At 42.4% G+C, this 530,229-nt stretch overlaps 7 protein-coding genes and 1 long non-coding RNA gene across 18 annotated transcripts in view; 2 read left to right on the top strand and 6 right to left on the bottom strand.

Moving 5' to 3' along the window:
• The window catches only part of cwh43 (cell wall biogenesis 43 C-terminal homolog), a 69,516-nt gene extending 60,889 nt beyond the window's left edge, over positions 1 to 8,627 (bottom strand). Inside the window, 2 exon segments of the mRNA XM_033034264.1 lie at positions 2,972 to 3,075; positions 8,543 to 8,627. Coding sequence (XP_032890155.1) covers positions 2,972 to 3,075; positions 8,543 to 8,627 — 189 coding nt within the window.
• A 16,743-nt stretch (positions 8,628 to 25,370) lies between these two features.
• Positions 25,371 to 42,271, top strand: LOC116977703 (OCIA domain-containing protein 2-like). The gene is made up of 7 exons (XM_033028389.1): positions 25,371 to 25,526; positions 29,557 to 29,638; positions 30,629 to 30,682; positions 32,589 to 32,636; positions 35,096 to 35,225; positions 40,978 to 41,082; positions 42,020 to 42,271. The coding sequence occupies exons 1-7, from the start codon at positions 25,473 to 25,475 to the stop codon at positions 42,033 to 42,035; spliced, it is 489 nt and encodes a 162-aa protein (XP_032884280.1). The 5' UTR covers positions 25,371 to 25,472; the 3' UTR covers positions 42,036 to 42,271.
• Positions 42,272 to 54,762: 12,491 nt separating this feature from the next.
• On the bottom strand, positions 54,763 to 77,092 carry ociad1 (OCIA domain containing 1). Of its 2 annotated transcripts, none has more exons than XM_033028367.1 (8): positions 76,936 to 77,092; positions 72,252 to 72,336; positions 67,988 to 68,041; positions 67,857 to 67,904; positions 65,910 to 66,039; positions 64,990 to 65,195; positions 58,297 to 58,452; positions 54,763 to 55,254 (listed from the first exon to the last, which is right to left on the bottom strand). In XM_033028367.1, exons 1-8 carry the CDS (start codon positions 77,023 to 77,025, stop codon positions 55,217 to 55,219), a joined length of 807 nt encoding a protein of 268 aa, XP_032884258.1. In that variant the 5' UTR covers positions 77,026 to 77,092; the 3' UTR covers positions 54,763 to 55,216. The 2 variants fall into 2 exon arrangements, with proteins under 2 accessions (XP_032884258.1, XP_032884267.1); XM_033028376.1 differs by having other exon boundaries at positions 72,252 to 72,364; positions 76,936 to 77,006.
• A 514-nt stretch (positions 77,093 to 77,606) lies between these two features.
• Positions 77,607 to 396,387, top strand: fryl (FRY like transcription coactivator). 7 transcript variants are annotated; one of them, XM_033028305.1, is made up of 65 exons: positions 77,607 to 77,815; positions 116,041 to 116,132; positions 201,219 to 201,418; positions 227,566 to 227,619; positions 236,204 to 236,343; positions 237,650 to 237,746; positions 242,301 to 242,380; positions 245,559 to 245,639; positions 245,770 to 245,938; positions 249,360 to 249,452; positions 250,640 to 250,738; positions 253,653 to 253,754; positions 254,782 to 254,826; positions 259,535 to 259,638; positions 261,527 to 261,635; positions 265,886 to 265,972; positions 266,986 to 267,157; positions 271,669 to 271,801; positions 274,028 to 274,135; positions 274,707 to 274,944; positions 275,061 to 275,246; positions 277,111 to 277,197; positions 278,001 to 278,269; positions 278,602 to 278,791; positions 285,854 to 285,978; positions 286,424 to 286,481; positions 288,566 to 288,657; positions 293,400 to 293,572; positions 295,204 to 295,364; positions 300,017 to 300,127; positions 300,428 to 300,582; positions 301,459 to 301,558; positions 303,514 to 303,682; positions 306,499 to 306,758; positions 308,501 to 308,641; positions 309,363 to 309,531; positions 309,739 to 309,826; positions 313,470 to 313,582; positions 314,289 to 314,439; positions 318,059 to 318,162; positions 318,627 to 318,812; positions 319,515 to 319,719; positions 323,052 to 323,173; positions 323,262 to 323,449; positions 324,073 to 324,167; positions 325,558 to 326,165; positions 327,731 to 327,828; positions 329,402 to 329,572; positions 330,394 to 330,534; positions 336,997 to 337,200; positions 339,956 to 340,117; positions 341,845 to 341,919; positions 343,826 to 344,002; positions 348,326 to 348,334; positions 348,849 to 349,049; positions 351,663 to 351,842; positions 355,772 to 355,980; positions 359,930 to 360,137; positions 360,993 to 361,142; positions 363,525 to 363,623; positions 370,862 to 370,927; positions 380,222 to 380,239; positions 387,244 to 387,354; positions 392,574 to 392,758; positions 394,530 to 396,387. In XM_033028305.1, exons 3-65 carry the CDS (start codon positions 201,299 to 201,301, stop codon positions 394,786 to 394,788), a joined length of 9,060 nt encoding a protein of 3,019 aa, XP_032884196.1. In that variant the 5' UTR covers positions 77,607 to 77,815; positions 116,041 to 116,132; positions 201,219 to 201,298; the 3' UTR covers positions 394,789 to 396,387. The 7 variants fall into 7 exon arrangements, with proteins under 7 accessions (XP_032884196.1, XP_032884155.1, XP_032884164.1 ...); XM_033028264.1 differs by lacking the exons at positions 77,607 to 77,815; positions 116,041 to 116,132 and adding an exon at positions 126,452 to 126,695 and having other exon boundaries at positions 351,663 to 351,830; XM_033028273.1 differs by lacking the exons at positions 77,607 to 77,815; positions 116,041 to 116,132; positions 380,222 to 380,239 and adding an exon at positions 126,452 to 126,695.
• LOC116977685 lies at positions 261,785 to 262,210 on the bottom strand. The gene is made up of 2 exons (XR_004413279.1): positions 262,071 to 262,210; positions 261,785 to 262,005 (listed from the first exon to the last, which is right to left on the bottom strand). It is a non-coding gene; the product is annotated as an uncharacterized LOC116977685 (long non-coding RNA).
• On the bottom strand, positions 391,997 to 402,719 carry zar1 (zygote arrest 1). 3 transcript variants are annotated; one of them, XM_033028350.1, is made up of 4 exons: positions 401,510 to 402,714; positions 399,237 to 399,329; positions 399,082 to 399,156; positions 391,997 to 392,231 (listed from the first exon to the last, which is right to left on the bottom strand). In XM_033028350.1, the coding sequence occupies exons 1-4, from the start codon at positions 402,218 to 402,220 to the stop codon at positions 392,184 to 392,186; spliced, it is 927 nt and encodes a 308-aa protein (XP_032884241.1). In that variant the 5' UTR covers positions 402,221 to 402,714; the 3' UTR covers positions 391,997 to 392,183. The 3 variants fall into 3 exon arrangements, with proteins under 3 accessions (XP_032884241.1, XP_032884225.1, XP_032884232.1); XM_033028334.1 differs by lacking the exon at positions 391,997 to 392,231 and adding an exon at positions 398,750 to 398,989 and having other exon boundaries at positions 401,510 to 402,713; XM_033028341.1 differs by lacking the exons at positions 391,997 to 392,231; positions 399,237 to 399,329 and adding an exon at positions 398,750 to 398,989 and having other exon boundaries at positions 401,510 to 402,719.
• A 9-nt stretch (positions 402,720 to 402,728) lies between these two features.
• On the bottom strand, positions 402,729 to 408,808 carry slc10a4 (solute carrier family 10 member 4). Its single transcript, XM_033028324.1, has 3 exons — positions 408,254 to 408,808; positions 407,294 to 407,504; positions 402,729 to 403,267 (listed from the first exon to the last, which is right to left on the bottom strand). The coding sequence occupies exons 1-3, from the start codon at positions 408,739 to 408,741 to the stop codon at positions 402,752 to 402,754; spliced, it is 1,215 nt and encodes a 404-aa protein (XP_032884215.1). The 5' UTR covers positions 408,742 to 408,808; the 3' UTR covers positions 402,729 to 402,751.
• A 39,897-nt stretch (positions 408,809 to 448,705) lies between these two features.
• On the bottom strand, positions 448,706 to 494,286 carry slain2 (SLAIN motif family member 2). 2 transcript variants are annotated; one of them, XM_033028239.1, is made up of 8 exons: positions 493,636 to 494,286; positions 480,395 to 480,543; positions 471,931 to 472,101; positions 468,001 to 468,162; positions 467,002 to 467,367; positions 463,697 to 463,840; positions 459,877 to 460,174; positions 448,707 to 451,679 (listed from the first exon to the last, which is right to left on the bottom strand). In XM_033028239.1, the coding sequence occupies exons 1-8, from the start codon at positions 494,043 to 494,045 to the stop codon at positions 451,613 to 451,615; spliced, it is 1,767 nt and encodes a 588-aa protein (XP_032884130.1). In that variant the 5' UTR covers positions 494,046 to 494,286; the 3' UTR covers positions 448,707 to 451,612. The 2 variants fall into 2 exon arrangements, with proteins under 2 accessions (XP_032884140.1, XP_032884130.1); XM_033028249.1 differs by lacking the exon at positions 463,697 to 463,840 and having other exon boundaries at positions 448,706 to 451,679; positions 493,636 to 494,250.
• Positions 494,287 to 530,229: the final 35,943 nt, after the last annotated feature.

The following is a 530,229-nucleotide window of genomic DNA, read 5'->3' as shown; positions in this document are numbered from 1 at the left end:
TTAGACAGAGATATTGGGAATCTGCAGGCACTTCCTGAGATCGCTCCTCTAGGATTTCTTAATAGCCACCTCAGTCTTCTTTCAAGACAAAGATGACTGTTCTTCAATTTTTAATTGCAACTCCAGCCCCACAGAGGTTATTCCATTAAATCCAAGACTGTTAAATACTGTATCTAACAAGATCCTGTATCTATGCATCCTTTCAACTTTATGTCCTTAATTATTTTCAATTACAGACCATTTCACAAGGGAAATGAATTACTTGTGCAACTTTCACAGGAAATCAGATAGTGACAAATGCTCACTAAAGGATACTTGTGAACTTGTATAAAGGGTAATGATTTACAGTTCCACTTTGTCCCAAGTCATAAAAATAAACAAAAGCCATTTCCTGAATTGTACAACTGGAGGAAGTAATTTAATAATTAAATAGGAGACTCTAATAACACTCTAATAATCACTTAGTGCTGGATTTATGAAACAGCACAATGTGCCCAAATCTGTCCATTTCAAGTAGCCACCATCCACGCCAAAGCTCATCCTACCTACTCTGGTAGAGGTTTGCAGGAAGCAGGAGCCAAGTAGGAGGATGACCACTTAAATAACCCAGAAAGGTCGACACTCAAGGTTCAGACTGGAGGATATTTGTAATAGTCTCAACCAAAAACAAAAGCATCAACCTCCAAATACCAGCCTGGAAATTTGCACACCAATTGCTCACAAGGTATAATATTACTCCCCCTTGGTAAAATTATAAGCAGTTAAATGATGTTTCCATGTCTGTATTCCATGTATCCATATCAGGAAAAAAAAATCTAAACAACGTCGGTTTTTGTTTTTGCCACATATTTATTAGAGTAAACTTAACGCAAACTCTTCAAGAAATGCACTGTTTGCTGAACAGAATTTGCTGTTCAATGTCTTAATTGAGAACCCAATAATATATAGTGGCAAGAAGCAAATAAAGTATTTTCCAACAACCAAAATAAGTATTTCATTGTATTGAACTTAATATATATAAGGTAAATATAAAAGTAGCGTGCATTTATATGATATCAATAGATTGAAAATGAAAGACAAAAGAGAACGAATTAGAACCAAATACAAGATCTCTAGAGATTACGTTTGTAAAATAATCAGCTAATGAGCTCAAGGAATGCAGATTGAGAGAATTAAAAGTGAGAGTAATAGTTTTATTTTTGCAGGTAATTGCAATAATTACTTGCATTAATCTGGCGCAGAAGAAAAACAAACAGTTAAGGTGAAATATCTCTGCGGCATCACAGAATCTGTAAATTACACTATAAACTGCAGTTGCCGAAAAATGTTCAGCAGATAAAGAAACATTTATGCAGATGACCCTTTGTATGAACTGATAAATGTTACATATTAAACGTCTAAGGGGGAGGGAAAGAATGGGTGTGGGCTAAAAAAGAAATACATATTTCCACCATCGAGTGAAGATGTAATCGTTATCAATGTGGAAAGGATAAATAGCCATTTCACCACCTCATTCAACATTTAAATTTAAATTTATGACCAGCATATTTCAAAAGCATAAGTATTAGGATCAATATTGCTGTTGCCATTAGTAGCTTCTATCCATCCTTCATTTCATTTATCCAACTACCATTCAACTTTATGTCGCACCACCATTAAACCTTTCAGATCTTTAATGCAGTTATAAAAAATATCTTGGGTTATAAAATCCCAAATACCTGCCCTGTGATGTATCTGGGGCATATTAAAGATAGTGTAAAAATAGAAGATACATATTTGATTAAAGTTTTGCTTGCAGCAAGTAAGAAGGCCATTACCAGGCAGTGGCTTAATGAAAAAAGTCCAAAACAGGAACAGTGGTTAGAAATTGTGCGAGACATCTTTAATATGGAGAAATTGACATATTCATTGAGAGTCAAGGAGAATTCATTTGAGAAGATCTGGGAAAAATCTACCGTTTATTTGAGCCATGACACCAATTAGATAAATGCCGAGCTAGATATGGGAAGATTGTGTTATATAAAACTAGATGGTATGTTTGTATGAATATTGAATTATCTCCAGATAACTAATCAATGTAATGATTTTTCTTTTTTAATTTGGTAAGTGAACCACACGGTCTTATTCCAATTTTTTATTTATTTACTTCTTTTTTTTCCCATCTACTTTTTTTTTATTTTGATTGATGTTTTTCTTATTTTGTGTTATTTATGGTGATGATGTTGCACTGTTTTGTATATATCTCTGAAAAATCAATAAAAATTTAAGTGAAAAAAAAAGATATTTTTCCCAACACAACACCACCCATCTATCTCATTGTCAGTTTGCATAAAACCTGTTGCACCTATAAAACCTATTCTGCTTCCAGATCTAAAATATTAGTTCTGATTCTATCTTCACATATGATGTCTGGTATACCATTTACCAAATATATGATATTTCCCCAATATTATTGAATATATTTCTAAACTTATTCTGAATCAGTTTTTCTCTGTACTGCAGCAAAACATTCATATCTGAACATTCATTATCTGGTTAAAAAAAAGATAAAGAGTATTTTTAATTCATAACCTTTGTTGTTCCCAACTAACTGCCAAGAGACGATCACATTTCTTGAAACAGTTCACAAGTAGTGCCTCTCAACAGTGGGCACTCCACACCAAGAAGGCATCGACTATTTTTGGCCGTGGGATTGTGGTGACAGAGGCGGGGTACCTTCACCAAAAGGACATAACTGAACCAGTTGTGTTTTACTACAACTATATTGCTTTGTGGTTCCTTGAATTGATCTGTATAATTGTTGAAACAGCATTTCGATTATGTGTAGGAAAGAACTGCTGGTTTAAATCGAAAATAGACACAAAATGCTAGAGTAACTCAGCAGGACAGACAGCATCTCTGGAGAAAAGGAATAGGTGACGTTTCGGGTGGAGACCCTTCTTCAGATTTAGATTATATTATAAACTGTCACAGGAAGGCTTGAACTATACATGTCCAGATTGTTCTTCCACATTTCTGGATTAATGATGTTGTCATACATACTCGACTGAGCTTTAGCAAGTTCCACCTCATTAACTATCAAAACAGCAAAAAAGGTTTAAAAAATGTCACAAGGTTTAGGAAAAAATATTTTGTTACTATCACCTGTACAGAAAGAATCAGTGTTTGTTTCTCAACAAAGTCCAGATCGTGATGTCCGTTGTCAGATTTGAAAGATTTCATTAATTTAAGCAATTAAACCAGTCTTGATATTACTCTTTATTAATGACAATACAGCTCAAATGAAAATGGGTTGAATCATTTTGTTTCCCAAACGACCAATTAACTATTCATATGAAACAATTAATAATGCATGCGGTTTTGAAGACCATGATTAAAATCTATTCTTGATAATATTTTCAATAAATAATCCAATATTACTTTCCGCAGACTTTTCTACTATAATTAAAAAAACTGCATTGTATTAATTTTCTGACAACCCATCGTATTTCAGACAAATGAATAATACAATAACAGCCCAAGTAATAACAGATTTGAAATGCCAACTTACCCAAGAAAACTTCCAACAGGAGGTCCCTGTACAAGGCAAGCATTTCTCCACAGGATTTACAGTGGTGCAACTGAAAACATATATTGAACAATTAAAAGTGTTATGAGAAGCGAGCTTAATACCAGCAGGAGAGCATTGCAGGTATGTGAGGACTTCAATTATTCATCAGGGCAGCCACCCGAGCCCAGTGCCCCTCCTCCCGGCGGCGAGGCGAGGCGGGGCTGGTCCTGGTCCTGCTGGAGGTGCGCACCTGTTACAAGCCCCGACTCTCCCGATCTCCTACAGGCCTGCAGTAAAGCAAGAGATCTTTTAATACATTGCTTTCGATCCTGATTGATTTTTAGTTTTCGGCGACGGACTAGAAACGTACACATTGCATGTTCTTTCCAGTTACCTAAATTCCTTAGTTGAGTCACCTGAAATTGTGGGTTCCAGAGCAAAGTTGGAGGAAGTCTTGCACATTGTCGGCGACAGACATGGTTGAGAAATGCAACTACAAATTGTGCATTTTACTTAACTTTGTGAATCAAATTGCATTTTAACCCAAGACAATTATACACTGGTATCCATATTCAAATTGCTGCTGTGTGATCTAGGTACAGAATGTTCTGTTCTGGGGCACAATTCTGCTAAATTTGTTCACATGTTTACAAATTTAATACATTGGGCAAAAAAAATCTTACCCAAAATTATATCAAGCTACAGTTGAGCTAACAATTTCAACTGGGACACAATGTCTTCAGCTGTTCTACAGGCAGATTTAGGTTACAATAACTGTCAGATATTACATTTGATACAAATGGGGATATGTTTCATAAAAAGCCTCAGTGGACGTTTGCTCCCGTGAGTAACCAATAATAGCACCTGCAGTACTAATTATGCCTCCATGTAAAATGTTTGGCATGCCTGACAGAATAATCCAGCTTGAAATCCTACAAGCAACGGCACTGAAAATAATTGTATATTTGTATCCCATTGTCTTTACTTTGACCAGTTTTTTTTAAGCATGCTTGTGCAACTTCTTTGCGCATTCATATATATGCTACCTTAACCCCGACATCTAATTGCCTGATAAATTCTCCAACCTAGATGTACAATCACATTCTTCAAGCAGGCAGCACATTGATTTGTAAAACCAATCTGTTCAAATTATTTTTGTTACTATAGATGTTTAAATTGTTTTTATTTTTAGCCCAGGAACTTTTGTCCTAATTTTGACGAATGCCTCTTATTTCGATTTCTGTTTTAGAAATGATCATAAAGACACCCCTGCTGCAACAGCATCGTATGGCAACTAGAAAGGGTGGTGTCATATCAGATAAGCACTAACCTAGAGTATGAGGCTGTGATATCAACAGATCCAAACCAGGTTAGCCCCGGTACACTTACATCCTAATGAACTAAGATTCCAGCATCTGCAGTTTAGCTTAATTTAGTTTAGTGATACAGTGTGGAAACAGGTCCTTTGGCCCACCGAGTCCATGCCGACCAGTGATTCCAGTACACTAACACTATTCTACACACACACACACGTGGGGCAAGTGTCGACTTTTACCAAAGCCAATTAACCTACAAAGGTCTTTGGAGTGTGGGAGGAAACCAGAGCGCCCAAAGAAAACCCACGCGGTCACGGGGAGAATGTACAAATTCCATACAGACAGTACCCGTAGTCAGGATCGAACCCGGGTCACTGCTGCTATAAGGCAGCAACTCTACTGCTGCGTTACTGTGCCACCCTTTGTACACTTCACACATCCTCTTCTCTCCTTTTCTGACACGTTTGACTCTTTGTCATCTCTACCATTGTCATTTACTCCACCCACCTACCAATCAAACCCCCTTCACCTGTATCATAAGGCTATAAAGCCATGTGATAGGAGCAAAAATAGGCCAATCGGCCCATCAAGTCTACTCTGCCATTCAATCATGGCTGATCTATCTCTCCCTCCTAACCCCATTCTCCTGCCTTCTCCCCATAACCCCTGACTAATCAAGGATCTATCTATCTCTGCCTTACAAATATTCATTGACTTGGTCTCCACAGCCTTCTGTGGCAAAGAAATCCAGATTCACCACCCACTGACTAAATAAATTCCTCCTCATCTCCTTCCTAAAGGAACGTCCTTTAATTCTGAGGCTATGACCTCTAATCCTAGACTCTCTCACTAGTGGAAACATCCTCTCCACATCCATTCTATCCAAGCCCTTCACTATTCAGTACGTTTCAATGAGGTCCCTCCTCATTCTTCTAAACTCCAACGAGTACAGACCCTCTGGACCCGTTCCAGGCCCAGCACATCCTTCCTCAGATATGGGGCCCAAAATTGTTCACAATACTCCAAATGCAGCCTGACCAGCGCCTTATAGAGCCTTAGCATTACATCTCTGTTTTGTATTGCAGCTCTATCCACTTGTAGTCCCATCCCAGCACCCATCACTTAACAGGCTTTGTCTCACTTTCACCTCTTTTTTCCAGCTTTCTCCCCTACAACAATCAGTCTGAAGAAACACCACCATTCCTTCCATAGATGCAGCCTGACCTGCTGAGTTCATCCAGCACTTTGTGTTTTGCAAATGAACTATGTTCTGGAAATAAGTAGGTCCATAGCATTGTTTATAATGGGAATAAGGATGGAGTTAAAACATTCAATGGGCCGAAGCAAGTGATGTTTGTGGCAGAATTCAAAACAGTTAGTGCACCAGTCAGGAAATAGCTCAGTCTGTGAGAAAGGAAACATGGATGATTGGAAATGGTCTAACCTATAAGAGAAGAGTAATAAATGAAACATCAATTGTAATTTTTGAAAGCAACAGAGCAAGATAGTTGTGGAACTTTGTAGTTGGAAATTAATAGGGAAGACCAAAGAGAAAAATAACATAGAGTGTGAGTTGAGAGAGCGAGGGAGAGAGTAAGCACAACCAGATGGAAGAGAAGCCATGGGTCTTTGGAACACAGAAGTACAAAAAGAGACTGCACCGTAATCACTCAGTGGATGTTTTGAGGAACCAACAGTGTCATTGATCAGTCTCGCAGCTTTATACTGGATGCAACCTAGTTAATAAATATATTTTCCTTATAACAGAATGACTTGTACCTGTGCTTGTTTGTCGCAATCTTTGGGTGAGAGTATTTCTTCTCATCTTTATCGTAAATAGCCAACATGTTATTTTAAGACTATGGCCGCCACCAGTTCCAGTCATTCCATCCTGGGCAACAAAGTCTTGAATGTCAAGCCCAGTAAGAAAATGGTGCATGTTTCAATGATATCACCTTTCATCACTCCAGAGATTGCCCTCCATAATGTTTGGGACAAAGACCCATCATTTATTTATATGCCTCTGTACTCCACAATTTGAGATTTGTAATAGAAAAAAATCACATGTGGTTAAAGTGTACATTGTCAGATTTATTAAAGGGTATTTTGATACATTTTGGTTTCTGACACAAGTCGTGGTCTGATCAACCACGGCTGGGTCGCCAGGGTGAGGGTGTCTGATGTTGAAAGACCCGAAACACCCAATGACCCTAGGTTACATCACTGATGATGTGTTCAGGAGCATCAATAGATGTATTTGTATCAATGGTTTCACCATGTAGAAATTACCAAATAAATCAATTATAGGTCTTTGTCCCAAACATTATAGAGAGCAGTGTATAGGCCCAGACTACATCACCCATGCTGAAACCATGGGCACAAGATGAACTGGCTGTCATAGTTGTCACACAGTTTACATATACAATTTTTGTTAGCTATTAAAATATAAACATGCTGTTAAAAGTAAAGCAAATAAATTAAATGGTAAAACAATTTAAAGTCAATGAGAAATAATCACATTATGTAAAACTTATTCCTCTTATCCTCAAAGGTTTCTCCCAGTTAAAATGAATGGAATAGCTCTACTCTCTCCACACACATCACTGTGTAGCTAGACACTTCTCCAATATAATCTCCAATACCACCGTCGTTGGACAAAGAGCAGGTAACAATGAGTCAGAGTACAGAAGGGAGATTGATAATCTGGTTGTGTTGTGTCAGAACAACAATCTTGTTCTCAACATTAGCAAGAGCAAGGAATTGATTGTTGTTTTAAGGAATAGAAAGCTGAGGAGTCATTAGCCTGTCTTCATCGACGAGACAACAGTAGAGTGTGCCAACAGCCTCAAATTTCCAGGCATGCACATATCTGATGATCTGCCCTGTGCCCAGTACAATTATGCAATCACAAAGAAAGCTGATCAGTACCTCTACTTCCTCAGAAGTTTGAAGAAATATGGCATATTGTCAAATGCTCTATCAGGCCTCTGCAGGCGTATGGTGGAGAGCATACTGAGTGTTTGCGTCACATCCTGGTTCAGTAACTCGAATGCCCACGAATGCAGGTGGCTGTAGAAAGTGGTGGACAATGCCGTGTCCATCGCAGGTATTGACCTCTCCACCATTACTGGGATCTACAGGAAGCGCTGCTTCAAGAAATCAGTTAATATCATCTCACTGCCACCATCATGAAGAACGAACACAAGCCTGAAAACCATTATCTCCAGTTTAAGAACAGCTTCTCCATAGCAACCATTAGGCTCTTGAATGACTGCACAACCCTAATCATAATCCTACCTCAGTAACAAACCACCATGATCACTGTATAGATTGCACTATGTATGTTGACATGCACTATTATGGTTTGGTTATCTAGTATAATCGATAGTTTATTGCATTGTATGTTTATATATTGTATTGCATGAATGCACCTGTGAAGCTGCAGCAAACAACCATTTCATTGTTCCGTCCCAATACATATGACAATTAAACACTCTTGACTCTTAACCTCAGCCAGGTTTAATCTGCCATGGGTTCACTGACAGAACCTTGACTTTATTGCAGAGGTTTCAAATGAATGTTGTTGATACATCTGAGTTAATTGCAGGTTCTGCTCATGTCCCATTGGAATAGATCTATTGTGTAGGCAGTTACACCTCTTGCCCAGGGCACCAACTGGCTTTTCTGCTCAGGATGTTGACATCCAAGCTGTGATTCATCGAGTCGGGCACTCGCGACCTCAGGTGGTGCACCTGAACCATGGGAGTAGCAGGAAAGCTGATTTGACAGAAATTTGGACCAATAAATGGCAGTTTTGTTGCGGAGTGAGGCTGATTCAGTGAATTCGAACAATCTCAATCTTGTGTCAATCCCGTTATGCAGGTTTATTTCACTTGGGCGGCACAGTGGTGCAGTGGTGGAGTTGCTGCCTTACAGCGCCAGAGACGCAGGTTCGAACCTGACTACGGGTGCTGTCTGTACAGAGTTTGTACGTTCTCCCTGTGGGTTTTCTCCCGGTGCCTCTGTTTCCTCCAAAGACGAACAGATTTGTTGGTTAATTGGCTTTGGTACAATTGTAAATTGTCCCTAGTGCGTGGGATAGTGTTAGAGTATGGGGTGATATAGAAACATAGAAACATAGAAACATAGAAATTAGGTGCAGGAGTAGGCCATTCGGCCCTTCGAGCCTGCACCGCCATTCAATATGATCATGGCTGATCATCCAACTCAGTATCCCGTACCTGCCTTCTCTCCATACCCTCTGATCCCCTTAGCCACAAGGGCCACATCTAACTCCCTCTTAAATATAGCCAATGAACTGGCCTCGACTACCCTCTGTGGCAGGGAGTTCCAGAGATTCACCACTCTCTGTGTGAAAAAAGTTCTTCTCATCTCGGTTTTAAAGGATTTCCCCCTTATCCTTAAGCTGTGACCCCTTGTCCTGGACTTCCCCAACATCGGGAGCAATCTTCCTGCATCTAGCCTGTCCAACCCCTTAAGAATTTTGTAAGTTTCTATAAGATCCCCTCTCAATCTCCTAAATTCTAGAGAGTATAAACCAAGTCTATCCAGTCTTTCTTCATAAGACAGTCCTGACATCCCAGGAATCAGTCTGGTGAACCTTCTCTGCACTCCCTCTATGGCAATAATGTCCTTCCTCAGATTTGGAGACCAAAACTGTACGCAATACTCCAGGTGTGGTCTCACCAAGACCCTGTACAACTGCAGTAGAACCTCCCTGCTCCTATACTCAAATCCTTTTGCTATGAAAGCTAACATACCATTCGCTTTCTTCACTGCCTGCTGCACCTGCATGCCGACTTTCAATGACTGGTGTACCATGACACCCAGGTCTCGCTGCATCTCGCCTTTTCCTAGTCGGCCACCATTTAGATAATAGTCTGCTTTCCTGTTTTTGCCACCAAAATGGATAACCTCACATTTATCCACATTATACTGCATCTGCCAAACATTTGCCCACTCACCCAGCCTATCCAAGTCACCTTGCAGCCTCCTAGCATCCTCCTCACAGCTAACACTGCCCCCCAGCTTAGTGTCATCCGCAAACTTGGAGATATTGCCTTCAATTCCCTCATCCAGATCATTAATATATATTGTAAATAGCTGGGGTCCCAGCACTGAGCCTTGCGGTACCCCACTAGTCACTGCCTGCCATTGTGAAAAGGACCCGTTTACTCCTACTCTTTGCTTCCTGTTTGCCAGCCAGTTCTCTATCCACATCAATACTGAACCCCCAATGCCGTGTGCTTTAAGTTTGTAAACTAATCTCTTATGTGGGACCTTGTCGAAAGCCTTCTGGAAGTCCAGATACACCACATCCACTGGTTCTCCCCTATCCACGCTACTAGTTACATCCTCGAAAAATTCTATAAGATTCGTCAGACATGATTTACCTTTTGTAAATCCATGCTGACTTTGTCCAATGATTTCACCACTTTCCAAATGTGCTGCTATCCCATCTTTAATAACTGACTCTAGCAGTTTCCCCACTACCGATGTTAGACTAACTGGTCTGTAATTCCCCGTTTTCTCTCTCCCTCCCTTCTTAAAAAGTGGGGTTACGTTTGCTACCCGCCAATCCTCAGGAACTACTCCAGAATCTAAAGAGTTTTGAAAGATTATTACTAATGCATCCACTATTTCTGGAGCTACTTCCTTAAGTACTCTGGGATGCAGCCTATCTGGCCCTGGGGATTTATCGGCTTTTAATCCATTTAATTTACCCAACACCACTTCCCGGCTAACCTGGATTTCACTCAATTCCTCCAACTCCTTTGACCCGCGGTCCCCTGCTATTTCCGGCAGATTATTTATGTCTTCCTTAGTGAAGACGGAACCAAAGTAGTTATTCAATTGGTCCGCCATATCCTTGTTCCCCATGATCAACTCACCCGTTTCTGACTGCAAGGGACCTACATTTGTTTTAACTAATCTCTTTCTTTTCACATATCTATAAAAACTTTTGCAGTCAGTTTTTATGTTCCCTGCCAGTTTTCTTTCATAATATCTGGTCAGTACGAATTCGGTGGGCCGAAGGGACTGTTTTTGCATGGTTTCTCTAAAGCAAGGGTTCCCAACCTAGGGTAAATTTACCCCCAGGGGATAAATGTTGCCTATCCAGGGGGTAAATTTGTTGATTCTGGATTCAGTATTTTAAAATTTCCCTTTGTCTGTTGCTTTATTATGGTAGAAGTATAAACTCAAATTACTGAACAAAACAGGGTGGGGGTAAATGTACTTTCGAAAAGTTGCCTGGGGTAAACGGGACGAAAAAGGTTCTGAACCCCTGCTCTAAAGTCTAAAAAACAGCTTCAGATTTGCAATTGTCCAGGTATCTCAAAACTAATTTAGCAAAGAAAATATAACATTTTACTACCACAGTCAAAAGTTGTTTTTTTCACCGGTTGAAAAGGCTCAGTTGGACATGCAATAAAAGAGTAGCCGGGAATACGGATGTGAGAGACCAAAAATGACTAAACTTTAGCTCATTCCCCATCCCCACACTCGTAAAAAGGGCAGAGTTCCCCTTGTCCTCACCTTCCACCCTACCAGCCGTCACAACAAATAATCCTCCGACATTTTTGCAACCTCCAACGGGATCCCACCACCGGCCACATCTTCCCATCTCCTCCCCTGTCTGCTTTCCGCAAAGACCGCTCCCTCTGTAACGCCCTGGTCAATTTGTCCCTTCCCACCCAAACCATCCCCTCTCCTGGCACTTTCCATTGCAACCGCAGCAAATACTATACTTGTCGCTTTACCTCCCCCCTTGACTCCATACAAGGACCCAAGCAGTCTTTCCAGGTGCGGCAGAGGTTCACCTGCACCTCCTCCAACCTCATCTATTGCACCCGCTGCTCTAGGTGTCAGCTGCTCTACATCGGTGAGACCAAGCGTAGGCTTGGCGATCGCTTCGCCCAACACCTCAGCTCGGTTCGCAATAACCAACCTGATCTCCCGGTGGCTCAGTACTTGAACTCCTCCTCCCATTCCGAATCCGACCTTTCTGTCCTGGGCCTCCTCCATGGCCAGAGTGAGGCCCGCCGTAAATTGGAGGAGCAGCACCTCATATTTCGCTTGGGCAGTTTATACCCCGACGGTATGAACATTGACTTCTCCAATTTCAGGTAGTCCCTGCTTTCTCCTCCCCAGCTCTCCCTCAGCCCACTCTCTCCGCCTCTTGCTTTCTTCTTCCCGCCCCCCACACACTCACATCAGCCTGAAGAAGGGTCTCAACCCGAAACATCGCCTATTTCCTTCGCTCCTCACCCGTTGAGTTTCTCCAGCATTTTTGTCTACCTTCGATTTTCCAGCATCTGCTGTTCCTTCGTAAACTTTAGCTACATCACCAAACTATTTCCCTCGTCATCCCTAGTTTACTGACTAAAGTTCAAGTGGTCACAGGTTGGGCAGTTGTGTAAAGAAACAACAGAGGCCTAGAAATGCCTGCCAACATTCGGCAGTGAACATCATTAAAGCATAAATATTAGTCAATGCCTGTCTGGTCTTCATAAACCTCAAAGGTTTCAAAGGTTTTCAAAGGTTATTTATTGGTCACATACACCTAGGTGTAGTGAAGTGAAATGCTTCTTGCCATTTTGCAGCACATAAAGAAAGAATACAGACATAACATTAATAAGAGATTTAAACATAAAGAACATCCCCCCACAATGGCTCCCACCATGAGGGAAGGCACAAAGTCCAGTCCCCAACCCCAGTTCACCCATAGTCGAGCCAATTGAGGCCTCCACAGTTGCCTCTACGGAGGCCCGATGTTCCTGGCCGTTCTCGCCGGGTGATGGTGCTCCGGCGTCGGGAGAATCCTCACAGCGGCTTGGGACACCTGGAACGGCCGCTTCCGTACTGGAGGCCGCGGCTTCCAAAGCCAACAAGGCCTCGCCGGTTGGAGCTCCACTACTGGCGATCTCGTCGCGAGATCCCAGGCTCCCGGTGTAAAGTTCGGCGCCGCTGCCCGCAGCTGGCCGCTCCTCAGACCCGCAGCTCCGCGATGTTGTTCCCGGCGGTCTTCAGCTCACCGGAGCTCCAGCGCGGCGACCCGGACAAGGCATCGCCCGCTCCACGATAGCGCTCCAGCGCTGTGCCGCCGCCGAAGCCGTGGTTCTGGGCGGTCCCCGACAGGAAACGCCGCTCCAGGCCCGCTGGTAGGCCGCGAGGACGGGTCGAAACTGCAGCCCGGAGAAAAGCTGCCTCTCCGACCAGGTAGGGACCCTGAAAGGTAGTTTCCCCCTCCCCCCCCCCCCCCACCCCCCACATAAAAAAGTCTAGAACTCCAGAAACAAAAACACTTTAACTAACTAAAAATAAAAAAAAGATGAAAAGACAGACAGCTGCTGGCTGGGCAGCCGCGCACAGGTCAGCGCCCCCTGTTGACCTAATACTGCAGTTACCGCAACAAAAGCTTTTCACTGTACCTCAGTACACGTGACAATAAACTATTTTAGGAAAAATGATTATCACGGGGAAACGCACATTTGGGAAAGCAAAGGCTACAGATTCTATCAAATGTTTTATTAAATAATTGTGTGGAAGTTAAAAAGATTTATTCTTTACAAAAATGGATTCAGCTGAAATTAAAGACAGGCTATTACTTTTCTCCTAATTAATTGCAAAGCCAGCAGAAGCTCTAACCCTTGCTATTAGTACACTAACAAGATGCTTATGTTCCCTCTCCCATAATAAACGAGATAACAAGCACAGCTTCATAAATGTCTCCTCTATAATATAAACATTAGAGCGAATTCACTCTTGGCACTAACCCTTGATCTATAAGATTATAATATGCAACATGAGTAGAAAAAAACAAAATGCTTGTTCTGCAGAAATATAGCCTTCTCATATAACCATATATGGCTAACCCTTCCTCTGTCAGAAGAACCTGTCAATCTTAAGAAGCTGTCAATCTTAAGAAGCAAGAGGCTGTACTATGATCTGTAAATAAGGTATTGCTGAATCGTTGATTATTGGAGTATATATATGTACTGAGATCATTGTCCCTTTGTGTGGGGATGAGAACTCTGTATAGTCTGTAATCTGGATACTGTAAAGAGTTTTACCACACCCGCCTGGTGAAATAAAGATTGTACTGCTTGATCACTGATTTTATTTGTGTTTTTGTCTGTTTAAGAATATTGAACCACAACAATTGGAGACATGCTTACAATGAACCTTTATACATCATAAGCTCTAACTCGAGTGTACTCTATATGCATATCCCAAACACGGGCAACATAAATACATCAGTAATAAATGGATAACAAAAAGCAGATAATTTCCAAAAACCCATGTTATTTTTTTCATGTTTCCAACCACTTCCCAACACTTCTTAACCCCTCCTTTATTTTATAGTTTATACGAATTTCTCTGGCAATAGTCAATTGCTTGTGGAAATGTAAGTAGAAACAGATATCAACATTATTAAATGTATCACTACAGTAATACTGTATTATTACAGATCAGTATAAATACAGCCACAATGGTATATGGTAAAATATTCATAATATTTAACTCCACAGGATTAATAAGTGAGTTTGGTATTACGATGAACGCTGGAAATCATGGGATTTGTCAAAGAGAAAAAAAAAGCGCTCAGCACTGTATAAACTGTGTATAAATTGTTAACTATTCTACCAATGAATTAATCTAGAATTCTGTCACCTCAATAGCTTTCTTTCTTGTTCTGCTGTTCACACACTACTTACACAGTCCCAGTTCTAGTTCAGTTCATTGATCTGCAATTATGAGATATTCAAAAAGTTAAAGAATTTATTATTTACATTTAATCCTTAATGTATTCGCTACTGGAATAAGAAAATATCACTTGTGTTTGAAACATTTTCTTATCTTTATTCATAATTTATGTGTAAACTATATTTAAACTGAGGCAGGCAGCGACTGTATCAGTGTGATGTGGGCTGATACAGTCCTGGTGTGAATGTACTGTTAAGGCAGGGGTCGGCAACCTACGGCCCACATGCCGGATCCGGCTCATAACCCAAAATCATCCGGCCCGCAGGCGTATTTTTTTAGGGACTAGAATGTTGTTCTTGACTTCAGTGGGACCTTGCCCAGAGTTGTCCCAGTGCTTGGGCAAGGCAGCTCTCTGGGATGGTTTTACATTGGGAAGTTCACTGTGCCTGTGTTATTGATCAGAGTGAACACCCGCTCGTGTGGACATGTCTACCTGTGGAGTCTGTCACAGACGGATTCCAACGTGTGTTGGTCAATAATTGGTTCGAACTCCTGAACCAGTGACCGCGGATCTACCGGCGTGTGTTCTTTCCGAACTGAACTCACTGTGGAATAAATCCATTAACAGAGTCATTCTGCTGCCGGATTCTAACTTGTCCCTGCCTTCCCTCTGGAACCCTTTTCGTCCCCATCAGATGCAGAGTTCCCAGAGTCCTGGTTAAAAGCGGCCGGTCACGTTAAATCTGTGAAACCGGCCCCAACAGAGACTGTGGGCAGGATTAATGAAAGAAAGGACCATTCCGCCTATTGTAGCGGGTGGCTGTTCATGAAGAGTGTGAGAGAGAGAGAGTGGAGGAGTGTGGGGCGAGATTTATTTTCCCACAAGGGTTGACACTGCAACGGCAGTAACAAGAGCGAGAGTCTGTTTCAACAGTTTGTTTATTTTCAGCTAAGTTAAAAAAATAAAACACAAAGCAACCTGAATGATCACCGCACTTACTGCCGATGTCCTACATACTGACATTGATAAAGTTATATTACCATACCGCAAAGAATGAACAAATCCAAATATATCACAGAAAACTGTAAACGTTTGTTTGCCGAAGTTCTTACCAGGCACACCAATCACTGCAATGAGCATATAACTGTTATACCAGTGTCTCAAACTAACTGCTATGTTCAGTAAACATAGCAATATTATGTCGTCTCAACATAGCAGTTAGTTTGAGACACTGGTATAACAGTTATACGCTCCAAAGCATAAAGCAATAAAACACCGAAGCATAAAGCAATAAAACTAACAAAATCATCGTCGTTTTGTACGAATGAACTATAAATACACCTACTTAATAGTTTTGAAAGCAGTATTTTCTTACCTCGAAGAAGCAAAACTGGAAAATACGGATGAAACGTAGGTCTGTATACACGCAGCAGCTCAGCTGGCAAGAATGTTTATCGCGAATGACCTATGCATGCGCATGCGCAGTTGAAATACCGAACTTGCTTATTCTGTTCACCTTAATGATTAACATATGGGGAGTGTTTGAAGGCTCTGGGCCTTCTAAATTCTAAACTCACTGGGGTTTAGAAGGATGGGGAGGATCACATTGAAACCTACCGGATAATGAAAGGCCAGGATAGAGTGGACGTGGAAAGGATGTTTGCAGTAATGGGAGAGTCTAGGACCAGATGGCACAATCACAGAAGAAATGGACGTACGGGAGGAGGAGGAATTTCTTCATCCAAAGGGTGGTGAATCTGTGGAATTCATTGCCACAGAGGACTGTAAAGTCCAAGACATTCGGTATTTTTAAGGTAGGGATTGATAGGTTATTGATTAGTAAAGCTGTCAAAGTTACAGGGAGATTGTAGGAGAATGGGGTTGAGGGGGAAAAATAGGTCAACCATGAATGAACAGTGGAGTAGACTCGATGGGCCGAATGACCTAATTCTGTTTCTATATCTTATGGTAGAAAGGCCTTTTGTGTATCAAAACACAAAGTGCTGGTGGAACTCAGTAGGTCAGGCAGCACCTGTGGAGGGAATGGACAGACAATGTTTGGGGTCAGGATGCTTTTTCAGACCACATCAGACCATTCCCTCCGCGGATGCTGCCTGACCTGCTCAGCTTCTCCAGCACTATGTGTTTTGCTCAAGGTTACAGCATCAGAAGTTCCTTGTGTCTCCCTTTTGCTGCATTGGTTGGGTGCCAGACACTCCGTGAAATGCTGGTGTGGTCCCAGGGCAGCTAACAGCGAGCTCAGGCCATGTGACAGTCATTGGAAAGTCCAGCCCATGATCAGTTTCAGCTAAGCCTCAAGGAAACCTCTGAGTTCTTGACCCACTGGTAACTGTTGGTCAGATCTGGCAATGTATCTTTGGTTATCATGGACAACATGCACACACATTGGGATGTTTGGCTTGCTGCTTTGGTTTCCAATATGCAAATCGTTTTATAATATTTAATATAGTGATTTTAATTCATCTTAATCTTGTTCGTTGATTCTGAGCATGACACACAGTAAATGAAAATATTCTACAAAATGAAACTAATCTGAAACAGGTCCAGAGACGTGCAGGTCTATAGGTTAGTTGGCTTCGATAAATTGCTCCAAGTGTGTAGGATATAGTATTGGTGATCGTTGGTCAGCAAGGATTTGGTGGGCCCAGGGCTCCGTTTCTACGCTGTATATGTAAATTAAATTAGACTAAACCAAACCAAAGTAAACTAAACTAAAGATGCATTTGCAAATTATAAGAATTCTTGAAAAAGATTTTGAGGTGTTCGTAAACATTTTATCAAAAGATATAACAGATTGCATTTTGAAGAAAATGGGCAAATCAAGTCAAGTCAAGAGAGTTTATTGTCATGCAAAGCAAATTCACAGGAAAGCAACTGTCCGCTTAACTTCCAGTGTAGCAAGGTGCTGTGGATGTTATTATATCAGTGGCTGTACAAGAGACTGCAGCTGATGGAATCTGGAGCAAGAAACAAGCTGCAGGAGGAGCTCAACAGATCATGTAGATCAGGACCTGAATCAGAGTATTGAACCAAACTCCCCCATCAGTCTGAAGAAGGGTTTCGGCCTGAAACGTTGCCTATTTCCTTCGCTCCATAGATGCTGCTGCACCCGCTGAGTTTCTCCAGCATTTTTGTGTACCTTTGAGTTTCTTTAGCAGTTGGTTTCTTGTATCAATAGTTTACTCCCTCTAATGGACAAATACAAAATTACACACCATTAATGTTCACATAAAAAGTGAAACTCTTGTATATATTGATTAATTGATTGATCGATTGAAAGACACAGTAAGGAAACAGACCCTTCGGCCCACTGAGTCCACACTAACCATCGATCATCTGCTCACACTAGTTCTACGTTATCCCACTTTTGCATCCACTCCCAACACAATGGGGATAATTTTACAAAGCCCAATTAACATACAAACCCGCACGTCTTTGGAATGTTGGAGGAAACCGGAGCACCCAGAGGAAATCCATGCGGGTCACAGAGAGAACGTGCAAACACCACACAGACAGTATCCGAGATCAGGATCAAACCCAAGTCTGCCAACTGTACCACTGTGCAGTGTAATAATGAACAGGTTTGGCAGTAGCAGTGAAACAAAAGTTAACATTTCAGGTAGAGACAAGGATGCTCGTTTATGAAAAATGACACAAAGGGCTGGAATGACGCAGCAGCATCTCCGGAGAACACGGAGAGGGAACAATTCAGGTCTCTTAACCCTTTGTCAGAATGATTGTACCACCCTCACCCCCTTCCCCCTACCCCTGTCTCCCCCTTCACGCTCCCCGCCCTCCTCCCCTCCCCCATCCTCATCCCCCACTCTCTCCCTTCCACCCTCCCCTCTCCTCCCCCTCCCCACTCTCTCCCCATCTCCCCCTCCCCACTCTCTCCCCATCTCCCCCTCCCCACTCTCTCCCCATCTCCCCCTCCCCACTATCTCCACATCTCCTCCTCCCCACTCTCTCCCCATCTCCCCCTCCCCACTCTCTCCCCATCTCCCTCTCCCCTCCTCCCCCACACTCCCACCCTCACCCACCAATCCTCTCCTCCTCCCCTCCACCCCCTCTCCCTCTGTCTCTTGCCCTTCTGTCTCTGCCCATCTCTCTCTGTCTCTCCCCATTCTCTCTCTACCCCCACCCCCCTCCCCCCTCTCTAGACGCGCCTGCGAGTTGGGGGCTATGCGTCAGTGGATAGGGCGGTTATGGGGTAAAAGGAGCAAATTAATAATATTAATATAATATCAAGGGGGGTAGTTAGCCTGTGTGCGGGGTGGTAGTTAGTGTGTGTGACGCCACATGCCGCCCCCCCCTGCCGCTCCTGCAACCGCACTTTGGGGAACAGACCCAACGGGTCTGCACTTGGTCAAGTATCTATTAAAACTGTGTGTGTGCGTGTGTGTGTGTGTGTGTGTGTGTGTGTGTGTGTGTGTCATTTTGCCTTTGAAACGTATCTCCTCGAAAACCAGATGCCGAAACGAGGACATTTTTACATATTTCAGTAGAGATTTTCCTTGTGAGTTTAGAAATCCACTCCTCTGTACCTTTGATACATTCTTTTCCTGACTTTTTAATTAAAATTGTTGACTAATATGACCTTTTTTTTAAATCTGACCGCTGCCCAGCTGCTGACGTTACAATAACAGTGACATTTTTACATCTTCTGGTAGAAAATTTCATTATAATTTAAAAAATCCAATCCTCTATGAATTTGATCAATTATATCCCGAGATATTTACTAAAATTTATTACCAAACTGACATTTTAAAAAAAATTAAGGTTGCCCAGCTGCTGACCTCACAATGCCTTTGCACCTGGCCCAATTGCTTCCTGGCCCCGCCCGGCCCTGACAGGTTGTAGATTCCATTGGTTTTCATTGAATTGAATTGAATTATTTGTCACTTAACATCACTAATTCTTAACATTAACTTTTAATTTCAAAGACAGTTTAAAAAAAAAAAACCCCCCCCCCCCCCCCCAACCACACATTGCGGGAACAGACCCAACGGGTCTGCACTTGGTCTAGTATACATTTAATTATTCATGGTATTTTCATTGGCTTTCTCTGCACAAATGTTTGGTTGATAGCCTCCACCTTGGTGAGCATTTTGGAATCACCCTCTCCTTTTTTACCTTGTAAATAATACTGGCTTCACCTCACACATTAACACCTCTACCCTGCCTTACTAACAACACAGAAGGAGGCCTTTCATCACATCAGTTTCCTGCTGGTTCCCAGCTGGGTAAGCCCATCAGTCCGATTTCCTCTCTTACTTCCCTGTAGCTGTGAAATGTATTCCCTTTCTTCACATCCTTCAACTTCCCTTTTATCGTCACAAGGAGTTAATTTACAATCAGCTAACCTTCCAGCATTTTTTTTGGAATGTGGAAAGAAACTGGAGCATTGGGTAGAAACAAATACAGTCACGGGGAGATGATGCAAATTCCACATAGGCAGCAATAGAGGTTACGTTTGAACCCTGGTCCTGGAGTGGTGAGTGCTAACTGCTGCAACACCACGCCGACCTTCTCAAATGGAGACTTGAGCAAAATAATCTGAAACATAGAAACATAGAAACATAGAAAATAGGTGCAGGAGTAGGCCATTCGGCCCTTCGAGCCTGCACCGCCATTCAATATGATCATGGCTGATCATCCAAATCAGTATCCCATACCTGCCTTCTCTCCATACCCCCTGATCCCTTTAGCCACAAGAGCCACATCTAACTCCCTCTTAAATATAGCCAATGAACTGGCCTCGACTACCTTCTGTGGCAGAGAATTCCACAGATTCACCACTCTCTGTGTAAAAAATGATTTTCTCATCTCGGTCCTAAAAGACTTCCCTCTTATCCTTAAAGTGTGACCCCTTGTTCTGGACTTCCCCAACATCGGGAATAATCTTCCTGCATCTAGCCTGTCCAACCCCTTAAGAATTTTATAAGTTTCTATAAGATCCCCCCTCAATCTTCTAAATTCTAGCGTGTACAAGCCGAGTCTATCCAGTCTTTCTTCATATGAAAGTCCTGCCATCCCAGGAATCAGTCTGGTGAACCTTCTCTGTACTCCCTCTATGGCAAGAATGTCTTTCCTCAGATTAGGAGACCAAAACTGTATGCAATACTCCAGGTGTGGTCTCACCAAGACCCTGTACAACTGCAGTAGAACCTCCCTGCTGTTATACTCAAATCCTTTTGCTATGAATGCTAACATACCATTCACTTTCTTCACTGCCTGCTGCACCTGCATGCCTGCTTTCAATGACTGGTGTACCATGACACCCAGGTCTCATTGCATCTCCCCTTTTCCTAATCGGCCACCATTCAGATAATAGTCTACTTTCCTGTTTTTGCCACCAAAGTGGATAACCTCACATTTATCCACATTAAACTGCATCTGCCATACATTTGCCCACACCCAACCTATCCAAGTCACCTTGCAGCCTCCTAGCATCCTCCTCACAGCTAACACTGCCCCCCAGCTTCGTGTCATCCGCAAACTTGGAGATGTTGCATTCAATTCCCTCATCCAGGTCATTAATATATATTGTAAATAGCTGGGGTCCCAGCACTGAGCCTTGCGGTGCCCCATTAGTCACTGCCTGCCATTCTGAAAAGGACCCATTTACTCCTACTCTTTGCTTCCTGTCTGCCAGCCAGTTCTCTATCCACATCAATACTGAACCCCCAATACCGTGTGCTTTAAGTTTGCATACTAATCTCTTATGTGGGACCTTGTCGAAAGCCTTCTGAAAGTCCAGATATAACATATCCACTGGTTCTCCCTTATCCACTCTACTAGTTACATCCTCGAAAAATTCTATAAGATTCGTCAAACATGATTTACCCTTCATAAATCTATGCTGACTTTGTCCAATGAATTCACCACTTTCCAAATGTGCTGCTATCCCATCTTTAATAACTGACTCCAGCATTTTCCCCACTATCGATATTAGACTAACTGGTCTGTAATTCCCCGTTTTCTCTCTCCCTCCTGAAACATGGTCTATCCGTGCCCTCCATAGATGTTCCCTGACCTGGTGAGTTACTCCAGCACTTTGTGTTTTACCCTCTCTAATTAAGGATCTGCCCATCCCTAAACCTGGTGTCACTGATGAATTGACACTTAGGATTCTTCCCCACACCACTGCCTCCGCACTCTCCATTCCCTCACCACTCCCTTGGACCAACGAGGAGCATCTGAACCTCTAATACAAACAATAGTAGCTTTAAGAGACAGGCTAAAAAGAGTACTTGTGATCAGCAATCTGTCATGTGTGTGACAGTAAGATTGAAGTGAGCAGGTAACAAGAGAAAGATGGTGAAAAGCCCTGCAGAAACTTTGCAATCACACCAGACTGCATGCTCCTGGGTCTGAAGAAGGGTTCTGGACCAGAACGTCACCTATTCTTTTTCTCCAGAAATACTGCCTGTACCACTGAGCTATTCCAGCATGTTGTGTCTATCTTCGGTATAAACAAGCGTTTGCAGTTCCTTCCTGCACATTTTGTCTGCTCCTGACATGTCCATGCCTGCAAAATGCTGAACTGGTTTTTCTGGTGGAGACAGCATCTAGACAGCCTGTGTAGTCATATGCAATCATATGCAATCAAATGCAGTCATGTTACGCAAAAGACAAGAGAGTGACTGAGTGATCAGATATTTTAACCTGCATGTCAAAGTGGAATATAGTTGTTTGTATACAGTGTGAAGAGTAGAAGACATTGTCAGTAATAGAGAGCTGCAGCTGGAGTGGAAAGAGGTGGAGTATAGGGTGCAGTACATTAGAAGACACCTCAGTTCAATGTGAAATTGGATACTTAAGGGCCTGTCCCACTTACGTGTCCTTGGCACGCAAATTACGCGACCTCGTAGTCGCGTTGAGGCGCACGGGCATCGTATGGCCGCGCGGGGCCTGTCCCACTGAGAAACGCGGAGGGGTATGTAGTTGAGCGCGACATCGCGCGGGGCTCCGAAATTTTTGTAGCGAATGAAATCTTCGCGCGCCAACGGCCTGACGTGGAACTGACGGCCAAAGTGGGACAGGACCAAGTCCCTGGCGCGACGCGACGTCTCACCTCCAACAGCAGCAGAAACAGGCAAACGATCGCTGAACTCGGCCTGGGGCTCACTGCCGTTGCGGTCCGGATCCGCCTCCACTTCTACTCGTAGAGCGGGATCAAGAAAATTGAAGATAGACACAAAATGCAGGAATAACTCAGCGGGACCGGCAGCATCTCTGGAGAGAAGGAATGGATGACGTTTCGTGTCGAGACTCTTCTTTTCAGACTGAAGAAGAGTCTCGACACGAAACGTCATCCATTGCTTCTCTCCAGAGATGCTGCCGGTCCCGCTGAGTTTACTCCAGCTTTGTGTCCATCTTCAAATTACGTCACGCGCTCCAGACGGCTGTGCTGTCGCATGAAGTCGCGCGCGACCACGGGATCGTCGTGGCTCAACGCGACCACGAGGTCGCGTAATTTGCGTGCCAAGGACAGGCTCATAAAGGGCCTGTCCCATTTAGGCGATTTTTTCGGTGACTGCCGGCGACTGTCATAGTCGTAGCAGGTCGCCGAAAATACGGCGAATGGACCCCCCCTACGACAATGTCTATGACAAGCTACAACAACCTACCACCTAGTCAACGTCAAGCTACGGCAAGCTACCGACAACCGGCGACCCATTAGGACGTCCACCTACAACCACACCTATGACAACCTATGTCCACCAGCGACAAGCTACGACAAGGTAAGACTATTCAGTCGCCAGTACCTGTCGCCGGATGACGTAGGTTGGCGTAGATAGTCGCCAATGGAATTCAACGAAGTCAGCACCGGCGACAATCTACGTCATCCTGGCGACAAACTACGACAGCACCTACGTCAGGAGAAGTCAAGCTATGCTTCTTGCAGTCAAGCCAACTGTCGCCGAAAAGTTTTGAACATTTCAAATTCCAGCGGGGGCCAGAAAAACGCTATGATTCTTTGGGCGACTGTGGAGACTACTCATGACGATACAGGCGACTCCCCGGCGACCATGTGGCGACAGCCTAGTCGCCTAAGATATCACCTAAGTGGGACGTGCATTACCTTCATCGCTTATTTCCTAATGACGTAAGGAAGCCACTTGACTCCTCAAATCTTTTCCAGTTTAAAGAACAATCCCATTGAGGAGATTCGGTATGTCGACGAATACTCTCTTCAACTTCCTCAGGTGTACGGTGGAGAGCATATTGATAGGTTGCATGATGGCCTGGTTTGGCAACTCAAATGCCCAGGAATGAAGGAGATTCCAAAATGTGGTGAACACTGCCAGTCCATCATGGTAACTAACCTCCCCACCATCGAAGGGATCTATGGGAAGTATCGACTCAAAATGGCAGCCAGCATCATCAGAGACCCATACTTCTTGTCTACTTATTTATGCTTCGGTGCTCCTTTGCTGATTCTTGAAATGTTCCCAGTATTCAGGTTGACTGCTTTTTTGGCAATATTTACTGTAACTGCGGTCACCATAGATCCCACTGAATTCGATCACCCATTGGGACCTTGTGGGAGAAAATAGACTACAAGACAATTGTTGAGGGAATGGGTTTGGTCTTTGAGCCAGCATGAACCCGATGGGCCAAATGGCCTTCTTCATTACAAAGAAATCTGAAAAATTACTGTCATTTACCTCAGCAACAACATATCGCCTGTAATTTCGTAACCATCACCCTAGCCTCCCTGAAATCTTTTATTCTCAAAAGTGCACACTCTGTGGAATCTGTACTCACAGCATGTTATGCTAACATACACTGTACTTTTCACCAAACCATCAGATTTACATTTTCAGCCAGCAGGTAATGACATTTGATTTCAATGAACCAGTTCTAGCCTCTTGTCAAATTATCTGGGTAACTTGTTACCACTTCACAATTACAAAGTTAAGAAGATTTAACTGTAAATTAAATAATACAGTACATGTTTAAAATTAAATTCAAATCATCCCTTTATTTGCTGAGTCCGTCATGCTGCACTCAGAGAATGCTGTACTAAAAACCCGCTGCGCTTTTAGCTGACCAGACATATTAAGATTAATCTGAAGAAGGGTCAACCCAAAACATCACCTACTCATTTTCTGCCTGACCCACTGAGTAACTCCAGCATTTTGTGTCGGCATGAACCAGCATCTGCAGTTCCTTCCTAAACAGACTAATATTCAGTCTGAAGAAGGATTTCGGCCCGAAACGTTGCCTATTTCCTTCGCTCCATATATGCTGCTGCACCCGCTGAGTTTTTCCAGCACTTTTGTCTACCTTCAATTTTCCAGCATCTGCAGTTCCTTCTTAAACTCAGACTAATGTTCTGTCAGGACAATTTTCTTTTTTAACAAAAAAGAATTTTGAATATTCTTCTGAAGAAGGGTCTCGACCCTAAAACGTCACCTATCCATCTTCTCCAGAGATGCTGCCTGAACCCCTGATTTACTCCAGCACCATGTACCCTTTTGTGTATTATCCAGCATCTGCAGTTCTTTGCTTCTAAAATCCTGTCAGATTATTCAAAGATCATTTTTCTCCTGAAAGTTCCAACTACTGCATTAAGGAGAAAACATTTTTGGGCTGGATATATTTCTGAAAAGTTGTACAGTTTATCAGCTAAAGTCTTTGAAGAGGAATGAAAAGAATTTCTCAGTAACTGAAACAGTCTTGGAAACATTGCCAACAAAACATGGGAGGAAAGGACTGGCAGCGTTACAACGCATAAATAGGTGGAGCTATGCAAAAGAGAGATTTAATGCAATAGGAAGTAGTTCACAAGAGAGCTGGGGACTTTGACTTCCAGTTCAGTGAACAGTGTTTAATCAGAACAACAATGTCCAGTGAAACATCCCAGCATCAAAATCAACAACGTGAACCATGTGGAAAAGTAAGTAAGAAAAGTTTGTCTATTCCATAATGTTAAATACAAGAGCAACCTTTGAGAGATTTAAAGTGCAGAACAAAATTCTGATCAACTTTCTGTCAACCTTCATCACTATGTCCATCATTTCCAAAATGTCTAACATTTGCAGATTCTGTGTTTTAAAATTCTGTGGTATTTGTTCAGTGTAAAGTGAACCTCCACCAAATGGCCTGTCCACATTTGTTTAATGAAAAGCAATATGATTTTTATAAACCAAACAAAGCAGGGAAAAGGACCAGGGTCCATCAGTTGCTTGAAACACTGAGTAAATACCTGGACAATGATGAGGGATCTAAAGGTGAAAGATCCACCATGATCTTATTTAGAGCAGGCCAAAGGGATCAATAGCCTCCTCCTGTTTCTACTTTTCATGTTACTAAATCATAAATCCTAAGATTTTAAAGTTCTAACTTCAAGATTCACAATGTACAGCTCTGTGTTTGTCTTTTCAGCCCTTGCAATGTGTCAGGAAGGCAAGCATTGATAGAGAAGGCCTTGAATACTTAAACTAAGACATTTTACAAGGCCAAACTGGTTTAACTGGGTGGGGCTGAAACTATGGCAATGTTCAACATTATGTGACATAGCTGAATGAAAATATTATTGGCATTGTTGAAATCTGTTAGTCCCAACCCCGTCTGTTCAGTGCACTAACTACAGTTTATTTTATGAGGCAGGTACTTTGACCAATGGCTTCTTTCTTCTTAGTTTTTTCAATAAACTAGTAACAGTAAAACATATTTTTAAAGAAGTATTTTTCTTTTAATTGTTAATTGCTTTCCAGAAAGAATTTTATATTAAAGAAACATAGAAACATAGAAAATAGGTGCAGTAGTAGGCCATTCGGCCCTTCGAGCCTGCACCGCCATTCAATATGATCATGGCTGATCATCCAACTCAGTATCCCATCCCTGCCTTCTCTCCATACCCCCTGATCCCTTTAGCCACAAGGGCCACATCTAACTCCCTCTTAAATATAGCCAATGAACTGGCCTCAACTACCTTCTGTGGCAGAGAATTCCACAGATTCACCACTCTCTGTGTAAAAAATGATTTTCTCATCTCGGTCCTAAAAGACTTCCCTCTTATCCTTAAACTGTGACCCCTAGTGCTGGACTTCCCCAACATCGGGAATAATCTTCCTGCATCTAGCCTGTCCAACCCCTTAAGAATTTTGTAAGTTTCTATAAGATCCCCTCTCAATCTTCTGAATTCCAGCGTGTACAAGCCGAGTCTATCCAGTCTTTCTTCATATGAAAGTCCTGCCATCCCAGGAATCAGTCTGGTGAACCTTCTCTGTACTCCCTCTATGGCAAGAATGTCTTTCCTCAGATTAGGATACCAAAGCTGTACGCAATACTCCAGGTGTGGTCTCACCAAGACCCTGTACAACTGCAGTAGAACCTCCCTGCTCTTATACTCAAATCCTTTTGCTATGAATGCTAACATACCATTTGCTTTCTTCACTACCTACTGCACCTGCATTCCTACTTTCAATGACTGGTGTACCATGACACCCAGGTCTCGTTGCATCTCCCCTTTTCCTAATCGGCCACCATTCAGATAATAGTCTACTTTCCTGTTTTTGCCACCAAAGTGGCTAACCTCACATTTATCCACATTATACTGCATCTGCCATACAGTTGCCCACTCACCCAACCTATCCAAGTCACCTTGCAGCCTCCTAGCATCCTCCTCACAGCTAACACTGCCCCCCAGCTTCGTGTCATCCGCAAATGTGAGTTATGTTTGATGAACTCACCACTGTGGATGGAGAAACCACTTTTCTGGTCAGAGGGGAAAGGGGCAGGCTTTCCCCTAAAGCAGTAAAGTCTGAGAAAAGTCCATAGCATCTGATTGTAGAAACAATCCTTTTACACAAAAGGACACAACAGGGCTGAAGTAACTCAGTGGGTCTGGCAGCATATCTGGAGAACATGGATAGGTGAAGTTTCAGGTGGGAACACCAGGATGCTGCAGAGTGCAGTGCTGTAACTCTGTTGTTTGTTGGTTGCATTGGTCTTCTTTTGTCAGAAATGACACAAAATGATCTGTTGAATGTGGAGGCTAATAGGCTGGTAGAGACAAGTGAGCTGGTTGGCAGGGAAGGTTAGGGATGAGAGTAGAGTGTGGAAAATGGAACAGATATGGTCAAAATCCCTGACATCAATCATGTAGAGAATCTATGGTTAAGTAAAAGAAAGGCATATCAAAAGCATTTGTAAGAAATTTGATATCGTCAAAATTGATGCAACAGAGTTGGAGAAAATAATAGGATTTAGTCTGTGTTGGAGCGGGTTTGGAGTAAAGGGCCTGTCCCACGAACATGCAACCTGCATGCGACAAGCGCGACCAAACCGGAAGCGGGGGCTGCGCGGTCGAGTGATCCCCGTACAGGGCCGCTCCCACCAGCATGTGCCTGCATGCGGCGAGCGCGACCAAACCGGAAGTGGGAGCCGCGCGGAGGTCGAGTGAGTGACGTGAAGTTCGAGCGAAGTCCGCGGGAAGTTCGCGCGTGACGTACGGCGTCAAGATGCTGTGTACGGCGTTTTTGAACACGGTCAGTTTTTCGGAGCCCCGCGCGATGTCGGGACCAGCCCTGCACAACTCCATACGGCTCCGGCGATCGAAGTGGGACCGGCCCCACGAGGCCGTACGGCTCAAGCGACCACGTTAGGTCGTGCTTGCCGCATGGAGCCGCATGCTCGTGGGACAGGCCCTTAAGTTTAATCAGTGTTTCTAGGAATCGATGAGCCTCTGGTGGACCTCGGTCAACAATCTATCCCCAGGAGTGGCGTTAATTGACCTCACTTTATGGAACATCAGAACCAGAGTGAACTAATTAGCTCCTTGAATCGGTTTTTCACTTCAGTGTGTTTATGGGTGGTGTATGATCACATTTATATCCCTCTGGTTATCAAAATATCAATGTCAGATTTATAATTAATAATTATTTAGCATCAATTAACATTACCAGAGAAAAGTTCCATACTCCAATGCTCTCTATTTCTCTATTTGTAGCAGTATGTCCTACTTCATTCCTCAAAGGACTGATGCTGATTTTAGATTATAGTAGAAATAGTTTCAGTAGAAATAGTTTATTTCCATCGACCTTTGTTATCCTGACATGTCTTGAAAATGTCCAAATTGCTGTCTACAAATACTCATTTCCGAATTCAGACATGCAACCTCCGTTACCATAATTTAATTTGTAGTACCTATATGTAAGTTGGAAGAGAGGAAAGGCAGGACAAATACTTATGAATGCTAGACACAAAAAGCTGGAGTAACTCGGTGGGACAGGCAACATCTCGGGTCAAGACCCTTCTTCAGACTTCACTTCTTGTGAGTGATAGGTGGATACAGGTGAGGGATTTTTTTGCTAGGCTGATGGTTGGCCAAAGGTCAGAGATAAAAAGAGAAAAGGTGTGAGATAAGGACAGAAAAGGTGCAAATTGTGAAGCAAGGAAGAAATATAGATGGAAAGGAAGTTGGAACGGGTGAAATGGGTGCAAGTTCAGGTGGGGCACAGGGAAGAGTAAGGGGAGGGGGTGAAGGAAGGGTTGTTTGGAGGCGTTACATAAAATTGAAGAATTCAATGTTCATTCTTTGAAATTGTCTATCAACCCCCCCCCCCCCCACCCCCCAGCACTTGTATCCACCTATCTCTCATCATGACTTTATCGGATTTCAATTCTATATCTTTGCACTAAATGTTGGGCCCTTTATCCTTTATTTTTGTACTCTGGACGGCTTATTTGTATAGTCTTTTTTTTTTATAGGATAGTATGTAAACAAATGCTTTTGACTGTATTTTGGGACATGTGGCAATAATAATAAACAGCAACAATGTCATCCATGACAACCATGTCCTCCAGAAATACTTCCTAACCCATTGAGTTACTGCTATATTTTGTGTCTTTTGTTTTGTAACACAGCATCTGTAGTTCCTTGTATTTATCTAATATATAGCTTTTCATTTTTTTCTTCACAGGGTGGATGTGTTAGCACTTTCAGTGATCAGAAAGCTGCGAAGATCGTAAAGGAATGCAAGTCAGAGAGTTTCTGGTTCAGAGGTATGTTCTGATTTACTTATGTTCTAAATGTGTGTCACACTTTAATATTCTTTTCACTTGTGTTTTACAATTCTAAGCAATTGAAAGCCAATGTGTTTGCATGAATAATCTATTTGGTTGTGTATTGGTGGCTGTAATTATCATGTAGTTAGGATATGGCTGCATTGTTGCGGCTGATCTTATTGGATTTTATTTTCTTAACTCTGCCACTGATATATCGACAACCCCAGAATATTGAATAATAATCATGAACAGTTCAGACGTCATGATGCGGCAGTACAAGTCATTGGTGAAACCATACTTGGAGTACTGCGTGCAGTTTTGGTTGCCCAGCTGCAGGCAATAGGGTCAGTCACATTAACTTGGAGAGACTGTAAAAGAGATTCATTAGGATGTTACCTTGTGGGCTTGAATTGTTGGGAGAGGTTAGAGAGGCTAGGATTTTTGGAGTGTATGAGGCTGAGGGGTGACCTTATTGTGGTGCATATCCATGAGGGGCATGGATATAGCGAATGCTCACAGTCTTTCTGCAAGGGTCGATAATTCTAAAACTAGAGGGTAGAGGTTTAAACTGAGACGGGAGAGATTTAAGAAGGACCTCAGGGGTAACATAGATGCTATAAAGGTGGATACGATTATGACTTTTAAAATAAATTTGGACAGAAATGTGTATTCGGAGGATTTAGAGGGCAGTGGGCCAAATATATGCAAAAAGGGACTAGCCCAGTACGCCAACTTGGTAGGCCCGGAAAGATGGGCCAAAGGGTCTGTTTCCATGTTTTACACCATTATGATTCTACATTTGTTAACAGTTTTATTTCCCGGTAGTAGTAGTGTTCTACATTTTAGAAATAGGAAATTTCATCCCGTCTGCCATTGTAAATTTGCAGATATTATTATAAAGGTATTTTTATACAATTGTGCAGATACTTGTTTTGCATTAAAATATTTGATAGAATGCTGTTCATCTGTGTAAATTTTGCTTTTCAGCTGTGCCTTTATCTCTTGGAAGTATGCTGGTTACCACAGGTTTGGTGCACAAAGGTATCATAAAAGATTAATCTGCAACGTAAAAGTATAAAGATAACCAATTGGTAACATTTGGGTTGGTTCAAATTCTCCCAATCAACTTTAATTTTGGTGGATGATCCAAAGGAGCGGTGCTGGAATTTGCTCTCTATGGTGAAGTAGGCATGTATTCAATGATATGTTACACACTCTTCCCAAAATGCAACACCTCGCACTTCTCTGTATTAAACTCCATTAACCATTCCTCAGCCCACCTGTCCATCCAATCAAGATCCCGTTGCAATTTTTGACAACCATCTTTGCTATCTACGATGCCAACCACTTTATAACCCACTTCTAACCTCCCGTAGATAAACACATATTCAGCAGCAGGTTACACACCCTGACTAATGAATGATATTTTAAAAAGATAATCCGCAAGTTTATTTCTTCTATCTGTTGCTGTAATTCCACACTTTGAATGCTTTAGGAATGAATTTATGGTTCGGGACCCTTTTTCAGACTGTAAAGAGTTGGGGGGGGGGGGGGGGGGGGGGGGGGGGCAAAGAAAGCTCGAAGAGAGGAGGCGCAGGTCCAAAAAAAAGGACAAAAGGACAAAAAGGACAAAAGGACAAAAAAAAGACAAAAAGGTCTGAAGAAGGGTCTCGACCCGGAACGTCACCCATTCCTTGTCTCCAGAGAGTGGGCTGAAAGATGGCAGATGGAGTTTAATGCTGATAAGTGTGAGGTGCTACATCTTGGCAGGACAAATCAAAATAGGACGTACATGGTAAATGGTAGCGAATTGAGGAATGCAATTGAACAGAGGGATCTCGGTTTAACTGTGCATAGTTCCCTGAAGGTGGAATCTCATGTAGATAGGGTGGTAAAGAAAGCTTTTGGTGTACTGGCCTTTATAAATCAGAGCATTGATTATAGAAGTTGGGATGTAATGTTAAAATTGTACAAGTCATTGGTGAGGCCAATTCAGGAGTATGGTGTACAATTTTGGTCGCCTAATTATAGGAAGGATGTCTACAAAATAGAGAGAGTACAGAGGAGATTTACTAGAATGTTGCCTGGGTTTCAGCAACTAAGTTACAGAGAAAGGTTGAACAAGTTAGGTCTTTATTCTTTGGAGCGCAGAAGGTTAAGGGGGGACTTGATAGAGGTCTTTAAAATTATGAGAGGGATAGACAGAGTTGACGTGGATAAGCTTTTCCCATTGAGAGTAGGGACGATTCAAATAAGAGGACATGATTTGAGAATTAAGGGACAGAAGTTTAGGGGTAACATGAGGGGGAACTTCTTTACGCAGAGAGTGGTAGCTGTGTGGAATGAGCTTCCAGTGGAAGTGGTGGAGGCAGGTTTGATTTTATCATTTAAAAATAAATTGGATAGGTATATGGACGGGAAAGGAATGGAAGGTTATGGTCTGAGTGCAGGTAGATGGGACTAGGGGAAAAATAAGTGTTCGGCACGGACTTGAAGGGCCGAGATGGCCTGTTTTCCGTGCTGTAATTGTTATATGGTTATATGGTTATAGATGCTGCCTGTTCAACTGAGTTACTCCAGCTTTTTGTGAGAGTCTAAAGAAGGGTCTCGGCCCGAAAGATCACCCATTCTTTCTCTCATGAGATGATGCCTGTCGCGCTGAATTACTCCAGCATATGTTGGCTCTAGGCGCTGGACAAAGCCTGGCAGGTAATAGACAAACACAGGCGAGGCGGGGTTTTAATAGGCGGATGGTTGGACAAAAGCCAGAGATGAAAAGAAGGTGGGTGGGGGGTGATAGAGGGTTATTAAGTTTTTTAATTTACTTTGAAGCTACAGATTTGAGGAATTTAAGCTCTGTAAAGACAAAACAAAATAATATTTCAACAAATAAAATATCAATTAATTTTGCACGAAATTGTAACAATTTTTTATGTTTCATCTGTAGGAATTCTTTCTCCTTCAAAAAAGTATGGGCTGATCCCTAAAGTTGCACGTAAGTTAATGATTTATACTGTGGTGTCGATTAAACTGCAAAACATTGTGTGTCATGTTGGAAATTGCGATCACAGAAACCATTAGGGGATTTACATTGAGTCAGTTACATTCTATGGACTGATTTTCTTTCATGTCCAAGACAAAATGATGAGAAGCCTCGCACCAGCCTGAATAGCATTCCTCCTGGGAATGCTTCATCTAGCAATTCCTATCTACCATATGACAGTAGACAATAGACAATAGACAATAGGTGCAGGAGTAGGCCATTCGGCCCTTAAAGCCAGCACCACCATTCAATGTGATCATGGCTGATCATCCCCAATCAGTATCCCGTTCCTGCCTTCTCCCCATATCCCCTGACTCCACTATCTTTAAGAGCCCTATCCAGCTCTCTCTTGAAAGCATCCAGAGAACCTGCCTCCACCGCCCTCTGAGGCAGAGAATTCCACACACTCACAACTCTATGTGAGAAAAAGTGTTTCCTCGTCTCCGTTCTAAATGGCCTACCTCTTATTCTTAAACTGTGGCCCCTGGTTCTGGACTCCCCCAACATCGGGAACATGTTTCCTGCCTCCAGCATGTCCAAACCCTTAACAATCTTATATGTTTCAATAAGATACCCTCTCATCCTTCTAAACTCCAGAGTGTACAAGCCCAGCTGCTCCATTCTCTCAGCATATGACAGTCCCGCCATCCCGGGAATTAACCTTGTAAACCTCAAATATGAAAAGGCAGCGAAGAGTTGTGGAAAAGTTCATGGCAGATTTGTTTTCATTTGAAGATTGTTACCTGAACTCGCTATGGAGGAAGAAGGAAGTGACAGTTCAATGCATTTTATTGACATGGAATACCTTGCAACAGCCTTTTCTTCCTCGTTATCTGCGCGGTCACTTATCTGCTGAAGTTTGGTCTTCACTGGAGCATTGTTTCCACTCTGCACTGACCTTTCATCCCTTTAAGGTAGACAAAAATGTTGGTGAAATTCAGCGGGTGAGGTAGCATCAATGGAGAGAAGGAATAGGCGATGTTTCGGGTTGAGATCCTTCTTCAGACATGGAGAAAATGTCAACATTAAGACATTTAAACATTCCATGGCTTTAAACTCTTTTGCAACACTGCAGCAACAGTGTGAATTCATTAGTTCTGGAAACTCATTGACGGGAACTCATCTGAAACCTGCCACAAATCATCTTCTGTTTTGGGGTGGTACCTCAAGATTGAGGATGATTTACTTCCCCTCTAGTTCTGCGGATTTTTCAGTGACCAATAAGGTGAACGTGGGACCTGCAGAACGTGGGACTGTTGTGGATGGAGGAGGTGCCCAAAGTGTGGGCGGGGGCGGGGTGGGGGGGGGGGGGGGGGAGGGGTAGTTTGAACTGTTTTTGCCATTTACACAGGGTTTCTGTGCTCTTCTGACACATGCAATCCTTGCCATTAGAAGATAGAACATACAGCACAAGAACAGGCCCGCTGGCCCATGGTGGTCATGGCAAACATGATGCCAGATTAAACTAATTCCTCTGCCTACAAGTGATCCATATCCCTCTCTCTCTGTATATCAATGTACCTAGCTGAAAGTCTCTTAAATGCCACTCTCTTATCTGTCCTCTGCCAGGTTGTCCTAACATTCCTTGACACCAGTCTGCACTGCAATCAGGATTGTAGTGGACCCGCTGGTGCAGACTGCAATTTGCATGCTATTGTGAAGTAGGCATATGATGTATTTGAATTTCTGTGCGCAGGTATATTTGAAAAGGAAGTTTCATGGTTTCTTCCAGTTGATGGAATCAATGGTCTTGGTGAGGTCAAGAAAAGAGGATTCTTTAGTTTAGTTTAGTTTAGTTTAGAAACAGGCCATTTGACCCACCAAGTCAGCACCGATCAGCGATCCCTGCACATTAACACTATCGTACACACACTAGGGACAATTCTACATTTATACCAAGCCAATTAACCTACAAACCTGTACATCTTTGGAGTGCGGGAGGAAATTGAAGATCTCAGAGAAAACCCACACGGTCACGGGGGGATCATCCAAACTCCGTACAGACAGCACCTGTAGTCGGGATCGAACCCGGGACTCTGGCGCAGTAAGCGCTGTAAGGCAGCAACTCTACTGCTGCACCACCGTGCCGCCCTACATGATTCTGGTGAAGACCTTACCTGCGGCAAACAGCTTCACTTTATTTTATAATTACTGCGACTGGATTTGTATCCTTTGCTGAATATAGTCGAGTTTACAAGGTCCAAGGTCCTTTAGTGTGTCCTCCTCTTTGTAGGCATAAATACTGAAGAACAAGATGGATTAAATATGAGCTGATCAGTAGAAATTTCTGCTCATCACAACTGTCTCCACAGGAAACTCTCTCCTCCCAAACATTTAATGTTGTTTCACATTTCTTGGCAGTCAGATTTTGCAATCATTCTCACCCCCATTTTCTGAATATGGTTTTACAGTGGCTGGAATACTTGGATTTATGATCGGAAAAATATCTTACATGGGAGTTTGTCGTAAGAAGTTTCAAAATGCCGGATTTGAGCATTCTGGACACAGAATGCCTCCAGGATACATAAAGTTCCTTTTTGGGTAAGTTATTTAAAATAATTATAAGGACAAAAAAGTCTCTGTCACTCTTAGTGATGCAGTAAAAGCAATGTTTCAGCCGTTGATGACCATTCCTGCTTTACATTCATAATCCTGTGAATTCCACATCCTCTTATCAACTCCCTCTCAATAACTTCCAGCAGTTTTTCAGGCTTAAAATTCCAGATCAAAGTGAAAATAAAATCCCTCAACGCTGGATACTTTGATGTGGATTTTAAATCTATAGCAACCCCTCATTATTACGGACCTCATTATAATAGATTTCAGTTAAAGTGGTCCGTCCGACCGAACCTGTGCTGCCAATGCCACACCTGGCCCACACCGTCGCCTCGGCAGCATCTACATTCCTTCATGACCAGGCTGGGTGGCTGACACCAACTCTGGCCCCTCTAGCTGGTTCCAGACCGGACCTACTGCTGCTACCACCGACCCACACGGCTTCCTCTGCCACTTCCAGGCCAGGCCTGCCGCCGCACTCCTTACATGTATTCCGGCCGCCTGCGGGCCACCACCACTCAGCCGATCCTCGCCTAAATTCACCAGTTCCAGACCGAGAGCCTGAAGAAAGGTCTCGACCCAAAATGTTACCTATCCATGTTCAGAGATGCGGCCTAAAGGGCCTGTCCCACTTACGTGTCCTTGACATGCAAATTGAGGTGCATGGGCATTGTATGGCCGCGTGGTGCCGGTCCCACTGAGAAGCACGGGAGCGTATGTAGTTGTGCGCGACATCGCGCAGGGCTCCAAAATTTTTGTAGCAAACAAAATCTTCGCGCACCAACGGCCTGTCATGTAACTGACGACCAAAGTGGGACAGGCCCAAGACCCTGGCGCGACGCAACATCTCACCTCCAACAGCAGCAGAAGCAGGCAAACGATCGCCGAACTCGGCCTGGGGCTCACGGCCGTTGCGGTCCAGATCCGCCCCCACTTCTACTCCCAGAGCACGGCCAAGAAAATTGAAGATGGACACAAAATGCAGGAGTAACTCAGCAGGACCGGCAGCATCTCTGGAGAGAAGCAATGGGTGACATTTCGGGTCAAGAACCTTCTTTCAGACTGAAGAAGAGTCTCGACACGAAACGTCACCCATTGCTTCTCTCCAGAGTTGCTGCCGGTCCCTCTTAGTTACTCCTGCATTTTGTGTCCATCTTCAAATGACGTCACACGGGCACATGAAATCGCACGCGACCTTCGCGGGACCGTCGCGTCACATAGCGGCCACGAGGTCGCGTAACTAGCGTGCCAAGGACACGTAAGTGGAACAGGGGCTTAACCCACTGAGTTACTCCGATACTTTGTGTCCATTTGTGTATTAACCAGCAGCTGCAGTTCTTTGTTTCTTCTACTTATACAATGATACTCCATTACTTGGTAATCCCTTACTTGGTTATAGTGGACAATTGGCAATAACGAACAACATCCCCCATCCCCCCCCCCCCCCCATGGACATTCATGGTAGGTAACTTATAAATATTGATGTACAGAGCCACATTGGGATAAAAGTTCATAGCTCTCTGAAAATGGTAACACAGGTGGATAGTGTAGTGAAGCTTGCCTGCCTTTCTTAGGCAGGAGTATTGAGTATAAAAGTTGGGACATCATGTGCAGCTGTATATGCCACACTTGGAATATTGAATGCAATTTTAGTCTCCTCATTATCGAAAGGTATCGCTGGAGAGAGTGCAGAAGTTTTCCATTGGGAAGGAAGGGCTATAGTTACAAAGAGAAATTGGATTGGCTGGGATTGTTCTCAATGGAGTGCAGGCAACTGAGGGGTTAACAGAGAGGTTTATACAATTATTGGGGGCATAGATGGGGAATATAATCACAATCTTTAGAAAGGGATAGTGGTGTCAAAAACTAGGCGACATAGGTTTGTTCATCAGTCAATGAAAGTAAGCATGCAGGTATAGCAGGCAGTAAAGAAACCCTTGTTTTTCCTCTCTGCTTGTCCAGCTTCTTCTAACACACACCAAACCTCATTTACTACCAGATTAGCACATTCCCCATTCTAAGCATTCTTTGCTAAGGGAGTGATTCTTGAATTCCCAATTGGGATTGACTAATGACTTCTAGTTTTGGCATGTATCAATGGAAACTTTCTTGATATGTACATTAAGAGCTCCAGTTCTTTCCTGGCCTCACCTTCTCATTTATCATTTCTCTTACTCTTAAAGTTGATTCTCCAACCCCCTTTTGCCCAAATAATGTTTTCCTAGTTCAATGGGCTCCCATCCACCTCAAATGGGTTCAATCCCGATATCCAAAGCTGTCTTTGTGAAGTTTGCATATTCTCCCTGTGACCAGATGCCCACACCCAAGAGCAGCAGGTTAGTAAGTGTAGACTAAACCATATTAGTCTGCCTTTACTATATCTATCACCACACATATTATGCATGCTGCACATTCCGTATGTAGTCCAGTCCGGATCTTCATCCCTACCCCGGACAATTGATAACGGCACTTCACCATCTCACGGTCAGACTTGATGCTGACTACAGAGATGATACCATGTAATGTTTCCTCCGCTTGTGTTGCAATAAAGACTATGAGTTGTTACTCCTGTGTACAGGTCTCATTACACAACAATAAGTTAATTGGCCAACATAAATTGTCGCTAGTGTGTAAGTGAGTGGTAGAATCTGGGCAGCAGAGTAGCGCAGTTGGTCGAGCTGCTGCCTCACAGTGGCATTGACTTAGGTTTGATCCTGACCACAGGTGCTGTCTGTGTGGAGATTCCATGTTCTCTCTGTGACCATATGGGTTTGCTCTGGTTGCTCCAGTTTTCTCTCACATCTCAAAGACGTGTGGGTCTGTAGGTTAATTGACATTTGTAACATTGCCACCGGTGTGTATGGAGTGGATGAGAAAGCGAGATAACAGAACTCATGTGAACTGGTGATCGATGGTCAGTGTGCGGACTCGGTGGGCCGGAGAGCCTGTTTTAAAAAAAAATCTTGAAGGAGTTGATGGGAATGTGAACAGAGTCTAAAATGGGATACATGTGGGATAACTGTAAATTGGTGCTTGATAGTAAAGAGGGACTTGCAGGGTCTGTTTTCCCTCTCGTTTGATTTCATGGCATCTATACAGTACATTCAGAAAGTATTCAGACTGTTTCACTTTTTCCACATTTTGTTACGTTTACAGCCTTATTCTAAAGGATTATATTCAATAATGTTATCATCAATCTACACACAATACCTCATAATAAAAAAAAGGGAAAACAGTTGTTTAGGGATTTTTGCAAAGTAATTATAAAGAAATAACAGAAATATCAAATTTACACAAGTATTCAAACCCTTTGCTATGACACTCAAAATTGAGCTTTGGTGCATCCTTGAACTGTTTCTTGTATTATCCTTGAACTGTTTCTATAACTTGATTGGAGTCCACCAGTGGTAAATTAAATTGATTGGACATGATTTGGAAAGGCACACACCTGTCTATATAAGGACTCACAGTTGACAGTGTATGTCAGAGCAAAAACCAAGCCATGAAGACAAAGGAATTGTCCGTAGACCTCCGAGACAGGATTGTGTCGAGACACAGATCTGGGGAAGGGTATAAAACAATTTCTGCAGCATTGCAGGTCCCGAAGAGCACAGTGGCCTCCGTCATTCTTCAATGGAAAAACTTTGAAACCACTTCATAGAGCTGGCCGCCCGGCCAAACTGAACAATCAGGGGAGAAGGGCCTTGGTCAGGGAGGTGACCAGGAACCCGATGGTCACTCTGACAGAGCTCCAGAGTTCCTCTGTGGAGATGGGAGAATCTTCCAGAAGGACAACTATATCTGCAGCACTCCACCAATCAGGCGTTTATGGTAGAGTGGCCAGACGGAAGCCACTCCTCAGTAAAAGGCACATGACAGCCTGCTTGGAGTTTGCCAAAAGGCACCTAAACAAGATTCTCTGGTCTGATGAAACCAAGATTGAACTCTTTGGCCTGAATGCCAAGTGTCACGTCTGGAGGGAACCAGGCACCGCTCATCACCTGGCCAATACCATCACCTGGCCAATACCATACCTACGGCGAAGCATGCTGTGGGGATGTTTTTCAGCAGCAGGAACTGGGAGACTAGTCAGGATCGAGGGAAAGATGAATGGAGCAAAGTACAGAGAGATCCTTGATGAAAACCTGCTCCAGAGCGTTCTGGACCTCAGACTGGTGCAGAGGTTCACTTTCCAACAGGACAACGACCCTAAGCACACAGCCAAGACAACGCAGGATTGGCTTCGTGACAAGTCGGTGAATGTCCTTGAGTGGCCCAGCCAGAGCCCGGACTTGAACGTGATCGAATATCTCTGTAGGGACCTGAAAATAGTTGTGCATCGACGCTTCCCATCCAATCTGACAGAGCTTGAGAGGATCTGCAGGGAAGAATGGGAGATATTACCCAAATACAGGTGTGCCAAGCCTGTAGCGTCATACCCAAGGAGACTTGAGGCTGTAATCACTGCCAAAGGTGCCTCAACAAAGTACTCAGTAAGGGTAATGTGGGTAAGGGTAATATCATACTTATGTAAATGTAATATTTAACTTATTTATTTTTAATTACTTTGCAAAAATTACTAAACACCCGTTTTCACTTTTTTATTGAGGGGGTATTGTGTAGAGATTGAAATTTTTTTTTTTAATGCATTTTAGAATAAGGCTGTAATGTAACAAAATGTGGAAAAAGTGAAGGGGTCTGAATACTTTCTGAATGCACTGTACCTCTATAACATAATGTTTCAGGCTCCCAACCTCAGATAATGACATCATTCCTCACAGTGTGTGGAATGAAAGATAGTACTCCAATAATATGGCACGACCAGATTTTGGTGGTGTCTAGTTGGCAGATTATCTGGAATCTTAGATGTTATTCCAATTAATACTCTCTTGCAGTTGTAATTTACTTTCTAAAAAAGATGTTACACTGCGGTATAATAAAATTTCCAGCAAACCTGGTAAGTTTAAAGGGAGCACAGGAAACTCAGTCTCAAAGCCCTGTCCCACGGTAGGAGTTCATTCCAAGAGCTCTCCCGAGTTTGCCGATTCGAACTCAGAGATTTACGGTAATGGCCACTCGTCGGTACTCGGGGCTCTCGTGGACATTTTTCAACATGTTGAAAAATCTTCACGAGTCTTCCCGTGCTTACCTGCTTTTAGCGATTCTTCCTGAGTACCTGCCATTCGCGTTATGAGCCGCTTAGAGACGTCCCCGAGCTCCGATGTACGTTCCACTACGTTCATTCTCCGTGCTTACCACGAGTTTAATTTTTTTTTAACTCGGGAGAGCTCTTGGAATGAACTCGTACCATGGGACAGGGCTTTATAGGGAATCAATACCTGGGCAGCAGGCAATGGACCATCGGGGTTTTTGAACAATTGAAAACAGATCAGAATTTTATTGCTTCCCAGCCTGTGGAGTAAAGAGCAACAATCTGTACGAGAATGAGAACATTTGTTAATTGCAGGGGTGAATCACTGACTGGGGACAAGAGTTACTATCAATGTAATATTTTAAGCAAAGCCACTGGCCAGCCACTACGTAAACAAAAATTAAGGTTTTTGGCCTTTTGGAATCAAATACCTGATTATAATAAAATCAGAACAAGAACTGTTGAAAATATACAGATGACCATGTAGCATCTGTGAAGTAACAGAAGTAGTATTCAGCAAGGTGAATCAGCCTATGGCAAACATACTTAATATGTTATACTAACTTGCAAGATGATATATTCCAGCAAACCCTATTACGAGAGTAACTACAGCAAAGATAAAAATGAACCTCACCAACACACAGATGATTCAAGCAAATCTCAGCCAACTCTAGCAACTGATGACTCAAGGTATGTGACTTGGTGTATTTTGTACATTAATAAATACAATGATGTTTTAGAATAAGTATATTATAGATTAGAAATTAGACAATTTGTTTTTGGAACCTGTAAACATGTTTAATCTAAATTTTCTACTGTGAGATAACGAGAGTATTCCTTAAATATTGCCTGCTTTTTTAGCGGAAAAAGAAATGAAGGAGGAACTCATGGGTCGGGCAGCATCTGTTGAGGGAAATGGGCAGATGACATTTTGGATCAGTATGCTTGGAGTAGAGGGGAGGTAGTTGGTAGAGAGAGATAAGGGGAAGGATTGAGCAAGAACTAGCAAGAAATAGGTAAGGAGGGCTCGATTGGCAGATGATTAGCAGGTGGGGGAGTAATGGGTGGAGATGGTAACCAAGGTTGATGAAGTGGAGAAGCCATCAAGGGGCAGATGAGGAATCCGATAAGAAGATGGGGAGTGAAATGCAGCATCAGAGGAAGGAGGTGGGAGGAAAGTAAAGGTTGGGAGACAAGCAGATGAAAAAGTCAAAGGGAACTAGGTGATGGGGGGGCCAGTATGCAGGAAAAATAAAGTGTACACAGTCTGAAGGGCCTAATCTGAAATGTTGTTTATTTGCCTCCATAGAAATTGCCTGAATCATGAGTCCTTAAGTAGTTTTTCCCCTCATGATTCCAGTCTTGGCAATCTCTTGTGTATCCATTAACTGGCATCTTTACATTTCTTTTAATTGTGGGATGAATGAATGTCCCCAGTGTGACATTGACAGGTGGAGAGGGAATTGTCAGTGGTTACTGCTTATTGTACCTTTCAGGAGTAGAAGTAGTAGTCCATTGTATTTTTATTTGGATTAGGTTTCATGAGCATGTATGTATTCTTTAAGCAGGTGAATCGTTAAATATTTGACAATTAAAATATTATTGAAATTATTTTTTTCCCCCACAGTTCAAAGCCTACCTGAAGAATAAATATTACATTCCATCCCAAACCTGGCCATGACATTCAGCAGGTTCATTGTAGCTCATATGGATCCACATAACTTCTAATGTTTGAAAAGTTTCTCAATTATCTCAACAATAATGGAAAAAGCAATGCTATATAGCTGTAATTATAGATAAGTCTGATTGTATTTTAAGAGCAGTGTGACGGCATTTGTTATTCTGTTAGTAATAAAATATAAACAACCACAAAACGTCAAGTAACGCGAGTTGTATTTATTACCCATTTTAGAACTCCATGCACAAATTTCATCACAAATATTTCCAGGTTAGACGAATCAATGAACTTCCTGTACCCCAGTAAGAACATAAATTTAAACAATAATGCTATTTCTATTTGAATTGAATTGAAAGGTATAGCATGCAAACAAGCCCATCGGCCCACTGAGTCCATGCCGACTATCAAATATGAATTTTATAACCATATAACAATTACAGCACGGAAACAGGCCATCTCGGCCCTTCTAGTCCATGCCGAACACCTATTCTCCCCTAGTCCCATCTACCTACACTCAGACCATAACCCTCCATTCCTTTCCCGTCCATATACCTATCCAATTTATTTTTAAATGATCGAACCTGCCTCCACCACTTCCACTGGAAGCTCATTCCACACAGCTACCACTCTCTGAGTAAAGAGGTTCCCCCTCATGTTACCCCTAAACTTCTGTCCCTTAATTCTCAAATCATGTCCTCTTGTTTGAATTTTCCCTACTCTCAATGGGAAAAGCTTATCCACGTCAACGCTGTCTATCCCTCTCATAATTTTAAAGACCTCCATCAAGTCCCCCCTTAACCTTCTGCGCTCCAAAGAATAAAGACCTAACTTGTTCAATCTTTCTCTGTAACTTAGTTGCTGAAACCCAGGCAACATTCTAGTAAATCTCCTCTGTCCTCTCTCTATTTTGTTGACATCTTGCCTATAATTTGGCGACCAAAATTGTACACCATACTCCAGAATTGGCCTCACCAATGCCTTGTACAATTTTAACATTACATCCCAACTTCTATACTCAATGCTCTGATTTATAAAGGCCAGCACACCAAAAGCTTTCTTTACCACCCTATCTACATGAGATTCCACCTTCAGGGAACTATGCACAGTTATTACTAGATCCCTCTGTTCCAACTGCATTCCTCAATTCGCTACCATTTACCATGTACGTCCTATTTTGATTTGTCCTGCCAAGATGTAGCACCTCACACTTATCAACATTAAACTCCATCTGCCATCTTTCAGCCCACTCTTCCAAATGGCCTAAATCTCTCTGTAGACTTTGAAAATCTATTTCATTATCCACAACACCACCTATCTTAGTATCATCTGCATACTTACTAATCCAATTTACCACACCATCATCCAGATCATTGATGCATATGACAAACAACAGTGGACCCAACACAGATCCCTGAGGCACCCCACTAGTCACCGGCCTCCAACCTGACAAACAGCCATCCACCATTACTCTCTGGCATCTCCCATTCAGCCATTGTTCAATCCATCTTGCTACTCCACCATTAATATCCAACAATTGAACCTTCTTAACCAACCTTTCATGTGGAACCTTGTCAAAGGCCTTACTGAAGTCCATATAGACAACATCCACCGCTTTACCCTCATCAATTTCCCTAGCAACCTCTTCAAAAAATTCAAGAAGATTCGTCAAACATGACCTTCCAGGCACAAATCCATGTTGACTGTTCCTAATCAGACCCTGTTTATCCAGATGCTTATATATATATATTATCTCTAAGTATCCTTTCCATTAATTTGCCCACCACTGACGTCAAACTAACAGGTCTATAATTGCTAGGTTTACTCTTAGAAACCTTTTTAAACAATGGAACAACATGCGTAGTACGCCAATCCTCCGGCACCATTCCCGTTTCTAATGACATTTGAAATATTTCTGTCCTAGCCCCTGCTATTTCTACACTAACTTCCCTCAATGTCCTAGGGAATATCCTGTCAGGACCTGGAGTCTTATCCACTTTTATATTTTTCAAAAGTGTCAGTACTTCCTCTTCTTTGAATCTCATAGTTTCCATAGCTACTCTACTTGTTTCCCTTACCTCACATAATTCAATATCCTTCTCCTTGGTGAATACCGAAGAAAATAAATTGTTCAATATCTCCCCCATCTCTTTTGGCTCTGCATATAGCTGTCCACTCTGACTCTCTAATGGACCAATTTTATCACTCGTTATCCTTTTGCTATTAATATAGCTGTAAAAACCCTTTGGATTTACTTTCAGCTTACTTGCCAAAGCAACCTCATATCTAATTTATTTCTTAAGATTCTTTTTACATTCTTTATACTCCTCAAGCACCTCATTTACTCCATGCTGCCTATAATTATTGTAGATCTCTCTCTTTTTCCGAACCAAGTGTCCAATTTCCCTTTAAAACCATGGCTCTTTCCAATTATTACTCTTTCCTTTCAACCGAACCAGGACATAAAGATTCTGTACTCTTAAAATTTCACCTTTAAATGTCCTCCATTTCTCTTCTACATCCTTCCCATAAAACAACATATTCCAATTCACTCCTTTTAAATCCTTTTGCATCTCCTCAAAGTTAGCCTTTCTCCAATCAAAAATCTCAACCCTTGGTCCAGTTCTGACCTTCTCCATAATTATATTGAAACTAATGGTATTGTGATCACTGGACCCGAAGTGATCCCCAACACATACCTCCGCCACCTGACCTGTCTCATTTCCTAACAGGAGGTCCAGCACTGCCCCTTCTCTAGTAGGTACCTCTATGTATTGCTGCAAAAAACTATCCTGCACACATTTTATAAACTCCAAACCATCCAGCCCTTTTACAGAATGTGTTTCCCAGTCTATGTGTGAAATATTGAAATCTCCCACAATCACTACCTTGTGCTTACTACTAATATCTATCTCCTTGCATATTTACTCTTCCAATTCTCGCTCCCCACTAAGCTTTCCCAGCTATAGTAGAGGATAGACCTCTGTCTTCATCAACTGATGGATGGATTAGAAAGGGGGCTTGAGGATGGTGAAGAAGATATGGACTTTGTCAGGCTCTGTCTCACTTCTTGTCGGGCTTCTTTGGAAGTGGTGACCTTCGAGTTTGCCAGCAAGCAAGAGGCTACAGCATTTGCAGACACCTTGGGGGGATTGTACCAGGCAGGAGCAGCTGATCCAAGATGACAAAGGAGAGTCCAAGCCTTCCTGCCGGAGTAAGTAAAGTTACTTGATCTACAGTCTCTTGCCAGCGCTGATGTCTTGCTGCATCCAAGGAATCCAGCAGTTCTGTGGCAGTATCTGGGTCACCTGTGGCCTCATACTGCTTCAAGAGGTCGTCTGATTCAGGGAGCCCGCAAGGAGTGAAGTTTTTGCGGAAACCTCCAAGGATGTACTTCTTTGCTACAGCCTTCAGCATGGTGCAGGACTTGTAGTTCTTGGGGACAGGTTCAAGAATTATGATCTTTTCCTCAACTTCTTGTGTGAAACCTGTCTAATCTGCTTTCCTGAAGTTCCAGCGTGGGAGGGGCTTGGATGAGATCACAGGGATCTGTGGATCGGAGCAGGTCTATGTTTTCTATGAGGGAAGTGCGAAAGGATCTTACGTGTTGCATGGAGGGGGTGGCCTACATCGGTTTTCGATGTGAAGCAGAGCAACAAGGTAATGACAAGGGAAAGGTCATGGAGACATATAGCATGGAAACAGGCCCTTCAGCGTAATTTGCCTAGGCTGACCAAGATGCCCCATCTACACTGGTCCCACTTGCTCATGTTTGGCCCACTCCCTCTAATGGATCCTTCTTATCCATGTACCTGCCCAAATGTCTTTTAAATGTTGTTAAAATACCTGCCCCCACTACCTCCTTTGGCAGCTCATTCCATATACCCACCATCCACTGTGAGAAAAAGCTTCTCTGTAGGTTCCTATTAAATCTTTTTTATTTCACCTTGAACTTATCATCCCCTGGTTCTTGACTCTCTGCATTCATGCTATCTATTCCCCTCATTATTTTATACACCTCCACAAGATCACCCCTCATCCTCCTGCACTTCATGGAATAAAACCCTCACCTGTCCAACCTCTCCCTGTAGCTCAGGCTCTCAAGACCAGAACAAAATCCAGAAATTTATTTCAGAGCCGCCAAAAGTTTATCCCTCTATGTATATTTTCCCATGGTTGCACAAATGTGGGCAATTATTGAATGATGCTCATGAAGAGATAGATGTATAACTTACTATATTATTTTGTGTTCCTGGATTTCAGGAAGAATCTGGGAATGTAAGCAAGGGACTAAAAGAGTAGATTGCATTTTTTTCACCAAGGAGAACGACATGGTGGACAGTGAGATCAGTGTGGAAAATACTAATATGCTATGGCAATTTGAGATCAGAAGGTTCAAAGGTCAGTTTATTGTCACATGTACCAGTTAAGGTACAGTGAAACTCAAATTACCATATAGCCATGCTAAAAAAAAAAAAGCATCAAGACACACAACTACATAAAAATTAACATGAACATCCACCACAGTGGATTCCCCACATTCCTCACTGTGATGGAAAGCAATAAAGTTCAATCTTCTTCCTCTTTATTCTCCCATGATCGGGGCAGTCGAACCATCCGCAGTCGGGGCGATCAAAGCCCCCACGTCGGGGCGATCGAAGCCCCCGCATCGCGGCAGTTGAATTGCCTGCGGCTTGGAGCTCCTGAAGTCGGTCTCTAACGAGGGACCGTGAGCTCCACGATGTTAAAGTCCACAGGCTTCGTGGTTGGAGTGCCAAAGTGGCTCTCCGACAGGGATCGCAAGCTCCATGATGGTAAGTCCGCAGCTTCCGCGGATGGATCTCCCGGAGTCGGTCTCTAGCAGAGGCCGCCAACTCCTCAATGTTAGGCCGCAATGCGGACGGAGATACGATACAGGAAAAAAAATCACATCTCCGTTGAAAAGATTACAAAAATATTCCCCGAACACCCCACATAAAAACAAGCTAAAGAACACTAAAACATACATTTAACACAACCTAAAAAAACAACAAAGAAGGGACAGACAGACTGTCGGTGAGGCAGCCATTGCTGGCGCCACACGGTAATAGGGATCTTGAAGACAATTAAGGTAGATAAATCCCAAGGACCTTGATGAAGATCTTTGTTTTCTCTAGCCCCAGGTGAGGTCTAAGAGAGTAGCTAATGTTGTTTCTCTACTTAAGAGGGAATCCAGGGAATTATAGTCCTAGTGATAGGGAAGCAAATGGAGAGGATTCTTCAGAATAGGATTTACTCCATTTGGAATAGGTTAATTATAGACAATCAGCAGGACTGTGTGCATGGCAGGTTGTGTAACTAACTTGACCACGTTTATTGAGGTGGGATAGATGATCAATGAGGGTCGGGCAGTGGATGTTGTCTACATGGATTTTAGTAAGGTATTTAATTGTCCCCCTATGGTAGGCTCATCCAGAAGATTAAGGTGCATAGGATTAACAGTGACTTGGACAAATGGATTCAGAACTGGCTAACTGATAGAAGGCAGAGAGAGAGAGTTGTTGTGGAGGACAATATTCAGGCTAAAGTTCTGAGACCAGTGGAATGCCACAAGGATCTGTGCTGGGATCTATATATATATGACTTGGCCTTAAACGTAGATTCAGATTCAGATTCAGATTCAACTTTAATTGTCATTGTCCGTGTACAGTACAGAGACAACGAAATGCATTTAGCATCTCCCTGGAAGAGCAACATAGCATATGATTTGAATAAATATTTACATTAGCATATATACAGACATAGTGTTTTTCCTGTTGGAGGAGTGTCCGGGGGGGGGGGTGATTGGCAGTCACCGAGGTACGTTGTTGAGTGGAGTGACAGCCGCCGGGAAGAAGCTGTTCCTGGACCTGCTGGTCCGGCAACGGAGAGACCTGTAGCGCCTCCCGGATGGTAGGAGGGTAAACAGTCCATGGTTGGGGTGAGAGCAGTCCTTGGCGATGCTGAGCGCCCTCCGCAGACAACGCTTGCTTTGGACAGACTCAATGGAGGGGAGCGAGGAACCGGTGATGCGTTGGGCAATTTTCACCACCCTCTGCAATGCCTTCCGGTCGGAGACAGAGCAGTTGCCATACCATACTGTGATACAGTTGGTAAGGATGCTCTCGATGGTGCAGCGGTAGAAGTTCACCAGGATCTGATAGATTGGTTAATAAGTTTGCAGATGACACCAACATTGCTGGGGTCGCAGACTGCGAACGAGGCTGTCAAGGTAGGCATATAGAAGAAATGGGGGACATTTTGGGTCGAGCCATCAGTCTGAAGAAGGGTCTCGACCCAAAACGTCCCCCATTCCTTCCCTCCAGAGATGCTGCCTGTCCTGCTGATTTACTCCAGCATTTTGTGTCTACCTGCAGCTTTATACGATTTTGGTTGAGCAACACTTGGAGCATTGCATGCAGTTCTGCTCACCCCATGTCATGATGGGGTGGCACACTGCCAGAGTTGCTGCCTCTGCATGCAGATGGATTTACCAGAATGATACCTGGGATAGGGGGGCATTAGCTACAGGGAGAGGGATTAGACAGACTTATATTGTTTTCACTGGAACGCTGAAGGTTACATGGAGATCTGATAGAAGTATATAAAATCATGATTTTACCGCACCATAGGTTCCAGAGCCTTTCTGGAATATCTGTTTTGAAGGACCAACAGAGGTCACAGCCTCCAAGAGGAGTCCAACAGTACAAGAACAGTCTGCCTAGGCCACTGGGGAGCCAAGATCAGCCTCAGATTTTAAGTAAGCCTGCAAAGTCAGCCTCAGAATTTGGCTGTGACAAGGGATCTGCCGTCTCTATCTGAGCCGGCGTTCCAGAGCCCCTGCCGCAGGGGGCGAACTCGACCTGGCAACCGTTGCGGAAGTCCCAATGAGGTTGAGATTGGCTGTTTCACCAGCCCCAGGCGCCACATTTTCAGGTGGATTTCAAGTGCGCTCTCATAAATTTATCCAGATTAAACGTGCCAGACGACCAGTTACCAGAAAATCAGTGATGAACCTGTACTAGAGGGCATTGCTTTAAGGTGTGAGGGGAAAAGTTTAAAGAAGTGCAGGGCAACTTTTTCTTTTACAGTATTTATTGGTCATCTGACAAATTAAGTGAGAGACAGACTAAGGTGAGTGGACAATGCAGAACCAGTGCGTATCTGAACTCAGACAGTGGTTTGCTAGTGATACCCGGCAAGCATTATGTTTAATGCAGCACACTGACATTGGTTAAAGGATGTCTTACAATGGATGTAAAAAAAGAGATTTATCAGACTCATTTAAATACATCCAGTCTCTTTCGTATCACAATTGCTGTAGCGGTTTCTCTGGAGGCTGTTGTTTCTAAGACTGATTCATTTGCTTCAATGACCTCTTCAATGTGATAAATGAAAATTAGACTGTTGGATCAGCTAAAGTTCTTTTGTCATTACTAGTTTACAGGGTTTTGAGATCCTGCCTTGATTTATCAGGTTTTTGAAGTGAGACCCAACTGAATTTAGATGGGTGTGTAAAAACTGTTAAATCAATGAAATCCTATTTGATTAGGATTAAAAATGTGGGACTGCACAGTGTGTTCTTCTCTTTAATTATACACAGAAAATGGTATAGAAATAAAGGCAGTGAAAGCTGTGTGTGTACGCATGGCCAACAAGTATCTTGGCAGTCCTACTCCAGGCATTGCAGAATATTTTTCTTATTTTTCTGCATATTTTCTTGCAGTGTAGGAATGTGCCATCTCTGAGAGCAACCCTATTCCAGGGCTCTCGCTTAACTTTTTTTCCCTGTTACCAGCCGGGCAACCTTGGCTGCTTTTTAGGTTGCCAAATGACAGTTTAGGTGGTCATTTAAGATGGCTTGCATGACGCGTGCGATAATGTGCTCGGACGAAGTGCGTAGTTACCAGTCGGAATTATACTCAATGAAGCATTCACATATTATTTCTGCTTCAAATAAAGTCACAAACTAAACATTCACCAATCAAGACATGGTATATACCACAATGACATGCAGCAAAATTATAAGACAGTATCTCAACTCTTTTTACACGTTGCAATGAATGCAATTTCTATTAGTTCTTTCCACTTCCAAACAAAAATGTGGTTGGATTATTCAGCGTATGATCAACCTGTGTCATATAGTTGTGAATGTTGCTCATTAAATAACAGTACTGATACTCCATATTAAGAGCATTGATTTGCTGTTAAAATGAATTCTGTAATAACGTGTCAACGGTAGCAGTGACAATCGAACACTGCGGTTTTAGTGTTTCACGTGTTCACAATAGAATCCATCTTTATGGATTAAAACAAATAATAACATTGGGAAAACACATTTGATTGCATTCCGTTATCAAACATAGTCAATGTTCGCTCAGAAGAGATTTTCAGGACAATAGGGTCAGGGAGGGGTGTGTGTGTGAATCAGTGTGGGGTGGGTAGATGGCGGGGGGATTAGAATGGATGGATTGAGGAAGGTGCAGAATGGATGGATTGAGGAAGGTGAATTAGTACGTGTTGGTTGGAGTAGGTAAAATTGTGAGGGGAGAGCACGGGGGATGTCAGTGGTGTTGAACCGGGGGGTTCAGTACAGGATGGATGGGGGTAGACAAAAGTGCTGGAGAAACTCAGCGGGTGAGGCAGCATCTATGGAGCGAAGAAAATAGGCAACGTTTCGGGTCGAGACCCTTCTTCAGACTGTTCCCCCCATTCTTCTTGAATGGGAGGATCAGTACAGGATGGATGGGGGGGGGGGAGATCAGCGCAGGATGAATGGGGGGGGGGGGGTCAGTACAGTGTGGATCGCAGGGTCTGTGCAGGATGAATGAGGGATCACTACAGGATGAATGAGGGGAAGGTGCCGGGTCAATGGAGGGTGGGTCAGTAGGGGATGAATGCATGGATTAGTACAGGATGGATGGGATCTGTACAGGATGGATGGAGGAGAAGTGCAGGATGGATGGGAAAGGGGTAAGTACAGGGTGAATTGGGGAACCAATGTAGGATAGATGGGGGGTGTAGCAGGAGAATTAATGCGAGGTGGATAGGGTGATAGCGCAGGATCAATAGATTGGGGGGGGGGGGAGATGGGGAGGGGAGCACAGGGGATGTCAGTGAGGACTGAATAGAGGCGGGAATGGGGATCAGTGCGGGATGGAGAGGAGGGGTCCCAGGATAAGGGGGGGGGGCGGCGTACAAGAGAGAGAGAGAGAGAGAGGAGGGCGAGGTGGGGAGGAAGGAGGGTCTGCGCTCCTCGGACAACATCGCCCCGCTGCCTTGGCCGTTGGGATCTCCTCGCCTCCGCCAGCCAACAGCAAGGTGCGGGGCCGAGCGGTGCAGCTCAAAGATCCCATAGCTATAGTATCTTTGGTGCTGCTGCTTCAGAAGTGTGGGAGCGAATGACGGGCCCCGAACAGCGGCAGCAGCGGCCGCGACAGCAATCCCGCTAACGGCGAAAACCGCTTTCAAAACAAACCCTCCCGCGCGCCGAGGCCGCCCGACCTCCCTCCCTCCCCCGGCCTCCCTCCCTCCTTCCCCGGCCTCCCTCCTCCTCCCGGCCTCCCCTCCTCCTCCCGGCCTCCCCTCCTCCTCCCGGCCTCCCCTCGGCGTGCGGGGGGTTAAAGCGCGTTAGCGGGTTTGCAAGCAGCGGCCCTTATCAGGGCGGGCGGGCGGGGTGCGGGAGGAGGAGATGAGCCGCTGTCGCTCGCAGTTCAGCGCCCGTCATTCGCTGCGATCCTTCCTCACCCCGCACCTAGTATCTTTCCCACGCAATACAGCCGTCTCCGCCGACACAAAACGTCGCGTTCCTTTTCTCCAGAGATGCTGCCTGACTCGCGGAGTTTTTTGTGTCTATCTTCGGTACAAACCAGTATCTAGTTGCCAAGCCGGGCAAAATGGCTCGGTGTTTAGGTTGCCCGGCGATGCTTTGAGTGGTCTGGGGCACCCGGGCAACCGTGAATTTCGAGCCTTGTATTCCCCACCAATGTCTCTGTAACCTATTTCCTTTCAGGTTCCTTCTCTATTCTCTGGCCACACCGCAGACAATTTAGAGAAGGCAATTAACCTTCCAATCAAAATGTCCTTTGAGATGGAAAATGAAACAGCTGAAAAGAATGCATATAGATAAAATGGAACATACAAACTTCACCCACACAGCATCTGAGGTCAGGATCAAATGGAACAGCTTCTTCCCCACAGCCATCAGATTATTAAACACAACTTCAAACAAATTCTGAACTATAACAGTCTATTGCACTTTATCTGTTTATTTATGTGTATATATATATATATACGGTCTATGGTATATAGACACACTGTATTTATCTGTATTATGCCGACAATATTCTGTTGTGCTGCAGCAAGCAAAAATGTCATTGTCCTATCTGGGACACATGACAATAAACACTCTTGACTTGACCTTTCTAGAATTGTGCATTAGCAACATTAAATGCTGTGCCATTGAACTAACTGCAACCATATAGCACAACCAGAATATTGCATAATTTGATATTCATATCACTGCTGGTCAGTCTCATTGTTGCCAAATCAAAAATATGTTCAATTTAGATTATGCTTGGCAAAGCCTGATTGCCATATTAAAAATGTAAAAACAAAAGCATGCATATATTATAAAGCTGGATACCTAATCCGGGGGAAAGGGAATGCAATGTGACACTGATAAAGGATAGGAAGTGGCCTACGTGAAACATGATCACAGATGGCCAAGATGGACCAAATTACTTTCCATGGAGAACCTTCAACAAAATGCAATGCAACTGCTCAATTCAGAGTGAATAGCAAAACATTATGATTTATTAAAGATGCTCAACAATACTCAAACGTCATAGCTCCACAATTATCCTTTGACACCTTCCTCCAAGCCAATTTTTAATCTATTTGGCTAGCTCACATTGCATTCCACCCACTAACCTGCCAGACAAGCGTACCACGCGGCACCTTGTCAATGGCCTTGATAAAGTAGCCTTGCTAAAGTCCACAAAGTTAACAACCTCTTCAAAAAAGTAATATTAATGAGATACTATTTTCCACACAAAATCATGCTGACTATCCCTAGTCAGTCTGTGCCTATCCAAAGGCCTGACGATCCTGTGCCCAAGAATCCCTTCTACAACTTACCCACTACTGGCGTTCATGCTCACCGGCCTGTAGTTCCCTGGAATGGCCTTGCTGCCCTTTTTAAATAAAGGCGCAACATTGGCCACCCACCAGTCATCCATGTTCCAGTTGTCCAGAAGTTCACTTGCAGCTATTGATGCAAATATCTCTGCAATGGCCTCCACAATTTCCTTCCTAGCTGCCCACGAGGTCCAAGGATGTACCTGGTCAGGCCATGGGGATTATCCATCTCAATTCACTTTAAAACTACCATCACCTCTTCTTTGGTAATTCAAGTATGATCTACGACATCACAACTCCTATGCCTCATTTTCTTAGCTTCCAAGATCTTCTCTGTAAAAACATAGGTATTCACTTAACATCTCTTGTGGTTCCATGCAAAGACAGCTATGCTGAATTTTAAGGGGACCTATTATTTTCCTAGCTACCTTTCACTGTTGACATACCTGTAGAATCCCTTGGGATATTCATTTGCCTTGCCTGCCAGCTCTATGTCATGTCCTTTTTTTCACCCTCCTGATGGCTCCTTGTAATCACGGAGAAATTCATTTGATTCCAACTGCCTACATCCTATTTGTGCCACCTTGTTTTTCCTGCCGAGAGCTACAACATCACATCATCCAGGGCTCCTTAAACATGCCAGCCTTGCCCTTCACTCCAAAAGGAACTGTTACCTGCGCACTCTTGTTAACTTATTTTTGAAAGCCTCCCACTTGTCAGCTGTCTTCTTACCTGGAAAGATTCTCCCAATCAACCTCTGCAAATTCCTGCCAAATGCTTTCAAAATTGGCCCAATCTAGGACCTTAACGTGGGCCAGTTCCATCCTTCTCCATAACTACTTGAAAACTAAACGAATTACGGTCACTGGTCCAAAGTTTTCCTCAGCAAGACTTCGATCACTTGCCCTACCACCTTCCTCAAGAGGAGGTCCATGTTGCACTTCTTACAAGGCCCTTCATATATTGATTGAGAAAACTTTCTTGGGCACACTATACAAATTCCACCCTGTCCAAGCCCATTACACTATGCCGATCCAGTCAATACAAGGAAAGATGAAATCTCCCACTAATACTACACTTATTTTTATTGCTATCTATAATCTCCCTACACATCTAGTTCATGGCAACAGATACAATAAACGTTACTTTGAAATAGTTTTCAGTACTTGGGAGTTTCCCCTCTGACAAATATAATTATACTGCCTACTGGAGCAGACACAGAAAATGCTTGAACAAATCTGTGTCAAATCATTGATGGACTTAAATATTCTTTCAAAGCCCTCTTGAATTCCATTGTAACTTTCTAATTTTCATTCCCCTTATTCACTACCTATCTTCATTACCTCTGCCCACATAATTTTTCCAGCTACTTTAGATTAAGTAGAGAAGATTTCCATAGCCTGACGGAAACTATCGGACTATTAAAAGAAAACCATTTGGTATAAACAAACATTACACATTTAATTGCGCACGTTTGAAATGTATACTCAGATCAGTAGGGTTATTACAATGAAACTATGGAACCTTTATCACTTCAATAAAGTCCACTATTTTGGTTTGATTTGTTTAATAGCAGCAACATGGTTCAGAATTAACAGTAAATAATCGGTCATGTTAAGCCTATTCATCACACCTGTATGCTAATGAAAGATTTTATTTTGAAACATTTTCCCATGGAAAACTGTTACATTGAGAAATTATTGCAGGTAATGATTGTGTGGCATTTCTAATGATCATAATTCTTATAATAAGAAACATAATGCAAGTCTTTGACTGACAAGCAGCATTACCAGCTTAGATTTACCACAGTTGTCAGATGCAATGGAATCCATTTCAATATAGATAGCTTGTTTTGTCATCTCATCTGTCTCGAGTCAATCTTTTTAAAAACAGTCCAGCTTTTGAAATTAAATTATGTTGAAGACTACAGTGGTAACAAATACATGAAACCATATCTGGGTTTATTTACTAGCTTCTTGTTGATAGTGTTTCTTAATCATCCCAGGGATCTCCATATTTATTGGTTTTAGCTACAAGATTAAAAAAAAAACACTAATTAGCAATAAACATCAGATAAAGTATGAAATAATTTGAATATAAAACAAATCATGTATTGCTATTCAGCCCTTGATCTTCACTTCCGTTCATGCTAAATTTGCATAGACAGGTTAAAAAAAGTAATCAAATATTAATAGCAGTAAATGATAATTGGTGTAGATTGTCACCTAATAGAAATCATTTATTATTCGAAATAATCTATCAATCGAAAACAAGGCTATGATTCATGCATCCATTACCCCAAATCTGTTTAAAAAAACCCAGATACATTTCAATATTTCTGCAGGACTATGAAAGTAGTTGAACAAATCTACAATTTAAAATGCAATTTAACACCATATATAAGCTACTGAACTTTGTAACACAGAAGGTCATTCAGGCAATCAACTTCCAGGCGAACAATCCTATTTGTCCCTTTCATTTTCTCCTTTTACTGTGGTATGCCCTACAAATTACTCTTTCTCACACACCTACCTTTGAATCTTTCTGGTAGTAGTTCAATTTAGTGGCCCAATAACCAACCAGACATTCTTTGGAGGAAACCAGAACAGATGGAGGAAACCAACATGGTTGCAGAAAGAATTGGTAAACTTCATATAGACAGCATGCAAGGTCAGGATTGAACGCAGCAAATTGCTGCAATGTGTACAACCACTCTGCATAATAGGTGTTTAAGAAGGAACTGCTGATGCTGGAAAATCGAAGGTACACAAAAAAGCTGGAGAAATTCAGCGGGTACAGCAGCATCTATGGACGAAGGAAATCGGCCCGAAACGTTGCCTATTTCCTTCGCTCCATAGATGCTGCTGCACCCGCTGAGTTTCTCCAGCTTTTTTGTGTACCCGCATAATAGGTTGTCTTTTAGCATTTCATGACCCAAGAACTGGTACAAAGTCCAAATTTTTGCCTCAAATAATTCATACCATCATAACTGTTAAAAAAAAAATCTGCTTTCTTCTTAATCTGTCAAGTGAAATTTATTATTTTATTATCATGGACTACCTAACTACTTGCATTTATGTTGCACTATTAACACAAATAGGAAAGTAACAATAGAATCTTCAATACTGACTCCAGATCTCATGAAATCCTGTGACATCAGATCACACATACACACAGAAACTTCCTCTTGCGTTTCACCTTCTGCCCTCCATCAGTTGATGGATCAGTACTCCTCCATGTTAAACAACAATTGGAAAAAGCACTGAAATAAGAATGTACCCCTGAGAGCAAGGCTTCGATGTAAATGACCAGGCACAACCACACACCCCGTTTAGAATCCCAAAATATATCTGGCAGATTAGATTTGTAGCAGATCTTGAGAAAATCCACACAACCTGGTGGTTAGATATCATGTTGGCCTTCATTGCAAGAGGATTTGAGTTTAAGAGTAAGGAGGTCCTACTGCAGTTGTACATGCCCCTGGTGAGACCACAGCTGGAGTATTGTGTGCCATTTTGGTCTCCTAATTTGAGGAAGGACATTATTGCTATTGAGGGAGTGCAGCGTGGGTTCACCAGGTTAATTCCCGGGATGGCGGGACTGACATATGATGAAAGAATGGGTCGACTGGGCTATTGACTGGAATTTAGAAGGATGAGGGAATCTTATAGAAACATAAACCAGTCTTAAAGGATTGGACAGGCTAGATACAGGAAAAATGTTCCCGATGTTGGGGGAAGTCCAGAACCAGGGGTCACAGTTTAAGAATAAGAGTTAGGCCATTTAGGACTGAGATGAGGAAAAGCTTTTTCACCCAGAGTTGTGAATCTGTGGAATTCTCTGCCACAGAAGGCAGTGGAGGCCAATTCACTGGATGTTGTCAAGAGATAGTTAGATTTAGCTCTTATGGCTAAAGGAATCAAGGGATATGGGGAAAAAGCGGGAACGGGGTACTGATTTTGGATGATCAGCCATGATTATATTGAATGGCAGTGCTGGCTCAGAGGGCCGAATGGCCTACTCTTGCACCTATTTTTAAATGTTTTTTTTTTTCTAAGCCTTAACTTATTTGATCTAGTTCTCAACAAAGTGCCTGTAAACATGCCTGTCCATTGGTAGAGGCGAGCCATCTGCACACATAGGACATTCATCATATTGTGTGCCACTACAACTCATCAGTCCATCTGGCCATGTCAACTTTTTTTATCTATGTACTCTAAATCCCATTTGCTAAATGGGACAGATCTGGCAGCTCAAACTGGGCACACACAAGTTCCTATGGACCCATTATCATCAGAAATGCACACCAACTTAATCTGTAACCTCATGGACCACCCTCTCTCTACCATTTCAATCAAGCATGTGGGTCAGCCCTGGTGGTTGCAACAAATGACCATCTTCCAAATCCCTTAGCAGGTCAAAAGTGGGGATGTTAATTATATTGCAAACCCCTTAGCAAATGAACCAGTCCAAGCCTGCATGCAGCAAAACGTTGGCTACATTCAGGCATGGGCTGGTTGGTGGCAACAAGTGCCAAGAAAATGAAAAACAATTCCCCTGACATCCAAACCTTTTCCAGTCAAAAAGGCATGTCAGTAATGTGATGACATACTCTCTACTTGACTGGATAAGTGCAACTCTAAAAACTAAGGAAGCTTATAACATCCAGGTCAAAATAGCCTATTTGATTGGTAACCCATTCAAATTCAGTAGAGAAGATCAGCAATGTGTACCATATACTAAATGCAGTACTTGCATATACTAACCTGATTATGCCTACCATAGAAGCAACAATGGGGATACTACCAATTTACATTGGAAGTGGATGTGTTACCACAGAGTTATTTCAAAACCAATCACAAATAGACTGATTGGTCTTAACCATCTTAAGACAACTTTTAACACATAACACAACAATCCTGGATATATTGCTAATCCATATTCCTGCAGTTCTCAACTAAACAACTATTATGTTGCTACCATTTCATGAACTGTAGCTGCTCATTTGTGAAGTGGTATGGGGAGACGCAATGCCTTCCCATTGTTACTCAAAAAAATCCATAATTGAGCACCTTTGTTGCTAGGTATTCTCAGTGGTGTTGGTCTGTTCAACGAGTCTGCCTTTTGTGTGTTGGTAACGTCGTATTGTTCCCTATTTTTGTTTCTCAATTCATCGTACGTCATTGGCTTCCTTTGAGGTTTTGATTCTTCACTCTCTGGATCAGGTGCTGAGGTAAAAATCAAAAAAGTTCTTTAGATGAGATTAATGACCTGCATAGTATCCTTCAAATAAAAGCAAAACAAGTCACAACTTTGCTCACCTCACAAGAAAATAAATATTTTTCCATTTATTAAGCAGGCTGTGGCTTTGAACCTAAATATGCAGCATAACTTGGTAAACTATGGTCATGTTACCACCTGTACAACATACCAAAGTTAATCACAATGTAATTCTGCATGTTCAGGCATAGGCATACAAATCCACTCTGCCATAGTTAAAGGTAGAGTTTGTAGTTTACAGGGGGGGGGAGGAGGAGAGGTGGGGGAGGAGAGGGGGGGGGGAGGAGAGGGGGGGGGAGGAGAGGGGGGGGGGAGGAGGGGGGGGGGGAGGAGAGGGGGGGGAGGAGAGGGGGGGGAGGAGAGGGGGGGAGGAGAGGGGGGGGAGGGGAGGAGGAGAGGAGGGGGAGAGGAGGGGGAGAGGAGGGGGGAGAGGAGGGGGAGAGGAGGGGGAGAGGAGGGGGAGAGGGAGAGGGGAAAGAGGGGGAGAGAGAGGGAGAGAGAGGATGTGCTGAGAGGGGAGGGGGAGAGGTGGGGAGCAGGGAGGGGGAGGGAGGGTGGAGGGAAGGGGGTAGGAGTGTGTGGAGGGGAGGGGTTTAGGGGAGGAATGGGGATGGAGGGGAGGGGGTCAAGAAAAAGAGGGGAGAGAGAGGAAGGAAAGGGGGGGAGGAAGGAAAGGGGGGGGAGGAAGGAAAGGGGGGAAGGAGGAAGGAAAGGGGGGTGGAGGAAGGAAAGGGGGGGGAGGAAGGAAAGGGGGGGGAGGAAGGAAAGGGGGGGGGGGAAGGAAAGGGGGGGGAAGGAAGGAAAGGGGGGGGGGAGGAAGGAAAGGGGGGGGAGGAAGGACAAGGGGGGGGAGGAAGGAAAAGGGGGGGAGGAAGGAAAGGGGGGAGGAAGGAAAGGGGGGGAGGAAGGAAAGGGGGGGGAGGAAGGAAAAGGGGGTGAGGAAGGAAGGGAGGAAGGAAAAGGGGGGAGGAGGAAGGAAAAGGGGGGAGGAGGAAAGGGGGGGAGGGAGGACAGGGGGGGGGAAGGGGAGGAAAGGGGGGGGGAGGAGGAAAGGGGGGGGAGGGAGGAAAGGGGGGGGAGGGAGGAAAGGGGGGGAGGGAGGAAAGGGGTGGGCGGGAACGGGGGGGGGAGGAAAGTGGGGGAGGAGGAAAGGGGGGGGCGGAGGAGGAAAAGGGGTGGGGGAGGAAAGGGGTGGGGGGAGGAAAGGCGGGGGGGAGGAAAGGGGCGGGGGGAGGAAAGGGGGGGGAGGAAAGGGGGGGGAGGAAAGGGGGGGGAGGAAAGGGGGGGAGGAAAGGGGGGGGGAGAGAACGGGGGGGGGGAGGAAAGGGGGGGGAGGAAAGGGGGGGAGGAAAAAGGGGGGGGAGGGCAAGGTGGAGGGGAAGGAAAGGGGGGGGGAGATAAGGGAGGGGAGGAAGGGGGGGGGGGAAGGAAAGGGGGGGGGGGAGGAAGGGGGGGGGGGAGAAAGGGGGGGGAGGAAGGGGGGGAGGAAAGGGGGGGGGGGGGGGGAAGGGGAGGGGGGAGGAAAGAGGGAGGGGGGGAGGAAAGGGGAGGGGGGAGGAAAGGGGAGGGGGGAGGAAGGGGAGGGGGGAGGAAAGGGGAGGGGGGAGGAAAGGGGAGGGGGGAGGAAAGGGGAGGGGGGAGGAAAGGGGGGGAGGAAAGGGGGGGAGGAAAGGGGGGGGGAGGAAAGGGGGGGGGAGGAAAGGGGGGGGGAGGAAAGGGGGGGGAGGAAAGGGGGGGGAGGAAAGGGGGGGGGAGGAAAGGGGGGGGGGAGGAAAGGGGAGGGGGGAGGAAAGGGGAGGGGGGGGGAAAGGGGGGGGGGGAGGAAAGGGGATGGGGGGGAGGAAAGGGGAGGGGGGAGGAAAGGGGAGGGGGGAGGAAAGGGGAGGGGAGGAAAGGGGAGGGGGGGAAGGAAAGGGGAGGGGGGGAGGAAAGGGGAGGGGGAGGAAAGGGGAGGGGGGAGGAAAGGGGAGGGGGGAGGAAAGGGGAGGGGGGAGGAAAGGGGAGGGTGGGAGGAAAGGGGAGGGGGGGAGGAAAGGGGAGGGGGAGGAAAGGGAGGGGGGGGGGAAGGCAAAAGGGGGGGGGAGGAAAAAGGGGGGGGGGGAAGGAAAAAGGGGGGGGGAGGAAAAAAGGGGGGGAGGAAAAAGGGGGGGGGAGGAAAGGGGGGGGGGGGAGGAAAGGGGGGGGGGAGGAAAGGGGGGGGGAGGAAAGGGGGGGAGGAAAGGGGGGGGGAGGAAAGGGGGGGGGAGGAAAGGGGGGAGGAGGAGGAAAGGGGGGGAGAGGAAAGGGGGGGGAGGAAAGGGGGGGGGAGGAAAGGGGGGGGAGGAAAGGGGGGGGAGGAAAGGGGGGAGAGGAAAGGGGGGGGAGGAAAGGGGGGGGGGAGGAAAGGGGTGGGGGAGGAAAGGGGGGGAAGAGGAAAGGGGGGGAAGAGGAAAGGGAAGGGGAAGAGGAAAGGGCAGGGGGAAAGGAAAGAGGGGGGAAGAGGAAAGGGGGGGGAGAGGATAAGGGGGGGGGAGAGGAAAGGGGGGCAGAGAGGAAAGGGGGGGGGAGGAAAGGGGGGGGAGAGGAAAGGGGGGGGGGAGAGGAAAGGGGGGGGAGAGGAAAGGGGGGGAGAGAGGAAAGGGGGGGAGAGAGGAAAGGGGGGGGAGAGAGGAAAGGGGGGGGGAGAGGAAAGGGGGGGGAGAGGAAGGGGGGGGAGGGGAAAGGGGGGGAGAGGAAAGGGGGGAGAGGAAAGGGGGGGGAGGAAAGGGGGGGAGAGGAAAGGGGGGGTAAGGAAAGGGGGGGAGAGGAAAGGGGGGGAGAGGAAAGGGGGGGAGAGGAAAGGGGGGGGAGAGGAAAGGGGGGGGAGAGGAAGGGGGGGGGAGAGGAAGGGGGGGGAGAGGAAGGGGGGGGAGAGGAAGGGGGGGGGAGAGGAAAGGGGGGGGGAGAGGAAAGGGGGGGGGGAGGAAAGGGGGGGGAGAGGAAAGGGGGGGGGAGAGGAAAGGGGGGGGGGAGAGGAAAGGGGGGGGGGGAGGAAAGGGGGGGGGAGAGGAAAGGGGGGGGGGAGAGGAAAGGGGGGGGAGAGGAAAGGGGGGGAGAGGAAAGGGGGGGGAGAGGAAAGGGGGGGGAGAGGAAAGGGGGGGGGGGGGGGAGAGGAAAGGGGTGGGGGGGGGGAGAGGAAAGGGGTGGGGGGGGAGAGGAAAGGGGTGGGGGGGGAGAGGAAAGGGGTGGGGGGGGAGAGGAAAGGGGTGGGGGGGGAGAGGAAAGGGGTGGGGGGGGAGAGGAAAGGGGTGGGGGGGGGGAGAGGAAAGGGGGGGGGAGAGAGGAAAGGAGTGGGGGGAGAACCTAATAAACATTTTAGAACCAAAAAAGACACCTTCTGCAAGCATTGTAGAACCAAAAGAGACACTTTCTGCAAACATTTTAGAACCAATAAACACTTTTTGCACACATTTTAGAACCAATAGACACATTCTGCAAGCGTTTTAGAACCACTAAGGACACTTACATTTGAGTAGACATGTGTTCAGTGTTATTCACAGCTCAGAAAAACGTGACCCTCTGCCTTCCTCCAGCTTGCAGACACTGATTGAGGCACAGCACTTCCTGGTTTTATAGTCCCTCCCACCTGCCGCCAGCAGGGGCAGCAGAGCGAATGGGAAATTTTGTAAAATCATTAATATCTCTGTCATTTGTCATCGACGGGAAAAATCCTCGGCACACATACCGCGGAGGGGGGCTCTGAGCAAGGTGGCCAAAAATGACGGCCGTAGGTGGTGGCGTTCTCTCGGAAATCGCAGCAGAGATGGCCAAAACCGGTCAAGAACAGACTTTTAGTAATATAGATATAGATGAAGAGATTATTGCAAAATATCTACAATGGATATAAAATAGCTGCACTGCAATAATTATTGTTTATGCTACTTTGCAATAATCTGAGCTAACTTTCTCAAAATAATAACTGAGCGGTTCTGAATTTTGTATGTCCTATGTCCTCAGAATTCAAGAGTGTTTTATTGTCATACGTCCCAGATAGAACAATGAAATTCTGACCTGCTGCAGCACAACAGAATATGTAAATATAGAACTGCAAACAATATAATAAACGAGAGAAAAAAAGTTATGTGTGTATATATACACTCACAAATACACACGCACACATTACATATATACATATATGTACACATACACACATATGTACACATACACACAAAACAAACAATAATAATGCGATGATAACAATAATAGTCTATTGTAGTTCAGAGCCTATTTGAAGTTGTAGTGTTTAATAACCCAATTACTGTAGGGAAGAAGCTGTTCCTGAACCCGGATGTTAAGTTTTCTGGCTCCTGTACCTTCTTCTCGATGGCAGGAGTGAAATAAGTATATGGCCAGGGTGGTGTGGGTCTCTGATGATGCTGGCCGCCTTTGAGGCAGCGACTCCAGTAAATCTCTTCGATGGTGGGGAGGTCAGAGCCGGTGATGGACTGGGCAGTGTTCACACCTTTTTGCAGTCTTTTTCGCTCTTGGGCATTCAGGTTAACGAACCAGGCCGTAATGCAACCAGTCAATATGCTCTCTACTGTATACCTGTAGAAGTTCAAGAGAATCCCCTCTGACATACCAAATCTCTGTAATCTTCTCAGTAAGTAGAGGCGTTGATGTGCTTTCTTCATAATGTCATCAGTTTGTTGGGTCCAGGAAAGATCTTCGGAAATATGTATGCCCAGGAATTTGAAGTTTTTGACTCTCGCCACTATGGTATAAATAGGATTGTGGGTCCTCATCCATCCTCTTCCAAAGTCCACAATCAGTTCATTGGTTTTACTGATATTGAGAGCCAGCACCATTTGGTCAATCAATCGATCTCACTTCTATACTCAGACTCATCACCATCTGTAATTTGTCCAACAATGGTGGTGTCGTCGGCGAACTTGAAGATGGAGTTTGCACTGTGTTCTTATAAAGTCATGAGTATAGAGTGTGTAGAGCAGGGGGCTGAGCACGCATCCTTGAGGTGCTCCGTACTGATTGTTAATGAGGAAGAAGTGTTTCTGCCAATTCGAACAGACTGTAGTCTGTGAATGAGGAAGTCGAGGATCCAATTGCAGTGGGATGCGCAGAGACCCAGTTCCATGAGTTTGGTAACCAGCTTGGAGGGGATGATGGTATTGAATTCATGGTAAAATACATCAGACTGGGCCATTGTATGACACTAAACTACAGTGGACATGGAGATTCATACGAGTAACCAGATAGTGGGCATGCACAAAAGAAGAATGAGAAAGGAAAACAGAAAAAGAAAAGAAAATCTAAAGATCAGGAAGTACTTTCAGCAATTTATCTAGGATGGAGATTTCGGTAATATATTTTGATAGTATTGGTGAACTAGTTGAAATTTTCTTTGGTATGTGTTCAAGATTTCATATTTGGGAAGGGGCCAACTCTACTGGTTGGAATTTGGTGGCAGAACAATAGAAACTTCCTGATGGCAATCATTTAAATGACTAGAATGATGCTAGTACAATTTATCTTTCTGGAAAAAACAATTCAGTATAGTTAATTATATTTCCTTGTACCTTGCATTGAAGTGTATTCATTTATAAAAAAATAATTTCTAAAATAATTTCTTTGGGGGAAAGTCATTATTTTTAATTATCAATACCTTTGTGTGGGTATGATTTGCCCATTTACAATAGCAAGACCATGTAACGTGGGCGGTAAGCCAGGCTATGGCAAATCTAGTCATGAATGTTAATTTTTAATTCCATCGCTATGCTAAAACATTATTGGAAATTTGAAAAAACATTTTGGTAGCAAAGTGAAAATATCATAAGTAGATATTCATATCACTGCCATAACATGTTTTCTTTTTAATACATGGAACATTCATATGGACATCTCCAATCATAGTGAAATGATATCAATATGATTTGGCCACAAAGAGCATCAAAATACATTAAAAAAATCTTTAAGAATAGTAGATCTACCCATTGAAAAAGTGCCATAAATGTATTTTTCGTTCAAGATTTCTGTATCTACAAGCCACAAAACAAAAAAAAAGTGTAGATTAAGGAATGTACATGTCACACTGGACGTGTTCCCTTCAAATATCTGAGGTTTTTGAATTGCTTTCACAGAAACACAAGAACTGATAACGTTTCTTAAATCCAGTGGAAAAATAAAGGCTTCAATCTAATCATCTTAAACAAAGTCCTTCAATTAGAAATTTAATAGAGTTTATTTGAAGCATTCTGTGTAAGATAATTTATTTTGGAAACCTATTTGTAAAGGTTTGTGGAATGGCATGTTAGCTTTCAAAAGTGTCATAATGTGCATAAGAACGCCACACAAATTACAGATAATCAAATTTAAACAAAATTAACAATTTAACCTGGTATCCAAGAGAAACATTTTGCCACGGGATAAAAATATTTATGGTTTCAATAAAATTAATAAATTATGCTTTTAAAACCCAAAACAATATGTTAATGAAAGCAAAACATCACCTGGAATATCGGCAATCCCTGTTGGAGCCGACTCACTTTGTGTAGAACTGAATGGAACAGACTTATAGTTCGGCTCTGGGGAGAAACTTGTGTAATTGTAATCAGAGGAAGAAGGGCTATTCATGTCATGTTGGAAAGTTGAAGGAGATGATAATGCTTGGTGTTCTCCAGTGCTCTCCGAAAGGTCAGACTTTGGAGATGAATGTCTGCAAAACAAAACATTTACTTTAAAGCTTCACCAGAAAATACGATCTACATTTTAAGCCAAAACTAGCCAATGGAAAAAAAGAAGAAGAAAAAAAAAAAAATCACTCAATAACTATGCTCATCTACTCTTCATGAAACACAATTTATTATAAAATATATTGTTATATTGGTTAGCGTGCTTCATACTATATGGGAACTAGTTTCCAAAACAATGCAATGTAATAGTATAAAACATGGCTTGCGTGCCAAAATAGCACGTCTTTGTGGCATGTATACATGAACGGATCTGCTAACCAGTCTCTCCATTATCACTGCAATGTGCCATCAGATCTTTAATAACACAATGGAATTAAAAAAATATCTTGCATCCTTTCCCATGTCAAAGATATGCAAAAACATCCATGCAAAGCTGTCAAATACCATCCATAAAAAGCATTTCAGCCACTCAGGATTGTAAGATTTCTACTTTAGTATACGAGTCATAGTATCCCACATAGTATTATAAGTTAGGAACTCCGGTCAGTTACTATTATGCAGTTTTATCTGAAGGCACATGTTGTTCTCAGAAATGGAACCATTCACGAATCTGAGGGAAGAATGTTTTTCTTAAAGAATAAAAACTTTCTTGCATCAATTCACTTGCAGAATACCCATTGCAAGTTATAAATAGTAGCTATATAACTATGTTAAAAGTACACAATACAGTAACTGACTGATGTGAAAATCTTTTACGCCCTTGCCGTAGAGCTTCTCCGAGAGGTGAATTCTCCAGTCTCATGAACTTCTCTTGGCATGTTCTCATATAGGAAATCTTGCCTATCAAGTAACCGCAAACACCAGCAACTGAGAAGGCAACGTAGTAAAAAGAAAAAATACTTTAATGGATTTCTAATCATGAATATATCTTTACAAAATCTTTATAAACTAGAGGGAGTTACATAATTGATTTACTAGAGCAGCGTTTCTCAACCTTTTTACCCTTGCGGAGCCCTTGAAATAATTTTCCATGTCTCAGGGAACCCCTGAGTTAGGGGTTGCTGGGCCCGGCATCATTTTGAGATCGCCATTTTGAGTCGTGTCACAACAGCGATCTCTGGTGTCACAACGGGGACCCGTCAGCCGCGCCTGCGCAGATGGTGGAGGATTGCCGGGCCGGGATCGCCATTTTAACATCCAGCGTTGTGTATAGGTGAGTGCTACTGAGGGTTTATTGCGTTGGGGGAGAGGGACCCAACGGGTCCATGCTTGGTCTAGTTCAGGGGTGTCAAACTCATTTTAGGTCATGGGCTGGATTGGGCAAAATGCGACTTCATGCGGGCCGGATCAGTTGTGCACGCGCGAACGCACGCTCCCACAGCTTTCGTTGTCTTCGTTTTATCAACCTGCTCTCATGTGTCTCAGTCTCTGCTATAACTACAAAGTGTTTCACTTTACGAATTTTGTTTCTTATGAAGAAAATTGCCTAGCAAGCATTACTTTTATGTTTGGTATTAACTTACAGTCGTAGGCTACAAGAAAGTTGTGATGAAAGAAAAATCGATGCTATTTTGGCTAAGATTGTTTTGGGAGCCACACCCTTTCCATTAATAAACCATTTGAAATCGAACGTTAGCAGACACAAATGTAGACCTAACGAAACAAATTGTTTCGTTAGGTCCACTTCTCCACCACCATTTTAGCGCTGGCATCCAAGAGAGACTCAGGATTGTGGCCGCTCCCGGTCACTGCAGGTTTCTGGGACGATCGGGAGACTGTGAAGGGCCTAGAACAGAGACGCTTTACTGTCGGCTGAGCTCTGTCCTCCGCCATGTTGCTCCACACAGTGTAAAGAGAAAAGTATCCACCGCTACAATGTTGTTTTTTTTATCCTCACAGCATTTGAACCCAGCACCCTGCTGCTCTGCAACTCGCAACCAACTCCGCTCAGTGCCCGTCCTCTCCCTCCTCATTGGCCACAGCTGACTGCCAGAGGGCGGTCCCTTCTCCTATTGAGCCAGCCTGGTGTCAGTCAAGCGGGATGACGGCAGCCCGTTTGCCTGGCTCTTGCCGCGGTCGGACCCCCCCCCCCCCCCCCCCCCCCCACCCCACCCCCAGGAGCAGCATCTGTAGTTCGATTGGTCGGGTGCCAGTCAAGGAGCCGTCACAATGCTGGCATCGTGCAGCCTTTGCCTCTCACGCCATATAAGGAACGCGTGGCTGACTACGGAGGCGAGTCACACGCATGAGCAGCGGCTCAGAGGGAGCCCAGTCGCCCCAGCACCGGGGTCATCTGCAGCCTGATCCGGCAACGGCGACAGCTGCAGCCTGCTCTGGCAGTGGGGAAATCATCCCGCGGGCGGGTAGTTTGACACCCCTGGTCTAGTTTATCACTATTTCTCTCAGAACCCCTAGCGACCTCTCGCGGAGCCCTGGTGTTCCGGGGAACCCCGGTTGAGAAACACTGTACTAGAGCAATACCATGACTGAAAGTCAATTACTTAAGGAATTAAGATCTTTCATAAATATGAAAACTATTTTAACAATTTGCATTGTTGGTCAACAAAATATTGCTTGACAGATTGCAAGAATACTCTTCTACAACCAGAGAACTTAGATCAGTGAAAGGTACACTAATTGCAAATTGATTTAACACTTACAAAATGAATACTAACTTCACTCACATGCAACCTTTGGTATGGATCCAAATCTATTTGAAGTAGAAAGGATACCTAAATGGGAAAAAACAAATCAATATCAACTAAAGCAGGAATTTAATAGATGTAATCAAAAAATTATTGCTTTAAAAGATTACCTCTAGAAACGAGAACTTGAGTTACCAGCATGCTCATCCCAGAAAAAGGCAGTGCTGTAAATAACATTAAAACAACTTTAATTATTGTCCCATTGAGAACAGTCTGTGTAAAATTACAGTTTCAATTTTATTGCAGTCTTTTTGAACTGAAGATATTTCTGTAATATTATTGATTGCTCAAAATGTCAGTAGGCTGAAGGATTGAAAACATTTTCGCACACAGCAGAGAACAAGTAATTTACAAAGATGTGTATTGATATTTCAGAAACACTATAGGTCAACAGCTTTTACAGATAATAAAAAGGAAAAGTTAGGTAAATATAGGCCCCTTGCTGATTGAGACAGATGAAATACAGAAATTAAAGAAGCATTAAAAAAATATGCTGACATACTTGTGAATTAGAAGTAGACAAAAAATGCTGGAGAAACTCAGCGGGTGAGGCAGCGTCTATGGAGAAATGGAGTAGGCAAAGTTTCGGGTCGAGACCCTTCTACAAACTGATGTTGGGGGTGTGGGAAAAAGAAAGGAAGAGGCGGAGACAGTAGGCTATGTGGGAGAGCTGGGAAGGGGAGGGGGGAAGGAGGGAGAAAGCAAGGACTACCTGATATTAGAGAAGTTGATGTTCATACCGCTGGGGTGTAAACTACCCAAGTGAAATATGAGGTGTTGTTCCTCCAATTTACACTGGCCTCACTCTGGCAATGGAGGCGGCCCAGGATAGAAAGGTCAGATTCAGAATGGGAGGGGGAGTTGAAGTGCTGGGCAACTGGGAGATCAGGTTGGCTAGTACGGACTGAGCAGAGGTGTTGGGCGAAGCGGTCGCCGAGCCTACGCTTGGTCTCGCCGATGTAGAGAAAGTGACACCTATGACAGCGGATGCAGTAGATGAGGTTGGAGGAGGTGCAGGTGAACCACTGCTTCACCTGGAAAGACTGTTTGGGTCCTTGGATGTAGTCGGGGGGGAGGTAAAGCAACAGGTGTAGCATTTCCTGCAGTTGCAGGGGAAAGTACCAGAGAGGGGGTGGTCTGGGTGGGAAGGGACAATTGACCAGGAAGTTACGGAGGGAACGGTCTCTACGGAGAGCAGAAAGGGGAGGAGATGGGAAGATGTGGCCAGTGGTAGGATCTCGCTGGAGGTGGCAAAAATGTTGGAGGATTATATTTTGTATGCACCGGCTGATGGGGTGGAAGGTGAGGACAAGGGGGACTCTGTCCTTGTTACGAGTAGGGGGATGGGGAGTAAGAGCAGAGCTGCGGGATATAAGTTTAAGTTTACATTTCTTGTCACATGCACCAATTGGTACAGTGAAATTTGGATTACCATACAGCCATACGAATAATAAAAGAACACAACACACGATAAAATTTAACATAAACATCCCCACACAGCAGAATTAACCTTTCCCACTGTGAGGGAAGGCAACAAAGAAATATAGGGGAGACCTTGTATAGAGGAGACCTTGGTGAGAGCCTCATTTATAATTGAAGAGGGGAACCCACGTTTCCTAAAGAATGAGGACATCTCCGATGCCCTGGTCTGGAACACCTCATCCTGGGTGCAGATGCGGCGTAGATGGAGGAATTGGGAGTAGGGGATAGAGTACTTACAGGAAACAGGGTGAGAGTGTTGTCAAGATAGCTGTGGGAGTCAATGGGTTTGACTTAATACTTGTGAATTAAGTGTCTAGTGAGAATGAGGAAGTGAAGAAATCTGTCAAAAATAGGCAAGAGAAATTGATGAGTTTGAAAGTTGATAAACCCCAAGGAAATTTCAGAACAGTTTGTTCCGAGCAGCCATCAGGCTCTGAACATTACACTAACCTCAGCAACTATGAACTTCTAATGGACTGTGTATTTGATTGCATGACAGACTTTGGTTTTCACAATGTTATGGTTACTATAATATTAATTTACTGTATAATTATATTGTATCTGCATGTTATTGAATTTACGGGCTGTTAATCTGCAACAAGTAAAAATTTCATTGTTCCGTTGGTGATTTGTATGACAATTAAACGCTGTTGATTCAATCTCATTATCAGTTTTGAAATAAGTTACTTTAGAAAAAGAGAATCTTCTGATTATCATTTACTAAAGGTCTGTAGATAAGGTTCTGTAGAATGGACTTCAAGAAAGGAGGGAGGGAAAAGCAGATCTATTAACATGTTATTTAATATTGTTAGGAAAATAATTATAGGCCTGAGCAGAGTTAGCATTGATTGCGGTAGGAAAACCATGTTTGACTAATCTACTGAAGTTCTTCCAGAATATGGCAAGTGGAACAAAAACGGGGGAATCATGGATGCAACATTTCTGGATTTCTGGAAGGCATTTGATAAAGTCTCTCAAAGCAGATGGATTAACAAGGTCGGACATGTGCCAGTCACTGTGCCCACCTACCCCAGTCTGTTAGGTTAGACAAGCACATCTCTTCAACCCTCACCCTGAACACCGTTCCACAGGGCTGTGTGCTGAGTCCCCTCCTCTACTCCCTCTTCACCTATGACTGCACACCTGTACATGGTACTTACACCATCATCAAGTATGCAGATGATACAATGGTGATTGGCCTCATCAGCAACAACGATGAGTCGGCCTACAGGGAGGAGGTCCAGCACTTAGCAGCATGGTGCGCTGACAACAACCTGGCCCTTAACTCCAAGAAGACCAAGGAGCTCATTGTAGACTTCAGGAAGTCCAGGAGCGGCACGCACACCCCCATCCACATTAACGGGACGGAGGTGGAACGTGTTTCTAGCTTCAGGTTCCTGGGAGTCAACATCTCCGATGACCTCACTTGGACCCACAATACCTCAACTCTGATCAAGAAGGCTCACCAGCATCTCTTCTTCCTGAGGAGACTGAAGAAGGTCCATCTGTCTCCTCAGATCCTGGTGAACTTCTACCGCTGCACCATCGAGAGCATCCTTACCAACTGCATCACAGTATGGTATGGCAACTGCTCTTTCTCCGACCGGAAGGCATTGCAGAGGGTGGTGAAAATTGCCCAACGCATCACCGGTTCCTCGCTCCCCTCCATTGAGTCTGTCCAAAGCAAGCGTTGTCTGCGGAGGGTGCTCAGCATCGCCAAGGACTGCTCTCACCCCAACCATGGACTGTTTACCCTCCTACCATCCGGGAGGCGCTACAGGTCTCTCCGTTGCCGAACCAGCAGGTCCAGGAACAGCTTCTTCCCGGCGGCTGTCACTCTACTCAACAACGTACCTCGGTGACTGCCAATCACCCCCCCCCCCCACCCCCGGACACTTATTATTATTATTATTATTTATTCAAATCATTTGCTATGTCGCTCTTCCAGGGAGATGCTAAATGCATTTCGTTATCTCTGTATTGTACACTGACAATGACAATTAAAATTGAATCTGAATCTAAAAGCCTTCACTGTTTACTATACCACTAATTTTGGTGACGTCTGCAAATGTATGTTTCAAGTCACCTACGTTCTCATCCAAATCATTAACACGACAGAGGAACTTGCACTGATCTCTGCAGCACACCACTGGTCACAGGAAAAGCAACTCACAACCAATACCCTCTCTCTGCCTCCTATCACTTTCAATTTTGTATCTAACTTGCCATCTTAGTATTGGTATTAGTTTATTATTGTCACGTGTACTAAGATGCAGAGAAAAGCTGTTTATGTACTATCCAGTCAAACCATTACAAAAAACACTAGTGCAGGAGCAAGTCAGACAGCAAGCATCTCTGGAAGACATGAATGGATGATATTTCGGGTAGGTTATCTGATGAAATTCAAACTTAGCCATCCCCCCAATTCAGGACATCAACTTGCGGAACTGGTCTAATTTCTTCTTTAACTATCTTAAAATGAATAGAATTGTGATCACAGATCATAAAGTGCTCTGCCCACTGACACATCAATCACATGCCCAGTCTTATTTGCTGAGATGAGATTGTGTAATGCCTCTCTAGTAATTTCATTTACATATTGTTTTAGAAAACATTCCTCAACACACATAAATTGTGAGAGTATAGTAGTAAATTCAGGAAGTAAAAGTTAAACATATTCAGATAGCCATGAAAATATTGTAATTGTCAACTAAAGAAATATTTAGTTTCATAATGCAGACCATAAATGGTTATTCACAACTATTGTATGCGTTATGACCTACAAATGCAAAGGTAAATCAACAGATCAGAAACGATTCACAGCAATATTTATAAAGCTACCTATCAGCCCAATAACTATGTGTACAGTGATTGAACAAAACTCATACATACACCTATAGTAGAAGCTCTCCTTATTGCATTCCTTGAAGATTCTCCTTTCTTCATCTGTGGGGATGTATGATGCACCCACTGGACTCTGCAGAATAACACAAGTAGGATTCATTCTATACCCAGTCAGAAAATAAACTTAAAATAACATTTAATTGCTCCACATCTACTTTGTAAATAGATGGGTAGAATGAAACAGAGATAAACTTCTTGATTTAAGGATCAGATTCTGATCTATGGTTCTGTTGAATTTATTATAAAAAGTGAACTTTGTTTCTTCAGATTCCTTGTCCACATAGTCTTTGAAGGTCAGTTACCAATAAAGGAGGATGGTTATTTTGTATTTAAATTAGGTTGGCTGTTATAAACTTTCAAAATCTATAAGCCTTATAGCCCTCTCACGGTGCGAGTCTACTCATGATTGATCCCGAGTTTAAAACAAATCAAACTTGTGGTAATCATGTAGAATTAACGTAGCGGGAACGTCGGAACTCGTAACGCTAACGGCAGGTACTCGGGAAACTTGTTAACTCATGCAAATCTTTCAACATGATGAAAGATTTCCATGAGTCAAATTTACTCTTGAAGTAAAAGTTTTTAACTTTTAAACTCGTTGTAAGAACGTAGTAGCCCATAAGTTTACCGCAGTGACTCGTGAGTCTACCGTGGGCACTCTTTAACTCAGCAGGATAGGCAGCATCTCTGGAGAGAATGAATGGGTGACAGCAGAATTTTGGAAATGTCATCCCGTCACCCATTCTCCTTCGCTCCATAGATGTTGCTGCACCCGCTGAGTTTCTCCAGCATTTTTGTGTACCAACAAACTAAACTAATTCACCAATAATAATTGGAATTATTACTCCAAAATCACAGATTTTACTTTTGTTAATTGATTTCATGCAGCACATTATGAAGGCCCTTGAAGTCAAAACACATCAAATCCTCTAGATTGCACTCAATCTGTAACATTTCCTAGGTACACAAAATTGCTGGGGAAACTCAACGGGTGCAGCAGCATCTATGGAGCGAAGGAAATAGGCGACGTTTCGGGCCGAAACCCTTCTTCAGACTCGCCATCTTGGCCACTAGGAGCGAAAAAGCACACCTACTGTAACATTTCCTGATTGGATTACAGCATTTTTACATAGTCATGCTAAATGGCCAATTATTCATTATTTCCTTGCTTTCTTAATGGGGTTACATCAGGTACTTTCTAATCAGATAAAACCGCTCCAAAATTTATGGAATTTTAGAAGACATCCCAAACTCCCTTCTTTAAAAAGGGGTAGAAACATAAAAAATAGATGCAGGAGTAGGCCGATCATCCTAAATCAGTAACCTGTCCCTGCTTTCTCCCCATATCCCTTGTTTCCATTAACCCTAAGAGCTATATCTAACTGCCTTGAAAACTGCCATGCAGGTGACAAGAAACAATTGCTTTGAGCTAATCAGTGCTGGAGGAACTCTGTGGCCGAGCAGCATCTAGGCAGGCAGGGATACAAACAATACATTTCAGGTCGGGACCCTTCTTCAGGCTCTCAGATTATGGTTAAACTATAGGAAGCATAGAGAGGAAGCAGTGAGAGAGGGTCTCACAGAACTCCTGCTGAAGAGAGGAAAACTTCTTCAAATCAGGGAGACAAAAGAGACTGCAGATGCTGGAATCTTGAGCAAAAAGAGTGATGGGGAAACAACTCTGAGTCAGGCAGCGTCTATGGAAAAAAATGTACAGACAAGCTTTCAGGTCGGGACCCTTCTAATCTAGATGTTGCCTGACTGGCCATTCCTCCAGCACGTATGGATTTTTTGGTTCAATAATCCAGCATCTGTACTTCCTTGTGCCCACATCTGAGCACTCGGTGATCGGTTTTCGTGCTTAAAAGCAGACAAGTAGTCCAGACAGACAAAGTTTCAAAAGTTGGAAAAAGTGGGCAGTTTACAACCCAGCAGTATGAATTTTGATTTCTCTAATTTCAAGTAATCCTTGCATCACCTCTCTCTCTCCCACCCTACAATTGTGGACAATTGTGGGCTTCACCTTTTCTTGATCATCGTTATTTTTTGGATACTTTTGCATTCATTTGTTCTATATCTCTCGATATCACCATCTATATCTCTCATTTCCCCGTTCCCCTTAGTCTGAAGAATGGTCTTATGGTGTTACCTTTTGATCTTATAGAGGTACAGGGAGGTTTCACGGCAGTCGGGTCACGACCCATGACTCGTACTGTTGCTACGCTACTCCAAATGGATTACACGCGATGAACTGCAGGTAGGCACTTACCATTGTTTCCAGCGTAGCGGGCCCGTTAAAACCCGCCGAAAATGTCAATTTTTGTGCTGTAAATAATTATGGAAATCGGGATAAGCGTGTGAGACATTTAGCCTACTTCAGAATTCCAAACGTGAGGAGAAATGACGGTAGATAGAAGTGAGAGCTGAAGGGACAACAACAGCCAGAGTGCTTAGCGAACATTGGCCGTTTGCTCACTGCATTTCATCAACTAAGGCATTATTTGTGTTTTTTCTTGATTCCTTTGGCATCTAAAAAGTTTCAGAAGTAATAAATCTTGCTTGTTAATTTTTTTAATCGCCCATGGTTCTCAAGTGGGTTTTTACATACAAAATGCAAACGCATCTGAAGAGAAATTTACAGACAGATTTATTACTTCTGAGACTTTTTAGATACCAAAGGAATCAAGAAAAAACACAATAATGGCTTACTGTTGATGAAATGCAGTGAGCAAACGCGATAATTCCCAATATTTTCAATTTCGATATCTGCACGGCCAATGTTTACCAAGCACTTTAGCTGCTGTTGTCCCTTCAACTGTCGCTTCTATTTACCGACATTTCGCTTCACTTTTGGAATTCTAAAGTTGGGTACATGTCTCTCACACTTAGCCCGACTTCCACATTTTTTTTCAGCGCAAAAATTCAACATTCTGGCGGCTTTTAACAGGTAGGAAAGTACGCGTTTCTTGCATTAATAACATATACCGGAAGTTACGGATGTCCTCCAGATGGATTGAGCGACTCCGTGCATCAAGCCCTATGACCCAGTGACCTTACGTAGGTATGTTGCAAAGCCTACCTGAAGCGTCGCTGAATATCTGCCGCTGAGGTTGTGCGCGATTTTGGCGCCGTTTAGAGGGGGCGGGTTTAAAACGCGATTTTCTCTAAGCTGTTCCAATCGAAAATGTTCAGCCTAGTTAATTATTAACGAAAAATCGCTGATAGACCCCGTCGCAAAAGCTATTATTAGGTTTAAAGGCCTTGAATAATAGTTATAGTAGTTTAAAAATCAAACTTTAAACCCGCGACCGTCAGCAACCGCAGGGTCTCATAAAGAAAATAGCAGAAGTTAGGTTGTATATTTTTACATTCAAAAGGGCTTCTAAAGATCCTTTTATACAAAATTTAATATTGCGAGTAGCTCAATTTGGCCCCATTATATCGCGCAGTTTTTTTCTCGGCATTTGAGGCACAAATCTACCGCAATGTGAACGTTCTAAACCAGCGCGTTCCACAGAGACCCACTGGAAAGCTGATTTAAATGGGCATTTATTTACAGCAATTGAACACTGAATTCCTTCCATTTGGCCTATAAATTAATGTAAATGAGATTTAAAAATCATGTTTTATTGTGAATTATTTGTGAATATTATTTGGACATTTAGGCTATTTAAAAATGTTAATCATTTATTAAGAAATGGATAGATGTTTAGATCTAGTAATTGAAGTCTGAAATTAGCTACAATTAGGTAACTAACTAATTATATGCTTTAATTTCAGGTCATCCAAGTAAGATTATTTTATGTTTGTTTCAGAATGCTTCAATCTATGATAACTGAAAATTTCATTCAGTTCTCTTAATTTTTAAGAAAGTTATGGGCTTTTGACTGTTCACGATCACAACTTTTTTGTTATGTCCATAGAAAATCAATAGGGAACAAGATGCTCATTTCCGAGTATGAAAATGGCCATAACTTTTTAAATACTTGAGATATGAAAGTGAATTAGATGTCAAATTAAACTTATTTTTATGCTTTATCTGATGGGATAAATTACAGACTTGATTTTTAAAATCTCAAAATTTTGTAACATTGCTACCTTACGTGCAACCCCCCTATATAAAAGCATGAGAGGAATAGATCGGGTAGATGCACTTGTCCTTGTCCAGAGTCGGCGAATCGAGGACCAAAGGACATAGGTTGATGAAGGTGAAAAGATTTAATAGGAATCTGACAAGTAACTTTTTCACATAAAGGGTGGTGGGTGTATGGAACAAGCTGCCAGAGGAGGTAGTTGAGGCTGGGACTATTCCAGCATTTAAGAAACAGTTAGATAAGTACATGGATAGGGCAGGTTTGGAGGGACATGGACCAAACACAGGCAGCTGGGATTAGTGTAGCTGGTGGCCAATTGGACTGAAGGGCCTGTTTCCACACTGTATCACTCTATAACCAAGGGTCTCGACCCGAAATGTCCCCTATTCCCTCTCTCCAGAGATGCTGCCTGGCCCGATGAGTTACTCCAGCGTTTTGTGTCTACCTGCAGTTCTCTCCTACACTCTTTCACCGCAGGCCAGGCCCGGCCCGTCCCCACCAACTGAATGTCACGCCGAACCAAGCGGGTGTCCCGAGGTCACCTCGCTGTGCGCGCAGTGAAGCGAGCGGGTGGGTACCTGGACGGAGCCGACGGTGGGTCTGGGCTCCAGCTCCTCCTCCCCGCCCCCTCCCAGCGGCTCGTGCTCCCCCGCGGCCGCGCGCGCCATCAACCGTCACCCGGCGAACGCGGCGCCGCCAACGGCTCTCACGGGCACGACCCCGGAAACAGTTCCTCCGGTACAACCGCAGCACCGGAAACGATTTGCGGACGGACCCTAAACCAAAGATCCTATAGGATCTTGACCCTAAATTAGGTCAATGACCATATGTCCAAACAGAAGCATGTTAGAAGTGTCAGATATAGGGTCAAAAACAAAACGTTAACTATATGCTGCTGGTAACTTAGGGCCATTAACCTCTGCCTGCATTAATAAAAGAGTCTTTCACACTAATTAGGTTGATGACATCTTCAGTATTGAAGCAACACAAATACAAGCACACGGTGATGTGAGAAGATGGAAGTAAGGAACTAGTGCTCGTCCATCCCACAGGTTTTATTCCCACTTCCTCGTTTGCCTTTAAACAAACCGGAAATTGCCTGCCCGGGTGATCGACAGCCCGCTCCTCCAATCGGCAGCCAGCCTCTCCGTGCGCGGTGACGTTGACGGGCCAATGGGGCGAGGCGGGGGGGGGCGGGACGTGGGGGGGGGGAGATCGAGCCCGGTTGTCACGGAGGGAGGGGGGGGAACCAGAGAGGAGCGGCGGCCGAGAGCGGGCAAGGGAAGGGAAGGCAAGGCAAGGGACGAGGCGACGGGGCCCAGAGAAAGGAAGAGAGTGAGAAAAAACAAAACAAGCCACAGGGAGGGGGCGGTGCCAGCAGTAACCAGTAGGAGCTCGGAGCAACAGCGTCCGGTACCGGGACACTGACACGCCAGACCGATTCCCCCAGATCTACAGGTAGGCGCCTCGGCGAGCGAGCTCCCGACCGCAGGGATTGACGGTGATGTTTGGTCGTAGCCGCTGGACCGCATCCTGGCCGGTGGGCTGAGACACACGGACCGCGGTGGCTGTTGCAAAGGGGGGCAAACAAAGCGCCTGGGAGTGGGAGCGAGCGTGAGGCCGAGCTCGTCCACGGCTCGAGTGAACAAAGCTCCTTACTATGTTGCTGGACGACGGTGCAGTTGGTCGACGTGTGTTTGAGGGGAGAAGGAGTGTGTGTATTGGGAGAAAAAGGAAAAAAAAACTAGGTTCCAGCATCTTCACTCTTGTATCTGCAGTAGACACTGGATTATCGCCTGGGTGTCCCATCTCTCTGTGATATACTGTGTCTCGTGTAATATGTATGTATGCGAGAGGAACCGTCGATCCTCGTTTCTGCTCTTCTGTAGGCTGCAGATTGAAAGTGCCTGCGATATTATGCCGAAGTTTGTAGTCTGCGTGGGGGAATTATTATTTTTCTCAGAATGTGGTCTACGGGAGAAAAAGCACAACAACTCCCGAAACTGAAATGATATAAGTTTCTAATTTTTCAAAACTACTGTTTTAAACTTATCTCCGTAACCCACCTGCTCTAAAATTTGGACTGAGTGGCTTTTGAATGATATTGGCCCTGTGAATACTCTTTTTGCATTTTTTTTAAGCGTGCAGTATATTACCGGTTTACTCCTTCCCCGCTTGTGTTTTTGTGTGTGAACAATTGGCTGATTTATGAGCTTCCAGCGTTTACACCATTGCATGTGTGCGTGCATGAGGCAGCTTTACCTTGTAAAGCGAAAACTGTGTAATCTGATGAATCTTGATCTTCTGAGCGTTTTGATTATATTTTACATTGTGCTATGCTTTATTAAACATGTTATTGCTGTTTGATACCCTGTAGTTTAAGGGTGGCTTGTGGTGATTGGGACCCCAGTAGAAGGCCACACAGTACTTCTGGCTGAAAGTGTGACAAATGCTTCAGATTTGTCTATCATTGATGATTGGACGATTGGGATGTACTTTTATTTTGCAGCTTGCTTGCCCACACACATTGAAATCTGGATTGGTACTGAGATACAATGTAAAACATCTAGTCAGATCAAAACATACTGTACAAAACTACATTCAAACAATACACAATTATGAAAGGGAGTATTGAGGCGACGGAGTTTAGGTTCAGTTGCTGAGCTTGGATTGCTTGCTCATTCGCCATTTAACTGAGGTGTACAGACCAAAGATCTTATAGCGCTAAGATCTTTGGTACAGACCAGGTTACGAATGCCAAGTTTATATTCACCCTGTGCATTATTAAAGACAGATGCGAATTACTCGTGAGAAAAAGAGCATTTTCATGTATTCTTCCCGCAGTAATCAGAGACTATTGTCTCTGAAGAACACAGGCTGCCATTTTCACTGGGGGGGGGGGCACCTTTAGAGAGTTGTTTTTGAAATTAACAAACAATTGATTGTATTGATAGTTGTGCAATGATATTCTTCTAAACAAGTACAGTCACTGATATTTCAAGCCCATTGAAACTAGCCATTGAGTATGAGGAATCCTGAGTCTGTACTATTGTAACTGGAGAGGGAAACACACTAAATAAATGTTCATGTGATTGGCCTTCAACAATACCTTTCATTCCAATATTTGAAGAAATAGTTACTGTAAAGTTTTTTTGTGTATTTTTACGACATGGACAAAATCGTCTTGAAAAAAGGAGCCTGTTCGAAATCCGGGGAGGGCCTTTGGTTCTGTGTTGCAGCTTCACCAGGTTGTTAACTTATTTTTGTGTATGATTTGCATTCTCTAGCCTTGAGAAGAATGAGAGGAAATCTCATTGAAACTTACAAAATTTCTACATAGGGATGGAATGCTGGATGCAGGGTAGTGTTTTCCTTGGCTGAGCTGTCAAGAATAAGTGGTACGATATTTACGATATAGATGAGGAGAAATTTCTTCTTTGAAATTCTGTACCCCCAAAGGGTAGTGGGCTTAATGATTCAGTACATTCTAAACAGAGGTCACGAGAATCGAGAGATATGAGAGCAAAGTTGTTGAGGATGAGTTTTTTGTCCTGAATGGCAGTGGCTTACTTTTGCTCCTGTTTCTAATGTTCTTATGGTTAGTTCAACTGTTCAAAACTCTCCCTTGCATTTAGTGTGATTCTATTAATTGTGTGAAATATTAGTTTAGCTTAGAGATACAACATGGAATGAGACCCTTTGGCCCAATGGGTCCATGCTGACCATCGATCACCTGTTCATATTAGGTATATGTTTTCTCACTTTCTCATCCACTCCCAACACAATAGGGGCAATTTTACAGCGTCTTAATTCACCTATAAATCCGCATGAATTTGCGGTTTCTGAGGAAACCAGAGCACCCAGAGGAAACCCATGTAGCCACAGGGGCATTGTGCAGACTCCACACAGCACTAGTTTTAAGTCATTAGATAAGATCCCTTTTAAGATAAAACTAAAAATTGGGAATGCTGGAGATATTTAGAAGGTTAGGCAGGATCTGCGGAAAGAGTACAGTGCCCTCCATAATGTCTGGGACAAAGACCTGTCATTTATTTATTTGCCTCTGTACTCCACAATTTTAGATTTGTAATAGAAAAAAAATCACATGTGGTTAAAGTGCACATTGTAGAATTTTATTAAAAGGTACATTTTATACATTTTGGTTTCATCATGTATGCTGACTGGAATGAAATTGACATGACAATAGTCAAGAAAGTAATTGATGGTATTGCAAAACCACAAACGCACATCTGTAACTTGTCGTTTCTAACTGGTAAATTCCCAAGCAAAATGAAAATTGCGAGTTTTATATAAAACTGGGGACAGACGTCACTTCACAAATTATACGCCTCTTTCCTTACTTTCCCAATTCTCCAAGATACTGGAAAAACTCTTTACTGAAAGACTAGACAAATTAATTGGGAAGCACAAATTGCTGACTGAATTTAGATCAAATAGAGCTTAAAAAAAGCTTTTGATATTATTGATCACAATATATTACTTGAAAAATTGGGAAGGTACGGTATTAGGGGGTGGTGTTGAATTGGTTGAGAAGCCATTTAAGTAACAGGCAACAGTTTGTGAAGATAGGTGAGCATAAATCAACATGCTTGAGCATTACTTGGGGAGTACCTCAATGGTCAGTATTAGGACTGAAATTGGTCATTCTGTATATAAATGATATATGTAGAGTATAAAAAATATTGAAAAAAGATTTTATTTGCCGTGGGAAGAATTTACAGCAGCTTTTCCCGTGACTCGCAGGCGACCTGGGAACTGCATCTAGTCCTGGGGACGCGAGGGATCTGGGCCAGTCCCGGGGCACGCAGGCGATGGGGCCGACCCCTGGACTAAACCAAATCCTTGATCCTGTCCCGCCATCCTTTTCTCAAAATTTAGCAACTTAAATTGGGGGTGCGTCTTCGACGCAGGTGCGTCTTCATTGCCGGGAAATACGGTATATGTTTGTGTATGTATATATGTAGGTATGTGTGTATATATATACGTAGATCAGATAAAGTTTGTGAATTAATTGATGTGTAGCGGAGAAGGAGTAGGAATAAATAAGTGTATACTTCCTCCTAGTCCTTTTCGAAAATGTAAGATTTAATTTGTGATATTTATGATAAGTTATTCAATGAGTTGTGTATAGGTTTATTGTTCATTTCATTTTATTGTTATATATATTCCCCCCCATTTCAGGGCACCATAATGTTTGGGACACATGGCTTCACAGGTGTTTGCAATTGTTCAGGTGTGTTTAAATGCCTCCTTAATGCAGGTATAAGAGAGCTGTCAGCACCTAGTCTTTCCATCACCTGCTGTTTATCAACATGAGGACCAAAGTTGTGCCAATGAAATTCAAAGAAGCCATTATGAGACTGAGAAACAAGAATAAAACTGCTAGAGACATCACCCAAACCCCAAGCTTACCAAAATCAACTGTGTGGAACACCATTAAGAAGAAAGAGAGCACTGGTGAGCTTACTAATCGCAAAGGGACTGGCAAGCCAAGGAAGACATTCACAGCTGATGACAGAAGAATTCTCTATATAATAAAGGAAAATCCCCAAATACCTGTCCGACAGATCAGAAACACTCTTCAGAAGTCAGGTGTGGATTTGTCAATGACTGCTGCCTGCAGAAGACTTCGTGAACAGACATACAGAGGCTACACTGCAAGATGCAAACCACTGGTTGGCTGCAAATATAGGATGGCCAGGTTACAGTTTGCCAAGAAGTACTTGAAAGAGCTACCATAGTTCGGGGGAAAAGGTTGTGGACAAATGAGATGAAGATGAACTTATATCAGAGTGATGGCAGAGCAAAGTATGGAGGAGAGAAGGAACTGCCCAAGATCCAAAACATACCACCTCATCTGTGAAACACAGTGGTGGGGGTGTTATGTTCTGGGCATGTATGGCTGTTGAAGGTACTGGTTCACTTATCTTCATTGATGATACAACTGCTGATGGTGGTAGCATAATGAATTCTGAAGTGTATAGACACATCCTATCTGCTCAAGTTCAAACAAATGCCTCAAAAGTCATTGGCCGGTTGTTCATTCTACAGCAAGACAATGATCTCAAACATACTGCTAAAGCAGGGGTCGGCAACCTACGGCCCCCGGGCCGAATGCGGCCCGTAACCTGAAATCATCTGGCCCGCAGGTGTATTTTTCCCCCCGTATTTATCTGGTTCGCAGACTTCTAGTACCTCCGTGGCTGCGGCGCCAAGGCGCGGTGAGGCAAGGACGCAAGGAAGCCTGCGCTGGCGGCTGCAATGGCGGAGCCTGCTGAGCTGCCAGGCAGCGCCGAACGAACTGCCAAGCATCGCCGAACAAGCTGCCGAGTAGCAGTATGTGGGAAACTGTGTGCCACTGTTAGCATGAAAATGTCAAGCCAGCCATTCACTTTTGACCTGCACAGAACTGCACTATATTGCTAGATCACTTAACTCCACGAGGGGCACTTTGTCTCAGAATGCAATTAATTCTTCATTTTAAACTGCCGAGCAGCACCGAGCTGGCTGTACCGCATCCTGCGCGAAGCCACTGGCACAGCCGCGCACCTTCCGCGTCTGGGCTTCATTGTCGGGATCGTGGTTGTCTATAGGCCGGGGACGAGTGAGTGTGAGTATTTGAGCCATCGCCGTCAGGACAGAGCCAAGGCAATGGTCCGTAGGTACGCCATGTTCGTGAGCACCCGTAACTAGGGGCCAGTCCTCTGGCTGGCGTCCTCGAAGGGGCGGAATCTATGTGAACACGTGATTTGATGCCTGCAATCCGGGGCGGGATGGGGGTTGGATCATGTGTACACTTGATAGATGTGGCCTGCCATCCGCTCACAGACATGCAACAAAGGAATTTTTCAAAGCTAAAAAATGGTCACTTGATCTGAACCCAATTGAACATGCATGTAACACTGCTGTAATTTCTACATAGTGAAACCAAAATGTGTAAAAATGACCTTTATTAAAATCTGACAATGTGCAGTTTAACCACATGTGATTTTTTTCTTACACAAATCTCAAATTGTGGAGTACGGAGGCAAATATATAAATGATGGGTCTTTGTCCCAAACATTATGGGGGGGGGCACTGTAATTGAATTAATATTTCAGGTTAACATAAAAGAAGTACAGATACAATCTCCAGAGGCCACCGAGAATGCAAATATAGCTCACTGAAAAATGTTTTTCACATCCTGGGGTCATGAAAGATATAGATATGCAGATACAGGTTCTTATGTCGCGTTGGATGGAATTTACGTTGGATGAAATCAGGAACTCTTTTGTTTATATGACTACAATATCTTTACATCTATTCATGTTTACAGTGACTTGAATCTGATATATGTTCAAGGTCTCTGAATTGCATGTTTCAGAGCAATGCTGCTTGTGTCTGTAAGTAGTTCATTTCTGTTGCTGCTGTAAGTGTGTCATTGCACTGGATGCATTGAATTTGCGAAAGCAGTTGTAATAATCTGTATTTATGTATGCAACATAATTCTCTCTGAAAACAGCTTGGACTTTTGGACAATGCGAGGTGATCTCCTGGTTAATAAAATGAGAACTGCAGATGCTAGAATCTTGAGCAAAACACAAAGTGCTGCAGTAACTCAATGGGTTAGGCAGCATCTGTGGAAGGGAAAGATGGCCGGTGTAGGTGTTGTTATTGTCCAAGTGATCCATTGCTGAGTGGTGAGTAACCATGGATATATTGTGGCAGTAGGCAAATTGTAATGGGTCCAGGTTCTTGCTAAAGTCAGCACATCGGGCGACATCTCTGGAGAATAAGGATAGGCAGACGTTTGGGTTGGGGCCCTTCTTCCAGACCTGCCATGGATGTCGAATCCAGTTGAATAAGGTTCCTGAACCGAAACATTGCCAATTCATGTCGTCAAAAGATGCTGCCTGACGCAATAAGATACCCCAGCACTTTGTATTTTCTTTGAGATTCCAGCATCTACAGTTGTAGAAACATAGAACATTGGTGCAGGAGGAGGCCATTTGGCCCTTCGAGCCAGCACCACCATTCATTGTGATCATGGCTGATCGTCCCCAATCAATGACCCGTGCATGCCTTCTCTCCATATTCCTTGATTCCACTAGCCCCTGGAGCTCTATCTAATAGCCCTGTCCCACAGTACAAGTTCATTCCAAGAGCTCTCCCGAGTTTGCCCTGATTTGAACTCGGAGATTTACGGTAATCAATAATCAATATCAGTCTTATTGTGTGCAAATGAAATTAATTAAGTGAAACAGAACACACAAAAACATAATAATTTTTTTTTAACACAAACAGCCACCACAGCATTCATCGCTGTGGTGGAAGGCACAAAATTTGGCCAGTCCTCCTCCATTTTCCCCCGTGGTCGGGACCCCAACCCTCCGCAGCCGCCGCTGCGGGCGTCCAGAAGTTCAGATGGGTAAGTCCTGAATCGGTGCTTCCCCACCGGAGACCGTGGCTTCAGGTTGGTGTAGGCCGCAGGCCAGCGATCGAAGATTTAAAGTTCCCGCCGCACCGCAGCCAGAAGCACTGCGGACAGCAGGGCTGGCGGTCAGAGCTCCTCTCTAGGGGTCCCTGGTGAGGGACCCCGCTCCTGATGGTAAGTCCCCGCCGCGCCCGCGGTAGAAGTAGGCTGCGGGCTGGCGCTCGGAGCTTCTTATCCCGGGTCCCAAACTTGGGATCCCAGGCTACGGATTCCATGGAGGAGGCGACCAAAGCGATTTCCCCCTTACCCCCCCCACACAAGACACACAGAGAGACATTAAAAACACACATTAAAACACAAAAAAAAATTTAAGTTGAAAAAAATGGCCACTCGTCGATACTCGGGGCTCTCGTGGACATTTTTCAACATGTTTAAAAAATATCACGAGTCTTCCCATGCTTACCTGCCATTAGCGAGTCTTCCCGAGTACCTGCCGTTAGCGTTATGAGCCGCTAAGAGACGTCCCCGAGCTCCGACGTACCCGCTATGTTCATTCTCCGTGCTTACCACGAGTTTGATTTTTTTTAAAACTCGGGTGAGCTCTTGGAATGAGCTCGTACCGTGGGATAGGGCTTTAACTCGCTTAATAGAAACATTGTTGTCTCCATCTCTTCATGTTTACATCTAGTCATTAACATACACCTGTATTGTACCCTGCAATGTACAGACTGAGTGCCCCTGTTTATACTAATGACTGGGTGTGCTTTATTTGAAGTAGGGGTGTAAACTGTTTTGACATGTTGAAAGGGATGTGAGATATAATCTAAACGCATGTCTCATTGTTATATTTGATTCTTAGAACTTACCACTCTATAAACACTGATTTAACGGCCTTTGTTGTTTACATAAATGTTCTCTAGTAGAAAAGTAACAAAATCTTAGTTTTTTTGTCATGTGTGAAATTGGTTAATGTTGTATGTGATGTGCATGCATATTATTGAGATATACTCCATTCAACATTGGCCCCAAATTGAATCCTGAGAAATATCACTGGTCACTTTCAAGTACTTTGAAACCTTTATCTCTATATTTTTGTAGTTGCAGTGAATATTTAGTTAATCTTAATCTCTATCTGTCATTGAATTTCTTAAAAGTCTACAGGTAAACACTGTGATGAAGGGATTTGGCACACTTGCCTTCTTTGCTCTTGTATCGAGTACAGGAGTTGAGATGCCATGTTATAGCTGTTGTGTGGGGGGGGTAAGGGGGAAATCGCTTTAGTCGCCTCCTCCACGGAATCCGTAGCCTGGGATCCCAAGTTGGGGACCCGGGAGAAGAAGCTCCGAACGCCAGCCTACAACAAGACATTGATGAGGACATTTGGAGAATAGTTCTGGTCATAGAAATTAGGTGCAGGAGTAGGCCATTCGGCCCTCCGAGCCTAATGTCATCCTGCTACAGGAAGGGTATCATTAAACTGGAAAGGCCGTTTAAAAAAAAAAATGAATGAGTATGTTATTGGGTCTGGAAAGTTTGAGTTATTAGAGGCTGGATTGACAAGCATTTTTTTTTCCCTGGGTGTGTTGGGGGCTGAGAGGCGACCTTCAAGAGTCGTCATCATCGTTGAAAACATTAGTGCGCAGAGGTGCTGGTTTCCGACAGGCACGGTGACGGACGCACTACACATCACTGTCCTCCATGCAGCTGGCAAGCTCCTCTTTTGTCTCTATGCATGCGTCTTCCATCAACGTCTTTAACATCGTCTTGATTGACTGTCCCGGGTCACATCTTCCATGGGTGGGTTCCTACAGCACAACCTTGTTTTCTGGCATTTCTGGGTGGCGGTGGCAGTGACCGGCGAGCCTCATCCTTCCTGACCTGATCTTCTCGGTCAGAGGTGGAATCTCCCCATAGAATCTCCCCATTGGTGATGTGATCCCTCCAACTGACATTTTGAACTTTTCTGAGCATTCGGGTGTGTGGACCATCGAGAGACTTGGACAGTGCTCGAGTGAGAGTCCATGCCTCACACCCGTACAATAATATGGTTTCTACAGTTCCATGGAAAAAATCTAAGTTTGAGACCATTAGACATCCGAGACGTCCAGATTTTCCCCATGTTACAGAGGGCTTTCTGTGCAAGCTTTCCGGACCTTGATGTCATTCTCCGAGCTCTGCATCATCGCTCCCAAGTACTTGAAGTCTTCCACTTTCTTTTAGAGGTTTATAATATTACTAGACCAAGTGGGAGATGCTGGGTCCCGTCCCACACACCACACACACACTAACCCTCCCCCCCCCCCCCCCTGATATTATATGAATATTATTCATTCGCTCCTTTTACCCCATCCCCCGCCCTATCCACTCACGCATAACTCCCAACTGTGCAGGCGCGGCTAGATAGGAGTGGGGTTGGAGAGGGAGGGGGGTAGTGATTGAGGGGGGGGGGGGGCACGCGCGATGTCACGGGAGGGCTGGTTCCCGAACGCAACACTCCACCACTCACCCGTAGGTCCCAATATTTACCACTCCCTATAGAGGGAGGGGGGGGCAGAGAGGGAGGGGGGGCAGAGAGGGAGGGAGGGGACAGAGAGGGAGGGGGGGGGCAGAAAGGGAGGGGGAGAATCAGCACCTACCCAGGTCGTAGAGCAGCAGCCTCCCCTCCGGGCCCGAGCGAGGCTGCGGCCGGCGTGGGCCCGAGCGATCTGAGGACGGTCAAAAGCAGCGGAGGACTGGCCGATCGTGGCTTCCGCGAGAGGAAGCCCACCCACCCGCGTGACAGACGATCGGGCGGGGGAGACGGAGTGCAGGTCGTTCCCCGTGACGGCCAGAGATCGCCAGGTGAGATCTGGATCACCAGCGAGGAAAAGGCGTCACGATTCCCTGAGTCCCTGCGATCGACGGAGGAATCATAGGTCTCCATAGACGGCCTCTCCCAGAGGGAGTAATGGTCGCCACGGCCACCTTCCCATCGTGCTGGCCCGCGCGCCGATAACGACCGCCGCCGCCATGTCTGGAACTTCAAGGAGCCCAGCGGAGCGAGCGGCACAACCTGAGCAGCAGTTTCATCCCAGCGCCCGCGCAGCGATAACGGCCCCGCTGTCATGTTCTAGAACTTCAAGGAGCCCAGCGGAGCGCGCAGCACGACCTGAGCAGCAGTTTAAAAACGCTAAGTGACAAATTTAAAGAAGTGAAAGTTAAGAAGTACAGAAGACAGAACAGGGGTGACGTCCCTCGCAGCGCGAGCAGCGGCAGGCAGTCAGATCTATTGTGACGTCATCAGCGAAACCATCTCGTTTATTTTCTAAGTTATTTGAAATTTGTGAACATTTTCATAAATAACTCGAGAAATAATGCATGACATTTTCAGATAAGGCGATTTTTTATTTCACGGGATTAATCTCTACCGGAATATGTAAAATGTATACCGTTAGCGTGTCGTTTCTTCGAGTAGATGCGATCACACACTCACACTCTCTCTTTTATAGTTATATAAGGATGAGTGGCAGAGATAAGGTGAATAACAATATAACCATATAACAATTACAGCACGGAAACAGGCCATCTCGGCCCTACAAGTCTGTGCCGAACAACTTTTTTCCCTTAGTCCCACCTGCCTGCACTCATACCATAACCCTCCATTCCCTTCTTATCCATATGCCTATCCAATTTATTTTTAAATGATACCAACGAACCTACCTCCACCACTTCTACTGGAAGCTCATTCCACACCGCTACCACTCTCTGAGTAAAGAAGTTCCCCCTCATGTTACCCCTAAACTTCTGTCCCTTAATTCTGAAGTCATGTCCTCTCGTTTGAATCTTCCCTATTCTCAAAGGGAAAAGCTTGTCCACATCAACTCTGTCTATCCCTCTCATCATTTTAAAGACCTCTATCAAGTCCCCCCTTAACCTTCTGTGCTCCAGAGAATAAAGACCTAACTTATTCAACCTTTAATGAATAATAATAATGGATGGGATTTATATAGCGCCTTTCTAATACTCAAGGCGCTTTACATCGCATTATTCATTCACTCCTCAGTCACACTCGGTGGTGGTAAGCTACTTCTGTAGCCACAGCTGCCCTGGGGCAGACTGACGGAAGCGTGGCTGCCAATCTGCGCCTATGGCCCCTCCGACCACCACCAATCACTCACACACATTCACACACAGGCAAAGGTGGGTGAAGTGTCTTGCCCAAGGACACAACGACAGTATGCACTCCAAGCGGGATTCGAACCGGCTACCTTCCGGCTGCCAGCCGAACACTTAGCCCATTGTGCCATCTGTCGTCCCATCAACCTTTCTCTGTAACTTAGTTGTTGAAACCCAGGCAACATTCTAGTAAATCTCCTCTGTACTCTCTCTATTTTGTTGACATCCTTCCTATAATTGGGCGACCAAAATTGTACACCATACTCCAGATTTGGTCTCACCAATGCCTTGTACAATTTGAACATTACATCCCAGCTTCTATACTCAATGCTCTGATTTATAAAGGCTAGCATACCAAAAGCTTTCTTTACCACCCTATCTATATGAGATTCCACCTTCAAGGAACTATGCACGGTTATTCCCAGATCCCTCTGTTCAACTGTATTCTTCAATTCCCTACCATTTACCATGTACGTCCTATTTTGATTTGTCCTGCCAAGGTGTAGCACCTCACATTTATCAGCATTAAACTCCATCTGCCATCTTTCAGCCCATTCTTCCAAATGGCCTAAATCACTCTGTAGACTTTGGAAATCCTCTTCATTATCCACAACACCCCCTATCTTGGTATCATCTGCATACTTACTAATCCAATTTACCACACCTTCATCCAGATCATTGATGTACATGACAAACAACAAAGGACCCAACACAGATCCCTGAGACACCCCACTAGTCACCTGCCTCCAACCCGACAAACAGCCATCCACCATTACCCTCTGGCTTCTCCCATTCAGCCACTGTTGAATCCATCTTGCTACTCCTGCATTTATACCCAACAGTTGAACCTTCTTAACCAACCTTCCATGAGGAACCTTGTCAAAGGCCTTACTAAAGTCCATATAGCCACAGTCTTTTCCCCAGTCTTAAAGTAGAGAGCATAGGTTTAAGCTGAGAGGGTAAAGACTTAAAGGACCTGGGAAGTTTTGATTTGACACAGCGGGTAAAATGGATATGGAGCTGTGATAGGGGCTACCAGACTAATACATAGATACAATTATGATAACTAAAAGACCAGAAGCAGATGGGAGCTAGTGGAAAGGCCAATGCAAGGATGTGATTGAAGATGAAGGGAATGTGGGTAAAAGGACAGAAATGGGAGGACTGGTGGAGCATAGGAAGGGGGAGGGGTGGATAGCACTTTGGAGTTGAGTGTTACCTCAATTGGAAAATTCAATGTTCATGCCATTTGGGTTTTAGACGATCAATGTGGGACACAAGGTTTTTTTTCTCCCAGTTTCTGTTGGAACTTACCCATGTAGTGGAAAGATAGGTTGGAGTGGGAATGGGGAGGGGAATTGAAATGGGATGCATTGGGAGCTCGGGGTGACCATTGCATATGGTTCAGGTATTCCACAAATTGGTTGCCTTTTCTGTGCTTTGTCCCGCCCTAGAGGAGGTCGCAATTCTGAGGTTTTCAAGCATGATTGCCCTTTAGAAAATTGTGCTGGTTACTTGTTTTCCCTTGTCTGGTGAAATAGCTTGATCTGTCGAGCTGGAGTGTGATTTCTATATCATTCAATAATTTCAGGGTCAATTCTTTGTCATTTTTGTTGTCCTTAAATGTAACAAAATTATTCAAAACACTGGATCTGGTGCCAATATATGTGTATGCTAATCCAGATGCTGTTCAGAAGTGTATTTGGAAGAGATGTCCTTAACAAAGTCTTCATCGACCTAAGTTTGAAGTTATTGCTGAAACTCAGCAACAGAAATTGTTTTGTGACATGTCATTTGCTAATGAAATGAACTAAACATGTACTAATCTTGTTTGTGCATGTGCAGAGTTCATTTCACATGCAAATGATGCATACCACAATAAAAATTCAAAGCATTGAATTTCGGCACTAACCTCGAAGTTGGTGCTCTGATGCAAATTATCTTGTGCCCTGAATAAAGCTTTCATTATTTTGTGTTACTTTCATAGCCATCTGTATATTTTTTGAGTTTGTACTGCATAAAAGAATATGTACATTTTAGCATAAAAATAATCTGCTAGTGGAACTCAACGGGTGAGGCAGCATTTGTGGAAGGAAATGGATATGATGTTTGGGTCTGGACTCTTCAAAGTATGCCCACTGTGAAGCTCCTCAAAATATGTATATATACTGTGTTTCCAGTCCTATGGGAAGATGTGGCAAAGTCCAACTTCAACTGAGTTATATTTGTTATGCTTCTACAGATGCACCATAGAAAACATACTGTTGAAGCATAGTGTACAAAAAAGGCATACTGTTGGATTGTACCACATGTTGCATTATACGTTTATACATGTTTGGTTGGCCGTGCATAAGGTTTATGTACAAAATTCCAATTACTACTGTCCATGAAAGATATTATTGTTTTGGACTAATTTCCATCCTGCACTCAAATTCACTTTGACCTTCTCTGACATTTCCCTACCGTTTCTAGATCTCACCGGAGACAGACTATAGGGCTCTCACTTAACCTTTTTTCCCTGTTGCCAGCCGGGCAACCTAGACAGCTTTTTAAGTTGCCAAATGGTAATTTAGGTGGTAATTTAATACAATACAATACAATTCAATTTATTGTCATTTGGATTCCTTGAGGTCCAAACGAAATGTCGTTTCTGCAGCCATACATTACAAACAAATAGACCCAAGACACAACATAATTTACATAAACATCCATCACATTGCTGTGATGGAAGGCAAAAAAAGCTTATCTCTCCACTGCACTCTCCCCCCCGATGTCAGAGTTAAAGTCAAAGCCCCCGGCGGGCGATGGCGAATTGTCCCGCGTCCATTAAAGCCACGCCGGGTGATGCAAGGCCGCGCACCGGGTCTTGGTGTTAGAGCCCCCGGCGTGCGCTCGCAGTCCCGCGGCCATTCCAAGCCACGCGGGGCGATGGTGTAAGGCCCCGTTCCAGGTGCTCTTCAACCCCGCAACTCGGGCGGGAGAAGTCGCCGTTGCGGAAGCCCCGAAAAGCAGTCTCCCTCCAGGGACCCGCGGGCTCCCGGTGCCGCCGTCAAGACGGCCTGCATGACGCGTGCGATAATACGCTCGAAGATATGTTATATACCACAATGACATGCAGCAAAATTATAATACAGTACCTCAACTCTTTTTACACATTGCAATTAATGCAATTTCTATTATTTCTTTCCACTTCAGCACATATTCTTTCCACTTCTGCATACAGCACATAATCTGGCATTTTGCCACCTCCAACAGGATCCCACTACTGGCCACATATTCCCATCTTCTACTTTCTGCTTTCAGCAGAGACCGGTCCCTCCGCAACTCCCTGGTCAATTCGCCCTTCCCATCCAAACTATCCCCTCCCCAGGTACTTTCCTCTGCAACCGCAGGAGATGCAACACCTGTCCCTATACCTCCCCCCTCAACTCCGTCCAAGGACCCCGAGAGTCTTTTCAGGTGAAACAGAGGTTCACTTGCACCTCCTCCAAGCTCATCTACTGTATCCGCTGTTCCAGGAGTGGATTCCTGTATATCGTCGAGACCAAGCGTAGGCTCGGCGATCATTTCGCTGAACACCTCTGCTTGATCCGCCTAAATCTACCTTATCTCCCGGTTGCTAAGCACTTTAACTCCCCATAACTTTCCTAATATTTCATCGATCGGAACAAAACTTGGTGCACCTGGAGCAGAGGAGAACGGTGAGTAAGGTGGCGAAAAAATCCTAGCGATATAGGGTACCATTTTAGCGCAAATTTAAAAAAAAACACAGACCGGAAGAGGACAAGATGAGAGTTTTAGTAATAGTATAGATAGCTCCAATCAAGGTTTGAGTTAACTGGAGAGAATCAACTCCCTGGGTGTCGATTCTTTCCCAATGTGTGTTATGCAACAGTTATATTGTAATTCCTTTATCTACATCACTTTTATATCAACTGATGGTGGGGTGGCCCTTTGTTTAAATGAATGCTGGTAAGCTAACATGAAACTTGCAGAAACTGATTGTTGTGGTTTTGTTGAGAGACAAAGTCGATGTAAAATGAAATGATAGGAAATCTAATGAGGTTAAAGGGGTCATTACACCAATGCTGTGCAGGGAGCCCATGACAGTTTTCTCACAGCAGCTTGGGCTTTATACAGGATATTATATACACTGTATCAAATCAATCAAACGCAAAGGTGGCTTGTGAGTCGGACTGGAGATTGGATGAAGTCAGATGGTTAGATCAAATATTTGATAGAAGTGTATGACTGTTTCTGTGATGAGGTTGTGCGGTGTTCTTGAACATGCAATCCGGGTTTGGTATGGGAAGGAGGTCAGAGTCACAATCAGGTGTTGAGGGTAGGCACACAGATGGTATGGGTCTTGAATGACATGATTAAATGTTGGGAGAGTGGCCTTTGAGGTATCAGGCAAGTAGTCAGATGGTGCATGGGTTTTTGGACATGATGTCCTGTTGTGGGGTTTTTGGCTGGGGGTTGGGGATGGGGGTTGTTACACCATACATGCAATTGGATACCTCATGTCGTCAGATGTTTGAAGTGCAGAGCAACCAATGCCAAATTGGCAGAAGATAAAAGTTAAGAACAAAGAAGCATCAACTAATTTGTGTACCATATTTCCCGGCAATGAAGACGCTATTTTTTTGTACCCAAAAATAAGGCACAAAATTTACCTGCGTATTGGAGGTCAGAGGTTAGGTTGTTAGCCAAGAAAGATAGGCTTGGCTATCCCTCAGTACAGCAACATCAAGAACGATGTTTCTGTACTGAGGGATAGCCAAGTATATCCCTCATTGCCAGCAGCTGATGGGAAGCGGCTGTAAAGTGGGAAGCGGCTGTAAAAGGACAGTGCTGCTGGGGGGGAGGAAAGAGTTCCTTTCACAGCGTGTGGGGAGTCTGGCCCGGGTCAGCACAGGCAGGAGACTTGAGAAGGAGGGGGTCGGGGATCATGCCAGCAACTCACCGCTGCCGTGGCGCTCCGGACGCGGAGCCACCGCATTGTGGCCGGGAAGGGAAGTAGCTCGGGTGGCTGCGAGCCGCTGCTGGGACCGGACAGCGGAACTGGCTGCCACCTCAGTGCCTTCTGCCGGCCTGCTCACATCTGGCAGTGCTCTCCGTCTGAACACCTCTCCTGCTGCTCGCCGGCCTCGCTCATGTCAGCTGCTTCCCGCAAATCCTTAAATTCTGACTGCAGGACTTGCTGCGCTGGATGACATTGCATGGCATTCACTTCCCGGTCTGTGTCTTTCAATGTAAATTTGCATGGGGACATGCTTTGGAGGTGTGTGGCGGTTGTCGGTCAAGTGAGAATAACAGAGAGAATAAGAATGCTGCTGCCTTGTCAACAGACGTGCACAAAAGCAGTTGGTATTAGTTTTGAAATTCTCGTTATCCCTATTTTTGACCTGGCTCAGTGAGGGGACCAGCTCAAGAGCAAAGATCATAGAGTGGGTGGTGGACCTCAATTTGTCCCTTAAACTAGTATTGTCATTCAATAATATCACAACTGATTCAACTTGTCCCGGTGTGCTCCTGTTTTTCCCACCATCTCTCCACCTGCCGTCATCCTCCACCTCCCACCCATTCAGTCATTCAGTATGGGGGAGATCTGGGAGCCTTGGGCAAATTGAATTGTTACTTTTTTTATTTTTTTGAGTGAGAAATTCTATGTCCCGCCAGCCTTTTTTCAAAATTTAGCAACTCAAAATGGGGTGCGTCTTCATTGCTGGGAAATACGGTGATTCCAAAGCTGGCCCAACTTCTCCAGTCAAACCTGTTTTGGTGGGTGGTTTGTGCCACTAATGGGCCCAAAATAAGTTTTGCACATCTAAAATCAAAAGATAGATAGATAGATAGAATCTTTATTTGCCACGCAATCAGGGTTGGTGGTATTTGGGTTTGGTACATGATGGTACACTGCTTTAGTCACATTAACACATATAACAACACAGATCATAGTAATCCATACCAAATCACAAATCTCACCAACAGAACATAGTGCAAAAGAACAGACAAAGACCATAGACAAGACACTATATGCATCAAGAGTCCTTAGTGTTGTCTGTCATTGGAGGGAATTGAGTGTTCTTATTGCTGAGGGGAAGAAGCTGTTTTTAAAACGGGTGGATTTTGTGGCAAGTGACCTGAGACGCCTCCCTGAAGGGAGAGACTGGAAAAGGTGGTTTGCTGGATGGGAGGGGTCCGAGATGATCTTTATTGCCCGTTTTGAGGTACGTTGGAGGTAAATGGAATGGATTGGGGGGAGTTGATGATCCTGGAGGCCTTGGAGACAATGCGCTGTATTCTGTGTAGTGAGTGACTGTCAGTGTTTCCGTACCAGACTGTGATTGAGGAGGTGATGATGCTTTCGATAATGGATTGATAGAAACGGACCAGGAGGTGTTTGTGGACTCTGAACTTTTTGAGCTGTCTGAGGAAGCTGCTTGCATCTCATTTGACTTCATCCTGCATGCCTGGCAATTGTTTTGGTTGTGCTTATGATTTGCATGCAGTAGATGGAACTTGAACATTTCAGAACTTGCAATGTTGAGGTATTTCTGGCTCTGATGTTTAATGTTGATGAGAAAGTGTAGAGACAGAATTTTAATATGACGTGTGGAGCCTTATTTATTTATCTTTTAAAATAAGAATGCCCTTTTTGATGCATAGATAACCCTCAATATAATGGACCGGGGGGTGGGGGCAGGAGGGGGTATCCTTTATTACCGTTTGTCCGCGTAACCGAGTAAGGGGGGGGGGGGGTAAAGTGTGTACAGTATTGGGAAGACAGCCAACAAAATACGTGCTAAACTGGACACACAATCAACAGGAAAGATAAATACAGACTGCGACAACATTGGCTCCCGCCACATAGCGGCCACCACTCAATGAGACCACAAACTCACTTATTTTCCCCCCGTGCTAATGGACGCCTCTGTCACACCCCCCCCCACCCAAATAGGTCCCAATACTTACCACTCCCTAGAGAGGGAGGGGGGCGGAGAGGGGGCAGAGGGGGGGGGGGCAGAGAGAGAGCAGGCAGAAAGGGAGGGGGGAGAGAGGGAGGGAGGGGGGATGGGGGTAGAGGGGGGATGGGGGTAGAGGGGGGGTCAGGGGTAGGGAGGGGGAGTAGAACGGAGTAGTAGAACGGGGTAGGGAGGGGTAGTAGGAGGGGGTGGTAGAGAGGGGGAGGGGTGGTGGAGGGCAGGGGGTAGAGGGGGCACCTACCCAGATCATAGAGCAGCAGCCTCCCTGCGGGCGGGTGTGGACCCGAGCGAGGCCGCGGGCGTCGAGTCGAGGACCCCGAGCGAGGTGGCGGGCGATCGTCAGCCCGAGGGAGGCTGCGGGCGGACGTGGACTCGAGGGAGGCCGCAGGCGGGCCGGTGGGCATCGAGCCTGGCTCGGCCTGAGGCAGTAGCCTCCCCACCAGGCGCGCGGACACTTAGCGGGCGGGACCGCTCTCCATGCAGAGGAGGGCCGGCCGATCGTGGCTTCCACGAGGGGAAGCCCACCCGCGTGACAGACAATTAGGCGGGGGAGATGGAGAGGAGGTCGCCCCACCGTGACGGCCAGAGATCGCCAGATGGGATTGGGATCACCAGCAAGGAAAAGGTATCATGATTCCCTGAGTCCCTGCGATCGACGGAGGAATCACAGGTCTCCATAGACGGCCTCTCCCAGAGGGAGTAATGGCCGCCTGGGCCATCTTCCTATCGTGCTGCCCCGCACCCCCACCCGCGCCCACGCGCCGATAACGACCGCCACCGCAATGTTCTAGAACTTCAAGGAGCCCAGTGGAGCGCGCAGCACGACCTGAGCTGCAGTTTATAATTGTTAAGTGATAAATTTAAAGAAATAAAAGTTAAGAAGCCAAGACGTACAAAAGGCATAACAGGGGTGACGTCAATCACAGCACGAGCATACGGCAGGGAGGCAGATCCATTATGACGTCATCAGCGAGACCATCGCGTTTATTTTCTATGTTATTTGAGATTTGTGAACATTTTCATAAATAACTCGAGAAATAATGCATGAAATTTTCAGATAAGGCGATTTTTGACTTCATGGCGTAAATCTCTATGGGAATATAGATGATGGATGGTATTTAACAAGAAATCCATTACAATGATTGAACTTGATGTTTTTAATTAATTTGTTGTGAAAGGGACGATGATAGGTGATGGTTATTGTAACAGGGGAAGATATGCAGTTATTACCTAATCTTAAAATGTTTAAGTGGGTACAGAGTTGGTGAAGATTGTTCTGTGTTCGGCATGCAAATAATATGCATAAGGACTAGAGTTGTTAGGCATGCAGATTAAGACAAACGAGATGCAAGCAGCTTCTGGTGTTACGTGCATAAAATTTATTTTATGCACAGACCACCCATCTAAGCACACTTAACTGGAGAGGCAGGGCCAGCTTTGGATTTAGTCAAAGAAAAAACATACTTGCCTGTTCTGAGCTTTAATCTTCTGCCGGGTTGGCATTACTTGCTCTGTACTTTCAACCTTCCTCTCCCCTGATAATTACTTGGAAAGTAGAAGGAATCATGATACATATAGGTTATCTTTGAATCGTGGGGCAGGAAATCTGACTAAAGTTGAGAAGTTTAGTAAGGTATAATGGATTGAAATAAAGTTGAAGAATGGTACTTCAACGAGGGAGGAGATAAAGAAAAAAGGGAAAGAATGGCAGGTATTTCAAGGGAATGAGTGGAAGAGATTGAAGTGTTGATGGTACATTATGTGTTTAAGAAAAGCAAGAAATTTAGCATTAATCAAGTGTTGGATCTTCTAATTAGTATTCAAATTTTCTTGACCAAATAATTGTTTTGAAGTACAGCTATTTCAAACACAGCTATCTTCCCCTCTATCCTAAATAGGTTTAATGTTGCTTATTTGTAACATGTTATTCATATGAAAAAAAAGTTTTGCATAACTTTCCAAGGTATTTTTGTCCGATATGCATTGATGGCACTGAAGTAGAGATGGTTGAAAGCTTTTAGTTCCTCAGAGTAATAATCACCAGCAACTTGTCCTGGAGCGACCATATCGAAGCAATGGCCAGGAAAGCACACCAACGTCTCTACTTCCTTAAAAGGCTTAGGAAGTATGGCGTGTCTTCAACAACTCTCACCAACTTCTACAGATGCGCCATAGAAAGCATTCTGTCGGGATACATCACAGCTTGGTTTGGGAACAGCCCCATCTAAGACTGCAATAAATTGCTGGGAATCGTGGATGCAGACCAGACCATCACACAGAACCAACCTCCCCTCCATTGGCTTCATTTACACTTCACGTTGCCTCATCAAGACCACCAACATAATCAAGGACGTCTCACCCCGGCCACTCCCTCTTCTCCCCTCTCCCATCAAGCAAGAGGCTCATAAGTGTGAAAACGCACACCACCAGACAGTTTCTTTCCAGCTGTTATCAGGCAACTGAGCCATCCTATCAACAACTAAAAAGCAGTCCTGAGGTATTATCTACCTCACTGGAGATCCTCGGACTATCTTTAATTGGACTTGGACTTTGTCGTACACTAAATGTTATTCCCTTTATCATGTATATGTACACTATGGATGGCTTGACTGTAATCATGTATAGTCTTTCTGCTGGCATGCAAAAAAAGCTTTTCACTTGTACACGTGACGATAAACTAAACTAAAAATGTCCTGACAGTTGAATCTCCCACTAGACTTGCCACTTTGCACTTTTAATCATCAGGTTCTGATAACATTTTTCTTGTAATGGCTTTTTGTTACTACATTATAGAATGTTTAATGTCCATAGTAAAATGTTTAATCAAAATAATAATGAATTATTGAATGGATGTATTTATTTCATTTTGTATCTCTGAATGCTTTAGTCATTTTTTAATAAATTTGAAGGCACTCATTTCTCTCAACCTAATTGACAATGAAACAAATTCAGACTTTAGACGATGAATAACTAAATCTGTTCCAATTATGCAGTGGAATGTCATTTGTAGAATGTAGGGTCATTTTGTTCATGCATTAATATTTTACATTTTCAAATGCATCTATCAGTTGAATGTTGAGACCAGCCAATTCTATCATAATTGACAAATAGAAAAGATGAGTGAATAGTTTTGTAATATGTCAACGATTGATTATTAAAACACAGTGAGAAATGGAAACTCATTTTCCTCATTACCTTTACAAATGTATTTACCTGCTTTGGAGTTAAGGAGGCAGATTTTTTTTAGCAATGAGATGATGGACAACAGAGCACAATCAACAGATAATGTTAAAATTATTGATTCAACTAAGTTCATGTCATAGTGCAGAATTAGGCCATTTGGTCCATCAAGTCTACTCCATCATTCAGTGATTGTGGATCTATCTTTCCCTCCCGTTTTCTTGCTTTCTCCCCATAAAATTTGACACCTTTACTAATCAAAAACTTGTCAATCTCTGCTTTAAAAATACCCAATGACTTGGCCTCCTCAGCCGTCTGAGTTAATGAATTCCACAGATTTACCACGTCTGACTAAAGAACTTCCTTCTCGACTACTTTCTAAAGGTACGTCCTTTAGATGGGAAGAGTTAGAATATCTAACAGATCTGGAATTATGGTAGGAAAACGATGGAGTAGTGGGCATCTATAGGAACCTGTGACTAAGATAAGAGTAACTGAGGCCGTGTTATCTCCCTGACGTCGATGCATTGTTGCGGCTCCTTCATCTGCTACGTCAACTAGCAGTTACTCATCATAATTTCGCATTATGTTTCCCTTTTTCCTTAAGGCAGGTGAAGCAGAGAAAATAGACAAGCAATAGAAAGGAAGGAATAATCAGTGGCATCACGATAACAGAGATTAATTAGTAAGAATGACTGCGATGCCGCCTGAGTACAAGTTCAAATTACATTTATTGTCACATGCACCAATTGGTACAGTGAGATTTAAGTTATCATACAGCCATACGAATACAAAAAGAACACAATACACGATAGAGTTTAACATAAACATCCCACCACAGCGGAATCAATGTTTCCCGCTGTGAGGGAAGGCAATAAAGTTCAGAATCTTCCTCATTGTTCACCCGTGGATGGGGCCTTTGAGCCCTCCACACTCGCTGCTACGGGCGGCCCGATGTTCAGGCCCTCTCGCCAGGATGATGGAACTCCGACGTCGGAATGGAAGAACACACTCAGCGGCTTGGAGTTTCTGAATCAGCCGAGTACATAGTGGCAGAGGAAATTGATATGTAGTATATTTGTAAATCTTGTGTCTGCATGTTTTCATTTTTTATCCAGAATAATTTCTTAATTATTGTAACAATGGAGACTTCAAAAGTAAACCTTATATACTATAAACACAATATCCTTTCAATGAAGATGACGTACCATACTCCTTGGAGAAGAATGTAGGCATTATAATTTTCTGCCTGAATGAGTGACATTTTCCTACCACATCGCATGTTCTTTAACCTTCATCTACAAATCTTGCATTCTCTTCTCCAACTGCAAAGAAAATCAAATAGTATATATATCATCAAATTCGCTGACGACACCACTGTAGTGGGACGTATCTCTGATGGGGATGAGTCGGAGTATAGAAGAGAGATCGAGCGACTGTCCATATGGTGCCAGCACAATAACCTGGCCCTCAACACCAGCAAAACCAAGGAACTGATTGTGGACTTTGAAAGGAGTAGGATGGGGACCCACAGTCCCGTTTATATCATATTATATTATATTTATGGTTGAAAGGGTCAAGAGCTTCAAATTCCTGGGCGTGCACATCTCTGAAGATCTTTCCGTGTCCGAGACCACTGATGCAATTATTAAGAAAGCACAACAGCGCCTCTACTTCCTGAGAAGATTACGGAGAGTCGGTTTGTCAAGGAGGACTCTCTCTAACTTCTACAGGTGCACAGTAGAGAGCATGCTGACCGGTTGCATCGTGGCTTGGTTCGGCAACTTGAGCGCCCTGGAGCGGAAAAGACTACAAAAAGTAGTAAACACTGCCCAGTCCATCATCGGCTCTGACATCCCTTCCATCGAGGGGATCTATCACAGTGGCTGCCTCAAAAAGGCTGACAATATCATCAAGGACCCACACCATCCTGGCCACACACTCATCTCCCTGCTACCTTCAGGTAGAAGGTACAGGAACCTGAAGACTGCAACGACCAGGTTCAGGAATAGTTACGTCCCCACAGCCATCAGGCTATTAAACTTGGCTCGGACAAAACTCTGAACATTAATAGCCCATTATCTGTTATTTGCACTTTATCAGTTTATTTATTCATGTGTGTATTTACGTATATATGGACACACTGATCTGTTTTGTAGTCAATGCCTACTATGTTCTGTTGTGCTGAAGCAAAGCAAGAATTTTGTTGTCCTATCAGGGACAATGACAATAAACTCTCTTGACTCTTGACTTGACTCTTGTTTAGGAAGGAACTGCAGATACAGGTGCACAACCTTTTATCCGAAAGCCTTGAGACCAGACACTTTTCGTAATTCGGAATTTGTCGGCCTTCGGAATGGAAATTTTTTTGCGTAGATTTTAATGGCTGGCTCAGTGGTAGAGTGCTCGGCACATATCCGCAAGGTCGCGAGTTTGCGCCTTGATCCCGTCAGTTCCTCGGTCGCGAGTTTGAGTCTTCAATGTAGTTTTTTCTTGCAGAATAAATGTCTGTATGAAATGCAGTGTGTTGAATGAATTCCTGAATTTGTAAATGTGACCGCAGCATTGAATCACCTCTCGCGCTCATTTCACCCTAGCGGGGCTACATGCCCTTAGGCGACCTAAGGCGACATTTTCACACTCTTATATCCGTGTGCAGCAGAGGCGACGTGCGTTTGGCGCCAAACGTGAGCTTTGGCGTGCCATGTTTAGCGCCAAACGTGAGCTTTGGTGAGCTTTGGTGTGCAGACGACATCCTGGAAAAAATGTCCGGTTTCTTCCAGGTAGGCGATATACCCTCCCGGGCAATATACCCTCCACTTCTCTTTTATGAAGGGGATTTAGTTCCCCTTTCTTCCAGGACCGACCGGAGGTTCCGCTGTCACCTCTGCGGGCCGCCCTCGGTGAACGTCCTGTCTCCCTGTCCCTGGGATAGTAGGGGGCGATCAAACAGCACAATACCCCCCTCCCCCTCCAACTCCAGAGGAATCCGCTCCCCGATGGGCCGCTACGGCGACAAGTGGCAGTTCGCCCACAGCCCGAGCTGCGCCCCCCCCCCAAGAACAAGACGTACCTGGAGCGGGGCTGGGCTGGAGTTGCTGATCTGGGATCTCCGTGCTTGCAGTGGGCCTGGGGGTCGGTGTCCCGATGAGGGGGTGCAGCTCGGGCTGTGGGCGAACTGCCACTTGTCGCCGTAGCGGCCCATCGGGGAGCGGCTTCTGGTGGTCCTGACGTCTCCGGCCAGTTTGCAGTTTTCCTCTGGAGTTGGAACGGGGCTGGGCTGCTGCTGGCTGTGGGTCTCTGGGATCTCCTTGCTTGCAGTGGGCCTGGGGGTCGGTGTCCCGTTGGTCCTGACGTCTCCGGTGACTGTCACTGACCTGCTGGCATTGCCGACGTGAAGACAGTGCAAAGCCCCCGCGCCGGTGCAATGGGCGGGGAGCTGGAGAGGGGAGGGAAGGGGTCACACACATGGCCGGGAAGCAGAGGGGTGTAGGTGGGGTGAAATTGAAGGGAGCGACAATCTGCTGCTGCCTGCCCGCTGAGTTAAAACGTTCCCACGCAAGACTCACGATACACTGTGTATCGTGAGTCTACCGTGGGAACTTTTTAACTCAGCGGGCAGGCAGCAGCATATTGTCAATTATTAACCCTCCCGCGCAATATACCCTCACCTTCTCTTTTATGAATGGGGATTTAGTTCCCCTTTCTTCGAGGACCGACCGGAGGTTCCGCTGTCACCTCTGCGGGCCGCCCTCGGTGAACGTTTTCAAGGACCTTTCTTCAAGGACCGAAAAAATGTCCGTTATTCGGAGGTTTTCGTTATTTGGATCTTCGGATAAAAGGTTGTGCACCTGTACTGCTTTACACCGAAGATAGATACAAAATACTGGAGTAACTCAGCGGGACAGGCAGCATCACCGTTTCGGGTCGAGACCCTTCTATAGTATATTTTATTGATGTTTTCCAAAACCTTTTTACTCATGATCAAACCTTTAATTTATTTAGCTGCATACTTGTTCTGTATACCTGTTGTTAAACAAAATATTGTTTTCAGAACCAAATGGAAACCATACTTTCTCTGTTTCTGGAGACATTCTTGTCAAAGTTTTTCACTGACACTGGGTACTCCTCCTTCATTTAACACAACATGATCTCGCAATCTATTGAGAGCAAAGACACGCACAATTTCTGCGAAAACAGAACTTTTACAGATTTCATAATTTCAAACATGAAAAAAAATAGAATGACAGGAAAATTGTTATGTTCTCTTACCCATTTGAGTGTTATCGCAAGTTGATAAAAGCTGACAGCAGTCCAACTATTGTAATTAAATAATTAGGCTACTTCCTCAGGGTGAGCAGCTGGAAAGTAAGCACACAGAAACAATGCATCATTGGGTTATTCGCCAAAGAGAAGTTATTACTCTGCATATTTTTATCTGTTGACTGAGTAACCCATAGCATGTTTCAGTAAAGATTTTTGTTTCTGAATGATTGCTCCACCTGAATCTCAAGGTATTTTATTTCTAAGAAGAAAGTATTTTATTTCTAAGAAGAAAGCTGGTAGTGTTGCCTCGCAGCGCCACAGATCCGGGTTCCATCATGACTATAGTGCTGTCTGTGAGGCGTTTGCACGTTCTCCTTGTAACTACGTGGGTTTGCTCCGGGTGCCCTGATTTCCTCCCACATCCCTAAGATGTGTGGGTTTCTTGGTTAACAGGTCTCTGTAAATTGTGCCGAATGGATGTAAAAGTGGGATAAGATAGAGCTTGTGTAAATGGGTGATCAATAGTTGCCGTGGACTTGGTGGGACAAAGGGCCTGATTACATGCTGCATCTCTAAACTAAACTAAGCAATGTCAGTTAACTTCAAATTGGAAGTTGGCTCAAAGTAAAGGAAAGATAATTTTCAATTGTGTTATATAATGGCAATGAATCGAATGATTTTTGGTTTATTTGCTGAGATATTCATATCCTTTTCCTTTAAATATCCTCATATAGGCTTGCCCATTGCTTCAAATATAGCACATTTTGGATGTTTCTCAATCCAAAAATAGTGTATTATGGCATCTAGTGTCAGATTTTTTTTAAGATAATTTTTTCCATTGTACTTTGTTCTGAAATGTCTAAGATTTTCATCTCTTTGGTGGATAGGTTGAGAATAGAAGTGTGAATGATGGGATTAAATAAAATGTGATTTTTTTTTGTTAGTTGGCTTGCTTTTGATCTTTCTCTGACCCACTGCCTCCCCACCTTGTTCTTGTTTTGCTTTCATTCAATGCCACTTATTTCCATTGCTCCATGCTGCTTGACTGCCTTTCTTTCCCTATCTTCTGCTCTATTCTTTTTTTTCTCTTCAATTATCTGTTGCTGTCATTTGTTTTTCAGACTTTTCTAACAGTATTGTTGGGTAATTCTGCATTTAATTCTGTACCTGTGCTTTCGGCTGAGTAAAAACAGTATTCTGCTCAGTGATGCTGCACCACATCCTAGTTAATTATGTACCTGGTTGATAGGACGGTAAAAAATTTGCAGAAAGATAGATTACTATTAGGTTTAAGTATTTAGTCAATTACAGCAACGTCCATTATGAAGGAAACAACAGAAATTGGATCTTAGGATTTAATTATTCTTATGTGGGCAGATAGCTTTAAAAAGTTTTGGCTGTCATTGAAGTATGAAATCTGAAGAAGGATCCCAACCTGAAATGTCACCTATCCATGTCATCCAAATCTGACTACGTGTCCTGCTGACTTATTCCAGCACTTTTTTTTGTAAACCATCAAATGCTGTTTTCTCATACTGCATGGTTTTTCAGCCAGATTGAGGCCTGTAACTTTGCTCTTGAAAAATGAATATGAACATGCACTCTGACATTTTAAAAGCAAGCATATTGGATTGTGTTGCATGCTGATGTGCATATTGTTTTCCATGGGATTGAATTAACATTTATCTCTAACTGAACCTATTTTAAAATATCAAGGTAACAAATACTTAAAGATGAGAAAGTTGATGTATTCTTGGTCTTTTCTTATTAGATTAAAATTTAGCAAATAAACTCCTTGCTGATGAAGAGGTAGAAAAGGCACTTTTTTTGCATATTTCATTTTTGTGGTTTTATGAATTAATTGACACAAGATTGACTAGACTGCTAAACTATTGCTTTGACAGAGGTACAGTGAAAAGCCTTGTTTTGCATGCTATCCAATCACATCAGATAATACTATACATAATACTTAAGTACAATATATAGAGCAAAGCGCAAGGTACACAATGTATCAATGAGCGTGAGGGGAGGAGGGGAAGACAATGGGGACCCAGCGTGGGGGGACCACAATGAAGAACAATGAAGGACCCGGCGTGGGTGGACCGTCGTGAGGGACAGTGGGAGAACAAAGGGGACCGTTTAGAATCCTCTGTCCAGGGGATAAGTCTGTGTTTGTTTGTTCATTTATTCTGGTGAAGGCGCTGTGCACACGGCAGCCAGACAACAGTCGCTTGTCTCTTTCTTTTTGTTTTTACTTTTAATTTCAAGTTTTTCGTGAACCTAGTGTGTTGTGACTGTTGGCAGACCAATTTCCCTCCACAGATGAATAAAGTTTTGTCGTCTCGTATAATTCTCAGCATTGTTGCAAGTAGGTTCCATCGGTGCTTCTGCTAAGGATAAAATTGTTAAACACAATGAATTTGAGGCTCTAAATTAGTTTCTCCTTAAATTCGAAAGTATGAAAATTTGGATTGAGTTGGTAGGAATGTACAATTCCTCCCCACCCACATAATTCCACAATAAGTAAATTGTTAAATATCCCACTACCAGTCAAGGTTAATGCCTCTTCCTGCAACCGCATAACACACCACCTTGAGAAGATTCAGACTAAATCCCTCATCAAGTAAAAAGTCTTATTCAGTTCAGCAAATTCCATCCGCAATCTCCCGGAGTCAGAGGGGAATAAATGGTGTGTGTATTTTTTAGATTAACAGCCATTTCTGAAATATATACTCCTGTGAAAGTTATGAGTTTAATAAACATTCATTGTCATTCCAGTTTGTTTCTGTTAATGTTTTTCTTTCTTTTTAATAAACAAATGAGATGAATGTGTACATTAATTTAAGTGCTTTAGAAAAAATCTAGAATTGACATGTATTAACAAGACTGGTGTCGTAATTTGTCTACCCAGGTTATGACAGAGTTCCGTTCCTCATAACTAATTATAATCTGAACAGTGGCAAGTCAGAAATGTGGCCAGCTGGCAATATATTCATACAAAAACATAGCAATGTGCCATTAAACCAGGGCATTTAACACAACCATTCAGGTCTTGCCATGAACCAAGTTCTCTTAACTCTACTCGTTTGTATGTACAATATGGGCTGTACATAAATCAAATGTTAATCACCTGGTGTGGACCTGTACAGTAATGAATCGATGATTCCAAGGGAGGATAAAGAGAAAATCTTTTGGAAAGATTTTTGTTGAATGTTATTTTTGTTGATTTTTGTTGAATTGTTCTGAATTTCTCTTTATTTGAGTAAATAAAATGAAGGAATAACATTACAAATATGCACAAGTTTTTGTTACAGTGCATTCAGAAAATATTCAGGCCCCTTCATCTTTTCCACATTTTGTTACCTTACAGCCTTATTTTAAAATGGATTAAATTCATTTTTTTAAGCATCAATCTACACACAATACCCCAGAATGAAGAAACGAAAACAGGTGTTTAGAAATGTTTGCAAAGTAATTAAAAAGAAATAACTGAAATAACTGAAATATCACATTTAAGGATTCAGACTCTTTGCTATGACCCTCAAAATTGAGCTTAGGTTCATCCTGTTTCCATTGATTATCCTTGAGATGTTTCTACAACTTGATTGGCGTTCAACAGTGGTAAATTAAATTGATTGGACATGATTTGGAAAGGCACAAACCTGTCTATATAGGGTCCCACAGATGACTGCATGTCAGAGCTAAAACCAAGTCATGAAGTCAAAGGAATTGTCCGTAGACCTCTGAGACGGGATTGCGTCGAGACACAAATCTGGGGAAGGGTATAAAACAATTTCTGCACAGTGGCCTCTGTCATTCTTAAATGGAAAAACTTTGAAACCACCAGGACTCTTCATAGAGCTGGCCGCCCGGCCAAACTGAGCAAGCGGGGGAGAAGGGCCTTGGTCAGGGAGGTGACCAAGAACCCGATGGTCACTCTGACAGAGCTCCAGAGTTCCTATGTGGAGATGGGAGAACCTTCCAGAAAGACAACTATACCTGCAGCACTCCAACAATCAGGCCTTTATGGTAGAGTGGCCAGACGGAAGCCACTCCTCAGTAAAAGGCACATGACAGCCTGCTTGGAGTTTGCCAAAAAGCACATAAAGGACTCTCAGACCATGAGAAACAAGATTCTCTAGTCTGATAAAACCATGATTGAACTCTTTGGCCTGTATGCCAAGTGTAATGCCTTGGAACCAGGCACCGCTCATCACCTGGCCAATACCATACCTACGGTGAAGCATGGTGGTGGCAGCATCATGTTGTGGGGATGTTTTTCAGCGGCAGGAACTGGGAGACTAGTCAGGATCGAGGGAAAGATGAACGGAGCAAAGTACAGAGAGATCCTTGATGAAAACCTGCTCCAGAGCGTTCTGGACCTCAGACTGGGGCGGAGGTTCACCTTCCAACTGGACAACGTCCCTAAGCACAGAGCCAAGACAACACAGGAATGGCTTTGTGACAAGTCTGTGAATGTCCTTTAGTGGCCCAGCCAGAGCCCGGAATTGAACCTGATCGAACATCTCTGGAGGGATCTGAAAATAGCTGTGCATCGGCGCTCCCCAGAGTAAAGGGTCTGAATACTTATATAAATGTGATATTTCAGTTATTTCTTTTTAATTACTTTGCAAAAATTTCTAGACGCCTGTTTTCGCTTTTTTATTCTGGGGTATTGTATGTAGATTGATGATAAAAAAAAAAGAATTTAATCCATTTTAAAATAAGGCTATAACGTAACAAAATGTGGAAAAAGTGAAGGGGTCTGAATACTTTCTGAATGCACTGTATGTAAAACTATGGTTGTTCCTTTAAATGTAGCCTCAGCGCACCAATTTGCTTGGTCCCATGTTTCTTTGATTATCACCCACACAAAATGCTCATGTTGCTGCAATCGGTATTTAGGACCGTACCAATTCAAAGCAATATGCCGGTGTTTAATAATAGTATGTGTGGAGGGGACAGTATGATGATTCATTGACAGACCAACTTGATTGATTTGTTGACATTGCCATGAAGTTGCTTCATTTGGGTAGGAAGTGTAGTTTGAACATGTACATGTCAAACACAATCACGTGATTATTAACTGTAACAGTAGTATAACAATATCAAGGTTTGGGTTGTTGTGTCCAATACAAATAAATCTTGACATTGAAGTACAATGAAACGGGTTAAGCTGCTACAGGCTGGCTTTGCAACTTCTCTGGTTGCTTCATTAATGGGCCTGTCCCACTTAGGCGACTCTTTAGGGCGACTGCCAGGGACTAGTTTGAATGAAATTCACCTACGACACCTGGCAACAACCTACGACAACCTATGATAGCAAAAATTGTTGCTACTGTCCCCGAAAAACTTTCAACATGTTGAAAATTTTGCGGCAGTCGCCTGTAGTCGCCCAAAAAATCACCTAAGTGGGACAGGCCCATAAGACCCTCCCTGAATTGACATCGAGAATGGTTTCACAGAGATTTGTTTCTTGCACATTGTTATGCTTATTGTTGGCCGATATTCCTTTCTCAGCTCTTGACTTTTCTGGTCAAGTTAAAACCAATCTAGAATAGCCCACTTTCCTCCCTTTGAGGTCTCATCTGCCATTTCTAAAAGGAGATTCCCTTGGGCCCTTTTTTTTTTTTTTGGAACACTGAGACCAGCAGCCTCAAAATGCTCCAAAACACACAAGTCCCACTACGGTGTGTTTACTCTCACAGTTCGCAGACCTCAGGTAATTACGCACTTTCCATGACTCAACATCTACATCACAGCCCGACCATTGTTTTGAGCTCCCATGCATCTTGTTTGTCGGCTGCATTTAACCTCCACCTGACTTTCTTGGCTTCAGTGGAAGAACGGTGAGGGACCGCATGTAGTAATCATTAAGTATACAATTTTTAATGTGCCTCTCCAAACTGGACAAACTTAAATTCCCATGAAAGCAGTTGAACCTGTTTTCTTATATATAATCTTCTGAATCATTAATTGCATTCATGAGTATTATTGAGATATGGATACAATAGTGCATAAACAGCTCACACGGCTGTTTATGTTGCTAACAAACTCTTCCCATCTTTCCATATCCTCTTGACCTTAAATACTTTTGCGCTGTTTGTCCCAACAGCTGGTTATGGTGACAACCTCCACGTAGTCACCACCTTCCGTGTAAGGAGGTTCCTTCAGAATTTAATCTAATATTGTTAACAATCTTAAACAAGGCTATCTTGGTCTCTGGTTTTTCACATTTGTTAGAGAAATGAGACTCAACTACTCATTGTTTTGTCATTGTTATAACCTTGTGATTCTTGTATGTGCTTTAGCCTTGTATTGCTGCAGCCAATGAATGAGTTGTAATTGGTCAGAAAATTACCAGGTCCCAGACCCTATTTCACTGCCCTCCCTCCCTTGCCCTCCCAGATGCTGCTCATCCTATTGAGTTTTTTCAAACAGGTTGTTTATTTTTGTAGATTCTAGCATCTGCAGTCTCTTGTGTTGTTTATTGGATCTGTGCATGTGTATTTTGAGCAATTTCACACCCATTATCCAGCAGTTTTTTGTGCCTTCATGTTTTGTGTTAGATGAAGGTTTCTAGTGGCTGGATGCTGGTGGCTTATGTCATTGCAATACAAACCATCTCCACTAGCTGGCACTAAATACTTCATTAAGACTGGCAATGATGATGAAATTCACTACCGTCTCCCGTATGCTGGCACAGACTTTGGCCTTCTGAGGAAAATCTTCAAACACTGTACAAAACCCATAGTCGACGAGAAAGCAGTGTGTCCTTTCTGTCCTGTGTGGACTACCTGCTCCGTGCACTTGAAGCTTTAGAGAGATACCTTCATTGGTGTTTTCATAAAATCCTCTAAATCCAAAGACGAATAAATGCACTAACACCCAGCATTCTTTCCTAAGCATTGACTTACACCAGGACAGATCCAAAAGAGTGGACCACGTTGTTCATTTGTTCAATGTCAGATTCCTGTAGCACTGGCCATACTCCAAGCTTTGTCTCAGTAACAGCCAGACAGAGGAAAATTGTCACTGGCCATTGTTCATGATGCTTAAAATGGGGAATAAGCATCTGGGAGGGTACTAAAACCCTTGAATTTCTTTGGGAGCATACGAAAGCCTTGCAAAGATGGAGCCAGGACACACTGCCTCCCATGCTATCCACTTGTCTATCCTGATAAACAGCCTCTACTCCACCTTTGGCAGAGGACTCGCATTGATCACATCAGCCATCCAGAATCCATAGAACTGGAGCAGAAGTAAATAGTCCTTGATGTTGAAGGACTGTTGACGAAGATAACACATCATGCTACTAGTTAGTGCTGCATTACCTCACTAATCAATCCATGTTTTAAGTTGTACCTTCTGTTTCCTCATGGTTGCGGTATTTAATGTTCCAAGTGATGGTTTTAGCAAAACAAAAAAAATGACTACATATCTCACAGTTGTCCAGGAAAGAACTGCAGATGCTGGTTTAAATCGAAGGTAGACACAAAATGCTGGAGTAACTCAGCGGGTCAGGCAGCATCTCTGGAGAGAAGGAATGGGTGACGTTTCGGGTCGAGACCCTTCTTCAGACTGTTCTCACAGTTGTCCTGTGCGTCATTTAATGCTTTCTCTTTAAGAATATTTACCCATATTTTGAGATTAAACCATATATTTGCCATTGACAATAACATTATAAAATAAATGCAAATTGTGCAAAGCGATCACTGTGATCAGTTTTAAATTCTCTGGGGCGTCTGCACCAGCAGAGCAGCACTCAAAGACCATGAAACAATAACACAACATGCTCGATCTACTCAGCAGGCCAGATAGCATCTATGGAGAAAGTAACATAATTAATATTTTACATGGATCACATATTATCAGAAAACATGGTTGAGAAATCTTTCTTGCAATATATGTGGAATTTAGAGGGGGAATTTGATCATTATTTATTTGCCTTCAATTAAGAATTCTTGAATGTGCCCATTGTGCATTCTGAACTGTGTAGGCTTTCACTGCCAGCTGAGAGTTTGCAAAATAATCATGATGCCACAGAGTGGCCTTGTTGTTTTTTTAAGCACTGGCTTCAAATAAATGTTGTTTACTAGCTATAAACACACTAGATGGCAGTGACAAACCCTTATTCTTGAGTGGCATAAAGGAAAAGCTCTCACACGGGAATGGGGCAAGAGTATCAAAGATTTTGTGGAATCTGTGGCATCAATAGTGCTGAGGACATTTAATTAGAAAGTTCACAAAAATAATAAAAGTAAGAATACATATTCTCGGCTCAATAATTATCCTGCGAAAGGGATGCAAGCTGTCCTCGAGTACCTAGAACAGCACCAGGTCGTCAAAAGGACTGGCTTGTGGTTTATGAATGAGGAGCGTGTTTTATTTTTAAACCAAATGTGAACATTGAGTTTTCATTCAAAGTGTTTAGGAATGAGTATTAGTAATCATTATATTAAAATAATAATGATCAAATATTTCAATTGCGAAAGTTTACATTTCCGTTTTCCTCTTGCATAATGATGTTAGATTTGACAAATTCCCAGCTGAACTGTGTTCCTATAGTTACAATAAGCTATAATTTGTTTGAGAGAACAGAAGCTGTTATTTATGGCATTGCAAGGTTTGGTGATTGAGAATGGAGGATCTGAAATTCTATTCTTGATTGAACAAGATGCCAATTTACAGACTACCTCAACCTATGTGTCCAGGAGGATAATAGAATAAATGGCAAGGAAGTGAAGTATATGTTTTGCCTGAAAATAATACCACTCGTCTTTCAGATGGGTTGTAAAATGAAATTTTGAATTAAGTCGAGCAGTTGATGGTTTCTTGGGTTGTTCTCAATTTAAATATTGTTTATCTGACTGGTGGCACCAAGGCAGCATTCTTCATTAGGATTCATTCTTGATAGTATTCCAGTACCTATTCTGTGACTGCTGTTATGAAGCAAGCACTTAAGATACAGGATACTGAGTTGGATGGTCAGCCATGATCATATTGAATGGCGGTGCAGGCTCGAAGGGCCGAATGGCCTACTCCTGCACTTATTTTCTGTTTCTATGTTTCTATGATCAGTTTGGAAAAAAAGTCCCAACCTGGAATATCGCCAATCCATGTTCTCCAGAGATGCTCCCTGACCTGATTTGCTTTGCATCTTTTTTTTTTGTAAACTGGCATGTGCGGTTTCTTGTTTCTACTTGAGATCTTGCAGTTTTGAGAGGTGAGTTATGGAACACATTAAATCCAGTCTACCCAGCAGCATTGACCCACTGCAGTTTGTCTACCAACAAAACAGGTCCACGGATGATGCCATTGCCCTAGCCCTACACTCATCCCGAGACCACCTGGATAAAAGAGACACCAACGTCATCCTCCTATATATAGACGACAGCTCTGCCTTTAATACCATTACACCATCCAAGCCTATCACCAAACCAGCAGGACTTTGTGTCAGCATCCATCTCTGCAACTGGATCCTCATCTTCCTGACCAACAGACCCTAATCAGTGAGGACAGGGGACAAATCATCGTCCACGATAATCCTCAACAGAGGGACTCCGCAAGGATACATGCTTTCTCAGCCCCTTCACTCCTTGTACACCCACGACCGTGCAGCCATGTACAAATCTAATTCAATTGTCAGATTCACAAACGACACCATTGTGGGCCGGATATCAAATGATGATGAGACAGAGTACAGGGGTACGTGTCCTGGTGTCGAGACAACAACCTTTCTCTCAATGTCAGCAAGGCCTAGGAGATAGTGAACGACTTCAGGATGTGAAGCAGTACACATACCCCAGTTTGCATTGACGGTGCCGAAGTAGAGATGGTTGAAAACTTCAAATTCCTAGGAGTCAATATCACCAACAACTTCTCCTGAACCACTCATATTGAAGCAACGTCCAAGAAAGCACACCAATGCTATCTACTTCCTTAGAATTCATAGGAAGTTTGGCATGTCTCCTACAACTCTCACCAACTACTACAGATACACCATAGAAAGCATTTTATCAGGATGCATCACAGCTTGGTTTGGGAACAGCTCCATCCAAGACTGCAAGAAATTGCAGTGAATTGTGGATGCAGCCCAGACCATCACACAAACCAACCTCCCTTCTATTGACTCCATTTATACCTCACGCTGCTTTGGCAAGGCCAGCAGCATAATCAAGGACGAGTCACACCCTGGCCACTCCCTCTTCTCCCCTCTCTCATCAGGCAAAAATTATAGATGTGTGAAATCGCACACCACCAGATTCAGGGACAGTTTCTTCCTAGCTGTTATCAGTCAACTGAATCATCCTACCACAACCAGAGAGCAGTGCTGAACTACTATCTACCTCTCTGATGACCCTCGGACTTTCCTTGATTAGACTTTGCTGGCTTTACCTTGCACTAAACGTTATTCCCTTATCATGTATCTATACATTGTAAATGGATCGATTGCAATCATGTATTGTGTTTCTGGTAACTGGTTAGCACATAACTAAAAGCTTTTCACTGTACAGGTGCACAACCTTTTATCCGAAGATCCAAATAACGAAAACCTCCGAATAGCGGCCATTTTTTCGGTCCTTGAAGAAAGGTCCTTGAAAACGTTCACCGAGGGCGGCCCGCAGAGGTGACAGCAGAACCTCCGGTCGGTCCTCGAAGAAAGGGGAACTAAATCCCCATTCATAAAAGAGAAGGTGAGGGTATATTGCGCGGGAAGGTTAATAATTGACAATATGCTGCTGCTGCCCGCTGAGTTAAAAAGTTCCCACGCAAGACTCATGATGCACAGTGTATCGTGAGTCTACCGTGGGAACTTTTTAACTCAGCGGGCAGGCAGCAGCAGATTGTCAATTATTAACCTTCCCGCGCAATATACCCTCACCTTCTCTTTTATGAATGGGGATTTAGTTCCCCTTTCTTCGAGGACCGACCGGAGGTTCCGCTGTCACCTCTGCGGGCCGCCCTCGGTGAACGTTTTCAAGCGCAAGCACGGAGATCCCAGAGACCCACAGCCAACAGCAGCCCAGCTCAGCCCCGCTCCAACTACAGAGGAAAACTGCAAACTGGCCGGAGACGTCAGGACCACCAGAAGCCGTTCCCCGAGCTGCGCCCCCTCATCGGGACACCGACTCCCAGGCCCACTGCAAGCACGGAAATCCCAGAGACCCACAGCCAACAGCAGCCCAGCCCAGCCCCGTTCCAACCAAAGATCGTTGGTTCCAACTACAGAGGCACCTGGGTTGCGGATGACGGGGCGCAGCTCGGGGCGTCGTAGGGGCCCATCGGGGAGCGGGTTCCTGTTGGTCCTGACGTCTCCGGCCACCTGCCATCCTCCGGGAACTGTACCGCCCTTGCAGGAGAGTGGGGTTGTTTGCAGTTGCAGAGGGAGGGGGCAAGGGCGGTACAGTTCACAGTCTCAGCTCTAGTCCAGGGGGGGTGGCGGGAGACGTCAGGACCAACGGGACACCGACCCCCAGGCCCACTGCAAGCACGGAGATCCCAGAGACCCACAGCCAGCAGCAACTCCAGCCCAGCCCCGCTCCAACTCCAGAGGAACACGTAGGGGAAGAAGCTGATGGTGTGCAAGGTACGTCTTGTTCTTGGGGTGGCGGATGAGGGGGCGCAGCTCGGGCTGTGGGCAAACTGCCACTTGTCGCCGTAGCGGCCCATCGGGGAGCGGATTCCTCTGGAGTTGGAGGGGGAGGGGGGTATTGTGCTGTTTGATCGCCCCCTGCTATCCCAGGGACAGGGAGACACAGCGGCTTTTTAGACTGGTGGGCAATCACTTCCAAAGTTCTGCCCACACAGTCAGTACACCTCTCCTACACTGCATTTCATACAAACATTTATTCTGCAAGAAAAAACTACATTGAAGACACAAACTCACGACCGAGTAACTGCCAGGATCGAGGCGCAAACTCGCGACCTAGCTCGGGGTTTCAAGAATCCCCGAGCTAGGCCACCTAAGGGCATGTAGCCCCGCTAGGATGACATGAGTGCGAGAGGTGATTCAATGCTGCGGGCACATTTACAAATTCAGGAATTCATTCAACACTGCATTTCATACAGACATTTATTCTGCAAGAAAAAACGACATTGATGACTCAAACTCGCGACCGAGTAACTGCCGGGATCGAGGCGCAAACTCGCGACCTTGCGGATATGAGCCGAGCACTCTACCACTGAGCCAGCCATTAAAATCTACGCTAAAAAATTTCCATTCCGAAGACCGACAAATTCTGAATTACGAAAAGTGTCTGGTCCCAAGGCTTTCGGATAAAAGGTTGTGCACCTGTACCTCGGTACATGTGACAATAAAATGCCCATATTTTGTAAATGAAGAACAAAATATTTGAAACTTCATACAAAGTGCCTGAGAAATCTACACACGTATTTTTTATTTACCAATATGGTGTGCAAATATTTTCTGATGGGATATCCTCATAATCTAAGTGGAGAAATTTGGTGCAGATTGGCAGAGACATAAGCAAAGTATCATGTGTGTTGTGTGTGTATGTGTATGGTTATTATTAGTTATATAAATGTTTTTAATTTCCATATTTCAAAAAAGCAAAATAATTTAGATAAAGATTTATTTAATTTCTATATTCCAATTTTTAAATAAATGCAATACTTTATAATTTATTTCATTTCAGGTTCTTTTGCCCCATTCCAATTTTATCATTTGAGGAAGACCCAGCTCATCTCTATGGAATTTAGGCAAGATCAATCACCATAGAAACATTGGGTAGGTACAAACACATCGTAATATTATTCATGTGAAACAATAAATGGTGTGCAAGCTGTTTAGATTTTCATATTTCTAAAATGTACTACTGGGAATTCATTGGGGGGGGGGGGGGGGACATCTATACATTTCACAACTTGTGAAAGTTTATTTAATGAAAATTAACTATACAAATGCACTATTTTGATAACTGCTTAAGTACTAATTTTTTGCAGTGTCGATTGAATGGACACTAGACATAATCTATACAACTAAAACTCTGATCTTGTGCTCTTCTGGTTTGCGGGGTTTTTCTATTTGCGCAAAAACGGTACGCAATTTTTCGCCAGGTTTCTCCCCGTTCTCCTGTGCTGCGAGTGCAACAAGTTTCATTCCGATCGGTGGTATATTGTAAAACCTATCGCGTTTAAAAATCTTAAAAACCGCGTGTGCGCAGATTCCTTCAGTCAGCACCACGCAGATTGGCCTCTTCTCCTGTCAGTCAATGCGACGCCCCTTCCTGCCCCAATTCCTCTCTCCCCTCCTCACAGTAACTTGTCTATCGCCTCCCACACCACCGGCCATGGGGAGGGGGGGTTCAGTGGAGGCCCAGTGGAAGCCCTGGTCCAATCTCTCTCTCCCTCATCACTCACCCCTCTCCCCCGCCCGCCCTCTGCAGCTATGGCGGTCCCGTCTACCGCCACCGTTGCGGTAACTTGCCCTCATGGCCTTCTCGGAGATCTTCTCCACCAGCTCATCGAACCTTGTGGTGCCCACCGTGACGAACACCGACTCCATCCCCCCGCGACCTGGCGGCGGGGGGTGGGCAGGGTGGGGACGGGCCCAGCGGGTGGGCAGGCAGTGGAAGGAGTGGGGCAGTGGAAGGGCCGAGCGGTAGCAGCGGGCGGTCGGACAGGACGGGGTTGGGCCGAGCAGCGCCTGAGCCGTAGTGGGCAGAGGAAGGGAGGGAGAGTCGGGTTGCAGGGTGGCCGAGCAGTTTGCGCGGAGTTTCACAAACACACACGCACACACACACGCACACACGCGCATGTGCACACACACTGCAGATGTTGCTTTTTATGGAGAGAGGGAGTGACTGAGGGTGGGGGAAAGGAAAGGGAGGGAGGGATTAGGGAAGGAGGAGAGGGGAAAGTTCCTGGTGAGGTGAGGAAGGATAGTGGGGGGGATTGAGGGAGAGGAATGGGTAGGGAGGGGGAATGTGGGGGAGGTGCGGAGACGGGGAAGAGGGGGGAGGTAGGGAGTGGAGAATAGAGAGAGAGGAGAGCAGTGGGGGAGGTCAGGAGGGATAGTGGGGGGGGATAGGGGCAGGTGAGTGGGGGATAGAGGGGTGGGAGGGAGGGAGTGACTGAGGGTAGGGGAAAGGAGAGAGATTGGGGGAGGAGAGGGGCAAGAAGAGGGAGGGTGAAGAGGAGGGGGAGGGAGTGTTGGAGGGTGAGGGGAAATGAGCTGCGCCTGCACAGTTGGGGGTATGTGTGAGTGGTGCAATATTGTGTTGGGGGGGGCGGATTGCATTGGGGGAATGGGTGAGTGGTGGAATATTGCATTGGGGAACGGTTGCGTTGGGGGACCAGGCCTCCCGTGTGACAGGGACACAACGAGTCCCACTTAATCTAGTATTAAGCAAATCTGAGAAAAATTACACAAGAAAAAATTATTGTGTTTATAGTCACTTTGTTTACTTATTTTGTGTTATGTGATTGTAATGTGCTTCTGGTATCATATATATTATACAAGTAGGCAGAATGTATTTATGTGACAAATTCTTTAATTTGTGGAACCAACTAGTGAACAGGTTATTTTTGATCGTGTGTTGTGGAATGAAAATTATAAATGGCCTTAGCCTAAGAGAGGATTGATCAAATTTAAATTTGGATTCAAAGTGCATTTGGATCGAAAGTGCCTGAAGCCAGAATTTTGAATGTAAACAAAGAAAACTGCAAAAGTATGAAACTGGGAAATTACATTGTGTTATGACAGTTGACAAACGGGTTAACTTTTAAAGAATTTAACAAAGCAATACGTCTATTTAATACGTTAAAACCCAGCAAAGTGAGACTTTGAAGTTCTCTCCCCAAGAAGACTGTAGATATGCCGTTGAGTATATTTGACAGAGATTAATAGTTTATTAGCTATTAAAGGAATGGGCAGATATCAGGTTAGTACAGGAAGTGGACTCCAACATAGATCCACCAGGCCTTAATCTCAAACACCACTACTGATTTCATCACTTCCGGCTCTCTGCCCTCTAAAGCCTCCAACCTTATCATTCCCCAGCCCCGCACGGCCCAATTTTATCTTCTCTCCAAAATCCGCAAACAGAACTGTCCTGGCAGACCCATTGTTTCTGCTTGCTCATTTCCCACCGAATTAATGTCCACATACCTCAACTCCATCCTACCCCCACTCCCTCCATACCTATATCCAAGACACCTCATATGCGTTTTGTCTCCACAATGACTTCAGTTTTCCAGGCCCCCACTCCTTCATCTTTACTGTGGATGTCCAGTCACTCTACACCTCCATCCCCCACCAGGAGGGTCTTTCAGCCCTCCATTTCTTCCTTGACCGCAGAACCAGCCAATTTCCGTCTACCAATACTCTCCTCCACGTAGCAGAGCTGATCCCTACCCTCAACAACTTCGACTCCTCCCACTTCCTCCAAATCCAAGGCGTAGCTATGACCCCTAGCTATGCCTGCCTCTTTGTAGGGTACGTCGAACAATTCCTATTCCAGGCGTACACTGGCTCTATCCCCGAACTCTACCTTCGCTAGATTGACGACTGCATTGGTGCTACCTCCTGCACCCATGCAGAACTCCCGGACTTCATCAACTTCACCAATAATTTCCATCCTGCACTCAAATTCACTTGGACCAACTCCGACATTTCTAGATCTCACCGTCTCCATCACAGGAAACAGACTATTGACCGACATCTACTACAAACCTAATGACACCCATAGCTATCTTGACTACACTTCATCCCACCCTGCTTCCTGTAAAGACTCTAACCCCTACTCACAACTCCTCCATCTACGTCGCATCTGCGCCCAGGATGAGGTGTTCCATACCAGGGCATCAGAGATCTCCTCATTCATTAGGAAACGGGGGTGCCCCTCTTCCATTATAAATGAGGCTCTCACTAGGGTCTCCTCGATATCCCGCAGCTCCGCTCTTGCTCCCCCCCCCCCCTTCGTAACAAGGACAGAGTCCCCCTTGTCCTCGCCTTCCACCCCATCATCCGTCGCATTTAATCCTCCAATGTTTTCGCCACCTCCAACGGGATCCCACTACTGGCCGCATCTTCCCATCTCCGCCCCTTTCTGCTTTCCCCAGAGCTCTTTTCCAAAACTCCCTGGTACTTTCCCCTGCAACCGCAGGAGATGCAACACCTGTCCCGTCACCTCCCCACTCGACTCCATCCAAGGACCCAAACAGACTTTCCAGGTGAGGCAGAGGTTCACTTTCATCTCCTTCAACCTCATCTACTGTATCCGTTGTTTCAGGTGTCAACTTCTCTACATCTGCGAGACCAAGCGCAGGCTTGGCGATCGTTTCGCTGAACACCTCCTCTCAGTCCGTCTTAACCTACCAGATCTCCTGGTGGTTCAGCACTTCAACTCCCCCTCCCATTACCAATCTGACCTTTCTGTTCCACGCCTCCTCCATTGTCAGAGTGAGGCCCAGCGCAAATTGGAGGAACGCACCTCATATTTCACTTGGGTACTTTACACCCCAGCGGTATGAACATTGACTTCTCTAACTTCAGATAGCTCTTGCTTTCTATCTCCATCCCCTTCCCCTTCCCACTTCTCCCACCAATCTTACTGTCTCCAACTACATTCTATCTTTGTCCCGCCCCCTCCCCTGACATCAGTCTGAAGAAGGGTCTCGACCTGAAACGTCTCCCATTCCTTCTCTCCAGAGATGCTGCCTGACCCGCTGAGTTACTCCAGCATTTTGTGTCTACCTTCGATTTAAACCAGCATCTGCAGTTCTTTCCTACACATAGATCAGCCATGATTGTACTGAATGGTGGAGCAGACATGAGGCATTGAATGGTCGATATGTGCTTCCATTTAGGCTTCTGTGCTGAAATAGAAATTGGGGGGAGTGGTCAAAGACATTTGCACTTGTATACTTCTCCTAAATTGTAGTTTAAAATGTCCTGCCAAGTTTGTAAATTTAATAATTCCAAAACCTTTGTACAGTTTTAGAAATCCCTCTGCAGATGATATGGGGACTGCGTACGACGATAACTGCAGGTGGACTTCTGTTATTGGTTAATTTAATGGGAACTGAAATGTTGAATTGAATACTTTATTGTCACATGTAACAAGTCACGGTGAAATTTTTTGCTTGCATACATTGCCAAGGTATGCACATTGTCACCCATAAAGGGTGTTTACAAAGTTACAAATTCCCTCCCCTTCCCTCATGGCGGGTCCACCCACACCGGGTCCCCGTTGCTCGTCCGTCTCCCTTACGGCGGCCACTCCACGCCAGATCCTCCTTTCTTCCTTCCCTCAGCAGCGGCTTCCTCACTTCCACATGGTCCGTCCTCGTCTGTCGGTTAGTGCCACCATCGACCGCCACACCAACCTCTCCACTATCTCTGCCGGGTCTCCTGTCTGCAGAGTTGGTGTACTGGACCATTTCACTTTGTTCAAAAAAACACAAATGTTGAATAGTATGTGGCCCACTTTTAAGACAATCTAAACTGAAATAATAGTTTCCACTGGATGCTGCCATATCTTTTGAATGAGATGTTGAGCTAAGTCTCTTTTTGGATTCTCAAGTGAACATAAATACTGCAATGTAGCATGTTTTCAGAAAACAAGTTTTTTTGCTTTTCTGTTGTCCTGATGTATTTATTATCTAATTTTTGAATGGTTTTGCATGTATATTCACCCCCCTGTTATATAAAATGGTTTGTGAGGTTGTGAAAGTGCCAAAGAAATGCTAGGTTTTCCTTTGTACGAGATACCAATAGTACCACTCCCGTCCTGGGAGTCGAGTTCGATTCATTGGAGGTGGTCTTGGAGGGGACGATGCTCCTCAAACTGCAGAGCATCTTTGACAATACGGTTCACCTCCTCCATGACACATTGATCAACCTGAGAAGCACCTTCAGCAACAGACTGGCTCTATCAAGATGCAGCACAGAACGCCACAGGAGATTCTTTTTTTCCCTGTGGCTATCAAACTGTCCAACTACTCCCCCTTCTATCGGAGGCAGACTGACTCCCTCCCCCCCCCTCAATCTTTGCACCCCCCATCCTGGACTTCCCACTCGTCACTTTAATTTCATGTATCTTGTTTTGTTTCATGACTGTTGGCCGACCAATTTCCCTCCTGGGATCAATAAAGTTCTATCATATCGTTTGAAAGAATCTGCTAATGAAAATGGATACCTCTTTACCTATAATTCCTAAAGTATCTATCCAAATACAGGAGGGCTCCATCCTGTATTTGGGTCTTTCTTGGATTCATTAACTTATTTGCAATATGATTTTTATTCACAACTCTACTATGACTTCTGTGAAGATGAATGGTTTGGTCATTGTCTTGGGATCTGAACAATATGGTTGTATATTTTGATAATGTTGCAGATTTAGTGAACCGTGTTGTATATTTGGATTCTCAGCCTTTTACTAGTTGCAGTGTAGTAAATTGCTTGTGATCTTTGGGCTTGAATGAGAGGTTGTGAGGGATGAAGAATTGTCTTATTTCCTCAAATGAAGGCTTGTTGTTCACTAACAGTTTTGTGTGGACATTTTAATAAATATTATGCTCTATTAGGTTAATTTCTCTTCATCCACAAGTGACATCAATGAAGTCTTGGTGGAAACAATTGGTAAATTGTGAACTGATGGAGATTCGTGCTTGCATTTACAATTAAATCCAGTTTTAAAGGAGCCTTTGTTTGGCAGAAGATATTTTACATTGTCTTTGCACGACATACATCTTCCACACAAGGATTTGCTTTAAAGTCTGGGTACACAATTGACCTTCGTGTTGAGTTTCTAAACATTATTGATTTTGACTTACAGATTACTGGGATCCATTACTAAATGAATACACTGTTGGGGAAGAGGTACTGGCCTTCAGACTATCTACAATATTGTTTCCAGCTATATAATTCACACTTTCTGAGATTTAAAAATATTGGACTCAATTCAAAAGCGAGCCACTAGAATGTTAAGTAACTTAAATGTTCTCGGCTTTCACTGTAAATCCTTTAACTCTGGAATAATAGTGAAAATGGTATGTGGGGAGTGCCGATTTGATTGGGAGTGGTTAATGTAATGATGGGATTAAGTTGCAACTTGTTGGGTATATTTTGAGAATTAGATATCACAAAAGCAGATAAGGACAACCAGGGGATTTGAGTAAAATACCGAAGCACAGAAAGATATTCCTTTTACAATGGTGGTGGATTTGTCAGTGGGTTGTGATGTTGGGCTGAGGGGAGTTACCAAGCAATGTGGATGCTTAACATTATTTCTGCCACTGTTTCTAATTTCAAGTTCAAGTTCAAGTGAGTTTATTGTCATGTGTCCCTGTATAGGACAATGAAATTCTTGCTTTGCTTAAGCACACAGAAAATAGTAGGCATTTACTACAAAACAGATAAATGTGTCCATATACCATGATATAAATATATACACACATGAATAAATAAACTGGTAAAGTGCAAATAACAGAAAGTGGTTATTAATAATCAGAGTTTTGTCCGAGCCAGGTTTAATAGCCTGATGGCTGTGGGGAAGTAGCTATTCCTGAACCTGGTTGTTGCAGTCTTCAGGCTCCTGTACCTTCTACCTGAAGGTAGCAGGGAGATGAGTGTGTGGCCAGGATGGTGTGGGTCTTTGATGATACTGCCAGCCTTTTTGAGGCAGCGACTGCGATAAATCCCCTCGATGGAAGGAAGGTCAGAGCCGATGATGGACTGGGCAGTGTTTACTACTTTTTGTAGTCTTTTCCTCTGCATGGCGCTCAAATTGCCGAACCAAGCCACGATGCAACCGGTCAGTATGCTCTCGACTGTGCACCTGTAGAAGTTAGAGAGTCTTCCTTGACAATCCGACTCCGTAATCTTCTCAGGAAGTAGAGGCGCCGATGAGCTTTTTTGATAATTGCGTTAGTGTTCTCGGACCAGGAAAGATCTTCAGAGATGTGCACGCCCAGGAATTTGAAGTTCTTGACCCTTTCAACCATCGACCCGTTGATATAAATGGGGCTGTGGGTCCCCCTCCTACTCCTTCCAAAGTCCACAATCAGTTCCTTGGTTTTGCTGGTGTTGAGGGCCAGGTTATTGCGCTGGCACCATATGGACAGTTGCTCGATCTCTCTTCTATATTCTGACTCATCCCCATCAGTGATACGCCCCACAATAGTGGTGTCGTCAGCGAACTTGATGATGGAGTTCGCACTGTGGTTGGCTACGCAGTCATGGGTATAGAGTGAGTACAGCAGGGGGCTGAGCACGTGGGGGTGAATTACTTGAATGATTTGGAAACCCAAAACATAAAGATCAAATTTGCAAATAGAATCATAGAGACACACACCACAGAAACAGGCAGAGTTTGTCGGAATACAACATTTGGGGAAAATGGTGGAATTTAGTTAATTTAGGATTAGAAAATTAGCTGGGGGTGAAATATTTAAAAGCGAAATTTAGCTTTCCCAGTCACCATACAGCAATGGCCCATTTAGTACCTGGAATTGACAATACTCTTCCAATGTTATAAAGCGATATACCATCCGACGTATTGATAAGCACTGCCATGCTAATACCTGTAAAATTAACTTTTGTATCCATTTGTAATTTTGAACATGTACTTCAGCTGCAAGATGTATGTTAGATTTAATTGATGGTCACAAAAAGTACATTTCAGTTAGTTCTTAAATATTTTCTTAACAGGAAGATAAAGCTCTCACTCAGAATTAATAAAATTGTTGATGTGATCTTTGGGTGTGTTCTTTCAGTCAGCCACAGTTATTTATCTCCCCAATGTATAAGGGGCTCAAATGGAGAATTATTTCTCATCTTTTCTGTTTGCATCACCAATTTCTTTGCTGAATTACCTTTAGAATGTTGCTACCTGAAAGACACTTTATAACCACACCTACAGCCACCTATCACTTTCCAGGCTTTGTCCCATCCCCACCTCTCTTCCAGCTTTCTCCCCCTACTATACTCGGTCTAAACAAGTGTCCCAACCCAAATTGTTGCCTATCCATGTTCTCCATAGAAGTTGCCTGACTCACTGAGTTACTCTAGCACTTTGTGTCCTTCTTTGTAGACCAGCAACTGCAATTCCTTGTTCTACGTTATAAGTACATATAATAATAAAAAAGAACTGCACATCATTATTTCAGAATACAGTATCATTTAGTTTGTGCGTAATGCTATTTGTGCTTTTTAAATACATTTTAATTGCCACTTGAACTCATTGCAGTGCAGTAAACCCTGGTTACAACTGATGTTGGGGGATGTGGGGGGGGGGGGGGGGGTTGGTTGGTGTCATTTATTGCTGATTAGCTGCAGATGGTTAATACACAAAATGACACAAAGTGCTGGTGTAACTCAGCGGGTCAGGCTGCATCACTGGAGAACATGGATAGGTGATGTGGGACGCTTCTTTAGACTGTTCGGTCTGCTGAGTTACTCCAGCACTTTGGGTCAATTGACTGTAAAACTAGGTACTCAAGCCACTGGTCTGCACCAGTGAGTTCTTCTTCACCGGTTGACCCACTCGTTGTGGCTCGCGTTGTAGCCCCTGAGAGGACGAACTTTCTTCAAGCTGCTGCTACTGAAAGGTTGCGATCGGTCACCGTGAGGCTCCCTCCCATCTCACCCATTGCTTTGTCTGTTCCCCGCTCCACCGCCATCTCCTCCTCTTCCTTTGCCTCAGTCACCAACATCTTCCAAGGTTTGGAGAGTTAGTTCAGAGATACAGCACGGAAACAGGCCCTTCGGCCCACCGAGTCCGAGTCAGCTAGCGATCCATTCTCTCTAACATAATTCACACCCATGGGACAACTTACAATTTTACCGAAGCCAATTAACCTACTAACCTGTATGTCTTTTGGACCGTTTGAGAAAACGGCGCACCCGGAGAAAACCCACGGAGGTCACGTGGACAATGTGCAAACTCTGTATCGACAGCACCTGTGGTCAGTATCGAACACGTCTCTGGTGCTGTTAGATAAAAACTCATCACTGTGCCACCAAGGGGGTGGAGGGGATGAGGCTAAGTGGGCAGAGTAATGGGGAAGGGGGGGAAGAGACCGAGTGGACAAAGCGATGGCTAACAGAAAGAAGGGGCAGCGGGGGGGGGGGGGGGTGGGGGGGGGGGAAAGAGAGATCCATGCTGACCGAACATGTTCTGTCAGTGGCAGTGGCATGAAGAAAGTATTTTCTCAGGGGCTACAACATGAGCCGCAATAACAGCCACATCAACCAAACCGTACGGTAGGTGAAAGGCTCGCTGGTGTACCTTGCGAGCAGGGGTAGGTGTGTAGGAAGCCTGGGCTGAGGAGGTGGTGCGAGCAGGGGTGACATTGGCAGGTTTGTGCCTTCTAACCAAATTCCGTGATAAAGGGGTCTGTTAAATTAGGCTTTACTGTACTCATTTCTTGTATTGAATAAGAGCCTGAAAACAAGGAAATACTCAACATTAGACTGTATCCGTGGGAAGAGAAACGGAGTGAATGTTTTGGAATGAAGGTTCGGCCTGCCATGCAGTTATTTCAGCGTTTTCAGTTTTTATTTTAGATTTCCAGCATCTGCGTTTTATGAAAATGTTCCCTTGTCACGAAGAGGTTTGCTAGTTGAATGTTGTAATTTTGATTAAAACCTGTAAGTTTAGATTACTTTGTTTACATGGCGTTTAAAGTGATGCACATTATCTCTGGAGAACAGATGTGTTGGAAATATGAGGTTCCACCCACCATGAATGGTTTGAGTGAGGGTGTTTTGCAAGTTGATAAACAGAAGCCAAGTTCCTGTTAATGAACGAATCCCAGAATGTCTGATGTTTCATGGAATTACATTCATTTTCAATTCTTTATCCATTGTCAAGGTGGTTTCTGCTAGGTCTACAAACCTGTTAAAATGTACCTTCGAGCTTCTTATCGATTGTTATACTGTGTGGCCTTATCGGTTTGCAAGGCAGGCAATGTGTCTCAAACATTGCTTGATAGCTAAATGTTGACCTGCAGCTTTTGGGCACCACCCAATTTCCCAATGACATCATTTGAAATCCAATGCAAATGATCCACCTTTGTGTATTAAGGAAATTGAATAAGCACTCGGTGTGTGGGTAAGGCAGTTAAAGCTGCTGCATTTATTTTCTGACACTTCATATGCAGGCAATGGATTTCTTGAAGCGAGTAGTGCCTGCGGTTATATCTGGGGAAGTGGTTTTGGATGTTGAGCCTACTGATACAGTTCCCAGGCTTTTAAAAATGAGACGGTTGAGTCTGCTTTCAGTAGGACGTACAATAGAAGAAATGAATTCCACCGTTCAGCTGCGTGGACCAGAGCCATCAAAAGGTGCACTTTTTGTATCTTAACTGTACTAGGTCAGCAATGGGTAGTGGCATAAACCTTTTGGGATTTGTATTATACTACAGAATGTTAAGATTTAATAGAATTACGTTTGTATCTTGCAGAAAGTATACAAATGTACTTTTTCTAGATCAACTAATTTTATAAAATTGTTTGGATGGTAGAAAAAAATAGGTAGATCTTGAAAAAGACAATTCTGTAACACAAATAAATATTGTTCAACCGATCTGATCAATTGGTTGACTCTCTTTAGAAATGATCAGGAGCTTTGATCAAACATTTAGGAAAGAAATTGATATTTTAATTGTATTTGTTTATTTCACATCTGAAATTAGGTGAACAGATGTATTATTGGAATTAAGGAATCTTAATAGTAGTTAAAAAAACTTGTTTTGACTATTATTTGAAAGCATGCTTAAACTAAATTACCTTAATCCAAACAGAAATGGGAGTGAATATTTGCTTTTACATTAATTCCTTCTGTTAATAATTACAAGCAGGCGTTAACCAACATGTTTTTAAAGATAAACTAGAACATTTTTACTTTTTCTTCCTTAAATTTAACTAGCAATAGGTCTCTTGAACTTTTATAAACAAACAGTTATCTGTCTTTTATTAAAGAATCAGAAATTTGGAACAGGAATTCCAGTTGATTACCTATGTTATTGGTCTAATGGAAATAAAATGTCTTTAGATATCGTTTGGGTAAACAGTTTTGAGAAATATTTGAACATTTGACTTTTGAGTTGGCTTAATAATTTAGTTCTTTCCTGCCAGTAAATTGTATTTCTTACTTTAAAACTTATTTTGTGCCCTTGTGGGGTTTTCCTTCTGGATACTTATTAATCTTGATTTGTCTCTACTACCAAATGTGTCGACCTTGCTTCAGACGCACTCCATTTTATTTGTTGAGCTCTTCTGGCATTGAGAATATCCAGATTTTGTTCACAGCGATCCTCACTCAAGATAATAGAAAAGACTGACAGAATTTGTGTCAGGGATGTAAAACGGATGAAAATTCAAATATATATTTACGAGGTAGATGGGGACTGTATATGCATGGATTTAACAAAGAGGATATTCTTGGAAGTGAAATAAAGGTTGGAGCTGAGATGCAAACGTTTTAAAGGTAGGGTGGGTCAATGATTTTAGAGGTGTTTTGGAGGAGTGGAGTGATGACTATGCATTTGCAAAGGAAGTGGCTAGTACAAGAATAAACTGATGATGTGCGTCTGCATGCAGTTGAGGTTGATTGGCCAGTAGATTGTGGAAATACGATTAAAGGAATAGGAGGTGAATCTCATGGACTAAGCATACATTACCTCACACATTCCCAGACAATTTCATCAGCTGTCTGTTTGCCCTTTCTATTAACTTCCTTATAATTGAATAATACAGTACAAGGAACAGTTTTTAATTATTGGGAGGGTACTGTATCTTTTTTGATTTTTGAAATGTTCTCTGACTCAGCCTTTGCTTCGAATATCCATGGTTACCAGATATATATTTCCACAATTGCAGATTCACTTGAGGAAGAAGTGTTTCCATTCGATATTCTGAAAGTCGGAGATTAGTTCAGTTCCAATTAGTTTATTTTTGCAATTTAATAGATTTTCAATGGCAAACCACAATCAGAATTGGCAACAACACTTCCTCCTCAATGTCCGAGTTAGTGGTCCCCTGCTGTGCTCCCTTTATCCCCATGACTGTGGAGCCAGACACTGCTCCATTGCAATCTTTAAATTAATGGTTGGTACCACCGTTGTTGGATGAATAATGGGTAACGATGAGTCAGAGGGCAGGAAGGATATCAATAATATGATTCAATGGTACCAGGAAACAATCTTGTTTTTCAATGTTAGCAAGACCAAGGAGCTGATTGTTGACTTCAGGAATGGAAAGCAGATGGTCCAGATACACGTCTTCATTGGCTATCCATTCATTGGCGGGAAGGCAGTGTAAAGGGTCAACGTCAAGTTCCTGGGTGGGATATCTCTGAAGATCTGGTCTAGGCCCTGCACATTGATGCAATCACAAAGAAACCTTACCAACACCTCTACGTCCTTAGAATAACGAGATTTAGCATGTAGCTAAATGCTCTGTTCAATTCTGCAGTTGAGAGCACACTGGCTGGTTACACCATGGCCCCGTTCAGTAACTTGAACATCGAAGATCGAAGGAGGTTGCAGAAAGTAGTGTATATTGCCTAATCCATCATGGATATTGATTTCCCCACCATCGAAGGGATCTATGGGACATACTGCTTAAAGAAACCAGCGATTATCTGCAAAGACATACACCACCCTGGACTCGCTTGAAGGTGCTGGTGCCTGAGTACTATTCCCACCTGGTTCACATACAGCTTCTTCCCAGCAACCATTAGTTCTTGAACCAAACTCAACAACAAACTCAACAACAGACTATTATGGACTTTATGTAAATAGCACTGTCGCCTGATTTGTGCTATTATGGTCTGGTTATCTGAGTATTTACTGATAATTTATTGCATTATTAATAATTGCATATTTATTTTTGTGTTGCTGCATGAATGTGCCTGCAAAGTACGGTAAGAATTTCATTGTTCCATTCCCGATGCATCTGACAATTAAATATCCTTCAGTGACATTCCAATATTCTTGATTATAAATTTGTAGCGGAGTGGTTACTGAACCTACCATGAAATATAAAACAAAAACTGTTTTTGCTAAGGAAATTTAAAAGGACCTTTGATCTATGAGCAATATTTTGTTATAAATTAAAGTTGCTAATCTGAATGAATTAAAGAACTTTGCTCTTGTAGTTTACGTCCATTTTGCAGAACAGAAGGAAGAATACTGGAAAAACTGCACAGTTTTTGTTATCTTACCTAAAAGAGGATATAGTAGTTTTGGCGAATGGCCAAAGGAGATTTGCCAAGCTAATTGAAGACACAATAGACTACAGATGCTGGAATTTTCACCCAATCCATCCCTGCCTGAAACGTCATCTGTCCATTTCCCTCCAAGATGTCGCTTGACCTGCTAAGTTCCTCCTGTGTTCTTTACTCACCAGGTTAATTCCTGGGATGAGAGGGTTCTTGTGTCAAGAGGGTCGGAGCGTTTGGGTTTGCATTCCTTGGAGTTGTGAAGAATGAGGAGTAGCCTTATTCAAATGTTTAAGATCCTAAGTGGGCTCTGTAGGGTAAAGTTTTTCCACTCAAGAAGAAGCTACAAAATAAGGGGCCAGTCATTTAAAACTGAGGCGTGTGGAAATTTCTTCTTCAGAAGTAGTTAATATCTGCAATTCTCTGCCCTCTGAGAAAAGTATTCAGTCCATCATGTCTAACAAATAACTTTTCTTCCCCATCTTGTGCCAAGATCTTAACTCCTACACTATTGTCTTGTTTGCATTGTTTTGGCTTATTATTTGCAGTATTTACCTTGGGTCTCCATTCAATGGTATGGGGTGATTTTCCGATGTCAAATGTTATTTGTAAATGTTGGTTGATGAAGAAACATAATCTGCAGCAATTGGAATCTTATCTGTGGGTCTGAGGTTGGTTTTGGTTTCAAAAACCAACTTTATAGACTCAAGTACAATGTCCCTGGCTGACTCAACAGTGTGGTAATGAAATAGCTTTGCAGTGTCAAAAGTGTCACCATTCACATGAAATATTAAACCCACACCTAGACTATTCTCTCAGACATTTTGAAGAACAGTAGATGAGTTATCCCATTTGACAGTGTTCACTGGTTATTACTACATTTTGCCTTTTAGTGAAATTTTGATGTGTACAAATTGGTTGGGTCATTTTCTACATTACAAGGTGCTGTATCCCATGGTGATGAATGGTATGTTTTTCCTTTTCCAGCAATTAACATAAGGGCTTTAATTTAATTAATTCCACTTCCATAGTGCTATATTCAACAGGTTGCACAATGTAGAATGATGCGAGTGCTGCATTATGTTAGGCTCAATTGTCTGGCTCAATGCCCGGCATGGTGGCGCAACTGTAGAGTTGCTGCCTTGCAGCATCAGAGACCTGGGTTCAATCCTGACTTTGATGGAAAATATGAGGTTACTAACTTTTTGGAATGAAAAATGAGAATGGAAATTGGTACTTACTGGCAGTGCTGGTGCAGGATTCCCAAAAAGTTAATTTGCAAGTTGAATCGGTAGTAAGAAAGGCAAATTCAATGCTCGCATTTATTTCAAGAGGGCTAGAATACAAAACTGGGATGTAATGCTGAGGCTCTATAAGGCGCCGGTCAGGCTGCATTTGAAGTATTGTGAACAATTTTGGGGACCATATCTGAGGAAGGAGGTACTGGCTCTGGAGAGGGTCCAGAGGAGGTTTACAAGAATGATCCCAGGAATGTGCGGGTTAAATATGATGAGTGTTTGACAGCACTGGGCCTGTACTCGCTGGAGTTTAGAAGGATAAGGGGGGACCTCATTGAAACTTACTGAATAGTGAAAGGCTTGGATAGAGTGGATGTTTCCAGTAGTGGGAGAGTCTAAGACTAGAGGTCATAGCCTCAGAATTAAAGGATGTTCCTTTAGGAAGGAGATGAGGAGGAATTTCTTTAGTCAGAGGGTGGTGAATCTGTGGAATTCTTTGCCACAGAAGGCTGTGGAGGCCAAGAATGGATATTTTTAAGGCAGAGATAGATATTCTTGATTAGTATGGATGTCCGGGGTTATGGGGAGAAGGCAGGAGAATGGGGTTAGGAGGGAGAGATAGATCAGCCATGATTGAATGGCGGAGTAGACTTGATGGGCCGAATGACCTAATTCTGTTTCTATCACTTATGACCTTATGACCTTTATCAGACTGAGAATGATTGCAGTATAAAAAGAATAAAAGGGCCTAATAGCACATGGAACACAGAAATAGTATGTAAATAGGAAGACAGCAAGTACGTAGGAAGGTATTGTGCAAATTTACATTTATATTAAAATTGCATCTGATAACTAGTGAAAGGTATACTTGGCTTTACACAAAGTTATATACTGGCAGTCACACTTTGCATAGTATACTGTTTCTCAAAACAGTGATTAGTCTCACATAGATTCATGGCTCCCCTTTGAGAATAATGTCACTTTGAACGTTGGACCTAGGCTTTCTCCATGATCCCAGGTTGTTCCAGGGTTAGGTAAGGAGTTAAATCTAGTTTCCAAGACTCCCTCACCTCCCTTTTCCTGTGTCTCCTCCAGTAAGATGAATAATTCAGTCCAAATCTGACCTACTTTGACTGTCATCGTCCTCACTGGCTGCCACAGTGTAACCTCCATTTTCCACTGCAGCAGTGGTGTCGCATCATTGTTATTGGCACCAAGCCAAAGATCTCTATTGCGCTCGTATGCACAGTCTAACCACATGCCTTCTGAGGCCTTCAGATACCTCTTATTATGATTATCATAACAGCCAGCTCATTTGCCTGTCATGTAGGCAGTGGATAACAGTGGCGACATTTTTGGTGTTGATCCATTGTTTCTGATCTCACTACCACCAGATGGCTGCAGTCTTATTCCTTCCTATTGAGACCAGTAAAGCTAATTAATTCCAAATGCATTGCTGTTGCTTAGTGAAGCTAAGAGAATGTTACATTGGAGTATTTTTAGAGGACAGGGTTGTGGTGGAAGGGTGTTATTCTGGCTAGACCATTGTAGTTGTGCAGGGATCTGCGCTGTGTTTACGATATACGTAACTGACTTGGACGTAAATGTAGATGAATAAGCAAATTCGGTATTCCGACTGCGCGTGCCCAGGTCATAGGGCACTCGCTATAAACATTCTCGGCAACAGTAGTGCTGCGTTGTGTGCAGGCTTGCGTTTCATCCGGGGTCGGGCCTAGCTCTCCGGCCGATGTTGAGTTGCTGCTGGGCCATCCCTGTCCGGAGGTGTCCGGGGTGGCCCCGGACTTGCAGCCGCTGGCTCCAGCTCGGCTCTACCTCTCCCGCCGGGTTGGCCAGCAGCCCTCCACCTCCACCCCCCTTCCCTCAGTCCGACACCGAGATCCTGCTGAGGATGGGCAGTCACCGGCCCTGCTCAAAGACGGGCGACTCGGAGCCGCTGCCGCTGGAGTCGTCCTGGTTGGAGCGAGAGTTTGCGGATGGGTTCCTGTCGGGCGCCCGCTGGAGCTGCTGGTGCGGTTGGTGATGATGGTGCTGGCGGCAGCAGCAACCTCCTCCCCATCCCTTGCCCAGCCCCAAGCCCAGAGTCCGGGCCAGCTCCAACTCCAGGTCAGGGCTGAAGGCCGCCAGTCGAGCGCCGTGGTGGAGGAGGTCGAGCCCAGGCTGGCGCTCTGGCGCAGGCGAGGCCGGGGCTCTCGCTCCTCCTCAGAGTTGTGAATGAAGTGACAGCGGGTACCGTAGGGGCAGAAGCCGGTGGTGTGCAAGGTGCGGCATGGCTCCGTCTTGTACTTGGGGTGGCAGCTGAGGGAGCGCAGCTCGACCAGGCCGTGGGCGAACTGGCACTTGTCGCCGTACTTCGCTGGAGCAGAGTTGGGCTGGAGTTGGCGCTGGCTGTGGGCCTGTGGGTTCTCCGCTCTGGCTGTGGGCCTGGGGGCGCTGGTGTTGTCGGTCCGGGCTGTCGGTTGGCCCGGCGGAAGGATGCGGAGTTGAGCTGGGGTTGGCACTTTATGCGAAGGCTGTGGGCTGGTGTCCCGTCGGTCCGGACGTCTCCGGCCACCCCCCGGGCGGGGATGAGACACTCGAGTGGGGGGAGGGGGGGCAGACGGGGACGGTCCAGTGGCGGTTCAGCAGCGCTTGCGGCGCCGGGGACCCGGGTTCGATCCTGGCTGCGGATGAGGCGCAGGTCTGTGTGCATGCAGCTGCCGAGAATATCTCTCCGCCGGTCCAGTCTCCCCCACCCCCGTTTCCCACTCACATCTGCCCCCTCTATCTGACCCCTGATAAATACTAGCTTGAAAAAAGACAAAAAATCAGACGCAAACTATATCTACAGCGTTCAAAAGGGAACTGCAGATGCTGGAATATCGAAGGTACACAAAATTGCTGGGGAAACTCAGCGGGTGCAGCAGCATCTATGGAGCAAAGGAAATAGGCGACGTTTCAGGCCGAAACCCTTCTTCAGACTGATGGGGGGTGGGGAAAGAAAGAAGGAAAAAGGGAGGAGGAGGAGGAGCCCGAGGGCGGGCGGATGGGAGGGTGGGAGGAGACAGCTAGAGGGTGAAGGAAGGGGAGGAGACAGCACAGGCTAGCCAAATTGGGGGAATTCAATGTTGATGCCATAAGGACGCAAGGACCCCAGACGGAATATGAGGTGCTGTTCCTCCAATTTCCGCTGTTGCTCACTCTGGCAATGGAGGAGACCCAGGACAGAGAGGTCGGATTGGGAATGGGAGGGGGAGTTGAAGTGCTGAGCCACCGGGAGGTCAGGTAGGTTATTGCGGACTGAGCGGAGGTGTTCGGCGAAACGGTCGCCCAACCTACGCTTGGTCTCACCGATGTAAATCAGCTGACATCTAGAGCAGCGGATGCAGTAGATGAGGTTGGAGGAGATACAGGTGAACCTTTGTCGCACCTGGAACGACTGCTTGGGACCTTGAATGGAGTCGAGGGGGGAGGTGAAGGGACAGGTGTTGCATTTCTTGCGGTTGCAATGGAAAGTGCCCGGGGAGGGGGTGGTGCGGGAGGGTAGGGAAGAATTGACGAAGGAGTTGCGGAGGGAGCGGTCTTTGCGGAAGGCAGACATGGGGGGAGATGGGAAGATGTGGCGAGTGGTGGGGTCACGTTGGAGGTGGCGGAAATGGCGGAGGATTATGTGTTGTATTTGCCGGCTGGTGGGGTGAAAGGTGAGGACCAGAGGGACTCTGCCCTTGTTGCGTGTGCGGGGATGGGGAGAGAGAGCAGTGTTACGGGGTATGGATGAGACCCTGGTGTGAGCCTCATCTATGGTGGCGGAGGGGAACCCCCGTTCCCTGAAGAACGAGGACATTTCCGATGCCCTGGTATGAAATGTCTCATCCTGGGAACAGATGCGGCGTAGGCGGAGGAATTGGGAGTAGGGGATGGAGTCTTTACAGGGGGCAGGGTGGGAAGACGTGTAGTCCAGATAGCCATGTGAGTCAGTGGGTTTGTAATGTATGTCGGTCAGGAGTCTGTCCCCTGCGATGGAGATGGTGAGGTCAAGGAATGGTAGGGAAGTGTCGGAAATCGTCCAGGTGTATTGGAGTGCCGGATGGAAGTTGGTGGTGAAGTGGATGAAGTCAGTCAGTTGTGTGTGGGTGCAGGAGGTGGCACCAAAGCAATCGTCAATGTAGCGGAGGTAGAGGTCGGGGATGGGGCCCTGGTACGCATCGAACAAGGATTGTTCAACGTACCCGACAAAGAGGCAGGCGTAGCTGGGGCCCATGCGTGTGCCCATAGCTACGCCTTGTGTTTGGAGGAAATGGGAGGAGTCAAATGTAAAGTTATTGAGGGTGAGGACCAACTCCGCTAAGCGGAGGAGAGTGTCAGTGGCTGGGTATAGGTTGCTCCTCTGGTCGAGGAAGAACCGGAGGGCTCTGAGGCCATCCTGGTGGGGGATGGAGGTGTAGAGTGACCGGACATCCATGGTGAAGATGAGGGGGTGAGGGCCCAGAGAGTGGAATGCGTGGAGGCGGCGGAGAGTGTCTGAGGTGTCTAGAACATAGGTGGGGAGGGATTTGACCAAGGGGGATAGGATGGAGTCAAGGTATGTGGAGATGAGTTCGGTGGGGCACGAACACGCAGAGACAATGGGTCTGCAGGGAGAGCCGGGTTTGTGGATTTTGGGGAGAAGGTAAAAACGGGCCGTGCGGGGCTGGGGAACGATGAGTTTGGAGGCTTGGTCAGGTAGGGCGTGGGAATTGATGAAGTCGGTGATGGTGCTAGAAATGGTGGCCTGGTGCTCGTCAGTGGGGTCATGGTCCAAGGGTAAATAGGAGGAGGTGTCCGAGAGTTGGCGCGTGGCCTCAGCTTTGTAGAGATCGACGCGCCAGACTACCACGGCACCTCCCTTGTCGGCTGGTTTGATGACCCAGTCTGGGTTTTTGCGGAGTGATTCGATGGCAGTGCGTTCAGAGGGGGAAAGATTGGAGTGAGACAGGGGAGTGGAGAAGTTGTCTACAGCGCTTTGTTCGATTTTTTTTGCGGGTGACCTTTGACAAATCCCATGATTCCTTGCGTTTTTCAGAATTCCGAACTCTCTTTTTGCATAGAAATGGGTGGAGAAATGACAGACGGAGTTTAATCTGAGCATTGGTGAGGTGTTCTTGACGTGGAAGCTCGAATGTAAGAGGAAAGTGTATGGTTAATGGCAAGACCCTCAAAGGCATTGATGTGAGAGGGAACTAGGGGTCTAAGTGCATAGCTCCTTGAAAGTGGCAACACAAGTAGATAGAGTGGTAAAGAAGGCATCAGTACAGCGCAGAAACAAGCCCTTCAGTCGACAATATCAGTGCCAAACACGATGCATGAACAAATCTTATCAGCCTGTACATAATCCATATCCCTATATCCCCTGTGCATCCATATGCCTATCCAAAAGTCTGTTAAATGCTACTATAATTTCTGTCTCGGCCATCACCCCTGGCAGCATGTTCCAGGCACTCGCCACCCTCTGTGTATATGAAAAAAAAATTGCCCCACGCATCTCCTTTAAACGTTGCCCTTCTCACCTTAAAGCTATTTTTTTCCCCATTGTGGTGAATAAGGTTCTGACTGTCAACACTATCTATCCATCTCATAATTTTATATACTACTAGACTAAGTGGGACCCGTTGGGTCCCATGTTCACACGGGAGGGCTTGTCCCCGAACGCAATATTCCACCTCTCCACCAATTCCAATATTGGTGTCCAGTGGGGGGGGTGGGCTTTCTGGAGGGTTGGTTTCCAGAGGGCTACTATGGACATTGTGGGCCAAATGGATTCTTGGGGTGGCAGTTCAGTCACTCAAGCCTGATGTGCTGGCAGCTCACTCACGGCTGGTGGGCTGGCAGTTGACTCACGACTATTCCATGAAATTCCATTTCAAGCAGGGTGCAAGGCCACCAAATTCAAATGCAGTTTCCTACCATTTCAAGCAAGGTGCAAGGCCACCAAATTCAAGTGCAGTTTCATACCACTTCAAACAGGGTGCAAGGCCACCAAATTCAAATGCAGTTTCATACCATTTCATGCAGGATGCAATGCCACCAAATTCAAATGCAGTTTCATACCATTTCAGGCAGGGCGCAAGGCCACCACATTCAAATGCAGTTTCATACATTTCAAGCAGGGTGAAACCACCATAAAACCACACAAAACACTACATAAACACCACACTCACAGTTCAGTAGACATTCAGTGTGTTCAGTTGATTCACAGCTCAGAGTCGTGACCTCTCCCTCCCCCATCTTGCAGAGACTGAGCCACACCCACACTTCCGGGTTTTATAATCCCCCCTCCCACCGGTAGGGGCGTGGCCTTCATGACGTCATTGACAGGAGAGAGATTCTCAACATTTTTTAAACACTTTTATTTTTCATTGATGGGAAGAATCCTCTGCACCTGATGAGTGGAGCGGGACTGAGTAAGATGGCCAAAAATCACAGCCGTAAGTGGTAGCGTTTTATCTGAATACAGTGCAAACAGGAAGTTGTCAAGTTTCGACTTTTTTTGCTGTGCTTTATTTCAAACCAACCACCACCAACAACCATTTGCTGTGCTTTATTTCAAACCAACCACCACCAACAACCATTTGCTGTGCTTTATTTCAAACCAACCACCACCAACAACCATTTGCTGTGCTTTATTTCAAACCAACCACCACCAACAACCATTTACTGTGCTTTATTTCAAACCAACCACATTTTCATTTTCAAACCACATTAAGGGCACTCATGGTCAGTAAAACCACACTCACAGTTTAGTAGATCCTTCTTCAGACTTTTCGGAGGGAGGAGGAGAACTTATTCAAAGTAGGCATACCTTGAGGAGATTTTGCAGTGGAGTAGACAAAATGTTTCAGAAGGAACTGCAGATGCTGGAAAATCGAAGGTAGCCAAAAATGCTGGAGAAACTCAGCAGGTGAGGCAGCATCTATGGAGCGAAGGAAATAGGCAACATTTCGGGTCGAGACCCTTCTTCAGACTCATTCTTCAGACTCATTCTTCAGACTCAGTCTGAAGAAGGGTCTTGACCCGAAACGTTGCCTATTTCCTTCGCTCCATAAATGCTGCCTCACCCGCTGAGTTTCTCCAGCATTTTTGTCTACCTATAGTTTTTGATTTGTTCAAAATCATTGAATTGAACCAAGTGATAAATGAAACAGTGGCTATGTTCAGCAAAAATAAATTGCGGCAGGTACTCAGTGGGTCGCGTACCATCCGTGGAGAGAATGGGCAGGTGAGGTTTTGGGCTGGTACCTTTCTTCAGACTGTGGATTCAGGGAGGGCGGATAAAGATGGAAAAGAGAAGTGGTAGTGAGGCAAGGCTTGGCAAGTGGGTCTGAGCAAAAGGCAGTGGTTGAGTAGGCCATTCCTTGGAGCGCAGGAGGATGGGTGATCTTAGAGAGGTGTATAAGAGAGGAATAGATCCGGTAGATGCACAGACTCCCTTGCCCAGAGTAGGTACATCGAGGACCAGAGGACATAGGTTTAAGGTGAAAGGGAAAATATTTAATAGGAATCTGAGGGGTAACTTTTTCACACAAAGGGTGGTGGATGTATGGAACAAGCTGCCAGAGGAGGTAGTTGAGGCAGGGACTATCCCAACATTTAAGAAGCAGTAAGACCGGTACATGATTAGGACAGGTTTGGAGGGATATGGGCCAAATGCTGGCAGGTGGGACTGGTGAAGCTGGGACATGTTGGTCGGTGTGGGTAAATTGGGTGAAAGGGACTGTTTCCACACTGTATCACTCTATGACTCTAAGTGATAGCTGGATACAAGTGAGGGGGGATGTGATTCGCAGAGTAAGTGACAAAAGCTAGACCTGAAAACGTGGCCAAAGGGTGACAAATAAGGAAGGAGAGCAAGTGAATTGTAAAACTGGATGTAGGAATAAGGGTGGAAGGGGCAAGGGCAGGAGAAAAAGTGGTGGGGTGGGGGGGTGCTTTGTAGGGTTTACTTGAAATTGGACAATTTAACGTTCATACCATTCGCTTGTTACTACCCAAACAGGATACAAGGTGCTGTTCTTTCAATGTGCATGAGACTTCACTGTGGCAATGGAGATGATCAAGGATACAATGGTCGGTATGGGAAAGGGATTTAAAATGGTTAGCAACCAGGCACTCCAGCAGGCCTTGGCAGACAAGGTCGAAGTCAGAAGAAGGGTCTCGAGCCGAAACGTCACCCATTCCTTCTTTCCAGAGATGCTGCCTGTCCCGCTGAGTTACTCCAGCATTTCGTGTCTACCTTGGCAGACAAGGCATATGTTTGGTGAAATGGTCACCTAGACTCCGCTCTGTCTCATTAATGTAGTGGATGTCACATCAGGAGTAGAAGAATGGAATATATGAAGTTGGAAGGGGTGCAAGTGAACCTCTGTATCACCTGGAAAGGCTGTTGAGCTCTCTGGATACAAGTGAGCGAGAAGATGGTGGAATAGGAGTTACATTTCATGCAGTTGCAGGGTTGTGTTTGGGGAAGAAGCAAGTTGGGTGGGGAAGGATGAGCAAATCGAGGAGTTTCGAAGTGAGTGTTCACTATGTTGCACTCGTATGTTGCAAAACATACTTGGCGAATAAAATCTGATTCTGATTATGAAAGGGAAAATGTGACTAATGTCCTTGCATAAGCAGGTGAAGTCAACTTATCCATGGCAGTTATGTTTATGTGTGAAAAAGTGGTAAATGGGGTATTTGTTAATTTTCCAAAATGCAAAGTTAAAAAAAGACGGGTCGTGACTTGTATATATCCAGAAATCTTTTTGGTTGTAAAATATGATGACAGCAAGACTTGTTGATTTTCCTTTAAGTCATGGCCTTCATTTCCTCCCAATTTAGTGTCCATCGCAATTTGACTTGGGAAAGTTACTGTTACGGTTCACTTCTTAATAAACAGACAACTCACAAAAAAGTTAGTTAGACCAACTCAAGCTTTACCGATCATCATTTTTAGGGGGCGCCATCTTGGGGCACGGCTGCCTAGCTAGCAGCTGTCCGTCTTTTTCACTGTTTTCTTTAATTTTTAGTGAGTTTCAGTGTTTGTTTTTAGGAGGTCTAGACTTTTTTATGTGGGGGGAGGGGGGGGGAAGGGGGAAACTACTTTCTAGGTCCCTACCTGGTCGGAGAGGCAGCTTTTCTCCGAGCTGCACCGTCGACCTGTCCTCGCGGCCTACCAGCGGGCCTGGAGCGGCGTTTTCCCGAGGGGACCGCCCAGCACCTTCGGCTTCGGCGGCGGCACAGTGCTGGAGCGTTATCGCGGAGTGGAGCGGGCGATGCCTTGCCTGGGCCGCCGCGCTGGAGCTCCAGTGAGCTGAAGACCGCCGATAAAAACATCGCGGAGCAGCGGGTCTGCGGAGCGGGCGGCGGCGCTGACTTCAACATCTGGAGCCTGGGATCTCTCGATGAGATCGCCAGTGGTGGAGCTCCAACCGTCGCGGCCTTGTAGGCTTCGGAAGCCGCGGTCTCCGGTAAGGAAGCGGCCGTTCCAGGTGTCCCTAGCCACTGAGAGGACTCTCCCGACGCCGGAGCACCATCTCCCGGCGAGAACGGCCTGGAACATCGGGCCTCCGTAGAGGCAACTGTGGAGGCCTCAATTGGCCCGACTATGGGTGAACTGGGGATGGGGACTGGACATTGTGCCTTCCCCCATAATGGTAACCATTGTGGGGGGATGTTTCTATGTTAAAGATCCTTATTGTTCCGTTTCCAAGATGGCTGCCGGAAGGGAGAATGAACGCTGGCGCGATTAGCTGCCGCTGCTCTCTCTTTGAATTGTGTCTTTGAATTGTGTCTGAATTGTGTATTGTTGATGTCTTTACAATTTTGTTATTTTTTTTGTCGTTATTTTTTGTTTTGTTTCATTCCGCTTACATGTTTTGTATTCTGTTTACTAAATTTTGTAAGGTGTCCTTGAGAGTCTTGAAAGGCGCCCATAAATAAAATTTATTACGGGGATACACCAGTCAAGTAAGCAACACAGACACTTGAGTTCCCCCGTGCCACCACTTCAATGAACACAGAGTGATGTTATATACTGTGTGTGTGTGTCACTTAGTCACATTCCAAAGATGTTAGTCATGGTCAGGAACACAGTCAATTACCACAGGATGCATCTGAGCCTGTCTCTTGTCAATTAGTAGACATATTTCAAAGGCATCTTATCAGTTCGTACTTTCAAGACAAGACATCTCAAAGGCATCTCAATATACATCACGGAGACAAGTCTGAGCTTATCTCTCTCATCAATTGGTAAACACATTTCAACAGCATTGTCTCAGTACACAGCAACCTGAGGCAGGCCTGGGCTCGTCTCTCTCTCTCTCTCTCTCTCTCTCTCTCTCTCTCTCTCTCTCTTATCAATCCACTGGAAAAGGCCTACTTGAGACGAAATATAAGCTATAGCATAGTCCAGTATTCCATTATATATATTTTATATATTTAATAGCATTTAACCTTTTCATTACTGTGAATTTTCTTGCACTGCTGCAGAATATCTGGTGAAGGTACTCTTGTTCCTTTTCTGCAGGGAGGTTCAGTATTAAAACTTTGGAAGAGTGAAGGGATAGTGATACATTTCTAATGCCAACCATCTTAAGTGCATTTACTATAATCATATTGCTCTTTGCACGCACTGTAATTCTAAGATTTTCTAATCTGAATTAACCTTGCTCTTTTATTAATTGTGACTCTTTTTGTGGCCTGTATCAGTTTTGTACCTTAATAAGCACCTTACTTGGATCAATAATGATGATTAAATGGTACATCGTCATAGATTTCCCATTGTTCTGATTTAAACATTATTGATTTTCCCTTCTTTACTGGGCCTGTTTTTCTTTTTCATGTCTTTGTAGTTTTTAGGCAGTTTGTCTATTGTTTGCTGTTATGTTGTTCAGGCCAGTTTTATTTTTATTTTTCATCCCTCTGATGCCACTTGTATTTTTGAGTTGCCCTATCGCGCCAGAGACCTGGGTTTGATCCTGACTACGGGTGCTGTCTGCACAGAGTTTGTACGTTCTCCTTTTGACCGGGGTTGGTTTTCTCTGGGTGCAATGTTCACCTCCCACACGGCAAAGATTAAAAAGTGCTCCGATCGCGGGGCCTAGGTACTCGCGGTAAAGAGCGATCGATATCCCTCCGTTTTTCTCCCGTTTTCGGGGTCTGAAAACGACCGCTATAGGCGGCAATATGTACTGCCCTCCCCCCCTAACGCCCGCGGAGATGATCCGTGGCTCCGCGATCGTGAATCGGCCGCTTATTAAGTGAGACCGCGGCTTCACTTTACCGCGAGTACCTAGGCCCCGCGATCGGAGCACTTTTTCCCGGTAAGTTTTCGCAGGCAGCTCCGAGATTAGCTGTTAAAGACTTATTACTCTACTACAAGCTGGCATTAGTGACAATGTTTAATTGACAGTGTTATAGTTTAGGCCCTCAATTTCATGAATGAATGAGTAAGTGAGTGAGTGAATGAATGAATAAGGAATGAATGAATGAAGAGTGAAATTAATTAAACTCCATACAGATAGATTTTCATAAATTCAGACTTTAGTCTTACCTTTCAGTTAGAGTTGATTCATGGGGGCCCTCTTTGTGTTCCAGCACATCAGCAGGGACTTTGAAGGCTTTCTTGCAATTTAATCCACTTCGCAGCACTTTCTTCAGCCTTTTTAATGCTTTTCCCACTAAATACAATTACCTGCTGCAAGTTTCCACAACATTTATTCCACAGAACAACAAATCGGAATCTCCAGTAAAACAGGCATCTGTGAAGCCCCCTCAGCCATTTTGTGTGCTAGCCTGAAACAAAGCGCGTGATTGGCCAACTGGCAGACAGATCAATGTTAAATGTGCTTTGATTGGACTAAAAAATTCCCGACATTTTTCCGGTTTTTCTCTAATTTAATAAAAATAAATGTGCAAGTCTTCTTCATATCGAGTTTCAGGGGTGATTTATATAAATTTTTTTACACAATATGTGAAATTTCATGTAGTTTGGTGACTTGGGTCACGAAATCCTATTTCTAGACACATTTTTGATGCTCGGCCCACAGTCTAACAGCCTATATGTTTTGCTGCAACAAACAACACAACATTCTTCATGCAAAGAGCTACATTTTGCCCAAGTGGCCATAGTAGATTTCATCTGATCGGTAGGGGGCGCTGCACTGGCAGCAGCCTGTCGGCAGCGTGTCCGTCTTTTTTCAACTTTTTTTTTTTTTTTAGTATGTTTAAAAGTGTGTTTTTAATGTTTCTTTGTGTGTTATGTGTGGGGGGTGGTGTGGGGGGGTAAGGGGGAAACCGTTTCGGCCGCCTCTTCCATGGAGAGGCGACTTTTTCAGGTCGCCTCCCCCGTGGCCTAACAGCAAGGTTCGGCGCGGACTTTCCCAGAGACGCGCCCGGAGCTTCAGCGGTGGGCGCAGCGTGGACTCTCGGCGTGGAGCGGGTGAGACCTCGCTGGAGGGGAGCGCTCCGTTACGCTGGCCCGCGGCAGCCGGCAGCCTGAAGCCGCGGTCTGCAGAACTCCAGCTGGTGCGGCGTCTACAGCCCGGGATCTCACGTTGGGGACCCGGGTGGAAGAAGAAGCTTCCACCGCCGGCCCGCGGCCATCTTCTACCGCGGGCATGGTATGGACTTACCATCTCCCCTGGAGGGGAGCTTCGACCGCCGGCCCTGCAGACTGCGGTGCTTCCGGCGGCGGCACGGCTGGTACTTTAAAACTTTGACCGCCGGCCTGCGGCCTACACCAGCCTGAAGCCGCGGTCTCTGGTTGGGAAGAGCCGATCCTGGACTCACCTTGACTTTGACTTTGTCCCTTACCATCTGGACGCCCGCAGCAACGGCTGTGGAGGGTGGAGGTCCCGACCACGGGGGAAAATGGAGGAGGACTGGCCAAGCTCTGTGCTTTCCACCACAGTGATGAATGCTGTGGTGGATGTTTGTGTAAAATTTTTATTGTGGTTGTGTTCTTTATTATTGTACCGCTGCTGGCAACCCAAATACCACCGACCTTGGTTGTGTGGCAAATAAATTATATCAATTATATCAATCAATCCAGCACTCTTGAATTTATGAAATTTTGCTGTGGAATGCAACCCTTTCAATAAATTGAGGAGTTAATAAATTGTCTTCAGTTTGTTTTCAAAATGTCTTAATATTTGTGTGTGGATAAGAGGAGGAACTTTCAAAGGGGTATCATTAGGATGATATGCAAAACAGTCTTTATATATTTGGCATTTGAGAGAAACAATTATTTAACAATTTAAGTTGAATTATCGCCATACATACCACATAGTTGTAGCTGGAGCAGAAATGTACTGTTAAAAGCCTCTGGGGGGGCGGGGGTTGGAATCAATTTATTCTGAACTACAGAGCGAGAAGCTTCATATGGAAAAGAATTTATAAGACTTAATGACGAGAAAATCCTCTTTAAAATGACCTGCTTTAGCTATTTTAATATCCTGATAATATTATGAAAAGATTATTAATTCGACTGCAAACTGTTCACTCACTCTGTCTGCAGAAGGCAACAACAGTAAGAGATACGTTTACTATATTTGCAAATAAGTTATATATTTATTTATTTATTTTTTGCAAATATTTGATGTAAACAATGGCTTGTGTAAAGAATGTTTGTACTGTGTTGTTACGGTATTTATAAATGATTAGCACAGCCACAGTATGCTTCTGTATTATGGTATATTGCTGTAGATTTTTAGCAGCAGCTTTCAGTTTAGCTGGAATCTTTAATGGAGTTTGCTCAGATGGTCAGCGAGAAATCGTATACCACAGGTGTTGGAGATCCGGCACTTGCATGCACCCTAAATTGTTTATATCAAGTTTAGGTTAGCAAAATCATATTTATGTACATAAATCTCCAATTACATTTTTTTGGGGGGTGGTGTAGGAAACAAACTTGCATTTTTAGATTTTGCTATAATTGATTGTTGAGTTCTGGAGAAATGTTGTTATCTTTTGCTTATTTTCAACAGACATCACGATTCCTGGCCCAGACAATTATTTGATTTGTTATCTTTGACTGGAAATGCCCACAGATCATATTGGGCATCATAAAGGATCGTGATCACTTCCTTACACAATGCTCCAATATGTAACTCATCAATTGCTCTCTAGCCAGGAGAGTGCCAGCATACAAGCAAAATGACACAAACTGAAACTGGCACCTTCCTTTTCAGATGTGCCTCAGCATTAATTGGATACATTTCTGAACCATGGAGTTTGCAGAGGAGAGAACATATGACTAAGTTCTCAGTGGGCATAGAAATCTGTCAAAGAGAATAGGTGGAGGAACTCAGTGGATCAGGTCGCAGCTGTGGAGGGGAATGGACAATTGATATTTCTGGTCCAGAACTTTCATCTTGACTGAAAGAGTAGAGGGGAACAGACAATATAAGTAGAAGGAGGGGTGGCAAGAGTTAGATGGATTCGGGTGAGGAGAGTTGGTTGGCAGATGGGGAAGGTCGGGTGGAGAATGGAAGCCTGGGGGGTGATAAGTGGAGAAGAAAGGGCAGCTGCTTCTGGAATTCATCTTCCCTTCCTATCAGATTCCAGAATATGCAGCCTTTTGTTCTGTTCTTCTCACCTCCCAGTCTCCATCACCATCTCTACTCTCCGTCAGCCAAGATGAAAAAGCTTGTAACCTACAAACCCCTAGGGTTCTGAAAGAGGTGGCTTTAGAGATTGTAGAGGCATTGATAGTGATATTTCAAGAATCACTAGAGTCAGGATTGGTTCCAAATGATTGGAAAATTGCCAATATTCCCCCATTGCACAAGAAGGCAGCAAAGCAGAACGGTGGGAACTATGGGCCGGTAATCTGACTTTGGTGGTTGGGAAGATTTTAGCCTTCGATAAGGTGCCACGCGGGAGGCTGTTAAGGAAGATGAGAGTCCGTGGTATCAAAGGGCAGATACTAGCATGGATGTTCAAGAAGGAACTGCAGATGCTGGAAAATCGAAGGTAGACAAAAGTGCTGGAGAAACTCAGCAGGTGCGGCAGCATCTATGGAGCGAAGGAAATAGGCAACGTTTCGGGCCGAAACCCTTCTTCAGACTAGCATGGATATCAGGTTAGTTGGATGGCAGAAGGCAAAGAGTGGCAATGAAGAGGGCTTTTTCTGGTTGGCTGCCAGTGATTGGCGGAGTTCCGCAGGGGTCGGTGCTGGGGCCGCTGCTCTTCATGTTGTATATTAATGATTTGGATAAGGGGATTGAAGGGTTTGTGGCCAAGTTTGCAGATGATACGAAAATAGGTGAGGGGCAGGTAGTGTAGAGAAATCAAGGACTCTGCCAAAGGATTTGGATAGGTTGGGAGAGTTGGCAGAGAAGTGACAGATGGAATATAGTGTAGCAAAGTGTGGAGGCATGCATTTTGATAGTAGAAATAAAGACGTAGATTATTTTCTAAATGGGGAGAGAATTCAGAAATTTGAGGTGCAAGGGGATTTGGGAGTGCTGTCGCAGGATTCCCATAAAGTTAATCTGCAGTTTGAATCAGCAGTAAAGGAAGCAAATGCATTGCTAGCATTTATTTCGAGAGGGCTTGTATACAAAAACTGGGATGTAATGCTGAGGCTCTATAAGGTGCTGGTCAGACTGCATTTGGAATGTTGTGAGCACTTCGGGCACCATATTTGAGGAAGGACGTGCTTGGCTCTGGAGGAGGTTTACAAGAATGATCCCAGGAATGAGTAGGTTAACATATGAGCGTTTGATGGCACTGGGCTGGTTTAGAAGAATTAGAATTCATAGCCTCAGAATTAGAGGACACTCTTTTAGGAAGGAGATGAGGAGAAATTTCTTTAGTCAGAAGCAAGAGCGGAACTCGCTATCAAAACATGGAGGGGACGGGGGACACAATTTTTTGGCGGCCGCGCGTGCATGTGCACACTCACACACACGCGCGAGGCTTCGGAGGCTCAATCTCCTCTGCCTGTCTCACCGGGTTAACTACAGCCCTGTCTGGACTGACGGGACACCAGCGCTGCTTCTCCGCGCTGGCCATATTTCCCGCAAGTCTAGGGAGGTTAACCTGGCGGGACAGGCAGAGTCTGACTCCCGACCTCTCTGGCCACCCGTGAGGGGGGGCACCCGGGACAGCGCTGGAGACCCGGCCGGGATTGATCCTGCCTGCGGATGAGGCGCAGGTCTGTGCCACGTCTCCCTCCTCTAATCGCCGCGTTCTATCCTCAGTCCCACCCCGCCCCCGGGATCACAAAAACTTGGGGGGGGGGGGGCATGTCCCCCACCTCTCAAAACATGGGGGGGGGGGATGTGTCCCCTCTGGCCCCCCTGGGTTTTCCGCCCCTGGTCAGAGGGTGGTGAATCTGTGGAATTCTTTGCCATGGAAGGCTGCGGAGGCCAAGTCAATGGATATATTTAAGGCAGAGATAGATAGATTCTTGATTAGTACAGGTGTCGGAGGTTATGGGGAGAAGGCTGGAGAATGGGGTTAGGAAGGAGAGATAGATCAGCCATGATGAATGGCGAAGTAGACTTGATGGGCCGAATGGCCTAATCCTGCTCCTCTCACTTATGATCTTATGCCCATGCTTTTAACTCTGGTGTATACCAAGCAAACTGCCCTTGGACACCACCTACTTTTTATCCTTGTGCTGCTCCCTGATAACAAGGCGTGAATTCACAATCCACCCAGCTCCACTTCACCATCACTTCTCCAGGTGTATTCTTTCTGTCTATCTGAATTTCAGTTTTGCCTGAGGGGGAACATGCTGAAAATACTGTAACGAGAAAGCCATTGTTTTTTAACAAACTTTGTTCCCCAAGCCCCTCCCTGGCATCTTCCTGAAACTGAACTATACTGTTCAGAACCTTGTTGTTTTTATCATAGAGAAGAGCATTGGACCATATGGATGTTTAATTACTGGAACTGCCTGGTTTCACATGTTTTGCTGCTTGACTTCACCTTTGATTCAGGTCTTTTGCTCTGAAAACCTTTCTCTTACCCCCAGAGATGATTATTTGAACAGATTCTTGGCCAACCTGGCATATTAGGACTGAGATGAGAAAAACATTTTTCACACAGAGTGGTGAATCTCTGGAACTCTCTGCCACAGAAGGTGGTTGAGGCCAGTTCATTGGCTATATTTAAGAGGGAGTTAGATGTGGCCCTTGTGGCTAAAGGGATCAGGGGGTATGGAGAGAAGGCAGGTACAGTATACTGAGTTGGATGATCAGCCATGATCATATTGAATGGCGGTGCAGGCTCGAAGGGCCGAATGACCTACTCCTGCACCTATTTTCTATGTTTCTATTCTATCCTTGAAATCATTCAAAGCTATGTCCATGTCCTATTCTGCATCATATTTCCTTCACTCATTTGTCCACTGTGAATATTGTCAAGTTTATGTCAAGCTTTCAATTTTATTTTAAAACTCCACCTTCTCCAAACTCGCTCTGACTTGCCCTCTCTGCACTCTCACACGTGTTTTCTAAACTTGTCTGATTCTGACCTTTTGAACATGCCTGAACATTAACATTCCTTCCTATTGACCTTTTCATCTGAAGAATCTTTTCTCTAAACCCTTCTGTCTTTTGCCAAGAATTTCCTTCATGATTATACTTCTGACCAAGTGGCTTGGTTGTCTGCCTCAATATCTCCTCCTGTGCTTCAGAGTTACATTTTTATTTGATAATGCTTCTCTGAGGCATTCTGACTTGGTTTGCTCCACAACAGAATTGCAAGTTGTGGTAATGGAGTACAACTTAACATAGGTTTGAGGTAATATGGGTATTTTTCCTCTCAACACTTGTTTGAATGCATCCTAAAGTCAGATTATTTTGCTTTCCCAATGCCAAATTCCACCAATGGTGGATTTCATAGTCATGAGTTGTCGAGTTCTACATCACAGAAACAGGCCTTTCGGTCTTATTCGTCCACGCTGGCCAAGTTGCCGACCTCCGCAAGTCCCACTTGCCTCTGACTGGCCTATGTCCCTCCAAACTTTTCAATTCCAGGTACCTGTTCAAATTAATTGGCATACCTGGGATCGTACATAACAAAACCTCTCTGATGAATTTAATAACCAAGTTTTTGTGAAATGGCTGTCAGAGATTTGTCTAAACAAAGTTATTTCCAATTGTATTTGTTCAATGCCACTTTGTATGTTTCAAACATATAGTTATCAAAATGATACATAAGATTTTTGATGAGAACCATTCAATATATCAGCATCTGATGGGCACAGTAGTCATTATTTGCAGAATTATTTGAGAAATAGTTGATATCTTTAATCTGACCTAATATGTACTGCATTCTATTACATTGCTTGGTACTCCTGCACAAACTGTGATCAACCAGATAAGATAATATGCAATTCAATCTTGTTATCCTGGAAAAATGTCTAAAACTGCCTCACATGATGTGTATTATGGGTCTGACTGTTATATAATTCAAGCAAGACAAGTTACTACACTGGTGATTATGCTCTTCAGATTTTTTTTGAATCATTATGTTGGTTAGCAGGGAAGTATTCAGGCCATTGTTTGAACATTTGGGATTCTCAAAAATAGAATCATCAAGGTAAAGACAGATTAAATGCAAATAAACGGGATAGTAAAGATAAGTACAATGGCATGACGGGCCAGGTAGTGCAAAACCTTTATTGAACTGGTGCATTTTCTTCTAATTATTTCTATCCCCTCTTTAATTATGAGGGCAAGAGTCTAGGCAGTAACTTCATTTTCTTAAGAACCATTAGGAAGGTTGACAATTTATTGTAATATTTGTAATTTGAAAATTGTAAACATTGTAAACTAAATATCACAAAGTTTAGAATTGGAAGCATGTGGAGCATTGTGTTGTTCAGAATATCTTGGTAAGGAATTTATATATTCAACTATTTACTGCTGTGATAAGCAGGAACCAAATGCAGTGTTGATCTGAATGCAGAAATTATTATTCAGTTGATTTCCTACTTTACCATCCACAAGCTTCAGTGATACAGAATAATATCAAAGATGAACACTTCATATATTTTGAGAATCACAGCAACCAAGACATTAGTACTAAGAAAAATATTATGCCTCCGGATTTTTTTTTCTCCATTTCTCTTTTGAAGTGAATGATTGAATTCTATCCTGCACTTCTCCATCCATATAGTTCAGTGAATTTCATGAGTCCTATTTGTTGATTGTTATTATAGCAAATGAAGAAACTTGTAAACGCTCGTGTGCCTGCATTTGCTTTACTATGTTTGAAGTTATAATGTTATTTATTAACCTTTGTGTTCTCAATATTAGTTCTTAATCATTAGCAGAGGCTGCATGATTTTGCTCCATGCTGTATGATCTAACACATGCTGTGTTTAGTATTTAACGTGCATACAGCTTTGCATTGCTGAATTGATGTTACATGCAAAGGAATGCTTGCAAGTGCCCCTCGGGTACCATGGTTGGACATCATGTTGTTGCTGATTGCCTAACATAGTGGCTTGCATGTAAACTGCCTGGCAAAATTAAACTTTGCTTTCTTGGGGATTGTGATAGTGATGGTGGGGACAAGGGTATTGGTGGGTGAGGGAAATGGTTCTATTGTAGATGTGTGTTTTTACAATGCTGGGTGCAAAAAGTGTGACATCATCATACATAAAACTGAAGTTCACAAATAAATTATTTTAACATGATTCAGATTAATCAAAAACCCTCACGGCAGCAGTACATGACAGGGAGAGATAGTTCATGAAATTTGAGAAAATGTCACTAATGAACAAAATTCCCTGTTTACACTTTTTTTACATGCTTTTTTACACTTTATGTTTGGTGTCCACCATAACAACCGTTATATGAAATTTAGAAAGCCATTTTTTTCTAACGCATGATAGCTGATTTCTTCACTTTCGCTGTTTTTCAACATACAAATGTACTTTCTTGCTATAAACATAGAGTATGTGACCAAATGAGCAATATTCCTGTTATCTACTGAAACGTGCGCTACACGCGTTACAGTGTCCAAGGGTGGACACCAAAATGAAAGGAGCTCCTGTTTCTTCCATTATTTCTTTTGTTGTAATTTCTTCATCATGTTTTGAATAAACTTTATGGAAGTAATTGTCCATACATAATAAGAGACTGCAGGTACATAATTTAATGGAATTATAGCTACTGTAAAATACTAGTGTTACACGTGTGATGGTGGACACCAAAATATTCACTAATTTTGGCATGTAGCAGCTTTTACAGAATCTTGATATTAAGGTTACTTTCTTCTTATTTCATTATCTATTGTTCAATCTCCTTGGGAAGTTCTTTGGTCTTAATTTACCATCGTGGTGTAACGGTGGTCACTCTAAAATAGGGTGGACACCAAGAGTAACCACCGTTACACTATTTGAAATATGGCCATTCAGAACACTTAATGCCAAATTCACCAAAAGTTTTGCTTATTACTGTGAAACATGCATCTCTGCAAAGCAACAAACTTGAAAATGTTTTGAATTATAATGAAATTAATGCAGAAATTGCCTCTTTATTTCATTGTGTCAAAGCATGTCACATTTTTGGTGTCCTAAAAATTGATATTTTTGAGCTATAAACTGGTTGAATCAGGGAATTAATTTAATTCCTAACTTGATTTTATCTCTACTATCTCTTGCACATTTGAGTAACAATCCCTGAATAAAATTAACACCATACTACTGAAACAGTGGAAATATGACATTTTTAATGTTCTGTGCTGAAATCTCTCCAGTATTGTAAAAATACACAGATAGATTTGCCTAAAGACGAATTGAAAAAATAGATCAAATAGTTTGCTGCTTTGTGTTAGCTCCAAATTACTTGGTATGTATGCAGTTTGACATTTTAGTCTTTCGGAACTTTGAAGAATTGGAGCTAATGAGCTGGTGTTGATAGTAGATTATGAAATCCTCCATTCTTTGTACGTTTTGTCCCATTCTAAATTAGATTCAGTTTGGAAACAAAAAAGTAATTTGGAGATTCAGATACAGTAATTAATGTTAGAAAAAAGTATCTTGTTCTGACAAAGTATGGGGTAACTCAGCGGGTCAGGCATTATCTCTGGAGAAAAAGGATAGGTGACGTTTTGGGTCAGGACCCTTCTGACTCTGAATGCTGCCTGACCCACTGAGTTTCTCCAGCATTTTGTGTCTATCTTGGTATATACCAGCATCTGCTGTTCTTTGTTTCTACACGTCATTTAGCTATATCACTTTGAATGGATGATTTTAGCTGGTTTGTCAAAGCACACTGGTGACATGTTGATTGTCGAGGGACTTGCTTGTGATAATCATCAAATTTGATGACGAATGTTCCGGTATCTGAGGACAACTTTAGGTTAACAGGGCTCTCACAACTTTTTTTCCCTGTTGTCAGCCGGGCAACCTTGGCAGCTTTTTAGGTTGCCAAATGACAGTTCAGATGGTAATTTAAGACGGTTTGCATGACGCGTACGATAATGTGCTCGGACGAAGTGCGTAGTTACCAGTCGGAATTATGCTCAATGAAGCATTCACATATTATTTCTGCTTCAAATAAAGTCACAAACTAAACATATTCACCAATCAAGACATGATATATACCACAATGACATGCAGCAAAATTATTTAATACAATATCTCAACTCTTTTTACACATTGCAATTAATGCAATTTCTATTATTTCTTTCCACTTCCAAACAAAAATGTGGTTGGATTATTCAGCGTATGATCAACCTGTGTCAACAAATCCTGGACCATGGTAACATATATACTTAACCATGCACACTACAGATTGATGCAAGCATCTGTGAAGGACCGAAAATTATCATGACATGGCCATAGCATGGGTAGTTATTGCTATTGGCACAGAAACACTCTCGCTTCCCACATAATTTATCCATAACAAAATATACAGGTTGCATGGAGATTTCTAAGGGCATTTTATAATAATAGCTGTTAAAACAGACTATGCCCATCTGACAGGTTAAACATTACACTAACTGACAAGAGATGGGCAAAGGACATAACTGCAGCAAATGTTCTTTTGGTAATATGTTTAAAGGTGTCAAAACGCCACATTACTGGACATTCAGATTAGGTGTACGTGTTGTGAACAGCAATGAACATACCCAGTTTGTACGCACCAGATTTTAAAAAAAATTATCGATAAACACTGTTTCCATCATTCCCACTTCAGAATTAACTTTAAAATTTCAACTGAAATATCTCCTGACCAAATTTGTGATGTATATGACCTACTGTAGAAGTAAAACCTGGATAAATCCAACATATAGTTGTGAATGTTGCTCATTAAATAACTACAGTACCGATACTCCATATTAAGAGCATTGATTTGCCGTTAAAATTATTTCTGTAATAACGTGTCAACGGTAGCAGTGACAATCGAACACTGCGGTTTTAATGTTTCACGTGTTCACAATTTAATTAATCCATCTTAAAACAAATAAAAGATTGGGAATTAAAACACATTTGATTGCATTCCGTTATCAAACATAGTCAATGTTCGCTCTGAAGACATTCCAGCACAATAGGGTCAGGGAGAGGGGCGGGGGGGGGGGGATGTGAATCAGTGCGGGATGGATAGATGGCGGGGGTGGGGGGGGGGGGTTGTTGAGAAAGCAATCGGTGCGGAATGGATGGATTGAGGCAGGTGAATTAGTACGTGTTGGTTGGAGTATGTAAAATTGTGAAGGGAGAGCATGGGGGATGTCAGTGGTGTTGAATGGGGGGCTCAGTATGGGATGGATGGGGTGGGTCAGTACAGGATGAATGGGGGGGTCAGTACAGGATGAATGGGGGGGTCAGTACAGGATGAATTGGGGGGTCAGTACAGGATTAATGAGGGTACACTAAAATGCTGGAGAAACTCAGCGGGTGAGGCAGCATCTATAGAGCGAAGGAAATAGGCAACGTTTTGGGTCAAGACCCTTCTTCAGACTGTTCCCCCCATTCTTCTTGAATAGGGGATCAGTACAGGATGAATGGGGGGGGGGGGGATCAGCTCAGGATGAATAGAGGGATCAGTACAGGATGAATGGGGGTTGTCAATACGATGTGGATCGGAGGGTCTGTGCAGGATGAAAGGAGGATCACTACAGGATGAATGAGGAGATCAGTGCAGGATGAATGGGTAGATCAGTGAAAGATGAATGTGGATCATGACAGGATGAATGAGGTGATCAGTAAAGAATGAATGGGGGGATCAGTAAAAGATGAATGGGGAGATCACTACAGGATGGATGGGGGGGGTTTGGTGCCGGATAAATGGAGGGTAGGTCAGTACGGGATGAATGGAGGGATCAGCACAATGGATGGGGGTGCAGTGCAGGATGAATGGGTGGTACAGTGCAGGATGGATGGGAAGGGGGGGTTAGTACAGGATGAATTCGGGGACTAGTGTAGGATGGATGGGGGGGTGGCATGAGAATCAATGCAAGGTGGATAGGGTGATCAACGCAGGATGAATAGATTGGGGGGGGGGGTAGATGAGGAAGGGAGCACAGGGGGTGTCAGTGATGACTGAATAGAGGCGGGAATGGGGATCAGTGCCGGATGGAGAGGAGGGGTCCCAGGATAAGAGGGGTGGAGGGGGGGCATACAAAGGAGAGAGAGAGAGAGAGATGGGGCGAGGTGGGGAGGAAGGAAGGTCAGCGCACCTCGGACAACATCGCCCCGCTGCCTTGGCCCCCCTGTCCACTGCCAAGTGCTGCCGCCAAAGGGGGAGGCAGTTGGGGTCTCCTCGCCACTGCCTCCCCTCCTCCGCCAGCCAACAGGAAGGTGCGGGGCCGAGCGGTGCAGCTCAAAGATCCCATAGCTATAGGATCTTTGGTGCAGCTGCATCAGACGGTGAAAGGAGGCCTCTCGCTCCCTCCCTCCTCCCGGCCTCGGCGTGCGAGAGGGTTTGTTTTGAAAGCGGTTATCGCCGTTAGCCGCTTTGCAAGCAGTGGCCGCTATCAGGGCGGGTGGGGTGCGGGAGGAGGAGGCGGTGGGGCCGCTGTCGCGGCTGCTGCTGCTGTGCGGAGCCCGTCATTCGCCCCGACCCTTCGTCACCCCGCACCTAGTATCTTTGCCCCGCAAAACAGCCGTCGCCGACATGAAATGTCACGTTCCTTTTCTCCAGAGATGTTGCCTGACCCGCTGAGATACTCCAGTTTTTTGTGTATGTATCTTCGGTATAAACCAGTATCTGCAGTGCCAAGCGGGCAAAATGACTCGCCGTTTAGGTTGCCCGGCTGTACTTTGGGTGGTCATAGGCACCCGGGCAACCACAAATATCGAGCCCTGGTTAATTGTCAAGGGTTTCCTGAGGTTTGAATTAATTAGGATGCTAGAATTTAAAGCTAGCAATACAGCTGATAATAGTTTTGGGTTGGCATCTTAGAGCAGTAACATGTTGGTTTGCGATGTGCATGGTTAATGCCATGGATATTGAATATTTAAATAGTTTAATTTCCATGACATATGTAAGTAATCTTTTTAATTCAATTTTGTGGTATAAAATGTTAGATTGTGCCTATATCCCAGCTATACAAATGCTGTAAGGGTGATTTTACAGTTTTAATGGTTAGAATTTGCATTAATATTGTGTCAGATTTTAGAAATTCAGCATCTTTATGGTTGAAACCATGACTTTGTGTATTAGATAATATACAAATTGCCTGTAGTGGAATATGAGATGTTTTTTTAATATTGCATTTGTTTTTCGTGTCAAGTGGCACATTGTCCAATATTCTGGAGTTCCATGTTGCATGAATTGTAGGTTTATTCTGGAAGATTAGATTGCATAGGATCCACGGAGAGGTAGCTAACTGGATGCAAAAATGGCTTTTAGCAGAGGATGGCGGTGGAAGGTTGTTATTCAGACTGGAGGCCTGTGATTAGTTAAGGCCCTGTCTCATTTACATGTCCTTGGCACGCAAATTACACGACCTTGTTGTCGCGTTGAGGCGCACGGGCATCGTGTGGCCGCGGGGGGCTGGTCCCACTGAGAAACGCGGAGGGGTATGGAGTTGTGCGCGATATCGCGCGGCGCTCCAAAATTTTGTAGCGAACAAAATCTTCGCGTGCCTCCGCGCGTAACTGACGGCCAAAGTGGGACAGGCCCAAGACCCTGGCACGACGCAACGTCTCACCTCCAACAGCAGCAGAAGCAGGCAAATGATCGTCGAGCTCGACCTGGGGCTCACGGCCATTGTGGTCCGGATCCGCCCCCATGTCTACTCCCAGAACGGGGCCAAGAAAATTGAAGATAGACACAAAATGCTGGAGTAACTCAGCGGGACCGGCAGCATCTCTGGAGAGAAGGAATGGATGACGTTTCGGGTCAAGACCCTTCTTTCAGACTGAAGAACGGTCTCGACCCGAAACATCACCCATTGCTTCTCTCCAGAGATGTTGCCAGTCCCACTGAGTTACTCCTGTATTTTGTGTCCATCTTCAAATGACGTCACGCGCTTCAGACGGCTGTGCGCACACGCATGAAGTCGCGTGCGACCTTCGCAGGATCGTCGTGCCTCAACGCGACCACGAGGTCGCGTGATTAGCATGCTAAGGACACGTAAGTGGGACAGGGGCTTTAGTGGTTTGTCTCAGGCATTAGTGCTGGGACCAATGCTGTTTGTCATCTATATCAATGATTTGGCTGAGAAGCTATGACATTTTGCATTTGATACTAAAACAATTGGTCTCATAGATGCTGAAGATGGTTATCGATAATTACATCGGGATCTTAATCAACTAGGCAAATGGAGTTTAATGCAGATAAGTGTGAGGTGTGAAGTCACTCCAGACCAGATCTTTGCAGTGAATGGTAGGGCCTGAGGGAGTGTTGTAGAGCAGAGGGATTGAGGAGTATGAGTATATATTTCCCTGAAAATGGCATCACAGCTAGATAGGGTGGTAAAAAAGGACATTTGGCAATTTGACATGAATTAGTCAGGAAATAGTGTGTAGGAGTTGTCTTATGTTTCAGTTGCACAAGAAATTGGTGAGGTCATATATGTAGTATGCTGTATTATGTTCAGTTTTGTTCATCTTGGTATTGGAAATATGCCATTAAGTTGGAAAGTCCAGAGAGGATATATGACAAAACTTGAAAACATTCAAGTACTTCATACTTCAATGGATCCTAATGAGGTCAAATTGCCTGACATTGATGCATTAATCTAAGCCATCTTAATGAGAGTAATTGTTAAACAGTCCTCGTGGAGATCAAATCCTGCTTTCCCTGACGACCTACCATCATATCATGTAACACTCACACTGAGCTTGGTGAGAAAAATTAACACATGTCTCTATCTAGACATTCGCAAGGATGCTTAAATGTCTCCATCAGCAATGATGGAGGATTCCAGCATATGAATGCCAAAGGAAGACACCCATCTTTCGCTGGAGATTCTGGGTGAATTTTCTTCTCGGCTTTCTCCCGAGTTCTCACCATCACAAATGTTCAAGCCGATTTGATTCAACTCTTATGACATTGCACCTCATTTATGTAATGAATATGCATATATTTGCTCAATGTTGGGGACAGTTGTGCAGATCTGTCCTGTTTGCCAGAAGTAAGACAAATCAATCTTTTAGGCTACGTGCAAATCAGCAAAGTTTTAACTGTTTACAGGATATAGACATCATTGGTAAATCCAGCATTTATTTTTTGAACAGAATGGTAATTTCAGACGGATGTTAAATATCTGTCTACAACTTTGTTGGCCTGGAGTTGCGCCTGGGCTTGTCCCTGAGAATACTGGTGAGCCAATGGGTTCTATGACAATCTGAGTTTCATGGTCAGAATTAATAATTCCAGTTTTTTAATTCCGTATCTGTTATTTAATTGTTCGTATCCAAATTCCCCAGCTGCTGTGATAGAATTTAAACTTGTTTTCCTGGCCCTGTCCATTCTCAGATTACAGGCCCAATTATAAACAATAAATATTAAAGTGGCCTTACTTTGCAATAATATGCTTGCTAATATTAGGTTGGGCTTTGCTGGGGCAATTTATGTCCATTGCTTAATGTAGTGGTTTTCCAAACAAGGAAACTTAAGATGAATTTAAGAATGCAGGAAGTGACTGCTTTTGACATTACAGGGAAATTCTTGTGAAAAACATCAGAAGGGATTTAGGAAAAATTCCTTTCCATTTTCTTGAGGTATATTTAAGATGAATTAAGGATAAATAGAATATATGTAACTGAAACAGGGCACTAAGCTAAAATAGTTTAACTTGGTGTTAAATAATGCCGTATTAATACCACATTCCATCTGCAATACGTCAGCCTTTCTACATCTTTTCCTTTTTATCTTGCATGTATTCATCTTTTTTTAATTTCTAAAACAAAATCTTATTTTTAAATTTCTAACTAAGCCTCAAACACTTTCTGTGGTAGTGAGTTCCCCATTCCAACATCTTGAGTAAAAAACATCCCTCTGTTTTTCCCATTAGAATTAGTAATAACCATCTCGTTTTTAATAACAAAATGAAAAAAATTTAATGGAAAAAGTCTCTTTGTATCTTCACTATGCACCCTTTATTTATAATTGTAATGACTTATTTCAGGTGATCTTAAATGCTTTTAAATTTGTAGTGTACGCAGTCTTTAATGGAGCTGTAATACTGGAAGCATTCACTGACAAGATAAAAATGAGTAACAGCCAGTAATATATGTGTCATAGTTTGAGAATTTATTAAATACAAAACTGCTGTACCTGTGATGCTGATGCATAGCTCACGGTCCTTGGATTCTGGAGTCTCTCAGACAAAAATTATGTTTTCAGTCTTTTCTCCTCTGACCTTTTATGAAGCTTCTTTCTTTCATTAGATTTTCTTTCATGTTCTGATCTCTATCCCTCAATTCTCTGATGAAGCCCATTCAGCCGAGGTCATAACTGACACTTAACAGAGTCCATGATTTTATTGCCTCCCAATTTGAAAAATGACACAGCCACGTATGATCCCATGTGACATTTAAGCTCTCTGCATCAATATCTCATCTCATGGTAATTCAACTCTCCCGTAGACACTTTGTTGCCTTAATTGTCAATTGATTTGCTTTATTATTACAAATTTACCATGTAGAAAAGCTACCATCCCAGCCATCTTGTCGTCATCTGATCTTGTGAGCAATGTGAGCAATCTCTTGGCTCTATCTAATTAATGGCCACACAGCTTTAATTTGGGCAGAGCATATTTCGCTTGGGCAGCGCATATTTTGCTTGGGCAGCTTACAGCCCAGTGGTATAAATATTTAGTTCTCTCACTTCAGGTAGCCCCAACATTCCATCTCTCTCTATCCCTCCCCCACCCATCACACTAGCTTCTCGTTTTCACCCAACAAACAGCTAACCATGGCCCGTTTCCTTTATCTTTGTTACTTTTTTTGCATATCTTTTATTCATTGTTCTTTATCTCGCTACATCATCGTCTATATTTCTCGTTTCGCTTATCCCTAACCAGTCTGAAGAAGGGCCTCATCCCAGAAACATCACCCATTCCTTCTCACCAGAGATGCTGCCTCTCCCGCTGAGTTACTCCAGCTTTTTGTGTCTATCTTCGATCTATAAGTCTTTGCACTCTATCAAAGTGAAACTATGGCAATGGCTACTGCTTAAAATGGTTAATTTTTACGGAGGTATTTTAATAGAGGTACTTTTTTAACAGAGATATTTATACTGTCTCAGTTCTGCTGGTTTCGATCTGCTGAGTTACTCCAGCATATTCTGTCTATCGTTGGTATAAACCAGCATCCACAGTTCCTTTTTATAACTCCAACAAAGGTTAAGTGCTATTTGTGCGATATTGCTGTGTGCAAATGGGCTGCCATTTTCTCCACATAATTAGCCAGACTAAATATGCACTCCAAACTAAGTGCATATTTTGCTCCAGAGAAGCAATAAAAGTTGCAAGTTGTGTTTGTTCTATTTCTTTGAAAATATTTTTATTCTTTTGTCATGGAAAATATGTTTATGGTTATATCATATTAATTGTCTGAGATATCATAAATATTGCAGAAAATGTATAATTTTATTAATTTGCCATTTTTTAATCATATAAAGGGAATATCTCTGCTCCCAGGTGTTGGAGGTTGTTCAGTAATTTTGACTCATTCCAATGTTTAAAACCGTAAGTGGTGACAAATTATAAAATATAGCCAAATCACTGAAAGTTAACATGCAGGTACGGCAAGCAAATAGGAAGATAAATAATATGCTGATCTTTATTACAAGAGAATTTGAGTACAGAAGTAAAGGTGTCTTGTTGTATTTCCGAGGCCTTAGTTGGATAACATCTAGAGTGTTATGTATAGTTCTAATATCCCAACTAAAAAAATACACTTGCCATTCATAGAAACATAGAAACATAGAAATTAGGTGCAGGAGTAGGCCATTCGGCCCTTCGAGCCTGCACCGCCATTCAATATGATCATGGCTGATCATCCAACTCAGTATCCCGTACCTGCCTTCTCTCCATACCCTCTGATCCCCTTAGCCACAAGGGCCACATCTAACTCCCTCTTAAATATAGCCAATGAACTGGCCTCGACTGCCCTCTGTGGCAGGGAGTTCCAGAGATTCACCACTCTCTGTGTGAAAAAAGTTCTTCTCATCTCGGTTTTAAAGGATTTCCCCCTTATCCTTAAGCTGTGACCCCTTGTCCTGGACTTCCCCAACATCGGGAGCAATCTTCCTGCATCTAGCCTGTCCAACCCCTTAAGAATTTTGTAAGTTTCTATAAGATCCCCTCTCAATCTCCTAAATTCTAGAGAGTATAAACCAAGTCTATCCAGTCTTTCTTCATAAGACAGTCCTGACATCCCAGGAATCAGTCTGGTGAACCTTCTCTGCACTCCCTCTATGGCAATAATGTCCTTCCTCAGATTTGGAGACCAAATCTGTACGCAATACTCCAGGTGTGGTCTCACCAAGACCCTGTACAACTGCAGTAGAACCTCCCTGCTCCTATTCAGGGACATTATCAATGTGGTGGGCCCCGGACATATCATCAGAGATATAGATGTCCAGGAGCTTGAAGTGTTGACTTTCTCCCCTGCATCCCATCAATGACGACAGATTCATGGGTTTTCCTTTCCTGAAGCCAACAATTGGCTCCTTGGCATTGCTAACATTGAGAACAAGATTGCTGCTTTGGCACCTTTGGATCAGATTATCAATCTCCCTTCTGTATTCTCACTCATCATTATCAGTTATTCGTCCAATAACAGTTGTAGCACCTGCAGATTTTTAGCACATTGGAGCGGTGTCTATCTACACATGCATGAGGATAGAGAGTAGAGCACGGGACTGAGGATATAGACTTGAGGTGCTTTTGTGTTGATTATTATTGAGGTGGAGGTTGCCAATTTGTACTAATTGTGGACTGCCGGTGTTGAAGTTTAGGATTCAATTGTCGAGGAATGAGCAGCGACCCAGTACTTTGAGTTTAGTGATATTTAAAAGAGATGATGATTTTGAACACTGAGTGCGAAAGCTTGAAAGAAAGCAAGAGTAGAAACTAGCAAGGGGGTGCTCGAGATGTCTTTCTCTTTTTCAAGTTTGCTGTAGACTTGCTTACAAGTTGTGAAGGGGTACCAGAGGCTACTACGGAGCATCGAAGACAGTGAAGAAAAAAAAAGATTCCAATTAAGTTATTTTTACAATTTGAATTGTTATGCGGGGCATCATAACATAAAACTCTTTCTTGATATACTTTGCAATTCATATTGTTCTGTTATGTTCTCATCAGAAAATGTTTATGGCATAGCAAGAGTAGTTCAGGCCTTTCGAGGAGAAGTTATTTTTTTACAAAATATGCAAATGTGCAAATTCTAAAATGCACTTATAATGGATAAAAATGCACTTCTTTAGCTTTTGAAAGGCTTATTTCCAAACCATCTTCAAGTTCTTCAAGTACTTCAAGTTCACTATCACACCGAGGGTTGTGAATCTGTGGAATTATCTGCCTCAGAAGGCAGTGGAGGTCAATTCTATGGATGTTTTCAAGAGAGAGTTAGATAGAGCTCTTAAAGGTAGCGGAGTCAGGTTATATGGAGATAAGGGAGGAATGGGGTACTGATTGTGAATGATCAGCCATGATCACAGTGAATGGCGGTGCTGGCTCGAAGGGCCAAATGGCCTACTCCTGCACATATTATCTACTAGACTAAGTGAGACCAGTTGGGTCCCAGCATCACACGGGAGGGCTGGTCACCAACGCAATATTCTACCAATTCCAATATTGCTCGCCAGTGGGAGGGCTGTCTGTTGCGCTAGTATGGGTGTTGCGGGCCGAAGGTACTGGTTTCCAGAGGGCTAGTATAGACATTGTGGGCCGAATGGATTCTTGGGCTGGCATCCAACTGTTGCAACGTTTTAAAAGCCAAGCCAAGGCAAATAATTGGGCTGCAGCCACCCGACAACCAAAATTCATTTTGTGAACACAAACCTTTTAAAAAGGCGAGGCAAACAACTGGGCTGCATCCACCCGACAACCAAAATTCATTTTGTGAACACAAACTTTAAAAAAAAGGCGAGGCAAACAATTGGGCTGCAGCCACCCGACAACCAAAATTCATTTTGTGAACACACTTTTTAAAAAGGCGAGGCAAACAATTGGGCTGCAGCTACCTGACAACCAAAATTCATTTTGTGAACACAAACTTTTTTAAAAGGCGAGGCAAACAATTGGGCTGCAGCCACTTTACAGCCGCATCAAGGGGACTCACCGTGGAGTAGACGTGCGTTCAGTGTTATTCGCAGCTCAGAGAGCCGTGACCCTCTCGCTTCCTGGATCTGGCAGAGACTGAGTGAGGGACTACACTTCCGGGTTTTATAGTCCCTCCCCCCTGCCGTCAGTGGGGGCAGCAGAGAGAACGGGGATTTTTTTTTAAACATTAATATTTCTTTGATTTTTCATCGATGGGAAAAATCCTCCGGTCCCGGAAGGCAGGGGGGGGCTCTAAGCGAGGTGGCCAAAAATGACGGCAGTAGGTGGCGGCGTTCTCTCAGAAATCGCGCCACAGTGGGGCCAAAAGCGGTCAAGATCAGACTTTTAGTAATATAGATTGTCTACATGCTAAATATCATTGCCTGGATGCTGCTGATAATTTGTCACGAGCAAATTAACTTGCCACCTGCAACAGGGCGGCCATGGTGACGCAGCGGTAGAGCTGCTGCCTTACAGCACCAGAGACCCGGGTTCGATGCCGACTACAGGTGTACGGAGTTTGTACGTTCTCCCCGTGACTGCATGGGTTTTCTCAGAGATCTTCGGTTTCCTCACACACTCCAAAGACGTACAGGTATGTAGAGAGAAGTGCTGGAGAAACTCAGCGTGTGATGCAGCATCTAAGGCGCGAAGGAAATAGGCAACATTTCGGGCCGAAACACTTCTTCAGACTGATGTAGGGTGTGGGGGGGGAAGAAGAAAGGAAGAGGAGGAGCCAGAGGGCTGAGGGAGAGCTGAGAAGGGGAGGAGAGGAGACAGCAAGGGCTGCCGGAAATTGGAGAAGTCAATGTTCAAGCCTCTGGGGTGCAGACTGCCCAAGCGGAATTTCTGGTGGTGCTCACTCAGTCCATGGAGGAGGCCCAGGACGGATTCGGAATGGGAGGGGGAGTTGAACTACTGAGCCACAGGGAGATCAGGTTGGTTAAGGCGGACCGAGTGGAGGTGTTCGGCTTGGTCTCACCGATGTAGATCAGCTGACATCTAGAGCAGCGGATGCAATAGATGAGGTTGGAGGAGGTGCAGGTGAACCTCTGTCGCACCTGGAACGACTACTGGGGTCCTTGAATGGAGGTTAATTGGCTTGGTGTATGTGTAAATTGTCCCTAGTGTGTGTAGGACAGTGTTGATATGTGGGTTTTGCTGGTTGGTGCAGACTCGGTGGGCCGAGTAAAGGTTATATCTCTAAACTAAACCAAACTAAAAAGAATTCCGGTATTGCTTCAAGCCTGTGAATCAAATGAAGTACAGTGGTTTAACCAATGTTATTGCAAAGCAGAACACTGTATATTGCAGCCCATTTGATATTATAATGGAAAGAGGAATAAGAGCTGTTATGGCCCTGTCCCATGGTACGAGTTCATTCCAAGAGCTCTTCCGAGTTTAAAAAAAATCAAGCTCGTGGTAAGCACAGAGAATGAACGTAGCGGATACGTCGGAGCTCGGGGCCGTCTCTTAGCGGCTCGTAACGCTAGCGGCAGGTACTCGGGAAGACTCGCTAAAGGCAGGTAAGCTCGGGAAGACTCGTGAAGATTTTTCAACATGTTGAAAAATGTCCACGAGAGCCCCGAGTACCGACGAGCGGCCATTACCGTAAATCTCCGAGTTCGCATCAGGTGAGCTCTTGGAATGAACTCGTACCGTGGGACAGGGCCATTAGTCAAACTGTATCTTTCATTCACCTTGTCCTTCCTGTGCATGACCTATATTACAATGAAAGGACATCAAAGTTAGAATGTCAGAAAAATGTTCCAGCTATTGCTTTGACTCATGATCACTGAGTAGCCTTATGGGGCTTTCTCACGGGGCGACTTGATGCAAGAGGTAACCAGAGTTGAACATCGTGGGAACCTCGTACGATAACCGTACGGCATTCGTGGACCACCGTGGCGCTAACGGCAGGTACTCGTGTAACTTGTTGACTCGGGAGAAAATTCAAGCAAGCTTGAATTTCTCCAAGAGTGACTTGTACACTTGTGGTTGAACATTGAAACATTATATGGACGTAGTGGCCAGTGCGATATCCGTAATAACTCTTGCGTTTACCGTGGGAACTCCTGCGAACGGTGAACCCGGAAGCTGGACAGAGGGGACAGAAGGTGAGTGAAAAAGGTGGTCTCAATATCGCCAATGGAACATGTGTCCATCGAGGACGTCCCACCTCATTGTCATTGTTGGAGAATCTTTTTCACTGGAACACTTGCAGAGATGGCTCCCAGAAAAGCTCAAAGAAAGGGGGTAAAGCATGTCAGAAAGGTTTTTGCCATGCAGGAGAATGAGGAGGAGACGCAACAAGAGAGACAGGTGGAGAGGCAACAGGAGATGCCACAGATAACACTGCATCACGGTCAATGTGAGACAAAGTCTTTATTCCTATTTGACATTATAAAAAGACGACTTCTTGCACATATTGAGAGAATTTGCATCACACATGCTTCGCAAACATGAAAATCAACAAATGAGGCACGCTAGATTTTTAAAAACAGATTCTATTCATTAACCTCCGCAACAAGCCTAAACTCAGGCAATAAAAGGGACAATGCAATGTGCTAAATGGCAGGTTTTGCGGACGACCATCTTATAGGAAGCACTTTTCAGAGGACAACACTTTAAAGTGAAACAAAGAGAAGTAAGCAGGATTACAACGGGACATTATTATCAGCTTATTTTTTATGCATGTCTGCTAACATGCAGTAGTGTTCCTGTGGTCGGCTACCCATCAATAGAGCTGTCCTGCCACGGCACACTCCCCAATTGTGAATTGTAGTAAGCGCAGAGATGGCCTCTTTGCTCTTTCCCACTGTATGTGCCCGAGTTACCTTTGAAACGCTGCAGTGGGACCATTTCCGCCTCGGTTGCACCACTTCTCCATGTACCTAGTGTTATTCCCCCTGTGTCACTGTCCACTAGGTCACTGTCCTGGATGGCTGTTGCTGATCCTGCAGCTGCACCTCTCATTCGGATCAGGTTGTGCAGAATACATGCTGCATATACTATAGTCTCCACATTCTTGGGCTTCTGCTCCATTGTCTTGAGCAAGCATCTGAATCTGTTTGCCAAGATGCCAAAATAATTTTCTACAACCCTCCTAGCCCTTGACAGCCTGCAATTAAAGATCCTCTGTTCCCTAGTTAGATTCCTCTGTGGATATGGCTTCATAATCCAGGGCCGTAGTGCAAAGGCTTCGTCAGCAACCATCGCATATGGGATGTCCGGGCTGTCTTCTCCTGGCAGAGGTTCTGGATCAGGCATGCCTGCTGTTCCACCTTCCATTTTCTTTCCAAGCCAGGTTTCTTTCCAAATCCGGCCATCACCAACACTTCCAGGTGTGCCCACATCCACATACAGGAAGTTGTAGTTATGATCAACCACCGCCAAGAGTACAATTGAGTGGAATTTCTTGTAATTGAAATAATTTGAGCCACCTCTGGGTGGACAACGAATTGCCACATGCTTGCCATCCAAAGCCCCACATGTGTGAGCAAAGTTCCAACTGTTTTCAAACCCCAGCGCCACTCTCTTCCATGCATCTGGTGTACTGGGGGCATTCCATCACTTCAGCTGCATAAAATTTGATGATCGCTTCACAGGTTTCTCGGACAATACCACAGATGGTGTTGGTGGCGACAAGAAAGTTGTAAGATAGACTTTTATAAGAATCGCCTGAGGCCAAGTAATGGAGGGTGATTGCTATGCGCAACCCTGGTTCCAGTGCCTTTCTCATTACAGTGTCAGTCTTCTTCAGCAGAGGTCCCAAATTATTCTTCAGCTCATTAAAGAGCTCGGATGAAATTCTGACAAAGTTTGTGAATGCACTTTTATCCTCTTCGCACAGCACATTAAGCAGTTTATCATATTGTCCAAATAGAGGTCTCCGTTGAAAGATGGGCTTCACCCAGTGAGACTTCCTCTTAATTCTCTTTTTAATTAATCTCACCCTTCTGCCTTCACGCAAGTGTCCTCGATTCACATAGAGGGCTGCTGCATACAGCGCGTCAATGAAAAACACCACCATCCTGTACTCGAAACTACTTAGTACAGGCATGTCTCCAAATGAGCCAATTCAACCAAGGGAGGATATTTATAGTGTGTGGAAAAAAAAGTGACATTTGTGCCACGTGATGATTTAACAACACTTCACAGTTCACAATGTTCATTCAAGATTTAACGGGAAAGCTCGGGAGACGGACAAGTCACTCGCACAAATAACAGAAATGCCGAGTACCCGTGGGAACTCTTTATCTACCCCCCGTTATATTGTGTGATATCGTGCTAGACCACGACCACTTCACTCTGGTTACATCTTGCGTCAAGTCGCCCTGTGAGAAAGCCCCATTATGCATTCATGGTGAGATCTCTTAGAGTCATGACGTGCGTGGTAAATGCTACATGGACACGGCAATTGTTTATTTCACCAGAGAGACACACTACTGTAAAGTGCTGAGTGCTTCAGTGGATATTGCAGAAGAGGGGAATATTTAAGAGAAAGTAACTATAATTAGCATTGATCGATGCCACTCGTCTGCCTTTTGAGTATGTTGATCACAGGCAGCAGCTACCCTTTATTAAATCACTCCATGAGGTTTAAAAAAAGTATTTAAATGTACAGAGTTGATGGTACAGAGCAAAGATCAAATATAACTGGTTTTAAATATTGAAAGATACAGTAGCTTTTCTCCTCCATTTCAATCAGAAATAGTTGCGCATTGAGAATGATTCATTGCCTCTTCAATAGAAAAAAATATTGATTCTGTGAGACAGTGAGTGAAAGAGAGCAGATGCTGGAAATATTATTCAAGCACTGCAGGCTTGGAACTGAACTCCTTGGTTGGAAATTGCATTTCCTCTCCCGGTTGTACCTGCATTCTGCCAAATATTTTGTGTTATGGCAATCACAGATAATGACTCGGCATTTGTTGTTTAATTTGAGGATATTTTTTACAGCAGATTGACAAAATCTGAAGGTATCATTGTGAGATTAGATGTGTTATTCAACACAAGGTATAATAATTAAAGTGCTCCCCAAAATTGAGGGGGCATATATGGAACATGCTCTCAGAGGACATAAACAATGAAAAAAATGAGTACACCTTTTAGTTACTCACTTAAATACCATATTTTATAATTGTCTATCAGTTGTATTGCCGTTTAATTTATAATTTGCCGCAGGTGAATTTACTTTTTTTAGACCTCCCTTCGCTTCAATTAGTGTATTTTTAAAAATCCTGTAACTTCCTGCAAAGTCAAAAATGTCCATGATTTGCTGCAATGTATCCACAAACCTAAGGGAAAGGAGGCCGAAAAAGGTAAATTCATACTCTTGCGTCATGCATTCCATATAGGCAGTTCCTCTTTCTGTTTTCACACATATGCGAGAACACTTTGAGAATTGTAATTGCATTTATTTTGCTTCATGATCTATTTGGATGGAATTATTTCAAAATATAGACTAATGATTTGATTTAAAAGAGCATATCACTCACATCATGATATAAGACAATGCCATTAAGCTTTAAAGGGCGCAGAGAAGATTAACAAGGGTGTTGCCAGGACTGGAGGGTCTGAGGTGTTGAGTAGATGAGGATTTTATTCCTTGGAGCACAGAAGACTGAGGAGTGATCTTAGAAGTGTATACAATTATGAGGGGAATAGGTAGGATGAATGCAGTCTTTTACTCGGGGTAGGGGAAACAAGAATGAGATGCGAGAGGAATACGATTTAATAGGAACCCGAGGATGCATTTCAGGCAGGTACTATAATAACATTGAAAATACATTTAGACAGGTATAGGAAAGGTCTAAAGGGATATGAACAATAAGCAGAAAAGTTGGACAAGATTAGCTGGGGCTTCAAGATCAGCACGGTCAAATTGGGCCAAAATGCTTGTTTCAGGGCTGTATTAGATTAGATTAGATTAGATTCAATGTTATTGTCATTGCACTTTTCAGTGCAACGAAATGGTTTAGCCTGCAGTCATAACATAGAATAAATAACAAAACACACACTCAACTTAGTTTAACATCCACCACAATGAGTCCACCAGGCACCTCCTCACTGTGATGGAAGGCAAAAAGGCCTAAAGTCATTGTCTCTTCCCGCCTTGGTCTCCCTCTGCGCTGAGGCAATCCAGGCCTCCGATGTTGTGATCCCGCCGGGTGATGGTAAGCAAGTCCCGCGGCTGAATCCGAGCTTGAGTTAGAACATAGAACAGTGCATTGCCAAAAACTACACAAAGTGCTGGAGTAACCCATTCTCTTCCAAATGAGAGTAAATCCTATCCCGACGAATCCTCTCCAATATTTTCCAAACCACTATCGTGGGAATCCACACCCAATAATTTCCTGAATTATCTCTGCTTCCCTTCTTAGACAAAGGAATAACATTGGCTACTTTCATGCCTTCTGGCTCTAATATGAACAGGAAGGTGACCATTCATTGGAATTACAAGAATATAGTGAAGTCACTTGCAAAACAAAACTGCAAAACATTGAGTTTAGCGTGGCAGTCGGCCATTTTGGGTTTAAAATAATTAATCTATGTATTTTGTGAAAATATTCAAAGCAGAAGGGAAGTTGTCATTGCCACCCTTGCCAATAATTAATTACATTGATCACTGTTAAGTAGTTAGCTAGAAAATGCTGTAATTATTCAATGAAATGTGTTGCAAGAAGAAACCTAATGGCAAAGCTACTTAAATATTTAAAAGAAGTGACCCAGTGAATTTTTGGAGTAATTTGTTTTTCTTTGTAAAATGAAGTGAGCATTTTTGTAAGCATTTGCTATAAGCCAATTTCTTGTATGCTTCATTGAATGAATCAACAATGAAAGTGACTTGGGCCTCTTATTGTGTGAATCGGAAAGCATCGACTGCCTACTTTAGCATGATGATCCAGTGATCTTGTTTCAGGAGTGGTGGTGATGTACATTGGTGTTTGTTACTGCCGATTGTCCACTATACCCAAGTGAGGAGGGTAAATGTGTACAGTATTGGAAAAACAGTCAACAAAACATACACAAAAACAAGACGCACAATAATTGTATTGTATTGTATTCAAATTTATTGTCATTGTCTCAATTAGAGACAACGAAATGAATTTTCCTTACAGGCAATATCATAAAAATAAATAAATAATAAATAATAAAACATATTAAAAATAAAATTGAATTAAAAAAAGAAAAGCACAAACACAGAAAGTCCACGACACAACATAACACATTGGCACCAAGGTGAGGAAGGCACCATAGTCCAGCCAGCCTCCCCTCCGATCTTCCCAGATGTTCATCCGTGGCCTGGGCCTTCCGAGCACCCGCAGTCGCCGCACCGGGAGGCCCGATGTTCAGGCCCTCACGCCGGGCTGGTGGAACGCCGACGCCGATCCCCGACGGTGAACATCCTCCTCCTCAGCGGCCCGGACCTCCTGATCAGCCGCCTCCCGCAGCCGGAGTCCGCAACTCCCGAGTCCGCAGGCCGAGCCGGGCGGAGTCGCAGGACCCCGCGTTGTTGATCAGCGCCGCCCGCGTTGGGAGCTCCGCAAACCGCAGCTCCATGATGTCGGTGCAGCAGGTCCAGCACTCCGGGCTCCAGACGGCGATCCCCGGTAAGGCATCGCCAGCCCCGCGATGTTACAGCGCTGTCCCGCCGCTGCTGGAGATCTGGTCGATCCCGGCAGGAAAGGCCGCGCCAATCCAGTAGGTAGGCCGCTGGGGGGGTGAAGACGCGACTCGAATAATAGTCGCGTCCTCTCCAGGAAGCGACCGAAGGACGGTATCCCCCTTACCGTGCCCTCTTCCCCCACATAAAGACATTTAAAAAAACATAAAAAACACACTTTAACATAACTAAAAAAACAAAAAAACAAAAAGATACCGGGCTGAAGGTGGAGGCTGCTGTCACCAGCGCCACCGGAAGTACAACAGGAAGGTTAAATACAGACTGAGACATGATTCACTCCAACCACCTTCGGTCACTGTGAAGCGACGAACTCTGTCCTTTGTTCCTGATACAAACGTCACCTCAGCTACAACAGATTTTGTCTGCTAGAACTGAAATTTGTTATAAAGAGGTCTGTAATAACAAGGATAGACTGCACTCAATTCTTTGACCAATGAAATACAGCGTGCCAAAAACCATCTCAATTGATAGACAAAGGCTTATGAGACGTTAGAAAAAGGCATGTATACTGGTTGATGCTGCTCCCTGTTTAAGCAGGATATATTAAATGATTGTGATAGCGGCATGATATTGCACAATCTGCGATATCGCAATTTAGGTGGGGCCTTGTGCAGCGAGTCTAAATTTTTGAACCATGAAGTTGTTTGCTGACTGCAATTTCATTTGAGATGTTTTATCACCATCAATCCCTTAGTTTTCCAGTATAGTTACATTGCAGTTAATTTAAAATGATATATCTTTGAAATGTTTGTAACATCATATTATTTGCAACCCCTGAATACAAAATCCCTGATAGGGGTAGGGCACACATGCTTTCTAAAATGTATTGTGTATGCTATCATTGGATGAATTAAATCTCGTATGTACAGACTATATCTTTGCAGGCTTCCATGCTGTTAGTCGCATAAGAGCAAATATAATTTTTCTAGTTTTAAATCTCTTTATTCTCCAAAGATATTGATGCATTCTGTGGTGGACACTTAATCTTGTAATATAAGCGAGCATCATAGAAAAAAAGATAGACACAAAAAGCTGGAGTGACTCAACGACGTCGCCCATTCCTTCTCTCCAGAGATGCTGCCTGCCCTTCTGAGTTACCTCAGCTTTTTGTGTCTATCTTCGGTTTAAACCAGCATCTGCAGTAATCTGCAGTTCCTACTTGCATATCTTCATATAAAAAAACTGACAAAGGAGGGGCATAAACTGTACCATCTTTAGAACAGGCTAATTCAGCAGGGTTCATGGGCAATCAAATTTGAGGATTTCCAGAAGGTTCAATATGGCAAAAATAAAATGCCGCATGTGCTGAAAATGTGAAATAAAGCAGAAAATTATGGAAATTCTCAATGCAAAGCTTCCAAGTAGTACGGATTTTCCATAATTTGTATGGAAATGCGTTCAGAATACGGATGTACGGATTTGCTTTGTAAAATACGGATTTTTTTTTAAATCAGCCCGACTTCCTGTTCATCTTGCTGCTTAAATGCAAGCATATAAAAAGTCATACTGTACCTCTAAAAATGTTAGTGGATTAAATCTATTAGTATTTTAAATGTCAAGATCTGGAAGCTTTGATCTGCCTGTCCCGCTCCAGGTTTAAACAGCCCTGTCAGTTTAATGCGTGGGAATTTCAAAGAACAGCGCTTATGGGTTCTAAAAATAGCGGTCCCAGTTGGAGCGCTATTGCCTTTACACATAGCGCTATGGGTCACAGACTGTTAGGGGGGGGAGAGAGGAAGAAGGAGAGAGGGAGTGGGAGGGAGGGAATAAGAGAGGGAGGGAGATAAAAAAAAGGAAGGAGAGAGGGAGGAAGAGAGACGAAGGGTGGGAGGAAAAGAGGGAGGGGAGGGAAAGAGGAAGGGAGAGAGGGAGGGAGATAGAGAGGGAGGGTGGGAGTGTGAGGGAGGGAAAGAGAGGAAGGAGGGAGAGAGAGCGAGGGAGGGAGATGGAGGCTTCCAAAATGGCTTCTACATCATCATCTGGTACTAAAAACAGGAAGCAGCCGTTCAAACAGCAGTATAGAAAGAGATGGCAATTAATGCACTGTCAAGTAAGGTGTGTCAAAGACATGTCAATTGGTAGCAAAGTTATGCATTTTTGTACTCTTACATGGGTATGACCGCACATAAAAAAACAACACTTTTTTCTGCAATGTGACACCTCGTAAAAAGACTGATTTCCTCAGCAAAATACTGATTTTCAGGTACAGGTGCACAACCTTTTATCCGAAGATCCAAATAACGAAAACCTCCGAATAGCGGACATTTTTTCGGTCCTTGAAGAAAGGTCCTTGAAAACGTTCACCGAGGGCGGCCCGCAGAGGTGACAGCGGAACCTCCGGTCGGTCCTCGAAGAAAGGGGAACTAAATCCCCATTCATAAAAGAGAAGGTGAGGGTATATTGCGCGGGAGGGTTAATAATTGACAATATGCTGCTGCCTGCCTGCTGAGTTAAAAAGTTCCCACGGTAGACTCGCGATACACAGCCCATTGCACCGGCGCGGGGGCTTTGCACTGTCTTCACGTCGGCAATGCCAGCAGGTCAGTGCCAGTCACCGGAGACGTCAGGACCAACGGGACACCGACCCCCAGGCCCACTGCAAGCACGGAGATCCCAGAGACCCACAGCCAGCAGCAGCCCAGCCCCGTTCCAACTCCAGAGGAAAATTGCAAACTGGCCGGAGACGTCAGGACCACCAGAAGCCGCTCCCCGATGGGCCGCTACCGTGACAAGTGGCAGTTCGCCCACAGCCCGAGCTGCGCCCCCTCATCGGGACACCGACCCCCAGGCCCACTGCAAGCACGGAGATCCCAGATCAGCAACTCCAGCCCCGTTCTAACTCCAGAGGAACACGCTCCTGGACAGAAGCTGATAGTGTGCAAGGTATGTCTTGTTCTTGGGGTCGCGCAGCTCGGGCTGTGGGCGAACTGCCACTTGTCGCCATAGCGGCCCATCGGGGAGCGGATTCCTCTGGAGTTGGAGGGGGAGGGGGGTATTGTGCTGTTTGATCGCCCCCTACTATCCCAGGGACAAGGAGACAGGACGTTCACCGAGGGCGGCCCGCAGAGGTGACAGCGGAACCTCCGGTCGGTCCTCGAAGAAAGGGGAACTAAATCCCCATTCATAAAAGAGAAGGTGAGGGTACATTGCGCGGGAGAGTAGGAATCCCAAGACAAAGTCTTGGAAGAAAGGGGAACTAAATCCCTTTCATAAAAGAGAGGTGGAGGGTATATTGCCCGGGAGGGTATATCGCCTACCTGGAAGAAACCGGACATTTTTTCCAGGATGTCGTCTGCACACCAAAGCTCACCAAAGCTCACGTTTGGCGCTAAACATGGCACGCCAAAGCTCACCGAGGAACTGCCGGGATCAAGGCGCAAACTCGCGACCTTGCGGATATGAGCCAAGCACTCTACCACTGAGCCAGCCATTAAAATCTATGCTAAAAAATTTCCATTCCGAAGGCCGACAAATTCCGAATTACGAAAAGTGTCTGGTTCCAAGGCTTTCGGATAAAAGGTTGTGCACCTGTACTAGAATACTGAAATGCTCTGAAAAACTTGGTAGCTCTGTCAATGAGTCAGACAACAACTATAGAGAGGGAAACATTGTTAACTCTTCGGGTCAATTACCCCAGTTATGGCACGTCATCAACCAAAAATATTAACTATTATTTCTCTCCACAGATGATGTCCAACCCTATGAGCATTTTCAGCATTTTGTTTTATTTTAGGATATTTCCTCAGTTTTTTTTATGTTAGGCGAAATGTGATTCACTGAAAGCATGTTCAGCTTCCTTTACGGTTCCTATTTAATGCAACTGCCGACTGTGGCAGTATGATATGATCAGCTGATGATGACAGGTAATGTGTTATAAATGCTAGGTAATGACCATTTCCAACAAGAGAGAATAGCCATTCCACTAAGCTTTATGGTCATCGAGCCTTCCTGCCGCATCTTCGCTGCACCTTAACTAAAGGAATTATTTTAACAGATAGAAAACAGAATAACATGCTCTTATTAGGTTAGCAGTCAAGTTACCAAAGCAGGAGAGCAAAAACCTGTTGAGTGAACTAAGTTAGGTTACCTGTGACTGGGTACTTCACCCATCAGCTCAAAACCTTTTTATCAAATGCTTGATGGCAGAAGTTGCAGCATTGCTGTGTCCAATCTACATGATGCACTGTAGTAGGAGGCCCCCCTCGGTCATGACTGACCATGGATGATGCATCCTGGTCGGATGCAAGCCTGGGCGATGTCATATGGAGGACAGGCTGTTGGCCATGTAGCACGTCCCCCCTCTCCATGTCGCTGATCGATCCAAAGGAACAGCAGGGCCGTTACAGTTTGGCACCAGCGCCGTTGCAGGAGCTGCCAGAGCGAGGTTGTAGACAACGATGAACTAACTGCCATAGGGGCTCTGACTCCGGATTTTCATGAGGTTTACTCCTGGAGCCTTTTCCATGACTGGATATGGCCACAAGGCAGTGGAGGATTTAAATCAGAGTTTTCCCTCTCCTAGATGGACTGCCTTCCCATCTGCCCGAGACTCGTGGGGGCGGGAGCATCTACCTTCCCGTGCAGGTCTATAGCACCTGCCCACTGCCCAGATGATGCACTGTAATGCCAGGATAAACTTGATTTAGTTGCAACTTCCAGTCCTGTGACCTCCCCTAAGAAGCACAAGATCTGTAAAGTCAGGAGAATATCATGACATTCTGGGTTCCCTTCAAGTTGCACACCATATTGACTTGGACTTGTATTACTGCTTCGTAATTTTCACTTGTTTTGCTACCTGGGATTCCCTTCCAAATGCTATTTTGAAGTTACAGTCTGCAGACGAATTTTTATCAATTGTAGAAGCCCACTAGTTTCTTTGGGGAACATTGATGTTATTGTGTAATTTCATCATCATTAACCATGTTCATGAACAACCTCATTTTAAATTAAAACCTGCATACTCCTCTTTCCATTACTTCATCCATCTTCTGCCACCGCCCATCTGAAACTTTCATTTTGCTTTAGTTATATTTTGATTCTATTAATTCATTGTTCTCTTGACCTTTTTTTCATCCAGCATCCATCCAGCATAAACCATAGCTTATCAGATATAATTATGACTCTAAAAGTTACGAAATGAAGGGTGGCAGAGTGTGCCCAGCAGGTCAGGCTGTGCTAATAGAGAGAGAATAACTGAGCTAGTCTCACAGAAAGATGACCTGGCCTGCTCTGATACAGACAGAGAAAGCGAGTCACCTGAAGTTGTAACATTTGATATAAAGCTTCTAAACACTGAGATGGAGAATGAGGTGTCCATATACAGGTCAGAGCGGGAGGGAAGATGGAGAATTAACGTGGAAGGCAATACGAAGTGCAGGGTCACCACTGATGAATGAATGCAGCTACTCTGCAAAGAGTTTGCCTAATCTGTGTTTAGTTTCTCCAATATGGAGGATGCCATGTTGTGAAAAGGAAATACGGAATACAAGATTTGATGAAGTATAATTGCTTCCTCTGGGAAGAAATGAAAGGACAGGTCATTGAATTTCCTGTGGTTTCTTGGAAAGAACCTTAAAACTGAGTAGGTTTTGGTCATGGAAGAGCAGACCAGGTTGTTGCAAAAGGACCAACCAGTACCTTATGAATGCTGAGGAGGTTGGGGAGGATGTGCCTGTGGTGCAATCTTTTTGAAAGAATCTCTTTAAAGGTGGTGGAAATTGTGAAGGATGATTCATTGAATGGAAGAGCTAGTTGTCAAATAGACTGTCAAATACAAGGGATCTCTATGGTTGCTCTGTCATGAGGAGAGTACCAACAGCAGAAGTGTGGGAAATAGATATCTCTGCAAATCAACATATTTTCTCTCCTTTCTGGTTGGTGCTGGTGATGAGTCTTGAACCTGATGGTTGATGGTTTCTCTTTCTGCATATGCTGCCTGCCCTGCTGAATGTTTCCAGCATCTTGTGCTTTCAAATCATAGCGAGACATAGCACAGATACAGACCCTTTGGCCCACTGTGTCCATACTGGCCATTGTTTTTGTTGTTCTAACATCTTCAGTTTTTTTAATTTTTATAACCGGGGGAAACTTTTTGCAAGAAACCAGAGGGAAACGATTATCATTGAAAAATGAATTGCTTGTTGTTAATTTTTAAAATTATTTTAAACATTTAATTGCTGAGATAACATGATAGCGTTAAAATCTTGAGTGTCTTAGTTGTAAATTAAACGTGTAAAATGTATTGCTGAATGTTTTAAGATTCGTTTCTCTTCTGCTGCAATTATGAAATAGAGAAATTTTGTGTAACCAGCCGTGGAAAAAAAATTGTTGTAAGGAAGCTGAAGTGCTGCACCATAGGCTAGAAAGCCACAGTATCGATTGCATCACCCTGCTCTCTCCTCCTTCTCCCCTCCCCCAAGTGACAGCCAGGCAGCTAACATTATTTTTGCTAGATTAAATGGGACGCTGTATTCTGCGTCATCACAAGCATGCTGAGAAGTCGCTGATTATTGACTGGGTGGGCAGTGCCGTAGGAAGTAATGCACTGCTTTGAAAAGACGTTGGAGCCAGGTTTTTCAGAAACAAACAGTGCCGATGAATGTAATTCTGTGACTTGGTAAAAGGTTGTCAGTTATCCAAGGCAATGCGAGGCACTCTTGTGGTTCTGCTCCATGCATTTATATTTCTCTGGTAGCTAACTGAACATTTATGTAGAACAGTTCTGGGCTCCACCCTTCTGCACTGTATTTACCAACATCATAGGAAGCAGTGCTTGACTTGGCCATTATAGACCACTCCTTGCGTTTGAATCGTACAATTTAGCCTTTATGGAAGATGTTATCGTGGCCTATGGAAGGTGAAATTGACCTTCAAACTGCCCTCAATGTAGAGTAAGTTTTCCAGCCAGCTGCTGACTTCATCTGCATTCAGGATTGCTGGTACTGGAAGCGTGCGTCATACCGAAAGACTGCATGATAATGAAAAAGGACACTTGAGGCAAGAACTGCGCTGTCTTTGAAAGGAGCGAGGGAACAACAACACAAGATATAAAATAAACAGCTGGGAAAACTGCTGTGATTTAGCTTCTTGTCACTGCTGCTCACCAAAAGACATAATGTTGAGCCTCCAGGACTCTGTGTTTTTTGAAATCAGCATTAAGTCTCTACTGAAGTCTTGGAGCAGTAATAGCTGTAAGTAAATACAATCATATTTGTGCAAATAATAACTGTGATCTCATTTACATTTATGTACCATGAGCTATGTAAAATGTACAAATGGTGTCCCAAATGTAAACTCTTAAATGACCTGATTCAGTGCAGTTTGCTATTATTTTTCCTTTTACTGCAAATAATCTGAAGTAATCCATTGTTTTACAAAGCCCTTTCATTTAAATACTTTTCAATTTTTCTGATACTGTCAGCCAGTAGGTACCATTTTAAGCTTGATTTCTCTTGCTAGCACAGCATTGATTGTACTCAAATGTGAGTGTTCGGTTGCCTGTTATCAAATAATTTATTATAATCAGAAAGATTTGTATACAAAATTAATTTTGCAGCAAGGGGTTAACATTATTGATAGGAGGGAAATGCTTGCTATTCAGCTTGCTGCCAGTGAGATTCGCTGTAAAAATGCTCACATATTGTTTTGTGCTGCTAAATTCTTTTTAGAAAGCCAGATATAGAGTTATTATTCCAGTGTGATCAGCTGCCTCAGTGTGTAGATGCCAATACATAGCTTGCTGCTGTTTGATTATTGTTTCAGTTCAACAGCAACAATGGGGTGACATTAATATGGCCGGCCTGTGGTATGCACAGTTTCTGCCAACATTTTGAATGCTGGTAGTTCATACTTTTGTTCAGAACAATATGTTAAACAGCTATCCAGCTCTTCTAGGTTGAAAGTTCTTTTGTCTATCATTGCCACCTCCTCGGCTTGAATGTAATATGCTGCATGACAATTCTCTGGTAAAGTCTGCTTACTGCAGTATTCAAATGTGAGTCGGGTTATGCAGTGTCCAGTCAGTGAGTGTTTAGATATGTGGATCAAGCAGCAGTAAACAGCAAGCAATATTCTAATGAACTCCATTCTCGAAAATTAAGGGCTGAAGGTTGGGATTTTGGTGGTTAAAACAGAAAATGTAGAAAATAGTCAGCGTAGATGTAGCATCTGTGGAGAGAGAAGCAATTAACATTTCAGAGTAACCTGAAACATTAACTCTTTACGGATGCTATTTGAATTATGTGTTTCTGTTTTATATCGAATTTCTAGCATTTGCAGTAGTTAACCTGCGATATTGGTCGATTTGCTGGCCAAGTGATGGAAACTAGTTCACCCACCTGAGAATTAATTATCTGAAACTAATTCATTATGAGGATTTCAAAGATGATTATCAATGTTCAGGAAGAGTAGTATGGAGTTGAGCTAGAAGAATTCAAGAGACGAAAAAGCAAATCAATCTCTCACTGCAGCATTACATTGTCATTGCTACTGTTGGGGCATGTAATAATAATGATGGAATGAGTCAATCAAATTGATCGGGCAGCGGCAAACTAGCAAGATAATGCAAATCTAAGGATTTTTTTGTATATTTTGGATACTGAAAGGTTACTTCATGGAAATTATATCTATAAATTTGAAAATATGCGAACTAACTTGAAGATAAGTGCAGAACACCAGAGAAAATATCCACATGCATTGATTTTTCCCTCATTGAGATTTTCACAACTATTTTCCTCACGCCGATTGTGCATCGACCAGCTTCTTATCCTCTTTGATTTCATCCACCATCCCAATTTACTGGTTTTTATTGTCTGAATTAATTGTCCCATATCATCTCTTGATCCCTACTTTGATATAAATTACCTAACACTCATCCTTGGTCAACCCCTGGACCATGCCATCTCAAGTAGCCTTGCTGGTGTCTTAATGACAAGGTCATTTTTAATTATCTCACTTATTCATCATATCCCCCCCCCCTTCCTCCTTCCTTTTCTGATTGCCACTCGAAAGGCGCTCTTTTTTTAAACTTTATTTCAAAAATCTCAGTAGCCTACCTTCTTTCCTCTACTTGCCACTATACATTTGCAACCACTGACCTACTCTATGTAAATATCCTCTCCAAATTTCCTAGTTGCTCTAAATTAATTATTCCCTCCCAAATGCTCTGCTGATGCAACTCATCTTTGCTTTCTCAAATTCGAACAGATCTGGCAGCTATTTTGCTGTGATTGGAAGTGCATGCAGAAGCATTAGTCCTTTAGTCTGCCAAAACACATCCCTATTTTTGGATCATTGTGGAATGCATGGGTAAGTCCTGGTATTATTTTTCTCCAGCACTCTTTTTAAATCCCCACTTCTCTTTCTCACTTGCAATGACAAATGAAGTTCAGTTTGGAATAGATCTTGGAAAAAACTGGGGTGTTTGTAATCTATAAACACCATATTTACAGGAACTTCAAAACAACTTCATTTCAGTCTGGCAGCAAGGCCAATCGGTATGCAGTACTAATATCATATGATGTTATGACGTTATATAACCACATGATGCGAGTTCTCTATGTACACTACATTCACTGGGCCAAACTTTGAATGCCAGCCCTCACCCACCACCTCACTCCCAAGTGCAATCTCCATCTCTGGTTTCCATTTTGTCCCATATCATCTCTTGATCAGATTAGGAAAAAGGGAAGCGCAAAGAAACCTGGGTGTCCTTGTACACCAGTCACTGAAAGTAAACATGCAGGTACAGCAGGCAGTGAAGAAAGCTAATGGCATGCTGGCCTTCATAACGAGAGGATTTGAGTATAGGTGTAAAGTGGTCCTTCTGCAGTTGTACAGCGCCCTGGTGAGACTGCATCTGGAGTATTGTGTGCAGTTTTAGTCTCCTAATTTTAGGAAGGACATTCTTGCTATTGAGGTAGTGCAGCATAGGTTCACGAGGTTAATCCCCGGGATGGCGGGACTGTCATATGAGGAAAGATTGAACAGACTGGGCTTGTATTCTCTGGAATTTAGAAGGATGAGGGGATCTTATAGAAGTGTATAAAATTTAAAAGGACTGGAAAAGCTGGATGCAAGAAAAATGTTCCCAATGATAGTTGAGTAGAACCGGGGGCCATTGTCTAAGTATAAATGGGAGGCCATTTTAAACTGAGATGAGAAAATACTTTTTCACCCAGAGAGTTGTGAAGTTGTGGAATTCTCTGCCACAGAAGGCAGTAGAGGCCAATTCACTGAATGAATTTAAGAGAGAGTTAGATAGAGCTCTAGGGGCTAGCGGAATCAAGGGATTATGGGGAGAAGGCAGGCATGATCAGCCATGATCACAATGAATAGGTGAAACGGTTTTTTCTCATCTCAGTTTTAAATGGCCTCCCATTTATTCTTAGACAGTGGCCCCCGGTTCTGGACTCAACTATCATTGGGAACATTTTTCTTGCATCCAGCTTTTCCAGTCCTTTTATAATTGGATATGTTTACGAGACCAAGTCGGACCCATTGAGTCCCGTCCCCTCAACGCGCGGTTGCGGGGGAGGGGCGGCAGCTAGTGGCGTCACACACACACACACTAACCACCCCCCACACACATACACACTAACCACCCCCCTTGATATTATATTAATATTATTCATTCGCTCCTTTTACCACATCTCCCGCCCTATCCACTCTCGCGTAGCCCCCAACTCGTAGGCACAGCTGGAGAGGGAGGGGCGTAGAGAGGGCAGGGGCAGAGACAGAGGTCAGGGGGCAGGGGCAGAAGGTAGCGGGCAGAGGCAGAGAGAGGGCAGAGGCAGAGAGCGGCAACAACCTCCTCACCATGCGCTGACACGAGGATCCCGAGCGAAGTGGCGGGCGGGCGAGCGCCGACCAAAGGACCGCGAGTTGGGCCACCGCAGTCTTCAGCTATGATCTTTGGTCTTCAGTCCAGGGCCCGACATCAGGCTCTGGCTGCATCTTTTGAATAACGGGGGGGGGGGAGGAGTGACATCACTCGCAGTGCGAGGAAGAAGGCACGCAGACCCATTGTGACGTTATCAGTGAAAGATAGTCGTTTTTAAATTCAAAGTTTTGTCAGATTTTTGAACATTTTCATTAATAACTCCAGAAATAAAGCATGAAATTTTCAGATAAGACGATTTTGGTCTCCACGAAAAAAATATCGGAATAAAATTTTACCGTTACCATGTCGTTTTTTCAAGAAGATGTGATTATACACGAACACACACACACACACACACACACACCCACATACAAGATGAGAGTTTTATGTTTAGAGATATGATACCCTCTCATCCTTCTAAATTCCAGTGAATACAAGCCCAGTCTTTCCAATCTTTCCTCAACATGCAATATCTCAATCAAAGTCGCATTTGATGCCTATCTGCCTATGATGGGTTGAAATCACAGTTGATCATGCCATTATAAATACCTTAATTCTCCTTTGCTCTTCCACCATTATACATCTTATTATCCAGCTGGGTTGGATTGCCTGTTCAGTTCTCATTTATCTGGTTGTAGTTAGAACAGCTTCTCTTGTATCCTCATCATTATCTCTGATGTTCCCCATTAGTCCCTGACCAGTTTTTATTTCCCTTGCGTTGTTGCCTTTGAGCAACCTCCTCTGAAAACAGGGTTAGATTCTCCATGGCTACCTCACCACCACCCATCTTTACTCTTCCACTGTCAATAAAGAAACCAACTAAGTTACCAACACCCTTTATTGGGTAAGCAAATATTTTCTTCTAAATATTCACCGGATTGATGCATTGTTAATGCTCATCATAAACTCTATATTTTGCCACTGCCTCTTCTTTCTTGACTATTGCTTGCAAATTTTGTGTCACCATTGTTATCAATCCATAATTTTTTTTATAGAGTCACAAGAATCTGCAGATACCGGAATCTTGAGTAAAAGACAAAGTGGTGGAGAAACTCAGCTGGTCAGGCAGCATCAATGGAGAGAATGGATAAATGACTATTTTCGGGCAGGATCCTCATCTGTCCATGGCCCCCATAGATAATGCCTGACCCATTGAGATCTTCCATCACTTTGCTTTTTGCTCAAGCTTAAGTCTATACATTCTTGGTAATGCTAAGACCTTTTTTCAGTGCCTTAATGTACCTCAGCTGTTTTATCTCTTATCCGTATCTCTGATATCCAAATTAGTATATTACTGTGTACCCCTTGACAACTCCCCATAAATTTGAAGACATTTAAAACTTTGCTGCTGTGCTCCAGTTTTTCACCAAATCCCATTTGGTTAGTGCATGCCTATAAGTGTGTATTAAGGTAGGCACCATAATCTGTAGCCCTGTACCCTCCTTGGTCGTTTGTGCTTCTCTACTTCTGCTCTCATGATTGTGCCCTAATTTAACAAGTATATTAATAAATCCCTGCTCAGTTGACGGTTCCTCAACTCTGGAATCCACTGTAATATCTGCCATGCACCTCTTTCTTTTAAGATGCTAATTAAAATCTTTCTTTCAGGTCTAATATTTCATTACGTGGCTTGGCAACAGTGTTTTAATAATACTTGTGAAATGGTTTAATATTTTGCTGCATTAACATTAAATCAGCATTTTGTCATTTTGCCATTTCGTGGTTAATTGGGAAGAACTGGTAAAAAATCTCCATTCTTTAATTTCCAGAATCATGTAGATAAAGATTGAGGAAGTCCAGATGCCTGTGGAGACCATGATTCTAAATATTCATGCAACGAGTTCCTAATTTCCTTGATTCAGTGGCCAAGTATTAAGCAGGAGATAAGGTTTGCAAGAAAAGGAGGGGAGCACAAGACACAAAGTTGGGCTGTCCACCTGTCCATACAGCCAGTTGATATTGGATGAAAATAGGAAGATGATCATGGAGAGAAACAACATGGTTTTCAGAAAAGAGCATCTATAAAATGTTGTCCCTGTTCCTGTCCCCCATTCTGTAATACTATATATTGGTTAATGTGTACATTGATTAATTGGATTGAGCAATATAAATGGCTCCATGATGAGGGGATTATTGAGATGGAGGCTAGAATACGCTTCCTCTGCTGATAATGTCAAGAATTAGTAGTTTACAGTTTCGAGAGATTTCTGAACCAAAATTGTAGTGAATTCCGGAAATGTTTATACTGCAGAGGGACATAGATGCCCAGACATAGTGTAAATTAATTTTAAATGGATATTTTTTTCTTGGGATCCCAGGGCATCCAGAAATATAGAGAAGAATCAGAGAATTATAAAGTCATAAAGCTGCACAACATGGAAATGGGCCCTTCGGTACACCTTATCCGTGCCAACCAAGTTGACATATTGGTCTAGTTTCATTTGCCTGCATTTGGCCCAAAGCCCTCTAACTTCTTCTGATCCATACATCTATCTAAATGTGTTTTGAAAGTCATATGTCTGACTGCATCCATAGCTTCCACTGGCAGCTCATTCCAGGTACGGACTATGAGTGAAAAAATTGCCCCGAAGGCAACTCTTACATTTCTCCCCTCTCACCTTAAGCCTACTCTCTCTGATTTTAGAATCCTCCGCCCTGAGAAAAATATAGTGAGCGTTCACTTTATCCATGCCCCTCATGATCCTGTGCACCTGAATAAGGTCACCTCTCCGCTGCTGATGCTCCCAAAGAAAAATGTTCTAGCCTTGTAAGCATGGATGTACCTGTTTAGCTGTTTGTCAATGGAGGCACCAAATATGTTTGCAGAGCAATTTTGTGACTGGTACTCAATAATATAGAAACATTTGTATGCAGTCCCATCAGTAGTCTCATGGTAATGCAATACAATGGTTGAGCCATGGATGCTGCCATTATGCATTACCCCTCTGCTTTGACCTGGGGGTAACATGAGATTGGCTTCCAACAAATAAGGCCATCTATCATGGGCTGCTGAAGTCACAATGACGATTCTCTTAATCTCCATTGTTACTGAAGCTTGTTGAAATGGTCCATATTAGTGCTATGTTGTTCGGAACAAGCTTGCCTCTCCGCAAAGGCCCAACCTGGTCTATCTGTGGATGCTGAGCCCTGGTTGATGAGGGCAAGTAAAGAAACATGGTATGAGTTACCTGGATGGCATGCAGAGCAAAGTTTTTCACTGCATCTAAATGTAATTGTGACGATAATAAACAACGGCCAATACGAAATATAAAAGAGTAGAAAATCATTTGTTGATAAGAATATTATTTAATGCTTCATTATTTCCTTGCGAAGAGAAATTGAGCATATCTGGTGAGCAAGTTTGTGTAGATTTCAATAAGCGAGTTCGATATTCCGACTGCGCATGCCCAGGTCATATAAACTTGCTATAAACATTCTCGGCAGCTGTTCTACTGCGTTGTGTACACGCCTGCGCTTCGTCGGGTCGGGGTCTCTGGCACTGCAGATGCTGTTGAGTTGCTGTTGGGTTGCCCCCGTTCCCTCCCGGGTGTCCCGTCCCAGTCCGGGGTGGCCCTGGGCTGGCGGGGCGGTGGCGGCCCACGGACTTGCAGCCGACACGGGGGGTGCACCGATCCCCTCATGCATCCTGTACTGATCCCCTCATTCATCCCATACTGATACCCCATTCATCCTATACTGATCCCCTCAATCATTCTGTGGTGATCTCCCATTCATCCTGCACAGACCCTCCGATCCACACTGTCCTGACCCCTACCGCCCCCCCCTCCTCCCCCCCCTCCCCTCGGTAAAAGATGAATGGGAGGGGGGGGGAGATCACTACAGGATGGATGGAGGGATTGGTGCAGGGTAAATGGATGGTGGGTCAGTACGGGATGAATGGGAGGATCAGTGCAGTATGAATGGGGGGAGAAGTGCAGGATGGATGGGGGGGTGGCAGGAGAATAAATGCAAGGTGGGTAGGGTGATAAATAGATTGGGGGGGGGAGCACAGGGGATGTCAATGAGGACTGAATAGAGGAGGGAATGGAGAGGAGAGGTCCTAGGATAAGAGGGGTGGAGGGGGGCGTACAAGAGAGAGAGAGAGAGAGAGAGAGGGGGGGGGGGGGGGGGAAGGGGCAGAGGCAGAGGAGGTGGGGAGGAAGGAAGGTCAGCGCTCCTCGGACAACATCGCTCCGCTGCCTTGGCCATCCCTGTCCAACGCCAAAGTGCCGCCGCCTCCTCGCCACTGCCTCCCCTCTTCCGCCAGCGACAGGAAGGTGCGGGGCCGAGCGGTGCAGCTCAAAGATCCTATAGCTATAGGGTCTTTGGTGCAGCTGCTTCAGACAGCGGAAGAAGACCTCCGCCTCCCTCTCCCTCTCTCTTTTTCTCCCTCCCTCCTCCAGGCCTCGGCGTGCGAGAGGGGTTGTTTTGAAAGTGCCGTTAACGGATTTGCAAGCAGCGGCCGTTATCAGGGCGATAACGGCCGCTGCTTGCAAATCCACCAACGGCACTTTCAAAACAACCCCTCTCGCACGCCGAGGCCGGGAGGACGGAGGGAGGGAGAGGGAGGCCTCCTGCCGGGCGGGGTGCGGGAGGAGGAGGCGGTGGAGCCGCTGTCGCGGCCGCTGCTGCCGCTGTTCGGGCCCGTCATTCGCTCTGACCCTTCGTCACCACACACCTAGTATCTTTGCCCCGCACAGCCGCCGCCGACACGAAACGTCACGTTCCTATTCTCCAAAGATGCTGCCTGACCCGCGGAGTTACTCCAGTTTTTTGTGTCTATCGGTATAAACCAGTATTTGATTGCCAAGCCAGGCAACTCAGTGTTTAGGTTGCCCGGCGGCACTTTGGGTGGTCAATGGCACCCGGGCAACCTCTAATTTCGAGCCCTGCTCTTCCACTTCCTGAGATATCGCTGCAACTGTGTCTTTCAATCTCCATGTCTACTTCAGTTAATTTATTGCTGAACCTTCTCAACATCTAATTATTATCTCTAATTTGTTATAACACACTCCTGATTGGCAGTTAATAACCCAGCAGAATGTATATTGATTTCTCTAACTTCAAGTAATCCTTGCAACCCCCTCTCTCCATTCCCCTCCACCCAAGTCGTTGTAGTAGCTTCAAAGTCGTCGTACCATCTTCAAAGTCGTCTAGTTGAGTCATTGTTCCAGGGCTGCCAACTCTCACGCATTGAGCGTGAGACTAACGCATTTGAGGAAATTCTCACGCTGATGACAGAAGTTCTCACGCTCAAAAAAATATTTTTTTAAATGTATGAATAAATAAATAAAGTCACACTCCTCCACACTCACTAATGAGAATAGTTTTTTGTCGGCGGGTTTCCTGTAGAGAACATGCAATTAAATTGGCTTCAGCCCATCGTGCACCATTTAAAATGGCAATGTAGGCAAAAATGCTGGAGAAACTCAGCGGGCGAGGCAGCATCTATGTCTGAGTTTGACCCTTCTTCAGACTTAAGCATTTCTACAGCATTTTTGTCTACCGCTCTCTAGATGCTGCCTCACCAGCATTCACATTCCCGTGCAGATGGTGTGATAGGTGAGACACGGCGGTGGTCCCAGAGAAAGAAATGCTCCCCGGACATCGTCAAGTCTCCGCTCACTCCGGGTGTTGTCGCCAGTTCACTGACACACGCTCTCACACACAACCTAACACACACCCTTACCCACACACTGGCACACACAAGGTTTAAAGGGATGTGGGCCAAATGCAGATAAATGGGACTAGTTTAGATGGGGCATCTTGATCTGCATGAACAAGTTGGGATGAAGGGCCTGTTTGCATGCTGAAAGACTATGACACACTGTAGAAAGGGTGCAATTGCTCTGGAGAGGATCCAGAGGTGATTTATGAACATATTGGCAGGGCTGGAATTTTTGTTTCACTTTGAAGAAAGATTTGATAACTGGAATTGTATTCTCTGCAGCAACGGAGGTGAAGAAGAGACTTAGTTGAGGTGAATAATATTATGAGAATAGGACCTGTTTCGCTTAATAAAGAGTGTAAGAAGGAACTGCAGATGGTGGTTTAAACTGAAGATAGATACTAAAAGCTGGAATAACTCAGCAGGACAGGAAGCATTTCTGGAGAGAAAGAATAGGTGATGTTTCAGGTCGAGACCTTCGGACTGAAGAGGTTGAAAACCAGCAATAAAACACAATGACTGGAGATGTGTGTTATCCAACTAAGGGCAGAAATCAGAATCATGTGTTCATCTTTATTGATGTGTCACCATAATAAATATGACAGAAAAAAGAATTAATAGGGTGGCACGGTGGCGCATCGGTAGAGTTGCTGCCTTGTAACACCACAGACCCAGATTTGATCCTGACTACGGGTGCCGTCTGTACAATATTTGTACATTCTCCTTATCACCACATGGTTTTCTGTGGAAATTCCGATTTCCCACATCTGAAAGAAGTGCAGGTTTGTAGGTTAATTGGCTTCTGTAAATTGTCCCTGGCATGTAGGATACAACTGGTGTATGATAGATTTGGTGGGTTGAAGGGCCTGTTTCCATATATATTTTTTCATATATATTTTAATTTCATTGAACCATATACAGTTGAATATGTGGCATTATTTTCATCTTGTTTCTATAGTCAAAGGGTAAGGTTAATTGATTTATTTGTGCAGATCAGTGATGGAAGTCTGGCTCTACTGTGGAATGTACTTTAGCCTAACCTTATTCACACCTAATCCAATTTGAAGCATAAATTGTGCATCAAGTGTAAGTTAAAAGTATGCACCAGATTCTACAATTTCAAACTGAAAAATGCAAAAGCTTCCCACACCCTACCCCCTGTCTCCTTTACCATCCTTACTGTTTGCATATCTTTCATTCATTTGTTCATATCTATATCACTATCCATATTTCACGTTTCCCTTTCCCCTGATTCTCAGTTTGAAGAAGGATCTCGACCCGAAATGTCACCTATTCCTTTTCTCCGGAGATGATGCCTGACCCCCTGAGTTACTCCAACTTTTTGTCTATCTTCGGTTTAAACCAGAATCTGCTGTTCCTTCCTGCATATTTGTTATGAGGGGGTCGTTATAACAAGGGTTTACTGTATTGTCTTTGCAAATCAGTTAGGGGAGAAGATTGAGAGAAAAGTTGTCTTTTTCATGATGGACAGTCACAACCGGAAAGAGCGTTTGCCCCTTGCAATGCCACCTGTGGCTGATCAGGGAATTTCAACTGGGCTCTCATAATTTTTTCAGTATTGTATTGGTGGGTGGGTAACTCAAGTACCCGTGCTTCTCCAATGTCATGGTATCCTCCTATTTAGTTACTCTACCATTGACTGTAATATTTGCTACTAAAATGCAATAGACTGCATTTTATATTCTGGAAATCCCTTTTAAATCCAATCTATCTCACCACCTTTCTTCTTTGCTTTAAGATCCAATTAAATTCTACCTTTTCGAAGGATATTTTGGTATCTGATCTATTCTTATCTATGTGACGGTTTTTTTTTAATGATAATGCTCCTCGGAGGAGCATTTGAAACTTCTTATATTAAAATAATTAAGTAAATAAAGATGCTTATTTTTTGATCCATTATGCATGCCTGAGGTCTCTGAAAAGCTGTTGTAAAGCCTTGCAAGTTTTTCCTTTTTTATTTCTCAATACCTTTTAGACATTTGCAATTGAATCTGACTCAATCAACTCTACAGTCAGTACAATCTAATTAAAAACAGTATAGCAGCATTTTTATTTATTTTGATTTTGGTTCTATTACTATTAAATCTGTCTCATTTGTTTGTCACTACCACACCAATGGAAAATGCTTTCTATAGCTACTTTATCAAAACACTTGACAATTTGCGATAAAAAATTCCAGATTTTCTTGTCTCAATTTAAGTTCCTTATTCTAAATAATATCTTGCATCACATCCTTGTACATCGTGTGTTGCTCAGATCTGGTACAGTCCTGGGGCCGAAGCAGTGACTTGCACAGTTTAGGAAATTTTCCTTTCATTCGGACTCTGCCATTATTATATACAACACAGGATGCTGTTTTAATTAGCTTGTCATGCTGCCAACAATGATTTAAGTATGAAAGACAACAGATTCCTTCCCTGGTGTAAAATTGCATCAGGTCTATTTCCCTTTTGAACCGGTATTTTGCATTTGCAACCATTTATATCCAAGGAGTACTGAAGGATTGTGGTCAAAGCCACGGCTATTTCCGCCATTGCAGCTGAGGATGTGACTTCTATAGACCAGCAAATATTATTTTTACTTCTTAGTGGCCTAAACTTTTTAACTCTTTGTTTGTTGATGTCCCATGTAAATTCTGCAATCCATCATTTAATTTGATTGTAGAAAGATTGTATCCTTGAGGATAGATGCACAATATTCATTTGACCTATGTTTCTATGACCTCCCTTATGCAATAACTTTACGACTTTAACAATTCCATTTGCAAAGCATACTGTATTATTTTAGGTTATAAATTTTAAAATACTTTAAAATAAAATCTGTGTTGGTTTACTTAAAGAAAATTTCAGTAACACTGGGATCAGATTTGTGAAGACTGCTTTTGCGACAATTTCTTCCTGGTTGTATACTTTTGTGTAATCTATTTAGACAATAGACAATAGGTGCAGGATTTGGCCCTTTGAGCCAGCACTGCCATTCAATGTGATCATGGCTGATCATCCACAATCAGTACCCCGTTCCTGCCTTCTCCCCATATCCGTTGACTCCGTTACATGTAAAAGCTCTATTTAAGGAAAAAAATAATTATTAAGTCCTTTTTTTAAAACTGCAGAGCAGACTTAGATTTTCATATAGTGCTTTTCTCCTTAAAATACCTGTAATAACTAAAAATACTATTGAGCATAGACATCATTAGGTTTGGAAAAGCAAAGCAAACAAAACAGACATTTTTAGTTATGTTAGCGTAAGGATAGTGCTAACCAGTCCACCAGTAAGAATACCGCTCAGCAGATAAGGTTTTAGTTTAGCTTTCTGTCTGAAAGGCAGCTGAAATGTTTCACTATAGGTAATGCTGATACCCTAAATGTTGTTGATTAATTTCCAAGAGCCTTTAAGAACACTTTATAACTTGACCAGCTGTATTGCTGTTCAAATCAATAGATGTCCCTATGTCCTGTGATGTGCGTGGGCTACATATTGACTTGGTTTTGCTATTGACAGAAGGCAACCACCAGGCTATAGACAGAAAAATCCCCCTTCATTTACCAGAAAACAACTGTAAGTAGGATGTACGCACTCCCATTTATTCCAATTTAGTAATCTGGGTTAAAAGATGCTGAATTGAAATATCACTTCATCATTATTAAAAGTAGAAATCACAGGGACTATTCCAGAAATAATGAGATAATCAGTATCTTTTCACTGTAATCAACATTTTGATCAAAATATGTTAATTGTATCGGAGTAATCATGTTGGGAAATTAATTTTAGCACAGATTAGTTAAATAACAAGGTGGCTCGATTATATATTTTGCACAGATACAATCTGACCTCATCTTGCTTCTTGTGATATTTTACTGACTTGTGATTCATTGCAACAATCATTTTAAGATTTTTCAATAAAAAATTCTGATGTCAAAAATATAAATATTTTAATAAAACTTGAGAATAGCTGCATGGATGAATCCAGCTTCACAATAATCTACATTATTGAATGTTGTGTGCACATTTTTATGCTTACAATCTTTTCTCCATTCTATTTTACAAGAATCACCTCAACCCTGGCAATCTTATCAATTCAATATTCTCCATGCCACTTTTATAGTGAACTTGCTTACTCCCGACTACGGGTGCTATCTATATGGAGTTTGTACGTTCTCCCCGTGACCTCCGTGGGTTTTCGCCGAGATTTTCGTTTTCCTCCCACACTATAAAGATGTACAGGTTTGTAGGTTAATTGGCTTGATAAATGTAAAGATTGTTCCTCGTGGGTGTAGGATAGTGTTAATGTGCGGGGATCGCTGGTCGGCGCGGACCTGGTGGGCAGAAGGGCTTGTTTCCGCGCTGTCTCGAAACTAGACTAAGCTTTAGAGTCTGATATTTTGAGCCTAAATATCATTCATTTTCTTGTGCTACACACACATATTGACATTGGTTTCTTTAAGATTAATGGTTCAATTTGATAACTGATGTATGTCAAGCAATCCATAGAAACCTTAGATAATTGAGTTATTTAATCTAAAAAAAATATTGAGGCTGATATCTGTTCAGATAATTTGCAAGTCAAATCAAGTCAACTTTATTTGTCACATACACAGAACCAGTATTTACATTTTAGAAAAAAGAAAAAAAAAAGACAACACAACGCTAAATTAGTCGCTGGTGAGATAAGAGTTTGCAGTCCTGATGGCCTGTGGGAAGAAACTCCATCTCATCCTCTCTGTTTTCACAGCGTGACAGCGGAGGCGTTTGCCTGACCGTAGCAGCTGGAACTGTCCGTTGCTGGGGTCCTTCATTATGTTACTGGTTCTGGATCTGCACCTCCTGGTGTATAGGTCCAGTATAGGTGAGTGTAGTTCCCATAGTGCGTTTGGCTGTATGCACTACTCTCTGCAGAGCCTTCCTGTGCTGAGATGTTACTGGACACAATGCTTTCTACAGCCCGAGTAGAAGCACTGAAGGATCCTCAGAGAGATTCTGAATTTCCTCAGCTGCCTGAGGTGGTAAAGGCACTGCCTTGCCTTACTCACCAGTGTGACAGTGTGTGTTGTCCATGTCAGATCCTCTGTGATTTGGACTCCCAGGTATTTGAAGCTGCTCACCCTATCCACAGTAGTCCCATTTATCTCCAGTGGCGTGTACATCCTCGGATGTTGAGCCCTTCTAACGTCCACAATCAGCTCCTTAGTTTTAGTGACATTCAAGAGGAGGCTGTTGTCCTGACACCAGAGTGCCAGGTCAGCCACCTCCTCATCGTTTTTGGCAATCAGGCCCACCACCACAGTGTCATCAGCAAACTTGATGATGGAGTTGGAGCTGAACCTGGCCACACAGTCATGTGTGTATAGGGAGTACAGTAGGGGCTGAGGACGTAACCCTGGGGGGGATCCTGTGGAGAGGGTGAGGGGGTTGGGGGTATGTCTCCCCATCTTGACCACCTGGGGCCTGGCGGTGAGAAAGTCCAAGACCCAGGCACACGGGGGAGTGTTCAGCCCCAGTTCCAGCAGCTTCTCAGCAAGTCCGGTGGGGACTATGGTATTGAAAGATGAACTGAAATCAATGAACAGCCCCCCTTCTGGCTGTCAAGGTGAGAGAGGGTGGTGTGCAGAACCTGGGAGACCGCATCATCCGTGGATCTGTTCGGACGGTATGCGAACTGCAACGGGTCCATGGTGGGAGGGAGGAAGGCACAGATGTGGTTCTTGATCAGCCTCTCGAAGCATTTCATGACTACCGAGGTGAGGGCCACCGGTCGGTAGTCATTCAAGCAAGCTGGAAGAGGCATTCTTTGGCACTGGTACAATGGTGGATCTTTTGAAGCAGGCAGGGACTATGGACTTGGCCAGGGAGAGGTTAAACATTGTGGTGAACACAGGAGCAAGCTAATCAGCACAAGACTTTCGTATTCGCCCAGATATACCATCTGGGCCGACAGCTTTCCTCGTGTTCACATGCATCAGAGCCCTCCCTCCTCACGTCGTGCTCGGTCACCGAGAATGTGTGCACATCCCCAGCTGTGGACCTCCCTCCAGCCTCTCCAGCCAGCGCGCTGGCGGTGTTGTTGGTAGCCGGCGAGCTAGGGGTGATGTTGCCCGTCTCGAATCGTGTGTAAACAGAGTTCAGGTCATCAGCTAGGGAGGTTCTGGCACTCCCGGTTGAGGGGGGGCTGCTCTGGTAGTTAGTTATAGTTCGTAGCCCCTGCCAAAGGCGTTTGGTGTCCCGCTGCTCCATCTTCGACTCCATCCTGTCCCTGTACCTCCTTTTTGCGTCCTTCACCGCCCTTCGCAGTCTGTAGGACTCTGCCTTGTAGTCATCCATTTGATGCTAGGCTAGGGTTGTAAGCAGCGGTGCGAGCATTCAAGGCATCGCGAATGGACCTGAAACATATTTCTCAGATTATTTTAAACTGAATCAAAGGATTTAGTACCCTTATTTTAGTATCATTCGTTGTTTGATAGTTTGCCATCGTAAATCATACTTCGAAATGTCATGGATAATAATTGGCATTGCTCATTAAACACATTATAGGAAACCCTTTGAGGCATAATTGTTTATTTAAAGTTATAGATGTTGATATTATATATATTCTAGAATTTTGAAAGAATTGGTTACATGGGATGGATGTTCTCGTCATCTTTCAAAATCCTATAGATACTGGAATTGTTCCAATGGATTGGAGAAACAAATGTCAGCATACTATTTAAGAAATAAGTGGTACAATGGCACAGTTAGTACAGCATTTACTGCTTTTATTTAAACGTTTATGCTTTCTCAAATTACAGCCCCTTTTTCTTGTCTTTCTCATTCTTGATTCCTTCATTTGCCAATTCTCCAGTCTCTGATTTTTTGTTTATTTCCATTCAGCACATCTTAATCGGTCTTGAGTGTATTTTACAGAGACAGTGGCTGTGCCTTATATCTCCTAATAAGCACCACATCTTTCTTTAATTTTCATGCTTTCTTATTTTCCTAGTAATTGGTGATCTGATGTTCTTTGAGATTGATTATTTGTAATTACCAGCATAGTAGCTACACATTTCAAATGATGCCATGAATGAGAATGAGGATTATAGTTTGCGCACATGCTTTTGATGATGCTCTCTGAAAACATGGTATTAACTTTCAAGGGTGCGTCTCATCATTTTGTTCATTTAGATATCGATGTTTTGAAAAAAAAATGGAGGTTGATTCTTTAATTCACCATACTGTTTTTACTTATTTTCTTACCTGCTCCAATGGTAACTGGAAATCTTCTGGCCGTTGATGATCAAAGAACAAAGTAAATATTAGTTGTTCTACACTTCCCGTTTAATATTGAAGCTAATGATTTTGGAAACACGTTAATCTGGAAAATAAAAAGATGTTGGAATTCAAGGATGGTTAAGAAAAATGCTGAGTACAGAAGGCAGAGTGTATAATAGAGATAACTGTGTGACTGGTGGCCTTTTGTAAGTTTCCATATTGGGGATCAAAACCGTTCACTGAATTGATGGATAGATTGTGATAGTCATCCTGCTGGTTAGTGAGTCTAAAGTCATGACCATAATTTACGAACAAAACTTATGTATTTCAAAAGTAAATATCTCCACTCGCAAGTAATAGGTTTGAAATTTCCATATTACTGGCGTTAAGTCACTTGTTTATTTTGCAATTGAGACTGATAGATGTTGTATTGACTACAGATATTAAGAGAAATGAAATTAGGCCACGCATTTGCCCTAATCTCATTACATGGCAGAACAAGCTTTAGGGGCTAACTTGTTTGCTCATGTTCTTCTGTGAAATAAAAATATAAAAAATGGATATCAAAATTGAAGGGCACTTTATTCCTTTGGTGACTTTTATTTTGTTGACAAATGCAACATTTATTTCTCTTCAGAAGGTGGGAGTGAACTCCACCTTAATTCCTTGCAGTGTATTGGATGAAGGTGTCCCATAATGTTATTGATTAAGAAGCAGCTAGATTTAGACCTGGTGTCTATAAAGACTCAGTGATATCTTTCTGAACAGGACAGCATGTGACGTGCAGGGAATATTTTAGTTCGTAGTGTTGTCGTGTTCTAGTTATTCCAGGTGAGAGAGTTTGAGAATTTTGGGTAGGCTTGATGAGTTGCTGCAATGTCTTTTGTAGGTGGTACACATTTTAGTTACTGAGTGCTAGTGGTGTAGGTGCAAATGTTTAGGTTGGGAAGTGGGGAGCACTCTGTTCCGAATGATATGTCCCATGAGTGTTTTTGTAGCTGTATTAATTCGGGCAAATAGTTATTTGTTCACAGGATGTCATTGATAATTATGGCATTTATTGACTGGCTCCATTCATTCCTTTAACTCAAATAAAACTCCCGGAAATGACAGCTTACTATTTGGGTTGCACTCTGTGAAGGTAGATGGGGTGGGACCTGTTGGATGCGTGCAATGCTATGCCTCTGGCTGGTAGCATTCAAAATTCATGAGTAAGAGCATCATCACCCCCTCGTCTGCAAGCAGCAGTGAGGGAAGGAAGACATCGGGAATTACAGACTTGTATTACTGCTGAATGTGGATTGCAAGATCTTGTCCAAGGTCATTTTCAGTGGGTCAAGTCTGTTCTGGGACAGGTGATCCACATGGACCAAGCCTATGTTGGTACTTGTCATGAAAATCCTTGACTCAAGGAAACCATCACTACATGCAGGAAAGGGTAACAAACATCTGTCTGGTCAGCTTGGAATTCTCCAAAATGGAATTGGCGTGGGAATCAGAAAGTAGATTAATCTGCATTGATCTCTTTAGTGCAGGTCAAATCAGTAGTTGGGAAACCAGTAGGTTCCCATTAAGTCTGGTGTAAGACAGGGTTGCCCACTCTCCCTTGTCTTATTTGTGTGTTGCATTGAATCCTCTGCCAGATCCATCAGGAATAACACAGGCATAAGAGAGGTGACTTTGCCAGATAGTGGGGGCACCCAAATTAAAGCCGCTTGTACAAAACACAATGTTGGCTTCTACTTGAATCCACAGTCTGCCCATAAATTGATCAACACCTGCAACCAATTTAAGTAGACTTCGGGGGACTGAATAAACCCCAAGAAGAGTACAACTAGATTCTTCAGCAACTGGCCCAACCAGTCCTACTTCCCCTTCACTGTCAGGTCTGAGTACCTGAAGTTGTTGGAGATTTGGTTCAGAGAGGCCAAGGTGTGCAATGAAAAATAGCTCAAGTGGATAGGCAAGATTAAACAAAATTTGGGACTGTGGGAGAGGCATGTTTCCTCAATAACAAGTAATAACCTGGTCATCAGATATGCAGTAGTCTTGGTACTGCTGTACATGTAGATGCAGCCCATTCTCTGCTCCTCTGGCCTGGCAGTCATCCATGTAATCTTTGTGTCCATCTGAGAATCCAAGATGGAATGGATCCAATGGGATGTAATGCACAAGTCCCTAGACAATGGGATCCAAGATTTACTGAACATCAACCTCATCCTGAAGGCAAACTTTGTGTGTGGCTGCCTCAGTCTGTGCTTGGAACCAAAGTGTGCCAGCACCAAGTGTCACTCCAATAGATTTCTGCCCATCTCCATGTAGACTGTGCATTTGCAAAGAAAGTCTGTTGAACAACATAGGTGCCTCAACATTTTATGAAACGTTGTTCCCAGGGTTGCACATAGAGTTGGACATCAAGAGCTGCTGAAAGACATTAAATGAATTAAAAGACCATTTCAGCTGGCTGTAACTAATGGAGTGCTGTGAGTACCTGAGATTGCAGTTCACTAATTGACAAACCACAGTAATATACCAAATTTTGCATTTACACAATTAGTCTGTCAATATAAGTGCTGTTGAATTTGGGATTTCCACACACATGTAGAGATCCTAAACCTGCTGACCACTCTTTGCTATTGATTCCTCATTGCTCTGCTCATAGTGGCAGCTGCTATTTCCCCAGATTAATGCTGGGGAAATCTGCAGAACTGGATGTTATGCAGGAACAAGACAAGAATTCCCTTTCAGCAAAGAACAGCTGTGGGTGGCATAGATAAATACAAAGTAGATTTCATTTTAATTAATTAAGTTTGTTTGAAAGTTTGTTTTGAATGCCGTTGTATTTTAATTTTTAGCTTAAAAAAAGTTAACAGATTTAAACTAGAAAATTATTTTTGCTGTATAGGGGGGATTGCACGTAAGGTCATCGGGTCAAAGGGCGTGACGCACGGAGCAGCTCAATCCACGTGGACGACATGGCGGCCTCGGTATACACACGAAACGCGTACTTTCTTACCTGTTAAAAACCGCTGAAATTATCATTTTTTGCACTGTAAATAATTGTGGGTGCTGTCATTGAAAGCGGGAGGGTATCAGGTTTAAACTGGTGTTATCTCATGCTGTAACATCTTTTACACTCCGCGACTAATAGCCGCATTCATTGTCGTGTCCAGAGAGACAGCACCATCTCGATAAGCCTTCGCTATATAAAGCGAACTCCGTCAGAGCAATTTGATTGCAATATTGTGGGGTTCTTTGACCCAGAGTCACTGACCGTGCTGCACCGACACCCCGACCCCCTCCTCCCCCCCACCCCCGGCCGCGGGGATAGACGGCCCGGGGTCTGCGAGTGTGCAACAAGTCCGGATTCTGGGCCAGAAGAAGGGCCCGCTGTGCTGGTAGCCATAGTAAATGCTTACCTGCAGTTCATCGCGTGTACTCCAGTTGGTTCCAGTTGGTGTTGCGTGGCAACAGTATGGGTCACGGGTCGTGACCTCGTCTGCGTGCGACCTTTCTATTGTGAAGGGTTGGTTCTAGCACCATCACAGATGGCAATAATCCACGCAAAGTCCTGCTGCTAACATTGACTTCTTAACCATATTTAGTTTAGTTTATTATTGTCATATGTACGAAGGTACAGTGAAAAGCTTTTGTTTGAGTGCTATTAGGTCAAAAAGACTATACATGAATACAATCAAGCCATTCACCGTGTACAGATAAAGGTTACATCATTTAGTTCAATAAAGTCTGATTGAAGAGAGCTCAAAGGTCTCCAATGAGGTAGATGGAAGGTCAGGACTGCACTCGAGCTGATGAGAGGACTGTTCAGTTGCCTGATAACAGCTGTGAAGCCTTCATAACAAGAGGATTTCAGTATAGGAGTAAATGGGTTCTTCTGCAGTTGTATAGGGCTCTGGTGAGACAACATCTGGAGTGTTGTGTACAGTTTTGGTCTCCTAATTTAAGGAAGGACATCCTTGTGATTGAAGCAGTGCAGCGAAGGTTCACGAGATTGATCCCTGGGATGGCGGGACTGTCGTATGAGGAAAGATTGAAAAGACTAGGCTTGTATTCACTGGAGTTTAGAAGGATGAGGGGGTATCTTATAGAAACTTATAAAAGGACTGGTCAAGCTAGATGCAGGAAAAATGTTCCCAATGTTGGGTGAGTCCAGAACCAGGGGCCACAGTCTTAGAATAAAGGTGAGGTCATTTAAGACTGAGGTGAGAAAAAACTTCTTCACCCAGAGAGTTGTGAATTTATGGAATTCCCTGCCACAGAGGGCAGTGGAGGCCAAGTCACTGGATGGATTTAAGAGAGAGTTAGATAGAGCTCTAGGGGCTAGTGGAGTCAAGGGATATGGGGAGAAGGCAGGCACGGGTTATTGATAGGGGATGATCAGCCATGATCACAATGAATGGTGGTGCTGGCTCGAAAGGCCGAATGGCCTCCACCTGCACCTATTTTCTATGTTTCTATGTTTCTTTAAGAAACAGTTCCAGAATCTGGAGGTGAGTTTTTGAACCTCTACCTCGTGCCTGATGGGAGAGAGGAGAAGATGGAGTGGCTGATTCCTGGGATGTCAGGACTTTCATATGAAGACAGACTGGATAGACTCGGCTTGTACTCGCTAGAATTTAGAACATTGAGGGGGGATCTTATAGAAACGTACAAAATTCTTAAGGGGTTGGACAGGCTAGATGCAAGAAGATTGTTCCCGATGTTGGGAAAGTCCAGAACAAGGGGTCACAGTTTAAGGATACGGGGGAAATCTTTTAGGACCGAGATGAAGAAAACATTTTTCACACAGAGAGTGGTGAATCTGTGGAACTCTCTGCCACAGAAGGTAGTCGAGGCCAGTTCATTGGCTATATTTAAGAGGGAGTTAGATGTGGCCCTTGTGGCTAAAGAGATCAGGGGGTATGGAGAGAAGGCAGGTACAGGATACTGAGTTGGATGATCAGCCATGATCATATTGAATGGCGGTGCAGGCTCGAAGGGCCGAATGGCCTTCTCCTGCACCTATTTTCTATGTTTCTATGACTGGGGTGAGATTGGCCCTTGCTGAGTTTAAAATTGGGGTGACATTTACCAGCGGTTTACTCTCAGATCTAGAAAGGGTTTATTATTCATCATGCAAGTCTGCAGTGGCCTCAGATGGCTTTCTACTCGCAGCAAATTCTGGCACAAAATCTCTAAGCAAGATTAGATAATAGTTAAATGCTAAGTATAAAAGATTTATGAAACACGAAATAGTTCTGTTGCCGTTAATTGGGCATTGTATTTGACGTTATATTTGGTTCTCGGGTTAATTGGTGAGAAATGTTCTTAAGTGCCAGTTAAAGATTTACAGGTGTAAATCACTGAGGGTTGTGCAGCAATTGTCTTTAACATGGGTGGGGATGTTACATTTCCGTTTTATATTCAAACGTTTCTATGAAGTACAGGAAGTGAAAGATCATTAGAAGTTCAATTCAGGAATGAAAGTTAAGAGTGGAACTCTTGTGTTCTTTTGAAAAACCAAAGTACTGCAGATGCTGGAAATCTAATATGAAAACAGGAAATACTGTAAGCGCTTATTGTGCACTCAGGTAGCATGTGTAGAGAGTTAATGTTTTGGGTTGAAGACTTTTAATATGACCTGATTTTATTGCAATTTTCCTGAAATGTTTAACTGTGACCTAGAATTTCTGGTAAGAAATAATGGCTCATCTACCAGTCTTCACTAGCAGTTTCTGGAGTAAAACATGCACTGTTTTACGCAAAATGTAAGAACTTACTATCAGTCATTTCCTGCGTCTCTAGTCTGTGCTATTTCAGAACTTTTCCAGTGAAACTTTCAATAATCTGAATTAAGGTATCAGTAATCCTAACAACATTGTTTTGTTGTTGGAAATGTTTAAATGAGTTTATAAAAACTACTAATACTGTTTAAAACTCCATTGGGCCTATAATACCATTCTCTCAGGTATGTATTTCACAATTCCATGGTGTTTTTATTTTTTTATTATAGTTCAGCACCAATCTTGTGTTTGATCCAGTCTTTTTTTCACCTTCAATGAGATGTTTAAAAAATGCAGATATTGGATTTCTTACAGTGTAGTGTTTATAACCTGTAAGGCTTGCAATGAAGAGGTTATATTCTGCCTGGTAACATGTACTGTATTCCAGTAAACCAGAGTGGGGTGATTCTCTGTTTGCCTCTGCAGTAGCTACATTTATTAGCAGAAATGGCCAGTTGTGCTACAGGCAGAAAGAAAGAATCTGGAAGGCTGCAATGTACCTTAAAATAAGATATAGCGTTTCCTCAACTTGCATTGGGCCCTGTATAAAATGAAGGTTAGCTTATATTGTGCAAGAAATAATTATTTTGCCCTTATATGTACATTTAGAATAATGTGGATTATAAATTGTAATTCTTGCAAGGTTACATCTGGAATTGACACTGTTATTTTACTTCAACTGCTGACATATTAGTGCAAATGTGGCACAGTGGCTCTTCTGCTGATGTTACAGTAGCAGTGTGGGATCAACTTCGAGAACAATTTACTTGGTTTCTTGAAGAAGAAAGATAGAATCCCAGGTACAATTTGGGAGGGGGGGGGGGGGGTAATATTAGCATTTGTTAAAAAGATTCAGGAATGCTAGTGGGAATTTATTTTGAAAAGTGCTTTCCTCGATGGTTTGTCGACCGATCTTCTGTTACTGGACAATCTAGAATGTTTAGAATCGTTTGTCAAGTACGAGATCATTTGCCCAACTGAGCAAGCCATTTTTCCACATTATAAGAATTACAAAGAATAAACAAAGGAAAACAGAAAAGATAGACACAAATTGCTACAATAACTATGCAGGTCAGGCAACATTGGAGAAAAGGGATATGTGAGGTTTTGGGTCGAGACCTTTCTTCAAAATGATGATATAGGAGGAAAAAGTTGGAAAAGAGAGGTAGAAGTGGGGCAAAGCCTAGCAGGTGACGACTTGCTAAAGTTTTACCTTTATTCTTATGCTCAACCTTTATATTTTTGTTTATTTTCAAAAGTGCTCCAAGATCTTTTTAGGAATCATGCAGAAATGTTAATTCATTGTTCAAATTGGTGTAACCTTCTATTATATTTGTTATGAAGCTTGCAATACTGCATCCTCACTTTTTGCTGGCTAATTATCAAAATGAATTGTTTTCCTTGTGTTTCCATGCAGCCTCCGCACCTGTTAGCACTGTATCCAGGCGCCGGATTTCTCCAGGTAGCAATCCCTGTTGGGTGAAGAAGGGTGTCACCATGTCAAACATTACCGTTGATCCGGATATCAAACCTGGAGAGTATGTTATTAAAAGTCTGTTTGCCGAATTTACAGTTCAGTCTGAAAAAAAGATTGAAGTTGTGATGGCTGAACCATTGGTAAGTCAAATTTTAATAAGATATAAATTAGAAGAAGGATTTATTAACTGTTACTTCAATGTTCATTAGTGTAACATTACTGAAGATACAACATGTATTTATTTGTGTAGCAAGATTTGTTTTAGCACCTGTGTTAGTTGAAACCCAGAAGCAGCATAAAACCTGTTTTGAGAAATGTGCAAAGATGTACAGTGTACTGGTATGTACAGTGCATTCAGAAAGTATTCAGACCCCTTCACTTTTTCCACATTTTATTACATTACAGCCTTATTTTAAAACTGACCAAATTCATTTTTATTATCATCAATCCACACACAATACCCCAGAATGAAGAAGCGAAAACAGATGTTTAGAAATGTTTGCAAAGTAATTAAAAATAAATAACTGAAATATCACATTTACATAAGTATTCAGACCCTTTGCTATGACACTCAAAGTTGAGCTCGGGTTCATCCTGTTTCCATTGATTATCCTTGAGATATTTCTACAACTTGATTGGAGTCCACCAGTGGTAAATTAAATTGATTGGACATGATTTGGAAAGGCATACACCAGTCTGTATAAGGTCCCACAGTTGACAGTGTACCTGGACTTTCAGAAAGCATTTGATAAGGTCCCACATTGGAGATTAGTGGGCAAAATTAGGGCACATGGCATTGGGGGTAGTGCTGACATGGATAGATAAGTGGTTGGCAAACAGGAAACAAAGAGTAGGGATTAACGGGTCCTTTTCAGAATGGCAGGCAGTGACTAGTGGGGTACCGCAAGGCTCGGTGCTGGGACCGCAGCTATTTACAATATACATCAATGATTTGGATGAAGGGATTCAAAATAACATTAGCAAATTTGCAGATGACACAAAGCTGAGTGGCAGTGTGAACTGTGATGAGGATGCTATGAGAATGCAGGGTGACTTGGACAGGTTGGGGGAGTGGGCAGATGCATGGCAGATGAAGTTTAATGCGGATAAATGTGAGGTTATCCACTTTGGTAGCAAAAACAGGAAGGGAAATTACTATCTAAATGGTGTCAAGTTGGGAAAAGGGGAAGTACAACAGGATCTGGGGGTCCTTGTACAACAGTCTATGAAAGTACGCATGCAGGTACAGCAGGCAGTAAAGAAAGTGAATGGCATGTTGGCCTTTATAACAAGAGGAATCGAATATAGGAGCAAAGAGGTCCTTCTGCAGTTGTACAGAGGCCTAGTGAGACCATACCTGGAGTATTGTGTGCAGTTTTGGTCCCCTAATTTGAGGAAGGACATTCTTGCTATTGAGGGAGTGCAGCATAGGTTTACAAGGTTAATTCCCAGGATGGTGGGACTGTCGTATGCTGAGAGAATGGAGCAGCTGGGCTTGTACACTCTGGAGTTTAGAAGGATGAGAGGAGATCTCATTGAAACATATAAGATTGTTAAGGGTTTGGACACACAAGAGGCAGGAAACATGTTCCCGATGTTGGGGGAGTCCAGAAACAAGGGCCACAGTTTAAGAAGAAGGGGTAAGCCATTTAGAACGGAGACAAGGAAACACTTTTTCTCACAGAGAGTTGTGAGTCTGTGGAATTCTCTGCCTCAGCGCGGTGGAGGCAGGTTCTCTGGATGTTTTCAAGAGAGAGCTAGATAGGGCTCTTAAAAATAGCAGAGTCAGGGGATATGGGGAGAAGGCAGGAACGGGGTACTGATTGGGAATGATCAGCCATGATCACATTGAATGGCGGTGCTGGCTCGAAGGGCCAAATGGCCTGCTCCTGCACATATTGTCTATTGACAGTGCATGACAGAGCAAAAACCAAGCCATATAGACGACGAATTGTCCATAGACCTCCGAGACAGGATTGTGTCGAGACACAGATCTTGGGGAGGGTATAAAACAATTTCTGCAGCATTGCAGGTCCCGAAGAGCACAGTGGCCTCTGTCATTCTTAAATGGAAGAACTTTGGAACCACCAGGACTCTTCATAGAGCTGGCTGCCCAGCCAAACTGAGGAATCGGGGAAGAAGGGCCTTGGTCAGGGAGGTGACCAAGCACCTAATGGTCACTCTGACAGAGCTCCAGAGTTACTCTGTGGAGATGGGAGAACCTTCCAGAAGGACAACTATATCTGCAGCACTCCACCAATCAGGCCTTTATGGTAGAGTGGCCAGACGGAAGCCACTCCTCAGTAAAAGGCACATGACAGCCCGCTTGGAGTTTGCCAAAAGGCATGAGAAACAAGATTCTCTTGTCTGATGAAACCAAGATCGAACTCTTTGCCCTGAATGCCAAGCATCACGTCTGTGGGAAACCACTGGCCAATATCATACCTTCAGTGAAGCATGGTGGTGGCAGCATCGTGCTGTGGAAATGTTTTTCAGCAGCAGGAATTGGGAGACGTCAGGATCGAGGGAAAGATGAACGGAGCAAAGTACAGTGAGATCCTTGATGAAAACCTGCTCCAGAGCGTTCTGGACCTCAGACTGGGGTGGAGGTTCACCTTCCAACAGGACAACGACCCCAAGCACAGAGCCACGACAACGCAGGAATGGCTTCATGACAAGTCTGTGAATGTCCTTCTCTGGCCCAGCCAGAGCCTGGACTTGAACCCGATCGAATATCTCTGGAGGGACCTAAAAATAGCTGTGCATCGACGCTCCCCATCCAACCTGACAGAGCTTGAGAGGGTCTGCTAGAGAAGAATGGGAGAAATTACCCAAATACAGGTGTGCCAAGCCTGTAGCGTCACACCCAAGAAGACTTGAGGCTGTAATCGCTGCCAAAGGTGCCTCAACAAAGTACTGAGTAAAGGGTCTGAATACTTATGTAAATGTGATATTTCAGTTATTTCTTTTAAATTAATTTGCAAAAATTTCTAAACACATGTTTTCACTTATTTATTATGGGGTATTGTGTGTAGATTGATGACAAAAAAAAGTGAATTTAATCCACTTTAGAATAAGGCTGTAACGTAACAGAATGTGGAAAACGGGAGGGTGTCTGAATACTTTCTGAATGCACTGTAAGATGAAGTAATTCTGAGTGTATCTATGGTGTACAACTACATGACTATGTAATAAAAGGGAACTGCACTTGCTGGTTTATACCAAAGATAGACACAAAATTCGGGTCAGGCAGCATCTCTGGAGAAAATGGATAGGTGATTGAGTCTGAAGAAAGGTCCTGACCTGCAATGGCACCTATCATTTTTCTCCAGAAATGGTGACTGACCTGATGAGTTCCTCCCGTATTTTGTGTCTATAATTCTATGACCTGGGTACAATCTGGTAAGAAATTATTTGAAGTGAAATGGCTGGTCATAATCAGAGAATGGGATATTGCTTCATCACCAAGTCTACTCTTGGGTAGCATTCAATTACCTGTGCTCTCGTCCCAGCAGTTACTGTCAATAAGACATGTTTAACATTCATAAGGTACACAAAAATGCTGGAGAAACTCAGCGGGTGCAGCAGCATCTATGGAGCGAAAGAAATAGGTGACGTTTAATGTATTTAATATTCATGTCTGTTTTCATACCGCAAACCTTTCAGTAGGCTGGAATTCTAGTCTGAGTGTTCATTTCCAATAAATGGTTATTGACCTGAAGCACCAGCTTTTTCATGGCCCGCAAGACTTGATATGGAGAGTTTATAGGAGACATGAGGAATTGCAGATGCTGATTTTCAAAAGAAGACGGAGTGTAGTACTCCTCTCTTTCTGCTTTCCCTTCCCTATAAACCTATAACAATCACACACTTACAGTGGCCGCCTTACGCACAAATGCACACAGAGATCATTTTAAGTGTGTGTGTGTGTGTGTGTATATGTATATATTCCTTTTGTCGGATCACCTATCATCATAAGCGAATAATCATTGCCTGTTCGAATTTAACTTGCCATTATGCTCATGATTTCAGTCTGGACACCCCTAATCACACTTACATTTTGTGCTTATCCATATAAAACTGAAGAGTTCTTCAATGAAAAGGCTCACTGCATCAAATTCGTGTTCCTAATTAATTGATGTATTTTTCCTTTTTCTGATTTTACATTCAATGTCTGACCAGCCTATTTTTGAGTCCATTATTGAATGTTGCCCCTTTAATTTTTGTTCAATGCACAGTACATATTTAATTTTTTAATTCCCACATCCTAACTAGCATCTGTAATTTGCACAACTCTTCCATAAAACTATCGGTTTCTTTGTTTCTATTCCTCATTGTTGCTTAAGAGTAACTTACACGGAAAAGATTTGACACGATGGAAAAGGCTGTCTAAATTAGAACCACTAACAATGAATGTGAAGGTGAATTAATTTGACTACATTATTGAAGCTGAGACTACATGCCAGAATACACAGCAGCACAGTACAACAATACTATGATATTGGTGGCTCCTTTAGAGCTACTGTTACTATTCCAATTCATGTGGTTAATGCTACATCGACTATATGTTTCTTCTGGAGTGCACAAATGTATACCATTATGGAATATAATGTACAGATTTTCACTTTGTGCCATGGAGTAGTGTTTTACTGTTAGAATTTAAAGCAGCTGGGAAAAAAAAATAATGATTTGTTTACTGTGAGTACTGGCATTCTGTTAGGTCTGCAGTTTCCGAATGAATTTCTAATACTGCCAAAACATTCCAAATAAACAACATTCCATCAGAGGGTTTATTGTAAGTTTTCTGAATAAATCTGGAGAATAAACAGCACTTTTCTTATTTGTCTCAAGTATGGGATACGATAATAATAGTACACAAATCATTACACCTGTGGAATTTTTGGGGGGATTGGTCAAGTAAGAATATGTATAAAAGAACAATCAGATTTATTTTTCATTCTGGAATCAGTGACTAGAAAAGAACAGAGCCCAGATTACTACAGGCAGAAAAGTAGGATGATGATGTTCTTTGGAGATTTTGGCCGCCCATTACTTCACTCGCATGATATTTTCCTTCTCGTGCCGTATAAAGATGTCTCTGTCCTTTTTGAACGAGAGTTTCTTGTTAATTTTCATTCCCACATGATAAACTTAACAGCAATAATTATAATTTTCAGCTACTAATATTAGGCTTTTTTACTGATTTTAAAATAATTTAAAATCTTGTGGATTAAATCTTGTGAATTCAACTGCATTCATGCGTTGAGAACAGATGAAGATATTTTTTTCAAATTAACACACCAGATGAAGGGTCTTTTTCATCTGAATTAGAAATGTCGACTGTCCATTTCCTCCAGACACTAGGCTGATAACCACAGCTAACTCGCTAGCCACAGACATTAGCTTGTTGATGTAAATGTACAAGCAATAGTTAGTATATTTGCAGATGACACTAATATAGGTGGTATCATAGACACTGAAAAGGGCTGTTTCGTATTATTGTCAGATCTTTATTAGTTGGGTAGTGGGCCGTGGAATAGCAAATGGAGTTTAATTCAGGCAAGCATGCATAATCCATAGTGCATGGTGTTATCATTTGGGAAGAGTAGGACCCACGGTCAACATTAAGGCTTGATGTAGAACAGGAAGTTTAAAAACTTTTTTACTTTTAAGTACATTGTTCTCTAAACTCCCTAAAAGTGATATCGCAGGTGGCCGGTGGTCAAGAAGGCTTTGGGCATGCTAGCCTTCATGAGTATGGGCATTGAGTATAGAAGTAGGAACATGATTTTGCAATTGTACAATATAATGTTGAGACTGTAATTGGAGTATAGTTTTGCTGCTTATGCTGCCATTAGATGCCATTAAGACAGGAAAAGGTGCAGAAAACTCCTTGGAGTTTGGGAGACTGAAGGGTGATGGTATAGAGGGTGTAAATGCACGAAGGGCATACATATGGTGAATGAACATGGTATTTTTAGTCTTTTACATCGGAAGATGGATGGGAAAAGTTTGGAAGGATGTGGGTCAAATGCAGGCAAATGGAATAGAGTAGATGATCATCATGATGGGCATGTTTTCATACCGTCTGACCAATTCTATGTGACAGTCCTTCCATTGTAGTAACCAGTCTGATGAATCTTCGATGCACTACATCTATCAAAAGCATATAATTTTAATGCAAGCGACTAAAATCTATTAATAAACATCAGGTGCAGCCCAAATAATTGCAATGAGACGTCACACTTTCCGCAATGACATCTAACATATCAATGCCTTAAGAATTGTCTACTGCATCTACATATTTGCTTTCAGTGACTTGCAATAAAAGGCACCCGTTCTTTTGAACATCAATATTTCCCAATATCTCACTAATAATTTATCAGAATTTCTGCTTTACTTATCAAAGTGGATATTCTAATTTTCCACATTATATTCCATATACCCACTTACTTGGCTTGTCTGTGTCTCATTCATCCTCATTATGATGCCATTCTCGCTGAATATGATGCCAAGGCCAACTCGTAACGACCTGTACATAATCCATATTGCTCCAGTCTATGGATATCCAGGCGCTTCTCCAAAAGAGTTTTAAATGCCACTGTGGTACTTGTCTCGACCACTACACTTCGCAAATCTTTCCAGGCACACGCGACCCTCTGCTTTTAAACAAAAAACTTGCCCTGCACATCTCCTTTAGTTTCCCCCTCCCGCCTTAAAGCTAGGCACTCCAGTATTATATATTTCCATCCTGGGAAAAGGATTTTGACTATCTGCCCTATCTCTTCCTCTAATAATTGTATGTTCTTCTTTCGGGTCTCCCCCATTACGTTCCAGAGAAAACAATCCAAATTTGTCCAACCTCTCTTTGTAGCTAAAGCCACCCAATCCAGACATCATTTAGTCTCGCCAAGGCCAGCAGCATAATCAAGGATGAGTCTCGCCAAGGCCAGCAGCATAATCAAGGATGAGTCTCGCCAAGGCCAGCAGCATAATCAAGGATGAGTCGCACCCTGGCCACTCCCTCTTCTCCCCTATTTCAGGCAAAATGTATCAAAGTGTGAAAACGCACACCACCAGATTTGAGGACAGTTTTTTCCCAGCTGTTAACAGGCAACTGAATCATCCTACCACAACCAGAGAGCAGTGCTGAACTACTATCTACCTCTTTGATGACCCTCAGACTATCCTTGATCAGACTTTGCTGGCTTTACTTTGCACTCAATGTTATTCCCTTTTCATGTATCTATACACTGTAAATGGATCGATTATAATTATGTATTGTGTTTCTGCTAACTGGTTCTTTTACCACTCTATCTACTTGTGTTGCCACATTCAGAGAATTATGGATTTGGAGCCCAAGATCCCTCTATACATAATTGCTGTTAAGGGTTTTGCCAATAATTGTATGTTTTCCCATTACATTTGATCACTAAAGTGCAACACTTCACACTTTCTCGAATTAAAGTAAATCTGCCATTTCTCCACTCATTTCTGCAGCCCTTCCCTATCCCACTGTACACTTGGACAGCCTTCCTTGCAGTGCGCAACCCCAGCAAGCTTGTTCATCTACGTTTACATCCAAGACATTTATATATCACGAACAGCACAGGTCAAAGCACAGATCCCTATGGAACTCCACCAGTCACGGACTTTCATCTTGAATATTGCTCTTCAATCACAACACTCTGTCTTCATTTAGTTATTTATTTCAATTGTAAAAAGCTTTTAAATTTTTTCAAATAGCCAAGATATTTGCTACCGAATTCCCATGTTCTTCCTCTGCAAGGATGCCACATTCCTTCCCCTCCCCCCAACATCACCCTGCATTCCCCCCTTTCCTTTGAGTCCCCTTCCTCCCACCATAGTACCCATCCTGAGCTGACTTAACCTAGCTCTACCCCCTGCCATGTAATCACCATCTTCCCTGATCTCCCACACCTACTGACTTCTGAGCCCACTATGAAGTTGAGCTCTATCTCTATCACCTCCATGCTATTACTTTGGAAAGGAACTCATGACTCCAAGATGGTCCGTTCTCCTGTCTGCAACACTACTCTTCTTGGACAACCCCTTCCAGCCTTGTACCCTTGCTCAACTTTTCCATTTCCAGCTGCTGATATCTGCTGGCATTTGCTTCTTGAGGGAACACTCTCTCCAGCTTTACCACCATCCAGAGACACAAACTTTCTTTGCAGGTAAGACACAGATTCACATGCGCCTCCTCTATCCTTGTCTGTTGTATTAGGTGCTCCCTGTGGCCTGCAATACATAGGTATGCCTTCCACAGACTAGGTGACTGCTTTGGTGAGCACACAAAGAAGAACCAAAAACTCTGCCGCTTGAAAGATTTTTTTCACATCCCAAGTTGTTTGACTAAGTTGTTGAATTGGAATCATCTGATGGGACTCATGAGAACACCTGACAGAAAATAAGAACACACTTAACATTTATTTTTCTCTCCAGAAAATTAAATTTTCAATACAAATGACACTTGTCATTAACGAGGCTGAGCCTTAAATAAGAGGTTAAAGTCCATAATAATCTGCTTTCAATCTAGTTCAGTTAGTATTGAGTCAATATTTTTAAAGTAGCATCTGCCTGGTCACAAAGTAAATGTTTAAAGAGTGTATTTTGTTCCAATATTTAGCAGCCTAACCTATATCTATCAATATTTAGATTTGTGAAAACCTATGTGTTATAAAACAGACGGAACGTTGCAAAGAACTACAAAGATAACAATGGCAATTAGATCCACCTGGGAAATTCTCATGTTTCTTCAAGTGATGTCTCAACATATGTAGGAGTGGTAGTTGTGTGGCGCAACTTGCCTTCATCGTCGTACATAGGAAATAGTTCTGTTGATTTATTGACCAAAGAGCAACAGTTGGTTAATGAGTTGCCCACGCTAATATAAAGCAGCATAAGAACAAAGTGATTTTTTAAAGAAAAGCTGCATGAATAATGAGTTAAAGGAGAGAGACTAACATCTGTCAGGCAAGTAATCTGAAGACAGATTAGATTTAAGACATGTCTTATAAAAGACATAAACATTACAGTAAACCATGTTGAAATATAATTGAAATAATTATGAATCAATATACTTTGCACACTTCCACTCTTTTATTTTCTGCAGCTTAAATATCCCCATTGAGATCAGTAATAGATCCAGCTCCAGGTCTAATAGACAATAGGTGCAGGAGTAGGCCATTCGGCCCTTCGAGCCAGTACTGCCATTCAATGTGATCATCCACAATCAGTACCCTGTTCATGCCTTCTCTCCATATCCCTTAACTCCACTATCCCTAAGAGCTCTATCTAACTCTCAATTAAAAGCATCCAGAACCAGCCTCCACCGCCCTCTGAGGCAGAGAATTCCACACACTTACAACTCTCTGTGTGAAAGAGTTTTTCCTCATCTCCGTTCTAAATATCTTACCACTTATTCTTAAACTATGGCCCCTGGTTCTGGACTGCCCCAACATTGGGAATATGTTTCCTGCCTCTAGCATGTCCAAACCCTTAATAATCTGATATGTTTCCATAAGATCTCCTCTCATCCTTCTAAATTCCAGAGTATACAAGCCCAGGCGCTCCAATCTATCAACATATGACAGTCCCGCCATCCTGGGAATTAACCTCGTGAACCTACGCTGCACTCCCTCAACAGCAAGAATGTCCTTCCTCACGTTTGGAGACCAAAGCTGCACACAATTCTCCAGGTGTGGTCTCACTAAGGCCCTGTATAACTGCAGGAGGACCTCTTTGCTCCTATACTCAACTCCTCTTGTTATCAAGGCCAACATGCCATTAGATTTCTTCACTGCCTGCTGTACATGCATGCTCATTTTCAGTGACTGATGAACAAGGACCCCAGATCCTGTTGTACTTCCCCTTTTCCCAACTTGACACCATTTAAATAATAATCTGCCTTCCTGTTTTTGCCACCAAAGTGGATAACCTCACTTTTATCCTCATTAAACTGCATCTGCCATGCATCTGCCCACTCACTCAACCTGTCCAAGTCACCCTGCATCCTCCTCACAGTTCATACTGCCACCCAGCTTTGTGTCATCTGCAAATTTGCTAATGTTACTTTGAATCCCTTCATCCAAATCATTAATATATATTGTAAATAGCTGCGGTCCCAGCACCGAGCCTTGCTGTACCCCACTGGTCACTGCCTGCCATTCTGAAAGGGACCTGTTAATCTCTACTCATTGTTTCCTGTCTGCCAACCAATTTTCTATCCATGTCAGCACTCTACCCCCAATACCATGTGCTCTACTTTTGCCCACTAATCTCCTATATGGGACCTTATCAAATGCTTTCTAAAAGTCCAGGTGCACTACATCCACTGGTGTCTCCCTTGTCCATTATCCTGGTTACATCCTCAAAAAATTCCATAAGATTAGTCAAGCATGATTTCCCCTTCGTAAATCCATGCTGACTTGGACCGATCCTCCTACTGCTATCCAAATTTGCTGCTATTTCATCTTTTATTTTAGACTCCAGCATCTTCCCCACCACCGATGTCAGGCTAACTGGTCTATAATTCCCTGTTTTCCCTCTGCTGCCCTTCTTAAACAGTGGGACAACATTAGCTACCCTCCAATCCACAGGAACTGAACCTGAATCTATAGAACATAGGAAAATGATCACCAATGCATCCATAATTTCTGGAGCCACTTCCTTAAGTACCCTGGGATGCGGACCATCAGGCCCTGGGGATTTATCAGCCTTCAGTCCCATCAGTCTACCCAACACCATTTCCTGCCTAATGTGAATCTCCTTCAGTTCCTCTGCCACCCCAGATCCTCTGGCTAGTACATCAGGAAGATTGTTTGTGTCCTTCTTAGTGAAGACGGATCCAAGGTACCTGTTCAACTTATCTGCCATTTCCTTGTTCCGCATAATACATTCACCCTTTTCAGTCCTCAGGGGTCCAACTTTGGTCTTAATTAGTTTTTTCCTCTTCACATACCTAAAGAAGCTTTTACTATCCTCATTTATATTCGAGGCGTACCAGGGCCTTATCCCCAAACTCTAACTCCACTACCTCGACGACTGCATTGGTGCTACCACCTGCACCCACACACAACTCATTGACTTCATCTATTTCACCACTAACTTCCATCCGACACTCAATTACACCTGGGCCATTTCTGACATTTCCCTACCATTTCTAGACCTCACTATCTCCATCGCAGGTGACCGACTGCTGACCGACATCCACTATAAACCCACTGACTCCCATGGCTATCTAGACTACTCTTCTTCCCACCCTGCTTCCTGTAAGGACTCCATCCCCTACTCCCAATTCCTCCATCTACGCCGCATCTGCACCCAGGATGAGGTGTTCCACACCAGGGCATTAGGGGACCAAAACTGCACACAATATTCCAGGTGTGGTCTCACTAGGGCCCTGTACAATCGCAGAAGGACCTCTTTGCTCCTATATTCGCTTCCTCGTGTTATAAAGGCCAACATGCCATTCGCTATCTTCACTGCCTGCTGTACCTACATATTTACTTTCATAGACTGATGTACAAGGACCCCCAGATCCTGTTGTACTTCCCCTTTTCCCAACTTGACGCCATTTAGATAGTAATCTGCCTTCCTGTCTTTGCTACCAAAGTGGATAACCTCACATTTATCCGCATTAAACTTCATCTGCCATGCATTTGCCCACTCCCCCAACCTATCCAAGTCACCCTGCATTCTCATAGCATCCTCCTCACAGTTCACACTGCCACCCAGCTTTGTGTCATCTGCAAATTTGCTAATGTTACTTTGAATCCCTTCATCCAAATCATTGATGTATATTGTAAATAGCTGCAGTCCCAGCACCGAGCCTTGCGGTACCTCACTAGTCACTGCCTGCCATTCTGAAAGGGACCCGTTAATCCCTACTCTTTGTTTCCTGTCTGCCAAACACTTCTCTATCCATGTCAGCACTCTACCCCCAATGCCATGTGCCCTAATTTTGCCCACTAATCTCCTATGTGGGACCTTATCAAATGCTTTCTGAAAGTCTAGTTTGTCTGTTTGAAACTCAGGAAGGCAGCTTAAGGTTGGAATGAAACCTTTCCTTAACCTCATTTGCACCCATTGAGATGAATGCCCAACAATTGTAGGGTGTTAGTTTCATACTAAAATGAATTGGTGTGTCATGAGATATTTGCTTATCCCACAAAGGTTTTCCAAGGTTGCCATATGAGTTCCTTTTCAATGCAAAAACCACTCTTGAAGATAGCGTAATTCTAAACGTGTGCTATAGCAGAAGAAGGTACACCGGCCACAATGTTCCTTGAACTGGCCTTTTCTTGTCTGTATGCCACTCTTGGGCAGTTGCTGTTTGTTCCCAGACTCTGATTTCAGAGCTACGCCTACGTTTGCTATTGTTAGAAGTACCACTAACGCTGTCTTAGAAAATCCTCCAAATCCATTGGCTGGGAAAGCAAACCAGCATCAGCATCCCAACCTAGGCCTTGGAATTCTATTTTGATTTGGATAATTTCATTGAGCAGTGTTAATTGGAACCTGAGGGCCAACCTATTTCATTCAGAGGATGGTAGATAGATGGAACGAGCTATCAGAGGAGGTGTTCAAGAAGGAACTGCAGATGCTGGAAGATCGAAGGTACACAAAAATGCTGGAGAAACTCAGCGGGAGCGAAGGAAATAGGTGACGTTTCGGGCCGAAACCCTTCTTCAGAGGAGGTGGTTGGGGCACATACTATAACAGCATTTAAAAGACACATGGACAGGTACATGAATAGAAATGGTTTAGAGGGATAAGGGCCAAACGTGTACACATGGGACTAGTTTAGATGGGGCATTTGTTGGCATGGACATGTTGGGCCTAAGGGCCTGTTTTCATACTATAATTCTGACTGTTGAGTATGGAAAAAGTATAACTCGTCCATTTGGATTCGTGGTTGCATGATAGCAGCAATATTGGCCCAACACATCTTGAAAGACAAAAAAAATAACGCTTAATAATTGCTCAGGGATCAAGAGAATCTCTCATGAACAGGTGCAGTTATCTATTTTACTTAATTTGAGTTCTCAAACATTGCTTCATTTCTAGATAAGAAAATGTCTTTGCTCAAAGTATTTTTATCTAGCTTTATTACTTGCTGTCACTTGCAGTTTTCTTTGTGCAAGTGAAATCAAATAATAAAGCATTTAGTGGTTAACGGCAGTTACAAAATGACTGTTGAATAGTAAGTATATCAGGCACACATCATATACTGCAATTCCTGATTATACAATCTGCTGATAAGATACAGGGCAGTAAAAGGCACTTACTGGATTTCAAGAAGCACACTCGGAGTGATCATTTCCAGAAATACCTCAAGTGACAAAGACTGTCTGATCCATAAAAAGCAAAGATCATGCAATCAGTGTATTGAAATTAAACCAATATAATTGGGCCAGTAATAAAGCAAGCTCACTGAATGTATTGTGAGCACATAATTTTTCATTTTTTTGTTTGTTAAAGTATATGAATCAGTTCAGTATATAGTGCAGCCTGATTATCACATTCTCCCTTCTTGCAGTGCCTGCATCCATCTGTAGTCTAAATGCATAGGATTTTCAGTTCCAGACAAATCAGTTTGCGTAAGTGCTTCAAAATAGAGTTAGTTTATGTGCTCCTGTTGAGCCAAAATCTAGAGTGCACCATGACATTTTGATCAAACAAGGGAGTTTTCAGGTAGTGACGTTTGTACTTTGGTCAAGGCCACTGCCCTTCTAGATAGTAAACTGGTTCACTGAAGTCTGAGGAACATGCCATCCATGCCATATTGTATTTGTAATCATGCAATATTTTCACCTTGTATCATCATGTGAGAAGCACCAGGTGTGTCGTGTTGCATGTTATATATGCTGCCTTGGCACTGAACTAAGCTTCAGAAAATATACTTCCCCAAAATTCTCATTGTAACATTTATGATGGATCTAGTTTATTTTTACCATTTTCCTGCTGCTGACTAGTGGTGTTCCATATTGTTAAAGGATTTGCTGTTGTTGAGACGTACAAGAAGATTTGTAGGTAGAGAGAGCTATTGCTAGGGAAAATAGATTAAAGATTGATGAAATTAAGCTAGAATCATGGTTTTATTGTTTCCAACAGAATTTCCAAACCTTTTCTCTCAGAAGATATTTCAAAGTAAGACTTAATTGTAAATCTACATTTACTTAATACCTCATTGGAGACCCTTGGACGATATTTAATCGGACTTTATGAACTTTATCTTGCCCTGAACGTTATTCCCTTTATCCTTTATTTGTACAGTGTGGACGGTTTGATTGTAATCATGTATAGTCTTTCTGCTGATTGGATCGCACGCAACAAAAAAGCTTTTCACCTTTCCTTGATAGAGGTGACAATAAACTAAACTAAACTAAAATAAATTGAAACTATATCCATGCTGCATATCAGTGAATGTGAAATACAGTGTGATGTAAGTGTCAATGAATTAAAGGGAGTAGCTAAAAAGGTCTGAGGAAGAGTCTGGACCCGAAACGTCACTCATTCCTTCTTTCCAGAGATGCTGCCTGTCCCGCTGAGTTACCCCAGCTTTTTGTGTCTGTCTTCGGTTTAAACCAGCATCTGTAGTTCCTTCTTACACACTTCATGGGTCCCCTATGTGAATGTAATTGCTACTTCAAATGGTGAGAAAACAATAAATAATAATTTTATAATTATTTATCACATGCTCCAAAAAATAGGGGGAAATACCTGATAACCGTGCTATCATGTTAATGTGAAATAAACAAGGCTGCCATTTATCAGATTGATTACGCTTTTTGTTATTCTTCTGCAGCTGTAAGTAAATTTGCAAAGCATTCTAAATTACAACTTTGTTTACAAGTCAAAACTGAGTTGATCCATTGTTTCAGTCCCTGACATGAATATTAACATATTTCTGCCTACAGATGCTAAATGTGCAAATGCATAAGGACATATGTAATATTTTTAAGTGTCTGTTATATTGCAGATTGACCCCTGCTAACCACAGCATGCTCATCACATGATCAGGATAGACCAAAGGCATGTCAACATGTAGTTCTGCAATTGATATGCAGTGTGCATGTTTTGCATTGTGGAAGAGCTATGCATGATGATTTCAATCATTATCATCGTGTATCATCTGACATATATGGGATATGAAATAACTGATTGCATTGGTGTAGTTGCATGGTCATCTGGTGGATGGACTTTGTGTTGATTTTTTATTGTGCCAGATTAGGTATTCAATGTGCTACTGTCCCCATAGTGTACTCCAGTATTAAGAGAGTAGATTAGGGAATTAATAAATCAAGAGTGTTTTATTCTCATATGTCCCAGGTGGAATAATGACATTCTTACTTGCTGCAGCACAACAGAATATGTAATCATAATAAATAATATAACTAAACTCAAAAACAAACAATAACAGTGCATTAATAATAATAATAGTCTATTGCAGTCTATTGTAGTTCATAGCTTATGAGATTTTAATGTTTAATAGCCTGATGGTGTAGGGAAGAAGCTGTTCCTGAACCTGGACGTTACAGTTCTCAGGCTCCTGTACCTTCTGCCCGATGGCAGTGGTGAGATGAGTGTGAGGCCAGGATGGTGTGGATCTCTGATGATGTTGGCTGCCTTTTTGAGGCAGCGACTGATAAATCCCTTTGATGGTGGGGAGGTCAGAGCTGGTGATGGACTGGGCGTGTTCTCAACTTTTTGCAGTCTTTTCCACTCCTGGACGTTCAAGTTGCCAAACCAGGCCACGATGCAACCAGTCAGTATGCTCTCTACTGTGGACTTGTAGAAGTTCAAGAGAATCCTCTTTGACATACCGAATCTCTGTAATCTTCTCAGGAAGTAGAGGCACTGATTCTTTATAATTGCATCAGTGTGCTGGGTCCAGGAAAGATCGTCGGAAATATGCACGCCCAGAAATCTGAAGTTTTTGACCCTCTCCACCATCGTCCCATTGATGTAAACAGGATTGTGGGTCCTCAACCTTCGTATTCCAAAGTCCACAATCGTTTAATTGTTTTTTATGATATTGAGGGCCAGGTTGGTATGCTGGCACCATTTGGTCAGTCGGTCGATCTTAATAAGGTAATATTCAGGTGTTATTATTACCATTGATCTGTCGTGGACCAACCACATCAATGCTGCAGCCAAGAAGGCACATCAATGCTTCTACTTCCTCAGGCGTTTGAGGAGATTCGGCATGTCTCCAATGACTCGTACATACTTTAACAGATGCACTATAGAAAGCATACTGTCAAGTTGCATCACAGATTGATTTGGGAACAGCGCTGCTCAAGACTGCAAGAAATTGCAGAGAGTTGTAGATGTGTCCAGTCCATCACACAGACCAGACTTCATGCCTTTGGCTCCTTCCACACTTCAAGCTGCCTCCGAAAGCAGCCAACATAATCAAAGACTTCAAAGTGAGCACCACCAGACTCAGGAGCAGCTTCTTCCCCTCTGCTATCATCAGTCTTGTGAATAGACCTTTCATACGCTTGAGTACTGCTCAAATCATCTCTTCCATATTAAAAACATTGGACTTTGTCTATGGAACTGTTGCGCTACAATGCTGAGAACTATATTCGGCATGCTGTACCTTCTCCTTTCCTCTATCTTTTGTACTTGAATCTGAACTGATTGTATCTGATTACGGCATATCTGACCTGTTTGGAGAGCATGTAAAATAAAGCTTTTGCCAGGGAAGATCAAGATATAATTGTGGGCTATTAGTAACGATCAAGTATCTTACAAGTCTGGCCCTAATCATGTTTGTTTTGCCAGCAACTAATTAAGACAAAGAAAATAAAGTGACTTACAATATTAACATGTTCAGTATTGTTAACAAGTTCAGACAATAAATATTTGGGTGAAAATGCAGATTTTAGTTGCATGCTGCTGAGTTACTAATGTTTCACTCCAGCAAACCTCAAGTGTACAAACACCATTGGTTATCTGCCAAAAGAAGAATCATATTTGGCACAAAGCCACTGTTGGTATCATGTCTTTTCCCTTTGAATTATTTGTTATGCATTAATCATTATTAATTAACTACAATTACTTAGATTGAATTGGAACTCATTGTTTCAATGTAAATATTAGACTATTGCTGAAGACTGATGCACTATGTACATTCATACAGCAAGGTCTTTTCTCTTTAGAGATTATGGAGATTGCTGAATTGTTTCTAAATTGACAAGAATAGTCATCTCCGTGGATTGTCACCTTGTCGTGATGGAGAAGCTTGTGTAATCCTGAGAGCGATGCTGTCTGGAGCTATGCTCCTGGTAGGGCCACCCGGTGAGGTTGAGGGGGAGGACTCTGACAAAGAGCAATACAACCAAGACCTCAACGGTGGAACAGGCAGAGAATGATGGCTGACCTTAGTGGAGCGTATCAACGGCTGGGAAGGCAGATGAAGGCTGCAGCAGAAAAGGGTCTCTGGTCATCTTGGACTCCATGCCACTGGATCCTGACCCAGATCTGTCAAGGACCGTGTGGTGGCTGTCTGTGCACCAGTCTCCCCATGGTAAACAAAGTCACGCATAGGCATCCTCCAATCCTGGAGACACCCATGGTCAGCCATGACCGAGGGGAACCTAAGAGGCAAAAGGCCAGGGATCAGTGGATTGAAGTTACCATTTTGTGACCAAATTAACAATTACCTGGAAAATGCAGAATGGGTTGTGTTTTATTTTGCTAGAAACAAATTAATCAGAAAAAACATAATATATCACGTCATTTCATTTGGTCTACTCCTCACGATCATGAAGGCAACTCCCCAGCAACCACTAGCGAACATGTGGCGAGCAAAAAGTCGCCCATTAATGTTTCAGTTCGCCAGCTACCTGTTTTTGCTGCCACAGATGCTGCATGACCTATTAATATTTTCAGCATTTCTTACTATTATTATACATTTCCAGTATCTGGACTTTGATTATTTGCACGGCATTAGCAGTTTTCTTTCTCCCTTCATTCCCGTTAACATCCTTATGGTTGAAATGTATCTCAATCTTTGTTTTGAATATATTCAATGATTCTGCCTCTATAGCTCTCTGGCGTAGAGAATTCTACACACGACCGTTGAATCTCCATCTGAAATAGGTGACCTTATAATTTGAAACATTTCCATTCTATATTTCCAGATAATCAGCATCCACCCTGTTAATTGTCCTTGGAATCTTACATGTTTCAATTAAATTACATCTCATTTTTCTACACTGGGGAAAGATCAACTTGATTAATCGATCTTCCTCTGTCATTCTAGAAATCAATCTAATGAAGATTTTCTGCAGTCTCCAAGGCAAATATATACTTCCTTAAATATATATGAAAAGCTTCAGGCTGGTCTCTCCAGGAAATTTGTTAAAAAGGTTACTGTTTTTATATTCCATACTTTTTCAATGAAGGCCAACATTTCATAAGCCTTGCCAATTGCTTGCTGTCGCATCAAAGTGACAGCCTCACAGCCTGGGAAACCTGGGTTCAGTCTGATCTCCAGAGCTGGTGAAATAGAATTTGCATGTTTTCCCTTAACCACAAGGGTTCCTCTGGGTGCTTTGGTTTCCTTTCACATCCCAAAAACATGCAGGTTAGTGTTGGATAAGCATATGGATAAGCAGGGAATAGATTATGTGCAGGCAGATAAAAATCAGTCTTGGTATTATGTTCGGCACAGATATTGTGGGCTGAAGGTCCTGTTCCTGTGCTGTACTGTTTTGTTCTAATAATTATATCTGCTCTACCACCACCCCTGGCACCCACATGCTCTGTGTGATTTATAAAAAAACTTCTTCTCCACTTTCCCCCTCGCAAAACTATCACCTCTGATCTTTGACACTTCCACACTGGGTTCTGATTGTCTACCCTATCTACAAAGTCGGTATACTTCCATCAAATCTCCGCTCAACCTCAGATGCTCCTGGGAAAACAATCAATGCTTGTCCAGCCTTCTCCTGAAAAAGTAATACCTTCTAATCTAGGCAGCATTCCAGTAAATCTCTTCTGCACCTCTTCAAAGCCTCAAAATCTTTCCATGGTGGGGTGACTAGAACTGCACATAATACCTCAAATACAGTTTACCTAAAGTTTTTTTAAAGCTTGACTTCCTGACTCTTGCACGCAATGTCCGGACTGATGAAGGCAGACATATGCCTCCTTTATTGCTCTGTCCACTTATGATGCCACTTTCATGGAGCTATGGACTTGGACCCCAAGATACTTCTGTACATCAATACTATTAAAGGTCTTGCCATTAACTTTATATTTTCCCCTTACATTCGACCTCCGAAAGTGCAACATCTTAAACTTGATCAGTTAAACTCCATGTTATTTCACTGCCCATATCAGTGGCTGATCCATATCCTGCTGTATCATTTGACAGGTTTCCTCATTCACTGCAATTCCACCAATTTTGGTGCAATCTGCAAATTTACTAACCAATCCATCTACGTTTACGTTCAAGTTTATTAACAGAGGTCCCAGTATAGATCCCTGCAGAAGATCACAAGTTACAAATGTATGCCAGAATAACATCCTTCCACCATTACCCTCTGTCTTCTATGGGTAAGGCAGTTAAGAATCCAAAGGACCATGTCACCGTGGATCCCATGCATCTTAATCATCCTGATAGCCGACTGTGAGGGATTTTATCAAATGTTTTACTAAAATCCATGTAGACAACATTCACTGCCCTACTCTCAATAATCATATTCGTCACCTCCATAAAAATCTCAATCCCATTAGGATGGCATGACGTTCAAAGCCATGTGCACTGTCCCAAATTATCCCATTCTCTACCAAATGCAACAAAATCCTATCGTTGATAGTTTTTGTACCACTGATGTGAGGCCCCACAATTTCCTGGATTATTTCTACTTCCCTTCTTAAACAAAAGATTGGCATTGACTACTCTCCAGTCCTCCAGGACTTCTCTGTGGCTGGAGAGGACACAACGATCTTGGTCAAGGCCCCCGCAATCTCCCCTCTTGCCTCTCTCAATATCATGGGATAGATGCCATCAGGCCCTGGGGATTTATTCACATTAATACTTTTTAAGAGACCAAAATACCTCCTTGATTGTCACCTTGTCATGGTGGAGAAGCCTGTCTGGACCTGCGATTCTGAGAGCGATGCCATCTGGAGCCATGCTCCTGGTAGGGCCACCCATAGCGGTAAGGTAGAGGGGGAGGTCTCTGACAAAGAGCAATCCAACCAAGACCTCAACGGTGGAACAGGTGGAGGACGATGACTGACCTTAGTGGAGCGTCACAACGGCTGGGAAGGCGGATGAAGGCTGCAGCAGAAAAGGGTCTCTGGTCATCTTGGACTCCATGCCACTGGAACCTGACCCAGATCTGTCAAGGACTGTGGGGTGGCTGTTTATGCACCAGTATCCCCACGTTAAACAAAGTCACACACAGGCGTCCTCCATATAGGGAATAGCACCCTGGAGACACCCATGGTCAGCCATGACCGAAGGGGGCCTAACATACCTCCTTGATTTCAAACTATCCTAATTCTGTCCTCCATATCTGTTTTTCCTTTGTTATAACAGTTGAAAACTAGCTGTTTACTACCTTGCCTACATCCTCTGACTCCCAAGCATAAATTCCCTCCTTTATTCTTGAGTGGCCCTTCCTTCTCCCTGCTTACCCTCTTGTTTTTAACGTACATATTAAAAAAGCATGCAATTTTCTTTAATCCGTGTTGTTAATGGCATTTCATGGCCTTTTTTGGCCCTACTAATTCCTTGCTGAGTTCTTTCCTGCATTGTTTAAATTAATCAAAGACTGTCTGATTTCATCTTCCTAAATTTTACATATGCTTCCTATTTTCTTTTTGATGAAATTTAGAACCTCTCTGATCATTTGTGATTCCCTTACCTTGCTATCCTTATCCGTCCTCCTTACTGAAACATGCTGGTCCTGAACTCTGAGATTTTTCTTTTATCAGATAATTATTACAAGGACATGCATTACAAGGGAATACCTTTTTCACGAAAACTGCAAGGTTTCTGGCATGAATATTATCATAAGATTGAAAATCTACACACTTTTGATTTTTACTTAGCTGTATATGCCAGCATCTCTCCATCCTGTTTTCTTCAATGAGCAATATGAAACAGAGTCAATGTTTTCATCCATTATTAATGCAGACTCAGACAATTTACTTGGATTGCTAATTTTGAAGAACAGTGCTGTTCCATTTTGACAGCGCTGTACGACTTCTGTGCTTTATCCATTGATCAGTTGAGGAGTATTGACAATACCTGAAGGCAAATAATTCAGACTAATGTTGAAAACATTACTGTAGATTTAAATATGGGGTAGTCAGTCATAATATTAATATTTGATCTTTAGGCCCTTATTCCAGTGACAGAGTTCCCTTCGTTGATAAGAGTCCATTTCAGTCTAATATCTTGTAGTCGGATAGTAATTTTTCATTGCTATGACTTCTTGTTACCAGGCTCATAATAATTATTTTGAAAAGTTGCCATTTTCATTCAGTGCAATTATGGGAAATAGAAATGTCGTCATTGTGTGGTGTAATTGCACTTCTCTCATTTGGCAGCAGGAGTTCATTCATGACTATTTAAACTGTGGACTAACAATGCATGGCATGAGTTAGCTAATCAGCTGTACATTACTTACTCATTCAAAATAAACCTCATATTCTTTACTGCAGGTAATATGTCTCCCCTACCCAGACTGGCCTATATATAATGCTCCAGACCTATATATGATTGACTCTTAACTGCTTTCTGAATTGACCCATCAAGCCAACCAACATTTCTAAAAAACTGTTTAAAAAAAATAAGTATTATACAGGACAGACCACCTGACATCAACCTTGGCACTGAATTAAGACATTGAAAAATTACATCCAGCCTTGATAATCTTGCAAAGTCTTCTTGTGATCATGTGGGGCCTGGAGTTTAAATTGAGAGAGTTGTTTTACTGGCTGGTTAAGCTATATTTGAACGCAATAGTACTCAGAGAATCATATCTTTAAAGCATTGTACTAGGTTCCTTCAACACAATCCTTGGAGGGAAGCACAGGTGTGATGCAGTAGCTGGGAGGTTCCTCAACAATGACTGCAGACTCTGAAAGCTTATGGTATCAGTTCAAATAGGAGCAATTAAAATTATTCAGTTTGTACCAAACACCTTCCTCAGCTGCTGAATTAAAACGCTCTACTGAGTTGAAAAACAAGTCAAAAATCACCACTCAGTGTCTGGAGAACATTACCAATAGCAGAACTGGCTGAATTCTGAAAGATTTAGTTGCAGTCTTTGTTAGAACCAACACAAGGGTTAAAACCAGCACCTGTAGTTCCTTGTTTGCTGTCCATGTTCTCCAGGGATGTTACCTGACCCGCTGAGTTACTCTATCACTTTTGGTCTTTTTTTGTATCTGCAGTTCCTTGGAAAAACAAGAAACTGCAGATGCTAGTTAATACACAAAAGGACATAAACTGCTGGAGTGTGAAAGGTCTCGACCCAAAACATCACCAATCTGTTCTCCAGAGATGTTGCCTGATCTGCAGAGTTGCTCTTGCACTTTGTAGCCTTTACTGCGGTTGCTTGTTTCTACAAGGGATAAAATTGCTTGAGCTTATCCTCTCCAGTGTATGCTGATGCCTCTGTCCTTTACAACATTCGTAGCAGTCTTAACTGGAAAATTAACACCCTTATTAATTCCGTGCACCTTCCACTGTATGATGTGACCCTCCCTATTTGCTAAAAGGGATACACTCAGAACAATTTAACAGTTTAAAGCTGGGCTCTGACGAAGCACTGTGGCTGTCAACAATAACAGAATTGTGTTTAATCACAATATGTAATCTTGTGACCTGGCACATCACTCACTCAGTCATCAAGAAAGACAGCAGCTCAACCCTGATTCAATAAGGAATAAGAAGAGCAGGCCGTGTGCACCAACAGGCGTATGAAAAATGAGACGCCAGCATTGCAAAGCTGCAACTCATGCATGCTAAACAGTAAAACCAGCACGTGATAGGCATCTAACAATCTCACAGCCAACTGAGCAAAACAAAAACTCCATGGTATTACTGCATCTTGCCATGAATGATGATGGATAATTAAGTAGCTGTTAGAAGGATGTATCCAAGAGCAAACCCAATCTCAATGACAAATGTACCAAGTCAATTCAACAGGGTTCAATTGTCATATGTAGCATCAATGGAAAAATGAAATGCTTACTTACGTTAGTTTTACATGCCCAATTACATAAAACTCAAAAATAGGTATTCAATAGTCAATAATCCAATTAATTAATGTAATATCATGTAACCAGATCAAAATACAGATGCTCCCCGATTTACGATATTCCGACTTTACGATGGTGCAAATGCCCCGCAACGGCAACGAGCCACACGTCACTTCCGGTCACGTGATCGCATTGTATTAAATGCGTTTTCGACTTGCGATATTTCCGATTTACGATGGGTTTATCAGAAAGTAAGCCCATCGTAGGTCGAGGAGCAGCTGTAGTGCAAAACTGAAATCCTTAGTGCAACCGAAACAAAGACCATAGTAAATCATAGTTGCTGAGGTAGTGGCTAATATTGTGCAGTGCCAAACGGAAGCCAATCTTCAGTCATTTCAATCCCCTAAGGTGAAGAAAAGGCTGCAACTAGTCCTGTAACTGTAACTAGAAAAAAGCTGTAACTAGTCCTCTCAGGGTATGGGTATGGGAGAGACAATATTCTGGCTTTAGCACTGAAGACTTTGTTACACAATATTGTGCCGTGAGTCAAGCTGCTACGTCAATAATCTGCTTATCATTAGCTGGTTTAGGTTTTTCCAGAATGTCTTGGCTACAACCTCGGTTTAAATATGCACAAGAGCGCTTAATTCCAGAGGTAACACAAAGGCAATTGCCCTTCATTAAGAAAGAGCCTGATACATTTTGTCAATGATCGTTTAAGGGGTTACATTAAAGGTCTAATGGATGGAGTCAAGCTACACACAAAGTAAGATGGTTGTAGTTATTGGAGGTCAGTCAACCTGGTCAAGGAATATTGCCACAGTAGTAGTGCAGAAAATGTTCCTAAGCCCAGACATCTTCATTGGCTTCATCAATTACCTATCTTCCATCATGTTCAGATGTGGAGATGTTTCCATGATGGTCAATGGAATAGCTGTCATCAAATTCCACTCTTAACTTGAGCTCGAAATGGTAATTCCCTTCACTATAAGTGCATGTCGCCACAGACGGTGCTATCAACAAAATGCGCTGTAATTATTTCTGAGTCTACTCCCACAGCGCCTCTTAAACTCTCCGCTCTGGCACAAAGAAAGACTATGGTGGCAGACCTTTGGGAATAGCACCAGTTGCAGATTCCTCTCCAAGTAACACACCATCTTTTTGAGTGTTTTCATTAGCATTTTCATTTTTCATTGTAGCTTGGTACACGTGACAATAAACTGAACTAAACATTTGTTTGCTATATATTCACCAATCTTACTTATGTACATACACTTTGCCTTTTTTTGGCTTTATATTCTTCAATGTAACTGGTGCCATAGAAAAAGGGCCAGTGACCCAGTGTTTTCTGTTTTCATTTTTATTTTTGTTTTCACATTATTTAATGTAGAAAAACATCAATGGACTTCATGGGTATTAGTAAACATAATTTAATACTGTAATAACAAAGGAAATATTAGATCAGATAATTTTTGAGGCAAATCTTAAAATTTGTACTAAGGAAGGAAAGAGTTGGAACATTGCAGAGAGTGTATTCCAGAGCTTATGGTCTTGGCAGCTGAAAGCATACTTGCTTTCAATGCAGCAATTATTTTTCTGAATGTTCACAAATTTGATGCATGCAGGATCTTGGAGGCCTCAATATCAATGTCGGAATCTGAATAGAACATCAGATGTAGTGTTCTTTAATTGATGCCATGCCCTTTCACCTGGTGGTGTTCAACATTTACGCAAACAAATATACCAATACAAACCAGAGCTTTTTAGCTGAGGACTAATTTGTGGATAGTGATTTGCTGAAAATAATTGATAAAATTGGAATTGCTGATTTTTGGTTGTCTCTATTCACTCACTAGAATCCTGATAAGCTAGCATTTAACTGCAAAAAAAAAGAACCATTTTTACTAGCATTAGAGTAGTATCATTTATCAGCACTGCTTTGCCTCAAAATAATAAATGTAATGGCCTGCTGCAGTATCAGTAAAAGGACAATGTGACCAAGTCATTTGTCTTCAATTAAAAAAAAAAATAGACCTTCTTTCTCCTGTCTTGATATTTGTTGAACAACCAGCATATCCTCCATTACCCCAGTTAGGTCTAGATCTTTTCTCTGATTACTGCTTCCCACTACCATCACTGAACTAATGTTTTCATTTCCCCAGACACATTGTGATCTTAACAAATGGCTCTTCAGCACCCATTAAAATCATTGTAATGGTGGGAGATCATTGAGGAAATGTTACTGTATATGATATATTGACATTTGTGATGGAATATTCTAGCCTACGAATTATTCATTTGGCCAAGAGTTATTGTGGTCACATTTGGCCTGTGGAACATCATGATGGGTGTCCCGTTTCCATCTTTATATTTTTCCATGTTTTCTTTGAAAATTCGATCTACAGAATAAGTCAAAGATAAATGTAACTTTTGTACACAAGACCTTTCAGGGTCAATATTATTTTTTAGATACATAATCCGTTAATATTCTGGGTTACAAGTCAGAGGAAAACAAAGTGAATTTATGAAGGCATAAATTATTTTTAGAACTCATCACAGTATAAATGAATCCAGTTCTCTGCTATTGGAATCCCTTGTATCTTGAAAGCAATCTGTTGAACAATTGTCTAGTGATAACCTGCAATGATTGACCATCAGTTGATATTTCACATAAGCACACCAGCTTACCCAGAACTCCAAGGCACAAGTGGGTAGGGGAGGTGGGGATTAGGTGAACTCTGCCCACTTCTGCCGGTTTCACAAGTAACAACTGCCCAGAATTGACGATGTACACACTTGGGCTTTCTACTGACAGCCAACACAAAAAAGAACATTTTGTAGAGGAAACTTTATTTGTGTTATTTGAATGTTCTCTTTTTGAGGACTCTCTGTAAATATTATCAAATGGCATACTTATGTGGTTTGACTTTTCTAAATTGAATTTAAGTACTATCGATGCAGATTTTTTTCTATAACTTGCAAGCCACAGTAGAGTCACTTTTTTCCTTGTTTGTGCTTGTAGGAGAAACCATTGTCCAGATCGTTACAAAGAGGTGAAGATTTACAGTTTGACCAGGTAAGATATCAAGTGTTGTAATTGTCGTCGTAGGAAATGTATAATTCTTTAATTTTATCCACTGAAACAACATTCTCCATGTTACTGAATATTGCTTGTTAGTTACATTGCTAGCTTACAGTTTTACTCAATTTGTGAGAAAATAAAAAGATATTAATATCTAAGGAGTACAAAAGATTGCAGATTCTACAATTCGGAGCAATAAACGAACTGCAGAAAGAACTCAGCAGGTCAGGCAGCACCTGTGGAGGGAAAAGAACAGGTGATGTTTTTGGTCTGAAAGAATGGAGGGAAGGTAGCCATGTAAAGTGGCGGGGGGGAGGGGGTGGGGGGGGCAAAAACAGCATTCAATAAGTTGACCCACATTGGAAGGGCCTAATGGTGAATGGAGTTAGATGGGGAGTGTGGGATGCAGGTAATAACAGTGTCTGGGACATGGTTGTCATCAGGTAATCAGAGGCTGAAGATGCCGAATTTGATGGGAATTGAAAATGGGGTAGGGAACCATAAACGTGAGATAGGAGTGCAGTTGGGAACAGTGCAAGAAAGATCGATGGAATAGGCGTATGTGAAAGGTAGCATTAAATTGTAGAATTCATCGTTCATGCCATCAGATTGTAGACTACTGAGGTGGAATATAATAATAATAATAAATTTTATTTATGGGCGCCTTTCAAGAGTCTCAAGGACACGGTGCTGTTCTCATGTTTGCATTTGCTTTCCATAGCAGAGAGGCGGCAGAGGATGGATAGGCTGGGGTGGGAGTGGGGAGCAGAATTGAAATAGCTAGCAACTGGGAGTTTCTGGTGACCATTGCAGACTGAACACGGGTGATCGGTAAAGCAGTAGCCAAGTTTGCGTTTTGTCTCACCGATGTATCACCGATGCATGTATCCAACATGTACTATTGAAAATGTTATCATCTTTGGGTAAATACCGTTGTTATTTGAACCACGCCTATCACAGATCTTTGACCGAATAAAAAATGGTGACATTGTTTGACAAATAGGATATGCTAAAGAAATATTTGAAGAGCGTCAAGCCCCGTTTTATTCATTTTTCATTTAATAAAGACATTTATCTTCAAATATGGCATTTTAATCTGAAATCAGATTTTTTTGAGACTCATTGAGGATATCGATATTTTGCTTAAAAGGGTATTGAGATTGGAACCTGCTTGCTTTAATCTTGTCCCTGCATGGATTTCATTGTTCGTGGATTGTCTCCAACCCTCTTTCCGTTTGGTTTGTGTTTGCATTTCTCCTGAGCTTGATTAGTTAAATAACCTGTTTTGTGTTGTAACATTTAATGATTTTAAGTACCAATGTTGAATAAAATAGATTACTTGGTTTCCACTGTGTTCATTTATGAAGTCTGTGGGATGTAGTTTGGTTTCAACCGTGGCTGATTTTTCTCTTCCACAGTACATATTAGGACCAATGTGGCTTATTGCGAAGCAATTTATGTTGTTTGAGAACTACAAATTCAGGGTAGAAGTCAATTGAACTGTGCCTTCTTGGTACGTTCTGTGCTCATACGTTGAGCAATATATTGAACAACTGTTGTTTCTGCCTAAGGAAACTTGAAAGGTTTCTGTCAAAATCATTTGATAAATTGGACGATCGCCGTGAAAAATTAAAACTCGATACCACAAGGTTGTCATACTGAAAGAAAATTAATATTAATTAGGATGTTACACAATTCATCCATTAAAGATTGATTCATAAATTATGAACAAAGTTTCCAGAACACAAGGCAATGTTATGATCAATCAATCAATCAATCAATCAATCAATCAATCAATCAATCAATCAAAGACTTTTGTCATTCTAAAATACACCAACAAATGGAAATCTGAACGAAATTTCGTTGCATCTGGCTCACCGTGCAACATAAAATAACAAAAGAATAAAATAGATAAAAAGATAAAATAGATAAAAAGATAAAATAGATAATAGTGGCGGCACATTATATGGAATTCAAGAGTCTGATGGCTCGGGGGAAGAAGCTGTTGCAAAACCTGGCCGTTCTGCTCCTTATACTGCGATGCCTTTTGCCCGAGGGCAGCAGAGTGAACAATCCATGATGGAGATGTGGGGTATTTTATAAAGCTGTTGGCCTTGGACAAGCAACGTTTGCACGCAATGTCCCAGAATGAAGGAAGAGAAGTCGCGATGATTTTTTCAGCCGACCTCACCACTCTCTGCACAGATTTCCAGTCGGAGGCTTTACAGTCCCCAAACCAGACAGAGATGCAGCTGGTCAAAATGCTCTCTATGGTGCCCCTGTAGAAAGTGGCGAGGACAGGATGGGGGAGGTGAGCTCTTCTCATCCGGCGCAGAAAGTGCTCGGATGAGAAGATGAGTGATGCATGTGATACGAATTAGTTGAAATCCATCTTTCCCTGTGGGTTTTTCTACATCAAATGCTGGTCTTTTATTTTTACATCAAATGCTGATTCTCCTGAGATCCTGCTATTTTGAAATAGACAATCGAATAAATGTTGGTAAAACTCAGAGACCAAACAGGCCAGAAATGAAACTACTGCAATATTGAGTCTCGATCATCTGCCAAAATTTCCCAGTTACTACAATGATTGGGAAAATGAAGCTGACTCCCATCGTTTCTTTCTATCCCTGCCTCCTGGCCCACCTGGGCACACTGTAAACAATCTAGTTAAACCTCCTCTTCTTAGCTATCTCATGTGCAAGTTTCTGACACATTGTATGGACCTAAGTGACCTTGTTAAGGTTATGGAAGCTTATTCAGTTGACTCCTCCTTTGTTTGTTGTTAACATCAAAAGAGTTTCTCAACTACGCCCGAATTTGTGTGCAGTATCCACCCAGATGTCTCAGAAGTGTCTCGACCCGTAACTTCACCCATTCATTCTCTCCAGAGATGCTGCCTGTCCCGCTGAGTTACTCCAGCTTATTGTGTCTTTCTTCAGATGTCTCAGTTGTTCTGTGGTCTTCAATTTTGCACTACTCAATTATTATTTTTTCCTTATTCTACATGCTAAAATGTATCAAGCATAATACAGTTAGTTTCAGCACTTCCCATGATCTGCACTTCCCATTTCTTGACAATTTAAGGATAAGAGGGAAGTCTTTTAGGACCGAGATGAGAAAATCATTTTTTACACAGAGAGTGGTGAATCTGTGGAATTCTCTGCCACAGAATGTAGTTGAGGCCAGTTCATTGGCTATATTTAAGAGGGAGTTAGATGTGGCCCTTGTGGCTAAAGGGATCAGGGGGTATGGAGAGAAGGCTAGTATGGGATACTGAGTTGGATGATCAGCCATGATCATATTGAATGGCGGTGCAGGCTCGAAGGGCCGAATGGCCTACTCCTGCACCTATTTTCTATGTTTCTATGTTTCTATTACTGATTGATTAAACATTGTAATTCATGGAAAGGCTATGAGACATGAGGAAGTAAGCTATTCATTTGTTTATTCATGCTCTACCCCACTCTTGTAATGTTGATGCATTTGAGTAATCATGAAAATAATCATGCGGAAGGCATGGCAATGATCTGGCTCAAGAAGGATGAAGAAGTGGGTAGCTGTCTCTAGTTTATATTGGTCATTACCTGCTATTTAAGTATGCAGTCAAGCAAAATTCAGGACAGTCAGACTGCTTAAGCTGAGGCAATCTGCCTGATCAATATCTCTATTCTTGGAGTCTTTTGATTCTCTGAACCACCTGTGGATTCTTGTCTTGGCTCCCGTACATGATGTCCAGAGGATGGACAGTATTAACTCCCCAAACTAATTAAACAGCACTTTTCTGCCTTTGCATGTAAATCAGGGAAGGAAGAAAACGGCAAAGTTAAAAAAAAAAACTTTTATCTCCGAGTTCCACTTGCATGCACAAATAACTTTAACCTGGGCACATATTACATATTCAATTAGTGCTGGATCAAAATCTTGGAAATATCTAGTAATTACAGTAGTTTTGTTTCGTTATTACTGAGGACAGCCATGTATATTACCCTACTATCAGCGATCATATGGGAGTAAAACATTTCTGTTATTGGTGGATGAGGTAAAGTTGTAGTGTGTAGCAGTATTTAGCAGGGGTCGAAATTAACGGTTGCCCGGGTGCCATTGACCACCCAAAGTGCCGCCGTGCAACCTAAACGCTGAGTCATTTTGCCCGGCTTGGCATGACAGATACTGGTTTATGCCGAAGATAGACACACAAAAAATGGAGTAACTCAGCGGGTCAGGCAGCATCTCTGGAGAAAAGGAACGTGACGTTTCATGTCGGCAGCGGCTGTATTGCAGGGCAAAGATACTAGATGCAGGGTGACGAAGGGTCGGAGCGAATGACGGGCCCCGCACAGCGGCTGCAGCTCCACCTCCTCCTCCTCCCGCACCCTGTCCGCACTGATAGCGGCCGCTGCCTGCCCCTCTGCCAACGGCGCTTTTAAAACAAACCCTCCCGCTCGCCGACGTCCGCCGTCTGAAGCAGCTGCACCAAAGATCCTATAGCTATAGGATCTTTGAGCTGCACCGCTCGGCCCCGCACCTTGCTGTTGGCTGGCGGAGGAGGGGAGGCGGTGGCGAGGAGATCCCAACCGCCTCCCCCTTTGGCGGCGGCACTTGACGTTGGACAGGCACGGCCAAGGCAGCGGGGCGAGGTTGTCCGAGGAGCGCTGCCCTTCCTTCCTCCCCACCTCCTCTGCCCCTTCCCCCCTCTCTCTCTCTCTATCTTGTACGCCCCCCTCCACCCCCCCTTATCCTGAGACCCCTCCTCTCCATCCCGCACTGATCTCCATTCCTGCCTCTATTCAGTCCTCGCTGACATCCCCTGTGCTCCTCTCCCCATCTACCCCCCCCCCCCATATATTCATCCTGCGCTGATCACCCTATCCACCTCGCATTGATTCTTCTGCCACCACCCCATCCATCCTGTAGTGATCTACCCATTCATCTTTTACTGATCTCCCATTCATCCTGTACTGATCCCCTCATCCATTCTGTACTGATCCCCTCATTCATCCTGTACTGAATCCCCATTCATCCTATACTGATCCCCTCAGTCATCTTGTACTGATCCCCTCCATCCATTCTGTACTGATCCCCTCATTCATCCTATACTGAACCTCTCAGTCATCCTGTACTGATCCCCTCCATTCATCCTGTACTGATCCCCTCATTCATCCTGTAGTGATCACCCATTCATCCTGCACAGACCCTCCGATCCACACAGTACTGACCCCCCTTCCCATTCATCCTGCACTGACCCCCCCCCCCCATTCATCCTGCGCTGATCCTCCCCATCCATCCTGTACTGATCCCCCCCATTCACGAAGAATGGGGGGGGGAACAGTCTGAAGAAAGGTCTCGACCCAAAACGTTGCCTATTTCCTTCGCTCCATAGATGCTGCCTCACCCACTGAGTTTCTCCAACACTTTTGTCTACCCCCATTCATCCTGTACTGATCCCCCCCATTCATCCTGTGCTGAGCCCCCCATCCATCCTGTACTGATCCGCCCATTCACCCTGTACTGACCCCACCATTCATCCTGCACTGATCTCGCCCATCCATCCTGTACTGATCCCCCCCATTCAACACCACTGACATCCCCCGTGCTCTCCCCTCACAATTTTACATACTCCAACTAACACGTACTAATTCACCTGCCTCAATCCATCCATTCCGCACCAATTGCCTTCTCAACCCCCCCAGTGTTAAATTGTGAACACGTGAAACATTAAAGCTGCAGTGTTCGATTGTCACTGCTACCGTTGACACGTTATTACAGAATTAATTTTAACGGCAAATCAATGCTCTTTATATGGAGTATCAGTACTGTAGTTATTTAATGAGCCAACATTCACAACTATACGTTGGATTTATCCAGGTTTTACTTCTACAGTCGGTCATATACATCATAAATTTGGTCAGGAGATATTTCAGTTGAAATTTTAACGTTAATTCTGAAATAGGAATGATGGAAACAGTGTTTATCAATAATTTTTTTTTAATCTGGTGCGTGCAAACTGGGTATCTTCATTGCTGTTCACAACACGTACATCTAATCTGAATGTCCGGTAATGTGCCGTTTTGACACCTTTAAACATATTACCAAAAGAACATTTGCTGCAGTTATGTCCTTTGGCCATCTCTTGTCAGTTGGTGTAATGTTTAACCTGTCAGATGAGTATAGTCGGTTTTAACAGCTATTATCATAAAATGCCTTTTGAAATTTCCTTGCAACCTGTATATTTTATTATGGATAAATTATGTGGGAAGCAAGAGTGTTTCTGTACCAATAGCAATAACGACCCATGCTATGGCCATGTCATGGTAATTTTCGGTCCTTCACACAAAACGCGTCATGCAAACCGTCTTAAATGACCACCTAAACTCTCATTTGGCAATCTAAAACGCTGCCACGGTTGCCAGGCTGGCAACAGGGGAAAAAAGTTAAGTGAGAGCCCTATTTTTAGTCCCAGTTACAAGGTTCCATGTGCCTAACCTCGATATTATAAGTTGACTTCACTCAGCTTTAGCTCTTAACTATAACATCAGCTTTTATTGACCATTTTAACTTTAATTCTATGATTAACAAAAAGAGCTCTTTACTATCTGCGCAGGCTGTCATTCAATCTGCAGCTTCATTGCAAGTTCCCCACTCTGCCAAACACCCTTTTTACAATACAAAATCAACAATTGGTTGATAAAATCTTTCTCGTCTGATTGTACCATTTTTGTCTAGTTATTCCTTGTGCCCATGCATTGCTCAATTTAATTAGTCCCTTGTCATCAATAGAACAGATATGCAAGGCTGAATATTGCACTATAGTGTTTCTGTTGAAACTCTGAGATATAGTGGTATTAATATTTGTTCCACTGAGTTTATTTACTTCAAGATAGCAAGATGGTAGCAAAGGACTGACTGTGTTGAGAATTTCCAGGAGGAGGCTTGGTGTTCTCACAAAATATAGTGGCAGGAATTTATTTTATGGCAGGTAGGAAGGAAAGGAAAACAGGCATTCTCATGGTGTAGCTCATCCATTGTTGGAAAAGTTTAAAAAAAAAGATGTTCTGAACAGTGACTTGGGAAACTTGAATGATTTAAGTCAGCTATTTATTAAAAAAAACATTTCTATAGGCCAATGCTACAAAATACCTTTAAATGTAGTATGAAACTCTGAATTTATTGATTAAAAAGGCAGTGTAGTGCTTTTAGAATCTCCAGACTGGGTTGGGTTTCAAACAAGCAGCAAGGCTTGAGGAAACCTTTGGGTAGATTAGTGGCCATCAGAAAAGAATATGATGTGATCACGAGGAATATGCAGCAACTGCGAGAAGGGTCCAGTCAGCAAATCATTTTGGCATTCAAGACTCTTGGAAATGTATCCTGTAGAACTTAGAGTTATGTACTCAAGTATTTCCTAACTGGTAAACCAAAATCTGGAAGAAGTGACCAGGTAAGTAAAATAAGTTCTTGTGGCAGTGAAAAGCCTCTAACATCCATTCATAGTTTAATTGCATCTTTACAGTAATTTAAATCTGGTATTTTAGTAGTTTGGATTATCCAATAATTAATTGGTTTGAGCCATCAGATCAGCGGTAGACTCATTAGACTTTTTATATCTTATTGCAAGTTGCAGGCTATTCACTTTTTCAAGAGAAAGGCTGAAGTGATTTGTTATTAAAACATTTTTAAATCGTAATTATTCGATAGAATCCCAATGTTCAATATTTCGTGTGCTTCAGGCAGCATGGTGGGAGGCTAGGGTAGGGAAGTGAGGTTGTCATTAGGAACGTTGTTGCAGAACAAAATTCATCTTTGCACACAGTGCATTTAAAATTTCACACTTGTCTGCCAAATTTCATAGTCAAATGCCATGTCAGTGAACATGTAAAGGATGTGAGTTTTTCTGAATTATACATGAATTTAGTGTTAGTATCTCCAACTTCGTCACGCCATTCACTTGAAGTGACTCATAATTGGTTAACTAGCATTATGGTTATGTTAATATATCTGTAATCAGAGTGCACAATTTACATGTTCAATAAGTATTGTTTTAAGATCTTTGTTAAAAAAAATTGCCAGGTGTTGCATTTTGGGAAATCAACCCGGGCATGACGTTCACCGTGAGTGGCAGGAATGTGGGGAGTGTCATAGAGTAGAGCGAACTGGGAGTGTCGGAAAGCAAAAGTTCCTTGAAAGCAGCATCACAGTTAGACAGGGTGGTCAACAAGGCTTTTGGTAAATTTGGTAAGAGTCCAATGCATTAAGTATAGAAGTTATGTTACAGTTGTACAAGAAGTCGGTGAGGCCACATTTGGAAAATTGTGTTCAATTTTGGTCATCCTGCCAAAGGGTGTTGTTATCTTGAAAGTGCAGAGAAGATTTACGAGAATGTAGCCAGGACTTAAGTGCCCGAGCTAGAGGGAGAGGATGGGTTATATTGATTACAAGAGCATTGAAGAATTTAACAGCTTCAAGTTGGGTTGGTGATCGAGCCAGGGCACTTGAATACTGATATTTTACTTTTAATTGCTTGAACTGTACAAACAGGATATTTCCAATTATGAGAATTTGGTGACTATTTTTGCAGGTGATTAGCTCTATGAGCTCAGTAGCAGAGCACTGCCTTCCGTCTTTATTACGCACCTTATTTGACTGGTACAGACGGCAGAATGGAACGGAAGATGAATCCTATGAATATCGGCCGCGATCAAGTACAAAATCAAAAGGGTGTGTTTATTTAATCCTTGTTTAGAAAAATAAAAAAAGTGAAGGAAACAATGCTTGATTAATAATATTTTATTTATTGAATCATGAAATATTATACAGAAGGGGCCATTCATTCTATTGTGCCAATAAAATATAATATATTTTTCCCCATCAAATCTTATTTCACTTTAAATCTATATTTTCTATAAATCTGTGTTTTCTGGTAATTGATCTCTGCTAAAGAAACTTTTCTTGCTACTCATCCTTCCCAGAAATATCGTTATTTTTTACATTTTGATCAAATCTCTCAGCGTCTTGGTTCCAAAAAAAACAGCCTCAACCGTGCCCATCTCTATTCAGCATGTTTAATTTTGATCAATGTTTTTAGAGTAAAAACATGACAACATAATTCGTACTTTTGGTCCAGTTATATTGAATAATATTTTGTTTCAAGGAATTTTTTTTTATTGGTAAGTAGATGAGAAGCTTGGTCAACCGCCTGGTCAAATAGATTGCATGTGGTGTCTTTGGATTATGCCTAGCCAGTTTTTTACGCATTGCTATTGATGTGTGGACGGCATTTGAATTTCCTGTGATCATGGGCGAGAAAGCTAATGTAATATAAAATTAGAATATCCCTCTGGTCCTATAAACCTTTATGTGCTGTATTGGAGTTTTTGTATTTTTAATGGTAACCTATGCAGGAAAAATGAATTTGAATTGGAAAATAAATCTTAGTTTACTCTCTGAAATAAAAGACCAATTAAAAGTATAATCAAGAGTAACATTTTATAATGATTGATGATAGCCACCCAGATACAATGAAACTTTGATAATCTAGTATCTGATGGTTTTGCAGAGATTAATTAAAACTGATTCCCGCTCCTTCTGACACACCAAACCCATAATTTCAGCATTCTCTTGAAAGTTACTGGGTTCACCACAAAGTTTATTATGCTGCTGTGTAACATCATTTAAAAAAATTGAGTTTTGAGAGTATTAATTGGAATACATTTCAGTAGTTTTCAACATCTACCTGTTCAGCTCTTGAGTGTGCCTGAAAAAAGGAGATTTATTATATTTAATATTAGAATAAGGCACCATATTCCAAACTGTCTGCCAATCTTTCCTGGGATATCTCCTTTATACCTGATTTTCATTTCAATCAATGACCCTATAAATAATTAATTTCAATAATTGTGTTTGTAGCAATCACATGTACAAAAATAAGTAATATTGTTGATGCTATGATATTCTTGTCATAAAATCAAAACAAAAAACAAGAAACAATTGAAAGGTGACGCTCTACCAATGTTTTCTTTTTCAGGGATGAACAGCATCGTGATAGAGATTATCTGCTTGAACGAAGAGACTTAGCTATAGATTTCATTTTTTGCTTAGTTTTAATAGAAGTTTTAAAACAGGTAAGCTTATGCAGTGCTTTTGACTGTTTTCTCTGATATAACAAAAAAATATTGATAGATAACTGTGCCACTACAATGTAACTTTGGGTGAATATCCACTGGATTATAGTCATGGCAGAAACTATAAATAATATTTTCGGAAGAAATTGGTTCTTTGTGTTCTAGTGCGCACAGAAGAGAATAAAGAAAATTAATGACTTACCATAAAATAAATTTGTGACTTTATGGATTTTATTAAATGGCCCTTTTAGTATTTGTGCTTTCCTGGAAACCTATTTTGTAAGTACATATAGAAACATAGAAACATAGAGATTAGGTGCAGGAGTAGGCCATTCGGCCCTTCGAACCTAAACCGCCATTCAATATGATCATGGCTGATCATCCAACTCAGTATCCCGTACCTGCCTTCTCTCCATACCCCCTGATCTCCTTAGCCACAAGGGCCACATCTAACTCCCTCTTAAATATAGCCAATGAACTGGCCTCAACTACCCTCTGTGGCAGAGCGTTCCAGAGATTCACCACTCTCTGTGTGAAAAAAGTTTTTCTCATCTCGGTTTTAAAGGATTTCCCCCTTATCCTTAAGCTGTGACCCCTTGTCCTGGACTTCCCCAACATCGGGAACAATCTTCCTGCATCTAGCCTGTCCAACCCCTTAAGAATTGTGTAAGTTTCTATAAGATCCCCCCTCAATCTCCTAAATTCTAGAGAGTATAAACCAAGTCTATCCAGTCTTTCTTCATAAGACAGTCCTGACATCCCAGGAATCAGTCTGGTGAACCTTCTCTGCACTCCCTCTATGGCAATAATGTCCTTCCTCAGATTTGGAGACCAAAACTGTACGCAATACTCCAGGTGTGGTCTCACCAAGACCATATGAACTCATGAAGTATTGTATGTTAATGTTTTTCTCTTGTCTCCTATAATAATAACCTTATCTATTTTCTGAGTCTTTATTCTTCATCCACTGTTTTCACCCTCTAGTTGAAACAGTCTGTTCACATTCTGCAGATAGTTATTCTTTGAATAAGTTTAGCTTCTTGTTTGAAAAGTTGAATCGATTGATGACTTAAGTGCTATTGCGTATTTAAAGTGACGTGTTACGAGAGACTTGAATTTGAACAGAACAATTATTTATCGATTTCCTTTTATATTTTGTTGCTCTAACTAGTTAGTTGGCTGCATGTGATTAATTGTGTTCTTTATTACATTATCTGACGTGCTTTTGACGTTTTAGTTCATGTTTTTTTTTTGCTTGATGTATCTTTGATTTTATCAACAAGCAGTATTGGGTTCTTTTAATATTGGTTTAATGTTATCATTTCGCTTCAAAATATATCTTGCGTGTAACTTCTAAAAGGCATTTACTCGTCACCAAATCATTTATCTTTGAACAAGAAAAGTAACATTAGCAGTATTGTGCTGTCAGCTTGTTCACACTGGAAAATGGTTTGAGGATTCTCAAAGTAATTTCAGATAAGGTACTTAAATCTTTTGATTTATTAAGGAGTTGACCTTAAATTGCGAGGGGGAAATGTCCCTGTCTAACATTTTGCGCCACTTCATGTTGGAAATCTGAAAAAAACTAGAAAATATTGGAAGAACTCAACAGGTCGGGTAATGTCACCATGACAAAGGGTCACAAACATTGACTTTTGCTCATTCCACAGAATTCCGTTTTTCCAGAATTTTCTGCAGAATCGTCTTCAACATATCAGAATGCTGTGGTTTCTGACTCCCATTTGTACCTGTTTGCTCTCGCTTTATTACACAACCATTGAGGAAAAAATATCTTGCTGTTACCATGATGCCCTTTGACAATTTCTTATCTGATCCATGTTGTACCTGTCACAACCTCTTAGCAAGCCGATGCCAAGATTGCCCTTTTCATCCATTTCCCCACCCAATGCTCCATTATCATCTATTCCATTTTATTCATCTTATTCACAACTATACCCTTGAGCTTGAGCATTGAATCTTTAAGTTGGATAAATGGGTATTTTTTAATATGGGAAGCTTTAATGAGGGATAGTGCTGGATTCTTAAATCTTTAAAATCTAGATTAACAATACGTAAAGGGATCGAGTGAATTTTAACCAAATTTAATGTGCTTACAAACGTGGATGGGAAAGCTTGTTGAGAGCAAACCGCAGAGAGACTGCAAAAATATATAGATGAGTGGGGAACAATTTTGCAGATGGAGTATAATGTTGGGAAATGTGAGGTTTTCCACTTTGATAAGAACAGAAAAGCAGAATATTATTTAATGGACATAAGATTACAGAATACTGATATAAAAGAGATCTGGGTGATCTCATACATGTTGTGGTGACATCAAGTAATTAGGAAAGCAAATGAAACTTTATCTTAACATAGAAAACATAGAAAATAGGTGCAGGAGGAGGCCATTTGGCCCTTCGAGCCAGCACTGCCATTCATTGTGATCATGGCTAATCATCCACAATCAGTAACCCGTGCCAGCCTTCTCCCTATATCCCTTGATTCCGCTAACCCCTAGAGCTCTATCTAACTTTGTCCAGTGTATTGGCCTCTACTGCCTTCTGTGGCAGAGAATTCCACAAATTCACAACTCTCTGGGTGAAAACGTTTTTTCTCATCTCTGTTTTAAATGGCCTCCCCTTTATTCTTAGACTGTGGCCCCTGGTTCTGGACTCCCCAAACACTGGGAATTTTTTTTCCTGCATCTAGCTTGTCCAGTCCTTTTATAATTTTATATGTTTCTATAAGATCCCCTCTCATCCTAAATTCCAGTGAATACATCCCAGTCTTTCCAATCTTTCCTCATATGACAGTCCCGCCATCCCGGGGATTAACCTTGTGAACCTACACTGCACGGCCTCAATAGCAAAGATGTCCTTCCTAACATTAGGAGACTAACTGCACACAATACTCCAGTTGTGGTCTCACCAGGGCCCTGTACAACTACAGAAGGACCTCTTTACTCTGATACTCAAATCCTATCGTTATGAAGGCCAACATGACATTAGCTTTCTTCACTGCCTGCTGTACCTACATGTTTACTTTCAGTGACTGCTGTACAAGGATACCCAGGTCTCGTTGCACTTCCTTTTTTCCTAATCTGACACCATTGAGATAATAATCTGCCTCCTTCTTCTTGCCACCAAAGTGGATAATCTCACATTTATCTACATTATACGTTTTTAAGAAAGGCGGGAGAGAGAAAACAGGGAATTCTAGACCAGTTAGATCCTGAGGTAAATGGATGGAGGATCTTTTTTCTTCAGGACAAAATGTAGAACTGTGTCGTCTGGTGTGATGGTTAGGTTAATGAACCAGCAGCCAAAGTTCTGAAAGGCATTGTGGCACCCAGGGAATTTAAATTTGAATAAATACATTTAGAATTAAGGCTGTTCTCAGTAATGGTAACTGAAACAAAACTAAATTGTCATTAAGATCCATGAAGGAAGGAAATGTGCACTCCTTATTTGCTCTGGCTGACTATGAGCTGCCGCCTGAGAAGTGGAAATGCACAATCAATACTGCATTCCAAATGACATCCACATTAAGTGAATGAATTAACAAAAGTCACTGTTTTATTTGGAGATGAGCCTTCTTAGGATTATGAACGTTTAGCGTTCCCTCCCCCAAAGAATTGTGGGGACTGCATCTTTGAATGCATTCAGGATCCACATTTACAGTTGAGTCAAGGAGAACAATCATGAAAGCAAATTCTCGGCCATGATCTTGAGGGAGTTGACTTGAAGTAGTAATGAGCAGGAGAGCAAGAGTGTGCCATATTTCTTCAATGATCATTCATGGTTGAATATGATGAGGCTGGACCTTTAATCTGCTTCAATCGTGAGAAAGTACTCCATCTGTCTGTGACATTCTGCTTGTGTTGATCGGCATATACCTTATTTTGTAGATAAATAGTTGAGATAAGGTTGGTTTCCTGGTTTGATTATGATGGTTGGGTGCAGGGCATGTTGGGCCATGAATTTACAGATTATGAAAAAATGTAGAATGTTATGAATTTATCCCATTCCGTGTGATAGAACCAACAATATATGAGGTGGTCCCAACCATTGTGGGAAGATGTCGATATGATGTCATGTAGATTTTTCCCTTGCAGATATGGTCAAATTGATAAAATACTTTATATTGAGTACTTTAATCCCTCACCTCAGAAATGCATTGTCAAACTAGAACATCTTTCTCTTGTGTTCTTTAATGTTTTGTGTATTTTCAAGATGTATCCTGCATGTACTGTAACTAAAAAATTATAAATAATTTGAAACCTTATAATAAGTGTCCATATCTGAAATGTAAGTTTTCAGAACTAATGGGAGAAACATTTACTATTATTTTTAAGAACAATTGGGTATTTCTGAGGAGTGAAGTTTTTATTTGTATTGTTTTCTCACGCAGGATTTAATTGAAGCCAAAGTAATGATTGATAAAATTCTGGAAAAACTACTTGTTAACCATTTTGCTTATCCGATAAAAAACTGTCTGAATTACATTTTCAAAAGATGCATTTGGTAACATGCTGATGTATAAATTGTTTTATAGATTCCACTTCATCCAGTGCCAGATGCTTTAGTACACGAAGTTATGAACTTGGCTTTTAAGCACTTTAAACACAGAGAAGGGTAAGTTGAGCCTTTGTATGCTTTGTGCATGCCTTCATAGTATAAAATGCAAACATACATGTCTGTGGTAGATTGCTGAGATGCATTTGTTTTTCCAATGTTCAATTCAAATTAAAGTAATAAGGATACTAAGTCTGTTATCTAGGATCGCTGTCCATTTATTTAAACTGACCTGCAGCATTCTGCAATGAAACAGAAATCGTGGACGACTTCAGATTTTATTTAGACTGGACAAATCAAGTTGATTATTCTTGTTCATTGAATAATTCTGAATCAGTTTCCCAAAAAATAAATTGTCAAGCAAACGATGGAATAAGTTACTTTTTTATGTAATGAGATTAGATTAATTACTAATTTCATAGTTAAGGATCTTTTAGTGATAATATGCCAAACTTTTATATCACATTTATTGGGTCAAAATCTGTGGTGCAGGAATAGATGAGCAGGCTAAGATGGTTTCTAAAATTATATTAAATTCTAAGGCAATAGATGAATAAATTAGATGTTTAGGAAAATGTTTAAAACATCACTGCAAAGTTGCATTCCATTGCTATAAAAGGGAATAGCTTTTGATTAAAAGTATAATCTTGCAGAGTAGTAAATGAGAATTTAAAAAAGGATATTCAAACGAAGGGCTAAAAGGGAGAACATGAAATACAACAGTAAAGAAGCATTGGAGGATAAACAAGTGCTGATGCAAAAGCACATTAGAGAGAGAGCACAGAACCCAGGACAAATAAGAGTGAGAAACTCAAAGTATTATCAAATCCAAATAGACTTATTGGGGCTAAAACCCAACAATTCCCAGTATCCTTGGGTGTAGAAAGGGTGGCTATATTTTTTTTTTTAATCTTGTCATCAGAACATTCCCAGTGGAATAGAAAACAGCATATGCATTGCTGCAGTGGGACAAAAACCCCCAAAACAGGCCAATTCAAGACCTGAAATGATAAAATTCTGATGTGGGCTGATCAATGTCGTAGCCGATGAATTGCTGGGCATTGAGCATCTTCAATTTGAGTGAATCTCGCCACCCGTGGACCTTAAATCCAGCTACCATAATTAAATCTTCCATCATCAAAATCCTGGAAGTCACCATTGATTTAGGTGTCCTTGAGACTCTTGAAAGGCGCCCATGGAACCACACGGAAACCTTGGGTGGGGCGCAAAGTCTCCAGAGGTTTCCGTTCAGGTTTCCTAAGTGGGACAGGGGCTTTTAGGTGAATGATTCACCCTTTGATATCAGGAATCTTATCATCTACTAGGCACATGTCAGGAGGGTGATGGTACTCTGGACCTACTTGGATGAGATCAACTCCAATGAAATTCAAGAATCTTAATGCCATCCACGGATTGGAGGGTAGCTAATGTTATCCCACTTTTTAAGAAATGCTGGAGAGAGAAAACAGGGAATTATAGACCAGTTAGCCTGACATCGGTGGTGGGGAAGATGCTGGAGTCAATTATAAAAGATGAAATAACGGCACATTTGGATAGCAGTAGCAGGATCGGTCTGAGTCAGCATGGATTGACGAAGGGGAAATCATGCTTGACTAATCTGGAGTTTCTTGAGGATGTTACCAGGAAAATGGACAAGGGACAGCCAGTGGATGTAGTGTTGGACTGGACTTTCTGAAAGCATTTGATAAAGTCCCACATAGGAGATTCGTAGGCAAAATTACAGCACATGGTATTGAAGGTAGAGTGCTGACAAGGATAGAAAATTGGTTGACAGACAGGAAACAAAGAGTAGGGATTAATGGGTCCCTTTCAGAATGGCAGGCAGTGACTAGGGGGGGGTAACGCAAGGCTTGGTGCTGGGACCGCAGTTATTTACAATATACATCAATAGACAATAGGTGCAGTAGTAGGCCATTTGGTCCTTCGAGCCAGCACCGCCATTCAATGCGATCATGGCTGATCATCCCCAATCAGTACCCCGTTCCTGCCTTCTCCCCATATCCCGACTCCACTATTTTTAAGAGCCCTATCTAGCTCTCTCTTGAAAGCATCCAGAGAACCTGCCTTCACCGCCCTCTGAGGCAGAGAATTCCACAGACTCACCACTCTCTGTGAGAAAAAGTGTTTGCTCGTCTCCGTTCTAAATGGCTTACTCCTTATTCTTAAACTGTGGCCCCTGGTTCTGGACTCCCCCAACATGGGAAACATGTTTCCTGCCGCTAGCATGTCCAAGCCCTTAACAATCTTATATGTTTCAATAAGATACCCTCTCATCCTTCTAAACTCCAGAGTGTACAAGCCCAGCTGCTGCATTCTCTCAGATTCAAAGTAATATTAGCAAATTTGCTGATGACACAAAGTTGGGTGGCATTGTGAACTGTGAGGAGGATGCTATGAGAATGCAGGGTGACTTGGACAGGTTGGGTGAGTGGGCAGATGCATGGCAGATGCAGTTTAATGCGGATAAATGTGAGGTTATTCACTTTGGTGGCAAAAACAGGAAGGCAGTTTATTATCTGAATGGTGTCAAGTTGGGAAAAGGGGAAGTACAGCGAGATTTGGGGGTCCTTGTTCATCAGTCACTGAAAGTAAGCATGCAGGTACAGCAGGCAGTGAAGAAAGCGAATGGCATGTTGGCATTCATAACAAGTGGAGTTGAGTATAGGAACAAAGAGGTCCTTCTTCAGTTGTACAGGGCCTAAGTGAGACCACACCTGGAGTATTGTGTGCAGTTTTGTTCTCCAAATTTGAGGAAGGACATTCTTGCTATTGAGGGAGTGCAGCGTAGGTTCACAAAATTAATTCCCGGGATGGCGGGACTGTCAAATGTTGATAGAATCTTGTATACTCCTGTTGGGAGAATACAGAACCTGGGGCCACAGTTTAAGAATAAGGGGCAAGCCATTTAGAACAGGGAAGAGGGAAAACTTTTTTACACAGAGAGTTGTGAATCTGTGGAATTCTCTGCTCCTAGATCTTGGAACACATTGGCATTGTAGCATCGCCGCTATCTTCAATGTGGCACCCAAATACTTAAAACCTTTTTGCCCAAGATTCCAGTATCTGCAGTCTCTTGTGTCTTCAGTTGGTACATCACTTTTACACGGTTCTAATTTAGATTCATTTTAATCATGGCTTAAAGTTAATCTATTTGGTTAAAGTTTACAATTTTGCTTTAACATGCATTTTTATTCCTTTTCCTACTGTTCATTGACAGGTATTCAGGACCTAACACTGGGAACATGCATATTGTTGCAGATTTGTACGCAGAAGTGATTGGAATTCTTGCACAATCAAAGTAAGAATTCACATTATTCACATTAGCAGCAAGGAAATCTGAAGTCATGTGGGTGTTGAAGCATTTTGAGTAAGCACAACACAGTTACTTATTTTGTAAAATGCAAAAATTTGATTTCAATTTATTTTAGATTTCAGGCTGTTCGAAAGAAGTTTATGACTGAGCTGAAGGAACTCCGTCAAAAAGAACAGAGTCCTCATATTGTGCAAAGCATCATCAGTCTAATTATGGGCATGAAGTTCTTCCGGGTCAAAATGTATCCAGTGGAGGATTTTGAAGCTTCCTTTCAGTTCATGCAGGTGAGCTGGACTTTTTAAAATGTTAATCCTTTTAACGTGTGCTTAAAACCTCTTGTTAAATTTTAGCTATGAGGTTTGAGAAAATTGTGATGTTCTGTTTCTCTTCCCCCAAATGCTGCTTACCTTCTGAGTTCTGTCAGTATTTTCTGTTTTTGTTTCAGATTTCTGGCAACTGCAATTTTTTAATTTCTTATTTTCCTGTCGAAATAATTTTTTTAAGAGCCTTTTAATATTGGTTTGTTAATTATATTGGAATTTTACTTTTTGAATGCTTTTGAACACTGACCACACAACCTTTTTACTTAGTTTTACATAAGGCTGTTTTTCTTAATGTTTACAGGACATTTACCAGTGTAAACATTTTACTCTTTCCTGCGTGGTTCTATTAGATTAGTTCCTCAAGATACTGCAATGATATGAGGAATAAATAGTGAAACATCTGTGCAACATTAAAAGCTCTACATGTAAGGCTTCAGTACCATTGCCATATATGGGAAGTTCTTCAAGAGCTCTTAATGTGTTTCTGGATAGGATGTAATTCAGAGTTTGTTGTCTATGGAGTCAATTAATCTCATTTACAGTATATGATCAAGGCAAAGGAAAATTGAAGATGGAATAAATGCCCCAGTCTGTATCAATGGTGCTGAAGTAGTGATAGTCATGAGTTCAAGTTCCTAGGTGTAAATGTCACTAGCAATTTGTCCTCGTCCAATCACATTGGCATCACGGCCAAGAAAGCACACCAGAAAACTACGAGATCTGGCATATCTCCAACGACATACAAACAACATATCTGGATGCATCACTGCCATAGAGTCCTACAGCATGGAAACAGACCCTTTGGCCCAACTTCCCCACACTGACCAATATGTCCCATCTACACTAGTCCCACCTGCCTGCGTATGCCCACACCCCTCCACACCTATCCTATCCATGTACCTGTCTAAATGTTTCTTAAACATTGCGAAAGTACCTGCCTCCACCACCTCCTCCGGCAGCTCATTCCATACACCCATCAGTCTTGCCCATCTAATTGCATGTATAATCGTATCCCTCAGATACTCTAGTAACTTTCCACTGAGCTAATGTGAGGCTCACTGCCCTGTAGTTCCCAGGCTTTTCCCTGCAGCACATCTTGAACATTTGCCACCCTCCAATCATCCAGAATCTCACCTGTATTTAATGACAACTCTTAAACCTCAGTCAGGGCACCTGCAATTTCCTCTATGGCGTCTCACATTGTCCTCGGATAGATCTGATCAGGCCCGGGAGATTTGTCTACTTTTATACGCTTCAAGACCTTCAGCACCTCTTTGACTGTAATACTGCCTACTTTCAAGACACTTCCATTGGTTGCCCCAAGTTCCCCAGTCCTCGTGTCTTTCTCCATGGTATAAACAGGAGAAATACTCGTTGAGGACCATGCCAATCTCCTTTGTTGACTATGATTTCTCAGTGCTCCCACTTTCTGGTTACACTTTTTCCCTTTATGTGCTTATTAAATCTCTTGGGATTATTCTTAATGCTTTTTGCCAGAGCTATCTCCTGCCTTCTTTTTGCCCTCCTGATTTATTTTTTTAGCTTATTCCTTAGTTCCTGAAGCTCCTCCAGGGATACACTTGATCCCAGCTGTTTATACCTGCCCCATGCATCCTTCTTACTCTTGACCAGAGCTTCAATTTTCCTCGTCATCCAACCTTTTTTATGCTCACCTGCCTTGCCCTTCACTCTAACAGGAACATGCATGTCCTGGACACTTGTCAGCAAGTAGGGGGAGTGAAAGATTTAATTGAATGGTATTCCAAATGAGTCTACATTTGAGCCACCTACCAAATATATATAGGTGTTGTGCATCCATGTTGTTTCCCAGATGTGCAAGACCCCAATATTTTATTCTCGCCCTTGTTTTCAAATCCCTCCTTGGTTTTATCCATTAATATCTCTGTTGTTGCCTTCAGTATTAAAAATCGCCATAACATCTGGACTTTCCTAATTCTGATCTCTTGAATCTCCCCTAATTCAGTTGTTCCATCATCAGCTACCAGTATCCTCAACTACATAATTCATTAAATAAGCCTCTTAGACCAGTCTTGCGGTTAATAGGTCTATTATGTTCTTAATGTAAGACCAGGGAAAGAAAATTGGTTGCGAATTTAATTGGGAGGCAGCTATGCTTTCATATTTAAATGCACAAGCCATTAAAGTTAGCAGTGCCCATAACATTTGTTGTAATAAGAACAAATAGAAATCTTTGTCTTATATTTAAAAGTATTGACTATCAACTATTGATTTTGATTTAAAATGACCATTGACCTCAGCTGAACCATTAGGTACAGATATGTTACACTCTTAGGGGAATTTGAGGAAGGACATTCTTGCTATTGAGGGAGTGCAGTGTAGGTTTACAAGGTTATTTCCCTGGATGGCAGGACTGTCATATGCTGAGAGAATGGAGCGGCTGGGCTTGTATACTTTGGAGTTTAGAAGGATGAGAGGGTATCTTATTGAAACATATAAGATTATTAAGGGTTTGGGCAGGCTAGAGGCAGAAAACATTTTCCCAATGTTGGGGGAGTCCAGAACCAGGGGCCACTGTTTAAGAATAAGGGATAAGCCATTTAGAACGGAGATGAGGAAACGTTTTTTCACACAGTTGTGAGTCTGTGGAATTCTCAGCCTCAGTCATCAGTGGAGGCCGGTTCTCTGGATACTTTCAAGAGAGAGCTAGATAGGGCTCTTATAACGGAGTCAGGGGATATGGGAAGAAGGCAGGAACGGGGTACTGATTGGGGATGATCAGCCATGATCACATTGAATGGCTCGAAGGGCCGAATGGCCTACTCCTGCACATATTGTCTATTGTCTGTCTATTTTTAATTATGCGTTCTTCAGACTGGGCATGGCTGGCAATGCCAACATTTATTGTCCACCTCCTAATTGCCCTTAAAAAGATGACTGCGAGCTGTGGCTTTGAAGGTATTCCCAGACTGCTGCTGGTCGGGGTCATGACAGTATGTGTTTTGGAGAGAATGTAGTGGTTGCATTGCCATGTGATTTAAGCATTTCTCCTTGTTGGTTGTAGAGGTCATCCATTATGGAATAACCTATGTAAGTAGTGAAAAGTTTGATGGCAAGTCAAGGGATGAGGTGCTTCTGGAAATGAAACTCAAAGAACTGACACTTAACTTCCAACTTGGCACAATAAAGCCTTTAAGAATCAATGTCTTCTGGTTTCTCCTTTTCACCTTTTTATTCTCTCTTCCCCAATTTTAATTGAATTTGCTTCATGTCCAGGTTTCGCAAATGTATTGAAATTAACTCTTTCTTTTTGTATATATGCATTTTGCACACTATCTCCACTGTGTTCTGTTATAAGTTGTTTTTGGGAATGGGAATTTTGAGCCTGATTTGTTTTTAACAGGAATGTGCCCAGTATTTCCACGAAGTCAAAGATAAAGACATTAAACATGCACTAGCTGGACTCTTTGTGGAAATTCTGATACCTGTGGCTGCTGTAAGTTTAATATTTCTCATTCTGGCATTTGTAAGGAGAAATGATTGGTAATGCAACTGACAAACGTTATTCAAAAATCAAAAGTGCTTGATTCTTGAGCAAAATGCAAAGCGCTGGAAGAACTTTTTTGCAGCATTTTTGGAGGGAATGAACAGATGACATATCAGGTCAGCGCCCTTTCTGCAGATTGATAGTGAGAAGGGAAAGCTGGAAAAAACTTTTTCAGCTTTCTTCCTCCCCACTTCGTCAGTATAAAGAAGGGTCCTGTCCCAAAAGTTTGTCTGTCCATTCACTCCACAGGATTCACTGAATTCTTCCAGCACTGATTGTTGCTCAAGAATCCAACATCTACAGTTCCTTGTGACAAATGTTACAGCCTTGCATAATTATAGCAAGTTGCTGATACATATATTTTTTCCAGAGCCATCAACATTGTGAAACTTAAATATTACAATGGTAGTGTTCTCTGAAAAATTGCAAGATGCTTTCCTTTTTCTGAAAACCATTTCTAACACATAAATTTATGCACATCCGTTGTTGGAAAAGCAAAAAAAACAAAAAACGACGAGATTGATATTCCAGTTTAAACCACTATTCTGCCACTTTATATTGTCACTTTCATACAGGTGTCATTTAATGAGGTGCCAGAAATCTCTGGTAAAGCTAAACAAAGAATGTAGAACAGCGCAGCACAGGAACAGGGCATATGGTCCACAATGCCAAGATCAAATCTTGCTTGCTTGCAGATAATTCAAATCCCTCCATTCCCTGCACATCCATATGCCCATCCAAAAGTCTCGTAAATGACATTATCTTATCTGCCTCCACTACTGCCATTGTCAGGGAATTCCAGGCATTCACCACCCTCTCTGTGTTTAAAAGAAAATTGCACCACACATCTCCTTTAAACTTTGCCTCCTTTGCCTTAAAACTAAGCTCTCCAATATTTGATTTTTGAGGAAAAAAATGTCTAATATATCTATGTCTCTCATAATTTTACATCAGACAAAGCAATAAGTTGGGATGTCAAAAAATTTCAAATTCTGGAAGTGGAATTGGCAATAATTTCAATGTAAAGTGCATTGGCAATAAGCCACTGGTAAAAATGCCAATTTCAGTCTTTTTGGGATATTTGAGACTTGTTTTTTCCCCCCATTGTACTGACCAAACCAATCTTGTTTGTTAAGGCTGTTAAAAATGAAGTGAATGTGCCATGTCTCAAGAATTTTGTAGAGATGTTATATCAGACCACATTTGAACTTTCATCAAGAAAGAAACATTCATTGGTAAGTATTTTGATATTGTTATCAAAAGATCTTTTGCAGAATTAGGTCATTCGGCCCATCAAGTTTACTCTGCCATTCAGTCATGGCTCATCTATCTTTCCCTCTCAACCCCATTCTCCTGCTTTCTCACCAAAATTCTTGATACCCATACTAATCAAGAATCTCCACCTTAAAAATATCGCCTCCACAAATTGACCACCCTCTGACTAAATATAACTAATGTTCAGGTATTATAGTTGAAATCCATCTTCTCCTTTCACCTTTGCTCTATCTATTGTACTTGAGTTTGACATGATGTATAGTATGGTAAATCTGATCTGTTTGGAAAGCATGCAAAATACAGTTTTTCGCTGTACCTTGGTACATGTGACAATAATAAACCTATCCTAAACCTAATCTTTAAGCATTCATTGCATAGGACATATTTATTGGAATCTAGTTTGGCTATATTCAATTATTTGGTTCAGTTATTTTATTTAAAAGATACTTATTTGCATTAAATTGAAACAGTGGAAATCCATGAGAATGATTTTTTTAACTGTTTAGTATTACTAGTAATATACATTTGTAACATCACAAATAACATGTTATTTTGAAGAAAGAAACAGTTGATTTTCACTTTGAATTTAAAAAGTGCATTTGTGTATGTCTTCTGTTTTGCATTGTGGTCACTTAATTTTTGGCCTTTTCCAATTAATTGACATGATCTTCCATTTTAAATGAATGGAAAGCACTTTCAATCCTCATGTTTCCTTCCATTAAAAAGAATTGTATGTTGGTTCTTATTAATGGTAATTTTTTTCATCGCTGCAATTTGGGTGAACATAGTTCTGACATATTGTCCAAATCTGAGCTTTTCTCTGTTCCTCTCACAATCCACCTATTTTGCTTCATTATTGAAGCCAAGTGTTTAGTCATAAATGTGAGGTTATCCACTTTGGTGGCAAGAACAGGAAGGCAGATTATTATCTGAATGGTGTCAGGTTAGGAAAAGGGGAGGTGCAACGAGACCTGGGTGTCCTTGTACATCAGTTACTGAAAGTAAGCATGCAGGTATATACAGGCAGTGAAGAAAGCTAATGGCATGTTGGTCTTCATTGCGAGAGGATTTAAGTTTAGGAGCAAGGAGCTCATACTGCATTTGTCCAGGGCCCTGGTGAGACCACACCTGGAGTATTGTGTGCAATTTTTGTCTCCTAATTTGAGGAAGGACATTGATGCCATTGAGGGAGTGAAGCGTAAGTTCACCAGGTTAGTTCCCGGGATGGCGGGACTGACATATGACGAGAGAATGTGTCGACTTGGCTTTAGAAGGATGAGAGGGGATCTTATAGAAACATAAAATTCCTAAAGGATCGGACAGTCTGGATGCAGGAAAAATGTTCCCGATTTTGGGGGAGTCCAGAACCAGGGGTCACAGTTTAAGAATAAGGGGTAGGTCATTTAGGATTGGGATAAGGAAAAACCTTTTCACCCAGATAATTGTGAATCTGTGGAATTCTCTGCCAGAAAACAGTGGAGGCCAATTCACTGGATGTTTTCAAGAGAGAGTTAGATTTAGGTCTTAGGGCTAAAGGAATCAAGGGTTATGGGGAAAAAGCAGGAATCGGACACTGACTTGATCATATTGAATGGCGGTGCTGGCTTGAAGGGCCGATTGGCCTATTCCTGCACCTATTTATCTATGCTTCTGCTCCTTGGCTGTAGTTGATTTTTCAAGCAACCACATTGTAAGATTCACTTCAAAATCTACACCTTTTGAACCAACTTTTAAATCTACACCTTTTGAACCAACCACACCAAAATTTTAGATCATTATTGCCTTTTGCCTAGGCTCATAGAATTATTTAGAGGTCTGGTGATAAAGTTTTACATTGCAGAAACAGGCCCTTCTGCTCACACCGAGGACTACTAAGCCTTGATAATGTCAGTGTTCAGTGTTGTGAGAGTACCTGCCCATACCACCTTCTCAGATTCCAGATTTCAACATCCGTCTGAGTGAATTTATTTTCGAAAATCCCTTCTAACTCTCATTTCTCCCCTCCCCATCATTTCTGCTAACATTCCTTCCTCTGGCTACACAATTCACAAATCTTCTTTCCATATGTCACACCTTAATCTTTTCATCTCTACCCTTTATTTGCCACCTTTATGGGCCCCCCCCCCGCCTTCTCCTTTATCCACCTATAATTTTTCAATCTTTGTTGTACCCCTGCTCTTTTTCAGCTTTGCCCCCCCCCCCCCCTCTTACCCCCCTCCACAATCAGTCTAAAGAAGGGTCCCATCCATAAACATAACCTATCCACGTTCTCCAGAGATGATGCATGCCCTGCTGAGTTACTCCAGCACTTTGTGACTTTTTCTGTGAAGTACCTTGGACTGCTTTTTTTTCCTCATTGTTTTATACAACCAGCATACCCCAGCACGATGACACTGCAGGCAACAGATGTTTGCCCCTATGCTATTTACAAATCATTACTAAAGATCTGTGATCAAGAATACAAGTTTGCTCTTGTATAACTTGTTTTTTTTTTAAATCACATCAAAATGTAAATGCATGATTTGAACTAGATCCAGCAGAGCAATTGACTGGGAGAAGTGAACATATGTTTACATTTGCTAAATATTTTGGGATAAATTTATTGAATTAAATAATAATCATAAATTAAGACACTGTTACAAATAGATGTATTTTGAAAGAAGTAATATTTTCAAATTCGGATTAAGTACCAGAATTTATACTAATCTTGTATGCATAGAATTTCATGGTCATCATTATAATTGTATCTTCATTTCTAACAAAACTATATTTATCCTTTTGTAATTTCTGCCAGTTACTTTATGGGGCAATTTTATGGTAGATATTCCTGCTCAGTGATACTAATTGTATTTTAATACTTGTTTTTGTTTCCAGGCCCTATACCCATTAGTTACCTGCCTGCTGTGTGTCAGTCAAAAGCAGTTCTTTCTCAACAACTGGCACATATTCCTTCAGAATTGTCTTTCTCATTTAAAGGTAGGGAAAGAGTAGCAAATAATGTCTGTTTTATCACCCAATATGCATTCAAGAATTCCTTTCAAAACAAATTCATAGCATGAAATTAATGCACAACACTTGGGCAAAACAAGCTGTCTGAGAAAGAAGTGGAAAGCTGATCTTGGCGTGCAAGTTCCTGGCCTGAATATGGTGATCTTAACGAATGTGTACTTTATACAGCGTGTATTTTTAATCTCATTTCATTTTTATAACTTTTTTTTTGCCTTTCGTACTGTTTTGATTCTAATCATTTTTGGACATCTTTATTTTTCTACTTGCATGCAAATAAAATTCCACTATTATCCCCGATTTGACCTCCATTTATCCACATGTGGTTTCAACCTCATAAAATTAAAGCAACACATCTGGATCAGGAACATGTAGAAATGTTAACCTTTGTTTATGTAAGCGTGTACACAAATCGGTTCCTATTTATAAGTTGTTTATGTGCTTTCATTTGGAGTCTTTTATCTTTTGATTTCCAACCAAATATTATTAAAGATGTGGAGAATTATTGGGTTGGAACTAATGTTTGAATTTCTGATAGATTGATATGAGGCATGACTTTTATCTGTAAATTCCATACATTAGTTTTACAAGAGAACATGTATATTCATTCTGCATGCTTATTCTTGTTCCTACTCATGGCTGTATATGTATAATCTGTCTTGTTGAAATCGCAACTAACTCGCCATATCATTATTTATGCTTGTATTTGGCATCAAAAAACATCCCTTAAAGAGAGCAAGATGTGATATTTACAGCATATTTCATTATTTGTTTGTCGTATTTTCTGAAATAATTATTTTGTGATTATTTTAACTGAAAATACATTGCAGTGCTTTTTGTTATATTTATTATAAGCTGTTTACTTTGCTGAATGTTGCATCTAACTTTGTTCATCAAAGCCCAGGATGAATTTATGTTTGTGCTTTGTTCCCCATCTAACATGCATGGACATCCCATTCTCATGCTTTGTTTTGCTGTCTTGCATTGCTTTATTCAGATGCCATCTAACAACACTATTAGAAAGCAAATAGAAACCTTACAGGTGAGTGTGCATGAACCAAGTTTTCAAGCATTTAGTCTAGAAAATTGATAACAAAAGAATGGTTCTAAAAATAAATGAGTGTATTGTTTTAGGGAATCTGCAATAAGCTATGGCATGAGATTAAAATGATTGCATACAGTGCCCACCATAATGTTTGGGACAAAGACCCATCATTTATTTATTTGCCTCTGTACTCCACAATTTGAGATTTGTAATAGAAAAAAATTACATGTGGGTAAAGTGCACATTGTCAGATTTTAATAAAGGCCATTTTTATACATTTTGGTTTCACCATGTAGAAATTACAGCTGTGTTTATACATAGTCCCCCCATTTCAGAGCACCATAATGTTTGGGACACGTGGCTTTACAGGTGTTTGTAATTGCTCAGGTGCGTAATAATTGCCCCCTTAATGCTGGTACAAGAGAGATCTCAGCACCTATTCTTTCCTCCAGTCTTTCCATCACCTTTGGAAACTTTTATTGCTGTTTATCAACATGAGGACCAATAAGTTGCGTCAATGAAAGTCAAAGAAGCCTTTGTGAGACTGAGAAACAAGATTAAAATTATTGGAGACATCAGCCAAACCTTAGGCTTACCAAAATCAACTGTTTGGAACATCATTAAGAAGAAAGAGAGCACTGGTGAGCTTACTAATCGCAAAGGGATTGACAGGCCAAGGAAGACCTCCACAGCTGATGACAGAAGAATTCTCTCTATAATAAAGAAAAATCCCCAAACACCTGCCCGACAGATCAGAAACACTCGTCAGGAGTCAGGTGTGGATTTATCAATAACCACTGTGCGCATAAAACTTCATGAACAAAATACAGAGGCTACACTGCAAGATGTAAACCACTGGTTAGCCTCAAAAATAGGATGGCCAGGTTATAGTTTGCAAAGAAGCACTTAAAAGAGCAACCACAGTTCTGGTAAAAGGTCTTTTGGACATGTGTGTGAGTGATTGGTGGTGGTCGGAGGGGCCGTAGGCGCAGATTGGCAGCCACGCTTCCGTCAGTCTGCCCCAGGGCAGCTGTGGCTACAGAAGTAGCTTACCACCACCGAGTGTGACTGAGGAGTGAATGAATAATGCGATGTAAAGCGCCTTGAGTATTAGAAAGGCGCTATATAAATCCCATCCATTATTATTATTATTAGATGAGACAAAGATTAACATATCAGAGTGACAGCAAAAGCAAAGTATGGAGGAGAAAAGGAACTGCCCAAGATCCAAAGCATACCACCTCATCTGTGAAACACGATGGTGATGGTGTTATGGCCTGTGCATGTATGGCTGCTGAAGGCACTGGCTCACTTATATTCATTGATGATACAATTGCTGATGGCAGTAGCATAATGAATACTGAAGTGTATAGACACACCCTATCTGTTCACGTTCAAACAAATGCCTCAAAAGTCATTGGCCGGCGGTTCAGTCTACAGCAAGACAATGATTCCAAGCATACTGCTAAAGCAACAAAGGAGTTTTTCAAAGCTAAAAAATGTTAAATTCTTGAGTGGCCAAGTCAGTCACCCGATCTGAACCCAATTGAGCATGCCTTTTATATGCTGAAGAGAAAACTGAAGGCGACTAGTCCCCAAAACATGTATAAGCTAAAGATGGAGAAACCCAGCGGGTGAGCCAGCATCTAGGGAGCGAAGGAATAGGTGACGTTTTGGGTCAAGACTCTTCTTCAGACTGAAGAAGGGTCTCGACCCGAAACGCCGCCTATTCCTTCGCTCCATACATGCTGCCTCACCTGCTGAGTTTCTCCAGCTTTTTTGTCTACCTTCAATTTTTCCAGCATCTGCAGTTCTTTCTTAAACATAAGCTAAAGATGGCTGCAATACAGGCCTGGCAGAGCATCACCAGAGAAGACACCCAGCAACTGGGGATGTCCATGAATCGCAGACTTCAAGCAGTCATTGCATGCAAAGGATATGCAACAAAATACTAAACATGACTACTTTCATTTACATGACATTGCTGTGTCCCAAACATTGTGGTGCCCTGAAATGGGGGGACTATGTATAAATACAGTTGTAATTTCTACACGGTGAAACCAAAATGTATAAAAATGGCCTTTATTAAAATCTGACAATGTGCACTTTAACCACATGTGATTTTTTTCTATTACAAATCTCAAATTGTGGAGTACAGAGGCAAATAAATAAATGGCGGCTCTTTGTCCCAAACATTATGGAGGACACTGTATCATTGTCCTAATTTTACTGGGGCAATGATCTCTTTAAACTAAGCGGGGTTTGGTTATGTATTTTTAAACTCACCTGATTGAAAAGGTTGCCATACTATTGTGAGAAATCTCAGAAAAAGTAAATTGAAAGTGTTGTTGTGCAGTAATAGTCAGGAAAATCTGTCAGTCTTGCAGCACCATAGGTCCCAGGGCCTGATTATCATATGAACTGTAATCCTCTGGGATAAACATGCAATGTGCTGCTGCAATGTCTTTGGTTTCTGCCCAAAAGTACCTTTGCATTGCAGGGTTCTCATAATTTTGTTTGTGAATACGGCATTCAGTAATCTAGTATCAGCACTATAATGTATGCTTTTACGGCTGTCAAGGTTGCATTAATTCTGGGTATGGAGCTGTGGAGATGGATGCACTTTGTATCTGCCCCCTCTTCTTTCCCTGGCCAAGGTGGAGACATGCCGCAGGTCAACATTCAATCCCTCCTTTTTTTATACTCCTCAAAGGTAGTGTCTGACTCATCTTTGTAAACCTTGCATACTTCCTTTTTTTTTTTTAGACCAAATTTACAACCTCTTTGGTCATCCAAGGTTCCTTACTTGGCCACCCTTATCCCTCCTCCTTACTGGAACATGCCAGTTCTGTACTTTGATCAACTGTTCTTTAGACGACTCCCACATGTCAGATGTAGACTTGCCCAATAACAACTGCTCCAAGTGTACCCTCCTGAGTGCCTACCTGATAACATTGTAGTATGCGGTACTCCAATTTAGTACCTTCCCGCAGGGCCCAACCTTTTCCCTATACATAACAATCTTACAGCGTGTGAAGTTGTGATCACTATCCCCAAAATGGTCTTCCAGTGAACCACCAGGCACCTGACCAGCCCCATTTCCCAACACAGTATGTTCATAAGTTCATAAGGCCATAAGTGATAGGAGCAGAATTAGGACATTCGGCCCATCATGTCTACGCCATTCAATCATGGCTGATCTATCTCTCCCTCCTAACCCCATTCTCATGCCTTCTTCAGTGGATAATCTCTGACACCCGTACTAATCAAGAACCTATCTATCTTTGCCTTAAATATATCCACTGACTTTGTCTCCACAGCCTTCTGTGGCAAAGAATTTCACAGATTGACCGCCCTCTGACTAAAGATGATGTTCCCTTCTCAGGTTGGACTATCCGCATACTGTTTCAGGAAACCCTTTTGGATACACCTCGCAAATTCTGCCCGTCTAACCCTTTGGCTCTGAGCAAATCCCAGTCGATATTGGGGAAATTAAAGTCACCCACTAAGGCAACCCTGTTGCTCTAGCATTTTTCAGCATCTACCTATTCCTTTATGTCCTGCTTGTTATTGGGAACTCTATAATGCAATCATATTGGAGTGTTTGCACTTTCTTATTTCTAAGCTCTACCCATATTGCTTCAGCAGATGAACCCTTTAGTAAGTCTTTGTTGAGTGCTGTCAGTCTCCCGGCTTAGTAGCGCAACTTCTCTACCTCTTTTGCCTCCCTCTCGATCAGGTCTGAAGCATCGAAACCCCGGAATATTGCGCCGCTAGACATATCCCCCCTCACAGCCACATTTCCGCAATGTCTGCTTGTCAATTCACTCATTTCTGTTGCGAATAGTGAATGAGAAAATGGGACACTAACAAAATCTTTTATATTTGAGATACCATTATTTGGAAATACTTTAACGATCTCAAATGCTTTTGGGCTATATAACACAATGTATAATACACTGTAAATGGATAAATTGTAATCATATATTGTCTTTCTGCTGACTTGTTTGCACGCAACAAAACTTTGGTACACTTAACAATAAACTAACTAACTAACTAACTAATGAATATGATAAGGGAACTCCAATGGTCAGGAAGCATCAGTCAATGGAATGGACAGACGACGTTTCGGTTTGGATCCTTTCTTCAGACTGAAGAAGGCTCCTGACCCGAAACATATCTGTTCATTCCTCCCACAGATATGGTCTGACCTGTTGAGTTCCTCCAACACTTTCTGTTTTGCTAAAGATTCCAGCATCTACAGTTTCTTGTGACTTCAAGATGAATTTGATGTGACCAACATTATTAAGCTGCTGTAATTGCTGCAGTACGGAAGGATATTTTTCCCGTAACTGTTAGCCGTACCCTCTGCTCCTTTGAAGCGAACTTCAAAGGATATTGATTAGCACACACTTAAACATTTTTTAAGTGTATATTCAGCCTTGGGAAATTTAAATTACATCCTGTTTGGCAATACACTCATTTCTGACGTGTGCACGAGAAAATTAACACCAAACAAAGACCAAACAAAGCAACATAGAAGAGGATTTAACTTCCTCTGACATTTAAACAGTTCATTGTTTTTGTTTTGCGTGCAATATGTTTGTGGATAATTCCCACATCTGTTGTGTGATTATATGCATATTCATAGGACCAGTCAGTTTTTGATTTCTGGCTATTGAATTATTTTGTTTTTCTCTTTCAGAACAAAGATCCCAAAATGTCTCGGGTTGCACTGGAATCACTGTATAGGTTGTTATGGGTTTATGTAATCAGAATAAAATGTGAAAGCAACACTGTAACACAAAGGCGAGTAACAGGCGTACAAATTTATATTAAAAATATAAATGAATTGTTGTTAAGCACTATAATATCCTGAAACACATTGAGCGGTGTCAGAAACTTTGGTTGTGGAATAATGTTTTCTTTCGGAAGAGAATTAAGAACACTGGGACAAAACATAATTTATTCAAGTAGGTTTAGAAGTGTTGCTCTGAAACTTCCACCAAAATGTTATTGATTGACCCATTTGCTGTGTTTTTGTGTGTATGTAACGAATTCAAACACGTGATTAATTTAATCAGAAATTATTCGAAAATTGCATGCAACACAGTGACTGACTTGGAGTACTCGAGTTTTTTTAAAAATCACTAGTAAACTATTTTTGTTATCTATCCATCTCGAGGCATGAAGAACGCCTTAGTGATTTTGATTAGTACAGGTGTCGGAGGCTATGGGAAGAAGGCAGGAGAATGGGGTTAGGAGGGAGAGTTAGATCAGCCATGATTGAATTCTACTCTTATTTGGCTTGTTAATCTGTTACTGTGCAGCCAGTTGTTTTGGATTGTAGAAATTATTGTTTTGAATCAAGAAAATACTTAAAATAAACGGCAACACTTTCAAAACTGTTCTACAGATCCAGAGTGTAACTCTTTATTTAAACTTATCTGGATACGAACGTATAAATTAAAAACATGAGTAGAACATTGGGCATCTTCTTTAAAAAAGTCATGATTAATTATAACTTGAACTACACATTCCTTTCCTGCACTCGGTAAGCTTTCATCTCCTTGCTTATTCATTTCTATTTAATTCTACCTTAAAAATATTCATAAACTTTCTTCCTCAAATTATTGTAGAAGCAGGGTTCCAGGGACACAGATTCCTGAAAAATGTTGCCTCATCTCTGTTTTGAATGGGTGACATCAATTATAGATTCTTTCACAAAATGAAGCGTCCAAACCACAGGCACCCGGTTAAGACCACTAAGATGACTAAACACAAAAACCTATATTGTTATAATAGATTAATTATCGATGGTTCTCTGATTTTATAAAGTTGTTGAGCTATATTTTTATTGGGTAAATGTGGCAATCCACGACTCAACTGCCAATGTATCCCTGCATAAATGAGTTAATTTGGGATCTCTGTGCAAATGTTAAAGCCTGAAATTATAGTAATCTGTTCACAGTAGTTTTCCTGACTGATTTGAAGCTTAACCTCACTTACGCCAAATTGCAGGTATTCCCATAATATTTGAGTGTCAGAAACGATTAATATATTGACAGCTTTGATGACTTGCATTTGTTAGTTGTAGGTTTCATAAGTTTGAGGCACAGAATAAGATCAGTTGGCCCATCAAGTCTACTTTGTCATTCAATCATGGCTGATCTATTTTTTCCTTGCAATCCCATTCTCCTGCCTTCGCCCCATAACCCCTGACACCTTTATTAATCAAGAATCTGTCAATCTCTGCCTGAAAAGAATAGTTTCTTTTCCGGTTGTTTCCCTGATAGGATGTGTTCTGCTTTTATTTCACAGTATCCCAGTGCTATTAATTATGGGGGAAACCTGTTGCTGTGCAGGTGCTCACACATGGCTAATGGAGCTATTTTCTTCCTTTATTTCCATTGGGAGAACGACGAGTTAAAAACAATCATTTTGTGTACATTAATACTGGACCTATAACTAAAATTGCTTTTGGTTGTGACATCTCTAGTCCTTTTCGACTCTTGAATTTTTGCCAGAGTTTTGGAGCATTTTGCTGCTTATAAATTACATTTTGCTTATAACATGAAGTAACTTAATATCATCTTAAGGTTCTTTCTTATCTGTAAGCTACAATTTCATACATCATGTCCATACAAGTGCTGATCAAGATTTAATTTACTTTTTCACATTTTTACTCCGTAAACAGTCGCCTTTTAAGTATCGTATCAGCACTTTTCCCCAAAGGCTCCCGCAGTGTGGTCCCACGAGATACGCCTCTGAACATATTTGTGAAGATCATCCAGTTTATTGCTCAGGTATGATTTTCCTTCAATATTCAAGGTGTGGTTCTTTTATAATCATAAAATTAAACGTTTTCTGACTTTTCTTTCTGCTTTATTTAACCTCGAAGTGTCGTGGTTAAGAGACTCAGGGTTGGATAAGATGACACAGACACGGAGAATTCTTCAAGATGACAAAAGCCTTTATTTGCAAACATCTGCTGGAACATTCAGAGATGACACCACCTGTCCGTTCTCTAATTGCTCTCTGATTTCAGAAAAAGGCTGCTTTTTATTACAGTTTTTCAGTCATATCTTTTCTACCTTATCTTGCATGCTGCACTCCTTTCGCATTAATCTATCTTCGATTCTAATATTCTCTGTCTTGCCACCATTAACTTCCGACCTTGGTTCAGTCTTATTAAACTTTACATTTCCCCTCATTCTCCTTCGCCACCCTTAAATTCCAACTGTTACTCTAATCTCCCAGCTATGTCTACTTAGCCACCCTTATGTTCTAGCTACAGCCAAGGTTACACACACCATATTATAATGTTACATATTAGTTTATGTTGAGTACCAAGATACAAATGTATTTATTAAGAACACAAAGATGCAAAAGTAGAAATAAGTAACTTGTTTAGTGTCTTGTTTACTAATTGTTTACTAAAATGATTTAATTAGGTGCTGCTAAATGGCTACCAATCACATGAGGCTAAGTAAAATAAGCTGATGTCTGATTACGTAAAATAGCTGACATCTATAACTTCCATAGAAGCACATTCATGAAATTACATTATTTGGTGCACCTATTAATAATTCTGTCCCATTAAAAATGCTTAATTTTCATTAAATTAAATTAATCTTTAATTGGCCTAAGGCTGCCAATGCCTATTCTTGAAACCTGCTATTTCTTCACCATGGCTGCATTCAGAACTGATGCCATTACCAGTAGTTTCTTGGCCATGATAATGGTCCAGACATTTATTTTTATATCAAACTGTTTCAAAGACAAAAAAAAAGCAGAGTGGATGACTGCTTGCATTGTTCCTGATGCGGAAGGTCAGAATTACTATGACAGGAGACTACCTTAAAACATCCTTCACTGGAATCTTCTGCCAATATGGATAGGGTAAATGAAATGCAACATATTCCCAATTAATTGGTCGATAGCCTCGGTGAAGGTATAATTGATTGTGTCTGCCAGAGATTTTAATATGCCTGTAATCTGTTCAATGATGCCAGTTTGTGTTCTGCCAGATCTATTGACCTCCTGATATCATTAGCTATTGCAAGGAAATATAGCCAACCAACATGCAATGTTGCAGGATGTTCTCAAGGTAGTCTCCTGTCATAGTAATTCTGACCTTCCTGCTCAGGTCAGAAGTGAGAAGTTTGCCGATGACTGCGCAGTGTTCTGTTCTGATGCAGCCCTTCAGACAAGCTCAAGCCTGCTCATATGCAGCGAGGCTGAGATGATAAATGATGAGTTGCGGTGTAAATGATAAGTGACATGGCACCACACAAATCCAGGGAGTGCTCATCTATGAAAATTAACATGCCAAATCCACCATCATCATAGAGCTAGCATTTACATCAGGTTCTGTGCTATATGGTTGTGCTGATGTTGAAAAGAGCTTATGAATGTATATGACTGAGATGGTAGGCTCCTGGAGGAGGTAGTGATGGGAGCGGTCTCGCAGAAGCAGCGTGTGGGCTCCAAAAGGTGGAAGTGGTGGTGGCATGCGTGGGCTTCTGGAGGAGGTAGTGATGAGGACAGGTTCCAATGGCAGCTGAACTGGTAGAAGTACGGCTGGACAGCAGGCCTTAGTAAGCATGGGGCTTTAACAATTTAAAGAATTATTAGCACGTCACCTTGCAGTTGAAATATCTGGAAGATGTAATATTGATTCTGTTCCATCTACCTTGGGAAAGAATTAAATTGTATTAATTCAAAACAATTTAAAATTGCCGCAATAAATATGTTTAGAATCCTCGTGATAATATGATTGGGATTCAAGAACAAGGAATTAATTTTAGCAGGGACACTTGGTAAATATTAGACAGAATGTTCCAGCCATTAATTTCATTTGCAAAAAGCTTTTATTTGCAATGTGTACTGATTTGAAGCCAATTTTGTTAATATGAATTTGCGTGAAAAATTAATGGTTGATTACAAACAGTATATTTAGTTGAAAGTCCAGCTTTTGAGATGGTATACCTATAAAAAAGTGCATATTTTCAAATATCAGCATTGCCTCTGCATCAATATTTGGGGGAGAAAATTGACCATAAGTCAGGACCGACTCTTTTGACTTGTCGAAACCTTTCCGCCAGATTTGTTAGAGTAATATATTATGCTTTCCACTTGGATTGTTGAGTGCTGCTCTAGCAACACACAAGTGGTTTAATGGCAATCAGAATTAATCAGCTCAATTGATTGGTTCCCCAGCTACCTGCCATGTTAAATTGTTTACCATCAGTGCACCATGGATGCAGTGTTTGCCATCAATAAGATGTCTGTGGAATTCTCTGCCTCAGAGGGCGGTGGAGGCCGGTTCAGGCCGGTTCTTTGGATGCTTTCAAGAGAGAGTTGGATATATTTCTTAAAGATAGCATAGTCAAGGGATATGGGGAGAAGGCAGGAACATTGATCGTGGATGATCAGCCATGATCACATTGAATGGCGGTGCTGGCTCGAAGGGCCAAATGGCCTACTCCTGCACCTATTGTCTATTGTCTAACTCAACAGTAGCATCTCCTACACTCGTGAACTCTGCTGCCAAGAAAATCAGAAGGCAAATGGCAATGCTTTCCCCTACAATTTCTCACTTCAAAATCTCTCACTGTCATGACATAGAAATTGAAAACTGATTCTTGCTGGTGCATAATTCTAAACCTTTCTAACAACATTGCAGCAGTATTCTCGACATGCTTTCACTAATTTAAAATGAGCAATTAGGGTTTGATGTAACTGCTATCTCTGAAGGTAAAACTCAACCTATGAACAAATAAAAAGCAAATTTTGTTGTATTGATATTTCCTGAATCTTGTAAAATTGATCATGCAGCATGGATATAATAGAACCAAAATTCTTTGGATTAAAATTTCACCAACATCTGGTGTCATCTGAGGAAGCAGAAGCGTTGGTGTGTTTTCTTGGCTATAATTTCAACGTGGTCAATCCAGGCCAAATTGACACTTAGGAACTTGAAGTACTTTGTAGCAATCCAAAACTAATCCCATGGCCTACAGTTTATATTGTTTCAAATGTTCATCAGCTCTTCCTTTAAGGTATGCAATAATTAGTCTTTGTTTATGAAGCCCATATTATTGTGGTCGTTTTCTTGAAATTTTATCAATGTGCACTTTCTTTTTCAAGAAATTATGATGTCTTCACATTGTGTCTCATTCCAGCACATTGTTCTATCGAGTGAAATGGACTTTAGATTTGAAACTTTTGAAATACTGTGAGGAAATAGGCCAGTTGGCTCACCAAGTCCACACCGACCTGCCATCAACTGTCCACTAGCACTGTCCTACACATTAGGGACAATTTGCAGTAGCCAATTAACCTACAAACCTGTATGTCTTTCGAGTGTGGGAGGAAACCCAAGTGGTCACAATAAGAATGTACAAACTCCAGACAGACAGCACTTGTTGAACGATCGAACCTGGGTCTCTGACATTGCAATATCGCTACTGCTGCTCCATTGTACCACCCACTAGTTAGCTGCTTTCCTGTGATGCCATTCTATTGTTGACCTTGTCCAACATGGTTACCCATCTGAGTAATTACTGGATTGTCATGTTGAGCGACCTGATGGAACCATGCTTGCCTTCCCTCGTCTTATTTAAATGGTGACCCTCAGTGATGTTAAAATTGCACCCAAATTGATAAAACTCAACTCTTTTCTTCCGTCATTTTTCATGGCCCTTCTTTTGCCTCTGAGCTTCTAAACTATTGGTCCAACACCTAATCTTGTGTAATATACGTTTTCCCCTGCTAAAGATTGGAAATGCATTGCTCACTTCATACATTGCTGTTGTTGCAGGATAATGGAACTCGGTCCTCTAAATGCGAAACTGAATAATTCATATTTATGGCTGTGTTTTCTCACATCCATCAATATTACAACCACCCAATTTGAGGGAAACATTGATTAAAAGAGTGGCAAAGAGGTGGGAGGAGCTGTTGTGGAGCATAAATAAAGGCATGTCTCTCTTCGGGCATGATTTGCAATGCATTTTGAAATTTAACAGTATTTTTTGTGTTTAAACAATAGGAGCGGCTTGATTTTGCAATGAAAGAAATCATATTTGACCTGCTTTGTGTTGGAAAACCATCAAAAACATTTGCCATTAACCCAGAGGTGAGACTTCAATTTAATTCATGAACATACATTTTTGGTGCTATTAGATGAGAAACCCCAAAATAAGAATTCATGTACCGAACTATTATAGAACTTATGTACATGTAAAATTGTAAGTTACATTAAATTACACAAACGTTTAATGATATTTTCACCATAATGGTATCCCAATTGATGGTAATCTTGTGTTTATGGGATATGTACATTTTAATCTTCAAAAGTATCAAACCTAATTGAAGTTTTAATTGTTCCAATGTACTGCAAATAATAATTACTTTTGCTTCATCGTATATTGAAGTCATCAATAGGAACAACAATATTTTGTTAAATTATTATGCGCTGCATTGAGATGTTGCAATCATTCTAAAAAACGAAATATTGCTCTTTGGACATAAGCTCTACTTGCAAATTATGTTTTAAAATTATCGGATTTAACAAGGTTCCTGAATTTCACACCATGTAGTATGTCAAATTGCCAAATTAGTATTACTATCCTCAAAACAATCCGAAATAGATTCAGAAAGTGACAACCTGGGAATATTTAATGTCAGCAAAATCCACAAAGGGCTTTCCAATACCAAATTGCTCTCTCAGGTAAATGCATATGATTCCATTGCAATATTTAAAAAAACAAGATCTAATTGGCATTATAATAATTTTGCTAAGAAGAATCAATTGCTTGTGACACTTATGTTCTATGACTTGTCTCATTTCGCCTATATTTATTTTAATAGTGATGTAAAGACAAATTAAAACGTCTTGACATTAAAATAATCTTGATATTGTAATAAAGCTATTCTCTGCCTCTTGTAAGATGGAACTTGTTTAAAGTGTTTTAAATGTTACTTGGTTTAAATGTGTTTGCTTTTTTAAATAATGTGTTACATTTTAAGCAATTTTTAATCATAAGGTGATGATCATACCATTAGGTTTCCAGAGATTATTGAGTGGGATTTGGTAATGTTAGATTTGTTGCAACTGAAAGAACTCATGGCTTTAAATTTTTGTTGCAGAGAATGAACATTGGGTTGAGAGCATTCCTAGTAATTGCAGATAGTTTACAGCAGAAAGATGGGGAGCCTCCAATGCCAACAACGGGAGTTGTTCTTCCATCGGGTAGTACACTGCGAGTAAAAAAGATCTTCTTGAACAAAACCCTTACAGATGAAGAAGCTAAAGTGATAGGTTGGTTTTTCTATGTGAAAAATATGTCTGTTTGATTTTTTTTGTTACATGACATGAGCTTCATGCTTAATTTCACCGTTGTGGAAATGACAATAAACTAGTTTGAATGAAGTATATAGAGGTCTTGCTTTAGTCTAACATGTTTTATACACCGCACTATGACTACCTACTCTCATCAATCTGCCCTATTACTTTCAAGGATTACTGAACTAGCAATGCTAGATATTCGACATCATAGAGAGTCATACAGCACGGAAACAGGCCCTTCAGCCCAGCTTGCCCATACCAACCAAAAGTGCCCCTTTCTACACTAATCCCACCTGCCCGATATGGCCCATATTTCTCGAACCTTTTCCAATCCATGTACCTGATTAATTGTAATACCTTGTCATTGAAAGTTATTGCAGTCAATGAAAACGATTGCTAGTTCCAAGTCATATTTGGCATTTGAATGCAGAATAGCTGTGTTTCTTACCACCGCCAGTAACGAACAAGTACTTGGCAACAATGTCCTGTAAACCACCTTACTTAATATAGTTCATGATGGTGAAGGCATTGGAAACGTTTAATTGTAATTAGGTATTACAATTAGACTGTTTGAATGCAGAGCCGCTATGTTTACTGCACCCTGTATTGGCATCACCAAACAAAACTGCTGCTCGTATGTCATATATTTGACAAAAACTTTTCCTAGGAAGGCATAGAACCAAATATACATTTCCAATCAATTCAGCACCATAAATTACAACTAATGTAATTCACAACAAGTTATTGCAAAGCTCTGTTTAAATAATGGCCATTGAATGTAACTCTTCTTAGATCCTTTCGATGTGGTATGTGCTCCCATTTTTAAATTCAATTTTTGGGATCTGACATCAGCCATCCCTAATTGTCTGGAAGGAGATGGTGGCAAGAATTGCAATAGTCCTCCTGGTGAAGATACTTCCAGTATTGAGACTTGGCGATAATGGGGGCTGGTAATATATCTGAAGTCAAGCTGGTGCCCATGTTAGAGGGAGACTTGTTAGTAGAGGTTGAGAATTTGGGAGATGCTGTGGGAGTAGGATGGATGGGGAACTACATCTTGTAGAGGTGATATGCTGCAGTTGCTATACGCTGATGGTGGAGGGAACAAATGTTCACGGTGGCTGATACGAGCCCAGTCAAATGGCTTGCATTGCCCTGGGTGGTGTCAAGCTTCTCGAGAATTATTGGTGTTTCAATCACACAGGCAAATACATGCTTGATCTTCTGAAGTATGGTATTTCACTGTTCTCTACAATAAATTATATTTGCTCCTTATATATTGACAAATGCTTTGTCATATATCTTGTCAAATGCGTTGCTGAAATCTGTGTAGTTCACATCAAATGAACGGTCTTTGACCTGAAATATTTTCTGTGTTTGCATTGCTATTGCCCCTCTCCATCCACATCTCCTGAAACCAGGATTATTGGAACTCTTATTCTTGAAACCAGGGAGATTGAGCTGCTGATCCCCTTTCCCTCATTAAGCCATATCTCAATAATAGTTCTGACACCAAATATCTATCCACGTGGCAAATGGGACTAGCTGAGATGGGGCATGGTTGATTGGCATGGATGAGTTGGGCTGAAGGGCCTGTTACAAAGCTGCATGACTCTATGCCTGTGCTGTATTTCCCAGACTCATGGCTTGAAGTATAAAACTACACTAGTCTGGGAAAGATACTGAATGGAGAGAGGCCCTTCGGCCACTGAGATTGAACTAATGATCAACCTCCTTTTCCTACTCATCATGCATCAGTTTCAATTCTTATTCTCTCCCCATTCCCATCTACTCTGCCAAAATTCCACTACTCATCTACTTACTATGGACAGTTTTAATGAATTAACATATGAACATTTGGAAGAAAATCAGAGCACTCGGAGAAAACCCATGTGGGCACAGAGAAAACATGTACACTTGACAACACTCCTGGTCGGGAATTAACCCAAGTCTGTTGGCTATGCCATTGTACCATTCAGGTACTACCAAACTCCTTTGCTGCCTTCGATTTCCAACTTGTTTCTTCTACTGATTGCCTGTCTTCAGTAATCAACTTTTCCTCTTTGCCTTCTGAAACGCAGTGTCCTATCACCATGGTAACCACAACAGCATGAGCAAAGCGCCCCATGGTTATATCAGTCCAAGTCCTGTTATTTCTGCTCATTTGTCCAGTGTAAATTCCAACCACACTCCCATGAACTGTGCCCCAGGAATCATAGGTACTCTCTACAGCACCATGGCTTCAGCTATACATTTAACAGAACTGTCATGTTATCATACACAATATTTGGTGATGCCAATGAAAATTAAAAATCCACCAATTTCTACCCTCCTGGTGTTGCTTTTTAAACTTTTTCCTTGTTTTTTTTTTTTTCAATCAAAACTTTTGCTCTCTTAGCACCCAGTCTGATTATTCTAATTCACAGCAACTTATAAAGTTAAAGCTGCCAACAAAGTTGATCACATGGGAGAAGAAAAGCTACAGAATTAATTATGTTAAGTGACCTCCGTAATGTTTGGGACAAAGAGCCATCATTTATTTATTTGCCTCTGTACACAATTTGAGATTTGTAACAGAAAAAAATCACATGTGGTTAAAGTGCACATTGTCAGATTTTATTAAAGGGTATTTTTATACATTTTGGTTTCACCATGTAGAAATTACAGCTGTGTTTATACATAGCCCCCCCATTTCAGGGCACCACAATGTTTGGGACACATGGCTTCACAGGTGTTTGTAATTACTCAGGTGTGTTTAATTGCCTCCTTAATGCAGATATAAGAGAGCTCTCAGCACCTAGTCTTTCCTCCAGTCTTTCCTTCACCTTTGGAAACGTTTATTGCTGTTTATCAACATGAGGACCAAAGTTGTGCCAATGAAAGTCAAAGAAGCCATTATGAGAGAGAAACAAGAATAAAACTGTTAAGAGCCTATCCCACTTTCACGACCTAATTCACGACCTCTGCCGAATTTGCCCTTGACTCATACTCGCAGCATGGTCGTCGGGAGGTCGTAGTAGGCCGTGATGCTAGTCGTAGGTACTCGTGGCATCAAGTAGATCGGGGCGTTTTTTCAACATGATGAAAAATGTCCAGGAGTAACAAAGGTCGTGACAATGGGACAGGCCCTTTAGAGACATCAGCCAAACCTTAGGCTTACCAAAATCAACTGTTTGGAACATCATTAAGAAGAAAGAGAACACTGATGAGCTAACTAATCACAAAGGGACTGGCAGACCAAGGAAAACCTCCATAGCTGATGACAGAAGAATTCTCTCTATAATAAAGAAAAATCCCCAAACACCCCTGTCCGACAGATCAAAAACACTCTTCAGGAGTCAGGTGTGGATTTGTCATTGACCACTGTCCAGAGAAGACTTCATGAACAGAAATACAGAGGCTACACTGCGAGATGCAAACCACTGGTTAGCCACAGAAATAGGATGGCCAGGTCACAGTTTGCCAAGAAGTGCTTAAAAAAGTAAGCACAGTTCTGGAAAAAAGGTCTTGTGGACAGATGAGACGAAGATTAACATATCAGAGTGATGGCAAGAGCAAAGTATGGAGGAGAGAAGGAACTGCCAAAGATCCAAAGCATACCACCATATCTGTGAAACACAGTAGTGGGGGTGCTATGGCCTGGGCATGTATGGCTGCTGAAGGTACTGGCTCACTTTTCTTCATTGATGATACAACTGCTGATGGTAGCAGCATAATGAATTCTGAAGTGCATAGACACATCCTATCTGCTCAAGTTCAAACAAATGCCTCAAAGCTCATGGCTGGCGGTTCATTCTACAGCAAGACAGTGATCCCAAACATACTGCTAAAGCAACAAAGGAGTTTTTCAAAGTTAAAAAATGATCAATCTAATCACCCGATCTGAACCCAATTGAGCTTGCCTTTTATATGCTGAAGAGAAAACTGAAGGGGACAAGCCCCCCTAACAAGCATAAGCTAAAGATGGCTGCAATATAGGCCTGGCAGAGCATCACCAGAGAAGACACCCAGCAACTGGTGATGTCCATGAATCGCAGACTTCAAGCAGTCATTGCATGCAAAGGATATGCAACAAAATACTAAATGTGACTACTTTCATTTACATGACATTGCTGTGTCCCAAACATTATGGTGCCCTGAAATGGGGGGACTATGTATAAACACTGCTGTAATTTCTACATGGTGAAACCAAAATGTATAAAAATGGCCTTTATTAAAATCTGACAATGTGCACTTTAACCACATGTGATTTTTTTCTATTACAAATCTCGAATTGTGGAATATAGAGGCAAATAAATAAATGATGGGTCTTAGTCCCAAACATTATGGAGGGCACTGTAACAGGCCATTTTCATTCATAATGATCGGATTTCATACTTTAAAAAATGCCATGCAGAGATTCATCTGTAACTTGTATTTCCAACTGGCTTTTCATGATTAGAAGAACGAAGTGTATTAACTATGTCAACATATTTTCCTATCAGGAATGTCATTTTATCACCCCCAAGTGAGGAAGGCCCTTGACAGCATTCTTAGACATTTGGACAAGGAAGTGGGAAGATCTATGAGCATGACTAATGTACAAATGTCCAACAAGGAGCCTGAAGATATGATCACGTAAGAAACAAATATGTAAAACTGTAAAACAAATGTTTGACAAAGCCTTTACAGAAATATAAATACTAAAAATAATCAATATGTTTTCAAATGATGATTCTGCATTGTCTAGTTTTGATTTTCATGAAAACATTTGAACAGGAGTCATCAAATGGTTCAACAAGGACGGAGGATATTTTTCTTCCTGCTTATACTTTTTTTGTTTGGTAGAGCTATTAAATGAATAACCACCTTGCTCTTTTTCTTTTCCCTTTATATACTTACACGAATGTTTTCCCTTTATCTACTTACACAATTACTCTTGAAAGATACCATTTAATTTTGTGTCTATCTCCAATTATATGGAGTATAAGAGTAAAGTGAAGGTTACCAGATTGTGCACAAAAATGCTGGAGAAACTCAGCGGGTGCAGCAGCATCTATGGAGCGAAGGAAATAGGCAACGTTTCGGGCCGAAACCTTTCTTCCACTATAAACCCACAGACTCCCACGGCTATCGTGACTACTCTTCCTCCCACCCTGCTTCCTGTAAGGACTCCATCCCCTATTCCCAATTCCTCCGTCTACGCCGCATCTGCTCCCAGGGTTCCACACCAAGGCATCGCAAATGTCCTCATTCTTCAGGGAACGGGGGTTCCCCTCCCCCACTATAGATGAGGCTCGCACCAGGGTCTCCTCCATACCCCGTAACACTGCTCTCTCTCCCCATCCCCCCCACTCGCAATAAGGGTAGAGTCCCCCTGGTCCTCACCTTTCACCCCACTAGCCGGCACACAACAAATAGTCCTCCGTCAGTTTCGCCACCTCCAACGTGACCCCACCACTCGCCACATCTTCACATCTCCCCCGCTGTCTGCCTTCTGCAAAGACCGCTCCCTCCGCAACTCCCTTGTCAATTCATCCCTTCCCCGGGCACTTTCCCTTGCAACCGCAAGAGATGCTACACCTGTCGCTTTACCTCCCCTCGACTCCATTCAAGGACCCAAGCAGTCGTTCCAGGTGCGACAGAGGTTCACCTGCACCTCCTCCAACCTCATCTATTGCATCCGCTGCTCTAGATGTCAGCTGATCTATATCGGTGAGACCAAGCGTAGGCTTGGCGATCGTTTCGCCGAACACCTCCACTCGGTCCGCACTAACCAACCAGACCTCCCGGTGGCTCAGCACTTCAACTCCCCCTCCCATTCCGTATCCGACCTCTCTGTCCTGGGCCTCCTCCACGGCCAGAGTGACCAACACCGGAAATTGGAGGAACAGCATCTCGTATTCCGCTTGGGGAGTCTGCATCCTGGTGGCATGAACATTGATTTCTCACAATTCTGTTAACCCTTGCTGTCTCCTTCCCTTCCTACCTCAGCCCTCGGGCTCCTCCTCCTCCCTTTTCCTTTCTCCTCCCTGCCTCCCCCCACCCCCTATCAGTCTGAAGAAGGGTTTCGGCCCGAAACGTTGCCTATCTCCTTCGCTCCATAGATGCTGCTGCACCCGCTGAGTTTCTCCAGCATTTTTGTGTACCTTCGATTTTCCAGCATCTGCAGTTCCTTCTTAAATAGATCAATCGTCTGATGTTCCTAAAAAATCACTTTTATGAGGGAAGTGTAAAATATTTTCACGTTATTTAATGCACTGGAATTAGATAAGATTTTTGCTACTATGTCTTTTTTGGTAATGATTAGCTATGCCCTTCATTTGCATTTTTTGAGGCCCACATCATAGAACATTTTTTCCCAAATAAGCTGCTTTCTTCCTGTATAGATCCTAACGATTTTCTCCTTATGTTCTCATCTCAGAAATGCAACTGATACTTCCTTAAACCCCTTATGCAATGTTTCCAGATCAATGTAGTTATTTTCATGTAATTTTCTTCCTGTAGACTAAACTGTTATAATTAATATTATTCATAGTTTCCAAATTCCTGAGTAGTAGGTATTCTGATATTAAGATTAATTTTGCCAATTTTCTTTTATAGTCTTGAAAACAACTAACACTCCAACATATATTTCCATTGCAAGCAAGTCAAATTTCCTTAATGCTTCCTGACAATGGAAATTCCTGACTCTTGGAAAGCTCAATTGCTCACCAGTTAATCTATTAATAATTCTTATAGCTGTCTAGAAAATTACTGAATTAAAGAATTAAAAACAAATCTATCACCCTCCTTGTCCAATTCTTTATATTTATGCATGAGCCTTGAAAGTTACAATGATTAACTGTTTTTGTGTTTTTATAGGGGAGAAAGAAAACCTAAGATTGACCTATTCCGGACTTGTGTGGCTGCTATACCCAGGCTGATTCCAGATGGCATGAGCCGGGCAGAACTAGTTGAACTTCTGGCAAGGTGATGCATTTAATTAAATAACAAAATAATATGTTATGAATTTTGGGTCTTTAACTGTATAGACATGTTCTAATGCATTAAAACAGAATTGTTTAGAATAGAGAGCAACAACACTGAACAGAGCTTAAAATCTATCGTACGGATGTGGATACGTTTCAGATGTATGAAAAACCGAGTCTGGAAATTTCTGGGACTTTGTAAAACTTTCCCAGCTAATTTGATCAGGTGTATCCATCAACTATCTCACATTGAGTGGACATAGTTGGTTTATAAGGTTATATAAAACCATCCCTTTTAAAATTAAGACCTGAAACCTATCTTACAAAAGCCATAACAAATGGTGGGTTGAAGGAAGAGTATCCTTCAACATAATCTTATGGACAATAGTTGCATTGAAGCAGTAACTCTGTTTCTTGTTACCTACAGAAGCTGAATATTTCTGAGATCCTTTTCCCAGCACGTTCTGTTTGCCCTTAGCAACCTGTATAATTTTAAGTTTGGAGAGGAATGTATTATAGGCTAGAAATTCACTGTTTGGTAAATAATTTATTCTTTTTTAAAAAAATTATAGACTCACCATACACATGGATGAAGAACTTCGTGGTCTGGCATTCACCACGCTACAGGCTTTAATGGTTGACTTTCCAGACTGGAGGGAGGATGTCCTCTCGGGATTTGTATCATTCATTGTCCGAGAAGTGAATGATGTCCATCCGACACTACTTGATAACTCAGTCAAGATGTTGGTACAATTAATAAACCATTGGAAGCAAGCAGTTCAATCTCATGTGAAAGGTCATGATCTTCAGGTAATGACCACATTTTTTTGAATAAACAATCCATTATTCTTCTTTACAGTTCAATTGCTAACTTGCATTGTAATTTATTGCTTCCTCCTTACTCACGTTTGGTTTGGTATCCACAGCGTGCCGTTCCCAATGGAGCTGCCCACACACTTCCACTTGAACGGAGCCCTTATTCCTCTGTCTTCCATGCAGTGGAAGGTTTTGCTTTAGTGGTTCTCTGCAGCTGTCGGCATGCCACCAGGAAACTAGCTGTCAACATTCTAAGAGAAATTAGGAGTTTGTTCACAGCTTTAGGCCTCTCAAAGGTCAGTGCCACAATTAATTAAATGTTATTACCAAGAGTTGTGAAAGAGAGTATGGATGTTCATATCACTTTGTTCTGTCCAGCTATTCTGCAATGCAGCTTCATTGTGAACTGACGCAAAATGCATATTGGCATGTAGATCTTTGAAACAAAAGTTACATATAAATAAGCACAACATTGAAACTAAATAGAGATGCAAAGAAAGCAGATGCTGGTATACAACAAAAAAGGTACGTAGTGTTGGAGTAACTCAGCGGGTCCAACAGCATTGCTGAAAACCGTGATTTGGAGACATTTTAGCTTGGGATCCTTCTTCATCCTGCTATCTGGAGCAATCTGAAGAAGGGTTCCGACCCAATCCATGTTTACCAAAGATGCTGCCTGACCCACTGAGTTACTCCAGCACTTTGCGCCTTTAATTGAAACTAAAAATTTTCTTCGAGAAGTTTTTCTGCACTGAAGGAATTTGTTGCTACTGTATTGGACTGTAATCATCTTAGAATCATGTGACATGGAAGGGAATAACCCAAGGTGTCATTGCTAGAACTATCCTGAACCTGCCGTCCAGTGCACAGTGCAGTATCTTCTCTGCATTATTTACTCATTCAACATTTCCCTTGCAAATTGCCTCAATCACTTACCATGTCATAGGAATTGGTGCTTTAATAATCTTCTCTATAAATACATATTTGTGATCTCTTTTACCTACATAAGTATTTTTCACTTTATCACCCATACAGGTTTTCCATATTTATTCTTGTCTATTAAAAAACCCCATAATCATATCAAAAAATGAGCTCAGGAGGATGAGGGGTGATCTTATAGAGGTGTATAAAATCATGAGAGGAATAGATCGGGTAGATGCACAGAGTCTCTTGCCCAGATTAGGGGAATCGAGGGCCAGAGGACATAGGTTCAAGGTGAAGGAGAAAAGATTTAACAGGAATCTGATGGGTAACTTTTTCACTTGGTGGTGGGTAATGGAACAAGCTGCCAGAGGAGGTAGTTGAGGCTGGGACTATCCCAATGTTTAAGAAACAGTTAGACAGGTACATAGATAGGACAAGTTTGGAGGGATATGGACCAAGTGCAGGCAGGTGGGACCAGTGTTGCTGGGACATGTTGGCCGGTGTGGACAAGTTGGGCCAAAGGGCCTGTTTCCACACTGTATCACTCTATGACTCTAACTGATGGTGGAACTCAGCGGGCCAGTTAACGTATGTGAAGGGAAATTAATTGTTGACGTTTCGGGTTGAAACCTGGACTTGACCTGCAACATCAACCATCCATTTCCCCCCACAGATGCATGTTATGAAGTATGTCTTGTTGTCAAAATTTGCCTGTTGTGCCAGCTTTAAGAATGATGCAGGTGGTTGGAATTCGACTATACTGCCTTATCAATGACATCTTCTGCTTGTGCCAAGCCATTTTTACAGTACCTTGTTTGAATTGATTTTGAACACATGGTTTTATTCCTGTAATTAGAAATGAAATGATCATAGAATGATCAGAATATTGTTTGTATTTTGGCGTCAGTTTAGGATTTTTATAAAGCTGGCCAGGTGGGTCTTAATATCCATGTCTACTATGCTTTGTTATGTGAAAATACAAAATGTGCAGGACATTGAGCATCTGACCTCTTACTCTGATATTTGTAACAAATCAAGGGCTGTGTCTACATTATCTTGGATATACGGTGTGTCTGGTACTTCAGCTTTATGCCAGTTGTGGCTGGTGCACCAGGTGTGGCCTCCACTTATGTGAATTAGTCTGTTGGACCTTCATTAAAGTGTTAAATTAACTAAGTTCATTATCCGTTCAACATCTTATGCAGTAGTAAATATGTATTTTCCTCTCTTCCCTAGGGGGATGAGGAGCTGGCAATTGACGTCATGGATCGATTAAGCCCTTCCATCCTGGAAAGTTTTATACACCTCACTGGAGCAGACCAGGTAGAGCAGTGAGCTAGGATTGATTGATACTGTATGGTTTGAGGGTTAATGTTTTGTTGACAGTTTTGAATACATTATAAACATGCTTTATTTATAATGTGAACTTTATGAATCTAATTTGCTTACCCAGTGACTAATTTAGCACTCGTATTAACCCTATTTTGTCATGAATATCAGATGTCTATGATAATATACAAGACACCACCACCTAGAGTTAGAATACACATTATATGTCCTATTAATGACAATTCCGTATTTTAGCAATAGAGTTCTCAATAAAGGTTACATTATTAATAATACAATGATTCTTTGGTGGCTAGTAAGAACAATAGCCTAATTCAATATTTATCTCCATGACGTACTTCAGACGTATTATCTTCTTGTAAAATGGATTCACATTAATGATTCCCTGCACTCAACCTACTGTATGTTCCAAGGCTAATTGATCTTCTCTGCCTTTGAGTTACCGGGTGATTCAAAGGAATTGTTTATCAGTATCTCTCCCTACTGAATGTCAAATATATTTCTGTGGACGTCATTTAAGCAAAGGATCACACTCAAAAATAATGTTTGCCACAATAAAGAGACTTATTTTGTCCGTTTAAAAGTCAGCTGTTAGCGATGTAATTATATCCAATTGAAGAATATGACAATCTGTATTATGAGAGGAAAGGAAACCTATTAATCTGTTTAAGATTTGCTGAGTTTTTTCTTAAGACGCTGAATAAATTAATATAATTTCCTTTGGTGATGTATATTCAAAGTAACTCCTAATTTTAATGTACTTTTTGTTCTTGAATCAGACAAACTTGCTGTATTGCCCCAGTGGTATCGACCTCCAGACACTGGCAGAATGGAGTTCCTCTCCCATCAGTCATCAGTTTGATGTGGTCAGTCCTTCACATATTTGGATATTTGCACATGTGACACAGGGTCTGGACCCTTGGGTAATCAGTTTGTCAAGCTTCCTCAAGCAAGAAAATTTGCCCAAACATTGTCCTTCAGCACTGAGTTTTGCATGGATGTATTCATATACTCGTCTACAGATGCTTTCTCCACAAGTGGACATAAAGTGAGTCCTTCTGAATTAGTTTTAAGCACTTAATGTTGACCGGACGTTTGTCTCTTTTCTGTTAGTCATACAAAAGTTATGCATTTCCTGCATGATGTATGTATTAAATTAACTAATGAATTTAATTCCGAAACAATAAATTAGACATTAACCAAAATACAATTCTTAAAATTTTAGAGAGGCTTTTAATGCTCAAATATTTGTCTTTTTATTCCACCTTTTTTTATTTTATGAGGAACTTATTCTTTAGCACAGAGATAATTTTGAAAAAGAATGTACTAAAGTTTAAGCATTTTTAAAAGTTAATAATATTAATTTATCTTTCTATGCAGCAGTCCTATAAATGCCAAGAAGGTGAGCACCACAATTGGCAATGATTCATACATTGGGCTTTGGAGAAACTACCTTATTCTTTGCTGCAGTGCAGCAACATGCAACACGATTCCATCTGGGTCAGTGCGCTGCTCCCCTCCTGAGACGCTGGCGTCTACACCAGATAGTGGATATAGTCTGGATTCTAAAGTAAGTACACACTCGAATGTTTTGAAAATATTTAAAAAACTAATTGCGAGCCTAATGGCAGGAGAAAAAAATGTTGTTCGGAATTTGTTTTAGATCCCTTAAAAAAAGCTATTTAAACATTCAAAAGCTATGAAAATGCAGGGTGACTTGGACAGGTTGTGGGAGTGGGAAGATGCATGCCAGATGAAGTTTAATGTGGATAAATGTGAGGTAATCCACTTTGGTATCAAAAACAGGCCTCCTCTTCCTTTCTTCTTTCCCCCCCCCACCCTGCGTCAATCTGAAGAAGTGTTTCGGCCCGAAATGTTGCCTATTTCCTTTGCTCCGTAGATGCTGCTGCACCCGCTGAGTTTCTCCAGCATTTTTGTCTACCTTCGATTTTCCAGCATCTGCAGTTCCTTCTTGAACAACTATCTAAATGGCGTCAAGTTGGGAAAAGGGGAAGTACAACGGGATCTATGGGGTCCTTGTTCATCGGTCTATGAAAGTAAGCATGCAGGTACAGCAGGCAGTGAAGAAAGCGAATGGCATGTTGGCCTTTATAACAAGAGGAGTCGAGTACAGGAGCAAAGAGGTCCTTCTGCAGTTGTACAGAGCCCTAGTGAGACCGCACCTGGAGTATTGTGTGCAGTTTTGGTACCCTAATTTGAGGAAGGACATTCTTGCTATTAAGGGAGTGCAGCATAGGTTTACAAGATTAATTCCCGGGATGGCGGGACTGTCATATGCTGAGAGAATGGAGCAGCTAGGCTTGTACACTCTGGAGCTAAGAAGGATGAGAGGGGCACTTATTGAAACATATAAGATTGTTAGGGTTTGGACGCGCTAGAGGCAAGAAACATGTTCCCGATGTTGGGGGAGTCCAGAACTAGGGCCACAGTTTAAGAATAAGGAGGTAGCCATTTAGAACGGAGGCGAGGAAACACTTTTTCTCACAGACAGTGGTGAGTCTGCGGAATTCTCTGCCTGGAGGCCAGTTCTCTGGATACTTTCAAGAGAGAGCTAGACAGGGCTTTTAAATAAAGCGGAGTCACGGGATATGGGGCGAAGGCAGGAACAGGGTACTGATTGGGGATGATCAGCCATGATCACATTGAATGGCGATGCTGGCTCGAAAGGCCGAATGGCCTCCTCTTGCACCTATTGTCAAATGGCTTAATTGTTTAATATTTCAAAACAATACAGTTGGAGTAGCAAAATGTGTTTGTATCTTGAAATGATTCATGGGAAAACTGATTCTTTCACCGGCCCAATATGTATGTTGATGGGTTAAATGACCTCCTGTGCTGAGATTCTACATTTCCCAGGTGAAAATAGTACTTGATGAAAGTCACCTATACTCTCCCGCCAACCAATATTGGGCTTTGGCCATCATTTGGCATTGTTTGTGAGTTTTTGAAACAGCGCTTGTTCAGTTTGGTGTGTTCGTTTTAAGTGATTATGGCTTAAACATCAGTCCCAAGAAATGAGTGCTGGGATAATATAAACTCTGACGAGCAGCCAGAGCCCTTTCTACTATATTAATGTCTCTTTGGAACGAAGTTGAATTTTATTTCCCCTTTATCAGCATTGCTTAGGCAAGCACGTTTCTCAAAGGCTATCGCATGGGGACCATGGCTAGGCTGCAGCTTTGGCATTTATGGTTGCTGGACTGGGTGGGCAATTGTTCATTGAGGGTAGCTCTGAAGTTTTGTTGTTGTCGAGGATTCATGGCTGGCGAATGGAAAGCTGGTGGAGGCCTGATTGGGTAAAGAATGGAGGAATGTAGGTGTTGAATAAAGTGAGAGGGAGAGAAAGGAAGGGACATTAGAGGCAGCTAGGTAAAGGGGGAGACTGACACAGGATGAGAATGGTGCTGACAAAGCCAAAATGTGTGGAGAAAAGTCTGTGTCTATGTGCATGTTCCCTGTGGGTATGTACTTGTCGCGGAATCTGTGAGTGCACGTGTGCCACAGGAACTGTGAGTATGGTATCTAACGTCCTGAGAAGGGTTTCGGCCCGAAACGTTGCCTATTTCCTTCGCTCCATAGATGCTGCTGCACCCGCTGAGTTTCTCCAGCATTTTTGTGTACCGTCCTGAGTTTAAGTTTGGGACAAGCAATTATTTGATTGTAGATCAATCACTGGTAAGCAATAAGAAATATTTCAAAATTCTCAATGAGAAATAACTCCATGACAGAGGTAATACATTTAAGGAAGTTGGAGATAATGTTAGATTGAAAAAAGAGACTAATAAAATGATCAAGATGAGAAGTAAGTGTGATATTGGGAAGAGTTTAGTAAAGCACCAATATATGACCAAAAACCAGAGTGAAGCTAAATTTGCTAAAGTGAAAATAGAGCTTACGGAGGCTGGGACAAGAGACATTATCGGGGGGTGGGTAAGAAATGGCAAAGGCACGAAAAGGATATTTTGTACCTATTGTCATCAAAACAATAAATATAACAGAAATGAAGCATAACCAACAATATAGTGACTATGAAATTTAAAGTAATTAATATCACTGAGGCGAAAGTACTGTGGAAATAAAGAGGATTAAAACTTGGCAAATCCCATCTATGTAACAGCTTTATCTCCAGGTTTTAAGAGTTGGCCTTGAGTTACCTGATGCATTAGCAATGATCTTTCAAAACTCCTTGGGTTCAGCAAGAATCTAACCGTCTTTGAGAACTTTTTTGGCATGGATGATGCGCACATAGTTGTGGCCTTGCTCAGTTTATATTAACATCTGAGTAATACTGTCATTGTCTAATCACTAGCATTAAAACATTAATGTTTGCCCTGACTGAACGAGTTGATTTATGCTGTATAATCAATGCTGTGATGGAGTTCAGAGCCTTAGTGATGGGACAGGACTTTGACTTTGTTTTTGTTTTGATAATTTATTTATGCTATATAAATCAAAGCTTACGCTTCCCATAAGCAACAGCTCTCATGATCCGCAGTAAAAGGGTTCACAAGTAATCTTTTTGTCTGTTGAAAGCCAGAATGGAGACAATAATCTTGATTCTTTCGTGAATCACTCCCAATGCCTGCGTTGATTGACTTTACACATCTAATTTATGCCATATAACTAATGCTGAAATTGCACGTGGCTGGAAAAAAATAGTTTTATTGGGAGACGTCATTGGGTTTCATTTCTGACTGCGGCAGGAATTCTTTGAATCATTTTCTTCTTCAGCAAGTCCTTGGGGTTGAGGATAACGTGTCCACTTCGACCCTCTAGGTTCTGAAATGGCGGATGGATCCAAAGGTTCTGCCTCAAGTGGTGCCTGGTAGAACATGTGGGTGGATTGCTTCAGATATTGTTGCTTTCACAGTTTGCATTGCCACATTATAAGCATTACATTGGTACAGCATGCTCAGTGCTTTCCTCAAGAATCTTTCAAAACTTAGAGCCTTGAACATCAGAGGATCTCATGAGTCATTGAGAATTTTACACTTTTAAAGAATACACCAGAAAGTCCTTGAAACTTCATCAAAGGAGTTTTTCAAAGTTAAAAATGTTCAATTCTTGAGTGGGCAAGTCACACCTGATCAGAGCCCAATTGAGCATGCCTTTTATATGCTGAAGAGAAAACTGATCGGGACTAGCCCCCAACTGGAGATGTCCATGAATTGCAGACTTCAAGCAGTCATTGCATGCAAAGGATATGCAACAAAATACTAAACATGACTACTTTCATTTACATGACATTGCTGTGTCCCAAAAATTATGGTACCCTGAAATGAGGGGACTTTAATAAAATTTGACAATGTGCACTCTAACCACATGTGATTTTTTTCTATTACAAATCTCAAATTGTGGAGAACAGAGGCAAATAAATAAATGATGGTACTTTGTCCCAAACCCAGGTACTTTGGATTGAACAGGTACTTTGGATCTGTCTTCACTTGAACAGGTACTTTGGATCTGTCTTCACTGAACAGATACTTTGGATCTGTCTTTGCTAAGGAGGACACAAACAATCTTCCTGATATAGTAGTGACCAGAGGATCTGGGGTGACGGAGGAACTGAAGGAAATCCACATTAGGCAGGAAATGGTGTTGGATAGACTGATGGGACTGAAGGCTGATAAATCCCCAGGGCCTGATGGTCTGCATCCCAGGGTACTTAAGGAAGTGGCTTGAGAAATCGTGGATGCATTGGTGATAATTTTCCATTGTTCTATAGACTCAGGATCAGTTCCTGTGGATTGGAGGGTAGCTAATGTTATCCCACTTTTTAAGAAAGGCGGGAGAGAGAAAACAAGGAATTATAGACCAGTTAGCCTGACATCGGTAGTGGGGAAGATGCTGAAGTCAATTATAAAAGATGAGATAGCCGGACATTTGGATAGCAGTAACAGGATCGGTCCGAGTCAGCATGGATTTACGAGGGAGAAATCATGCTTGACTAATCTTTGAAGTTGTAACTAGGAAAATGGACAAGGGAGAGCCAGTGGATGTAGTGTACCTGGACTTTCAGAAAGCATTTGATAAGGTCCCACATAGGAGATAAGTGGGCAAAATTAGGGCACATGGTATTGGGGGTAGAGTGCTGACATGGATAGAGAAGTGGTTGGCAGACAGGAAATAAAGAGTAGGGATTAATGGGTCCCTTTCAGTATGGCAGGCAGTGAATAGTGGGTTACCGCTAGGCTCGGTGCTGGGACCTCAGCTATTTACAATATACATCAATGATTTGGATGAAGGGATTCAAAGTAACATTAGCAAATTTGCAGATGACACAAAGCTGGGTGGCAGTGTGAACTGTGAGGAGGATGCTATGAGAATGCAGGGTGACATGGACAGGTTGGGGGAGTGGGCAGATGCATGGCAGATTAAGTTTAATGTGGGTAAATGTGAGGTTATCCACTTTGGTAGCAAAAACAGGAAGGCAGATTACTATCTAAATGGCGTCAAGTTGGGAAAAGGGGAAGTACAACGGGATCTGGGGATCCTTGTACATCAGTCTATGAAAGTAAGCATGCAGGTACAGCAGGAAGTGAAGAAAGCAAATGGCATGTTGGGCTTTATAACAAGAGGAATCGAATATAGGAGCAAAGAGGTCCTTCTGCAGTTGTACAGAGCCCGAGTGAGACCACACCTGGAGTATTGTGGGTACACAAAAAAATGCTGGAGAAACTCAGCGGGTGCAGCAGCATCTATGAGTATTGTGTGCAGTTTTGGTCCCCTAATTTGAGGAAGGACATTCTTGCTATTGAGGGAGTGCAGCGTAGGTTTACAAGGTTAATTCCCGGGATGGCGGTACTGTCACATGCTGAGAGAATGGAGCAGCTGGGCTTGTACATTCTGGAGTTTAGAAGGATGAGAGGGTATCTCATTGAAACATATAAGATTGTTAAGGGTTTGGACACGCTAGAGGCAGGAAACATGTTCTCGATGTTGTGGGAGTCCAGAACCAGGGGCCACAGTTTAAGAATAAGGAGTAAGCCATTTTGAACGGAGATGAGGAAACACTTTTTCTCACAGAGAGTGGTGAGTCTGTGGAATTTTCTGCCTCAGAGGGCGGTGGAGGCAGGTTCTCTGGATGCTTTCAAGAGAGAGCTACATAGAGCTCTTAAAAATAACGGCGTCTGGAGATATGGGGAGAAGGCAGGTACGGGGTACTGATTGGGGATGGTCAGCCATGATCACATTGAATGGCGGTGCTGGCTCAAAGGGCCGAGTGGCCTACTCCTGCACCTATTGTCTATTGTCTACTATGGAGGGCACTGTATATGTTTTTGCAGAGGCAACATTGGCAGCACCTCTTCAGTTCTTTGAGGGGCTTTCTCTTGGTCTTGAATCTATGTGTTAGGGCTGCAAGGTAGACCACGAGATTAATACCGAATTTGCGATCACAATCACTGTTGGCCAAAAGTTGTCCTGGGCTACTGGAGGCAATCGTGAATGTTATCGTCAATGACTCGTGATGTGTAAAGTGATTTGTCTTTTTCAGGGTTCATTGGTCCTGCCTTTCCTCCAACTCATTAATGGACAAGTTGATGTTTTCTCACCATCTTAAATGTTTTTCTCTTCTGTGCTGATTTGATTCAAATTTATCTACTTCATCTTAGTTCTTCTATGTTTCTCAATTGCTAAATCATATTGATTAATGGTTGGTCCTAATGCTCACAAAGATCTCAATTAAAACATTTCCTTTGCATTGAGCTCACACAAACTATTTGAGTTTGGGGTGAAGGAGCAAGGATAACAAATACTATGGGAGCAAACATGAGTAAAATTTAGTCAATTATCTGTAGCTCTTGACTCCCTTTTTCTTAAACCCTTCCTGCCAAAATAGTTTATACTGTGGGTAATAAATAGAAAAGTCATTGTAATTTGGATTGTAATAGCCATCAGGCTATTAAACCTGGCTCGGACAAAACTCTGATTATTAATAACCACTTTCTGTTATTTGCACTTTACCAGTTTATTTATTCATGTGTGTATATATTTATATCATGGTATATGGACACATTTATCTGTTTTGTAGTAAATGCCTACTATTTTCTGTGTGCTTAAGCAAAGCAAGAATTTCATTGTCCTATACAGGGACACATGACAATAAACTCACTTGAACTTGATTAATTGTGTGAACATTTGCATTTATTTCGCATTTCATATTTGGCTTCAGACTTGAATACCTTGTTGGAAAAAAGTTTTTGTTTAAATTAAAATGGTGAAAACCTTCTGTGTACCTAACTTTATTTTGAAACAAGGCAACCTTTGGCTGTTTACAGTTCTGGTTTCTGGAAAGATTGTAAGGTAATTCAAAAGAAAATGTCCTTTTTTTAATTTGACAATATATTTTCTGCTCACAGTCGGGACTGCAGTTAAGAATAAACATCCAGAATAAAGGCCTGCTTCTGTGCACTATAACTTTAAAAGTATAAATCTCCTTTAATGTTATGATCATAGAATGGTTTGAATATACTGTATATATTTCTGCTTCAATCAAGAGTGTTGTTAACAAAGCCAATTTTGATATTTCCAGTCGTGACCTGAGGAATAAATGACATCAAGTTCTGAAAATGTAAATGTTGATTAAATATGACTCATTGTGTAATTTCAGGTAATTGGCATTCCGTCCCCATCCTCATTATTCAAGTTTATAGTTCCAATGATGCGCTCTGAGAGCATGGAAATTACAGAATCTCTGGTGCTGGGGCTTGGCAGGACCAATCCTGTAGCATTCAGGTAAGAGGATTTAATTTCAAAAATTCACACATCCTCTGAACAAACAGAGCACCTTAAGATATATTTCATTCAGTTTCTCTTTGAATGTATTTGGAGAGCAGGTTTACCTAACTATCCATCATTTTGCAGAGTCGCTTCTAAAGCCGCTCAATTATGTATAATCAAATTTAACAGTTATATTCAAGGAAGATATTCTCGTGCTCTGCTTGGTTTTCATGTGACTCAAAATATAAAGAAACTGAGTAGTCTTTGTGGATTGCCACTTCTCGGACAAGTGCATTTCCATCAACAAAATATGTTTTATCTGACAAATTTTCAAACTTCCTTCATGTTAAACAAAGACTGCCATTAATTTGCAGGCAAAGTTGAATATCCATTTTGTGTGTATTTTTACTTCAAGAAAATGAAATGCTGTTTTTTTTTTTGCTTGGTTGCTTTGTTACAGAGATTTAATAGAAGAACTCCACCCCATTATTAAGGAAGCACTTGAAAGAAGACCAGAGGTAAAGGAAAAGTGGACTAGAGTCCTGTTTCTTCGTTAATTTTTCAAATCATCTGAACAAAGTGTAATTTTTGTTTTGAAAGAATAAACTCTCAGGTTTAGTTTGCAAAATTTCACAAACTAATTTAAAATTTAAAAATGGGTGCCATGCATCTAAATAATTCTGAACATGCTGCCAACTAAGGCACATTTACAGAATTTTCCTGATGTTTTCATCCATTTGGGAACCTTTCTAAACAAATTCATATTTTCCCTTAATTGTTTTTTAAGAAAATATTTTTTTAGAATGTTTTTGCATATTTGATTTTACAGATTGTTTTGTTGTATTGTTGATACATAATGGGAAATAATGAACAGATAAATTCCTTATTTACTTTGTATAAGATACATGGGTATCCAAATGATGAATCCAAAGTCCATTGAACAAAATCCAATCTGTGGCTTGAGAAGCAATTGGTCCCAGAAACAGCAATGTGATAAGCGTACAAATTACCTAATTCAAGGATGTTAATTGTGATTACGATTGGCAAAGAGAATGGGGAGAACATCTGCTCTTTTATATCCATTGAACAGGATTAGCTTATTTTAATATTTCTCACAAGAGTTGACAGTTCTGTCTGCGCATCACCATCTCAGTACTGCGCTGATTTGCTAGGTTGATGTGTTATTCAAATATTCAAATGAATCTTGATCCCATAATCCATAAACTGAAAATGTATCTTCTACCACTGAAGGCATACTTCCAAAAGATGGCAGTGAGGAATAAAAATGTGTTCATCTAAAATTACTTTTCCCGTTAGCATCACAAATCAAGTTTCCAGAGCCCAGCTACATAATATCCCTGTAAATCCATCTTCCTACTACCTTTCCTCTTTCACCTTGCCTGAAGAAATATTTATTCTGACAATTCAGTTCTGCACAAATATTCATGCAAGCCTCCCTTAATTATTACTTTCTCTCAAGGTAGGTAATAGTGTGATACTTAATTTAAATCGATAGATGTAACGTCATGATACTAGTTGTTATGGTTGTTTAACATATGTTTTATATTTAGTGTATTTCTTTGTTAGTTGTATTTTTTTGCTAACTGAAGGCATCTTAATATTTGAAATCATGGAAGAATCTGTTGTTATACAGGTGCTCAAAGTTTGGTGACTGTCGATTTCACTTATGTGCTTGATATGATCATCCCACATATTTAATGTTGTCCTTCTGTATCAGAATGGCATATATTTGCTCGATATTTACAATCAGCCCTGTCCATAAAATTAAGGCCATTTTCATGGCAACTAAAGTTATGTGAAATAGTATTACAGCTGAAGGCCTGACTGCTTGTATTTTTATTATTTAAACTACATTCATTTTAAAATCTTCAGAAAACATTACTCCAGGTTACTTTGTTGGAAATTAGGATCTTTCAAATATTGTGTAAAATAAATATTTTTGATAGACTACAGAGTTTAGGTCTGGGAGTGGAAGAGAACAGGAGAGGTCAGATTGTGAGGTGAAATTTTTTTCCTTTAACAGAGGTCAATAAAGCCAGAGGATATAGATTTAGAGCAAGGTGTAAGAGATTTATAGAGGATGTGACGGAGAGCTGTTTTACTCATAGAGCAATGAGTACCCGGAATGCACTGTTGGAGAGGGTGGTGGCAATGCATTCCATATACTCACCACTTCATGAGAGATTGGATAAACTGGGCTCGTTTTCCCAGAAATGAGAGAGACTGGGGGGGAAATCTGAGAGAGTAGTCATTGACATCATTTAAAAAGTATCTAGATAGGCACTTGAATTACCTCAGCATAGAAGGTTACAGGCTAAGTACTAGAAGATGGGATTAATATGGATGAGTGCGCACAGGTTGGCGTGGACGAGGTGGGTTGAATCACTCTGTGAGCAATGTCTTTCGTGATTTTACTTTGTTATATCTAATCGTTTGTAAATTAATTAATTATATTCAGATTTTTAACTAATTTTACAGTAGATTACGTCAAAAATTCAACAAGATTTATGTGTTGGTTTTATTTTACCTGTAATATTGGGTAAAATTCAGATTATGAAGTAAAATTGTGTGTGTTACACAGAATATGAAACGACGCAGGCGTCGAGACATTTTGCGAGTGCAACTCGTGAGGATCTTTGAACTACTGGCAGATGCTGGTGTGATTAGTCACAGGTAAAGAACAAAGCATTAGCATATTTCATGTATTTCAAGTTTTCGACAAGCTACAACAGAAATGTTATGCTGTAAAAGGGAGAGGTTGGATAAACTGGATTGTTTTCCCAGGAATGAAGGAAACTAAGAAGTGTTCTGATAAACGTACAATTATGAGGCCTGCATAGGGTACATAAAATCTTTTTCCCATGGTATCGGAATCAAAATCAAGAGAGCATAAGTTTAAGGTGAGAGGTAGAAATTTTGAAGGGGATTTGAGGGGAACGTTTTTTTTTTTACACTGATAGTGTAGATTATCTGGAACGTGTTGCCAGAATTATTGGTGGAATCAGATACAATCACTATGTTTAAGAGACATTAATAGGCAAGGCATAGAAGGTTGTGACGTATGAAAAGACTGGACCATTTCCCACCCCAACCAACAATTCACACCCACTCACAGCCTGACCTCAGTCTGCAAAGACTGGGCCCTTCTACACCCACCCCTCTCCAATCACCACTTCACACCCAATCACCCACACCCTCTGTGCTGCACCACATCACTTATCCAATATCAACAATAAAAATAGAGGAGGTGGAGAGGCTTTTCAGAAGACAAAAAGTCAGAAATCTCCAGGACCTGACAATGTTTCCCCCCCTCTACACTTAAGCTCTGTGCCAAACAGCTGGCACCGGTCTATACAGACATTTTTAACCAGTCCCTGCAAATATGTACTGTCCCTGCCTGCTTCAAAGTCTCCACTTTTGTCCCTGTACCCAAAAAGGCAACGATTACTTGTCTTAAAGACTACAGGCCTGTCGCACTGACCTCTGTAGTCATGAAGACACTCGGAAGGCTTGTGCTGGCCAAGCTGAAAAATATCACGATCCTATGGATCCTATGCAGTTTGCATATCGGGCCAATACATCTGTGGATGATGTAGTCAACCTGGGCCTGCACTTCATCCTATAGCACCTAGACCGCCAGGGGACCTATGCGAGAATCCTGTTTGTTGATTTTAACTCTGCATTCAACACCATTGTGCCAGAGCTACTACACTCCAAACTTTCCGAGTTGACTGTGCCTGAACCCCTCTGTTGGTGGATCACCAGCTTCCTGACAGACAGGAAGCAGCATGTGAGGCTGGGAAAGCACATCTCGGACCCGCAAACACTCAGCATAGGAGCACCGTAAGGCTGCGTACTCTCTCCTCTCCTCTACACCAACGACTGCACCACCACATACACCTCTATCAAGCTTCTCAAGTTTGCGGACGACACAACCCTGATCCAGGATGGGGAGGAATCTGCCTGCAGACAGGAAGTGTTACAGCTGGTGTCCTGGTGCCATCGCAACAACCTAGAGCTCAATGCTCTTAAGACAGTGGAATTGATTGTAGACTTTAGGAGAGCTCCCCCTCCCCTCACCCCACTCACCATCAACAACACCACAGTCACATCTGTAAGTCTTTTAAGTTCCTGGGAACCATCATCTCCAAGAACCTTAAGTGGGGGGGGCTACCATCGACTCCACATTAAAAGAGGCACAACAGAGGATGTACTTCCTACGGCAGCTGAGGAAGCACAATCTGCCACAGGCAATGATGGTCCAATTCTACACGGCCATCGTAGAGTCTGTTCTCACCTCCTCCATCATGGTCTGGTTTGGCTCAGCCACCAAGCACGACACCTGGAGACCGCAGCGAATCGTCCGATCAGAAGAGAAGGTTATTGGCTGCAACCTTCCCTCCATTGATGAACTGTACACTGCAAGGGCCAGGAAGTGAGCGGGCAAGATCATCTCTGACCCCTCTCACCCTGGCCACAAACTCTTTGAATCACTTCCCTCTGGAAGGCGACTCCGGACTGTCAAAGCTGCCACAGCCAGACATAAAACCAGTTTTTATCCACGAGTAATTGCTCTACTGAACAGCCAAAAATCTGTAGCCTCCCTTTGATCTAGTATTTGTTGGTTCACATGCTTGATCAATTGTGTTTTATCATTAATGTTTTATTTTTATTATTATTATTATTATTATTATTATTATTATTATTATTATTATTATTAATGTTTAGTGTTTTCTGAGTCATTTGTAGCTATCACTGTATGTCATGTTGATACTTGTGGGCGGAGCACCAAGGCAAATTCCTTGTATGTGAATACTTGGCCAATAAACTTACTTATAGACCTAGTGCAGGATTGTGATTAGTGTAGATGGGACAAAATGGTTGGCATGGATGTGGTGGGACAAAGGGCCCATTTCTGTGTTATATGACTCCATGACTGACTTTAAAGATGCACTGCAGTTAATAAGTGCTTGATAGTTTCAAAGATGAATCGGCGACTTAAGTAGCTGCACTCAAGTAGGCTAACAATGATCCCGGTGTTTGTGGTGGGAAAACAAGTGTTTGATGGCAGTGTTTTATGTGGATGAATGAATTGAGGCATTCACAGTCAAAGCATTGTCTTTTGTTCAGGCCACATGGTCTCATACCTTTGCAATTTATTCCACTGCCCTCCCCGGCTGAACCACATTCTTCAAAAGCTTAATGTTCTTCTTAACAGTGGGCTAATGTTTGTCTTCTCTATCAGGAAGGCTGACTGCTTTCACGTTATTAAAACACATCTTTGTCAGTGCCAGAGATAAGTCAATTGTCAATTTGGAAAAGTAGCAATGAACCAGCAATGAAAATACCACGACTAAAGTATGTTCTGGGACATGACCAAAAAGGTTGATGTGGGCAGAGCTGTAGATGTTGTGTACATGGACTTCAGTAAGGCATTCGACACGGATCTGTGGCGCCTTCACGCCCAAGTTGGTTTTGCATACTACCTGTCACTGCTGGCAACTCGCCAGCAGCCACACGAGAAGATCCAGTCACAAGAGTTCAATAACAACTCCAAATTCAGCTGCACTAATTGGTCTTATCTGCACACTGGTTATGATTGGTGATAATGTAGGTAAAAGGGGCTTCCTGAATAAACGTGAGACAAAGTGTCTGACTCAGCTAAACGTCGTTTGTCCTTTGCTTTCTGTCGTGGGATTCAGCAGATCCTACAGTACTGCATGATCGGCTGCTCTGGAAGGTTAGATCGCATGGGATTCAAGGAGAGATAGCTGAATGGATAGCAAATTGGCTCCATGGAAGGAAGCAGAGGGTGATGGTGGAAGGTTGCTTCTCAGAAAGTGCCTCAGGGTTCGATGTTGGGCCCGTTACTGTTTGTCATCTACATCAATGATTTGGATGAGAACATACATGGCAAGATTAGCAAGTTAGTGGTTTTGCAGATAGTGAAGATGGTTGTGAAAGATTGCAGCAAGATCTGGATCGATTGGCCAGGTGGGCAGAGGAATGGTTGATGCAATTTAATATGGAAAAGTGTGAGATGTTGCATTTTGGGACGTCGAACAAGGGCAGGACCTGCACAGTAAATGGTAGGCCTCTGGGTAGTGTTGTAGGGCAGAGGGATCTAAGAGTACAGGTGCATGGTTCCTTGATGGTTGAATCGCAGGTAGATAAGGTGGTCAAAAAAGCTTTTGGAACTTTAGCATTCATCAGTCTGAGTATTGAGTATGGAGGTTGTGAGGTCATGCTGCAGTTGTATGTTGGTGTGACTGCGTTTAGAATATTTCAAGGGTGTTGCCAGGACTAGAGGGTGTGAGCTATAGAGAGAGGTTGAGTAGGCTTGGTCTCTATTCCATGGAGCGCAGGAGGATGAGGGGAGATCTTATCGAGGTATACAAAATCATGAGAGGAATAGATCAGGTAGATTTTGCCCAGAGAAGGGAAATCGAGGACCTTAGGACATAGGTTCAAAGTGAAGAGGAAAAGATTTAATAGGAATCCGAGGGATAACTATTTCACACAAAGGGTGGTGGGTGTATGGAACAAGCTGCCAGAGGAGGTAGTTGAGGCTGGGACTATCCCATCGTTTAAGAAACAAGACAGGTACATAGATAGGAAGGGTTTGGAGGGATATGGACCAGATACAGGCAGGTGGGACTAGTGCAGCTGGGACATTGTTGTCCAGTGTGGGCGAGTTGGGCCGAAGAGCCTGTTTCCACACTGTATCACTCTATGAATCTATGACTATGACCAGGCATTTTAAGCCAAGCATGTGAGCTCCTGACTCCCCAATGCCTTACTGCTATCTATATGGTAGAAATCAAGAATGTGATAAAATACTACTTTTTGGGGAGATGGAAGAAAATGCAGCAAGACCCAAATTCATGGCACTATTGATGCCTCTGCTGCTGTGGAGAAGTGGGAAATAGTAGTGGAATTATAACATTAGCGGAATGGGTAGCCGCAGACATGACTACAAGATGTTATGTTGCTTCCTCAGTGCTGGTGGCACCTATTGGTACCATGAACATTGTTAAGAACATAACTATGAACCAAATTGTTGAGAGGTACCAAAGCTCCCAATTGGAACAGCTGACTTGCGGGGATCCATTAATATATGCCAATACTTGGCAAAGGTCGTCCAACAGAGATTTCAAAATACTTGTATTGTTATTGTAAGTGCAGTGTCAGGATTTGCCTAGTTTCAAAGTCGATGTGCAGGACTAGCTGTTCGGCTGGAAACAGAATGACAACAATCAAGCCAATTAGGGGGGAAAACACAGTTAAATTTAACAATGTATTAATTCCTTGCTTGAAATTACCAGCAACACTTTTTTTGAACTTCTTACAATAAAGTTAGTCTATTTGATTTGATGTTGGTAATTCTAACATTCTTTTCTTTTCCTAATTACCAGTGGAAGTGGAGGCCTTGATAACGAATTACATTCCCTCAATAATACTTTGTTGGAGTATGTTGATCTAACTCGGCAGCTACTTGAAGCTGAGAATGACAAGGATTCTGATACATTAAAGGATATCCGATGCCATTTCAGTGCCTTAGTGGCAAATATCATTCAAAATGTCCCAGGTATGCATAATTATAAGATAAGCAATTTGTTAATATGGTCCAAAATGTCAAGCAATTTCTTATTATCTGAAAGGAAACAATATTTAGTTAATTTTGTATGTTTATAAAAAAATATATCAAAACGTGCTTTCTGTCTTTGGGTAAGTATACACTGTGCCAAGGTTTACTCCAATACGGTAAATCCATTTAAGCCAGCAGTAAGTTGTCCTAACTCTTGACAATACACCACATCAATTTAGTTAATTTTCTGTGGTATAAGTGCCAAGAAGTAAAAAATTGAAACGTAGTATAAAAGATTTTAGCTTGCACACATCTGGAGAATTTTCAACGTGTAATTAACCTATATTTTTCCTATTGTAGAAAATATCTCAACAGTATGGCTGATATGTTAAAATAAAAGGGAGACTGCAAATGGAGGAAACAGCATTAATGTTTTAAGATACTAAAGGCAGACCTTAAACCACTGAATCTAGACAATATCCAATTATGATAATCAGTTTAATCATTTAATTGGATGAGCATGTGAACATTGAACTTGTTGGCTCAGAAGTAAGGCTGTCTTGTTTAGAGACTGCTAGGTTCATGCTGAGTGCATGTACCATCATTCACAGCCATCCATATTGGATAGATAGCACACTTTTACTATATTTTATAAAGCTTAAACTATCTTGGTGATTTTAGACATATTATTTCATTAATGTTCTTACCTCATTGAAATTATTAGTGGCTATTGTTTGGGGTGAGTCTAGTTGTCTTAGGTCACTTGTCACTGGAGAGAAACAGAGAATTGGACTACCTCAGAGTTCTTTTTCAACAAAAATACACTTAAGAGAGTCAAGAGAGTTTATTGTTATGTGTCCCAGATAGGACAATGAAATTCTTGCATTGCCCTCAATATATAATGGGAAAATCTGTCGTCCAGTACCATGATGTCAATTATTTCCATCGTTGAAATAGACAAAATGCAAACCATGATCAGAGACAAAAAAAACATTTCTCACAATTAAACTAAACTGTAATAACATTTTAAAAGCACACAAAACTGGTCAAACAAATATGACATGAAAAATGTTGGTAAGATTTGTACAAACATGACTACATAGTATTAATATTTGACTTTCTTCCCCCATGCAACATAAATATAGCTTTCCAATTGAATATCCACAATATTATATTTTCTATAGCTCCATATTAGAAAAATATAATTAAGACATGTGAGATCCTTGTCATCATTCTTCATGAGAATTGCTGGTTGTATTTTAAAACATAAAATGTGAAGGGGGGGGGGGGGCAAAAATCATCATTCATTATTCCCAGAGATTACTTAAAGGATTTATTGTTTAATTATCAAAATTTTGGGTTGAAATATTGGATTATTTGTCTAATAATATGAAAAGGCATTATGGTGAAAATAATGTTTTCTGTGTAATCCCTCACCAGTGATTGTGAGTCCAAGTGGGCCAATATCTGACTGCAACACAGAAAATAAACGGTATTTCTGGCATTGTTTAACAGTTGTGCACTTCAACGGTGTTTCTAGTTTATATATTGTACAGTTATGTGAAGTGTAAATCTTAATATATTCTGGAGTAATACTGAAAATTCTTTCTTATTTTTGTTTATTTTTACAGTGCACCAACGCAGGGCTATCTTTCCACAGCAAAGTCTACGTCATAGTCTGTTTATGTTGTTCAGCCACTGGGCCGGTCCCTTTAGCATTATGTTTACTCCCCTGGACAGATACAGTGATAGGAACATGCAAATTAACCGGCACCAGTATTCTGCATTAAAGGTATTAGATTCTTCTCATTCATGATGAAAATCCAGCAATTTTTTTCTTGAACTTTAACTTGCATGTAAAAGGGTTGTATTTTTTTCCTGGATATTTGCATTGTGTCATTTAACAAACATTAGAGATTAACGTATTTATGTAAGTAAACCAGGTCCAAAAGATTAATCAATGTTACATTGATGAATATAACACATATTAATCAGAAGGGTTCTTATTTTAGCTTGTGTATATAAGGTGGGACAAAAATAGTTATAACTTTCCAGCATAACTATATTTTGCTGTCTAAGTGTTAGTTTAGTTTAGTTTAGAGATACAGCACGGAAACAGGCCCATCAAGTCCGCACCGACCAGCGATCCCTGCAAATTAACACTATCCTACACACCCTCGGTTTTATCACATATATGTGATAAAAATGTACATTTACACCAAGCCAATTAACCTAGAAACCTGTACGTGTTTGGAGTTTGGAAGGAAACCGAAGATCTTGGAGAAAACCCACACGGTCACGGGGAGAATGTACAAACTCTGGACAGACAGCACCCGTAGTCAGGATCGAACCTGTGTAAGGCAGCAACTCTAACGCTGCGCCACCATGCTAGCGTTTCCAATAGTTTCATCGTAAACGGGGAAGTTATAATGCCCCAGATTGTGCTTGATCCAACCCTGCCTCCCACAGTTGGCCCCAAACTAAAGCATTGACCATACTTGCATGCTGTCACCACCCTCAGGATGGCTTGAGGTAGAGTATTCAGTATTTCTTTAATATCATTTCACTGAGTACTCGCATACACAGAGGAAACGAAAAAACGTTGCACAATCGGTTTCCATTCAGTGTAAAAATAAGAACAAAAAAGGATAATACATAGAGCTTTAAAAACAAATTAAAATTACAATTTTTAAAAAGAAAGTAGGCCTAAAAATTAACAATATAATAAAAACAGTCATTCTGATCGACAGTGGCTTCACAGTGGCTTTACTTTGACAGGTGCCTAACTGTCAAAGTATGGGCGCAGTTGGATGTGCGGATGAGCGATATTTTGGGAGGGGACAAAGTCCGTTAATCAGTCTTATTGCCTGTGGGAAGAAGCTGAGGAGCATCCTGCTGGTTTTGCAGCTGATGCTCCTGTACCTCTTCCCAAATGGCAGAATGGAAAAGATGTGTTGTGATGGGTGGTAGGGGTCCTGGATGATGGAGATGGCTCTGCTGATGCTCCTCCTCTTGTATATCTCCAGCAGGAAAGGAAGTGGGGCACCGATAATCCTGCTGGCAGTCTTCACTATCCTGTTTAGTTGATATTGTTCGTAAGCCTTGCAGCTCCCGAACCAGGAAGTGATGCCGTAGGTTATTATGCTTTCAATTGTGCCCCTATAAAAGGTTCTTAGATGGGCAGTGGACTGCTTTCCGTAGTCTCCGAAGAGGGTGGAGTCGCTGTTGGGCTCTTTTGACCACTGCTGTGGTGTTGGTCATAGAGGTCAGGTCATCCGACAGGTGGAGTCTTAGGAACTTCACACTGCTGACCCTCTCCACAGCAACTCCATCAATGTACAGCGGTGTATGGTGTTGTTTCCCCGCCCTCCTGAAGTCGACCACCATCTCCTTAGTTTTTCCCACATTAAGAGTGAGGTTGTGGGATCTGCACCATCCTGTGAGCAGCTCCACCTCCATCCTGTACGCCGACTCATTATTGTCGCTGATGAGACCCACCACTGTTGTATCATCAGCGAACTTGTTGATATTGTTATTGAGTCTAGCAGTACAATCATGTGTAAGCAGACTAAACAGCAGGGGGCTTAGGACACAGCCTTGGGGTGATCCAGTGCTCACGGCAATGGTTTTTGATGTCCGACTGCCCACCCTGACTGTCTGCTGCTGTTGTGATAGAAAGTTAAGGACCCAGTTACAAGTGCCAGTATCCACCCCTAACAGCCTCAGCTTTTCCACCAGCTGCTGTGGGATGATTGTATTAAAAGCAGAGCTGAAGTCTATAAAGAGGATCCTGGCATAAGTATTTTTCCGGTCGAGGTGTGACAGTGCGAGGTTCAGCGAGGCCTCCATTCCATGCTCTTCTGCAAGGTGGAGCAGACTGTCAGGGACAACTTGACCTCCAAAGGCTACACGTGCATGTGAGAGGCATCATTCACTATTTTTAGTTCTTCCTGGTACTCGGAGATATTTCAAATGGATCATTATTTTAAAAAACCTGAAATTAATTAAAAATGAAATCAGGTCAAAATATTGTAAATTAAATTTTTTTTTAAATACAAAGTGAATGAAATAAAACAAGGCAAGGTAAATTTTTTGATGAAGATTGGTTGCCCCATTCAAGTGATTGGGAAGCCTGCTTTCACCCAACTTTAAATACAAGGAACTACAGGTGTTGATTTATATATTAAAAAGATACAAAGTGCTGGAGTAACTCAGCAGACCTACCAAAAGCCAAGGGGCTTGATACAAGGTGGGATCTCACCTCCAGTACCGTCCGCCCTTTACAATGCAACATGCTGATGCAGAGGCAGAGACAGAAGCCACGTTGAACACTGGTTACGTGAGCATTGAGTGTCTCTAACATCAAAGCCTGTCCATATATTATTTTATTCACATGCACCACCTGCTGGTATTAAAGTAAAGTATCCTTTATTGTCATTCAGACATTTCAGTCTGAATGAAATTGTGAACCTTGCAGTCATAACATAGAATAAAATAACAAAACGCACACATAACACAGTTTAACATCCACCACAGTGAGTCTACCAGGCACCTCCTCACTGTGATGGAAGGCAAAAGTCTTAAAGTCCTTATTTCGTCCCTCCTCGTCTCTCTCTGCGCTGATGCGATCCAGATTTCGATGTAGGGACCCCGCCGGGTGTTGGTAAGTCCGACGGCCGCATCCGAGCTCCGCAAACGGGCTGGCTTAAACTCAGCGGCCCGGGGCGCTAGAAGCTGCCGAAGCTGCTGCCCTCCAGTCCAGCGGACGAAGCTGTCATTGCGGGAGCTCCAGAGCACCGGGCACCAACCTGGGACCTGTGAGCTCCCGACGTTGTCGTCCACTGGGCCCGCGGCCGAGGCTCCGAAGTCGGCCAGCCCCGCACTGGTAAGTCCTGGCTCCGATTTATCTCGGAGCCTCGAGGTCGGTCCCAGTTGGAGGCCGCCAGCTCCGCGATAGGCCTCGGCACAGACTGAGACGGAGACAGAGGATACGACAAGAAAAGGTCGCATCCCCCCGAAGGAAGAGACTTAAAAGAGTTTCTCCCACCCCCCGCACATACACAAACTAAAATAAACTAAATAAACTAAATTAACAGGACAAAAGAAAACAAAAAAAGAAAAAACAGACGGACTGCAGGTGAGCCGCAGCTGCTTGGGCAGTGCCGCCACTTAACTGGGATAATATGTGCTCGATACAAGTTTGGAATTTTTCTCAGCAATTTATTTTAGTCTTTGTGCAAATCAACTATATGAAAGAATTCCTTTATGAAACATTCTCAGCTCAATTTGTTATTTTGACACATTGTAGGTGTACCTCAAATGGAAAATGTATTTAACATCAACCTTGTACATGTTTAACATTTGAACCCAAAGACGATACCTTTTCCTTTTGCCCGACAAAAAGTTCCCATTCAAGTATCCATTCAATTGTCTACTAAAAGTTCTTTGGAAAGTTACTGTTTTCACCATCCAATTAATCACTACAGGCCCATCACCAATTTTCTGGCAACCGGTGGTCCAGCACCTCCTTTAATCCTGACAAAATTACGGGAGCGCTCTTGAAATACCCCCCCAAAAGTCCCCCCAAAAATGTGACATCTAGGCTGGGTGAGGTGGCCGATCTCAGCCTCACCAGGACTTCTGTAGCCGATCAGTGGGTTGAATTTGGCCCCTGCGGCCGGGACTCTGGAACTCCAGCTGGCCAGCAGATCAGTTGCCATAGCTGATTTTTGCGGCCAATCAGCAGGTCGAATTTGCTTCATGTGCCAGAGTCTGTTCCCGTAGACGACTTCTGAGGTTCACTTTGTGGGCTGGTATCTCAGCTCCACGGCGGCCATGCTGCCTAACCTGCTGAGTGTTTCCAGCATCTTCTGTTTTTATGCCTAGATCTTTGAACAACTTACATTCTGAGCAATTATGCGTACCATAATGTCATTAATGATGTTTATTGCCCCCAATTCGTAACAAAGCATATTGACAAGAACCTACATAATGCCATGAAACTGGTGCTTTCCAGAATGGAGGTCGATAGATTATCAGAATCCTATAATGTGGCTAATTCCATTAATTTCATGCACTCTCTAACTAGCCTTCTTATGGATTTAAAAATCAGACATTGTAATTTTTATTATTAGTAATACTGGTTTATTTTCGTTAGTGCAAAATATGTCTTTAAATCATTTTAAACAGTGAAAATTTGAAATATAGTTGAATATGTGATAAGCTTCAAGGAAAAGTTCAAATAAATGCTGTCAGTTTCCAATAATCATTTAATCAACAAGTGCAAAATGTGGTTCCGTTTTATGGTTGTATTGTGTTACCAATTCCTGGATTAAGGGCATTTTTGTTGCAACAGCATGAGTACTTAGGCCAAGGAAAATGTCATAAGCATTTTCAAAGTATTTCTTCAACCATGTGTCTCAATTCAATTTTTCCCGTCAACAGGCTATGTCAGCTGTACTATGTTGTGGACCTGTATCAGATAATGTGGGTTTGTCTTCAGATGGCTACTTGTACAAGTGGTTGGATAATATTCTAGATTCCCAGGAAAAAAAAGTAAGAAATGCCATGTTATAATATTGAAGACTAAACAAACTTAATTATAATTATCTTGAGATTCTTGTCTTTGTTAATTTTGTGAGTTAATTATAATATGGAGTCCTTGTTCATTTGCAACATATATAAATGTATTCTTTGAAGGCAAGATTAGTTATAACATAATGTTTTTGTTAAAATCGAACAATAGCTCGCAACTCATATATAATTGTCCTTGCTTAATCTTGCAATGTACTGATTTGTGATATAATTTATTATATAATCAGTGTTCTAATATGATCTATATTTTGCTGTCTTTAGGTTCATCAGTTAGGTTGTGAAGCTGTAATGCTTTTATTAGAACTGAATCCAGACCAGAGTAATCTGATGTACTGGGCCGTAGATCGATGTTATACAGGTTCAAGACGTGTGGCAGCTGGGTGTTTCAAGGCAATAACCAATGTATTTCATAACAGGTATACTTTTAAACTGTCACGTATTGATTGTTAAGCTGTAATAGGCATATCGGGTAAATGCAATGACAATCTATATCATGACTGTTTACAAATTGAGTATTGGGAGAAAAATCTGAATCTCAACACTACAATGCTGAGAACTATATTCTGCGCTCTATCTTCCCCTTTGCTCTGCCTATTATAGTTGAGTTTGACTTGATTATATTTATGTATAGTGTTATCTCATCAGATGGCATGCAAAACAAATGTTTTCACTGTACCTAGATACATGTGTCAATAATAAACCAAATTATCTGAAACTTTATATTCCACTTCATAATCATGAGCAATTGAAATGAGTTCATATTACAGCCTTTCATTCATGTGAATTGAAATTTAAAGTAATCTGCAACAGGTGTCTGGAGAAATAGAATGTAATGATGAACTCCTCATCTGCTGCATCTCCAGGATAGTACTGGTATTGACCTGTTGCAGGTTCCTACCACTTATCTTCATAAATGGCACAAGATGTGGCCTAAGTGCAAAGAAGAACCTGAGGGTGAACTAATATAATGGGAAAACCATATTATTACCATTGCCTGAAGTGCATGACTCTCATTATCACAGTTTTTAATATTGTACATACATAATTGATAGCGTTTTGATGGCAGGTAATGTATTTGAATTTTGTCTTTAAAAAAAAGTTTATTCTTTTTAACCAGGTACCCCTACGCTGTATATACTTTACTATATAAATATGGTGTGTATTTAGCTAGGATTGTACTGCTTGATTTAATATTTGTTTTTGTTCATGTGTACTTTACTTGTGTTAATCGTACCAAATCTAATTCAAAGTCTAACCTTTACGTAATATGTTCTTTTGGAATTTCTTACCAGAGATTACCAGTTTGACACAGTGACCCTGCTGAATCTAATACTTTTCAAAGCAGCTGATTCATCTAGAGAGATCTATGAAATTGCCATGCAACTGCTGCAGGTTTGTGTTTGTTTTGCAATAGAACGAGTGGAATTTTCTCAATGAAAAATGTATAACGATTTAGAATACTTTCTTCTATTATTAAACCTTGGCAAGAACATTATCCAAATTATAAATCTAAATATTATGAGTTTTGTCATAATATTTAATTGATGATAATCTCTCCTTTTTGTCAATTCCAAGTAACGGGAGACTTGTCAATTCAAAGGTTTGACTCTGGCAATTGTCACAACCTCCCGAATATTTACGACCCTTCGATGCATGGGGAAATTCCATTTGTCACAATTCCCTCTTTTTAACTCTCTGGTGTTGTGGGGGGAGAGGGGTGTTGCCGGGGGGGCGGGGGGGGGGGGGGTGAGCTCGGAGAAAAGACGGGGTGAGAGCCATGGAGGAGAGGGGGGCATCACGGGGGAGGCGGAGGAGCCAGCGAGGGGGACCAGAGGGGTAGTGGTTGGAATTGGCGGAGCAATGGGGACTCACAGCAGGCGCTGGTCTCCGGTCGTTCTACTCCGCTGGGGTCAGAGTCTCCACTTTCCGTTTGGTGACATCTCTGACCACAGCAGGCTGGGTTGGGTCTCCGACTGGGCTGGGCTGGGTCTCCGACTGGGCTGGACTGGGTCTCCCACCCTGGCTTGGGTCTCCCACGCTGGGCTGCTGCTTGGGGCAGGGCAGTGCTGCTTGGGGCAGGGCAGTGCTGCTTGGGGCAGGGCTGTGCTGCTTGGGGCTGGGCTGCTTCAGGTCCCTCCAAAAGTCCGGCTAGAAACCTCTGCCGGCCACCCTCAGCTCCAGTAAAGACGCGATGGCGTAGGAAGGGGCAGACCATCCCAGGGAGTGACGGGGGAGGAGATTAATCCGCGCGGCGCCGACTGGCAGGAGAAAAGATCAATCTGCGTACGCGCGGTTTTTAAGAATTTTAAACCTCGCTAACTTTAAACTCAACTGATCGGAATGAAACTTGGCGCACTTGCAGCACAGGAAAACGGTGAGTGAACTGGCAAAAAATCGTATCGCTATTGCGAACCATTTTTGCGCAAATAGATAGACCGCCAAACTGGAAGATAACAAGATCAGAGTTTTAGTTATGTATAGATTGAAGATCATGATAATTATTTTAACTTAGTTCATTTGCTGCCTCTGTTTACATTGAACATGAACTTTATTAATTTAAGAATTGGAATACATAATCTAAGCCAATTCAATAACGACTAAATTATTCATAGTTTCATGAAATATTACTGGTTGGCGATATCCTCCCAACCTTGCAATTGTCTTTGGCTTGATGTCAAAGCAGTTGATGAATAGGAGGGAACAAAACATTTGGTGGGCGGCACAATGGCGCAGCTAATGGAGCTGCTGCCTTGCAGCGCCAGAAACCCCAGTGCTGTCTGTGCAGAATTTGCACGTTCTCCCTGAGATCGGGTGCATTTCTTTCGGGCTCACGGTTTCCACCCACATTCCAAAGACGTGTGGGTTTGTAGGTTAATTGGCCTCTGTAAATTGTCCCTAGGATGTAGTGCAAGCTTAGAACTGATATGTAAATGGGTGATCGATGGTCAGTGTGAACTTGGTGGGCCAAAAGGCCTGTTTCCATGCTGTATCCCATACACTAAAACTGAATGGGTCTGGATTAGTGCATTACAATGACGTTTTATCTGGGGTTATGTCTGAGAATATACGAAAACGTGCTTTTTATAATATTTTTGAATAACTAATGTTAAGAAAAAATATAGAAGCTACTTAGTTAATACATCTTGTATTAAAGGATCATGATGGGCAATCCAGGATTTAACAGCAGTGCCTTAGGCACTTCAAACCTGTTTTCCTGAATTCCTTCCCTAACACTTCATACAGCCTTGAAAAATATTTGGATTATCAAAGCAACAAGTGCTTTCATCTTCAGTTGTACTGTGAATATACCATTTAAAAATGTTGTGCATTGGTTTGATTACTTGCAGATCTTGGAGCCCAAGCTATTTCGGTATGCCCACAAGCTGGAAGTACAACGAACCGATGGAATATTAAATCACCCTTCTCCATTACCGCATCTGTACTCAGTTTCCTACTATCAATTATCAGAGGAATTGGCAAGGACTTACCCAGAGCTCACAATCTCAATCTTCTCGGGTATATTTTATTTGTTGCATTTACAATAATTTCTCTTTGATATGAAAATGCTTTCAAATTTGCTTTAGCTTATCATTCTTAGAAGAAAAAAACGTTTTTGTCATATTGTATTTTTGTGAAAAACAAGAATTTCTTTGAAAAAACTTCCTCTTTATTGCAAATCATTTTCAAATAGCTCTAAAATATCTTACTTACTAAATCTTACTAAATTCTGCTCTTACTCAGACTGCTTGAATGTGCCAGAGCAGTTTTCTACTTTCAGTTTTCTACTGGAAAATGTATCTGCTTTATACAGTAAAAAGGGCTGCATAAAATATTTGTAAATAGTGGAAGGATAGTAGATTTGTACAAGGTGATCCAAATTTGCCAGTTTGAACAGTCTTGCCTTGAGGCCCTGCAAAGCCAATGTTTGCCTTGTGTTGCCAGTAAGGTTTGAAAACATTAATCCCTAGAGATTTCTGTTCCTTGCCAAACTTCAGGTTTTAACTATGCTGTGCCCATTTTACAAATATTGATTCGATTCACCATGTTACATTCTTGAAGTTATGACCAATCCATGTCATTTATCCAAAAAAATATAATTTGCAGATGTTATTCCTTTGCAAAGTGCACGAGTAAGAAATCATGGAAAAACACCTCAGCCAGGACACTGACATCCTAAATGTCAGTGTCCTGGACTTGATCAACCTATTCAGACCAGCCTTGCTGACTTACAAGAAATCAAGAAACTCATATACCTATTACATAGATACATAGAAAATAGGTGCAGGAGTAGGCCATTCGGCCCTTCGAGCCTGCACCGCCATTCAATATGATCATGGCTGATCATCCAACTCAGTATCCCGTACCTGCCTTCTCTCCATACCCCCTGATCCCTTTAGCCACAAGGGCCACATCTAACTCCCTCTTAAATATATTTTCAAAAATAACAAAGCCTTGGAAGCGAACAGTGACCAGCTAACATCATAAACCTTGGCAGATCTTTATATTTATGGTCTGAGTGCAGGTATATGGGACTAGGGGAGATTATGTGTTCGGCACGGACTAGAAGGGTCAAGATGGCCTGTTTCCGTGCTGTAATTGTTATATGGTTATATGGTTATAGATAAGTGCTTCAGCCTCAAATCTATAAATGCACCATGACTATTTTCACCAAAGGAGACAAATCCAACTGTGGGAGCGAGGGACATGTTCCTGTGTGTCTGTCACAGGGAAGGTCTTCAGCAGCATCCTCCTCAGCTATTCCTTGCAGGCACTTCAACCTGCCTAAAGGCTCTTGGGGCATGATGTTTTCTCTGATAATTCCAAGGGGTTGTGGAACACCTCAAATTTGACAGTCCACAGAAATTCATCTCTCTCTTATGTTTGCTCCATGACGGCATGCAAGCTGTGGTGTTGACGAATTGGTCTAAAACCGAATTAATGTGTGAAGCTATGTCATTACCCCAATACTTCCTTCAATCTTTCGCACATCAGTGCTGCATCCTTTTTCCAACAAACTTCCCATGGGAGTGGAGCTAATTCTCAGAACTAGTTGGAAACTGTTCAACCAATGGTAGTTACACTCCCCGAGGAAACACTTTTTCTCACAGAGAGTGGTGAGTCTGGAATTCTTTGCCTCAGAGGGCGGTGGAGGCAGGTTCTCTGGATGCTTTCAAGATAGGGCTCTTAATAATAGCGGAGTCAGGGGATATGGGGAGAAGGCAGGAACGGGGTACTGATTGGGGATGATCAGCCATGATCACGTTGAATGGCCAAATGGCCTACTCCTGCACCTATTGTTAGTGTCTATTGTCTAATGTCTAATCAAGGTGCAATATGTAGGCGATATTTGCATTTGCACACACTCGGGCTGAGCTCCAAGACAATGTCCATTCATTCACTGCAATATCAAGGTTCTTTACTGACCTATCAACCCCTAACTCCAACCAACCAGTCTGCCCTTTGATGGTAATGGATCACAAAAAGACTCTGGACCACCTATCTGCAAGACAGACATCAATGATGAAAGTTATACCATCTTAAATGCCCCAGGACAGCCTTTGCTTTATTGAATAAAAGTTAGTTTGAAAATCAACCCTCAGAATTAATGTTCTACTGGGCATTTGAAAGGTTTGAAGGTAGTGCACTAAGTTTTCTTGAAGTATAATATCTTTACTAATTCCTGGCAAACTCTGCCCCATGACAACTGAAAATGGTGAGGGACCATTTGGGATGGTATTGAGAATCTCGGGGCCCATGCAACGGAACTTCTCAAGCTGTGTGTAAGTGGCAACTGAGCACACCTACTCCCAATTTACTCATTATTTTATCCCGTTCATCCACCTCCACCACTCGTGAAAGAGTTTTCGAGTCTCACAAAAACCTCACTGGTCACCTCAAAACCACCAACATATGAGTGGAGAAACAGAACTGCATATGCTGATTTATATCAAAGATAGACACAAAGTGCTGGAGTCATTCAGCAGGTCGGGCAGAATCTCTGGAGCAAAAGGATAGGTGACATTTTGGGTCGGGGCCCTTCTTCATACTGAAATTCTTTGGGGGGATGGTGAAGAGCTGGAGGTGGGAAAAGGCCAGGAGCAATCAGGGCTCACACCAATTATCTCAGGCAGGGAGGTGCCCTGATAGGGCCATTGGAAGCAAGTTATACTCAATCCCTAAGAAGATAAAATCCTTTTTTGCTCAAACATATACTAATATGATAGCAAATATTTCTGAAAATATTTAGAGTTTTGAGTATTTTCTTCAAAGCTACTAGTTGACCTCAGAATATTTGGTACTAAATTACAGTACTGATGTTTTAACCTTCACAGAAGTCAGTCACAGAATCCAAACAGCACACCCTGCAGGTCGGCAAGTGATGCTGCATTACCTTCTGCCCTGGATGAACAATATTGAACTGGTAGATTTCAAACCCTTGCCGTCAGCAAAGACTGTGGATGAATCCGATGCAGACTACATGAAGGACGGAGAGGTGATGACTAACAGCAGACGCTGGCTGAAAGGGGAAGGTTGGGGATCTCCACAAGCTACTATCATGGTGCTAAATAACCTGATGTATATGACGGCAAAGGTAAGTGTTCAATTTTTGTTTTCTTTTCAATATTCTTGTCAATATCACAGAACAGAAAATCAGTTGTTAAAAGTTTTATTACACGCCAAGGATCATGGTTTTTACAAAGTGCAAGAGGTTTTAAAAAATTTGATCTTAAAATTAACTGGTATGGACGATGATGGGTTGGAATTAGTGTTCCAGGGTTATGAATTTCTGGGTTTTATTTGCTTAACCATCATAACAGAGTATGGACAGACTCAGCAATATATATTAATGATTTGGACGAGGGAATTGAATGCAACATCTCCATGTTTGCGGATGACACGAAGCTGGGGAGCAGTGTTAGCTGTGAGGAGGATGCTAGGAGGCTGCAAGATGACTTGGATAGGCTGGGTGAGTGGGAAAATGCATGGCAGATGCAGTATAATGTGGATAAATGTGAGGTTATCCACTTTGGTGGCAAGAACAGGAAAGTAGACTATTATCTGAATGGTGGCCGATTAGGAAAAGGGGAGATGCAACGAGACCTGGGTGTCATGGTACACCAGTCATTGAAAGTAGGCATGCAGGTGCAGCAGGCAGTGATGAAAGTGAATGGTATGTTAGCATTCATAGCAAAAGGATTTGAGTATAGGAGCAGGGAGGTTCTACTGCAGTTGTACAGGGCCTTAGTGAGGCCACACCTGGAGTATTGCGTGCAATTTTGGTCTCCTAATCTGAGGAAAGACGTTCTTGCCATAGAGGGAGTACAGAGAAGGTTTACTAGACTGGGATGGCAGGACTTTCATATGAAGAAAGACTGGATAGACTCGGCTTGTACTCGCTAGAATTTAGAAGATTGAGTGGGGATCTTATAGAAACGTACAACATTCTTAAGGGGTTGGACAGGCTAGATGCAGGAAGATTGTTCCCGATGTTGGGGAAGTCCAGAACAAGGGGTCGCAGTTTAAGGATAAGGGGGAAGTCTTTTAGGACCGAGATGAGAAAAAAAAAATTCACACAGAGAGTGGTGAATCTGGGAGAATTCTCTGCCACAGAAAGTAGTTGAGGCCAGTTCATTGGCTATATTTAAGAGGGAGTTAGATGTGGCCCTTGTGACTAAAGGGATAAGTGGGTGTGGAGAGAAGGCAGGTACAGGATACTGAGTTGGATGATCAGCCATGATCATATTGAATGGCGGTGCCGGCTCGAAGGGCCAAATGGCCTACTGCACTTAATTTCTATGTTTCTAAATCTTGGGCATTGAGTAAACAGGCCTGGCAGAATCTGCAATTATAAATTCATAAGTGATAGGAGTGGAATTTTGCCATTTGGTCCATCAAGTCTAGTTTGCCATTCAATGAATGCTGACCTATCTCTCCCTCCTCACCCCATTCTCCTGCCTTCCCTGAAATTATTTTGACCAGAAGAATATAAAATACATTTATAAACGTGTGGTACTGTGATGCACAAAAATAAATATTTTATTTGTGCAATTTTCTAAAAGCTGTATGCTTCTTAAGCTGGCATTTTTTTTTAAATTTAAGTTTACTTCTTTTAATTTTTAGTGTCAAATCTTTGAGACTTTCAAAGATTTTTTAAATTTTAATTTCTACTGACATACAACCACAATGAAAATAGTCTTTATTCTTTTAATACATGTTAATATTTGCAGTAAAGATATATAAATTTTGCCCTGATTGTGAGAAATACTTACTTGTCCGAATTGATACTCAGTTTGTTTATGTTTACATGTTTTGTGATTATTTTATTCGGAACAGTATGGTGATGAGCTGGCTTGGTCAGAGATAGAAAACGTGTGGACCACACTGGCAGACAGCTGGCCCAAAAACCTAAAAATAATTCTTCACTTCCTCATCAGTATGTGTGGTGTGTCGAGCGAGCCCAGCCTCCTGCCATATGTAAGTAAATTGGCCCAGAGTGTAGAGGTCTGTAAGTCATTTGTTACTACTTATTTTCCTCATTAATTTGTTTGCAATTTATGATTATCAGTTGTAAGATCCGAAATGTAAGTGTGTTACAGAATTTCTCCCATACAGCAAAATTGGTTTACAGTACATCTTTTGGCTTTAATCCTTTTTTTAAAAGGATGTAATAATACTTTGGAAACAAGCTCGGTTTTACAGGAGATAAATGAAATTCCAAATGGTGGAATTCTGAGCAACACACAAAATGCTGGAGGAACCCAGCAGGTCAGGCAGCATCTGTGGAAGGAATGGACAGGCAATGTTTTGGGTTGGGACTCTTTATCACACTGATAGTGGAGATAGGGGACAGGAGAATAAACGTTGGAGAGGTGAGGGTGGGGCAAAGTCAGGCAAGTGATATATGGATACAGGTGGTTGGGGGAGGGGGGTTCAAAAATTACTTACCACATATCAGACTGATGATAAAGCCAACATACATCTACATTTTAAATATATTAAATATTGTGATATTGTTGAAGGTAAGATGTTGAAACTATTTAATGGAATAATGGTTCTATGGATATTAAGTTAATTGTTATTGCCATGATGTACTATCTTCACCTCAATAACCTAACTCACCAGGGAATGTAGAAAATGATGTAGCTTTCCAGAAATCACAGATTTCCTGACCATGAATATTTTTACATTTCTGCAGATCAAAAAAGTAGTTGTCTACTTGGGGAGAGATAAAACAATGCAGTTGTTAGAAGAGCTGGTGGAAGAACTGCAGCTGACCGATCCAGTCAGCTCGGCTGTAATTCACTTGGACAACCCACCTTACTATCGCATCACTTCCAGCTACAAAATCCCCTCTGTCACCTCAGGTAACTGTACTTTGCCGACATACAAGGGATTATATTGCACTTTTTGCTTTTGTACATTTATTATGTAGTACATTCTTAAAGACTGCTTTTTGTCTTCCCATACATAATTTTATTGTGGAATATTAAATATTGGGTATATATTTTTAAATTCTATATTAAGATTGCACATTTAACTATTGTCTCATTCATTTTTTGTTCAATGTGTAGGTACCACTTCCAGTAGCAATACAATGGTGGCTGGGCATGATGGTCATCAGGACAGTAAATTAGCAAAGGATCCGACAATTGAAGAAAAGTATGTACTTTTGATTTTTATTTTTTTACCGTTTCATTGAATTTCCCAGGAATGAGTAGGTTAACCTATGATGAGCGTTTGTCGGCACTGGGCCCGTACTCACTGGTCTTAGCCTCAGAATTAAAGGACATTATTTTAGGAAGGAGATGAGGAGACATTTCTTTAGTCAAAGGGTGGTGAATCTGTGGAATTATTTGCCTCACAAGGCTGTAGAGGACGAGCCAGTGGATATTTTTAAGGCAGAGATAGATAGTTTTGATTAGTACAGGTGTCTGAGGTTGTGGGGAGAAGGCAGGAGAATAGGGTTAGGAGGGAGAGATAGATCAGCCATGATTGAATGGCGGTGTAAATTTGATGGGCCGAAGGGCCTAATTATATCCTATCCCTTATATCCGTATGAATTTTCTAAAACGAGATGGTGAGGTTGTCACTCTTTCTTGTTTTTGGTTTATTTTTCCTTCAGTCTCTCCTCTTCTATTCTTTCTCATTAAGAGTAATTGGAGGGAATTTTCCCACTGTCCTGGCCAATAGTTATGCCTGAAATAATTCCTTAAAATGAAGGTTTATGTTGATGTTTTGCGCCTTGTCCCAGATCATTGACATACACCTTTTGCTTCAGCAGATGCTGTTTGACCTACTGAGTCTTTCCAGCATACTATTTTTTTTGGTTTTGATTTAAAGGCAAGAATCTGGTTATTGCTGATGTTTGTGGAAGTTTGTTCTTTGCAACATTGGCTGACTCATTTTTTACATTCGCACAATGATTACACAGAAGCATTATTTTATTGGTTTACTTTGGAATGTCCAGAATTACTGCAATTTGCTATATGAGTATCAGTCTTTAATATCTTTTATCCTTATTTTACATTTCTTAATTTATTCTCAGTTCTTTGGCTTCTTATAAGTTTTGTTTTCTCAATAATCTCTTAAATAAAGATGCACAAATGGATGTCTCAGTGTGTTTTAAATGGTCACCTTATATCTTTCTCTGTTGATCTTTCTCCATTGGCAAAGGCAACAGCCTTGTTTTTTTTCTAATTTGTTGGAACATCACAGTTTCTATATTTCCAAAACCTTTCATCCAAAGTGGAGATGGGGCTGTTTATGCAGAAGCTAAAGTAAAATCTTAGTCATACAGCATGAAAACAGACTCTTTGGCCCAACTTCTCCATGCCGACCAAGATGCCTAATCTAAGCTAGTCCCATTTATCCGCGTTTGGCCTATAATCCATCTGAACTTTTCCTGTCCATGTACGTTTGCTTTTCTCATAAATGTTGTTATTGTACGTGCCGTAACTATTTAATCTGGTAACGTTCCGTATACCCATCACCCTCCATGTGGAAAAAACTGCCCCTCCAGTTTCTATTAGATTTTTCCCCTCCTACCTTAAACCTATGCCCTCTAGTTCTTGATTCCCCTACCCTTGTAAAAAGACTATTGCCCTCATGATTTCATACTCTTGTGTAAAATCACTCCTCAACCTCTTACACTCCATTAAAGTCTGAGCCTGACCAACCTCTCCCAATAGCTCTGGCCCTCGAGTCCTGGCAACGTTCTCATAAATCTGCTCTGCACACCCTCCACCTTAACGGCATCTTTCCTATAGCAGGGTGACCAAAACTGAATACAATACGACAAGTCTGGCCTCACCAGCATCGTGTACAGCTGTAACATAACATCCCAATTTCTATACTCTGTTCCCTTACCGAAGAAGGCCAATGTGCCAAAAGCCATCTTCACCATCCTACCTACCTATGATACTGTGAACTATGTACCTGTACTCCTCGATCCCTCTGCTTTTCAAAACTCCCCAAGGCCTTTTGGTTCACTGCGTGGGTCCTGCCCAGGTTTAATGTCCCAAAATTCAATACCTCACGCTTATCTGCATTAAACTCTATTAGCCATTTCTCGTCATTTCAGTGTTTCACCACAACCATCTGCTTCCAACCATGAAGCCCAGTTATCTAGCTCTGGATCTCATGTGATCTCATCTTCCGGAGCAGCCTACCATGGGGAGCCTTATCAAAGGCCTTGCTGAAGACCATGCCTGCGTTTCTGTCTTCGTCCACCTTCTTGGTTACTTCTTCAAAAAACAATCAAATTCATGATACATGATCTCCCGTGCGCAAAACAGTGCTGATCGACCTCTATCTTTCCAAATACATGTACCTCTTATACCTCCAATCCCTCTCAGTGACTTTCCTACCACATAATTGCTGCTCTATAGTTCCCAAGTTCTTCTTTGCACTGCTTCTTGCATAGAAGCACGATATTAGCCATGCTTTCATTTTTATGGCATCAGCAACACAGGCATGGCAAGCATATTTTTTTCTTTGGGTTGGGATAGCCAGAAAGGTCATGATGCTCTCAAGTTAGCTGGTAAGATAGGGCAGTGAACCAGCTGTCACTAGTATGGGGTCATTAAACTCCTTAGAGCGTTGTATCTTGGTCTGCGTGGCTTTGCTCATATGTTCACCATTCAAGGCCTTGTGCACCCCATGCTGGGAATTGAATTCTCAGGTTCTGGGCAGGCCAGGTATGGTGCAATATCCAAAAATCCGCAGTTTCAATGGGTATTGCGGGTTTCATATTTAGAGGTTAGTTTACTTTTTTTTTAAACCATTCAGGTTTAGTTTCACGTTGTTTAAAGGTATCTTTGGTAACTAATTTCCCTTGAAAAAATAATTTGTTTTAAATACTGAGGTTATTTAGAAAGTTAAAATCATTCAAAGATTTTACAATGTTTTTACAATTGGCAAAGTTGAAGAGGTTCTTTGCTGGCTAAAGATGCTTTTGGTAGGGTGTTAGGATGGCTGCAGCTAAGACCATGCCACTGGAGTCCATGGTGCTGAGTCTGGCAAGATTGGTTAGCCAAATTTAGTTCCGGTTAGGACAGGTCTAGGGGGACTGTGAATGGTTAACATGGGTGAGGGATACTGATCAGGCAAGTTTGGCCCAATGGACACTTATCAGTCTGAAGGAGGTTCTAATCTGAAATGCTATCCTTCCGTTCCCTTCACAAATGCTGCATGACTCTCTGAGTTAGACAATAGACTGGAGTTCCTCCAGTACTTTATTTTGCTCAAAGTTTGGCCTAGGTTTTGCATGTCCTTTGCATTTGACCCAATTGCCATACATTGTGGTTCCTTTAAATATTTTGAGGTCATTATATTTAATAATTGACATTTAAATTATAGTAATGCCCCTGTCCCACTTAGAAAACCTGAACGGAAACCTCTGGAGACTTTGCACCCCACCCAAGGTTTCCGTGCGGTTCCCGGAGGTTGCAGGTGGTTGCCGGAGGTTGCAGGTAGTGGAAGCAGGTCGGGAGACTGACAAAAATCTCCTGGAACCGCACGGAAACCTTGGGTAGGGCGCAAAGTCTCCAGAGGTTTCCGTTCAGGTTTCCTAAGTGGGACAGGAGAATTAGACACAAAATGCTGGAGTAACTCAGCAGGTCAGGCAGCACTTAGTCGGGTAACACTAAGTTACTCCAGCACTTTGATGCTGCCTGACCCGCTGAGTTACTCCAGCACTTTTTGTCTATCTTCATTATAAACCAGCATTTGCTGTTCCTTCCTACACTTAAATTATAGTTTCTACATTTTTCAGCCTAATTGACTACTTTCTTGATTTTATCAGTTATGGACACCTTGACATCTACGGTGGACTGAATAGTAACCTGAACCGGCAGCATCACCGCCTAGAATCTCGTTACAGCAGCAGCTCTGGAGGATCCTATGAAGAGGAGAAGAGTAAGTAAATTAATTTCAAATCATGATACAGAGGTTTGTCTTATTAGGGTTGAAACCTCAAGTTCAAAGTGTGTTTGCAAACTTGGCTAAGTCTGCCGGGCAGTAAAAGCCTTGTCCCACGGTACGAGTTCATTCCAAGAGCTCTCCCGAGTTTAAAAAAAATCAAACTCGTGGGAAGCACGGAGAATGAACGTAGCGGGTACGTCGGAGCTCGGGGACATCTCTTAGCGCTAACGGCAGGTACTCGGGAAGACTCGCTAACGGCAGGTAAGCACGGGAAGACTCGTGAAGATTTTTCAACATGATGAAAAATGTCCACGAGAGCCCCGAGTACCGATGAGTGGCCATTACCATAAATCTCCGAGTTCGATTCAGGGCAAACTCGGGAGAGCTCTTGGAATGAACTCGTACCGTGGGACAGGGCTGTTATGGTTCTCAAGACACTTGACCTGACTTTAGAATTGATAGTTAGGCTTGAGAAGGCTGTTTGTGTATGCAAATTTATATTTTTGATTTTATGAATCTTAGCAGAATTCTATTCCATTCGGAAGGGAGGGAATATAATTTTGTAATTATATTTTGCACTTTAATTTCATGCACAGAATTTAGTGTACAACAGGTAGGTTCTTGATGCATATCTGGGAAAGATATTCAATGACCAGTTTAATGATCCTTTTTCTAACTCGCTTGGTTATATTTTTTGAAGGTGATTCTATGCCAATGTATGCGAATTGGAGGCTGAAAGTGATGGAATTCAACAAAGCAGAACCGTTGCCGTTTCCTCCCTCAGGTGGAAGCTGGTCGCCACTTGCTGATTATTTGCCTGAGACTGGTAACCCAGGGGTACCCTTACAGAGGTCAGTGTAAAAACAAAGCATCCTATAAAATTATTTAATATTATTAACATTATTAAAATCATCTGCTCTTGTCATTCAGCAAAATATTTAGTTGTTTTTTTATTGGTTTATAATATATCGTGACAAATTATATTTCCGTGTTGAGTGTTAACATGCAACTGTCCCCATGTAAACTTTTGGATAATTTGAAAATACATTTGTAGTTTACAATTAGGTCTTAGCCAGCAGAGCAGCAGAGTGGCACAGCAAGTAGAGTTGCTGCCTCACAGTTTTAGAAACACTAGTTCAATCCTGACCTCTCGTGCTGCATTCAATCTGTGATGGTCGTGGTTTGCTCCGAGTGTTCCAGTGCTCCCTTTCCTCCCAAAGACTTAGCTTGACGGGTTAATTGGCCACTGAAAGTTGCGCTTAATGCGTCGGTGAGGAGCAGAATCTGGGAGGGGTTGGTGGAAGTCAGGGGAACGTAAAAGGGGAATCAGACAAGCTTAGTGTAAATGGGCTCTTAATAGTTGGTTCAGACTCTGGGTCATTTCCATGCTGCATGATTCTCTGTGACTCCACATCAAGTGATTACATTTCCAGTGGATTATATTTGCTTTCCTACGTTAATATGAATGCAGATTTCCAAAAGCAGATAGTAAACTCCTGTCGATTCTGTTAGATTGAAATTTAAAAAAAGAAAATGCTGAAAATACTTTGTGGGTCATGGAATCCTATGAGAAAGAAAGACACTGGAAGAGTTAGAAAGCAAGTGTGTTTTAAGTGGGGGAATGGTGTTGGCCCGATGGGAAGGGGGGTGGTGGTAGGGGGGAAGGCACAATAAATCTGTTTTTAAAAAGGGAATGTCTGAGGGTGAGTTGAAGCAAGAGAAACTGAATAATGCAGAGAGCGTTGGTTGAGAGATAACAGTGAAGACTTGTTAAATCCAGCTGATCTGAAGGAGGCATAAATAAAAGATGAATGGGAATAAAGGATAGGTAAAAAATTATGTTGAAAGTGAGATGCAGAACGTAGCAGTTTCTGAAAATCTGGAATTAAAGAAAGAATACTGGAAGTATCCAGCAGGCTAGGCAGCATCTGTGGAGAGAAAATTTGAGTTGGAATTACTGCTTGGTGACATCGTATCAGAACAGCCCAGTTTTAAAACAACCTGGAAAGGCTTGTTATCTGAAATTGTTGAATTCAGTGTTGAGTAACCAGGGCTGAAGCATGCCTGGTCAGCAGATGAGATGTTCCTCCAGGTAATGCTGGACATTGTTGGAACAATGTAAGAGGACAAAAACACATAGAGCAAAGTGCGTGAGGGAACCCTTGCATGATGAATGGAGATGTTGTGCAAAGCAGTCAACCAAACTGCACTAGTTTTCTTCAATGTAGACGAGCACATCGTGTACACTAAATAAGTGGAAGTGCAAATAACTGACTGCTTCACGGAATGTAGATTTCCTGATTCTAAACTTGCTTTCTATTTATTTGCTCTGACCTTGTCAGAGAAAGGGGTTTTTTTTCCAGACCATTTGGTCTGGGAACAAAATGCCAGGTAAAGTAACAAAATTCAAGGTAAAGTAAGAGGTGTGATACAAAAAAAAGTTGATCCACCCCCTTTCCTGCACACATCACTCCCCCCTTTTCTGTCAGTTAAAGGCCTGTCCCACTTACGTGTCCCTGGCTCGCAAATTTACGCGACCTTACGGTCGCGTTGAGCCGCGAAGGTCGCCTGCGATTTCATGCGTACGCACAGCCGTCTGGAGCATGTGAAGATGGACACAAAGCTGGAGTAACTCAGCGGGACCAGCAGCATCTCGAGAGAAGCAATGGGTGACGTTTTGTGTCAAGACTCTTCTTCAGTCTGAAAAGAAGGATCTTGACCCTAAACATCACCCATTGTTTCTCTCCAGAGATGCTGCCGGTCCCGCTGAGTTACTCCAGCATTTTGTGTCCATCTTCAATTTTCTTGGCCCTGCTCTGGGAGTAGAAGTGGGGGCAGATCCGGACCGCAACGGCCGTGAGTCCCAGGCCGAGTTCGGTGATCGTTTGCCTGCTTCTGCTGCTGTTGGAGGTGAGATGTTGCGTCGTGCCAGGGTCAGTTACACGACAGGCCGTTGGCGCTCGAAGATTTCGTTCGCTACAAAAATTTTGGAGCCCCGCGCGATGTCGCGCACAACTACATACCCCTCCGCGCTTCTCAGTGGGATCGGCCCCGCGCGGCCATACAATGCCCGTGCACCTCAACGCGACCACGAGGTCGCGTAATTTGAGTGCCAAGGACACGTAAGTGGGGCAGGCCCTTAACTTAGAATTTCATGTGAGATATAACCTGGAGACACAATATTCATCATTTTCTTGGCAGCAATCTATCAACAACGTGTCAAATGTGCACATGAGCGTTACAACCAAAAATCCAGAAATCCAGGAATTAATTCCTGGCATCTTTGCAAGGAACTATGTTTTGTAGTCTTTTCCTGCAAAAAGTACACGTCACAAACTCGGAAGGTCTTAAAGTATTTATGAACTGTTCATGATTTAAAAACAAACCAAAAATTCTGCACTTATTTACATGGTTTTATTGAGGTTTTTAAAAAAAAAAAACAGCCTAAACAATAATTTATTACTTGATCTCTCTGGCCCTAAATAACTTATTTTATACTTGTGGTTTGTAATTTCCTCTGAAAAATATTCCAGAATTCTTTTCAGGATTATGATGTTAATGTTTTTCCCTCCTCACCACCCTTGCCCCACACCCTTTAACACTAACACTATCCTCCACACACTAGGGACAATTAACAATTTTTTACCAAAGCCAGTTAACCGACAAACCTGTACCTCTTTGGAGTGGGGAGGAAACCGGAGCACCCGGTGAAAACCCACGCAGGTCACGGGGAGAACGTTCAAACTCCATACAGACAGCACCCGTGGTCAGGATCGAACCTGGTTTTCTGATGCTCGAAGCAGCAACTCTACCTCTAGGCCTCTGTGCCACTCTATTACTATTTGTTATTTCAATTTTAACCTCTTATAATTCTTAATTTGTGGTTTTGTGAAATTTTAAAGGTTTAAACAGGAATGTGCCTTTTGTTTCCTAGTTTACTATCTGAGAATTCTTCTATTTTGTTATCTGCTCATTCTGTTTGACAGCTTCACAGTTCGATTGGTGCATGACAGCAGGGCAATGTGTTGCCCTGGACTCGACTTAGCTTGTTTTAAATTTAAATTTAGTGTGACTTGAATTGTAATCATTTTAAAAATTAAAAAAACTGGCAAATCAAAATTAATAACTGAACACTGGTTTTGAAGGACTTATCGGAAAAATGTCCCATCATTATAGCTGGAAAAAGTGCAGAGAAGATTTATGAGGATGTTGCCAGGACTTGAGGGGTTCAGAAGTTGGGCAGGCTACGTCTTTATTTCTTGGATTGCAGGAGGCTGAGGGGTGATCTTATGTCACATCTAACTAAACTATATGAAGCAATGATTTGTCAGGTAACAAGTCATCATGTCTGCACCATTTCATCAATTGAGGGATGTCTCAAATTTTGGAAAACCTGCTGGCATTGATGGACAGTTACATTGTATTTGTATGGTTCTAATCATAAGTAAACTGTTTTTGTTTCCTTTCTAGGTGTAACATAGCAGTAATCCTTCTGACAGATCTTATAGTTGATCACAGTGTAAAGGTGGAATGGGGGAACTACATGCACCTTTTGCTTCATGCAATATTTATAGGTAAATATGCTGTGAAAGTGTTGATTTTTCATTGCAGGTGCAAGATGTTGAGCTTAAAGTGTTGTGCAGAGCAATTACTCAACAGAAAAGTTCAACTTTCTACAGACCTGGGATTTAAAGAAAAAACGATTTTTTTAAAAATTACATGTTTATTACTGCAGCAGAATCACAGCACATGTATAAGGAATATGTTTGTGATTTTTAGAATGCATTTTATAATTATATGAAGTAATATTAAAAACAGAAATACATTGTTAAACAATTACGAGATGTTATTACATGTCCTTTTTTTGGCATAACTCAGTGGTGGAATTTAAAAAATATCTGATTGTTGAATACGTTTATTGAGAAGCATAGATCCATATGACCTACTTTTTCATTTTAAATCTCACAAACCATGTTTAGTTGTAACTAAATTATTTATAGGAAAAAAACATTCCTGATTTTCTTTCTCATTTATATAGGATTTGATCACCAGCATCCTGAAGTTTATGAACATTGCAAGCGGTTGCTTTTGCACTTGCTTATAGTAATGGCTTATAACAGTAATGTTCAAGCTGTGGCCTCCGTTCTCCTCAGGAACAGGGATTTTACTGAACCTAAGGTGCTTACTGTCAAACCAACCACTCATGTAGAATACAGTTTTACAGGTTAGTGACTGTTGCATACGTTATAAATCAGTGTTGGAATCTTTTTTATCACTTGATTAAATATAATTTCTTAATTAGACATAGAATTAAAGAACAGGTTCAGTTTGGTTTAGTTATATAGCTACAATAAAGGAAGTATGCTGACTCACTGAAACCATCATAGCTAATCAGGGTTAAAATGTGATGACAATTACTTTTATGTTAATGAAACATGCATAATCCATATTTCCAATAATAATATTGTTGCAATTTTCTATTATTTTTCTCACCATAGTTCCAGATATATACATTTATACTGAGTGCATGTGTTGCGATTAGGAAGTAAATAAAGCATCGAATTTTGAGCACAATCGATTATGTTTGTAACTGAAGCCAGGTTATTTTAGAGATGAACTTAACCAGAGGTCAAACTGAAATAAACAATTTCACTCGATTAGATATAACCTATGGAACTGAAAAACTGACCAAAAGTAGTGAAAGATTATTAAAAATATTCTGCGTTTTCTGTGGTGGTGTTAATTATATATTCCATATGCCTATATCCATAAGTGTTTTCTCTGAATTAATATCATAGATGGCTTAATGGTCTTATAATTATAATTTTTCTATTGCATTGTCACAAATTATTTCCTCAGTTATTAAATTCTTGTTTGACAGTATTCATATCTAGAAGTTTAATGTTTTTAGAAAATATTCTTCCAGCAGGGGGCAGTGAATTTGCACCAGATTACCAGCCATCGCCAATGACTGACTCAGGACTCAGCTCAAGCTCTACCTCTTCTAGCATCAGTTTGGGAACTACTAGTGCTGCCATTCCCCAGCTCACTCCCACCATCTTAAATGAGGTGGATATTACCGCAGATCAAGATGAGAAGGTGAAAGCACTCATTGAATTTATAACCACAAGGTAAGATTCTCTGAAAATTAACTTTGTACAAAATTTACATAAATATCTGGAAAATAGATCTCAATTAACACTTCAGATACTGCATTTACTACAATTCCTGTCCTTAAAATCAATTTCCAGGGTGGTAATTTGAAATTATGTATGTCAAATAAACAAGCTTGAAGATGGTGCTTGATGCAAAAGGTGTATAACTGTGTTATAGGTCTATAACTGTGTTATAAGTATATAACTGTGTTGTCCTCAAATTTTCTGAGTCTTGTAGGTATCTATTTCAATGGCTATACCAGGATACAACAAGGGTAATCTGCATTCCAAAGAGTGGTATATGCTGATTTATTTTATTGCATTTGGGCGGTACAGCTGGCAGAGCTACTGCCTCACAGTGCCAGAGACGCAGGTTCGATCCTGACCTCGGGTGCTCTGTGTGTGGAGTATCCACGTTTTCCCTGTGACCGTGTGGCTTTCCTTCTGGTGCTCCGGTTTCCTCCCACATCCCAAAGACCTGCAGGTTTGTAGGTTAATTAGCCTCTGTACAATTTCCCCGTAATGTGTTGGGAGTGGATAACATAGAACTAGTGTGAACTGGTGATCAATAGTTCCTTCGCGTTTATCTCTTTAATATAAAAATGGAGGAGGAAGAAAAGAACCAGAAAATTTGATGCACCCAAATTAGAGAAAGGATATTCACTCAATGTCCCAACATTCTCAAAAGCTGGCTACATTTCTTAACACATGAATATGTAGTGTGTTGGGCCTAGCCATTTTGGTTTAATTACTTGCAATTTGGCTGTTTCATGCTTGTTCACACAGCTGTTTGAGATGGAAGTAGTGTCCCCAATGATAAAGCATGCCACTTACTGACAAACCTGCTGACACGACTTTCTGCTGCTCAACTGAGGAAGGTTCTCACTGAAATTTCAAATGATATTGTAAATTCTCAAGTTCTGAAGTAAATCATACACTTCCTCAGCATTTTTCATAAAAAAGTGTTTCATTATAAAGGTAAACTGAAGAAGTTATTTTAGAAATTTCCCATTAATGTGATAATATTTGGAATCATACAATCTTTCATAGAAACATAGAAAATAGGTGCAGGAGTAGGCCATTCGGCCCTTCAAGCCTGCACCGTCATTCAATATGATCATGGCTGATCATCCAACTCCGTATCCTGTACCTGCCTTCTCTCCATACCCCCTGATCCCTTTAGCCACAAGGGCCACATCTAACTCTCTCTTAAATATAGCCAATGAACTGGCCTCAACTACCTTCTGTGGCAGAGAAATCTTCAGTTAAATCTTTATCCCTTTTTGACAAAACTTATAACTGGTAAACATGAGCAAATGGAAGTAAATCGATCTCTATCGAAAAAAAGTTTCCTTTTGAGCAAGCATAAATATTACATCATCAATGTAAAAGACCACAATTTTTCAGCGTGCTTGCCAATCTTTCTCCGCAATAAGAGAGGAAAGGGTAAGCAATAGAGACAGGAATTAAATTCTCATTACTTCCTTCAAGGACATTTGTTCTCTGGAATTGGATCTGTCCCAGTCCTTGCAGAGCCTTTGTCAGAATTGTATACTTTCTCAATCTGCAAGGAAAAGAAAAAATAATAATTTGCCCTGTTTTTTATCGAGTGCGCAAAGGTTTGGCTTTCCGTGACATTAGGTTCAAAGTCACTAAAAGAGTTCCACTCCTCAGATTTGAACATGGTTATACCCCCTTTCATCCCGGGAGAAAAAATGCAACAGCATGGAGTAACATCTTCCTGCTCTTGTAGACATCAGTGTGGCATTCTGGGCCCCTCATATCTTTCCAATCCTAACGTCTATTTGCACCCAAATTGGGGAGATGAATATCCATTCAATTGAATGTCCCTTCCGGGAAAACCTGAATGACATCAATCTGTATTACTAAATAGAGTCATAAGAGTGATACAGTCTGGAAACAGGCCCTTCAGCCCAGCTTGCACACACCGGCCAACAATGTCCCAGCTACACTAGTCCCACTTGCCTGCGCTTGGTCTATATCCCTCCAAACCTGTCCTATCCATGTAGCTCTCTAACTGTCTCTTAAACGATGGGATAGTCCCAGCCACAACTACCTCCTCTGGCAGCTTGTTCCGTACACCCACCACCCTTTGTGTGAAAAAAATTACCCCTTGGATTCCTATTAAATCTTTTCCCCTTCACCTTGAACCAATGTCTTCTGGTCCTCGATTCCCCTACTCTGGGCAAGAGACTGTGCATTTACCCGATCTATTCCTCTCGTGATTTTGTATACCTCTGTAAGATCCCTCCTCATCCTCCTGCGCTCCATGGAATAGAGACCCAGCCTACTCAACCTCCCCCTATAGCTCACACGCTCTAGTCCTGGAAAAATCCTTGTAAATCTTTTCTGAACCCTTTCCAGCTTGACAATATGTTTCCTATAACATGGTGCCCAAAACTGAACACAATATTTTAAATGCGGTCTCACCAACGTCTTATACAACTGCAACATGATCTCCCAACTTCTATACTCAATACTCTGACTGATGAAGGCCAAAATGCCAAAAGCCTTTTTGACCACCTTATCTACCTGCGACTCGACCTTCAAGGAACCATGCACATGTACTCTTAGATCCCTCTGCTCTAAAACCTGCTCTTGATCGACGTCACAAAATGCAATACCTCACACGTCTCTGTATTAAATTCCATCAACCATTCCTCCGCCCACCTGGCCAATCGATCCAGATCCTGCTGCAATCTTTCACAACCATTTTCACTATATGCAAAACCACTCACTTTTGTATCATGAGCAAACTTGCTAATCGTACCATGTATGTTCTCATCCAAATCAATTGATGTAGATGACAAACAGTAACGGGCCCAGCACCGAACCCTGAGGCACATCACTATTCACAGGCCTCCAGTACGAGAAGCAATCTTCCACCATCACCCTCTGCTTCCTTCCATGGAGCCAATTTGCTATTCATTCAGCTATCTCTCCTTGGATCCCATGCGATCTAACCTTCCAGAGCAGCCTACCATGCATAACCTAAATGTAGGCCTAGTGAACTTCTCATTGTATTCTCATTTAATGAAGGGAAAGAAATGCCTTCAGTTTTATAGGTTCCCACATGAATATTTTTAAGTTCTCTTTTGTTGCATTTAATTATGTTCAAATCACAATTGGCACTCAATTTCTTCTGAAGTGTTAATTATTTTAACAGAACATATGAGTAAGCTGTCGTTAGTTGAATATACTGTGTCTCTAACTTGACTTCTTTTACATAATGGGTGAATGGTAATTATTGTCTAATTGTTCTGAAACCCTCTCTTCTTTTCCAAAAGAAAACGAGGGCCACTTTGGAATCATGAAGATGTCTCTCCAAAGAACCCAAACATTAAAACTGCTGAACAGTTAACTGTGTTTTTAAAACATGTAATATCCATATTCAAGCAATCAAGATCAGGTAATCAGAATTTAAGTTTTCAAATATGAATGTTCATAACCTGAGCATCTAAACTTTTAATCAAGTTCCGGTTTTTTGGTTTATTTAGATTTTCAGCTGGAGCAACTCCTCAGTGAAGTGGCCTTGCAGACAGCACTTTCATGTTCAAACAGACATTATGCTGGAAGGTCCTTCCAGATTTTCAGAGCTCTAAAGCAGCCATTGACTGTATCCACGCTCTCTGATGTATTGTCAAGACTTGTTGAAACAGTTGGTGATGCAGGGGAAGAGGCTCAGGTAAAAAATCAACTTTAATGAGAGTTTAAAAAAATGGTCAATGTGTTCTTTATTTTACATTTGCAATATTTCCATGCACACCTGTATTCATATAGTTTAAGGAAAGTCAAGGAAAACATCCTAACAGATCAGCAATCATAGTGGTAGAAAGTCAAATTGAATATTGGACAATTGAAGAATAAATGTGCTGCATTTGTGCGACTTAAAATGAAAACAGACGATTCTGCATGTATTTATCATCTGCATCATCTGTTACACCTTATCTTCAAAACGGGAATTGGTAGTGGTGGAGAAAGTAGGTAAAATGGGGTCAGTGCAAGAGCAGCAAGCAGATGAAATGAACTGTTACAAAGCTTCAGTGGAAAGCAATGCATTAAGTACAGCAAAATAAAATGGGTGTCGAGGTAGTGTAAATGTGAGTAGCAGAGTTATTGTCAATAGCTACCCATCTAAAATCATGAAGGTTATGGTTATGTGAAATTTTTGAACTGAGTGTTCCATCTGGAGGGACTTGATTTGAACACTGCAACGTATACAATTCTGAAGCCAGAGAATGTTTTAAGTGTGTAATATTTTGATTTGCATTCTTCAAATTCAGTATTTTATTGATGTTCTGTTAACAGGGTTTTGTTATAGAACTACTGCTCACTCTTGAGTCTGCCATTGACACATTAGCAGACACAATAAAGCATTATGACCTGCTTTCTGCACTTTCTCAGTAAGTATTGTTTCAATTCAAATATCACCCATCTTTTAAAAAGTATAAAGTTTTATCCCAGCTATATATTTGTAATTATAAATGCTTTTAACTTCAGGCTGGGTAATTGTTATTACAAAAGCTGTTATTTTACATTCACGTTTTATTTATGGAGGTATCTGGCTATGCAAGTAGTCATAATGTTTGTATATTTTGGAAAATAATAAGTGAAGAAATTCTAGTTAAGTGCCTGGAGAGAGTGAAACGGTTAGCATTTTGGGTTGATAATCCTTTATAAAAAAAAAACATTAGAGATGAAACAAATGAAGGTTCTATCTACCCTATCTACGCCCCTCATCCTTTTATATACTTAGATCAGGTCTCCCCACAGTTTCTAACGAGTCAGAGAAAAGAATCCAAGTTTGTCCAATCTGTGCCTATTGCTAATACCCCCAAATCAAGGCAGCATTCTGATAATTCTGCATCCTTTCCAAAGCCTCCACAGCCTTCCTTTAATAGGGTGACCAAAACTGCACACAGTACTCCAAATAGCCTTCCATTTACTGTGCAAGTCCTGCCCAGGTTTGTCCTTCCAAAGTGCAACACTTTGCATTTATCTGGGTTAAACTCCATCTCCCATTCCTCAGTCCATTGGCAAAGTTGATCAAGATCCCATTGTCATAACCTTCTTGCCGAGCATTATTCCACCAATTTTGGTGTCATCCAAAACTTCCTAACCATGCCACCTACGTTCATATCCAAACTGTTAGTAACAACAGTGGACCTTGTATTGAGTCCTGTGGTACACCACTTGTTATAAGCCTCAACCACGACCCTTTGTCTTCTACCTTCAAGCAAATTGGCTAGCTTGACGAAAGATTAAAAGGAAGTGCTCTGGAAAGCAAAATAAAGTGATTAGAAATAAATGTTTAAAGTTGCCTTTAATTATATAAATAAGAAATCAAGCAAAAATTCTGAATGGTAGAGGTAATATGTGGGGATCATACATTTATGCAGAACATCATTGGGTACTGAATTTGGATGATCAACCATGAGTCTTGAGGTAACCAGGATGCTGGTTTATGAAAGAAGACAGAGTGCTGGGGTAACTCAATGGGTTAGGCAGCATTTGAGAAGAACGTGGGTAGGTGGCATTTCAGGTCGGCACTCTTCAGACGTTGGCTCGAGGAGCTGAATGGTCTACTGCTATTCCTCATTTGAAAATTGCTGCTATTCAGCTAAAGTGAAGTAAGGTCAGGATATAAAATAAGGAACTCAGTCATAAAGTAAATAACGTTTTGAACAGAAAGAAAATTGTTGTCATCTTGATTTGGTGTGTTCATAGAATAATCTTAAAATCTGCATGCTCCTTAAACATGCTAAATTATCTTTGTATTTGTACTTTTTACAGCACACATTTGGCTGATTCATTTTTGGGCACCAAGTTGGCAGCTAACAGGAAAAGCACTGGACAACTAAATCTAAGCACAAGCCCGCTCAACACCAGTGGTTTCCTAACTCATTATAGTTGTCATGCAAGAAGCAACTCCTTGCGAGCCAGTCTGCTGGGAGACAGGCGTTGTGACAGACGTCGAAGTAATACACTGGATATTTTGGATGGGAGGGTGAACTATGGGAACCTAGCAAGGACTCGAAGCCTATCCTCTCTCAGAGAGGGAGAAATGCCTGACCAGCATCCAACTACTGACCCGAATAGTCTGATGGCCACAATTTTCTGGATAGCTGCAGCCCTACTAGAGTCAGACTATGAGTATGAATACCTTTTGGCACTAAAATTGCTCAACAAATTACTCACACATTTGCCTCTGGATAAATCAGAGAGTCGGGAGAAGATTGAAAAAGTGCAGAGCAAACTGAAGTGGACGAACTTTCCTGGACTTCAACAATTGTTCCTTAAGGGCTTTACCTCAGCTTCCACTCAAGAGATGACAGTTCATCTTTTGAGCAAACTAATTTCCGTCTCTAGACATTCTCTGGTGGATCCAGCTCAGGTGGCAGGTATGCTTCTGGTTTTGGTCTTCAAGCTTTCTTCCTTATTCTAAATTTACTTATTTGTTACTTATGCAAATTGTTACTATGTTCAAATTGGAGGTTGGTGTAAGTTAAGCGTTGGTCAGAAAAACTAAGAAATATTCTCCGTCGTGCATTGTGAAGCCCAAAGTTACCCAGACTGTAACAATAAAAACATAGCGAATAACAGATTGGACAAAAAACAGTGTTAGATGCAGGTGTTTTTCAAAACTAATACTTTTGTGCAGCATAGGAATGGGCCCTTCGGCCCACTACGTTTGTGCCGAACATGATGCCAAGTTAAACTGATCTCAGCTGTGTGAACATGATCCATATTCCTCTGTTCCAAAAGCTCCTGAAAGGCTATTGTCGTATCCGCCACCACCTCAACCCCTGGCAGTGTGTTCCAGGCCCAAACCACACTCTGTGCAAAAAAAAAACTTATCCCGCACATCTCCTTTAAACTTTCCTCCTCTCACCTTACAGTTATGCCCTCTAGTGTTGGACATTTCCACCCTGGGGTAAAAGATTCTGACTGTCTAGCCTATTTATGCATCTCATAATTGTATATAATTCTATCATCTCCCCTCAACCACCGATGTTCGAGAGGAAACAATCCAAATCTATCTAACCTCTTCCTGTAGTTAAAATCCACTAATCCAGGCAGCATTCTGGTAAACCCTCTCTTCACCCTCTCCACATCTTTCCTGTAATGTGGCGACTAGAACTGCATGCAGTACTCCAAATGTGGCCCAACCCATGTCCTATAGTGCTGCATCATGACTTCCTGGTTCTTATATTAAATGCTGCTAGCAATGAAGGCAAGCATACCATATGCCTTCTTTACCACCCTGTCCTCATGTTGATGCGGAATGCCTTGATGATTTTTGATCTATACGCCCACGTATTCGTATTCCAATGCAGTTTGGTCACATGGACATTTGATGTCAAATAGTGTAGGTATTCATATTTTCGTATGACATAGAAGAAGATTATCCAGCCTGTCAATTCAGTGCTGGTTCTTAAAACAATTCAATCAATTCCAATTCTTTCACAATGATATTTCCTCACATTCGTATTAACTCCACTCTGATTCTCCAAACAACCCATCTACACGAGGTCACTGACAGTGCCCAATTAACTTGCCAAACCTGGAAGGCAATCAGGATTTAAAACTTACATTGGGTGCTTTGGAATGTGTGAGGAAATTGTAACGGAAGGGAAACCCATGCATTCATGGAAAACATGCAAACAACACATAGGCAGTTCTCAAAGTAAGAATTAAACCCTGCTTGTTGGAACTGTGAGGCTCAGTGTGAACCACCACCGCACCTTCTCCAACTTCTCCTCATGCTTCCTGTAATTGGAACGAACCAGAACTGCATTCCACACGTGGGCTAACCAAAGTTTTATAAAGCTGCAACCTGACTTCCTTTATTCTCAATACACCCAACTTATTTGGAATCAAGTTCATGGGTCATTTACTTATTTATTCCTGTTTATCATATTAACTGTCATAATCTGGATTTGACCTAATTTTGATTTATTTTCAGGGTTCCCATTAAATATTCTATGCCTGCTACCTCATTTAATTCAACATTTTGATAACCCTACGCAATTCTGCAAAGAGACCGCTGACAGAATAGCAAAGGTATGAACCGAAATATGAACAAATACATAAATAATTTTCTTCTTGCGTATGGCGTGCACAGCCTAAAGTTGTAGATCAAGGGTAGACAGCCAGGCCAGGGCAGCATCAGTTAATTGGTGGATGGCTTTGATGCCACCAGGGAAAAGCCTCTGTGAGTAGTCATTCATAATGTGTGGGATGATCTGGTCTGGATGTCTGCAGTCGCAAGCAGGGCTGTCTGTCATCCCCCACTTATGCAGGTGATGGAAGATTGCAACCTTCAAGTGGTTCACCCTGTTTCGATGATTGCAATCAATCCGACATGCACAAACATAAATTTTACTCAAAAGATTATTGGGTGAGTTTCAAATCAGGAATCTGGATGCATTGTCTCATTGGATGAAGTGACTGAATATACAAGAGCCAGATTTGATGATGGTACATAAATAAGTTTGTTAGACCCTTTTAAGGAAAAAAATAAGTTATGAAGGGTTATGGATAGGTTAAATAAGTGGGCAAGACATGGGCAGACAAAGTATAATGTGGGAAAATGGTAGGTTTTCCATTTTATAAGGAAGAATGAAAAAACTATTATTTAAATGGAATGAGTCTACAAAGGGATCTGAGGGTACAAATACATGAAACAGAAAAGGTTAGCATGCCAGTGCCATAAGTAATTGAGAAGGCTAATAGAATGTTGGTCTTTATTGCAATGGGTATCAAGTATAATTATAGAGGTAATTTTGCAGGGTAAGATCACTCCTGGAATGCTACAGAGTTTGGATCTCCATGTTAAAGGAAGATATGCTTGCACTAGAGACAGTACAGATAAGATTCAGTGGGGTTGATTCCTGAGATAAAGGTTTTGATAGATACAGTAGGTTTGTGTAAAAGAAGGTGATTTTATTGGAACTAACAAGATTTTGAGGGAGATTGACAGGATAGATGGCAAGGGAATGTTTCTTTTTGTGGGTGGATCGAGAACTGGGGGCCATAGTTTCAGAATAATTTGGCCAGTTTAGAAAAGATGAGGGTTGTGAATCTTTGGAATTCTCCGCCCGAAAGAACTGGAGGTGTCAAGTAACTTAATAATATATTAAAGGCAAAGTTGGCACGAAAGAAGTCCAGGAGTCTGAGGAGAGAATAAGAAAGCGGTTATGAAATTAAGACCAGATCAACCATGAACTTATTGAAGGAAGAAGCACGTGGGGAATTGGCTCTCCTACTCCTCTTCCTGTTGTTCATGTTGTGAAAATATCAGTGCGTTAGAAAACTGGCTTCAAAGTGTCATACGTGGGATAGCTAAAGGACAGTTATAAGAAAATGGCATGTATAGTTTGAGAATGACAACTAAATCTAAAAATAGCTTCTTTTATTTTCATGTGTGTTTTCTTCTTACAAACTTGGGGTACTAATTTGATAGCTCAGAACAATGTTACAAGAATGTAAAAAGTATTTTTCTGTTTTTTCTGCTCAAGTTAAGCTGAAATTGTGGACATTGTCGCACTGCATTCAGTTTTTAAAGTGTCTAAGCAAAAGATAAGTTTGGTTTTGTACATGTTTATTTTTGAATAATTTATTACCTCTTTCTCAGGTTTGTGCAGAAGAAAAAACAGCCACGCTTTCCAACCTGGCTCACATGATGAGCCTGTATAGTGCACACAGTTATTCACGAGACAGTGCAAATTGGATTAATGTGGTTTGCAGATACCTCCATGATGCATTCTCAGATATCACTTTTAACTTGGTCACCTACTTAGCTGAGGTAAGTTTCTGAAAGTTATTTGAAGTGTTAGTTTGTAGAGAGTAATATAAAAATAAATAATATTTGTGTATTTAAATTTCTTGTTAACTAGTGTTGACCTGGACCACTTTACTGTTTGATTAATAAAATTGGCTATTTATCCTGTAGCTCTCTTTCAAAAAATGTATGTATTCCCAGAGTTCTGACCTCTACCACTTATCCATTACTTCTTCCATTTACCATCAAGTACAATTTCATTTTTTGCTGCTGATTTCAATTAGTATTGATCACATTTCTTCAGATCATAACTTCTTAATCTATACAATGTTATCACAAAGAATGAATACCAATACCTACATCTATTTTAATGGGGATAGGAGTGTTTTTTTCATGCATTCTCCTAAGCTTTCTACTTCCTTATTGTTGTAAATCAAAGGATACAGTGATATATCAAAAGTATTGTTTGTCTTGCACTCCCAGCTTTGGCATAGCCATTCAATGATAATGGTTACACTGCAATTCTCACTCCTGCCACTAGATGGAAGATACAGTATATCCAGTGGCTATGCCTATAGCATACATTGGGAATTTATTTTGCTCCAACTTATCAACAAAACTTCCTGCAGTTGTTGTATAATCAAATACATGAAAGTAGAGTTTACTAAATCTTAATTTACCATGTACAGAACTGATGCTTATGATGTCTGCTCTTCTTGCATTTAGTGTTGATAGCAGTCAATTAAAATGGAGTTTGTAAAATATTACTATGATTACTTTTAGTGCATAAAAATGAGAATTGATTGCAAAGGCATTACATCTCTATGTATGATTTCCTTCTTCAGTTATTGGAAAAGGGCCTAACGAGTATGCAGCAGTCATTACTACAAATTATATATAGCCTTCTGAGTCATATTGATCTGTCTGGAACACCAGTAAAACAGTTTAATTTGGAGATCGTGAAGATCATTGGGAAATATGTGCAGGTGAGTCATAATAGACAATAGGTGCAGGGTTAGGCCATTCGGCCCTTCGAGCCAGCACCGCATTAAATAATGTTGTAATGAAATAATGTTGTGATTTTTTTTAAATTATAAATTACAATCCCTAGCTTTTACCTTATAATAGGTAGGAATATAAGAGTTTGTAACTACTGAAGCATATGATAATGGATATTTTGATCTATTAATGGAATATCTTTGCAATTTTCGTTTGCAGAGTATTTAAATTGTAGCTCATTTTGTTGCATGCTGTATTCAGTAAACAATTACACAAAATGCTGCAGCAATTCAACGGGTTGGGCAGCATCTCTGGATAACACAGAAATGTGACATTTCTAGTCGGGACCCTTCTCCAGACATTGTAGGGGGGGTGGGGGGAGCAGAGCGCAAGACGAAGCCTGGAAACTGATACCTAGCTACAGGTGAGAAGGATATTTGATAGGCAGATGGTTGCTCAAAAGTCAGAGATAAAAGGATAAAAGGTGTGAGATTGGGAAAGAAGAGTTATAAATTGTGAAGCCAGTGGGAGGGAGTGGAAGGGAGAAATGGGTGCTTGCCCAGGTGAGACACAGGAAAGACAAGGATGGGGAAAGGGGTGGGGAGAAGGAAGGAGGGTGTAGGGATGAGTGGTTTTGGCTACCCCCAAACAGTAGCCTGGATATAGGGTGCAAGTTGAATCAAGAGTTAAAATTGGCATGTCACAAAGGTAATGCTCCAATTATGGGAGATTTCAACATGCAGGTAGACTGGGAAAATCAGGTTGGTACTGGACCCCAAGAAAGGGAGTTTGTGGAGTGCCTCCGTGATGGATTCTTAGAGCAGCTTATACCATAGCCTACCAGGGAGAAGGCAATTCTGGATTTAGTGTTGTGTAATGAACCTGATTTGAAAAGAGAACTCGAGATAAAGGACCCCTTAGGCGGTAGTGACCATAATATGATAAGTTTTAATCTACAATTTGAGAGGGAGAAGAGAAAATCGGAAGTGTCAGTATTACAATTCAACAAGCGGACTATGGAGCCATGAGGGAGGAGTTGGCCAAAGGTGACTAGAAAGATACCCTGGCAGGGATGACAGTGGAACATCAATGGCAGGTATTTCTGGGAATAATTCAGAAGGTGCAGGATCAGTTCATTCCAAAGAGGAAGAAAGATTCCAAGGGGAGTAAGGGGTGACTCTGGTTGACAAGGGAAGTCAGGGACAGTATAAAAATAAAGGAGAAGAAGTATAACATAGTAAAGATGTGCGGGAAGCCAGAGGATTGGGTAAAGTTTAAAGAGCAACAGAAGATAACTAAAAAGACAATACGGGGAGAAAAGATGAGGTACGAAGGGAAGCTAGACAAGAATATAAAGGAGGATAGTAAAAGTTTCTTTGGGTATGTGAAGAGGAAAAAATTAGTTAAGACCAAAGTTGGACCCTTGAAGACTGAAACAGGTGAATTGATTATGGGGAATAAGGAAATGGCAGACGAGTTGAACAAGTACTTTGGATCCGTCTTCACTAAGGAAGACGCAAAAAATCTCCCTGATGTACTAGTGGCCAGAGGATCTAGGGTGACGGAGGAACTGAAGGAAATTCACATTAGGCATGAAACGGTGTTGGGTAGATTGATGGGATAGAAGGCTAATAAATCCCCAGGGCCTGGTGGTCTGCATCCCAGGGTACTAAGGAAGTGGCTCTAGAAATTGTGGACGCATTGGTGATCATTTTCCAATATTCTATAGATTCAGGATCAGTTCCTGTGGTTTGGAGGGTAGCTAATATTATCCCACTTTTTAAGAAAGGCGGGAGAGAGAAAACTGAGTTATAGACCACTTAGCCTGACATCGGTGGTGGGGAAGATGCTGGAGTCAATTATAAAATATGAAATACAGCACATTTGGATAGTAGTAACAGGATCAGTCTAAGTCAGCATGGATTTACGAAGGGGAAATAATGCTTGACTAATCTTCTGGAATTTTTTACGGATATAACTAGGAAAATGGACAAGGGAGAGACAGTAGATGTAGTGTACCTGGACTTTCAGAAAGCATTTGATAAGGTCCCACATAGGAGATTAGAGGGCAAAATTAGAGCACATGGTATTGGGGGTAGGGCACTGACATGGATAGAAAATTGATTGGCAGACAGTAAACAAAGAGTAGGGACTAACGGGTCCCTTTCAGAATGGCAGGCAGTCACTAGTGGGGTACCGCAAGGCTAGATGCTGGGACCGCATTTATTTACAATATACATTAATGTCTTAGATGAAGGCATTAAAAGTAACATTAGCAAATTTGCAGATGACACAAAGCTGGGTGGCAGTGTGAACTGTGAGGAGGATGCTATGAGGATGCAGGGTTACTTGGACAGGTTGGTGAGTGGGCAGATGCATGGCAGATGCAGTTTAATGTGGATACATGTGAGGTTATCCACTTTGGTGGCAAAAACAGGAAGGCAGATTACTATCTTCATGGCGTCAAGTTGGGAAAAGGGGAAGTACAACAAAATCTGGGGGTCCTTGTTCATCAGTCACTGAAGGTAAGCATGCAGGTACAGCAGGCAGTGAATAAAGCTAATGGCATGTTGGTCTTCATAACAAGAGGAGTTGAGTATAGGAGCAAAGAGGTCCTTCTGTAGTTGTACAGGGCCCTAGTGAGACCACCCCTGGAGTATTGTGTGCAGTTTTGGTCTCCAAATTTGAGGAAGGACATTCTTGCTATTGAGGGAGTGCAGCGTAGGTTCACGAGGTTAATTCCTGGGATGGTGGGACTGTCATATGTTGATAGAATGGAGCGGCTGGGCGTATACTCTGGAATTTAGAAGGCTGAGAGGGGATCTTATTGAAACAAATAAAATTATTAAGGGTTTGGACACGTTAGAGGCAGGAAACAAAGAGGCAATAAATTGAATTGTATTGTATTGTATTGTCCAGACGTTGGGGGAGTCCAGAACTGGGGGCCACAGTTTAAGAATAAGGGGTAAGCCATTTAGAACGGAGATGAGGAAAAGCTTTTTCACACAGAGGGTTGTCAATCTGTGGAATTCTCTGCCTCAGAAGGCAGTGGGGGCAATTCTCTGGATGCTTTCAAGAGTGAGTTAGAATAGATAGAGCTCTTAAAGATAGTCAAGTCAAGTCAAGTTTATTTGTCACATACACATACGAGATATGCAGTGAAATGAAAGTGGCAATGCTCGCGGACTTTTGTGCAAAAGACAAACAACCAAACAAACTATAAACACAATCATAACACACATATTCTTTTACATAATAAATAATGTAAGGAAAAACGTTCAGTAGAGTTAGTCCCTGGTGAGATAGGCGTTTACAGTCCGAATGGCCTCTGGGAAGAAACTCCTTCTCAATCTCTCCGTTCTCACCGCATGGCAACGGAGGCGTTTGCCTGACCGTAGCAGCTGGAACAGTCCGTTGCAGGGGCGGAAGGAGTCTCTCATGATATTGTTGGCTCTGGAGTTGCACCTCCTGATGTATAGTTCCTGCAGGGGGGCAAGTGAAGTTCCCATAGTGCGTTCGGCCGAACGCACTACTCTCTGCAGAGCCTTCTTGTCCTTGGCAGAGCAATTCCCAAACCAGATGGTAATGTTCCCGGACAAGATGCTTTCCACCGCCACTGCTGTAGAAGCACTGGAGGATCCTCGGAGACACTCTGAATTTCCTCAATTGCCTGAGGTGGTAAAGGCGCTGCCTTGCCTTACTCACGAGTGCTGAGGCGTGTGATGCCCATGTCATATCCTCGGAGATGTGGACTCCCAGATATTTAAAACAGTTCACCCTATCCACAGGATCCCCATTTATCCTCAATGGAGTGTACGTCCTCGGATGATGTGCCCTCCTAAAGTCCATGATCAGCTCCTTCATTTTTTTGATGTTCAAGAGGAGGCTGTTATCCTGGCACCAGAGTGCTAGACCAGCCACCTCCTCCCGGTAGGCCTCTCGTCGTTGTCTGAGATCAGGCCCACCACCACAGTGTCATCAGCAAACTTAATTAATGAGTTGGAGCTGAACCTAGCCACACAGTCATGTGTGTACAGGGAGTACAATAGGGGGCTGAGGACGCAACCCTGGGGCGATCCTGTGCTCAGGGTGAAGGACTTCGATGTATTCCCTCCCATCTTGACTACCTGGGGCCTGGCGGTGAGAAAGTCCAGGACCCAGGCACACAGGGAGGTGTTGAGCCCCAATTCCATTAGCTTCCCGGCCAGTCTGGTGGGGACTATCGTGTTGAAGGCTGAACTGTAGTCTATGAACAGCATCCTCACGTAGCTCAGGGGATATGGGGAGAAGGTAGGAACGGAGTACTGATTGTGGATGATCAGCCATGATCACAATGAATGGCGGTGCTGGCTCGAAGGGCCGAATGGCCTACTCCTGCACCTTTTGTCTATTGTCTATTGTTACCTAAAATTGGAGAATTCAATGTTCATCGGATTGATTATGGTGGCTCCCAAACTGAAATGTCACCTATCCATGTTCTCCAGAGATGCTGCCTGACCTGCTGAGTTACTCTAGCACTTTGAGTCTTTTTTTGTAAACCAGCAACTGCAGTTCATTCTTCAGTAAATAACGGTTTGACAAGGTAGCCATTTCTAGATTTTTTTTTGTTTACTGTTGAAATTATATTTAGAAAGCAACTGAAAATGTTTAATTTCTTATTGGACATTGTGTGATTTATAGTTGAGGCAAGTTCATTCACAAGTTAATTTAGCCTTTCGTTAAAACTTAAATCTCAAAGATTATATCACAGGTTTATTTATATTTCAAGGAAACCTCCTTCACATGGATAACTATTTCTAACCTGTGATTAAAATGTCTGAGACATGAATTGAGAGAACAGCCTTTATATATAGTGCTTTTTTTGTTGCCTCAGGGTGACTGCAAATCAGACAGTGGAGAGAACAGTACAAAACACAAACTTACATCACAATGTGTACCATAAAGGGGATTTTGCTTTTTGCTTTGATTTGCTTTCAAAGATTTGACTTTTTGAATGTAGTGAGCTTGTGGCCAGCAGCAGGAGAAATGAAAGCATTATAACATGCACATTACTGTTTCTGCTTTTGTTAATCTTGGCACTGCAATATAAATTGTTATAACTATAATTATTTGTATGTAAAATATTGTTCAAAGAATCTGTCAATAATTAGAGAAGGTCGATATCTAAGATAGTAATCACGATAGTGGGGCACTTAAATTATAATACTGATATCTGGACCAGTCTATTAGAGCAGTGACCACTGAATGTGAATGACCACTCCATCTGTCTTCCATCATCACAGTCATTTAACCCTGAAAGGATTTTGATGGCATTTCAGCTGTCAATTGTGTGTGCACATTTGCCCAAAGGAATAAATTACATGGGGTCATGGCAGTTGAAAGAACAGACAAAAATTCTCAATTTTCAATAATGACAGAAAGAAACTTTATGAACATGAAATATAATAGCGAAACTGTATGCTCAAAGCTGTTATTCAGCTTGGGGCCTAAAACTTTGCAACATTTTTACTGGGGAAAGAAATAGAGCCTTCCATGTGGTATTTCATGCAGTTTGCAGTAATTATGCCATTTGATATGTGCGTGCTTTTGTTCAGCTCATTCGGCTTAGAATTAAATATAAAACATTTAAAAACCACAGAGCAAATCAAACAATTTTTAGCTATTGATCATGGGGTAGATATGTTTCTTTGGCTGATTGTTACTCTAACAGGAATATTAAAATTATATTTTTATGTGCATTCAAGGTTCCAATTTGGAATGCAGGGTATGGTTCACAGAAAGCCTCCTATTGTCCCAAAATGAGGCAAGAGGTTGCTCTTGTTTAATGTGTGGGGGCGGGGGGGGGGGGGTTTGTATGACTTCATCAGCTGGTTTTGTGAAGGTGTCTGACATTATGGGTAATGAATAACACACGGAGATTACGGTCACAGTGACACAGCGGTAGAGTTTCGTCCTTACAGCGAATGCAGCGCCGGAGACCCGGGTTCAATCCCGTCTACGCATGCTGGCTGCACGGAATTTGTAAGTTCTCTCCGTGACCTGCGTGGGTTTTCTCCGAGTTCTTCGGTTTCCTCCCACATTCCAAAGACGTACAGGTTTGTAGGTTAATTGGCTTGGTAAATGTCAATATTGTCCCTAGTGGGTGTAGGATGGTGTTAATGTGCGGGGATCGCTGGTCGGCGTAGGCCGAAGGGCTTGTTTCCGCGCTGTATCTCTAAACTAAAAACTATTAAGAAAACAGAAGGTAAGGAATGGGATCAATGCTTTCTTTCAAGGATGGTCGCTCTCAAAAATGGGTTCGGCAGAATTCTTTGCAATCTGATGATTTTACAATCCCGTGTCAGTCTTATGCTTCAGGTTCAGCGTAATTTTACCTTGGCCTATTTGCAGCTGATGCAAAGCTTTCTCTGTCTGTATGTAGAATCATTGATTTATTTTATTTTATTTAGAGTCCACACTGGAAAGAAGCACTTAACATTCTGAAATTGGTCGTGTCTCGTTCAGCCAGTCTTGTTGTGCCAGATGAGGCACATAGAACAAATTATGCCATTGATTCGTCCTCATCTCCTGAAATTTCCTTTACAAAAATTTGGAACAATGCTTCAAAGGAACTGCCTGGAAAAACTCTCGATTTTCACTTTGACATCACTGAGGTGTGTAGTTAAACGTTATATTTATTGCTGATAAATTGATATTGAACTCTCTGATCATTGCATGTTGATCTGAATTCATAATTTTCCTGTGATATTTTTGTTATTTTTGTTTTGAACTGTATAGTAATCGCAACACACTCGTTTGTATCTAAATTAAAATATTTCCCCTGCATTTCGTTTAATGGAGATATTTACAAGGCATTCTGTGAAAATGTGAATGTATGTTATTCTGTCAAGCAGAGAATGTTCAGCAGTGTCTCTTCCCACATACATCTATGATTCGTATGTTACCCTCCATCACAATATCCAGTTTTGTACTCCAAACATCATCATGGGCGCCTAATGTTTCTGCACCTCTGTGCAGCATCAAAGTGGCCCCAATGCCCTTCACCTCCTCTGAATAAAAGTCAAACCAGTTTCCATTACACTCACTTCCTCCACCACCACCATCTTTTGCCCAGCTGCCATTGTTGACCTAATTCACTTTCACATTGGCCAATTGACTCTCCTCTTCCCTTTTGCAATCTTCACCTCAGGAACTGTTAGCAAACAAATCCATTACAAGCCCTTTAGATTTCCATAGTTATCTAAATTATGCCTCTTCTCACAGACAGCAGCTGACAATGGCCTGTTTCCTTTGTCATTGTTACTATTTGCATATCTTTCATTCATTTTTTTATCTCCCTATAACGTTGTCTGTATTTCTCGTTTCCCTTTCCTCTGATATGTCTGAAGAAGGGTCTCGACCCGAAAAGTCATCCATTCCTTCTCTCCAGAGTTGTTGCCTGTCCCGCTGAGTTACTCCAACTTTTTGAATCTATCTTCAATTTAAACCAGCATCTGCTATTCCTTCCTGCACCCCTCTTCTCACCTACTTCCTTTAAGATTCCATTCTCCCAGTTTCTCAGTCTCCATCTGATCTATCCTCGTGACCTTTTCCACCAATGTTTCTGAGGTGCTTCACTTTTTTTAAACTAATTTCCTCTTGATCTCCGACATCTCCCTACCGTTTCTAGATCTCCCCGTCTCCATCACAGGAAACAGACTATTGACTGACACCTACTACAAACCTACTGACTCCCAAAGCTATCTTGACTACACTACTTCCCATCCCGCTTTTTGTAAAGACTCTATCCCCTACTCCCAATTCCTCCGTCTACGCCACATCTGCGCCCATGATGAAGCGTTTCATACCAGGGTATCGGAGATGTCCTCATTCTTTAGGAAACGGGGGTTCCCCTCTTCCATTATAGATGAAGTTCTCACTAGGGTCTCCTCGATATCCCGCAGCTCTGGCCTTGCACCTTCCAACCCATCAGACGTCGCATACAGCATATAATCCTCCAACGTTTTCGCCACCTCCAACAGGATCCCACTACTGGCCACATCTTCCCATCTCCACCCCTTTTGCTTTCCGCAGAGACCGTTCCCTCCGAAACTCCTTGGTCAACTTGTCCCTTCCCACCCAAACCACCCCCTCCCCAGGTACTTTGCCCTGCAACCTCAGGAGATGCAACACCTGTCCCTTTTCCTCCCCCCTCGACTCCATCCAAGGACCCAAGCAGTCTTTCCAGGTCAGGCAGAGATTCACTTGCACCTCCTCCAACCTCATCTACTGTATCCACTGTTCCAGGTGACAACTTCTCTACATCGACGAGACCAAGCGCAGGCTCGGCGATCGTTTCGCTGAACACCTCCGCTCAGTCCGTCTTAAACTACCTGATCTCCCGGCGGTTCAGCACTTCCCCTCACATTCCCAATCTGACCTTTCTGTCCTGGGTCTCCTCCATTGTCAGAATGAGGCCCAGTGCAAATTGGAGGAACAGCTCCTCATATTTCGCTTGGGCATTTTACACCCCAACGGTATGAACATTGATTTCTCTAACTTCAGATAGCCCTTGCTTTCCCTCTCTATCCCCTCCCCCTTCCCAGTTCTCCCACTAGTCTTACTGTCTCCAATTACATTCGATCTGTGTCCCGCCTCCTCCCCTGACATCAGTCTGAAGAAGGGTCTCGACCCGAAACGTCACCCATTCCCTCTTTCCAGAGATGCTGCCTCACCTGCTGAGTTACTCCAGCATTTTGTGTCTCTCCTCTTGATCACAGTTGACAGAGTTCTTAAACTCCTGCACCTGCCCTCACCCTTTTCCTCCTACTTCGAACTGGAATGTCAAATGAGGCTTGTGGAGACTTTTCCTTCTCTCTGCCTCCTCTTAGTCTATACATTCAAGGGATTGTCCTTTGTAATGTTGCTTTCCTTCAATATGATGCCTGGTTTCCTCCCTCCCTTTTCAGTATTGAGGAAGGACCAATCCCTCTGCAGTGCAAAGACACTCAGCATTGCTTAATTAACTTTCTCTCCCTCTATTTCTATTCATCTTATGTCTGCGTCTGCAGTGAGATTATGTGATTAACAAGCCTTCGCCACTCTATTCGTTGCACAGATGTTTGTGCAATGACAATAAACGTATTCTATCTATTTCAGACAGCATTACAACTGGTTGCACCATTTCAGTCTCTTTTTACATCCATTCAAATGCAGATATTGTCATTGTTTTTTTCACCTGTCTCATTGCTCCCCACACTTCAGCATCTTAAGACATTCTCAGTTCTATGAAAGGTTGTCATCCCGAAAAGTCGACTGCTTCTTTTTCCGCAGATGCTGCATAATCTGCTGAGCATTTATTGCAATTTCTGTTTTTATTGCAAGTGTATTGTGCTGGTCTTACCTTTAACACCATTTTGATTTCAATAGACACCAATCATAGGACAGAAATATGGCGATCAACACAGTGCTGCATGCAGAAACGGAAAGCCAAAAGTCATTGCTGTCACTCGAAGTACCTCTTCCACATCATCAGGATCCAACTCAAATGCCTTAGTGCCGGTCAGTTGGAAAAGGCCCCAACTATCCCAGGTACAGTGGAATCCACTCAAAGTTTGGTCTTGATAAATCATTTCTTCAGAAGGCCAGTGCGTTATTAATAGGGATATGAGCATTGAGTTTTCTGAATGATGACTGAACAGTAATTCCATCCGGCAGACTGAGCGGAGAAGTATCCAAACACATCTCCAAGCTCAATCTTGCCAGTAGCAAGCAGGCGTGTGCTAAAGACAAGACTGAAGCATCCAAAACTATGTTCATCCAGATGCGTCATTGAGTCTTGCAGCACAGAAATGGGCCCTTCCACCACGATGCCCTTGCTGATCTCTCTGGTCATTTGCACTAATCCCATTTGACCACACTATGACCATATCCTTCAAAGTGTTCAAGTGTCTGTCTAAGCACTTCCTACACATAGTAATTTTATCTGATTCCACCACATCCTCTAGCAGCAATTATATATTTCAGATATCAACCACGCTCTTTTTTTAAAGAAAACTTACCCCTCGATTCCCCTTCAAACCTATGCCCTCTGGTTTTTCATGTTCCGACCAGGAGTTAAAGATTTTGATTATCTGCCCATTCTATGCCTTTCATAATCTTATATACTTAATCTTATTTTAGTAAATACTTTCTTGATCAATGCATTTGTGTAAAGGGACCAGTTTAAGTTCCTGGTGATTGGATTGAATTGAATTGAATTTCCTTTATTGTCATTCAGACCTTTCAGTCTGAACGAAATTTCGTGCCTGCAGTCATACATACAATAATACAATAATAGACAACAGAACAGACAGTAAACACAAATTAACATCCACCACAGTGAGTCCACCTAGCACCTCCTCACTGTGATGGAGGCAAAAATCTTAGGGCTGCAGTCTCTTCCCTCCTCTTCTCCCTCTGCGCTGAGGCGATACCCCACTGGGCGATGGTAAATCAGTCCCGCGGCTCACCGAGCTCCGCGAACGGGCCGGTTCAAACACCGCGGCCCGGGGTGGTCAAAGCTGCCGCCCTCCAGTCCAGCGGACGCAGCTGTTGACGAAGTCGTCCACTGGCCCGCGGCCAGTATGGATGTGTAGGAACTTGAAACTTTTGACTATCTCTATAGCAGCCCATTGATTGAGTTCACCCCTTCACTTCCTTCGGTCTTTTCCATTGCTGACATTAGGCTGAGGTTGTTGTTGTGATACCATGACACCGTGTTCTTGATGTCATTCCTGTAATTCCAAGGTCAGCAACCTCATTCAGATGAATGGGCTTGCACTTATTCCTGGCATAATGCTGAGCGGGACCTGATATACCTTGTGTTCAGCACCTCTCTTCATTATTCCTGGACATCACTACTGGAATACAGACACATTGGAATCTGACATCTAGCTAACCTCCAACTTCAGCATTTAAGCACATGGGCATAGATATCAAAAATATGAGTACAGGTTTGTCAGTTCTTACAGAATTACTGGCTAAAGCTAAGAACAGTCCAACCCATTAAAAACTGGTACCAGTCTGAAGAAGAGTCTTGAAGAAGGGTCCGGACATGATACATCACTAATCCACGTTCTCCAGAGATGCTGCCTGGCCTGCTGAGTTACTCCAGCACTTTGTGTCCTTTTGTGTATTAACCAGCATCTGCAGTTCTTTATTTCTAATTTCTCCTTTTTTTTAAATGGTGTACTTTAATTTAGTTATGGTATTTCTACAACATCATGAATCTTTTTAACCTTTGTGATTTCTTGAAACATTTGTGTGTCTTATTTTAGAGAAGAACAAGAGAGAAATTAATGAATGTCCTCTCACTTTGTGGCCAAGAAGTTGGTCTCCCAAAAAACCCCTCGGTAGGTTAAACCTTTTTTAACCAAATGATTTTTTCTAGTTTACAATCTTATACATACATTCTAATAAATGGTTTCATTTTTTTGTATTAGTCATTGAAACGTTGTATTTTCTGTTTTCATGATGAGCCAAAAAGTATTTTATTCAAGACATAACGAGAAAGCATGGTAAAAGTAGACCGCCCATTGAATCCGGGATAAGCTCAAAAAATTAGATCAAGTGTATTACAGCATAATATAGAGCAATATATGATACAATTACGTAATAGAGCAATATACGTGTGGATTGCAAGAATGAATCTGTTTCGTTCAAGTCGGAGAAACAGAAAAGGAGTACTGTTTGTTATAAATTCCCAAATAATGAGATGGAGGAGCAGCAAAACTGTAGGAAAAGCGGTGAAATTTTAAATAAATCAGCAAGTTTAGCCGGTGTTTTCATTTTTAGTTTTGTTTATAGTTTAGAGATACAGGCCCTTCAGCCCACCAAGTCCGAACAGTGATCCCCGCGCACTTGGGACAAATTACATTTATACCAAGCCAATTAGCCCACAAACCTGCACGTCTTTGGAGTGTGGGAGGAAACTGGAGCTTCCCGGCGAAAACCCATGCAGGTCACGGGGAGAACGTACAAACACCATACAGCCAGCACCATAGTCAGGATCGAACCTGGGTCTCCGGCGCTGTAAGGCAGCAACTCTACTGTTGTGGAAAATGTTGTATTTATCAGTTAAATTCAAATTGCTTAATGTGAAACTTTTACAATGTGCCTTCTGGAAGTTGAAACAAACCATAACATAATTAAGGAATTTCTAATTTTCCCAAATTTATACAAGGTTCATAAGTGTTGACGTTCATCATGCAGGCATCTTCCCTTTTATGTATCCCAGCACAGCAGTTAAAAACATAACGTTTGAAGAGGAAAATTTGCCATCTTTCCCAGGTTTGACCTTTCTGTGGGTTGAGGCCCATTAATAATCTTGATCCTGTGACAGATGAGCAAACCACTTAGGGCTAATTCGTTTCGGAGAGTAAACACAGACTTGCCAGAAACCATTTATATTGAAAGTCAATTACCAATATTCCAATTCTCAATTTTCTCCATTGAATCAGAGTTCTGCAGTCAAAGCAAAGTTATTCCTCTTCCATATGTCTTAAATATATGACTTGTATCTTGATTACATTATACTTTTGGTCTACTTTTTTCTTGCCATCCTTCTTGTACAACTGAACGGGGTTAGTCAAGAAGCAATGCCATCTATTTTTTAAAAAAGGGAGAAAATAATGGCCCCAGACTGCCTACCACTCTTTCATTCAGATTATTGCCTGGTCCTCAATTTACTGCTCTGCTGAAAACTGGCAGCTGCACTGAAAACATAACTTCCTAATATAGTTATGAATAAATTTGAAAGTAGTGCGGCAGAAATTAATTGTGGAAATTTTGGAGAGTTTTGTCCCTCATATTTACTTTTGTGTGAAGGATGACCACGACCAAATTCTTCTTAGTAGCAATCCATTTACTCATTCTGTAATCCTGGCATTCTCAATCAGTCATTCTCCTTGAGTCAAAGAAAACATGCTTTATATCAAAGTATGGTGCTTCATCCCAATGCTTGTCCTTGAATTATATTTTAGCTTATGTTTATTCATTCTGCATATTAAGAAAACAATCCTTTCATCGTTACATTGAAATTACATTCATGAAGATTAGATATTTAAAAAAACACCATTGAAGCTTGCAGTATAATGTTTGTGTAGTTCCCAGGATATCTTCACAGAATTTTTGAACTGGTCACATCTACAGCATCAGGCAATTTGGAAAGCGCAAAGATGTCTAAAAATTGGGGAAATGGTTGATGGTGAAACTTGTTTTGCAAGTCAATCTATATATAATTTCAAAACATTTTTCCAGGTTGTGTTTTCATCCAGTGAAGACCTCGATATTTCAGAACAACAGACAAGTTTAATTTCCACGACTGAAGACCCGATAAGAGAGGAGGAAGTACCGGCGGAGGATACTAATAGTGAACAACAATTTGGAGTGTTAAAGGATTTTGATTTCTTAGATGTTGAATTGGAAGATGCTGAGGTAAGAAATTTGCCTGGTGGTATAAGATGGCTAACTAAAATTACACAATATTTTATTTTGTTGTACCAAGGACATGATTTTAATTTAAGTATCTTGAAAAGAAAATATTATTGTAGTGTACACTGGTATTGCACTTTAGTTGTCCAGAAACAGTACCTCAAAGCTGACAAATTTAAAATGATCCTCCATTTTAATTTAGATTATCATCAAAATACATTCTGTTATTTCCCTACTGAAATTTAGTATGATTAAAAGTTGTAGGTCTCCAACATATTAACTTAAACTGAATAAATGAAAAGTAGAACAAAAATCTACCACCAAAGTGACTTGAAGATGTCATAGGAACATGACCAGAGCACTTATGGTTATTAGCTTCCTTTATTTTCTCACATCCCAAATCTCCATTAAATTTCTAATACCTTTGCAGCAATATTTTTTAATTGTGGTGTGCTTTTAACAAAGAAAAACATATTTCCAGGCACTTCACATTGACATAAAAAACCTATAAAAAGAAGGGCGAGTCTGAAGATACCAATAGCAAATATAGGGATAGAGATTGTGTAGGAAAGAACTGCAGATGCTGGTTTACATTGAAGATAGACACAAAATGCTGGAATAACTCAGCGGGACAGGCAGCATCTCTGGAGATAAGGAATGGGTGACATATCGGGTCAAGACCCTTGAGGCAGAGTCAGGGGAGAGAGAGACATAGAGATAAAGAATGTAAGGTGTGAAAACGCGACATCAAAGGGGACGAGGTTCAAGGAAAATGTAGAATAGATCATTATTAGGTGGGGAAGGTGACAACAAAGCATACAAAGATAAAAATGTAATCACGGGGACAGTCAGACTGGTCGGAGAACTGGAATGGGGGATGGAGAGAGAGAGAAAGCAAAGGTTACTTGAAGTTAGAGAAGTCGATATTCATACCACTGGGTTGTAAGCTGCCCAAGCGAAATATGAGGTTTCAATCTCAATGGAGATTGGTGATGTTTTAGAAATAGAAACTGTTGGCTTCTGTGATGGAGAGGTTGTGGAGTAGTGGAGTCACAAATGATTATTGTGGATCAGATGTGTGGACCAGGCAGGAGGATGAAATTGGTGGCAGTTGTGGTAGGAAAAGGAGGATGATATTTTAATCATCCAATGTTTATTTATTTAAATACAAAGTGCTGGAGTAACTCAGCCGCTCAAACAGCATCTCTGAAGAACCTGGATAGGTGACATTTCGGGTCAGGGTTCTTCTTTGGACTGACATCAGTCAAGATGTTTGAGGATGTTTACATCTAGAAATGGGCATCAAAATAAGACTTGCGCAATTCCTAATGAGACCTCACTCCATTCAGCAACCCCCAATACTTTGCTTCTCAGCAATCAGCAAAAGCTGTCAAACCACAAGGAACGCTCCAGTCAGTGAGGCAGGGGGAGGGACGTGTCAATCCCAGTTAATAGGATGAAAGCCTGGACAGTTCCTGACTGCAACACGATCAATAATAAGGCACAGATACTTGCCAGGCCTATCATTGCCTAACAGGACATAGATACTGAAGTCTCCTATGCGGGCAAGAATCCCTGCACAATGAACCAATGATGAAGGAATTTATTTTCTGAAGATATATTATGGTCATTAACACACCATTATTTAGACTTGCAAAGTGCATATCCTCATGACAAAGTATATTTAAAATGGGGGTCGGAGATGCTTTGGCAACGTGTCACTCATTAAGAAATAGAGATGTGGTGACATGTCACTTAAGAGCCTGGAACATGGATTTATGCATGTGTCTGAATCAGTGCAGATTATGCAGGGTGTGAAGGATTTTTTAGGCATCATCTAGGCATCCTTATCTCATTGTTGCAATGATTCCCAGTGTGACTACGGTAACTTTGGCTTACACCAGGGACTACTCTTGAAGCCGGTGCTTCTATACTCTTTCAGTCAGCTGAAGCACTGGATGCCAATACAGTAGCTGCTGCCTTCTTCTTTCTCCTAGTGCTTCAGGTTCTGTCTCTTGAGATTTCATGATCCTGGTCTCTTGGCATCCATGCCTCTGGCACTCAATTGCTGCCTTCAGTCTCCACGGCTATTGGCGCTTACTGAAGTGCACCAGTGCACCACTGGACTGATGCTTTCAACAAAATCTCATCTTGAATGTCTCGAATCTTTTTTTAAAGTAAACATTGAAATGGTTAAAATATCGTCCTCTTTTCCTATCACAATTGCCACCAATTTCAACCCCCTGCCTGGTCTACACATCTGATCCACAATAGTCCCTTCTGACTACACAACGTCTCTATCTTGGTACCTGTACGGCTCCCTTTGTTCTCCCTCCAGGGGTTATTGGTCACTCATTATGTCCAGCAGGTTGCATTCTCTCAGGAGGAAGGAGCCATGTGGCATTTACCATAATTATTTTCATGATCTGCAACATTGAAAGTGTGAAATCTTTCCTGTAAATGGAAAGGTCTGAATTCTTAATAGGGCATCGTATGGAAACATAATTTCAGCCAGCGGCTGACAGCGCTAGTAACAAGCCAGCAATACCAGCACATCCCACTGCCTGCGATGCTACCTGCTCATCGCTGAAGTCAATGTAAGATAAATCATTTTTGTTGCGATGAGCAGCAGGTCAGGGGATGTGAAAATGATCTGTTGTTACAGATTAGAAAGAATTTATAGTGAGGAAGTTGAGAGGCGACACGACCTTGATATCCACACTGCAAGCAGTGCAAGAATGAAAGCATAGCATAGCTCTTCCTGTGGAAAGTTATGTACGTCAGTAATTACGGCATTGGAAAACCTGGACCTGCAGATGCATAGTTCATGAGAGAGATCTGGATAGGATATGGTGTCTGAAAGCTCTCTGTGAATAAGCTCCTTGTAGGTAGGTATACCTTTGCCTCCTGTCCCAAGGTCACCAATCAAATCCTGAGTGGTTGCCATAACCATATTAATGTTTCCAGTTTTATCAAAAACTGCAAAGTAGGAAACTAAAAATCCAATGTATTATGATCCAGTTTCTAAGCACATATTTAAATCACCATATTGCTGAATAATTTTGTGCAAACATAGATCATTTGGTTCATGAAAATAATAAGAGGTGACATTTATTCAGTATCAATATACCTTCCTAGAATTTCATCAACTTTATCATTCAGAATCGAAATAATCCAAATGTTATAGGAGGAGGATTTTGGTGCAATGTATTTGTAACGCAATTTGTTATTTTTAAGTAAAAGATGCTATTCAAAAGTGCATGTGTTAGTGTGAAACTAGATGTTTATTTATAGCTCCATATAAACAAAAAAGGGGGATGCGAGAGTGATGTTATGTTGTTTAGTGTTGCCAGCTCCTAAACATTTTCCTGAGCATTCTCTTTCAATAGTAAACTATTTTATATTCAAAGTAACTGACTCATTTTTAGAGATTCACCAGATGTGACACTTGATATTCTTTGGGATCATTACGTCGGGAGAAAAAAAATTGAGAATAGCTTAGCCTGTATTGAATGCTAAGTTGCAAAAAAAAGATGCATTCACTCAAAAAAAAAATTTGTTGGACAGAATAAGTTCCTTTGTTATTTATTTTGCTGGAATCTACTTCCTTTTCAAGCATTTTCTGCACTTACTGTAACAGTTGCTACTAATTTCATACATGCAGATAGTGTGTGTTAATATGTTATTGTTGCTTACATGTTAGCAAAATATGTTTTGGTCTAAAATATACAAAAGCAGTTTTTGTGTCTTTTTAATATTTTAAATGAGCATGTTAGGCATTTTGTGAATGGAAGTTTTGATTTTTTTTTTCTCATAATTTATGTTTCGTGCAGATGACAGCGAAAGAATTATTTGAAATATTATTAATAATTTTAAAAGCCAATATTATTAGAAAATTAGTTTGGTCCTGAGGTTGCCTTGATCATGAGCAGGTGAAAAGTGCCGTGTCTTCCCAAAACAAATCTAGTTGACAGTGTGTGAAAGCAAGTAAGGTTTCAGATCTACTGCCATAAATACTAGTTGTAGCTAAATAACCAAAATTAAATACTGTTGTCTATCTGTTCGGTAATCTATAAAAAATATTTTGTTTACTATTGAATGAGTAAAGCATGCAGTGAGTGGTTTACAATAAGGGAAAAGGGTGAAACAACCAGGGATTCATATCTTTAAATAGCAGGTGATCACATCCTAATTAAACTGTCTGTTAATTTCAATGTAATTTTGTTTGTTGAGATTAAGGTGTACTCCTGTTTCACACATCGTGCCAAATATTTCTCTTTTCTCACTTTTTAATGCTGCTCATCACTTTTCTTCATTGCTAACCAGGAGCTGCAGGTAAGTTGCAGCCTGGTGCAGTGTTTTGTAAAGTTACTGTCTTGTGTGTGATAAATGTTGAATGTTCACGGAACAGTATTACTGTGTGGGGCCTTAATGTTTTTAAATTGTGTGCAAATCTTCGCTGTTTGTAGGATGTGCCTATGCATAATTTGAATGAAATTAAATTACTAAGCAATATATTGATATAAAATATAATCTAACAACGTTATGGATTTTTAAAAGATATCCAACTTTTATAAGTACATCACTTATGTATTTAAAGTGCTGTTATAGATGATAATGAGCTGTTTGTTATTTTGATTGACAATGCCTAGTTCGTTATATGCTATCACTTGTGGGTATTTCGGTAATTCACTAAGGATTAGCAGCTATGCCGTGTGTTTTGGGAATAAGCTATTTTCAGCGCTAATAAACAGTGCAGCTCTGCTCTGGCAATGGGCCTATGAAAAGTAGCTTTAAGAACATTTCAACTGTTTAAAAGATAATAGATTAACAAATAATACTATTTCAGGGTGAAAGCATGGACAACTTTAACTGGGGTGTGCGGAGGCGCTCATTGGAAAGCATTGAGAAGGGGGATACGCCATCACTGCAAGATTTCCAGTCGTCAGGAAGCACGCCCAGTTTAAACTTAACCAATCAGGAGGATACGGATGAGTCGTCTGAGGAGGAGGTGCTGACTGTTAGTCAGATATTGACCCGCAACCAAATAGTAAGTCACCATTTTTTCTCCCGCAATTAAATTATTTACATCTATTTGTGACATAATCTGCTTCTAAATAGATTGATTAAAGTTTGATATAAAATGATTGGAGATCATTTGAATCATTAAGTCCATGTCAGTCGTTGAAAACCTCCCAATCCCATCTTCGATCCCTCAGCATGTAGCTCAGCAAGTCATAATAAGAACACATTTTAAATATGGTGAGGACTTCTGTATTTTGCTGTCATTTCAAGGGAAGACTCCCCACCACCCTCTGGTTACTCAACCAGACTATCTATATCCTGACTCAAGAGCTTTCTTGGTACCAACCACACACATTTTTTTGTGGCATCTCTAGAACTTTTATAATTACTTCAACATACTTGTTTAAATCATAAATCCCTGCATCAAAAACCCAGGGAACCCAGGATTGAACCTTGTAGACCTTCACTGCAAACAGGCTTCCTGTTACAGAAACACCGATTGATTCTGGTTTTTGCCACTTAGCTAAGTTTAAATTAGTTTGCTTCTTCTGCCTCGGATCTATGGAGTCTTGTTAAAAGATATGAAATACACTATCCTCATCAACCCACTTTGTTGTCTTGTAAAAAAAAAATCAATCAAGGTACTCAAACATGACTCGTTCTCTCAAAGCATCACTCGGTCCTTAATCAAGCAGTGTCTTTCTAAATGGTCACACTGTCCCTTGGAATTGATTCCAAAAAATTGTGAATCCTGAAGATTTAGTTATGTTTTCACAAAATACCTCATACTTTAACAAGATGTGGTAACTCCTGTGCATGGATGATTTTGTATTTCTTTACTTTAAATTTCTATTTTGCTGAAAAATATTTTTCAACCAAATTATTCATTAGGAAAAGTGCATAAATTAGACATGATATTGTACAAAATATTCATATTACAATAAATGTGGAGACTTTTTTGATAGAAACCCAGTAATGCTTCTGAAATTGTATCCTTAATTATATTATTATTTAAGTTTATGAATTACTTTTGTGTTTTTGGGGTTTTTTTGGCCAAGGGACATCTCAGTAACAACTTACCTCCTTACTGGTTACTGAACAGAGGCACACTGCATTATTTTTGTTTGTCACGTTCTGCCCCCTCTTCTTCTCCCACATTTCAATGTTCCTTAATTTTGCTGCCAGCTGTTCTGTTTAATTTAACTGGTGAGGACATTTCTCTGCAGCTACTTTTAGCTTTGTTTCTTTTTTGTATGGTTTGTGGAAAGGATCAAATTTTCTGTTTTTTCCCCATTCTCTGGAAAATTCTATGTTTACAAATACACAGGACTAGATGTAAAAGGTCCAAAGTGCCAAATATCAATTTACTCCCGATGGTGATGGGAGCCTTCTGCACTCACCTATGCTCCTCCGATGTTGAGAAAGGCTAGGCAGACACGTCATTGGGGTTATCAAGTGGGCACCTACATAATATAAATAGGAAAAATAAGTAGAATTAAGGAGTAGAATTAAGCCATTTGGCCCATCAAGTCTACTCCACCATTCAAACATGGCTGATCTATCTCTCCCTCCCAACCCCATTCTCCTGCCTTCTCCCCATAACCTTTGACACATCTACCAATCAAGAATCTATTTACCTCTGCCTTAAAAATATCCACTTACTTGGCCTCCATTGCAAATAATTCCACAGATTCACCACCTTCCAGGCAAAATAAATTTCTCATCTCCTTCCTAAAGGAACGTCCTTTAATTCTGAGGCTATGACCTCTAGGCCTAGACTCTCCACTAGTGGAAACATCCTCTCCACATCCACTCTATCCAAGCATTTCACTATTCTGTATGCTTCAATGAGGTACCCCTCATTCTTCTAAATTCCAGCGAGTACAGGCCCAGTGCCGACAAACACTCATCAGAGGTTAACCTACTCATTCCTGGGTTCATACTTGTAAACCTCCTCTGGACCTTCTCCAGAGCCAGCACATCTGAAGAAGGGTTTCGGCCCGAAACGATGCCTATTTCCTTCGCTCCATAGATGCTGCCGCACCCGCTGAGTTTCTCCAGCAATTTTGTCTACCTCAGAAGCCAAAGCTTATTAATTCCCACCCCTTATTCAACTGCTTATAATTATCTTATACAAATTTAGCAGCTATAAACACCTAGTATCTCTTAGTCATTTATACAACCCATCACTCTATAATCTCCCTTCCCAATACAATCAGTATAACAAATATCCCACTCAAAATCACCTATCCTCATCCCAATATCCTTTTAAAAAAGTGTTTTTGTACATCTTTTTAAACATTATTTTGATATTCCGTTCAGATGAAGGCAAAATTCAATGCTAAAATCCATGGTGCTAAAATTTGAAGCATATAGAATGTTGAAACTCCTGTCAATTGTGCAAATTAATGCTCGAGGGTCACTGAACATTTTGGATATTGAGAACAATTTCCTTCAAAAGACTCCAAAATATCTGTGTGTATTATCCAAGTATTTGGAAACGTGTTTATTTTTGCTGTTAATTGTGCCATTTAGTTTGTTTTTCTGCTGACAAAATATTTATTATTTTTCCTTGGCGCTAACTCTGGTATTATTTATATGGTTTTAATCTCACACACATTATTCTATCTTCCCTTAGCTAAACAGTGATTCAACAACATACGATGCAGTATCAAATCATGTGGATTCCCTGCTGCAGTCAAGAGACACAGCAACAAGTGTGTCTGAAGAAGCTCCATTGTCTAGAGCTGAGACACCAAATTTAGAGGCACTTCTTCCAGATAGCGCTAACAGCCAGCTGCCTGAGGTGGGAAACAATGTGGGTCGAAATAGGAATTGGTGCATGGCTGATTTGGGTTCTTTCTAATGCTGCTTTTTCCTTGTATTTTTCTGCACTGAAAGCTGATCTGAAATTGCAGAGGTGTAGAGGTGTCAATATTTTTAACCTGTGAAAGTTTGTTTTGAAATGTATGCCATAAAATCCTTGAAGGATTCTACTCGGGCACATGAATTGTCAGTACAGGTTAAAAACAAAACCTCCTTTAATATAATTGACTTTTTCAGCACTTTTGCTGAGGTAAATTGTGACGGTCAAGCCTGCAGTTTCTTGTAGTTAATCCTACAGTCATCAAGGTGGTGGTTTTTCTAAACAACTAATTGTATTTTTTAATCAAATAACGGCTTAGGTGTGTTGATCTTTTCTTGGCTTTACATTCTGCTGAATGATTGGGGTTGAGATTGTGGGTATTAGCCTCAGGCTTGCTGTGTTAGCACATCGTCTACGCTTGTCCTTAAAATGCCTGTGTAAAGACCTGTGGAATAATGCTGGGGCTAAACCTGTTTTGTAAGTATTAACATTACATTTATATTAGTTACAATCTAACACAATTTTTTTAATTTTTGTTAAAAGGTAAATATTTTATGTGTATTGCAGTTAAGCATTTGCCTACAATTATTTAATTCCTATTTTTAAAATGTGGATTTGCATTGTCAAAGTTGGTTGAAATTAGGACGTTTAAGTGATTCTAATTTTTACATTCCCTAACACGTAAGCATTAAACACAAGCCTAATAAAGTGAAGGGAAGCTTGCACCACTCTCCTTAGAAGGCTGACCTGGCTGGTGATGGAAAAAAATATAAAGTAATTGCACTGAGGAATATCAAAAGTATCTGGTTTCAGTCTTCACTGTTGATTTCAATGCTTAGCCTTTCTGATTTTTAGATTTAGCTATGTATTTGATTTAATCCAACATTTTGAAATTCCACTTGAGATGTCCATTGATATTATATCACAGAATCAAGAGTCATAGAGAGACACTTCGTGGAAATAAGCTGGCATCAATAATTCTACTCTAAATCTATTTTTATGTTAATCTAAACATTAAAATGTAAGATTGATAGGTGCAACAAAGTGTACTGGGACGACAGATGGCACAATGGGCTAAGTGTTCGGCTGGCGACCGGAAGGTGGCCGGTTCGAATCCCGCTTGGAGTGCATACTGTCGTTGTGTCCTTGGGCAAGACACTTCACCCACCTTTGCCTGTGTGTGAATGTGTGTGAGTGATTGGTGGTGGTCGGAGGGGCCGTAGGCGCAGAATGGCAGCCACGCTTCCGTCAGTCTGCCCCAGGGCAGCTGTGGCTACAGAAGTAGCTTACCAGCACCGAGTGTGACTGAGGAGTGAATAAATAATGCGATGTAAAGCGCCTTGAGTATTAGAAAGGCGCTATATAAATCCCATCCATTATTATTATTACTGACAAGAAGGACTGTTGTTGCTTGAGACTGCTATAAGCCTCATGTAGTTATATTACTTACAGTTATGAAAGAAATGTGGTCATGGGCAATTTTTTGTACGTTTTGTTTTTTGCAAACCTTTGGGCAAAAAGCACATTTCGTCAATAATTAATGTATTCCCCAGAATCGTTGCTCTAAAGTTAATCTGTCGACTGTTCATCTTCAGTATCAACTTGGTCCAAAAGCTTGTGCAGAACACAGTGCTAGAGTAATTCAGTGGCCAGTCAAATCTCTGGAAGAGTTTAAGAAGGAACTGCAGATGCTGCAAAATGAAAGGTAGACAAAAGTGCTGGAGAAACTCAGCGGATGCAGCAGCATCTGTGGAGCGAAGGAGATAGGCAACGTTTCGGGCCAAAACCCTTCGTCAGACTGATGTAGGGGGGGGGGGGGGGGGGGGGAGAAGAAAGGAAAAAGGAAGAGGAGGAGCCCGAGGGCTGAGGAAGAGCTGAGAAGGGGAGGAGACAGCAAGGGCTACCGGAAATTGGAGAATTCAATGTTTATGCCTCTAGGGTGCAGACTGCCCAAGCGGAATATGAGGTGCTGCTCCTCCAATTTCCGGTGGTGCTCACTCTGGCCAAGAAGGAGGCCCAGGACAGAGAGGTCGGATTCGGAATGGGAGGAGGAGTTGAAGTGCTGAGCCACCGGGAGATCAGGTTGGTTAATGCGGACTGAGCGGAGGTGTTCGGCGAAACGATCGCCAAGCCTACGCTTGGTCTCACCGATGTAGATCAGCTGACATCTAGAGCAGCGGATGCAATAGATGAGGTTGGAGGAGATGCAGGTGAACCTCTGTTGCACCTGGAACGACTGCTTGGGTTCTTGAATGGAGTCGAGGGGAGAGATAAATCTTTGGAAGACATGGATAGGCAACATTTTGGTTCGTAACACAAAACGTTGACTGTCCATATCCTCATGAAATGATGCTGCCTGACTCAGAGTTACTCCAGCACTTTGTATTCCGCATGAGATTGCAACATCTGCAGTTCCTTGTGTCTGCATGGTCTGTTAGAAATACAAAATTTATAAGACAGTAGTAAGCAGAATTTCAATTACCCACCAACAATTAGGACAATGCTAGGGTGTAGAAGCTAAGAGAATTCTCTTGGACTCTATTCAAAGTGAAAGTCAATTTTATTCGTCTCATGCACCCAAAGGTGCAGTGAAATGAATTTGCCAGCAGTGCTACAATTAAAAAGAACACACAATACACAATAGAATTTAACACAAACATTCACCACAGCATTCCTCACTGTGGTGGAAGGCAACAAGGTTCAGTCAGTCCTCCTTTGTTCATCTGTGGTCGGGGCTATTCGAGATAACTTTTTAACTATCAAGAGAGGAAGTGATATTGGGCTTTATTTGGGGGTAACAATGGAAGGTGGGCCATTGGGAGAAATGTTTTAATGCAAACTTAATTCAATTAAGTTTAATATTATTATGCAAAGGAGTAAAAATGGACCAGAATCAAAAGTTGTTTTTCAAGTTTGGATAAAGACAATTTTACTAGGCTAAAATAAGATTTGGCAACATTAATTGACAACAGGAAGGGATGATGGAGAGGGTGGAAATGAGAAAGTTGGGAGGGGGTGTTTAGGCCATTGTTTTCTCAATCATGTGATAAAGTAGAATGGGACCCTCAGAAGTAGGTGGAAACATCTTCCCATTTAACTTGGAATGCATTACAGGGGTGGTGTTGAAGGCATATACGATAGTGGCGTTTTAAGAGGCTTTTACATGAAAGTGCAGGGAATAGAGGGATATTGATCATGTATAGGCAGATGAGATCAGTTTAACTGGGCATCATGTCCGGTACAAACATTGTGGGCCGAAGTGCCCTTCCTGTGATGTACTGTTCTATGTTCAATAAGTGCAGCTGGATGAACACAGTAAGCAGTAAGGCTACAGACCAATTACTGGGAATTAGGATTCATTAAAAATAGATCTAATACTGGCATGCACGTGATAGCCAAATGGCCTACTCTCTATGTCACGAATTTCAGTGATTCTGCAGGCAATTTTCAGGCATGTGACTTTTTCAGGAATATTTCCTCACTTCAGAGGAAATGCCTCACCATGATATTTCTCCTCAAGAACTTAACCATGATTATGGGTATTGCCAAGCTCCCCTAATCAGTTTTTAGGACTTATTTTTCTTTCCAAATAGTGCCTGTAAAACTCTTCCTGCGACATCACTATGCTTGTTGATTGCTATCTATTGGAGCTCATCTGACTTTGCAAAACAAGGGCCCAGCAGTATAATCATTGCCACTACTTAAAAAGGAAGCTTTTATGCTGCCTTATATTGAAACCATTAAACTGTAGGCAACAATAAGGCTCCAATTGTTTATGATATTATTCAGAAAATATTACCAAATTTTAACATGCTGTAATTATGTAAATAACAGCAGAAGTCACATCATTGCTGTATTTTTAGTTCTGCATTTGCTTACAGGATGTCACCGTAGCTGTGAAGGATGAACTGGTTAGCACCGTTAATGAAGACGCAGGTTCCGACATCAACCAAGAATCCCAGACGTTTCAAGAGTTTCTTGCTCCCGGGAGTTTGCCAGAGTCTATCTGTGAAGAGGATGTCACACTTGCTCTTAAAGAGCTGGATGAGAGATGCGAAGAAGAGGAGGCAGATCTTTCAGGACTGTCAAGGTAGTTAAATCCATATTATTCTTTTTTTAAAGCAAGAGTGATTCAGTTACTTATTTACTTGCAAGTCCATAGTGATAATAGGAATTTTACTCTCTGTTTTAAAAGGATTTGAATGATTTCCAGCATATGTACATTGTTGAAGTTGAAATACTCGAATCTGATGATAGGAATAGACAAATAAATGCTGATCCAAAATATTTTGTTAAGGCGCTGTAACTTGTAGAAAAATATAGAACTGCAAATACTTGAAATCTGAAATATAAACAAAATGCTGGTTGTGCTAAGCAAGTCAAGCAGAAAGACTTTGTGATGCTATAGTGCTGAGAGAGAATGAAGACGTTACTTGATTGTTGACCGGAGAACATAAATAGAAACATGAGTGGGGATGAGGTGAAGAAGAAAAAAAATAATGTTGGTACTATAAGAAATTAGTTAATGTTGTAGGTCGTTGGACTTGATAATTCTAACGCAAACTGGAAAGGCTGGTTTTCTGGAATCCATTTAGCACTACCCTGCCAAGTACCGATTCATATTGAGAAGGGGAAAGGGATGGTTCCACCATGAGTGGCAAACTCTTAAGCAGCAGATTTACAATAGCAAATCTAACTGGGAAATAAAGTAACATCACCCCTGATTCATTGTGAACCAAGGTGGAGTAAGAGAAAGAAAGAGAGTGCCACATAATGAGCTAATTTTTTGTTTTAGTATTTCAACATTGTGAAATTCGTGATCTCAAAATGGCAGAGGTCAGAACCAGATTGACCATATGATCTTCAATGACAGATTGAGATGCTGGTGCACATGCATCGGGGGCACATCTGGGTAAACATCGAAATACATGCCAAAAATAGAGGGGAAGAGGGTCTAAACGACAAAAAAACAGGGTCTAAACGACAAAAAGGCATAAGTTACCAAGTGCTTTTTTATTGAGGATAACAAGATTAAAACATAAATCCCAGGATGCATTCTGCAAATTCAATTTAAATTGACGATTCCTATACTTTATCTGATTTAAAATCAAGATTATTAGATCACTCCTCACCTTGACGATTTCAAAACTATGGAATGCCTTCTTTTCTCCCTGCACTTTTGTCCGGTAAGGCTTAGTACTCAGTCCCTTTGCTATTGCTGCATATATTAATGATTTACACATAAAGAGTGAGACACGATGTTGAAATCTGCATGTTGTTGCAATTTGCACAAAATAACAATGCAGTTGACGGAGGAAGAAAGCTTTTGATATCAGGATATTGACAGTCTGGTCTGATAGACAGAAAATGGAATTTAATGAAATGCACGGTGAAGCTTTTGAAGAGATGCAACACTGCAAGAGAATATATAATACATGGGCGGATATTGAAAAGCTCAAAGAAACAGATTGACCCTGGAGTCAGGCCTGCAAATCTTACAAAGTCGAGGGACAAGTTGATGAGGTGGTTTAAAGGGCATGCAAGATATATTCCTTTATTAGCCTAAGCACAGAATATAAGAGTGAGTAGGTTATTCCCAGATTATATGTGATACTTGTTCGGCCATAGTTTATTGTGCTCCGCTCCAGTCTCCGCATCACAAGAAACATTACACTGAAGAAGATGGGTAGAGCTTTATGTTGATGTTGCCAGAATGGGAAATTTTAGCTTTTTGGTGAGATTAGATGAACTGGGATTGTATATTTTGAAACATTGGAGGTGAAGGGGAGGTTGATCTGAAATGTATAAAATTAAAAGAGACCTCGATAGAATGAATTGGAAGAACACATTTCCCTTAATTAACTGGTCAGAAGCCAGGAGGTATTGATTTAAGGTTTTGCATAAAATGATTATAAAGCTAAAAAAGGATTTTGAAAATCCATTTGAAGGCCAGTGGGAGTCTAGAAGTCACTGCCTAAAACAGTGTTAGAGACAGAAACTCTTATCACTTAAAATGTAGTGGTATGTATTATTGAAAAGTTGTGACATGCAGGTTTACAGTTGGAAGGTGAGATTGGGGTTTTGGGAAAATTGGAACCATATGAGTTGCAGACTTGCTGAGTTTTCCTTGTATTCCCAACTTAGTTGAGGCCAAACGTGGCTGTTTTTTTTTTCCATTGAATAATCCTTCATCCTTTATGTCTCAAATGTCCTTGATGAAATTTATTGTAAAATTAGATGAGACTGGTTAATGTTTGTCAAGAGAATCTGGGAAAGCCTTTTGGAAGTAGTCCAGCCAGTTTTGAATAAACCATGCATCATTTTTTTCCAGTAGTTTTGTGACCCTGAAGTAAATGGACTGATGGAAGTCGGCAATGTCATTGGCTTGCTATAAAATCAATCTGGTTTTTTTTGTCCATTTTTTCTAACCACGCCTTTTTTAATCCATTAAATGCAAAAGGAACTTGCTTGGAGCAGGAGATAATTTGATCTTTCTGAGTCAAAAGAAAAAAGGTGTATATCAATTTACAGGAAAGGATGGATTGCCACGAGATTTGAATAACTTCACAAATGTGAATCCCATTAAATTGATTGAGCTCGTAAATGGACATCCTTTGATGCATCCATCCTCTTAAAGTAAACCATACTGAATTAAAATTACTGTCTACGACTGCAAAAGGTCTTTTGCCTTTTCCAAGAGAATATGTTTTACATATTGCGTACAGCTACACTGTGTACCTATGCAGTTCATCTTCCAGCTAACGCACTGTAAATATTAAACTGCACTTCAAATGAAGTAATTATTCAGACTATTACTGCACTCAATATGAACGGTCTCAGATACATTTATTCTGCTTGTGTTGTAAGAATTTTCAGTAAACTTGAACAGTGAGTATACTATTTATAATTTCTGATTTTTTATCGTGGGTGGATTTGTTCCATTTTTCAGCTCACTTTGTAATTAAAGATACATTGGAAAATTGCACATCACATTGGCACGTTTATTCACTAAACCAAAAGCTATTTAACAGTGAGCCTGGTTTGAAAATAATCAATTTGTTCATTTTATCAGTGGGAAAAGATTCTGAACTACTATTTGATTTCTGCATTGTACTAATTAAATATAAAAGAGGAATGCTGCATCCAGTAAAATTTGCTTGGGACTGAAGTAAACATGATTTGCTACTCTATTGCTATTTTTAAAATGTCAGCAGTGTTTCTGCACAACTCAAAGAACAGCTCCTATTCCTAAGAATACTCTGGCATATCCACCATTATTTTTACTTCAATGTTTAACAACTAACATTCAAAAACTGCTTGATTCAAAATGTACGTGAGAAATAAAAATACAAAAAAAATCCATATTCAAAGGATCCTTAAATCCTCGCAGGGTGTAAAGTTGTAATAAAAATTACATAATATGTCCCATATGTATTTACATCTTTCATATTTAAACTTCTGAATGTTCTTAAACATCTGAATCTTTCAAAAGCTTTGGATAATGGGCTGCTTTATAACTATCAATATTATGAGACAGTTAAAGTAGGGCGAAGAATGGATCAAGTTCTGACACTTTTTTATTACAATGCTAAAATGTGAGTTCATGTCAGATTTTATACTGATCACCTTTAATTAAATTTATTTACAGAGCTTGCCAGCAACAAAATCTATTCATATTTTCTTTTGAGTTAAAGCTTTATTGTGCTGCTATTTTCGGGGAAAAAATATCCAAGTCCTAAGAAAGGATCCTATCTCTCTACGAGCCAATTTTAATGTTAATATATTTTTTGATATTTTAACAAAATGTTTTCTTGAACTACGTATGCTGTTATGTACAGTATTGCAGGGGGGGTGGGAGGGAATATTGAGGAAAAAATTATTTCCAGTTCAATAATGTAAATATATAGCGATGTTGATTTGAGAAAACAATACAAAATATGATGTTAAACGAATCATCATCTGAAATGAAGATTAGAGGGTAGATTCCGTCGTATTTAATTTAATTATCTTACCTTGTGCACTTTCTGTTTCATTTTCAGTCAAGATGAGGGAGACCAGGAAGGATATCCTGAGATCCATACCTCACCACCACCTTCACCTTTCCTTTCTGCTATCTTGTCTGCTTTCCAACCAGTGGCTTATGAGGATGAGGAGGAAGCCTGGCGTTGCCATGTCAACCAGATGCTGTTGGACACAGATGGATCCTGTGCTGTGCATACATTTCATGTGTTTTCTAGATTGTTTCAGGTTAGTGGTCTATTAACTAAAATATATGTTTTTGTAAGCAATATTACCAATTCGGAAATTAGAGCATAAAACAGTACAGTACAAGAACAGGTTCAAACACCCACAATGTCAGTGCTGAACTCAATGCCAAATCTCACCTGCCTGTACATGATCCATATCACTCCATTCCCTGCATATCCATCTGCCTGTCTAAAAGTCTCTTAAATGCTACCACCGTTTCTGCCTACACCACCACATTGGGCAGTGCATTAAAAAAAAAACCTGCCCAGCACATCATCTTTAAACATTGCTCCTCCCACTCAAACCCATCCCCTCTAGTCATAAATATTTTCAATCTGGGAAAAAGGTTCTCACTGCCTACACTATCTATACCTCTAATAATGTTATATACTTCTATCAGTTCTCCCCTCAACCTCTAGCATTCCAGTAAAAAAATTCAAAATGTTCAAACCTTTCCTTGTAACTATTACCTCCTAATCCAGACAGTATATCCTGGTAAACCTTTCTGCACCCTCTCCAAATATGTGATATTCACAATGCTTGCTTTGCTCATTTATTAAAGTTTTCTAAATAGGAATCAAGTCACTGGAAAGACTAGAATTAATAATTCTTTAAGTTAGCCATCATTAATGATAAGATATTATTCATACGAAAAAAACTTGATTTTCCCGGAACCAAGTCAACAACTTACTTTTGATGTGGTCTACAATAGTGTTAATGTTAACCAAACCAAAACTGATTTGTACGAATGCTAAGCATTCATGATGTAGAGAAACTTTTTGCTTTTGTAAATATGTTCAAAATACGTGAAAGATGCAGGGTAAAAAGTTAAAATTTCATTGCTCATTTCTGCAGAACATTCAGAAGAAATTCTGTGCAATAACTCATGATTCAGTCAGCCATTTGGGAGACAGCTTACAGAAGATTGGCTCAAAGTTCAAGAGTTCTTTAGAAGTAATGATGATGTGTTCAGATTGCCCCACTGTCTTTGTGGATGCTGAAACTGTAAGTTTTTCTCTGCATAAAACAATTGATGGAAATTAGTATAAATTAATTTATGTGATGTTTCACATTTGCTCAAAAGACTTATTCAAGTATGGGTGCATATTTCTTGAAGACGATGTTAAAGTGTAACTTGCCAACTATATATTTGAGCCTTCTGACACAACATAATCTACTTTCTGTTCAAAGGTAAATAAGTTTACTTTGCAAACACAAAACACTGAAGTAATTCCAAAAATGCTGGAAATACTCAGCAGGTCAGCCATCTGCAGTGAAGAGAGAAATAGAAATACCATATTTCTGAATATTATGTCGTAGGAACAAAAAGATATGGGATCAGCGCAGGAAAAGCATATTGATGCAAAAGATTATGTCATGAACTTATTGAATGATTGTGCAGGTTCAAGGGTGCAAAGGGTCTACTACTATTTCAGCTTCTACTTGGTGAAAGAAAGTTTAAAATTTAGTTACTTTTATCTAATTTTTTCACAGGTTTAGTTTAGTTTAGAGATACAGCGCAGACACAGGCCCTTCGGTCCACCTAGTCCCCACCGACCAATCATCCCTGCAGATCAATACTATCCTACACACACTGGGGACAATTTTCATTTCTACCAAGCCGATTAACCTACAAGCCTGTACGTCATTGGAGTGTGGGAGGAAACTGAAGATCTCGGTGAAAACCCACGCGGTCACGGAGAGAATGTACAAATTCCGTACAGACAGCACCGGTAGTCGGGATTGAACCCGCGTTTCCGGCGCTGCAAGCACTGTAAGGCAGCAACTCTATCGCTGTACCACCGTGCCGCCCTACAGATAGAAATAGATAGTACATCTACTGAGCATTTCCTGCTTTATTTTAAATTTACTATTCATTTTACTTTGTTTCATTCTTTCACAATTGAAATGTCTCAGTTGATTATGCATGCAATCTCTCCAGTTTGGTTACTTTCCTGCCTTTTGGGGCCCAACTAATTTAATCAGGATTCTCCATTGCAGTAACATCCACCTGCATTCCAGTTCATACCACTGCAGTAATGAATTTGCCACAGTGCCTTCCCTCTTGGATACAATGTTCATACCCTACATTTCCTAATGGCAGCTCTTTGAATCACTTTTGGGCTTGCAAAATCTATCTTTGAATTTGCTTGTACAATTACAAAAAAAAAGGTTTTAAGCTATTATCCTTCCAGATCATGTTAACTTCCATCTCCCAAGGATGATTGAATGAGATTATTACATAAAGGAAATATAAACTTTTTCAGAGCCATTAAGGATACCAAAAGGGAATTCTGAACTAAGCTGGAGTCCTAAGGCAATGATGCAGATGCCTGTATATTGTGGCAACGCTTGCTTGCTATAACTGGCTACAAAGCAAAGGCGGGCAGTATCGCTGACAACAATGGGTCCCTCCCTGATGAAAATGCATTCTATGCCCACTTTGTGCAGTAGGGCGGGTGGAGGAACATCACCCTCCCCCCCAGTCTCAGGTGTACCTGCATCAACGGTTACAGTAGCAGTTGTAAGATCGGCCTTCCTGAGTGAATCCATGGAAAGCAACTAGCCCGGATGGAGTCCCAGGATGCATCATTAGGATCTGTGCGGATCAGCTGGCAGAGGTATTAATAGCCATCTTTAACCTCTCGCAACTCCATTCTGAGGTCTCCATCTGCTTCAAGAAGACCACTATCATTCCAATACCAAAGAAAAGTAAGGCAGCGTGCTTTAATGACTACCACCCAGTAACTCTGACAACCACTGTCAAGAAGTGCTTCAAGAGGCTGTTGCTGCACATTAACTCCAGCCTCCCAGCCAGCTATGAACCACCGCAGTTTGCTGACCATCACAATGGGTCCACAGCAGAAGTAATTTCCCTGGCCCTAAACTCATCTCTGTAACAGCCGGACAAGGACTCCTCCATTAGACTCCTATTTATCGACTACAGCTCTATATAATCCCATCTAAAACTAGAATCTTGAGCCAAGAAGCCAGTACACAGCCTGAGACACAATGAAGTTATAACTGGTAACATGACCCCACTCATTTATAATTATTTATTTATATTTTTATGAAAAATGTTCCCAATTGGGCCCCGCACCTCCTAAGGCCGGCCCTGCCTGAGTCCATTTCACGACACCGTTCATGATCTGGGTAATTGGAGGTACTGAAGGGCTAATTTACACTGTGTTTTCCCTACCATCCATCTGTACATAAACAGATGATTTGTATATCTGAGAGCGAGAGAGAGAGTGATTAAACCAGAGTCATGGTGGTTGTTAGTTTTTAACATTTGTCTGGGACAAAATATCTTAATATAACATTATTAAAATATTAATAGAGCATATATACATAAGGTACCCAAACATTTTGTTTATTTTCTTACAGCTTGTCTCCTGTGGGTTGTTAGAGACATTAAAGTTCAGTGTGTTAGAGCTACAAGAACATTTGGATACCTACAATGCCAAAAGGGAGGGAGCTGAGCAGGTGAGCTACATACAAAATCATTCCTACATTTATATTTCTACTTTCTTTTGATATATCTAGGACAATTTTTATCAAATTCCAATGAAATATTTAAAAAATCTCAAACACAAAAAAAAAGTTTAATCATTTTTTTATTTTGCTAAATTATTCATACCAGTAGAAATGTGGAATACAGCAGGTTTTCAACATTGCCACTGTTTGAAACACTGAAATAAATAAAATCTATTGCTGATGTTCATTAAATCTTGCAGAGCGCATGAATTGTGATTATACTTTTTACTGCCTATTTCAAGTAAAGGCACATATTCCATTCCTTTAGGTATATTGGAATAAACTATATAATGGTATATTATTATGAAATTATCAAACTATAAGATATCCTTTACATTATTCACTGGTTGCATGTCAAGAATTGCAATAAATAGTTCATAGTTAGTAATCAATATGTTTTGACGAGCTGGGGTGAACTATCGGGAAAATGATATCTCTTATGCCATAAAGGGATATAAAATGCTGGATTAACTCAGCGGGTCAGGCAGCGATGTATGTTCTCTGGAGAACATACATCGATAACATTTTGGGTCGGGACGCTTCTTCAGGTGCTGCATAACCTACTAAATTACTCCAGCATTTTGTGTCCTTTTCTGTTGACCAACATCCGCAGTTCCTTGTTTCTCTATCTTATGCCATATTTGATATCGTAAAACAACTTATTTTTGTTTGCTATGTATTTTATTGCTGAGTAATATTGGCTTGGTTAATACCTTTTAAACTTCAAAGAGTATGTGGCCTTCATTCTTCTGAAGCTCAATTATATTGATTTGTTTTTTTAAACCTGACCAAAGTAGCAAGTGATGGAAAATGATGTATTTTAAATTAAAGGCAAATATTTGTTATTATCTTTGGGAAATCATTCTGTTCCTTTAAATTGACAAGCAATGGTTAAGTGAAATCATTAATTATTGCAAATTTGAATGCTCTGTGGGCACTATTTGTAGAATTTGCAGCAATCTTTGTATAATTGGATAAGGGAGAGTAATGCTGGTAATCTTGTAAATTTTCATACAGCTAAACACTAGTCATGAAAAAAAATTGACAATAAGGCCATTTTTGCAATATTGTATAAAATGTGAAATGCTGTACTTTAGAACCGCTGACAGAATGTGGAAAATGTACATAAATAATGCTATGATGCTGGAATTCATTCAGAGAGCTGAATTTGTTTTGTCTGTAATTTATGTAATTTACAAAAAAATATATTTTTCAGAAGATATCCTCTCTTTGCCGTGAGAATGATGACTTCTGGGAATTAATATTGTATTGGTTAAAAAAAATTTCTGTCAGAGCTATTCTTATAACCTGGCCTGAGGTTGGTGAGATTGTCAAATTCAAAGACGCAGCCCAATCTCGTATTGGATCTTTACTTGGAGTAATTTGTCAGTTTTGTCCATTTGCTGGAGGTTAGCTGGACTGAGACGATACAAAAGGGTATGAGCAACATAACAAAATCTTGTAGTAGCCCGCAATGACGGCGACTTCCTATTTGATTGTTTAGTTGAAGCCTAGCATGTTTAGAGGGCATTGAATAACATGTGTAAGAAACAACTGCAGATGCTGTTTTAAATTGAAGGTAGACACAAAATGCGGGAGTAACTCAGCAGGAGAGGCAGTATCTCTGGAGAGAGGCAGTATCTCTGGAGAGAATGAATGGGCGACGTTTCGGGTCGAGATCCTTCTTCAGCCTGATGTCAGGGGAGGAGGCGGGACAAAGATAGAGTGTAGTCAGAGACTGTTAGACTAGTGGGAGAACTGGGAAGGGGAAGGGAAGGGGATGGAGAGAGAAAGCAAGGGCGGTAGAAAGTTTGGTGATCTGCCAAAATATCATTTTTTAGTGAGTTATTACCAACAGAGGCAAGCTGCCAAGGCATGATATGAAGTTGTCACTATGCGTTAAAGGGGAACTTGACAGGTTTAAGCAAATTGATGGTTACAGGTTTAGGAGTAAATCATATAGAATAGTAGAAAAATGCAGAAGGCCCTGCAATCAATTTGGCATTACCGAAACAAATTTGAATCCTTGTTTCCCTTTGTATCCCAACATCTAAATTTCTCCCAAGAGGTTCTCAGCATCAGCCTCAAGTGCTTTGAAAGTCCAGTCGAAGTATTCATCCCTCAGCGCAAAATAGGTGAACCAAAGCTGTGTGCACACTTTCCTTATTATTTTGAAACTCCTCTCCAAGCAATCATATTTCAATTTATATTCCTTTAAAAATCTTGAATCACATCTTCTTTACATTTTATCTGTAGGAACCTCAGGTTCATCAACTTCTTGCAGCTTAAATTGATTGAAGGAAATTAGTTTTTATGTCCTTTTTCATATTGTTTCCAATTTGAATATCATTGTTTCAAGGCACTAAGCAGAACTCTACATAGCTTTCCAACTGTGGCTGATACAGTGCTTTGGTGATTTTTTTCAATCATCTCGTGAAGTCTATTTTATTTCTCTGGCTATTTATATATAAATCCAGTAAACCTTCCTTTAGTGATACTACACTGCAGTGCTGTTGATTTCTGGGATTTATCTATCAATACTGCTAGAATTTTGTCCTCCATTACATCCAGTAGCATAGTCAGTCACTTTGTGTTATGGTTGTTTTCCTTCCCCAGTCCTATCACTTAATATTAGCCACGTGATATAGCACTTTCCACTGATCCATCCTTTAAACCTACCTGATTCCTTTAAATTGCCTCTTTCGTTTTCAATACGTGAGAATACAAAATTTGCACCTACCCACCCTACATTCATCATTTTCTGAAACAGTCATAGGGTGTTGAACATAATTTGCTTTCAATCCAAGAGTTGCCGGGATACAAACCTATCGACTCCCACAGTTGTCTGTATTACACTTCCTCTCATCCTGCCTCTTGGAAAGACATTAACCCCTACTTTCAATTCCTCTGTCTCCACTGCATCTGCTCTGAAGATGAGACTTTCCATTCTAGTACATTTAATAAGGTCCTCTATCTTTAATAAATGTGATTTCTCCTCTGTTGTCATAGATGAATACCTTACCCATGTCTCCTCTGTGTCCCATAGTTCTTATCTCACTCCCCCTCCACCCAGATGGAACAAGGATAGAGTTCCCCTGTTCCTTACCTTTCACTACACCAGCCTTGGCATCCAACACATTATTTCGCAACATCATTTCGCTGAACACTTTGTACTCTTTTTTTCAGGGCCTACTGGATCTTCCAGTTGTTACCATTGTAACACTCCATCCCATTCCCATATCAACCTTTCTGGTAGTGCTGGGGCTCATTTGGAATAAGGAATGTTTAACGTAATGAACAAAAAGACAGGCATAGTTGGGACCCATGCGAGTGTCCATGACTACACTTTTGATGAAAGTGTGAGGAGTCAGAAGAGAAGTTGTTAAGGATGAGGACAAGTTCTGCCAAGCAGAGGAGAGTGTTAGTTGAGGGGAACTTGTTGGGTCTCCATCCAAGGAAGAACCATAGGGCCCTGAGGCCTTAGTGATGGGGATTGGAGGTGTATAGGGGTTAGATGACAATGGTAAAAAATTAGGCAATCGGGGCCTAGGAATTAAAAGTTATTGAAGTGGTGAAAAGCATGTAAGGTGTCTCGGATGTAGGTCTAAAGGACTCGATAAGGGAGGACAAGATGGAATTGAGCTATTTGGAGATGAGTTTGGTGGGGTAGGTGATGGCAGAAACAATGGGTCTGCCAGGGCAGTCCTGCTTGTGGATTTTGGGAAAGAGGTAAAAATGGGCAGCGTGGGGTTGAGGAACTATAAGATTGGAGGCTGCAGAGGGGAGATTCCTGGAGGTAATATGATCGATGATGCCTTGGGAAATGGTGACCTAATGTTTGTTAGTGGGGTCCGGTCAAGGGATAATTACAGTTCCCTCCATAATGTTTGGCACAAAGACCCATCATTTATTTATTTGCCTCTGTACTCCACAAATTGAGATTTGTAATAGAAAAAAAATCACATGTTGTTAAAGTACACATTGTCAGATTTTAATAAAGGCCATTTTTATACATTTTGATTTCACCATATTTATACATAGCCAGCCCTCCCCCCCCCCCCCCCCCCCCCCCATTTCAGGGCACCATAATGTTTGGGACACATGGCTTCACAGGTGTTCGTAATTGCTCAGGTGTGTTTAAATGCCTCCTTAATGCAGGTATAAGAGAGCTCTCAGCACCTAGTCTTTCCTCCAGTCTTTCCATCACCTTTGGAAACTTTTATTGCTGTTTATCAACATGAGGACCAAAGTTGTGCCAATGAAAATCAAAGAAGCCATTATAACTGAGAAACAAGAATAACACTGTTAGAGACAGCCAAGCCTTTGGCTTACCAAAATCAACTGTTTGGAACATCATTAAGAAGAAAGAGAGCCCTGGTGAGCTTACTAATCGAAAAGGGATTGGCAGGCCAAGGAAGACCTCCACAACTGATGACAGAAGAATTCTCTCTATAATAAAGAAATATCCCCAAAAGCCTGTCCGACAGATCAGAAACACTCTTCAGGAGTCAGGTGTGGATTTGTCAACGAGCACTGTCCTCTGAAGACTTCATGAACAGAAATACAGAGGCTACACTGCAAGATGCAAACCACTGGTTAGCCTCAAAAATAGGATGGCCAGGTTACAGTTTGCCAAGAAGTACTTAAAAGAGTAAGCACAGTTCTGGAAAAAGGTCTTGTGAACAGATGAGACGAAGATTAACATATCAGAGTGATGGCAAGACCAAAGTATGGAGGAGAGAAGGAACTGCCCAAAATTCAAAGCATACCACCTCACCTGTGAAACACGGTGGTGGGGGTGTTGTGGCCTGTGCATGTATGGCTGCTGAAGCTACGGGACACTTATCTTCGTTGATGATACAACTGCTGATGGAAGTAGCATAATGAATTCTGAAGTGCATAGACACATCCTATCTGCTCAAGTTCAAACAAATGGTTCAAAACTCATTGGCCGGCGGTTCATTCTACAGCAAGACATTGATCCCAAACATACTGCTAAAGCAACAACGTTTTTCAAAGCTAAAAAATGGTCAATTCTTGAGTGGCCAAGTTAATTGCCCGATCTGAACCCAATTGAGCATGCCTTTTATATGCTGAAGAGAAAACTGAATGGGTCTAGCCCCCAAAACAAGCATAAGCTAAAGATGGCTGCAATACAGTGAAGACACCCAGCAACTGGTGATGTCCATGAATCGCAAACTTCAAGCAGTCATTGCATGTAAAGGATATGCAACAAAATACTAAACATGACTACTTTCATATACATGACTTTGCGGTGTCCCAAACATTATGGTGCCCTGAAATGGAGGGACTATGTATAAACACTGCTGTAATTTCTACATGGTGAAACCAAAATGTATAAAATTGGCCTTTATTAAAATCTGACAATGTGCACTTTAACCACGTGATATTTTCTATGGCAAATCTCAAATTGTGGAGTACAGGGGCAAATAAATAAATGATAGGTCTTTGTCCCAAACATTATGGCGGGCACTGTGTTAGGAGATATTCAAGAGCTCCTGCCTGGCCACAGGAAATGAAATATTTGCACAATTAAGCTGACTGAATTATCATAAATACCGCCTGCATGAAATATATTATTTAAATTAAATTGCATTAAATTCCTTTCCCGAGCTGTCATTTCTGTTTTGGGTTTTTTCGGCAACATATGCAGCATTGTCACCTTTAAACATTTGACTGGTGGTGGATGGTGACATGATGATATGCTGTATTTTACAAGCAAATTCTGTTGACTCATAAATCTACACTATAATTAAATTCGGCTACAGAGAAAGCACAATAAGATTTACTAATGGGACTTGGAATCCATTCACTAATTAAAACATGTCCCATACCCTCTGGGGTATTCCATCATTCTTGCACAAACCTTCAAATATAATTGATTGATTCCAGGGGGCTTCTTAAATTGATTAGATTAAGAATTGTCTTTCTTGCATGTCACTGGAACTGACATTTGGAGCAGGGCTGTTGATGTGTACTATTGGTTCATATTTATATATTCAATATTGTTTTTGCAGAGCCAAAATTAATAGTTCTGCTTAACATGGTCAACAGGCTTTAAGAGCTCTGCATATAACATATTTGTAGATATTTTTAAAGTACCAGCACTATTAAATGTTTGTAAATGTATCAATCAAAATTTTATGAATTAGAATACAGGAATAGATCTTATACAGATTTTGTTCAAAGTTTTCTAAAGCTGGTCTCATATTCTCTAAAGTATTCCATCCATTCTTACACAACCAGGTATACTTGATTGATTGTGGTGGACTTCTTAAATTGATTAGACAAAGAATTATCTTTCGTGTATGTCATTGGAACTGACATTTTGAGCAGAGTTGGTGATAACATATATATTCCTATAGTATATACACAATGCACTGTCTATACTTATCCAAAGATATTGGGGTTTGGCGATAGATAATTGGTGCCCCTGCATTTGCTTTTCCTCCAGAAGAACCACATCAGATTATGTGCATTTACAATTAGGGTTTCTGGTTTGGAATTCTGTGGATATATCTGTTAAATCGTTCGGAGGTAACTTCACGCATATTTTCAAGTACAGGATTTACAAACTCCAATTAGGTATTTACACAGAACATCCAAAAGCTGCAAATGCTAGAATTCTGAAATAAAACATAAGGTCAGGCAGCATACGTGGAGTGAGACCAGAGTTTCAGGTCAATGACTTTCCATCAGAAACACTTTCACTCGTATTCTGAGAAACAGGATCCTGGAAGATAATTCCAGCAATCTTTTTCTTCTTGCGTATGGCGTGCACAGCCTAAAGTTGTAAGACAATTTGTTCTGTTTGATCTTCTGTTTGTGCACGCCAGGTTTATTGCATTCGTCGAAACGGGGTGGACCACGTGAAGGTTGCAATCTTCCACCCCATTCCAGCAATGATGAATTGAATCTGTTATTTGTAATGTGGTGACTGAAATAAACTTGCAATTTACTTTGCCAAGTAGTGTTGATTGTTCAGCAGATTAAGAAAGGAAGGTGGGTTTGGGGACTGGGGACTTGCTGTGCAAGTATATATTGGTTTCGCTGTATGAGGGAATTCTGCATGATTTATCGATAAATAACCATAGATTTATATTTGTCATAACTTGGTACATTTTAAACTTCTAATTTACTGATACATTTGAATATTTTTAATGCAGTGGTTGGAAAACTGTAAAAGGACTTTTGGTGCAGGGGATAATCAACGAACCAATAGAGGTGCACAGGTGAGTGTCTGCATTTTTCCATTCTTCCATCAACTTCTCTTCAACTCCACCCCTACTCCGATATAATATATTCATCTTTCCATTTATTGATTGCCAAGGTATAGAGGAACTCTTTGGAAAATTGGATGGCTAAGCATTAGGATGATGATTTAAACACTTGGAATATATTGCTGGTATCATTTTTGTCAGTGCAGTTAACTGTGCAGGCTCTCTCTTATAACACAAGCTTCCACCACTATCTTTATTAAAATGGATCCCATAAGAATTTAAACACTGGCCCACCTTAGGAAATTGTGTGTACATATAGAAGGGACTCGACCCGAAACATCACCCATTCCCTCTCTCCAGAGATGTGCCTGTCCCGCTGAGTTACTTCAGCTTTTTGTGTCTTATCTTCTGTAAATATGCTGTTATGTTTGTGTATATATTAATAAGAGTCATTTGCATGTAGCATCACAATTTATTTGTAAATAATATTCAACAGCAACTTGACATGAACCATGTCTTGATTCTATTTGTATAATAATCTGTTGCAGATTATGCAGTAAACTTGTAACTTGCTCCATGTTAATGTATGGAACACAGTATGTTTTTACAGTCAGATTGAAACAGCCGGTTTAGGTTTATTATTGCCATGTGTACTAAGGTACAGTGAAAAGCTTTGTCTTTCATGTTATCCAAACAGATCAGATATCATACATAAATACAATCGTCAAACTCAAGGACAATAGATAGAGCAAAAGGGAAGATACATAGTGCAAGAGGAAGTGGCTCTTGGAACAACATCAAATTACTTATTTTTGAAATGAAGAAAAATCAATGCCTAGTTGATAACTTCTATTGAAAGTTCCAACAAGTTTATTCAGCAAGTTGAATAGCTAATTAGTGAAAGAAACAAATTCAATTACTCTGTTTCATCTTCACTTGTTTCATAATAATATAGAGGAGATCAGTTGACCATTGGTATAAAAAATGTTAAACTTCTTCTTAAACACAGAAATATATTGCTGTGTTGTGTAAGACACTCCCATGGAAATATCGCTGCCTTCAATTCGGAATATTTTATTGTATTTCTAACTGCAGCATTGGCAGTGTATTTTCAAAATCCATTCAATATTGCAACAGTAATATATCTGGAGCTTTAAATTTATGTCTTGGAAAAAAAATCTAAATGAAGTACGTTATTTTAAGAGATGTTGCATTGTTGTGCTGATGAACTACTTAACAATTATAACTTTCAGCATTGACATTTATAACTGTTCTGCTATGTAGTACAGAGGAAAGATATTTGGCTTTTTGTGCCTCTACCAACGGTGCAATAGCATATTTCAAAACATGCAGTACCTTACATTTCTCTTGAATCCTATGCCTTCTGCAAAAAAATGTGACTTTGAAAAATAATAGTCTCTGTCTCATCACCTCCACTTATCAAACATTCTATCCTGCAACAAAGTCAGCATGGTTTTGTGAAGGGGAGATCTTTCCTGAAGAAACTGCTGGAATTCTTTGAAGAAGTAAATAGTAGGGTAAACAAAAGAGTCAGTGGATGTTGCTCACCTAGATTTGATAAGTTTCCCCAAATGTGGCTGTTAAGGAAGAGGAGGACAAATGGTATCATAGGGAAGATACTAGCATGGATAGCAGGATGGCAGAAGACAAAGAGTGGCAATAAAGAGTGCTTTTTTTGGTTTACTGCCAGTGACTAGCGGAGTTCCACATGGGTCGGTGCTGGGGCCGCTACTCTTCACGTTGTATATTAATGATTTGGACGAGGGGATTGAAGGCTTGTGCCAAGTTTGCGGATTATACGAAAACACGTGGAGGGGCAGGTAGTGTAGAGAAATTAGGGACTCTGCAGAAGGACTTGGACAGGTTGGGAGGGTGGGCAGAGAAATAAAGGCATAGACTATTTCCTAAATGAGGAGAGAATCCAGAAATCGGAGGTATAAAGGGTCTTGGGAATGCTGGTTAATCTGCAAGTCGAATCGGTAGTAAAGATGGCAAAGAGAGCACCTCATTGAAATGTACCGAATAGTGAAAGGCTTGGATAGAGTGGATGTGGAGAGGTTGTTTCTACTAGTGGGAGAGTCCAGAACTAGAGGTCATAGCCTCAGAATTAACAGAAGTTCCTTTACGATGGAGATGAGGGGGAATTTATTTAGTCAGAGGGTGGTGAATCTGAATGAATGAATAATTTTATGAATGAATATGTTTATTGGCCAAGTATTCACATACAAGGAATTTGTGGAATTCTTTGCCACGAAAGGCTGTGGTGGCCAAGGCAATTGATATTTTTAAAGCAGAGATAGATAGATTTTTGATTAGTAAGGGTGTCAGGGGTTATGGGGAGAAGGCAGGAGAATGGGGTTAGGGGGGGGAGATATAGATCAGCCATGATTGAATGGTGGGGTATACTTGATGGGCCGATTTGCCCAATTCTGCTCCTATCAGTTATAAACTTATCACAAGACCTTTTCCACCATGTTTTGCTTTCTTAGAAATTTGAACATGCTTTTTGTTCCCTTACTAACTCACGACCTAAGGAATTAGTGTTCTATGTTTATTATTTTAAAAGTAACAAATCCTTAGGGCCACAATTCTCTCCCTAAATTTTACAGAAATTAGCGACAGCTGCTGTAACTATTAATCTTCCAAAATTCTCTTGATTTATGTTTTGTTCAATTGTGTATGTCAATTCACTATTTCAGTGGGGGTCAATGGGCAAATTATGGACACATTATCTTTAGAACAGTATAGTTTTAGCTGATCAGCAAGAACTCGTTGGATTTGTAGAGTGTAGATCTGGCTCTGTGAACCAGATTTCAGTGTTTTTGAGGGGTGAAAGAAGTAATAGACAGGGGCATATCTGCAGAATAACGTGGACTTCCAATAAAATATTTGATTCAGCGAATGATTATTAACTGAATTATGAAATTGCAGGAAGTTGGGGAAATGACTGAGTGGGCGAAGAAAGAGAGTAGGTTTAAGGGTAGGTATTCGAATATGCAGAGTGTGTCGTGTGCTCTTCTGCAGCAATCAATAATGGAGCTGCAGCTATTTCATCATATAACTATTCATGACTAAAAGGCATGTATCCAAGTTTGATGATACAAAGATAAATGGCATTCTAAGTACTGTTGCATTAAATTACAAAGAGATATTTAAAGATTAAGCAATTGACTGTGGCAAAATGGATATCAGTGCAGGCAAGTGCAAGGTCATTTGTTTTGACGCATACGCTTTAAAAGCTCAAAGCAGTGAAGATCAAACGAGGTACATAGATCAATAAGGTGGCATGATCAGGAAAAAAATAATAATTCAAAAAAGACAAATGGAATGTTAACCTTCAAATCTTGAATAGAAGTGACTACAGCCATACAAAGACCTTGGTAAGACTACATCCGATGTGTGTGAGTTGTTCAACATACTGCATAACATCCATGAAAAGGCCTTGAGTGATTATAGAGTGAATGTATAAGAAGAGGGGACCCATAGAGTAAAATGCAGAAATCATTATGCGGAATTAAAAAATTGGCTGAGGCATTAAACAGATATTTTACATCGTGTTCACTAAAGTTGTGAGGAACCCAGATATGGTGACAACAAAGAACAAAATCAGTACAATTACTAAAGAGAAAACACCTGGAAAATAAAGGGGAACAACGATTGTAAGATTTATGTTTAATTCGGGATTTATGTGACAAAATCACAGGGAACATGGAACTATACTCATTTACAAGCATTCTCAGTGCACGGACACTTTCTGCTTAACTATCTCTGTTTCAATTATTTATTTAATGATCTGGGGATTAATTTCATAAATGCACTTTTTCAGTTGTCTAATTACTGGACACGCGCGCACATGTTGAGCTGCATGGTCAACTTTGGTAACTCGCTCATCATGTTTCCTTTCTGCCCCAAGTGCATTCTGATAGTTTCTAAAATCTTTGCAATTAATAAATTATGTATGTGGCCTTTTACAGCCAGAATTCTTCCTGGCATTCCAAAGGACAAAATTAACTTGTTTTGTGTTTATGGAAAATAAGCAGCCTTCCGAAATGTGCAACTTACATAAAATGTATAAAATGTTCTTGAATTTGTGCCAAATAACCCATTCTAAAAGACATTTGGTGGGTCTACTTTATTCAATTCAAAGTAGACATTACAGCATGTGGACATGGATCAACAGAATGCAACATGAACTACTTTATCCACTAAGCCTGAATAGAATCAGCAATCTCCAAAGAATTCCCAGAAGGCCATACTTTCCCCTGGACTCACTGTGTTACATCTTGTCCCTCCAACTACTCACCTTTTAAAAAATATATATGTTTATGCAGTAGTTGCGGGTCCCTTGCGAATGGCTTGCACAACCTTTCCTTCCCTGGAACCACTACTTTCTATTTTATTTTTAATGTAAACTATAATGGAGAACAGTGGTTGGCTCAACCACAAATGTACAAAACATGTATTCATTTTCTAGTCTAATTAAGGGGTACCATTTATTTGTCAGCCTGCCTCAAGCAGAATGATTGAGTTAAATGACACTTGTACCAGACATTCCTCCATACCTCTTCATCCTTGTCTCGTTCATGACCATTCGAAAAGATGGATGGATGTATTTAATGCAGACATTAGCATCCCACTGGATTTTGTCCTAATGGGAAAGGAAATAAATTAATTTGCTGCTTTGCCAGAAAAGGGCCATTCCAGTCTACTGTCTTACTCTCTAGATTACAATAGTGAATTTAGCCTCGGGCCTACCCAAGTAGGCTGCCAATCTACCTTGTTCATAGCAAAATGCAAAAGATGCTTCCCCCTTCGAGCATTTTAGGGAATTATGTTAAAAGTACTATTTTTACATCAGAAGTAAACATTTTTCAAATATTACAAGATTGGTTATTTAATTATTAACAGTGATGTACGATACCTGAAAAGGATTACAAATTTATGATTTGGTCAAATATGCTTTGGGTAATTCTTGAATCTGCAGCAGAAAGTCTTAAAATTAGAGCCAAGCATTAAGTTAAGAAAATATTCTGCTTTTCTGAGGTTATAGATGTGTTTGTACCTTTGAAAAAAATCTATTAATTCCAGATTCAAAATTTTGTTTAGGAAAGTTTTTAAGGGCTATGGGACAACAATAGGTTCATTGTTGAATGTAGTAGGCTTAAGGGGCTTGCTCCTTTCCCATTTCCAAATAATCCCCACTTAACTCTTTGTTCAATCTTAAATGGCATCTGTGTTTTAAGTCTTGTAAATATAAATATTCTGTCCTTGAAATGACCCCAATAAATTAACCCTGTACACTCTCCAGTGACTTTCATTGCCTTTCCACAATGAAGCACTCTGAAATGAATCCGCTGTTTTATTTAAATTCATTATTATTTATTTCAATGCTTCTATTTATAAATCCTGGAAGCTATCAATCGTTTTAATGGCTGCACAAAGACTGTCAGGGAAAAATTGTCAAGAACAGAACCTTTTAGTCTCAATATTTATCCAATTCCTTCATCAATCTTTCATTGAGTGCACACTTTCATTTCTCATTTTATTTTTCCAAAATATATTATCTCACTTGTAACCATATTAAAATACTTCTGTGAGTTTCTGACCCATTCTAATAAATGTCGTATATTTCTCCAAAGCCAAATGTCCTTTCTTGTCATCATCAGGTTTCAAAATTGCGTTTCATGCATTCGAGTTCAAATTACACATGCAAAGCAATATCAAATTGGACAAAACCAGGGCTTCAACCCATCTCTCCCCTAAAACATTAAGATAATGTTACCATAGCCATTCGCTTTTAAACGTAACCAAGTTTTACGACATTCTGCTGTATATTTTACACCTGATATTTTGTTCGGCACTTTAGTGAATATTACCTTTAAGAACTAACAAATTCAAAATATATTTTGAACTGTGTAATTGAGTTCACCAAAATGTATAATCAGCAGATGGTTGAAATATTTAAATTACCAAGCATAATCTGTGGAGAGAGAAACATAAAACAATATTTCAATACTGATATTTTCATTAAAAAAAACTAGAAAATGTTACAGATATATCAGATTTTGGACAAATGGAAAAAATGGAGAAAAGTTTGGGATAAGGTAAGGAGGAAAAGGGAGGATCAGAAAAAAGGCAATAGTAATAAATAACAAAAATTATAATGGTGCAGGATGAACTGGGTTTAACTATATTATTTTTTAATATGGAGAACAGATCTTTATAATTTTTGCAGTATGACCTAACAAGGAGTTTGATACATTTAATTCAGTGGTGCGCAACTCTTCAGTGCAGAGGGGCAGATTTGTAGTCCAAACCAGTTCAACCAATAAACAATAAACATGTTTTAGATTAACCATACATATTCTTTAAATTATATATTTTAAATATATTTAATGACACGAATGCGACAACTCTTGCTGCTCCCCTCACTTGCTCTTATGCCCATTAATATCATGCCCCACAGTTATACATCATAGACCTGCGTTCACAGTTATACAATCTTCCTATCTGTTATCTACCTTTCCAAATATTAATATTATATTTCCATTTCCATCCCAATTAATAATGTAAATTGTTTGCAGTATTGTTCCTGAATTGATCCTTGAGATACACTGCCTACTGACCTTGGACAATCTGCATAGCTGCCCTTAATCCCACATTTTCATTTTTAGAACGCTATGCATTCTGCTCCCTCCTTCCTGACTCCCACTGCACTGATTGCGGTCATGATTCCATCGGATGTCTTTCAAAATCCAAATAATCCATCCATTGTTTTACATAGTCTTCTGTGCCACTTCTTAAAATAATTCAATGAGGTACTATCACAATAGAGAGAGTGAGTGATACAGTGTGGAAACAGGCCCTTCGGCCAAACTTGCCCACACCGGCCAACATGTTCCAACTACACTAGTTCCACATGCCAGCATTTGGTCCATATCCCTCAAAACCTGTCCTATCCATGTACCTATCTAACTGTTTCTTAAAAGTTGGGATAGTCCCTGCCGCAACTACCTTCTCTGGCAGCTTGTTCCATACATCCACCAGCCTTTGTGTGAAAAAGTTACCCCTCAGATTCCTATTATCTTTCACCTTCACTTTAAACCTCTGGCCCTCGATTCATCTACTCTGGGCAAGACATTCTGTGCGTCTACCCGATCTATTCCCCTCATGATCTTATATACTATAAGATCATCCCTCATCCTCCTGTGCACCAAGGAATAGAGTCCCAGCCTACTCAACCTTTGCCTGTAGCTGAAACCCTCTAGTCCTGGCAACATCCTCGTAAATCTTCTCTGTACCCTTTCCAGTTTGACAACATCTTTCCTATAACACGGTCTCTACAACCGAACACAATACTCTAAATATGGCCAACCAACGTCTTATACAACTGCAACATGACCTCCCAACTTCTATACTCAATACTCTGGCTGATGCAGGCCAATGTGCCAAAAGCCTTTTTGTCCACCCGATCTACCTACGACTCCACCTACAGGGAACTATGCACCTACATTCCTAACCCTCGGCATACCTTCTAGTAACTTTCCAACTACAGATGTTAAGCTCACTGGCCTATAGTTCCCAGCATTTTCCCTGCAGCCCTTCTTGAATAAACGCACAACATTTTCCACCCTCCAGTCTTCCAGCACCTCTACTGTATTTAAAGACGACTCGTAAATTTCAACCAGTGCTCCTGCAATTTCCTCTCTGGTTTGCCACAATGTCCTCTGATATATATGATCAAGCCATGGAGATTTGTCGACCTTCATACACAATAGTACCTTCAGCACCTCTTTGACCATAATACTGACTGCTCTCAAGGCACTGCCATTGACATTGACTGCCCCAAGTTCCTCCGTCCTCCTGTGTTTCACAAGTTCACAAGCTATAGGAGTAGAATTAGGCCCATCGACTCTACTCCACCATTCAGTCATGGCTGATCTCTGCCTCCTAATCCCATTTTCCTGCCTTCTCCCCATAAACCTTGGTATCCATTCTAATCAAGAATTTGGCTATCTCTGCTTTAAAAATATCCACTGACTTGGCCTCCACGACCCTCTAACTAGATAAATTCCTCCTCACCTCCTTTCTAAAAAAGTGACCTTTAATTCTGAGGCTATGAATAGAATAGAATAGAATAGTTTCTTTATTGTCATTGTAACATGAACCATGTACAACGAAATTGTAAAATGTCAGCCAGTCAGTGCACCATTCAAACATTTCTAAAAGCTAACGATACATACAAGGTAAAATATTTAAAAAAAGATAAACAACTAAAATAAATATCATAAAAATAGCACGCATAAACACCCAGCCCTACATCCTTCTGTCGATTTCACAGTCTCTTAGTATGTATCGCCCCTGCGTTCCTTGGCGGCTACATTTAGTGCCTTTATAGCAGTGGGGTAAAAACTGTTTTTAAGTCTGTTTGTCCTTGTCCTTGTAGATCTGTACCGTCTGCCTGACGGTAACAGTTCAAACAGGGAGTGTCCGGGGTGGGAAATGTCCTTTATAATACTCTGGGATTTTTTGATGCAGCGTCCTAGACATCCTTTCCACATCCACTCTGCATTTTACTATTCTGTAAGTTTCAATGATACCCCCCCCCTTCTAAACGCCAGTGGGCAGAGGACCAATGCTGTCAAACGCTCACTGTATGCTAACCCACATTCCTGGGATCATTTCTTGTAAACCCCCCTCTGGACCCTCTCCAGAGCCAGCACATCCTCAGATTTGGGGCCCAGATTTGCTCACAGTACTCCAAATGCAGCCTGACCTGCACCTTATAGGCTATAATAACTATGTCATGTAGACTCTGTGACTCCATTAAGGGAGTTAATGTGATGGGATAATGCAGGAAAGTGGTTTTGAGGGCAAAGATCAGCTATAATCTTATGAAAGTGGAGCAGATACTCGAGGCTGAATGGCCTCCTATTTTTTTATGTTCTGCATAATCACATGATGGAGCATTTTAATTGCATATGAAATATTTCACAAATTTGCCACAGCGCTAAAATGATTTGTGATCAATAGTAGTATCTGCTTAATCTGAAATATTTTTAACTATTTCAAATATTTAAATATTTTTTAATCAGTTAAGGAGCCTCCAGAATGATTTAGACGAGATGAAATTCCTGTGAGTAAATCTAACCACCACTCGGGCATTTGAGTTTAGTATGTAATAGTTTGTAAATTGGTTCTTATATAACACTGGAGCATCTTTAACTGTCACTAATTCTTGATCTCTTTTCTTTCCTTGTTTTGTGACTTCACCTTCTTGCTTAGCAAATGGAAGTTCTAGCAGTAAGTGATGGTTCTTGTCCACTGGACATCTTAACAGTGTTGGAATTTCAAACTTACATCTGCTTGCTGTGTTTACATGTGTAATCTTGCAGTTTGTCTGCCATCAGTCATACAGGTGTACACGTGGTTTGCAACTACCAAAGAATGCTTTTTACTGCTTCTATGTTGTTTATGTTACTTGTCACACGTCATACCCTTGTAACGCTTGACATAAATACTGAGAGCAAACAGAAAAAAAGCTTTCATTCTACGTCTTCCATGACTGTATAAAGTACATTGGATCTGTTATTCTGGTAGCGATGAAATGGAATTCAGTTGTGAGGTAAATAACAGCATCAATTGTTCGACGTCAGAAGTAAGTGCGACTACATTGGTTGTTTTTGGTGATTTTATGTATATATAAGGATTGATATTGGTGATACTGGCTATATGCTTTCAGGGAAAGCATTGGTGAGTTTTCATGCAGTAGGCAGCAATGAACTAAATGAAAAATGAATCTCAATATTACATTAAGTTATAGAACCATGGAATTGTTATGCATAAAAAGAAGCAATTCAGCACTTTCTAAGCAACTGTACAATTTCCAAGAAATTGCTCTTCTTTTGGAAATTATTTGCCTTTCCTTCAGTTTCACTGGCTTAATCGTGCCTATCTTGGTACATATCACATCACATTTTACTAATTTAAAATACCGTATGCTATTCCAATTATTTTAATGTAATGTTTGTATAACCTTATCTATAATCTGCTCCTGTTTATTGATATTTTTTGTTTGATAACACTGCTAGACATTTTATTACCCATTCACTATTACTACCCTTAAGGGTGATACATAAATTCAAGTCATGGTGATTAATTGATTGTATTGCTCCTAAGTGTATACTGTAAAATTCTTACAATTTAAACCACTAGTGTTGAATAACTCCCTAATGTGTTAAATAAACCAATAATGTATCATTCCATATTTAGCAAACATATTTTAAAAAATCATTAGATTCCCTAGAATTTTTCTATAAATATTAATAAACAAAAACATTGATACCTTTTGATATTTTAGCAAAACATTACTGTATTGATAAAAATAATAGTAATTATCATAGTAAAAGACCAGATGGCGTTGATAATGAATTGTTTGTTACAGCCTCATTACTAACGGCATATTACAAGCAAATGTAATGCATTCTGGACCATGTTAATATAAAAGGCCCAACAATTCAGATTATGCAAATTATCTATAGTATTCCACTCTTCCAACAACAATTTGAAGTGTAATTTTCTACTCTTACATGCAGTGTTTCCACTTTGAAGAAAATTATCCGAAATTCGGGTTGACCGGATAATTTTAGGGAAATTAGATAATTTCGGGAAATTTCCGCATCCGGCCCGCGGGATGATTTGGGGCGGAGAAAAAATATTTGCGACCATCTGTGCCTGCGCAGTTGGGGGAGGCCGGTGACACGGTAGGGACGCAAAATGACGCTGTCTTCCCACGGTTGCGCAGTGGGCCCGGGCAGGATTAGATCACCACCATTTTCACTACATCCATCACCTCGACGCCTCGTGCCTAGTCTGGGTGAGTGGTGGAATATTGTGTTGGGGAGGGGGGGTCTTTGTTTTATATCAAGGGTGTCAAACTACCCATGAAGGGGTTCAATCCGGCCCGCGGGATGATTTGGAAAATAAAAGGAGTGCCCGTTTCTCCGGGCTTGGGGCTGCGGTGTCTTCCCACCCAGTCCATTGCCTCCATCCGCGGCATGGGAACCTCGCCACCGCTCAGCCTGGCGTCCAGGGAGCTGCCGGAGGTCAGTCCGGGGAGACCGTTCTCCCATCACCAGGCACCACTCCAGCCAAGCCCCTGCCTTCACCCCACTCCCTCCCACCGCGGACCCTCCAACGCTGAGAGGGAGGGGAGAGAAGAGGGGGAGATAGAGAGGGGGAGGGGGGAAAAGAGAGGGGGAGGGAGAGAGGTGGAAAGAGAGAGGGCAGGGGAGGAGAGAAGGAGGGGAGGGAGAGAGATGGGGAGAGAGAGGTCGAGGGAGGAGGTAAGGGGGGTAAGGGGGAGAGGGAGGGAGCCGTCACAACCCAGTAGTTTAGTTTGAGGCTAATTAGAGGCTGTATGGTAACTCACATTTCACTGTACCTTAATTGGTGCATGTGACAAATAAATAATTTGATTTATTGATTGATTGTTGTTTGAGGTTTTTGTGACACTGTATTCCAGGCACACACTGCACTGCACACACAATATGCATACCATGCAGGCTAGGCTACATCATATATGTGCACAGTACATAATGCCTTGCATAACACCATACAAATGAGTAACAGATACAGGCAGCTACAGTGTAGTTACATAGATCTGTTTTGCCTTGTTCTTCTTTGTGTTGTTAACGTGTGCCCACAAAAGAAAAGCAACAAATAGCATGCAGGAAGCATTTTTGAAAATTTCAGGAAATACCATCAAATTCCAGGTAATTTGGGATTCTATTTCAAGGGGGGGAAATTGAGCTGTGGAAGCACTGCTTACATGTGCATTTATTTGTTCTGAAATTAATTCATGATAACATTTGCAGATTTTAAGTTAAATGACATGCAGTGAACAGAATGATTTTATGCAATAAGGCAGGTAGAAAATTTAAGACTGAGTGAATGTCTATTGTAAATTAATGAGAGTACTGGGAAGACAGAATAAACAAAAGTATGAAAATAGATACAGAATAATTTTGGTTGTGCCAAATGGAATATCCTGAAATGCAGGGTCATAATGAATTTGGCAGATGAGATTGGCACAAATAGATGTGAAATTATGATATCATGGCTATTGCTGAAGAAGTGCATCAATGACAGCCTAGTTCTTTTGATTACAAGGATTCCGGGTGAGATTGGGTTATTTTTAAATCATAGCAAATCCAAAGATGGTTTTAGAAATAACGAGCAAGTGGGTAAGGACGGAGTGGAGTTTCTTAGGAATCAAACTCTTTTGTGAAGATGGCCACTGTACAAGTATCTACAATATGTTATGCAATCAGGATGGCACCAACATTGAGATTAGGGAGGAAGAGAAAATGTTGAATGGGTTAAACATAATGGGAATCAATTCTGAGAGACAGAATATTGAAAAATAGTCAGTGAAACTGAGGTCAGCTATGATTAACTGATTAACAAATTTTCAGAAGATGGAAGTAAAATCTATAATCCATGGGAGAGTGACAAATTAGATCCAAAGCTGGCTCAGCGACATGGTTGATCGATGTTTTTGTGACTTCGAAGAGTGTTACCAAGAGGATTTCATTAGGCTCATTAGTTGGATCCTAACTTTTTGTTGTGCATATTAATGATTTAGGCATAGAAGTAGGGGAAGCATTAAAGAAGTTTGCAATTGATACAAACATTGATGCTGCTGTTAATAGCGAGGGGAAAACAGCCTCTGAAAGATGAAGGCGTGGATATCTTAGCTGTGCAGCTGTGCAAAATGGCAAATAGAATTCAATAATGGAAAAGTGCAATGTTATATGTCTTTGGAGCTGCAGTGAAGCCCGCAGTGACTAGTGGGGTACCGCAAGGCTCGATGCTGGGACCACAGCTATTTACAATATACATCAATGAGTTAGATGAAGGGATTCAAAGTAACATTAGCAAATTTGCAGATGACACAAAGCTGGGTGGCAGTGTGAGCTGTGAGGAGGATGCTATGAGAATGCCGGGTAACTTGGACAGGTTGGGGGAGTGGGCAGATGCATGGCAGATGCAGTTTAATGTGGATAAATGTGAGGTTATCCACTTTGGTAGCAAAAACAGGAAGGCAGATTACTATCTAAATGGAGTCAAGTTGGGAAAATGGGAAGTACAACGGGATCTGGGGGTCCTTGTTCATCAGTCAATGAAAGTAAGCTTGCAGGTACAGCAGGCAGTGAAGAAAGCGAATGACATGTTGGCCTTTATAACAAGAGGAATCGAATATAGGAGCAAAGAGGTCCTACTGCGGTTGTACAGAGCTCTAGTGAGACCACACCTGGAGTATTGTGTGCAGTTTTGGTCCCCTAATTTGAGGAAGAACATTCTTGCTATTGAGGGAGTACAGCGTAGGTTTACAAGGTTAATTCCCGGAATGGCGGGACTGTCATATGCTGAGAGAATGGTGCGGCTGGGCTTGTGTACTCTGGAGTTTAGAAGGATGAGAGGGAATCTTATTGAGATGTAAGATTATTAAGGGTTTGGATACGCTAGAGGCAGGAAACATGTTCCCGATGTTGGAGTCCAGAACCAGGGGCCACAGTTTAAGAATAAGGGGTAAGCCATTTAGAACGGAGACGAGGAAACACTTTTTCTCACAGAGAGTTGTGAGTTTGTGGAATTCTCTGCCTCAGAGGGCGGTAGAGGCCGGTTCTCTGGATACTTTCAAGAGAGAGCTAGGTAGCGGAGTCAGGGGATATGGGGAGAAGGCAGGAACGGGGTACTGATTGGGGATGATCAGCCATGATCACATTGAATGGCCGAATGGCCTACTCCTGCACCTATTGTCTATTGAAGCAGAGGAATATGCTGTACATTGGAGGATACTGAAAGGTGTGAAGAAACAGGAAAATCCACAAGCAGAAATCAATGATCCTTAAAGGTTGCAATACTCTCAATAAGGTGCTTAAGACGAATTGAAGAATGGTGCTGCTGGCTTAACCCCCTATCAGTTTTCGATTTCGGGGCTTCAGCAAAAAATTATGGCTAATGGGCCTGTCCCACTTAGGCGACTGCAGGAGACTATGAGGTCGCCACATGTTCGCGGGTGGTTGCTGGGTAGTCATGGTCGTGAGTAGTTCCCATGTCAACATGTTGAAAAATTAGCAGCGACCAGAATGAAGCCGCCATGGAGAGTAGCGAGAATTCTCGTGCCATAGGTGCAGTGGTAGTGGGTTGTCGTAGGTTGTAGCCGGTGCTGACCGGTGAATTTCATTGGCTCATTGGGGGAAAAAAAAACGTAAGCAGTTTTCAGAACCAAGAATAACCGCCGAGATTCATAGCCGCGTATCTCTGGCTCTTAAAGTTGGCTCCACTCCCCCCTCTCCCACCCCCATCTCCCCCCCTCTTTTAAAGGACTTACGTGACCTTCCCGTACAATGTGTTTTCTCCGTCCTAATTACAGCGCCAACCTTCCTGTTCATCGCGGTGTGTGTCTGTATCACATTGGCTTTGCACCGTGTGAATTTCACTCAGACAGCACTCCGCCCGCTTGCCCTGTCCCCCGCCTGCATAACGGGCTGGTGAAGGAAGCGATGTGTGCGTGTGTGTTCCACTCTGGCAGTCGCCTGAAAAATCGCCTAAGTGGGACTGGCCCATAAGTCTTGGCAACAGCACTGTCGACTGTGTGGGAGGTCTGCTCCAAAACAATTCAAATAGTACTGAATCCATATCAATTTTCTCTTCCTGTTGGTTAAAGGTAAAAAGAACGAGGTGATGTGTGAAACTATATAACTGAGACACAGCTCAATATGAACAAATGTTCTCTGTGTCCACCATTTTCATGAGGTCATAAGTGATAGGTGCAAAATTAGGCCATTTGGCCCATATTCTACTCCACCATTAAACCGTGGCTGATCTATCTCTTCCTCCTAACCATTCTCCTGCCTTCTCCCCATAACCCTTGACACCCGTACTAATCAAGAATCTATCTATCTGCCTTAAACAGAGGCAGTAACATTTTACGATAACATTTGATCAAATTAGACTTTTTTTTAAACTGGTAATATGAGAATGTTTTATTATTTATAACTATTCAAAAAGTATTGACAAGATATCAAATAAATAGGTTTATAGTGTACTTACTAAGGTCACTAGGTAAGAACAGAAAGATTTGCGCAGTCATGTGCAAGGCATTTTTGCAAACTTTGTAAAATTGTGAAACATTTGTAGTTCTTATAACGTGGAAAGTTTACAAGAAATGTTAAAAATAGGAATCACAAGGTAAACTTCCGTTTATTCCAGATTCAGTTATATTCCAGAATATGAAATATCACAGCATATATTTCATTATTTTTGTTGCTTATGGGCATATTGCTTACACCTAAATTAGTGTGACTGTCATCTCTATCATATAGCAATAAGATTTTCAAGACTGGAACAGTCCATCCAGTCAATCAGTCTTGCAGTGGAATTAAAAATAATTTTGTGGAAAATATTTTGCTACATCTGCTCAGAACCTTGTTTCTAAAAATTGTGTTGCATTAGTGTAACGTGTTAGATAACATTGTCACTGCATTCTCCTGTCATTTGGTGGATATTTTGGAACCCTTACCCTTGTCTTGGGGTCTGGTTTACAATGTGGTCTACTGTCAAATGTTGTGTTCACAGTCAACTGGGGTGGGGTGGTGGGAGGTTGTGCAGTGGATTTGATTCCTAGCTGTGGAGTAGGCGGCCACTTCTCCTGAGGGCAGTAAAGATTGATTCCTGGCTCCACACGTTCTCTGTGGCAGGTTACAGTCTGTCCGGTTGATTTTTTTGTGGACTCGGTGGTTATCGATTTGTTGATCACATTTTCTTGTCTCAGTATTCCTTACTTGAGCGTAGTGAGGTCATTTGATTTTGCAATACAGTACTATAGACGAATCAAATAAAGTAAAATGTAGCTTTTTACTTCACATGACAGAGATACCATAGTTTCAGTGTAGCAGTGAATTAAACATTATCTTGTGGGAAATATTTGGCTACACTTGCAAAGAGCTTGTTTCTGAAAGGTGTGCATTACATTAATGTTTAGTGTTGGATAACATTGTCACAGCAATGCTGGCTGCTTCATGTCAAGTGCACATGTGCTGTTTATTTTTGCTTTCTTTACTGGAAAAGGAACTGTGAGTATGATGCAAGGCTCAGCATTCATCTGCATTTCATCAGCTTTATATTGTATTAAATCATTGTAAAATGGCAATTGCTTGACTGGTTAACTGGTATATCTTCCTGTTGTTTCATGGGTATCAGGCCATGGTACTAATTTGTCTATGTCTACTCTTTTATAGGAGCTGGAATTATGTCGAAGGCTGTACAAACTTCATTTCCAACTACTACTTTTGTATCAAGCCTACTGCAAACTTATAAATCAAGTGGACATGATTAAGCAAGAGGCCGAGGTAAACTGTTTCTGCATTCTCTACTAACTTGCCATTATCCACCTTGAATTCTATTTTGTATAGCTGTTAAAATCAGCATCCTTACTACATAACGATTAGGTAATCATTATTCAAATAATTGTTCTCCATTAATTGTTCTATGTATTCCCAAAGTAAACCCCTTCACCCCACATAATAGAATTTGTAAAAAATAAATCAATGCAAGATGTATTTAAAACTTTCATCATACTTTCAAACCAACAATTCTTCTTCCATCACAGACCCTGTCATCTCTTGAAATTATTTTTTTTCACATATACTTAAAACCTTTTCCCTTGCATTTCTCATGTTCTTTTTCAGCTCTGTGGACTGTGTCCCCGAGACATTCTCATGTTCTTTTTCAGCTCTGTGGACTGTCCCAGGATTCATTGTCCTGTTGAATCATTATTGTTGATGTTAATTGTTTTTTAATAATTTTTTATGCCTCTTCATTATTATTCGTGGAGGCAGCATTATGTTAAAAGTGCGTAAGTTAAATATTTATAGCAGTATATTTTTCTGCGACTACATCCGTATTGTGTAATAAACGTGATTCTATTCAGGGCTTAAGATACCTCCAGGCTGTGTGCTCAGACCCCTGCTCTCTCTCTGTATACCCATGACTATAAGCCAGACACAACTCCAACGGCCTTTAAATTCACTGTTGTTGAAGGAATCTTCTCTACCAACAGCTAAAATAAGAGGCATGTGCATCTATAGAGATCTGTACCACATAAATTTAAATGGCATAAAAAGAGATAATCCACGCAGACCTTGGTGACTGGGAGAAATAAATAGTAGAAATAGATGAAATGGTGGCAAAACTTGCAAAGATAGCAAATTCAACAAATATTTATTGAATATTTGACAATGTGGATTGTCAAAGGCCCATGTGTGCCCAATAAAAACAAATAACAGTGATATTGAAAATAAAGTATTGTGTATGTAACATGTCAGCAACAGTGGTTACAGTAGAATGACAATAACAGGCATTCTATTCTATTCTATAAGTAAAGAGGAAAGTCCCAGAAATTCTGACGTAAATAATTTTAAATGAAGATCAAGGATGTTGCAAAATTTGCATTATCTAAATAATGGTAGTGAAGAAAATAAGGGCACTCAAGAGTGGTCAATTCTCAGGACCAAATGTTTTGCCATCCTAGAAATTTACATGATGTTGGTGATAATATAGAAAGATTCCCTTGCTATAATTTTAAAAAACATTAACAGAAATTGCTGGAAATACTCAGTGAGTCCCTGTTTAGAGAATCAAATGATCTCACTACACCCAAGTGAGTTATTAGCACAGCTCTTCTGTTGCCTCTGGCTACCCTGTCTATTCCAGTGTGTGGCCTGGCAGAGTCCAACACAATGCAGATTGATTCAACCGAAGCAGTTATCTGGGCTCAAACACTCCCCAGATCTGCTAAGGTTGTCAAAACTGTTCATGCAATCTAATTGTTGAATGTTTATGCAGGCCTATGACATTCACATTCCTTAACATGCAGGACACAGAAATAAGTTAATTTTCCTTGTACATTTAAAAACTAGAAAATATCTACCTGCAAAGTCAGCTGAAATCATTGAACTTGTTCCTGAGGATTGGAGGGTAGCAAACGTAACCCCACTTTTTAAGAAGGGAGGGAGAGAGAAAACGGGGAATTACAGACCAGTTAGTCTAACATCGGTAGTGGGGAAACTGCTAGAGTCAGTTATTAAAGATGGGATAGCAGCACATTTGGAAAGTGGTGAAATCATTGGACAAAGTCAGCATGGATTTACGAAAGGTAAATCATGTCTGACGAATCTTATAGAATTTTTCGAGGATGTAACTAGTAGAGTGGATAGGGGCGAACCAGTGGATGTGTTGTATCTGGACTTTCAGAAGGCTTTCGACAAGGTCCCACATAAGAGATTAGTATACAAACTTAAAGCACACGGTATTGGGGGTTCAGTATTGATGTGGATAGAGAACTGGCTGGCAAACAGGAAGCAAAGAGTAGGAGTAAATGGGTCCTTTTCACAATGGCAGGTAGTGACTAGTGGGGTACCGCAAGGCTCAGTGCTGGGATCCCAGCTATTTACAATATATATTAATGATCTGGACGAGGGAATTGAAGGCAACACCTCCAAGTTTGCGGATGACACTAAGCTAGGGGGCAGTGTTAGCTGTGAGGAGGATGCTAGGAGACTGCAATGTGACTTGGATAGGCTGGGTGAGTGGGCAAATGTTTGGCAGATGCAGTATAATGTGGATAAATGTGAGGTTATCCACTTTGGTGGCAAAAACAGGAAAGCAGACTATTATCTAAATGATGGCCGATTAGGAAAAGGGGAGATGCAACGAGACCTGGGTGTCATGGTACACCAGTCATTGAAAGTAAGCATGCAGGTGCAGCAGGCAGTGAAGAAAGCGAATAGTATGTTAGCTTTCATAGCAAAAGGATTTGAGTATAGGAGCAGAGAGGTTCTACTGCAGTTGTACAGGGTCTTGGTGAGACCACACCTGGAGTATTGCGTACAGTTTTGGTCTCCAAATCTGAGGAAGGACATTATTGCCATAGAGGGAGTGCAGAGAAGGTTCACCAGACTGATTCCTGGGATGTCAGGACTTTCATATGAAGAAAGACTGGATAGACTCGGCTTATACTCGCTAGAATTTAGGAGATTGAGGGGGGATCTAATAGAAACTTACAAAATTCTTAAGGGGTTGGACAGGCTAGATGCAGGAAGATTGTTCCCGATGTTGGGGAAGTCCAGGACAAGGGGTCACAGCTTAAGGATAAGGGGGAAATCCTTTAAGACCGAGATGAGAAGAACATTTTTCACACAGAGAGTGGTGAATCTCTGGAACTCTCTGCCACAGAGGGTAGTTGAGGCCTGTTCATTGGCTATATTTAAGAGGCAGAGAAGGCAGGTACGGGATACTGAGTTGGATGATCAGCCATGATCATATTGAATGGTGGTGCAGGCTCGAAGGGCCGAATGGCCTACTCCTGCACCTATTTTCTATGTTTCATTGTTTAAATTACAAAATCACGTTGAATTAGCTTCAGGCGTCAATGTGTTTCTCTCAGTTGCGTGTGGATATGACAGGTTTGAACCAATACAACTGCCCATTGTTTCCAATAAGGAATCTACCACAGTAATATGGTATCTGGACAAAAATGCCAGCACAATCACCAGTGTTGAAAACCAGGACCTCTGAAAGGAAGTTAGAAGCAGAAATGTGTAGGCACCGGGACTGAAGTTTGATCTCATTGCTTCAGATCAATTAGCTTTCATCAGAACGGGGAAAAGTTAAGAGGAAAAAAATGGTTTAAGAAGTTATTGATTGATGAAGGAGAGTCAACACTGAGAGACTGAATTACTGCTCAGGGGAATTCTCCTGGGTGTTAATAAGGTTGTACAGATGATAAAAACAGATATTGTTGAAGACTCTCCCGAGGTACATTCCAAAAGACATACAGGTTTGTTGGTTAATTGGTCTCTGTCGAATGCCTCTTTTGTGAAGGGAGTGGATACAAAAGTGCGATGACATAGAACTAGTGTGACTGTGGTCGACTTGGACTCAGTGGGCCATAGGACCTGTTTCCATGCTGTTTCTTTAATGTCATCTCTAACTATTTCATTTTTGAAATTTAAAAATTAAACTTTTACAGTTTGGCCTCTTTCATGGTAATCTTATGAAATTCAAACGCAACATCTCCCATTTGTTAATCGAGTACTGTAACCCATAATTCTAGGAAATCATCCTCTGCTCCACTGTAATTGTCAATGTGATAGTCGCTATGATTAAAGGGAAAGTTACTAAATCTCCATTCTGCCTTCATGGACGGAATGTCATTCATTAAATAGGTGAAGGTGATTGAGTCCGGCCATTGTCCTAAGAAACTCCTGCAGCAGTGCCTTGGGTTTAACCCTCCAACATCTTGTCATCCTGCCAGTGAGATGTTTCCTCTTTAAATACCATCAACTTCAAACTTATTCACCTCCCTAGATTCCTCATAGTTTCTGGCGTACTATTCTTAACTTCCTTAAATGATATATTTGAAGTCGTACCTATTCAAGAAATTTAATAACATTCAAAATATGGCAGTCTGCTAGCTTGCCCCCCTTTGATTACCGGATTACCATGGCTACAATTGTGTACTGTAGGAAGGGCAAGGACAGCAGGTACATCAACGCAACAGCTCTTCCAATTTCTTGCCATCATTCACTTTCCATGTTGGAATTAATTCACCAATTCTTAATGGGCATAAGTATTTTGGAACTCCCTTCCTAACAACAAAAAAATGTTCAGTTGTGTGACCACCAGCTTCTGGAAGAACAAATAGGAATGGGCAATAAATGTCTGTGTTCTCTGAAACACCCTTTCAGAATAATAGATAGAGATTGTAAATAAGCGAGCTGCACGATCTGGAGTTCAAGATCATCTTTAATCTGTACACATAGTATAGTGGTACAGCAGGTGGTTAGTTCATCGTTACCGCTTCCAAGACTGACCAATATAGGAAGTGGGTGTAGTATGAATCATACAATGAGGTGGGGTTAGTGATGCTATTTATACTATGATTGGTTCACATGCAATAACCAATCTACATCCTTCCCCGTAAAGATCGAATATAGTTAAACACACATGCAACTTTTTTTATTTTTCGTGAGTTCATCGGGCGTTGGGCTGGAGAGCCCAGGACCCCGTCTCTAGCGATGTTTCTGAGCTTTAATAGGTCGAGGTACACATCCGACTTGGTTAGGTGGGCGCGTTCATTTGCTGTTTTGCTCTTCTGACGGCCCGTTCAGCGAGCCCGTTACTTTGTGGGTATTCGGGACTGCTCGTGACATGGTGAAAATTCCATCTGTTGGCAAAGTGTTTGAACGAATGGCTGGTAAATTGTCTTCCGTTGTCGGTTTGCAAGCGGACGGGTGCGTCAAATGTGGAGAAGTGTCTATGTAGCTTTTGAATAACAATTTCTGATGTGATAGAGGGCAGTAAATCAAGTTAGAGTAGGAGTCGACCAAGACTAGATAATCATAGTGAGGTGGGGTTAGTGATGCTATTTCTACTATGATTTGTTCACATGCAATAACCAATCTACAGAGATAATTTAAATATGTGCATGTTTTTGTTCTTCCTCCATTGTTTGACTATGTGGGAGAACCATCTCAGTCTCTTTACATGGATGACTTTTTGTTTTAAGGTTATAAATATGTCTGAAGAACTTGCCTTGTTGGAGGTTTGTCTGAAAGAGGCAGAAAGTATCAGTGATGAAGTTGAAGTCCCTGAAACCTTGCAAACTTGCACAGAGACTGCCATTCAATCTCTCATTGAATCTTTGCGAGACAAGGAGTTTCCTTCTGCACTTGCTCAGGTCAAGGCATTCAGGTAACACATCTGATTATTTTAATCAATAATGCTAGCAGGAATCCACATCCTATCGTTGTAATTGAGTCAACTTGTTTAAGGATTAGATGGTAAACATGAATTCCGGAGTTGCATGTGTGCAATCTAATGAAATTTGACAAATTAATGTTGTTCATGTGATTTACTTTGGTTTCTACAGGATACTACATCAATATTTAATACATTTTATGGTTGCAGCTTATTAGTATGGAACATTGTATCCAGCAACCATTAGTTTAAACTGTTTTTACTTTTCAATGAATTTTCCATTACAAAAGTAATCTTTATTGTAATGTGGGGGAATTCCCAACATTAATGTGCCTGGGAGCTCTTTGACCCTGTATCTAATTGTAGATTGGTTGAATATCCTTTTCAGAAGCAATTCCCCCCTCCCCCAATTATTAAAGTCTATTCAAGCTAATCAATTCCTTAATCAAATTTTGGTGTGTTCTTTCTCTGGTTATTTGCTTCATTGCCATCACCAGGTGGGTCAGTGGTGCGGAATCTGGGAATCATGAATCATAAGCAGTTGACCTGCTACAAATATTAGTTTCAGGCACATGTTGTAATAAAGATAAATTGTTAAATTGGATACTCTGCTGGTCACATGATACTGAACATTTTTCCTCGCTATTTCCTGGAATCATCTGATTTTATAAACTGAAGGTTTACAAGCATTTGTTAAGAAAATAAAGCTGGGTGGGATGCGATGAGGCTGCAAGGTGACTTGGATAGGTTCGGTGAGTGGGCAGATGCTGGATAATGTGAGGTTATCCAATTTGGTGGCAAGAACAGGATGGCAGATTAAGAAAAGGGGATGTGCAACAAGACCTGGGCGTGCTTGTACATCAGTCACTGAAAGTAAGCATGCAGTGAAGAAAGCTAATGGCATGTTGGCCTTCATTGCGAGAGGATTTGAGTTTAGATGGAAGGAGGTCCTACTGCAGTTGTACAGGGAACTGGTGAGACCGCACATGGAGTATTGAGTGCAATTTTGGTCTCTGAATTTGAGGGATTGCAGCATAGGTTCACTGTGTTAATTCCCAGGGTAACGGGACTGACATACGATGAAAGAATGGGTCGACTGGGCTTGTATTCACTGGAATTTAGAAGGATGAGAAGGGATCTTATAGAAACATAAAATTCTTAAGCAATTGGACAGGCTAGATGCAGGAAAAATGTTCCCGGTGTTGGGGGATTACAGAACCAGGGGTCACAGTTTAAGAATAAGGGGTAGACTATTTAGGACAGATGAGGAAAAAACAAATTTCACCCAGAGAGTTGTGAATTTGGAATTCTCCGCCACATTAGAGGCCAATTCACTGGATGTTTTCAAGAGGGGGTTAGATTTAGCTCTTAGGGCTAAAGTAATCAAGGGATATGGGGGGAAAAGTAAGAATGGGGTACTGATTTTAGATGATCAGACTGAATAGCGGTGCTGGCTCGAAAGGCCTACTGCTGCACCTATTTTTCGTAAACAAAAATCAAAATGTCTGGAGATTTTGGAAATCCAAAATAAAAACAGAAAATATTAGAATTTCTCCACAAGTCAGAAAGCATCTGTGGGAAAGAGAAACAGTTAACATTTCAGATCAAAGTCCCTTCATCGAAATGGCTCTGGCCAGTTCTCCACAGTATGTCCAGTATTTTTTTAAGACATCTTGAGATCCATTGGTTACCAGTTACATTAGTTTTAGAGATTGCATAAAATTTGAGATCTTTTTAAACTAACTTTTACGTATTTATCCACCAGATCCGTATGGCCCAATGATATTTTTGGAAATGCAGAAGATGATCCGCTACAAACTCTCCTGCACATTTATTTTCGCCATCAGACATTGGGCCAAACTGGCAGTTTTGCTGTCGTGGGCTCAAACCAGGATTTATCCAAAGTGTGCTCCAAATTGATGGAGTTGAATCTACAAATTCGCGAGTCTCTTCGAACAGTGCAGTCGTACCAGCTTCTGGCAAAAACAACTCCTGCAGCTGACATTCAGAGTACTGGATTTTAATCTACAGCAGTAACTCACTATTTACACATTGCATTAAGAAACATTATGAATATTAACCATATCCCCTCAGCTTCAATTTGTCTTCAACTCTCAGCAGGTTGCATATATTTATAGAAGGTCAGATGTAAAGAACCAGATGTTAAACAGGGGGGAATAAGATAAGCATCGTGGACAGTAGCTGCACACAATTCACAGTAGGATGGGGCAAGTCACTCCAGGTGGACAAAATAGGGGTTGACTGTGCAACATTATGGTCTATTGCACTGGCACTGTAGCCATATTGAAAGTAAAAGGCACAGAAGGGCATATATTCTTCATTTTCTGAAGACAAGCCAGCTCCCACAGTACAATGTATAATAATGATAATAAGGCTCTCCGCAGCAGGTGGAATGATGCTAAAAATCATCCAGGAAATGGCTTTAGGCTGAATAACCTGCAAGGCTTCAAAGCAACACATGGCAATATGTCAGCTTTCAATGTCTGGACAAAGGTTAGACTTAACAGACAGACAATTTCATGCCACTTGAGGCAAAGGATCGAATGCAAGAGGATAACTTGATTTGATATTGACTGCAGCATAAAGTGTTAATAGTTCATAAGGTCTCTCAGAGCATGTCTGCAAACTTTTTTTTCCAGAAATTTATTTTGTATTAGAGTTAACATGATCCATGGTATGCTGTAGAGAATCCTTTAGACAGTTGGGATACCAAACTGAGTTTTGCTCAGCAATATAAAACTAATACTGCATCTGTTACCTTGTTTACTGCTCAGTGGACATTGGATGTTCTCTGTTCAGTGGTTATGTTACAAGTACTGATGGTATATAACCAAAAATGCACCCGTAGGGACTTACCAAGTGACAACAGAACTAGTGCTGCATCCTAGCTATTTTCATTAGGAGAGCTCATCTAAGTTATTCTATTCTGTAAATATTTTAGACTTGTATAGTGTAAAAAAAACAGTATTTCCTTGTATATTTGTGCATTGCACTGTTGAGAATAGGTGTATAAAAGTAATGCAAAACAAAATACTTAAGTACTGGTAACGAGTCTTTATCTGCTGCCTCTCCAGCCTGAATTTAGATAAACCCGTGAGCAAATAATATTCTGTCTCCTGAAGATTTTGAACTTCGGGACCATCCTTTGCTGCATTATTGAGAAAAACAAAGACTGAATACACAATGTTAGTGATACTCAAGGACAAAGTCCGAAACTTTCCAGCTTTTGAAATAAGTGAGATTGTTCACAGCAGTGGCTCTCTGTGGGGAAAGAAATCGAATGTAAATTCATCCATTGATGGTGTCTGCCTCTTTTTGCTGGGAATGACCCTGCTTATTATATGCATCTATCCTATCCACTGTGATTTTTATTGGGCTCCATATCATGGAGCATAGAATGTACTGTTCAATTTTAGCTTTTTGCCTTCTGAGAAAGTGAACTGTAGACCAGGCGTATTTGTAATGAATTGTATGAGTTTAAGGCACTGTGCATGCTATCAGACTGCAAACAGTAGTTCAGATAATTTAAAGCTCTGTAACCAGTCATAGCAAATTAACAAATCACTGTAATCATTCTTCGATGATAAATTATTTTGTTGGCAGTTTGGTACTTTGACTCTAAATATTTAATGGGAAAACTAGTTATGTACATTTTTTATTTCATATCTTAAGAACTTTAATACATTTATCACGTGTAGATAACAAAACATGATTAATTCTCCTGCCTGTGTTTGGTTAAGCAAAAGCTAACCATCAAGTTTATTGGCCTCTAACATTTCATTACACTTTACTATTGATAGCTCTTATAGCTTTTATCACATGCTAGACGTTTGAATTTAACTCTTGCGGGATCCATGTTTTATTTGAATAATTAATTCTGGGAGATGGCCCTTTTTTTTTTTTTTTTTTTTTAAAATACAAGAAATAATGAGGCTAGGTCTTGACTTTAGTTGGTATCCACTTAAGGATTAAAGACCCAATTTGAAGTTATAGCTCAAATTAAACAGGGTTATGCATGTTTATTAACATACATAACATTGGAAGTGTTCTCTACCCACAGCCCCATTAAATGTGGTTAATGGGATATTATCTTACAAGCTGGTTCGATTTGTGTTCAACACCACAAGGTAATTTTCTCTTCAGACTGAACATTTAGGAATAATTCTACTTCCCACAGGTCATATAACAATCACCAACTTGGAAAGCAAGTGTTAGTTATTCTCAAGTTCATGTCTTAGGAGCAGAAGTAAGCCCATCATCTGCACCGCCATTCAATTGTGGCCGATCTATCTTCCCTCCCCATAACCCTTTAAGAATCTGTCAATCTCTACCTTGAAAATACCCAATGATGGCCTCCACAGATTCACCACCACCACTGAAGAAATTCCTCCTCCTCTTTTTAAAGGTGCATCTTTTTATTCTGACACCATGTGCTCTGGTCCTAGAGCCTCCCACTATTGGAAGCATCCATTCTATCCAAGCCTGTCACTATTTGGCATGTTTCAATGAGGGTTCCCCTCATCTTTCTAAACTCAAATACAGGCCCAGTGCCATCAAACGCTCATCATATGTTAACCCTGGGATCATCCTCTTAAACCTCTGCTGGACCATCCCCAACTCCAGCACATCCTTAAGATATGGGGCGCAAAACTGTTCACAATACTCCAAATGCAGTCTGACCAATGCCTTAAAGCCTCAGCATTACATCCTTGTTTTTATACTCTAGTCCCATAACACTGCATTTCCCTTCCGTACTACCAATTCAACTTACAAGCTAATCTTTTGAGAATCCTGCGCCAGCACTCCCAAGCGCCTTTGCACCTCCGATTTCTGAATTTACTCCATTTAGAAAAGTTTACACTCTGGCGCTTGGTTTCTCTCGTGTACAGGAGACTGCATTTAGAGCACCGAATGCAACACGCCAGGCTGGAAGCGCAATTGAATCACCCACTTCACCCGGAGGAATTACCAATGTCTGAATGGTGGAGAAAAGAGCACATGTTGCACTTGCTGCAAGGTTGCATGCTGCAAGGTTGCATGCGGAAGAGCAGACCAGGGTGTCACAAAGGAGAGTGCCTGGGGCTTGTTGAAGAGAGAGTGAAATGGGTCTGGTCGTGGCATGTGCAGAGGCTCCATGAGAATCTCGTTTCAGTTGCTGGGTGTCGTTCGCTCACCCTCCCCAGCAACTAAACCCAGCATTTGGTCCGGAGACTACTAAAGGGGCTGTCTCACTTAGGCGACCTAATCCGCGAGTTCTGACGAGTTTGCCCTCGACTCATACTCGCAGCATGGTTGACACGAGGTCGTAGGAGGTCTTTGTAACTCCCCTTCATGCTCGAGGCTTCAGCTAGGTCGCGGCGTATTTTCCAACATGTTGAAAAATGACCGCGAGTAAAAAAAGGTCGTAGGTTTATTCGTAGTAAGTCGGCATGTTAGTCGTAGGTAATCGAGGGTAGTCGAAGGTAGTCAGATAGTCTTCATCATAATCGAAGGAGGTCGTCTTCACTCTCCACTATTCGGTGTCCAATTTTCCGAAAGTTAGTAGTAGCTAGTCTAAGCTAGTCTTCAACATAGTCGAAGAAGGTCTTCAACATAGTCGAAGAAGGTCTTCAACATGACATTTTTTTATAAACTCTTCTAAACTCGCCAATTAGGTCGCCCAAGTGGGACAGCCCCTTAAACGCCAACTTTAAGCCGGGACAGTGAATAAATAAGCTTTAATGTTGAAAGCAACCACCAACCGATGCGTGCAGATGTTGGACAGATTATAATTTAACTGTAAATAATTAGGGGAGAACTACAAGGGTAGAGTTTGGAGAAAAAAAAAATCAGTACTGGAAACTGGAATATTTTGGTTAGAAATGGCCCAACACTTTCCCGGGCATGGTGGGATGGGTTAATCTCTGGCCTAGTTAAATTGTTTTAAGATAATTCCCAAGTTCAAGAAGCAACAAGAAGAAAATGTGCTTTTCACACTTTATTTTCTTTCTTTTTTTAAACCAAAAAAACAACACTTCTATTAGCTCGAGTCCCAGCAGGAAGTCAGTCCTACCATCGAGATCAAATTATGTACTTGAAGCTGAAAGTGCTGTCGCACGAGAGCCGTTTGCCCTTGCACCTGCCACACAGATCCTGACGATGCGGCTTCTTTGGGTCAACATGGCGCATTTTGATGGGACAGGTGCATCTCGACTGTTTGCAGGTCTGGTGGGCAGGAAAAAACATGTCTCACTGCAGGCTGCGGGACACTCCTCTGCAAACTTCTACATCGGCCCGGTGCTTCCTGCGCTACTTACTTGACAGGTGATGTCCTCGACACTATAAGGGTTGTATGGCATTTTGCAGGTTCTGCAAAACTGCTTGAAGTAGACCTGTGGAGGCGAGGAAGAAGTAGTGAAACACACGGTCCTCAAAGCACTAGCGGGCATCATTGCTTTTACTTTATACTTGCCTTGCTAGTGCCTTGCACACACCAGACATAAGCGCTCTCCCACCGAGCATTGCAATCCTTGCAGTGGAAATATCCGTACCTCTGCTCTAGGAACTGAAGCGAAAAGTAGAAGCGTTGTTACGGCTCAGCGATCCATGCAAGGTGTACCAGCTCCATCCCACCCCAGTTGTTTAGTGGCCAGAGATGGTCTGGGACTACCTCTGCAACAGAATAGCACAGGAACAGGCCCCTCAGCCCACAATGTGTGCCCAACATGCCATCATAAATTCACGTTATAGGAGAATTAGGTAATTCGGCCCATCAAGTCTAATCTGCCATCTAATCAGAGGTCGATCTATCTCTCCCTCCCATTCCACTGCCTCCCCCGACACCCTTACTAATCAAACTGTTACAACCACCAAATCTTATCTACCTTCACACACTCCATGTCCATGTGCCTATTCAAAATTCTCTTAAGTCTAGAGAAGGGTTTCGGCCCGAAACATTGCCTATTTCCTTCGCTCCATAGATGCTGCTGCACCCGCTGAGTTTCTCCAGCTTTTTTGTGTACCTTCAAAATTCTCTTAAAGTCACCAGTGTATTTGCCTCCTCTGCCCGCACTCTGGATAGTGTTCTAGGCACCCACCACCGTCAAAACAGGTCCCCTTTACAACTAGTCTCCAACAAATCTATGCTCTATTATATGATATTTTCATCTTTAAAAAAAAAAAAAAAAGTAACTGTCTACTGTAACTATGCTTCTCAATTTTATACACTTCTCAGGACTCTCCTCAATATCCAGCATTCCAGATAAATCAACCCAAATCTGCCAAACCTATCGCTCTAAAAGTCTAACCAATACCCCCTAATTCAGGCATCATTCTGGTAAACCTACTCTACACCCTTTCTAACACGTTTGCATCATTTTTGTGACGGGATGACTGGAGCCGCACGCAATACGCCAAATATGACCTAACCAAAGTCCTATAAAGTTCCATCATGACAGATCTAATTCTTATACTAATGCCTACTGGTGGTACTTCAACTGTTAGAGCCAGAGCGCGCATCCGGCTGGTCAACCTCTACCAGGTTAATTCACGGGATGGCGGGACTGTCATATGTTGATAGAATGGAGCGGCTGGGCTTGTACACTCTGGAATTTAGAAGGATGAGAGAGATTCTTATTGAAACATAAAATATTAAGTGTTTGGACACGTTAGAGGCAGGAAACATGTTCCCGATGTTGGGGGAGTCCAGAACCAGCGGCCACAGTTTAAGAATAAGTGGTACGCCATTTCGAACGGAGATGAGGAAAAACTTTTTCACACAGAAAGTTGTGAATCTCCACCATTCTCTGGCTCAGTGGAGGCCGGCTCTCTGGAAGCTTTGAAGAGAGAACTAGATAGGGCTCTTAAAGATAGCGGAGTCAAGGGATATGGGGAGAAGGCAGGAACGTGGGTATTGCCACTTTCATTTCACTGCACATCTCGTATGTGTATGTGACAAATAAACTTGACTTGATTGTGGTTGATCAGCCATGATCACATTGAATGGCGGTGCTGGCTCGAAGGGCCGAATGGCCTACTCCTGTACCTATTGTCAGCGGAGACCTTCAGAGCAGCGCTTCGCTTCTAACTCGCAGTAGGCCATTTAGGACTGAGATGAGGAAAAACTTTTCACCCAGTTGTGAATCTCGAATTCTCTGCTACCGAAGGCAGCGGAGGCCAATTCACTCGACGTTTTCAGGAGAGTTAGATTTAGCTCTTCTCGGGCTAACGGAATCAAAGGATATGGGGGAAAAGCAGGAACGGGGTATTGATTTTGGATTATCAGCCGTGATCATTGAATGGCCGTGCTGGTTCGAAGGGCCGACTCCTGCCTATTTTCTATGTTGGACAAGTGGAAGTTTACACGCACAGATTTACGTGCTCGACATGAGCCAAGTACTTTTCATACTCCAAATGAACTCGCTTGTCGTCCAGGCTACACTTCGGTTTGACCCACGCGTTATCAAACTGAAGGGAGAGTGTGGAGAGATACTTGTGCTAAGTGACCTCTCACTGACGCCTTGCATTCAGCTAACCCGGAAATGTTAGACTTTCCGCAAACAAGCCTGAAGTCCTGTTCGTTAATAAACTTGTGTGTGCCTTAGCGAACTACTCGGAAGGAAACTGTCTTTCAGACTTGAACTGCTTTGAGGGACAAGTTTAATCCCCGACTCGTGTGCGTAATCGATAATAAAGAAACGGGCGTTATTTTCGCTCCACCCGAGGTAGACTTAATAAAATTCTCACCTGAAATCTGAGCCGTTTCTCATTTTTGACAGCACTGGTGAGCGGCTCCTCGGTATTTTGTTCCTCCTCCTCCTCCCTCCACGTGCTGTCGGACTGCTCGGTATTTGCCCCGTCCGGGGCAGAGGACATCTCCTTCTCTGGAGGGGGGATGTCCTGCTTTCTCTCGTTCTCTTTCACCTCCAAGTCTTTCTCCGGACGTGCTTGTTTATCTTGCGGCTCTTTGGACTGCACTTTTCCATTGTCCTGGCCGTCTTTGTAGATGAAGCCGTTTAGGTTGGGCGACACGATGGGCGAGTAGATAGCCATGGTCCTCCGGAAGCGAACATGTTTGGGCATACTAACCGGGCTTCCTTGCACCTGGTTTTGTGGAGCCCGGCGCCTGAGGGCAACTCCCTTGCGCCGCGGTGTCGTCGCCGTCAGCGTCCTGGGACCCAACGAACACTGCACAGACGCGTCGATTTTAGGGTTAACCTGCACGCCGACATCTTTGGTGTTAGCTTTTCTCACTCTCAGTATTAGGTTCGGGTTCACCTGAGATAATATAGCCTTGAGCCGAGCTCGTTGGTAGTTATCAAAATATTCGGTCGGATCTCCATAGTTGTTCACGTATTGCCTCTGCCTCCAACTGGAACCCTTTGGCCGGTAATGATAAGAATAAGGGTTGTAAGGCGAGTAAATATAATCAACTGCCTCTTCGCCTAAGGTCGCCATGGTCTTAGGCAACGATACTGCGCGCCTTGCTTTATTTAAATAGTCCACTCAACCAGTAATTACAAGGCTGTTGCTAATTGGTCCAAACAATTGCGTTAACAAGCTACAATTGCGTTAACAAGCTCCACTCGCGCTTTATTATTCACGAGTGAACGATGCATTGCCGTCAGAATTCAAGCAGCTCAAAAAGATGTCATGTTATTTCTGGTGGCTCAAATAATTCCAGAGAAAATTGCGTTGGAAGGTTTGCATTTGCCCAAAGTTTTTCCTTAAAGTTATCAGCGAAAGATCAACACATTTAAAGGATAGTCATATTTAACAGCGAAAAGATCATCATTTACAAGAGAGTAACAAACTTAAACTTCTCGTTCAGTCTTCCATTTATTTTGAAATTCTTCCATTAATTTAGAAATTCTTCAATATGTTAACTCTCCAAAACAAACACACCGAATTGCACAAAACACGTGAAAAGCAAGCGCTGGCTATTAATTGGTTCCCAGCAATCAATTACGGTTGTTAGACCATGAAGTTTCATATTTGCGTTACACTCACAGTGGGTTCTATCGCTGTGCTGTGGTGTTCGCTCACAGCTCCGTAAACAGATTCACTTATTTCTTCTTCTTTGAGTTTCTTGTAGGAAATGTCCGTCTCCTCCTGGTCTGATGGTTCCTGCTTTCGCAACACCTCTCGCCTATACAGTTTGTACCCCAAAACAAAGAGGGCGGCTTCTGCGGCTTGGAACAGAGCGTAGAGTAGCGGGAACATGTAGATCCCGCCAATTATCTGGGGCGGGAAGGCCAATTTCAGGATGGCAGTGCAGAGTTGGACATTTTGACATCCGGTCTCCAGGGAAACTGTCCTTTTGCAGTTAGGAGGCAGTTTGAAGAGGGTGGCCAGGCCGTAACCAGCAACGCATCCAACGAGGGGCATCAGCAGAGCCACGATGTATACGGAAGCTGGAATAGTGGCTAGAAGATCAGGACCCAGCATGGTGCCAGTGAGGATGAAGAGGATTAAAAGAGTGACCATCAAGGACCAGAGTGAAATCTAGATGGGGATTTTATTTGTTGAAAAAAAACATTTCCGCCGTTAATTCGATTCCAATGAAATTAAATACTAGGAATGTTTTTTTTCTAAAAGTTGCATTTCCATACATCTGTAGTTAGTACAATCTCGACACGAGCTAACGGTCATTAATAGTATTCCAAGACACGGCTGCAACAAGCTAATGAGAAGACAGATTGTCCGTTGCTATAAACATCCCAGATGATCTATCTGGGGGGAGCAGGGTGAAACCCGATAAAACATCGTTAACAGAGGCGTGGGGGTGGGGGACATTAGACAAGGAGTTCGGTGAAAATTATAAATTTACATTCTAAAAGAACGCCTCATAATAATACAATAATAAGACAATAATGAACATTCAGAATTATTATTAACATTCAAGGTCTTTAGATAACCGTTCATAGAAAGTCCATCAAGTCGGAAGCAGTTTATTCTATAGACTTTGATATAGATAAAGCATGGAAATAGGCCCTTCGGCCCACCGAGTCCATGCAGACTATCGATCACCCGTTCACACAAGTTCCATGTTATCCCACTTTCTCATCTACTCTCTGCACATCAACCCAATTAATCCACGAGCCCCAAAATGTTTGGAGACCCGAGCGCCCGGTGAGGTCCCACGTGGTCACAATGAGAACATGCAAACTCCAAACAAACAGAACGCGAGGTCAGGATTGAACCCGGTTCGCTGACACTGTGAGGCAGCATCTCTTCCAGCTGCACCACTGTGTGGCACAAACTAATAAGGACAAATAAATAAAAGTATGTAAACCAGAAACAACAGAAAGCGACCAGATAAAGCTTATTTCAATGTGGTAAACTTAATGCAGGTAAGATGAGGTGTAGCAGTGTGAGAGGGCATTGCAATACGTATTAACAATCACAGAATCATTGGGTTCATTAGAGATCGGGATGTATTAATATGGAAGATTAACAACCAGGCCCGCAACTTTAGCAAGCCCAACTTCAAGCGAAAGAATGAAGCACTTACACTTACAAATGTTGTTTAATAATGTCACAGCTAACGCAAATAGGCGTCGCTTTAAGCGCTGATTCACAAATGGGGAAGAAGGAATTGACGAGTTTCTCTCGGGAGTCTAGGCCCTCGGGAGGGGAGAAACGGGAAGGAGATAGTATTTATTTGTGGTTTGGTCAAAGTGTATATTTTCAACTGGGTAGTTGAAAATTCCCAGCCTGCTCCAAAATTTGGACGATCCTGAAGAATTCTGATCCTAGCCTGAAATGTCTTAATTTGAAGCCCGCACTCAATGACCAGGGTAATATGAAACCCTTAAAAAATCCCTCCGCAAATCTCGCGTTGTCATCGATTTTTAAAGGATATTTTAGGGTACAATTTGAAAATACTATGCAATTAAAATTCAATCGCACGTGATACACATTTTGTTTTCCACACATACAAAATCGAGTTGTACTTCGAGCTCTAATTAATCTAATAACCCGATTTTTCTGCTATTTTAGAATGATTTTAATTTTGCAGTTTACTCCAAAGTGTTTGTTCGAACCACATTTAATCCGTATTCGAGCATTATAAATAGCTGTGTGATATTTAGATTCACTATAATGTATATTTTAAAAAGTTGAAATGTTTTGAATGACATCATAGTTAATAGTGAACATTTAGAATTCGGAACTGAATCGAGCACTTCCGAAATTTTAGCAAGGAAATAAAATGAAAAAGCAGATTGCTTTTTAAAAATCCTATGCTAAGATTTCATTCAGTATCATTTAAGAGTGTGAGACAATTCCATGTTATACCACAGATATACTACCCTGGTTTGAGTATCATATTACTTTATACTACCAGTAAACTCTGAGTGGAGGACACTGCTCGAGGGTTTGTCAGTTGTGCATAATTCTTGTTTGCTACCCTATTTTAGTAAGATTAAATAATGTTGTGAATCTTTTATAGTTGCCCAAATCACAGGAACAGACTGCACCACAGTTTAACACTTCATTCAGAGAGCAGCGTAGCAACTATACTAGAAAGGCAGAAAAATGGAACTGCAGGTGTTAGTTTACAAACAAATAGAAAAGACACAAAGTGCTGAAGTAACAGCAGGTTAGACAGCATTTCTAGAGAACACGAATCGGTGATTCAAGGAAGTCGCATGGAAGAAGGGGAAGAGGGTTTTCGTAACCTAAAATTAGATAATTCGATGTTCATACCATTGGGTTGTAAACTCTAAGTGGAATATGAGGTGTTGTTCCTACAATTTGCATGTGGCCTCACTCTGGCAATGGTGGAGATTCGGGACAAAAAAGTCAGTGTGGGAATGGGAGGAGGAGTTATGGTTAGCAACTGGGAGATCCAGTTGGCCTTGGTGGATCGAAAGGTCACTGAATCTACACTTGGTCTTGCAGAAGTACAGGAGGTGACATGGGGGACACCGGATGCAGAAGACAAGGTTAGAGGTGGTGCCCATAAATTGTCTCACCTGGAAGGACTGCTGGCACCCTGCATGGAGGTATAGGTATAGGGACAGGTGTTACATCTCCTGCGGTTGTAGAGGAAAGTATCTAGGGAGGGAATGGTTTTGGTGTGAAAGGGATGAGTGAACTAAGCATACACAGATAAAGCAGACTCTCCAGAAGCAGAAAGGGGTGGGATGAGGAGATGTAACTGATTGTGGGTTCACATTGGAGATGATGTAAATGTCCGAGATTGATGTGTTGAATGCGCAGTCTGATGGGGTGAAAGATGAGGACTAGAGGAACTCTATTCTTGTTCCGTCTGGAGGGAGGGGGAGTGAGAGTAGGACCACTAGACGCGGGAAGTTGGCATGTTATATACTGGACATGATTGTAAATCAGGGTTAGTTCCCAGTTCAATTCTCAGTCCAAACAATTTTGTATTTTCTTGTTTCTGACAGCACCGGAGCCAGAATAAAATGTGCCACCAACTGACACCAGGAATAGATGCTTGTAAAGCTAAATCATTCTTTGGTATATATTGTTGTTTTGTCGAAGGATCTTCGACCTAAAATGTTAATGCCCATTCTCTTAACCCATTCAGGCATATGACATTCCTTACATCAAAATACATGTTTTTTATATTAACGGGGTGATTTTGCGAGGACTATTCGTTATTCCGAGCATTTTCTGTTTTTTGTTTCAGCATCTGCAGGGTTTTCATTTTGGTTTATGCTTAGTTATTTTTTAATAATTCTAAACAACAAAATAATGGGGTAAGGTTACATCAAAAACGTTGTATGCATTTGTGCTGGTCTTTAACAGCAGGGGATGTTGAGATTTTCCCAGGGACACATTTGGTGGTATTTTTTACAGTTGATTACTGAAGCAACATGACCAACTAAAGCCAACCTAATCTCATCTGCCCGCACATTAGCGATATCCCTCCTTTCCCTGGATATCCAAGAACGGTCTCGAACCGAAACGTCACATATCCATGTTCTCCAGGGCTGCTGCCTGTTGAGATACTTCAGCACTTTGTCTCCTTTCGTGTCCTTATGTCTATCAAAAGGCCTCTTATAGGCCACGATCGTATCTGTTATTTGTACTTCGTCATTTCATTTTGTGACTGCATTTTAGTTTCGTTTGACAAAACCAACATGGATAAGGACACAAGTTCTCCAAATTGGAAAACATCTCGAGTGCAGATATACAGCTGATCAACAGTGGGCTTAAGAGCCGACCAGAGTGAGTACACCACCTCCCACCTGCAAAACTGTCCTGCTCACAGTCTAGACTTTAAAGTACAAGCAATACTTTGATATCTATTAATATATTTCAATTGCGTTTGGAATTTTTTCGAAATGCTCCGATGACTTTCTTTGTTTCCGATTCATATTTGACGTACAATGCACCTCAGCGAGCGCGATGTTTAAACGCTGTACAGCTTCCCGTAAAAAAGTGGACATGGGTTAGTGAAGTCACCAGGACAGGCGCTGCTCGCTGGCTAACAACCCCCTCCATCAACCCCAGCCCCCGTCAACCCCAACCCCAACCCCAGCCCCTCGGTCACTGTACCTTGAGCAGAATGTCCGCTGCTCTGCTGAATTTGAACCTGATGAAGACTCCCAACCCGATGGGGATTAAAGTACTGCAGAGAGTAAGAATTATCGCCCTAAAGGGCAGGAGCTGAACCACCGGAGTGTCAATCCAGGCTCGACTGTAAATCCACAAGCACAAGGGCATCAGCAGCAGCGCCAGGAGAGTGGAGGACACGGTCATTATTATGCTGGAGGGGACATAAGCGGAGGACAAATGAGTCAGACCTACCTCTGTTATAAATCACGGAGCGATCGCCCGCCTCAGCGCTCTCACCACACGGACGATGCTCTGTCAGTTCCGCACACAACCTCACACCCTCAACTTCACATCCCAGCAACACACACCCCACACTCTACAACCCGGTCACCATCGCACCCCACCAACATCACCCTCCCCCCCTTCCTCCTCATCACCACTCCAACACCCATTAACTCCATCAGCATCACATCTCATCAATATCACAACCTCCCCCCCTACACCCACACCCCTCACCACCACAACCCCTCGCACCCCTAGGCCGCATTACCCCACACCCTCCCTCACACCCTCTTGCCCCACAACCCATCACCAGCACCAACCTTAGCCCAACGCTCAGACCCATCGCCATCAAACCCCCCTCACCCAACATCCGCACCCTCCCTACATCCTCGCCCCCACTCCCCGCACCATCCCTACACCCTCGCCCCTCCCAGACCTCACACCAACCCTCATCCTGCCCCATCACCCCACATCTTCTCACCCCCACACCTATCAGCCCAAATGCCCCAATCCTCTCTCGCCCCACACCCTTCTTTCTGGAGAATAACCCGCTGGGGTCCCTGCTACTGGCTCTTATTCTCCCCCCACCCACCCACCTCTACCCCGGCCCGTAAGTAACCAGATGGGCTGCTGTAGCTCGGTGGCGCCGGGAAGAGTCGGGAAAGTGAGTCCCTTTACCTGAGGTTCATCTCTCCATTGACCAGAAGGGCCAAGATGTTAGAGAGGTTCCCGCCGGGGCAGCAGCCGCACAGCAGCACGGCCACGGCCGCCACCTCGTCTAGGGAGAAGGCCATGGCGAGCAGGAAGGCCACCATGGGCATGATGAGGAACTGGGCGACGGCGGCCAACAGGACACCCAGCGGCCTCCTGATGTGGCCTCCCAGGCGCGGCATGTCCACCGTGCAGCCGAGCCCCAACATACTGAAGCACAGGATCGCCGCCACCAGCACACTGACGCCCTGGCTCAGCGCAGAGTCCCAGAAGGGTTGGACGGGAAGACCAGTTGGGGTGGAAACTTGGGAACCGCTTCCACTGCTGGATCCCTGCATGTCTGTCTGAGCGGCGAAGTCCGCTGTTGTGTTGCCATAGGACTCCGTGGAATTGGAAGCGTCCCAGTCGGCAGACGGCGTCCAAGTGGCAATGGGTGCCCAGGTATGGTCTTCCATCGTGAGGGTGGCTGCCTGGCCCGTGGTCAGAGCCGGTGAAGCGGACAACCTGTTTCCTTCGAGGAAGCCCGAGCACTCGACACACGTATCCCGGGCGCATTTATTTATATCGGCTGGGAATCGGCTTCTCCGATGGTTTCTTCCACTGCGATCTTATTGGCGAGAGGGCAGTCCTTGCCCCTGACCAGTTTCAGCGCCAGAAATGCGATTAGCATCTTGGTACAGAAAAGCTCCCCCTTCCCTCCCTCAGCGCAAATCTCCCGTTTATCAAGCGTCGCTCTTTTAGTTTAAGAGATACAGCGTGCAATCCGGTCCTGAGCGATCACCCGTACGCCCATCCTACACACTAGGGGCCATTTACAGGAGCCAATTAATCTATAAACCCGTGTAGGAGGGAACTGCAGATGCTGGTTTACACCGAACATGGACACAAAATGCTGGATTAATTCAGCGGGTCAGGCTGGAGAAAAGGAACAGGCGACGTTTCGGATCGAGACCCTTCTACTGACTGAGTAAAAGGAAAGGAAAACGAGAGACCTTTCTTCGATTGTCGTTACATTTTGCATATCTTCCATTCATTTGTTCAATTGTTGCAACTTTGTATCTTTTTTTGAGAAAACAGGTCGCCACCTGCATTTGAGCATCAACTGTGAATAGAATCATAGAATCATAGAAAGTAGGTGCGAGAGTAGACCACCAGGTCCGTCGAGCCCGCACCGCCATTCACTCATGGCTGAACACTAAACAGACACACTTACCCACAAACAGTAGACACAAGACACAGAACACAAGACACTACCCTCCCCTTTATACCGCTATCACCCCTCTCCACCCCAAGAACCGCGTGATCTCCTGGGGGAGGCAAAAAAACGGATAAAAACCCAGGTCCAATTCGGGAAAAAAATCCGGGAAATTCCTCTCCGACCCCAATCCAGGCGATCGACACTTGTCCAGGAGATCACTCAGGTCTTACCATACTAACCATACCTAGGTCCATATCCCTGCCCTCTCCCCGTAGCCCCTTATCCCCTTGGCAGCTAAAAAACCATCTATTTTTGACTTAAATATATTTAACGTTTCTGCTTCCACTGCTCCCTGGGGCAGTGAATTCCACAAACTAACCACCCTCTGGGTGAAGAAATTCTTCCTCATCTCAGTTTTAAAAGAGCCCCCCCTCACTCTGCAACTATGTCCCCTAGTTCTAGCCTCCCCGATCATTGGGAACATCCTCGGTGCATCCACCCGATCAAGGCCCCTCACGATCTTATACGTTTCAATGAGATCGCCTCTCATTCTTCTAAACTCCAAAGAGTAGAGTCCCAGCTTACTTAACCTTTCCTCATATGTCAATCCCCTCATTGCAGGAATTAATCTTGTAAACCTTCGCTGCACTGCCTCCAGGGCTAGTACATCCTGGATACAGCTCAAATCCCAGCTGGTTCCAGTCGGAAGCAAAGAGACTAGAGGAGTTTTTGGTCGGAAGCGGGGAGAGGTTAATTGCGAGAGAAAAAAAATAATACATGGGCAATACTGCACATGGCACAAATAAAACCAACACACGACTCATGTACTACACACGCTGGAATCTTGAGCATAACAGGAACAGCCAGAGGAAACAGGGGCGCAGCGATGAGTTGCTGCCTTATAGCGCCAGAGACCCGGGTTCGATCCTGACTACTGAGTTTGTCCGATCTCCCCGTGACTGCATGGGGTTTTTTCCGGGTCCTCCGGTTTTTTCCCGCCACTTCTACAGGTTTAGGTTAACTAGATATTGTAAAATTGTTCCTAGTGTACGGTGCTTTTGTAAACGAGATTTACGCGTGGCCGGAGTTGGCAGACCCACCGAAGGTCGCAACGCCTGCGCTACTTTTGTCAAATACTTCACATTCAGCAAAAGCGGGGAAAATGAACAGGGAACATAGCAAACAATCAGTTTGTGCATGAAAAAGTGTCGCCGCGAATCGTGTCAAATCTTCCCGGGGCGGCTTATTGCAGAACCCGTTTCCATTCTATATTGCCCAATCTCCACACTCACCACCGTCCGCCTTTCTCATAGAGTCATACATAGAAACATAGAAAATAGGTGCAGGAGTAGGCCATTCGGCCCTTCGAGCCTGCACCGCCATTCAATATGATCATGGCTGATCATCCAACTCAGTATCCTGTACCTGCCTTATCTCCATACCTCTTAAATATAGCCAATGAACTGGCCTCAACTAACTTCTGTGGCAGAGTGTTCCAGAGATTCACCGCTCTCTGTGTGAAAAATGTTTTTCTCATCTCGGTCCTAAAGGATTTCCCCTTTATCCTTAAACTGTGACCCCTTGTCCTGGACTTCCCCAACATCGGGAACAATTTTCCTGCATCTAGCCTGTCCAACCCCTTAAGAATTTGGTAAGTTTCTATAAGATACACCGTGGAAACAGGCCTTCGGCCCAACTTGCACACACCAACCAACATGTCCCAATCTACAAGAATATAAAGCAGGATAGTAAAAGCTTCTTTAGGTATGTGAAGATGAAAAAATTAGTTAAGACCAAAGTTGGACCCTTGAAGACCGAAAAAGGTGAATTTATTATGGGGAACAAGGAAATGGCAGATGAGTTGTGGTTGGTAGACAGGAAACAAAGAGTAGGGATTAACGGGTCCCTTTCAGAATGGCAGGAAGTGACTTGTGGGGTACCGCAAGGCTCGGTGCTGGGACCGCAGCTATTTACACAGGGCAGCCAACATTGGGCGAGAGTTGAGAGTGATGGAGCGGAGCGACCGAGAGGGGGAGGGTTTGGGAGGGGGGGAGCTTTCGCATTTTTCAGCTTGAAATTGTGCTATCTGGTGCATACTGTAGCTATTCTTTTAACTCACACTTGAATGCAACATTTATGCTTTAAATTGGATTAGGTATGAATAAGGTTAGGCTAAATTACATTCCTAATTATATTCCACAATAGAGCCAGGCTCTGATCAACAGGTGCAACACATGAATAACTATATTCATGTATGGAAATCAGATTATATTCATGCTGTTATGCATATATATATATAAAAACACAGAGAAACAAGGCAAGTCAGACTTCCATTACTGTTCTGCACAAATAAATCAATCAACCTTACCCTTTGAATATAGAAACAAGACGAAAATAATGCCACATATTCAATCATATATGATTCAATGAAATTACGATATATATGTAAAAAATATGGAAACAGGCCCTTCAGCCCACCAAGTCTACACCGACTAGCAATCTATCATACACCAGTTCCATCCATCACGCCAGGGACAATTTACAGAAGACAATTAACCTACATACCGGCACTTCTTTCGGATATGGGAGAAACTAATATCCAGAGAAAACCCATGTGGTAGTAAGGCAGCAACTCTACCACTGCGCCACCCCATTAAATTATTTTTTCTGTAATATATTTATTATGGTGTCACGTGAATGAAGATTAACACATGATTCTGATTTCTGCCCTTAGTTGGATAACACACATGTCCAGTCATTGTGTTTTATGGCTGGTTTTCAACCTCTTCAGTCTGAAGGTCTCGACCCGAAACATCACCCATTCTTTCTCTCCAGAGATGCTAACTGTCCTGCTGAGTTTTTCTAGTTTTTAGCATCTATCTTCAGTTTAAACCAGCATCTGCAATTTCTTCTTACACTATTTGTTAAGCAAAACAGGTCAATAGACAATAGACAGAGGGTGCAGGAGTAGGCCATTCGGCCCTTCGAGCTAGCACCGCCATTCAATGTGATCATGGTTGATCATCCCCAATCAGTACCCCGTTCCTGCCTTTTCCCCATATCCCCTGACTCCGCTATTTTTAAGAGCCCTATCTAGCTCTCTCTTGAAAGCATCCAGAGAACCCGCCTCCACCGCCCTCTGAGGCAGAGAATTCCACAGTCTCACCACTCCCTGTGAGATAAAGTGTTTCCTCGTCTCCGTTCTAAATGGCTTACCCCTTATTCTTAAACTGTGGCCCCTGGTTCTGGACACACCCAACACCGGGAACATGTTTCCTGCCTCTAGTGTGTCCAAACCCTTAACAATCTTATATGTTTCGATGAGATGCCCTCTCATCCTTCTAAACTCCAGAATGTACAAACCCAGCTGCTCCATTCTCTCAGCATATGACAGTCTCGCCATCCCGAGAATTAACCTTGTAAACCTACGCTGCACTCCCTCAATAGCAAGAATGCCCTTCCTCAAATTAGGGGACCAAAACTGCACACAATACTCCAGGTGTGGTCTCACTAGGGTTCTGTACAACTACAGGACCTCTTTGCTCCTATATTCGATTCCTCTTATAAAGGCCAACATGCCATTCGCTTTCTTCACTGCCTGCTGTACCTGCATGCTTACTTTCATAGACTGATGTACAAGGACCCCCAGATCCCGTTGTACTTCCCCTTTTCCCAACTTGACGCCATTTAGATGGTAATTTGCCTTCCTGATTTGCTACCAAAGTGGATAACCTCACATTTATCCGCATTAAACTTCATCTGCCATGCATCTGCCCACTCCCCCAACCTGTCCAAGTCACACTGTATTCTCATAGCATCCTCCTCACAGTTCACACTGCCACCAAGCTTTGTGTCATTTGCAAATTTGCAGAGGCCCTATTCGTAAAATATTATTCACCTCTACTATGTTTTTTCTTCACCTCCGTTGCTGCAGAGAATACAATCCCAGTTATCAAATCTTTCTTCAAAAAGAAAAAAAAAAATCCTGCCCTGCCAACATCTTCATAAATTGCCCCTGGATCCTCTCCAGAGCAATTGCACCCTTTCTACAATGTGTCATAGTCTTACAGCATGGAAACAGGCTCTTCATCCCTTGTTCATGTAGATCAAGATGCCCCATCTAAACTAGTCCCATTGATCCACATATGGCCTATATCCCTTTAAACCTTGTGTGTGCGTGAGAGTGTGTGTCAGTGAAGCGGTGACAACATCCGCAGAGAGGGGAGACTTGGCAATGCCCAGGGAGCATTCCCCCCCTCCCGGGGAAAGCGGGCCGGCCCAGGTGCTCCTTGTGCATATAACCATATAACAATTACAGCACGGAAACAGGCCATCTCGGCCCTTCTAGTCCGTGCTGAACACTTACTCTCACCTAGTCCCATCTACCTGCACTCAGACCATGACCCTCCATTCCTTTCCCGTCCATTTACCTATCCAATTTATTTTTAAATGATAAAATCGAACCTGCCTCCACCACTTCCACTGGAAGCTCATTCCACACAGCTACCACTCTCTGAGTAAAGAAGTTCCTCCTCATAGAAAGATAGAAACATAGAAAATAGGTGCAGGAGTAGGCCATTCGGCCCTTCGAGCCTGCACCGCCATTCAATATGATCATGGCTGATCATCCAACTCAGTATCCTGTACCTGCCTTCTCTCCATACCCCCTGATCCCTTTAGCCACAAGGGCCACATCTAACTCCCTCTTAAATATAGCCAATGAACTGGCCTCAACTACCTTCTGTGGCAGAGAGTTCCAGAGATTCACCACTCTCTGTGAAAAATGTTTTTCTCATCTAGGTCCTAAAGGATTTCCCCTTTATCCTTAAACTGTGACCCCTTGTCCTGGACTTCTCCATCATCAGGAACAATCTTCCTGCATCTAGCCTGTCCAACCCCTTAAGAATTTTGCATGTTACCCCTAAACATCTGTCCCTTAATTCTCAAGTCATGTCCTCTTGTTTGAAACTTCCCTACTCTCAATGGGAAAAGCTTATCCACGTCAACTTTGTCTATCCCTCTCATAATTTTAAAGACCTCTATCAAGTCCCCCCTTAACCTTCTGCGCTCCAAAGAATTAAGACCTATCTTGTTCTGCCTTTCTCTGTAACTTAAGTGCTGAAACCCAGGCAACATTCTAATAAATCTCCTCTGTACTCTCTCTATTTTGTTGACATCTTTCCTATAATTTGGCGACCAAAATTGTACACCATACTCCAGAATTGGCCTCAGCTATGCCTTGTACAATTTTAACTTTATATCCCAACTTCTATACTCAATGCTCTGATTTATAAAGGTCAGCGCACCAAAAGCTTTCTTTACCACCCAATCTACATGAGATTCCACCTTCTGGGAACTATGCACAGTTATTCCTAGATCCCTCTCTTCAACTGCATTTCTCAATTTGCTACCATTTACCATGTAAGTCCTATTTTGCTTTGTCCTGCCAAGATGTAGCACCTCACACTTATCAGCATTAAACTCCATCTGCCATCTTTCAGCCCACTCTTCAAACTGGCCTAAATCTCTCTGTAGACTTTGAAAATCTACTTCATTATCCACAACACCGCCTATCTTAGTATCATCTGCATACTTACTAATCCAATTTACCACACCATCATCCAGATCATTGATGTATATGACAAACAACAGTGGACCCAACACAGATCCCTGAGGCACCCCACTAGTCACCGGCCTCCAACCTGACAAACAGCCATCCACCATTACTCTCTGGCATCTCCCATTCAGCCACTGTTGAATCCATCTTGCTACTCCACTATTAATACCCAACAATTGAACCTTCTTAACCAACCTTCCACGTGGAACCTTGTCAAATGCCTTACTGAAGTCCATAGAGCCAATATCCACCGCTTTAACCTCATCAATTTCCCTAGTAACCTCTCCAAAAAATTCAAGAAGATTAGTCAAACATGACCTTCCAGGCACAAATCCATGTTGACTGTTCCTAATCAGACCCTGTTTATCCAGATGCTTATATATATTATCTCTAAGTATCCTTTCCATTAATTTGCCCACCACTGACGTCAAACTAACAGGTCTATAATTGCTAGGTTTACTCTTAGAACCCTTTTTAAACAATGGAACAACATGCGCAGTGCGCCAATCCTCCGGCACCATTCCCGTTTCTAATGGCATTTGAAATATTTCTGTCATAACCCCTGCTATTTCTACACTAACTTCCCTCAATGTCCTAGGGAATATCCTGTCAGGACCTGGAGACTTATCCACTTTTATATTTTCCAAAAGTGTCAGTACTTCCTCTTCTTAGATCCTCATAGTTTCCATAGCTACTCTACTTGTTTCCCTTACCTCACATAATTCAATATCCTTCTCCTTGGTGACTACCGAAGAAAAGAAATTGTTCAATATCTCCCCCATCTCTTTTGGCTCTGCAGATAACTGTCCACTCTGACTATCTAATGGACCAATTTTATCCCTCGTTATCCTTTTGCTATTAATATAGCTGTAGAAACCCTTTGGATTTACTTTCACCTTACTTGCCAAAGCAACCTCATATCTTCGTTTAGCTTTTCTAATTCATTTCTTAAGATTCTTTTTACATTCTTTATACTCCTCAAGCACCTCATTTACTCCATGCTGCCTATAATTATTGTAGATCTCTCTCTTTTTCCGAACCAAGTGTCCAATTTCCCTTGAAAAACATGGCTCTTTCCAATTATGACTATTTCCTTTCAACCGAACCGGGACATAAAGATTCTGTGCTCTTAAAATGTCACCTTTAACTGTCCTCCATTTCTCTTCCACATCCTTCCCATAAAACAAAATGTCCCAATTCACTCCTTTTAAATCCTTTCGCATCTCCTCAAAGTTAGCCTTTCTCCAATCAAAAATGTCAACCCTTGGTCCAGTTCTGACCTTCTCCATAATTATATTGAAACTAATGGTTTGTGATCACTGAACCCGAAGTGTTCCCCAACACATACCTCCGCCACCTGACCGTCCAGCTGGTGTCCGGGGGAGGTGAGGGTCAGTGACCCGGGGGTCAGGCATCGGAGCCGAGCTTTAGCCCGAGATTCATCCCTGCGGCTCCGGATGCGGCACCGATGCCCCCACTCACCCGGTCCGCTCCTGGCTCCGGGCTCCGGGCCGGGGTTAAAACTCCATGGGGTGTGGACAAAGCGGCCGACGGACCAGCACCCGCATGTTTTTGAGCGTGAGAAATTTGTGATCAGCGTGAGAGCGTGAGAATTTCGTGAATTGTGTGAGGCTCACGCTCAATGCGAGAGAGTTGGCAGCCCTGCGAATAATGCAAACATTTTATGCAAGTCCCAATTGTTTGGACAAAAATCACTTATTACTGCTTTATAACAGTTAAGTTACTTTCAGACCATTTCAGAAATTATGGCAGTCAACTAACAATCAACTAACAAATTAAAGCAAACTAAAAAAAAAAAATAACATGTTCCCTTTCCTGACTCTACCTCATAAGTACTTTAACGCTGTTAACAGAGCAAAGGGATGTTAATCTCAAGAATCAAAATGGGGAAAGTGGGGGCAATTTTGCTTAAATGATCATTCTAAGCCCATTCAGATCTGCATAGAGTCAGAGTTATACAACATGTACATGGCTGGCCCAATTTGTCCATAATGATCAAGTTGTCATTCTGCGTGCCCAAGGACTGGCTGCAATTCCCAGATCAGCTTGTGTCCTAGGGACTGGCTGCAGTTCTCAGGTCGGCTCACCTGCCCCGACCACGCAAAAACAAATTTAAAAAAACCCGCAGTTTTTCGGGCCGTAGGTTGCCAAACCCTGTCCTAGATGTACGGCCTCATTGTGGTCCCCCCATGTTTTACGACTGATTCACCTGGTTAGTTCCAGCTCCGGCTGCTTCATGTTGTCGGCGGCTGCACATCCAACCAAGAAAGAAGAGAAGAGATGAAACGCGACGTCACTCACAGCCTCCAACTGACCCGCTTCCCCTGACTGCACAGATCGCTGTGATGTGGCGCAAAGAGACAAACTGTGCAGTAAAGATCGTACAGCTCCGCTATCAGATCTTTGCTGTGCAAGGACTGAAGACAGCATGATAAATCTGGTTGAAATGCGTGATTCTCACGCTCAAAGCATGAGAGTTAGCAGCCCTGTTTACAATATATATTAATGAGTAGGGATTAATGGGTCCCTTTCAGTATGGCAGGCAGTGAATAGTGGGTTACCGCAAGGCTCAGTGCTGGGACCGCAGCTATTTACAATATACATCAATGATTTGGATGAAGGGATTCAAAGTGACATTAGCAAATTTGCAGATAACACAAAGTTGGGTGGCAGTGTGAACTGTGAGGAGGATGCTATGAGAATGCAGGGTGACTTGGACAGGTTGGGGGAGTGGGCAGATGCATGGCAGATGAAGTTTAATGCGGATAAATGTGAGGTTATCAACTTTGGTAGCAAAAACAGGAAGGCAGATTACTATCTAAATGGCGTCAAGTTGGGAAAAGGGGAAGTGCAACCGTATCTGGTGGTCCTTGTATATCAGTGTATGAAAGTAAGCATGCAAGTACAGCAGGCAGTGAAGAAAGCGAATGGCATGTTGGCCTTTATAACAAGAGGAATCGAATATAGGAGCAAAGAGGTCCATCTGCAGTTGTACGAGCCCTAGTGAGACCACACCTGGAGTATTGTGTGCAGTTCTGGTCCCCTAATTTGAAGAAGGATATTCTTGTTATTGAGGGAGTGCAGCGTAGGTTTACAAGGTTAATTCCCGGGATGGCAGGACTGTCATATGCTGAGAGAATGGAGCAGCTGGGCTTGTACACTCTGGAGCTTAGAAGGATGAGAGGGCATCTCATTGAAACATATAAGATTGTTAAGGGTTTGGACACATTAGAGGCAGGAAACATGTTCCCGATGTTGGGGGAGGTCAGAACCAGGGGCCACAGTTTAAGAATAAGGTGTAAGCCATTTACAACGGAGACGAGGAAACACTTTTTCTCACAGAGAGTGGTGAGTCTGTGGAATTCTCTGCGGTGGAGGCCGGTTCTCTGGATGCTTTCAAGAGAGAGCTAGATAGTGCTCTTAAAAATTGTGGAGTCAGGTGATATGGGGAGAAGGCAGGAACGGGGTACCGATTGGGGATGATCAGCCATGATCACATTGAATGGCGGTGCTGGCTCGAAGGGTCGAATGGCCTACTCCTGCACCTATTGTCTATTTCTACACTAGCCCCACTTGCCTGTGTTTGGCCCATATTCCTCTTAACCTGTCCTATCCATGTATGTCTAATTGTTTCTTCAACGTTGGGATTGTCCCTGCCTCAACAACCTCCTCTGTCAGCTGGTTCCATAAACCCACCACTCCTTGTGTGAAAAAGGTACCCCTCAGATTCCTATTAAATCTTTCCCCCCTCAGCTCTGATTCTCGATTCCCCTACTCCCCTACTCCCCTACCCTACTCTACCCGATCTATTCCGCTCATGATTGTATACACCTCTGTAAGATCACCCCTCATCCTCCTGCGCTCCAAGGAATAGAGACCCAGCTTATTCAACCTCTCCCTATAGCTCAGGCCCTCGAATCCTGGCAACCTGCTCATAAATCTTCTCTGTACCCTTTCCAACTTGGCAAAATCCTATAACATATTATACAACTGCAACATGACTTCACACCTCTTTGACCACTCAGAGTAATTTGCCAAGTATTCACCAACTAAAAGCGTGTCTGAGCCTTCTTGTAGTGGTTACTGTCTACAAGGCGCACAGAGGCAGCGTTGGGGTGCAGAATTGGTTTTGATTCTAAGATAAAAGGGCAGTAAGTCAGACTACTGTACTTAGTAACAAAGGTTATGGTGTCAGGGTAATCAAGTCTAAAGCTCACTCTCTGTAGCTCCTGTTCGTTAACAAAGAACATGGAGAGGTACAGCACAGGAACAGGCCCTTCAGCCCATAGTCTCTGTGTATGCATGATCCATATCCCTCCATTCCCTGCATATCCTATTGCCTATCTAAAAACCTCTTAAACACCACCATCATGTTTGCCTCCACCACTGCCGTTGGCAGAGTGTTCCAGGAACCCACCATTCTTTGTGTAAAAATCATCCTGCCCCGCACATCTCCTTTATTTCTCACCTTAGAACATAGAACATCATTTTATCCGCCACTTACCCATCCATTGGCTCCGTCTTTCCAGCTGTCCCTGTTTGCATTCTCCCCGTTCGCTGACTCCATCCATGTACACCAGCTCCGGGAGCTCATTAGTGCTCCATCCTCTCGTCTGCAACCTCGGCTCGCCAGTGCAAGGAGTTGGGGAAACTCTGTTATGTTGCCAGTAATATATTCACTGCTCATTCAGGGATGGCACACCCCCAACAAGAGCTACAAATTGTGGCTCTGTTGCTGAATGCTTGCTTAGGTCTTTGTGTACAGTTGTGTTGCTTGTCAAAAGGTACATAGTGAATGTGGTTGAAGAACTGGTGCCCAGTCTTTCTCCTCTGTACAGAGTATAAAGTTTTTGCACGGGCAATGGCAAATCGCCTGGGCTCCGTGCTGTCCCAACGGATCCACCCTGACCAGTCCCAATGGATCCACCCTGGCCAGTCCATTCAGGATAACATCCACCGGGTTAGGGACCTGATTCATCTATCCCAGTCAACTGGTCAGTCTGTCCCTTGATCAGGAGAAGGCTTTTGACAGGGTCGATCATGACTGCCTCTTCGGGACGCTGCAAGCGTTCGGATTTGGACCACATTTTGTGGCCCGGGTCTGGCTTTTGTACGCCGCAGCAGAGTGTCTCGTGAAGGCCAACAGTGCATTGTTGCTTCCCATTCACTTTGGGAGGGGGGTACGCCAGGGGTGTCCCATGTCTGGTCAGTTGCACTCGGTCTGTGTGGAGCCGTTCCTGTGTCTAATTCGGAGGCGGTTGACAGGCCTGGCTCTACCAGGACCGGGGGTGGAGGTGGTTCTCTCGGCCTATGCCGATGATGTACTCCATACATTCACTGACCCTGAGAACCTGCGGAGGATGCGGGAATTCCAGCAGGTTTTCTCGGCTGCATCATCCGCCAGGATCAACTGGAGTAAATGTTCTGGACTTTTAGTGGGCCAGTGGCAGGTGGACTCCCTGCTGGAGGAGATGACATCGTATGCATGAAGCACCACGTGCCTCCTCTACCTGGAGGTCTATCTGAGTCCCACTGAGGATGCTTGGGTGGCAAATTGGCTGGAGCTGGAGATGAAAGTTGTCGCCTGGCTGGGGCGCTGGTCAAGTTTACTTAGAGTTCTTTCTTTCCAGGGTAGGGTGCTGGACATAAACCAGCTGGTGGCCTCCATGTTATGGTACCGGCTGGCTACTCTTCTTCTGCCCTCTATCTTTGCAACTACAATACAGAAGAAGCTGGTGGATTTGTTTTGGGGAGATAAGAAGTTTCTGGATCATTGGGACCTCTTTTGGGGAAGGTGCGACCAGTACAAAAAGGATGGGTTGCACTTGAACCCGAGGGGAACCAATATCCTGGCGGGGAGTTTTGCAAAGGCTACCGGGGAGACTTTAAACTAGAACGGTTGGGGGCAGGGACTCAAATAGAGAAAGCTAGTAGACAATGTGTGAGGCAGGAGGCAGAGAAGGGAAGCACTCAGACCCAACATGTAGAGGAGAAAGAAGAAAAATATAATAAACAGTGAATAAGAAGTGGTGGGTTTCTTAAATGTGTATATTTTAATGCTAGGAGCTTGGAGCCTGGATTGACACCTGGAAGTATGATGTTGTGGCGATTAGTGAAACATGGTTGCAGGAGGGCTGTGATTGGAAACAAAATATTTCAGGATTTTGTTGCTTCAGGTGTGATAGAATTGGAGGGGCAAGAGGTGGAGGTGTTGCATTGCTTGTCAGGGAATATATTACAGCAGTGCTTTGGCAGGATAGATTGGAGGGCTTGTCTAGGGAGGCTATTTGGGTGGCATTGAGAAATGGGAAAGGTGTGGCAACACTTATAGGGGTGTATTATAGACCGCCTAATGGGGAGCGAGAATTGGAAGAGCAAATATGTAAGGAGATAGCAGATATTAGTAGTAAGCACAAGGTAGTGATTGTGGGAGATTTCAATTTTGCACACATAGACTGGGAAACACATTCTGTAAAAGGGCTGGATAGTTTGGAGTTTGTAAAATGTGTGCAGGATAGTTTTTTGCAGCAATACATAGAGGTACCTACTTGAGAAGTGGCAGTGCTGGACCTCCTGTTAGGAAATGAGACAGGTCGGGTGACGGAGGTACAGTATGTGTTGGGGAGCACTTCGGGTCCAGTGATCACAATGCCATTAGTTTCAATATAATTATGGAGAGGGTCAGAACTGGACCTAGGGTTGAGATTTTTGATTGGAGAAAGGCTAACATTGAGGAGATGCGAAAGGATTTAAAAGGAGTGAATTGGGACATTTTGTTTTATGGGGAGGATGTAGTAGAGAAATGGAGGACATTTAAAGGTGACATTTTAAGAGCACAGAATCTTTATGTCCCTGTTCGGTTGAAAGGAAAGAGTAATAATTGGAAAGAGCCATGGTTTTCAGGGGAAATTGGACACTTGGTTTGGAAAAAGAGAGAGAGGTTGCTTTGGCAAGTAAGGTGAAAGTAAATCCAAAGGGTTTCTACAGCTATATTAATAGCAAAAGGATAACGAGGGATAAAATTGGTCCATTAGAGAGTCAGAGTGGACAGCTATGTGCAAAGCCAAAAGAGATGGGGGAGATATTGAACAATATATTTTCTTCGATATTCACCAAGGAGAAGGATATTGAATCATGTGAGGTAAGGGAAACAAGTAGGGTAGCTATGGAAACTATGAGGATCAAAGAAGAGGAAGTACTGACACTTTTGAAAAATTTAAAAGTGGATAAGTCTCCAGGTCCTGACAGGATATTCCCTAGGACATTGAGGGAAGTTAGTGTAGAAATAGCAGGGGCTATGACAGAAATATTTCAAATGTCATTAGAAACGGGAATGGTGCCGGAGGATTGGCGTACTGCGCATGTTGTTCCATTGTTTAAAAAGGGTTCTAAGAGTAAACCTAGCAATTATAGACCTGTTAGTTTGACGTCAGTGGTGGGCAAATTAATGGTAAGGATACTTAGAGATAATATATATAAGTATCTGGATAAACAGGGTCTGATTAGGAACAGTCAACATGGATTTGTGCCTGGAAGGTCATGTTTGACTAATCTTCTTGAATTTTTTGAAGAGGTTACTAGGGAAATTGATGAGGGTAAAGCGGTGGATGTTATCTATATGGACTTCTGTAAGGCCTTTGACAAGGTTCCACATGGAAGGTTGGTTAAGAAGGTTCAATTGTTGGGTATTAATAGTGGAGTAGCAAGATGGATTCAACAGTGGCTGAATGGGAGATACCAGAGAGTAATGGTGGATAACTGTTTGTCAGGTTGGAGGCCGGTGACTAGTGGGGTGCCTCAGGGATCTGTGTTGGGTCCACAGTTGTTTGTCATATACATCAATGATCTGGATGATGGTGTGGTAAATTGGATTAGTAAGTATGCAGATGATACTAAGATAGGCGGTGTTGTGGATAATGAAGTAGAGTTTCAAAGTCTACAGAGAGATTAAGGCCATTTGGAAGAGTGGGCTGAAAGATGGCAGATGGAGTTTAATGCTGATAAGTGTGAGGTGCTACATCTTGGTAGGACAAATCAAAATATGACGTACATGGTAAATGGTAACGAATTGAGGAATGCAGTCGAACAGAGGGATCTAGGAATAACTGTGCATAGTTCCCAGAAGGTGGAATCTCATGTAGATAGGGTGGTAAATAAAGCTTTTGGTGTGCTGGCCTTTATAAATCAGAGCATTGAGTATAGAAGTTGGGATGTAATGTTAAAATTGTACAAGGCATTGTTGAGGCCAATTCTGGAGTATGGTGTACAATTTTGGTTGCCAAATTATAGGAAAGATGTCAACAAAATAGAGAGAATACAGAGGAGATTTACTAGAATGTTGCCTGGGTTTCAGCACCAAAGTTACAGAGAAAGGTTGAACAAGATAGGTCTTTATTCTTTGGAGCGCAGAAGGTTAAGGGGGGACTTGATAGAGGTTTTTAAAATGATGAGAAGGATAGACAGAGTTGACGTGGATAAGCTTTCTCCATTGAGAGTAGGGAAGATTCAAACAAGAGGACATGATTTGAGAATTAAGGGACAGAAGTTTAGGGGTAACATGAGGGGTTAGAGTGAGGAATGTGGTCATCTTCAGCCAGCGTGTTGCTCCTCAGGGGAGGGGGTGTTGTAACTGCGAGAGGGGCCGGTCTCACCCTGTCACGGTGGGTGTCGAGGAGAGGTGTGAGCCCGGAGTGATTCTGACCGAGCTTACCCCCCGTTCCGTCGGAATTGCTCATCGCGCCCAGACTCCGGAATATTTCCTGTGCGCCGGCCCCACACTACATGAGCTGCCTTTCCCAGATGCCCAGCGTACCGTTCCGTGACGCGGAGAGACGTGTACTGTACAGGACGCTCCTGCACACTCTACACATCCTCTCCTTCGTCTTCCGTCCGGACACACATTGGTGGTCCGTGTTACCACCTGATAGTGGGGGCGGTCCCCAGTGGAGGTCTCTCTACAAGGGAGTGCTCCCCCTTTACATCGGGGACTTGGGGTGGAGAGTGTTACAGAGTCGTGGTGTGCAATAAACATTTGAGTCGGTTCACGGGCTCGCCGGTCGCCTGTAACTTCTGCGGCGAGGAAGAGACCGTGTTCCATGTGTATATGGAGTGTGTGAGGTTGCTGCCCCTGTATGAATATCTGAAGGGGCTGCCCCGCAAGTTAAAGCTGCATTTTATTCACACGATCCTGGTGTTTTGGCACAGGGCAGGGAGTGGGGAGGGACGATCGGGGGGGGAGGGGGGGTGGGATCTCCCTGTCGGTTTGCTCCTGGGCCTGGCCAAGATGGCCATTCGCGGGTCCAGGCAGCGGGCAGTCGATGGTCACACCAGAGTCGGCTGCCTGCCCCTCTTCCGGACCTACGTCCGTGTTCGCCTTCCATGAACGCTGGTCGCTACCATGGGTCGAGAGCATTATTAATAAAGATTGCACCATTCTATTATAATGACTGCTTGATGTATTATGACCATTGAACGTTTATGTACTTTTGGTACACTGTAATCTGCAATTGTTGAATAACGTCCTTGGAAAGGAAAACATATATAGTGAATGTGGTACAATAGGGCCTTATCCCTAACAGGTTATGATATTTCAGACTGAAGGAACGCAATGGATCAGGCATCATTTGGGGAAGGAATAACTTGGCGACGTTTCCGGTTGGGACCTTTCTTCAGGCGTTTTGACTCTGCTCATTATCCCCACAGATGCTGCCTGATCCGCTGAGTTACTCCAGCACTTTGTACTAGAGTCAATGCCTCCACCTCCACAGTTCTCTGAGGTAGAAAATTCCATAGGACATGACCCACTGAGAGCCAAAATTTCATCTGTCGTAAATGCATCATTCAGAAACTATGCCTCAACATACTCCCACAGGGACAATTATTCCCTCAGCATACACCCCTGAAACCTTTCAGGATAATCTACATTTCAATAAGATCACTGCTTATTCTTCTGAACTTAGAGAGACACAACTTGTTCAACCTTTCTTCATGTGCCAACTGCATCACACCAACAATTAACCTTGTGAACCTTCTCAGCACTGTCCCCAACGCAAATACATCCTTCCTAAAACATGGAGACCAAAACTATTCACAATACCATAGCTCCTGATCATCAGCATCGTTGCTGAAAACTCCAGCACTTTGTAAACTAAAGTGTACCATTTTATAAGGGGGTGGAGAGCAAAGATCTGGGCTTTCAATGAAGGTGGGAATGCATTGCATAGGAGGATGATGGAAGTAATTCTGTAAAACTCTCAAGAGTAATTGAAGGGGTAAAATTGCAGAGTCTGCAAGTGCCTGAGGAGTGGGAGTACGTGTGGCTACATTGGGGAATAGTTTAATTGACACGGTAGTGCAAATGGCCTCTCTCTATGCTGTGTCAAGCTGTGAATCTTACCTTCAATTGTCTATTTAATAGGTTCCCAACACATCGTAAGTCGTTCTGAATGGTCAAAACATGCTTCACTTTGCAAACGCAAGCTCCCACTCTCCTGAAAGTACGCTGTGATTCACAATAGACTCGCGGCGGCAGCGGGAGCCTCGGCGGTAGCAGGAGCCTCGGTGACAACGGGAGTCTCGGCGGCGGTGGGGCCTCGCGGTCGATGAGCGTGAGGGGGGAGGGGAAGAGAATGGGGACTCGGTGGGGGGACTACCGCAAGTGACGGTGGGAGAACAAAGGGAGACCCGGTATGGGGGAGGGGGGGCACTCTAGTTTAGAATCCACTGTCCAGGGGATAAGTCTGTGTTTGTTTGTTCATTTGTTCTGGTGAAGGCACTGTGCACACGGCAGCCAGACAACAGTCGCTTGTCTCTTTCTTTTTCTTTTTACTTTTCATTTCAAGTTTTTTGGTGCACCTTGTGTGTTGTGACTGTTGGCAGACCAATTTCACTCCAGGGATGAGTAACGTTTTGTATCGTATCGACCTTCACATAGGGCCCTGGGAGTGTTGTAGAGCAGAGGGATCAGGGGTGATGGTACATACAGTAGTTCCCTGAATGTGGTGTCACAGGAATATATGGGTGGTCAAGAAGGGTTTTGGTACATTGGTCTTCATCAGTCAGGATATTGAGTATAGAAGTTGGGACGTTAGTTTACAATGAAACAAGAGTTTGGTCAGGCTGCATTTGGAGCATTGTGTTCAATTGTGGTCACCCTGCTATAGAAGGATGTCTAAAAGCTGGAAGGAGTGCAGAGAATATTATGATGATGTTGCCAAGACTCAAGGGCCTGAGCTATAGAAACATAGAAAATAGGTGCAGGAGTAGGCTATTCAGCTCCTTTGACCCAGCACCACCACTCAATATGATCATGGCTGATCATCCAAATTCAGTACCCCGTTCTTGCTTTCTCCCCATATCCCTTGATTCCGTTAGCACTAAGAACTATACTGTCTTTTGAAAGTGAGTTGGCCTCCACTGGCTTCTGTGGAAGAGAATTCCAAAAAATTCACAACTCTCTGGGTGAAAATGTTTTTCCTTATCTCAGTCCTAAATGGCCTACCCCTTATTCTTAAACTGTGACCCCTGGTTCTGGACTCCCCCTACATGAGGAACATTTTTCTGCATCTAGCCTGTCCAATCCCTTAAGGATTTTATATGTGTCTATAAGATATCCTCTCATCCTTCCAATTTCCAGTGAATATAAGTCCAGTAATTCCATTCATGTAATCATATGTCAGTCTCGCCCAGAGCTGTGAGGACGGACCTGGTCGGCCCTACCGCTCCATCCATCGGCGGTCCCTCAAGCACAGGTATGCCTTTCTCCGGTCGATCCTCCCGGTCCCAGGTCTGTCGGCACGCGGGCTCCCAGCCAGGCCCCGTGTGAAGCGCAGCGGCGTGGTCTCCCTGAACCTCCGCCCGCTGGCGTGCGAGCCGCTACCGGCCCTCAACTCACCTGCAGTCTCTGCAAAAGTGGCCCTGATCAACGCGGGATCAGTGCTGAACAAAACCTTCATCCTCAATGACTTCTTCACCGCACGTGGATTGGACTTCCTACTGATCACAGAAACTTGGCAATCCTGGTGAGCTTGCTCCACTCGTGGAACTTTGTCCTGATACCTGTAATTTTTTTAGCTCGCCTAGGCTCTCCGGTCATGGTGGGGGCCGAGCCACTGTGTTTAAGAAGCATTTCAACTGCCGCCTTCTGAACACTGATCAGGTTTCCAGTTTTGAACATCAACTAATCATAGTTGGTCTAATCTGTCCGCTTTTAATTGTTCTTGTGTATCGCCCACCAAAGATGCACAAGAACTTTATCTCACAATTTGGTGATCTTATCGCTAGCTTGTTGCCCAAATTTGACCAGGTCCTGATTCTTAGTGACTTTAACATTCACGTTTGCTGTCCCACGAAGCCTCTTGTGAGTGAATTTATGAACCTGGTTGAGTCCTTCAATCTGTCTCTACTCACCACTGGACCCACGCACAAGCTTGGCCATACACTAGACCTAGTGCTTTCGTCTGGTCTCCCAGCTTGTAACACAGATATTATTGATGCCTGCCTGTCTGATCATAGTGCTATTACATTTGATATATCTCTGCCTATCTATCCCTGTAAATCCCATCTCCCTGCTCGCTACTCCTGCTACATTAACTCCACGACGGCCAGTAAGTTCTCTGAGGCTCTCATAGCCGCCCCCGACATCTGCACCATTGAGGTGTCCACCCCTCATCTCAGTACCGACGACCTAATTTCTTTATTCAATAATACCTGCTCTTCCGTCCTGGATTCTGTTGCTCCTCTTAAAATGAAAAAGCCTAAGCCTAAAGGCGAGCCGTGGCTCAATGATACCACCAGAGCGCTAAGAAGAGAATGCAGAAAATCAGAGCTGAAGTACAAATCTGATAAGCTTCAAATTTCTTTTGAACTCTTGAAAAATAATCTTGACAAATACCAGGAAGCAGTAAAATCTGCAAGAATTATATATTTTTCCACCCTTATCTCCAAAAACGCGCAAAATTCCAAGGTCCTTTTTAGCACCATCACCTCCATCATCTGTCCTGCCCCCAGCACCAGCCTAACTGGGTCCCCTGCTAAGTGCGAGGAATTTACCACATTTTTCACCAGCAAGGTAAAGAATATAAGAACAAATATTTCCCCTCCCACCCGTGACCTGGCTGTCTCATTGGTCTGCTCTTCAAAATTAGACAGTTTCCAACCCGTTACTCTACCCTCCCTTGTAAACCTGGTCACCACCATGAAACCTACTACCTGCCCCCTCGACACTGTCCCCTCTGCCCTCCTAAAGGACATCATTACAACAGCTGGTCCCAGCACCCTCGCCATCTTCAACAGCTCTATGGCCACTGGCACTGTACCTACCTGCTTCAAGCATGCGGTGGTCCAACCACTCCTGAAAAAACCTAACCTCGACCCCACCTTGCCAGGCAACTACAGACCCATTTCTAAACTGCCTTTCCTCTCAAAAGCCCTTGATAAGGTAATTTTAAGTCAACTTATACCTTACCTTCACCAAAACACTATCTTGGAAACTTTCCAATCAGGTTTCAGGGCTCACCACAGCACAGAGTCTGCCTTGTTGAAGGTACACAATGACCTACTGCTCACCGTTGACTCCGGCGACTGTGCAATTCTGCTCCTTTTGACCTCAGCGCAGCATTTGATACTGTCGACCACACAATCCTAATTGACCGTCTCCGGTACGGGGTTGGTGTTGATGGCACTGCCCTGAGCTGGTTCATCTCCTACTTCGAAGGTAGGAGTTTCTCGACTAACATAGGCAACTCATTCTCCTCCCCAGCTAATCTCTGCTGTGGGGTTCCACAAGGTTCCATCCTTGGCCCCATTCTCTTCTCCCTGTATATGCCCCCCTTAGGCCAAGTCATTGAAAGGCACGGCATTTCCTTCCATTGCTACGCAGACGATACACAACTCTATCTCCCCCTGAAGCCCAACAACCGATCAAATATGTTTAACCTTACCCACTGCCTCGAGGATATAAAGTGTTGGATGGCCCAGAACTTCCTCCAACTAAATGAGAGTAAGTCTGAGGTCATCCTTCTCGGCCCCTCGGACTCAATCAAAATGATAGCAGGCAGCCTTGGAAGCCTTACCCCATTACTCAAACCTCACGTCAAAAACCTTGGCGTGATATTTGACTCAGCACTGAAATTTGACAAACAAGTCAATGCCGTGGTAAAAGCTAGCTTCTTTCAGCTTCGGATGATAGCTAAAATATAACAATTCCTCCAGTTTGATGACCTGGAAAAGATCATCCACACATTCATCTCCTCCCACCTAGATGACTGCAACTCCCTTTACACTAGCATCAGCCAATCTTCCCTGTCCCGCCTGAAATTGGTCCAAAACGCCGCAGCGAGACTCCTGACGGGCACCCGAAAAAGGGACCACATCACCCCGATCCTGACCTCTCTCCACTGGCTCCCTGTGCGGTTCCGTATAAACTTCAAGGTCCTCCTCCATGTCTACAAAGCCCTCAATGGGCTTGCTCCCACCTACATAAAAAGTCTTCTCACCCACCACTCCACCTCTAGGCCCCTCAGATCGGCCGACTTGGGGTTGCTGAATATCCCGCGGTCTAGGCATAAGCTCAGGGGCGACCGCGCCTTTACGGTTGCAGCCCCTAGACTGTGGAACAGCATCCCCCTTCCCATCAGAACTGCCCCCTCCATCGACTCTTTTAAGTCAAGACTAAAGACTTATCTATACTCACAAGCCTTTCCTGACGTCCTCTGAGTGAGGGCTACATGTAAATATGTATGTAGTTTGTTTTGTTGTGCTATTCTTATAACAAATGTAAAGCACTTTGGCCAACGAGAGTTGTTTTTTAAATGTGCTATATAAATAAATGTGACTTGACTTGACTTGACTGTGAATTAACCTGGTGAACCTACGCTGCACTCCCTCAATAGCAAGAATGTCCTTCCTCAAATTAGGTGACCATAACTGCACACAATACTCCAGGTGTGGTCTCACCAGGACCCTGACCAACCAATAGGATCTCCTTGTTCCTAAACTCAAATCCTCTCACTATGAAGGCCAACATGCCATTTGCTTTCTTCACTGTCTGCTGTACCTGCATGCTTACTTTCAGTGACTGATATACGAAGACACCCAGGTCACGTTGCATCTCCCCCTTTTCATAATCTGATACCATTCAGATAATAATCTGCCTTCCTGTTCTTACCACCAAAGTGGATAACCTCACATTTATCCACATTATACTGCATCTGCCATGCATCTGCCCACTCACCCAGCCTGTCCAAGTCACTGTGCAAAGTCAGAGCATCCTCCTCGCAGCCCACATTGCCACCCAGCTTTGTGTCATCCGCAAACTTGGAGATGTTACATTTAATTCCTTCGTCTAAATTGTTAATATAAATTGTAAATAACTGGGGTCCCAGCACCGAGCCTTGTGGCACCCCACTAGTCACTGCTTGCCATTCTGAAAAGGACCCGTTAATTCGAACTCTTTGATTCCTGTCTGCCAACCAGTTCTCTATCCATGTCAATACCCTACCCCCAATATCATGTGTTGTAATTTTGCACACTCTCTTGTGTGGGACCTTGTCAAAGGCTTTTTGAAAGTCCAGATACACAACGTCCACTGGCTCTCCCTTATCCATTCTACTTGTTACACCCTCAAAAAATTCCAGAAGATTAGTTAAGTATGATTTCCCCTTCATAAATCCATGCTGACTTTGTCCGATCCTGTCACTGCTTTCCAAATGCGCTGCTATAACATCTTTAATAATCGACTCAAGCATCTTCCCCACTACTGATGTCAGGCTAACTGGTCTATGATTCCCTCTTTTTTCTCTCCCTCCTTTTTTAAATAGTTGGGTTATATTATCAGTCCACGGGAACTGATCCAGAGTCTATAGAACATTGGGAAATGATCACCAAAGCATCCATGATTTCTAGTGTCACCTCCTTGAGTACTCTGGGATGCAGACCATCAGGCTCCAGTCCCAACAGTTTACCTACCACCATTTCATGACTAATGTGGATTCCCTTCAGTTTTTCCCTCCCACTAGATCATCGGTCCCCTAGTATTTCTGGGAGATTGTTTGTGTCTTCCTTAGTGAAGACAGAACCAAAGTACTCATTTAACTGTTCTGCCATATTCTTGTTTCTGGAAGTTGTTTCTGACTGTAAGAGACCTCCATTTGTCTTCACTAATCTTTTCATCTTCACATATCTTCAGAAGCTTTTACAGTCAGTTTTTATATTCCCTGCAAGCTTTCTTTTGCACTAATTTCCCCCTCTTAACCCCTTTGACCTCCTCTGTTGAATTCTAAATTTCCAGATTACTGCAACCTCTGGCCAATTCCTTGGATTTAACAATACCCTAATTTCCCTCATTAGCCACGGTTGAGCTGCCTTCCCTGTTTTATATTTATGACCAGACAGGGATGAACGATTGTTGTAATTCATCCATGCGATCTTTAAATCTTTGCCATTGCATATCCACCGTGAATCCTTCAAGTATCATTTGCCAGTCTATCCTAACCATTTCCCATCTCATGCCATCAAAGTTACCTTTCTTTAAGTTCAGGACCCTTGTCTCTGAATTAACCATGTCACTCTCCACCTTAATGCAGAATTCTACCATATTATGGTCACTGTTGCTCAAGGGGCTTTGCACAACAAGATTGCTAACTAATCCTTCTTCATAACACAATACCCAGTCTAGGATGGCCTGCCCTCAAGTTGGTTCCTCTACATATTGGCTTAGAAAACCATCCAGTCTACACTCCAGGAAATCCTCCTCCTCAGCGTTGTTACCAATTTGGTTACCCCAATCTAAATCTATCTTCTCTACTTCTTCTATCTTCTATACTTTTACTAAAACTTTCATCTTATCCTCTTCCGGTTTGCGTTTATTTTTAATTTGTGCAAAACGATACCCTATATCACTAGGAATGTTTCGCCACCTTACTCACCGTTCTCCTCTGCTCCAAGTGCACCAAGTTATGTTCCGATCGGTAGAATATTACAAAAGTTATGAAGGTTTAAAAAATCGTGAGATCAGCAGATTGGTCTTCTCGCCTGTCTGTCACCATTCCGGCACCCGCTGTCGATCACCGGGGCGAGGAGAATAAAATCCCGGAGGCGGGGCTGAGTCCAGAGTCCGAGTGAGAGAGTCCAGAAGACGTGAGTGAGAGAGCCCAGCTCCCCAGCCGAGAGCCGCCCAACCCGAGAGCCGCCCAGCCCGAGAGCCGCCCAGCCCTAGAACCGCCCAGCCCGATAGCCGCCTGCCCTGAAAGCCGCCCAGCTGCACGGCCTGAGAGCCGCCCAGAACGAGAACCCCCCACACAACCCCTCCCCCCACACAACCCCCCCCCCCCACCCAACTCCTCCCCCCACACAACCCCTCCCCCCACACAACCCCTCCCCCCCACCCAACTCCTCCCCTAACACAACCCCTCCCCCCCACACAACCCCTCCCCCCCACCCAACCCCTCCCCCCACACAACCCCTCCCCCCACACAACCCCTCCCCCCCACACAACTCCTCCCCTAACACAACCCCTCCCCCCCACACAACCCCTCCCCCCCACACAACCCCTCCCCCCCACACAACCCCTCCCCCCCACACAACCCCTCCCCCCCACACAACCCCTCCCCCCCACACAACTCCTCCCCCCTCCCACACAACCCCTCCCCACTATTAAAAGTCTGATCTTGGATGTGTGTGTGTGTGTATATAATCACATCTTCTCGAAAAAATGATGTGCTAATGGTAAATGTTTTACATATTCCGTTAGAGATGTTTCCCCAGGGGTCCAAAAACGCCTTATCTGAAAAATTCATGGTTTATTTCTCGAGTTATTAATGAAAATGTTCAAAAGTCTGACAAAACTTTGAAGAAAAAAGACTGTTTTTCCTCTCTGCCTTCCACTGTTACTTTTCTCACTTCTACCTATAGCTTCTGCCCTTATGTTATGGCCCTGTGTCTCCATGCATTGGTTCCCATCCCCCTGCCATGTTAGATTAAACTCTTCCCAACAGCACTGGCAAACACTCCCCAAAGGACATCGGTTCCAGTCCAGCCCTGGTGAAGACCGTCCAGTTTATAGTGGTCCCACCTATCCCAGAACAGGTTCCAATGCTCCAGGAATATGACCCCCCCCCCCCACCTTTGCGCCTTCTCTCAAGCCACATATTCATCCGAAATATCCTGTAATTTCTACTCATACTAGCACGTGGCATTGGTATTAATCCAAAGATTATTACCTTTGAGGTCCTACTTTTTAATTTACCTTCTAACTCCCTAAATTCACTTTTCACATTTTCTACCTATGTCATTGGTAAATACATTGCATTCAGAAAGTATTCAGACTCCTTCACCTTTTTCTCATTTTGTTATTCTAAAATGGATTAAATCATTTTTTATTCACCTGGAAGTATGATGTTGTGGCGATCAGTGAAAGATGGTTGCAGGAGGGCTGTGATTGGAAACTAAATATTCCAGGATTTCGTTGCTTCAGGTGTGATAGAATTGGAGGGGCAAGAGGTGGAGGTGTTGCATTGCTTGTCAGGGAAGATATACAGCAGTGCTTTGGCAGGATAGATTAGAGGGCTCGTCTAGGGAGGCTATTTGGGTGGAACTGAGAAATGGGAAAGGTGTAGCAACACTTATAGGGGTGTATTATAGACCGCCTAATGCGGAGCGAAAATTGGAAAAGCAAATATGTAAGGAGATCGCAGATATTAGTAGTAAGCACAAGGTAGTGATTGTGGGAGATTTCAATTTTCCACACATAGACTGGGAAACACATTCTTTAAATGGGCTGGATGGTTTGGAGTTTGTAAAATGTGTGCAGGAGAGTATTTTGCAGCAATACATAGAGGTACCTACTAGAGAAGGGGCAGTGCTGGACCTCCTGTTAGGAAACGAGACAGGTCAGGTGGCGGAGGTATGCGTTGGGGAGCACTTCGGGTCCAGTGATCATAATACCATTAGTTTCAATATAATTATGGAGAGGGTCAGAACTGGACCTAGGGTTGAGATTTTTGATTGGAGAAAGGCTAACTTTGAGGAGATGCGAAAGGATTTAAAAGGAGTGAATTGGGACATTTTGTTTTATGGGAAGGATGTGGAGGAGAAATGGAGGACATTTAAAGGTGACATTTTAAGAGTACAGAATCTTTATGTCCCTGTTCGGTTGAAAGGAAATAGTAAAAACTGGAACGAGCCTTGGTTTAAGGGAAATTGGACGGTTCGGAAAAAGAGAGAGATCTACAATAATTATAGGCAGCATGGAGTAAATGAGGTGCTTGAGGAGTATAAAGAATGTAAAAAGAATCTTAAGAAAGAAATTAGAAAAGCTAAAAGAAGATATGAGGTTGCTTTGGCAGGTAAGGTGAAAGTAAATCCAAAGGGTTTCTACAGCTATATTAATAGCAAAAGGATAACGAGGGATAACATTGGTCCATTAGAGAGTCTGAGTGGACAGCTATCTGCAGAGCCAAAAGAGATGGGGGAGATATTGAACAATTTCTTTTCTTCGGTATTCACCAAGGAGAAGGATATTGAATTATGTGAGGTAAGGGAAACAAATAGAGTAACTATGGAAACTGTGAGATTCAAAGAAGAGGAAGTACTGACACTTTTGAAAAATATAAAAGTGGATAAGTCTCCAGGTCCTGACAGGTTATTCCCTAGGACATTGAGGGAAGTTAGTGTAGAAATAGCAGGGGCTATGACAGAAATATTTCAAATGTCATTAGAAACGGGAATAGTGCCGGAGGATTGGCGCACTGCGCATGTTGTTCCATTGTTTAAAAAGGGTTCTAAGAGTAAACCTAGCAATTATAGACCTGTTAGTTTGATGTCAGTGGTGGGCAAATTAATGGAAAGAAAACTTAGAGATAATATATATAAGCATCTGGATAAACAGGGTCTGATTAGGAACAGTCAACATGGATTTGTGCCTGGAAGGTCATGTTTGACTAATCTTCTTGAATTTTTTGAAGAAGTTACTCGGGAAATTGATGAGGGTAAAGCAGTGGATGTTGTCTATATGGACTTCAGTAAGGCCTTTGACAAGGTTCCTCATGGAAGGTTGGTTAAGAAGGTTCAATTGTTGGGTATTAATAGTGGAGTAGCAAGATGGATTCAACAGTGGCTGAATGGGAGATGCCAGAGAGTAATGGTGGATGGCTGTTTTTCAGGTTGGAGGCCAGTGACTAGTTGGGAGCCAAAGGGATCTGTGTTGGGTCCACTGTTGTTTGTCATGTACATCAATGACCTGGATGATGGTGTGGTAAATTGGATTAATAAGTATGCAGATGATACTACGATAGGTGGTGTTGTGGATAATGAAGTAGATTTTCAAAGTCTACAGAGAGATTTAGGCCATTTGGAAGAGTGGGCTGAAAGATGGCAGATGGAGTTTAATGCTGATAAGTGTGAGGTGCTACATCTTGGTAGGACAAATCAAAATAGGATGTACATGGTAAATGGTAGTGAGTTGAGGAATGCAGTTGAACAGAGGGATCTAGGAATAACTGTGCACAGTTCCCTGAAGGTGGAATCTCATGTAGATACGGTGGTAAAGAAAGCTTTTGGCGTGCTGGCCTTTATAAATCAGAGCATTGAGTATAGAAGTTGGGATGTAATGTTAAAATTGTACAAGGCATTGGTGAGGCCAATTCTGGAGTATGGTGTACAATTTTGGTCGCCTAATTATAGAAAGGGTGTCAACAAAATAGAGAGAGTACAGAGGAGATTTACTAGAATGTTGCCTGGGTTTCAGCAACTAAGTTACAGAGAAAGGTTGAACAAGTTAGGTCTTTATTCTTTGGAGCGCAGAAGGTTAAGGGGGGACTTGATAGAGGTCTTTAAAATGATGAGAGGGTTAGACAGAGTTGACGTGGATAAGCTTTTCCCATTGAGAGTAGGGAAGATTCAAACAAGAGGACATGACTTGAGAATTAAGGGACAGAAGTTTAGGGATAACATGAGGGGGAACATCTTTACTCAGAGAGTGGTAGCTGTGTGGAATGAGCTTCCAATGGAAGTGATGGAGGCAGGTTCGATTTTATCATTTAAAAATAAATTGGATAGGTATATGGATGGGAAAGGAATGGAGGGTTATGATCTGAGTGCAGGTAGATGGGACTAGGGGAGAATAAGTGTTCGGCACGGACTAGTAGGGCCGAGTTGGCCTGTTTCCATGCTGTAATTGTTATATTATATTCATATTTTTATCATCAATCTACACACAATACCCCAGAATAAAAAAGTGAAAACAGGCGTTTAGAATTTTTTGCACAGTAATTAAAAAGAAATAACTGAAATATCACATTTACATAAGTATTCAGACCCTTTACTCAGTATTTTGTTGAGGCACTTTTGGCAGCGATTACAGCCTCAAGTATTCTTGGGTGTGACGCTACAAGCTTGGCACACCTGTATTTGGGTAATTTCTCCTATTCTTCTCTGCACATCCTCTCAAGCTCTGTCAGGTTGGATGGGGAGCGTCGATGCACAGCTATTTTCAGGTCCCTCCAGGGATGTTAGATCGGGTTCAAGTCCGGGCTCTGGCTGGGCCACTCAAGGACATTCACAGACTTGTCACCAAGTCACTCCTGGGTTGTCTTGGCTGTGTGCTTAGGGTCGTTGTCCTGTTGGAAGGTGAACCTCCGCCCCAGTCTGAGGTCCAGAATGCTTTGGAGCAGATTTTCATCAAGGATCTCTTGATGTACTTTGCTCCTTTCATCTTTCCCTCGATCCTGACTAGTCTCCTAGTTCCTTCCGCTGAAAAACATCCCCACAGCATGATGCTGCCACTACCATGCTTCACCGTAGGTATGGTATTGGCCAGGTGATGAGCGGTGCCTGGTTTCCTCCAGATGTGACACTTGGCATACAGGCCAAAGGGTTCAATCTTGGTTTCATCAGAACAGAGATTCTTGTTTAGGTGCCTTTTGTCAAACTCCAAGCGGGTTGTCTTTTATTGAGAAGTGGCTTCCGTCTGGCCACTCTACCATAAAGGCCTGATTGGTGGAGTGCCGCAGATATAGTTGTCCTTCTGGAAGTTTCTCACATCTCCACAGAGCAACTTTGGAGCTCTGTCAGAGTGACCATCGGGTTCTTGGTTACCTCCCTGACCAAGGCTCTTCTCCCCCGTTTGCTCAGTTTGGCCAGGCGGCCAGCTCTATGAAGAGTCCTCGTGGTTACAAAGTTCTTCCTTCCAAGAATGACGGAGGCCACTGTGCTCTTTGGGACCTGCAATGCTGCAGAAATTGTTTTATACCCTTCCCCAGATCTGTGCCCCGACACAATCCTGTCTCGGAGGTGTACAGACAATTCCTTTGTCTTCATGGCTTGGTTTTTGCTCTGACATGCACTGTCAACTGTGGGTCCTTATATAGACAGGTGTGTGCCTTTCCAAATCATGTCCAATCAATTTAATTTACCACTGGTGGACTCCAATCAAGTTGTAGAAACATCTCAGGGATAGTCAATGGAAACAGGATGCACGAAAGCTCAATTTTGAGTGTCGTAGCAAAGGGTCTGAATATGTAAATGTGATATTTCAGTTATTTTTAATTACTTTGCAAAAATTTCTAAACACCTGTTTTCCCTTTTTTATTATGAGGTATTGTGTGTAGATTGATGAGAAAAAAAAAGAACTTGATTCATTTTAGAATAAGTCTGTAACGTAACAAATATGGAAAAAGGGACGGGATTTGAATACTTTCTGAATGAACTGTACATGCACAACAACTGGCTGTTCACCCTCCCCCTGCAGAATGCATGCAGCCACTCAGAGAACTGTGAGGAGGATGCTATGGTGGGCGGCGCGACTTTCGTCAGCAGCGGCCTCTGCAGTCCGTCTGCGTTTTTATTATTTTATGTCTATGTTTTTATGTAGTTTTTGTTATTTTTTGTTGGGGTATGTGTGTGGGGGGGTGGGGGTGGTGTGGGTAACTTTTAAATCTCTCCCTGCACGGGAGACCCGACCTTTTCTTTGTCGGGTCTCCGTTGTCGTTCGGGCTGCAACGAGGAGCGGCCTCCAACAGGAAGACCGGGGGCTGTGGTGCCAACTACTCACCTCACCGTCGCGGAGCTGGCCGAGTCCAGAGCGGGTGGAGCGGTGGTGGACGCTGCTGCGACCCGACCCCCGGAGATTCGGTGGCTGCAACTGCGGGTCTGGTGGACGGCGGCACCGGGAGCCCGCGGGTCCCTGGAGGGAGACCGCTTTTCAGGGATCCCGCAACGGCGACTTCTCCCGCCCGAGTTGCGGGGTTGAAGAGCTCCTGGAGCGGGGCCTTACAGCATCGCCCTGCGCGGCTTGGAATGGCCGCGGGACTGCGAGCGCACGCCGGGGGCTCTAACACCAAGACCCGGTGCACGACCTTGCATCACCCGGCGTGGCTTTAATGGCCACGGGACAATCGCCATCGCCCGCCGGGGGCTTTGACTTTGACTCTGACATCGGGGGGAGAGTGCAGTGGAGAGATAAGTTTTTTTGTCCTTCCATCACAGCAATGTGATGGATGTTTATGTAAATTATGTTGTGTCTTGGGTCTATTTGTTTGTAATGTATGGCTGCAGAAACGGCATTTCGTTTGGACCTCAAGGGGTCCAAATGACAATAAATTGAATTGTATTGTATTGTATTGTATTGTATTGTATTGTATGAGGATGCAGGGTGACTTGGATAGGTTGGGTGAGTGGGAGATGCATGGCAGATGCAGTTTAATGTGGATAAATGTGAGGTTATCCACTTTGGTAGCAAAAACACCAAAGGCAGATTATTATCTGAATGGTTAAGAAAGAACTGCAGATGCTGGAAAAATCGAAGGTAGACAAAATTGCTGGAGAAACTCGCGTGTGAGGCAGCATCTATGGAGCAAAGGAATAGGCAAAGTTTCGGATCGAGATGGGAAAGGCTTAATAGGAATTTGAGAGCAACTTTTTGACTCAGATGGTGGTAGGTATATGGAAGAAGCTGCAGATGAGGTAGTTGAGGCTAGTGTGATAACATTTAAAAGGAGCTTGGATAGGTAGTTGAATAGGAAAGGTTTAGAGGGATATGGACCAATTCAGGGCAATGTGACTAGCTTAGATGGGGCATCTTGGCTGGCATGGACAAGTTGGTAAAGGACCTTTTTTGTGTGCTGTTTGACTTTGAATATGATTCTACGACTCTAATTCATATTTTTGTTGAATGGATTTACCTGCAGGCATTATGTACCATTTTATGTTGAACAGTTTTTAAAAACTATATATGATAATCCCAAGTTTCCTTGTCTTTACAAGTAACATATGGATATGCAGTGAATATGTCTTTGGCATTGCTATTTTCAATTTAGTGGCACTAAGTGGTCAGAAAAAATAGTGAAAATATTAATTCAAAATTCATGGGGCCTAATTGTTGATGTCTTGTATTGTGTGATATTAGCGCCATCTCCTGGGCACTTTGAATAGAAAAATACAATAGACAATAGGTGCAGGAGTAGGCCATTCAGCCCTTTGAGCCAGCACCGCCATTCGATGCGATCATAGCTGAACATTCTCAATCAGTACCCCGTTCCTGCCTTCTCCCCATATCCCCTATCTTTAAGAGCCCTATCTAACCATCTCTTGAAAGTATCCAGAGAACCGTCCTCCACCGCCCTCTGCGGCAGAGAATTCCACAGACTCACAACTCTCTGTGAGAAAAAGTGTTTCCTCGTCTACGTTCTAAATGGCTTACCCCTTATTCTTAAACTGTGGCCCCTGGTTCTGGACTCCCCCAACATCAGGAGCATGTCCAAACCCTTAACAATCTTATATGTTTAAATAAGATGCCCTCTCATCCTTCTAAACTTCAGAGTATACAAGCCCAGCTGCTCCATTCTCTCAACATATGACAGTCCCGCCATCCCAGGAATTAACCTTGTAAACCTACGCTGCACTCCCTCAATAGCAAGAATGTCCTTCCTCAAATTATGGGACCAAAACTGCACACAATACTCCAGGTGTGGTCTCACTAGGGCCTGTACAACTGCAGGACCTCTTTGCTCCTATACTTGACTCCTCTTGTTATAAAGGCCAACATGCCATTCGCTTTCTTCACTGCCTGCTGTACCTGCATGCTTACTTTCATAGTGATGAACAAGGACCCCCAGATTCCATTGTACTTCCCCGTTTCCCAACTTGACGCCATTTAGATAGTAATCTGCCTTCCTGTTTCTGATACCAAAATGGATAACCTCACATTTATCCACATTAAACTATTTTAAATTTCTCCACAAAAGCATTTACCCTGAAAGTACACATATTATCTTTACCTTTTGTGGGCCCAGTTTGGTTATGAATGATGACACTAACAACCACACTTATTTGCAATGAAGTCTACGCTTTGAGGAGGTGTTTGTTTGAAAGTGTCAACATCCAATGAACACCCTCATGCACAGGTTTTGTGAACCAGAAGAAGCGCGCACAGTACTCCAATGTCACCTTACAAATGTCTGCATCATAATGTCCCAACTCCTCATCCCAATACCCTGACCGATGAAGGTGAACATGCTGAATGCCTTCTTCATCATCTTGTCTACATGTGTCAGCACTTTCATGGAATTATGTATCTGCACCTCTCAGTCCTTCTGTCCTACAACCGTTCCTGGGGCCCTACAATGGGAATCCTGCCCTAGCTTGCCTTGCCAAAATGCAACACCCAAACAGCAATGGAACAAGACGACAATTTGGCTGAACCACATAGATCGGCACCCCAGAACAACCATGTGGTTGGCCATGCTGTCCAGTACAGTTGCAACAATGGCATCTACCTGACCAATGTGGAAATTGTCCAGATATATCTCATCCACAGAAAGCAGGGTAAATCCACTGAAGGTTTCTACCATTCAATCACTCCATTCTAAATCATCAAAGTGATGAAGGTGTTAATGAGGGTGCTGTCGAAGGCTGGCTTTCCAGCGTCGAATGACTCACCTACGGACAACCCAAATCTACAAGGCACAAGTAGAAGTGTGATGGAATAGCCTCCACTTGCTTGAAGAGCACAGATCCAACAATTCCCTCATCAACCCACCTGACTGCAACCCCGTCCACCATACTAAACATTAATTCTGTTTGCTGCTGTCATCTGGTGATTGCAGTGAATGCCATTAATTAAATGAACTGTAGTGATTTGCCTGGAATACTCCAAGATCAAATCAGAGCAGAAACCTTCAACCTCTAATACGAAGGCCAAGAGAACGAGGGTCATGGGAACATCAATAACTGTAGATACACCATCTTGACCTGAACAGAATTGTAATTTCCTTCACCCTCAGTGGATTTATGGACAGCTGTTACCCTAGTTAACAAAAAAAGTTAAGGACAATAGTGGATCCAAAGAGGAGTCATATCAAGTTGCCAGAAGACAGAGGAGTCATATCAAGTTGCCTGAGGATTGGGAGCAGTTTGGAGCTCAGCAAAGAAGGACAAAGAGATTATTAAGAGAGCGCATAGTGTACCAGAGTCAGGGAACATACAAACAGAATGTTGAAGCTTCCACTAGTTTGTATAAAGAGGGAAAAAAGGTAGTGAAAGCAAATATAGACCTCTTATGTTAATAAACATGAGAATTTACAATGGAAATTCACAGAAAAAGACACAAAATAACTTCCCCAGAAATGCTAGGTTACCAAGAGTCCAAGGAAAAAGGAAGTGTTAAAGGAAATATGATAAATATGATAAGAAACATAATATAAGTTTTAATCTACAATTTGAGAGGGAGAAGGGTAAATCGGAGGTGTCAGTATTACAGTTGACCAAAGGGGACTATGGAGCCATGAGGGAGGAGCTGGCCAAAGTTGACTGGAAAGATACACTAGCTGGGATGACAGTGGAACAACAATGGCAGGTATTTCTGGGAATAATAACGAAGGTGCAGGATCAGCTCATTCCAAAGAGGAGGAAAGATTCCAAGGAGAGTAAGGGGCGACCGTGGCTACAAGGGAAGTCAAGGACAGTTTAAAAATAAAAGAGAAGTACAACATAGCAAAGATGAGCAGGAAGCCAGAGGTTTGAGTAATGTTTAAAGAGCAATAGAAGATAACTAAAAAGGCAATATGGGGAGAAAAGATGAGGTACGAACGTAAGCTAGCCAAGAATATAAAGGAGGATAGTAAAAGCTTCTTTAGGTATGTGAAGAGGAAAAAATTAGTTAAGACTAAAGTTGGACTCTTGAAGACTGAATAGGGTGAATTTATTATGGGGAACAAGGAAATGGAAGATGAGTTGAACAGGTACTTTGGATCCGTCTTCACAAATAATCTTCTTGATGTACTAGTGGCCAGAGGACCTGGGGTGATGGAGGAACTGAAGGAAATTCACATTATGCAGGAAATGGTGTTGGATAGACTGATGGTGAAAAAGCTACTTTTATAACTACTAAACCAGGTTCGCTTCTTAATAAACAGACACCACACAAACTGTTTGGTAGACCAGTTCACAACTTTACTTATTATCGGCCGATGGAAGGGAGGGAGAACTCCAGTCAGGTAACCATTACAGACACTTGACCGTCCTCCGTCCACCACACTGAACAACAGAATTACATTGCCTTAAATAGGGTTTTTTTGTCCCCTTAGCACATTTCACAGACATTAGTCATGGTCAGAGGTTGGTCAGAGGTACATGAAAAGGTTTCCACAGAATGCATCACATCAAAGGCCTTTTGTTTACATAGTACAAGATAACATTGGCCATTTGGTTTACGACATTTTATCTTCACAGAGATCACCCTAGCTCTCGCTGCTTCCTCTCTGTCATTTGGTCCTTCATAAACATAGGCCATTTGGTTTATGGCATCTTACTTCAAAGATGTGACTAGCTGTTTCTTTCTCTGTCACTTCCTCACTTGGGAGACAATGTTATAGGATTTATTATCCCACACACCCGCAACCTGAGGCAAGCCTAATTTGAGACTAAATATAAGCTGTAAACTAGCCCAGAAGCCAATTTAATATCTTCTTATATTTTAACTAAAATTCAGCTTCATCATTGGGACTGAAGGCTGATAAGTGGATTGGAGGGTAGCTAATGTAATCCCACTTTTTAAGAAAGGCAGAAGAGGGATAACGGAATTATAGACCAGTTAGCCCGACATCTGTGGTGTGGAATATGCTGGAGTCAATCATAAACGATGAAATAGCAGCACATTTGGATAGCAGTAACAGGATCGGCCCGAGTCAGCATGGATCTATGAAGGGGAATGGCATGTTGGCCTTCATAACAAGTAGAATTGAATATAGGAGCAAAGAGGTCCTACGTCCCATCGAGCCAGCACCGCCATTCAATATGATCATGGCCGATGATCCCCAATCAGTACCCTGTTCCTCTTGTTATAAAGGCCAACATGCCATTCGATTTCTTCACTGCCTGCTGTACTTGCATGCTTACTTTCATAGATTGATGTACAAGGACCCCCAGATCCCGTTGTACTTCCCCTTTCCCCAACTTGACGCCATTTAGATAGTAATCTGCCTTCCTATTTTTTATACCAAAGTGGAAAACCTCACATTTATCCGCATAAAACTTCATCTGCCATGCATCTGCCCACTGCCCCAACCTGTCCAAGTCACCCTGCATTCTCATAGCATCTTCCTCACAGTTCACACTGCCACCCAGCTTTGTGTCATTTGCAAATTTGCTAATGTTACTGTTGTGTATTTGGATGCTTGGAACAGACTTTAATAAGGCTCGGACAGGAGAGTAAACTAACAAGCTTCTTTATTCCAGGAAGCCACCTTGAGTCTCCCCCGCACATGCGTACTTGCACAAGACATCACATATACTAATTATATATGCTAATTATCCCATACCTAACAGTTACTTTGAATCCCTTCATCCAAATCACTGATGTATATTGTAATTAGCTGCGGCCCCAGCATCGAGCCTTGCGGTACCCCACTAGTCACTGCCTGCCATTCTGAAAGGGACCCGTTAATCCCTGCTCTTTGTGTCCTGTCTGCCAACCACTTCTCTATCCATGTCAGCACTCTACCCCCAATACCATGTGCCCTAAATTTGCCCACTAATCTCCTTTGTGGGACCTTATCAAATGCTTTCTGAAAGTCCAGGTACACTACATCTACTGTCTCTCCCTTGTCCATTTTCCTAGTTATATGCTCAAAAAATTCCAGAAGATTAGTCAAGCATTATTCCCCTTTGTAAATCAATGCTGACTCGGACCGGTCCTGTTACTGCTATCCAAATATTCGGCTATCTCATCTTTTATAATTGACTCCAGCACCTTCCCCACCACCGATGTCAGGCTAACTGGTCTATAATTCCCTGTTTTTCTCTCTCCTGCCTTTCTTAAAAAGTGGGATAACATTAGCTACTCTCCAATCCACAGGAGCTGATCCTGAGCCTGTAGAACATTGGAAAATTATAACCAATGCATCCACAATTTCTAGAGCCACTTCCTTAAGTACCCTGGGATGCAGACCATCAGGCCCTGGGGATTTACCAACCTTCAGTCCCATCAGTCTATTCAACACCATTTCCTGCTTAATGTGGATTTCCTTCAGTTCCTCCGTAACCCCAGATCCTCTGGCCACAACTATATCAGGAAGATTGTTTGTGTCCTCCTTAGTGAAGACAGATTCAAAGAACCTGTTCAACTCATCTGCCATTTCCTTGTTCCCCATAATAAATTCACCTTTTTCAGTCTTCAAGGGTCCAACTTTGGTCTTAACTAATTTATTCCTCTTCATATACCTAAAGAAGCTTTTACTATCCTGCTTTATATTCTTGGCTAGCTTACCTTCGTACCTCATCTTTTCTCCCCGTATAGTCTGTTTGGTTATCTTCTGTTGTTCTTTAAACATTACCCAATCCTCTTGCTTCCCGCTCATCTTTGCTACGTTGTACTTCTTCGCTTTAATTTTTATATTGTCCGTGACGTCCCTTGTCAGCCATGGTCGTCCCTTTCTCCCCTTGGAATCTTTCTTCCTCCTAGGAATGAACTGATCCTGCACCTTCTGTATTATTCCTAGAAATACCTGCCATTTTTGTTCCACTGTCATCCCTGCTAGTGTATCTTTCCAGTCAACTTTGGTCAGCTCCTCCCTCATGGCCCCATAGTCCCCTTTATTCAACTGCAACACTGACACCTCCGATCTACCCTTCTCCCTCTCCAATTGTAGATTAAACCTGACATGTTATGGTCACAGTCTCCTAATGGCTCATTAACCTCGAGGTCCTTTATTAAATCCAGTTCATTACACAACACTAAATCCAGAATTGCCTTCTCCCTGGTAGGCTCCAATACAAGCTGTTCTAAGAATCCGTCACAAAGGAACTCTACAAAGTACCTTTCTTGGGGTCCAGTACCAACCTGATTTTCCCAGTCTACCTGCATGTTGAAATCTCCCATAACAACCACAGCATTACTTTAATAATAATAATAATAATAATAATAATATCTTTTATTGTCATTGCACATCAGTGCAACGAGATTTGGAATGCAGCTTCCAACCGATGTCATAACATAAATAACTAATAAAATTTGGATTTAGATATCCCGAGAACATGGATTGTAAAAAGAACAGTAAAACAGTCAAAACAGTTCTTACTATGATTTCTGGGGGTACTGGGGTTTTTAAATACCTTATTTTCACAGCCGCGTTCGGTACCGGGCTGCTCCGAATTGACTCGGACTTGGGAGCACAAAGCCACTGCGTCTGAACGCGCCGCCATCTTCTCAGACATGATCTCAATGCTATATTCCAATTTTAACTCCTGATTCAACTTTCGCCCTATGTCCAGGCTACTGTTTGGGGGCCTGTAAATAGTCCCATTAGGGTATTTTTACCCTTACAATTACTTAGTTCTATCCATACTGACTCCACATCTCCTGTTTCAATGTCACCCCTTGCAAGGGACTGAATTTCATTCCTCACCAACAGGGCAACCCCACCCCCTCTGCCCACCTGTCTGTCTTTTCGATAGGAGATATACCCTTGAATATTCAGTTCCCAGCCCTGGCCCTCTTGCAGCCATGTCTCAGTAATTCCCACAACATCATACTTGCCAGTTTCTAACTGAGCCTCAAGCTCGTCCACTTTATTCCTTATATTCGCACATTCATATACAACACTTTGACCTCCGTATTCACTTCCCCCCTCGTACCGCTCACGATTGACCCTGACCTTAGTTGTTCCTTCTCAAGCTTTCCTTCCCAATAATTCAAGAATCTTTTGTAATTTTTCCTGTAGCCACTTCCCCTTCAACTCCATCTTTATACACCCAATTTGTCAATCCCTCCCCCCCACTATTTAGTTTAAACCCACGTGTAGAACTAGCAAACCTGCCTGCCAGAATGTCGGTCCCCTCCAGTTAAGGTGTAACCCGTCCCTTTTGTACAGGTCACCCCTACCCCAGAAGAGATCCCAGTGGTCTATAAATCTAAATCCTTTCTCCCTGCATCAGCCCCTCAGCCACACATTCAGATCCCCTATCTCCCTGTTCCTGTCCTCACTAGCACGTGGTACTGGAAGCAATCCAGAGATAACCATCCTAGAAGTCCGGCATTTCAGTCTTCTTCCCAACTCTCTGAAGTCATGTTGGAGAACCTCCTTCCTCTACTTCCCGATGTCGTTTGTGCCTACGTGCACAACTACTGCCGGCTGTTCACCTTCTCTCTCTCTCTCGAATGTTCAGAATTCGGCTCGAGACATCCTGAACCCTGGCACCAGGGAGGCAACAGACCATCCTCGCATCCCGTCTGCCGCCACAGAATCTCCTGTTCAATCATCGGACAATGGAGTCACCCACCACTAGGGCTCTGCCCGACGTTGGTCTCGCCGGTCGAGTCCCATCTCCAGGATTGGAGCCATCGACGTGTCCGCCGCTCGGACTGGAAACATCGTCTCCCCGGACAGTTCCCTAGAGGGTGTACCTGTTTTCATTAGGCACAGCCACCTGGGTCTTCTGCACTCCACGATTTCCACCCTTTCTCTCCGTCACACACCTTGGTTCTTCCCGTATCCTCGGCGTGACTATCTCACTGTAGGTCCTGTCCAGGAAACTATCATTTTCCCGGATGGCCCTGAGGTCATCCAGGTGCTTCTCCAGTGCCCCAACACGGTCTTTCAGAAGCTGAAGCTGGACACACTTGCCACAGTTGTAGCAGCCAGAGGCTCCATCCATGTCCCTGGGCTCCCACATTCTGCAAGCCTCACACTGACTCATTTGCCCCAACATGTGTTCACCGCATTCTGTCCTCTCGAGCTTTATGCGTAGCCTCCTCTCCTCACCGAAGACTCTCGAGCCAAAGACTCGCACTTAACGCACAAGGCACTTCCCTCACTGCCGCTCCACAAGAGCCGTCTTGCTTATATTGACTGATAAATTGCCCAAATTTACAAACCAAATTCCTCAATTTTAAACTGTTTTCCCCCTCTGACTCACTTCTTAACTCTCCTCCCTCTCGGGCTAGAGCCAATCAGTGCTTTTTCCTGCTTCTCTTTGCTGCTGTTTCTTCAAAATCCACAGAACCTCCGAGTTCAGTTGGTGGGTTATGCCAGGTCATGTTGCTGAATATAGAGGTAGACAGCAAGGATAAGGGGAGAGAGCAGGAATGTGGTATCCAGACAAAGGATCGGCTTTGATTGTGGTGATGCTGGCAGGAAATGCGGAATGGACTACCCGACTTATTTTTCTAAGTGTTTGGATCTATGTCCTGGAAATCCCCAGCCACCAACATTCAACAAAATGCAGCAATTAAAGGTGGTGGCAATCTCACAGGAAATGAGGCATTGGCAATAAATACTGCCTTGATCTATATTTGCCACAACTCAAAATATAAATAAATCAAATCCTTCAGCCGTTTCCCACCATAATGATATTTGGAAGCTTGGATATAAAACTATATTCTTTGGAAGTTAACACATTGGTGAGCATTTAAGGTCACAGTTCAATATCGTGAGATACTACCGTCTCCCTGGCAGTGTTTTGGCTCCTCAGGATCCTCCAAATTCACTATAAGAAGTAATCTAACATCAATGTTCTCTCCCAAGTCTATGTCCTCAGCATTGAGGCCCTGGTTACACTCAATTGGACTACAACGGAACACACAGCCCGCGGGAGTGATGGAGATAGAGACTCTCACAATATTTATAAAGTATCTAGACAAGCAATTGAATGGTCGAGGCAGAGGTTATATGGCTCAAGTGCTGGAAAATGCAATGAGTACGCCATATTCATTATGGAGGAGAGTAACTGGAACAAAGGTTAGGTCAGGGAATAGAGTTTCCCCATTCCTCAGTAGTGGAAGTGTTCCCAGAGGGGTGAGGGGAAACACGTTTGTGCTCTGCTAATTGATTCACATATTAAATGTTTCATGGCTCCAATACCTTCTGATACCTTTATGTTTTTAAGTTGAGCAAGTCTCCAATATTCTATTTGTCCAGGACTATAGTGTGGCTCTGTGTTTAGTGCTTCCGAAAGTATATGACCAAAAGTATATTTACTTAGTCATTTTCCTTATCACTGTATATTTAAAACTGTTCATCTCCATTGTGACAATCAGTTGATCAGACTCTAGTCTGTTCGATATTGATAACTATGAAAAGCTGCAATACTTCTCCAATGTCAAGAAATGTTTATTTATTTTTTTAAACAAGGTGATTCTTGCATCTTTTCAAAACAAGTGCATTAACATTTACAAAAGTTATATGGCAAAGCAAAAATTAAATATAGAAAGCAATACATTACCATTTATTTACACTGAGTATCATTACTCCAAGATATTGGCACAAAAATTAACTCGCATTCAACAATCAACATTATAATAACCTCAAAAATAAATTTAAATTATAGGCACTATTTTGTTTAATACAAAATTAATTCATTTTTCAGTGTAAGCAAGTCTATTTTGCCCACAAGAGCTCAGTGCTGTTTGAGTGTCAAATTTCTGATCGTTTTTGTCTCATGCGGAGAAACAGATGCTTTTAATTTTATTCAATTTATTCTTAAGGTTTCAGTGAGGTTTCATTTGTGTCCAACTGTCGCAGTGCTGCAGCGTGTGAATGTTTGTGTATTATTCATGTCTTTTTTCAAAGAAGTTATTAAATACCAAAGGAATCCCACTATTGTGTACTGTCAGTGTTCATTGTCATCACGTGAAAGGAATCTTATAGCTTAGAATGAAATACGGTTTCCATCATTCCCTCTTGCTGTCCACTGGATCCTTCCTGCTTAAAGGTTTTGTCTATGATATTCATCATTTTCAAGTATTATATATCTCCTGTGGAAATGACTAAACCAAACATCCATTCTAAGGAGATTGCTTACTTCACAACATGCATTTCACACCTGTTTAAAAGCAAATTTTTGAAATTAAACTGCTCATTCTCTTATCTTTCAATATCTTAAGTCATCAAATCAAATAAAATAAATATAATTCTCGTTTAGGCAACTTCTCAGTGGAAAATGTTTAAACACATACCTGCACAAAAAAACGAAATAATGTTTATCGTATTACATTCAGATTTTTTTGCATGTAACACACTTATGTTCAAATGAATGAGAGTATTCTCTGCTTTTGCCAAATGTAAAACTGAGACAACAGGTTACTTCACCTGGTCTTTCAAATGAGTAAACAAAAAACAAAATAATTTAACTCTCTCGCTACTTGCACACATGGCACATGTTCACCACACATGAACTGCACATCTAGTCACATGTATCTCATGTTCAACTATCTATGTAGACTTATCATTCTATTCACTGTGTGCTCACCCATCACTTCACATACATCTCATCCACATTGTTCATCCCTAACCATTGTGTTCATATATTCCTGGCCAACTCGATCACTTCACATTCATCACACCATTATTTATTTACCAAGACTCCAACGCCAGGAATATGGCCACTAGGAAAGAATGCTTTCTTCTGAAATTGCATGAACTGCTTCCAGCTCATGTATCACCATACACCCTTTTTGAAATAATTAAACAATGGACTCTGGTGATTGACTATACGGTCAAATTAAATTGTTCCACAGCATCACTCAAAATAATAAACACACAGCTCCCTGCAGTAGTATGCAAATATATTTAAATGTAAACTCAAATTTTCATAAGAATACACACGCGTAGTGACTTCTTAAATGGTAATTACTGAATATAGTACCTACCAGGCTTCAGTATTTATTGAACAGCTCGAAGCAAGTTTATTTATATAACAGGATAACCAGTGCATAGTTTAGATAGAATTATGTTGCATTTTTATAAGCACTGTGGTATGATCAGATTACAATTTGAATGGACTAAGTTTTCACTACATATCTTATAAAGAAACACGTCATAAAAATGAACTAATCCTATTATGTGCTGATTGGTGAAAACTTGGCTGCACATTTACACCACTCTTTCCTGAGCCAGTGCTGTACAATTTGACAAACAAAATTGTGTAAAACCTGCTTAACACCAAGCCCTTTGGCAAGTTAGAATAAAAGTCACTTCATAAAAATGGACATTGAAATAGTTATGCACATTCAAATGTGTTCACTTCGATGGATACATTTTCTTAGTGTGGGCAAAGACTTAAACAAAGTGTCTCACTTACAATATATACTCAACTTTAGCCACTTATCCACAGTTTTGTCTGTACAGAGCACCATTTAGGTTACAACATGCTTTTTCTCACAAGCCATAGGTTGAAAGTTTCAGTCAGTTGCAATGTACAATGGAACACAACTCCAGTGATCACGGACAGATCATAAGTCACCTTTCTAATACATACCACCTTTTAGAAAAAAATACCTGTTTCTTTTTAATAATCAGCATCTTTACACCAAGGCTGACATGTCATTGTTGGGATATTATTGCAAGTCGCCACAAATTAAAATTGCATTCCCCTCACACCCAAAATTGTACTCAACAAAATAAGACTGTGTAATTTGAATACATATCACTGAAGGTGGTCACAACTGCAAAGATGATGATTTTTTTGGTGCTGAAACGAAATCAGAGTGCATTGGACTATGAATCACCGTGACTGTAGATCTGTTCTACGTGATGCTGGAATTGTCCCTTCCTTCCTTCCGAATACAAAATCTGCCACTGCTATATCTGATTGTACAAAAACAGGCATCCACAAATAGTCCACTTTACTTAATCTCTCAAAAGACTCAACGTTAATTATCCATTTTTCCCCAGCACTGGTTGTTGTAAGCTTTTTCTTTGGCATTTTTTGGGATTGTGTCCAGACTTTTATTATGTCTTAAATGTCAATATTATCTGCTCACTAGCATCAAAACAATGGACATAGTTATGGAAAAAACTGATTGTACATGGAAAAACTGATGTAAAAACTGATGTTTAATGTCAATAAAGTGCTACTCCATGATCTCCACCAACTTGTGCTGATTTATGGCAGAGAACTGGATTTTCTCAAATCCTGCTATATTTCCATGAACAGTCTATACAAGTCCTTTTGTTCCATGAACGTTCGTGAAATGAGCTTGAGACTGTTCTGAGTATTTAATTCAATAGCAACCATCTTTCCAGCTTTCATCTCTCATGTTGCCATACGTCTTCGGGACTGGCAATGATCTATAAATCAATTTACAAAAAGAGAAGTGAACTCATATGACTATACACAATTGTACTTACAAGTCAAACAAATCTCAAATGTGCCCACGAACATATACAAGGCCAGATGACCCTTCAAGCCTGCTTTGTCAGTCAATAAGATTGTGGTTGGTGTGACCTTGGTATCCAGTTTCCTGCTTATGCCCCTTAACCCTAGAATTTTCATCCCTACAGTTTAAAAAATTAAATACACAATGATAGGTAGGCATTTATTTTCACTGATTGTATCAATATCTTATAATTCCATATGCTGATTCATGTATAAAGTGGCCAATATACACAACATAAAGGCTCATTCATGTATAAAGTGGCCAATATACACAACATAAAGGACATGACCCACTTGGTGATTTTTTTGGCGACTGCCGGCATCATTGACTGACGTATCAGGTCACTGGAAAATAGGCGGCGTGATGACGTATGATGCGGCGGTGACGCAGTGTGATGACTAGAGCCAGGATTTTGCCATAAATGCCATGTGCCTTTTTATGCCTTTTTTGATGATTTCAGGAAGATAATGCCCTTTTCACAATTGAGGTCCTAAATCAGCCTTTTTTTGCCATTTTAACATAACTTACAAGAAAATTTACACCACCAGGGCGAAACCCGGCTGTAAGTGGGTGTTAAGTGGCGATTGGAGAGGGCTGCGTGGGAAAGGGTCCAGTCTTTGCAGACTGGAGTCATGCTTTAAGTTGTGTGAAATGGTGATTGGGGAGGTGTAGGTGGGGAAGGATCTTGTCTTTTCAAATTGAAGTCAAGCTGTGAGTAGGTTTGAACTGTTGGTTGGGGATGGGGTGTGGGGGTACCAGGGCTAAGTTTCTGTTTATTGAACCTGCAGTAGAACTCGTTCAGGTCGTTGGTCAGCTGACGATTGTCCAAGGAGCGGGGGGTTTTCCTCTTGTAGCTGGTGATTTCTTGCAAGCCCTTCCACACTGAAGAAGTCATTTGCTGAGAACTTGCTCCTCAACTTTTCAGAGTACCTTTCCTTGGCAGCTCCGATTCCTCTTCTCAGCTTGTACTTGGCCTGCCTGTAGAGGTCTGCATCCCTGCTCCTGTAGGATCTACCCCCGCAAGCATCAAAATGCCTTAAGTCAAGTCAAGTCAACGCCTTGTCAGAAACTGAACGATTTGGTGAGAGTATACGGGATGATATATTCTCTACAGACAACTGTGTGCTGTTTTGCAAAGCATGTGAGAAAGCAGTGAATCATAAGAAGAAATATTTCGTCTCCCTGCATGTACAGACAGCTAAACACAAGTCGGCAGCAGAGAAACTGAAGGTAGGAAATACCGAAGCCTGTCTGCTCACTACATTTACTGCTGGCTCCAGTCGCAAATCCGAGTTTGAGTGATCTGTGCAACGCATTAATTGATGCTGGAATTCCACCGTGGAAATTGGAAAACAAATCTCTGAGGTTTTTTAGGGAAATACACAGAGGAACATATACCAAGCGAGTCATCATTACGGAAAAATTATGTTGACAGCAACTTCAACATGGTTGTGTAGAAAATTAGAGATGAAGTTGCATGCAACAAAATATGGATCTCAATACACGAGACAACTGATGCTGTGGGGAGATATGTTGCCAATGTGGTCATCGGTACATTGGAGGCAGGTCAACCATCAAAGGAGTATTTCTTGACATCGGAAATATTGGAGAAGTCAAAGAGCACAACTATTGCTCAGTTGTTTACATCTTCACTTGCTGTACTTTGTACTTAAAGATCCTGGCGATGTAGGTAAAGAAATACAAGGAAAATGTGAGTGGGGGATTTTGGCTAACAAAGATCTTGAAGAAATACAAAACATAGCGAAAGTTCTCAAAAGTAGCTGTAATGCACAATACATCGACTTGAATATAGAGTTTATAGCTTGTTTCAGGTATGCACCAGTGACCTCAGCTGGGGTAGAAAGAAGTTTTTCACAACTGAAGCATATTCTGACAGACGACATAGTTTAACAGATAATTTGAAAAAAATGCTAGTAATTATGTGCAACCAGGCAACTTTGGTCATTTAATGTAGTATACCTTTATATTATAATTTTTAACCATATTTTGGTGGCGGAAATAAATGCCTTTTTATGTCTTTTTTGGGCAATAAATGCCTTTTTGTGCCTTTTTTGTAATTTTACTATGCCTTTTTGCCTGCCTATTTCGGAGATTTTTAGCGTCTAAACATCCTGGCTCTAGTGATGATGTATGACGCGGCAGTGACGGAACATGATGACGTATGACACGCGGTGTTTTTTCAAATGTCATTACATTTTATTGGCGCCTCTGGATTTTGAAATGTTCAAAATCTTTTGGCGATACTGATATGCCGCCAGCCCTTAAGCCTTTCAATGACTTGTCGCATTGATATAAATAGTATTAAAATCCAAAGTTTAAATCCAGAATTGTTATTGATTCAGCCATTGTTCAAGCTGCTCATGCAAAGAGATCTGAATATTAGGATATGACCATGGTGGAATATGACCATGGAGGAGACCAAGATGGCGCCTGCCTGCGGCGACTTTTGCGGAGTTCCGGAACCTAAAAGGCTTAGATACAACTTCAATCAACTCACCTGAAAACGGCAGAAAACGGTGCCGTTTCAGACAAGCTGCTTGAGCACCTCAAGGCTCTCGCAATTTCGCCATCTCCCGCAGCTGCGGGAGCCCCGGACTTTAAATTTCCCACGCAGGCTGGAAATCACCCGACTCGACTATGGATCACAGGTACTGTACCTTGAAACCCCGGGATGACCGCCAGAGCCGACGGGCTGGATCTTCCAGGATAAATGAAGCTGGAGCTGCAGCTGCCGACTTTGAAGGAGCTGGAGCTGCCGTCTGTGAGGGAATCCCCGTTCCAGCGCAGGTCGGCAGAACCAGCAGATACAGTGAGTACAGTACCTGGAAACAAAGGGGAAGCCTCCATTGTGTCCGGAAACGTGGCCGACGGGCAGGACTTCAGGTCAGAATGAAGCGCAGGGGACTTCGGCCCCCTCTCCCTACTATCCTACTGGCCAATGTACAGTCCCTTGAAAATAAAGTGGAGGACTTAAGGGCAAGGCTGCTTTATCAAAGGGAGCTGAGGGAAAGCTCTGTGTTCTGTTTCACAGAGACATGGCTCACCCCCAGATCCCCAGACTCAGCGGTCCAGCCTGAAGGGTTCTCCATCCACCGTATGGACCGTACACAGGCATCTGGGAAAGGGAGAGGAGGGGGCGTCTGCCTCATGGTCAACTCTGCGTGGTGCTCAGACGTGGCAGTCCTGTCCAACTCCTGCTCTCCACACCTCGAACATCTGGCGGTGAAGTGCCGTCCCTTCTACCTTCCAAGGGAATTCACCTCCATCATCCTGACCGCGGTCTACATCCCACCCCAGGCAGACGTCCGTCTGGCACTGGAGGAGCTGCACGCCGTGGTCAACAAACACCAGACGTCTTACCCCGAGGCATTTACCACCATTGCTGGGGACTTCAATAAGGCAAACATAAAGAAATCACTCCCTAACTTCCATCAACATGTCTCCTGCTGCACCAGAGGACCATACACCCTCGACCACTGCTACACCACCATCAAGAATGCCTATCGCTCTATCCCTCGCCCTAATTTCGGTAAATCAGACCATACCGCGGTGCTGCTTCTTCTTGCCTACAGGCAGCAATTGAAGTGCGCACCCCCATAGGTGAGGACAGTACAGAGCTGGTCGGGGGGGGGGGGGGGGGGGGGGGGGCCAGAGGAACAACTCCAGGACTGTTTGGAGTCTGCAGACTGGGAAATGTTCAAGGACTCGGCAACGGACTTGAACGAATATACCACAGTCGTCACAGACTTCATTAAGAAATGTGTGGAGGACTGCATCCCCATCAAAACCTTCCGAGTGTTTCCCAATCAGAAACCTTGGATGAACTTTGAGATCCGCACTCTTCTGAAGACCAGACACCGGGCATTCATGTCTGATGATGCAGTGGTCTACAAGAAGTCCAGATACGACCTTGGTAAGGCCATCAAAAATCTAAAAGGGACTTCTGCTCCAAACTGGAGGATGAGACAGATGTGCGGCAGCTGTGGCGGGGCCTGAATGCAATCACCTCCTACAAGGCGAAACCAGGAGGCAGCTCAAATGTCGGCGAAACATCACTCCCTGATGAGCTCAATGCGTTTTACGCACGCTTTGATAGGGAGAATACTGATGTGCCTTCCCAAGCCCCCATTCGCTGTGATGGTATCTCAATCTCAGTCACAGAGGCCGACGTCAGGAAATCCTTCAGAGGGGTGAACCCCCGAAAAGCACCTGGACCTGATGGTATACCCGGTCGTGTTCTAAAAACCTGTGCGGACCAACTGGCTGGAGTTTTTACGGACATTTTCAACCTGTCACTACTGAGGTCTGAGGTTCCCATCTGCTTCAAAAGGGCATCAATTATTCCAGTGCCCAAGAAGAGTAAGGTGACGTGCCTCAATGACTACCGACCTGTGGCACTAATGCCTGTGGTGATGAAGTGCTTCGAGAGGTTGATCATGGCGAAAATCAACTCCTACCTCGACAAAAACCTGGACCCACTGCAGTTTGCTTACCGCCACAACAGATCAACGGTGGATGCGATCTCGCTGGCCCTCCACTCCACTCTGGACCACTTGGACAACAAAAACTCATATGTTATTCATTGATTACAGCTCGGCATTTAATACTATCATCCCCTCCAAGCTGGTTACCAAACTCGCAGAACTGGGTCTCTGCGCATCCCTCTGCAATTGGATCCTCGACTTCCTCATCCACAGACCAGTCTGTTCGTATTGGTGGAAATGTGTCAGACTCGATAACAATCAGCACGGGAGCACCTCAAGGCTGCGTGCTCAGCCCCCTGCTGTACTCCCTTTATACTCATGACTGCGTAGCCGGTCATAGTGCGAACTCCATCATCAAGTTCGCTGACGACACCACTGTCATGGGACGTATCACTGATGGGGATGAATCAGAGTATAGAAGAGAGATCGAGCAACTGTCCATATGGTGCCAGCACAATAACCTGGCCCTCAACACCAGCAAAACCAAGGAACTGATTGTGGACTTTGGAAGGAATAGGATGGGGACCCACAGTCCCGTTTATATCAACGGGTCAATGGTTGAAAGGGTCAAGAGCTTCAAATTCCTGGGCGTGCACATCTCTGAAGATCTTTCCTGGTCCGAGAACACTGATGCAATTATCAAGACAGCACATCAGCGCCTCTACTTCCTGAGAAGATTACGGAGAGTCGGTTTGTCAAGGAGGACTAACTTCTACAGGTGCACAGTCGAGAGCATGCTGACCGGTTGCATCGTGGCTTGGTTCGGCAACTTGAGTGCCCTGGAGAGGAAGAAACTACAAAAAGTAGCAAACACTGCCCAGTCCATCATCGGCTCTGACCTTCCTTCCATCGAGGGGATTTATTGAAGTCGCTGCCTCAAAAAGGCTGGCAGTATCATCAAAGACCCACACCATCCTGGCCACACACTCATCTCCCAGCTACCTTCAGGTAGAAGGTGCAGGAGCCTGAAGACTGCAATGACCAGGTTCAGGAATAGCTACTTCCCCACAGCCATCAGGCTATTAAACCTGGCTCAGACAAAACTCTGAACATTAATAACCCATTATTTGTCATTTTGCACTTTATCAGTTTATTTATTCATGTGTTTTGTAGTCAATGCCTATTATGTTCTGTGTGCTGAAGCAAATCAAGAGTTTCATTGTCCTATCAGGGACACATGACAATAAACTTGAACTTGAATATGGATGCTTTAAATCGTGAACAAGGCAATTAATCAGAAATAGATACATGCAAGATTAAGTTGCCTGGACTTTGACCTGGTGTAAATGTCTCAAATCTATATTTTATGACTTTAGACTTTAGAGACACAGCATGGACCCACTGAGTCCACGCCAACTAATGATCCTCGTATACTAACACTAACCTACACACTAGAGGTAATTTTACTGAAGCCAGTAAAAACCTGTATGTCTTTGCAGTGTGCGAAGAAACTGGAGTCCCCGGTGAAAACCCCACGTGGTCACAGGGAGAACGTACAAACTCTGTACAAACAGCACCCGTAATCAGGTTCATGCTCAATTTTAAGTGATTGAAAATATATACTGTCTAGAAAGCAAAACATATTCTATTCTGTCAAAGCTAAACAGAGTTACAAAATGTCACAGGGAAGTATTTCTGTCGAGTTAATCAAGCACAATTTACATTAGTTTGTAAAATAATAGATGCCAACCCACGCAGAAAATTGGGTGATGCAGATTGATTTAATCACCTTTTAAGACTGGACTAACTTCATCTTCTGCAGTTGTATAGGGCTCTGGTAAGACCACAACTGTATTGCGTACAGTTTTGGTCTCCTAATTTGAGGAAGGACATCCTTATGATTGAGGCAGTTTAGGTTCACAAGATTGATCCCCAGGATGGCGGGACTGTTATATGAGGAAAGATTAAAAAGACTAGACTTGTAATCACTGGAGTTTAGAAGGATGAGGGGGCGATCTTATAGAAACATATAAAATTATAAAAGGATTGGGCAAGGCGCTCCCGTGTGGGCGGCCCGGCTCCCGGCTGGAAGGCGCTCCCGTGTGGGCGGCCCGGCTGGAAGGCGCTCCCGTGAGGGCGGCCCGGTGCGGGGCTGAGACGCTCCCGTGAGGGCGGCCCGGTGCGGGGCTGAGACGCTCCCGTGTGGGCGGCCCGGTGCGGGGCTGAGACGCTCCCGTGTGGGCGGCCCGGTGCGGGGCTGAGACGCTCCCGTGTGGGTGGCCCGGTGCGGGGCTAAGACGCTCCCGTGTGGGCGGCCCAGTGCGGGGCTGGAAGGCGCTCCCGTGTGGGCGGCCCGGCTCCCGGCTGGAAGGCGCTCCCGTGTGGGCGGCCCGGAGCAGGGCTGAGACGCTCCCGTGTGGGCGGCCCGGTGCGAGGCTGAGACGCTCCCGTGTGGGTGGCCCGGTGCGGGGCTGAGACGCTCCCGTGTGGGCGACCCGGTGCGGGGCTGAGACGCTCCCGTGAGGGCGGCCCGGTGCGGGGCGGAGACGGTGCTCCGGTGGCAGCGACCTGAATCCGGGGCTCGGCCGCGGGCCAGTGGACGACATCGTCGGGTGCTCGCGGGTCACAGGTTGATGCGTGTTTTCCGGAGCTCCCGTGGCAACAACTGCGTCCGCTGGACTGGAGGGCGGCAGCTTCGACCACCCCCGGGCTGCGGAGCTTGAACCGCGGGACTGACTTACCATCGCCCGGTGGGGTATAGCCTCGGCGCAGAGGGAGAAGAGGAGGGAAGAGACAGCAACCCTAAGACTTTTGCCTCCATCACAGTGAGGAGGTGCTTGGTGAACTCACTGTGGTGGATGTTAATTTGTGTTTATTGTGTGTTGTTTATTATTACATGTATGGCTGCAGGCAACGACATTTCGTTCAGACAGAAAGGTCTGAATGACAAATAAAGGATTCAATTCGATTCAATTCAAAGCTAGATGCAGGAAAAATGTTCCCGATGTTGGGCGAGTCCAGAACCAGGGGCCAGTCTTAGAATAAAGGGGAGGCCATTTAAGACATTTTCACCCAGAGAGTTGTAAATTTGTGGAATTCCCTGCCAGAGGGCAATGGAGGCCAAATCACTGGATGGATTTAAGAGAGAGTTCGATAGAGCTCTAGGGGCTAGTGGAAACCTATTTTCGATGTTTCTATGTATCCAGATGTGGAACTTTTGCAAGTCACTTAGAATTAAACCACAGGTCCTCTCCAGTTTAAGATTACCCAATTTATGTACCGCTCATACATATCCACCCATACATATTTGGTAGCACAGGCTACAATATTCCCCCAGAGTGCGCACATCTAGCTCAGTGTGGACTAGTTTGTTAGGATACTTACAACAGGTGCAAGTTGCATCATTTATGTAAGGGACATATGGTTTAATGAGCACCATGGATTGTGCTGACATAAATCATGCTCAAAATAGCATCATCCACTTTTCAAGCTGTAGGTTTTCCATTTGTCCTTGGGGTGCAGGATATTCGTTCCAAAAAATGAGGTCTAAATTCCGTGAAAGCTTGAGACAATCATTGTCAATTCTTGTTCTCAGTCATGCTAAATAAGGGAGAGGCATTGATTCGTGTCTACTGAAGATGTTGTTTTCACTCACTCTCTTACCTTCTAACAGGCTGTGCAAGCTTACTCCGAGGCACTGATGATCCCCCTCCAGCAGAGGCATTAGGTCGCGGCAAGCCACTGCGAATCCCCGCACTCTGACCTTTATTCGTTGGAGTGCCACTTGAAGGACTGTGATTTGGCGAGCCGAGAGACTGAGCAGACGGCCCAGTTGCAGAGCTATTATGACTGGTTGCGGAGCCTGCAGAGGCAGGCGCTGGATTGACCATCGCTTTCAGTGGCTGTCGAAGAGATAATGGTGATGGTGTGGTTGGAAGTCGGAGTTTACATGGAGAAGGTACTGTAAATAACAAACAAGTAGTTTGTTTTAGACATTTCATGTGATCTTACAATCATTTCAATATGGGTTTCGCACTTTAACATTAGTACTTCCAAGATTGAAATCCTATCTACCAAAATTCTTTCATCGATTACAAACTAAACGGGAAAAAAAAACCCAGAACAAGTGGGCTGCTCTTGCTAATAATATCTTAAGATTATTTCAAAAATGATGATACCATTAGGTCATAAGTCTTACAGCATGGAAACTGGCCCATCGGCCCAACTTTTCCACGACGACTGCCACACCCCATCTACACTACTCCCAACTGTCTGCGTTTGGTCCATATCCTTCTAAACTTATCCTAACCATGTACCTGTCTAAATGTATTTTAAATGTTGTGATAGTACCTGCCTTAAACACCTGTTCTGGCAGCTCATTACAAATACACACCACCTTTTGTATAAAAAAAAATAACCCCTCGGGTTCCTATTATATCTCCCCCCCCCCCCCCCGTTTTGACGAATGCAATCAACCTGGCGTGCACATTCAAACAGATCAAATAGAATAAATTGTCTTACAACTTTAGGCTGTGCACATCCACCTTCATACAACTTAAGACGTTCTGCACCTCACATATTTGAGCATCTGCTCTTATATATTTGTAGAAAGCTTTCTAGAGTTCCACATCCAAACAAAATATCCAAAACCACGCGGACTCCTATCATGCATACAGCAAGCACTTTTTTTGGTTGAGGGGAATATTTCAAGTATTTAAATTAATTATTCATGAAAATAATTAATTTTATGAATCAAACATTTGTACCATTTGATAGTACTTTAGGGTTTTTTTTTTAAATGCCACAGGAAATTGCAAGATTCCATGGCATTCAAAAACCCTCAAAAATAAATGCCTGGTTCTTCTCCATTATATCTTGTTGGCAGATATGAAATATTCAAATTCTCGATCCATTTGAAGTTAAAAAAAAAGCCTTGTCTGTACTTCATGGGTTAATTCCTTTCCTCTGGACAGCTGGTGAAAATTAATCTAATTTTAAGTTCATGCTCCACATTAACTTTTATCAAATGTCAGATATTACTCACCAGTTCCACTCTAATACCAGCAGTGCATTTTATGGATTATTGATCATGTGAAACTATATGAATCTCCATTATCATCAAATTCATTCCTCAAGAGTTTTTTTATGGACAGGAAACAGGTGGTTTCTAAGCATCACAGTGTCAGTGTAAGGAGGGGAAATGAGGTTATATCTCAGGGCTGCCAACTCTCATGCTTTGAGCGTGAGAATAACGCATTTCGACAAATTCTCACTCCTTCACGCTGATCACAAATTTCTCACGCTTTGTCGTGAGAAATTCTGTGATCAACGAAAATTTCAAAACTAATATCAACGGCATTTGCCACGGGAGTTGGAAGCAGAAGCAGCTGCGGGAACAGGTGCGGACGGGGAGTGGGGATGGCGAGTGTTTGCTGGGCTGGCGAGTCGCTCACTGCAACTCCGGCCATGGAGCAGCCTCAGTGCAAGAGGCGGAGGCGTTGGAAGCGTTGCGCTGCTGCCGTGAGAGTCTCTGTGCCAAATTCGCCCAGGTGACCAGCATGGATCAGGCTGCGGCTTGGTGCATCCTGGAGGACAACCAGTGGCTGCTGGAAGTAAGTACCAAGCACTGGGTAGAAACGGTGGAAGATAGTGGACTTCAAATGGGAGTGGTTGGAGAAAGCACCCTGCTTGCCTGCTAGATTTTCACTTACTGTAACTGCAGGAAAAATGTTCCTAATGTTGGGGGAGTTCAGAACCAGGGGTCACAGTTTAAGAATAAAGGGTAGGCCAGTTAGGACTCAGATGAAGACAAACTTTCTTCACGCAGAGAGTTGTGAATCTGTGGAATTCTCTGCCACAGAAGGCAGTGCAGGCCAATTCACTGGATGTTTTTAAGAGAGAGTTACATTTAGTTCTTGGGGCTAATGAAATCAAGGGATATGGGGAAAAAACCCAGAAAGAGGCACTGATTTTAGATGAATAGCCATGATCATATTGAACGGCAGCTGGCTCGAAGGGCTGAATGGTCTTTTCCTGCATCTATTTTCTATGTTTCTATGCTTGTTGAGTATATGGCAATAAAACTCAATCACTTGATTTTGAAGCATTCATGCATGGTGGAGGTATAATGGCATCATCGAGTGATACAGTGTGAAAACAGGCCATTTGGCACAACTTGCCCACACCTGCCAACATGTTCCAGCTACGCTACTTGCTTTTGGTCCATACCTCCAAACCTGTCCTATCCATGTATCAGTCTAACTATTTCTTAAATGTTGGGATGGTCCCTCCCTCAACTACCTCCTCTGGCAGCTTGTTCCATACACCCACCACCATTTGTGTGGATAAAGTTACCCCTTAAAAAGTTACCTCTTAAAAATAATGAATACAAAAAACATTGAAATCATACTTCTACAATGCACTAAAACATGATTTTAATACATCAAATTTAAAAAAGTCCCTACCCTGGGAGGGAGACACCCCACTTCCACACCCTCTCCCCACCTAGTTGCTCCACTCCCTCACCGGGTACCCAATGATGAATATCTTCCATTCCGGAGGTTTGACTTTTATGATGCCATTTAAACTTCACTCCCCCCCCCCCCCCCCCCCCCCCCCCGGTGGCTACACTCCCTCGGGCTTGGTCTCTCGCAATTTCTCACTCCGCACTCTTATCCAATGTTGGCAGCCCTGTTATATCTTGAAGATACAACCATAACTTTCTCTAAAGCAGGCCTTAATGAAATGATGGTGAGCAATGCCTTATTATTTTCCCCATAGGCATGGAGAAACTGTTAAAATTGGCTATTTTGTACTGCTTCACTCTGTTTACATAGTAGGATGGGCAACAGAAGAACAGGCCGGTTTCACCCCTTGGATATGACATTTTGCGGAAATGTAGCTATTTTTAAATAGGGCCTTTCTTTGGAGGTTAAAAACAAGATTTTTCCATGTTAGAGTACCATCCAAGCTGCTGGAAATAGCATGAATGAAACTAGACAAACAATTTTGACACAAAACTTTGCCTATTTCCTTCGCTCCATAGATGCTGCCTCTCCCGCTGAGTTTCTCCAGCATTTTTGTCTACAAACAATTGACAATAACTTGTTTACAAGCAATAAACAAGTATCCACGTGTCCCATGAACTTAAAATACAGATAATTGGGTGTTCATTCCCTCACGATTGCTTTGAAGGGAGGTTTAGTCATTATCATTTTGCTCCCTGTGGGAGCTTGCTGCACACAAACTGCATTACAACAGTGGTTGTGCTTCTTAAGTACATACACGTCTATGTGGCTTAGGACATTTGCTATTGTCATTTGAAGTTGTTACAGTCCTCAAGTTGGTGTCATTTACAATTTTTTCTCAATTCTTACTTTATCTTTTAATTAGATAATTTGAACACCTGGAGTAATCTGGGCAGAAGGCCTTTTGAAATGTCTGCAAAATGTACTCTTCCGTTTAGATTTTAATGCATACTTACTCGCTGAAGCTTGTTGCTGAATACGTGGTACACCCCCATTTGGCACTTGTAAATTCGAATCACAACTTCTACTGTTTTTAACAGATTCTGGTGACTGGATATTAGATGCCCTGGATAGATTTGGAAGACTGCGTCTTAACTTTTCTAGGACAGAGAAATATCGAAGATATTACCCTTTAAACGTCAAACAAAACCATGCAAAATAATTTTCTTAGGGAGTACTGCAGTCAATATTATATAATTTCAAATCTTGAATTTTGTTAGGTTATATTTGAATTTCCTAGCTTTACTTTATTGAACCAAGTAACACTGAAATTAATAGGAAACGGTAAGTTCTGTGCTGCTCTTTGTGTCATAGGGAAAATTGTAGACTTTTTTTTAGGTTGAATGAAGTTTTCCTTTTCAGTGACTTGAATGTGAATGAGATGCAGTAGGAATAGGCCGATCAGCCCTTCGTGCCTACTCTACCATTTAATAAAATATCTGATCCAATTATGACCGCAACAATCCTTTCCTATTTTCTCCCCATATCCTTTGACTTCCTTGTAGTTCAATCTCCATTCTGAATATATTCAACGACTATCTTTACAGCTCTCCAGTTCATGCTTATTATTTGGAAAAGTAAAGGAGTGGCCAGTGTTTCCGTCATGACATTCTCATCGTGAAACACAGGAAACTTTATTACTTAACTACTGAACATTGAATTGTAAAGGAGGCAAAAATGAGGGCATGTACAGAAAGTGGTCATGCTATTGAAGATGCAGATACTGTCAAATATATCAATACTGCAAATATATAACATTTAAAACATGCAAGTATGTTCATTAGAACTCCACAATCACCCCAATAAAGCTGAATACAATATACAAGAAAAATCTGATTATTCATAGCAATTTACGAATCTGGAGACAAGTAAAATTTAATCTTAAACTAAGAAATCTATCTCTTCTTTCTCCAATAGCCAATAACCCGTCGTTCAAACCATCTATTATAGATAAAACGTTTATTCATTGGGAAAGACTAGGAATTAAAAAGGTTGGAGATTTGTACGAAATGGGAAACCTCTTATCATTCCAGAAATTACAATCAAAATAGTCTGAAAGGTAATCAATATTTTAGATATCTTCAAATTCGAGATTATTTGAAAACATATACCCACGAATACCAAACTCTGTTGCCAGATATATTAGATGAAGGTATGAATAGAAACGCAGTCAAATAATTTAATATCTTACTTGTACAATATCCTTCTAAATATAGAAACTCCATCGTCAGATGTAATTAGAAGAGAGTGGGAACAGGAATTAAGCCTAAAAACCCCCAAAGACAGATGGGAAAAATATCTCCTATATATACATAATTGCTCGATTAATGTAAAACATATTCTAATCTAATTTAAAATACTACACAGACTATATTACTCAAAAACCAAATTCAACAAAATGTTTCCAAATGTATCTCCTATCTGCGACAAATGTCTATCTCAAGAAGCAACTACAGGTGCACAACCTTTTATCCGGAGTTCCGGAAACCGAAAAGCTCCGAAAACCGGACATTTTTTCCAGGATGTCGTCTGCACACCAAAGCTCGCGTTTGGCGCCAAACTTGACCCGAAACGACCCACGGTCAACCCAGGTCTGTACTACTGTAGCAGTTGCCTCCTCCCCGGAGACCGGGGAGACACTTAAACATCTGTAAATCATTGCTTAAATGTTAGTCAGTTAGTTTGGAGGGCTTTTATGTGAAGGGGAGGGGGGGGGGGGTGAAGGGGGAAACTTTAATTCTTAGTCCCCTACCTGGTCGGAGAGGCGGGGAGCGGGCAATGCCTTACCGGGTCGCCGTGCGGTAAGCTCCGGAGCGCTGTGGCCGCCGACTCCCAACATCGCGGAGCTGGGGCCACGGGCGGCGCCGGTTGTAGCTCCGACCCCGGCAACTCTACCCCTGGCTGCGCGGCGCTCCAAATCCAGCGCGGCCCGCGGCCGGACGCCCGCAGCCCCAGCTCCGCGATGTTGTGTGTCGGCGGCCACAGCGCTCCGGAGCTTACCGCACGGCGACCCGGTAAGGCATTGCCCGCTCCCCGCCGGTATCCCAGCGCTGCGACGCCGTTGACTCCCAACATCGCGGAGCTGGGGCTGCTGGCGTCCGGCCGCGGGCGGCGCTGGATTTGGAGCGCCGCGCAGCCAGGGGTAGAGTTGCCGGGGTTGGAGCTCCATCCGGCGCCGCCCGCAGCCCCCAGCTCCACGATGTTGTGTGTCGGCGGCCACAGCGCTCCGGAGCTTACTGCACGGCGACCCGGTAAGGCATTGCCCGCTCCCCGCCTCTCCGACCAGGTAGGGGACTAAGAATTAAAGTTTCCCCCTTCACCCCCCCTCCCCACCACATAAAATCCCTCCAAACTAACGGACTAACATTTAAGCAATGATTTACAATGATTCCCCGGTCTCCGGGGAGGAGGCAGCCGCTCCAGACTTTTCAAGCCGCCCGTGCTACCTACCTAATCTACGCTAAAAATCTTCCATTCGGAAATCCGAAAAATTCCGAAATCCGAGAAGTGTCTGGTCCCAAGGCTTTTGGATAAAAGGTTGTGCACCTGTATAACACATTTTGGAAAGAAATTTTTGAAATATTCTCAAAATTATTAAAAACAAAACTGGACCCCCATACAGAATTTATTATTTTTGGAACAACAGGAGCCTGTTCTGAGCTATCAATATTTCAAAGACGTTTCCTCAATTACGGCCTGATAATGGCAAAAAAACTCATACTTAAATTTTGGAAAAATGCATCCACCCCAACTCTTAAAATGTGGATCACAAGCATGTCTGAGACGCTACATCTTGAAGATATGATTCGTCTTAGCAGGAAAATCAGAGCAATTTTTAAAGATATGGTCTCCCTTCATTGATTCATTACAAGCAAAATAAGGTGCAACACAACTTCGGAATTAAACCGATTTACGGACAGGGTGATGGGTTTGGTGAGAAACGAAGTAGGTACATCAACACGTTTTTTTTTCTTTTCTTTTTATTATTTTCCGTTTTTGTCTTTTTATTTATTTATTAAAAAAAAAGTTTTTACTTATTCACTCTGCGACTACACTCTTTGGTAGTTTAGGGGTAACACATTCACAAGCTCTTTCACTCTCTCTTTCTTGCTCTTTTTCTCTCTTTCTATTTCATTTTTGTCAAAATTAAAATGGAAGATGTACAATAAATGTATTTTGTCATATGCCGTGGTTTATACTACTGTACACTGCTAATAAAAATATTATTAAAAAAAATAGAGCTCCACAATCAATCAGTTACCTTCATTTTTTATGATATTACATTGGAGGTCTGATGCATGCCCTTGTAGAGATAGACGAGGTTGTTGCAGACGACTGATCATGGGTTGTGGGGAGACAGATGCCCTCCCATAATCCAGACTTCGTGCAGGAGAGCGTGAGCGTGGAGAATTCCTGGGTGAATGCCGGGGTGAAGCTCGAGGGGTGTGCCGTGGAGACGGAGTGAAACGGTTTAGCGGCGGGTGCAAAACTTGAGGAGCGCAATCTTCTTCATCTTCTAGACTCTGAACATCAAACTCCTGATCACTGAATGTACCTCGTCTTGTTGAATGGCAAGACGAACCAGAACTACGTCTTGAAGTACTTGCTGCATACTCCTGTCTAAGACCTAGTGATAATAAAATGTAGCTGAATAAAACACCTTACATCGTCCATAAACTTAAATTCATCCAAACTCTCCCACCCATATCCTAGCACTTGTTGTGTTTCCGGTCTTCTTGCTACTTTATAAAGAATTGCAAACATAACCTTCTCTTTCTCACATTATATCCTATATATGCCACTCCTTAACTTCCACAGAAAGCCCAAGTTAACTTAATTCCTCATCCTAACTCCACCCCTTATTGGCGCACTGGAGAATCTCCAATTGTAATTATTGTGCATCCTCCTTTGGAATTCCCTTGCTGTGTGCCTTGGTCCCTCTATCGGACTGACTAAAACTCATCTCTTATACAAAACTACAATATTTAATTTGCCCCAGCATCAAATATTGCCTGATAAAACTCTTGTGAAGTACCATGAAACCTGCCATATGAACTCAAGTTATTATCCATTGGAAGTAACTTAAAAAAAAGAATTCAGTAACCAAGAAAGCAAACAAACTTAAATGTTTCCAGTTCCAGCTAGACACAGAAAGGAAATGTCGTAGAACTATAAGGGAACAATATTAATAATTGTAAGAAGGAAATGGCGAACACAAAAAAAGTGACAGAATCAGTTCACGTTTCACATTAATACTTACTCTCTTCCTGCATACGAGCTAAGATTTGCACGTCTGTGACGTCAGCAAGCTTGTAGCCAGATCCCAACGAGTCGTCATCTACTTCAGAAGCACTTAACTCACTATCCACAGATGAAGGGGGGCTAATTAGGGCATTTTGGTCTGTAGAACCTTTAAAATGATCTAACGTGGAAAGAAGAGGAACATTGCATTTGTTTGTTTTGGCTCTTGCATATATAGTAGACATGTTAGATTATTTGTACTTCAACAAAATTTGGGCACAAATGGACAAAACAGAAGAGACCAATTCTACCTTTGTCTCTACACAATGGAAGCTTTCCAAGGGGTCACAGAAAAATTAGTATGTGAAAAAATGATATAACCAGAAGATTGGAAAACAATGATAACATTATTTAATATATCAGAGGCAAAATTGGATCATTATGCCTATTCTGACTATCTGGTAGTTACCCAATTCGTAAATGCATTCTTCATCAAATATTAATCCAATCACAGTAAAAATTATGATTGAAGAGCCAAATGGCCTACTCCTGCACCTATTGTCTATTGATTGGATTTTCATTCATCACCCTCAGTTTTGCAAAGCAATGCCTATTCTAAAGAACACCAATTATAAGTTTTGCAATGCAATACCTCCTCATACTTTTATTTTTGCTAATCACTATCTTTCTGCCAAAGGGAACAGCTTCTCCTTATTTGTTCTGAAGCCACATACCTTTCTAATACAAAGGATGCATTGGCCTTGGAAAGAAGGCAGCACAAATTTACCAGAATGTTACTAGAACTCCAAGAGTTAGATTACGAGGAGAGATTTAAAAAAAATAGGTTTGCATTATGTGGAATACTGAAGTTTAAGGGATTTTATTGAGGGTGTAACTAGGAAAATGTACAAGGGAGAGCCAGTGGATGTAGTGTACCTGGACTTTCAGAAAGCCTTTGATAAGGTCCCACATAGGAAATTAGTGGGCAAAATTAGAACACATGGTATTGGGGGTAGGGTACTGACATGGATAGAAAATTGGTTGGCAGACAGGAAACAAAGAGTAGGGATTAACGGCTCCCTTTTAGAATGGCAGGCAGTGGCTAGTGGGGGACCACAAGGCTCGGTGCTGGGACCGCAGTTATTTACAATATATATTAATGATTTAGATGAAGGGATTAAAGGTAACATTAGCAAATTTGCAAATGACACAGAGCTGGGTGGCAGTGCGAACTGTGAGGAGAATGCTATGGGGACGCAGGGTGATTTGGACAAGTTGGGTGAGTGGGCAGATGCATGGCAGATTCAGTTTAATGTGGATAAATGTGAGATCAACTTTGGTGGCAAGAACAGGAAGCAGATTATTATCTGAATGGTGTCAAGTTAGGAAACTGGGAAGTACAACGAGATCTGGGGGATCTTGTTCATCAGTCGCTGAAAGTAAGCACGCAGGTACAGCAGGCAGTGAAGAAAGCTAATGTATGTTGGCCATAACATGAGGAGTTGAGCATAGGAGCAAAGAGGTCCTTCTGCTGTTGTACAGGGCCCTGGTGAGACCACACCTGGAGTGCAGTTTTGGTCTGAGGAAGGACATTCTTGTAGGTTCAGTGCAGTGTAGGTTCACAAGGTTAATTCCCAGGATGGCGGGACTGTCATATGTTGATAGAATGGAGCGGCTGGGCTTGTAGACCGTGGAATTTAGAAGACGAGAGGGGATCTTATTGAAACTTATAAGATTATTAAGGGATTGGACACGCTAGAGGCATAAAACATGTGCCCAATGTTGGGGGAGTGCAGAACCAGAGGTCACAGTTTAAGAATAAGGGGTAGGCCATTTAGAACAGAGACGAGGAAAAACGTTTTCACCCAGAGTTGTGAAACTGTGGAATTCTCTGCCTCAGAAGGCAGTGGAGGCCAATTCTCTGGATGCTTTAAAGATAGCGGAGTCAAGGGATATGGGGATAAGGCAAGAACGGGGTACTGATTGTGGATGATCAGCCATGATCACAGTGAAAGGCGGTGCTGGCTCGAAGAGCCGAATGTCCTACTCCTGCACCTATTGTCTAATTTGACTGAAATTTTGATTTAGGGGTTTATTGCAACTGACAGGATGGACAGAAAATATTTTGTGAATCAACACACAGAAAATAGTGGAAACAGTCAGTAGGTTAGACAACATCTATGGAAAGTGAAACAGGAAGCAGTTAATATTTCTGGGAATCCATGAAGACATTTTCTGTTGTTAGACTGCGGTTTTATGGACAGTAAAGGGTAGTCTATGGCAGAAGTGTAGAACTCCCTTCCCACCTCCAATATGTAGTGGTTTATTAAATTAACAATTTGAAATTTGAGATATATAGATATTTACCAGCAAAGGACAAAAACAAATGCAGAGCCTAGATATGTGAAAGCAATCATGTCATCTCCTTGAGTGGCAGCACATGTCCTGATTGACTTGCAATGTTATTAAAGCCCGACTAAAAATACAAACTTAGAACCTCGTGAGGAACTGTTTCATTTTAACATTCGACTTTAAGGATTCTGTCTCAAATGTGATGACCTCAGAGGCTCTACGATATTATAAGGTCAATTTGTAGCAAGGCCAGAGAAGCTGATTCATGTTTATGTATAATGACGAGGAAGAGGGTGGGGGTGGGGGATTAAATCACTGGGAAGCTGTGCAGATGATAATAAACGGACAGAAAAATAAACATGTGGCAGTACAGGAGGATGTTTATGACTAACTTGCTCAAATATTTCAAGGAAATCCAGAAGGATTTAATCAGCGTGGTTGACATGCCATTGCCATGGCTTAAGATAATCTGAACTAATGCCCACCAACATAAATACTGATCAATATTAAATAGAAACATAGAAAATAGGTGCAAGAGTAGGCCATTTGGCCCTTCGAGCCTGCACCGCCATTCAATATGATCATCCAACTCAGTATCCTGTACCTGCCTTCTCTCCATACCCCCTGATCCCTTTAACCACAAGGGCCACATCTAACTCCCTCTTAAATATAGCCAATGAACTGGCCTCAACTAGAGTCTAGATAAAACATTATCCTATTTGTGAGAAAAGGGTTAATAGGGATGGTTGATTTATACTAGAACTCTGAAATATAACTTTGAAAGAAATAAGGTGTCAGCAGAAGCCAGACTGCTGGTAGAAGAAAGTAACAATATACAGAACAGAGAGAAATTCTAGATAAAAAGAAGCAATAGAAATACTTCAGCAAGAGATTTGAAAGAAGTGAAAGTTGAGAAGTACAAAAGATCAAACAGATCTACGCATGCTTGATGAGATTACATGAATATTAAATCACGCCCATTATGACAAGATGCCTAATTTAAATGCACATGCGATGCATGATAGGGGAGGTGTCTTTGATGTTGGGTGGGCGTTCCCAGACGTTCTCGTGGGAATCAGGGCTTTATGTTATGATTGGAAGAAGATCAATGGGGAGGGATGAGGATGTGATAATAATGAAAAGAAATGTATAAAGATAGAAGACATCCCGATCCTCGGTGTGCCTCTAGGGGACATCAGAGGAGAGGCACCTATTCTGCAGAATATGAAATTAATAAAAACACTTCTTTGCCTGAATTTGTCTCAAGAGCGTTTGTGATTTTGAATCTCACATATTCTTCCCACAATAAACATGAATGACAGTTTATAAATTATGTACCGATTGGAACAAACAATCCATGATCTCTGTAAATTTAAATAAATACAAGGTACCTCGCGCTGACTCCCTGCAAATAGCATTCAATTTTACCAGTATATTCGTAAAATTACAATAAGGCACCTTGAAACTACTGGTACCGCCACTCTAGAATTAAAATGTTAAAACCGCTATAAATTAATGGTACATCAAAATCAAACATCTGAAATTGTGCACAATTATGAAACATTGAATAATTACTGTGATGTTACGGTCACTTTACCTGTAGTCCCAGGCATTACCAACTGTTTCACATGTGAAGTTGTTCGGACTGGTGTGGAGGACGGGGAACTGAAACCACTGCCAAAAGGACTATTGCTTCCACTTGGACTGAAGGGACTTGGGTAATTAGCAGGGTAATAAGAGTTACCAAATAGACTGCGCCTTTTGCAATCTGCAAAATAAAAAATGACAACATAACTCATTTTCATAGTAATGCCAGTTTCCATGTACAATCAGAATAGTGCAAACAGCAGTAGTGTTACATGCCCAATAATCTGGAGCAGGTTTGCGAAATTGTATTCAAACTTCACGATAAAATGTAATCAAATTCCACAATAATATTCAGGGAAGTTGACAATGACTGTAACAAGCTACAGAAAATCTGAAATAAAACCAAAAAATGCTGGAAACCGAGGTTCAACCTGACACACAAACTGTTTCTTTCAACATATGCAGCCTGACCTGCTGAATGTGTTTCCTGCATATTCTGTCTCTATTCAATTTCATAAAAAGCTGATGTCAATAGACAAGAGGTATAGGAGTGGGCCATACGGCTCTTCAAGCCAGCACCGTCATTCAATGTGATCATGACTGATCATCCACAATCAGTACCCCGTTCCTGCCTTCTCCCCATATCCCCTGATTCCGCTATCTTCAAGAGCCCTATCTAGTTCTCTTGAAAGTTTCCAGAGAACCGGCCTCCACCACCCTCGGAGGCAGAGAATTCCACAGACTCACAACTGTGTGTGAAAAAGTGTTTCCTCATCTCCATTCTAAATGGCTCACCCCAATTCCTAAACTGTGTCCCCTGGTTCTGGACTCACCAAACATCGGGAACATGTTTCCTGCCTCTAGTGTCCAAACCTTTAATAATCTTATATGTTTCAATAAGATCCCATCTCATCCTTCTAAATTCCAGAGAATACAAGCCCAGCAGCTCCACTCCCTCAGCATATGACAGTCCCACCATCCCGGGAATTAACCTTGTGAACCTTTGCTGCACTCCTTCAAAGGCAAGAATGTCCTTCCTCAAATCTGGGGACCAAAACTGCACACAATACTCCAGGTGTGGTCTCACTAGGGCCCTGTACAACTGCAGAAAGACTTATGCTCTTTGCTCTTATACTCAACTCTCCTGTTATGAAGGCCAGCATGCCATTCGCTTTCTTCACTGCCTGCTGTACCTGCATGCTTACTTTAACTGGCTGATGAACAAAGACCCCCCAGATCCCGTTGTACTTCCCCTTTTCCCAACTTGACACAATTTAGATAATCTTCCTTCCTGGTTTTGCTATCAAAGTGGATAACCTCACATTTATCCACATTAAACTGCATCTGCCCACTCCCCCAACCTGTCCAAGTCACCCTGCATTCTCATAGCATCCTCCTCACTGTTCACACTGCCACCCAGCTTTGTGTCATCTGCAAATTTGCTAATGTTACTTGTAATCCCTTCATCTAAATCATTAATATATATTGTAAATAGCTGTGGTCCCAGCACCGAACCTTGCGGTACCCCACTAGTCACTGCCTGCCATTCTGAAAGGGACCCGTTAATTCCTACTCTTTGTTTCCTGTCTGCCAACCAATTTTCTATCCATGTCAGCACTCTACCCCCAATACCATGTGCCCTAATTTTGCCCACTAATCTCCTATGTGGGACCTGATCAAATGCTTTCTGAAAGTCCAGGTACACGACATCCACTGGTCGATTTTCTTAGTTACATCTTCAAAAAATTCCAGAAGATTAGTTAAGCATGATTTCCCCTTCGTAAATCCATGCTGACTCGGACCAAACCTGCTATCCAAATGTGCCGCTATTTCATCTTTTATGATTGACCAGCATCTTCCCCACCATCAATGTCAGGCTAAAATCCCTTGATTTCTCTCTCCCACCTTTCTTAAAAAGTGGGATAACATTAACTACCCTCCAATCCACAGGAACTAATCCTGAATCTTTAGAACATTGGAAAATGATCACCAATGCATTCACGATTTCTAGAGCCATTGGGCCCTGGGATTTATTAGCCTTCAGTCCCATCAGTCTACCCAACACCATTTCCTGCCTAATGTGGATTTCCTTCAGTTCCTCCATCACCCCAGATCCACTGGCTAGTACATCAGGAAGATTGTTTGTCCTCCTTAGTGAAGACGGATCCAAAGTACCTGTTCGACTAATCTACCATTTCCTTGTTCCCCATAATAAATTCACCCTTTTCAGTCAAGGGTCCAACTTTGGTCAACTAATTTTTTCCTCTTCACATACCTAAAGAAGATTTTACTATCCTCCTTTATATTCTTGGCTAGCTTACCTTCGTACCTCATCTTTTCTACCCGTATTGCCTTTTTAGTTATCTTCTGTTGCTCTTTAAACGTTACCCAATCCATTGGCTTACCTCTCATTTTTCCAATGCTGTACTCCTTCTCTTTTATTTTTATACAGTCCCTGGCTTTCCTTGTCAGCCACGGTCGCCCCTTACTCCCCTTGGAATCTTTCTTCCTCTTTGGAATGAACTGATCCTGCACCTCCTATATTATTCCCAGAAATACCTGCCATTGTTGTTCAACTGTCACCCCTGCTAGGGTATATTTCCAGTCAACTTTGGCCAGCTCCTCCCTCATGGCCCCATAGTCCCCTTTGTTCAACTGTAATACCGACACCTCCGATTTACCCGTCTCCCTCTCAAATAGTAGCTTAAAACATCATATTATCGTCACTACCTCCTAATGGCTCCTTTACCTCGTTCCCTTATCAAATCCGTTTCATTACACAACACTAAATCCAGAATTGCCTTCTCCCTGGTAGGCTCCAGTACAAGCTGCTCTAAGAATCCATCACGGAGGCACTCCACAAACTCCCTTTGTTGGGGTCCAGTACCAACCTGATTTAGGTTCAGTAAAGGTAATCATGCATCTACCAAATTATTAAAAAAATTGGTTGGTTCATTCCATCTGGAGAAGGAAAGCTTATACAATGCATGATTTTAGACACAGTCACTTAAGTATATCAAGTTCATCACAAATTTTAATAAGATTAAAGCAGCATGCTCAACTTGACATCGACCATGTCACTGGACACAAAACACAACCAACATTTCTGAGGAAATGTCAGATTTGGAAGCCAATACCACAGACTAATGAGGGAAGCTTAGTAAAACTATACATACCGAATTATACATTTTCAGCTGTCAGACTTGCATTGCTGTTGTACACAACATTTTAATTTGTATATTTTGTATTTAACCAAATTCATAATTAGTTCACAAAACCGAAGAAAATGAATAAATTATTATCTTAATTTAATTTAATTTTCAAAAAATGGGGATACATCTGATGAAGAGGTGCTTTAGCATCACCAAATTCTATCCAACATTGTTTAATCTGTTACTCTGAAACTACAATGCTTTTCTTCCAGGATTGATCATTTCAAAAGATTCCTAGCCACTCTCTCTCCCTCATGGAAAATAGAACAGTACAGGAAGAGGCCCTGCAGCCCACGATGTCTGTATCAAACATGATGCTAAACTAATCCCTTCTAATCTTACCTGCTACCCTCTGGAAATACAATTAATCTTAGTCACATATCAACTGACTTCAAAAATGCATTTGGCTATCACTTTTGTCCTTGTTAACCTACACTGACTGCCAATGACACAACAGTGTACAGATGCTCCTCAACAAGATGCTTCGACTTACGATATTTCAAATTTGAAGCGACTGAATCTGGCCGATCACTGAGTTTTGGAAAGGTTTTAACATTCTAAATGTTATCCGGAAGATCGCAGCAGCATGAGAAGAAGCCACACAGCAATGCATAAACGTTGTTTGGAAGAAAGTTATGAAGACATATGTGAACACATTCAAAGGCTTTAACAAAGATTCTGCTGTTGATGACAAATAACAAGATATTAGTGCTTGGGAACCAGCTAGAATTAGACACTGTGTTTAAGAAGGAACTGCAGATGCTGGAAAATCGAAGGTACACAAAAAAGCTGGAGAAACTCAGCGGGTGCAGCAGCATCTGCTGCTGCTGCTGCACCCGCTGAGTTTCTCCAGCTTTTTTGTGTACCTTAGAATTAGACACTGATGAGCTTGTTGGCATTGAGGCTAAAGAACTTTCCAAAGAGGAGCTGATCGAACTGGAGGAAGAAAGAAGTAGCAGAGGCAGAGGAAGAAGTTATACCCGAATCATCAAAAACATTCACAACAAAGAAACTGGACGAAGCGTTTGCTACTACAGGTGCACAACCTTTTATCCGAAGATCCAAATAACGAAAACCTCCGAATAGCGGACATTTTTTCGGTCCTTGAAGAAAGGTCCTTGAAAACGTTCACCGAGGGCGGCCTGCAGAGGTGACAGTGGAACCTCCGGTCGGTCCTCGAAGAAAGGGGAACTAAATTCCCATTCATAAAAGAGAAGGTGAGGGTATATATATTCCATAAATTCACAACTCTCTGGGTGAATAAGTTTTTTCTCACCCAGTCTTAAATGACCTCCCCTTTATTCTAAGACTGTGGCCCCTGGTTCTGGACTCGCCCAACATTGGGAACATTTTTCCTGCATCTAGCTTGTCCAGTCCTTTTATAATTTTATATGTTTCTATAAAATCCCCCTCATCCTTCTAAACTCCAGTGAATACAAGCCTAATCTTTTCAATCTTTCCTCATATGACAGTCCCGCCATCCCAGGGATCAATCTCGTGAACCTACGCTGCACTGCCTCAATCACAAGGATGTCCTTCCTTAAATTAGGAGACCAAAACTGTACACAATACTCCAGATGTGGTCTCACCAGAGCCCTATACAACTGCAGAAGAACCTCTTTACTGCTATACTGAAATCCTCTTGTTATGAAGGCCAGCATTCCATTAGCTTTCTTCACTGACTGCTGCACCTGTAAGCCAACTTACAGTGTACAAGGACGCCCAGGTCTCGCTGCACCTCCCCCTTACCTAACCCCATTGAGATAATAATCTGCCCCCTTGTTTTTGCCACCAAAGTGGATAACCTCACATTTATCTATATTATACTGCATCTGCCACGCATCTGCCCACTCACTCAACCTGTCCAGGTCACCCTGCAACCTCCTAACATCCTCTTCACAGTTCACACTGCCACCCAGCTTTGTGTCATCCGCAAACTTGCTAGTGTTGTTCCTAATTCCCTCTTCCAAATCATTAATATATATGGTAAACAGTTGTGGCCCCAACACCGAGCCTTGCGGCACTCCACTCGCCACTGCCTGCCATTCTGAAAAGGACCCGTTCACTCCTACTCTTTGCTTCCGGTCTGCCAACCAATTTTCTATCCACGTCAACACCCTACCCTCAATACCGTGTGCTCTAATTTTAGTCACCAGTCTCCCGTGCGGGACCTTATCATAGGCTTTCTGAAAGTCTAGATACACTACATCCACTGGCACCCCTTTATCCATTTTACTCGTCACATCCTCAAAAAAATTTCAGAAGATTAGTCAAACATGATTTCCCTTTCATAAATCCATGCTGACTTGGACTAATCCTTTTACTGCTATCCAAATGCCCCATTATTACCTCTTTAATAATTGACTCCAGCATCTTTCCCACCACTGAAGTCAGGCTAACTGGTCTGTTATTCCCTGTTTTCTCTCTCACTCCTTGAAAAGTGGGATAACATTAGCTATCCACCAATCCACAGGAACTGATCCTGAATCTATTGAACAATGGAAAATGATCACCAATGCGTCCACTATTTCTAGAGCCACCTCCCTGAGGACCCTGGGATGCAGACCATCAGGCCCAGGGGATTTATCCTCCTTCAGTCCCATTAGCCTACCCAATACTATTTCTCGCCTAACGACAATTTCTTTCAGCTCCTCTACCCCCTTAGATCCTCTGTCCTCCAGTACATCTGGGAGATTGTTTGTGTCTTCCTTAGTGAAGACAGATCCGAAGTACCTATTCAACTCTTCTGCCATTTCCTTTTTGCCCATAATAATTTCACCCGTGTCTGCCTTCAAGGGACCCACATTTGACTTTGCTACTCTTTTTCCCTTAACATATCTAAAGAAGCTTTTACTGTCCCTTAATATTCCTGACCAGCTTCCCCTCGTACTTCATCTTTTCAGCCCGCATTGCCCGTTTTGTTTCCTTCTGTTGTCCTATGAATGTTTCCCAATCCTCCGGCATCCGGCTACTCTTTGCTGTGTTATACATCTTTTCTTTTAGTTTTATTCTATCCCTAACCTCTCGTCAGCCACGGTTGCCTCCTACTCCCCTTAGAATCTTCATGGTTGGACAGACTTGGATTGTTTTCGCTGGAGCATAGGAGGTTGAGGAGAAATCTGATAAAACTATATAACATTTATGATGACAAAGATCTTGATAATTATGTTCACCATAGTCGCAATTAAAGTGCTGACTGGGGCTAAGTCTGTGTCATTGCAACAACCTTCACCAAGCTTCGCACCATTTGTAAACTTTGGAATTGTGTCACGAAGACAAGGTTATTAATAACCATCATAGAGCGGTAATCCCAAAACTAACCACTGGTAGACTCATGCACACTTTCCTTCTGGCTGAAAGAAACTGTACACTACTTTTGCTGACTCAGACAGTTTCTTAACCACATGGCCAGTGTCTGTAATTTTAGTCAACATGTTACGTGGTACCAGGCCTTTGAAATTGCACACTCTCATCAAATGCACTCTTCATCAACTTCAGAAACTAAATCGTCAATCAATCACCATCTGTCATCATCAAAATCAATCCTGTTTTTCTGATTAATCTTGGGGTAATAATCCTACAAAATATATAGCACACAGCCCAAGAATGTCATAAATGTCTGTAATTCCTTAGTTCAGCAATTTACACCGTTGTTTGTTAATGGATACAAAAATAAACATCCAACCACTTTAAAAGTAACATTGACATTAGGCCTATCCCATGTTATTAGATATTCCTTGTAACAGGATAAAAATGGATAAAGCTATTAGTAAAGTTATCACAGGAATTTACATGAAAGATTGTCTATTCATTTCACCAAACCTGATTGCATATTATGACATTAGTTTGTACTGTCTCTCCTAACTGTATCCCGAGGCTTCAGCAGCAATCAGCAACCTAATCAAAGAACTTTCCAACATTACTGCAGCATGGTCAGATCTCTCTATTTATACCCCCAATGATATCACAGCTCCAATGAATAACAAAGCAATAACAACACAGTGACTTATCATATCAAACCAAAAAAGTATTTCTGATGAAAGGTCATTGATCTGAAATGTTAATTCCGTTTCTTTCTCCAAAGATGCTGCCTAAACGGCTAACTGTTTCCAGCATTTCTTTTTTTATTTCAAATTTTCTGTATCAGCAGTATTTGTTTTCATTACACTTTAGTAAAGTGCGTTTTCAGAGTTTTCACTGGCCTATATTTTTTCCTATAAAGCAGAGAGGAAGTGTGACTGAGCGAGAATAGACAAAATAAAATTGGGCAGAATATGAACTCTCAGTGGGGATATATAATAGTCAAATTCACCAAATTTAGATTATGGATTAGAAAACTACATTTTGAAGTTTGACTTTAACCCAAAATGACCAGATTTATAAATAATGCCAATAAGATGATTTAATCTATTAACGTATTTTAACAATTTCATCTATGTGGAAATGGATTTCAATACAGACAAATGCATGCTCATTCACTTTATATGTAAAATAGATGGCCAAACTTTTTTTTAATGATTAAAGAAACTGCGAGAGATTCCCAAGAGTAGCCCACATTAATAGGTTATCAGATATCAGGTATAGAAAGTAATCTTGTAATTCAAAATGCAGATCAAAATGCTTGTTTCAAATCTGAAGGAGATTAAAGTTGGAGATAGATATTATTCTAAAGGTATAGAAAGTGCTGTCAAGATGATATTTGGAGTGAGCAGTCCTTGAGGAAGTAGAAATGTATTATAACACTGCCATATACACAAAATATAAATTAAAAGTGTATTAGGTTATTAATAGGGATAGCATCTAATAATCTAGAAATTCTTCCAGTTGGACATCAAAGCTGTGAGGGTGTTGCACAGTTGTAGTTTTACTGTATTTCTGTACCGAGTGGGAAGGTGGCCACACAAGTTCAAATGCTGGAAACGTCATTGTATGGCACTTGCGCAACAGAAATAAAGGACAAAGCAGTGAAATGGCCTGCAGATTGTTCCAACAAGGCCTCTTCTCCTCTGAATCAACATTAAAGTCATAAACAGATTCAGTACTAAATATTGACAGTATTGTAGAATAATTATTGCACCTAGAACTTTCCCAAAAAATATTTCAATACCTGATAATTAAATTATTTTAACCAAAGAAATCAGCCACTTTATTTGGTGACAAACAATATGCTCCAATAGTATTTTGTACATTCAAGTTATTTCTGAAATATAAATGCAAATTTATATTGAAATTGAAAAGCAGTGGGGTTTTTTTATTACTTACCTGCCATTGTTTGATCAAGTCTATGCAACAATGACCTTTTTGCTGTATCAATATCTGAGCTTGGGTGATCCAACACCTGCCTGCACCATTGTAAGGGGCTAGAAGCTTTTTGAATTGGTGTTGGTAACCTCTTTGGTGATGTGTATAACCTAAAGGAACGTAAACAAAGAATTTCCCAGATTAAATAAATGATTTATTCTCAAAACAAAAGAGAATCATTAATTCCTTTGAATTTCAATTTTGTAGCATTTTTCTCTCCTTTTCAGCTCTTTAAAACATTAGCGTAATTTACAATTTGTAATGTCTACTCTCATTTTCTCAATACAGTTTTACCAAAAAATCACGTCTTAATGACTCATATATTCTGACAGGAAAAATCTGAAGGCATTGGAGAGGATGTAGGTTTACCATAATGCTGCCTGGATAGAATAAAGCATCGAACAGCGCAGGAACAGGGCCTGCGGCCCACAATGTCTCTGCCGAACATGATGATAAGTTAAACTAATCTCTGCCCGCATGCAATCTACATCTCTCAATTTCCTGCATACCTACATGCCTATCTAAATGCCTCTTATACACCACTATTGTATTTGCTTCCACTACCACACTGGCAGCACGTTCCAAGCATCCGTCACTCTCAGTATGAATAAATGCTTGAACCGCATATCTCGTTTAAATTCTCCCCGTCTGACCCAAAATTTATGCCCTCTAATCTTTGACATTTCCTGGGAAAAGGTTGTGACAGTCTACCCAATCTATACCTCTTGTTACTTTATATACTTCTATCAAGTGTCACCTCAGCCTCTCCAGAGAAAACAATCCAAGTTTGTTCAACCTCTCCTAATTACTAATAATCTCTAACCCATGGATCATTCTGGTAATCCTCCTCTGCACCCTCTCCAAAGCCTTGACGGTGAAACAGACGTTATTTCTATTAATAAACCAATTCACCTTTTGACCAGAATTGCATATAATATTTAAAAATGCAGTTTAAGTAGTTTTAAAGCTGCAACACATTTTCCTGAATCTTCTCCTCAATGGCCTGATAGATGAAGACAAACAGTCCATACACCTATTCAATTGCGTTGTTGTCACTTTCTGGCAGCTATTGACCTGGACCTTAAGATTCCTCTGCACATCAATGTTGCTGCGGGCTTTGCCAATAACTGTATACTTTCCCTTTACATTTGACCTCCCAAAGTACAACACATCAGACTTGCTTGCATTAAACTACATTTACCATTTAACAGTCCATATCTGTAACTGATCCTTTGACAATTTTCCCCTCTCTCGGCAACTCCACACATTTGTGTTGTCCGCAAACTTACTAACCAGCCATCTGCATTTATGTCCAAGTCATTTATATACAAACAGTGGTTAGGGCACAGATCGCTGCTGAACTCCACTGATCACAGATCACCAGCCAGAATAATACCCTTCCATCACTACCCTGTCTTGTATGGGTCAGACCATTTTGAATCCAAACTATCAGCCCAAGTTTCTTAATCTTCTGGATCCGCAGGATGGCATGAGGGACTCTATATAGCATCTCACAACAATCACATTGACAACATCCATTGCCCTACCTTCAATTACCTGTCACCTCCTGTACTCTTCTATGTTCATTTTCACAGGTGTTACTGATACTTTCCTATTAATCTTAAAACTAGTCTCATGACTTCAGGAATCTAGGCTGCCATAATTTGAACCCAAAGTGAACTACAATAAACTTCACTGTTGTTTCATTTAATTGGGAGAATGAAAAGACTGTAAATATTTGTTCATTTGATCAACATGCTGCAAGTACATTTTGACTCTAGTCTTTTACATATTTGCATTGAACATGCAATTTGTACATTTCACATCACACTATATTTATATAACAACAAGAGCAGATCACAAGCTAGACATCTATGGTGAATGATTCATCCCGATTTCCGAAGGCTTTACCACCAACTACAAGACACAAATTAGGAGAGTGATGGAATACTTTCCATTTGCCTAGATGCGTGCAGCTCAAACTCTCAAGAAAATGAACAATGTCCAGGCCAAAGGAGGCCATGTGATTTGCACCTCATTGCCCATCCTAAACATGCAAACCCATTGTCATCAGCAACTGGTGGTTGCAGCGTGTACCACTGACACTGCAGATACTTTTGTTCAGACCACTCGAACAACACTCCAAAGATGTGTGATCTCTGATACAGAGGACAAGGACAGCAGGCTTATGGGAATGTCACCACTTGCAGGTACTTCTCCAGGTCAGGCACAATCTTGCTTTGTAAATATAGCACGTCATTTTTCTTGCCTGGGATACAATATTGCCTGTCCAACAATATTACACCAATAGAACTGCAGCAGTTCAGTGTCAGCTCACCGCCACTTTCTCTAGGTGAAGAAGGGCAATAATTACTTGTCTTACTTGCACAACGCTTTGATCATTGTTTTATTTAAACAAAATTCCAAATTGCACAGCCATGGTAAGATTTGAACAGACAGCTTCAGACTTTTAGTATAGGCTTCACCATAGCTAGTTGATAACTGCTGTGCCTTCACTATAATATAATGAATAATTTTGTCCAGTTAAGGACCACCATTTTGTGTTAAAATGTATAATAAGCGAGCCATTCATTTCCAAGGATCTGTTCTAATTTCAATACAGAATGAAGCAGAGAGAAACTTGAATAATAAAGTATTTCTGCATTGGAAACAGTTTTATGCAACTGTTGGTCATGTTTGCAATTCGTTAAGTATGTCAGGCAGGCAAAAACAAGATTTAAAAAAAAGATCTTTTTGCCAAGTTCACTGTGGGAACTGTTCCATGTTTGATGCAGACTGGTTACTTGATCTTCTTGATACAGATTGCATTAAAATGAAAATTAGATCAAAAAATATACAATGAAGAGTGGCAATATTATGGAAGGATTTTTTTTAATGTACAGAGAAAATGGATGACATGACAGAATGCCCTACTTTTCACATGGAGAGTTCCAACAGCAAAATACTGAGTAATAATTAATTTCCTTCTTGAGACATTTTACCAAACTACTATTACTTTACTCCTAAAGATGCATAATAGACAATAGGTGCAGGAGTAGGCCATTCGGCGCTTCGAGCCAACACCGCCATTCAATGTGGTCATGGCTGATCATCCCCAATCAGTACCCCGTTCCTGCCTTTTCCCCATATCCCCTGACTCTGCTATCTTTTAGAGCCCTATCCAGCTCTCTCTTGAAAGCATCCAGAGAACCTGCCTCCACCGCAGGCAGAGAATTCCACAGACTCACAACTCTCTGTGAGAAAAAGTTCCTCGTCTCCGTTCTAAATGGCTTACTCCTTATTCTTAAACTGTGGCCCCTGGTTCTGGACTCCCCCAACATCGGGAACATGTTTCCTGCCTCCAGCGTGTCTAAACCCTTAACAATCTTATATGTTTCAATAAGATACCCTCTCATCCTTCTGAACAAGCCCAGCTGCTTCATTCTCTCAGCATATGACAGTCCTGCCATCCCTGGAATTAACCTTGTAAACCTACGCTGCACTCCCTCAATAGCAAGAATGTCCTTCCTCAAATTAGGGGACCAAAACTGCACACAATACTCCCGGTGTGGTCTCACTAGGGCTCCGTACAACTGCAGAAGGATCTCTTTGCTCCTATACTCGACTCCTCGTGTTATAAAGGCCAACATCCCATTCGCTTTCTTCACTGCCTGCTGTACCTGCATGCTTACTTTCATAGACTGTTGAACAAGGACCCCCAGATCCCGCTATACTTCCCACAAAAGAGTGCAGATACTGGAATTCTGAGCAAATTGCTTGAAGAACCAAGTGGATCAGGCAGCATTTGTAGAAAGAAATGGACAAACAGCGTTTCAGGTTGGAACCCTTATTTAAACTTCTTCAAATGTCAACTATCCATTTCCCTCCAAAGATGCTGCCTGACCTGCCGAGTTTCGCCAGCAATTCGTTGCTTTGCTCCTGATCTTGGATAGAAATACCAATGTCTAACAAATGCAGTTATTGTAATTAACATGACATTCACAAGTCAAAGGATTGAATTAAGAAATAAATAAATATATACATTTTCCGGAAGTGGCGGCGCTGGTGAACGGCTGCGGCTCGCCTGCAGTCCGTTTGTTTTTACTTTTTTGTGTTGTTTTTTTTCGTCTTGTTTAGTTAAGTTTTTGGTTTTTAGGTTTGTGTTATGTGTGTGGGGGGGGGGGGGGGTTGAAACAGGGCTTTCTGTCTCTCCCTTCGGGGGAATGCGGCTTTCTTGTCGTATCCCCCTTCTCTGCCTCCGTCTGCGCTGAGGCCTAATGGCGGAGCTGGCGACCTCGAGGCTCCGGAGGCAGAGCCTGTCAGGACTTGCCCTGGGCTCTCACCCGTGAGGGCGGCCCGGCTCGGGGCTGGAACGGCGCTCCCGTGAGGGGCTGAGACGCTCCCGTGAGGGCGGCCTGGCTCGAGGGTAACGGCGCTCCAGTGAGGGCGGCCTGGCTCGAGGGTAACGGCGCTCCCGTGAGGGCGGCCTGGCGCGGGGCTGAGACGTTCCCGTGAGGGCGGCCTGGCTCTAGGGTGGAACGGTGCTCACGTGAGGGCGACCCGGCTCGGGGCTGGAACGGTGCTCCGGTGGCTGAGACGGCGTTCTGGCGGCGGCAGCCTGAGTCCGGGGTTCGGCTGCGGGCCAGTGGACGACATCGTCAACAGCTGCGTCCTCTGGACTGGAGGGCGGCAGCTTCGACCACCCCGGGCCGCGGAGTTTGAAACGGCCCGTTCGCGGAGCTTGGTGAGCCACGGGACTGACTTACCATCGCCCGGTGGGGTATCGCCTCAGCGCAGAGGGAGAAGAGGAGGGAAGAGACAGCAGCCCTAAGATTTTTGCCTCCATCACATGAGGAGGTGCTTGGTGGACTCACTGTGGTGGATGTTAATTTGTGTTTACTGTCTGTTCTGTTGTTTATTATTATATGTATGGCTGCTGGTAACGACATTTCGTTCAGACCGTAAGGTCTGAATGACAAATAAAGGATCTAAAAAAAAAATTTCAATATGAAGAGACATAAGAGTTTAACAAGAGCAAGGAAACTTCCAGGAAGGTCAGAAGGACAGATCATTTATTGGCACAAATTGTGGTATTCCATGTTGATGGAAATTTAGCTATTCACCAGTACATTAATAGAAACACAATCACAGTACAGGAAAATGACATGAAAATTGCTGATAACAGTGCATAATCTTGTTAAATATGTTTCTTTGTGATATAAAAGGCCCAATCATGACCGTAAAGTGACTTTCACGTCATGTAATTTATCTCAAAGCTGTGGAATTGCTGAATACCTTCTATAAAAATGAGTCAAAATGAATCTTTTTGCAAACTGTTGCTGAAATCCCACGATAGTAATTGGAGAATTTCTATTCGGTTGTTAGTCTGGATTTCAGTCAAAAAGCTAGTTTTAGTAATGGCAGCACAGTGGTGCAGCGCTAGAGTTGCTGCCTTACAGTGCCAGTGACCCGGGTTCGATCCTGACTATGGGTGCTAACTGTATGTTCACCCCGTGATAGTGTGGGTTTTGTCCGGGTGTTTCAGTTTCGAAACACCTGGAAAAAATTATAGGTGTAATTTTGAGAAATGGACCGAAGTCTTGGAGGCTTGTTTCATTTCCAATGATATCACTGCAGAGGAGAAGAGAGCATGGTTCATATTAGGCTTAGGAAGAGAGGGTTATCAGACCTTACGTATGTTACTGCAACCAGCAAAGCCCACGGATAAAACGTACGAGGAGTGTAAGGAGGCATTAATGGCTCATTTCTCGCCAAAACCTCCAAGGGCATCCAGAGGCAAGGAACCTGAACTAATGAGGGCAGGGAGTCCCTCAAAGGACAAACGGGAGGTGCAAAGTGACAAAAGTCAAGGACAAAGTGACAAAAGTCAAGTGCCAAGTGACGAAGATCAAGTGCAAAAGGCCAAAGGTCAAAGGCAAAGGGACAAAAGTCAAAAGCAAAGGGACAAAAGTCAAAAGCAAAGGGACATTGCCATCCAGAGGGCAACTCTAACTATTCAAGCTGCATTCAGGGGTATGAAGGTACGGAGAGAGATCCGGAACAAACAGAAGGCAGCAACGGTAATACAAGCAGCATTTAGAAGGCACAGAGTATACCGTCCATACAGGACAATGAAATTAGCAGCTATAATAGTACAAACCCATTATAGGGCACACTTTCAAATGGAAAGTGATCGCAAGCCTTACATGAAGGTACGCAGAAGCGTTGTACTGCTTCAGGCTGCCTACCGAGGAATGCTTGTTCGAAAGCAATTGTGGTGCATGCACAAATCTGCCGAGATCATAGACTTATTATCAGATGCATAAACAGTGTCAGTATTTCAAGAAACTACGCTGGTCTGCCATTGCGGTACAGCAACGATACAGAGCTTGCCAGATAAGAGATGTCCAAGTGAGACGTTATAATAGTTTGAGAAAAGCAGTGGTTTGTATTCAGGCCTTCTACCGTGGGATTAAAGCCAGAGATTTTGTTGAGAAAATCAAGGCAGCACGCCATATTAAGTCATTCATAGTGATGCGCATTACAAGAAAACGTTTCTTGATGCAAAAGGCGGCTGTAGTCACTCTGCAAGCTGCATACCATGGTTACCGATCAAGGGTACGCTACAGAGCTATGCGACAAGCAGTCATTTCGATCCAGAGATGGTACAAAGCATGCAAAATAGGGCATTCCCAGTTTGTGCAATATCACTCAATGAGGTATGCAACTATTACCATTCAGGCTGCCTACAAGAGTATGGTGGTTAGGCAGTGGGTTAAGCAAAATAGGGCTACTGTAAAAGTGCAGTCAGTACTCCGTATGAGTTGGTATAGGAAAGACCTAAGGAGACAAATAGATGCACAACAGAAAAGGCTGAAACAATACAAAAGGCTTAAACGCTATAGGAAAGACTTCCTCAAACTGATTTACACAGCAGTTGTAGTGCAGTCTCACTACCATGCTTATGTAGTAAGAAAACTATACAGAGCGCAAATCAAATCCACTGTTGTATTGCAAAGACAATGTAGATCCTATTTCTTGATGAATAACCAGAAAGGTGATTTAAGAAGACAAATAGATGAACAACAGAAAAGGCTTAAATGATACAAAGAACGGTTAAATAAATGTGTGACAATGAGCAAAAAGCTGTTAATATAAAAGTCTAAAGAAGAGAGGCTTGTCGGTCGAGACAAAAGTATGCAGGACCTATTGCGATTAGGACACTTCACTATAGTCCACATGAAGCTTCCTTCACTGAACAATGGACAAATGGTTATGCATTGCAGAATGTTATTATACAACAAGAGCAGATAAATACGCAGCGCCAGGAAATTGAGCGACAAAGGAAGCTGCTAGAAAACGAATACCTGCAGTCATGTATCAGATCCCACCTACAAATAAGGAACAGAAACAGAGGAAATGCTAACTTTAGCAGAATATCAGGAACAGGAAGAAATCTGCAAATTAGATTAGGATATTTAAAAAGGGAAGAGACAGAGATACAGGTAGAGCTAGAGTGACCGCAGGCAGTGAGACTGGGCCCGCACCTGTCCTCCACCATCACCCTGAGCACCGGCACACCACAGGGTTGTGTACTAAGCCCCATGCTCTACTCCCTCTTCACTCACGACTGTGTCCCTGCATTCGACACCAACACCATCGTGAAATTTGCAGACGACACAACAGTGATTGGGCTGATCACCAACGGTGATGAAACAAACTACAGAGCGGAGGTGCAGAACCTGGCGGACTGGTGCGCCAATAACAACATGGCACTAAACACCTCCAAGACCAAGGAGCTGATTATTGACTTCAGGAGGTCCCATTCTGGAGAATACGCCCCAATCTCCATTTACGGGGAAAGTGTGGAGAGAGTGTCCAGCTTTAAGTTTCTGGGCACTCACTTTTCAGAAGACCTCACATGGTCCACGAACACCGCCGCGCTGGTCAAGAAGGCACAGCAACGACTGTTCTTCCTGAGAACATTAAAAAAGACTGGTCTGCCCCAACAGCTGCTGACAACGTTCTACCGCTGCACCACAGAGAGCATACTAACGTATGGCATCTCTGTGTGGTATCTCAGCTGCACGGAGGCGGAGAGGAGAGCTCTTTAGCGCGTCGTCAACAGAGCGCAGTGGATCATCGGGACAGAGCTACCAGCCTTGGAGGGCATCTACCACACGCGGTGCCTCAGGAAGGCCCTCAGCATCCATAAGGACTCATCACACCCCTGCCACGGTCTGTTTCAACTACTTCCCTCCGGCAGACGTTACAAGGCCTTCTACGCCCGAACCTCCAGACTCAGGAACAGTTTTATCCCAAGAGCTATAGCGGCTCTGAACCGGCCCCAATGAGTGCCCCCCCACCCACCCCCTTTGGACAGTCTCCCTCAGATGGTCACGTCAATCAATTCAGCTTGCTTATTTATGTATTGTATTTATTTACCTTTCTTGTACATCAGTGGAGCTGCACACTAAATCTCGTTGCACTGACGTGCAATGACAATAAAAGATATTATTATTATTATTAGAAAGAGTGCGCAATTTACACATAAACGAATAGAAAATGATAACACATAAAGCAAGGGGTAATGTGTGCGGTTTAAGGAAGATGAGTGGAATGAAAAATTATACGTGCTAAGTTTAGATACGATTATTACAGTTATGAGGATGTAATATAAGATGACTGTAAGAATATAATTTTGCAACAGTAAATATCAATTATATTTAATGTAATAGAAATGGTGTTATTCATCTCCAAGTTAAAGGGGGAACAGTGTGATGTATGTAATATAATTAGCATATGTTATGTCTTGTGCGAGGGGACGCGTGCGCTGGTGGAGACTCAAGGTGGCGCCCTGGAATAAAGAAGCTTGTTAGTTTACTCCCGTATCTGGGTGTTCTTTTAAGTCAGTTCCAAGCACCCAAATACACAACAGTAGGATAATTGGCTTTGGTTAAAATTGTAAAATTGTCCCATGTGTGTAGGATAGTGTTATGGGCTTGTCCCACTTAGGCGATTTTTCAGGTGTCTGTCAAGTGACATTCACATGGTGCAAAGCCAAGGTGATACAGACAGACACCGCGATGAACAGGAAGGTTGGCACTGTAATTCAGACGGCTAAAGCACAGTGTACGGTAAGTCCTTTAAAAGAGGGTGGGAGGGGGAAGAGGGAGGAAGAAGGAGTGGAGACAACTTTTAGGAAGGCAGAGATACACGGCTGTGAATCTCGGCGGACATTTAACATTACCAGTCGGTTATCCTTGGTTCTGAAAACTACTGCTTAAGTTTTTCCCCCCAATGAGCCAATCAGTCAGAACCAATCAATCACCAGTCAGCACCGGCTACAACCTACAAGAACCTTCGACCTCCTGGCAATCCACTAGGACCTACAGCACGAGAATTCTCGCTACACTCCATGGCGGCTTCATTCTGGTCACCGCTAATTTTTCAACATGTTGAAACATTTGCGGCGCCCATAATGAGGCCGCGACTAGTTCCCAGAATGCGTGAGCTCTTCACGACCAAAATGGCTACTCCCCGGCAACCACCCGTGACCATGCGGCGACCGCAGAGTTTCCTGCAGTCGCCTAAGTGGGACAGGCCCATTAGTGTACAGGGTGACTGCTGGTCCGCACGGACCTGGTGGGACTGTTTCTGCCCTGTTGCTCCAAAGTCTAAAGTAAAGTCTAAAGAAACCAAACAGCTTCCCTCGGAAGAAGAATAACAAATTACATAAAATAATTAGGCAGTTTTAATTAATGCATTAAGAAGGTGAAATGCTAAGACTGCATCACGTGGAGGCTTCTGGACACCAGTACAATATAGGGCACACACATTTTAGAGTCATTAAACTGGAGATGAGCCATAGATACTGCAATTCATCAGGGAAGGTTACCTAGATGCTTTGCACACGGAAGCTGTCAATTCCCATAAATTAAAGTTTTCTGATCTGGGCAGTGGTTATAGGACTACAAATATACAGTTAACAATAAACGGGCAGAAGCTTTGTTCTGCAATTGTACGATTGACAATGGGTTTGACGTTCAGTTTGTTCAGGTAAGATTGAGGAGTTTTAACAAATTGATCAAATACTGTGATGCTCGAACCCAGTGTGTGTATGCGTGTGTAAACAATAATACCATAGTTGTGGGGGAATAACAGCAGACCTCTACATTCAAAAACAAAAGACTAGAAGGCTACATTGCCTGTCTGATGCAAGGGCTTCAGTATCTCTGCTCTAAGCTGGAGAGAAAAATTCACAGTGGGAGGAGGATGACTCTGTAGTCATGGGACACCAACAATACAAACAGCAAAAATAAAGGGTCTGCTTAGTCATGCTTCAGAGGTAGGCACAAGTTATGAAGAAGAACAAGATAATAATGTTTTGATTGCTACTTGAGAGCCATGTGGAAATTGGGACTGGGTAAATAAATGAATGTGTGAAACAAATGCTTAAAAATGAATGCGTGAAACAAATGCTGGTGATTTAGAAACTGGTTTCTGATCCTGGCGCACTGGGACCAGCAAAGAAGATATTGAAAGCTGTATCGATGGGATAACCTGCGTCTGAACTACATGGAAAGAGGGTCAAGTGAACAACAAAATTGGGGAAATAGAGAAGATTTTAAACTAAACTAAAAAACATCAGTACAAGAAATTATAAACAGACAGCAAATGGAAGGGATAGCAAATTCAAATGTCAAAGTAAATCAGCAGATGAGACTAGAGATTACAAAAATAAAAGGACAAAATAAAAGACTCTGTTCCTGAATGCAAATAGGCAGTTTTTTATATGAATTAATTGGCAGTTTTTTATATGTTGAGTGCAAACAGAAATAAATGTATGATTTAATAGCCATTACAGTGTCATTCATGGTTTTGACTATTAACGAGTGCACTACTCTGTTAATTAATGATAACCTTGATACACAGAGAAAGATGTGGACTCAGAAAACCAATGCTGTAGAAGTAGTTTCGAAAAAAACAGAACAAAGCCCGACGGATCAGCCAGCATCAACCTGCACACCAGATTCAGACGGGGCAAAATGCTGGAGTAACTCAGCAGGACAGGCAGCGTCTCTGGAGAGAAGGAATGGGTGACGTTCCAGGTCGAGACCCGTCCTCAGATTGCAGGCCAGGCAAACTGGACAAGGTGCTCTTCACAAACAACAAAATACATGTGTCTGAACATCTAAACCTTTCCAAGGACTAGTTAAGCAACAGCCTGATATGGTGGTACTTATAAAATCATATCTTAGAGGCAATGTGCCAGACCTTTCCATCATAAGCTTTGGGCACATCTTGTCCCATCATCTTAGAAAACTAGCCAGAAATGGCAGTGCAATGGCAGACAGGAGTGGCTCCAAATGTTTTTAATATTGAATCCAGACCCCACAAAATCTTAATTCATTAGGTCAAATATTGGGTGGCAACATTAACCATACTTAAAAATGAGGTTCTGTGCTGGTCAAGCAACATGAAGTAGGATGACAGGTGGCACATTAGTAGAGTATTTTCTCATTTCTGCATTATAAAGAACATGCAGTTATACACACACACATGCTGTGGCTTTGGTTAACTAAGTATAGGGTGGTTGCACGAAAGGTCACTGGGTCATAGGGCTCGACGCACGGAGCCGCTAAATCCAACTGGAAGACATCCGTCACTTCCGGTATATGTTATTAATGATAGAAACGCGTACTTTCCTACCTGTTAAAAACTGCAAAAATGTTGAATTTTTGCGCTGAAAAAAATTGTGGGAGTCGGGGTAAGTGTGAGAGACATGTACCCAACTTCAGAATTCCAAACGTGAAGCGAAATGAAGGTATAGAGAAGCGAGAACTGAAGGGACTACAGCAGCTAAAGTGCTTGGTAAACATTGAAAATATTGGGAATTATTGCATTTGCTCACTGCATTTCATCAAGTAAGACATTATCTGTGTTTTTTCTTGATTCCTTTGGCATCTAAAAATTCTCAGAAGTGATAAATCTGGCTGTAAATTTTTCTTCAGGTGCGTTTTCATTTTGTATGTAAAAACCCACGAGAACCATGGGCGATTAAAAAAAATTACAGCCAGATTTATCACTTCTTAAACTTTTTAGATGCCAAAGGAATCAAGAAAAAACACAAATAATGCCTTAGTTGATGAAATGCAGTGAGCAAACGGCCAATGTTCGCCAAGCACTCTGGCTGTTGTTGTCCCTTCAGCTCTTGTTTCTATCTACCGTCATTTCTCCTCACTTTTGGAATTGTGAAGTAGGCTAAATGCCTCACACGCTTATCCCGATTTCCATAATTATTTACAGACCAAAAATTGACAATTTCAGCGGGTTTTAACGGGCCCGCTACGCTGGAAGCAATGGTAAGTGCCTACCTGCAGTTCATCGCGTGTAATCCATTTGGAGTAGCGTAGCAACAGTGCGGGTCATGGGTCGTGACCCGACTGCCGTGAAACCTCCCTATACGAAGATGTCAAAGTATGTCAATAGGGCCAATGTGTATATTTAAGGAAATAATGCATAATGACTCATTATAGAGTAGATTTGAGAGGATGAAACCAAACAAGTTACAAAGGTCTGAAGAAGGGTCTCGACACAAAACGTCACCATTCCTTTTCTCCAGAGATGTCTGACCGGCTGATTTACTCCAGCTTTTTGAGTCTATCTTCGGTTTAAAGCAGCATCTGTAGTTCCTTCCTATACAAGTTACAAAGAGCTTTGTACTAGAAGTCTCTGATTCTTACCAGCATAGGATCACAAGAAAACGTCATGCTCAGAAACACTAATTAAACATAGCAGGACCAGTACTATTGCTTCAAAGGGATAGGCTTGCTGACAATGCAAAAATCGCCTTAATCGCACCTGTAACAATTTATAACGGCATTTTTCTGCGCCATTGTTCCCATAAATATTAAAATTTCAACACGAAGAAAACCCAATGAAAACACCACCAGCTTTAACCAGCCAAGAACTCGAATTGTTAATTGGAAGCGGTATCATATGGATCTTTGAATCGAGGGAACGGAAAGAAAGCCGTATCCCATGGCAGTAGAATACGATCAAGATGTAACTTGCTTCTAATCCTAGACTCATATATCAACGTCGGGGTGTTCAAAAGGAACATTGTGTCAAGAGGCTACCGTCAAAGCCAGACACAGGGCGGGTGCCGCTTGTCTGACAGTGGCCGCCCTCCGACTCACCAGCTGTCCTCGTCCTGCTCGCCATCGTCCTTCACACTCATTGTCTCCAGGTCCAACGTGGCCACCTCGTCCAACACAGTGAGCTCGGGCAGCTCGGGGCTCTCCTCCCAGCCCGGGAGGCCGCAGGATCCCGGCGACTGGGTCACGGCTCCTCCCCGTTGCGTGTGTTGCGACGGCGCCTCCCCTTCCACCGTCGGGGCCGGGCTGGGGCAGCAGCCGAGGAGCGGCTGCCACGAATTGCCGGCCGGGGCGAGGGCCAGGGCGGGGGCAGGTGCCAGCGCCGTGTGCTTGGGGCTCAGGATGGTGGAGCGGGTCCTCAGCTGCTCGTTCTGCTTCTCCAGTTTACGGACCAAATCCTGCAGCTTCCGCACTTCCAGGTCGGCGCTGACGTTGGAGTGAACGTCCTCCATCTCGCCCGACGTTGCCTTCACTCGGCGTTACTTTATTCCTTCTCCTTCTCCTTCTTCCTTCTCTTCTACTCCACCTCCTACCACCGCCGCCGGCACATGACGCACGCTGCCGCGATCAAAGCCACACGATCCCCCATCCCCAGCTCGGCTATCATCTGCCCGCCGCCATCTTCTCGCCGCCCGTCTCCACCCCCACCCCCCGCGTGACGTCACGGGGCCCCTCCCTTCTCTCAGCCCACTGACGTCAACGAGTTCCACCCAGGTCCCGATTCATGACGTAATCACCTCGCCCACCACACGACGTCACCCCTACCCTTTTCGTGACGTCATTGTTTTGCCCGATCACCAAGGCTACGCGGGACGCGCGCTGTTTCCCCGCCTGCTGGATTGTTGCCGGCAAGCCCTCGGCTGAAAGCGCTACAATGTGCTGCAGTATCTCAGCGGGTCAGGCAGCATATCTGGAGGATAGGCACAAAATGCTAGAGTACTTTAACGGGTCAGGCAGCATATCTGGAGGATAGGCACAAATTGCTGGAGTAACTCAGCGGGCCAGCAACCCATCTGGAGGATAGGCACAAAGTGCTGGAATAATTCAGCGAGTCAGGCAGCACATCTGGAGGATAGGCACAAAATGCTGGAGCAATTCAGCGGGTCAGGCAGCATATCTGGATGGTACACAAAAATGCTGGAGAAACTCAGCAGGCCGTAACTCAGCGGCCAAAACCTTTCTTAGGAAGAAGGGTTCCGGCCTGAAACGTTACCTATTTCCTTCGCTCCATAGATGCTGCTGCACCCGCTGAGTTTCTCCAGCATTTTTGTGTACCTTCGATTTTCCAGCATATGCAGTTCCTTCTTGAACAGCATATCTGGATGACATGGATGGGTGACTTTTTGGGTTTGGACCTATCTTGGGACTGGAATTGAGAAAGGTCCACAAGCAATGGTTTTGTGGTCTTAGTAAAATTTGCAGTGGATTATCTTTAGGAAATATTCTCTCTTCAGACAATAGACAATAGGTGCAGGAGTAGGCCATTCGGCCCTTTGAGCCAGCACCACCATTCAATGTGATCATGGCTGATCATTCCCAATCAGTACCCCATTCCTGCCTTCTCCCCATATCCCCTGACTCCACTATTTTTACGAGCCCTATCTAGCTCTTTTCAAAGCATCCAGAGAACCCGCCTCCACTGCCCTCTGAGGCAGAGAATTCCACAGACTCACCACTCTCTGTGAGAAAAAATGTTTCCTCGTCTCCGTTCTAAATGGCTTACTCCTTATTCTTAAACTGTGGCCCCTGGTTCTGGACTCCCCCAACATCGGGAACATGTTTCCTGCCTCTAGCGTGTCCAAGCCCTTACCATTCTTATATGTCTCAATGAGATTCCCTCTCATCGTAAACTCCAGAGTGTACAAGCCCAGCTGCTCCATTCTCTCAGCATATGACAGTCCCGCCATCCCAGGAATTAACCTTGTAAACCTACGCTGCACTCCCTCAATAGCAAGAATGCCCATCCTCAAATTAGGGGACCAAAACTGCACACAATACTCCAGGTGTGGTCTCACTAGGGCTCTGTACAACTGCAGAAGGACGTCCTTGCTCCTATATTCGATTCCTCTTGTTATAAAGGCCAACATGCCATTCGCTTTCTTCACTGCCTGCTGTACCTGCATGCTTACTTTCATAGACTGATGTACAAGGACCCCCAGATCCCGTTGTACTTCCCCTTTTCCAAACTTGACGCCATTTAGATAGTAATCAGGTGAGATATGAATTAGATAGTAATCAGATGAGATATGAATTGCAAAACATCAATGGAAAGACAAGGAAATGCAGATATTGGTCTACAATAAATAAAAAGCTCAAAGTGCTGGTTTTTTATTAGAGGATTGTTGGAGATGGGAGAAGGGACTGTCATTGGGCAACGAGGACTAGCACTTGGTGGATACAAGGTTTACAAATAAAGACACAAAATGCTGGAGTAACTCAGCGGGTCAGGCATCTCTGGAGAACATGGATGAATGATGTTCTGAGTGCGGTTCTTTTTTCTTACTAATTGTGTGTGGGGGGAAAGAAAGCTGAAAGAGAGGGTGGAAGAGGGCAGGACAGCCTGGCAGGTAATAGGTTGATACAGGTTTGATCGGCAGATGGACAAGGGCTAGAGATGAAACGCACTTTGTGACTTTTTTTTTTACAATGGCAAGCATTTAATTAAATAACTGGGAACATTTCTGGGATAACTTTTTTTTAAATTGTTGCTTCTGGAGTTTCATTATGAACTTTTGATAATTCGGGTCTTACAAGTCACAGCTATATGTGACTCACGGCTCTGCCGGTCTCAATTGGAGCTCACATTTGCTGTTTGGCAACTCACATAAATCTGTACCCAGGTGGAATACTGTATGTTGGCTCTTTTCATGTGTTTAGGATATTTCAAAAGCAATTTACAAGCATTAAATTTGTGATTTTTGTATGAGTCATTGTTGAATGGCAATCACGGCAGTGAGAACATTATAAATTAAATTGTTTTGGCTGTGTTGAATGAGGAATTCATTTTAGAATTAACATTAAGACAAAGTCAAAGTCAAATTTATTTGTCACATGCACCAACTAAGGTACAGTGAAATGAATTTGCCATGCAGCGATACTGTTGAAAAAAAGAACACACAATAGAATTTAACACAAACATCCACCACAGCATTCTTCACTGTGGTGGAAGGCAACAAAGTTCAGTCAGTCCTCCTTTTGTTCGTCCGTGGTCGGGGCCATGAACCCTCCGTAGTCGCCGCTACGGAGGGCCAGATATACAGGCCCTTTCGTCGGGATGATTGAAACTCCGACGTCGGGACGGTCGAACAGGCTCCAGGGCTTGGAGTGCCCGAATTGGCCACTTTCCTACCGGAGACCGCGGCTTCAGGATGTTATAGGGCACAGGCCGGCGGTCGGAGCTCTTCTCCGGCGATCCCCAGCAAGGGACCCCAGACTCTGGATGGTAAGTCCACGCCACGCCCGCGGCTGGAAGCTCCGCAGACCACAGCCCCATGATATCAAAGTCACCAGGCTAGTGATCGGATTCCTTTCTGGCGACCCCCGGCAAGGGTTCACCCCCGCTCTGCAATGGAAAAGTCCATGCTGCGCCCGCTGCTGAAGCTTTGGGCCCGACTCTGGGAAAGGCCGCTTCAATACAAGAGCGAGAGGGGAGGCGGAGAAGCGACATGGAAAAAGTCGCCTCTCCGTAGAGGGAAAAACTGAAAAACGGTTTCCCCCTTTCCCCCCCACCATCCCCCACATAAGGCACACCGAGAGACACTAAAACAAACACTTGGACCCACTAAAAAAAAGTCAAAATAACGAACACGCTGCTGGCAGGGCAGCCGACTCGCAGCGTCCCCAACTGACGTTCTTGTTCTTACTTGAAACAATAATAAGATCTTTTACTTCCACCAGTACTGACCGACAAGGCTCCAATTCATTATCTGTCCCAAAATTCAACACTTGCTGGAAGATTTGGATTCAGATCAGTTTATTGTCTTGTACATCGTTGCAATAAAATTCCTTGTTTGTCTGTAGTTCACAGAGAAAACAGAATGTGTAATGATAAATCCAATAAATCCGAGTTCAAAACAACAGAATGGTGCAAGATTGTTGTGTAACAGGTGGGTAGTGCAAAGGATGTTAAAGCACAATAACAGAAAACTGAATGAGGTCGAGTTAAATGTAAGAGAACATGGCAGTTCATTTGCATGTGCAAGAGGTGATTATTTCAGGAGTCAGACAGCATCGGGGTGGAAACTGTTCTGTTTGGATGCCCGTGCTTTCAAGCTCCTGTATTTTCCCAGAAAGTAGAAGAGAAAAAGGGAATGGCAGGGATGGCATGCACCCCTGATGATACTCCCATCCTTCCCAATACAAACCATGTTCAAGCTGGACTGGATGGACAGAAATGACAAGCTTGTAATAGACTGAGCTCATCACTCTCCACAGGTTCAGGCAGTTTAAGAGCAGAGCAGCTGCCATACCAGCCTGAGACACATATTGTCAGAATATGTGAAAGAGTTAGTTGTTGATCTGGTAAAGAGACCCTATCCTCATCAAAAGAGCTGCTGTGGAGATGAGAAACAGCTTCGAGTTCTGAGACATCCATATCACCAGCAATTTAACCTGTTTCTTTCACACTGATGCAGTGATCAAGACAGCACATCAAGCTCTCAAGGTCAGTTTATTGTCACATGTACCAATTAAGATACAGTGAAATTTGAGTTACCATACAACCATACTTAGTGAAAAGCAACAAGACACACAACCACATAAAGTTAACATAAACTTTCACTACAGCGGATTCCACATTCCTCCAGAATTTGTTGCCTTCCATCTGTGATGGAAGGCAATAAAGTTCAATCTTCTTCCTCTTTGTTCTCCCGAGGTCGGGGCAGTCAAACCTTCCGCAGTCGGGGCGATCAAAGCCCCCGCAGCCAACAATCGAAGCCCCCGTCGAGGTGATAGAAACTCCTGCATCGGGGCGGTTGAAACTCTCCGTGGCATGGAGCTCCCGAGTCGGCCTCTTCTTACCAGAGACAGCGGGCTTCACGATGCTAAAGTCCACAGGCCCCACGGTTGGAGCTTCGATCTTCGGCAAAGGGATCGCAAACTCCACGATGTTAAAGTCCCGTAGGCTCTCGCGGCTTGGAACGCCGTGTCGGTCTCCAGGAAAGGCTGTCAACACCACGGTTAGGCCGCAGTGCGGACAGAGATTTGATACTGAAAAAAAAATGCATCTCCGTTGAGGTAAGAGATTGAAAAAGTTTCCCCCAACCCCACCCCTCACCCCATAAAACAAACCACATACTTTTAACACATACTAAAAATAACAAAAAAGAAGAAAGGACTGACAGACTATTGGTGAGGCAGCCACTGCTGGTGGCGCCACTCAGTGTATTTACTTTCTTAGGTGTCTGAGAAGATTCAGCATTTTCTCAAACTTTTCAAGCTGAGCTGTAGTTGACACCAAAATAGTGACTAAGCTCATCCCTAAACTTTTGGACCTTGGCCTTTGAGTTAGGTTAATGTCCTGAGATTGTGGCACCAATTCTGACTGACAGATCTGTCGTTCAGGAAGTTCAGATGCAGATGGAGGCCTCAATCCCAAGGTCCAGAAGTTTAGGAATGAGTTTATTTGATATTATGGTGTAGGCTGCAGCTCAGCCTTCAATGAATAACATCCTGACATAGGTGCGAGACCAAGTGTAGACTTGGTGACTATTTCGCTGGACACTTGCGCTCAGACTGGATCTCCCGGTTGCTAACCATTTTAATTCCCATGCTAACCATTCTGTCCTGGGCCTCCTCTGCTGCCAGACACATTCTGGAGGAACAACACCACATTTCCACTTGGGTAGCATACAACCGAATCGTATGGACATTGAATTCTTTAATTTTAAGTAACTACAAACCCACCCCCACTCCTTACTCCCCCCACACCTTCTCCTTCTCTCCTGTCCTGCACCAGGACTCACACCTATTTCTCCCCTCCCCCTTCCCTTCCACCACCATTCTTTCCTTTAGCTTCATATTTCATAACAATCCTTTTGGCTCACACCTTCTGTCTTTTCATCTCTGACTGTTGTCCAACCATCTGCCCATCAAACCCTCTCCACTCTCACCTGTATCTACCTATTACCTGCCAGGCTTGTCCTGCCCCTCATATTTTTCAGTTCTCTTCTCCCCCGTCCCTGCAAAGTCAGCCTGAAGAAGGGTCCAGACCCGAAATGTCAGCTATTCATGTTCTCCAGAGATGCTGCCTGACTCACTGAGTCTACCTTTGATTTTCCAGCATCTGCAGTTCCTTTTCAACCACTGAGTTTCACCATCATTTTGTGTAAACCAACATCTGCAGTTCCTTGTTTCTACATTGTGACGTAGGTGTTCCTAGTTTCTAGGTGATCCAGACTGAATGTCTATTTTTCCTGCAGGTAATTTGCAAGTGTTCAAGTACTTCCTTATGATTGATGTTAGAGTTACTGGATGGTAGTCATTGAGATAGGTCATATTATTTGTGTAGGGACCTGAAATAATGTAGGTTTCCTTGAAGCAGATGGGGACAGAAGACTGTTGAAATGAGAAGCGGAAGATACGTGCAAAGACAGTGGACGGTTTAATTTAGTTTAGTTTAGTTTAGAATTGCAACATAGAAATAGGTCATTCAGCCCACCGAGCTCACGACAACTACCAACCACCCATTTACATTAGTTCTACGTTAACCCATTCATGCATTCACCCCATACACACTATGGGGAATTACAGGTCAATTAACTTACAAATCCACATATCTTTGGGATGTAGAAGGAAACCGGAGCACCAGGAGGAAATGCATGTGGTCACAGGGAGAACGTGGAAGCTGCACACAGAAAGCACCTGAGGTCAGGATTGACCTGAGGTCTTTTGGTGCTGTGCATGGGCGTAAATCCTGGGGGGGGAATGGGGGGGGGGGCACATCCCTCCCATGTTTTGAGAGGTGGGGGACAATCCCCCCCCATGTTTTGTAATCCGGATTTTGAAATTAGTTGAAAAAAAATCAATTAAAATCTCTGCTTTCCGGGGTGGACGAAGCTGCTGTTGCTGGAGTTCGTAGTCGGTCACCAACCAGGTCAGCTCCTGGTGTTACCGTCCACAGGGCCCACGGCCGAAGCCTCCAATGCCTTGCATGTGTGTGTGTGCGTGCATGGCGCGCGCGCACGACCACCAAGAAATTGTGTGTCCCCCAAATTGTGTCCCTCCCATGTTTGATAGCAATTTCCGCCACTGAAGCAGCTTTCTACCATCCTTTTACCTATGTGAGTTTACTCTTTACCTATGAGAGTTTATCAACGTGAAAGCAAATCTGACCTGCCGTCAAGATTTTTGGGGCAAATTCAGCAGGGGTTGGGGGACACGTCTTGGTGGAACTTAGTTTTCCTGTTCAAAATAGGCATAAAAGGCATTGAGCTCATCTGATAGAGATCGCCCCAGATTGTCGCCTGTAGTCCGTGGTGATATTCACACCCTGCCACAGTTGTTAATAGAAACATTTAACAAGCGCTTGTGAGGCAACTGTGGAGGCCTCAATAGGCCCGACTATGGGTGAACATTGGGGATGGGGCTGGACTTTGTGCCTTCCCCCATAATGGGAACCCACCTTGAGACCCACCTCTGTGCAGCTGCATCCAGGAGACCCACCTCTGCGCAGCTGCATCCAGGCGATCGCTGACTGTGTCGACTGCAAAATGCTATCTGATCCTGCCCGGGCCCACTGCGCACGCGCGGAGAGAAGGCGTCATCGTGTCACCGGCTTCGCCCAACTGCGCAGGTGCGGATGGTCCATTTCTTTTTTCCAAAGATTATAGAGGAGCTTATCTTTGCTTTTTTCCCTCCAATCAACCAGCGGGCGGGAACCAGATTGTCGGGTAAACGCTGATTGCGCTCCAAATTTTTTTTCCTCGGGATTTTTTCTTACTGTGGGAAAAAAAGGGAGGTGCGAGCCCACCCAACGCACCCCCCCTTCTGACGGCCATGGCAAGCAGTGTTTCAGCTTTGATCTTACTGATGCTCTGTGCAGCTGTAACAAGACTTCCCCTATTTTAATTATTCATTCCCTTGCAACAATGGTCAACATATTGTTTGGCTTTCCAATACTTTAATGCACCAATACTGACCATCAGCATAGGAACACCGCAAGGCTGTGTACTCTCTCCTCTCCTTTACTCTCTCTACACCAACGACTGCACCTCCACAGACTCCTCTGTCAAGCTTCTCCAGTTTGCGGACCAAGAAACCAAGAACACAACCCTGATTGGACTGATCCAGGATGGGGAGGAATCTGCCTACAGACAGCTAGCGGCCTGGTGCCACCGCAACAACCTGGAACTCAATGCTCTTAAGACAGTGGAATTGATTGTAGAGTTTAGGAGAGCTCCCCCTCCCCACTCACCATCAACAACACCACAGTCACATCTGTGGAGTAATTTAAGTTCCTTGGAGCCATTATCTCCAGGAACCTTAAATGGGGGGGCCACCATCAAATCCACAGTCATAAAAGGCCAAACAGAGGATGTACTTCCTGTGACAGCTGAGAAAACACAATCTGCCACAGGCGATGATGGTCCAGTTTTATACTGCCATCGTAGAGTCTGTCCTCACCTTCTCTATCATGGTCTGGTTTGGCGCAGCCACCAAGCATGACATCCGGAGGCTGCAGCGAATCGTTCGATCAGCCAAGAAGGTTGGTGGCTGCACCCTTCCCCCATCAATGAACTGTACACTGCAAGGGCCAGGAAGCAAGCGGGTAAGATCTTCTCTGACCCCTCTCACCCTGGCCACAAACTCTTTGAAGCACTTCCCTCTGGAAGGCAACTCCGGACTGTCAAAGCTGCCACAGCCAGACATAAAAACAGCTTTTTTCCACAAGCAGTAGCTCTACTCAATAACCAAAGGTCTGTAGCCTCCTTTTGCTCTGGTAATCTCCATTTTTTATTTTATTTTCATTTTATTTCATTTATTCAATGTATTTATTGTTTATTTATTTTTATTATTCACTTTATTTATTTCAATGTATTTATTCAATTTATTTATTGATTCTATTTATTTTCAATTCAATTTTACCTTTCTGACTGATGTATGAATACACCCAGATCTATCTGTACTTTCTCACCATCTCACCAGTATTTTTTTAATACATAGAATCATAGAGTTATACAGCATGGAAATAGGCCCTATGGCCCAACTTGTCTAACCAAGTTTCCTACCTGAGCTAGTCCCATCTGCCTGCATATGTCCCATATCCAAATCTACTAAATTTGATAAACTCTTATTTCTCATTTTATACTCCATCTGTCAAACTTTATCTCATTTATTTAACCCTACTTTGTAATTTACTTTCCCACTTATCTTTGTAACATATTTGGTTACAGTATACTCAGTTAATTCATCTAAGTCATTAATAAAGAATGTAGGTTGTTAGGTCCCATGGCATCAACGATTTACACCACACCAATGTAATAATGACACATTTAGAAGTCAAGAGTCATGAGCGTTTTATTGCCATACAGTATGCACCAAAACAGAACAGGTTTGTAAACAGCAGCGCAACAGGTTTGTAAGCACAGTACTCAATAGATAACATAAAAACAAACAAAAACAGAAGTTCAATAAATAAATAAAATATATAGTGTAAAACAAAACACAAAGTTTGTTGTGCCAGCAAGGGAGTTCACAGTATTGAGTTTAGTTGGTGTCCATAGTGTTTAATAACCTTATGGTCATCGGGTGGCGCCGAGATGGCAGCCTTGCCAGCAGCCTGTGTGTTATTTTGACTTCTGTTATTTTAGTGTGTCTAAAATGTATGTTTTAATGTTTCCCGGTATGTTTTTATGTGGGGGGTGAGAGGGGGAATAGGGGGAAACCGTTTTCAGTCACTTACTTCTACGGAGATGTGATCTTTCTTCATGTCACTTCTCCGTCCCTTCCCCGGCCTAACAACTGGATTCGTGCGGCCTTTCCCGGAGACCATCCTGGAGCTTCAAGCTGCAAGCGCGGCGTGGACTTACCATTGCGGAGTTGCAATCCTCTGCCGAGGATCGCTGTGGAAGTGCACCGACCGTGGGGCTTATGGACTTTAACACCATGAAGCCGTGGTCTCCAGTATGAAAAGGCCGACTCGGGAGCTCCATGCCATGCTCCATTCCGTTCCGTCCCGACGCCGGAGTCTCCATCCCGACGAGAGAGCTTTAACATCGGGCCGTCGACAGAGGCAGTGCTGAGGATTCAAGGCCCCGACTACCATGGGTGAACAAAGGAGGAAGTTGACTGAACTTTATTGCCTTCCATCACAGTGAGGAATGTTGATTCCACTGTGGTGGATGTTTATTTTAAAATTAGTGCGTATTGCGTTCTTTTTTACTTGTATGGCTGTATGGTAACTCAAATATCAGTGTACCATAATAAGGTGCACGTGACAATAAATGCGAACTTGAACTTGAAGATGTTCCTGAACCAATTGATGTTACAGTTGTCAGACTCCTCTACCTTCTTCCAAATGACAGGAATGAAATGAGAGCATTGCCAGGGTGGTTTGGGTCCTCGATTATGCCGTTGACCTTTTGAGAGCCACTCCTGTAGATCTCTTCAACGGTGAGGAGGTCACTAACAATGATGCATTGGGCAGTGTCTGCCACTTTTTGTAATCTCCTTTGTTCCGGGGTGTTTGAGTTGCCAAACCGTGCCATGATGCAACCAGTCAATATTCTCTTTACTGTGGACTTGTAGAAGTTCAAGGAAGTATTTGTTGACATACAGAATCTCCTCAATCTTCTAAGGAAGTAGAGGCATTGATGGGCTTTCTTTATGATTGCATCAATGTTTAGGGTCCATGACAGATCTTCAGAGATGTGTACACCCAGAACTTGTTGACTCTCTCCACCACCGACACGTTGATGAACACAGGATTGTGGATCCTCAGCCTTCCTCTTCTAAAGTTAACAATCTTGGTTTCATTGACGTCGAGAATAAGGTTGTTGTTCTGGAATAATTCAATCAGATGATCAATCTCCTCCCTACAGTATATCGGTATCTATAATCTATAATTTGTTCGACAACAGTGATACCAGTGAATTTAAAGATGGAGTTTGCAGGTGATGAACTCCATCCAGGTGACTGCTTTTCATAAAATCGTATTTATGCATCAGTCATGGATTCCCACATTTTCCACTGCAGGAAAGTAGGCCAAATAGTTTACAGATACACCACCGATTTTCTGGCAACTGATGGTCTGAGACTTCCTTTAATCTGGACAAAATTACGACAGCGCACTTGAAATTCCTTGCAACAGCCAGACTAGTTCAATAGGTGGCCATGGATGGCATTGATTCAGATTCAGATTCAATTTTAATTGTCATTGTCAGTGTACAGTACAGAGACAACGAAATGCATTTAGCATCTCCCTGGAAGAGCGACATAGCAAATGATTTAAATAAATAATAATAAGTGATAATAAGTGTCCGGGGGGTGGGGGGGTGATTGGCAGTCACCGAGGTACGTTGTTGAGTAGAGTGACAGCCGCCGGGAAGAAGCTGTTCCTGGACCTGCTGGTTCGGCAACGGAGAGACCTGTAGCGCCTCCCGGATGGTAGGAGGGTAAACAGTCCATGGTTGGGGTGAGAGCAGTCCTTGGCGATGCTGAGCGCCCTCCGCAGACAACGCTTGCTTTGGACAGACTCAATGGAGGGGAGCGAGGAACCGGTGATGCGTTGGGCAATTTTCACCACCCTCTGCAATGCCTTCCGGTCGGAGACAGAGCAGTTGCCATACCATACTGTGATGCAGTTGGTAAGGATGCTCTCGATGGTGCAGTGGTAGAAGTTCACCAGGATCTGAGGAGACAGATGGACCTTCTTCAGTCTCCTCAGGAAGAAGAGACGCTGGTGAGCCTTCTTGATCAGAGTTGAGGTATTGTGGGTCCAAGAGAGGTCATCGGAGATGTTGACTCCCAGGAACCTGAAGCTAGAAACACGTTCCACCTCCGTCCCGTTAATGTGGATGGGGGTGTGCGTGCCGCCCCTGGACTTCCTGAAGTCTACAATGAGCTCCTTGGTCTTCTTGGAGTTAAGGGCCAGGTTGTTGTCAGCGCACCATGCTGCTAAGTGCTGGACCTCCTCCCTGTAGGCCGACTCATCGTTGTTGCTGATGAGGCCAATCACCGTTGTATCATCTGCATACTTGATGATGGTGTTAGTACCATGTACAGGTGTGCAGTCATAGGTGAAGAGGGAGTAGAGGAGGGGGCTCAGCACACAGCCCTGTGGAACGCCGGTGTTCAGGGTGAGGGTTGAAGAGGTGTGCTTGTCTAACCTAACAGACTGGGGTCTGTTGGTTAGAAAGTCCAGTATCCAGTTGCAGAGGGAGGGGTCGATGCCCAGGTTACCGAGTTTGGTGATCAGTTTTGATGGTATAATGGTGTTGAATGCTGAGCTGTAATCGATGAACAGCATTCTTACGTAAGTGTCTCTGTTGTCGAGGTGGGAAAGGGCGGAGTGAAGTGCCGTTGAGATGGCATCCTCCGTACTCCTGTTCTTGCGGTAGGCAAACTGATAGGGATCCAGTGTGGGGGGTAGGCAGCTTTTGAGGTGTGCCAGGACCAGCCTCTCAAAGCACTTGGTGATGATGGGGGTAAGTGCAACTGGGCGGAAGTCGTTGAGGCTTGCCGCAGTGGAGTGTTTTGGCACTGGCATGATGGAGGTGGTTTTAAGGCACGTGGGGACAACTGCTTGGGCAAGTGACAGGTTGAAGATGTCAGTCCAGACGTCTGTCAGCTGCGCAGCACAGGCCCTGAGCACGCGCCCGGGGATGCCGTCAGGGCCAGCAGCTTTACGTGCATTAGTCCTACTCAGTGCCACGAATACGTCGTAGGGGGTGAGTGTGAGGGGTTGGTGATCGGCAGGTAGCACAGCCTTGATGGCTGTCTCTAGATTGTCCCTGTCGAAGCGGCCATAGAAGTGGTTAAGCTCCTCAAGGAAGGAGGCGTCGCTGGATGTGGGGGTGGTGTTGGAGGGTCTGTAGTCCGTGATGGCCTGGATGCCTTGCCACATGCGTCGGGGGTCGGAGTTGTTGTTGAAGTGCTCCTCAATCCTGAGCTTATGGCAGTGCTTGGCCTTCTTGATGCCCCTCTTCAGGTTAGCCCTGGCTGAACTGTAGGCTCGAGCATCGCCTGACCTGAAAGCAGTGTCCCGTGCTTTCAGCAGTAGCCTGACCTCGCTGTTCATCCATGGCTTCGGGAATATGGTCACCTGTTTGAGGGAGGTGACACTATTGATGGTGGAGTTTATAAAGTCCAGAACAGAGGATGTGTAGGAATCAATGTCCGTGTGGGAGTCAAGGGTGGCCTGGGCTGCTAACGCCTTCCAGTCAGTGTTTCCAAAACACTGCTGAAGTGTGAAGTCCGCTTCCTCTGACCAGACTTTAACTGTCCTCACAGTTGGTTTAACCCGTCTGATGAGTGGGGAGTACTTAGGGAGCAGGAACAATGAGACGTGATCAGACTGACCAAGGTGGGGGAGGGGGATGGCTTTGTAAGCTTCAGCCATGTTGGTGTAGACTTTGTCCAGTGTCTTGTCTACTCTAGTGGGGAAGGAGACATGTTGGTGGAATTTGGGGAGTACAGTCTTCAGGTTAGAGTGATTGAAGTCACCCGCAACAATGAAGGCTGCCTTTGCAACTGGCACTCGTTCTTTCGGGAGTAAAACTTAAATTTCATTTACCCACTTAATTTTTTCCCAACAAACATTGCAACAGATGTTCTTCTTATCGAGTCCACATCACGCAATTAGAAATTGTTCAGCCAGAGCTGAACACACTTCTCGGCATCTGCATACTATGGCATCTTGCGCTTCTTGTGCGTAGTGGTGGAAATATTGGTGGAAACAGGACCGCGACCTGAACGCTCTTTCCATGACCCCGCAATAGATGATGTTTGTTATAACACAATAGTGTTGAATATGAAGCATTTAATGTTTACATTTTAGCTATTTTGCCTCACTCTAAGATTAAACTAAAGCAGTGTCATACATTACGTGTTGCTATGTGGGTGCAGAATAAATATTACCATATGGTTTCATGTACGAGTAAATTGCCTGCTTGAAAATCCATATTTTCACATTGCTCAAATATCGCAGCCAAACACGATTGAAATACCAGGTGTGAGTTCCTGTTCCTCTGCTCCTTAGAACTTCCGAATATTTCACATTAATTTAAGCCATGCATTTCAAAACAGTGACATTAAGAATATTCTTAGAGCGACGACAACTCGAGTAATATATTTCAGTGAGTCAGTGAAGTGAGCTCTGAAGCCAGTTTATCATTTGACAGGTATCCCAATCCATTTGGAGAAGCCATTTAAATCTAAAAATAAATAGCAAAATTGTCCCTTTAGTGGCAGTATTTTACAATATTGAAATGCACCAGTAAAGTAATAGAGACACACAAACTTTCTGGAATCCTATTGAATGCTGGGATCTTGAGCGAAAGAAAGTGCTAGTGGAACTCAGCGAATCAGGCAGTATCTATGGAGGGAATGGGCAGACATCGTTTCAGATCAGGGCCCTTCAGAGAGGACGTTGGTTCACGGGAAGTGCTCCAGTACATTGAGCGCGCCTGCCGACCAGACTTTGGAAATGGAGCCAAAACATGGTGGCGTTTGCATGTGTAATGTATGCAAAAGGATGTCACTATGCAATTGCATATGTGACAAATAAGCACCATTGAACCAGATGGAAATGCACCGTGTGGCACACATTCTTTCGGGACATGTTCCTCTGTCCCTAGAGGGTTCATTGCTTACATCTTCAGTGATTATTGTTATGTGACCTGTGTTGGTTCAGCAATGGCTCTGGAACCAAAGGTGCTAGAAAATTGGTGGTGTACCTGTTGACCCTAATTTTCTATTTCCCATCTTTCTTTATTTGCCTTTACAATAGAAACGTTAGTCAGGGATACTGGAATGATTTGGAAATTAAATTTGATATCTTCCAGCTGTATATTGCTGCTTAATGTTTGAATCACAAGATAAGTAAAGTTTTTAAGATTATTCTATAAACTCAGGGGAAGGGTTGTCCCATAATTGCTTTTAATTAATTTAAGGTTTTTTTAAATCTCCGTTGCCCACCCAAAAGATCAATTCACCAATCTTCATCACACTTCCTGCCCATGTACTTTCTTCAAGGTGGTCACCCACAGAACTTTGGCTTCATCTTCTTCTTACACTCTCCCCATTGGTGAATTTATCAATAACAGGAACTTGAACAGAGACAAGTGGTATAAATGCAGCTTAGCTTTTCTACCTTTTTCAATGGATGCGCAACCAAGTTGACAGGTCTGTCCTCTAGTTGCATCTTATAATGAAACATTAGGTACTTATTTGTCTGCATAACTGATGACGTCGAGATGATCACTGAAAAGTTGAGTGCGCAATTACTGGGCAGAGGGAATGCATCAACACAGAAGAAGAAGATAGATCCTGGTAACACACTTAAGAAGTATCACTTTTAGTAAGTGGATCACACTGTGTTTTTGATTTTCTGTTTTTGGATTGAATTCTGTTTTTAATTTGTGTCTCTGCGATGTCTTTATTACTTGTTATATTCCGATTATATGTTATTCCGATTACTATGTAAGGTGTCCTTGAGATGTCTGAAAGGCGCCCATTAAATAAAATTTATTATTATTATTATTATAGGTTGAATGGTTGTAGGTAAAATCCACTTCATAACTTCATGGCACTATTTAAAGAAAGGTTAGCAATCTGTGATATGGGCAATATTTACAGGAAACCTTAGATAGCACGGAAAAGGGATTATCATCCTGATGTCTTAGATGTCACCCAGAGAGTTGTGGGTCTGAGGAATGTTCTGTCACAGAAGGCAGTGGAGGCCAATTCACTGGATGGTTTCAAGAGTTAGATTTAGCTCTTAGCGCTAAGGGAATCAAGGAATATAGGGAAAAAGGCAGAACGGAGTATTGATTTTGGATGATCAGCCATAATCATATTGAATGGCAGTGTTCGCTCGAAGGGCTGAATGGCCTGCTCCTGCACCTACTTTCTATGTTTCTATGTGGGACTTTATTGCTGTATTTCCTATATTATACCAGTCACTGCCTTTCAAAGCGTGCATTATTACAAGACTTGCTGGCTTCCTTTTATTTTTGCTACCTTCGTTCTATCGCTTTTCCTTTGTCTTTGCCTCTTTTCCTTCCCACCTCCACACTACGCACTTAATCGTTCCTCTCTCCTACCTCCACGCTACACCCCACATGTCTCTCTTTCGCTCAGCCCCCCCACCCCTCCCTTCTCTCTTCCATTCTTGCTCAGCCTTGTGCGGTTATGACATTTTAAGTGCATTGCCAGATTTTGTATCGCATGAATTAAAAGTTTCTGATTCTACCAACCTTCCATATGGTATTTCAGACCCCACAACTGAAATGCTTCCTTGCCCATTGTAATCCTTCCAAAAATGTCCTTAAATCTGTTGTCTATAGTTAATGAGTTCTCACCAAAGAGAAATGTCCATGAAGGATTAGAAGTATATTGAAAAGAATATGTATGCCATTCTGTTCATTAACTACAGCTCACGTTCAACACCATCATCCCCTCAGAACTTTTCATCAAACTCAGAGAACTGGTTCTCTGCTAACCCCTTTGCAATTGGATCCTTGGCATCCTCATTGGCAGACATAATTACTTCAAATTGGCAAGAACACATCTTCCTCGATATCCAGCAACACAGGAGTACTTTAAGGCTGTGTGTTCAGACTCCTGCTCTACTCTCTCTCTACCCATGACTATGTAGCCAAACGCAGCTGCCAAGCCATCTTTAAATTTGCAGAGATCAGGAAGGGGATTGATAATCTGTTTGAATGGTGCCAGAACAATAATCTTGCACCCAACATTAGTAAGTTCAAGGAGCTGATTGTTGACTTCAGAAGTGGAAGCCCAGGGATCCATGAATCTGTCTTCATCGTCAAAATGGCGGTAGAGAAAGTTAATAACTTCAAGTTCCTGGGTGTGCTTATCTCTGAAAATCTGTCTTGGGCCCCACACGTTGATGCAGCCATAAAGAAAGCTCATCTACACATCAATCATCTAATTTAAGCTGTGGGCCGAGGAGCTTTATTCCAGTGTTTCGTGACCCAAGTCACAGAACTACATGAAATTTTCACATATTGTGTAAAAATATTATATAAATCACCCCTGAAACTCGTCATGAACAAGACTTGCACAGTTTTATTAAATTAGAGAAAAAACGGAAATATTTCGGGTATTTTTCATCCAATCAAAGCACGTTTAACATTGAGTTGTATGCCAGTTGGCCAATCACGCGCTTTGCTTCAGGCTAGCACACATCATAGCTGAGAGTGCCTCTACTGATGCCTGTTTTACTAGAGATTCCGATGAAGATTCTTTCTAGTTCTGTGGAATACGTCGTGGAAACTTGCAGCAGGGTAATTGAATTTAGTGAGAAAAGCATTAAGAAGTCTGAAGAATGTGCAGCTAAGTGAATAGAAATGGAAGAAAGTCTTGAAAGCAAAGTCCCTGCTGAGATGCTGCAACACAAAGTTGTGAAACCAGTGAAACTTTGTGAATCAACTCTCAAACTGAAAGGTAAGATCTAAAGTCTGAATTTATGAAAATTAATCTGTATGGACTTTAATTAATTTAATTGCACCCTTTTATAATGTGAAAAAAATGAGATTTGGAGGCTGTACATTCACTCATTCATTCATTTACTCACTCACTCATTCATTCACTCACTCACTCATTCATTCACTCATTCATTCACTCATTCATTCACTCATTCACTCACTCGTACATTAACTCATTCACTCACTCATTCACTCACTCATTCATTCCTTCATTCATTCACTCATTCACTCACTCACTCATTCATTCCTTCATTCCTTCATTCCTTCACTCATTCACTCACTCACTCATTCATTCATTTATTCATTCATGAAGTTGAGGGCCTAAACTATGTGTATCCATAACACAAGGTAAATTAAACATTTTCACTAATGCCAGCTTGTTGAAGTCTAATAAGTCTTTAACATCTAATCTCGGAGCTGCCTGCGATAACTTACCGGGAAAAAGTGCTCCGATCGTGGGGCCTATGTACTTAACATAGTGAAGCCGCGGTCTCGATTAAGAAGCGGCCGATTCGCGAACGCCGAGCTGCGGATCATCTCCGCGGGCGGGGGGGGGGGGGAGGGAGCTGTACATAGTGGCTGTACATAGTGCCATCTATAGCGGCCGTTTCCAGGCCCCGACCACAGGAGAAAAACGGAGGAATATTCATTGCACTTTATAGGCTGCCATTGGAGTGAGAAATGGTCAGAAATGGCTGATGTTTATGTAGAAATGAATTGGTGTATGTGAACTTGACCTTGAACTAGTAACAGTGTTATTCTCATTAACATTAAGAAGAGGTTGAAATGTTATGAATTGAAGCCCATGCAGACTATGCCCATGACTATGAGATTATTTTTTTTGTAGCCTCTGCCTGACCCTCCACGTAAACTAGAACTAACTTATCAATGGACTTATCAAAACTTAGCAAAAGACTTGGAATCTGATGAAGAATATTCAGATGACGATCAGATGTAATGTAAACAAATAAATTGGGGAAATAAATGATTATATAAAGTTTTATTTTAGTGTCGATCGTTTCACTGTTTATTTGGTCAAATTATTTAAACAATGAGTGAATTACTTATGATAATGGTGTGCTGGTGAATGACAGTGCAACAGCCCACCCATCCACACATACATACGCACATCCACACACAGATCCATCCGTACGCACACTTCCATGCATGCACACACACACACATACATGCACACATACATCCGCACACACACACATCCATCCGCACGCAGACATACATGTACACATCCATGCACACACATAGATCCACACACACATCCACACATACATTGACACATCCATCCATTCACACATACATACATCCACACATACATACACACTTGCATCCACACATCCACAGATACACGTTTGACAGGTATACACAGATACACACACAAACTACAGATACTCAAACATTGCAACACTTTTAGGGTTATTATAGGTTAAAGTAATAGCCCTCATTTGCAAAGGCACCATCGGGTGGTCGCTATCATATATATAGGCTCATTGTAGCTAAAAATGAATACTCATCGAGTAAACATCAGAGCATTTGATTCTTGGTCAGGATGTGACATTTACATCAGAAATAAGACAGGTCTCTTACAGGTCTGCCACCCAGCCTGGCACTGCCCCAGTCCCACTATGGCCATTACCCCCACTCTACCCACTATGGCAGTCAGTGGGGTTCAGTGAAAGGGAGAACCCAGAGGATCTGTCCTGACCCTTTAATTAGGCAGGTTCATGAGCCCTTAAAACCTGGGACCTCTGCTGCAGTCTCATTACATTTCCTATTAAAGCGACTGGAAGATGCGTTGCAGGACTGTTCCTCAGCCTGGAACTGCTCCAGTCCCACTTTGGCCGTCATCCCCACTCTACACACTGGCAGTCAGTGGGGTTCAGTAAAGGGAGGAACCCACAAGAATTGCCCTCACCCATTAATTAGGCTGGTTCAGGAGCAGGGCCTCTGCGACAGTGTCATTAAAAAAACACTCACAATAATATTCATCATATTATTTTTATATAATATAATTATACTTAATTATATATGATTACAGTCATATTTACAAGTCATATATATATAGGTATAATAATATATATTTTAAATGGACTGCAACACGGAAATAGGCTGCCCATGGTGTAATATGGGTATTGGCTACTAGATGGCTCTTACTTTCCCGATCTCATTTTCTAATTAGTTTAATTAATTAATGTGCAACGTTTGGCAATGACGAGGTATGACATCCTTCTCAATTATATTTCATCCAAATCTGGGGAAAATTTCATGTAGTTCGGTGACTTGGGTCACGAAAACTGATTTCTAGGCACATTTTTGATGCTCGGCCCACAGCCGAATTGAGCCTCGGATTACGCTGTACAGTAAAAAGCATACCGATTGGTTGCATCACAGCCTGGTTTGATAACTCAAACTCTTAAGAATAAAGGTTGCATATAGAGTGAGTTCTTGCCTGGTTCATCACTGGTACTGACTTTACACCATCAAAGGGATTGACAGGAGGTGTTGCCTCAAAAAACAGTTAATATCATCGAAGACTCACACAATTGCAACCACATTCTCATCTTGCTATTACCATCGCGAGGAAGACCTGAAAACCGCGTCCTGCAGGTTCAAGAACAATTTCTTCCCAGCAACCATCAGATCCTTCAACATTAGTCAGCAGTAACTACTATCACAGCAACTGTGATCCACTATGGACTTTGTTTTGGTTACTCTGCAGACCAGTTTTTGAACTATTAAGGTTGGTTATCTAGTGTTACAGATTATTAATTTATTGTATTATTAATTATTGCTTATTTATTTGTGTGTTTTGCATTTATGGGACTGCAGCAAGTAAGAATTTTGTATTTCTGTTGCCATTGCATATGACAATTAAACACTTGTGGCGCCACTGATTGAACCCTTCGTCACCAGAACTGGAACGGTCATGTGACTGAGTTTGACGGGAAGAGAACGTTATCAGTTAAGGGAAGTGCCCTACAACGGGGGGGGGGGCACGATTTCTTAGTGGCACGCGTCCACACACACGCGCGAGGCTTTGGCCGTGGGCCCAGTGGACGGTAACATCGGGAGCTGACCTGGTTGGGACCGACTCCGAACTCCAGCAACAGCAGCTTCATCTGTCCCGAATCGTGGGGCTTGAATCGGCCCGTTTGCGGGGCCTTTAATCGCCCGGCGCGACTTAAAATCGGCCGGCGGGGTCTTCAATCGCCTCGATGCAGCAGTTTGATTTTAAGCCACACCGGGCGAGGAAAGGCCCCGCGAATGGGCCGATTCAGCCCTTAGAAAGCGTCTGATACCTGCTTGAATCTTTCAAAAGATACAATGTGATAAATAACACTTAAACAAATAAAACTGAAGCAAATAAAGGCAAACAGAAGAACCAACCTTGGAGGGGGGAGAGAGAGAGATGGGGAAAAAAACTAAATAATGTGAGTGACCGTGAATGAGGGATTTACCTGCAAGCCAGCCAGGAAACCTTTAATGACCTGACCCGTTTAAATCCGATACCCATTTAAATCTTTCCCATCCACCAATACATCCAATGTTCAAATGGTAATTGTACCCACATCAGACAGCTTTAAGAAATTCTCCGTGAATACCTTCAGTAATACTTGAAGGTCAAAACACAATTGGTGACACATTGTGTTAATATGATGTTAATAGAGACATTTAACAAGTGCTTAATAGTGACACCCCCACTGTCTCGCGGAAAGATTTTAAAATACGGATAACAAAACATGTGGGGGATTGTCCCCCACCTCTCAAAACATGGGAGGGACGTGCCCCCCCCACCCACCCCCGGGAATTCCGCCCATGACGACAGGAGAAACTTAGCTCGAGAGCTCGGGTCAACAACCTCGCTCGAGCGGGAAGCGAGTGAGCAAGATCATCTCTGACCCCTCTCACCATGGCCACAAACTCTTTGAATCACTTCCCTCAGGTGTAATTAGGAATAGGCAATAAATACAGGCATGCCAGTGACACCCAGATCCAGGAAAATTAATAATTAAAAACAAAACGGTTACTCCAACTTTGTCAAAGATTGGTGGGCCAGTGTTGCCATAACACAGGCTATTGATAGTCATCCATTGATCGATTATTGCAGGCAGTTAGAGTAAGAGAATTAAAATCTGTGAAATACCCTGGATCCCAGACCCAGTTTCTGACCCAGATGGTGCATTTTCCTTCCTAATTAATTGCCTAGAATGTTAAATGGTGTCTGAGATCTTACCTCTTGGGCATTATTGAAATTACAATGATGCCATCACAAATTAATTGTTCAATGGCATCCCATGAACCAACCATATGATGTGTCACTTCCAGCCCTCCATAATTTCTGGCTTGCCGCCATTCATTCATTATTTTTCAGAGGAAATTTCAGTTGCATCAGCCTGACCAGTAGATGGTACCCTGCTGCAATACTGCACCCATCACAGACTAGCAACTTGAGGACAGCTCTTAGCTTAAGAGTACATTAAAACCTCAACCTTACCACCATGAGTTAAGAATGAATTAATTAATATGTTTATTGGCCAAGTATGCACGCATACAAGGAATTTGCCTTGGTGCTCCGCTCGCAAGTAACAACACGACATACAGTAAACAATTAAGAATAAAAAATAAAACATTATAAAATTAAGAATAAAATATTATAGTTTAAACATGTGAATGAAATAAAATATCAGAGCAAAAGGAGGCTACAGACTTTTGTACTCATTAACCAAAAGTCTGTAGCCTCCTTTTGCTCTGATATTTTATTTCATTCACATGTTTAAACTATAATGTTTTATTCTTAATTTTATAATGTTTTATTTTTTATTCTTAATTGTTTACTGTTTAAATAATGTTTTTGTTAAATACTGTTTAATAATTGTTTAAATAATGTTTTATTTAAAAGAGCTGCTGCTCGTTTGGCTCAGCCACCAAGCACAACATCCGGATCATTCGATCAGCTGAAGTTGTTGGCTGCAACCATCTCCCCCATTGACGAACTGTACACTGCAAGGGCCAGGAAGTGAGCGGATAAGATCATCTCTGACCCCTCTCACCCGGCCACAAACTCTTTGAAGCGCTTCCCTCTGGGAGCCGCCACTGCCAGACATAAAAACAGCTTTTTTTCCATGAGCTTTTTTCCTGTCTTTTGTCCCTTGACATTATGAGAACATTGGCCATAGGTTAAAGCATTGTTCCTGGGAGTGGAGAATCCAGTCTCAGCCAAAATTTCAGTGGGGGCTACAATGTTTGAAAATCTAATTTTGGATGTTATGTTGGTCTGAAGTATTTCCGGTCAACCAGATGCATTTTAAATGTAACTAGATCAAGTGGGACCCATTGGGTCCCGTCCCCTCAACGCTCGGTTGCAACACACACACACACACTAACCCCCACTCCCCCCCCCCCCCCCCCACACACACACACACACTAACCACCCCCCACACATACACACTAACAACCCCCCTTGATATTATATTAATATTATTCATTGGCTCCTTTTACCCCATCCCTGCCCTATCCACGGACGCATAGCCCCCAACTCGCTGGCGCGTCTAGAGAGGGAGGGAGGGGGGGGGGGGTAGAGAGAGAGGGCAGAGAGAGAGAGAGGGGGCAGAGACAGAGAGAAGGGCAGAGACGGAGAGAGAGGGGCAGACAAAGGGGCAGAGACAGAGAGAGAGGGGCAGAGATGGAGAGAGAGGGGCAGAGGCAGAGAGAGGGGGGGGGAGAGGGAGAGATGGGGGAGAGAGGGGGGCGAGGGGGCAAGGGGGAGAGACGGGGAGAGAGGGAGGGAGAGGGAGGGGGAGAGAGGGGGGAGAGAAGGGGGGAGGGGGAGAGAGAAGGGGAGAGAGAGGGGGGGGGGGAGAGGGTGTGAAGTTCGAAGAAGAATCGCGACCCAAAATGTCGCCTGTCCATTCTCTCCCTTATGTCACCTGACTCACTGAGTTCCACCAGCATTTTGTGTTTTGCTCAAGATTTCAGCAACTGCAGCCTGTCTCTGGTCCCTCTACCTTAAATCTAGGTTGCCTAATATTGACCTCACTGCCAAAGGTGTCCTTCCAGTTCATTCTGCCCAGGCTTCACTTTTGTTGAGAACAAAAATTGCCTTTGTGCCAGTAACTGTGATTCGTCAGCCCTGGCAACATCCTCATAGGATTATTGTTCATTCTGTGTGTTTTTACTTCCTTCCCATAATCTGTGGACTTGAACTGCACCTAATACTTTTAACGAAGTTCCTATAGGGAGCAAGATAGTCCACTCGACGAAAAAGACGTAGTACGCTAATGGGCAGAGTCATGGGTATTCTTCGGCCCCATTTCAGTAACCGGCTTCCGTCTCTGCACTAAAGATCCCATAGCGGAGCAAAGATACTAGTGTGGAGACAGAAGCCGGTTAAGTAAACATCGTCGTAAAAATCAAATGATCTTTGTTAAAAATCTTCTCCTCATTTCTTTCTGCCTCTCTGCCTCACAATAAAAAGCAAAAAATGCCTGTGTTCCTTCCACAGCGTGTGGGAAGTCTGGCCCGGATCAGCACGGCTGGGATGTCAGGGTACAGTTGCAGGGAGGTTTGCAATGTTTTTTAATGTAATGTTGTCCCTTGTCTGGGCCTTGAGTCCGAAATAAAGTTTATCGTTATATATAAAAATCTGGCGAAATATATATGTGTGTGTTTATTTCACAATGTGTCTATATCACATTCATATATGTGTGTATGTGTGTTCTTTCCTACACAATCTAATCAGTTGTATGGTCGATGAATAAAACCATCCTTAAGTTATACATCATTTTTTAATCTAGCTCAAAACAAATTTTATTTTGTTAAATACTTCATTTGGATAACCCCACCATTACAGACAGATCTCATTCCACTCTCTGGCTATTGGGAAGACCAGACCCATTTTATTGTTGAAAAACAATTCCATAGACACAAAAAATCATTAAGGAACATTCCAAGAGTGGAGCAAGTGGAATCTTCATATTGCTATTATTTTCCAAATACCGCAGTTGTGAACAGTGCGGGGCGGAGACGGTGCTACGGCGGCTGAGGCGGCGTTCTGGCGGCGGCGACCTGGATCCGGGGCTCGGCCGCGGGCCAGTGGAGGACAATGTCGGGAGCTCGCAGGTCACAGGCTGGTGCCTGTTTTCCGGAGCACCCGTTGCAACAGCTGCGGGCAGCTTCGACCACCCCCGGGCCGCGGAGCTTGAACCGCGGGACTGATGCCATCGCCCGGTGGGGTATCGCCTCGGCGCAGAGGGAGAAGAGGAGGGAAGAGACAGTAACTCTAAGACTTTTGCCTCCATCACAGTGAGGAGGTGTTTGGTGAACTCACTGTGGTGGATGTTAATTTGTGTTTATTGTGTTTTGTTATTATTACATGTATGGCTGCAGGCAACAGCATTTCGTTCAGACCGAAAGGTCTGAATGACAAATAAAGGATTCAATTCAATTCAATTCAATTCAAATGAATTACAGAGTGCAAGTGTAATACAAAAATCAACTCAAACACAGCACATGAGTCATTTAAAAAGAAAAGCTTTTAAAAAAAACATAAAAAAGACAATTAACAGAATCATAATTTGTTAACATATTAATCTTTAACAAAATTCAACCGAATCAAGAATGAACTGAATTATGAATCTAACCCTATATCACACATGCAAACTGTTCCCTCGCAACGCTGATTACACTGCGAGAGGGATATACAAAGTCGGGTCGGGTTACTGAAATGGACGAAGAAATGGCCCACGTTCCGCTCCGTTGTGTACCACATGTCAGCCCATTGCATTTAGCAAGAGTGGACTATCTTGCTCGCTATAGGATCTTTGCTTTTAACTAACATAACTACTGTAGTACATTTTTCAGTGGTGTCAGCCTGACCAGTAGATGGCGCCTCTTACTGCAGTGCTGTACGGGTGGCTCTGAACTTATCCTCTAAGGGAGTCTACAACAATGTTGTCACTGTATAGGGAACATAAATCATCTTCCTTATGTGGAAATGTATTACAAACTAAAGTTGTTGTGTACAGATCCTGCATCAATGCAGAAAGGGTCATCTTTCATATTATTTTTATGAAAATGGCAACACAGGTAGACAGAGTGGTAAAGTGGTAGAGCTGTATGTCATGCTTGCCTTCATTGGTTGAGCATTGAGTATAAGAGGCAGGAAGTCAAATTGCAGCTTTATAAAACTAGTTGTGCTACATTTGGACCATTGCATGCAGTTCTGGTTGCCTCATTACTGAATGGATGTGAAGGCGTTGGGGAGCGCTCAGAAGAGGTTTACTAAAATGCATTAAAGGATATTAGCTATATGTAGAGATTGGATAATCTTGGATTGTTTTCTCTGGAGCGTTGGAGATTGACAGAAGAACTAAGTGAAGAACATATAAAATTATGAGGCTTCGAAAGGATAACCAGCTAAAACAATATTCTCGGGGTGGAAATGTCAAAGGCAAACCTTTAAGGTCAGAAGTGGAAAGTTTAAAGGAGATGTGCGGGGCATGATTTTGACACAAAGAGTGGTGGGAGCCTGGAACCCGCTGACAGGCGTGGTGGTAGAAGCAAATATGATAGGGGGTGTTTAAGAGGCTTCTAGATAGGCATATGGATTTGCAGGGTATGGAGGGATATGGATCAAGTGCAGGCAAAGGTGATTAACCTTCCATCATGTTCGGCATAGTCATTATAGACTTAAGGGCCTGTTCCGATGCTGCTCCATGTTCTTAACAGTGTTTATGGTTTAGATTGGGACTTGGCCATTGAGGCTTCAGATCAGAATTAAATAATGTTTGCTTCACCCCACTGCTTTACATGATCGTTGTGGTCATTTGGTACACATGTGCACCTACTACTTTACCAGGATAGACTCCCTAACAGATCTTAAACCCCATTTTTTGAGGCCTCCCCAGGTTATGTACACATGTCTTATTTTCAGTTTATGCATATAATTGAGCATTTAGGAGTCCAACAGTTTTTCAACTGCTGAGGAGCTGCAGGTATCTTCTGTCATGTGGGGACTCAGTTCATGGCAGCATTTCTGACTTGTAAGCGATCTGGGTTACAAACCGTTCTACATAGGGAACCCTGCTGTCACCTAGGGAGGAACTGTACTATTTAATGGTGTAATGCCTTAGCAACAAGAGGTACACAGCCTAATTTAAATCTCTATGTCTAAAACCTGAACGTCTTATGTTATACAGTATTTTTGAAACTTATTGAAGAAATATAGGATTCTTTTCCCCTAGTACCCTTACTAAATGCTGATTTATCAAATATGCATTTATCTGACAAAAAAAGTGTAGGTTTGCAGTTTTCATTCAGAACTTCATCATTATTGTCCCATGTAAGTGTTTATGTATATTGAGCAGATATTTTATCGACTGGGTTTTGAAACCTAACTGACACCACAACTAAACAACCAACTTCAAAGAAAACTCCTTCGAGACATCGAAGGTTTCTGTTCGTTATGTAACTGTGTAATTTCCTCAATTCATTATTGAATTGAATTGAGTTATTCAATTTTATCAGACAAATATGTATACATACAAGGAATTTGCCTTGGTGCTTTGCTCGCAAGCAACAACACGAGATACAGTAGATAATTAAAACTAAAACATTATAATTTAAACATGTGAAGAATGAAATAAAATACCATAGCAAAAGGAGGCTATAGGCTTTTGGTTGTTGAATAGAGCTACTGCACATGGAAAAAGGCTGTTTTTATGTCTGGCTGTGGCAGCTTTGACAGTCCGGAGTCACCTTCCAGAGGGAAGTGCTTCAAAGAGTTTGTAGCCAAAGTGAGAGTGGTCAGAGATTATCTTACCCGCTCGCTTCCTGACCCTTGCAGTGTATAGTTCGTCAATGAGGGGAAGGCTGCAGCCAACAACCTTCTTGGCTGATTGAACGATGCACTGCAGCCTCCGGATGCCATGCTTGGTGGCTGAGCCAAACCAGACCATGATGGAGAAAGTGACGACAGACTCTAAGATGGCAGTATTAAACTGGACCATCATTGCCTATGGCAGATTGTGTTTTCTCAGGTGCCGCAGGAAGAACATCCTCTGTTGTGCCTTTTTGACTGTGGAGTTGATGGTGGCCCCCCATTTAAGGTCCCTGGAGATAATGGTTCCAAGGAACTTAAATGACTCCACAGATGTGACTGTGGTGTTGTTGATGGTGAGTGGGGTGAGGGGAGGGGGAGCTCTCCTAAAGTCTACAATCAATTCCACCATTTTAAGAGCATTGAGCTCCAGGTTGTTGCGATGGCACCAGGACGCCAGCTGTGTCATTTACTGTCTGTAGGCAGATTCCTCCCCATCCTGGATGTCCAATCAGGGTTGTGTCATCCGCAAACTTGAGAAGCTTGACAGAGGAGTCTGTGGAGGTGGTCATTGGTGTAGAGAGAGTAAAGGAGAGGGGAGAGTACGCAGCCTTGCGGTGCTCCTATGCTGAGTGTCTGCGGGTCCAAGATGTGCTTTCCCAGCCTCACATGCTGCTTCCTGTCTGCAGGGCCGGATTTAGATGAAGAGAGGCCCTAAGCTGTTCCACTTGTGAGGCCTCCTCCGCGTTGGTTTTCAGCGCTGGCGGCAAGGGAGGGAGAAAGTGCCCAGCGCCGACCAGTTGCCGTTGCAGTGCGCATGCACAGGGCGGCCGATGATGCGCTGGCCGTGGTTGTGCGCATGTGCAGGGGGAGGATGTGCAGGCCGCAGCAGTGCGCATGTGCAAGGCGGGCTGCCGTGCCGGCGGATGAGGAGCGAGCAGAGCCCGGTGGCCCGGACACGGATGGCGGGGGGAGATGGAGAGAGAGAGATAGAGAGGGGGGCCCGCCCAGAGTTGAACGGCAGGTGTCCTGCCTTGGCCGGAGGCCCCCCTAGACCTCGAGGCCCTAAGCTTAAGCTTGTCTAGCTTATAGGTAAATCCGGCCCTGCCTGTCTGTTAGGAAGTTGCTAGACCTCGAGGCCCTAAGCTTAAGCTTGTCTAGCTTATAGGTAAATCCGGCCCTGCCTGTCTGTTAGGAAGTTGATGATCCACTGACAGAGGGGTTCAGGCACAGTCAACTGAGAGAGTTTGGAGTGTAGTAGCTCTGGCACAATGGTGTTGAATGCAGTGCTAAAGCTCACAAACAAAATCCTTGCATAGGTCCCCTGGCGATCTAGGTGCTGGAGGACGAAGTGCAGGCCTAGGTTGACTGCGTCATCCACTGATCTATTTGCCCGGTATGCAAACAGCAGGGGTTCTAGCAGATATTTTTCAGGTGCGCCAGCACAAGTCTTTCAAGGGTTTTCATGATTACAGAGGTCAGTACGACAAACCTGTAGTCGTTAAGACCAGTAATCCTTGGCTTTTTGGGTACGGGAACAATAGTGGAGACTTTGAAGCAGGCAGGGACAGTGCAGGTTTGCAGAGACTGGTTGAAAATGTCTGTGTAGACTGGTGCCAGTTGTTCGGTCCTTGCACAGAGCTTGAGAGTAGTGGAAACATTGTCCGGTCCTGGAGATTTCCGGTTTTCTGTCTCCTGAATAGCTTATCTACCTCCTCAATTGCTATTGTTAGTGATGGACAAGTGGCCAGACTGATGTTGGGCAGCAAGGAGGAGGTGGGTAGTGGATGAGGGCCCAGTCTTTGCAGACTGGAATGAGGCTGTAAGTGGGTGTGAAATGGTGATTGGGGAGGAGTGGGTGGGGAAGGGTCCAGTCTTTCAGAATGGTGTCAGGCTGTAAGTTGGTGTGAAGTGGTGATTGGGGAGGAGTGGGTAGGGGAGGGAGGGAGGGGGTACCGGGGTTATATTTCTGTCTATCGAACCTGCAGTAGAACTCGTTCAGGTCGTTGGTCAGCTGACGATTGTCCAAGGAGTAGCTGATGATTTCCTCTTGTAGCTGGTGATTCCTTGCAAGCCCTTCCACACTGAAGAAGTGTTATTAGCTGAGAACTTGATCCTCAACTTCGCAGAATGCCTTTCCTTGGCAGCTCTGATTCCTCTTCTTAACTTGCACTTGGCCTGCCTGTAGATGTATAATGTCTCTGTACGTAAGCTTAACCTCTGTGTGAATAGGATTTGTAGGCAATTTGATAATATTCCACTCATTAACATGTTTTTTATTCCTATGCAATTCAAAAATTACAATAGTTACTAGACCAAGTGCAGACCCGTTGGGTCTGTTCCCCCAACGTGCGGTTGTGGGGGGGGGGAGGGGGCATGCGGCGTCACACACTAACTACCCCCCCCCCCGCACTCACGCTAATGGAGGGGAGGAGGGGAGAGAGAGACAGAGAGAGGGGGGGGGGGGAGAGAGGGGAGGAGAGAGGGGGAGGAGAGAGGGAGTGCTGAGAGGGGGGTGAGATGAGGGGTGGGGGAGAGGTGGGGAGCAGGGAGGGGGAGGGAGGGTGGAGGGAAGGGGGTAGGGAAGGGGGTAGGGTTGTGTGGAGGGGAGGGGGTTTAGGGGAGGGACGGTGGGGGAGGGGATGGAGGGGAGGAGGGGGCAAAAAAGAGGGGAGAGAGAGAGAGGGGGAGAGGAGAGGGGGGGGCAGGAGAGGGGGGAGTGGAGGGGGGGGGAGAGGGGAGGGGGAGTGGAGAGGGGGGAGAGGAGAGGGGGGGAGAGGAGAGGGGGGAAGGCGAGGGGGAGGAGAGGGCGGAAGGAGAGGGGGAGGAGAGGAGAGGGGGGGAGAGGAGAGGGGGGAGAGGAGAGGGGGGGAGAGGAGGGGGGAGAGGGGAGAGGAGGAGAGGAGTGGGGGGAGGAGGAGAGGGGGGGAAGAGGAGGAGGGGGGGAGGAGGAGATGGGGGGAGAGGAGAGGGAGGGGGGGGGGGGGGGGGGGGAGAGGGAGTGCCTTTTTACTTCAACCCAAACCCAAACAACCATTTGCAGGCAGTGCTTTTTTACCTCTAACCATATTATCATTTTCAAACCAAATTAAGGGTGCTCACAGTGCTGTAGACATTTGTCAGTGTCATTCAGAGCTCTGATTGAGGCACACCACTTGCAGAGACTGATTGAGGCGCACCACTTCCTGGTTTTATAGTCCTTCCCCCTCCCTCCAGCAGGGGCAGCAGAGAGAATGGGGAATTTTGTAAAAACATTAATATCTCTGTCAATTTTCATCGACGGGAAAAATCCTCGGCACACATGCGGCGGTGGAGGGCTCTGAGCGAGGTGGCCAAAAATGACGGCCGTAGGTGGCGGCGTACTCTCGGAAATCGCAGCACAGAAAGCCAAAACCGGTCAAGAACAGACTTTTAGTAATATATAGATAGATAGATAACCATATAACAATTACAGCACAGTAAAAGACCATCTCGGCCTTTCATGTCCGTGCCGAACACTTATTTTTCCCTAGTTAAAACATGATAAGAAATTAAATCAGATTTTCTTTCTTTTAATTTGTGGTAGGGCGTGGATGCACAATTTAAACTCAGTTGTAGGGTCAATGAGCAGCAACCAAGAGTGGGATTGCAATTTATTGCTTGATCTTTTTTTCCTCTTGTCTTTTGTATATGCATTAAGCATTTGTAGCTCGCCTACTGGAGCTTTTAGATGAAGTAAATTATTCTCACTGAAAATAATGAAATTGTTCTGAGTATACACCCGGCATTCCAGAGGTTAACAATTTTTTTTTAATCTTATGTGCAGAGACGTTATGAATAGAACTGCAGATGCTGGAATCCTGAGTAAAACACAAAGTGTTGAAAAACTCAGCAGGTCAGGCATTATCCATGGAGGGAATGGACAGATGACGATTTGTGGTTGGGTCCCTCCTTCGGAATGGAGCTAATCTCCATCATCACACACACCTACAACTAAAAGCCCTATGTCATTAAAAATATATTATGACCTAATACACCATTTTCTTCAGGGAATAAGGATATGTGTTATGCTAAAGTAAATCAATGTAAAGATGACGTAGGACTCATAAATAGCTGTACAAAACCTGTCCAATAAGTGTGCATGTTTGAAAGAATGAAGGCACATTGAAGACACATCACGTCTTTGCTCGCAAATGAAAAGTGTTAGCTTTGAAAATAGAAGCATTACAGCACCTGTACATAAGTGGAAAAAAATAATGCTACAAGCTTTATCACTAATGTTTTCAGTTTACAGTAAAGAGTACACCTACATTTACTACCATTAGGCTGTGGGCCGAGGAGCTTTTTTGTGCAAGTTCGTGACCCAACTCACGGAACTACGTGAAATTTTCACATATTGTGTAAAACTATTATATAAATCATCCCTGAAACTTGTCAAGAACAAAACTTGCATTTTTAATAAATTTGAGAAAAACCTGAAACATTTTGGGTAGCTTTAGTCCAATCAAAGCACGTTTAACATTGAGTCGGACGGACAAGCTCACTAGTATGGAGAGAATTTTGCTGGAAGAATCTATCTCGCTTTTTTATAACACCCAAAATAAAAAGCAGACAACTTGCTGTACAACAACACTGTTGGAGGCTGTGTGGGAGTACGGAGGCAGACCACTCGCATATTTTCTGGAAGTGTGTAAAGATAAGGCCATACTGGGAAAATGTTAATGCAGCTGTAAATAATATCTTGGGTTATAAAATCCCAAATACCTGCCCTGTGATGTATCTGGGGCGTATTAAAGATAGTGTAAAAATAGAAGATACATATTTGATTAAAGTTTTGCTTGCAGCAAGTAAGAAGGCCATTACCAGGCAGTGGCTTAATGAAAAAAGTCCAAAACAGGAACAGTGGTTAGAAATTGTGCGAGACATCTTTAATATGGAGAAATTGACATATTCCTTGAGAGTCAAGGAGAATTCATTTGAGAAGATCTGGGAAAAATGGACTGTTTATTTGAGCCATGACACCAATTAGATAAATGCCGAGCTAGATATGGGAAGATTGCGTTATATAGAACTAGATGGTATGTTTGTATGAATGTTGAATTATCTCCAGATAACTAATCAATGTAATGGTTTTTCTTTTTTTAATTTGGTAAGTGAACCACACGGTCTTATTCCAATTTTCTTTTTAATTTACTTCTTTTTTTTCCTCCCCATCTACTTATTTTTTTATTTTGATTGCTGTTTTTCTTACTTTGTTTTATTTATGGTGATGGTGTTGCACTGTTTTGAAAATATCTCTTAAAAATCAATAAAAATTTAAGTGAAAAAAAAACCCATTGAGTCGGATGGCAATTGGCCAATGACATGCTTTGTTTCAGGCTACCTAGGCAGGGAACACACATCATGGCTGAGATTACTTCTACTGACGCCAGTTTTACTGGAGACTCTGATAAAGGTTCTTTGTTGTTCTGTGGAATACATGTCGTGGAAACTCACAGCACTGGAACTGAATGGTAAGATCTAAAGTCTGAACTTATGAAAATTAATCTATATGGACTTTAATTAATTTAATTGCACCCTTTTATAATGTGAAAAAATGAGATTTGGAGGCTACAGAACTCATTCATTCACTCATTCACTCATTTTCATTCATTCATTCATTCATTCATTCATTCATTCATTCATTCATTCATTCATTCATTCATTCATTCATGAAGTTGAGGGCCTAAACTATGTATATCCATAATAAAGTAAAATTTAAAAAATCACTAATGCCAGCTTGTTGTTGTCTAATAAGTCTTTAACATCTAATCTCGGAGCTGCCTGCGATAACTTACCGAAGAAATGTGCTCTGAACGCGGGGCCTATGTACTTAACATAGTGAAGCCACGGTCTCAGTTAAGAAGCGGCCGATTTGCGAATGCGGAGCCGCGGAGTTTGATCATCTCCGCGGGGGGGAGGCTGTACATAGTGCCTTCTGTAGCAGCCGCTTCCAGGCCCGACCACGGGTGAACAACAGAGGAATAATGACTGCACTTTATAGGCTTCCATCGCAGTGAGAAATGGTCAGAAATAGAAACATAACCACAGAAAAATTTAAATATTTGGGAATTGAAATCACTAGAAAATATCAAGCTATGTATAACACTAATTATAGTCCCCTACTTAAGAAATTAAATACTTTAATTAAATTCTGGAAAACGCTTCCGATGTCTCTAATAGGCCGAATAAATGCTATAAAATGATCTTTTTACCACAAATTCTATACCTATTTCAATCAATCCCTATATATCTACCAAAATAGTTTAAAAAAAAACTGGACTCAGACATTACAAATTTTATATGGGACTATATATCCCACAGAATACAAAGAACTCACTTGAGCAAACCTAAAGAATTGGGTGGTTTAGCACTTCCTAACTTTATGTACTATTACTGGGCAGTAAATATCAAAAATATGATTCACCTGCTAGACAATTCTGCCCAGCAGGCGGATTGGATTATAACGGAGAGAGAGGACTGCTCCCCTTGTAATATTGGAGCGATCCTCCTCTCACCAATGAACTTGAATAACACAAATTATAATAAAAATCCAATTATACACAGTACAATTAGAACCTGGAAACAAATAAAACATAACCTAAAATTAAGAAATCTATCTCTGTTATCTCCAATAGCTAACAATCCGTCGTTTAAACCCTCTATTATAGATAAATAATTTACACAATGGGACAGAATAGGAATTAAAACGCTCGGAGATTTGTACGAAAATGGAAAATTATTATCATTCCAACAATTACAAATAAAATATAATCTGTGAAATAACCATTACTTTAAATATCTTCAAATATCTGACTACCTGAAAAAATATACACAAGATTATTATAATATGCCACCAGATTTACTGGACGAAGCAATGAAAACAAAGGCTGAATCAGCAAACTTAATATCATACTTGTATAACATTATTTTAAATATAGAAATACCTTCAACCGACGGTCTTAGAAGAGACTGGGAACAAGAACTAGCTATAGAAATTTCAAAAGGGAGGTGGGATAAACATTTACAATATGTGCATAAATGCTCGATTAACATTCTAGTAAATGCTCGATTCATGCAGACTTAAAGACTATGAGATGATTTTTTCTGTAACCTCTGTCCCTCCATTTGAACTTGATCTAACTTATCTAGATTCAAGATTCAAGATAGTTTTTTGTCATGTGTCCCAGATAGGACAATGAAATTCTTGCTTTGCTTCAGCACAACAGAATATAGTAGGCATGAATAGTACAGAACAGATCAGTGTGTCCATATACCATTATATAACCATATAACCATATAACAATTACAACACGGAAACAGGCCATCTCGGCCCTACAAGTCCGTGCCGAACCGTCGGTTGAAGGTATTTCTATATTTAAAATAATGTTATACATTCTAGTAAATCGCCTCTGTACTTTCTCTATTTTGTTGACATCCTTCTTATAATTGGGCGACCAAAATTGTACACCATATTCCAGAATTGGTCTCACCAATGCCTTGTACAATTTTAACATTACATCCCAACTTCTATACTCAATGCTCTGATTTATAAAGGCTAGCATACCTAAAGCTTTCTTTACCACCCTATCTACATGAGATTCCACCTTCAGGGAACTATGCACAGTTATTCCTAGATCCCTCTGTTCAACTGCATGCCTCAATTTGCTACCATTTGCCATGTACATCCTATTTTGATTTGTCCTGCCAAGATGTAGCACCTCACACATATCAGCATTAAACTCCATCTGCTATCTTTCAGCCCATTCTTCCAAATGACCTAAATCTCTCTGTAGACTTTGGAAAACTACTTCATTATCCACAACACCACCTATCTTAGTATCATCTGCATACTTACTAATCCAATTTACCACACCTTCATCCAAATCATTGATGTACATGACAACCAACAGTGGACCCAACACAGATCCCTGAGGTATCCCACTAGTCACCTGCCTCCAACCATTACTCTCTGGCGTCTCCCATTCAGCCAATGTTGAATCCATCTTGCTACTCCTGCATTTATACCCAACAATTGAACCTTCTTAACAAACCTTTCACGAGGAACCTTGTTAAAGACCTTACTAAAGTCCATATAGATACCATGATATAAATATATACACACATGATATACACACACATATATATACACATATGAATAGATAAACTGCAAATAAACAGATAATGGGTTATGAATGTTCAGAGTTTTGTATGAGTTTTGTCTGAATTGAGTTTAATAGCCTGATGGCTATGGGGAAGTAGCTATTCCTGAACCTGGACGTTGCAGTCATCAGGCTCCTGTATCTTCTACTTGAATGTAGCGGGGAGATGAGTGTTCAGGATGGTGTGGGTCCTTGATGATACTGCCAACCTTTTTGAGACAGCGACTGCGATAGATCCCCTCGATGCTAGGAAGGTCAGAGCCGATGATGGACTGGGCAGTGTTTACTATTTTTTAAAGTTTTTTCCACTCCTGGGCACTCAAGTTGCCGAACCAAGCCACGATGCAACCGGTCAGCAAGCTCTCTACTGTGCACCTGTAGAAGTTAGAGAGAGTCCTCCTTGAAATAACGACTCTCCATAATCTTCTCAGGAAGTAGAGGCACTGATGTGCTTTCTTTATAATTGCATCATTGTTCTTGGACCAGGAGAGATCTTCAGAGATGTGCACGCCCAGGAATTTGATGCTCTTGACCCTTTCCACACACTAACTACAGATACTCAAACAATGTAACACTTTTAGGGTTCTTTTAGGTTAAAGGTAATAGCCCTCATTTGCAAATGCACCATGGGGGGAGGGAGGGGGTGGTCTCTTACATAAATATAGGCTCATTGTAGTTTAAAATGAATACTCATTGAGTAAACATCAGAGCATTCGATTTTTGGTCAGGATGTGACATTTACATCAGATATAAGACTTTACTCTTACAGGTCTGTCCCCCAACCTGGCACTGCCCCAGTCCCACTATTGCCATGACCCCCACTCTCCCCACTATGGCAGTCAGTGGGGTTCAGTAAACGGGGGAACCCAGAGGATCTGTCCTGACCCTTTAATTAGGCAGGCTCATGAGCCCTTAAAACCTGGGACCTCTGCGGCAGTCTCATTCATTTTCCTAT

Source organism: Amblyraja radiata, chromosome 1, assembly GCF_010909765.2.
Source record: "Amblyraja radiata isolate CabotCenter1 chromosome 1, sAmbRad1.1.pri, whole genome shotgun sequence".
In the NCBI taxonomy this organism is placed as follows: Eukaryota; Metazoa; Chordata; class Chondrichthyes; order Rajiformes; family Rajidae; genus Amblyraja; species Amblyraja radiata.
The sequence above is the reverse complement of the archived record's forward strand: the minus strand, read 5'-3'. Positions and strand labels throughout refer to the sequence as shown.

Bases quoted from the DNA above. Each gene is read 5' to 3' on its own strand.
- LOC116977703 (XM_033028389.1), top strand. From the start codon at position 25,473: ATGTCCAGTGAAACATCCCAGCATCAAAATCAACAACGTGAACCATGT. The intron at 29,639-30,628 runs GTATGTTCTGAT...TTTGCTTTTCAG, and splicing joins AGAGAGTTTCTGGTTCAGAG to CTGTGCCTTTATCTCTTGGA. The intron at 32,637-35,095 runs GTAAGTTAATGA...ATGGTTTTACAG, and splicing joins GCTGATCCCTAAAGTTGCAC to TGGCTGGAATACTTGGATTT.
- ociad1 (XM_033028367.1), bottom strand. From the start codon at position 77,025: ATGGCGCGCGCGGCCGCGGGGGAGCACGAGCCGCTGGGAGGGGGCGGG. The intron at 67,905-67,987 runs GTAATCTTTTAA...TTTCCCATTTAG, and splicing joins TCAAGTTCTCGTTTCTAGAG to GTATCCTTTCTACTTCAAAT. The intron at 58,453-64,989 runs GTGATGTTTTGC...TTTTTACCTCAG, and splicing joins AGGGATTGCCGATATTCCAG to CACCTGATCCAGAGAGTGAA.
- fryl (XM_033028264.1), top strand. From the start codon at position 126,506: ATGCAGGCAATGGATTTCTTGAAGCGAGTAGTGCCTGCGGTTATATCT. The intron at 237,747-242,300 runs GTAAGCTTATGC...ATTGTTTTATAG, and splicing joins TAATAGAAGTTTTAAAACAG to ATTCCACTTCATCCAGTGCC. The intron at 360,138-360,992 runs GTTAGTGGTCTA...TCATTTCTGCAG, and splicing joins TGTTTTCTAGATTGTTTCAG to AACATTCAGAAGAAATTCTG.
- zar1 (XM_033028334.1), bottom strand. From the start codon at position 402,220: ATGGCGACCTTAGGCGAAGAGGCAGTTGATTATATTTACTCGCCTTAC. The intron at 399,157-399,236 runs GCAAGTATAAAG...TCGCCTCCACAG, and splicing joins GTGTGCAAGGCACTAGCAAG to GTCTACTTCAAGCAGTTTTG. The intron at 398,990-399,081 runs GTAAGTAGCGCA...CCTGCCCACCAG, and splicing joins TCGAGGACATCACCTGTCAA to ACCTGCAAACAGTCGAGATG.
- slc10a4 (XM_033028324.1), bottom strand. From the start codon at position 408,741: ATGGAAGACCATACCTGGGCACCCATTGCCACTTGGACGCCGTCTGCC. The intron at 407,505-408,253 runs GTAAAGGGACTC...TGTCCCCTCCAG, and splicing joins AATGGAGAGATGAACCTCAG to CATAATAATGACCGTGTCCT. The intron at 403,268-407,293 runs GTACAGTGACCG...ATCCCCATCTAG, and splicing joins CAGCGGACATTCTGCTCAAG to ATTTCACTCTGGTCCTTGAT.
- slain2 (XM_033028239.1), bottom strand. From the start codon at position 494,045: ATGGAGGACGTTCACTCCAACGTCAGCGCCGACCTGGAAGTGCGGAAG. The intron at 460,175-463,696 runs GTAAGTATGCAT...TGTTATTTACAG, and splicing joins TCAGCAACAAGCTTCAGCGA to TACCTTCTCCATGTAAACTC. The intron at 451,680-459,876 runs GTAAGAGAGTGA...ATTGATTTATAG, and splicing joins CTTGCACAGCCTGTTAGAAG to ATCATTGCCAGTCCCGAAGA.